At 36.4% G+C, this 576,716-nt stretch overlaps 1 protein-coding gene across 3 annotated transcripts; it reads right to left on the bottom strand.

Moving 5' to 3' along the window:
- Positions 1-111,055: 111,055 nt before the first annotated feature.
- On the bottom strand, positions 111,056-549,217 carry EDIL3 (EGF like repeats and discoidin domains 3). 3 transcript variants are annotated; one of them, XM_082623484.1, is made up of 11 exons: positions 548,578-549,217; positions 422,573-422,701; positions 395,443-395,472; positions 349,857-349,985; positions 309,717-309,830; positions 275,654-275,835; positions 249,214-249,369; positions 247,642-247,786; positions 243,080-243,264; positions 156,680-156,835; positions 111,057-114,671 (listed from the first exon to the last, which is right to left on the bottom strand). In XM_082623484.1, exons 1-11 carry the CDS (start codon positions 548,642-548,644, stop codon positions 114,522-114,524), a joined length of 1,443 nt encoding a protein of 480 aa, XP_082479610.1. In that variant the 5' UTR covers positions 548,645-549,217; the 3' UTR covers positions 111,057-114,521. The 3 variants fall into 3 exon arrangements, with proteins under 3 accessions (XP_082479612.1, XP_082479610.1, XP_082479611.1); XM_082623485.1 differs by lacking the exon at positions 395,443-395,472 and having other exon boundaries at positions 111,058-114,671; positions 548,578-549,214; XM_082623486.1 differs by lacking the exons at positions 349,857-349,985; positions 395,443-395,472 and having other exon boundaries at positions 111,056-114,671; positions 548,578-549,215.
- Positions 549,218-576,716: the final 27,499 nt, after the last annotated feature.

The raw sequence follows: 576,716 nt of genomic DNA, 5'->3' as shown, positions 1-576,716 counted from the left end.
TTAATTGTTTTGGGTTCGTTATTGTAGGTCTCTTCCTTCTGTTGTGTTTCTTGCCTAGAGAAGTTCCTTTAGCATTTGTTGTAAAGCTGGTTTGGTGGTGCTGAACTCTCTCAGCTTTTCCTTGTCTGTAAACGTTTTAATTTCTCCATCAAATCTGAATGAGATCCTTGCTGGGTAGAGTAATCTTGGTTGCAGGTTTTTCTCCTTCATCACTTTAATTATGGCCTGCCACTCCCTTCTGGCTTGTAGAGTTTCTGCTGAGAGATCAGCTGTTATCCTGATGGGGATTCCCTTGTGTGTTATTTGTTGTTTTTGCCTTGCTGCTTTTAATATGATTTCTTTGTGTTTAATTTTTGACAGTTTGATTAATATGTGTCTTGGCGTATTTCTCCTTGGATTTATTCTGTATGGGACTCTCTGTGCCTCCTGGACTTGATTAACTATTTCCTTTCCCATATTAGGGAAGTTTTCAACTATAATCTCTTCAAATATTTTCTCAGTCCCTTTCTTTTTCTCTTCTTCTTCTGGAACCCCTATAATTCGAACGTTGGTGTGTTTAATGTTGTCCCAGACGTCTCTGAGACTGTCCTCTGTTCTTTTCATTCTTTTTTCTTTATTTTGCTCTGCAGCAGTTATTTCCACTATTTTATCTTCCACCTCACTTATCCGTTCTTCTGCCTCAGTTATTCTGCTATTGATCCCATTTAGAGTATTTTTCATTTCATTTATTGTGTTTTTAATTGATGCTTGATTCGTATTTAGTTCTTCTAGGTCCTTGTTAACTGTTTCTTGCATTTTGTCTATTCTATTTCCAAGATTTTGGATCTTGGAAATGGAATCTTGGATCATCTTTACTATCATTATACTGAATTTTTTTTTCAGGTAGACTGCCTATTACCTCTTCATTTGTTAGGTCTGGTAGGTTTTTATCTTGCTCCTTCACCTGCTGTGTGTTTTTCTGTCTTCTCATTTTGCTTATGTTACTGTGTTTGGGGTCTCCTTTCTGCAGGCTGCAGATTCGTAGTTCCCGTTGTTTTTGGTGTCTGTCCCCAGTGGCTAAGGTTGGTTTAGTGGGTTGTGTAGGCTTCCTGGTGGAGGGGCCTAGTGCCTGTGTTCTGGTGGATGCGGCTGGATCTTGTCTTTCTGGTGGGCAGGTCCACGTCTGGTGGTGTGTTTTGGAGTGTCTGTGGACTTTTTATGATTTTAGGCAGCCTCTCTGCTAATGGGTGGCGTTGTGTTCCTGTCTTGCTAGTTGTTTGGCATAAGGTATCCAGCACTGTAGCTTGCTGGTCGTTGAGTGAAGCTGGGTGCTGGTGTTGAGATGGAGATCTCTGGAAGATTTTCGCCGTTTGATATTATGTGGAGCTGGGAGGTCTCTTGTGGACCAGTGTCTTGAAGTTGGCTCTCCCACCTCAGAGGCACAGCACTGACTCCTGGCTCCTCAATTTGGGATGATTTGTTGTCTATTCATGTATTCCACAGATGCAGGGTACATCAAGTTGATTGTGGAGCTTTAATCTGCTGCTCCTGAGGCTGCTGGGAGAGATTTCCCTTTCTCTTCTTTGTTCTCACAGCTCCTGGGTCTCAGCTTTGGATTTGGCCCCGCCTCTGCGTGTAGGTCGCTGCAGGGTGTCTGTTCTTCGCTCAGACAGGACAGGGTTAAAGGAGCAGCCGCTTCGGGGACTCTGGCTCACTCAAGCTGGGGGGGAGGGAGGGGCATGGAGTGCGGGGCGAGCCTGCAGCGGCAGAGGCCGGTGTGACATTGCACCAGCCAGAGGCGTGCTGTGCGTTCTCCCAGGGAAGCCTTCCCTGGATCCCGGGACCCCGGCAGTTACGGGCTGCACAGGCTCCCGGAAGGGCGGTGTGGACAGTGACCTGTGCTCGCACACAGGCCTCTTGGCGGCGGCAGCAGCAGCCCCAGCGTCCCACACCTGTCTCTGGGCTCCACGCTTTCAGCCGCGGCTCGCTCCCCTCTGTGGAGCTACTTTAAGCAGCGCTCTTAATCCCCTCTCCTCGAGCACCAGGAAACCAAGAGGGAAGAAAAAGTCTCTTGCCTCTTCGGCAGCTCCAGAGTTTTCCCGGAGTCCCTCCCGGCTAGCTGTGGCGCATTAGCCCCCTTCAGGCTGAGTTCTCGCCGCCAGCCCCAGTCCTCTCCCTGCGCTCTGACCGAAGCCCGAGCCTCAGCTTTCAGCGCCGCCCGCTCCGGCGGGCGAGCAGACAAGCCTCTCGGGCTGGTGAGTACTGGTCGGCACCGATTCTCTGTGTGGGGATCTCTCCGCTTTGCCCTACCCAGGTACGTGGGGAGTTTCTTGCCTTTTGGGAGGTCTGGGGTCTTCTGCCAGCATTCAGTAGGTGTTCTGTAGGAGTTGTTCCCCGTGTAGCTGTATTTCTGGTGTATCTGTGGGGTGGAAGGTGATCTCCGTGTCTTACTCTTCCGCCATCTTCCCTGGATGCGAACTAAATGATTTTTAGGAGCCCTTGTAAATCTGTAATTCAGTAGTCTCTGTCCTGATAAGTCTGCCTGCCATGTGTAGCTGGGGCACTAAAACACAAAAGGGCATGAGAATCTCTTACTATTCTTTATTACCTCTAAAGATATTCACTTTCTCAATATTAAGAAAGTCCTTCTTGGACCCACTCAAGGGCATTCAGTAGAAAGTACTTAAGTTCAAAGTGGTACCAAGAATCGGCAGTTACGGCCACACTATAGTGGCATGCTAGGGTATACAGATCCTGGATTTCACTATAATTATCTTTTCTCTTTCTCCCCATCCTCCCTCCCCGATCCAGTCTGAAAGCAATTTTGCAACCCCATCATCCTTAGGATAGTCATTATTGACAGGAATTTGGATTTCAAGTCTTGAAAGGATTCTTGAATTGTTAAACAAGGATAAGAAGAATGTTGTTTGGTGCAGGAGGGGAGGGGATTCTAAACACCTGGATGTGTCAGAAAGCCAGCAGTGTCTTTAAGATGCCGATTGTGAAAGCCCCTGGGAGTGGGATTTGCCTAGTAATTATCACTCCAATGAAAGGCTTTGGGAAAGATGACTTAAGTAGTCCCAGACATCATTCTCTTTCGGACTGGTATATCTGTCTCTTCCATTGGGTTCCAAATAGGCCTTGTTCCTGGTGTAAGAGTGCCAGCTCTCTGTGGTATATCAATAACTACCTAATTTTTTGAATTCTTTTTACTCATCTCTGTGTTTTCCACAGACTTCTGGAATGTGGGTCAACATGGCATCAATTATATATACTTGCAGAGACTCAGTAGCTTCCTGAACTTCATTTTCATCTTACTCTTTCCCAATGATTTTGGCAAAAGACAAAAAAAAAAAAGTTCATGAAAACAGGGAAAACCTGGGCTTGAAGCGTATTGAGGACAGACATACTGTGAACTAACGTTAGATACAGAACAGGACACTGTTATTTAATGTTCAATCTAGAATATGCCAGAATACTCCTCAAAATACAGAAACTCATTTTCATTGGACTGTTATTTTATCAAAATTAGACTAAATGAGACTGTCAGAGGCTCCGCATTCTCCTAGTAATTGCATATGCCATCTGTACTGTGATTCTTAGCAACGGGTTGTTATTATTAAGCATAGGGTATGTTAAATGCCAGCAGTGTCCCCATATTCTATGGATATTTTTTAAAAGATATGCTTTCCATTCTGACTGTCAAATAAATAGGAAAGCAGAAATTATATAAGGACATAGCCAAAACCAAGCAAAAGTTACATGAACCTTCCTGAACTGTCATTGCTCTTCGTGTTTGAAACACTCATATTCAAGTATATTCCTTTTGCTATTTTATAATCAGATGGGCTCTCATAGGTGCAATTCCTAGGGGTGGGTACCATTGCTGATATGTGTAAGTATTCTTGCTGTGAACTGGACCCAAAGTACAACCCTATAAGCTTACATTCCCCTGGGGATAAGATGAAGTGTTTGCTACCAACACTTGGAGTGTGTGTCACTGTCCTCTCCAAGTTACTTCCCTGGGCCAGCTTCAGGCAAAGATGTGAAGTGAGTAAAATGTGCTTTCGGTGCTCTAAGCCATCTCATTTTTATTCTTCTGCATTCGTCAGCATTCACTCCCCTTAGCTTCTTAGCCTTGTCAGAATCTACTCTCAGAAAGAGAGCTCCTTGAAATCCTTTTAAGTCTTAGTATGAAATTCTTTGTGTCACATCTCCCAGGGTGACTTGGATGTTAGTTTCTAATGCTAACTATAGAATGAAATGCTCTTCCCCTTCTGAGAAATTCCATGCATCATTGGGCAGGTTAGAAAGAGATTCTGGAGGGACACCAAAGAAAGCCTTCTCATCACTGTGATACATACCTTGAGTTCACACACACGCACACACACACACACACAGTGTAAGAAAACATTAACAGGCATCATCTCTCCAGCATATGTTAGGAGGCATAGTAACAATCATTTGTATGCTTCTCACCAAATTCTGTACTGTTAGTAAGTAAAACTCAAGTGAGGGGTCAAGTGATTTTGTCAAGGTTACACAACTATTCCATACAAGATCCAGAATAAAAAAAGCTCAGCCAACACCCAGTCTCTTTTCTTTGTATGTTCTAATCTTTTTTTTTAATATATGAATTTTATTTTACTTATTTTTTTATACAGCAGGTTCTTATTAGTTATCCATTTTATGCACATCAGTGTATACATGTCAATCCCAATCTCCCAATTCCTCACACCACCATCCCCACACCCCCGTGGCTTTCCCCCCTTGGTGTCCATACGTTTGTTCTCTACATCTGTTTCTCAATTTCTGCCCTGCAAACTGGTTCAACTGTACCATTTTTCTAGGTTCCACATATATGCATTCATATATGATATTTGTTTTTCTCTTTCTGACTTACTTCACTCTGCATGACGGTCTCTAGATACATCCATGTCTCTACAAATGACCCAATTTCATTCCTTTTTATGGCTGAGTAATATTCCACTGTATATATGTACCACACCTTCTTTATCCATTCGTCTGCTGATGGGCATTTAGGTTGCTTCTGTGACCTGGCTATTGTAAATAGTGATGCAGTGAACACTGGGGTGCATGTGTCTTATTGAATTATGTTTTTCTCCGGGTATATGCCCAGTAGTGGGATTGCTAGGTCATATGGTAATTCTATTTTTAGTTTTTTAAGGAACTTCCATATTGTTCTCCATAGTGGCTGTATCAATTTACATTCCTACCAACAGTGCAAGAGGGCTCCCTTTTCTCCACACCCTCTCCAACATTTATTGTTTGTAGATTTTCTGATGATGCCCATTCTAACTGGTGTGAGGTGATACCTCATTGTAGTTTTGATTTGCATTTCTCTAATAATTAATGATGTTTAGCAGCTTTTCATGTGCCTCTTGGCCATCTGTATGTCCTCTTTGGAGAAATGTCTATTTAGGTCTTCTGCCCATTTTTTGATTGGGTTTTTTGTCTTTTAATATTGAGCTGCATGAGCTGTTTATATATTTCGGAGATGATTCCTTTGTCCGTTGATTCAATTGCAAATATTTTCTCCCATTCTGAGGGTTGTCTTTTCATCTTGTTTATAGTTTCCTTTGCTGTGCAAAAATTTTTAAGTTTCATTAGGTCCCATTTGTTTATTTTGGTTTTTATTTCCATTACTCTAGGAGGTGGATCAAAAAAGATCTTGCTGTGATTTATGTCAAAGAGTGTTCTTCCTTTGTTTTCCTCTAAGAGTTATATAGTGTCCAGTCTTACATTTAGGTCTCTAATCCAATATGAGTTTGTTTTTGTGTGTGGTGTTAGAGAGTGTTCTACTTTCATTGTTTTAAATGTAGCTGTCTAGTTTTCTCAGAACCACTTATTGAAGAGACTGTCTTTTCTCCATTGTATATCCTTGCCTCCTTTGTCATAGATTAGTTGACCATAGGTGTGTGGGCTTATCTCTGGGCTTTCTATCCTGTTCCATTGATCTGTATTTCTGTTTTTGTGCCAGTACCATACTGTCTCGATTACTGTAGCTTTGTAGTATACTCTGAAGTCAGGGACTCTGATTCCTCCAGCTCCGTTTTTTCCCCTCAAGACTGCTTTGGCTATTCAGGGTCTTTTGTGTCTCCATACAAATTTTAAGATTTTTTGTTCTAGTTCTGTAAAAAATGTCATTGGTAGTTTGATAGGGATTGCACTGAATTTGTAGATTGCTTTGGGTAGTATAGTCATTTTCACAATATTAATTCTTCCAATCCAAGAACATGGTATATCTCTCCATCTGTTTGTATCATCTTTAATTTCTTTCATCAGTGTCTTATAGTTTTCTGCATACAGGACTTTTATCTCCCTAGGTAGGTTTATTCCTAGGTATTTTATTCTTTTTGTTGCAATGGTAAATGGGAGTGTTTCCTTAATTTCTCTTTCATATTTTTCATCATTAGTGTATAGGAATGAAAGAGATTTCTGTGCATTAATTTTGTATCCCGCAACTTTACCAAATTCATTGATTAGCTCTAGTAGTTTTCTGGTGGCGTCTTTAGGATTCTCTATGTATCATGTCATCTGCAAACAGTGACAGTTTTACTTCTTCTTTTCCAATTTGTGTTCCTTTTATTTCTTTTTCTCCTCTGATTGCTGTGGCTAGGACTTCCAATGCTATGTTGAATAATAGTGGTGAGACTGGACATCCTTGTCTTGTTCCTGATTGTAGAGGAAATGCTTTCAGTTTTTCACCATTGAGAATGATGTTTGCGGTGGGTTGGTCGTATATGGCCTTTATTATGTTGAGGTAGGTTCCCTCTATGCCCACTTTCTGGGAAGTTTTTATCATAAATGGGTGTTGAATTTTGTCAAAAGCTTTTTCTCCATCTATTGAGATGATCATATGGTTTTTCTTCTTCAATTTGTTAATATAGTGTATCACGTTGATTGATTTGTGTGTGTTGAAGAATCCTTGCATCCCTGGGATAAATCCCACTTGATCATGGTATATGATCCTTTTAATGTGTTGTTGGATTCTGTTTGCTAGTATTTTGTTGAGGATTATTGCATCTACATTCATGAGAGATATTGGTCTGTAATTTTCTTTTTTTGTAGTATCTTTTTCTGGTTTTGGTATCAGGGTGATGGTGACCTCATAGAATGACTTTGGGAGTTTTCCTCCCCCTCCAGTTTTTTGGAAGACTTTGAGGAGGATAGGTGTTAGCTCTTCTCTAAATGTTTGATACAATTCACCTGTGAAGCCATCTGGTCCTGGACTTTTGTTTGTTGGAAGATTTTTAATCACAGTTTCAATTTCATTACTGTGATTGGTCTGTTTATATTTTCTGTTTCTTCCTGATTCAGTCTTGGAAAGTTTTACCTTTCTAAGAATTTGTCCATTTTCTCCAGGTTGTCCATTTTATTGGCATAGAGTTGCTTGTAGTAGTCTCTTAGGATGCTTTGTATTTCCGTGGTGTCTATTGTAACTACTTCTTTTTCATTTCTAATTTTATTAATTTGAGTCCTCTCCCTCTTTTTCTTGATGAGTCTGGCTAATGGTTTATCAATTTTGTTTATCTTCTCAAAGAACCTGCTTTTAGTTTTATTGATCTTTGCAATTGTTTTCTTTCTTTCTGTTTCATTTATTTCTGCTCTGATCTTTATGATTTCTTTCCTTCTACTAACTTTAGGTTTTGTTTGTTCTTCTTTCTCTAGTTCCTTTAGGTGTAAAGTCAGATTTTTTTTTGAGATGTTTGTTGTTTCTTGAGGTAGGATTGTATTGCTATAAACTTCCCTCTTAGGACTGCTTTTGCTGCATCCCATAGGTTTTGGGTCATCATGTTTTCATCGTCATTTTTCTCTATGTATTGTTTGATTTCCTTTTTGATATCTTCAGTGATCTCTTGGTTATTTAGTAACATATTGTTTAGCCTCCATGTGTTTGTGTTGTTTACATTTTTTTCCCCTGTAATTGACTTCTAATCTCATAGCATTGTGGTCAAAAAATATGCTTGATATGATTTCAATTTTCTTAAATTTACTGAAGCTTGATTTGTGACCCAAGATGTGATCTATCCTGGAGAATGTTCCGTGCACACTTGAGAAGAAAGTTTAATCTGCTGTTTTTGGATGTAATGTCCTCTAAATATCAGTTAGATCTATCTGGTGTATTGTGTCACTTAAAGCTTGTGTTTCCTTATTAATTTTCTGTTTGGGTGATCTGTCCATTGGTGTAAGTGAGGTGTTAAAATCCCCCACTATTATTGTGTTACTGTCAATTTCCTCTTTTAGAGCTGTTAGCAGTTGCCTTATGTATTGAGGTGCTCCTACGTTGGGTGCATATATATTTATAATTGTTATATCTTCTACTTGGATTGATACTTGATCATTATGTAGTGTCCTTCTTTGTCTCTTTAACATTATTTTAAAGTCTGTTTTATCTGATATGAGTATTGCTACTCCAGCTTTCTTTTGGTTTCCATTTGCATGGAATATCTTTTTCCATCCTCTCACTTTCAGTCTGTATGTGTCCCTAGGTCTGAAGTGGGTCTCTTGTAGACAGCATATATATGGGTCTGGTTTTTGCATCCATTTAGCCAGTCTATGTCTTTTGGTTGGAGCATTTAATCCATTTACATTTCAGGTAATTGTCAATATGTATGTTCATATTACCATTCTTAATTGTTCTGGGTTTGTTTTTGTAGGTATTTTCCTTCTCTTGTGTCTCCTGCCTAGAGAATTTCCTTTAGCATTTGTTGTAAAGCTGATTTGGTTGTGCTGAATTCTCTTAGCTTTTGCTTGTCTGTAAAAGTTTTAATTTCTCCGTCGAATCTGAATGATATCATTGCTGGGTAGAGTAATCTTGGTTGTATGTTTTTCCCTTTCATCCCTTTAAATATGCCCGCCACACTCTTCTGGCTTGCAGAGTGTCACTGAAAGATCAGCTGTTAACCTTATGGGGCTTCCCTTGTATGTTATATGTTGCTTTTCCCTTGCTGCTTTCAATATTTTTTCTTTGTATTTAATTTTTGATAGTTTGAATCATGTGTCTTGCCGTGTTTTTCCTTGGATTTATCCTGTAAAGGACTCTCTGCATTTCCTGGACTTGATTGACTATTTCCTTTCCCATATTGGGGAAGTTTTCAACTATAATCTCATCAAATATTTTCTCATTCACTTTTTTTTTCTCTTCTTCTTCTGGGACTCCTATAATTCAATTGTTTGTATGTTTAATGTTGTCCCAGAGGTCTCTGTGACTGTTTTCAATTCTTCCTTTTTTTGTTTTCTTTATTCTGCTCTGCAGTAGTTACTTCCACTATCTTATCTTCCAGGTCACTTATCCATTCTCCTACCTAAGTTATTCTGCTATCGATTCCTTCTAGAGAATTTTAAATTTCATTTATTTTGTTGTTCATCATTGTTTTTTTTTTTTGCTCTTTAGTTCTTCTAGGTGTTGTTAAACATTTCTTGTATTTTCTCCATTCTATTTCCAAGATTTGGATATCTTTACTATAATTACCCTGAATTATTTTTCAGGGAGACTTCCTATTTCCTCTTCATTTATTTGGTCTGGTGGGTTTTTACTTTGCTCCTTCATCTGTTGTGTATTTCTTTGTCTTCTCATTTTGCTTAAATTACTGTGTTTGGGGTCTCCATTTCACAGGCTGCAGGTTCATAGTTCCCATTGTTTTGGATGTCTGCCCCCAGTGGGTAAGGTGGTTCAGTGGGTAAGGTGGTTCAGTGCCTGTGTTCTGGTGGATGAGGCTCGATCTTGTCTTTCTGGTGGGCAGGATTGAGTCCGGTGGTGTGTTTTCGGGTGTCTGTGAACTTAGTGTGATTTTAGTCAGCCTCTCTGCTAATGGGTGGGGTTGTGTTCCTGTCTTGCTAGTTGTTTGGCATGGGGTGTCCAGCACTGGAGCTTTCTGGTCGTTGAGTGGAGCTGGGTCTTAGCATTGAGATTGAGATATGTAGGAGAGGCCTCGCTGATTGATATTATGTGGGGCTGGGAGGTCTCTGGTGGTCCAGTGTCCTGAACTCAGTTCCTCCACCTCAAAGGCTCAGGCCTCACACCAGGCCAGAGCACCAAGACCCTGTCAGCCATACAGCTCAGAAGAAAAGGGAGAAAAAAAAAAGGAAGAAAGAAAAATAAAATAAAATTAAATTAAATTAAAAACTTATTAAAAAATAAATCATTAAAATAAAAAAGTAATTAAAGAAGAGAGCAACCAAACCAATAAAGAAATCCACTAATGATAACAAGCACTAAAAACTATACTAAGATAAATATAAAAATCAGAAACTAATCAGTTGCATACAGCAAACCCCAAGTCTACAGTTGCTCCTAAAGTCCACTGCCTCAATTTTGGGATGATTTGCTGTCTATTCAGGTATTCCTCAGATGCAGGGTACATCAAGTTGATTGTGGAGATTTAATCCGCTGATCCTGAGACTGCTGGGAGAGATTTCCCTTTCTCTTCTTTGTTCGCACAGCTTCTGGGGTTCAGCTTTAGATTTGGCCCCACCTCTGCATGTAGGTCACCTGAAGACGTCTGTTCCCCGCCCAGGCAGGATGGGGTTAAAGGAGCAGCTCATTTAGGGGGCTGTGGCTCACTCAGGCCGGGGGGAGGAGGGGTACGGAACACAGGGTGAGCCTGCAGCAGCAGAGGCCGGCGTGACGTTGCAACAGCTTGAGGCACTCCGTGTGTTCTCCCAGGGAAGTTGTCCCTGAATCCTGGGACCTTGGCAGTGGTGGGCTGCACAGGCTCCCAGGAGGGGTGGTGTGGATTGTGACCTGTACCTGCACACAGGCTTCTTGGTGGCTGCAGTAGCAGCCTTAGCATTTCATGCCCATCTTTGGTGTCCATGCTGATAGCCGCAGCTTGCACCCATCTCTGGAGCCTGTTTAGGCGGTCTTCTGAATCCCCTCTCCTCATGCACCCCGAAACAGCGGTCTCTTGCCTCTTTGGCACGTCCAGACTTTTTCTCGGTCTCCCTCCCGGGTAACTGTGCTGCGCTAGATAGACCCCTTCAGGCTGTGTTCATGCAGCCAACCCCAGTCCTCTCCCTGGAACCTGACCTCAGAAGCCTGAGCCTCAGCTCCCAGACCCCACGCGCCCCAGTGGGTGAGCAGAAAAGCCTCTTGGGCTGGTGAGTGCTGGTCGGCACAGATCCTCTGTGTGGGGATCTCTCTGCTTTGCCCTCTGCACCCCTGTTGCTGTGCTCTCCTCCGTGGCTCTGAAGCTTCCCCCCCGCCATCCCCCTGTCTCCGCCAGTGAAGGGGCTTCCTAGTGTGTGCAAACTTTTCCTCCTTCACAGCTCCCTCCCAGAGGTGTAGGTCTCATCCCTATCCTTTTGTCTCTGTTTTTTCTTTTTTCTTTTGCCCTACCCATGTACGTGGGGATTTTCTTGCCTTTTGGGAAGTCTGAGGTCTTCTGCCAGCGTTCAGTGGGTGTTCTGTAGGAGTTGTTCCACGTGTAGATGTATTTCTGATGTATTTGTGGGGAGGAAGGTGATCTCCACGTCTTACTCCTCTGCCATCTTGAAGGTCCTCCCAGACTGATTTTAATGTCTGAAGTCTTCATTCATTCTTTTTTTTTCCGTTTCTAAAGAGACACTTCATTTATCATCTTTGTGTCATTCTTGCTTTGGTTAATGGATGGTGTTACTCTTTGATTGCTGACTGATCTTTCATAACTTCTGTGCTATGAGGCATGAAACATTTCACATCACAAAACATGGCATTCTCACTATGGAGTAACTAAATATTTATTTCCTTGGAAATGTTCAGCAGCATCTGGGTTGTTTTGTTTTAGTATTTTCCAACTTTTCCCCTTTTGTTGATTTCATTATTACTGTCAACATTTTGTCATAAAGTTCTTTTCTTGAAAATCACATGTAAAACTAATTCAATGTTTTTCATCAATGCTACTGCCTTCTCTATTCCCTATGGAATGAGTGTCCTATTGTTAGATGGACTTATAGGTACCCACAACAGATAAGAAGCCTTTGTTATTGAAACTTCTCAATGTTTGACATTCATTCTGCATTTACTGCTCTTTAATTACCTATGTCCATCCTAACAAGGACAAGCCATAAACATAAGTTCATACTTTAATTATTGCTGTATTAAGCAAAGTGTATTTTAAAATAATAGATGACTTCCATTAGCAATGCAGGTCATGCAGTTTGAAAACTGTTTTCACTTATGTAGCAAGTATTGATAGCCTCCGATATTACACATGCCAGGCACTGTTTTAGAGCTAAGGAAACATTGATGAGTAAAAGATGCAGCCCTGCTCTCCTACGGGCTAGTTGGGGAAATAGGTATTAGCCAAATGAGAATGCAAAAGAATGTATGATTACAAATGAAGATATGTGCTTGGAAGCAAGGGAAGGAAAAGAAGGAAGGGAAGGAAGGGAGAGGAGGGAGAGAGGAAGGGAGAGAGGAAGGGAAGGAGGGAGGAACTTCCTATGTAACAAAGGAACCTGGCCTAGAATGAGAATGTGAGGAGGTTAGGGAAAGCATTCAGTGTTCATATGAGGCAGTGGGATGAAGAAGAGCTTTATAGACAGAATGGTAAGATCAAAGGCCTGGCATTTGCAAAGAAAGTGGAGAATTTAGAAATTGAGAGAAGACAGTTTGGCCTGAGCTCATAGACTGAGTGAGAGAGTGATGATTACTGAGACTAGGGAAGTAAGCAAGGGGCAGGCCCAGTGGACCCTGAATCAGTGCTATGGATGTAGTTGTTTAGTGTAACAGTGGTGGGAAGCTACTGCAGGGTTTTAAGCTTAGGGGTAACGTGATTGATTGGCTTTGCATTTTTGAAAAGATTCCTTTTTGCTCCTGGCAGACTTTGAACTTGGTGAAAGGGAACTCAATTATCAATTTTGTTCTCTAGTGTCCAATTATTGTTAAGATTTGGTGGGACAGAAACATGAAGAATATGTTCTATAATGCTATCAGGGAATTTATCTCTGCTCTTTCTCCCCTCCCTCCTTCCCTCCCTCCTTCCCTCCCTCCTTCCCTCCCTCCTTCCCTCCCTTCTTTCCTCCCCTCTTTCTCTTTCTTTTTCTTTCTTCCTTCCTTCTTCCCTCCCTCTCTCCCTCCCTCTGTCTCCTTTTCTTTCTTTCTTCCTTTCCTCCTTCCTTTCTCTCTTTCTTTCTTTCTTCCTTTTTCTTTAATTATTACTATCAAAGCTGGCTTATTCAAATAGAAAAAATCTACTTAGAAAAGGCATCACTAAGCTTCACTTATAAAGATGTATAGAAAATTTTGAATTCCCATACAGAAAGAGAAGAAAGACTGATTAAATAATAATCAGTGGCCACATACAGATTTATAAGCTAGGAGCAAATTTCTTTCTCATGTGAATATAATGTTGTACAGGGAGATGTGATATACTTCCTTATTTACAAAAGTATTTTAATCATCTTTGGAATGTTCTTCTAAGAAATGTGGCTGTTTTATAGAAATATGAAATCTCTTTACCCAGAGAGAAATACACTGAAACACACTGGACAGATGTTTATAAGATTTCTCTTAGTGTGAAAGGAGGCTCATATTTGATTGACTGATTCATTCACTTATTAAACACATTTTTATGGATGTCAACCCTGTGTCAAGTACTGGTTCTAGAGATATAGTAGAGAACTAGAGATAGTTTCTGTTCTTATGAGGCTTATATTTTGGGTAGGGTAGATATTAGTCAAGTAAATATATAGTATGTTAGATGGTATAAACAAAGGGGGATAGGATTTCATGACTGTGATTGAAGGGTGTTTGTATATGTGTATACATTACCAATAAGGTTTTCTCTCAGTAAGCACATACATACACATACACATACACATATGTATATCTACATATACTTGTATATGTACATATGTATATTGAGAGAAAAATCTCACTGACGAGGTGGCACTTGAGCAGGTCAAAATGCTGACATCTTAAATCAAAGAGAATCAGAGAAAGCACTTTCAGAATTTTCTCTCCACCAATTGGTGAAAGACACACAGAGTCGCCTTACTTGTTATTTTTTTTTAAACATCATGCTGTAATGGTTTTTTTGTGTTTGATATTGAGAGATTATACCACTGCAACCTCACCTCCAACTGCCACCCCCTCTTCTGCTTTATTCTTAATTCCTTATGGCTGATCTACTTCTGGCTCTGTCTGGAGTGCCTGCCATTTGATGATTATGGATGCTATGAGTAGCATGTTTGGGAAAAGATCCACTTCATTTGCAACACAGTTTAATTATAAAAGAAGTTTTTAAACTAATGTTTGCTTGCTAATTCCTTTCTCAAACTTGGTCTCTCTCTTTTGTTTAGCAGATGTGTTTTCATTACACACCCATTTGGCAATTTCAAAACAAGTTCTCAACAGACCCCATTTTCTAAACAAATCTGCACAAATATGCAAACTATGAACTTAACATTCAGCTTTACAGCTGCAACAATTGAAGGATAAATAGTTTTGTTATGAATTACCATCATGAGATGGAAGAATAAAATTCACTTTCAGGGAAGTATCATCAAACACTATTACTTGTCTTAATATCTGGAAACAAAATTATATCATATTTATTTGTAATAGCAGTGATTTCAAAGTATTTAAGAATCTATTTTTTCAATAGTATGAAAATATGTCAAGTCTAAGCACATTTAAAAAATCACTTTCATGTAAACACTTTAAAGTCGTAAGTCTGTCATTGGCTATAATACCTCATAAAATTTTTTTTAAATGGATCAAATTTCTGAAAGCACACATATGGGGTTGCATTACAAGCTGTATCTGCTATGTTAATAAATGAACTCAGTGATAAAAGCAATGTGACTGAAATACTAATCTGTATTTTCCATGTAGAGTATCAGAATAAGGAAGAAAAATTACAAAAAAGAATGTGGCAAGACACATACACAACTGGCATTCAAGTCTTCTGGTTGGGTACAAGCAAGTACTCAAGAAACTGACATCACAGGGGCCCCAATTTGCCTTGAAGACCCTTAAGATTCACAAACACAAGCAAATAAATTGCCCACCTCAGGCTTGCCTAACTTTCAATAAGGTTTGGTATACTAGGCAATATATTAAGGAAAATCAAAGTTGACATCTCACCATGGTGGTGATATTTATTTATCACCTGAAATTTTATTCTTTTATTTTAAAAAAAGTATATGGAAGTTCTACAATATTTATTAATTTATTTTTTGGACCAGCATAGAATTATCTGAGGGGCAATTAAAGAACCTACATGAACTTATTGGTATGATTTAAATACTTTTTTTTTTTTGTAGAATTCTGAATAGCATGATATAGAAAGTTGGATTCAAAAACAGTTGTTATACCACGAAAGTGATCACTGTAATTTTTCCAAGAATAACATGCAGGATTTAAAAAAAAAAAAAAAAAAGCAGTTGTTAAACATGGTCTGACTTAGAGTCATGACTAAAAGTAAATTTCCTCAAGGATTTATGAAAGATAAATTATGAAAGATAATTCACACATACAAAGATAATTCACACATACGAATTTTTTCCCCTGTCCTTCTATAACCTAGAAGTGAAAGGTAAGGTTACATTACAAATATTACTGTTACCCAGAGACTAAGGAAGTGTGAGGAAAGTACCAAATTTAGTTTCTGAGTTATATTTAAAATTACATAGGTGTTTGACTCTTGGAAAGTCACTTTCTCTCCTCATTAATAGGGCCCATAATAATGTTATAACTTGCCCTTAAATGTCTGTTAAATAGCAATTAATGATTAATTACTAGGTTTTCCAAAAATTTTAATGGTTCACTATAGGAGATAACAAACACTAACTTAGCTCCTGGTCATGTTTTCTTTTCATATTAAATTACATTAAGATTTAATTCTATCTCAGCTGAAATGAATCACGCACTTGAATATGATATCTTGCTCAGAGGAAAAAAAAGTCTCAAAACATAAAACACCTACCATATACAATTCAGTTAAATGTGATTGAGAAAAATTTAAGTGATATCAATTCAGGACCCTCTAGTGAGTTAACCTTTTTCAGTTTGATCATGTACCTTTAAGTTCTTTTAGGTGGATAAGAATGCCATCCTACCAAATTCTCTGTGTGTATGCATTAAACCTTAACCAACATTCATTAGCAATAGGCACATACTTTCATACCATCTCTTCTTTAAGCTCTACGTTCTTTTAGGGGCTCAATTTATATAAATAATCAATCATCAATTTGTATAAATTATCACACACAGCAGGCCAAGAGCAGACCCAAGAAGACAGCTGGATACTCATACTGCTTCTGCATTCCTGTTGCCATATGTTGCTTTGGTTGTAGTATATAAAAGGAATCTGCCTTCACACAGATGTGTCATTGGAAAAAGGAGGAGCATTTTAATAGCCTTTCTTATTGTGAATATTATTCTTTGATACTATACCAATACTGGACCAATACTTGGTGGTTTCTTTAAGGTCAGTTGCAGTGTAGAATTTGCAATCATATCAATGAGCTTTTTTATAGTCTGTAATATTAAAATCCATAGGTTTGTCTAGCATTTTGAATAGATCTGTTACACGTGTATGAATGATTTTGTAACATCATACATTGGTTACCTGTAAAATATTGGTTTATTGAGTTATATAGATTTTCAAAATTTTTTCAAATTTTGCACTTTACAATGTTAAAAAATCACATTCATTAATATCCCTACCGATCCTTTCAGAAATGTCTATAAGTTTAGGGACACTTTCAAGTTCACCACAGTGGATACAGTTTTTCAAAACAAATTTCCACTTGGAAGTCATATTTTATCACTTGCAACAAATATTGGAAGTTGTTTTCCTGAACTGACAGATTCACTTAATTCACTTTTGAAAAAACATATGCCAAATACTTAAGTCTGTATAACCATAATTTTTCTTCAGTCATTCTTTCAAGTAAAAATGGTATTCTCCAAAAAAAGGAAAGAAAAAAAAAGAAATTGCGTAAGTGCTTTTCCTGGAGAACAGTCATATTATACTTCTATGTGCAGTAAAAATGCTTTATGTGTATTTCATATTGAGTTGCACAGAATGTTAAAAAGATGTTCACTCAGGAACAGAACCTTAATAAATGAAATTCATTTTATTTATCAAGGACCTTAAGTAAAACTGACTTTTTAATTTTTTTAAACTGGGATTACATACAGATAAATAATACACTGACCATTAGTAAAGTTTGGTGCTGCTGCCCTGATTTATGCCAACACATCTGTAAGTTTATCTACAATTGCTTTTGCAACATCAGTGCAAATATCAACACAATGAAAATAAAAATAACATTGTAGTATTATAGAAATAGCTTTTACCTCTCAGATACCCTGGAATAGTCTGGGGGACTAAGGACTCCACAGAACACACTTTGAGAACTACTTACTGTTCTATATCAATGATTTTTACCTTTGTTTTGAGAGTAAAAACAAATAACACTGTAATATTGAGAAATTGATTTAAAAAATTACTGTGATAGTAAGAGCTGCCATCTGTTTAGGGCATCTAATGTGGCAAGTATATACTAAATATCTTAGACACATTATCTTATATAATCTGTACTGGAAAACAGTGAGAGATGTATTATTGTAAATGAGGAATATATGAGGATATTGATAGTCTTAAAAGGTTAAGTAGTTTTCCAAGATCATGTAACTTGTTATTTGCAGAATCGAGACTAGAAAGCTGGAATTTCTGATATAAACCCTAGCTACTCTTAACCACTATGCTAATTTATTTTTCAATAGATATACATATTTGAATATAAATTTAAGGTGATTCGAGGACCCAGAGAAGTCTAATTATATAAACAATTATTGTTCTGGAATCTAGATCACTTATAAACATTCCAAGGAAGACTTCCTAAGATGGTTTCTATAGAACAACATCATTTACACTTTTTCCTGTAGAAAACTCCAATTTTTGTCTCATCCATTGATTCCTATTTGTTCATCACTTTCCACTCTTTGAAAATTTAGTCTCCCATTCAGCGGAGCTTTACTTTTAAAATTTTGGTGGAGAACATTGATCATGTCCTTTTTAAGGCCTAGGTCCTCTTTGAAACTGATGGAATTTCAATAGTTCATGCTCACTTGAGACCCTCATACCACTCTAGATTAATCAGGCATAACTAACTTCCTTTTCCAAAAGTGTGTTTTCTTTCAGATGCTAAGCCTATGGGAACAGGAACTTGTTTCATCCCGATATTGTCTCCTGTGTGACGTAATTGGTGCTACTGCTGATTAGGAAGACAGAGTGATAAGGGGGTGTCCCCTGCCAGGGATTGATAACCCAGCAAAGTCTGTTCATTTCCTAGTTGAGTTGATTCTTCCCTCTCAGATAACAAGGGCTTGGAATCTGTGGGAACTATTCTCCAAGAGTGGTAACCAGGAGCATGGTGAATCACTGACATCTAGGCTGAGAGAGTTTGACTGATCACTAGATGTAGCAGATGCTAGCTATGTGAATGCCACATTGTCCCAGCACTTATTTCCCAGGGACTTATTGCAGGCACAGTGTTAGAAGCCAGGAAGCAACAGTGAACAGGACAGTAGGTTCCTGCCCTCAGAAGGCTTGCTGTCTTTGGGAGAAGTCAAATAGTCAATATATAATTAGACACATAGTTATTATTTACAAGCAAACATTTTAGTGAAGTTCTTACCCTTGCTTGGTTATAGGAAAAAATTATCTCATCAAAGAGGAAAATCTTCCTTTTGGGTCAGGACCTGCTGAAGCCACCTGTCTGGTCTCATCCTCGGCTTCTGCTATGAGTACCAAGTTGCCTGAACACAAAACCTCTTCCTGACCATTTCATGCCTTCCTTTGCTTGGAATAACTTTGCCCTCAGGCTCTTCTTTCTTCACCTTTCCAGACAGAGGAAACTAGCCCCTCTGTTGTGTTCCCCGAGCATTGAGGAAGCCAGAAAGTGCACGCTTCCCTTCCTAGGAGTCAGAATCCAGAATGCTTGGGTTTGAAGGCCAGCTCTGCTCTATCTTACTGTGTGATATCGGACTAGTTGGGTAAACTCTCCAAGCTTCAAGTTCCTCAACTATATTATAGGATAGGTGGACTGCGCACATTTCTGAAATAACCTGGTGCATGGTAAGCGCTCAGAGTTTATTAGCTAATATTGTCAGTGATTGCTTTCATTCATTGATGGAGCTTTGTGAATCTGTGCGTGAACACTTAAAAGCAGAAGTTACAGCACTTCTCAATCTGCTCTAACTTCTACCATGGCTCCCCTCTTACTCAGAGTAAATGTGAAAGTCATTCCAATGACCTATAATAGGGCTGTAGGTAATCTATCTTCTTTTATATCTCTGTCCGCACCTCCTACCACTCTTTCTCTCCCTCACTCTCCTCCAGCCACACAGGCTTCTGTGTTGTTTTACACTTCAATGGTTTCTGCCTTTGAGCCTTTGACTCCTGCGCTTTCCCTGGAATGACCTTCCCTCCTGGATTCCTCCTTTATCTCCTCCACCATCTTTTCTTGAACTATCCTTTCAATAAAGAACCACCAGCCCCAGTCATCTACCATTGTTCTACTCCTCCTGACATTACTCCTTAGCCCATTTAGCCCATTTTCTTGCTTTCTTTTTCTTTATAGCTTTCTTTTTCTTTCTTTCTTTTTTTTTTTTGGCCGCACCATGAGTGGCTTGCAGGATCCTAGTTCCCGGGCCAGGGATTGAACTCAGGCCCCCGAAGTGAAAGCGCCAAGTCCTAACCACTGGACTGCCAGGGAATTCCCTTTATTTTTCTTTATAGCACTTATTATGGCTGTGCATCTTGTTTATTGTCTATTCCCGTACTAGAGTAGACCTTATGATGGAGACATTTGCGTCTTTCATTCACCACCCGAATCCTGAGCACCTAGAACAGTGCCTGCATCTAGTACGTGCTCAGTAATTATCATTGAAAGAAAAAAGAAATGGTTTTCCTCCTTCCCCTGAATCCCTTCATAGTTTCATTTACAGGAGATATTCAGCAAATACCAGTTTAATTTATGCAAATACCTTGCAGTGAGTGAACTGAATTAAAAGGTTACCTAATCAGTTTTTATCTTTAAAAATGACTTTGAAAGATGCTTTCCTGTGTGAACAAGTCTTTCTACTCTATGGAACTATGGTTTTTCACTGCTCGTACCAGGATCATTTTCAGAAACCCCCATGAAGGTACTTATTATTTAATGCTTCCCCCTCCCCACACCCATAACACTCTACAGCTCAAAACTGTAGAAGGTATTATTTATTTGACATTCAGTTGTTTTGTTTGAGTCTGGAGGCTTGAAAGAAGGTAGAACTTACCTTCGCAGTTGTGAAATTTTTATCTGGGCTTCTGAATCATAAGAATTTTTCATAAAAATGTTTAAATCACCCATGACCAGTTTTCACTCCAAGAAGCAGTGTCATATTTACATGGGCTTCAAACAAGTAATTAATTCTAATGCAGCATCAGGTTGCAGCCAGCCTTTACAGGAGTTGGCTTCCCCATCACTCCATTGTTATTACCATTCAAGAATTAAATCTATAGCCAGGTTGCTGTTTCATTCTTTCTCATTTGCTCAGTATTTTAAAATACAGTATAAATTATGTAATACTATTTTTAAAATATTCACTCTCAATTGTATCCATTCAGAACACATCTTTCAGTCTTAAAAACATCAATTTGTATCTTAATTCTATTACTGGAAGTCTTTTGCTCAGAATACAGGTGATGTGCATATACACTGTACAGAACTCCAAAAATACAAATACATAGGTAGAAAAGATGAATACGTAAGGGTAGAATATGAGACTCTTTGATAGCAGGGGAAGTGAATAAGGAGAATGTTAGTGGTCCTTAGACAACAGTTACTCTAAAAATACATATTATAAGTCTCTAATACTTAATTCCTAAAGTGGCTACAGAGATTAGTGGTAAGAGAACTTGGGAAGAAACCAGATGAATTTTCTATTGTGTTTTGTTATCATTATGAATTTTTGTTTTATCACTGAAGAAGAAAAAAATAGTTCTTTTACCGATTCAGTAATTTAACACCAAATGTAAAGTGAGTCATTAAAAATAAGTTATAAGTACACGGGCAAGAAATTGCAAAATTTAAATGACTATAATCTTGAAGGAAAAAGCAAGAAGTACAGAAATGAGCCTCAGTTGGTTTGGGAAATTTGCAAACGTGGATGCTCTGAACTCACTTGCAAGACTCTCTTCTTTGGTGCTCTTTCCTTTCTACTGATCCTTTGGCAGCAGAAATGGCTCATTACTTTCTGAAAAGCAGCTCGCCAGCCAAGCTCTGTCTGCTCAGCCTGAAAGTGAAGTTTAAGGGTGATATATGAAGGCTGACTTTCTCATCAGGGCTGAGGTTAGGTCTGTGGGCTCCAACTAGTCAGGCATGTCAAGAAGGATTGAATATGTCTTGTGTATGCCAGCTTTAGTTTTGTTTAGCTGGTTCGTTCTATGGTTATTGTCATTACTGTTACCTAATTACACTTTAGCAATTGTATACAGGACTTTGTTTCATATTAGAAAACCAGAGACTAGCAAGCGTGAACCTTATATATATATTTTATTTTCTCAACATAATTTTATCATCTGTTGGAGACAAGAAAACATATTCCAGGGAAAATGGCCATCCACTTTACCAGTTGTGAAACCGTGTACAAACTACTCTCTCTGGGTCTCAGTTTTCTCATTTGTAAAATGGGAAATAGTAAGGTGATTGTGAAGATTAAATGATTTCATAAGTGGAAAACACTTAGAATTATGCCTGGCTCACAGTGTGTGCTCAGTGAACATTATCCACTTTAGTGTTGGAGTGGCTGTAATTTTCTGTTTAATGAACTTGCTCTAAATATAACGTCACGGGTAATAACACTGCCATTGGCCAAACGCTGCAAATGAACAAGTTTTTGGAGATAAAATTATGTCTCCAGCGCTTCCCTGGTGGCGCAGTGGTTGAGAGTCCTCCTGCCAACGCAGGGGACACGGGTTCGTGCCCCGGTCCGGGAGGATCCCGCATGCCACGGAGCAGCTGGGCCCGTGAGCCATGGCCGCTGAGCCTGCGCGTCCGGAGCCTGTGCCCCACAACGGGAGAGGCCACAACAGTGAGAGGCCCGCGTACCACAAAAGAAAAAAAAAATTATGTCTCTGCTACTCTACCCAAATCCAGTTCTTTACCTTTATCTCTGGTAATACCATCACATTTTAGTGAACACATCTAGAATCCAAGGCATACTTCATTATTCACTGGAAGAACTTCAGGTATTTCTTATAGATAAGTGGTTCTCAAACTTCAGTATACATCAAGAGCATGTGGAATACTTGTTAAAACACGGATCGTTGAGCCCTATCCCCAAAGTTTCTGATACATTTGCCTGGGGTAACGCCCAAGAATTTCCCTTCCTAACAAGTTCCCAGGTGGTGCTGATACTATTGATACATGGACCACACTTTGAGAACCAAAATGAAGTGGTGCGTTTGTTTAGGTGTCTTATAATTCCCTTTGTATTCCCCCCCAATCTGTGTGTTTGTCTTTACTTATTTATATCTAGAGCTCTTGATTTCAGGTTTCAGATTAGAAACTAGCGAAGGCTAGGTCCTAGGAAGCACTGAAAGAGAAGCAAGAACAGAAGATCAAAAAAGACAACAGAAAATTTGACAAAATGGCATTCTTTACACTTCTAATATTGCGCTTTAAAAATCGCATTACATTTTCTTTCCATTTTATAGCTGCTTTAAAAATCTTACAGAGATTTCCTCTTATATCTGTCTTTGTGGGTTACATGGCCACCATTTCTAGCCCTGGGGAGCAGCACAAAATATAAGTAATAAAAATGATTCACTCCACATATTTCTTTCTAAAAAGGTTAAAGCATGTTTTATTAATCTTTCTTTTGCTTTACTAAAATTTGAGAATCCACATTGCCTAGCAAATCAGGTTTAGAATCTAATGTGATATAGTACATATTAGACCCAATATGTGAGCAGCAATTCTATTTTTCATCGCTATTTTCTAAGTTTTTGTAGCATATAAGAACATTAGTAAGAGGAATGGCAACATCTCAGTTCTAAGAGTACTTTTTAAAAAAATTCAGCATTGGATGAGTACTTCTCAGGTTGAATATGGCAATCTCAAGATAAGTCACAATGTTCTCATTTTTTGAAAATTTAAAAAAAAAACCCTCCAGTTGATGAAGTTCAATAAACGTTGGGCCGTTTGAAATGAGCAATTGATGGGTGACAGATGATCTATTCAGCTAATCATAGGCAATATCTAGAGACTGTCTCTTCTTACAAGTAATTTGCTATTTTGCAATCTTTTAAGAAGTGGTTATCAATACAAACTACAAAGCCCTTTCAAGTCCAAAAATAAACTTACTCACTTAACATTATAGACTTTCCCAATACGGGGATGTACAGTTTCCATCACACCTGTAACTAAATTTGACCTTGTATTGGAAACACTTCACCTTGTTGGGTATACACATTTTTTAAAAACACGCATTTTAATTTGAAACATCTAATTTATTAAATTTAACCCCACGTTAATACTCAGGAGATCCTCTCCCAAACACCTCAATCAGGAGGCCATTTGTAAGGCATCCAAAGACAAATGACCACAGGCATGAGGCCTGGGAAGGGAGTTTGAAATAACAGCCAAAGAAAACTGCATCTTGTTAAATAGGCATGTTATTTAGAAACAAAGTTGCCCTTTTGAGAAGTGTACTTCTGGAATGTTTCCAACATTGGGGTGACACTAAGCAAAATAAGAGTTAAAATGGAGTCCTTCAACCTTGTCTCATGATTTTGGAGGTTAGGCATGAGGCTGTCCACCGGAGGTGCCATTTTAGGACTGGAACGGGGAAGCAGCTGAAAGGAAAGCAAAGCAGTTTGCTGAGACAGGATGTGCCTGTGTGCTAGCTCTCCACAGCTGTGTCCTCAAAGAGGATAAATGAGGGCATATTCATTTATTAATCAACCAAGAGGATCACACACACAGAAAAAGGCCCCGATCGAGTTGCTCGGATGTTTTGGTCTTTAAGCGCAATCACTAATTGCCTGGAAATGTGCCTGCAATTCTTAGAGTTGGCCCTGGGCCTCTCTCATTGTGAGTCCAGTCCGAATAGCAAGAACTAGCTCCCCAAATCCTGTCTACAGCTGGAGCCTCAGATCTTCACACACTCAGCTGCTCTTACTGAATTTGCCAGAAAGTGGCAACCAGCTTTCAAGTGGCTGGAGAGATGGGGCTGGGAATGAAGTGGTGGAACGTCCCATCTCTTTCAGAAGAGTCTTAATCACTTAGTTTGGTTCCTCTCTGGTTTTTGTTTGTTTTACATCCCATGTAGCTTTCATTCCTACATGAGAGAGGTTGAAGACGCCACGTTTAATGCATGTCAATGAGACAGTGCAAGTCCGCTTGCAGCTGAGTTCCATATGAGCCTGAGAGAAGAGCTATTTCCAGTTTGGAGTGAGTTATAACATGAAGCTGTGCTCTGAGACCCAGGAAGCAATTCTTCACAGCAAGAATTTATTATTTAAAGACAAGCTCAGAGATGCTTTGATTTGCTATGCTGTAAGGGGCCCTAGATTCAGTCTCTGATCTCGCTCTTTGTTTTCCCTAAGAGGAAAGGAGGCCGGAGAGGGGCAAAATCACTTACAGAGGTTACTCAGTAGTGGATCCAAGACTAGTTCCCAAGGGCTGTGGTTCTCAACTACAGCGCTTCAGTTCGAAGTGAAGTGAATTTCCAAATCATTCGTATTCAAACGTGAGAAACAAAATACATTCTGAAGTGAAAGGTAAAGGATTTTCCCCAGAACACTTGCTTGCTTTGTCTTCATTAGGAATAGTCAAGTATTAATTATTATTTGCAGTGTGTATTTTAAAAAGGGAAGAGGGAATGATTAAGGCAAATGTATACCTATCCTGTAGGTATAATGGGGAAGTAACATTTTAGAAACACTTTTGAAAGAAATTTAGAATACCTTAATTAATACTCTGAATTTTATGGCGTGGTTAGGCAAGATGTGGGAAGGTAGGTTTGGTTGGGGATTGAGAAAAGGCAAGACTTTATTATTAAAATTCTCTTACCTTTTTGCATGCGTTTCCCTTCAGCTCTCTAAACATCACAAAGGTTTTTTTTTTTTAATTTTTAATTTATATTGGGGTATAGTTGATTTACAATGTTGTGTTAGTTTCAGGTGTACTACAACAAAGTGATTCAGTTATACATATACATATATCTACTCTTTTTAAGATTCTTTTCCCATACAGGTTTTTACAAAGATGTTCTTACATCCTCTAAGCCATATGGGCAAGAGCGTGAGGTAGGGTTGAGTCTCCAAGCTTTGGACAAACTGCGTAAGCGTCCACTCAGGCATATGTGTTTTGCTGAGACTTACAAAGACCTTTCCTGGGAGAAAGGCAGCCCCAAAACTTAAACATCAAGATGATAACAAACATACAGATGTTAACACACTTTTAAAAGAGACACTGTATATAACAGAAAAGACAGGAGAGATTCTGCCTTTGTAAATTCTAATGTGACAGGTAGGTTTTCCTCAATGGATTTTTGACACCATGGAGTAGAGTTTTAATGTTCATATATGAGGTTTGTTTTGGAAGGTTCTATAACTTTTACCTTCTTAGCAGCCATAATTTTTCTTCAAGAATGTAATCTTTATAATTTGAGAAATTACTATATATTGAACCCAGGTTTACTAGTGCCTCAAAAGAAAGACAGCATGAACCATAAAGCACACAAAAACCATTTCAAGGCTATTCTCATCAATAGAGCTCAATAGATCACTACTGGGGTGAAGGGGCTAAAGGATTGTCCTTGGCAATTTAGCTCCATTCCACTCCACCTCTTCAGATTTCCCTCTCCTTTACTGTCAGCCATGTTTGCTTTGCAAAGATAGGATTTTTGAGACTTTAGGATGGCATTGCTGGTGGTAAAGGTTGGGGCTAAGAATAAGCATGGTAGGTAGTTATGTCAGGAAGCACATAAGTTCTGGGGTGGGCTAGAGTGGAGCTGGAATATACTATGAGGAAGGGAGAGAAGTGAGCAGGAGGGGCCAGGGCTGACTCAGAAGTTACCACTCAACTCAGCAAGCGAGTCTTGCACCAAACTGGATTTGGAGAGAAAAGATTGTCTTTATAAATTCTCATTTTTTATGCCTCCCTGTAATAATTTAGTAGTAATAACCTTTGACTATATTAAAAAATTAAAGAAGATATTTCTTTTGTTTAAAAATAAACACATGATCATCATAAAACACTGTTACATTTTAAAGTCTTCCTGCCTATTTGTTGTATGAATACATTTTCAGAACCATGCCCAGGTGGAGACTGATGGGAGAGGCCACCCAGGTTTCAGGCTATCAAGGATCCATTGTCTGTGGAGAATTTAAGAGCAATATTAAAACCTTCAGTGTATCTGCTTTTTATTAACGCCATTTGCCTACAATTCCAAAGAATGTCAGTAATAGAATATTCCTCCTCTCCAAAGAGGCCCACTACCACTGTCTTGCCCTTGCTACACTACTGTTTTTCCTTTGATGAAATTGGATCATTCTATAAATATTTTTTCAATGTTCAATGAATCTTGAACATTTTCTTTTATCACTAATCCATATGCTTCTATATTATACATTTTGTATTTGCCTATCGTGTCATCATTTATTTACACATCCCCTGTTTTTGGTTAATTTAGACTGCTTCTAATTTTTCTTTTATATTTAATTAGTTGTTTGGGTTTTTTTGGGGTTTTTTTTTGCGGTACGCGGGCCTCTCACCATTGTGGCCTCTCCCATTGTGGAGCACAGGCTCTGGACGCACAGGCTCAGTGGCCATGGCTCACGGGCCTAGCTGCTCCGCGGCATGTGGGATCTTCCCAGACCGGGGCACAAACCCGTGTCCCCTGCATCGGCAGGCGTACTCTCAACCACTGTGCCACCAGGGAAGCCCTAATTAGTTGTATTTTAAAAGTGGAACTATTATTGAGTCAAACTGTATGGGAAAAATTTAAGACTTTTAATACTGAGAAAATTTCACTGTAGACAGTTATTACTATTGACAATCCCACCAGCAGTGTGAGAGAACAGGCATTTCCCAACAGCTGTGCCAACACTAGAATTTATCTTATAACAAAACGACATACAAACCTAAATAAAAATTGGTCAATTTGATAGACTGGTGATTGTGTTTGATTGTTGTAATTTACATTACTTTGACTAGTTGTGGGGCTGATCATTTTGGTGTGTTTGTTATTTTTAATTCTGCTCTTATAGTCCACCTATTAATGTCTTTTAATGATCTCTGCATGTGTATATACGTTCACACATTCATAAAATCTGTGTATGTTAAGAATGTTACCTTCTGTTCATTGTATATGTTGCAGATATTTCTACAAAATTTATCATTTGCCTACTGATTTTGCTTCTGAAACTTTGGGTTAACCAAATTTTTAAAAATTTAATACTATTCTATTCTCTCTTTAATATTTTCCAAAATCAGCAGTGGGATCATATACTCTCAGTATTTCTTCTAGCATTTTTCTTCTTTAAATTTAATGTTATACCCCATTGGGAATGTATTTTGTAGTATGGTATGTTGAATCAGTTAAGATGCTTTATGGAATAATCATTCCATCCTCTCCCCTCAGATATATAAAGACACACTATATACACTGTATGTGTAATGTATATACACAGTTGGATTTAAGGGGTTTGTTTTATAGTCTATATATTCTATACTTATGATGGTGTCACTCTTTCCTAATTGTTGCTCTTGCATATGTTCCTGTGTTAAGTGCAGTATGTTCCCCTCATTAATATTCTTCTAAAATATTTTCTTGAGTTTGTCTATCGTTTATTCTTTAAGATGTACTGGAAAATCATATCAAGAAATTCAAAAAGGAATTTTTATTAGGCTTTGTATTGGAATTATACTAGTTTCTAATTTAATTGCATGATAATTTTATGACATTGAAAGATGTGTATTTTTTTAACTTAATGAGGTTCCCCCTATAAATACTTCATGAATACTTAGAAGAATATGGGGGGTTTTTTGGTAGAATTATTATTGTTAATTCTGTTTTCCAAATTTCTGTATTTTCCCTCTGCTGTCCCTTACCACTTCTTAGTTTATTATTAACAGTCAGTTTTATGATTGTTATTTTGATTCCTATTCATCCCTTTGTGAGTTGGAACACATTATTAATAAGTTTTCTATTTTTTAAAAAAGCCATAGAGAAGTATATAAGATATATTGGTTTTTATTATTTATAAATTTCTTGTATTTCTGACAGTTTAATTCCATTTATGTTGCTATTTTATTAAGTGACATCTAAATGTCAATGATTGTTGTATATTTCTTGAGAACTATTAGCAATATAAAATAGTGAATTTCTATCTCATTTAATATTTGTCCTTGAATTTGTTTCTTTTGTAGGCTATTTATATCACTGCTTTCTGGTTATTTGCATTTTCCTGATAAGTCTGTGCTCGCTCTTTTATTTTGAATCTTTTACTTAATTTTAGATACTTCTCATGTAAAAAGTGTTTTTATAACAGAGGAATATAGTTAATTTAAAACCCAAATAGACTAAAACAGCATCTGTCTTGAGGAACTAAGGGAGGATATGGGAATGGGTGATGGACTAATTTATATTCGGGGGGAAAGTAAAATCTCTAACTCCCATGCACTTACATGGGAACAGGGAAAATGAGTAGTGAAATTTCAAATCCCATTCTTCTGGATTGCTAAAAGGCGAGACCTAGAGTAAAAGGGCTGTTTGAGTAGTGATATTAATAAGACTTTGCAAAAAGAAAGGCAGGATAAAAGACTATTTGTGGTTCAAAACTAGATAAACTGCCCTGTTTAATGAAGGGGAGGATAGCTGAAATTTCTATAAGCACAATATTGAGGGGTTCTTGGAAATCCGAGGGGCCTGGAGATATGCAGGGCGTCTTCAGAACAAAAGAACATGCAATAAATATGTGTGTTGTGACCTTGCCATTGTCCCAAAGCTTCAGTAATGTCTGCAACCCACACCATTGCTTGTCTAGGGAGTTTGGGTGAGGGAAACCCACCTCAGAGCATTGATCTTCCTGTAAAATGTGAGATAATACAATGAGTGTTTGTTTTAATCGCATCAGAGAATATGACCTCACCTGACACCTAGATTACATATGTTTAAAATTTTTGTTTAACCTAGCCTGGCCATCTTTGCCTTTTAATAGGAAGCATAATCTACTTATATTAATCATCATATCTGATATATTTGTACTTATTACCATCACATCATTCTATGCCATTTTAATCCTTATTTGTTTTTCCATCCTACCTTTCCATTCATACATATTGTGCCTAGATTTTTTTTAATCTAAAATATCAAATAGTTTTCAGAATGGGTACATGAGTGGATACATATGTTTTAACCACTTGACTGACCGAAAATGTCTTTTTATAGCTTTTTCACATGAACAGAATCAAGGATGGATAAATAAATCTTGGGTTAAATTTTTTGTTGTTTACTTTTCAAAACTCCACAAACATTGCTTGATTGGCATTAGTGTTGGGAAGGCGATCTCTAAATTCAATTCGAATTTTGTTCTTTTATAGATTATCTGCTTTCCTATATCATAGTTGAATGTCTCCCACCCCTCTATTCTATGAAATATGTCATAACTAGGATATAATACAATAATATCTCTTTTAATTATTTTTATCTTATATTTGTTCAATCTTTTAGATAAAGACTCAGTCTTTCTTCAGCTTAAACATTTTTTTTAAAATTTCATCTATTACTGATTTTGTGATTTCTTAAAAATGGTTTTCCTTTTTCCTGGGATGTCTCTTATAGGTTAGATTCTCTGACTCTTTCCTCCATAACTAACATACTTCATGGTGTTATTTTCATCTTTTTGTCTTTATTTTCTGAATTCAGTGTTGATTTCTTGGGTTCATCTTCTACTACATTAAAATAAATATGCAAAACCCCATCTACTGTTCACTCTCATTATCAAGGCTCAGAATGCAGGTAAATAGGCAGTATGTTTTCTGTAGACTTTAAAAACAATAATAAAACCAACTAAAAGTCACTTTGCTTTTCCTTATCACCACATGGTAGGAACTATAATAATGCTGGCTTAGGGTACAGATTATGTCTCCAATCCTAGTAGGGCTACATATTTCTGCGCTAAAACAGTGAGTATAAAAATTAACAAATATACTTTTATTTATGTCAAATCTTGCTTTCTACATGGCCAATGGAGTTGTTATTTGTGTCTAGAATTTAAAGCAGTGAAACAGAGTGTGAACTACAGGTGTGATATTTTTGATTGGTAAGTGAAAATTTTAGCTTATACATAAGACATTTTATTGCATTTAGATAATATTAAAAAATAAAATCTATTCTTTTAAATGATAATTTTTTAAAAATCAGTAAAATAATGATTATTACTCATTACTACATGATTTTGGTTTTTGTCATATAGAGGAAGGAGATATAAATCTGTTTTGGTCATCAAATATTCTAGTCATGTCACTGCCAACCATGATGATAGTTAGCTTTTTGCAGCAGCTCACACCATGAGGAAGTTTGATCAATTAGGTTTTCTCTTTGGGACAGAGATCTGTTCTTCAAAGAAGTCCCCATTTGCTGATATTTTTTCCTTCTGACTGTTTACTCTGGGATAAAACCCTATTAACATTGACATCCTGCTTGGTGTGGCCATCTGGTCTACCCTGCCTGACCTCCCTTCTCTGCCTGCACCCTGATCCTGTGTAAATGGAACTATGTGGGGTGTTTTATTTTTATTTATTTATGTTTAAATCAATTAATTAATTAATTTTTTGGCTGCATTGGGTCTTTGTTGCTGTGCGCAGGCTTTGTCTAGTTGCGGCTAGCGAGGGCTACTCTTCGTTGTGGTGCATGGGCTTCTCACTGCGGTGGCTTCTCTTGTTGTGGAGCACGGGCTCTAGGTGCGTGGGCTTCAGTAGTTTTGGCATGTGGGCTCAGTAGTTGTGGCTCGCAGGCTCTAGAGCGCAGGCTCAGTAGTTGTGGTGCACGGGCTTTGTTGCTCCGTGGCATGTGGGATCTTCCTGGACCAGAGATCGAACCCATGTCCCCTGAGTTGGCAGGTGGATTCTTAACCACTGTGCTACCAGGGAAGTCTGTATGTGGGATCTTTTTAAAGTCTCATACCCTTATTTCCCAGACAAACTGAATTTTTGCAGGTCTCTACTCCTCTTTTAGTACAGTCCTATCTGCACTCCCTCTTTAAGAAATTCATCAAAGCTTTCAATTTTTGATGGCACCCTTTCTAGTTTCCAACTGGGTAGAAGTTTTCCTCTATTTTATTTTATTTTTTACTTCCATACACATAAATGAAGATGGTGCAGAGCCAACAATGCTCATGTCATTATCTTTCCCTCAGTTCTCTGCTTTTTATTGATTTAAATTCCCCTAGCTCTTACTCACATTAAATGCATATCTAGAAGAAGTGTTAATAAGCAAGATGTGTGTGTGTGCATGCAAGTGTGTTCAATGGTGTGCATATACGTGTGTGTGGATTAATTTTAAAGACTTGCAGCTGTTAGAAGGAAGCTCTTGAGTAATCCTGTAATTACAGTGTACCAAATAGTTTAATGAATTCCTGCAGTTTTATTTTTCTTTCTTTTAAAGGAGTTAATGTAAGAATCTGAATAAATGTACTGTTATAACAATTTCTTGACAGAATTTTTAAAGTTTATACATGCTTGCATTCATAAAAGAGGAGACCCAGAAAATCACTTTGACCAGTTCAGGAAATATAGCCTTTATGTTCCCAAAGAGAACAACCACAGCAGCGTGTAGAGGTAGTAGAGAGGCTTAAGAATTATTGTTTTGAAGCTGAAAGTTCAGAATCAGTTTAGGGAATTGTGGCATACCTAAGACTTTAAAACTCTTTATTTCGATCATATATTTCAGAGCTGATGTTTTTCTCCTCTTAGATTTATCCAATGTAATGTACCTTTGATAAAACTGATTCTACAGAATGTGACTGAATCCCTGGCTTCTGAGGGAGTACTAGCAAGTTTATAATATTGGCTGCAAGTACAGAAAGGATATAAAACTCCTGGAAAACATCGGCGGGATTTAAACAATTCAGTACTAAAATGGGGATCTGGGATTAATAGGTAAAATCCTGTTACTGAGATAGTATTATTTGCCAAGTTCAATAGTTCATTTAATTGAAAATTAATATCTATGATGATTAGGAGGTAAGTCCATAAAGAATGGAGAAGGAAGGCTATTTCATCGTGACAAATTTTTAAATGAGAATAATAGCCTAGGGTGCAAAAGCAAAGTATTTGTGTGGGAGGGGGAAAAGAAGACATTTGAAATTTTGGTTCCTTGTGGGGTCTCTCTGGTTTACCTTCTGAGAGTAAGTCTCTCATTCCTCTCATATGAGGCCACCACCTCATATGTATATCCTATGATCTATCTCCAATGAACTGTGGATCATTTCCTGAACACACGTTTCTTTTCATAGCACTTCTCCTTTGTATATGCTAACCCCTCTTTTGGAATGCTTTTCCTATTCTTGCCTGCCTGAAAAACCCTTCCTCATGTATCAGAGCCCAGTTCACATGTCCCCTCTTCTGTTAAATTTTCTTACCAATTGTAAGTAAACAGTAGAAGTTGCTATGATCTCTGTGCCTACGCCCCTCCATCACCTTCACCAAGCCCAGCAGTTTGTTTCCACCAGTGCCTACCATATTGTTTACAGTGTTTGTCTTTTTCATGTCTGTCCCTACCGGACTGCATGTTCCTTGAGGACTGAACTACGTCTTATTCAGCTTTGCATCTCCAGTACCTTAAATAGTGCTTGGTCTTTAGTAGAAGCTCATATATGTTAAATGAAGGAGTGAAGAAAACAATCCTATAATGTTAGATTTAACTCCATAACATAGAGTTAAATTAACTTGTCTAAGATAGGTGGACATATAACTGCATTTGTTTTATTCAGAAATAAAGAAACTTTGAGTGCTGTGCAGCTTCCTTTGGGAGATGGGCTTTCTAGAACAATGGAAAATTAGATTTACAGATATTGTTCAAGGGTACTTGGGTACTTGACAATACTTTCTCCTTATAGATGAGAAATCCCTGTTTTATGCTGTTTGTATCAGGAACAGGATATTTGTAAATAGTTCCTTCTAAAGAAGAATATAAATCATTTGTGTAAGTTTTTCTGGATTGGACATGAAAAAGACTGAGGACACTGACATAACTATTTTGCTTCATTCTTAACACTTACCAGAGCCTAAAAGGCTAACGTGGAAGCTCCAAAGGGGAGATAGAAAAAATACACTAAGAGTACTACGCCTGCAGCATCTTCTATAATGCTACGTAAAAGTGCTGCATAAATTAAGAATTCATAGCACGTGTACACGTATGGTCTTTCCCTGCCATCTGTGATCCACCGGCAGTGCTGCAAAGTATTTATACTGAATGCACTGATCACTCTCATCCATACTGCGCTTATCAAAATCGTCCTTACAATGAGGAATGTCCTTGATTTCACAGAAAAACTCTTCAGGTCTCCAGTTAAGTATTAATGGAAATGAACTTAATATGCATTTAATGTGTATCTGTAAATGAGCGTCCACTTTTGAGGTATTCACAAACATGTTTGTGGGCTGATTAAGAGGATATTCTGAGTCAAAATAACACAGTTAACCCATGGCCTAATTGATCTATCTGCTCATGAACTCATCCTCTTCACTGTTTCGCCCATCCTTCTTTGTATGCTAGCTCCTCTTTCTAAAATTGGTTGCAATTTAAATGGAATGTTTCAGAATCTGCCTCTGCCTTAGAAAACTCTATCTATAGTAGCTAGTTATAGAGAATTATGTCATCGCTTCTCAACTATTGTGCTAAGAAACACTTGTCTGTCTACAATTCCATCGTGTTATGCTGAGGTACTGATTTCTTCAATCCCCAGCATAGCCAGAAAAAAAGCCCTGGGCTGGTACCTCTGGCCACGAGCAATCCCAGACTTATATTCCAATCTGCTGGTCAAATGTGATCATTTTTTTTTTCTGTGCCATCATGTGAAAAAATTCAAGAAGGATTGAATTGTAGCATGTTGGTATAAAAATCCATGAATCATACGTGCAAGAGAACTACAAAGAAGCTGAGAGTGTCATAGTATAGTGGCTGGGAGCCTGGACTTGATGTGCTGGGTGTGAGTTTGAATCTTTTGTCTGTTCTTTACTAGTTGTGTGGCATTAGACAAATTACTTAGCTTCTCTATGCTTTACTTTTCTTATCTGCAAAATGGAGATAATAATGGAACCTAGCCTATTGGACTGATAAGGTAAATTAATATAGCCAGAGTGCTTAGAACATGCCTGATATACAGTCAAGGTGATGAAAGTATTTACTATTATAATTTATTTTCTTGTTGAGAAATAAGCTCAATTATTGTAGAATTGAAAAGAAAGTTTGTCTCTAACACTTAGTATGCTATTATTAAGATGCATTCATCTCCAATACACTATAAGCAAGTACAAATATTTATAGTTATTTATAAATAAGTACAATATATTTACAGTTATTCATGTAAAATCCATAGTGCTAAGGACTTCCCTTAAAAGTCTCATACTCTCATTGACATCACTTTGTAAGCAGAAATTGCTTATTCTGGATGAGTATTATAAAAATTCAAAAATTTTTTTCTTGGGCAAGACTTAATGGCTTATAACTAGATACATGGTAGAGAGGAAAAAATGCTGGTGAATAGCAACAGTTTGTTGGCTAGATAATTCAGCTCACCAGAGTGTTTTAGTAGAAAACATTGGGGGAGCAAACTGGACACTGGAAGCTCCATCATTCCTACAAGGGCAGTCAGGTTGATGGATCAGAGCATTTGCTTGGGAGAAGAACATGGACTTTTATTTGATACATTAGTACAAGGTAGAGGTCCCAAACAGAGCTGAATTTGTGATTTAATTGACTCAAACTATAAAGTTTCATACCTAAAAATAGACAAAATGTGATGGTTACAAGATTCTTTTTTAAACTATAGGTGGTGCATGTGTAGTTATTTTGATTTGCAGTTAAAATTGACAAGGATTTAATACTTCAATAGCATCTTCATTAGTAGTACCAAAAGAATTGCTGTATACTTTGATACAGTTCAGGGATCTTTCTTTCTATCTATGCGATTATATGTTTGAAGAATACTAACAAAGATTTTTTTCATTTCATACTATCAACTCAATGCTTCAGTTCACTTCTATCCAACACACATCCGATAACTGCTTCTTCCCTGAAAAATAAGTCTACCTATTAACTAACATTGTGATCAAACCATAAATTAATCATGCAGTTTATTCACCCCCCCTGCTGCAGTCATCCACCAGTAGCAACTTGGATGCCTCTGAGAGTGTGTTGACTATGGAAGTGCACAAAATGGCATCTTAATGACCTGAAAGAGCTAATACCCTTCTGTAAGTACCTTGCTAAATATCACAGAGTGACTTGGATGCTGGGGAAAGCTTGTCTCATTATTCCAACCTGCTGAGCTAAATCATTTGGGTTCTCTTTACTTGCTGTTGGCCTTTCTCTTTTCCTCTTGCTGCTCATGCATAAAGGATATTGATTTAAATAAAAGATACTGTAAACATGCACTTTGTTAGGGAAATCTGACTATGCAAGTATAATTTCAAAGGTCAGAGTTCTAGCAATGCTTGATTTACATTAATTTGTGCTTGAGGAAAATGCCTACTTGACTAAAAATAAATAAATAAAAAGAGAGAATTTGATTCACATATTGCTTCGTGTTTTTCTATCATGTTCTCCCAGAGCTGATCAAAGAGCAAAATCATATTTATTGGAAAATCTCACACTTGGGATCACTCAATGTAGTACAATAGATTAAACCTCTGGGAAAAATATATAGTCTGAATTTAAGTCTGAAAGAATTTGGGACCTCCATCCTAAAATGATTGCCATAGTGAAGTCAACAATTTGTATTTTTAAAGATTATTTTACAGCTTTTTCTATGACAACATACTTGTTTAATTCCGTAAAGATATATTCCATAAAGGTGTATCTTTACTGACACAGAAAAACTGAGAAAAAAAATTTAAAAAGATGATTATATGCTCCATGTATTGCAAAAATGACAAATAATTTAACTCTTTTGCATACTCCGGTAGCAAATCTGCCTTTAAATGCCCTTACTTTTTGTACATAAATTCACCTTTTAGTGCTGATTTGCTTATATTAAAATGTACTTCTATTAATAAGGTTAATAAACATTTTCTTAGAGTGCTGTTCTTCTTAAAGTATTTTCAGAATTGTTTATTTACCATTTGTTACTTTATTCTGTGTAGTCAAAAGATAAAAATGAATTAAAACTTTGTAAGTTAATGACCAAATGCAGTTGACAAGTGTCATAAGCATAAAATCCCTCTATGTAATATCATGTATATTTTTTTAACTTGGGATTTTTTTTTTTTTTTGGCCAGATTTGTTTCCAATTTGCAGATTTACCTCTTACTAGCTGAACTGTGAAAGGGAGGTAACAAGTACTACCTTATACATTTTTGAGGAAATTGCTGAAAATAAAAGTGATCATTTAGTGATCATTTTATTGTGCTCACTCTCCCTGTAGGGTGTTAAGGCTCATACTGTTCCTTTTCATCCTTATGACAAACCTTTAAGGTAGGTAGCTAGGTTGTTAAATTTATTGATGAAACCCTGGAAGTTAAGAGAAGTTACATAATATTCAAGGTCACATACCTAACAAATTGCAGAAGCAGGATTGGAATCTTGGTAGTCTGACTTACACACACACACAAAGCTGAACCACTGAAGTGTATTGTTCCTACCTATAGGGATATAGAAAATTATCTGGAATCTGATAGATTAATAGTTGATTACTTTTCTTAAATATCATTATTGCTTTGATATTCAATAAAAGACATTTGAATGATTAGAATTCAAAATGAATACTGGAGTTAATGAGTTTTTACTTGTCTTGGTGGTTGAAATTCTAGACCTACAATTGGCTTTGTTTATTGTTACATTGATTATCTTTGATGGCATGTACTTTTCTGTGCTTGAATTCTGACTTCAAGCCTAATACCTCCCTTCATTGTCAAATCCTCTGGAATTATACATACTTTTGACAGATTTATAATCTTTCAATTATCAGATGCTAATACAGTATATAGAATCAATTTTATTTCTGTTTGAGGTATATGTGGGTCATTTATCCTTCCATGCCCATAAGATTTCCTTAGGCTTCCTGTACCTAGTTCATGAAACTTTTCATTCATTTGTATTATTCCCCACCCCAACTTACATCTCTACACTTCTGCTGCTTCTTTTTCATTGACTCCATACTCATTTCCCCCCATAAAACCCTTAGAGTACAAAATATACATAATATAATTTTTATATTGCTGTAATATTACTTTAGTATTTGCCTCTGTCTCCACATTTTGCTAAAATCCTCAATAACTTTTCCCACAGGAGGATATTAGAGCCCAGATAGTTTATATAAAATGTTTCCTGAATATTCTTAATCATTATTCAGGTATTTGTAGTCATTTTGTTCCAAGGTGAGCATAACCTTTTGTTGTCTCATGTTATGGCTCATTTTTTTCTTTATAAATGCCCAGTGTATTGTGCACAGATATGGAATCATGATGAGGTTTTGTAAACTTGAGGTGTGGGTTGTTTTCAAAAGAGTGAAAGCTAGTTTGTCCTAGGGATATTCCTGGTTATCCTTGTAAGAGTGAAATGAATGCTCATTGCTAGTTCTAGTGCTGCTTAAATTATTATACCTTGAATTTTTTCTGGAATAGAGGGGGTGAACAAAGGTCAAAAGGCTACTTGTTTAATCTCTGTAATGACATATTCTGTTTGTATCCATTACACACTGAAAGTTTATTCATTAAAACACATACATTTAAGAAACATAATTGGAACAAAATTTACTATCTGTATCGATATATATCTATCTGGGGTTATACATACTTGTGTATACATAAACATACATTATATACATTTTCATATATATGTGTGTATATATACAATCACATAAATTCTACAGGAATTATATTACTATGTATATTATATAAGAGAGAAAATATATTGTATATAATTCAGTTGAGTAGTTCCTTTCATTTAAAAGAGCTAGATAATTAACTGTATTTTTATTTGGGTTCAATTATGTGGCTAATAGCTCTAGTTTTCCATTTCCCTGTGTGCATTTGTGTATATGTGCATCTGTGGAGTCAATTTATTTATGCAATAAAACCTAATCATAAATAGTTTTTCTATATCATCTTTTCAATTATATCAATGCAACAGAATATATTTTGAGGGTTCATTATGATACTGGGTAGTTCTCTCTCATTTTAAAAGCAAGAACCTGAAAAACGGATCCATGTCCCTCAGTATCACGTATTTCTTAATTACTTACATTGAGCATTTGGGCTTAACTTTATCATTATCCCCATAGTTTAAAAATTATAACAAAGACCCAAACAGAGTCACTGAACTCTAGAGTTGCAGTGAACCCTACGGGTCGTTAAATCCAGATTCTTCATTTTATATATTTTAAAAGGAACTTTGTGTATATATATATATATATATTATATAAAAATATAAAAAATTAGAACAAAATGCTTGATACTAAAGTGTTAGAAATTTTTTAACTTTCAGAATTTTCTGTGACATTTTAATGAGAAAGGAAAAATTATCTATTACTTAGTTTTAAGTTCCTCTTTACAATTTTATAACAGCATCACTCCTTGGGAAAGAATCTTCTAAAATGGCCTCAAGTAACCTCTATGGGATAATGGTTTATAAATACATTTTAGTTGATTCAGTGGTAATTAGTGACACATGAGTGAAGAACCATATTTTAAGTTCATGGATACTGAGCTTAGTGAATGATGTTTTGCTTTATAAGAGTCTGTTGGGGGCTGTTATGAATAATAATGAGGAAATAACATATATTTGCATCTACAGTGAATGCCCCCCGAGCAGCAAGGCCTTGAGAATCCACAGTGTCCAGGTACCACTGCCTGAGTGACATCCCAGACTGTGCCCCCAGCACAACAAAGCTGCAATCAGTGTGTTGCTGCAGGGATCATTACCTTTTTGACACCACTTTCATTGCTTCTTTCATTCTAAATTTCTCTGAGAATGAGTTTTATTCATTCTATAAGTATAATACATCTAGTTTTGACACTTTTTGTCAGTAATTACAAAAGAATCAGTAGACTGGAATTTGGAGCAATTCAGATATTGTCTAACTCAAGTGTAGCTCTTGCTTTTGGAGAGCTTCCTGTATGAAAAAGGACAAGCACACTTTCCTGCCTTGTACAGTAAGGACCAGAGAGAGCATCTGCTCCAAATCCCCTCATTTAGGCAACCTTTGGACACATTTTCTAAACCAACACCTTTCCCATCCTTCTCTGTTCTTTCCCTGCTTATGTTCCTTCTAGCACGCATCACTCCCTAACATACTATTTAATTATTAATACTCTCTCTCTATCATTTTCCAGTGGAATGTAAGCTTTATGGAAATAAGATTTTGTCTATTTTATTTACCTTTGTATCTTTAGTACTAGAACACCGGCTGACACATTATTGTCGGATAAATGAAGAATGATGAGATTATAAGAACTTTGAAGCTGCTTATATATATTCCCTTACAGGTTGACAATTCCAGGGCAGTGGATTTCAGCAGTTATCCCACACTATGTGCTTGGCATTAGGATAAGTGAAGATGAATAAGATAGAATTCCTGCCCACACAGAACTTACCAACTCATAGGACATTCTGTTAATCTGCTTTTTCTGGAGATGGGTTTTAAGACTGCATAACTAGAAGAGGTTCCTTTACCTACAGAGTAAGAGGCTGAATTTGAATGTCATGAAAGATAGTTACCACAAATCCCATAAGAGAATTACTTTTACGAGTTAAGCCATTGTTTGTATCAGCTGTTGTTGAATGCAAACATGTTAGCAAGGGGTGGTAATTTACTAATGCAATGGCACTTAATAATAACACATTTTCATTAAAATTTTTTTATTGAATCTACTCTGCACCAGGTGTATCTATTTCTATACTCACTTAGAAGAGGCACAGGAGAAGATCAGGTTTGTGGAAGGCAGAGGCTAAGGGCTGAGAGAAGTCTAGGTGGAGCATAGTGTTTTGTTAGGAGTCTCTGTCTTACCAAGGAGGAGGACCTGGGTTAAGCAGCAGAAAACATGAGGCCAGAGCACCTGGTAGGCAGGCATTAAAGGGAAGGGGAAGTCAGATAAAGAAGTGAGGTTTGCCAAAGAATAATATTTATGATTTAGGACTTTCCATAGGACTGTACAGTAAATTCAGATATTAGAAATCATCTAGATCAACCCTGCATCTATTTTTTTTTTTTTGGCTGTATTTGGTCTTCATTGCTGCGTGTGGGCTTTCTCTCATTGTGGCGAGTGGGGGCTACTCTTCATTGTGGTGCATGGGCTTCTCATTGTGGTGGCTTTTCTTGTTGTGGATCACGGTCTCTAGGCATGCAGGCTTCAGTAGTTGCAGCACGTAGGCTTAGTAGTTGCCGGCATGCAGGCCCTTGAGCGTGTGAGCTTCAGTAGTTGCAGCACACGGGCTCTAGGGTGCATGGGCTTCAGTAGTTGTGGCTCACAGGCTTTGTTGCTCTGCAGCATGTGGGATCTTCCTGGACCAGGGATCAAACCTGTGTCCCCTGCATTGGCAGGTGGATTCTTAACCACTGTGCCACCAGGGAAGTCCCTCTATTTTTAAATTTATTTTTTTTATTGAATGAAAGATTCTTTACATTCTATAGTGTTTTACAATTTTCAAAAGTTTCACACACATGATTTCATATAATCCCGTAATAACCCTTTTTTATCCCCTACTCCTATATTGCCCCTCCCCCTTCCCTTTCCACACTGTTAACCGCTAGTTTGTTCTCTGTATCCGTGAGTCTGCTGTTTTGTTTTATTCACTAATTTGTTGTATTTCTTTAGACTCCACATATAAGTGATATCATACAGGATTTGTCTTTCACTGTCTGACTTCTTAATTCAACTTGGCATAATGCCCTCCAAGTAATCCATGTTGCTGCAAATGGCAAAATTTCATTCTTTTTTATGGCTGAGTAGTATTTCATTGTGTGTGTGTGTGTGTGTGTGTGTGTGTGTACACACACCACACCACCTCTTCTTTATCCAGTCATCTGTTGATGGCCACTTTCGTTGCTTCCTTACCTTGGCAATTGTAAATAATGCTACTATGAACATTGAGGTGCACATATCTTTTTGAATTAAGGTTTCTGTTTTTGTCAGATATATATCCAGTACTGGAGTTGGTGGGTTATATGGTAGTTCTCTTTTTAGTTTTTTGAGAAACCGCCATAATGTTTTCCATAGTGGCTGCACCAATTTACATTCCCACCAATAGTGTAGGAGGATTCCCTTTTCTCCACATCCTCGCCAACATTTGTTATTTGTGTTCTTTTTGGTGATAGCCATTCTGACAGGTGTGAGGTGATATCTCATTGTGGTTTTGATTTGCATTTCCCTGATGATTAACAATGTTGAGCATCTTTTCATGTGCCTGTTGGCCATCTGCATTTCCTCTTGGGAAAAATGTCTATTCAGTTCTTCTGTCCATTTTTTTTTATCATACTGCATGGTGAATTTATTTTTATCTTGGCAAATTGTATTTTTAAAAATCCAAGTATATGCTGTATATTGAGATACACCTAAAATATAAAGACACAGAAAGGTTGAAAGTAAAAAGACAGAAAAATATATATACCCAGGAAATACAACCCCCCCAAAACTGGTGCCACAATATTAGTATCAGGCAAAGTACACTTTAAGATAAACACTATTAGGCACAATATGGTCACTACATTATGATGATATGAACAATCCATTAAGAAAGTATAAACATTCTTAACCTGTATGTATCTAATTATATTATCATTAAAAAGGCAAACATGGAGAAAATTACAAGAAGGATAAATACATTCAAATAGGAGAGATGTAAACATACTTCTCTTCATATTTAAGATACTATGCAGACAAGAAATTAGTAAAGCATAAAAAATGTGAAAGCACAATTAATAGTCTTTCTCTACAGGTTCTGTCCATTTTTTAATCGATTTTTTTGAGTTGTATTATCTGTTTATATATCTTGGATATTAACCCTTTATCAGTCATAATCATTTGAAAGTATCTTCTCTCATTCAGTAAGTTGTCTTTTCATTTTGTCGATGGTTTCCTTTGCTGTGTAAAAGCTTGTAAGTTTAATTTGGTCCCATTTGTTTATTCTTGCTTTTGTTTCCATTACTCTAGGAGATGGATCCAAAAACCTATTGCTGCAATTTATGTCAAGGAGTGTTCTGCGTATGTTTTTCTCTAGCAGTTTTATAGTATCTGGTCTTCCATTTAGGTCTTTAATCCATTTTGAGTTTATGTTTGTATATGATGTTAGAAAATGTTTTATTTCATTCTTTTACAAGTAGCTGTCCAGTTTTCCCAGCGCCGCTTTTTTTTTTTTTTTTTTTTTTTTTTTTTTTTGTGGTATGCAGGCCTCTCACTGTTGTGGCCTCTCCCGTTGCAGAGCACAGGCTCCGGACGCGCAGGCTCAGTGGCCATGGCTCACGGGCCAGCCGCTCCACAGCATGTGGGATCTTCCCAGACTGGGGCACGAACCCGTGTCCCCTGCATCGGCAGGTGGATTCTCAATCACTGTGCCACCAGGGAAGCCCCCCAGCACCACTTATTAAAGAGACTGTCTTTTCTCCATTCTTGCCTTCTTTGTCATAGATTAATTAACCAAGTGTGTGGGTTTATTTCTGGGCTTTCTATCCTGCTCCATTGAACTGTGTGTTTGTTTTTGTGCCTGTACTGTACTGTTTTGATTACTGTAACTTTGTAGTATAGTCTGAAGACAGGGAATATGATTCCTCCAGCTCTGTTAGTTTGGCTATTTGGGGTCTTTTGTGTTTCCATACAAATTTTAAAATTATTTGTTCTAGTTCTATGAAAAATGCCATTGGTAATTTGGTAGGGATTACACTGCATCTGTAGATTGCTTTGGATGGTATGGTCATTTTGACAGTATTAATTCTTCCAATTCAAGAACACAGTATATCTTTCCATCTGTTTGTGTCATCTTCATTTTCTTTCATCATTGTCTTATAGTTTTCTAAGTACAGGTCTTTATCCTCCTTAGGTAGGTTATTCCTAGGTATATTATTCTTTATGATGGGATGGTAAATGGGATTGTTTCAACCCTGCATCTTAAATATAAAGAAAATAAGGTCTAGAGAAATATTTGGTGACTTGCCTATGGTCAGTTGCTAGAACTGTGAGTATTTAATTGCTATGGTTTTATGACTGTTCAACAGCTACTTTTTTCTTTTGGTAGCAAACCCTGAGTTTGCTTAGGGATCTGCCTTCCTTATATCCCCAGCTCTTGTGGAATAGTGAGCCCCATTCACAGATTCCATGGGTGGAGTATGAGATGTCAGCCTAACCCAATCAGAATAAGCCATCTCCCTGGACACACTGAGGTCTCACTGTGACTCACACTGTGTGACTCAAGTGACACTTGCTACTCCAAGTCTTCTCCTGGTCCCATGAGGAAGTGTTCTTTATTTCTAGTTGGCTCAAACTTGAAAGATGAAAGACTAAAGCTGCTTCAGCCATCTTGTTGCCCCCAGGTAGAGCCTACCTGTGACTGGAGCCAATGTTGAGGGCTTGGAGCTCAGGAGGAGGGAGGACTCAGAGCCTGGTGTCATTGTTGGAACCTCTGTACCAGGCAGTGCCTGGAGCACAACAATGCCTCCTGGACTTCCCAGTTTCCTGAGCCATTGAGCTCCCTTCCCCCCCCCCCCTTCTTTTTATACATGCTTGGACTAAAGATTGGGTTTGTTTGTTTTTGCAATGCAAATGTCCTCACTGATACACTGGTGGATTTCCAGTTCAGTTCTTACTTGTTTGGTGTTTGAATGTGTTTCTTGAACCCTGACATAAGGACAGTCACATAGGTGAGTGTGTCTGTTTGGTATAATTTGGTGGAACTAGTTTTAGTTCTAATGATATGGCCACAAAAAATTAGTATAGTACAGAGGTTAATAATACCAAGTTTGGAGTAGAAAACCAGGAACTCAAATCCCCTTTCTACTTCTAGGATCTTCAGTAATTTCCTGAAACTCACTTCTTTCTAGCTCTTTCAGATACACAGTAAAGATAATATTTATCCTTGCTTGGTGGGATCCTTGTGAAGATTAAGTGAGATTATATGCCTATACCATGTGACAGAGTGCAGCACATGGTAAACAGAAGTATGCTATGGTGATTAATATTATGTTAACAATTGCTTAGTCATTGCAAGCTAAATGACAAGTTGAAAGATTGTTTTAATTTGGGATCAGGGGCTTCCCTGGTGGTGCAGTGGATAAGAATCTGCCTGCCAGTGCAGGGGACACAGTTTTGATCCCAGGTCTGGGAAGATCCCACATGCCGTGGAGCCACTAAGCCCGTGTGCCACAACTACTGAGCCTGCGCTCTAGAGCCTGTGAGCCACAACTACTGAGCCCATGTTCTTCAACTACTGAAGCCCGTGCACCTAGAGCCCATGCTCCGCAGCAAGAGAAGCCACTGCAATGAGAAGCCCACGCACTGCAACAGAGTAGCTCCTGCTCTCCACAACTAAAGCCCCTGCACAGCAACGAAGACCCAGAACAGCCATAAATAAATAAAATCAATCAATCAATCAATTAATTAATTAAAAATTGGGATTAGAAGAATTGACTTTATTCTCTCCTTCAAAGATTTTATTTTTTAATTCTCATTCTGGTCCTTCTCCAATTTTGTAACCTTTATTTAGGCAATTTTTTTTAGGCTCTCATTTTCTCATATTGTTCTCAAAAGACTCTTTTAGGATTTTATTTCCATCCTTGATTTCCTTCTGCATAGCCAGGCTATTTAATAGATAGCCTGCCTGCTAATAAAACATGCTCAGAGAAACAGTGTCTATTTCATTTATTTTTATTTCCAACTTGTTCTTATACAGTCTCTAATGATGCTACTTGCAAGTTTTATTTTCAGAGATCTCAATAATTATTTTTTGGCCTAATAAATACCATTTTATGCTTTTGAAATATATGTTAGAACAGGTAGAAAAATAGATCTCTACTGTGTTTTCAGTTATGTTATCTTCACAAGGTAAAGTTAAAACTCCTTTTTCATTGATAGAACAATTTCATATATATATATTTTGTATTTAAGGTTTATCCTCATTTTTGGTAATTATATATTCGGGGGTTTGGAATTCTCTGAGTATGTGTTAACAATCTCTCATCACTTTGTGTTAGCATGTACCAGAAGCATGATTTTAAGTGAGAATGGACCACATGCTGAGGAGAATGGGATAACCTAGGCAGTGAGAATTTAATAAGTAGAGTAACCTGGGACTCTCCTTTATTCTGCTTACTGGGTGATTAATGAGAATCTGTGTATATAAGGTAATCCTAAGGCAAGATTTTCCAATTACTTTTCTTTTGTTCTACATAATAAAATTTTGTGTGTGTAACTGATGTTTTTTCATATTCCACCAAAACTCCAATAATGAAGAATTATATTTTTATTTTAATTTTTTTATAAATGTATTTATTTTATTTATTTTTGGTTGTGTTTGGGTCTTCATTGCTGCGTTCAGGCTTTCTCTAGTTGTGGCGAGCAACAACTTTCTCTAGTTGTGTTACTCTTAGTGGTGGCACGCACGGGCTTCTCATCATGGTGGCTTCTCTTGTTGCGGAGCACGGGCTCTAGGCGAGCGGACTTAGTAGATGTGGCTCCCGGACTCTAGAGCACAGGCTCAGTAGTTGTGGCACACGGGCTTAGTTGCTCCGTGGCATGTGAGATCTTCCCGGACCAGGACTTGAACCCTTGTCCCCTGCAGTGGCAGGCAGATTCTTAACCACTGTGCCACCAGGGAAACCCTGTAGAATTATCTTGAAGAAAATTATTTTATTTATAGGTCTTCAAACAGAACAGCTTCTACCATACTCTAGGGTCTGAGCTCCTAGGACCTAAATAAAAGCCTACAACTGATTTAGAATTCAAGAATATTTTTTAGAGCATAGGCAACCTGGTGGACCCGACAGCACTTCTATCAACTAGAGTCTTGAGTGGGCCACTTGGGTAAAAGCCCATTAAATATTTTTGTCAGTGATACATGAAAATATAATTTTTTAGGATAAAAAATTCTCTGAATCCATGTGATCCAGTAGCTTGAATGACAGATTTTTATGAATTTAGTGCAATCTAGTTTGGGAATTAAAACGGTGACATCCATAGTTGTACAGATTTATCCTCTAGTAAATTTCTCATTAGCATAAATGGGATGTCTGAAAGAGGAAAGTATACTTAACTAGTCTGGTTTCTTTCCACAACTAGAGTAAGTGTATCAGTCAGGGTCTTAGCTGCAGAAAATAAAATCCATTCTAGATGGTTTAAAATCAAGGGATTATTATGACTCATATAATCATTGGTAGACCTGTTGAAAGAGACACTGGGAGTTTTCAGGAATAGATTCCCAAACTGTATAGCAGAGCTGGACTACAAAGGGAGCAGACAACTCTTCAAGAACCCAGGAAGCTATTGCCACAACTGTCAACTCCAGCCCCCTGTACTTCTGCCACTATCTGTACCAGAGAACGGTATGCCGTATACCCTACTCCTCTCCTCCTATGAAACTCAGCTTAGATTCAGAGTCTCTTGGGATTACATCTGATTGACAGGGCCTAAACTGTTTGGAATGTTAGCTTCAAAGGAATCTGGGAAATCTAGCCTTTGGCCTTCAAGCCACTGCAGATGGGAAGGCAGGTAGAAGCGGGTTGGAATGACTGCTGAGTGAGCCAGCTACAGTGTCTGCCACGTTGGACTGGAGGTGCACATATTTTAATAATTTAAGAATCTGATGTGTGACATCCTTAGGAGCAGGTAATTCAGATTAAATTCCTGATGTGTGGGTAGTAAATATCTGATGATTTGGCTGAGATGCATAGAGGCAAGGGAGAGAGATGGGAAGGAACAGGAAGGGATTAACAGAAGCCATGATCCTAAGATCAGACAGATTCATGTTGGTGAGATCTTTAGATTCTTCAGTTTCCTTATATCCCTATTTCTGCCCTACTTTCTTCATGAGCAGTTGCTTACATAAAACATCTTCTTGCTTTACCTCTTTATCTTGCTCATTCAACCTCTTAGCAGAGGACAGAAGCCACTTATCTCCTTGGACAAGACAGAAAGCTTTTGTCTGTGAGTGAGGAATAGTTGTCTCTGTGGCCCTTTCATTTTCTATATAACTAACATCAATTGCACCATTAAATACATTTCCATCACCACTACACAAGAAGAGGGTTAAACTGGTTCCTTACCAGAGGTGTGCACTTCATGCATTTGGAGCTTTCTTTGCAGAGATTCGTGCTACTACCAGGAACGTCTGCTTGGGGAATGCTCAAAAACTGGTGGGATTTGGCATTGGTTCAACTACAGGGACTGGAATGTGAGATTTTAGCAAACATCTTATGGCCCTGCACCAAGCTCTTAGTTCCCCAGCCCTGCTGAATTAGCTGCTTCTTTCCTCTGCTCTAGTGGCAGCATCTGGACAGGGCCTTCAAGATGAGGAGCATCTGTTCCCACCCTTGAATTTTTAGTTTCTCCCTAAAACTCAGACCCAAAGCCTAGTGCACAGCTGAGCCCATCAGCAAGTTGTGTGTTTGAGTGTCAAATTGGGGTATGAGTACCCCCTTTCTGAGCTGTTTTGCAGCCTGTCTCTTAGTCATGTTGCACATTTGGTCCATTGTCTGTGGCTCCCTAAAACTGGCTCTCTGCAGGCAGGGAAGCATTTTGAAGGCACTGAGTTCTTTTAGAGCTTCCTTTTGATGCTCTCTTGATTCTAATTATCTTTAAGTATGAGAAACTGAGATATCATGATCAAGATTGGAAAAGCCACCCTCATCCCCCTCCCAACACTGCAAGTATTGGGAGACGTATTTTTAGGCTTCATTGGAGTGTTTGGAACAAGTATTTTCAAAGAATTATCTAGTAGCCCTTAGTAGAGGGCTTCTGAGCATTTTTGTTTCCCTTATAAAACAGACAAACTAATAGGAAAGCTATGTCAATTGTTACTTCAAAAATTCTGAATCCTCTGTGATTTTTTTTTTATAAGATACCAGGCATTATCAAAGGTCTACAAAATAGGCTGTTACCTCGCCCACATGGATGACCTTGTCCTTTTAAACAATTCAGTACAGTTGGCTGGGTGAGCCAATCCTATTAATGTCTGCTATCTGGTAGAAAGTAAATGGTCATTTGAGTCTAGTAAAGGACAATAGTTATCTTCTAATAGGAACAGGCAATATTAAATGTTGGCTTTAACTGTGGAAGTGTCAATTGTATGTCAATTGGACAAATGCTCTTCCAAGTGAAAGGAAAATTCAGATGGTTAGAAATGTTTCCTTTTTCAGAATCATAGTCCTCAAGTTAATAAAATTTAAATTCAATAAATAGATTTTCACATGAATGTAATGCTGAAAATGTTTGTCTAACACTTGACTATTATCAACTTTAATGGCATTTATAACAAATATGCATTAATTAAAATGTTATGCAACAATAATTTTTTTGTGTCTATTAGTGTTAACTGAATTTCTTTGAAATAAATAGCCTTCGTAGAGGAAGGTTGGAGGTTTTACTTACTGTAGTAGGATGCCATCAGTGTAGTAAAAAGCCTACAGATTTTGAAATTCTGAATCCTATTATTTGGGGAAATTTGGGCAAACATTCTGCATCTGTTTTGTCATAGGTAATATGAGGTTAATTATTCTGAAATTAAAAATTTATTGGGGAATTAAATACAGTCATTGATTTACTCAATAACAACTTATTGGGTACCTACTTAGTGCCAGGCACTAAGCTATTATTCTGAAGCAAGACTCATTATTGCCATTAAGAAGCTGTAATCTAGAGTATGAAAAAGCACTTTGGATGTATAAAAGATGTTAATCAAATACATGTAGTTACTACTAAAAATGTAAAGATGAAGTAGTTATCTATTTTATCTTTGAGATAAAATATTCAGTGCTCTAGTCTTAGTCTTAAAAATACCTTAAAGAGCAACTTGTCAATGTTAGACCAGTTTGGACAGTATCTGCTCTCAAAGAAAATCTCTACTTTTCAGATAATCTATCAAAAATAACTACAATAATAGTATCTGTCTAATCCTAACTGTCAGGCGATTCAAGCAAAGCCTTTACTGTCTCACCAATAACTAATTTCCAACAAGGCAAATCACTAGTTTTTCTAGTCATAGCCTGATTCAGCTTTTGTAGTGCCTGAAGCATATGCAAACGTGGGGATCTCTTTAAGAAAGCAAATCCAGTATCAAAAATACAAAATTAGGTTCAAATGTAACATAGATTTAGAATAAAATAATAAATCAAATGACAAATATTTTAAAAGGCATCAGATACCACAAACATCACAAAATTCAAAAATAATGCTTTATTAATTAATTTTCTCTAAAAGTTAGGATTTTTTTCCTATAATTTTGGCAGCCTACTCCTTGATCACCTCTCCATATGGCAATAATTTTTTTTTTTTTTTTTTTTTTTTTTTTGGTACGTGGGCCTCTCACTGTTGTGGCCTCTCCCGTTGCGGAGCACAGGCTCCGGACGCGCAGGCTCAGCGGCCACGGCTCACGGGCCCAGCCGCTCCGCGGCATGTGAGATCTTCCCGGACCAGGGCGTGAACCCGTGTCCCATGCATCGACAGGCGGACTCTCAACCACTGCACCACCAGGGAAGCCTGGCAATAATTTTTTAATATCACCTTTTATAGAGACAGTAGAATTCAATCTTTTGTCAAACATGGCTAATTGAAAACTGCTTTTTTTTTTTTTTGGCGGTACGTGGGCCTCTCACTGCTGTGGCCTCTCCAGTTGCGGAGCACAGGCTCTGGACATGCAGGCCCAGCGGCCATGGCTCAAGGGCCCAGCTTCTCCATGGCATGTGGGATCCTCCCGGACGGGGGCATGAACCCATGTCCCCTGCATCGGCAGGCGGACTCTCAACCACTGTGCCACCAGGGAAGCCCAAAAACTGCCTTTTGTTAATTTAGAAATGTTTCTTTCAACTTCATAGCTCTCTACTGAGGTTGTCATATACATTTTTAGGACTCCTATCAAATTGGGGAAACTTCTATCGAGTGTCTTTGATACATGAATTATACAGTTTGGAAGAATTTTCTGTGGTCCAGTCCATTTCAAACCACCTTTCTCTTCGACTGCTCGTACCTTCCAGGCACTAGAATAGAAGTTGATATTCTGATCCAGTCTCAGTTCCTGGGCCTGCGTGTCATGGAGCTGGATGAGTTGGCAGAACTAGGGGTAAATGTGTTCCTGAAACCATTCCTACACTGGATGGTCAGCGATAACTTAAGCATATGGGTAAATAACTGAAACTATATATCTCAATTGAAGTGAGTCCTGAGAAGAGAAGATCAGGGATAAAGTAATGGTAGAGCCAGCCCTAAAATATTGGCAGAAAGAGTAGGAAAAACACGTAACATATAGGTGAGCACCTTGGTGCAATAAATTGACAAATATTTCTAAATATCATCTGGAGGCTGACCCCAAACTCCCAAGATCAATTTGAAGTGCAGAAAGTTAGGGAACGAATGGCATGACTTTTATCCCAAAGATTTGACCTACTGGAGCTGGCAATATCATTTCAAAATAATCTTTGAGGCATTTTTTGTACTTTAGTTGTTCTAATTAGTAACTATCTACATGTAGAATTAGATCAGCATTATTACTCTAATTTTAAAAGCTCTCCTTTGTCTTCTAAGTATTTCTCATTTATTTATTCATCCTGTGTCATTGATTTCAAGAGGTATTTTTCTCCTTGAAACGTAGCAGTTACTTAAAAAAAAAAACTTTCTTCTTGTAAAAAAGTCATTCTTGATATTGCTGAGTAAATATCTTTCTAATGTTATAATTATAGGACAGATACTACTTTATTTTGTAGTTAATTAAACCTTTATTTTGACCTTTTCATGTTTCCTTGGGGTATTTTTCTTTACACATTGTTATTTTAAGGATAGCAATATACCAGTTTATTAAAAATTTTAGTCCAAATCAGAAAACAACCAGAGCAGAAGAAGAAATGTGATGCTGGTGTGTTAGAAAGGCACTTGGTTCTATTCAATATTTTGTTTTTAATAATAATCTTGTTATGTTTTCTCAGTATTATGTTATTATTTGACTCAACAACTGCATAAATATATCACTACATATAGAATTAGAATTTATACTCTCTAAAATTTGACTTGGATAAACCTATTATTTTCAATTGGAAATAAGGTTAGTAATTACAAATAAAATATGATTATAGAATAAATATGAGGGAAGTGAAAGAATAAGACTTGTGGAGGTTCTACTGGCTAGGAGATAAGGTTAACTTTTGGAATGGGGCATCAAAATATTATTAGCTTAGACGATTTGAGCATGTGTGTATACAGATGTATGTATATAGGAATATGTATGTATATGTGTGATTATACATAATTTTATATGTACAAATAATATATATTATGCATAAATATATTATTTATATAACATAACACATAAATTATCTATTTTATATGGTAAATAATATACATTAATATCAGTATGTTATACATATTTTATATATTGTATATGTATATATATAAAACACATATAACAATAAAATATCTTTTTTTGAATTTTATTTTATTTTTTTATCCAGCAGGTTCTTATTACTTATCTATTTTATACATATTAGTGTATATATGTCAATCCCAGTCTCCCAATTCATCCCACCACCACCTCCCCACCCTGCTTTCCCCCCCTTTGTGTCCATACGTTTGTTCTCTACATCTGTCTCTATATCTGCCTTGCAAACCGGTTCATCTGTACCATTTTTCTAGATTCCACATATATGCGTTAATATACGATATTTGTTTTTCTCTTTCTGACTCTGTATGACTGTCTCTATGTAAAATAAATGTGTGTATATATTTATTTATTTATTTCCAGGAAGAAAGCTAGTGGAGTCATTAAGCTTTATGGGCGTGGAAGCTATTTTTTAAAAATTAAAGAAATCAAAGCATGCATTATGTCTTTAAATAATGCACTTGAGCTGTAGTTACTTGATTCATCAGTTTAAGTAGTCCTTATTGATCCCTTGCTATAAAATGTGGGCCAATCAGGACACTAAACCTTTCTCCCACCTTCTTTCTACCACTCCATCTCCCAGTTTTTGTTAGTTATTTAAGTTATTTTTGCATCTCAAAATTCCTAAGGTTACGCTTTGATTTGCCCTTGGAAACATGGCCCAAAGCAAAAGCTATTTTACTTTATATGAGTGTTTTTCTCATACTATACAATATTTTCTTCCAGAGCAGAAGAAAATCTATTGCTTATAGCAAAAACAGGTAAAAGTCATGAAACAAAATACATGAAAATAATCACTTCATAATACCAGGACGTCAAACATGGTAACAGCTTCATAAAAAGCCAGGTTCTTAGAGGCCTCTGGAAATATTAGTGTTACTGACCTGTAAAGTATTTATTTACCCCATGAATGGCAGCAGGTCCTTTGTACTCTGAGGGTGGGTTGTCAACCAATATATCTTTGAATCAATACCATTTTGAAGGAGACACCAAGCTCATTTATCCTTTGTCTTCTCCAAACAGATTGGCAGCTAGGCAGACAGCAAGAGTGTAATCCCATGTTTCTTAAAGTGAAATAGTTTGTAGAGGATTCTAGGTCACTCTAATTGCTATCACTCTAACTTAAACATAATGGCAGGTTGCCTTTAATTCGGAGTCTGATGGTGTAAAGGGATTTGAAAAATGAAACAAGATTTTAATCCAGTGTGTTCGCAGAAGGTTGAATTGACAGTCACATGGGCAGAAACAGGGGCAAGCTTTGAGTAAAACTGATAGAAATAATACATCTTAATTTCCATTTTCCCATAATTGTGATTGTCATGCTGATTAATCATAGACCATGTCATGAGTATCTCAAGATTTAGGGACAGGTAAAATTAGAATAATGCCTTTGATCAAAAACTGTGTGTTAATGGTTGTACATGGAATCGATCCTCTTGTACCATCTCTTGTCACACAGGAAGAAGGTTCATGCTTGATCCTCTTGAGCCCTGTTTGGTTGAAGCACGTACTTCCATTGGCATTGACAGGAGCACTTTCCTAATGGAATCTCACTTTCCCCTTTTCCCTTCTAATTATTATTCAGAATGTTTCCGTCCTTCTCTTAGCTACCTGCATTGGAGCAAAGCTGTGTTCAGTGATTTCTCCAGAGATGAAGCTCAGCTGGCAACTCACAATAGACAACACAGATGTGACAAGAAGTTATCTAAGAATTTGAAACTATAAACAAAAAGAAATGTATACCCAAGCAGCTTAAGCAAAGAGGTTATCTATGTAAATAACTTTCCTGATGCTTCAAAGATCTCCCAGAGAAGGAGCTTTTATTATCTTGCACACACTGGGTGCTTAAACTTTGCATCTTGATACTACTAATGATTGTTGTAGCTCTGCCTCTTTAAAAGGAAATAGTAATTGTAGTCATCTAGCTGCTGAATTGCGTGGCCTTGCAAATTTTCTTGGTTATTCAGTGTTCCTTAACGTTAGCTGCACATAGAAAAACATGGGGAGGTTTTTTTAATTTTGTTTTGTTTTGTTTTGTTTTGTTTCGGTACCTGGGCCTCTCACTGTTGTGGCCTCTCCCGTTGCGGAGCACAGGCTCCGGACGCGCAGGCTCAGCGGCCATGGCTCACGGGCCCAGCCATTCCGCGGCATGTGGGATCTTCCCGGACTGGGGTACGAACCTGTGTCCCCCTGCATAGGCAGGCGGACTCTCAACCACTGCACCACCAGGGAAGCCCAACATGGGGAGTTTAGAAATATTGATGCCTGGATTCCATCATTAGAAATTCTAATTTACATGGACCAGTGTGTATCCTGAGCCTTGGGATTTTTAAAACCTCCCAGGTGATATGTACCTGCAGCCAAGGTTGAAAATCATTGTCTAAATTGTGTTAGCTGGCATATACTGAGTGCTTATTTTGTTCCGACCCTGTGCTAAATGCATTACACATGGCATCTTGTTTGCTCAGCAAAACAACTCTCTGAAGTTGCAAATATGTAGTATCTCCATTTTACAGATGAGAGCACTAAACTCAGGCTAAGTGAATTTCTCAAAGTTACATACATGTCTGGTGAGTAGCAGAGAAAGGATTTGAACCATGTCTGCCCACAATCCTGTACTGTTGACCATCCTCATTGGTGGAAGTTTTGAGGCCAATATAGAAGAAATGGCTTATTACAGGTTAAGTATGTGGTAAGGGCAGTTTCCTCACAGGGCAGGAGATTGAGCTGGCCAATGTTTTCCACACCCTTTCCAGCATTTGTTGTTTGTGGACTTTTTGATGATGGTCATTCTGACTGGTGTGAGGTGGTACTTCATTGTAGTTTCCATTTGTTTTCTCTAATAATTAGTGATGTTGAGCATCTTTTCATGTGCTTTTTGGCCATCTATATGTCTTCTTTGGAGAAATGTCTATTTAGGTCTTCTGACCATTTTTTTGATCCTACAGCCCATTTTTAAACATTTAGCAGCACACCACTGCTTAAGCATCCAAAGCTACTTACACAGGGTATTAACATTTCTGCCTGGAAAAGTCAAACCTTCACTTAAGATTTATTTTCCAATATTTTGCAGACTTTCAGTTTTGGTAAGATTTTACTTTAAAAATATTCAAATATAGGAGATTAGTGCCCAAAGTTTGAAAGATAGAATGCAATGCTATTTCTTCCTGTTAAGTTTTAAGTGATGGTGAATTTGGTGGAACAAAAGGAAATGATGTCTGTATTTTACAGCTCACATATCTAAAGAGAAGTAGGTAAATTTGATCTAAAAAATTCTGTAGAAGCCCAACCTAGGCTCAACCTAAACCTCTAGGTACTAATGTGTTATAATGCATTCATTTTTTTATGAAGTGCTTACCCAAATAGAAGTTTCACTGCAATCCATGATGGAAATTTGTTTCATGTTTACTTCATTAGAGTTTAGTATTTCTAAATTTCTATCTTGGAGACTTTATGACATAATCAAATATTTTAAGGGTTTTAGAAAAAGTTTCTATTTAAAACAGAAAAAAATACCTGCCGATTATAAAAGCCATGTTACATGTGAAATCAGGGTGAACGTAGCTAAATCAAACTTCTCAGTCAAAGACTAGGCCATTTCTGGACTTCCCTGGTGGAGCAGTGGTTAAGAATCCACCTGCCAATGCAGGGGACACAAGTCTCAATCCCTGGTCTGGGAAGATCCCACATGCCGCAGAGCAACTAAGCCCGTGTGCCACAACTACTGAGCCTGCATGCCACAACTACTGAAGCCCATGCACCTAAAGCCCATGCTGCACAACAAGAGAAGCCACCGCAATGAGAAGCCCATGCACCGCAAGGAAGAGTAGCCTCTGCTCGCTGCAACTAGAGAAAGACCGTGGGCAGCAATGAAGACCCAATGCAGCCATAAAGAAAGAGAGAGAGAGAGGGAGGGAGGGAGGGGGAGAGGGAGGGAGGGAGGGGGAGAGAGAGAGAGAGAGGAAGGAAGGAAGGAAGGAAGAAAAAGATAGAAAGGGAAGGAAGGAAGAAAGGAAGGAAGGAAGGAAGAAAGAAAGAAAGAAAGAAAGAAAAAAGAAAGAAAGAAAAGAAAGAAAAGAAAGACTAGGCAATTTCTACTCTCTGCACCCGCCAAACTATTCATTTGGCACTTAACACAACACCAAGAGACCTGTCTGTGCAAGGTTGGCTTTCAGGTTTCTTAAAATAGCTTCTGTCTTGTTACAAATCTCTTGCTTTGATATTCATCTTATCATACATGTTGTTTTCTTTTACTTACACACACCTCTTAGGATCTCCAATTCCATAGTATCTTCTGTTTTGAAGAGATTGTAAAGGTCTCCTTTCAACACCTATTAGATGAGATCTCCTCATGAAGCTTCCTCCTTGGAACTACGTAGTCATTGAGCCAGAGTTGACTTTGAGGGTGTGTGACCTGTGTGGTTAGATGGGGCTCCGTGTTCAGAAGGACCTCACACTTTGTTTAATGCTCTGCTGTTGTTTCTTGAAATTCTTCATAATTTTTGGACACTGGGCCCTGAATTTTATTTGGTGCTGGGCCTGTAAAGTAGGGAACCAGTTCTGCATCCAGCTGTTGATCCCTGGAGAACACTGACTGCCTCTTTCCTTTCTGTATAATAGTCCATTGCTCAACCTGTAATGATTGCTTCTTAGTTATTTTCTCATTGTGCGAAAAAGATTCCCCACTGATCCTTGCTGATCCCACCCAGGAAGATAGAGTGTAGGGGTGTGTCCAATCTCTATGAACGTAGAAGTTTCACAATGGTAATGGCTTTTATTGCGGAATTAAGTGGTTTGATGTTAGACATAGAAAAGGAGACTTTTCAGGTAAATAAACATGTTACATTATCTGATCAGGTAACTAACATTAAAGACAATTTTTATAACACTAAAAGTTAATGTTTTAGGCTTTGTGCATAATGTCGGTAATAATAATTTACACTAAAAATACAGTAATAACATCAGGAAAAATCCATTTATTTTTGGATAAAATGAGACAAGAAAATGAGATTTCCTTGTCTCATTTTCACTTAAGCCTGAAGGTATTAAAAACACCAGTTGGCAAATGTAGGTTTCGAATAATCAATTAGCAAAGCCTAAACCATTCCTTAATGTTTCGTTAAAATTTAAAACAAAAAAAAAGGAAAAGACTTTTATCAGAGACTCAGACTGAACTTATACTGCTCAGTGGGAAACTTTAATCAGTTCATTATTGTGTTATGTTATTTTCCTTCATTAGGTAAATGAATATTGAAGAATAAAATAATGAGCAAGAAAGTGGTCTTAGGTCTGTACCTTGAAAACCCAACAAAAGGTCCACCAGCCACTTAAGTGCAGAGTCTAATAAAATTGGAGCTTTTGATTATTGTATTTTGATGTTTGGAGGTAGAATTGGTGAGCATGCATGACGAAAAGAGAAACCCTTACTGCTGTTTAAGGTACTTCCTCAAATACTGAGGTATTATCCAAGCAGTTTTATTTATGCCATATACATATTAATAAAACACGTCTCACTTTTATGTGGAGAGTTGCATAATTGAATGAAAGGAAATACTTAATCATATGTAATATTGTTGTAATAGTGTATTGACTTCCTAATGTGGGTAATAATACTGTTTTATGTTTAGAGAATGAACAAACTAAAAATCTTTGATATCTACTGAATTAATTTAGCCTGCCCTGAAATCATACAATTGAAGGAAATTCGACTGCATTATATTTTAAAGACGGAGGCTATATATACATAATTGTAAACACTGTAGGGACAAAAAAGGCATTACATTAGCAACCACTATTGTAATATTGAAAACGTACATTTTCTGACTGTGCAGGTAGTTTTCTACTCAAAATCCAGGTTACCAAACTGTGGGTCAGATTCTCCCTTTGTCATTTTTATCTATTCAAGTTCCATGCTGAGAAATATTACAGGGTAAGTGTTCAACAGTAAGCATTATACTGATGATTTCTACCTAGATGTGTACTTTGTCTAAAATGAAACCATTTATTTGGCTCTGAAAAATCTGAGATTTTAAGAATTAGATTGGATGCATCATTCCTGTTGTTAAGTGGATTGAAAGAGGCAGCGCTCTGAATTTTTAAAAGTTAAGGAAAAATTATAAGCTAACTTTTGGTTTAAATTGTGAGAGAGCTCTCATAGACATGTAAAATGTACTGAAAAATAGTGACTTTACAAATAAGTTAGTTGACAGTTCCTCCCCACCCCAAATACTGCATTCTGTTTTAAATAGTTAGGATTCATATATACATCCATTTCTTTGGTAGACTGTAACTCCTAGTGGCAGGGCTAACGTCTGTACAATTTTTGTATATAATACATTTGCTAAAAATACGTTTGTGAAATAAATTGTTGGAGTTTTTTTTCATATTCTTTTCCATTATGGTTTATTACAGGATATTGAATATAGTTCCCTGTGCTCTACAGTAGTAGGACCTTGTTGTTTATGCATTCTATATGTAATAGTTTGCATCTACTAATCGCAAACTCCTAATCCATCTCTCCCCTTTGGCAACCACAAGTCTGTTCTCTATGTCTGTGAGCCTGTTTCTGTTTCGTAGATAACTTCATTTGTGTCATATTTAACATTCCACATATAAGTGATATCATATGGTATTTTGTCCTTCTCTTTTTGACTTACTTCACTTGGCATGATGCTACAAATGGCATTATCTCATTCTTTTTTTTTTTTAGTTTTTTTAACATCTTTATTAGAGTATAATTGCTTTACAATGGTGTGTCAGTTTCTGCTTTATAACAAAGTGAATAAGTTATACATATGTCCCCATATCTCTTCCCTCTTGCATCTCCCTCCCTCCCACCCTCCCTATCCCACCCTTCCAGGTGGTCACAAAGCACCGAGCTGATCTCCCTGTGCTATGCGGCTGCTTCCAACTATCTATCTACCTTACGTTTGGTAGTGTATATATGTCCATGCCTCTCTCTCGCTTTGTCACAACTTACCCTTCCCCCTCCCCATATCCTCAAGTCCATTCTCAAGTAGGTCTGTGTCTTTATTCCTGTTTTACCCCCTAGGTTCTTCATGACATTTTTTTTTCTTAAATTCCATATATATGTGTTAGCATACGGTATTTGTCTTTCTCTTCTGACTTACTTCACTCTGTATGACAGACTCTAGGTCTATCCACCTCATTACAAATAGCTCAATTTCGTTTCTTTTTATGGCTGAGTAATATTCCATTGTATATATATGTGCCACATCTTCTTTATCCATTCATCCGATGATGGACACTTAGGTTGTTTCCATCTCCGGGCTATTGTGAATAGAGCTGCAATGAACATTTTGGTACATGTCTCTTTTTGAATTATGGTTTTCTCAGGGTATATGCCCAGTAGTGGGATTGCTGGGTCATATGGTAGTTCTATTTGTAGTTTTTTAAGGAACCTCCATACCGTTCTCCATAGCGGCTGTACCAATTCACATTCCCCACCAGCAGTGCAAGAGTGTTCCCTTTTTTCCACACCCTTTCCAGCATTTATTGTTTCTAGATTTTTTGATGATGACCATTCTGACTGGTGTGAGATGATACTTCACTGTAGTTTTGATTTGCATTTCTCTAATGATTAATGATGTTGAACATTCTTTCATGTGTTTGTTGGCAGTCTGTATATCTTCTTTGGAGAAATGTCTATTTAGGTCTTCTGCCCATTTTTGGATTGGGTTGTTTGATTTTTTGTTATTGAGCTGCATGAGCTGCTTATAAATTTTGGAGATTAACCCTTTGTCAGTTGCTTCATTTGCAAATATTTTCTCCCATTCTGAGGGTTGTCTTTTGGTCTTGTTTATGGTTTTCCACATCTTTATCCATTCATCTGTTGATGGACACTTAGGTTGCTTCCATGTCCTGGCTATTGTAAATAGAGCTGCAATAAACATTTTAGTACAGGACTCTTTTTTTTTTTTTTTTTTTTCGGTATGCGGGCCTCTCCCTTTGTGGAGCACAGGCTCCGAACGCGCAGGCCCAGCGGCCATGGCCCACAGGCCCAGCCGCTCCGCGGCATGTGGGATCCTCCCGGACCGGGGCACGAACCCGCGTCCCCTGCATCGGCAGGCAGACCCTCAACCACTGCGCCACCAGGGAAGCCCCAGGACTCTTTTTGAATTAGGTTTTTCTCAGGGTATATGCCCAGTAGTGGGATTGCTGGGGCGTATGGTAGTTCTACTTTTAGTTTTTTAAGAAACGTCCATACTCTTCTCCATAGTGGCTGTATCAATTTACATTCCCACCAACAGTGCAAGGAGGTTCCCTTTTCTCCACACCCTCTCCAGCATTTATTGTTTGTAGATTTTTTGATGATGGCCATTCTGACCGGTGTGAGATGATATCTCATTGTAGTTTTGATTTGCATTTCTCTACTGATTAATGATGTTGAGCATTCTTTGATGTGTTTGTTGGCAATATGTATATCTTCTTTGGAGAAATGTCTATTTAGGTCTGCTGCCCGTTTGTGGATTGGGTTGTGTGATTTTTTGATATTGAGTTGCATGAGTTGCTTGTATGTTTTGGAGATTAGTCCTTTGTCAGTTGCTTCATTTGCAAATATTTCTCCCATTCTGAGGGTTGTCTTTTGGTCTGGTTTATGGTTTCCTTTACTGTGCAGAAGCTTTGAAGTTTCATTAGGTCCCATTTGTTTATTTTTGTTTTTATTTCCATTTCTCTAGGAGATGGGTCAAAAAGGATCTTGCTGTGATTCATATCATAGAGTGTTCGGCCTATGTTTTCCTCTAAGAGTTTGATAGTTCCTGGCCTTACATTTAGGTCTTTAATCCATGTTGAGTTTATTTTTGTGTATGGTGTTAGGGAGTGATCTAATTTCATTCTTTTACATGTTGCTTTCCAGTTTTCCCAGCACAACTTATTGAAGAGGCTGTCTTTTCTCCACTGCATATTCTTGCTTCCTTTATCAAAGATAAGGTGACCATATGTGCATAGGTTTATCTCTGGGCTTTCTATCCTGTTCCATTGATCTGTATTTCTGTTTCTGTGCCAGTACCATACTGTCTTGATTACTGTAGCTTTGTAGCACAGTCTGAAGTCTGGGAGCCTGATTCCTCCAGCTCCGTTTTTCTTTCTCAGGATTGCTTTGGCTATTCGGGGTCTTTTGTGTTTCCATACAAATTATGAAATTTTTTGTTCTAGTTCTGTGAAAAATGCCAGTGGTAGTTTTCTGGGGATTGCATTGAATCTACAGATTGCTTTGGGTAGTAGAGTTATTTTCACAACTTTGATTCTTCCAATCCAAGAACATGGTATATCTCTCCATCTATTTATATCATCTTTAATTTCTTTCATCAGCATCTTATAATTTTCTGCATACAGGTCTTTTGTCTCCTTAGGTAGGTTTATTCCTAGATATTTTATTCCTTTTGTTGCAATGGTAAATGGGAGTGTTTTCTAATTTCACTTTCAGATTTTACATCATTAGTGTATAGGAATGCAGGAGATTTCTGTACATTAATTTTGTATCCTGCTACTTTACCAAATTCATTGATTACCTCTAATAGTTTTCTGGTAGAATCTTTAGGATTCTCTATACATAGTATCATGTCATCTGCAAACAGTGACAGCTTTACTTCTTTTCCAATTTCGATTCCTTTTATTTCTTTTTCTTCTCTGATTGCTGTGGCTAAAACTTCCAAAACTATGTTGAATAATAGTGGTGAGAGTGGGCAACCTTGTCTTTTTTCTGATCTTAGTGGAAACGGTTACAGTTTTTCACCATTGAGGATGATGTTGGCTATGGGTTTTTCATATATGGCCTTTATTATATTGAGGAAAGTTCCCTCTTTGCCTACTTCCTGGAAGTTTTTTATTGTAAATGGGTGTTGAATTTTGTCGAAAGCTTTCTCTGAATCTATTGGGATGATCATATGGTTTTTCTCCTTCAATTTGTTAATATGGTGTATCACGTTGATTGATTTGTGTACATTGAAGAATCCTTGCATTCCTGGGATAAACCCCACTTGATCATAGTGTATGATACTTTTAATGTGCTGTTGGATTCTGTTTGCTAGTACTTTGTTGAGGATATTTGCATCTAAGTTCATCAGTGATATTGGCCTGTAGTTTTCTTTCTTTGTGACATCTTAGTCTGGTTTTGGTATCAGGGTGATGGTGGCCTCGTAGAATGAGTTTGAGAGTGTTCCTCCTTCTTCTATATATATATATTTTTAATTAATTTATTTTTGCTGTGTTGGGTCTTCGTTTCTGTGTGAGGGCTTTCTCTAGTTGTGGCAAGCGGGGGCCACTCTTCATCATGGTGCCTGGGCCTCTCACTATCGTGGCCTCTCTTGTTGCCCAGCACAAGCTCCAGACACACAGGCTCAGTAGTTGTGGCTCACGGGCCCAGTCGCTCTGCAGCATATGGGATCCTCCCAGACCAGGGCTCGAACCCGTGTCCCCTGCATCAGCAGGCGGGCTCTCAACCACTGCACCACCAGGGAAGCCCCCCTCTTCTATATTTTGAAAGAGTTTGAGAAGGATAGGCGTTAGCTCTTCTCTAACTGTTTGATAGAATTCGCCTGTGAAGCCATCTGGTCCTGAGCTTTTGTTTGTTGGTAGATTTTTAATCACAGTTTCAATTTCAGTGCTTGTGATTGGTCTATTCATATTTTCTATTTCTTCCTGAGTCAGTCTCATAAGGTTGTGCAATTCTAAGAATTTGACCATTTCTCCCAGGTTGTCCACTTTATTGGCATAGAGTTGCTTGTAGTAATCTCTCATGATCCTTTGTATTTCTGCAGTGTCAGTTGTTACTTCTCCTTTTTCATTTCTAATTCTATTGATTTGAGTCTTCTCCCTTTTTTTCTTGATAAGTCTGGCTAATGGTTTATCAATTTTGTTTATCTTCTCAAGGAACCAGCTTTTAGTTTTATTGATTTTTACTATCGTTTCCTTCATTTCTTTTTCATTTATTTCTGATCTGATCTTTATGATTTCCTTCCTTCTGCTAACTTTGGATTTTTTTTGTTCTTCTTTCTCTAATTGCTTTAGGTGCAAGGTTAGGTTGTTTATTTGAGATGTTTCTTGTTTCTTAAGGTAGGCTTGTATAGTTGTAAACTTCCATCTTAGAACTGCTTTTGCTGCATCCCATAGGTTTTGGGTCATTGTGTTTTCATTGTCATTTGTTTCTAGGTATTTCTTGATTTCCTCTTTGATTTCTTCAGTGATCCCTTGGTTATTAAGTAGTATGTTGTTTAGCCTCCATGTGTTTGTATTTCTTACAGTTTTTTTCCTGTAATCGATATCTAGTCTCATAGCATTGTGGTCAGAAAAGATATGATTTCAATTTCCTTAAATTTCCTCAGGCTTGATTTGTGACCCAAGATATGATCTATCCTGGAGGATGTTCCATGAGCACTTGAGAAGAATGCGTATCCTGTTGTTTTAGGATGGAATGTCCTATAAATATCAATTAAGTCCATCTTGTTTTATGTATCATTTAAAACATGTGTTTCCTTATTTATTTTCATTTTGGATGATCTGTCCATTGGGGAAAGTGGGGTGTTAAAGTCCCCTACTATGATTGTGTTACTGTCGATTTCCCCTTTTATGGCTGTTAGTATTTGCCTTATGTATTGAGGTGCTCCTATGTTGGGTGCATAAATATTTACAATTGTTATATCTTCTTGGATTGATTGCTGATCATTATGTAGTGTCCCTCTTTGTCTCTTGTAATAGTCTATGTTTTAAAGTCTATTTTGTCTGATATGAGAATTGCTACTCCAGCTTTCTTTTGATTTCCATTTGCATGTAGTATCTTTTTCCATCACCTCACTTTCATTCTGTATGTGTCCCTAGGTCTGAAGTGGGTCTCTTGTAGACAGCATATATATGGGTCTTTTTTTTTTTTTATCCACTCAGCCAGTCTATGTCTTTTGTTTGGAGCATTTAGTCCATTTACATTTAAGGTAATTATGAATATTTATATTCTTATTAACATTTTGTTAATTGTTTTGTGTTTACTATTTTAGCTCTTTTCCTTCTCTTGTGTTTCCTGCCAAGAGAAGTTCCTTTAGCATTTGTTGAAAAGCTGGTTTGGTGGTGCTGAATTATCTTATCTTTTGTTCATCTGTAAAGATTTTAATTTCTCCTTCAAATCTGAATGAGATCCTTGCTGGGTAGAGTAATCTTGGTTGTAGGTTTTTCTCTTTCATCACTTTAATCATGTCCTGCCACTCCTTTCTGGCTTGCAGAGTTTCTGCTGAAAGATCAGCTGTTAACCTTATGGGGATTCCCTTGTATGCTAATTGTTGCTTTTCCGTTGCTGCTTTTAATATTTGTTCTTTGTATTTAATTTTTTTAACATCTTTATTGGAGTATAATTGTTATACAATGGTGTGTTAGTTTCTGCTTTATAACAAAGTGAATGAGTTATACATATACATATGTTCCCATATCTCTTCCCTCTTGCATCTGCCTCCCTCCCACCCTCCATATCCCACCCCTCTAGGTGGTCACAAAGCACTGAGCTGATCTCCCTGTGCTATGCGGCTGCTTCTCACTAGCTATCTATTTTGGTAGTTTGGTAGTGTATATATGTCCATGCCACTCTCTCACTTTGTCACAGCTTACCCTTCCCCCTCCCCATATCCTCAAGTACATTCTCTATTAGGTCTGTGTCTTTATGACTGTTTTACCCCAGGTTCTTCGTGACATTTTTTTTCTTTGATTCCATATATATGTGTTAGCATATGGTATTTGTTTTTCTCTTTCTGACTTACTTCACTCTATATGACAGACTCTAGGTCCATCCATCTCACTATAAATAACTATTTCATTTCTTTTTATGGCTGAGTAATATTCCATTGTATATATGTGCCACATCTTCTTTATCCATTCATCCTATTATAGGACACTTAGGTTTTTTCCATCTCCTGGCTATTGTAAATAGAGCTGCAATGAACATTGTGGTACATGACTCTTTTTGAATTATGGTTTTCTTAGGGTAAATGTCCATTGGTGGGATTGCTGGGTCATATGGTAGTTCTATTTGTAGATTTTTAAGGAACCGTCATACCGTTCTCCATAGTGGCTGTACCAATTCACATTCCCACCAGCAGTGCAAGAGTGTTCCCTTTTTTCCACACCCTCTCCAGCATTTATTGTTTCTAGATTTTTTAATGATGGCCATTCTGACTGGTGTGAGATGATATCTCATTGTAGTTTCGATTTGCATTTCTCTACTGATTAATGATGTTGAGCATTCTTTCATGTATTTGTTGGCAATCTGCATATCTTCTTTGGAGAAATGTCTATTTAGGTCTTCTGCCCATTTATGGATTGGGTTGTTTGTTTTTTTGTTATTGAGCTGCATGTGCTGCTTGTAAATTTTGGAGATTAATCCTTTGTCAGTTGCTTCATTTGCAAATATTTTCTGCCATTCTGAGGGTTGTCTTTTGGTCTTTTTTATGGTTTCCTTTGCTGTGCAAAAGCTTTGATGTTTCATTAGGTCCCATTTGTTTATTTTTGTTTTTATTTCCATTTCTCTAAGAGGTGGGTCAAAAAGGATCTTGCTGTGATTTATGTCATAGAGTGTTCTGCCTATATTTTCCTCTAAGAGTTTGATAGTTCCTGGCCTTACATTTAGGTCTTTAATCCATTTTGAGCTTATTTTTGTATATGGTGTTAAGGAGTATTCTAATCTCATACTTTTACACATACCTGTCCAGTTTTCCCAGCACCACTTATTGAAGAGGCTGTCCTTTCTCCACTGTACATTCCTGCCTCCCTTATCAAAGATAAGGTGACCATATGAGCATAGGTTTATCTCTGGGCTTTCTATCCTGTTCCATTGATCTATATTTCTGTTTTTGGGCCAGTACCATACTGTCTTGATTACTGTAGCTTTGTAGCACAGTCTGAAGTCTGGGAGCCTGATTCCTACAGCTCAGTTTTTCTTTCTCAAGATTGCTTTGGCTATTCGGGGTCTTTTGTGTTTCCATACAAATTGTGAAATTTTTTGTTCTAGTTCTGTGAAAAATGCCAGTGGTAGTTTGATAGGGATTGCATTGAATCTGTAGATTGCTTTGGGTAGTAGAGTCATTTTCACAATGTTGATTCTTCCAATCCAAGAACATGGTATATCTCTCCGTCTATTTGTATCAACTTTAATTTCTTTCATCAGTGTCTTATAATTTTCTGCATACAGGTCTTTTGTCTCCTTAGGTAGGGTTATTTGTAGATATTTTATTTATTTTGTTGCAATTGTAAATGGGAGTGTTTTCTTAATTTCACTTTCAGATTTTTTATCATTAGTGTATAGGAATGCCAGAGTTTTCTATGCATTAATTTTGTATCCTGCTACTTTACCAAATTCATTGATTAGCTCTAGTAGTTTTCTGGTAGCATCTTTAGGATTCTCTGTGTATAGTATCGTGTCATCTGCAAACAGACAGCTTTACTTCTTCTTTTCCAATTTGGATTCCTTTTATTTCCTTTTCTTCTCTGATTGCTGTGGCTAAAACTTCCAAAACTATGTTGAATAAGAGTGGTGAGAGTGGGCAACCTTGTCTTGTTCCTGATCTTAGTGGAAATGCTCTCAGTTTTTCACCATTGAGGACGATGTTGGCTGTGGGTTTTTCATATATGGCCTTTATTATATTGAGGAAAGTTCCCTCTATTACTACTTTCTGGAGGGTTTTTATCATAAATGGGTGTTGAATTTTGTTGAAAGCTTTCTCTGCATCTATTGAGATGATCATATGGTTTTTCTCCTTCAATTTTTTAATATGGTGTATCACGTTGTATTTTTGCATATATTGAAGAATCCTTGCATTCCTGGAATAAACCCCACTTGATCATGGTGTATGATCCTTTTAATGTGCTGTTGGATTCTGTTTGCTTGTATTTTGTTGAGGATTTTTGCATCTATGTTCATCAGTGATATTGGCCTGTAGTTTTCTTTCTTTGTGACATCTTTGTCTCGTTTTGGTATCAGGGTGATGGTGGCCTCGTAGAGTGAGTTTGGGAGTATTCCTACCTCTGCTATATGTTGAAAGAGTTTGAGAAGTTTAGGTGTTAGCTCTTCTCTAATGTTTGATAGAGTTCGCCTGCAAAGCCATCTGGTCCTGGGCTTTTTTTGTTGGGAGATTTTTAATCACAGTTTCAATTTCAGTGCTTGTGATTGGCCTGTTCATATTTTCTATTTCTTCCTGATTCAGTCTTGGCAGGTTGTGCATTTCTAAGAATTTGTCCATTTCTTCCAGATTGTCCATTTTATTGGCATAGAGTTGCTTGTAATAATCTCTCATGATCTTTTGTATTTGTGCAGTGTCAGTTGTTACTTCTCCTTTTTCATTTCTACTTCTATTGATTTGAGTCTTCTCCCTTTTTTTCTTGATGAGTCTGGCTAATGGTTTATCAATTTTGTTTATCTTCTAAAGAATCAGCTTTTAATTTTATTCATCTTTGCTATAGTTTCCTTCATTTCTTTTTCATTTATTTCTGATCTGATCTTTATGATTTGTTTCGTTCTGCTAACTCTAGAGTGTTTTTGTTCTTCTTTCTCTAACTCCTTTAGGTGCAAAGTTAGGTTGTTTATTCAAGATCTTTCCTGTTTCTTAAGGTAGGATAGTATTGCTATAAACTTTCATCTTAGAACTGCTTTTGCTGCTTCCCATAGGTTTTGGGTCGTTGTGTCTCCATTGTCATTTGTTTCTAGGTATTTTTTGATTTCCTCTTTTTTTCTTCAGTGATCACTTCGTTATTAACAAGTGTATTGTTTAGCCTCCATGTGTTTGCATTTTTTGCAGATCTTTTCCTGTAATTGATATCTAGTCTCATAGTGTTGTGGTCGGAAAAGATACTTGATGCAATTTCAATTTGCTTAAATTTACCAAGGCTTGATTTGTGACCCAAGATATGATCTATCCTGGAGAATGTTCCATGAGCACTTGAGAAAAATGTGTATTCTGTTGTTTTTGGATGGAATGTCCTATAAATATCAATTAAGTCCATCTTGTTTAATGTATCATTTAAAGATTGTGTTTCCTTATTTATTTTCATTTTGATGATCTGTCCATTGGTGAAAGTGGGGTGTTAAAGTCCCCTACTATGAATGTGTTACTGTCCATTTCCCCTTTTCTGGATGTTAGTATTTGCCTTATGCATTGCGGTGCTCCTATGTTGGGTGCATAAATATTTACAATAGTTATATCTTCTTCTTGTATCAATCCTTTGATCACTATGTAGTGTCCTTCTTTGTCTCTTCTAATAGTCTTTATTTTAAAGTCCATTTTGTCTGATATGAGAATTGCTACTCCAGCTTTCTTTTGGTTTCCATTTGCATGGAATATCTTTTTCCATCCCCTCACTTTCAGTCTGTATGTGTTCCTAGGTCTGAAGTGGGTCTCTGGTAGACAGCATATATATGGGTCTTGTTTGTGTATCCATTCAGCCAGTCTGTGTCTTTTGGTGGGAGCATTTAATCCATTTACATTTAAGGTAATTATCAATATGTATGTTCCTATTCCCATTTTCTTAATTGTTTTGGGTTTGTTATTGTAGGTGTTTTCCCTCTCTTGTGTTTCTTTCCTAGAGAAGTTCCTTTAGCATTTGTTGTAAAGCTGGTTAGGTGGTGCTGGACTCTCTCAGCTTTTCCTTGTCTGTAAAGGTTTTAATTTCTCCATCAAATCTGAATGAGATCCTTGCTGGGTAGAGTAATATTGGTTGTAGGCTTTTCTCTTTCATCACTTTAAATATGTCCTACCAGTCCCTTCTGGCTTGCAGAGTTTTTGCTGAAAGCTCACCTGTTAACCTTATGGGGATTCCCTTGTGTGTTATTTGTTGTTTTTCCCTTGCTGCTTTTAATATGTCTTGTTTGTATTTAATTTTTGATAGTTTGATTAATATATGTGTTTGCATGTTTCTCCTTGGATTTATCCTGTATGGGACTCCGTGTGCTTCCTGGACTTGATTAACTATTTCCTTTCCCATATTAGTGACGGTTTCAATTATAATCCCTTCAAATATCTTCTCAGTCCCTTTCTTTTTCTCTTCTTCTTCTGGGACCCCTATAATTCGAATGTTGGTGTGTTCAATGTTGTCCCAGAGGTTTCTGAGACTGTCCTCAGTTCTTTTCATTCTTTTTTCTTTATTCTTCTCTGCAGTAGTTATTTCCAGTATTTTATCTTCCAGGTCACTTATCCGTTCTTATGCCTAAGTTATTGTGCTATTGATCCCTTCTAGAGAATTTTTCATTTCATTTATTGTGTTGTTGTTCTTCTCTGTTTGTTTTCTCTTTAGTTCTTCTAGATCCTTGTGAAACGTTTCTTGTATTTTCTCCATTGTACTTCCAAGATTTTGGATCATCTTTACTATCATTACTCTGAATTCTTTTTCAGGTAGACTGCCTATTTCCTCTTCATTTGTTAGGTCTGGTGTGTTTTTGCCTTGCTCCTTCATCTCCTGTGTGTTTCTCTGTCTTCTCATTTTTCTTAACTTACTGTATTTGGGGTCTCCTTTTTGCAGGCTGCAGTTTCGTAGTTTCTGTTGTTTTTGGTGTCTGTCCCCAGTGGCTAAGTTTGGTTCAGTGGGTTATTTAGGCTTCCTGGTGGAGGGGACTAGTGCCTCTCTTCTGGTAGATGTGGCTTGATCTTGTCTTTCTGGTGGGCACGTCCATGTCTGGTGGTGTGTTTTGGGGTTTCTGTGGCCTTATTATGATTTTAGGCAGCCTCTGTGCTAATGGATGGTTGTGTGTTCCTGTCTTGCTCGTTGTTTGGCATAGGGTGCTCAGCACTGTAGCTTGCTGGTCATTGAGTGGTGTTGGGTCTTTTTTTTGAGATGGAGATCTCTGGGAGATTTTCGCTGTTTGATATTATGTGGAGCTGGGAGATCTCTTGTGGACCAGTGTCCTGAATTTGGCTCTCCCACCTCAGTGGCACAGCCCTGATGCCTGGCTGGAGCACCAAGATCCTGTCCTCCACATGGAAAAAAGAGAAAAAGGGAAAAAAAATTTATATATCCTTGCTCCCAAAGTCCACCTCCTCAATTTGGGATGATTCGTTGTCTATTCAGGTATTCCACAGATGCAGGGTACATCAAGTTGATTGTGGAGATTTAATCTGCTGCTCCTGAGGCTGCTGGGAGAGATTTTGCTTTCTCTTCTTTGTTCACACAGCTCCCAGGGGTTCAGCTTTGGATTTGGATCTGCCTCTGCGTGTAGGTCACCTGAGGGTGTCCGTTCTTTGCTCAGACAGGATGGGGTTAAAGGAAGCAGCTGCTTCGGGGGCTCTGGCTCTCTCAGGCCGTGGGGAGGGAGGGGTACAGATGCAGGGCAAGCCTGCGATGACAGAGGCCAGCGTGACGTTGCACCAGTCTGAGGCGCAACGTGCCTTCTCCCAGGAAAGTTGTCCCTGGATCACGGGACCCTGGCAGTGGCGGACTGCACAGGCTCCCTGGAAGGGAGATGTAGAGAGTGACCTGTGCTCGCACACAGGCTTCTTGGTGGCAGCAGCAGCAGCCCTAGCATCCCATTCCCGTCTCTGGTGTCCGCCCTGATAGCCGTGGCTCACGCCCATTTATGGAGCTCCTTTAAAGGTGCTCTTAATCCTGTCTCCTTGTGCACCAACAAACAAAGCAGCAAGAAAAAGTCCCATGCAGGTCCCGTCCCTATTCTTTTGTCTCTGTTTTTTCTCTTTTCTTTTCCCCTACCCAGGTACGTGGGGAGTTTCTTGCCTTTTGGGAGGTCTGAGGTCTTCTGCCAGCGTTCAGTAGGTGTTCTGTAGGAGTTGTTCCACGTGTAGATGTATTTCTGATGTATTTGTGGGGGGGAAGGTGATCTCCACGTCTTACTCTTCTGCCATCTTGACGCTCCTCCCTATTTCATTATTTTTTATGGCTGAAGGAATTGTTGAATTATTATAGGTGTGATAAAAACTGATAACCTGATAAAGCAACCACACAAATCAGCCAGGAGAAAAATCAAAACCATTGGTAATGTGTGAAAAAGATGTGAACAGAAACACTGAAATGTTCATTTTTGCCTTCTATAGACACATTATTATATGAAATACAATAAATGAAACTTCGTTGAATTTCACTGTTTCACTGAGAAGTTTTTTTGTTTGTTTTTTAATAGAATCCTCAAACTTCTCCTTGTTAAGAAACTAACAAGAGACTAGTTCCTTCAGTAAATCTAATCCCTTGGACTACATGTCCAACCTAACCTGCTTGTCAAGCATGCTTTTCCATAGTCATACATCTGCAATTTATATCCTCTGAATATTTTGCTTGGAAGTCCATAGGATGTTTAATGTCAAATCCTGTCTGTAATATCTACATTTAATTTCCGGAACTCACACAAAATTTGGCTCAAAAGTAATAGATTGGCTGCTTGAGTGGTAATCTTAATAATTCACAGGGAAAGCTGATGCCTGCTAAGGCAGAAGTAGAGGCCAGGCAGGCACCAGGGCAGGGCTCACTTCCTGCCGGGCTCAGGGATAAGCTATCTCACCCTGCAGAGCAAGAAAGGAAGAAACCTGAAGGCCAGATTTTTGGAAATGTTATATGAAATTTGAAAACAGACTTCCCATGAAATGTAACATTTTCTAATTAAACTAATGATTGGATAACAGCTGTTGACTTTAGTTCAGTGAGCTTTGGGGCTTTCTCGTATTCCATCTTTCATAATATGCAAGTGTCAGTGGAAGGATAAAGTCTGGGGCCTGCAGTTAGGTGACCTGAATTCAGTTCCCTTTCCAACAGTAAAAGGCTCTATGATCTTCATCAAGACTTTCCCCTGTCATGCTTCATTGCCACTTATGAAATAGAGACAGTAATAAGGTGCCTTTTAGATATTTTTTAATTTTTGTTTTTACTATTATATTGAAAGGGAAACAGATCCACTACTTTTATTAGATAACTTCTTGTCTTTTTCTTCTGATTCTTTCTCTATCTCAAGATGTGTACACACACACATACACACACACACACACACACATCTTGTGGCTAAGTGGAAAATATTTGTGGCTAACCCTCTAGGCAAAAGTACCTCAGTGGTTAACATCTAAAATGTCTTTGTGTAAGTCTTCATGCAAGTTTCTTTCTGTCACAGTGAGTTTATTTTATTTTGCAGTTCATATTCCTTACTCTGTATTTATAGGTATATACTGCACACACCCTTTGGTTAAAATCTCAGTTTACAGATTATTTTTGCTCACGTCAGAGGTTCCATTAATTTGCTTTGGTTCATAAATGTCTGCATTTAGTTCACAGAAAATATTTAAAGAATGTGACCTTTAGAATTAAAATTTTCTCTGAGCAAAAGGTAGTGTGTCAACAGATTCTTTTCCTGTAGTTACACAATGATTGTCTTTTATGAAAAAATTAGACTATTTAATGCAAGTGATTTAATGATTTTAAACAGCACACATTTTATTTCTGTTTGTGATAAAACAGTATGTGAAAGAACCTGGATACCCCATGATTTTTATTTATTTTATTTATTAAACCCAATTTGCATTCAAAATGATATGGTGACTTGGAGGAACTCCTCAGAATTCATATTTTACAGAAGGTAAATATGGAGGGTCTTTAAGCTGCCTGGTTATGGGATTTAAAGTCAGATCTCCTGACTAACTTAAGCTGTTTCTATTCAAAAGAGCTCAATGAACTCTATTATTCCAAATACTTGGTTTCTTCTTGTTGTGGTATAAATCACCTTATTCCGTTTCCTTGAGATTCACAAAATTTAGTGCAGTGTTGAGATAGTAAGTGCATTTATCCAACTACATAACTTTCAAGTTGAAAAAAAAAGGTTGGAGTAAGACCAAAACTACTGTGAAAAAATAGAATCTATTATCAAAAGGTAGGATGTGACATTGGGCCAGTGCTTATGGAAGTCACTGGTCTTATCATGTCCTTGACATCCTGAAGCAGCTGGTTTGGTAGAATGGTGGAATGACGTTTTGAAGACTCAGTTAAAACACCAGCTAGGTGGAAATACCTTGAAGAACCAGGGCCAGGTTCTCTAGAAGGTTGTATATGCTCTAAATCAGCATCCAATACCTGGTGCTGTTTCTCCCATAGCCAGGATTCATAGGTCCAGGAATCAAGGGGTGGAAATGGAAGTGGTACCATTCACTATTGCCCTTAGTGACACACTACCAACATTATTGCTTCCTGTTTCTGTAAGTTTATGCTCTGCTGGCCTACAGATCTTAGTTCCAAAAGGAGGAATGCTTCCACCAGGAGACACAACAATGATTCCATTGAATTGGAATTTATGACTGTCTCCTGGCCACTTTGGGCTTCTCAGTCCTTTGAATCAACAGTCAAAGAAAGGAGTTACTCTGTTGGCTAGAGTGATTGATCATGACAACCAAAGGGAAACTGGAGTACTATTCTACAGTGGAAGTAAGAAAGTGTAAGTGTGGAATACAGGAGATCCTTTAGAGTATCTCTTGGTCGTACCATGGCTTGTGAGTAAAATCAATGAAAAATTACAACTCAATTCAGGCATGATTACTAATGTCCTAGACCCTTCAAGAATGAAAGTTTGAGTCATCACACCAGGAGAGAATTACACCATCTGATGTACTTGCTGAGGGCAAAGGGAATACAGATTGAGTAGTGGAAGGTTGTTATAAATACCATTTATGACCATATGACCAGTTACAGAAATCAGGACTGTAATTTTCATGAGAATTTATTCCTTATTTTGTTGTGAATATGTTTGTATATACACACACACAGAGACTAAGCAAATACATTTGTCTTCTTCGTTTTTAAATTTCTTTACCATGTAACAAGATGTATTAGCTTTATATCATAGTATTTAAGTATTATTAGTTTTACATCATAGTATTTAAGTTATGAGATGTCAAGGAGATAGTAAACATTACCCAAATGCTTTACTTCCTCTTCTGAGGAAAAGTTCAGTGTGTTTTCAGTTGTTTGAGGGATACTTGTATCATGTTAGGTGGAAGTATGATGACCTTGTCTTTATTTGAAGATTAAGTGTGGTTTAAGATGTGTTAGATGCCAAGTTGACAAGAGGTGAACTTGTGATGGTTAAATTTATGGATCAACCTGGCTAAGCCACAGTACCCATATATTTGTTCAAACATTATTCTGTAAATTTCTGTGAAGATTTTTTTAGATGAGATTAACATTTAAGTCAATAGATTTTGAATAAACCTTCATAATGTGTGTGGACCTCATCCAAACACTTGAAGGTCTTAATAGAGAAAGACTGGAGGCAGAGTCAAGATGATGGCATGGGAAGTTGTGGAGTTAGCATCTCCCCACAGCCAGGGTGCCTGCCAGCCGCTGGTGGGGGACTCTGACACCCAAGGAGACAGGATGAACCCCAAAGTGAACCAGTAGGACATAGGGGGACTGAGGAGAGAGGAGAAGTTGAGGCCAGACAGGATTGGTGCCCCTGAGGCTGGGGAGATCAGGAGAGGCAGGCAGGGGAGAAGAGGAGGGTGTTTGCCCTGCCCACTCAGGCCCAGGGAGCCTGCTGAGCTCCCAGGCTGATCCCCTGCCCTCCAAAACCCCCACCAGGTCACATGGGTCCTTGGGGACATAGGAGGGAGGCCAGAGAGATCAGGAGAAGCAGGTGGGAGGGGACCTCCCAGATCAGAGGAGCAGGAGAGGAGAGGAGGGCGTTTGCACTGCCCACGTGCAAAATCAGCTATGAGCCTAGGAAGCCTGCTGGGCTCCCAGGTGAGGTCCCCTGTCCTCTGAGACCAGGGGTGGGGGGCATACCTGGACCCCTTCTGTTCCCTGAGCCTAAGCCCCACCTCCACAGCCCCCAGGGCCTTCTCCAGCCCTGTGGGTCCTAAATGTAGGCCCCACCCACCACCCAAACCACACCTTTGCTTAGGCCCTAACCTACACACCCAAAGCCTTTCCCCCCTTTACTTTTTCTCTTTTCCCTCCTCCTCTTTTTTACTATTGTGGCACTGATGTACCTTCCAGTTGTTGATTCATCTACATTTTTATTTTTATATTCTTTCTAACATATCTGTTAGTTTCCTAGCCTAATTTTATTTTTTACTTTGTTATTATTCTCTCTCTTTTTTTTTTTTTTTTTGCTGCCCCACACAGCTTGTGGCATCTTGGTTCATGAGCTGGGGGTCGGACTGAAGCTCCTGCAGTGGGAGCTCTGAGTCTGAATCACTGGACTAACAGAGAACCTCAGACACCAGGGAATATTCAAAGGAGTGAGGTCTCATGGAGTTCCTCATCTCAGCACCAAGACTGAGCTCTACCCAATAGCCTACAAACTCCAGTGTTGGAAGCCTCCGGCCAAACAACCAGTAAAACAGGAACACATCCCACTCATAAAGATAAAAATTAAAAAAAATGAGACAGCAAAACATATGTCACAGATGAAGGAGCAAGGTAAAAACCTACAAGACCAAATAAATGAAGAGGAAATAGGCAATCTACCTGAAAAAGAATTCAGAGTAATGATAGTAAAGATGATACAGAATCTCAGAAATAGAATGGAGGCATGGATTGAGAAAATACCAGAAATGTTTAACAAAGATATAGAACTAAAGAACAAACAAACAGAGGTGAACAACACAATAACTGAAATGAAAAATACACTAGAAGGAATCAATAACAGAATAACTGAGACAGAAGAATGAATAAGTGAGCTGGAAGACAAAATGGTGGAAATAACTGTTGAGGAGCAGAATAAAGAAAAAAGAACAAAAATAATTGAAGACAATCTCAGAGACTTCTGGGACAACACTAAACACACCAACAGTCGAATTATAGGGGTCCCAGGAGAAGAAGAGAAAAAGAAAGGGTCTGAGAAAATATTTGAAGAGATTATAGTTGAAAATTTCCCTAACATGGGAAAGGAAATAGTCACCCAAGTCCAGGAAGCACAGACAGTCCCATATAGGATAAACTCTAGGAAAAACACACCAAGACCCATGTTAATCAGACTAACAAAAGTTAAATTCAAAGAAAAAATACTAAACGCGTTAAGGGAAAAACAAAAAATAACATACAAAGGAATCTCCATTCGGTTATGAGCTGATTTTTCAGTGGAAACTCTGCAGACCAGAAGGGGGTAACAGGATATACTAAAAGTGATGAAAGAAAAAAACCTACAACCAAGATTACTCTACCCAGCAAAGATCTCATTCAGATTTGATGGAGAAGTCAAAAGCTTTTCTGACAAGCAAAAACTAAGAGAGTTCAGCACCCACCACCAAAACAGCTTTACAACAAATGCTAAAGGAACTTCTCTAGGTGGGAAACACAAGAGAAGAAAAAGACCCACAAAACCAAACCCAAAATAATTAAGAAAATGATAATAGGAACATACATATCAATAATAACCTTGAATGTAAATGAATTAAATGCCCCAACCAAAAGGCACAGACTGACTGAATGGATATAAAAACAAGACCCATATATATGCTGTCTACAAGAGACCCACTTCAGACCTAAGGACACATACAGACAGAAAGTGAAAGGATGGAAAAAGATATTCCATGCAAATGGAAATCAAAAGAAAGCTGGAGTAGCAATACTCATATCAGACAAAATAGACATTAAAATAAAGACTGTTGCAAGAGATAAGGAGGGACACTACATAATGATGAAAGGATCAATCCATGAAGAAGATATAACAATTATAAATGTTTATGCACCCAACACAGGAGCACCTCAATACATAAGGCAAATGCTAACAACCATGAAAGGAGAAATCGACAGTAACACAATAATAGTAGGGAACTTTAACACACCACTTACATCAATGGACAGATCATCCAAACAGAAAATAAATAAGGAAACACAAGCTTTAAATGACACAAGAGACCAGATAGATTTAATTGATATTTACAGAGCATTCCACCCAAAAGTGTCAGAGTACACTTTCTCTCAAGTGCACACAGAACATTCTCCAGGATAGATCACATCTTGGGTCACAAATCAAGCCTCAGAAAATTTAAGAAAATTAAAATAATATCAAGCATCTTTTCTGACCACAACACTATAAGATTGGAAATCAATTACAGGAAAAAAACTGTAAAAAACACAAATACATGGAGGCTAAACAGTGCACTACTAAACAACCAAGAGATTACTGAAGAAATCAAAGAAGAAATAAAAAAACACAAAGAAACAAATGACAACGAAAACATGATGACTCAAAACCTATGGGACACAGCAAAAGCAGTTCTAAGAGGGAAGTTTATAGCAATTCAATCTCACCTCAAGAAACAAGAAAAATCTCGAATAAACAATCTAACCCTACATTTAAAACAGCTAGAGAAAGAAGAACAAGAAAACCCAAAGTCAGTAGAAGGAAAGAAATCATAAAGATCAGAACAGAAATAAATGAAATAGAAATGAAGAAAACTATAGCAAAGATCAGTAAAACTAAAAGCTGGTTCTTTGAGAAGATAAACAAAATTGACAAACACTTGGCTAGACTCATCAAGAACAAAATGGAGAGGACACAAATCAATAAAATTAGAAATGAAAAATGAGAAATCACAACAGACACTGCAGAAATACAAAGGATTATAAGAGACTACTACAAACAACTGTATACCAATAAAATGGACAACCATGAAGAAATGGACAAATTCTTGGAAAGGTACAATTTTCCAAGACTGAATCAGGAAGAATTAGAAAATATAAACAGACCAATCACAAGTAATGAAATTGAAACCATAATTAAAAATCTTCTGACAAACAAACGTCCAGGACCAGATGGCTTCACAGGTGAACTCTATCAAACATTAGAGAAGAGCTAACATCCATCCTCTTCAAAGTCTTCCAAAAAATTGCAGAGGGAGAAACACACCCAAATTCATTCTAGGAAGTCACCATCACCCTGATGCCAAAACCAGAAAAAGATACCACAAAAAAAGAAAAGTATAGACCAATATCACTGATGAACATAGATGTAAAAATCCTGAACAAAATACTAGCAAACAGAATCCAACAGCACATAGTTTTGGAAGTCCTAGCCACAGCAATCAGAGAAGAAAGAGAAATAAAATTAATACAAATTGGAAAAGAAGAAGTAAAACTGTCACTATTTGCAAATGACATGATACTATACATAGAGAATCCTAAAGATGCCACCAGAAAACTACTAGAACTAATCAATGAATTTGGTAAGGTTGCAGGATAAAAAATTAATGCACAGAAATCTCTGGCATTCCCATACACCGACAACGAAAAATCAGAAAAAGAAATTAAGGAAACACTCCCATTCACCACTGCAACAGAAAGAATAAAATACCTAGGAATAAACCTGCCTAAGGAGGCAAAAGACTTGTACTCAGAAACTTATAAAACACTGATGAAAGAAATCAAAGATGACATAAACAGATGGAGAAATATACCATGTTCTTGGATTGGAAAAATCAATATTGTGAAAATGATTATACTACCCAAATGAATCTACATATTCAGTGCACTCCCTATCAAACTACCAATGGCATTCTTCACTGAATTAGAACAAAAACTTTTACAATTCCTATGGAAACACAAAAGACCCCAAATAGCCAAAGCAATCTTTTTTTTTTTTTGGCTGCATTGGATCTTTGTTGCTGCGCACAGGCTTTCTCTAGTTGTGGCGAGTGGGGGCTACTCTTCATTGAGGTGCGCGGGCTTCTCATTGCTGTGGCTTCTCTCATTGTGGAGCATGGGCTCAAGGCACTCGGGCTTCAGTAGTTGTGGCACGAGTGCTCAGTAGTTGTGGCTTGCAGGCTCTAGAGCGCAGGGTCAGTAGTTGTTCAGCAAGGGCTTAGTTGCTCCGCAGCATGTGGGATCTTCTCTGACCAGGGACTAGGGCTCAAACCTCTATCTCCTGCATTGGCAGGCAGATTCTTAACCACTGAGCAACCAGGGAAGTCCACCAAAGCAAGCTTGAGAAAGAAAAATGGAGTTGGAGGAATCAGTCTCCCCAACTTCAAACTATACCACAAAGCTACAGTAATCAAGACAGTATGGTACTGGCACAAAAACAGAAATATAGATCAATGGTGCAGGATAGAATGCCCAGAGATAAATCCACGCACATATGGGCACCTAATTTATGACAAAGGAGGCAAGAACATACAATGGAGAAAAGACAGCCTCTTCAATAAATGGTGCTGGGAAAAGTGGACAGCTACATGTAAAAGAATGAAATTAGAACACTACCTAACACCATACACAAAAATAAACTCCAAATGGATTAAGGAGTTAAATGTAAGACCAGACAGTATAAAACTCTTAGAGGAAAACATAGGAAAAACACTCTGACATAAATCACAACAAGATCTTTTTGGACCCACCTCCTAGAATAATGGAAATAAAACCAAAAATAAACAAATGGGACTTAATTAAACTTAAAAGCTTTTGCACAGCAAAGGAAACCATAAACAAGACAAAAAGACAACCCTCAGAATGGGAGAAGATATCTACAAATGAAACAACAGACAAAGGATTAATCTCCAAAATATACAAACAGCTCATGGAGCTCAATATCAAAAAAACAAACAATCCAGTTAAAAAATGGGTGGAAGACCTAAATAGACATTTCACTAAGGAAGACATACAGATGGTCAAGAGGCACATGAAAAGGTGCTCAGCATCACTAATCATTAGAGAAATGCAAATCAAAACTACAATGAGGTATCACCTCACACCAGTTAGAATGGCCATTATTAAAATATCTACAAACAATAATGCTGGAAAGGGTGTGGTGAAAAGAGAACCCTCTTGCACTGTTGGTGGGAATGTAAATTGATACAGCCACTATGGGGGACAATATGGAGGTTCCTTAAAAAACTAAAAACAGAACTACCATATGACCCAGCAATCCTACTACTGGGCATATACCCTGAGAAAACCATAATTCAAAAAGAGACATGTACCACAGTGTTCATTGCAGCATTATTTACAATAGTTAGGATATGGAAGCAACCTAAGTGTCCATTGACAGATGAATGGATAAAGAAGATATGGTAAATATATACAATGGAATATTACTCAGCCATAAAAAGAAACAAAATTTGAGTTATTTGTAGTGAGGTGGATGGACCTAGAGTCTGTCATACAGAGTGAAGTAAGTCAGAAAGGGAAAAACAAATACCATATACTAACACATATATATGGAATGTAAAAAAGAAAAAACAATGGTACTGATGAACCTAGTTGCAGGGCAGGAATAAAGAAGTAGACATAGAGAATGAACTTGAGGACATGGGGTGGGAGCAGGAAGGTGAGGCAAAGTGAGAGTAGCATCGACATATATACACTACCCAATATCAAATAGTTGGATGGTGGGAAGCAGCAGCATAGCACAGGAAGATCAGCTCAGTGATTTGCAATGACCTAGAGGGGTGGGATAGGGAGGATGGGAGGGAGGCCTAAGAGGGAGGAGATATGGGGACACGTGTATGCATATGGCTGAGTCATTTTGCTGTGCAACAGAAACTAACACAGTATTGTGAGGCAATTATACTCCAATAAAGAGCTATTAAAATTTTTAAAAAAGGAGAAATCAAAGACATAATGAAAGAAATAAAGGGTGGGGGGAAAGACTGGCTTCCCTGCAAGAAGAGAGAATTCATCCAGAAGAATGAACCTGAACTGCAACATTGACTCTTCCCTGGCCCTACAGCCTGCCAGCCTACTCTGCAGATTTGGGACTTGCCAAGTCCCCACAATTACGTGAGCCAATTCCTTAAAATAAATTTCTCTATATACACACTTCCTGTTAGTTCTGTTTCTTTGGAGAACCCTGACTAATATAGACAAGTCTCCAAAACAACTTAAAAACCAATAGTAACAACTTGCTGTCAGTAATATAATGGAATTCCACTAGAATTAAGCCCAGTGAAGGCAGGGGGTCTCTTTTTATTATTTTTTTAAACTTTTTTTTGAATGAAAGATTCTTTAAATTCTATAGTGCTTTACAGTTTTCAAAAGTTTCTCACACATGATTTCATATAATCTCATAATAACCCTTTTTTAAAAATCCCCTACTACTATATTGGCTCTCCCCACTTCCCTCTTCCTACTGGTAACAACTAGTTTGTTCTCTGTATCTGTGAGTCTGCTTCTTTTTTATTTTATTCACTAGCCTGTTGTATTTTTTAGTTTCCACATATAAGTGATGTTATATAGTGTTTGTCTTTCTCTTATTTCACCTAGCATAATGCCCTCCAAGTCCATCCATGTTGCTGCAAATGGCAAAATTTCATTCTTTTTTTATATCTGGGTAGTATTCCATTGTGTATATATATACCACCTCTTCTTTATCCATTCATCTATTGATGGTCACTTTCGCTGCTTCCTTACCTTGGGAACTGTAAAAATTGCTGCTATGAACATTGGGGTGCATGTATCTTTTCGAATTAGTGTTTCTGTTTTTGTTGGATATATACTCAGTAGTGGAATTGCTGGGCCATATCCTAGTTCTATTTTTTTTTTAATTTTTAGTTTTTTGAGAAACCTCCATACTGTCTTCCACAGTGGCTGCACCAATTTACATTCCTACCAACAATGTAGGAGGGTTCCCTTTTCTCTACATCCTCGCCAACATTTGTTATTTGTGTTCTTTTTGATGATAGCCATTCTGACAGGTGTGAGGTGATATATAATTGTGGTTTTGATTTGCATTTCCCTGATGATTAGTGATGTTGAGCATCTTTTCATGTACCTGTTGGCTGTCTGCATTTCCTTTTTGGAAAAATGTCTATTCAGTTCTTCTGCCCATTTTTTAATCTAGCTGTTTGTTTTTGTGATGATGAGTTGTATTAGCTATTTATATATGTTGGATATTAACCCCTTATCAGTCATATTATTTGAAAATATCATCTCTCATTCAGTAGGTTGTCTTTTCATTTTGTCAGTGGTTTCCTTCGCTGTGCAAAAGCTTGTCAGTTTAATTAGGTCCCATTTGTTTATTTTTGCTTTTCTTTCAATTACTGTAGGAGATGGATCCAAAAAATTATTGCTACAATTTATGTCAAAGAGTGTTCTGCCTATGTTTTCCTCTAGCAGTTTTATAGTATCCAGCCTTATATTCAGGTCTTTAATCCATTTTGAGTTTCTGTTTGTATGTAGTGTTAGAGAATGTTCTAATTTCATTCTTTTACAAGTAACTGTCCAGTTTTCCCAGCACCACTTATTGAAAAGACTGTCTTTTCTCCATTTTATATTCTTGCCTCCTTTGTTGTAGATTAATTGACCATAAGTGTGTGGGTTTATTTCTGGGTTTCTATCCTGTTCCATTGATTTATGTGTCTGTTTTTGTGCCAGTACTATACTGTTTTGATTACTGTACCTTTGTAATATAGTCTGAAACCAGGGAGTGTGATTCCTCCAGCTCTGTTCTTCCTTCTCAAGATTGTTTTTGTATTCAGGGTCTTTTGTGTTTTCATACAAATTTTAAAATGTTTTGTTTTACTTCTATGAAAAATGCCATCGGTATTTTGATAGAGATAACACTGAATCTGTAGATTGCCTTAGGTAGTATGGTCATTTTAACAATATTGATTCTTCCAATCCAAGAATGTGGTATGTCTTTCCATCTGTTTGTGTCATTTTCCGTTTCTTTCATCAATGTCTTATGACTTTCAGAGTACAGGTTTTTGTCTCCTTAGGTAGGTTTACTCCTAGGTATTTTATTCTTTTTGATGCCATGGTAAATGAGAATGTTTCCTTACTTGCTCTTTCTGATATTTCATTGTTAGTGTATAGAAATGGAACAGATTTCTGTATATTATTTTTGTATCCTGAAAATTTACTGAATTCATTGATGAGCTCTAGTAGTTTTCTTGTGGTATTTTTAGGATTTTCTATGTAGAGTATCATGTCTTCTGCAAACAGTGACAGTTTTACTTCTTCCTTTCCAATTTGGATTTCTTCTATTTCTTCTTCTCTGACTGCGGTGGCAAAGTCTTGCAAAACTATGTTGAATAAAAGTGGCAAGAGTGGACATCCTTTTCTTGTTCCTGATCTTAGAGGAAATGCTTTCAGTTTTTCACCATTGAGTATGATGTTATCTGTGGGTTTTTCATATATTGCCTTTATTATGTTGAGAAATGTTCCTTCTATGCCCACATACTGGGAAGTTTTTATCATAAATGGATGTTGAACTTTATCAAAGGCTTTTTCTGCATCTATTTAGGTGATCATAGGGTTTTTATTCTTCAGTTTGTTAATGTGGTGTTCACATTGATTGATTTGTGGATTTTGAAAAATCCTTGCATCCCAAGGCAGGGGTCTCTTGATCACTGCTCTGTCCACCATCCAAAATATTGCCCAGGCAGTCAATAGATACTTGTTTAATTAGTGAATTATAAGCTTTCAGAGGAATAATCATTTGGTAAATGAAAATCTATGTACAAAGTTTATGAAAGGATTAGTCAAACCTGCTAAATATTTAAAGTTTTGATTTGATGATGATTGACAGTCATTGATAGAGGGGTGGTCACAGATAGAGGAGTGGTAGAGACAGAGTCCAGTTTAATGTTGATGTAGGACTCAGTTGAGAAATAGATATACGTGTATATCTTTCAAAGAATTTGGTAATAAAAGTTCTTTCTCTGTATCTCTCTGTATCTGTCTCTCTCTCACACACACACAAATGTCTTTTCACTTTACAGTGCCAAGAATTTTAAGATCAGGAGAGAGGAAAAATAAAGAAAAGGAGTGATAGAGGGACAAAGAGGAATGTGGGGTGAGTTTGATGACTATAGATTTAGAACAGAGAAGGAAGGGCTGGTTTTGGCCAATAGCAGTGCTGCTTCTGAGAGTGAAAGGGAGGGAGGCTGCCGTGTGCTGGGCTCAGATGGAGCTGGGTGAGGGGGCTGTCATAACCTTGATCTCTGTTCTGAGTGAGGGGCCCTTGATGGGGCTGAAGGACAGAGGAAAGTGATAATGGTTTAGATTTAGATCACTACTGTGGGGCACAGGAAAGGGAGCTGGCCAATGAGAGGCAAAGAGATTACTGAACAACACCGCATTATGAGTCTACAGGGAATTGGAGATGGAGAATTTGTCATAGCAGCAAACTGTATAGCACTGTCACATCCCCCTGGGGTGACATCAATCCATATACAGGCTCTGAAGAGGAAATGTTTGGGCTTGGTTGAAGGTTAGATACTTGCAGGATCAGTATGCTGGAAGCATGTGGTAAAACAGGAGGAAAGAATAAGTTTTCAATCTTATTTCTATCTACTACGTGCCAGGCACTCAATAACTATTTGTTTTGGGAGTCAAGAATGCTGGGCAGGTAAGGTCTAGATTAGTGAGGATAAACCCCCTCGGTATAGGGAAGGAAGGTTTGAAAGAGAATAGATAGCAATTATAGGAGAGTGAGACGGTAAGAGATCCTGACAAGTGGGAGATTGTGGTGAGAGAGTGAGATTTTAAAGCTTAAAATATCAAAGGAATAATGTATCTTGTTGCTGACAGGTCTTGAAAATTGAGGAGCTATCTTTAATGACGTGAAGGAAATAGTAGACAAGAGGAATTCAAAGAACAGTGATGTTAGAAATTATATTTGCTCCATCCTCCTGGACCTTCAATCTGCCTGACATAAAGATAAGATGACTGCTATGGACTAAATATTTGTGTCACCTCAAAATTCATACATTGACATCCTAACCACTAATATGATGGTATTAGCAGGTGGGGCCTTTGAGAAGTAGTTAATTAGGTCATGAGAATGGAGCCCTCATGAATGGGATGCGTGCCCTCGTAAGAAGAGACCCAAGGGAATGTGTTCCCTCTGTCTCTGCTCTCGGTTGTATGAGGATACGAGAGACATCTGCAATGCCTGTTGAGGAACCTCTTCCTCACCAGACACTACAAGTGCCAGCATCTTCTTCTTGGACTTTCTGGCCTCCAGAACTGTGAGAAATGTTTATTGTTTAAGGTACCCAGTGTATGGTATATTTGTTATAGTAGCCTTAGCTGACTAAGACTGTGACATTAGGGTAAGCCTTTAAGGATGAGTAGGATGCTTCCTGCTTAAAAAAAAAGAAAGTGAGGAAGGATATACTAGTCATAGGGGACAGATTCAATAGAAAATCAGAGATACGAAAGCCTTTCGAGCCAAACTAGCCCAGCTATTGCCTTAGAAATAGTGGCAACAGGAACTGTTCACACAGGGATGAAAGGGGTTAAGCTGTACACGAGGCAGAAGTCCTCTCTGAGTGTCAGCTTCTCAATATATTTAGTAATATTTGATGTTTGAATAAGATCAATTTCTGTTTGCGATGTCAAAATAACTCAATTGTGAATGCAAACACATTGGTTATAAAAATGCACACTGAGTGTGTGAAAAGTTATGTGAAAGTATATAACCCCTTTAATATAACTATGTTCTAAATTCTGATGTTCATGCACACATAGAGGGCAAAAGAAATCCTGACTTCTGGTCAAATAACATTAACAGTGAAACATGAATGAACGTGCTTAATTGAGATCTTAGGAACCATCAGACAGCTGGACGAAGGTTGTGCTTTTCTCTCTATCCACCTAAGAACGTGAACAACGGGCTTTATCAGTTCATAATTTACAGTGTGTTGTACCATCAGTTTGAAAAATAACAGTTCAGCTCGAATCACTCTGTAGAGTGAAGAGCCCCGAAGGCAATGCGCATGGAAATTCTACCACTAATTACTGCCTCGGTTCAGCATGCTCATCAAGCAAGCCCGAGCCCCACATGCTGCTTTAGGCTCAGGAGGGCACCGTGATACTGAGCACAAAGGACAGCCAGTGGGCTCCCGGTGACCAAAGAGAATGTCAGTTAACATGGGATCACGCAAGAGGATTTGCCTGAAGTGGCTGTTCTCAGGCTGCTGCTCAGTGGAGCAATTCAGTAAAGTAGACAGAAGCCGTGCTTTTGGCAACACTGGCCTTGATCCTGGATGTGCCAGCTGCTCAGTCTCTCTGATGTCTGGCCTGCATCGTTGTCTTCTTCGTCGCTGTTTCTACCGTCACTGCTTTAATTAAATTCATCAGCCCACATCTACACTGTGTGATGTTCTCCTAATGGATCTCCTCCTGCCCTCCAGACACTCTACTCACTTTCTAAAAGGATGTTTCTCAAACACAGTTTCAATCATTTCATTCTTTTTAAGGTGAGGTTGCTGTTTAGCTGAAGAATCCATTTCCCTGCTTCCCTGGTAGTTAGGTCCAGCCATGTGACTAGATTCTGTCCAAGGGGACATGAATTGATGGGTGAAAGTTCCAGTTTATGGACTTAAAAAGGAAAGGACTATGTCCTTTTCTGCCCCTTTCTCCTTTCCCTGCTGGGATGCAGATGTGACCATGGGGGCTGGATGAAGCATTTTAGGATACCTGTTCAGGATGTCAGAGCAACAAGATACAAGAGGCCTGGAACTCCCAAAGCATGACGTTGCCCTATCAGCACTGGGTTGTTATGCCCGGAACTCTGTGTAAGAGAGAAACAAATTTCCGTATTATTATTTAAGACACTATTATTTTGGCCTTAATTGTGGCAGTAAAACCTATATTCTCAGACACTTTGTTTAAAAGTTTTCATTGGCTCTCCACGGCTTGAAGATAAGTCCAGATCTGTAAGGAGGGCATTTAGGATTCTTTCAAATCTAGGTTCAGTCCACCTTTGCAACTTAATTCCCTGTCACTTGCCCTATGTCACAATCCTGTAGCCAAATTAGTCCTCCCTTTCTACCAAACATACCTTCACTTGGTGATTTTACATATGATGTTCCCTCTTCTCCCCATTTAGAAAAAAGCTTCCCATTCACCCTTCAAGGTCTGAAGGTCTGGCTCTAATGTCACCACCTCTGTCCTGCTTTCCTGGATTTGCAACAATGTTCCCTGGCAGACTTAGAGTACTGGCCTTCTAGAGTACTGGGTGGTATATGTGTGTTTGTGTGTGTAAGAAAAAGAGAGACGCACACACTCATTTCCTATAGTTTCTTGCATTATTTGTATTTATTTCCCTCATTAGGGATTATTCCATTACAATGTTATTGGCCAGAAGCAGACTACACTCCAGCCCTCCACCTTTAGTCTTGTCACAGGCAAAGTAAACAGTGAGTAATCAGGATGGACACAAAACTGAGGAATCTGTCTTTCATGAGGAGTGGAATCATGAATGAAATTGACATTCTGTTTGCAAAGAGAAATGGAATGGAGGTTTGGAGGTACTTTGTTTTCTTTTCTACTGGTATGCCTTTGATGACTGTAAGGAGACTGGGAAATCAAACAGCATGGGTCAGATGCCTTTGATTACTGGATTCAAGCTGGAAAAACAGTCCCTGATGAGCTACGGTCATTACTGTGTATTTCTGGAACTTTGAAAGATAAGGAGGAAATCTGCAGAGCAGCCCCATAGGGATAGGAAGGGAATTGGGCCATTGTGGTCCCTGAAAACAGGCTTGTCTTATTTCACTGGATGCTGAGATGTCTTCCTTTGCATCTGACATCAACAGCTGCCCTTTGACACTGCTGTTCTGACATGTCTGACTATGACAGTCCCACTTGGTGTGGAGTGCAAGAAATCACAGCCAATGCATTTGGTTTAATCTACTTTATCCCATGCTCAGCCTTAAACAAAGAACTGTTTCATCTCCTCAGTCTTCAACATTTGTGAATGAAGAATCTATACCTCTTGGCATCTTTAATTTCCATGAAAAACATTCTGCTCTCAGGTGTACCCCAGGTATATAAGCCCTGTGAGAAGGGTCTGTGGACTAGACTTTAATGAAACCTAGTTATATGAAAGCAGGAGGTATTGGGGAAGATAATGCACGCATCTAAAGTTAGAAACTGATTTTGAAAATAAACTTTGAAATGAAAACCAACAATATAATTTTTGTTCCTGTCTTTTTTCCCCCAATGTCTGAATAAGCTTAGTAGAGTAGAAGAAGCAGAATATTGAAAGAATGAATGGAAGATTGTCACTTAAACATAATGGTTGAGAACATGAGTTCTGAGGTCAGAATGAATGGATGGATGGCCTGGTTTCATTCTACAATAGCAGAGCCTACTTCAATCTGCTGTACTTTAGCTTCCTCATATTTAACCTGGAGATGACGTTACTGTCACCTCATAGGCCTCCTTTAAGAATTAAATGAGATAAATATATAAGATCTTCCTTTAGTGCTGGCACATAACAAGTACAATAAATATTAGAGCTATCCATGACTATTTTATGTAACATTCGTTTGTCAATTAACACTCCTTTTCCTTGACCTCCTAACAGCCTGAGACACTGGACTGTTTCAAAAATCATATCCTATTGCCAGCACTGGGGACCTTATAAAAAGACAATGTCAAGAATTCAATATCTTTGGGACTTCCTGGTGGCGCAGTGGTTAAGAATCCGCCTGCCAATGCAGGGGACAGGGGTTCAAGCCTGGTCTGGGAAGATCCCACATGCTGTGGAATAACTAAGCCCACGAGCCGCAACTACTGAGCCCACGTGCCTCAACTACTGAAGCCCGCTCGCCTAGAGCCCGTGCTCTGCAACAAGAGAAGCCACCGCAGTAAGAAGCCCGCACACTGCAACGCAGAGTAGGCCCCGCTCGCCACAACTAGAGAAAGCCCATGCTCAGCAACAAAGACCCAATGTAGCCAAAAATAAATAACTAAGTTTATTTTAAAAAGAATTCAATATCTTCTTTTGTAGCATGCTAACACATGAGTTGGTAGAATGTAAGCTGATGTCTCAGTAATGGCTCCAGGTTGGATTTAGAAAAAGAGAGGTTCTATGATGTTGGTTCTTGTGAAAGTGTGGATAGGACTGCCTATGATGGAATTTTGTAGGTAGATTTTTGGAGGTGGTAGTGGATAAATGTCAAATATAGTAGAGGAGAAAGGCTCTTAAAATTAACCCACACAGCATTTTTGGCACAGATCTTTCTGTTGGCCACCCCTGAGACAGTGCGAGGGTTTGAAGTGGATTTATGCCCAAATTCTTCACCGCATAATTTAAAAGATTTTAAGCAAAATGTGCTGCCACAAAGAACACACACTCTATGCGTTATGAATGGCCTGTTTATTGCTGTGGTTCTGTACAACTAGAACGAACTGGTCTAAACTAGTCAAATTCATGCAGAGTCAGGGGGTTGTGCTTTAAATCGATCCCTCCCTTTTAAATCCACTTTCAGCTACTGTAATGTATAGATATTGCAATGAAATATACTGGCTTGTGCGCCTTTTGAACGGCTCCGTGTCTGTCACTATTTAACGTGGCGCCTAAAGGAATTTCTGATTCCCAGGCTTCAGTGTGTTCTTCCAGCCTGTGTGGGTCTGGCTGCAGGAAATAGCAGCTCAATCTTTGAAGCAAAGACTCTTCCTCTGCCTCGCAGAGTAAATAGCCCAAGAGAGCGTCCTCACTCCAAGGAAGTCGAGATAAGTGCGTGATAGGAAGGGAGAGGGGCTGTCTTTGTGTCTGTCAGAATGGCACCCGAAGGAAGGCAGCTGGCTCTGCTGAGTGATAAGGTTAGGGTTACACAGGCAGAGATAAAAAGCCCGCTTGGTCAAAATGCATTACAAACCAAAAGATTACCAACAGGAGTTTTGAGCATTCCACCCCCGCAGCCTTCCTCTGAACAAAATGACGGTCTGTTCTGCTTTTTTTTTTTTTTGAGGGGATTTAAGAAGTATCCTTCACTAAGCGGAACGAATGTAGGACACACGCACCCCACCGCCAGGCAGACGCACATGCACACGCACAGAGTACTTTTTTTACTAGCTGTAGGCGGCTGGCTTCTTCCCCAGTGGAACACTTTAAGAGGAGAAATCACTGCAAAGGACTAGAATAGACAGGACAGAGGATCTTATTACTTGAAGCAGGAACTTCTTCTGCAGGCTCTGGTGCTGCTGATGCAGGTAGTAGAGTTAGAAGTCAGGGAGTTCCAGGAATAAAACACCTACACGTAAGAGCTGTGGAAAAGCTTGCTAACTCAATACCGTAGTTGGTGTGTCTCAAACATTGTAAGCTCTCCTCGGAGTTGGATAACCATGCACTTCTCAGGGACACCCTTTCCCTCCTCACGTTCGGGTGTTTCCCTCCCCTCCACAGCTCCCTCCGCCCCACCCCAATAGTGTCTGCACAGTGAGGATTTTATGGGGCCTTATTTTCCTTAGTTTCTTCCCCCCAGCCCCCACCCCAGATTAGTTTCCCCTACCTGCATAATACGAAATTATATTGTCTTGGTGACCTGGCTCCTTTCATACTGTGTGGAGAACAGTGCCACATACCCCACGGATGGGGTTACCACCCTTCTTCACCCACATGTATTCTCTGAACCTTTTTCTAAAAAAATGTTTAAGACTTACAAGCTTCTTGACAGAATCCCCCAAACTAAAGCACTGGAATAACTAGTGAAATGACTAACCGTGCCTAAAAGAGACTTGACAAAATATGTGTCATCATATGGGCGTCTTAAAGGGAAATACTACTTTTAATTTTTAAAAAGCAAATAGACCTTCTCTCTCTTGCTGGTTTCTTTGAGATGCTATTTCAACCTCTATGTTTTTTCCATGCCTCCAAGCAACAAGCCATAGTGGAGCAAGAATTCCTGAACAAGAGCTTGTACTTTGTTTACCCACTGCCAAGTCAGATCTGTCTTACTGAGCAAGGTCGTCAGGGGGAGCTCTTTGAGTGAGCTTCTGTGAGGTCTGGGAGGAAGATAAGGTAAGACGTGTACAAGGTAGTAGAGTTGCAGGTCAAATACTTTCTGCATGCAGGGACCACAGAGACCACCTTCCCTCCAAGTTTGCCAGGTAGGAAAAGAAGTGGCCCAACAGAAGTAAGGAACGGGTCAGCGTTTAAAAGGAGATGAGTATAGGGGCAATGCTTGATGGTTAAATGGGGAGGAGATCTTTGAGTATGGAATAGTTGGCATTCCTGTTATCTCCAGGCATAGTTTTTAGGAATCTAGACCTACGAACATGGATGAGAGAGGCCCCAGCAAAGACAGTAGCCTCAGGGGTGGAGTCAGCACCCAGTGGCGGCCTACTGATGGAGTAGGTAAGGGAGGTGATTAAGAAGCAAAGGATCTTTGTGTTGACTACAGTACAGGGTTTGTTGGGGCAGAGTCAAAAAGCAGCTGCAACGATACTAATGTAGAAGACCAGGTTAACTGGTTTTCAGAATTGATGGAGGAAGTGGCAGATGCCACAAGATAATGGAAAAGGAAAAAAAAAGCATATATGAACCCTTCCATAGACCTCCGTAAGCCAGAAAGGAGAGATCTGAAGAGACCAGAGGCTTCAGAGATTTTGCTCACAGTGAGTGAGTCAGATTTACTGTTCTGATGCTGGATTAAAATCCTATCATCTAGGATGACTTGAGAAAGTGTATTAAATATTTTGCTTGCATACACACCATTTCCAAATTGTGTCCAAATTATGATTCCCCGCCATCCCCCAACATAAACCATGTTTTCTTTAGTAAAACAAGAGTGAGAAAGAGCAGGAGAAAAATACAAGGTGTAGCTTTTTTTTCCTCTCAGATCCCTGGAAGAGAATTCCACCACAAATGCCATCACATTTACCTGTCACCGCACTATAGTAACGCTGTCTACAGTCTCCCATGAAAAGTGGTTTCTCGAGAACCTTTCCATGAGGCTAAGGTGGTGGCCTCTCAAAATGACAATCATTTGTTTTGGTAAATATGAAAAGCTTCTCACAGCTTTTGCTTGCAGGAAATAATTACTAAGAATTTTCATATATATTTTGAACTGCTTAATCTTACATATAGCTACTAAATATAGGATTCCTGCCAATTTCAGTTAAAGTCTTCAAATAATGGAAGGGGAATACATATTGTCATAATTCATTGTGCTTTAATTTAATAAAGCTTCCTGAGTGTGAGGGCTTTATCTGTCTGAAAGTTACTCAGCTTCTTCATTTTACTGATAGGGAGACTGAAGTCAGAGAGGTTTATTATATTTTTGTTTATGCACGTGGCTGAGTGATATAGAAAGTATTAACTGATGTGTCCCTTCCTCAGAGGCCTTCATACCTTCAATCATTGTCTTCTCCCAATTCTTTAAGTTCAAGTAAAAGCCGAAAAGCCAGAGTCCAAGTGTCACACACAAACATTTTGGGGACAGCCCCTGCTGAATGCATTACTTCCCCTGCACCTGAGACTTGCCAAGCCCCTTCAAGCTTGGGAGGAAGGGAGCGGATGGAAGAATGGCCCTTTTGCACTGGAGCACTGGCTCCCCCTGAGGTAGTGTGATCAGGAGCAGAAGGGACCTGTGACTCCCTGTCAGTCTGGAATTCTGGGAGTTGGTGGCCTCACAGATGTGCTTATGCCACACTGTCTTAGGTGCCTAGAGTAGAGGCAGCTGAGTCAGGGTGTGGGGCTGCTTTGAGGGCAGCTCCATGTCTTCCTCTCTAAAGAGAACCTCAGGAGAAGTATTATTCATTCATTCATTCAACAAATTTCTACAGAGAATAGAAGTCTGTGTAAGACTGAGATTCAGCAGCACAAAAAAGCCCTCATGGAGCCTGTATTCTAGTGAATCATCTCAGTCACCCTAAGAAGGGCCGTGTCAGCTCAGGCAGAGAACAGTGGTTTGAGAGGTCATGGTAAAGAGCAGTAGCTTCTGATAGCAAGATGGAGCAGCAAGTGGACCAGTGGAGAATGGCCACCCCCATGGATGGCAACAGAGATGCCATCAACAAGAGAGGATGATTCTGTATATCCCACCAGATGCCAGATAAAAAGGAGACCTGGGTATCTCCTTTCCCACTCATTCACATGGCCTTCTAAACCCTTAAGCTTAGGCTTCACTTCAGGCTGAAAGACTAGCAGGAGAAAATTAGTGAATTTGTGGAGAAATTAGTAAATTCATAAAATAACTTAGAAATCACTGAAGTAACTGAGTTTTCTTGGAAATGACTAACTTACTTTTTTGGGGTTTTTTTTTTGGAGGGGGAGGAATTAGATGAAATGCAAAGAATAACATTTTTGTACACCTGAGTTTTGTGGTGTGTGAAACGTAAGCCTGCCACAGTGACAAAAACAAAAGTCACATCAAAAACCTGAAATTAACTGAGCAACTATATTATATATATATATATATATATATATATATATATATATATATATATATATATATATATATATATATATTTCCAGAGGAAAAAACTTTGCAGAGGAGAAACTCCTAGAAAGCTGCCCAGAGAGGATTTGATATTTGAACTCAGGGCTGTCTGATTCCCAAACTTGAGATTTCTGTTTTTTGGTAGAGGAAAACTTAGGTTCATTAACTGACAATACTAATGATACTAATTATTTGCATACATAGGTACCTTGGGTTTATCAATCTAAAGAAGGTATAGCCACCAAATGGAAGAATTTAGCACTCGTCAACAGATGCTGCAGAATCTTGTAGGATGTCTGGTGCACTCCCTAGGGATAGATTGGAAGATTTAGGTTTGTAAATAGAATTTACAATTTAAAACACCAAACTTACAGTGTGCTAATGATGTTAAAGTTTGTATATTTGTATTCTTTGAATAATGTCAATGTTTGAGCCTATGAATAACTCTTTTTTTGGAAATGAAATAGGTAGCAGAGGTAAGAATACAACTCTCAAGTGGATTAGTATTTTTATTAAAAGTTAACTCATAAAACTAAAACCATTTCTTTGGAATTAATCTATTCTGATAAAGGTTCTCTAAAGTAAATTTCTGCTGAACCAGATTTATTATTTCAGGGCTTGATTTTGTGATAGGGGTCAATTACTTTTTTATTTAGGCAGTGTTACATAAATTCTGAAAACACCAAAGGATTTGCCAATAGAAAGAAATATGACTTGTATAGGGAAACCATTGCTTTTATTTTCCTGTTATTGTGAGGAGTAAATTTACTTAAACCAGAAGCTAACTTAGGAGACATGTGTTTTTAGTATTTTAAGAATCCCTTTAGAATATAAATCAGTGACTGTCATCCCCTATTAATTATGGAAGTTTTCTAAGGAAAGTTTTCATGGAATTACCTAGCAACTCAAGTTTGCAAAAACACAACACTTGGCCTTTCATTCCATGTTTCTCTGTAATATGCAATGTAGACCATAAACTGTAATACAAATGTATAAATATTCAGTTTCATTTGCATTCTCAAATAAATTTTTGATTAAGATATTCCAATAAACATGCTTTGAAGGAAAAAGTAACTGAAATAGTTTGTATGTAGGATGACAAGGTAAATCTTGGAAGATTCAACATTTTACCAGCTACAAATGTATTCTCCATGAAGGGTCAGTAATAAAGGTCTCAGGCACTTAATCAAAGGTGTCAATGCAATAAAAGAGCTTTTTCATATGGGGGGTTGCAAGTAACATCAGTTCCTTATTCTGCCTTTGGTGCCCCAAATTATACCATCATTATTAGCAAGCTCTCTCAGTTCAGGTAGAATGTTAACTTGGTTATGTGGGTCTTCAAGTCCAAGACACACTGAGTAGACACTTAACAGTAACTTTATTGAATCAATAAAGAAGATTCTAGAATTTTTGTTTTCATTTTCCTGTCCAATATGACTCACCTGATACATCCATCCTTATTGTAACTATTCTAGCCTTTATTTTTAGTATATTTATTTTATTGAAGTGCAGTTGATTTACAATGTTGTGTTAGTTTCAAGTGTATAGAAAAGTTATTCATATACATATACAGTAGGTCCTTGTTGGTTATCTTTTTTTTTTTTTTTTTTTTTTTTTTGCGGTACGCGGGCCTCTCACTGTTGTGGCCTCTCCCGCTGCGGAGCACAGGCTCCGGACGCGCAGGCTCAGCGGCCATGGCCCATGGGCCCAGCCGCTCCGCGGCATGTGGGATCTTCCCGGACCAGGGCACGAACCCGTGTCCCCTGCATTGGCAGGCAGACTTTCAACCACTGCGCCACCAGGGAAGCCCTGGTTATCTATTTTATATACAGTAGTGAGTATATGTTAATCCCAAACTCCTAATTTATCCCTCCCGCTTTTTCCCTTTGGTAACCATAATTTTGTTTTCTATGTCTGTGAGTCTATTTCTGTTTTGTAAATAAGTTCATTTGTATCATTTTTTTAGATTCCATATATAAGTGATACCATATATGTCTTTCTCTGTCTGACTTACTTCACTTACTTAGTCGTGATAAGCTCTAGGTCCATCCATGTTGCCTCAAATGGCATTATTTCATTCTTTTTTATGGCTGAGTAATGTTGCATTATATATGTGAGATATATATATATATATATCACATCTTCTTTGTCCATTCATCAGTCAATGGACATTTAGGTTGCTTCCATGTCTTAGCTATTGTAAATAGCTGCTATGAACCCTGGGGTGCATGTATCTTTTTGATACATGCCCAGGATATATGCCCAGGGATTGCTGGATCATATGGTAATGATTTTTAGTTTTTTAAGGAACCTTCATACTGTTCTCCATAGTGGCTGCACCAATTTGCATTCCCACCAACAGTGTAGAGGTGGGAATGCAAATCTCCACACCCTCTCCAGCATTTATTATTTGTAGAGTTTCTGATGATGGTCATTCTAACCAGTGTGAGGTGGTGCCTCATTGTAGTTTTGATTTGCATTTCTCTAATAATTAGCAATGTGGAACATCTTTTCATGTGCCTATTGGCCATCTTTATGTCTTCTTTGGAGAAATGTCTATTTAGGTCGTCTGCCCATTTTTTTTGGGGGGGGGTGTGGTTTGTTTTTTTGATACTGAGCTGTAAGAGCTGTTTGTATATTTTGGAAATTAACCCCTTCTTGGTTGTATCATTTGCAAATATTTTCTCCCATTCCATAGGTTGTATTTTCATTTTGTTTATGGGTTCCTTTGCTGTGCAAAAGCTTTTAAGTTTAATTAGGTCTCAGTTGTTTATTTTTCCTTTTATTTCCATTACTCTAGGAAAGGGCTCCAAAAAACTATTGCTGTAATTTATGTCAAAGAGTATTCTGCCCATGTTTTTCTGTAGGAGTTTTATAGTATCAGATCTTACATTTAGGTCTTTAATCCATTTTGAGTTCATTTCTATAGATGGTGTTAGAGAATGTTCTAATTTTATTCATTTACATGTAGCTGCCTGCTTTCCCCAGCACCACTTATTGAAGAGACTGTCCTTTCTCCATTGTATATTATTCCCTCCTTTGTTGTAGATTAATTGACCATAATTGACCACAAGTGTGTGGTTTATTTCTGTGCTTTCTGTCCTGTTCCATTTATCTATGTGTCTGTTTTTGTTGTTTATTTGTTTTTACCAGTATCATATTGTTTTGCTCACTATAGCTTTATAGTATAGCCTGAACTCAGTGAGTCTGATTCCTCTAGCTCCGTTTTTCTTTCTCGGTGTTGCTTTAGCTATTCAGGGTCTTTTGTGTTTTCATAAAAATTTTAAAATTTTATGTTCTAGCTCTGTGAAAAATGCCATCAGTAATTTCATAGGGATTGCAATGAATGTATAGATTTCCTTGAGTAGTATAGTCATTTTGACAATATTGATTCTTCCAATCCAAGAACATGATATATTTCCATCTGTTTGGTCTACTTTGATTTCTTTCATCAGTGTCTATACTTTTCAGAGTACAGGTCTTTTACCTCCTTAGGTAGGTTTACTCCTAGGTGTTTTATTCTTTTTGATGTGATGGTAAGTGGGATTTTTTTAAATTTTTCTGTTTGCTATTTCATTGTTAGTGTATAGAAATGCAACAGGTTTCTGTATATTAATTTTGTATCCTACAACTTTACTGAATTCATTAATGAGCTCTAGTAGTTTTCTCGTGGCATCTTTTAGATTTTCTATGTATAGTATGTCATCTGCAAACATTGATACTTTTACTTCTTCCTTTCCAATTTGGATTTCTTTTATTTCTTTTTCTTCTCTGATTGCCATGGTTAGGACTTCCAAAACTATGTTGAATAAAAGTGGCAAGAGTGGGCATCAGCTTTTCACCATTGAGTATGATGTTAGCTGTGGGTTTGTCATATATGACCTTTATTATGTTCTCTCTGTGCCCACTTTCTGGAGAGTTTTTATCATAAATGGATGGTGCATTTTATCAAAAGCTTTTTCTGCATCTATTGGGATGATCATATGGTTTTTATTCTTCAATTTGTTAGTGTGATGTATCACACTGATTGATTTGTGGATATTGAAAATCCTTGCATCCCTGGGATAAATCTCACTTGATCATGGTGTATGATCCTTTTAATGTATTGTTAGATTCAGTTTGCTAGTACTTTGTTGAGAATTTTTACATCTATGTTTATCAGTCATATTGACCTGTAATTTTCTTTTTGTGTGTTATGCTTCCTCTGGTTTTAGTATAAGGGTGATGGTGGCTTCATAAAATGAGTTTGGAAGTGTTCTTTTCTCTGTAATTTGTTGGAATAGTTTGAGAAGGATAGGTGTTAACTCTTCTCTAAATGTTTGGTAGGATTCATCTGTGAAGCCATCTGGTCCTGGACTTCTGCTTGTTGGGAGTTTTTAAATTACTAATTCAATGTCAGTACTGATAATTGGTCTTTTTATATTTTCTATTTCTTCCTGGTTCAGTCTTGGGAGACTGTACCTTTCTAATAATTTCTTCTAGGTTGTCCATTTTATTGGTGTATAGTTGTTAATAGTACTCTCTTATGATCCTTTTATTTCTGTGGTGTTGGTTGTAACTTCTTTTTAATTTCTGATTTTATTAGTTTGGGTCTTCTCCCTTTTTTTCTTGATGAGTTTGGCTAAATGTTTATTAATTTTGTTTATCTTTTCAAAGAACCAGCTTTTAGTTTTATTGATCTTTTCTAGTGTTTTTATTTTTTTTCTTTAGGCTCTATTTCACTTATTTCTGCTCTGATCTTTATGATTTCTTTCCTTCTACTAACTTTGGGTTGTGTTTGTTCTTCTTTCTCTAGTTGCTTTAGGTGTAAGTTTAGGTTGTTTGTGTTTTTCTTGTTTCATGAGGTAAGCTTGTATTGCCATATATTTCCCTCTCAGAATTGCTTTTGTTGCCTCCCATACGTTTTGGATCATTGGGTTTTCGTGTTCATTTGTCTCTAGTTATTTTTTGATTTCCTCTTCAATTTCTTCAGTGATCAATTGGTTGTTTAGTAGCATATTGTTTAGCCTCCACGTGTTTGTTTTTTTGCAGTTTTTTCTTGTAGTTGATTTCTAATCTCATAGCATTGTGGTCGGAAAAGATGCTTGATATGATTTCACATTTCTTAAACTTACTGAGGAGTGTTTTGTGGCCTAGCATGTGATTTATCCTGGAGAATGTTCCATGTGCATTTGAGAAGAATGTGTATTCTGCAGCTTTTGAATGGCATGCTCTTTAAATATCAATTAAGTCCATCTGGTCTAATGTGTCATTTAAGGCCTGTGTTTCCTTATTGATTTTCTCTCTGGATGATCTGTCCATTGATGTAAGTGGGGTGTTAAAGTCCCCCACTGTTATTGTATTACTGTTGATTTCTCCTTTTATGGCTGTTCATATTTGCCTTATATATTGAGGTGTTCCTATGTTGGGTGCATATATATTTACAATTGCCACATCTTTTTGTGGGATTGATCCCTTGATCATTATGTAGTGTCCTTTTTTGTCTATTGTGACCTTCTTTATTTTAAAGTCTATTTGTCTGATATAAGTATTGCTACTCCAGCTTTCTTTTGATTTCCATTTGTATGAGATACCTTTTTCTTTCTCCTCACTTTCAGTCTGTATGTGTCTCTAGATCTGAACTGAGTCTCTTGTGGGAAGTTTATATACAGGTCTTGTTTTCATAACCAGTCAGCCTCTGTGTGTCTTTTGGTTGGAGCATTTAGTCCATTTCCATTTAGGTAATTATTGATGTATATGTTCTTATGGCCATTTTGTTAATCATTGTGGATTGGTTTTTGTAGATCTTTTCTTCCCCCTTTCTTCTTTTGTTCTCTTCTCTTGTGATTTGATGACTATCAGTGTTGTGTTTGCATTCCTTTTTCTATTTTTGTGTGTATAGCTATTATAGATTTTTGGTTTGCAGTTATCATGAGGTTTTTTTATAGCTCTCTATACGTATATGTGATTTTTTAAAGTTGCTGATCTCTTAATTTAAATTGCATTTTAAAACCCTGCATTTGTATTTTCTTCCCCTCACAATTACTGTGGGGTTTTTTGGTTGTTTTTGTTTGTTTGTTTGTTTGTTTGTTTTGACCATGATGAGTGGCATGCAGGATCCTAGTTCCCCAACGAGGGATCAAACCCATGCCCCTTGCTTTGGGAGCACAGTCTTAACCACTGGACAGACAGGGAAGTCCCATGACTACTGTTTTTATATCATAATTTACATCTGACTGTTTTGTGTATCCCTTAAGTGCTTATTTTGGTTACAGAAGATTTTACTACTTTTGTCTTTAAACCTCCCTACTAGCTTTGTCTGTGGATGATTTCTTACCTTAGATGTATGTTTGCCTTTACCAGTGAGTTTTTTCATTTTATAATTTTCCTGTTTCTAGTTTCAGTCTTTTCTTTTTCCTAGAGAATTTCCTTTGACAATTGTAAAGCTGGTTTGGTGGTGTTGAATTCTTTTAGCTTTTGCTTGTCTGTAAAGCTTTTGATTTCTCCATCAAATCTGAATGAGAGCCTTGGTGAGTACAGCATTCTTCATTGTAGGTTTTTTCCTTTCATCACTTTAAATATATGGTGCCACTCCCTTCTGGCCTACAGAGTTTCTGTTGGAATATCAGCTGATAGGCTTATGGGAGTTCCCTTGTTTGTTATTTGTTGCTTTTCCTTTGCTGCTTTTAATATTCTTTCTTTAATTTTGTCATTTTGATTACAGTGTGTCTTGGTCTGTTCCCCTTTGGGTTAATCCTGCATGGGTCTCTCTGTGCTTCCTGGACTTGGGTGACTGTTTCCTTTTCCATATTGGGGAGGTTTTCAACTATTATCTCTTTAAATATCTTCTCAGGCTCTTTCTCTCTGTTGTCTCCTTCTGGGATCCCTATAATGTGAATACTGTAGTGTGCTTGATGTTATCACAGAGGTCTCTTAAATTGTTTTCATTTCATTCTTTTTTCTGTTCAGTGGCAGTGATTTCCACTACTCTGTTTTCCAGCTCACTGATGCGTTCTTCTGAATCACTTAGTCTACTATTGGTTCCTCTGGTGTATTTTTCATTTCGATTATTGTATTCTTCATCTCTGGTGGTTATTTATATTTTCTAATACTTTGTTAAAAACTTCTAACTTCTTGCTCTGTGCATCCATTCTCCTCCGGAGTTCTTTGATCATCTTTATGATCATTACTTTGAACTCTTTCTTGGGTACATTGCCTATCTCCACTTCAGTTAATTGTTCCAGGGTTTTATCTTGTTCCGTCATCTGAAATATTTTCCTCTGCTGCCTCATTTTATCTAAGTTGCTATTTGTATTTTTATGTGGTAGTTTAGTTATATTTCTCAACTTCAGAGAAGTGGCCTTGTGTAGGAGATGTCCTATGCATCCCAGCAGTTCACTCCCCTCACTCCCCAAGCAGTATGCTCTAGGAGTTCCCCCTAAGAGGGTTGCATGGGTCCTTCTGATGTGATGGGCTGACCATGTGGGTGGTCTAGTAGGATTGGTTGGTCCCTAGTCCAGTTGGTTGCCAGGCCCTACCTTGTGTGGATGCTGCTGCCTGCTGTTTAGTGTGTCCTGGTCATGAGATGACTGGTTGCAGAACCCTACAGGGCTCCGGGGCTAGTGCTGGCTCACTGGTGGGTGGTCAGGGTTCCTAAGACTCTGGGACTATTGCTCACCCACTGGCAGATGAAGGTAGATCCTGGGGATTTTGCCAGACTTCTGGCAGACAGAGCTGGTACCTGGAGTCTGGCTGCAGGGCCCACGGATCTCAGAGCTCATTTCAGATTGTTGGTTGAGGGGGAGGTTCTTCACACAGTTGGCTTTGAGTTCTGGGGTGTCCTGAAGCTTTTGTTGGCCTGCTGGTGGGCAGGGCCAGGGCCCAGTTGGTCACAGGATAGGGTCTGACAGGCTGTGGGATCATAATTTTTCTCCTTCTGGTGTCTGCCCCCTGGTGGATGATGTTGGTCTATTGGCCTGTGCAGGCTTCCTGTTGGGAAGGGCTGGTGCCTGCTCAATGGAGAGTGGAGCTGGGCCTTGGCCCTGTCTGTTGGGCAGGACCGTGTCTAGGGGCATGTCTAGAGGCAGTTGTAGACTCAGGAAGTCTTTAGGAAGCCTGTCTGCTTCCTGTTTGGCCTGAGGCGTCCCAGCACAGGTTGTGGGTGGAGTCACATCTTGGTCTGATGAGCCAAGATGGCAGCTGCCAATAGCCGTGTTCATGTGTTTGAATGTTCCCCAATATGTCTGCCACTGTATAAGTACCTAGGGTGAGCCACAGCTGCCTCAACCCCCCAACCCCCATCTCACCAGGAGACTCTCCTAGGCCAGCAGGTAGGTCTGGCCCAGGCTCCTATCAAATTGCTGCTTTTTTGCTGAGATCTGGTGCATGTGGATTTTGCATGTGCCCTTTAAGAGTGAAGTCTCTCTTTTCCCCAGTCCAATGAGGCTCCTTCAGTTAAGCCCCACTAGCCTTCAAAGCTGAATGTTCTGGGGGCTTGCCTTCCCTGTGCTGGACCTCTGGGCTGGGGATCCTGATATGGGGCTCAGAACTCTCACTCCTGTGGGAGAACCTCTGCAATATAATTATTCTCCAGTTTGTGGGTCACCCACCTGGTGGGTATGGTATTTGATTATATCACAAGTCCGCCCCTCCTACCCACCTCCTTGTAGTTCCTTCTTTATGTCTTTAGTTGTAGAAAAATCTTTTCTGGTAGTTTCTAGTCTTTTTCATCAATGTTTATTCTGCAGATAGTTGCAATTTTCATTTGCTCATGAAAGGAGGTGAACTCAGGGTCTTTCTACTCTGCCATTGTGGTCACTCCCCTATTCTAGCCATTTTTAAAGGCAGGAGTCAGGGGTGGAAAAAGAGGATCTCCATACCCATTTTAGGTGCAACTTGTAATCTGTAGTACCATCAGTGGAGGGGAGATTGAAGCAAAACCTTGAATTTTCATTTTTATGCTGAAGGTTATACTAGGGTAGGAAATATTTAGAATATGCTAAATATATTACAAAAATGTAAAATAATAATAGTCTCCTATACTAGAAGATTGGCTTAATAAAATTGGTAGTTGGGCATTGAAACTAATCAAGCCTCTATCCCCAGAATATAAGATGCTAATTAAAATTAGCAAAAGTGCCTCTTGTGGGAATATGATACACACAAAGTCACTTTCTGTGGACAGATCTTCCTCAGGGTTTGAGCTTGCCGATGGAAAAGAGGCTAGACTTTAGCCTTCACTTGCATCCCTTGGCCTGTCTCCTTTGTGCATGGCACAATCTATTTGACTGTACGCAGATGCCATGGACATAAATTTCACCCTTGATATTTTCATGAGTCTTTTTGTTTTGCCTTTAGTAGACAGTAATTATTTCTTAGATGAGAGAGTGCCTGCAGCACAGGTTTCAAATCATTATTTACTGTGAAAATGGTTTTTTAAAAAGAAATAGGAATACATATATGACAATGTGCTTAATAAGGAAAAGAATACTGGCCCAAACCAAGACCCAGAATAACTTAATGTGCAGAAATGCATTAGAGATAATCAGGTACTCATATTAGACTACAGACTGAACATCTTTCAAGCTTATAGGTGCTACTGTAAAATAAGCCTACTAAAAAGATAAACAAGATAAGGATCATAAATGATCTTTTCACTGTATTCAATATGCCTTATCCAGTTTGAGGCCTTATATTTTCAGAAGATTATTTAAAATATTGAGTAGATTTAAAAAACATTAAAGAGAACTGAGAGGGCAAAAACAGAGTAATCACAAAAAGACCATAACTACCAGTTTTCTGATTTTAATGAAATATATGATTTCAGCTTTAGCAAGGATATAATTCAAATATTAGGGGTAAGATTCATTGGTCATTAGAAATACTAAAGACTTACTTAGGTTATAGTACCTTTTCTTGAACATATTTAGATATCGGATGAATACAACCTAGGGAATTAAACATTTAAACAAATGCATCCTAGAGTTGATGGTCCCTTAATTCTAGTTGTCTAAGATTCTTTCAGCTTATTCTGGTTCACTGATGAATCATCGACAGAGAATTGACTATTTAAATCAAGTTATAGAAATTTCATTTACTGATTTCATGAGGTTGCACAGGGTTATTAGTCACTGGTTAAGCTCCTAATTCTACTAATTGAAAAGTCACCAGGGAATGAAAAAGATAATGCCAACTATTTATTGGTAAGAAGTTGATTCCTTAAATTGTGTTAGTACACATGCTTGATTTCCTAAGATATTGTGCACTACTCAGCTACTCTTCTAGTCAAGAGTACGTTAACTCATAAATATGGGGTACTAGAACTCAAGAAGAGGTAGTTTTATGTTTTTGTTTTTTGTGTGTGTTATTTGGAATTCTTTTTAAAAAATTGAAGATACCTGTGGTTTCTCTTATCTATTGAACGCTATTCTCAAAATTTTCTTAAGTATAAATGTTTTGATTATTACATTAACCATCTCATGCTGTACACATGGGGATAGGCTATTTACTGTGTCTTGGGATAGTAGATACTTTGACATTTGGGGCTTATTATTCTCCTTTTAATAAATCGATGCTATGAAATATCTCACAGTAGTCATTAGCTGTTCATCATTTGAGGATCTTTCCTCATATATTCGTGTGATGAGCAACACCTCACCCAGTAATTAGTTATTTCAAAAACTATGTTAGGGCTTCCCTGGCGGCGCAGTGGTTGAGAGTCCGCCTGCCGATGCAGGGGACACGGGTTTGTGCCCCGGTCCGGGAGGATCCCACGTGCCACAGAGCGGCTGGGCCCATGAGCCATGGCCACTGAGCCTGCGCATCCAGAGCCTGTGCTCCGCAATGGGAGAGGCCACAACAGTGAGAGACCTGCGTACTGAAAAAAAAAAAAATGTTAGGTAATACTGGTGTATTCAATTATTTAGGATAATATGCAAAGTTGCAAAATAAACAATAACTGCTCGTCTGGAGGCAAATCATTCCTGTTAAGTACCAGTATGTAACGAAACACATTTTCAGCAGCCTTTGACTTAAAAAAAGGAAAGGGGTATTGCAGTAGGAGGAGGATATCATCAGATCTAGGTACAGATCAGCACCCTATATCTTGGGCAAATCTCCTAACCTCTTTTAGCTTTTCTTTCTCCTCTTCCAAAGAGGAAATGTTAATCAGTTCTTCCTAGAGTTGTCATGAATAGTAAATTGGAGGTTTCAGGGGTCACGAGTATTAATTTAGACAGTTTTGATGTCATTTCAGATGTCCCCTACCCCAGGGTGCTTTGCCTGACCTACTTCATTTACTGGTGTGAGTACTTGTGTTCTGTGTTCTCTTTGCACTTCGAGCATATTTTTGTCACAGCACCCAATATGATTGTTGGCTTCCTTGTCTCCCCCCACCCCCACTCCCACCCTCCAGACTGTGAGCTCCTGAAGGTCAGAGTCTTTGCATCTTTGTATTTCCAGAACCTTGCATAGTTCTTAAATTTTCCTCAAAGAAGGATTTTTTTCCCCCATGGGACTTGCTATTACAAGACTTTATTCAAATAGATAGTTTAGAAGTATTCAGGTATGTTAAACACAATTTATATCGAAATTTCAATGTCTGCAATTCAGAACAGATAAAACATCAAACAAGTAAATAAAACACAAATGACTTCAGCTTCCAGGGAATGAATATATATATATTTTAGGATGTGCAGGAAATTTCCCTTAAGTAATGTTTTATTGCTATTCTTATTGATGGGTTTTAATTATTACCTCCAAAAATAGTGCTGCTGAATAAAAGGCAGAAACAATGTATTATGAATTAATTGATTTTTTTCCCATTTTACACTATTTATTTATTTTAAAATTTTTATTGGGGTATAGTTGATTTACAATGTTGTGTTTCAGGTGTACACCAAAGTTAATCAGTTATACAGATACATATATCCACTCTTTTTTTAGATTCTTTTGCCATATAGGCCATTACAGATTGAGTAGAGTTCCCTGTGCTATACAGTAGGTTCTTATTAGTAATCTATTTTATATATAGTAGTGTGTATATTTCAATTCCAATCTCCCAATTTATCCCTGCCTCCCCTTATCCCCTGGTAACCATAAGTTTGTTTTCTACATCTGTGACTCTATTTCTGTTTTGTAACTAAGTTCATTTATACACTTTTTTTTAGATTCCACATATAAGCAATATCAGATGATATTTTTCTTTCTGTGTCTGACTTACTTCACTCAGTATGACCATCTCTAGGTCTATCCATTATTTCATTCTTTTTTTATGGCTGAGTAATATTCCATTGTATATATGTACCACATCTTCTTTATCCATTCATCTGTTGATGGACATTAAGGTTGCTTCCACATCCTGACTATTGTAAATAGTGCACTGGGGTGCATGTATCTCTTTGAATTATGGTTTTCTCCGGGTATATGTCTACGAGTGGGATTGTTGGGTCATATGGTAGTTCTATTTTTAGTTTATTAAGGAACCTCCATTCTGTTCTCCATAGTGGCTGTACCACTTTACATTCCCATCAGCAGTGTAGGAGGGTTCCCTTTTCTCCACCCCCTCTCCAGCACTTATTGCTTGTAGAGTTTTTGATGATGGCCATTCTGACCGGTGTGAGGTGATGCCTCATTATAGTTTTGATTTGCATTTCTCTGATAATTAGTGATGTTGAGCATCTTTTCATGTGCTTTTTAGACATCTGTATAACTTCTTTGGAAAAATGTCTATTTAGATCTTCCACTCATTTTTTGATTGGGTTGTTTATTTTTTGATATTGAGCTTTAGGAGCTGTTTGTATATTTTGGAGATTAATCCCTTGTCAGTTGCATTGTTTGCGAATATTTTCTCCCATTCTGGGGGGTGTCTTATTGCTTTGTTTATGGTTTCCTTTTCTGTGCCAAAGCTTTTAAGTTTACTTAGATCCCATTTGTTTATTTTTGTTTTTATTTTCATTACCCTCGGAGGTAGATGAAAAAAGATCTTGCTGTGATTTATGTCAGAGTGTTCTGCCTATGTTTTTCTCTAAGAGTTTTACAGTGTCTGGCCTTACATTTAGGTCTTTAACCTATTTTGAGCTTATTTTTGTGTATGGTGTTAGGGAGTGTTCTAATTTCATTCTTTTACATGTAGCTGTCCAGTTTTCCCAGCACCACTTATTGAAGAGGCTGTCTTTTCTCCCTTGAATATTCTTGCCTCCTTTGTCATAGATTAGGTGACCATAGTTGTGTGGGTTTATCTCTGGACTTTCAATCCTGTTCCATTGATGTATATTTCTGTTTTTGTGTCAGTACCATAGTGTCTTGATTACTGTAGCTTTGTAGTATAGTTTGTAGTCAGGGAGCCTGATTCCTTCAGCTTCGTTTTTCTTTCTCAAGATTGATTTGGCTATTCGGGGTCTTTTGTGTTTCATACAAACTTAAAAAATTTTTTGTTCTAATTCTGTGAAAAACGCTGTTGGTAATTTGATAGGGATTGCACTGAATCCATAGATTGCTTTGGATAGTATAGTCATTTTGACAATATTGATTCTTCCAATCCAAGAACATGGTATATCTCTCCATCTGTCTGCATCACCATTGATTTCTTTCATCAGTGTCTTATGGTTTTCTGAGTACAGGTCTTTTGCCTCCTTATGTAGGTTTATTCCTAGGTATTTTATTCTTTTTGATGCAAGGGTAAATTGGATTGTTTCCTTAATTTCTCTTTCTGATTTTCATTGTTGGTGTATAGGAATGCAACAAGTTTCTGTATATTAATTTTGTATCCTCCTACTTTACTAAATTCATTCATTAGCTCTAGTGGTTTTCTGGTGGCATCTTTAGGATTTTCTACATATAGTATCATGTCATCTGCAAACAGTGGCAGTTTTACTTCTTCTTTTCCAAGTTGTATTCCTTTTATTTCTTTTTCTTCTCTGATTGCCATGGTTAGGACTTCCAAAACTATGTTGAATAAAGTGGTGAGAGTGCACATCCTTTTCTTCTTCTTGGTCTTCAAGGAAATGCTTTCAGTTTTTCCCCCCGAGTATGATGTTAGCTGTGGATTTTTCACATATGACCTTTATTATATTGAGGTAGGTTCCCTCTATGCCCACTTTCTGGAGAGTTTTTATCATAAATGCATATTCAATTTTGTCAAAAGCTTTTTCTGTGTCTATTTATATGATCATATGGTTTTTATTCTTCAGTTTGTTAATGTGGTGTATCACTTTTGAGTATATTGAAGAATCCTTGCATCCCTGGGATAAATGCCACTTGGTCATGGTGTATAATCCTTTTAATGTGTTGTTGGATTCTGTTTGCTAGTATTTTGTTGAGGACTTTTGCATCTATGTTCATCACTGATGTTTGCCTGTAATTTTCTTTTTTTGGTGATATCTTTGTCTGGTTTTGGTAGCAGGGTGATGGTGGCCTTGTAGAATGAGTTTGGGAGTTGTCCTTCCTCTGTTATTTTTTGGAAGAGTTTAAGAAGGATAGGTGTTAGATCTTCTCTAAATGTTTGAATTCGCCTGTGAAGCCATCTGGTCCTGGACTTTCATTTGTTGGAAGATTTTAATCAGTTTCAATTTCATTATTTGTGATTGGTCTGTTCATATTTTCTTTCTTCCTGGTTCAGTCTTGAGGGACTGTACCTTTCCGAGAATTTGTCCATTTTTTCCAGGTTGTCCATTTTATTGGCATATAGTTGCTTGTAGTAGTCTCTTATGATTCTTTGTATTTCTGTGGTGTCAGTTATAATGTCTCCTTTTTCATTTCTAATTTTATTGATTTGAGTCCTCTCCCATTTTTTCTTGATGAGTCTGGCTAAAGGTTTATCAATTTTGCTTATCTTCTCAAAGAACCAACTATTAGTTTTATTGATCTTTTCTATTGTTTTCTTTGTCTCTATTTCATTGATTTCTGATCTGATCTTTATGGTTTCTTTCCTTCTGCTAACTTTGGGTTTTGTTTATTCTTCTTTCTCTAATTGCTTTAGGTGTAGGTTAGGTTGTTTATTTGAGATTTTTCTTGTTTCTTGAGGTATGATTGTATTCAAAGAAGGATTTTTAAAAGAGGTTGTTTAGTCTTAATCTTCTCTTAATATTAATTTAGTAGTTTCTACAGTGTTATTTATGAAAGAATTTAGCTTTTATATCTCCAGTGAAAGGGAAAACATTTCAATATTTTACAGGTCATGAAATACAGCCTAATGCTATCATTTGGAGTTATAAGTATTTGTGATATTAGGTTTAGGTAGGAAAACTCTCAAGCATGGAATTAGTAGTATGAGTTTCTGAAAGGCTTAAAAGTTTAGATTCATGGTGTGGGGGGAATCAGATTATGGACTTTTAAAGTAGAAGTGACTGTAGAAAAATCCATTTAAAAAAAAGCATCAATGTCTATTCAAAAAAACAAACCAATCTATAAATCTGCAGTTTATTTAATCCCCCAAGTGCCAGGTCCCCACAGGCAGCCTCTGCTCATGGTACAAACCCACCTTCGGGCTGTACTCAACACCTGGGTGCATCTTCCCTAACAATGAAATGGAAGAGGAAAAAACTTATTTTATTAGAATATTTTAAGGGGAAAAGGACAAAGGGCTTTGCCTACCACAAAGAAAAACTTCACACAATTCTCTGTGTAGTATCTTTATTTGTTTTCTTAGTCTCTTAGACCTCCAACACCCCATGCCTCCTCTGTCCCCATCCAGCCTCTAAAAGCCTCCTATTAACAGGATCCCTCCAATTCTGGCTCTAAACTCACATTGGGCCACCAGCATACCTGTCAGCCAAGAGGTACCATGTGTTTAGAAAGCTGTTCAGGGACCATGTTGCAGTGGCTTTCAAACTTTTAATGGCTGTTTCAGAGTAAGAAAAATAATTAGCATGGTGATCAAGAATACATATATACACAGGAATATAAGTGAAATAAAAATGTTTTGTGAAAGAACTTTTACAGTGGACTTATTCCTCCCTTCCCTTCCCCTCTGCTCTTCTCCTTGCCTAATGCATTTAATTAAACAAAGAAATATTAGTCCTTACCCACCAATTTCTCTCCACTGGAAATTTGAAAAACATTTTACTATTGTTTAAAAGTCCACATCCCGAGCAACTTATGAAGGTATTTATATCACTAAAAACAGATTCCTTTCTGGGATGTGTCTTAGTCTATTAGGGCTGCTATAACAAAATACTATAGGCTGGCTAACTTATAAACAACAGAAATTCATGGCTCACAGTTCTCGAAGCTGTGAAGTCGAAGTTCAAGATACCAGCATGGTTGCTTTCTGGTGAGGGTCAGCTTGCAGGTTTATAGCTAGTGTTTCACTGGGTAGAAGGGGCTGTGGAGATCTAAGGGGGCTCTGTTATGAGAGCACTAATCCCATTCATGAGGGTTCCACTCTCATGAACTAATCCCCTACACCATAGTCCCAACCTACTATACCATCACATTTGGGGGTTAGGATTTCAACATATGAATTTGTGGGAGGACATAACTTCAGATCATAGCAGGATGCTTCTATTGTTAAAAAAAAATTCCTATCATTATCTAAAACTTGAGAACTGAGGAAGTTAAACTCTTGGAGTTGATTATTTAGTGCTTCCTTTGTGATATACTGTTCAATTCTTTCCCAGGTCCAGGTGGAAAATGCCATTGGCCTTGAGAAGTGCTGTATTAATTATCTCTTCCAGAGCTGCTGGCCTGCTATGGTTCTCTTCCTGAAAGGCAAGTCCTTTTTATTATTTTTTCTTTACATTTCTAAAAAGTGGGAATATTATAAAATATGTGTAAATCTATGTTTAATTTGTCATTTAAGTCATTTATCACTGAAAATATTCCTTCTGTGTCACATGCATGAAGCCTACTCCCAGTCTTCCTGTTAATCCTCTACAGTGTTTTGGCCTGATGCCTAGGGAAGTTCTCTCAAAGCTGTTTCCACACTGGTCGTGGGGGATGTATTGTTTGAATGCACCATCAGTCTCACTACCACTACTTCTTTCCCAGGTGGCAGCAGGTTGAGCTTATGTCACCATTCATCATTATTAACATATTTTTATGTGGGCATATGAATGGTACTATGGGGACTTTACATAAATATGGAAAATATGGAAGAGTGTGGTTCATGCCCTTGAGGACGTTAAAATTAAATTGGAGGCAGTCACCTATGCAATGCTTAATCATGTCATGTGGTGACCATTTGCTGATGCTCCTATGCCATATTTCCACAGCATTAGTGTTTTCAAAATGGCTCAGTCAACTCCTGCCAAGATATGCAAAAACAACTAAATGAGGAGCTTTTCCCCAAAATTTTTTTCCTATTTCTGCTACCAAATTCATCTAACAGAAATAAGTCTTTGAGTAAGTGCCACTTGCCTACTGTGGAAAATACTTTATTTGGTGGCAATGTTGAAATATCCAATATGGATCATAGCTACTTACTGCAGTAGAATCAAGAAATCCTGTTTCCCCCTTCAAAACCAATGGAAAAGTTGCTACTTACCCTAGGTGTTCTTTCTTTGTAAGGACAATGACAATGCATTCTCTTTCAGGGTAGTTCAGATATTTCTCAACCAGCAAAGTGGTTTAATCCTCAAGTTTAACTGCTCAGGTGAGAGGGTCCTTTTGCATCTCAAAGAAACCTTTGTGGCAATATTTTTCACAAATAAGTAACACACTAACTCTATTGTTAATATTGTTTTAAACTAGTCTTTGGGAAGAGAGAGAGCAAGGCATTTCTAACAGTAAAAATTAATGTTTATTTATCAAAATCTCCACTTAAAATCATGTACTCAAAGCTGAAGTGCTGTATGTTTTAAAATTTTAGGTTATAGAGAGAGAATATTTTCCATTCATGAAGTTACCTTTAGTAGATTTTTGAAGTCAAACTTCCACAGGATCAGACTTTCCTCCTTGGAAATGTTCTTGAACCAGTAATTTTAAAAGTCTCATAGTTGAAAATTTTCTGTTGAATATATGACAATGACTTTTTATCCTGTATAGATGTTGTCATAATTCTTTATTGGACTTATTGAAAAAAGAGATATATATATATATATATATATATAATTGTATTTAATATAAACACATTGGTGTGTGCTTGTGTGTGAAAATTAGGCAAACAATGGAATCCTGTTGAACCATTCACATTAAAATGCAGTTAAATAGGAACATGTATGAATACGTAAACATATATAAGTTATTATGAGAACTATCAGAGATTCACTGAAGCACAACTGAGTCAACATTTTTTTCCTAAATTTTTTGAATCTTAAGAAAATATCTTAAAAGTGGGAAGTACTCAGACTCAATATTTTACCAGTGACTTTCAGAGAGGCTGAAACAGGGTTTATGAAGAAGCCAAGTGTTATGATTTTCTTTAAGCAGCAGCTAAAGTTACCTGGATAAATATACTATAAGTGTTTGTGTTATTGCTTACTATTAACTAGATCTCTTCATATACTCCTGAGAATCATGTACTTAAACAACAGAAATAACAGCAATAGCATCTGTTTACCAATAGGCAGATCAATCCTGGAGCACAAGACTTTAAATAGGCATGAGACAAAAAAATGACTGACTGGGTTATTAGTATTCCAATAAAATGTCCACAGCTAAAAGGAGAAATGCACACATTTTAATAAGTTTGGAAAGGCCAATTTGGCTGATATCAATGTACATTTGAAGGCTATTGTGAGTTCCTTTTTTTCTGTGCTTGTTTCATTTTTCTGTATAAAGAAAAAGTAAACCAGCATGTAGTTAAGAGGGGTAGTGGGTATTGACATTCAGACAATTTGTGTGTTCTTACAAATGTGTTTGTTTGATTACAACTGCTTCAAAAGTAAAGTATCCCAGGTTTTCAAAAGTTTATTTTAACTCTGAAGACAAGGTCATACTGATTTTACAACATCCTACATGATTTAAGTATATATACAAAGAAAAAGCCCAACATTAGAATATAACACAGCTTGAAAGTTTGCAAAGGTTATTTGTGTCTTTGTTATTTCTGTACTTACTGACACATCAGATGCCAGCAGTGAATATTATATTTCATAATTTGTTGACTAGTAAAGATACAATCATTAGTACCCTAAGTCTTCAAAATTCACATAAACCCTTATGAAGCCATTCAGAAAGAGAAAGTCAACCCTAAAATTAGAATTAGTGATTATGATAAATGCTTTTAATAAGACATAGATAAACTGGATATGTTTAAAATTGTAATTTCATAGATTATAAAATTAGCATATTATAGTTATTCAATATGGTAAAGGCTAGGTGATTCTTCTGTGCCTTGTTCTTCTTATGAGATTTTCCTTGTTTTACTGTGAATTTAAATAAATTTGCTTCACTTTGTCATTGATACAAATGACACAAAAGCTACATACTATTTCACAATAATTATTAACATTACCACATGTAGGAATCCCTTTGTTGTCATTAATTTGGGGCATCATGGGATAAAGAGATATCCCATGATATGTCATGTTGGTGAAAAACATAGAGCAGAGAGAAAATGCGCAAGCAACAGAAAGCCATTTGTATGTATTTCTAAAAGGTAACAGAATTTTAACTCCCTTTGAAAATATTTTTTTGAAAAACTACCAATAAAATAAAATTGAAAACAAACATCATAAGAAGCCATGAATAATTTTGAGAAAGTAAATCATTACAAAAAATTACTCATAATTTTAAAAACTCTGAAAAGAATCAAGAATTGTGCATAACCTGCAAGAGAAAATGGCTAGAAATTTGGTGGGACAGTAAATCTTTAAAGAAATAAGGGCCATTGGCTACATAGTGAGTGTGTGTATGGCTTGGGACCTAAGCAATTATTTGTAACATGACCTTAAAATTTAGCAAATTAAAAATACTTAAATTCCTAATTTAAAATTATCTTAAAAAGATGATATTGATGACATGGCAATTTTGTTTTTGAAAGAAAGATGCTAAAAACTGATCACCATTTCAGATGCTTCAAATCAACAATTTTATAATAGGAGCCTGAAGCAGAAAGCATGTGGGCATAGGACAAATATGTGGCCAGCCAGTCCTAATATTGCTCTTATTAAAAATGCCATTATGATTGACTTTCTCTTTAAATTCTTCACTATGATTGAAGACCCACTCCATATATACATCATCAAGAAATGCTGTTAACAGATGGACAGACAAGACAGTAACATTCTAGTGGCTTCTGTTATGCAGCACAAACAATAAGGAGAAAAAGAACTTAGCAGTGTTGTACAGGACGTCAATGTTTTGTACACATACCATACTTTCTTTTTCAGGACACAATTTAAAACCCCAGTAATTCTGTGTCTAAGCCTTATAAAAGAAATACTTGTAAAGCTTATAAATTAGATGTTGAGGACTTTCATGGAGGCAGTGTGAGCCTTAATTTGAGAGAATGGCAATGAAATCTCATTATCAATAACAAATCATTATGATAATTTCTTATTATTTTTTCAGGACCTTTGAAGCAAAATAGATAGAAATCAATTTTCACCCTGAAAATGGTTTTTGTCATTAGTAAACGCTTCTCTTCTCACAAATGTCTATGCACTGTGCTTTCCTGAGAAACCACCACTAATTTCAAACCTCAATAAAATTCTAGTTTCACAGGAAGTGCAGAGATGAAGAAAGAAATGATGAATATGCTTGGCCAAGTTATGCAGCACTGTGTCAATATTTGCTAAAAAAAAAATAGACAATTTTTCTCTTATTTTAAAGTAAAGATAAGGCTATGGAAATACCATCAAAACAAAGATTTAAATTTTTTCTTAAAGAAACATAATGTGATTTTGTTGTTAATTTTGCAAAATGGTAGTATTTCCTTTATAAAGGAAATATTTGGAGATTACATAGTTATAGCTTCCTTCAAAAACAAGAGAATTGCAGATTCAATCTACTGATACTAAATATGCTCAATCTACTGATAATCATGTTTCATGTATATATGTATATATATGTGTATATGTATGTGCGTGTGTGTATATATATATACACACACACACACACAAACATGATACTTCTTTTAGGCAAGTAATAGGACAAAAGTCAATTGGGAAAAGTATGGACTTATTCAGGCAATATATAATATATAGAATATAGAATAGCACTAAGAGAAAGATCACATAATCTCTGATTAGAAATAAAAGTAAGATGAGAATCATAATTTCAGTTAGTACTGCATGTTACAGATTCTTCTTCAAATTTTGGTTAGTGTTTGTCAGGCACAGGGAAATAATTAGGATAATATAGACTCATTACAGAAGGGAAAAAAACTTATTGCTAACATCGCAGTATTCTTTTTATAAGAACAAGTTGAGTATTGATTATGAAAGCTCTAACAACTCTTGCTTTTATTTGATAACTATGAGATTTTTTTTACCCTTGCTATCTATCAAGAGTGCTACTTTCTTTGCCTAATATATTTCAACCAGTATGAAGTCAGAAAACAATGTGAAAAGTAATTCACAGCTAATGTGATGTTGCTTAAGAAATTTAAATGATAACTATCAAATTAAACCTTTGAAAAGGCAGGCTTAGACCTCCTTAAGAAGACAGTTAATGGCCTACCGTAATTTGATCACTTTTTCATGAAAAATTCCATTCAGTTTCCGATAGATTTTGCAGAGTTCATTCCGTGGAGATACTTTTAGGGAAATAGAGATGAGGGCTGTGGGGTCTCCTCACTCCTCCTCTGTGCAGCCCAGCAGCTCCGACCGCAGCGTGATCCTCCCATACCAAGACCAAGGAAGGATCCTTATGTGCCGTGCATAGATGGGAGGGTCAATGACGTTTTTTCTGTGGGTATCATTGTCAAAATTGCCCTGGAAAACCTAGTAAAGATGAACAGACTATCAATCATATGGCCTTCTTTTTCTTGGGAATTATTTTTATTATTTTCTTGTTTGGATCATTTTTCTCATATGTGAGATTTGAAACTAATCTTGTTATATTTTTCAAGACATAATTCAGCTTCTTTTTAATAATCATCTTTAAATTGACTAGCCAATGAATATTTAAAGACTTAAATAAGTTGAAAATGTATTTCAACTGTCTGAGGCAGGAATACATAGATTTATCATTTTTTTTAAAAGGTCAGGTTTTTTTTTTTAATGCAACAGATATTTATTTTTTGCTTCTGTCACAGGCTGCTGTTGGTTAGGCAGCTTGCTGAAGGTTTTTTCTTCTAAGGAGTAATGCAGAGATCCAGGCTGTTGCAAGTTACCACCATTATATGAAAAACGCGGCATCCACATTCATAAGGGGCAATGAAAGAGAAAGCTGTTGGATTACACAGGATGTTTAAAAAAAACAGGTATGGAAGCAGCTTAAATCATTTCTGGATACATCTCATTGACCTCAACTAATTATATGACCTCAGCCCAACTGCAAAGGAGGCTGGGAAATGGAGAGGAGCATGTGGATATCTGGTGAGCATAACGGTCTCTATCACAATGTCTGTGGCTTACTTCTCACATAGAGAACAAAATTAACCCATTATCAAAAGAGACAACCACAATCAATGCTAGTAACTACTTTTTTCTTGCCTTGTCTATTAATTCCTGGATCCATACAATACTCTTGTGACCTATAATATTCTGACATGTTGGCATCCCATGACTGCTTCATACTTCTTTTCTTTCAAAGCTTTTTTGAGGTGTTTATGTCCATTTTTCTCCTCCTCTGTGAGGAGGAGCCCGTGGGAATCTGGTTTTGAAGGTCAGCAGGATTTGACTGCAGGAATTCCATAGGACGGGGGGAAACAGAAACTCCGCTCTTGGAGGATGCACACAAGGTCTCGTGCACACAAGAACTCAAGGAAAAAAGGAGTGACCTCCAAAGAGACTGGGCCAGACCTACCTGCTAGTATTGGAGGGTCTCCTGTGGAGGCAGAGGGCAACTGTGGCTCATTGCCAGGACAAAGACACTGGCAGTGGCAGCTCTGATGAGTTCTCATTCTGTGAGCCCTCCTGGAGGCTGCCATTTCCTCCTCACACCTAGCCTTAACCAACAGCCTGTAGGCTCCAGTGCTGAGTCTCCTCAGGCCAAACAACCAACAGGGTGGAAACACAGCTCCACCCATCAGCAGACAGTTTGCTTAAAGTCTTCCTGAGCACAGCCCTGCCCACCCACCAGTGGTCAGGATCCAGTCCCTCACACCAGGAAGCCTGCACAAGCCTCTTAGACAGGCTCATCCACCAGGGGGCAGAGAGCAGAAGCAAGAAGAATTACAACCTAGCAGCCTGCAGAATGATCAATTAAAGAACGATCAATCAAAGAAAATTAGACAAAATGAGATGGCAGAAGGGTATGTCCTAGATGAAGGAACAAGATAAAACCCCAGAAGAACAACTAAGTGAAGTGCAGATAGGCAATCTACCCAAAAAAGAATTCAGAGTAATGATAGTAAGGATGATCCAAGATCTTGGAAAAAGAATGGAGGTACAGATCAAAAAAATGCAAGAAATGTTTAACAAAGACCTAGAAACAAACAGAGATGAATAATAGAATAAATGAAATGAAAAATATCCTAGAAGGAATCAATAGCAGAATAACTGAAGCAGAAGAATGGATAAGTGATCTGATAGACAGAATGGTGGAAATCACTGCTGCAGAACAGAATAAATAAAAAAGAATGAAAAGAAATGAAACAGCCTGAGACACCTCTGGGACAACATAAACACACCAACATTCACATTACAAGGGTCCCAGAAGGAGAAGAGAGATAGAAAGGACCTGAGAAAATATTTGAAGAGATAATAGCTGAAAAATTCCCTGACATGGGAAAGGAAATAGTCACCCAAGTCCAGGAAGCACAGAGAGTCCCAGGCAGGCTACACCTAAGGAGGAACACACCAAGACACATAGTAATCAAGATGACAAAAAAATAATAAAAGAAAAAAATAATAAAAGCAACAAGGGAAAAGCAACAGATAACACACAAGGGAATTCTCATAAGGTAATCAGCTGATCTCTCAGCAAAAACTCTACAAGCTAGAAGGGAGTGGCACTATACATATAAAGTGAGGAAAGGGAAGAACCTACAACCAAGAATACTCTATCCAGCAGGGCTCTCATTCAGATTCAACAGAGAAGTCAAAGCTAAGATTATTCAGCACCACCAGACCAGCTTTGCAACAAATGCTAAAGGAACTTCTCTAGGTGGAAAAGAAAAGGCCACAACTACAAATGAGAAAATTATAAATGGGAAAGCTCAGAGGTAAAGGCAAACATACAGTAGAAGTAGGAAATCATCCACACACAAATATGATATCAAAGCCAGCAATTGTGAGAAAAAGAGAGTACAAATGCAGGATACTGGAAATGTACTTGAAATTAAAAGACCAGCAACTTAAACAATCTTGTTTATATACAGACCGCCTTTATCAAAACCTCATGGTCACTGCAAACTGAAAATCCACAATAGGTACACACACACAAAAGAAAAATGAGTCTAAACACAGCACTAAAGTCAGTCATCAGATGACAAAAGAAGAGAACAAGCGAGGAAGGGAAGAAAAAAGACCTACAAAAAGAAAACCAAAACAACCAAATGGCAGTAAGAACATACATATCAATAATTACCTTAAGCATAAACAGATCAAATGCTCCAACTAAAAGACATAGACTGGCTGAATGGATACAAAAACAAGACCCATATATATGCTGTCTAAGAGAGACCCACTTCAGATCTAGGGACACATATAGACTGAAAGTGAGGAGATGGAAAAAGGTATTCCATGCAAATGCGAATCAAAAGCTGGAGCAGCAATACTCATATCAGACAAAATAGACTTTAAAATAAAGCCTGTTACAAGAGACAAAGAAGGACACTACATAATGATCAAGGAATCCAAGAAGAAGATATAATAATTGTAAATACATGTGCCCCAAACATAGGAGCACCTCAATATATAAGGCAAATGCTAAAATCTATAAAAGGAGAAATCAACAGTAACACAATAATAGTGGGGAACTTTAATACCCCACTTTCATCAATGGACAGATCATCCAGATAGAAAATCAATAAGGAGACAGAAGGCTTAAGTGACACATTAGACCAGATAGGCTCAATTATAGGACATTCCATCTGAAAGCAGCAGAATACACTTTCTTCTCAAATGTACATGGAACATTCTCCAGGATAGATCACATACTGAGACACAAATAAAGTGTTGGTAAATTTAAGAAAATTGAAATCATATCAAGCATCTTTTCCAACTACAAAGCTATGAGATTAGAAATCAATTACAGGAAAAAAAAAAACCTGTATAAAACACAAACACCTGGAGGTTAAATTTGGTGAAGTTACAGGATACAAAATTAATACGGAGAAATCTGTTGTATTTCTACACACTAACAATGAAAGATCAGAAAGAGGAATTAAGGAAATAATACCATTTACTATTGCTTCAAAAACAATAAAATACCTAGGAATAAACCTACCTAAGGAGGCAAGAGACCTGTATTCCAAAAACTGTAAGATGCTGATGAAAGAAATAGAAGATGACAGAAACAGATGGAAAGATATACCATATTCTAGGATTGGAAGAATCAATATTGTGAAAATGACTACACTACCCATGGCAAACTATAGATTCACTGCAATCCCTATCAAATTACTAATGGTATTTTTCACAGAACTAGAACAATAAATTTTAAAATATGTATGGAAACATAAAAGACCCTGAATGGGCAAAGCAATTTTGAGATAGAAAAACAGAGCTGGAGGAATGAAGCTCCCTGACTTCAGACTATACTACAAAGGTACAGTCATCAAAGCAGTACGGTGCTGGCATAAAAAACAGAAATATAGATCAATGGAATAGAATAGACATAAACCCATGCACCTATGGTCAATTAATCTACGACAAAGGAGGCAAGAATATACAGTGCAGTGGAGAAAAGACAGTCTCTTCAATAAATGGTGTTGGGATAAATGGACAGCTACAAGTAAAAAAATGAAATTAGAACATTCTTTAACACCATGCATAAAAATAAACTCAAAATGGATTAAGGACCTAAATGTAAGACTGGATACTATAATACTCTTAGGGGAGAAACTAGGCAGAACATTCTTTGACATAAATTGCAGCAGTATCTTTTTTAATCCATCTCCTAGCATAATGAAAACAAAAATAAACAACTGGGACCTAATTAATCTTAAAAGCTTTTGCACAGCAAAGGAAACCATAAACAGAATGAAAATACAACCCACGGAATGGGAGAAAATATTTGCAAATGCTGTGACAGAAAAGGGATTAATCTCCAAAATTTACAAAGAGCTCATGTAGCTCAATGTCAAAATAATAAAAAACTGGAAGATGGCGGAAGAGTAAGACGCGGAGATCACCTTCCTCCCCACAGATACATCAGAAATACACGTGGAACAACTCCTACAGAACACCTACTGAATGCTGGCAGAAGACCTCAGACCTCCCAAAAGGCAAGAAACTCCCCAGGTACCTGGATAGGGCAAAATAATAAACAGAGACAAAACAATAGGGACAGGACCTGCACCAGTGGGAGGGAACTGTGAAGGAGGAAAGGTTTCCACACACTAGGAAGCCCCTTCGTGGGCGGAGACTGTGGGTGGCGGAGGGGGGAAGCTTCAGGGCCGCAGAGGAGAGCGTAGCAACAGGGGTACAGAAGGCAAAGCGGAGAGATTCCCGCACAGAGGATCGGTGCTGACCGGCAATCACCAGCCCAAGAGGCTTCTTTGCTCACCCGCCGGGGCAGGCGGGTCTCGGAGCTGAGGCTCAGGCTTCTGTCAGAGTGCAGGGAGAGGACTGGGGTTGGCGGCGTGAACACAGCCTGAAGGGGTTAGTGCACCACGGCTAGTCCAGGGAAAAGTCTGGACCTGCCAAAGAGGCAAGAGACTTTGTCTTCCCTCTTTGTTTCCTGGTGCGCAAGGAAAGGGGATTGAAAGCACTGCTTAAAGGAGCTCCAGAGATGGGCGCAAGCCGCAGCTAACAGCGTGGACCTCAGAGACGGGCATGAGACACTAAGGATGCTGCTGCCACCACCAAGAAACCTGTGTGTGAGCACAGGTCACTATCCACACCTCCCTTCCGGGGAGCCTATGCAGCCCACCACTGCCAGGGTCCCGGGATCCAGGGACAAATTCCCTGGGAAAACGCATGGCACGCCTCAGGCTGATGCAACGTCCTGCCGGCCTCTGCTGCTGCAGGCTCGCCCCACATCATGCCCCTCCCTCTCCCCGGCCTGGGTGAGCCAGAGCCCCTGATTCAGCTGCTCCTTTAACCCCGTCCTGTCTGAGCAAAGAACAGACGCCTTCCAGCGACCTACACGCAGAGGCGGGGCCAAATCCAAAGCTGAGACTCGGGAGCTGTGCGAACAAAGAAGAGAAAGGGAAATCTCTCCCAGCAGCCTGAGGAGCAGTGGATTAAATCTCCACAATCAACTTGATGTACCCTGCATCTGTGGATTACCTGAGTAGACAACAGATCATCCCAAATTGAGGAGGTGGATTTTGAGAGCACGATTTATTACTTTTTCCCCTTTTCCTCTTTTTGTGAGTGTGTATGTGTATGCTTCTGTGTGAGATTTTGTCTGTATAGCGTTGCTTTCACCATTTGTCCTAGGGTTCTATCTGTCCGTATTGTTTTGTTTGTTTTTTACTTAAAAATTTTTTTCTTAATTATTTTTTATTTTAATAACTTTATTTTATCTTTATTTTATTTTATTTTATCTTCTTTCTTTCTCTCTCTCTCCCCCAGTCTCTCTTTCCTTCTTTCTTTCTGTCCTTCCTTCCTTCGTCCCTCCCTCCCTCTCTCTCTTTCTTTCTTTCTTTCTTTCTTCTCCTGTTTATAACAGTCAACTTCAGGACACTGGTCAATAAAAGACCTCCCAGCTCCACATAATATCAAATGGCAGAAATCTCCCAGAGATCTCCATCTCAACACCAACACCCAGCTGCACTCAAGGACCAGCAAGCTACAGTGCTGGACACCCTAAGCCAAACAACTAGTAAGACAAGAACACAACCCCACCCATTAGCAGAGAGGCTGCCTAAAATCATAAGTCCACAGACACCCCAAAACACACCACCAGATGTGGACCTGCCCACCAGAAAGACAAGATCCAGCCTCGTCCACCAGAACACAGGTACTAGTCCCCTCCACCAGGAAGCCTACACAACCCAGTGAAACAACTTTAGCCACTGGGGAAAGACACCAAAAACAACGGGAACTACGAACCTGCAGCCTGCAAAAAGGAGACCCCAAACACAGTAAGATAAGGAAAATGAGAAGACAGAAAAACACACAGCAGATGAAGGAGCAAGATAAAAACCCACCAGACCTAACAAATGAAGAGGAAATAGGCAGTCTACCTGAAAAAGAATTCAGAATAATGATAGTAAAGATGATCCAAAATCTTGAAAATTGAGAAAATGCAAGAAACATTTAACAAGGACCTAGAAGAATTAAAGATGAAACAAGCAACAACACAATAAATGAAATTAAAAATACTCTAGAAGGGATCAATAGTAGAATAACTGAGGCAAAAGAACGGATAAGTGACCTGAAAGATAAAATATTGGAAATAACTACTGCAGAGCAGAATAAAGGAAAGAGAATGAAAAGAACTGAGGACAGTCTCAGAGACCTCTGGGACAACATTAAATGCACCAACATTTGAATTATAGGGGTTCCAGAAGAGGAAGAGAAAAAGAAAGGTACTGAGAAAATATTTGAAGAGATTATAGTTGAAAACTTCCCTAATATGGGAAAGGAAACAGTTAATCAAGTCCAGGAAGCACAGAGACTCCCATATAGGACAAGTCCAAGGAGAAATACGCCAAGACACATATTAATCAAACTGTCAAAAATTAAATACAAAGAAAACATATTAAAAGCAGCAAGGGAAAAACAACAAATAACACACAAGGGAATCCCCATAAGGCTAACAGCTGATCTTTCAGCAGAAACTCTGCAAGCCAGAAGGGACAGGCAGGACATATTTAAAGTGATGAAGGAGAAAAACCTACAACCAAGATTACTCTACCCATCAAGGATCTCATTCAGATTTGATGGAGAAATTGAAACCTTTGCAGACAAGCAAAAGCTGAGAGAGTTCAGCACCACCAAACCAGCTTTACAACAAATGCTAAAGGATCTTCTCTAGGAAAGAAACACAAGAGAAGGAAAACACCTACAATAACAAACCCAAAACAATTAAGAAAATGGGAATAGGAATATACATATCGATAATTACCTTGAATGTAAATGGATTAAATGCTCCCACCAAAAGACACAGACTGGCTGAATGGATACAAAAACAAGACCCATATATATGCTGTCAACAAAAGACCCACTTCAGACCTAGAGACACATACAGACTGAAAGTGAGGGGATGGAAAAAGATATTCCATGCAAATGGAAACCAAAAGAAAGCTGGAGTAGCAATTCTCATATCAGACAAAATGGACTTTAAAATAAAGACTATTAGAAGAGACAAAGAAGGACACTACATAATGATAAAGGGATCGATCCAAGAAGAAGATATAACAATTGTAAACATTTATGCACCCAACATAGGAGCACCTCAATACATAAGGCAAATACTAACAGCCATAAAAGGGGAAATCGACAGTAACACAATCATAGTAGGGGACTTTAACACCCCACTTTCACCAATGGACAGATCATCCAAAATGAAAATAAATAAGGAAACACAATCTTTAAATGATACATTAAACAAGATGGACTTAATTGATATTTATAGGACATTCCACCCAAAAACAACAGAATACACATTTTTCTCAAGTGCTCATGGAACATTCTCCAGGATACATCATATCTTGGGTCACAAATCAAGCCTTGGTAAATTTAAGAACATTGAAATTGTATCAAGTATCTTTTCCGACCACAATGCTGAGACTAGATATCAATTACAGGAAAAGATCTGTAAAAAATACAAACACATGGAGACTAAACAATACACTACTTAATAACGAAGTGATCACTGAAGAAATCAAAGAGGAAATCAAAAAATACCTAGAAACAAATGACAATGGAGACACGATGACCCAAAACCTATGGGATGCAGCAAAAGCAGTTCTAAGAGAGAAGTTTAGAGCAATACAATCCTACCTTAAGAAACAGGAAACATCTCGAATAAACAACCTAACTTTGCAACTAAAGCAATTAGAGAAAGAAGAACAAAACCCCCCAAATTTAACAGAAGAAAAGAAATCATAAATATCAGGTCAGAAATAAATGTAAGAGAAATGAAGGAAATGATAGCAAAGATCAATAAAACTAAAAGCTGCTTCTTTGAGAAGATAAACAAAATTGATAAACCATTAGCCAGACCCATCAAGAAAAAAAGGGAGAAAACTCCAGTCAATAGAATCAGAAATGAAAAAGGAGAAGTAACAACTGACACTGCAGAAATACAAAAGATCATGAGAGATTACTATAAGCAACTCTATGCCAATAAAATGGACAACCTGAAAGAAATGGACAAATTCTTAGAAATGCACAACCTGCCAAGACTGAATCAGGAAGAAATAGAAAATATGAACAGGCCAATCACAAGCACTGAAATTGAAACTGTGATTAAAAATCTTCCAACAAACAAAAGCCCAGGACCAGATGGCATCACAGGCGACTTCTATCAAACATTTAGTGAAGAGCTAACACCTATCCTTCTCAAATTCTTCCAAAATATAGCAGAGGGAGGAACACTCCCAAACTCATTCTACGAGGCTACCATCACCCTGATACCAAAACCAGACAAGGATGTCACAAAGAAAGAAAACTACAGGCCAATATCACTGATGAACATAGATGCAAAAATCCTCAACAAAATATTAGCAAACACAATCCAAAAGCACATTAATGGATCATACACCATGATCAAGTGGGGTTTATTCCAGGAATGCAAGGATTCTTCAATATACATGAATCAATGAATGTGATACACCATATTAAAAAATTGAAGGAGAAAAACCATATGGTCATCTCAATAGATTCAGAGAAAGCTTTTGACAAAATTCAACACCCATTTATGATAAAAACCCTGCAGAAAGTAGGCATAGAGGGAACTTTCCTCAACATAATATAGGCAATATATGACAAACCAACAGCCAACATCGTCCTCAATGGTGAAAAACTGAATGCTTTCCCACTAAGATCAGGAACAAGACAAGGTTGCCCACTTTCACCACTCTTATTCAACATAGTTTTGGATGTTTTAGCCACAGTAGTCAGAGAAGAAAAGGAAATAAAAGGAATCCAAATCAGAAAAGAAGTAAAGCTGCCACTGTTTGCAGATGACATGATAGTCTACATAGAGAATCCTAAAGATGCTACCAGAAAACTACTAGAGCTAATCAATGAATTTGGTAAAGTAGCAGGATACAAAATTAATGCACAGAAATCTCTGGCATTCCTATACAGTAATGATGAAAAATCTGAAAGTGAAATCAAGAAAACACTCCCATTTACCATTGCAACAAAAAGAAAAAAATAGCTAGGAATAAACCTACCTAAGGAGACAAAAGACCTGTATGCAGAAAATTATAAGACACTGATGAAAGAAATTAAAGATGATACAAATAGATGGAGAGATATACCATGTTCTTGGATTGGAAGAATCAACATTGTGAAAATGACTCTACTACCCAAAGCAATCTACAGATTCAATGCAATCCCTGTCATACTACCACTGGCATTTTTCACAGAACTACAGCAAAAAACTTCACAATTTGTATGGAAACACAAAAGATCCCGAATTGCCAAAGCAATCTTGAGAACGAAAAATGGAGCTGGAGGAACCAGGCTTCCTGACTTCTGACTATACGACAAAGCTACAGTAATCAAGACAGTATGGTACTGGCACAAAAACAGAAAGATAGATCAATGGAACAGGATAGAAATCCCAGAGATACACCCACACACATATGGTCACCTTATCTTTGAAAAAGGAGGCAGGAATGTACAGTGGAGAAAGGACAGCCTCTTCAATAAGTGGTGCTGGGAAAAGTGGACAGCTACATGTAAAAGTGTGAGATTAGAACACTCCCTAACACCATACACAAAAATAAGCTCAAAATGGATTAAAGACCTAAGTGTAAGGCCACAAACTATCAACCTCTTAGAGGAAAATATAGGCAGAACACTCTATGACATAAATCACAGCAAGATCCTTTTTGACCCACCTCCTAGAGAAATGGAAAAATCAATCAATCAATAAATAAATGGGACCTAGTGTAACTTCAAAGCTTTTGCATAGCAAAGGAAACCATAAACAAGATGAAAGGAGAACCCTCAGAATGGGATAAAATATTTGCAAATGAAGCAACTGACAAAGGGTTAATCTCCAAAATTTACAAGCAGCTCATGCAGCTCAATACCAAAAAATCAAACAACCCAATCCGAAAATGGGCAGAAGACCTAAATAGACATTTCTCCAAAGAAGATATACAGATTGCCAACAAACACATGAAAGAATGCTCAACATCTTTACTCATTTGAGAAATGCAAATCAAAACTACCATGAGATATCATCTCACACCAGTCAGAATGGCCATCATCAAAAAATCTAGAAACAATAAATGCTGGAGAGGGTGTTGAGAAAAGGGGACACTCTTGCACTGCTGGTGGGAATGTGAATTGGTACAGCCACTATGGAGAACAGTATGGAGGTTCCTTAAAAAACTACAAATAGAACTATCATATGACCCTGCAATCCCACTACTGGGTATATACCCTGAGAAAACCATAAGTCAAAAAGAGTCATGTACCAAAATGTTCATTGCAGCCCTATTTACAATAGCCAGGAGATGGAAACAACCTAAGTGCCCATCATTGGATGAACGGATAAAGAAGATGTGGCACATATATACAATGGAATATTACTCAGCCATAAAAAGAAATGAAACAGTTATTTGTAATGAGGTGGATGGACCTAGAGTCTGTCATACAGAGTGAATAATTCAGAAAGAGAAAGCCAAATACCATACGCTAACACATATATATGGAATCTAAGAAAATAAATGTCATGAAGAACCTAGGGGTAAGACAGGAATAAAGACACAGACCTACTAGAGTATGGACTTGAGGATATGGGGAGGGGGAAAGGTAAGCTGTGACAAAGTGAGAGAGTGGCATGGACGTATATACACTACCAAACGTAAAATAGATAGCTAGTGGGAAGCAGCCGCATAGCACAGGGAGATCAGCTTGGTGCTTTGTGGCCACCTAGAAGGGTGGGATAGGGAGGGTGGGAGGGAGGGAGATGCAAGAGGGAAGAGATATGGGAACATATGTATATTTATAACTGATTCACTTTGTTATAAAGCAGAAACTAACACACCATTGTAAAGCAATTATACTCCAATAAAGATGTAAAAACAAACAAACAAACAAAAAAAAAACCCAAAAAACAACCTATTCAAAAAGTGGGCAGAAGACTTAAACAGACATTTCTCCAAAGAAGGCATACAGGTGACCAAGAGGCACATGAAAAGATGCTCAACATCACTAATTATTAGAGAAATGCCAATCAAATCTACAATGAGATATCACCTCACACCAGTCAGAATGGCCATCATCAAAATGTGTGCAAACAATAAATGCTGGAGAGGGTGTGGAGAAAAGGGAACCCTCCTACACTGCTGGTGGGAATGTAAACTGTCACAGCCACCGCAGAGTACAGTATGGAGGTTCCTTAGAAAAACTAAAAATAGAGCTACCATGTGTTCCATCAATCTCACTCCTGGGCTTATATCCAGAGAAAATCATGGTTTGAAAGGATACATGCACCCCAGTGTTCACTGCAGCACTGTTTACAATCACCAGAACATGGAAGCAACCTAAATGTTCATTGACAAGGAATGGATAAAGAAGAAGTGGTATATACATACAGTGGAATATTACTTAGCTATGAATAAGAATGAAGTAATGCCATTTGCAGCAACATAGATGGACCTGGAGATTATCATACTAAGTGAAGTAAGTCAGACAGAGAAAGACAAATATCATATGATATTACTTTTATATGGAATCTGAAAAAAAATGTTACAAATGAACTTATTTACAACACACAGACTCACAGACTTAGAGAATGAACTTACTTATGGTTTCCAGGGGGAAAGGGTGGTAGGGAGGGATAAATTGGGAGTTTGGGATTGACATATACACACGGCTATATTTCAAATAGATAATCAACAAGGACCTACTGTATAGCACTGGAAACTTAGCTCATTATTCTGTAATAACCTAAATGTGAAAAGAACTTGAAGAAGAATAAATACATGTATATGTATAACTAAGTCACCTTGCTGTACACCTGAAACTAACACAACATTGTATATTCCAATATAAAATTAAATTTAAAAACTGAAGCTAGTAAATGTAAGCGTATAAGGTATGTTAAAAATGAAGAAAAAAAAGAAACAAAAGCAAAACACTGGGATGCTGATAGGAATGGCATTAAATTTTTAATTACTTTGAGAGAAATTAATGTATTTATAATATTTAAACTTGAACATTTTACCATTTTTAACCTATAGATTCTGAACATTTATTATTCATTCTATTTTATATTTATATTTTTTCCGTGTTCAACTAGTATAGTGAAAATCTCTTCAACATTTTGTCTTTTAGCTTTATGAGGCATCTTAAAATTGGAAGATAATTTTTAGCTTGCTTGAGATCGAAACATGCCTACATAGTCAAAGAGAAACCTGAAAATAAAATTCCCCAAAGGGGAAAAAGAAAAGAAACTCCATTATCTCATGACAGAATATTTAACCCATATCATTGAACATTCTGAAATTAAGGGGAATGTTTTAAAAATGGCCTTCTTCAGTTGGTTCAGTCTCACATGATCACAAAAAGTCCCCTGGAAAGACAAAAATAAAGATATTCTTCTCTAAAGCTCTAGAGAGTAAGAGAGTATGACACATTAATAGACACAACAGACAATATGCGGTAATCTTTCTGCTGGTTCCATGGAAAGATTATGAGCCATTGAGGGTGAATGCAAAGGGCCATCCCCATCTTGTGGGGGAATAATTTTTCAACTTGACACAAAATATATCTCAAAGGCTGTTTCTGAATAAATATTTGAAGAAGGGAATACTGAACAGTGCTAAGTCTAGAATTCATCATCCTGGCATAACTGAATCTATGTTCTTTTAATACAAATTTTACTGCCAGCAATGTTCTGGCTTGCACTGACCAAAAAGGAACTAGTTTTGGACTGAAATGTGTTAGTAAATAACAATGTCTCTGTTAGCAAAAGCTCACATGTATAGGATATACCATGCAAACACTCACCAAAAATCTTGAAAGATGCTGTCATTGCAACAGCAGAAAATAAGAGAGTACATTCTATGGTTTCTAGACAATCTCTCTGATGTATGGGTTCAAATGCTTCACTGAGACTGTGGTGTTAACAATTTAATAGAGAATCTAAAATCCAATTTCATAGCCCGGCTAGAGAACTTAATGTATATGTTTGGCATAATAGAGTTTAAATAACTTTCATTGCAAATCTGCAACAGTTCAAAATACAGTGTTTTACCACTTTTGGGGAAGGAAATACAGGAAGAAATAATTTTCTTTTAAATCACTGGTCTTCAGCCCAAGTTTCAATACAGAACTATCAATCCCCAAAGCAGTAGTTGAATTATTAGTTATACCTATCTCTTTACACATATGGAGAACACACAGAGGGAAAGAATAGCAGCTCTGAAACTACATACAGCTATGACATTTCTGATTTAATGTGTGAAAGTTATAGATATTTGAGTGCTCATTAAAAAAATTAAATGAAGTTTCATAAAACAGGATAATTAAAAAACCAAAAATACCCACAGAAGAATAGCCTAAATCTGTATTGGAATCAACCAATCTAGGATCTAAAAGTACTAAAACTATACTTTCATTTTTGGAGGTCTCTCAGTGATGATACAGCAGCGAACACAAGGCACACATTTGCAAATTCTAGCATGACATCTTGTGCTTGCTGTGCAAACATGTGGCACATGTGCTGTTTCTTATCTCAAACACTAGGAAGATCCTGCTAAAGCATGCTATTTCAATGCTTTACCTGGCAAAGGAATGCAAACTCAGTATTTTTAGTTAACTTTATATAAAATCTGTAAAAATTCTGGAAAAGTGCTTTCACATACACATTTTAGAGATTTAAGCACCTAGATTGAATTCAAAGTCTGAAAAGACTGATGGAGAACATTAAATCTCCATATAGAAGGGAAAACAGTAAACCTGAGAAAGAGTTGGGCAGTTTTTAGAAAGAGTATGACCCTGTTTACAATAGCCGAGACATGGAAGCAACCTAAATGTCCATTGACAGAGGAATGGATAAAGAAGATGTGGTACATATATACAATGGAATAGTACTGAGCCATAAAAAAGAATGAAGTAATGCCATTTGCATCAACATGGATGGACCTGGTGATTATCATACTAAGAGAAGTAAGTCAGAGAAAGACAAGAATCATATGATATCTCTTATATGCAGAATCTAAAAAAAAAAGATATAAATGAACTTATTTACAAACAGAAACAGACTCACAGACATAGGAAACAAACTTATGGTTACCAAAGGGGAAAGGAGGGGGGAAGAGGGATAAATTAGGTATTTTGGATTAACATATCCATACTACTATATATAAAGTAGATAACCAACAAGGACCTACCATATAGCAGAAGAAACTATACTCAATATCTTGTAATAATCTATAAGGGAAAAGAATCTGAAAAAAAGTTTTATATATATGTATGACTGAATCACTTTGCAGTACACCAGAAACTAACACAACATTATAACTCAACTATATTTCAATTAAAAAAAAGAGTATGCGTAAGTTTCAGTTTTTAGGAGGAAGCTTAGCTAATTAGCTGGTAACAAGTTTGCTGAGATACTCAAACATGATATGCTTAGGAGTCTCTCAGGTTTTTCCCAACACATGGGACCTGGACAAAAAGGCACTCAAGGTACTTTGGAGAGGCTTCTATAGTTACAAACCAGGAGAAAAGAGAGAGGATAATGAAACTGCTTCAATGTGATTGAGATCTTGGATTTGGTTTTCTTATGTCAACTCTCCTGTGATACTAGATAAAATTCAAATCAGATTGTAGTGAGGATTCAGATCTCAACACAGAGAGACTATCAGATAAAATAAAACAATTAAACGTTGCTAGAAGCAATATTTTTTGTAAGATGAAGCTTGTCATTCTTTGGTAGGGACAATGGTCTGTTCAGGCAAGAGTAGCCATCGTCAGTAGCAAGCTCCCAAGCATCACGGAGGAAGGCAAGGTTATCTTCCATGACTCAGTCAGAGGGCTGGGCACATCCCCGGTTCTTTTAGCAGTCATGTGTTATGACTCTGCCTTTCACAAGTACTGAGAAATCCTTCAGGGATTTCTTGCACATACTACTTATTTACTAAGTCATCAGGTTTGTAAAGATGTACTTCTTTCTAATATTTGTCTTAAACTTAACTCATTAAATTTTTTTAAAAATTTAATTAATTAATTTATTTAGTTTTGGCTGCATTGGGTCTTTTTTGCTGCATGCGGGCTTTCTTTAGTTGTGGCGAGAAGGGGCTACTATTCGTTGTGGTGCGCGGGCTTCTCATTGCGGTGGTTTCTCTTATTGTGGAGCACAGGCTCTAGGCACGTGGGCTCAGTAGTTGTGGCTTGCGGGTTCTAGAGTACAGGCTCAGTAGTTGTGGCATACAGGCTTGGTTTCTCCGTGGCAATGTGGAATCTTCCTGGACTAGGGCTCGAACCCGTGTCCCCTGAATTGGCAGGTGGATTCTTAACCACCACACCACCAGGGAAGCCCCTCATTAAAAATTTTAAAGAGATTCACATTGTTCTAACCTTTTGGAATTTATGTTCACATCATCCAAATAGCCAAGTGGTTTTAAGCATTTTTCTATAGTCTCCCTGAGCTCTTCAAGGCTAACGGGTCATTATTTTAGCAAGGTCTCAGGTGACATCGCTTTATCCCTGTGGCCTTCTGGTCATCCCCTTCTAGATTTCATTATTTCTCTTCTGATATGTAGAGACTAGAACCATATTTGGGATTCCAGATATTGTGGAAATAAAAGGGTTGAATCAAGCTATCTCAAGTTTCCTCTATTACTTGCATTTGCATTGTTAATGGTGTCAAACATAGCATTGGCTTTATTGAGTATACCTGTACACAGACCTGAGGTCCTAAACGGAGAAAGAACAGAGATAAAAACCCATTTGCCTAGGGCAACGTATGTGTGTGTGTACTGGGAGGGGGTGCAAAAGCTAAGAATTCTTTACTTAGTGTATATAATTTCAATTATTTGTCCTTTCATCCAGAGTGCCTATAAAGAAGTTTGAAAAAAAGTCTTTTCTAGCTCTCATCCCTGAAACACTGTTTTTATGGAATTCAGTCCATACAATGGAAAAATCTGAGACTTGGAAGAGAAGGCATAGATCTGGTAGTGCCAACTTCCCTCTCTAACATTTCTGACATGGAACTTTCAGCTTATCTGTGGCAAGCCTCAGTATAACAAAGCAGGTATGTATTCAGACACTTTGAAATTCTGTCTTCTTATTAGGCTGAAATATGCCTCTTTCTAACGTCCATCTATCAATCTAGAGCTTTATTCTCAACAAGCATAGAAGTCTAGCTATCAAAAGAAAAACACCACTGACATATTTAACAATAACACAAACCTTTCAAACTCAAATTCAATGCTTTAGGCTAATCATTCATGGCTCCTTAAAAAAGTCCACAAGTTAGGTGATTTTCAGACTTATCTTGATTTCATTCCATTGGATACCGTCTGGTTTAACTGTGGTTCTATTAAAGTGTGGTATTTGCTTGGACATAGTACCTAGTTATTATACCAATGGCTCAAAAAATAAAGCATACCTTTGTTGTAGATACAATGCTTCTATCAAAACAGTCTAAAATTTAAAACTACTATATTACATTTTGGGTCATGGTGGATTGATTTATGGTCAAATAAACTCTGAATTTTTTCATAAAATTTTTCCAAAGCCAGAACTTCCCCAATTTCTTGCTTGTAAAATGGATTTATAGTGCATGTAGAAATTTACATTTATCCCAATTTCATTTCATTGAATTCATGGCATTTTTAAATGAGTAATTCCTAGTTAAAATTATGATCTATTTTAAAAATAGTGGAAATTTGGTAGATATTAGGATTTAAGTATCTATTTCATAAAGTAACCATTTATATATTATGTGAGCATGAAATCTGATTTTTGTGGGTGACATAAAGGACTTATACTTACTAGTTTATGGTTCAGCATGATAAAACTCATTTTTATATACTGCAACATTACTTGAAATTTTTGGACTTAAAAATTTCAGTTACAACTTGAATCAATGTGCTGATTTAAAGTCTTATGAAAAATTTCACAGAATTAGTATGCACAAATGATGTTAAACATAATATTTATCCATATGAATAGTGTTTATAAGAGGCTTCATTTGTTTCTGATGCTATGACTAGATTATTAATATGCTTTAGGCTAAGCTGCATTTTAAGTTATATCCTGCTTTGCCTTATATTGGAGCATTCCAAAAATCAAAACTTTTCATTAAAAAAGCAAAATAAAAATTGGTTTAAAATATATAGAAAATTGTTTTTTAAAAGTTTCAGTAAGTGGTGTAAATCTACATCACGTTTTAAAAAATCTTATTGGAAGTTTTGCACTTTGTGAAACTTCTGTTAGTGACTGGATATAAAAAGTTTGAACCTAAAGTTTGAGTCTTTTATCTGACATAGACTCTAGCTATTATTCAGTGAATTCAATTTCTAGGAAAATTTACCAGTACCCTGAAACCATTTCATGATTGAATGGCTGGTATATCATTCCTGATGGTTTTCTCTGCAATCAATTCCACTAAACCAATGAAAATCTGTAACAAAATTAGCCTAGATATAAGTACATTCTTTCAGATGTAATAAGGAAACAAGAAACAAGTATCCAGGTAAATTTCAATATTCTAGGAAACATTCCTTGGAAAATAGTGCATATTGAGAATCACATTCTAAAATGTACACCAAAGCGGGGGAAAAGGCTTTTGTTGGAAAGAGTATTGTTAACAAGAGTCTACATTGATTATCAGTCTGCAGAAGAATAAGCTGGGGAATGAGTCCTCACTATAGTACATCCCAACAGTGCTGCAGCAAAAATCCTCATTGGCAGAAAGGAATATGAAGCTGTCAAAATGTCTTCTAACCCAAAGCATCTTGAATAAAACAATTGCCCTCCAAAAGTGCAGATGAGGTAAGGCCATAGCCAACAGAAACAATTTGTCAGCAGGCGAACATTTCTGTATAGTTCAGGATTGTTGAATCTAGTATAGTCATAGTGTTTGCACATACACGTCATTCCAGTAAGGGTTGTCCAGTTCATACAACTTTGTGTAATATAAGTGGGCAGTGAAAGATTAACTTTATCCAAGGTGGCAGGGTGGGGGGTGGGGGTTTAATCTTTGCCCTCAGCTCCTGGGATGATAATCTCTATAAACCCTTGGAAAATCCTGCATGATAAGAGTGTCTTTGTGTACATGGGGGTCTTGGGTCACACAAGATAGCCCATGATAACAATGTGATGTATGGTGGGGGCTGTAAGCCACCTTGACCCACTGGAGGGCTGGAGACTAAACTCAGCCATGCAGGTGTTCAACCATGTCTATACGATTAAGCGTCAATAAAAACTCTGACCATCAAGGCTGAGGTGAGCTTCCCTGGTTGGCGATACATGATTGCTGAGAGGAATTACCACTGTCCAAGCCTCCACGGAGAGAGCAACTGAAAGCTCATGTTTTGAATTCTCCCGGATTTTGCCCCAAATGCCTCTTCTCTTGGATGACTTTTATCTGTATCCTTTCACTGCCATAAACTGTAACTATGAATATAATAGCTTTAAGTGAATTCGGTGAGTCTGTCTAGTGAATTATCAAATCAGAGGTAGTCTTGGAGATCTTGCAACTCTCAACTGATGTCAGGAGCGAGGGTGGATTGGGAACGCCCAACTTTGCACTGAGTAATTGATGTTGAAATGTTATAGGTTCCACAGGGCTTTTTGATATTTGCAACAATCGTTTGTCTGAAAGAATTGTGTCCAACACTTCCTCTACATCACATGCCAGGCCTGCGACAGATACTCAGGCTTCAAAATTAACTGTGAAAATTTTTTTTCTGATTCTTTGAATAAATTCTGACATAACAAGCTATTTAAATGTATTTATCGTGGTCCTGTGTACACTTTCTAAATCCTCCACTCTTAGTTTCTACTCTCTATTTTACTCACTTTTCTTAATTTCTAGATGATATTTAATTCTTATGGACATAATATTATAAATACAACAAACAACTGTATTTCTTTAATATTGTTTCTGCAAAGGTTTATACGTTCTTTGGAGAACATTACTTTGGCCTTCTATGGGGATTAATTCAAAATCCCCTGAGAAACTACAGTACAGTTTTCTGAAAGTTACAGAGCATGGTGACATATATAAATAATTCTGTACCATATTTCATACTGGCTACCAATTTTTATCTCTTTCAAAATACTGTTTTGTTCCATAAGCCCTTTTAAAAATCTGATTTGAGATTTCTTTGCTTCCTAAAGCCCTCAATGAAATTATATAAGGCTTTCAAACTGCCTAACTAAAGATTTGACTTTAAAGGTCCAATTATAGAACACTTTTGTTTGATGGGGGAAGTGAAAAGTAAAACGTGGGGACAAGTTCCATGTCTTTCTTCCACCAGTGCATGAATCATTTTAAACCATTAAAATGAATATATGCATTCTCTGAGAAAATTACTTCCACCCCATGGTTGCTCTCAGGAGATTTCCTGTGGCTCTGAAGCTTGCTCTCCTTTGTAATTATGTTCTAGTAGGTCTTTGGCTTCAAGGAATGCTACATTCCACTGAACCAATCCTGCTTTGCTTCATGTTCCTGGTATATGTAGCTCTCTGATTCTATCCCAAAAAATTTTTTACTAAACCACTTAGAATTCTTGCTGCATTATTTGCCATCTATTGTTCTTTCTGTTAGGCATTTTTTTCAAAATGCACCAATGTGAGATTCTAATAATAATTGCCTCAAAATGCAAGTATGTTGTCTTTTTTTTCCCCTACCCTGGCAGTAAAGGGCCTTTTATTGCTTTTCAAATTGTTATACATTCTCCTTCATTTTTCTGTAATTGATGTGAATGCTGGTTGGCTGATATTGAATTCTTGATTGGGAAAGAGAGCTGTGATATCTTTCTAAAATTCCTTGTTTCCTGCGTAATCTGGGGGTTGCAAGTGTTGGGAAAGAAGAGGAAATGGCACAACTTTGGGAGTATTTTTGAGAACATTTAACTGCTGGTCTGTCATAGATGCACTCACATGACCCAAATTGGCATGAGATTAATGGATATAACACTCCACTGTACCATCAACCTCTCTATAACTGACAAGCAAGCATAGGTTATCCTGTGATTCCCTAGTCCACTATGAGTATGACAAGTTGAGCTAAAGAATTGCTAAGAAAATAAACAAATGGGACCTAACCAAATTCAAAAGCTTTTACACAGCAAAGGAAACCATAAACAAAATGAAAAGACAACCTATGGAATGGGAGCAAATATTTGCAAGTGATGCCACCAAGGGATTAATTTTCAAAATATACAAACAGCTTATATAGCTCAATATCAAAAAAACCCCAAACAACCCAATAAAAAATGGGCAGAAGACCTAGACATTCCTCCAAAGAAGACATACAGATGGCCAACAGGCACATGAAAAGATGCTCAACATTGCTACTTATTAGAGAAAACAAATCAAAACTACAATGAGGTACCACCTCACATTGGTCAGAATGGCCATCACCAAAAGTCTACAAACAATGGTTGAGAGAGTATGGAGAAAAGGCAACACTCCTATGCTGTTGGTGGGAATGTAAATTAGTGCAGCCACTATGGAGGACAGTATGGAGGCTCCTTAAAAAACTAAAAATACAGCTGCCATATGATCCATCAATCCCACTCCTGGGCATATATCCAGACGAAACTCTAATTCAAAAAGATACATGCACCTCAATGTTCATAGCAGCACTATTTACAATAGCCAAGACATGGAAGCAACCTAAATGTCCATCAACAGAAGAATGGATAAAAAAGATGTGATGTATATATACAATGGAATATTAGCCATTAAAAAGAATGAAATAAAACCATTTGCAGCAACATGGATGGACCTAGAGATTATCATACTAAGTGAAGTAAGTCACACAGAGAAAGGCAAATATCATATGCTATCACTTATATGTGGAATCTAAAAAAATGATACAAATGAACTTAGTTACAAAACAGAAACAGACTCACAGACATAGAAAACAAATTTACAGTTACCAAAGTAGGGAGGTGGGGGAGGGATAAATTAGGAGTTTGGGATTAGCAGGCACACACTACTATATACAAAATAGACAATCAACAAGATCCTACTGTATACCACAGGGAGCCATACTCAATATCTTGTAATTAACTGTAATGGAAAAGAAAAAGGAACTGCTAAGATTCAACCCAACCAGAGGAGAGGGGGAAGGGGACTGGGGACCGAGTTCCACCTCCATTCCTTCTGTGGTTTTCTAGCATAACCTTTGCACCAAGTAGCTGGAGACCTGGCAGCTTGAAAAGAGCCAGAAGAACTCCTCTGAGAAATTCATATGACTTTTGTTAATAGGTCTTGACCCTGGAAAAAGCTCCAGAGAAAAATCAAAGCAAAAGTTTCTAACTCTGTCGACTGGTATCTTCCTTCCCTGCAACTCAACTTGCTGGTATTTTGTATGCTCACTCTAAAAGTCAGTAGGTAGGACACACTACCATATTTAAATTCTTTTATGATGAAAGTCTCCTTAAGTAACAAGAATATCCTAGGAAATATATCACATAGCATGATTGCCTATAAAGATTTATGAAACCTAAAATATGCCATTCTAAACTGTGGCTATATATTTAAACTATCTGCTTTCTAGCCACTCAGATTTTGACTGCCATAAGAAATATTCCCACCGAAAAAACAGAACTGGAAAAAAATCTCTGCTTTTCAAAGATATCTCCAGGAGGTATTACAAAGAGTAGTCAGAGAGTAAGGCCATCTAATTTTTCTTTTTATTCTAACATCAGAAATGTGGAAATGTCTTTCCCCTTTTCTATAAAAGTACAGAACATCCTTCTCTATTGAAGCTCAGTGCTCATCTTTCAGAATTTCCTAAATCATACCAGGCATTTTGCATTTTATCAGAACAATATGTGGTGTGACTTTAACCACTTTATAGTAGCCATCTAAATGATCTGGCAGTAGAGAAATTGGTATCTGATAATTTCCACCCCACATTAGGAACCTCTTCATCACTGTATGTCTCTTTGAAAAGCTTCACCCTATCTTGGTCAGAAATGACTTAGTACAGAGCTATATGTATGAGCACAGCAGTGATTTAAGCATCCAGCCACGTGTCTTCTAAGATAAAATGGTACTGAGGAGAAAAGAGTGTTAGGGAGTGGGAGAAGATAATCCTGGAGATGCATGAGGAGGTGGCAGAGGGGAAACTCAGAGCCGAAGCAGAGAGAGAGAGAGAGAGAGAGAGTGTGTGTGTGTGTGTGTGTGTGTCTAGGCACAGAAATAAGGCATTTTCCTTTCTCTTCTCCCCTGTGCATTCTCAGGAGACCAGCTGATCCAGCTGGGAAATTGGGGAGATCTTTAATGGAGACAGGGCTGTAAGATATAACATATGGGATATACATATACTAAAAAAATTCACTGTTCATCTGAAATTCTAATTAACAGGTGTCCTGTATTTTATTTGCTAAGTCTGGCAACCCTACGTGAAGAGCACAGGGAATCCTGGCCCTGAGCTGAGCCTGTGCAAACTCTGCTTTGGTCTGAGCTGAATCCTGAGACTTGTTGTCTCAATGAGCTAAGGGTATACTGATTATTAAAATACACTTTATATCAGGAGGGAAAAGTCAACTTTGCTGTTGCTTATAGATATTGATGAACTACCAAAAAGAAGAAAAGTACATGGGCCTCCCTGGTGGCGCAGTGGTTGAGAGTCCGCCTGCCGATGCAGGGGATACGGGTTCGTGCCCCAGTCTGGGAGGATCCCATGTGCCGCGGAGCGGCTGGGCCCGTGAGCCATGGCCGCTGGGCCTGTGCGTCCGGAGCCTGTGCTCCGCAGCGGGAGAGGCCACAACAGTGAGAGGCCCGCGTACAGCAAAAAAAAAAAAAAAAAAAAAAAAGAAGAAGAAAAGTACAATATTGTATGTAAAGGTAACATTTTCACTCACTCAGGAGGAATGCCTCCCTTTATTATTAATGTTTCATTTATCTGTACAAAATTAATTTTGTTTCTAGTTTTATTGGAAAGTAGGACATTAATTTCTATGTTCGGTCTTCTGGGGTTTGGTAATCTGTTCATAGTTGCAGAAAAACTGGGAGGAATGCCCTTTCATGCAGATATGATTTCTGGATTCATCTTTTATTTTTTAAAGTTATCTTTTAATCAGCTTTGTGTTTCAAATTATACCAGAAGCTTTATAATGATGAGAAATGCATTGCCTCTTTAATAAGGGACCCAAGAGGTTTTGTACAGATGTGTGTCTCAAGAGTGCACCATACATATTAATATGTTTTTTCTTTGAGTTCTAACAAAAGGAAGTACGTGAGAATCACTGCCAAATGGGTCATTTTATAGGGTGGGACAGATTCAGAAATCCTTTTATGGTTTCCAGTAAACATGGAACTGTGACAGGTATCTTTTATTCTTTTTCAGATTTAAACTATGAAAGAGTAGACATGAATATTAATTCTTTTTTTTAATTAAAGTTAGTCTTTATTATCTCCTTAAAGGAAAAAAACATGCATATGTGTATATAAAATCTCAATAGAGAATATACTTTAAAAGATATCACTTTGGTTGAAGTTAATGAAGGCAAATATCTTTCCTTGTTTTAAAACTTTGGTATTTTACTCTTTCATTTTGAAAGTATTAAAGTAAAGACTTAATTGCTCATGTATTGCAACTGATGGTGTGACGGTGGATAGGAAAATTGGCACATGTACCATGGATGATGTCCTTGAGGAGTTTTTTATCTTCAAAATATATTAAACAGTCAAAATATTCATTGCTTGGTAATTACTTAGAAATGAAATGGATTCATATTTTTTGCTGTATTCTAGCCAGAAGTCAGTGCATAGTTCCAACAACCAAAATAATGACATGGTTTCTGTCTTAAACTGATTAAGCACTCATTTTCATAGTAGGAATGATAACATTCACATTAAATAATTAATGTGAATGATTAGATTTACATTAAATTCACATGTGAATGTGAATTAAATGTGATTCACATTAAATAATACTTTGTAATTCTTCTAGTAAAAATAATAAAAATTTTTCTCAGCTAAGTTCTGCTTTAATCAGCTTCATCACTGCCTTTTAATGAATAATAACATACTTGAATTTTCAACAATTTATTAAAGTTCGATAGCCTTGACCATTCTACTGGGGGCCTATCACCATTCAGTATATATATATATATATTTACTTTTGTTGAAACTTTTGTAAATTCACAGCACTCAAAAGTTGGCCTTTTGCCTCTCCTCCAAACAATACTTTTTATATCTTATAAATAACAGTGAAAACACAGCCATACAAAATCTACGGGATGCAGCAAAAGCAGTTTCTTAGAGGGAAGTTCATAGAAGTACAGGCCTTCCTCAAAAAACAAGAAAAATCTCAAATAATAAACAACCTAATACACCACCTAAAATAATTAGAAAAAGAACAAACAAAATCTAAAGTAATCAGAAAGAAGGAAATAATAAAGATCAGAGAGGAAATAAATAAAATAAAGATTTAAAAAACAATAGAAAAAAATCAATAAAACCAAGAGCCGGTTCTTTGAAAGGGTAAACAAAATTGACAAACCTCTGGCTAGGCTCACCAAGAAGAAATGAGAGGACTCAGCTAAACAAAATAAGAAATGAAAAAGAAGAAATAACAACTGATACCACAGAAATGCAAAAAAAAAAATCCCAAAAGAATACAATGAACAATTTATATGCCAACAAATTCGACAACCTAGAAGAAATGGACAAGTTTCTAGAAACATACAGCCCATCAAAATTGAATCAAGAAGAAATAGATAATTTGAACAGACTGATAATTAGAAGTAAAATAGAATCTGTAATTAAACATCTTCCTACAAAAAGAAGTCCAGGACCAGATGGCTTCACAGGCAAATTCTACCAAACATACAAAGAAGAACTTATACTGATCCTTCTCAAAAGTCTTCCAAAAGACTGAAGAGGAGGGAACACTCCCAAAGACATTCTATGAAGCCACCATCACCCTGATACCAAAACCAAAGACACTACCAAAAAAAGAAAATTACATGCCAATACCTTTCTTTGATGAATATAGATACAAAAATTCTCAACAAAATATTAGCAAACTGAATCCAACAACACATGAAAAGATCATACACCATGACCAAGTTGGATTGATCCCAGGTTCACAAGGATGGTTCAACGTATACAAATCAATTAATGTGATATACCACATCAACAAAAGAAAAAACAAAAACCACATGATCATCCCAATAGACATAGAAAAAGCATTTGATAAAATTCAACATCCATTCGTTATAAAAACTCATACCAGAGCGGGTATAGCTGGAACATATCTCAATAAAAGCTATTTATGACAAACCCACAGCCAATATAATACTCAACAGTGAAAATCTGAAAGCCTTCCTGCTAAAATCTTGAACAGGACAAGGATGCTCACTCTCACCACTTCTATTCAACATAGTATTGGAAGTCCTAGCCACAGCAGTCAGGCAAGAAAAAGAAATAAAGGGATCTAAATTGGAAGGGAAGAGGTAAAAGTGTCATTATATGCAGATGACATGATACTACATATAGAAAACCCTAAAGGCTCCACACAAAAACTACTAGAATTGATAAATGAATTCAGCAAGGGAGCAGGATACAAGATTAACATACAGCAATCAGTTGCATTTCTTTACACTAATGAGAAAGGGGATGTAGAAAAACAATCCCTTTTAAAAATCATATGCAAAAAAGTAAAATCCTTAGGAATAAACCTGACCAAGGAGGTGAAAGACTTATATGCTGAGAAATATAAAACATTAATAAAGGAAACTGAAGATGATTAAGAGAAATGGAAAGATATCCTATGCTCTTGGATTGGAAGAATTAATTTTGTTAAAATGGCTGTACTATCCAAAACTATCTACAAATTTAATGTGATCCCTATAAAATTACCCATGACATTTTTCACAGAACTAGAACAAATAATCCTAAAATATATGTGGAACCAATAAAAGACCCAGAATTGCCAAAGCAATCCTGAGGAAACAGAACAAAGCAGGAGGCATAACCCTCCCAGACTTCAGACAATACTGCAATGCTACAGTAATCAAAACAGCATGGTGTTGACACAAAAACGAACATATGGGTCAATGGAATAGAATAGAGAGCCCAGAAGTAAACACACACCCTCTTCAACAAAGGAGGCAAGAATACACAGTGGAGAAAAGACAGTGTCTTCAGCAAGTGCTTTTGGGAAAGTTGGATAGCCGCATGTAAATCAATGAAGTTAGAACAGACCCTCACACCATACACAAAAATAAACTCGAAATGACTTAAAGATTTAAATATAAGATATGATACCAGAAAACTCCTAGCAGAGGATATAGGCAAAACATTCTCCTGACATAAATCGTACCAGTGTTTTTCTTAGGTCAGTCTTCCAAGGCAATAGAGATAAAAACAAAAATAAACAAATGGGACCTAATCAAACTTAAAAGCTTTTGCACAGAAAGGAAACCATAAACAAAATGAAAAGACAACCTATAGACTGGGACAAAATATTTACAAATGATGCGACCAAAAAGGGATTAATTTCCAAAATACACAAATAACCCATATAACTCAGTAACAAAAAACCAAACAACCCAACCAAAAAATGGGTAGAAGACCTAAATAGACATTTTTCTGAAGAAGATACCCATATGGCCAGCAGGCACATGAAAAGATGTTCAACATCACTAATTATTAGAGAGATGCAAATCAAAACTATAATGAGGTACTACCTCACACTGGTCAGAATGGCCATCATTAAAATGTCTACAAATAACAAATGCTAGAGAGGGTGTGGAGAAAAGGGAACCCTCTTATGCTGTTGGTGGGAATGTAAGTTGGTGCAGCCACTATGGAGGACATTATGGAGATTCCTCAAAAAACTAAAAATAGAGTTGCGATATCCAACAATCCCACTCCTGGGCATATATCTGGACAAAACTATAATTCAAAAAGTTACATGCACCTCTATGTTCATAGAAACACTATTCACAATAGCCAAGACATGGAAACAACCTAAGTATCCATCGACAGATGAATGGATAAAGAAGATATATATATATATATATATATATATATATATATATATACATACACACACATATACATACATACATATACACACACACACAATGGAATACTACTCAGCCATAAAAAAGAATGAAGTAATGCCATTTTCAGTAACATGGATGGACCTAGAGATTATCATACTAAGTGAAGTAAGTCAGAAAGAGACAAATACCATACGATATCACGTATATGTGCAATCTAAAATATGACACAAATGAACCTATCTATAAGACAGAAACAGACTCATAGACATAGAGAACAGACTTGTGGTTGTCAAGGGGGAGGGGGCTGAAGGAGGGGTGGATTGGGAGTTTGGTATTAGCAGATGCAAACATCATATCAATATGTAGAATGGATAAACAACAAGGTCCTACTGCATAGCATAGGGAACTATATTCAATATCCTGTGATAGACCATAATGGAAAAGAATATAAAAAAGAATGTGTGTATGTGTGTGTATGTGTGTGTGTGTGTGTGTGTGTGTGTGTGTGTGTGTGTGTGTGTATATATGTAAAAAATTTTTTTTAAATAAGATACAAATATATATTGTACAGCACAGGGAATATAGCCAATATTTTTAATTACTTTAAATGGACTATAATCTATAAAAATATCAAATCACTATGTTGTACACCTAAAACTAAAAAATATATATTTTTTTATGTTTTAATATTTTTAATCGATGCATAGGGTCATAGTTGGTTTGACACTTGATAGTCCTCACGGTAGTAATACAAGCATGAACTAAAGAAAAAGTAATTCTTTTCCACTGAGGAATATTCTCATTATGCAACTGTGTCTCAAAATATGGAAGTCAAACATAAACATTAGATATCCAGAATTTTCAGTAAGGAAATTTTTATTAATTTTTGATGAGTGATGGTGGTTTAGAAAGACAAAAATTAGGAAACTTTAAGGTTTCTGGTATTTGAGTATTGGAAAAATTAAGGCCATAAAGCAGGCAATAATAAAAGAAAAATTTTATTTATGAACATTTCACTTGAATAACTAATATATTCCTTGTGTTTTTCACATATATTTTTTCATTCATGCAGAAACATCTGTTAACTAGAAAGACTATATTGTTTCAAATATTAAGGTAGTTTATCAAATTTTTTGAAAATAAAGAAGTTGAGTTTTCAAGACATATATAATTAACACAAAGAAAAAACATATATTTGTTCCTCATTACTGCACTTCTCTGTGTTGTTTTCTCTTTTCTGTATAAACTTTGATCTTATTGAGAATGATGTTTCATAGAATCTGTGCTGGATGTTATCTGTCACTAAATATGAGTCATAGTGGCAGGGATGTTTTTCTTCCTCCAACCCACCCCCAAATTGATGAGTTTTATGGATTTTGTGCCTGATGTTTGATTTTTCTTTTTAGTACCTGATGATATGTCCTTAGACTAGCACTCTGCTTTTGCTTTTTGTTTTAAATAAAGATTAAAAAATCCAAATTCCTTCTAAGAAATTTAAACACTTCATTGGCCAGAATTAACTATATATTTTACATTGCTAGTTTTAATATTATAGAATGTGAGCTGACTTCAAAATTGATCCTTGAAGAAAGGCAACTAGGTTTCTAATTCTGTCTCCAAATAAACCTAATGTCTTTTTAAAATTAATGAGCTCCTTCAGATACATTGGCTTCTGATGGTTCCTGTGGCTAGTCTGTCACTCTAGCTTGTCTTTTATTTCTAGCATGCAGATAGTTACTTGATTCTACACTTGTAGTTCTTTAAGTTAAATACTAACCCTCTCCCTGCTCAACTTCATCCCATAAGCTCCATTTCCTGTTCCTCTTCCTTTCCTGCTCTTAAACCCTTCTTCACCCTAGGTTCAGGAACAAACATCTTTGTGTAGGCAGGCCATTTGGAGGTCATGTTAAACATGGAAATGGAAATACAGGTCACCTTATAGCTGATCCAGCCCTGTTTGCCTCTAGACTTGCAACCAGTCTTCTGCCTTGTTTCTGACCCAAAGCCCCCACTTCACAACTGACTCTGAGTCCCCATTATGTTCTTTGTGCACCGTACCAACTGCTTTCACACTACTCACTGGTGATAATATGCTGCTTTCCGAATTTAAATTTGTTCAATGTGTCTGTCCTTTCCCGATCCAACAGGCAGATCTAGGTCTGCAAACAACATTTGATGAATCAATTCTTCTCTGCTGGAATATTTCTTGAGATGCAGCCTTCTTGGTCAGAGGCTTTAGCAAAATTTACAGGGATTCCATTCTATTTTTGGCAAGATCATGCATTATAAAAGCTATATAAGGAATTACAGGATTTCCTTGAATTTTGCAGTTGGTGTATGTATTGAAATAACTGAACTTATTTTCTTTTAATCCCTGAATTCCAGGGATTAAATTTATTAAATTTTATTAAAAATATTAAAAATTTATTAAATTTTTAATTTATTGCATTAAAAATAGAATTGTGACGTTAACTATTTACCTCTGTCTATCTACTCCTGGGCAGAGCTATTTCATACAATTTAAAATTTAAAAGGGTGAGCTCATCATTGAACTTTATTCTCTGCCAAAATGGAAATATTCTCAGGTGTTGTCCTAAGTTCCAAAGTCCAGTAACACCCACATTTATGTGAACATAGGCAATTTTGTATTCTTTACACCAACTGTATCCTAGTCAGGTCCCATAATATTGAATTACGACAAGGAAGAAAGCAGATAAAATTTTAAATAACAGTTGATACCAGATGGCGTTTTTTAAAATAACACTGTCCTTATTTTTAGACAACGCTGAAACTATATCCTTGTTTCTTTAACTTCCAATTAAGTCACTCACCAGATCCCTAAGTAAGTACACTACCGTGACTACATTACAAATCTCTAGCAAATAGAGGCACAACTCACTTGCTATTTTTGAATTTGAGTGTTTTGTGTAAAGTCAATTAGTTCTTGGAAATTACTTTCAGAAAAGCAGCTTCTTTTCTTTCCCTCCCTGCCTTACTGGAAAACAGCAAAAGGACTCTGAGTGGATGAGACTAAGGGTTTCCATGCAAGATTGAGAGATCTGTCCTTGATCTTGCTATTCAGAAACATGTGGCTGGTCCTCCTTGAAAGACAATTCACCCCCTTTCATTTTCCCCTCCTAGCATCCTCCTCACCAATTGCCACTGAGGATCCCATTTATTTACTTCCTAGAGCATTCTTCAGGTTCTAAATTTCTGATCCAGATCAAATTTCAAAAGAACAGCATGGGTATTGATTACTGGACTGATGTCTTATTCAGTCTGCTTCACTGATGAGCTGGACTTTTGAGGCTTTAAATATTCAAATTTAATTTCAGCTACCTGATAGTGCTAGCATCAGCAGGAAGGACAGCATGTCCTGTGGCATCTGTAATTACTCTTGGATTTGAATATATCCTCCAATACAGATTTGGAGGCTTTATTAATGAGGGTTATGCTGCTGTTTCTCTTTTTCACACTGATGTTGAGAAAAAAAAGTAGAGAAGGACCAGGAATTCTTTTTTTTTCTATTGGAGAGTCACGAACTTTTTGAAATGGACATCTATGTGCTAGCTCTTTCCGAGAGTTGTTTTATCAAATGATACATTGGGTAGATGATATTTTGATTCTTCAAAACAAGCTGACTGAATCGGTTTTTCCACCTTTCCTGAGCTCCTTATTAGACTGGGAGTTCTTTGAGCCACTATGTCATATTCAGACTCCCCCCTGCCCCTGCCCCATACATCTAGCATAGAGTAGACAATAACTGCTAAACACACATGTCACATTCTCCTAGATGCTTTCCCACATAATCTGTGTTCCTAACTACTTAAATCTATTTAAACTTAAAATTTGTTTTATAGCTAATACCCGTTTACTTTCTGATGTTCATAAGAGAATTGGCAAACATATTAAAATTTAAACTTAGTTTTGGAAACACTGATTCATACTGACTTCCACTGACAAATTAGAGGCCAACCAAAGTCCTGAAGAATTATAATGTAATAAATTCCACTCACACTAGAAAAATACAAAACTACATTTAGTTTCAAAAGCTTAATTTGAGTTTTGGTATCAATTCGAATCATCTTTCCCACACTTACTTATTATTTAAATTAGCTGAGATTTCTGTAAACATTTAAATTCCCAGTTCCTCCCCAGAGAGTCTGAAGCAGGGCCCAGAAATCTATATTTCTTTCTTTCTTTTTTCTTTAAATATTTATTTATATATTTGGCTGTATTTGGTCTTAGTTGAAGCATGCAGGATCTTTCACTGCAGCACGTGGGCTTAGTTGCCCTGCAGCATGTGGGATCTTAGTTCCCCAACCAGGGATCAAACCTGTGTTCCCTGCATTGGAAGGCAGATTCTCAACCACTGGACCATCAGGAAAGTCCCTGTACTTCTTAACTAGCTCCCCCATGAGTCTGTTATGATCAGACAATTTTGGTAACCACTGAATTAGAGAATTCCAAGATGTTGCAGAATAGTTCTTGATGAATATGTGGAATTCATCTTTTTAAGAATCAATAAAAAACAGGGTTTGGGATTTTCTTTTACAGAAAACCCAGAGTAAAGTTGTAATTTTTTGACTTATGCTTTTAAAAAACCTGGGTAATTTCAGGGGGAGAGACAAAATAGACTATTACCAGCATTTTTTCTCTTCTCCCAAAGAAGAAAGCTCCCATGGTGTAAACTCAGGTTTACTTAAACAACATGACATTATGACTAATATATTGGTTAAGAAAACCCATTTTCATTTCTAAGTTTTCCATATAAGTACTTTTCCTGAAATTTAGTATTGTTTTACTTTGACTTCTAACCTTAAAAACTAAATGCAGAAAATGTCTGTCAAATTTTGCAATTTTCCTGCTAACTGCAGTGAAACAGCTCCAAGAGTATAAAAACAAATGTCACTTTCATGAGAGCAAAGGAACATTTGGCTTTTAAATAAAAATGTATCTGAATCCATGTTGTAGAGAAATACAAAAGTTAGTTAAATGTTAGAAAATATTGTAGACTAGAAAGAGAAAAGTAAGAATGCAGGGATTGTATTGAGACAGTATCATCACATGCTCAATAACAAAAGATTTAATGTGGAATTTTGTCCAAAAATAGAACACTAAAGTAAATTACAATTCTTATGAAAACTTGGAGAGAGTAATGAGAAAGTGACATCTCAATGAAGAGAACAAGGCACCTTTTTTTCTGCAAGTGACTTCTGCTATGTATGTTCACATACACATACACACACATATATACATGCACATTCATACATATGATTAGCTTTAAACTCCTATGTATGTATATAATTTTTCCCTGTCATTGCTTTCTTGGCATTAACCTTGTTTCTGGATCAATTGACACATTAGACTTCCACATCCATACTCCCAAAATCAATTAAAACAATTAAAGCAGTCACTAAAAACAGAAAGGCATAAAAAAGGAGTTAGAAAACTCTGTGAGAGGGCAGACAGCAGAAGCAGGAAGAACTACAGTTTTGCAGCCTGTGGAATGAAAACCACATTCACAGAAAGCGAGACAAAATGAAAAGGCAGAGAACTATGTACCAAATGAAGGAACAAGATAAAACCCCAGAAAAACAACTAAATGAAGTGGAGATAGGCAACCTTCCAGAAAAAGAATTCAGAATAATGAAGATGATCCAGGACCTCAGAAAAAGAATGGAGACAAAGATCAAGAAGATGCAAGAAATGTTCAACAAAGAGCTAGAAGAATTAAAGAACAAACACCTAGAAGAATTAAAGAACAAACAAACAGAGATGAAAAATACAATAACTGAAATGAAAAATACACTAGAAGGAATCAATGGCAGAATAACTGAGGCAGAAGAACGGATAAGAGAACTGGAAGCCAGAATGGTGGAATTCACTGCCGTGGAACAGAATAAAGAAAAAAGAATGAAAAGAAATGAATACAGCCTAAGAGACCTCTGGGACAACATTACATGCAACGATATTCACATTATAGGGGTCCCAGAAGGAGAAGAGAGAGAGAAACGACCCAAGAAAATATTTGAAGAGATTATAGTCGAAAATTTCCCTAACATGGAAAGCAAAATAGCCACCCAAGTCCAGGAAGCTCAGAGAGTCCTGGGCAGGATAAACCCAAGGAGAAACATGCCAAGACACATAGTAATCAAATTGACAGAAATTAAAGACAAAGAAAAATTATTAAAAGCAACAAGGGAAAAATGACAAATAATATACATGGGAACTCCCATAAGGTTAACAGCTGATTTCTCAGCAGAAACTGTAGAAGCCAGAAGGGAGTGGCACGATATATTTAAAGTGATGAAAGGGAAGAACGACATACAACCAAGATTACTCTACTCGGCAAGGAACTCATTCAGATTCAACAGAGAAACCAAAAGCTTTACAGACAAGCAAAAACTAAGAGAATTCAGAACAAGCTCTACAACAAATGCTAAATGAGCTTCTCTAGGAAACACAAGAGAAGAAAGGGACATACAAAAACAAACTCAAAACAATTAAGAAAACGGTAATAGGAACATACATATCTATAATTACCATAAATTTGAATGGATTAAATGCTCCAACCAAAAGAAACAGGCTTGCTGAATGGCTACAAAAACAAGACCCATCTATATGCTGTCTACAAGAGACCCACTTCAGATCCAGGGAAACATACAGACTGAAAGTGAGGGAATGGAAAAAGATATTCCATGCAAATGGAAATCAAAAGAAAGCTGGAGTAACAATACTCATATCAGACAAAATAGACTTTAAAATAAAGACTGTTACAAGAGACAAGGAAGGACACAACATAGTGTTCAAGGAATCGATCCAAGAAGAAGATATAACAATTATGAATATATATGCACTCAACATAGGAGCACCTCAATACATAAGGCAAATGCTAACAGCTATAAAAGGGGAAATTGACAGTAACACAATAATAGTGAGGGAGTTTAACCTCTCACTTACACCAATGGACAGATCACCCAGACAAAAAATTAATAAGGAAACACAAGCTTTAAATGACACAATAGACCAGGTAGATTTAACTGATATTTATAGGACATTCTGTCCGAAAACAACAGATTACACTTTCTTCTCAAGTGTACATGGAACATTCTCCAGGACAGATCACATCTTGGGTCACAAATCAAGCCTCAGAAAATTTAAGAAAACTGAAATCATATCAAGCATCTTTTCTGACCACAAAGCTATGAGATTAGAAATCAATTACAGGGAAAAAAAACGTAAAAAACACAAACACATGGAGGCTAAACAATACATTACTAAATAACCAAGAGATCACTGAAGAAATCAAAGAGGAAATCAAAAACTACTTAGAGAAAAATGACAATGAAAACAGGACAATCCAAAACCTATGGGATGCAGCAAAAGCAGATCTAAGAGGGAAGTTTATAGCCATACAATCATACCTCAAGAAACAAGAAAAATTTCAAATAAACAATCTAACCTTTCACCTAAAGCAATTAGAGAAAGAAGAACAAAAAAAACCCTAAAGTTAGCAGAAGGAAAGAAATCATAAAGTTCAGATCAGAAATAAATGAAAAAGAAATGAAGGAAACAATAGCAAAGATCAATGAAACTAAAAGCTGCTTCTTTGAGAAGATAAAAATTGATAAACCATTAGCCAGACTCATCAAGAAATCAATAGAAATCAGAATTAGAAATGAAAAGGAGAAGTTACAATGGACACTGCAGAAATACAAAGGATCATAAGAGACTACTACAAGCAACTCTATGCCAATAAAATGGACAGCTTGGAAGAAATGGACAAATTCTTAGAAACGGATAACCTTACAAGACTGAACCAGGAAGAAATAGAAAATATGAACAGACCAATCACAAGTAACGAAAATGAAACTGTGATTAAAAATCTTCCAACAAACAAAAGTCCAGGATCAGATGGCTTCACAGGTGAATTCTATCAAACATTTAGAGAAGAGTTAACACCCATCCTTCTCAAACTCTTCCAAAAATTGCAGAGGAAGGAACAATCCCAAACTCATTCTATGAGGCCACCATCACCCTGATAGCAGACAGAGATACTACAAAAAAATTACAGGCCAATAACACTGATGAATATAGATGCAAAAATCCTCAACAAAATACTAGCATACAGAATCCAACAACACATTAAAAGGATCATACACCATGATCAAGTGGGATTTATCCCAGGGATGCAAGGATTCTTCAATACATGCAAATCAATCAATGTGATACACCATATTAACACATTGAAGAAGAAAAAATATATGATTTTCTCAATAGATGCAGAAAAAGCTTTTGACAAAATTCAACACCCATTTATGATAAAAAAAAAACTCTCCAGAATGTGGGCATAGAGGGAACCTACCTCAACATAATAAAGGCCATATATGACAAACCCACAGCAAACATCATTCTCAGTGGTGAAAAACTGTAAGCTTGAAGATCAGGAACAAGACAAGGATGTCCACTCTTGCCACTATTTTCAAAATAGTTTTGGAAGTCCTAGCCATGGCAATCACAGAAGAAAAAGAAATAAAAGGAATACAAATTGGAAAAGAAGAAGTAAAACTGTCAGTGTTTGTAGATGACATGATACGATACATAGAGAATCCTAAAGATGCCACCAGAAAACTACTAGAGCCAATCAATGAATTTGGTAAAGTTGCAGGATACAAAATTAATGCACGGAAATCTCTTGCATTCTTATTCACTAACAATGAAAGATTAGAAAGAGAAATTAAAGAAACAGTCTCATTCACCATTGCAACAAAAAGAATAAAATACCTAGGAATAAACCTACCTAAGGATGTAAAACACCTGTACTCAGAAAACTATAAGACACTGATGAAAGAAATCAAAGATGACACAGATGGAGGGATATATCATGTTCTTGTATTGGAAGAATCAATATTGTGAAAATTACTATACTACCCAAAGCAACCTACAGATTCAATACAATCCCTATCAAATTACCAATGGCAGTGTTTATAGAACTAGAAGAAAAAAATCTTAAAGTTTGTATGGAGACAGGAAAGACCCCAAATAGCCAAAGCAATCTTGAGGGAAAAAAACAGAGCTGGAGGAATCAGACTCCCCGACTTCAGACTATACTACAAAGCTACAGTCATTAAGACAATATGGTACTGGCACAGAAACAGAAATATAGATCAATGGAACAGGAAAGAAAGCCCAGAGATAAACCCACACACCTATGGTCAACTAATCAATGACAAAGGAAGCAAGGACATACAATGGAGAAAAGACAGCCTCTTCAATAAGTGGTGCTTGGAAAACTGGACAGTTACATGTAAAAGAATGAAATTAGGACACTCCCTAACACCATATACAAAAATAAACTCAAAATGTATTACAGACCTAAATGTAAGATCAGATACTATAAAACTCTTAGAGGAAAACAAAGGAAGAACACTCTATGACATAAATCACAGCAAGATCTTTTTTGACCCACCTCCTAGAGTAATGGAAATAAAAACAAAAATAAACAAATGGGACCTAATGAAACTTAAAAGCTTTTGCACAGCAAAGGAAACTATAAATAAGACAAAGACAGCCCTCAGAATGTGAGAAAGTATTTGCAAACAAATCAATGGACAAAGGATTAATCTCCAAAATATATAAACAGCTCATGCAGCTCAATATTAAAAAGACAAAAAACCTAATCAAAAAATGGGCAGAGGGCTTCCCTGGTGGCGCAGTGGTTGAGAATCTGCCTGCTAATGCAGGGGACACGGGTTTGAGCCCTGGTCTGGGAAGATCCCACATGCCGCGGAGCAACTAGGCCCGTGAGCCACGACTACTGAGCCTGCGCGTCTGGAGCCTGTGCTCCTGCAACAAGAGAGGCCGCAATAGTGAGAGGCCTGCGCACTGCGATGAAGAGTGGCCCCCACTTGCCACAACTAGAGAAAGCCCTCGCACAGAAATGAAGACCCAACACAGCAAATATAAATATATTAATTAATAAACTCCTACCAACATCTTCTTTAAAAAAAAAAAAAAAAAAAGGGCAGAAGACCTAAATAGACATTTCACCAAGGAAGACATACAGATGGTCAAGAGGCACCTGAAAAGCTGCTCAACATCACTAATTATTAGAGAAATGCAAATCAAAACTACAATGAGGTATCACCTCACAGCAGTTAGAATGGGCATCACCAAAATATCTACAAACAATAAATGCTGGAGAGGGTGTGGAGAAAAGGGAATGCTCTTGCACCGTTGGTGGGAATGTAAATGGATACAGCCACTATGGAGAACAATATGGACATTCCTTAAAAAACTAAAAATAGAATTACCATATGACCCAGCATCCCACTACTGGGCATATACCCAGAAAAAACCATAATTCCAAAAGACACATGCACCCCTATGTTCACTGTAGCACTATTTACAATAGCCATGTCATGGAAGCAACCTAAATGCCCATCGACAGACGAATGGATAAAGAAGGTGTGGTACATATATACAGTGGAACGTTACTCAGCCATAAAAAGGAATGAAATTGGGTCATTTATAGAGAGGTGGATGGACCTAGAGACTGTCATACAGAGTGAAGTAAGTCAGAAAGAGAAAACCAAATGTATATTAATGCATATATGTGGAATCTAGAAAAATAGTACAGATGAACCAGTTTGCAAAGCAGAAATAGAGAACAAGTGTATGGACACCGAGGGGGAAAGTGGTGGGGGGTGTTGATTGTGGTGGGATGCATTGGACATATATACACTAATTATGTATAAATAGATAACTAATAAGAGCCTGCTGTATAAAAAATAAATAAAATAAAATTCAAAGAAAAAAAAAATCATGAGGAAACAGATGAAACCACACTGTGAGACCTGTGCAAGACATCTGGCTTAGACTCTTAAAAATGCCCATGTTTTGGAAGAAAAAAATGACAAGAGAATTACTCTAAAGGAGACTAAAGAGATATGATAAATACATCATATGAATCTTAATTGGATGCTCGATCAAAAACAGAAAGCTCCAAAGGGCATTTGGAGGACATTGGGTGTTTAAAAAAAAAAAAAAAAAGAAAACCTTGTAAATATTTCCTTTTGAAATTTGCATATATGAAACATCTCACAGGCATATATTTTGCCCTGAAACACTCAATTCATTTATTATATTTATCTCCAGGAAAGCTTGTAGTTGAATTACACTTTTAAATATTGAAGAATTTTTTCCCTTGTGGAAAGCAACCATGGAAAACAAGACACAAATGATACTAAGAATGAATAGAAGATGGCTTATTCAACTTTAGAAAAATTAATTAACGAGTTGTATAGGACCTCTGGAGAGAAGAAGAGCATTTCTATAAAGAATATATGAAATGATACCTAAATTCCTAGTAATAATAACAACAAAGCATAATAATCACTTGTATATATATATATATATATATAAACATATATTTTGATTGGGATATATATGTGTATATACATGTGTGTGTGTGTGTGTGTGTAAAATGCCTGTGTTTCCAAGTGCTGAAAGATCTCATGCAATGCATTTTCTCATTTATTTTATAAAATTTCCTTCTCTGTAGGAATGGAGATGCTTATGTCCTGCATTTCCTTCTTATACATAAAAGTATTTCTTTATTATAATAGCAACTGCAGCATTCTATGTATTGTTTATTGGCGTTAGTTGTTTCCTTTGGTAATAAATAGTAAACTTATTAAGGCTTTTCTTCAATGTACCAAACTAATTATAATATTAAAAACAGACTGGCTAAATTTAATTTTAAAACTTACAGTTATATTGACTGAGTTTAGCCAACTGTCATATTTATAATTCTAAAATGGTTTATTTTTTCAGAAATTTTACATTGGATAGATGACATGATGTATTGTCTCACATGAGGATTCTGGCTTACATCCTTTTCACTGAACGTGTCAGTTTACTCTCATGACTTTCCAACTTGCCTAATGGGAGTCTTTTTCTTTCTTTACAATAAGACTTATTTGGGGAATGGCAAGATCATGTGTTATAGTAAGTGTGGCTCTTAAGTACATGGATTTATAACTATAATCTATTTTGCTTGTGCTTATGGAGGTATGTTTCCGGGGCTCTACATTAATTTGAAGGTAGACTCGATAAGTTTAAAATGTATATTACAAAACCTAAAGCAATGACTAAAATAACAAAAAAAAGTTATAGCAAATAAGTCAACAAATGAAGCACAATGGAATAACTAAAAAATTCAATTAATTCAAAGGAAGGCTGAAAATAGGAAAAAATGAAAGAAAAGATGAGACATATAGCAAAAAAATAGCAAGATGATAGACTTATACCCAATTACTTCAATACTCATATAAATATAAATGCTCTAAATGCTCCAGTTAAAAAGCAGAGATAGTTGAATTGGAAAAAAGGAAACAATTATATGCTGCATAGAAAAAATGCATTTTAAATATAAAGTAGAAATAGTTAGAAGTAAAAGGATGGAGAAAACATATACCAATGTAGTACTAATCAAAAGGAAGCTAGAGTACCTCTATGAATAGCAGCAAAGTAGGTTTCAGAGCAAAAATACCACCAGGAATAAAGAAGGTCATTTTCTAATAATAAAAGAGTTATTTGATTAAGAGGACATTACAACCCTAATCATTCATATATCTTTCAACAGACTTTCAAAATACATGAAGCAAATACCAATAACTGCCAGGAGAAATAGAGAAATCAATGGTTAGAGTTGGAGATTTCCACATTGCTCTCTCTGGAATTTTTAGTACAAGAAGCTAGAAAATCAGGGAGGATATAGAAAACCTGAACAACACTATCTAGTCACTTGGCCAACTTGACACAAGGTTTTATGTACATTTCAGACTGAGATAATGAAATAAAATGCATAAATAACAATGCCCAGTCTATCAATTAGGGAAATTTTAAAAATGATTCACAAATAATCATTAAATCATATGCTTAATATAAATGGAGACAAGAAGTATTTCACCAGCACAATAGTTTACACCTCTTCCCTAAATCAAGTTATATAAGGATTTAAATATTACAAATGTGCTTTTCAGTGAATATTGCACATGGATTATAGATGAGAATACTTATCTTAAAATTAATTTCAAGAACTATATAATTTATGAAGTTTAGAAAATTTCATCTTATGGAATATATTTGCATTCTTTACACATCAAAATGCCTACTGTAAAAGGTGAAAACAAGAACTGAAATAGTCATTTGCTGTAAATCATAGCAGATACTTGTCTACACCTCAAAAAAATTTGAAGACATTGTTACAAAATACCCAATATTCATTCAATCTAAGAAGCCACTGATTATAAAACATGCCATTATTTTACATTCTTCTAGAAAATAGTAAGGGCTATTAGATTGTGACATTGAGATACACCAATTTCTGAGATGTTAAAATGCAAAATGTGTGTGTGTTCTGAGATGTTAAGTGAATATGTCTGTCCTGAGATGCTAAATGGGCATATTCTGAGACATTAAAAGGTAAAGAGTTGTGGTTTTGTAATCTTAACCTAAAACACATCTCCCCTAAAATAAATTTTGTGTGAACTGAATTCATACTTTATAGTCTCATTGAAATAGTCACTCCAGTCTTGGTATTTCTGGGAAAATTAAATTCTCTACCTTGGATACTTGAAGAAAGAAAGATATTCCCAACCTTTCTATTGGTTAATAATACAACAACAGTAAGGAAATAAAGGGGTTACATGAAATGGAAAAATCATTATTAACTCAGAAATGCTTAACATGTATGAAAGTGTATTATATTTTCCCCAAACTCACTGAAATAAGAGATTACATTTCTACTGATGTCTTCAGAAAGGTACAGTTCTTTGCACAGAATCTAAGCAACAAATTCATTCAATTTCATTAATCTAAGGCCATATTTTAACATCTGATCCTATTAGTTATTGATATTACCCTTGAGCACTTTCATTCTCCAGAATCCCACAGACATTCAGACCAGTAGCTACCAGTAGATACAAAGATGTTCAACATAGTAAGAACTTTTAGCAAAACAATTAGAGATCGTATGGTAGAAGTTTAAGTGCATCAATATATAATGATCATTATAATATTAAAACACAGATTTTGCAGGTCAAATTCATTAATCCATGAATTAAAACACAATCAAGGAAACTGGGCAGAGAAACATCCCTATTTTAATTTCAATGAACTAATATAATCATCAAATCTGTTCACTTCTATAATTATAATTCTACAATTCCTAATTATCAAAATAATCAAGTAAATAAAAAATGTTAAATAATTTGATCCTCTACTTCTGTATGTCATCAAACCACCAGAATGACTTACCTTATCTTTTCTTTGCTTTTCATCCTGGTATACTGTCCAGTGTTCTCCATCATTGCTGTAAGCTAGTTTGTAGGAGCCTACAAACTGCACATGACCAAAATCTTTAGCTCCTTGTGTAATAATGCCAGTCACTTTGGTAGGGACCAGAAGATCCACCTACAAAAAGGAAAAGACATAATTCAAATGCCATGATAGAGTCCATTATAAATTTGCAATTCTTTTGAACTCAGATTAAGAAATATATATGCTAAAGCCAAAAATCCACTTGATTATTTGTATTTTGAAATAGAAGACTGAGTCTATTATTGGCTTGTGATTTTGATTATGCCACTGGGTAAACCTGGCTGAAAATTTGAACAACCATTTTGAGCATTTTTAAATAAAGTGGTGGTCTTTTCAGTCTACCAATCAATTTTATATTAAACTGACTCATCTAGCATGTGGTTTTTGTGTAATTGAGATAGTACAGAACTGGCAAGGCTGATCTTTTCGAGACTGATCATCATCTCCCAGAGTCTGTGCTTATAAATCAATTTTCTGACTTTATTGGTCAATTTTATAGTAATAAAAATTATAGCTGTATACACATCAGGAACAAAAAAATTTGATGTTTCCTAATTAAGCAGTAAAAAGTCAACCCTGCTTCCATGAATTTTAATCAGTTCAGTTATATATAATTGAGTAATAGTAATCATTGGCCAATGAAAATCATCTTTCAGAAAACTACAACCCTAAAACTGTTGAGGAGGAAGTCAAGTATTCTTCAAAAATGAGAGAGAATTAAAATATGCATCCATGACCTGTGGGATCTGTGCTCATAATGTGCTCATTGTTGCAAAATATATATTAAAGGGCATAAGACCCACGGTGATTTAGTAAGCATTAAATTCATCAAGTGCAACACTGAAATGCAAAAGATAGGAATGCTTTTCATCAAAGAAGAAAACATAACATTGAATAGTATTTCCCCTCTTTGTTCTCTAATTCATGCATCTTCTCTTATATCTTATGATGCTAATTAAATGAAAAATTATAGGAAACTTTGTTTTCCATGTGGACAATTCCTATTAAGACCTTTACCATTTGCTGTACTAATGTTCCTTGATCTATAGCTTCCTCTCTCCTCCCACAATAGCCACCTACTTCTTCCTACTTCCTATGACTAAGTGCACTGCTACATCCTTGATCTTATCATCTTCAACTGTCATGATCTCATGTGTGACCTTAGTGGCTTTCAACAACTATGACCTTTTGTTTCTATTTCAGGTTCTCCATCCTGAGAGATGTTTGTGGCTACAAATAGACAGTCATGGGTCAGACGCAGGCCATCAATGAGAAGAGGGGTCTAGGGAGACTGCATTGAATAGACCATATTAAGTGACATAGATGCTCATCAATAAAGATATGAAAAAGTTCCCAGTGTTTCATGGCATAGGATTATATTTCTTAAAAGATTCACATGGGCTTTTTGCCCTCCTTTTGTAACATTCATCAAAGACACTAGGCTCAAGCTGGACAATGGATTAAGACAGAAAACCACCCTTAATGCTTTATTAAAACACTGTAGAAAGTTTATAAAAAATTATAAAATATAATGTTGTCACTACTTTCCAAACATGTATTATGTCACTTAAAATATCTTGCGTGTCCAGCGGCAATGCAGGATGGCAAAATTATGATATCCTGGGAAGGAAGCTGTTGCTGCCTCACATAATGCTAAATGCTTTGTGGTATGTCTTCAGTGACTCCTCTTAATACTCTTTTCTGGTAGGATATCATCTCCACTTTAGAGGGAACAGTTGCTAGGGAGGTAACATAACATGACATGTGACGCAAAGATCAACAGTCAGTAAAGGGAGGATCCCAGATTCAAATCCATGTATTTCTGATTCAAAGTTCTGCATATGGATTCTCACTCAATGATTTCTTCCCATTCTCTGTGACTATTTCAGAAATTTCTGAAGAATCTCAAAGCTTTCTCACCACACTCATCAAACGTACAGCCCTCTAAGCCCCAAACAAAAGCAATCCAGGCTTTACAATATTATGAGAGCCCTGTCTTTAAACATGAATTTCCTCGCTGTTCTTTAGCTGTCTAGGCTTAAAAATATGGATTGCTTTTGCTGTACTAAATCCAAATCTAATTGCGCAGAAACGTCTAGGCCTAGCCACTGGTCTTCAAAGTGCTCTTAATGTTACTGACACTCAATAAATGGAAAAAAAGTCTTACAGTACTCTGAGTCACTGTGTTGTCATCAAGGCTATAAACATACAGGGACTCAAACTGACACCAAGAATACCTCCAGTGGATTCTTCAGTGCCTAAATGTCTATAAGTCCTAAGCTAAGATGATGCAGTGAGGAGTCTTGGAGCATTTTTTTTCAGTGGCATTTCTTAAAGTCAGGGTTTCCTGCCGGGTGGAGATGTTTTCTCCTTAAGTTGTGTGTCTTGGCTCTTTCTAACAGATCTGTTTTTCTCCCACTTTAACAGCTCCCCTTCTCCAGCTTTTTTTTTTTTTTTTTGATCCAGAAATGTTTTTCTTTTTTGTTCCAGTTAAGTCAACTCCTCGATTTAAATAGTCAGCAATCTGTTTCAAGCTGGGTTTGGTCCTAAAATTTGCTACATTATAAACTTAGAATACCAGACCTAAGCAAACCTTCTTTCAGTATAAAAATAATCAGCATCCCACACTTAACATGAGGTTGTTACAACAGGGATGTACAGATCTCACTCTGTGACACACTGGAAGGACACATCACTCTCATGTTCATCATACAGGATTATCCCAGAAAAGCCCACTCTTCTGGACCTATGCCTACCCCTGGCCCAGGACCACTCTGTCCTCTTGCAGATTTTCTGAGTTAAAGTTGTACTGCAAATATGATTCTGCTATTTTAGACCCTTACCTCCCAAGGTTTGGCTCAGATAGAGCAGGTTATTTAGGGCACTAAGCTGGGACATGGGTAGACATTTGGCTTAACGCACTGCACTTCATGTCCGGATCTGCATTAAAAGTACCTAACATGGGGCTTCCCTGGTGGCACAGTGGTTGAGAGTCCGCCTGCCAATGCAGGGGACACGGGTTCGTACCCCGGTCTGGGAAGATCCCACATGCCGCGGAGCGGCTGGGCCCGTGAGCCATGGCCGCTGAGCCTGAGCGTCCGGAGCCTGTGCTCCGCAGTGGGAGAGGCCACAGCAGTGAGAGGCCCGTGTACCGCTAAAAAAAAAAAAAAAAAAAAAAAGTACCTAACATGTAACTGTCCTCAATAAAGGTTTTGCTGGATTAAGCTGGAGCTACTTCCAAAGTATGTTCTGCAGACAAAACCAACCCGTGGCTAAGGATGCTGCAGTGTATCACAGCAGAAAATGCTAGTTGCTTTCCTCTTGTTTCTCTACGTGGCATTACTGGTTAAGGAAACATCATCATAGTTGTACCAACAATTTTTATTGGGAAGGCAACTAGTTAAAAATCCTCTCCAATCTTCAGGAATGTGATTGTGAAAGCCAGCCTGTTCTGGTAGAGCTGAATGGTCTGGGTTCACAAACTGGCTCTACCCTTACTAGCTATATGCCTTTGGGCAAGCTACTTTACCTCTCTACAGCTCAATATCCTCATTTGAAAAAAATGAGAATAGTCCCTTTATTAGGATTTTAAGGATTTTGTGAGGATAAGATGAGTTAATATATAAGTGTGTAAAATAATATATAGGAGTATTAAAACTTTGTTAACAAACAATGAATAAATCTGGGGGAAGAATCTAATATTGGTCTCAGAGTACCTTTTAGAAACATAAATATGGAAACAGGGAAATTGGGTGGCCAGATTGTCCTAGAAGCAACTTCTTGATCATAGCATATTTTGGCCACCTTCTCAGGATGTACAGAAAGTCAGTCATTTCATCTTTACTGAAAGTAGAGAAAATATTGAGTAACTAAAATTCACACTTATGGGTGAAATGGGTAATTAAGGATATAATTAACTTTATGGAATGTTGTGCATCTCTATTTAAATATTAAGATTATATTACAAGAGGGAAATGGTCTCACTCTTTGCAGATGACATGATAGTATACATAGAAAATCCTAAAGATGCTATCAGAAAACTACTAGAGCCCATCAATGAACTAAGTAAAGTTGCAGGATACAAAAGTAATACACAGAAATCTGTTGCATTTCTATATACTAACAACCAAAGATCAGAAAGAGAAATTAAGGAAACAATCCCATTTACCATCGCATCAAAAAGAATAAAATACTTAGGAATAAACCTACTTAAGGAGGCAAAAGACCTGTACTCTGAAAACTATAAGATGCTGATGAAAGAAATTGAAGATGACACAAACAGATGGAAAGATATACCATGTTCTTGGATTGGAAGAATCAATATTGTGAAAATGACTACTCCCCAATAAAATCTACATATGCAATGCAATCCCTATCAAATTACCAATGGCATCTTTCACAGACTTAGACCAAAAAATTTTGTGTGGAAACAGAAAAGACCCCATATAGCCAAAGCAATCCTAAGAAAGAAAAATGGAGCTGGAGTAATCAGGCTCCCTGACTTTGGACTATACTACAAAGCTACAGTCATCAAAACAGTGTGGTACTGGCAGAAAAAGAGAAATATAGATCAATGGAACAGGATAGAAGGCCCAGAAATAAACCCAGGCACCTATGGTCAATTAATCTACAACAAAGGAGGCAAGAATATACAATGGAGCAGAGACAGTCTCTTCAATAAGTGGTGCTGGGGAAACTGGACAGCTACATGTAAAAGAATGAAATTAGAATATTCTCTAACACCTTACACAAAAATAAACTCAAAATGGATTAAAGACCTAAATGTAAGAGTGGATACTATAAAATTCTTAGAGGAAAACACAGGCAGAACACTCTTTGACATAAATTGCAGCAATATCTTCTTTGATCCATCTCCTAGAGTATGAAAATAAAAACAAAAATAAACAAATGGGACCTAATTAAACTTAAAAGCTTTTGCACACCAAAGGAAACCATAAACAAAATGAAAGGACAACTCACAGAATGGGAGAAAATATTTGCAAATGATGCAACCAAAAAGTGCTTAATCTCCAAAATATATAAACAGCTCATGCAGTTCAATATCAAAACAACAAACACCAAATAAAAAAAATGGGCAGAAGAGCTAAATAGACATTTCTCCAAAGAAGACATACAGATGGCCAAAAAGTGCATGAAAAGATGCTCAACATCGCTAATTGTTAGAGAGATGTGAATCAAAAATACAGTGAGGTATCACCTCACATTGGTCAGAATGGCCATCATCAAAAAGTCTTCAAATAATAAATGCTGGAGAGGGTGTGGAGAAAAAGGAAATCCTACACTGTTGGTGGAAATGTAAATTGGTACAGTCACTATGGAGAACAGTATTGAGTGTTCCTTAAAAAACTGAAAATAGGGTTACCGTATGATCCATCAATCCCACTCCTGGGTATATCTGGAGAAAACTCCAATTTGAAAAGATACATGCACCCCAATGTTCAGGGCAACACTATTTAAAATAGCCAAGAGATGGAAGCAACATATATGTCCACTGATAGAGGAATGAATAAAGATGTGGTACATATATACAATGGAATATTACTCAGCCATAAAAGAGTGAAATAATGCCATTTGCAGCAACATGGATGGACCTGGAGATTATCATACTAAATGAAGTAAGTCAAAGACAAATATCTTATGATATCACTTATATGTGAAATCCAAAAGAAATGATACAAAGGAACTTATTTACAAAACAAAAACAGACTCACAGACTTCAAAACAAACTTATGGTTATCAAAGCGGAAAGGTGGGGGGAGGGATAAATTAGGAGTTTGGGATTAACATATACACACTACTATATATAAAATAGATAATCAGCAAGGACCTACTATATAGCACAGGGAACTCTACTCAATATTCTGTAAAAACCTATGTAGGCAACGAATCTGGGAAAGAATGGATATATGTATATTTATAACTGAATCACTTTGTGGTACACCTGAAACTAACACAACATCGTAAATCAACTATACTACAATATAAAATAAAAATTAAATTAAAAAATATTAAGAGAAAATTAGACTCCAAATTATAGTGGGTGATTTGTTTTCCTTTAATTACGAGTGAAAAAAGAAGGAGCTATATAGAAAGAGGCTTAAGTGATATATAAGTAAAGAAAAAAGTATTGCATGAGTGTTATGTAGGAATATACCTTTTTTTGTTGTAAAACATCCTACAATGTTTTAGCAAAGCATACATATTTTTAGAGTGTCTAGCTTAGAAAAACAGTGTAGAAAAACTAAGAGCATTTGTTTGAAAAAGGTCAAGATGAACTACATTTCAGATTATCTGCATAACACCCTGACAGATGGCTCCCTGGGAGGAGACAAGGCAGACCAAGGAAAGTCTGCTGATTTTCATGGAGATGTTCTTAAAGGGGTGAAGAAAATGAAAAGCTATATAAATAGGTGTTTAAAAAAAGTGAACAAAAAGACCAAAGAGATTTATCACAGAAATATGGTGCTCTGCTACATCTACAATGCTCTAGTTTTTGCTTTTATGTTATATCAGTTATTTTGGATTATGGATTTTATAACTTCAAGGAGCTTTGTAAAATTAACTCATTAAGCAGAAATAACTTTGAAGCTAATATAATTATCTATATTTAATAATTAAATTATAGGCAAAATATTTAGACTTTTTGGTTTCAGTATAGAAGTTTTTACCTTAACATTACATGAAACAATTCTATATAATTGTAGCCACATTTAAAGCACATAAAGGCATACTTTGTTTTATTGCACTTTGCAAATATCGCGTTTCTTATGTACTGAAGGTTTGTGGTAACCTTGTGTCGAGCAAGTCTATCGCACCATTTCTCCAACAGCATTTGCTCACTTTGTGCTTCTGTGTCACATTTTGGTACTTGCAATATTTCAAACTTTTCATTGTTATATTTGTTATGGTGATCTGTGATCAGTGATCTTTGATGTTACTATTATGACTCACTAAAGTCTCAGAAGATGAGTACTTTTTAGCAATATTTTTTAACTAAGGTATGTCATGTTATATTTTTAGACATAATGCCATCACACACTTAATAGACTACAGTTATAAACATAAGTTTTATATGCACTGGAAAACAGAAAAATTCATGTGACTTGCTTTATTGCACAGGTCTGGAATTGATCCCACAATATCTCCAAGGTATGCCTGTAATTAACTATACTTGACATTTGGACAACATTTTTGGTTATCAGATACTGGTCACACTTTTACTCCATATTTGCAGGCTAACTAGTCAATGTGATCAACTTATGATGAAATATTATCCAGTCCCTGTATCTCATACAATTTAGTAGCTCTAACGTTATGGATTTAGAATCCTTAAAATACTATTGAGGCCTCATAATACACTCATTCCAGCACCCATGATTGCATTCCTCCTCTTACTAAAAAAAGTTTTAGTTTCCAATAATATTTAAAAACATTTAATAAAGCAATTGCTTTTCCTATATTGCACTTTAAAATTATGAACACTAATACAAAAAATATATACTATAAAATAACCTTTCAAAGAGAGAGGGAATGTTCTGTTTTATTGATGTTTTCTAGTGTGCCTTTTACATGTAAAACCAAGCATGATACATGTTTGATGCCATTAACAAACTTTTTATGCTCAGGAGTGTGTTTTGCAGCATATCAGACATATTGTAGACATTACAAATATCCAGGAATCATCTGCCCTGGATTCAAAATTGAGATAATTCCATATTTAACAATTATCTACAATTATAACATAAACAACTGCATATATCAACCTGAGCTGCACCCCATGATTGCTGTCAGCTCATAACTATGAACTTTTTAAAAGAGTTTGTTTAGAGTCATGCAGGTAGTTCAACTGCTTATCTTAACTAAGGATGGGAGGCAGCATAATTATGAATATTTTATATTTAATATTGTTATTTTAATAATCTTTCTCAATATAAAATACATGCTAAGAATAAAAAGTAAGAAATACAGAGAATATTAAAAAACAGCACTGTCTTACCATCAGATACAATCAATGATTTTCATACCCCTTAAATGTGGATATTTTAGACAAATTTGTTGTATTTGGCATTTGAACAATATTATTGGTTACCAGGTGTTGGTTGCACTTTAGTCCACATTTGCAGGTCAATTTATTCCTTTTTTTTTCTTAATATTTCACTAGTAATTCTCTATGTCAATAAACTATTTTTAAGACTTTTTTTATCCTAACAAGTCATTTCAAGAGTTTATCACAATCATTTATTTACTGTAAAACATTTGTTCCTCCCTGTATCCTTAAATTTTCTATTAAAATTAAAACATTCATAAAATCCTAGTCCTTTCATTTGGCCACATAATCTCATTTATTGGGTTGGCCAAAATGTTCATTTGGGTTTTTCCATAACATCTTATGGAAAAATCCAAATGAACTTTTTGGCTAACCCAATACATAGGGTAAATTAATAGAATTTGGTCAGAGAATATGGAAAATAGGTTTATTGCCTAAACATAAAAGTAATAAACAGTTGTGATTATTTCAGATGGTATGAAGAGATATAAGGAATCCAGATAAAATAACCAAAACTCTATTATCTAGAGTTAATTCTTGTTGACCTCTTAATATTCATATTTGCAGACATTTCCTATGCCCATATATCTATCTTCATGAAAATAAGCTCACAGTATGAATGTGGCTTTATAATTTTCATGTGTATATTTTTATATCTAAATAATAATAATACTTTGTAATGGCTGTGTAACAGTCTCACAGATACAGAAATAAATCTGAAAATTATTTAACCAGTCCACTACTGATATTTTAAAACTTTTTGTTTCTAATTCTTCTTCATTGGTTAAAAACCTAAAATGAACTCCTATGTGTATTTATCTTTGCTCACTGGTGCAACTGTTTCCTTATCGTCATGAAGGACCTGTCATTTGAAATGTGGTGTATACATTGTTTCATTTGTTTCTGGAAAAATTATACACTTCCAATTGTGGTATTTGATAATTTTTTCTCTACATACTCACTAGTCCTATGTTTTATATAATTCTATATTTTTTACAATTTGAAAAATGGCATTTTTATATTTAATGTATATAAATGGTGAAAAGTGGCATTTCATTTGCATTCTAATTATTCAGTCTCATTAATAATGTATATTATTATTAATGTCTTGTTAGTATCCTTTATTACTTCTGGGATTAGAGATTTTCTTGTTGCTTTTAAAGAATTATATAGCATCAATATTGGCTTCTGTTATAATTATTGCATTTTTTTCTTAATTTGCTATGTCATTTAATTTTTTTGACACAAGTTTTTAATTTTCCTCAAGTCTATCAATCACTCCATTTGCAATTACATATTTTCATATGCCTAAAAAGACCTTCTATTTAATTAGATTGGTGAAAAATGATTTACATGTTCCCTTATAATTTCCTCTAGGTTTTCTTTCTAAGTTTTCTTCTTTACATCCCTCCCTTCCTTCCCTTCTCCCTTCCTTTCTTCTTTCCTTTTAACATCTAAATCATCTTGGATTTCTGTGTACATGTGATGTGACATAAATTTCATACTTTATTTTTTATAAAGATGTAATTTTCTCAATACTTTTTCTTGAATAATCCATTTTTAAAATTTTTGTTTTTTCCCCACTATCTGGGTGATAGTTATAAGGTCTGCTCTTTATTCTTGAAATCAGTACTATAAATTATCATTGTCATCATCGTCATATAGCAGGATATACCTTGGTGAGAGTCTCTTTTATTGCTTTTGTATAGAATAAAGTAGATTCATTCAAGCTGTAGACTTGTTCCTGGGAGAGGGAAGTGTGCTCAAAAGGTTTTCTGGCCTTATATTTTAAAATGTTCCTTCTGCTTCTTTTAGTATCTCCCACTAGAAGGTCAATTATCCAAAGACTAGCTCTTTACTTCTAATTTTTCCTATTTATAATATTTTCTCACTCATCATTAAAAAATATTATTCTCCCTTGTATTTTCAGAGTTTCTCCACTTTATCCTCAATGTTACGGATTTAAAAAAAATAAATTTATTTATTTATTTTTGGCTGCATTGGGTCTTCATTGCTGTGTGTGGCTTCATCTAGTTGCAGTGAGCGGGGGCTACTCTTCGTTGCAGTGCGTTGGCTTCTCATTGCTGTGGCTTCTCTTGCTGCTGAGCTCAGGCTCTAGGCTCACGGGCTCAGTAGTTGTGGCTCACAGGCTCTAGAGTGCAGGCTCAGTAGTTGTGGTACATGGGCTTAGTTGCTCCACGACATGTGGGATCTTCCTGGACCAGGGCTTGAACCCGTGTCCCCTGCATTGGCAGGCAGATTCTTAACCACTGCACCACCAGGGAAGCCCTGCATTTTATTTATTTATTTTCTTTGGGGGTACACGGGCCTCTCACTGTTGTGGCCTCTCCCATTGTGGAGCACAGGCTCCGGATGTGCAGGCTCAGCGGCTATAGCTCATGGGCCCAGTTGCTCTGAGGCATGTGGGATCTTCCCGGACTGGGGCACAAACCCGTATCCCCTGCATCGGCAGGCGGACTCTCAACCACTGTGCCACCAGGGAAGCCCCGCATTTTATTTTTGATAATGGAACTTCCACTGCTAAATTTTTAAATTTCCTTGAAATACATAATTTAAGATCCCTCCCTCATCATCTCAACTTTTGTCTCACTCTATTACTCAAGGAAAAAATATGTTTATATATATTCTACTAATCATTTGTTTCTGTAAAAAATTTTCTACTTTTACAGTTTTCATAATAGCTTTTGAGTAATTTCTATCCTTATCCTGTTCTGCATATTAAAAAATAAGCCTGATATAATCTTGTATTATTTTCCCTTACTTGAACAGAGAGAGAATAGTCCTGGTGTTTGGCAGCACACTGGTCATAAGCATTCCCCATTGTCTCTCACCATCTATCAGGCTGTTTTATGAATTCTTACTGACCTTCAGATATAAACACTGCCAAAGGTCTTATTAACAAGGTCCAGCAGACATTTAGGCAGTATAGCTTAGCTGGTCTGAAGGATGAACCACTCCTACTCTTGCTGTTTATCCTCTACATACAGGAAGGATAACCTATTTTCTTGATAATACAAAATCCAAAGCATTCTCCTATCACAAGTAAAATCACAGTGGCAGGCACCTTTGTCCCTGTTGTTCACTGTGCACCTGGCATACACCAGGTATTTCAATAAGTATATAATGAATGAATGGCTTCATATTTTAGGATTCAGTGAGCTAACATGTAGCCAACATGTACTCTATTCCACTTTTCCAGGTTTGCATTATGGGGTAAATGGGTGTGATGGGACATTGGGAAGTAGAGTGCTGACCACAGCTTGCAGTCTCTGGCTGTAGTAAACTGACCTCAGGTCCCTCGGTCCACAGGGCAGCCTCTGGGACTTGGCCAGCCCTGTTCTGATTCAGATGTTGGAATTCTCACACTGTAGTTACAGGAAACTCTGCCCAGAGCCTGGAAAGTCACTGGCTGGCTTATATTTGTATGCATACTGTATGGATGATGGTAAGGGAATCAAAGGCTGCAACAGTCACAATTGAGAAGTTGAATGTAATAAAATAATGTAAGTGATTTCCTGATAAGCTCAACATAGGAACATTTAAAATCAGGTCTGCTTTTGCAGCTCTAGAGGAACCTTCCAAATGTAGTTCTCACAAAAATGTTTGAGAAAATTCATTCAGGCTTCACTAAAATTCTCTATGTAAAAATAGTTCTAGATGAAAGTCCAACTATGGTGATTTTCTCACTAAATCTCAAAGAAATTTAAAAGATAAAAACAAAGAAATTGAAGACCACACAAACAGGTTTAAAGATATACCATGTTCTTGGATTGGAAGAATCAATATTGCCAAAATTACCATTGTACCCAAGACAATCTACAAATTTGATATAATCTCTATCAAATTACCAATTGCATTTTTCACAGAACTAGAACAAATAATTTTAAAATTTGTATGGAAACACAAATGACCCCGAATAGCCAAAACAATCTTAAGAAGGAAGAACAGAGCTGGAGGAATTATGCACCCTGATTTCAGACTATACTACAAAGCTACAGTGATCAAAACAGTATGGTACTGGCACAAAAACAGACACATAGATCAATGGAACAGGATAGAGAGCCCAGAAATAAACCCATGCACTTATGGTCAATTGTGGTCAATTAATCTATGACAAAGGAGGCAAGAATATACAATGGAGAAAGGACAGTCTCTTCAATAAGCGGTGCTGGGAAAACTGGACAGTTACTTGTAAAAGAATGAAATTAGAACATTCTCTAAAACCCCATGCAAAAATCAACTCAAAATGGACTAAAGACCTCCATGTAAGACTGGATACTATTAAACTCCTAGAGGAAAACATAGGCAGAACAGTCTTTGACATAAATCACAGCAACAGTTTATTGAATCCCTCTCCTAGAGTAAAGGAAATAAAAGCAAAAATAAGCAAATGGGACCTAATTAAACTTGAAAGCTTTTGCACAGAAAAAGAAACCACAAATAAAACAAAAAGACAACGTACGGAATGGGAGAAAAATACTTGCAAACGATGCACCCAACAAGGGATTAATTTCGAAATCATACAAACAGCTCATACAGCTCAATATCAAAAACCAAACAACCCAAGAAACAAATGGGCAGAACAACTAAACAGACATTTTTCCAAAGAAGACATACAGATGGCCAACAGGCACATGAAAAGATGCTCAACATCACTAATTGTTAGAGAAACGTGAATCAAAACTACAATGAAGTACCACCTCATAACAGTCAGAATGGCCATCATCAATAAGTCTACAAATAATAAATGCTAGAGAGGGTATGGAGAAAAGGGAACACTCCCACATCACTGGTGGGAGTGTAAGTTGGTGGTGAACAGTATGGAAGTTCCTTAAAAAACTAAAGATAGAGTTACCATATGATCCAGCAATCCCACTTCTGGGCATATATCTGAAAAAGACAAAAACTCTAATTTGGAAAGATACATGCACCCCAATGTTCATAGTGGCACTATTTACAATAGTCAAGACATGGAAGCAACCTAAATGTCCATTGACAGATGAATGGATAAAGAAGATGTGGTGTATATATAGAATGGAATAATATTCAGCCATAAAAAAGAATGAAATAATGCCATCTGCAGCAACATGGATGGACCTAGAGATTATCATACTAAGTGAAGTTAGAGACAAATGTCATATGATATCACTTATATGTGGAATCTAAAAAAAAATTATACAAATGAACTTATTTACAAAACAGAAACAGACTCACAGACAGAAAACAAACTTATGGTTACCAATGGGAAAAGGGAAGGAGTGGGATAAATTGGGAATTTGGGATTAACATACACACACTATTGTATATAAAATAGATAAACAACAAGGACCTACTGTATAGCACAAGGAATTATATTCAATATCTTGTAATAACTTATAATGGAAAAGAATCTGAAAAAGCATATATACATATATATGTAAATATATATATATAACTGAATCAACTTGCTGTACACCTGAAACATTGTAAATCAAATATACTTAAATTTAAAAAATATAAAAACAACCAAAATTATAAACATTTAGAGTTAATAAAATACTATTATAAGGATTGAATCTAATGCCCTTATATTTACTTAAATCATGATATATAAAGAGAAACTAAAATAACTTGATTTTCTGCTTTTTTAATGAGCAGATTTTTGTAATATTCTATACAAATTTTGTTTGAAAAAATATTCTTAAACAATTACAGTTACAAGTAACTAAAATTGACATCAAATTAACAGGTAAGCTATTACCCAATTTCTCCAAAACCTATATCAGAAACACTAAAACATATGTGAAGAAAAATATGAAACTTAGAAAATTTTTAGGGAAAAGAATCATACTTTTCTCATTAGGCTACTGAAAGTGATTTTCTGCTGAGTTCATCAAAAATAAGATCACCCTGAGAAAGTAGACCTAACATATCTACTTTATTTACCTTTCAATTCTGATTTTGATTAGGCTGGGAACTTTGATTTATTCCACAAACAATAATTCAGGGTGGTGACTAATTGTATTAGTCTGTAATTGATAGAGTAATTATTAATAGGTTAATGGAGACTTAACACAAGTCTTTAATCAAACAGCATGATTATATCCAATAAATGTTATTTAGGTACTTTAATTATAGCAGTGACAAAGCCCAAATGAAGTAGAAAACAGAAAATTACTGGTAAATTTATGCATGTAATTTAGAAAATAATAATATAACTTTTAAGTAGGAATTGAAATAGTTTTTTATTTAGTGGTTTTGAAAGCACAGTGAGAGGAGAGCCTACATAGAAACTGTCAGCATCTCTTTGTAAAGCTAAAGATTCACTGAACTGGCATGCACTTCAGTAGCCAGAATTTGATTGGTTGTTGACTTGAAAGAGCTGTTGACAACTACTTCACTGAATAATAAGTTTATCAAAGGCATTTGTGTTTTGTATAACCATTATATATCTTATAGACTGACATTTACAAGCACAAAACGTCTATACACAAATATGTGTGTCAATATGCATATTTACATAAATCTTGTTCTGTGACAAATAAATGAAAATCATGAGAACTCTCAAAAGAAAGCATCCACAGCATACAGTATACTGCAACGGCAAATCACATTGCATATCTTAAATATTTAGAGGCCCATGAAAGGTAGGAAAGTTGACAAGAACGCACAACATATTTTTATGTACTATGCTTGCTTGAAGGAGCTGCGCATTTTATGTTGATATAAAGCTTTGCAATTCCCACAATTTGTAAATCATCTGTAGAGTCCTGTACATCATTTTGTTTCATCAGATCATGCGAGCCTTAATTCTAGATTTTTCAGTCTTAACTGGACCTGTGCACATTTTATCATGACTGATATTTAGGCTAAAACAACAATGTAAAGAAACCTAGATGTAATTTTTCTCCCCTTGTCCTTGCAAAAGAAAGTAGAAAGGGGAATGGCCTCTCAGGAATCAGGATGGTTTGGGAAAATGGACCATCAATGTCAACAGTTGAAAAACAGCCCGTTAGCACATTGCTCTGAAATGATTGGAAAGGAAAGGGTGGGAGATGGCTCAGCAGGAAGAGAACTGGCTGCAGATTACAGGGTTAAGAGCCATTGACACAGAAAGTGGACTGCCTTAAAGGGCTACTTATTAAAAAAATCTTTTGTCCAGAGTGTACATGTAGTATGGATAACAAGGATACAAATTATTTTCATTCAAATACATAGTAACACTGTCAGCATTTTATTTGTATAAGAAGGACAAGCCCGACTGGTGGAAATAGCAGGCAGGGCTATCTAGCTCATCAAAACTCCAGTCACCACAAATTATAATTGTCATCTTAGAGAGCCTCATTAGAAGCCACAGTTAGAGTCCCTCATTGAATATGCATAGAGCCAACATGTTTTATTTCTTTATATTTATTTATGGTAAAATGTCTTATCTATATTCTTCACCATTATTGACATTAATTTCCATTTGTTTTGCTCCCAAGTGGAAATAAGGAACAGCTGTTATATACTTGAAATCCCAGTCTCATCAAGATTTTCCTTTAGGTCCCAATATTAATTTTCTATTTATTCTCCTTAACACTGTATTCAAGGTCTTTTGAGCTTATTAAGTGGAAAAATGTAAAACTGGGTGCTGAATGCTGATAAAATCTGAATAGTATCTGATGAACATATTTTAATTAAGCCCCACAGTACAATATGGCCTGGATATATCTTTAATGAAGGCCCCAATAGGTATATGCTTAACAGTTATAATGATATGGCTCAAGTATACAACTTTCAAAAAATATGGGTTTTTTTGAATTTTATTTATATTTTTATACAGCAGGTTCTTATTAGTTATCCATTTTCTACATATATGTATATATGTCAATCCCAATCTCCCAATTCATCACACAAAAAATATGTTCTTCTTGATTGCATGTGAACAAGATGCTCACGCTCTCCTTCTTTCTAGAAGTGGCACTTTATTTAAGGGATGCTTGTATATATTCCTGTCTCAGAACAAGGGTTCATTTCTTTGTGCAGTCAGCTCCAAACAATCTCATATTTTTAAAATCACATTCTTTAACTCTAAAACTATTCATGCACTATATTTTCTATTACTGTAAAATAGCTTATAAACCACAATGTTAAATTAGGTATGGAATTAATAAATCACTTGAAACAAACTCATTTTTATTAAATGTACTTATTTTTTTTGCATATGTATTCAAGATTTTTAAAACTCTCCAAGTTATACCTCACTTCACTGAAGGCCCAGTTATAGATTTAAGTGAAGAATTTCAAGAGACATCCCCCAGTGGTTGAACATCTTTGCAATAACTATCTTTGATATTCCATCTGAGACTTCAGGTGCAAAGCTTCTGACATTTTAAACATAATTTGAAAAGAAAAAGAAGTGACAGAAACAGAAAATTGAGGTATAACTCCCTTTTATTTGATATAAGTGCTTAAGGATCCTGAAATCCAAAGATATTTTAATGAAATTCAAACACTGATTTAAAGAAAAGAGGTATCATGTAGAAATTATTAGATAGAATAACACTAAACATATAATTTTAGAAAGTTATTTACAGTGGAAACAGTCAGCAGGGAAGTATAAAAACAAAAACAAAAATTTAAAAAATGCTCATCCTCAACCAGCTCACAAGATTTGTCTCTTATCTTGTGGCTTGTCATTCCTAAACAGGTTATTTTGACATGTTTTTCCCATCACGGAAAAATCTGGTACATTTCAAGAAATGCTGAAATACCTGTTAGTTTATATATCAGAAAATAAGCTTTGACACTTCTATATGGTAAACAGAATCACTATTCACCCAACACAAATGACTTCTCCAAGTCTCCCTTTAGGGGACATTTAGGACAGAGCCCACAAATATAATTTACTACCTTTTAAATGGTTCTAGGTACTTTTGCCATAAGTATCTTTGCTGTAGACATCTTTGCTGCAGACATTTTTGCCACATAGCTATTTGGCTGTCAGGCAATTTTGCCATAAAAGATAAAAATAACTAAAAAGAGGGACATTAAAAAGGACATAAAAATTTAAAAATTAAAAAGGACATAAACACTATGCATAAAAATGAGTAACAAAATTAAAAAGACTTTATTATGAAATAGAAAATATTTGAACACATTTAAAATGCGTGTATTTTCATAGCACTACTGTGCAAGTAACAGATTTTTTTGTGGGTTGTACCTATGCACTTATCTTCCAAGTTTTTCATTCATAGTTATCTTTTTTTTTCTTGCTTGTTGATTTGTCTCTTTATTGGGCATCACACTTGTTTCTTTTTTGCTAAAACTTCCTCCTTCATTAAGAGAGGTATATGTTTCCAAATACTAGGATGCATATTTGTATCTGACCTTTGTATCTTATTGTGAAAGCCTCTATACTGTTGTTGGTTCTTGACATACTGTTATATGTCCATTGACAGATGTTCCAAAGTCCTGTGGGAAATGTGGTCAGTCAACTCTGTACCTTCCAGGCCCTTGGCCTAGGCCTCCTCCTACTCCAATGCAAAGTGTTTCAAAATAAGGAACCAACTCCTGGAGCAAATCATCCTCATCTGTCAGCTTGATAAAGCTACCTACAACGTCGCTGCCTGGGAGAAACACTAACGCATTTCGACCAGTTGAAACCAAACTCTCAAACCCAAAACTGTCAACCAGTTATTTTATCTTTCATGGCAAATTGTCTCACAGCTAATTATTTATGCTGTGAAAATGTGGCAAAAATGCTTATAGCAAAGATGTTTAGGACAGAAAAACGAATGGCAAAAATACCAGATATGCTTTTTAATACCCTGTATTCTAAAAAAGTGTGGCCTTATAATGCATTGTCCCCAACCCCTTTGTAGAGAAACATTTTCTTTAACAAGTTACAGCAAGTGACAAAAACAATCAGGTAGAGAGTATGCTTTAGGAGCAACACACGTCACTATTGTTGGGGAGACTGAAAGTTAAATTGTGAAGAAGCATTCTGAAATAACATATTCTCTTGAAAACTTTCAGGTCACAACAACATTATGTATTTTCAAGATGGATTCACTTTGTTATACAGCAGAAACTAACACACCATTGTAAAGCAGTTATACTCCAATAAAGATGTTACACAAAACAAAACAAAACAGTATGGCTGACTTAAAAATTGCTTCAAAATTTAAAAGGCTAGATCTCATGTTAAGTGCTCTTACAATAATAAAATTTTTAAAATTTAAAGTAAAAAAAAAAAAGTAACCCAACAATAAAAATCCAGACATTAAAAGAATGTGTCTAACATTTCTCCACTGAGAATGCTTTTTGATATTGTTTTTTAAAGATATATTTTATTAGATTAAGGACTTTCCCTTCTATTGTTTGTTTCTGAATTTAAAAATTATGAACAGGTGTTGAATATTATTAAATTATATGTCTATTCATATTGAGATGATTATACAGATTTCTCCTTTAATTAATTAATTAATTAATACATAATGAGCAGCCACAAACCCAAGCAACCCAAGAACTATAACACTGCCAATACCTATGTGGGTGTCTTCCACTGACTTTCTGCTTCTCTGAACCAAGGTTATTCAATCTTACATTTCCCATTATTTCCTTGCTTTTTCAAGCACAGTTTTATTAGATATGAAAGGATCTCTAAATAATATTTAGTTTTCAGTGTTCATAAAATTCATAAAAAATGACATATAGTAATCTTTTGGGACTTGCCCTTTTCATTCAATATTATATTACTAAGATTTATCTATATGTTTATAAAGCATATTTATTTTAACAACTGTGTAATATTCCATGTGCACATATAAGACAATATATTTACCTATTCTACTGATATGAGTATTTGATTATTTCCAGTTTTATCTTTTAAAATCAATGTTATGAGACTTACAGATATAGAGAATAGACTAGTGGTTATCGGTTACCAGTGGGGAGAGAGAGGGGAGGGGAAATACAGGGGTGGGGGAGTGGCAGGTACAATCTATTGGGTGTAAAATAGCCTACAAGGATGTATTGTACAACATGGGCAATATAGCCTATATTTTGTAATAAGTGTAAATGAAGTATAACTGTTAAAAGTTGTATAAGGGCTTCCCTGGTAGCGCAGTGGTTAAGAATCTGCCTGCCAATGCAGGGGACATGGGTTCGAGCCCTGGTCTGGGAAGATCCCACATGCCGCAGAGCACCTAGGCCCGTGAGCCACAACTACTGAGCCTGCATGTCTGGAGCCTGTGCTCCACAACAAGAGAGGCTGCGAGAGTGAGAGGCCTGCACACCGCCATGAAGAGTGGCCCCCGCTCACCGCAACTAGAGAAAGCCCTCGCACAGAAACGAAGGCCCAACACAGCCAAAAATAAATATAAAAATAAATAAATAAATTTAAAAAAAGACCTAAAGAAGAAACACATGGCGAATATCTTTCTTAAAAAAGAAAAAAAGAAGTTGTATAAAAATAAAAAATTAGAAAAAAATCAATGTTATGAACCTTCTTGTACTTGTCTCCTGGTGTACATACACAGTACTCAGAAATTTTGTGGTCATGTACCTATAAGTAGAATTTTTTGGTTGTAGAGTACATGAATGTGCAATTTTATAAATAAGCTGAACAATTTCCAAAATGATTTAATCAATTTACATTCCTACCAGCAAGATATATACATTCTTCACATTTAATTTTCTATCTTGGAGATAACATTAGTAGATTTTTTTGAGTGTTTTCTTTTTTTAAGTTTGATCATTTTATACATTCCTGGGATAAATTCTTCTTTATTAGTAAATGTATTTAAACCTTGATGGATTCCATTTAGTAATGTTCTATTTAAGAATCTTCCACTTTACAAGTGAGATTCTAAATCATTTTCTTTCTTGTACTTTCACTCAGTTTTAGTAACAGGAAACCATGATGTCATAAAAGAATTTGGGAAGCCTTTTTCTGTTTTTTTTGTTTGGAATATTTCATGAAACACAGAGGGTATATGTTTTTTGAAGGCTGTAAAGTCTGACTCAATGTCTTTAACAATGGTAAGTCTATTGAGGGATTCTTTTACTTTCTTCCTCTCTCTCTTTTTTGTGTGTGATTTTTCTTGACCATACAGGTTCCCAGTTTTCTTTGAGTAAATACATTTTGGTAATGTACCTTTCACTATAAATAGGTATATGTATAAACAGGTAATATATATATGAAGTAAATATGGCATGATATTAACTTTTGTTAAATTTGGGTATTATATTGTCTTCGTATTTGTTTTCACTTCTTAAGAAGTATGTGGAGGTGAGGGCTGGGTAGATATCCTCCAGTAATATTGACACTATGTATTCAGTTGTGCAATATGCCCTTAAAACACATTCAATCTTCAAATGAAAAGTAACATAATTAAGCAACTTCTGAATGTTTTTAAAGAAATTCTGCTTGTCCAACAACTCTAGGCCTAACAAAAGCTAATGTATTTAAGTGTTTAAAAATCAAAGTTCTTTATTTTATTTTTTGGCATTTCACATAACTTCTGTTTATTACTGCAGCCCTACCACTAACATTGAGCTATTTATTTTAAAGAAAGATTTTTTTCTGTTAGCTGAATTTATTGTACAATTAGTTTTCATGTTTCTGCATTTTTGCTACCTTTGGCACAAGACAGCTATAGCAAAATCATGTAAACATGAAATAACAATGAAATCTGAAATATTTCATAAATTATATTAAAAATCTAGGTGTTTCATAATGACAGATAGGTAAGGAAAGTAAATATAATTATATTCCATAAATTTTATCATCTTCTTATTATAAGTTTTATGGAAAACAAAATGTAACACAGCGACCTTAGATTTTTTAAAAAACATGCATAAGAGTAAAAGTTAATGAAGGTAATTGAAAAATATTTATTGCCTTCATAACAGGTACGGCCACCCCTCCACCCCAACCCAGCTTTTCTTATACTGCATGATGCCTAGTACAGAACTAGATGCTCAACAAATTTGTTTTTCCCATTACTGAATGAGACAGAAAATTAGTATGTCAATTAACACATCAATATTAATATATCAACATTTGATATCCTGTGAAACACAAATGTAAAGGGCTCTAAGTCTTTTTCCAACTCTCAATCTATGTTCTTTAGCCAATCCCTCCATCATAGTAGGTATCACACTGTGTTCATAATAATCTGTTTATGAATGTCTGTCCTCCACTAGATTTTGATCTCCTTAAGTGCTCCAATCATGTTTTAGTCATCTTTGCATCTTCCAAGTTTATTGCAAGGTCTGCATATGTTAGGTATCCAGGAACATGCTTATTAGATAGGTGGACAGATAAGATAGAAAGAAATTGGATCAGGAACATAGGTTGGGGTTTGTTTTTAAAATATAGCAGGGTCAATTTTTTCTTCATAGAAAAGCAGCAAGGAAAAATGATGTGTAAATATGTAAAGAAATGTTTGAGTGAAGAAAAAGATTTTCCTGAGAGAGAAGTTTTAAGGCGTAGTATTAAGAATTTCATATTTATACTCCTTGGCACTGTGAACTTGGCAACACTGTGAAGTACAAACTATGGCAGGAAACAATTAGTGAGGATGACTTTAATGCTTTGTCAGTAATGCAGAATGAAGTAAAGGTCCCTAGATTCAAAGAGTGGTAATGAGAATGGAAAACCCAGTCTCTCTCTCTCCTTTTTGCACTTTTTTTGCACTGTTCACTCAATTTAATCAGCTTAAATCAAGGTAAAGAGCACCAAAATGACAGCCAATGACAGCCCTCAGGACTTAGAGTGAGTTAACATGTCTAGGTCAGAAATAGGTAGGTAAGGATCTGGGGACAAGTAGAAGAAACTAGTAGAATATCAAGTCCAATGTCATTTTGCCAAGTAAGTTTCAGAATCAGGAGGCTAAGGGAAGCAGTATGGGTTGGATTCTCTTGCTAGGGCTGGAAAGGTAGACTCTGCAAATATGAAATCCACATGGGCTGAAGAGGGTGGACCAGAGGACTGACAAACACAGAGGCAAGGAAAAGAGATGAAGTCAGGCCAGTTGGTCCAGAGTGTCTTGTGAAACAACATGTTAAGTTTGGCTGATGGAAGTTTGGGGACCCAAGAGTGACAAAAGACAAGGGAGATGCTGCAGAAAGTTGTAGATCTCAGAGAAATCCAGCAATAAGCACTATATAAGTAGAGTGAAAGAAGTGGTATCAAATGGGGACTGTCAGGGGTTTTGCAGATGTCTGGCAGAAAACAACAGGTAAAGTTCCAAGCACATAGACACTCTATATCATGGAGCAAAGACATGGGCATAAAACTGTGCCCCCTCAGTGGCTGGATTCTGTTCTCAGGGAATATTGGTGAAGCTAAATTTGGAAAGGGATGGAATATCATGCAGGGGATCAACTGGGAAACCAAATAGGATTGTTGTCCAAAGGTGCCTATGGTGACAGAAAGAACAGCTGCATATGACCCAGAGTTCATATGACAGGATTTTATATGTCCACTGTCTTGGAACAAGATAAACTCCAAAGTGTGGGACTCTGGTGGATGATACTGCAAGAATGCATGAGGTGCCCTCAGTTGTGGGGGTAGAAGTACACAGAAGTAAAGAGCCAGAGTGGTCATTACACTGATGAACTCCATCCAGATCAATGAAGAGCTGAGGGTCCTGAAAATTGCTGCACCAGATGTCATCTGTTCCTCCACCTGTTCCCTGGCATAAATGCATCCCATTCACAACCAGACAGCTTCTGCCTATGACAGACTGGATATTATGATGAACGGAGGCTTACCCACATGGGTAACACATCATAGTACTAAGCAAAGATGTGCACGGACACACACACACACACACACACACACGCTGAATGAGTATGGTTTCTACAATTTTTAAATTACATTGATTTGCTCCTCAAACATTTCCTTCCTTCTCTCTTCTTCCATCCCAGACTAAGTAAAAAGAAGAATGCAGGAGAGTTAGGAAGGCTCTTTCTGCTTGGTGTCTGTAGATTCTTTTTCATGCTAACTGAATGTTATATTCCCTGGTATGCTGATTACTCCAGAGAAAAATAATCAGAAATAAATATAATCAAAATCTCTCATAATCAATATAGGGCACTGCACTAGTTTTCTGTTCTGGCATAATGATTTCTATAGTTTACCAAGGCTTGGTATGGCATACCCACTAGTAAAAATGGAAGGTATTCTTTTGATTGGACAAAATATTCCTTAAGAATCCTCATTTTTTTCTTTACTCTTGGTTATAAATATGAAGTATGGGCTTTTAGTGACAGGATTTAATTGAATTTAATTGTAACATCTGTATGTTGGTGCTGTGTCTAGAAAGCTTTGGGAAATGGATAATTTTTGTATACTAGAGTAGTAAATAAGAGCCATACACTCTCTGCTCTAAAATGTCTTGCTCATTCTTGTTCCTGAAATCAAGTTTTGGTTAAAAGAGAGAAAAAAAAAAACCTTATCTTTTTGAAATGAGTAAACTGGCCTTGATTTTACATTTGCTTGAACTCTCCTGATGATTGCTTTATGTACTTTACCTGTCTAGTGCTAGGTAAAATTTTTTTTTAAATTCATTACTTTAAAATTCAGTAAATTAATTCATGCAATTTGAAATCTGCTTTTCATAGCTGTGTGTATAGTTTTGTATTATTATCTTAAGTACTAAGATCTGACTTGTTTTCGGTCACCCTGATGTTAGAATTGATGCATTTAAAAACTTTTAGGGTCAACTAAGGTTTACAGTGAAACATAAAACTTCATATTAAAAAGTATAGGGTTGCAATGCAGAACATGAAAATAAAAACTGGAAATATTATTAATGCTTATTGAAAAAAAATGGAGAGGCTCATAAGTGCCCTGGTTTAAAAATATACATATATTATAAAATGCTCAGTACCACTTCTTTTGATCTAAAAAATAACAAAGATATAATCAGCAAACCACTCCAATAATTAAAAAAAAAAGAAAACAATCATTTGCATAAAAGATCATTCATCAAGTGCTCATTAATACTTGCAAATATTTTTATATTTTTCTGAACTGGTACAATTCCAAATAACCAAGACATAGTTTATATAACAGAGTTTTTTCATCAGATGGTTTATGATATAAAATTAAAACTAGACGACATGGATTTAAACCTTGAATCTGTTGTATACTAGCTTGGTAACCTGAAGTAAGTGAACTAACCTCCTTGAACACACTTGTAAAATGAGACACATAGTTTGCAGCAGTCCCCAACCTTTTTGACACCAGGGACTGGTTTCATGGAAGACAATTTTTCCATGATGGGGGTGGGGGAGGGGAGATGGTTCAGGCGGTAATGCAAGTGATGGGGAGCGATAGGGAGCGATGGGGAGCGATGGGGTGCCGTGGGGAGCAGCAGATGAAGCTTCACTTGCTCACCCGCCACTCACCTCCTGCTGTGCGGCCCAGTTCCTAACAGGCCACAGACCGGTACCGGTCCATGGCCCAGGGGTTGGGGACCCCTGGTGTAGAGGATTTTCAAGTTTCCTTTGTATTTGAAAATCTCTGATTCCCTATGCTAAATGTTAATCGATAATAACCCTATTACATTTCCTCTTCTACTCTACTTATCCAAACATTAATCCAATACTTACTGAGTGCCTACTATGTGCTAAGCCCTCAGGTGACTAAAATTCCCTGTGGAGCTCTGGTGTCAGGGGAGAAGAAGACCCCAGTCTGCACAGGTTACAGCAGTGGTATAGACCCTTGAGGCATAGGAACAAAGTGCCTGCAGGGTGTAGATTACAGCAGGGGGAGGGACCCCTTGAGGTATAGGAACAAAGTGCCTGCAGGGTGTAGATTACAGCAGGGGAATGGACCCCTTGAGGCATAGGAACAAAGTGCCTGCAGGGTGTAGATTACAGCAGGGGAATGGACCCCTTGAGGCATAGGAACAAAGAGCCAGCAGAGCCCAGGTGAGCCTGAATGTTGAAGGATTAGTATGAGTTGGACAGTGAAAAAAAGAGGGAGGGACATTCCAGACCAGGAGAAGTGTGCTTGCAAATGTACAGTGTCTTTAAAGAGCTTTCTGTGTTTAGAGAAGGAGGAGAATTTTCTTGTGGCTGGAATATATGGCAGAAGAATCTTTGGAGAATGAGGCTGGAATGGAAGGTTTGAACAACTTGTAAAGGGCTTTTCTTAGTCAGTAGCCATAGGTAGTAAATGAAGAAATTTACGGCCTAAGGAATTTAGATTTTAACTTAAATGTGCTGTTTTAAAGGGAAACATAGTTAGGTTTTTATCACGTACTCTATTTGAACAAATCCTTTAACATCTCTAGATTTTAGGTTCTTTGTAAAATGCCTAAGCCCACCCTTCAACACTATGTTTCTGGTTTTCAATCTTCTTAGGTTTATCTCTAAATTTGGGGAGTCCCCAGCTATCAATTTTTATATAAACCATCCCATTTGCAAATGGCTTTGTTTCTTCTTGTTTCAGTGTTCAATAGCATAAAAGTCTATTGCCAATACATAATTTGTGAGTCCAGTGTGCAATTCAGTAGCATTATATGCCTTTTAAAAAAAGTACCATGTATTCATATGGTATGATGTAAATTTAAATCTTTTGACTTAGCCAGACTACCAAATAGTATTCTATCTTTAATTTCTGGTGACATTAGTATGCTGATTTTTTAATGTTTACTATTTGTCAAAGTATATAGCCAATTTTTCATCTAGGGAGACATTTCCTACATCACCGTTTAGGTGTGCTAGAAAAAAGGAAGATGCTAAAAATCAATTTTCCATTTCTGAAAAGTGCAGATCCTTTGTGTATCTGCAGCTTATATCTCAAAGTGTTTCTTCTTACAGCTTAATCTTTTAAATGGTCACTGCAACTTTGGCTCATTAACCATATATAGGTCCAGTATATGCAGACTCATCACTTGTGTCCAAACCTCCACATTTTTGTTATAGTCTCTGAGGAGGAAAAATTACATATTTAACAAAGAGTCTGAAAAGAATAATGTAACACGTTCTTTTTCATATTTCTTTGGAAATACTATATTATTATATATAATATAGTAATTAACTATGTATCATATATTTAGTTTATCAAGAAAAATCTCAAATAACATTTGTTATAATATAACCAATATCTATTTTGCTAGAAAGAAGAATAGAACTGGGGCTGGGGCCCCACCCTGGAACACGGTGAATATCACCAGACATCTCTTAGACGTGGTATTTTCTTCTGACTATACAGGATACACTTGCCTGCAACTTGCTTTTTCCCACTGAAAATGACTCTCCTTGTTTAGATATTACCATTTCAAATCTATACTAAAATTTATCATAAAGGTATCTTTGTAAGTTCTTTCTCATATTTGAGGAGAAAAGTAACGGCAGCATTAAGGCAGCCAAAATCAACACATTTGTGTGTTGACATTTCAAGTGATTTATGTGCTTATCAGACTGCTCAATAAAATAATGCATAATTACCAAACCTACTGACACATAAAAGAACTAATCATATTTTCCTGACTTAGGCAATTTCTCTTTAAAAGGTAAATGAAATTAAGTCAGTTTTATGTTTATTAAATTCAAATGTATTTTCCTCTGAAATTAAAAAAAAATGATCAATTAAAACTGTGCTCCCACAAGAGCAAGAGGAAAACAGCCCTTCTTTAATGTTTTCCTCTAGATTTGGTGTCTGTCCCATTTTGCACAGAGCTCATCTGTTCTAGCCAGGAAGTACATGGAAGAGCTTTCTCTGTAGAGCTGGCAGCCCGGATTCACTGGGACCTCAGTCATTTTTGGCCTGGGTATCCCTGGATGATCATGTATCCTTTCTGAGACTGTTTCCTATAAAGTGGATTCATATCAGCTGTCACTAACCTCTTCATATAATTGTTCTCTGGGTCAAATGAAATATGAAAATATTTCTATAAAAGTAAAATGCTATACCAAGATATATTTTTTAATGATTTTCCTTTATATTTAGTTAGAAACATGTTTGTTCCTAAAGCGCAATGTAAGCTGAGTTTCCTAAAAATAAAAGGACACCAATTTAAAACCCAACATAAAGATGTAATAAAAAGTAATAGCAGCTATATTATGACCACCAAGGATGACATTTCTTAACCCTAGATCAAGAGCAAATATCACTACTTGTAGAAGTGGTCAGCTTTTTAAGTTGAGAGCCCTTTGAGAGGGAGTATTTTTAAGTCATGGGAAGATGATTTTAAGATACAACTGAATCAAATATTAAGGCTTTTATTCACAAATTGATTTAGGGTTACAGAGTAAACTTCAGATTGCTTACTTTCACTTCATGAGGTTCAGGATAATTGAATCCCTAGCTGTGGAGTTACCAGTTCTTCCTTAGGTACTTAAACACTGAGAACTGAGCTTGTGGAGAAATATAATTTCTCTTACGTTTTAACAAATGCTAAGCAGAGAGAAGCAGCAGCTCCTCTCCATCTGCTCTTCCTCTTCCAGATACAAGAACAGATTAGTCCCATTAGATAAAGATCTGGAATCTCACTAACTTCCTTTTTGCTCCTCTCCCCCACCCCATGTGCGAGGGTTGCCTCTGTTCCCACTGTCCAAATGTGAGGCTTTGCTAACAGCTCTACAGAATGGAGATGGCTCTCAGACAGAGGAGATATATTGCCAAGAGAAACGTATAGACTTTAGGTGTGGCCCGTGGGCTTTCGGGTGGCCCCATGATTTCACCCTCCCTGCTGTCCACACTGTTGTATAACCCCTCCACCGAGTGCAGGCAAGACCTGTGACTTGCTTCTAACCAATAGAAAGTGACAAACACAATGGAATTTCAGTTCCTGTTCACATCACATTATATAAGACTCTTAGCAGACTGCAGCTAGAGTTTCTTCTAGCGGCTTTCTAAATTCAGAGACCATGTTGAGAAATCTATGTGGCAGGAAACTGTGGGCTACCTCTAGGAGAACATGGCCTCTAGCAACTAAATGTGTCCTCTAGCGCATGAGGGCAGCCTCCAGCTAACAGGCAGCAAAACAGCTGGGCACTCATACAGGGACAAGGAAATGAATTCTGACAGCAATCTGAATTAGCCTGGAAGCAGATTTTTCCCCAATCAAGCTTCCAGATGTGAATACAGCCCAATTGACACCTCGACTGCATCATTCTGAGTCCCTGAACAGAGGACCCAGTTACTAGACCCCCTGACCCACGGAAATATGACAAAATAAACATGCATTGTTTTAGCTTGTAATAATTTGTTATTCGGCAACAGAAAACTAATATACCAGATAACAGGAAGAAGTCAGAAAGATGATGAAATGATTAGATGTCAAGTAATAGAGAAAAGGATGAAGGCAACAGATTAACTGAAGGGCACAGGGGAATGGATAGCATAAGAGTGTCTGTATTATTTACGAAGAGAAAAGACCAGTATTTGTGAATGTAATGTGAAGCATTGCTGTTCAGCATACCCTTAGAATGCAAAGTCATTTCAACTTATCCTGTATTTTTCAGATTCTGAATCTTTCCTTCCTATTAAACATTTATGTTGCTTGTTTCTTAAGTGCTGTCCCTGTATTACATATTTCATTTCACAGCTTTGTTCAGAATCCCTATAGCAACTGGTCTACTCCCACTTTCTTTCCTTACCTAGTTGAACTGCAAAAACTCTACTTTTCCTAATAACATAAACAGTGAGATTTCACACTGTAAAAGTCTCTTTTATTAAGGGTAAGAGTACAATGAAGTCGTTAAATCTTTTTTTAATTAGAAAAAGCTAGATGTACTTTCTGGTAACCAATTGCTCTATCTTACTGTATTTGCCTCATCGATTCACCATCTGCTTCCAAATTTCATCCAACAACATGTTTTTTCTTCTTTGATCACACCTCTTATTTTCTCACTTTTATTTAAATTCACATGAACCTTATGAAAGTTAACATGTTCAATGTTCTCAACACTGCACATACGATCAGAGTCTCTTGGCCACTCACTACCAATTAATCTTGGCCATGAGTTAAACAGCACAGGGAACACGGTATCTGGATGACTTGGTGTTGATGGCACTGGGTAAGGGGGTGAGGGGAAACAGGGTTGTATGTAATTGCATGCACAGTTACAAATAGCATCTCTTAGGCTTTGGCAAGATGCTGACATATACTTTGACTATCTGCCACCCTTATCATAGGCAGAATGTGGGTTTTCCTTACTGCTATCTTTCCACCTGATGTCTTGGCCAAAGGAGCCTATCTCCCCAGAGTCCCCCATGTCAAACTGTGAGTGTACTCACATCCCCTGCTTCAGTGAATATACTTGTCATCCACATTTGGCAAATCTGTAAATTCAGATATGCTCTGCCATCTATTAGTAGGCCTTTGGAGGTTTCACAATGCTTAGCAGGTGCAACATAAGGATTCAATGATGCAAGAATGATGGTAGATATGAAGTGCTACTGTTACAGTGCTACGTTTCTAGATGGCAGCTCACAGCATGGACCTATAAAAGTACCTAAAGGTAGATTTTGTGTAACTCCAAGCCAGTTCATAGCAGCAAGGAATTGAAAGAATATGAAAACTGTGTTCAGAAGTTCACTTTATACATTCTTTAGTTTAAAAAATCCACATTTCGGGCTTCCCTGGTGGCGCAGTGGTTGAGAGTCCGCCTGCCAATGCAGGGGACACGGGTTCGTGCCCCAGTCCAGGAGGATCCCACATGCCGTGGAGTGGCTGGGCCCGTGAGCCATGGCCGCTGAGCCTGCGCGTCCCGAGCCTGTGCTCCGCAACGGGAGAGGCCACAACAGTGAGGGGCCCATGTACCGCAAAAAAAAAAAAAAAAAAAAAAAAATCCACATTTGTTTCATAGGCACAAAATCATGATGCTCAGCTGTTGAGAGAAACCAGAAAGAATATAGCCTCGGGGTGTCATCTGAAAGTGAGAGAGCCCTACTGCCATCAGTGTGGGTTTCCAGGCTGCCTTGGGCTGTGTCTGCTGCAGCAAAGTCTTTTAAAGATACTTATTACAAAGAAACAAGCAACAAAAAAATACTGATTTGACCATTATCAGGTCAATTTAGACAATATGCTTCATGATTATTCATAATTAAGACTAAACATACTCTTAATCCTCAAAACTATCTTCATAATACATGGTCTTACAATGACTATTTCAATCAAAGATTCAAGACATTGCCATCTAGACACTGATTAACAAAGGAGCAAGGAAGAGATGGAGGCAAGTTAATAAATAGAAAATTTTGCAAGCATGTAATACTGAAAATATGTTTATATTTAAGTTATTAAGTTCATAGCCAATTCCAGTTTTAAGGTACTTTATCAATGAAGACACTGTGATATATGCATGTATTTCAGGTTTTTTTTTTTTTCACTATTAAATTATTTTAAACAAAGTGCAGCCTGGGAAAATGAAAGGTGTTTTATTATACATAAATTCATTTTTAATGGTACAGAAATATTGTTGGCTAATATTTTATTATCACATTCTGAAAGTTATGACTATCAAAGTATTTTTTAAATGATATTGTTTGATTAATTAGTTAATGATTATTTAGTTTTCTCTTCTGGGTTAGTAATGTACAAACATAAAGCTTTAAAATTTTGGTCCAGATTAAGTGCCTACCCAAATCAACTACTGCTGAAGTATCTGTGGAATTACCTGTTGCTGTTGTAGAAGATTCAATTTACCTAAATAAGAGAATATCTTAAAATAGTCACTAATATGGAACATTAGAATGAATAATTCCAGTGAGGAAGGAATAAAAGAGCCCAAGTGGTAATAAACTTCCCTAAATGCAAAACCTTAATTATAGTAAAGCAATATTTCTTGCCTTTATAAAAGGCATGCTTCCCTTTGTTGAACATAAAAATTTCACAACCTTGTTAATGTTATTTGAAATTTTAAAAACATTCCATGAATAAAAAAAAATCAAAGTAATGTGACAAATGGTGTTTTATTATAAATCACACATATTCTCCTCCATTTCCCTTTAAATTAAGAAACCCTAGAGGTGCACTACTTTCTCCTATCTGCATCCTTACCCTTCCATTCTGTAAATGACATCCTTTAATCATATTAAAGGGAAGAGTGGAGAGAATCTTCAGATCATTTCTATTGAATCCCCTCATCCACCTGCCATAGACCTTCTTAAATTCTAAACCAATGGTATTCAAGCATGCTGAATTTTAAAGTGATCCCAATAGGAAACAAATTTCTTTGAAAAACAAAATGAGGAATGATTTATTTGTGTATAATTTAGGTTACACCTTATTTTTGCAAACATAATCTTCCATGGAACCTGAGTCTGCAAACTGGACTGTTCAGAGTGGTTGGGGGGGGGTGCAAGGCTGCTCTAAACTCACTTTTTTTTTTTTTTTTTTTTTGCGGTTCACGGGCCTCTCACTGTTGTGGCCTCTCCCGTTGCGGAGCACAGGCTCCGGATGCGCAGGCTCAGCGGCCATGGCTCACGGGCCCAGCCACTCCGCGGCATGTGGGATCCTCCCGGACCGGGGCACGAACCTGTGTCCCCTGCATCGGCAGGCGGACTCTCAACGAATGCGCCACCAGGGAAGCCCTAAACTCACCTTTGAGTCTTTCCTTTGCCCTCTAGCACCCACTTTGCACCCTCTAAGGCAATCTGGAGTTCTGAGGTATATAACTAGAAAACTCCCAAATTAAAATAGTTCTAACATCTTCTGTTATTGCTCATATTGTACCCTTCCTCTTCTGATTCACTTCTTGGCCACTCTACTCTCTAAGGCTATCCAGAACAGTTCCCTTAAGGGGAATGTGGTAACAGTGTTTCATAACATGGTTACTTTAAATTAGGACATAATTGGAAAACTTGCAAATTACATATCGCCATCATTTTTGTATTTAAGCATTTTGTGCTTCCTTTATGGTGCAAATAGTCTTAGATCATCCCACAGAGTATGAAACAATTTATAAGATACTTTCAGATAACCAGATTCTTTTTCAATAATTATATACCTGCTATACTTATATCATCAGCAGACTACGTTAAATAGAAGAGATTTTGATTATCAAGTTACTTTTTGGAAGAGTATTTGAAACTGAACTTACAGAGATCCACTGGGGACAATTTCACAACACTTTTTCCCCCCATTTCATTTATTCTACCATTTCAGGCTATCCTGCAAAGGTTTTTATTTAGCAAAAAACAGTTTGTTTTAAAAGTTTCATTTTTTTCTCTATACTCAAACAAATGTAAATTGCATTAAAAGCACCCATTTAATAACTTTTTTTCCTATACTGGCTGACAGAAAGAAAGATCCGAATAAAGTCTTAAATTTGGAGTTTGGTAATTGTTATAGATTCTCTTTTTGGCTGGCATTTTATGAGAAAAAAACAGTTTACCAACACCACATTGCTTAGTTCTTTCCAAATCACTTCTTGCCTGAAGAGAAAACCTGGATCTACTGGATGTATTTCCACCTAAATAATGTGCAGAGTAAAACATTTCTCATTTTGTTTTTCAAGGAAACTTGTTTCTCATTGGAATTACTTAAAATTTGGCCAGCTTAGAAAATACAGTTATGTGTAAAACCCTTTCCACAATTTCTAACCCCTCCCTTCCTCCCTCCCTCCCTCCCTTTATATCTTATTTATCTGGACTGTTGGTAAGTGAAAAATATTGTCTCTTCCCTTGCAGGAACAATTGGGATTAAACACACACACACACACACACACACACACACACACACACACACAGTTTGGGTTGTCTTTTCCCTTTCTTTATAGCGGTAGTTATACTTCCAATACCTGTATATTGATAAAAGACATAATGTGAAAATAAGCATTTAAGAATCCAGTGATTTTTTTTTTAAAGAAGGTGTTGGGGGTAGGAGTTTAGTAATTTATTTATTTATTTTGGCTGTGTTGGACCTTCGTTTCTGTGCGAGGGCTTTCTCTAGTTGCGGTGAGAGGGGGCCACTCTTCATCGCGGTACGCGGGCTTCTCACTATCGCGGCCTCTCTTGTTGTGGAGCACAGGCTCCAGACGTGCAGGCTCAGCAACTGTGGCTCACAGGCTCTAGAGCACAGGCTCAGTAGTTGTGGCACACAGGCTTAGTTGCTCCGCAGCATGTGGGATCCTCCCAGACCAGGGCTCGAACCCGTGTCCCCTGCATTAGCAGGCAGATTCTCTACCACTGTGCCACCAGGGAAGCCCACAGTGACACTTTTAAATGCATTTTAGGGCTTCCCTGGTGGCGCAGTGGTTGAGAGTCCGCCTGCCGATGCAGGGGACATGGGTTCGTGCCCCGGTCCGGGAGGATCCCACATGCCGTGGAGAGGCTGGGCCAGTGAGCCATGGCCGCTGAGCCTGTGTGTCTGGAGCCTGTGCTCCGCAATGGGAGAGGCCACAACAGTGAGAGGCCCGCGTACCACAAAAAAACAAACAAAAAAAACCCTCCCGCCCTCCTCTCTCCTCTGCTGCTCCCTAATAACAGGTTTACAGGAACCTGGCTGGGAGTCACTACCTTTGTATATAGGGGAGAAGGGTGAGGAGCTAAGGGAAGGCATTTATTCCACAGATGTCATTTTCTACAGTGTCCCTGCACCAGTACCTGGCATATAACTGATGAACAATTTGCAAAGTTATTTCTACAGCAGTCTAAAGGGTAGAATTATCTGGCAATAATAATTAAAACTGCTGAGCTGTTACATGCTAAAAATAAATGTCAAATCTAGGAAGTTGAAATTTTAATCCATTTTCATATGCTCTTAACATTTTTAATAAAATCCAAAGTCTGTAACACATCACAATCACTTTAGGGATTAAAAATATCATAATCTTGCCTGATGAGTCATTTTAATGGTCAGTGAAATTTGTATGCTATCTGTGATCTTACTTAGTGGATATGTTTCAATTTCTGCTTTATTACATTCCATTACCATGTTTTATTCATTTGCCTATTCCTCTCCTGCTCAAAATTTCCAACTGCGAACAGAAAATGCCTTAACTTTTATGAAGGCTCATCCTCCCTCCTACCCAGTAAGCAAGGCTGTGAGTCTGATTATGTTCTTGACAGACATATTTTTATCCATAATGAGCTAAGACAATGTGTACCTTAAATTTACCTTGGCTTCTGTAGTTGATCAATTAGGAAGCATAAAGTATAGCTACTATGTTCATATTTCCCCCTGACCTGTTTATGAGTAATCTTTTAAGTTTCTCTCATTTCAGTAGTAAAATTTAATGATCCCGGGTAAACCTAAAGATATTTTGAGATGAATAATCTAGATGAAAAGAGGGCAAGGTAGTTCTGATTGGCTTTAGTTGTTCCTACAAGCATGTCAGCCAACATATTATGTAAGTGCCATCGGACAAGTGTAAACCTTTCTAATAATATTGGACACAGAGTGATTAAGTAGTAAAATCTCACACTACAGTATTGAACAAGGATGTTCATGATGACTATATTTCTGGATAACTATAGCTATGCCTTCTACTTTGGTATTCAAACAGAAGCTACTCTGACTGAAAGGAATGCAAGTACCCCTTCTCTCACCCCAATATGTGGAAGGCTATAGAACTGGAGAGAGAACATGGCTTCCAGAGCAGCACAAAACACTGATGGTGCCAGAAAATGCACTCACCATAGAAAATGTGAGTATTCTCCAACTGAGAGCCAGTACCGCAGGTGATGAGGGAGCAAAAGCAGACACAGCAGCAGAAATGGCAGAGAGCAATATCAGTATGGGACACACTGTAGCAGATCCAGAGTGTTCTGGGCATACTGTGGGTTAGGAAGATTGAAATGGACGTAGTCTTGTTCAGGCTTCAGAGGCGCTATTAGGCCTCTAACTGACTCGTGACCTTGCCTGGACTACGTGCTTGCTAGTGAGCCTGCCTGCCGCCAGTGAATACGGCGGCACCTAAGAAAAAGAAGGGAGTGGATTGTGGAATTTCTTGAGCCTCGGGGACCTGGCCAGCTCCCAGGGGTCTAGAAATTTTCATGATACACGAAATGAGATAAACAGCATTGTTAAAGAAACCCAGAGCTGCATATTTGCACGCAAACTGACGATATCAGTGTGCGGCCTGGTATTATAAATGAGACTCCCCTAAACTGCAGTTTGAAGTCTCACTCGCAGAGTGGACGCACTGCCTGGGACCTTTCCCAACTGGGACTCCAGATTGCTGTTTTCGGGACTTCCCAGCTGTTTGCATCTGGATGTAGGTGTCGGCCCAATTTGGTGATGTACATGCTTTTACTTTTCTTTCCCTTTTCATTTCTATTTCTCTCTTTTTAATGATTTTCTATTGAAGTTAAGTTGAAATTGTCTATTTGTGTGACGAGTCATGTCTTTTTGCTAACGAATCCTTCGAACCTAAAGCAAAAGTAAAACCTTTGGCAAAACGCTGTGATGTATGATGATGTTGCTGGTCCATTAGACTCGGGTAACATTACAATAAACAGGCAATAACAACACAGGGTCATGAGTGATATGTGGGAATACTCCACATGTTAATAAAAGCAGCTTTCTAACCTAAAAGGTCAGGCAAGTCTTCCCAGAATGAGTGATATCTGAAGTGAGTTCTAGAACCTTCCTAGTCGGAGTGTCATCTACCAGACTGTTGCCATCATCCGGAAGCAGTTTTTAGAAATACAGAATCTTGTGCCCAGTCTGGACCCATTGAAACAAATCTGTATTTTAACCAGACCTACGGGTGATTTGTATGTATAGGAAAGTTTGAGAAGCACTGTTCTGGAAGACAACTTGTAAGCAGCCAAGTGAACAGGCAGGAAGACAGCCTTCCAGGCAGAGGAAACAACATTGGCAAAGGGCTGGAGGGAGGACGAATCTGTCCTGTACCGGGAACTGCAGGCACATACTGGTTAGTATGGGCAGAAGGCAGAGTTTAATGTCCCATTAAATGTCACTGGAAATGAGGCATGAGAAATGTGCAGAGGTTGGATACTGACAGATAGATAATGCTACATAAAGGAGTTGGGCCTTCTACAAGATAATGATGAAGAGCACTGGTTTTGTATTTTAGTATGATCCCCTCAGCTGTTATATGGAGACATTTTTGGCAGAGAGCAAGTACTGAAGCAGGGAGACCACTTAGAAGCCTACTGTAGCAGTTAAAGGGAAAAAGGATGATACCACGACTAGACAGTGGCAATGAGGGTGGGAAAAAGTACACATGTATATGGGATAGTAATATGAAAAATGTGAACAGATTTAGTGACTAAGTGAATACAGAGAACCAAGAGGGTGTAGGTATGAGAGAAGGAGAAATCAGAGATACTCTTAAATTTCTGGCTTGGGCATTTGGGTAGTTGGTGGACCCAATCCCTGAAAATAAGGATTGAATTTGGATAGAAAAGGTAAGCAACTGGTCGAGCATGTTGAATTTAAAATATCTGAGGACACACAAGTGATATTATCTAGTAGTATTTCGATATGGGGGTCTACAGCTAGAAATTTGGGAGTCATCAAAATAGAGTTATTAACAAAGGATTAAGAGTGGATTGTGTTACCCAGGGAAGCATGTAATTTGAATGGCAGAGAAGGCAGAAGAAGGAGTACTGGGCAACAGAAAGAATATCCCTAAAAACATACCAGAAAGGATTAGTCAAAAGGTTAGAAGAAAGAGAACATATTATTTCCACAACAAGAAGGAACTTCCTACATCAAATGTAAAATCTTGATTGCTGATATGATCTTGCTGAAAGTTTCAAAGTGATGGGGCAGAAGAGTGAGCAGGAGATGAGAGGAATGTGAAAAAAATGAAGGTAATGAATAGTGGGTTGACTATTAATGGCAAGGCAGAGAGGGGATATCTTGGAGTCTCACGTTAGAAAGCTGCATCTGGGATTGTTAAATATACATATCTGAACTCGGTGGGCCCCCTCAGGTTGTCTTTTTTTTGTTTGTTTCATTTTAAACTTTTGGCCAAAATAGGAAAAATAAAGACAGCCATTTTCTTGATAAAAATCTGCTTCATGAGGCTTATATCCATTTGACTTTGTTCATATTATACAAATATCATAACTAACTGGGAAATTATGGAAGTGATCATCAATAACCTGATGATCATTTGATTTAGGGCCAAGAACAGAAGGAGTCAGTGGGATCTCCTGACATTCTTTCTGAACTTGGAAGATTCAGACTGCAATATGAAGAGTTGGTGTTTTCACTCCCTGGGCCTTATTAAGCCTTTGTTTTGAATAACAAATATCTTTAACACATCGAAGTCACTATCAACCTGTGATATGATCATCTGTAGAAATAATCTGAGCATGCTAACATTATTGTCAGGTTATTAAGCAAAATTATAGGTCGATGAATATTTCATTTAATGAGGCTAACATTTGAGTTAAGAACTTGTGAGCTTAATGACATTGAGAAATGTCAAGAGTAAAAAACGCTGTCATGAATAGGCTGCTGCACACACATCAAAGTGAGCCTTTATAAAAGCACATGCGCCTTTATAAAGGGGAATTAGATGGCTGGAAACTGGAATGTCTCTAGGAATTGCTGAAAACTACAACCAGAATCAGATACCTGAAGTGATGAGAAGGGAGAACTTTTCCACTGACCAGACAGGATGGTCATCAATGCCACATGCAGTCTTTCTTTTCACCACATTGGCCCTGACCCTGACCCTGGTGCTGGCCCTGGCCCAGATGGCAGCCCACTACCACCAATTCAGGCACAGGGTCAAGTTCTATCCTGTTATTTATTTCACGGACAACAATTCGTTAGGTCAGGCGTAATTATCCCTATTCCAAAAAGGTGGGAACTGAGCATAGTGAGGTTAGGCAGCTCCCGCAAGTGACACAGCAAACGGATGGGTTACCTGGGACTCAGTCTGGCAGATGCCAAGACTCATGCTTGTTACAGCGAGGTCCCTGCCTCCCAGGAACTCACTGACTACTTATTTTCACGTACATGGTTGGGTTGTGTTTGAAATATAAGTTTAACATCCGAGCTTCCCATTTTTTCCTCTTTCTTAATACTAGGGTATGCCTTTCTATTTCTATATCAAGTTAACCTTTTCCTACAATTACCTCACATGCATTTCTTTTTTTTTTAATTGGGGTATAGTTGCTTTTACAATGTTGTGTTAGTTTCTGCTGTACAACCAAGTGAATCAGCTATATGTATACATATACCTCCTCCCTCTTGGGCCTCCCTCCCCACCATCCCACCCATCTAGGTCATCATAGAGCACCAAACTGAGCTCCCTGCAGAAATCCGGGGACTTTATAACAATCATTCTTTCTACTCATATAATCTCATTCTTTGTAACATTTTGCTTGTACTTTTCACTCCTACTATGTCAGGCTGATCATTTTCTCCAGCTTTGTCTTCGTTTACTGTACTACATCGTCCTCTCCTTCAAACGTATTATTAATTCTTCCAGATTACCTTTCCAGGACGGGTTCTATTTCCTTCAAAATTTAAATGTGTGGTTGTAGTTGCTTTTACAAGTGTAAGGTACAGTTTCTTTCATATTCTTGTCTAGTTTCACAGGTATTATTTAATGTTAGTAATGCTGTATACTGTTTTGTGCTTCTCAGTTTACGAAGCATAGGCATTCTCTCGAGTAAGTATTCTTTGTCATTTACATATATAATATCCCTCATTGTATTTCTAATTCTATCATGTTCTTCACGCATTGACTATATCTGGGATCTGCTAGCACTGGGGGTTTTATAAATGCATGTCTAAGAGGCAATTCACACTTACATTCAATCACATTCTCCCCTACAAGAGAGAATTTCAGCTACACTTGAAGCCTGAGGCAGCCAGGAGTGCTTCTGGGAAACAGACCTAGACTTCAGTCAAAAGTAAATCTACCCTGGTGAGAAGGTGGCACATAACAAGAGTCTCCAGAACAGGGTGGGGGTCATGTGTGCAGTGGGAGTCAGCAAGCCCCCCCCACGAAAATGGCTTTATATCACATCTCAGGGTGGGAGGTTTCATCTATGCCCCAGGAAAAACTCTGGGGCGCTGGCAGAGCCAAGTCTCTTGGTGTAGCCTGCTGTGCTACCAACTGCTTTATGTAACATTGCCTTTGCCTTTAATGATATTTCACATCATCTGTGTCCTTACACTTCTTTAGTCAGCTACATCACCATCCACTATAGACCCACAAAATGCTAAACTTGCTCTTCTCCTAATCTTCCCTATCTTGGTAATCAGCCAAAAACCTAGAAATCATGCTTGATTTCTCTTTGCTCTCAAACTCTATGTTCACTCTATCAAGTCTTTATAAGTCCACCTTCAAAATGTAATCTGAGTCCCTCTACTTCTTATCTCCACTGCTGTCACCCAAGTTCAAAATCCTCTCTCATTTGAATACCGTGCTGTTCTTTTAGATGATCCTAAATGGTCTCACTGCTTTTATTCTTGCCCTTCTATAGTCAGTCCTCTTCATAGCTGCCAATATCATCTTTAAAAACCATACATGGCTCAGATTCCTTCCTCCTGGTTTAGAGTCTCCAGTGACTTCTCATCACACACAAAGCAAAGCGGGTGGCCTTGTGTGGTATGCGCCCTGCCCACCTTTCCAACCTCAACTACACATGTGTCTGACTTGCTTACACTGCTCTGACCATGGTGTTCTTCTGTTTTCTCTAGTACACCAGTTTATTCCTGCTTTAGAGCCTTAGCTTTTGCCTTTCTCCCCAAGAACTTACTTTGCAAGCCTTGCTTCCTCACTTCATTCAATTATCTATTCTAACCTCAAGTGTTTAAAGAGGTGGCCCCTCTGACTATCCTACTAAAATAGCAGCCCCACTTCTATGCATGCACACATATGCACATGCACCCTTACTCAATTTTACCAATTTTGCCCTGTTTGGCATTTACTTTATGGCATTTCTCACTACCTGGCATTATCATTACTTTAAATTCTTTGTTGATTAATTGGCATCCTCTCCGCTAGAGTATAAGTTCCATGAGGGTAGGGATTTGGTGCATCTGAGTCTTCCCTTTATTCCCAGTGCTTACCGTGATGCCCAGCACATGGAATGTACTCAGTAAATGTTGGTTGAATAAACTGTAATTATTCATATCCATCTTTTCAGGAAGATTTGAAAAAGGAAGGCCTGACAGGGAGGGTTCCCTTAAGAACCAGCATGATAGATGAGGGAAGAGGATGTGATTTGGAGTTAGACAGACTAGGACTTGGACTGGCTAGAATAGCATGTCTGCCCTTAATTAGCTAACTGTGTGATCTTAGGCAAGCTACTTCCCTCTCCAAACCTGCGTTTTTTTTTTTTCTTTGTTGACTTGTAAATAGTGATGATGAGACTTACTTTTCATAGTTTTTGTGGAGATCAAAGATAACTTCTATGGAAATCCTAGCATTCTGCCTACCACTGCAATTGGTTAATTCCTACAGGACTGTCACCAGACAGGGTACAGTCCAAATATCATGACATTGACCTCATTCTGAGTTCAAGTCACAAATATCAATTCAATAAAACAAACTGTTTGGATTTAAACAAATGTTCATGCTCACATTAGAAATACAGTCCAATGGCATTTGGAATAATGCCTGTTTAATATTGACTGTACCAAGACTTTTAAAAAAAATTGCATTTAAAAAAATTACACAGATTTTGAGCATAGTGGACCAGCTTCCCATTGAATTGAAAGCATTCCATTTGTAACTGTAAACACACTTTCTCAATTTGCTGTTATCCATGGTTTAAGGCATATTTTTAAATTATAATTACTCTATCTTAACCTACTGAAAGAGATGATAAAGTAATCAAAGAAATTCCAAATCCTTCCAGATATGATCTAATTTTTTTCCCAATTGAAGAAGCCAAGCTCATTACTCTACAAATAGCTTTCATTTTCCATGACTCTAACTGAATATATAAAATCTATTAGGTACATTTCCATTTATATGAAGATTTTTACTGTGTTCAGATAAAATGTGCACTTCCAACCTTACTAGAGTTTCCTCCTAAATAAAGAACATATGGCTGGCAGATTTAAAGAATTTAAAAACATTTTAAATTGCTTTACAAATATAATTTTTAAATGATAAGAAAACCTTTCCATGCTTTCAGGGAAGGATTTTTAACCTATTATGCTTATTTTATTTCTAATAACAGAAGCTTAAAAAGTACATCTTCCATTTTAACGTAGTCTCATATACCAGTATAATATACATTAAGGGAACTTCAAAATTAAATTTCAAACCTTTATTCTAAAAACAATAAGGGGTATTGTTCATTACAAAAAGGAACCATTCTATTATGAATTCACAGTTGAAGTGCTAAGCATGGTTTGTGATTTACAGCAGGGCTGATTAAGAACTGGAATGGCTGATAGTTTAGTTTTTTTTTAAGAATTCTTTAATCATGAAGACTGAAACGATCTGATATTTATCAAAAGGCTTCAGGAATATTATGCTGCCAAGCACAGAGATTCTTCTTTGTGGGTAGTGATTGTTAATATATTAAATGAAGATATGTTGACGTATATCAGATAACCACATCATTCACTTATTCATTCTTTCTTTCATTCAGTTAACACATATTTACTGAATGCTGACCACATGGTAAGCATGGTTCTGAAGGTGGGATTCAGCAATGAAGAAAGAAGAATGTGATGTATAGAAGGTGAAGTTTAAAGTACATGCTCAACCCAAGTCAAATGAGGCAAAATATACAAATATATCTTCTGGAACAAAATATTTTGTAAATCTAACCTCTTTTCTGGGGCATAACTCTTAAGTGGAATTAACAAAATGCTGAAGTACTGAATCAATTTGGTTGAAAAGTTAGCCAATCCAATGATGTTACATCATACAGACTGAATTGTAATAAACTAAAAGCTATTTTGTTCTGTTTTTAATGAGTCATGATGTACCTTAAAATCAGCCACATCTACAGATATTGTTTTTGACTTTCTAACCTTCAAAATCTGCAACCCTAATAATTGGACAGCTCTATATCTACTCTGTACAGTAATATTTCATTTGGTTAAAAAAAATCTTGACTCCATTATGCTTAACAGGATTTTTCAATGTGCTACTTTCACCATCCTTCTGAGAGCACATAACTGTCATATCAGTTGTCTAGAACAGTTAACTTACTTTAGAAAAGTCTTTGATCACATTTGTGACTAAAAATTAGACTCTCTAATGAAGTATAATGTGAAATGAAAAGCTGCTTTAACAAGAATCAAAGAGAAAAAAAAAAGAAAAGGAAAGAAAAATTAGCTAACTACCTAACTAACCAAGGAAACTACTTTTCTCTGTCTGTGGGTCAGCTGGCTGTGGGTTTGGCTAACTGAAGAACAGATAAGGAGCTCTGGATAATCAAATAATACCAGAAATCGTTGTGTCCTGCATCTTGGCTACAATAAGATTTGCAGTTAAAAACAGAAGGAGGCAGGACAGAGTGCATAGTGACCTCTGTACCATAGAGCAGTTTTGTAGACCTGCTACTTCTGATGATTACAAAATGTACTGTTCTTCTTTTACAGATGAATGACCTAGGTCACTTTGATGAGCTGAAGAGTGATTTTAGTATGTGGTACACTTTGGACCCAACAGGGTAGAGCCAGTGACTGCTTCGTAAGCATGGCTTTCTGAGAAGTAGAAAACACTCTTTGTGAGTGAAGCACTTCTGAAGGGAAAAAAATCTAGGTTGAAGAGAAAAGCAGGTACATCACAATAACACAAAGGCTTGTTAGAGCTGGATAAATGGTAAAACTCATCTACTCCAAAGAGGAAGTAAGTAAGACTACTCCCTAACAGGTGGCATAGCTCAGACTGAAATGCTAGACTCTGGTTCTTAGGCCAATATTTTAGCACAGACCCATACCTTCATTCTAGAATTTACTCCTAAGTTTCTTTTCTAGGTATAGGTCACCCATTTTTTCTCCAAAGGTTGCAAAAAAGAACTTGGAATCAATTAAATAAAAGTATTTGATTCCTAAAATGAAAATTAAAAAAAAGATTATTTTTATAACAAAAATGCATGTTTTCCTAACAAAACTCTCTGTATGGTATGAAGAAAATCCCTTGGCTTAGATGAAGCAAATAATAATGTATATCATCAATTTATAGTGAGAAATATCTCAAGAGTACATGCATAGGAAGATGGCTGGCTGGTGTTGAAATAGGGTGAGGAAAATAAGGTTTGCATCAGCACAAAAAACTCATGGAACTTCTATTACAAAAATGAACCAGGCTGAGAAGCCTTTAAGAAATGAAAAGATTCATATGAATAGCAGAAGTTCTCTTAAGAAGTAAATGTTAAAATTGTGGCACAGCCTTGAGAGTTTTTATTTAGAAGTACAGCTTTTCTAGAGAACTACTTTTCTTCTATACCTTTGTCATCTGTTAAATCTGTTTATTACCGTGTGTGTTACAGTTCATACAGCAAATTTGCTCTAAACGGCGTGTGATGAGATTTGTAGCCAAAGGAGAATGTTTAAGCCAAAGGTGAACATAAGTCTAGTTTATCTTCATGCACACCAAAACCCTGGTTAGCTCTAATAAAGCTTATCTCATTTATTTCCCTTCTTCCTCTAAAGTCTTTTCTGATCCCAGTGTTGTGAAATGTGTGGAAATTAATGTTCTGAATTTATATTCCATATTGTATTTCATATTTGACAGGTGCTGTAATTCATCTAGTTCAACAGATATTAATTGAGTGTAAAGGCTTTGTGTTAAGAATATATGAGATAACAGATGGTTTAAAAGTCCTAAGATTATTAGAGCTGAAAATGTTTCAGATTATTTGTCCAACCTTCTTATTTAAAAAAATAAAGATACAGAGAAACTGCCAAAGATTTCTGTACTTGTTGGTGGGGCTGAGACTAAAATGGGGTCCCCTTGAATTCTGATCTACTTTGCTTTATACTACACCTCAGCAGGCCAGAATCCCTGAACTTCTGAAGCTTATTATTTTGCAAGGATAATAAATAAACATTTTTATAGTTGGCTTAAGGAAAGGTAGAAATACAGGATGCTATAAGGGCTCAAAATATTATGTTGGAAACAAAGAAAACTTCAAACAAACAAGAGCATTGTGGAATTTATTACAGTAAAGGTGTGATACCTATACTCTCTGCTGTCTGGACACATGTAATCCATTTGCAATAAAGTTATTTCCTCCACTTGGATTGCTATACTTCTTGCTGAAGGCTACCCAACTGCTGCTATAGAAACAAAGTGTGAGTCAAGATGGGTGGTGGTCATAGAGAGAACTAACAACAGGAGTCTTGAAACTACCCTAAACTCTTCTCTTATATAAAAAGCCAAATTTAATCCTCTCAAGGATCCTCTGAGGAGCTAGCAGATATCTTCTTTCAAAAATTATAAATAAAGAGCTGAGGAAAACATTACCTAAATGAGATTAATCTGGCTATCTGGAGTTAAAAGTTTTCGTGGAAGAATGTGAATTCATACCCAGACCTTACTGTTCAAAAGTATATGCCCTTGGGGCTTCCCTGGTGGTGCAGTGGATGAGAGTCCGCCTGCTGATGCAGGGGATACGGGTTCATGCCCCAGTCCAGGAAGATGACGCGGAGCGTCTGGGCCCGTGAGCCATGGCCGCTGAGCCTGTGCATCCGGAGACTGTGCTCCGCAACGGGAAAGGCCACAACAGTGAGAGGCCCGCATATGGCAAAAAAAAAAAAAAAAAAGGATATGCCCTTCTTTCACAGAACTAGAACAAAAAATTTCACAATTTGTATGGAAACACAAAAGGCCCTGAATAGCCAAAGCAATCCTCAGAAAGAAAAACGGAGCTGGAGGAATCTGGCTCCCTGACTTCAGACTACACTACAAAGCTACAGTAATCAAGACAGTATGGTATTGGCACAAGAACAGAAATATGGATCAAGGGAACAGGATAGAAAGCCCAGAGATAAACCCATGCACATATGGTCACCTTATCTTTGATAAAGGGGGCAAGAGTATACAATGGAGAAAAGACAGCCTCTTCAATAAGTGGTGCTGGGAAAACTGGACAGCTACATGTAAAAGAATGAAATTAAAACACTTCCTAACACCATACACAAAAATAAACTCAAAATGGATTAAAGACCTAAATGTAAGGCCAGACACTATCAAACTCTTAGTGGGAAACATAGGAAGAACACTCTATGACATAAGCCACAGCAAGATCCTTTTTGCCCCACCTCCTAGAGAAATGGAAATAAAAACAAAATAAAAACAAAAATAAACAAATGGGACCTAATGAAACTTAAAAGCTTTTGCACAGCAAAGGAAAACATAAACAAGACGAAAAGACAACCCTCAGAATGGGAGAAAATATTTGCAAATGAAGCAACAGACAAAGGATTAATCTCCAAAATATACAAGCAGCTCATGCACCTCAATATCAAAAAAACAAACAACCCAATCCAAAAATGGGCAGAAGACCTAAATCGACATTTCTCCAAAGAAGATATACAGATTGGCAGCAAACACATGAAAGGATTCTCAACACCACTAATCATTAGAGAAATGCAAATCAAAACTACATCTCACAGTGGTCAGAATGGCCATGATCAAAAAATCTACAAACAATAAATGCTGGAGAGGGTGTGGAGAGAAGGGAACCCTCTTGCACTGTTGTTGGGAATGTATATGGATACAGCCACTATGGAGAAGAGTATGGAGGCTCATTAAAAAGCTAAAAATAGAACTACCATACAACCCAGCAATCCCACTACTGGGCATATATCTGAAAAAGACAAAAACTCTAATTTGAAAAGATACATGCACCCCAATGTTCAGAGTGGCACTATTTACAATAGCCAAGACATGGAAGCAACCTAAATGTCCATTGACAGATGAATGGATAGAGAAGATGTGGTGTATATACAGAATGAAATATTATTCAGCCATAAAAAAAATGAAATAATGCCTTTTGCAGCAACATGATATGAGACTCTTACATCTGATATTTTTCTAAAACCTTTGCCTCAGTGCAGCATCTGCTTTATTAGGCAACCATACAAATCCTGTTGAGATTCATGAAGCAATGATGGCTAAGAAAACTTCCTGATATTTTTAACCCTTATTTCCCCAAGCCGACTAATTCCCTTAATGACAAGAGGGATGTCTGGCTCCTCTAATCTCTCTGAGTTTAACAAACTGGTAGGCAAGAGTGGCATGAATGAAATGCTCAGTGAATCTCTCTACTGCTGTCCTGACTCTCCCATTTGTCCTTACACTCAACCTTGTTCTATTCCCAAGAATCATAAGGTACCATCAGTACCTGGCTTCTCTCACTCACTCCTTATGATGTCCTCTACCTTCAGATGGAGTAACTGGGGAAGCTCATAAGGTTCCCCATTCAAAGAACTGTTCGGGTCTTCTGAGGCAAGCCTTTCTCCTGTGGTGTTAGAAAGTTATTAACTTTGGAATTACAAAATTTCAAATCTCCAAAGGTAAAGGGAAACTCTGCCTCTGGGGCTGGTTATAATGTATATTGCAAAGACTCTCATTCCTCTCTTAAAATGCAGAAGAGGGATATAACACAGGGAGTCTAACACACCTTTCTTGGGTTTTTAAGTAATTACAAGTGAAGGGCTGGATATGCAAGGCCTAATTTCATCTGATTTGCTAGCAACATAAATTTGAAAAAGAAGCCCAAAGTAGGCTAATCATGCTGGTTCTAGCTGAATCTTTGGTTCTATTCCTGAGTCCTTGGAACTTGTGTTCTAATTTAGTCTAGCTTTCTGGTAAGACCTCCTTGGGAGGTTCTGGGGCTACTCCACAGAGCAATGGGCTGGCAAAAGTGCTTTGCAACCAAAGGGCTCCTTGGCTAAATCAGCGTGGGGAACACTGCAGTTAATGGCCCTTCCCTGATATTTATGTGTATTAGTGTATTAAACTGTAGATTTAACTTTGTGCAGAAAAAAAAGGCTTTCCTTTTACAAGCTCATGTATTTCCTTCAGTATTAGCTTTCTAAACATAATGCTTTGTAAAATGCTGTTTTGGTACAATATACAATATACCTTTTACATATACAGAGAGGTACTTCTTAGATGCCTACAACAGATTTCACCCTCATCTGAGCCTTATACTCAGCTATTAATTCCTTTAATAATTTAGGATACTTGAATGGATCGGGAATGACTCAAATTTATATATATCACCCAAAGGAAATATGGATTAAGAAGATTGCTTTCTCATGGGCCATTTCTCCTGAGATAGTTTGCTGAATTAAGGAATAAAATGTCAGGTCAAACTCATTTCTTATTACAATCTAGCAATCTAAATGGCAGCCATTGAGATAAGTCCAGAGGGGGTTACATTTACAAGGGAACGGGTTTATTGACTATTTAAAATCAATCCTTCTTTGCATCTCTTCGACTTTTAGAGGAATAATTTTTACAGGGTTAAAGTGGTCATTCTCTTTTAAAGAAATCTTGACCTCGATGTGGTTAACTTTGCAATGGGATGTAACAAGTTGGTTATACACATATACACACACACAAACAGACACACGCACACACAAACATGCAAACACATACCCCATGTAATGACATCTGTCCCAGTGATTCATCTCTCTCTATAACTAGCTGCTTCTCTCAACAAGAACAGTAAAATTTGATGGGAAAGGTCTAAATATATACATAAATCATCTTCGCCTCTAGAAAAATTGTATTAGAGAAATATCTTTCCAATTCTTTTACATTTCTTTACTAAAAGACTACATAAGTATACCAGTAAACAGTCATGGTGTACATGCTAACAGTTTCTACTTTTAGGTAGAATAAGGAAAAAAATTACTTGTATTTTTAAAAAGAGTTAAAAGTAAATCAAGGAGAAAAAAATGTTATTATGGGATTATATGAAATCATGTATATGAAACTTTTGAAAACTGTAAAGCACTCTGGAGTTTAAAGACTCATTCAATAAAAATACATTGGAGGGCCTCCCTGGTGGCGCAGTGGTTGAGAGTCCGCCTGCCGATGCAGGGGATACGGGTTCGTGCCCTGGTCTGGGAGGATCCCATATGCCGCGGAGCGGCTGGGCCCGTGAGCCATGGCCGCTGGGCCTGCGCATCCAGAGCCTGTGCTCCGCAACGGGGGAGGCCACAACAGTGAGAGGCCCGCATACCGAAAAAAAAAAAAAATACATTGGAATATTTTAAAAATTTTTAAAAAGGAGGAAAATGTCCAATGCAAAAGAAGTGCATTAAAACTAAAGATAAATAATAATAAAATTGGAAGAGAAAATAAGTGGATTTTAAAAATGAGCTAAAGAAATGACTAACAGGACTTCCGGGTAAGATGGCGGAAGAGTAAGACGCGGAGATCACCTTCCTCCCCACGGATACACCAGAAATACAGCTACACGTGGAACAACTCCTACAGAACACCTACTGAACGCTGGCAGAAGACCCCAGACCTCCCAAAAGGCAAGAAACCCCCCACATACCTGGGTAGGGCAAAGCGGAGAGATCCCCACACAGAGGATCAGTGCCGAGCGGCACTCACCAGCCCGAAAGGCTTGTCTGCTCGCCCGCCGGGGCGCGCAGCGCTGGAAGCTGAGGCTCGGGCTTCGGTCAGAGCGCAGGGAGAGGACTGGGGCTGGCGGCGAGAACTCAGCCTGAAGGGGGCTAATGTGCCACAGCTAGCCGGGAGGGAGTCCGGGAAAACTCTGGAGCTGCCGAAGAGGCAAGAGACTTTTTCTCCCCTCTTGGTTTCCTGGTGCGCTAGGAGAGGGGATTAAGAGCGCTGCTTAAAGGGGCTCCACGGACGGGCGCGAGTCGCGACTGAAAGCGCGGAGCCCAGTGACAGGCGTGGGACGCTGGGGCTGCTGCTGCCGCCGCCAAGAAGCCTGTGTGCGAGCGCACACCGCCCTTCCGGGAGCCTGTGCAGCCCGCCACTGCTGGGGTCCCAGGATCCAGGGGCGGCATCCCTGGGAGAACGCACGGCACGCCTCGGGCTGGTGCAACGTCACGCCGACCTCTGCCGCTGCAGGCTTGCCCCGCACTCCGTGCCCCTCCCTCCGGCCCGGCCTGAGTGAGCCAGAGTCCCCGAAGAGGCTGCTCCTTTAACCCTGTCCTATCTGAGCGAAGAACAGACGCCCTCCGGCGACCTACACGCAGAGGCGGGGCCAAATCCAAAGCTGAGACCCAGGAGCTGTGAGAACAAAGAAGAGAAAGGGAAACCTCTCCCAGCACCCTCAGAAGCAGCGGATTAAAGCTCCACAATCAACTTGATGTACCCTGCATCTGCGGAATACATGAATAGACAACACATCATCCCAAATTGAGGAGCCCGGAGTCAGTGCTGTGCCTCTGAGGTGGGAGAGCCAACTTCAGGACACTGGTCCACAAGAGACCTCCCAGCTCCACATAATATCAAACGGCGAAAATCTTCCAGAGATCTCCATCTCAACACCAGCACCCAGCTTCACTCAACGACCAGCAGGCTACAGTGCTGGACACCCTGAGCCAAACAACTAGCAAGACAGGAACACAACGCCACCCATTAGCAGAGAGGTGGCCTAAAATCATAAAAAGTCCACAGACACCCCAAAACACACCACCAGACGTGGACCTGCCCACCAGAAAGACAAGATCCAGCCTCATCCACCAGAACACAGGCACTAGTCCCCTCCACCAGGAAGCCTACACAACCCACTAAACCAACCTTAGCCACTGGGGACAGACACCAAAAACAACAGGAACTACGAACCTGCAGCCTGCAAAAAGGAGACCCCAAACACAGTAACATAAGCAAAATGAGAAGACAGAAAAACACACAGCAGGAGAAGGAGCAAGATAAAAACCCACCAGACCTAACAAATGAAGAGGTAATAGGCAGTCTACCTGAAAAAGAATTCAGAATAATGATGGTAAAGATGATCCAAGATTCTATTTCCCAGATCCAAAATCTTGGAAATAGAATAGACAAAATGCAAGAAACAGTTAACAAGGACCTAGAAGAACTAAAGATGAATCAAGCATCGATTAAAAACACAATACATGAAATAAAAAATACTCTAGATGGGATCAATAGCAGAATAACTGAGGCAGAAGAACGGATAAGTGAGGTGGAAGATAAAATAGTGGAAATAACTGCTGCAGAGCAAAATAAAGAAAAAAGAATGAAAAGAACAGAGGACAGTCTCAGAGACCTCTGGGACAACATTAAACGCACCAACATTCGAATTATAGGGGTTCCAGAAGAAGAAGAGAAAAAGAAAGGGACTGAGAAAATATTTGAAGAGATTATAGTTGAAAACTTCCCTAATATGGGAAAAGAAATAGTTAATCAAGTCCAGGAGGCACAGAGAGTCCCATACAGAATAAATCCAAGGAGAAATACGCCAAGACACATATTAATCAAACTGTCAAAAATTAAACACAAAGAAATCATATTAAAAGCAGCAAGGGAAAAACAACAAATAACACACAAGGGAATCCCCATCAGGATAACAGCTGATCTCTCAGCAGAAACTCTACAAGCCAGAAGGGAGTGGCAGGACATACTTAAAGTGATGAAGGAGAAAAACCTGCAACCAAGATTACTCTACCCAGCAAGGATCTCATTCAGATTTGATGGAGAAATTAAAACGTTTACAGACAAGCAAAAGCTGAGAGAGTTCAGCACCACCAAACCAGCTTTACAACAAATGCTAAAGGAACTTCTCTAGGCAAGAAACACAACAGAAGTAAAAGACCTACAATAATGAACCCAAAACAATTAAGAAAATGGGAATAGGAACATACATATCGATAATTACCTTAAATGTAAATGGACTAAATGCTCCCACCAAAAGACACAGAGTGGCTGAATGGATACAAAAACAAGACCCATCTATATGCTGTCTACAAGAGACCCACTTCAGACCTAGAGACACATACAGACTGAAAGTAAGGGGATGGAAAAAGATATTCCATGCAAATGGAAACCAAAAGAAAGCTGGAGTAGCAATTCTCATATCAGACAAAATAGACTTTAAAATAAGGACTACTAGAAGAGACAAAGAAGGACACTACATAATGATCAAGGGATCGATCCAAGAAGAAGATATAACAATTGTAAATATTTATGCACCCAACATAGGAGCACCTCAATACATAAGGCAAATACTAACAGCCATAAAAGGAGAAATCGACAGTAACACAATCATAGTAGGGGACTTTAACACCCCACTTTCACCAATGGACAGATCATCCAAAATGAAAATAAATAAGGAAACACAAGCTTTAAATGATACATTAAACAAGATGGACTTAATTGATATTTATAGGACATTCCATCCAAAAACAACAGAATACACATTTTTCTCAAGTGCTCATGGAACATTCTCCAGGATAGATCATATCTTGGGTCACAAGTCAAGCCTTGGTAAATTTAAGAAAATTGAAATTGTATCAAGTATCTTTTCCGACCACAATGCTATGAGACTAGATATCAATTACAGGAAAAGATCTGTAAAAAATACAAACACATGGAGGCTAAACAATACACTACTTAATAACGAAGTGATCACTGAAGAAATCAAAGAGGAAATTAAAAAATACCTAGAAACAAATGACAAGGGAGACACGACGACCCAAAACCTATGGGATGCAGCAAAAGCAGTTCTAAGAGGGAAGTTTATAGCAATACAATCCCACCTTAAGAAACAGGAAACATCTCGAATAAACAACCTAACCTTGCACCTAAAGCAATTAGAGAAAGAAGAACAAAAACATCCCAAAGTTAGCAGAAGGAAAGAAATCATAAAAATCAGATCAGAAATAAATGAAAAAGAAATGAAGGAAACGATAGCAAAGATCAATAAAACTAAAAGCTGTTTCTTTGAGAAGATAAACAAAATTGATAAACCATTAGCCAGACTCATCAAGAAAAAAAGGGAGAAGACTCAAATCAAGAGAATTAGAAATGAAAAAGGAGAAGTAACAACTGACACTGCAGAAATACAAAAGATCATGAGAGATTACTATAAGCAACTCTATGCCAATAAAATGGACAACCTGGAAGAAATGGACAAATTCTTAGAAATGCACAACCTGCCGAGACTGAATCAGGAAGAAATAGAAAATATGAACAGACCAATCACAAGCACTGAAATTGAAACTGTGATAAAAAATCTTCCAACAAACAAAAGCCCAGGACCAGATGGCTTCACAGGCGAATTCTATCAAGCATTTAGAGAAGAGCTAACACCTATCCTTCTGAAACTCTTCCAAAATATAGCAGAGGGAGGAACACTCCCAAACTCATTCTACGAGGCCACCATCACCTTGATACCAAAACCAGGCAAGGATGTCACAAAGAAAGAAAACTACAGGCCAATATCACTGATGAACATAGATGCAAAAATCCTCAACAAAATACTAGCAAACAGAATCCAACAGCACATTAAAAGGGTCATACACCATGATCAAGTGGGGTTTATTCCAGGAATGCAAGGATTCTTCAATATACGCAAATCAATCAACGTGATACACCATATTAACAAATTGAAGGAGAAAAACCATATGATCATCTCAATAGATGCAGAGAAAGCTTTCGACAAAATTCAACACCCATTTATGATAAAAACCCTGCAGAAAGTAGGCATAGAGGGAACTTTCCTCAACATAATAAAGGCCATATATGACAAACCCACAGCCAGCATCGTCCTCAATGGTGAAAAACTGAAACCATTTCCACTAAGATCAGGAACAAGACAAGGTTGCCCACTCTCACCACTGTTATTCAACCTAGTTTTGGAAGTTTTAGCCACAGCAATCAGAGAAGAAAAGGAAATAAAAGGAATCCAAATTGGAAAAGAAGAAGTAAAGCTGTCACTGTCTGCAGATGACATGATACTATACATAGAGAATCCTAAAGATGCTACCAGAAAACTACTAGAGTTAATCAATGAATTTGGTAAAGTTGCAGGATACAAAATTAATGCACAGAAATCTCTGGCATTCCTATATACTGATGATGAAAAATCTGAAAGTGAAATCAAGGAAACACTCCCATTTACCATTGCAACAAAAAGAATAAAATATCTAGGAATAAACCTACCTAAGGAGACAAAAGACCTGTATGCAGAAAATTATAAGACACTGATGAAAGAAATTAAAGATGATACAAATAGATGGAGAGATGTACCATGTTCTTGGATTGGAAGAATCAACATTGTGAAAATGACTCTACTACCCAAAGCAATCTACAGATTCAATGCAATCCCTATCAAACTACCACTGGCATTTTTCACAGAACTAGAACAAAAAATTTCACAATTTGTATGGAAACACAAAAGACCCCGAATAGCCAAAGCAATCTTGAGAACGAAAAATGGAGCTGGAGGAATCAGGCTCCCTGACTTCAGACTATACTACAAAGCTACAGTAATCAAGACAGTATGGTACTGGCACAAAAACAGAAAGATAGATCAATGGAACAGGATAGAAAGCCCAGAGTTAAACCCACGGACATATGGTCACCTTATCTTTGATAAAGGAGGCAGGAATGTACAGTGGAGAAAGGACAGCCTCTTCAATAAGTGGTGCTGGGAAAACTGGACAGGGACATGTAAAAGTATGAGATTAGATCACTCCCTAACACCATACACAAAAATAAGCTCAAAATGGATTAAAGACCTAAATGTAAGGCCAGACACTATCAAACTCTTAGAGGAAAACATAGGCAGAACACTCTATGACATAAATCACAGCAAGATCCTTTTTGACCCACCTCCTAGAGAAATGGAAATAAAGACAAAAATAAACACATGGGACCTAATGAAACTTCAAAGCTTTTGCACAGCAAAGGAAACCATAAACAAGACCAAAAGACAACCCTCAGAATGGGAGAAAATATTTGCAAATGAAGCAACTGACAAAGGATTAATCTCCAAAATTTATAAGCAGCTCATGCAGCTCAATAACAAAAAAACAAACAACCCAATCCAAAAATGGGCAGAAGACCTAAATAGACATTTCTCCACAGAAGATATACAGACTGCCAACAAACACATGAAAGGATGCTCAACATCTTTACTCATTAGAGAAATGCAAATCAAAACTACAATGAGATATCATCTCACACCAGTCAGAATGGCCATCATCAAAAAATCTAGAAACAATAAATGCTGGAGAGGGTGTGGAAAAAAGGGAACACTCTTGCACTGCTGGTGGGAATGTGAATTGGTACAGCCGCTATGGAGAACGGTATGGAGGTTCCTTAAAAAACTACAAATAGAACTACCATATGACCCAGCAATCCCACTACTGGGCATATACCCTGAGAAAACCATAATTCAAAAAGAGACATGTACCAAAATGTTCATAGCAGCCCTATTTACAATAGCCCGGAGATGGAAACAACCTAAGTGTCCATCATCGGATGAATGGATAAAGAAGATGTGGCACATATATACAATGGAATATTACTCAGCCATAAAAAGAAATGAAATTGAGCTATTTGTAATGAGGTGGATAGACCTAGAGTCTGTCATACAGAGTGAAGTAAGTCAGAAAGAGAAAGACAAATACTGTATGCTGACACATATATATGGAATTTAAGAAAAAAAAATGTCATGAAGAACATAGGGGTAAGACAGGAATAAAGACACAGACCTACTAGAGAATGGACTTGAGGATATGGGGAGGGGGAAGGGTAAGCTGTGACAAAGTGAAAGAGCGGCATGGACATATATACACTACCAAACGTGAGGTAGATAGCTAGTGGGAAGCAGCCGCATAGCACAGGGAGATCAGCTCGGTACTTTGTGACCGCCTGGAGGGGTGGGATAGGGAGGGTGGGAGGGAGACGCAAAAGGGAGGGGATATGGAAACATATGTATATGTATAACTGATTAAATTTGTAAAAAAAAAAAAAAAAAAAAAAAAAAGAAATGACTAACAAATTCATTCTTTATATTCTAACACAGTAAATTGTGGAAATTATTTATGCTTTATATATCATACAGTAATGTATGGAGTGGAACATTAAGTACCTTTTGTAAATATTTGAGTTTATTTTAGTCCTATATGAGTTCAAGAACAAATAGATATTGGATAGCACAAATTTAGTCCAAGTACTAGTAACGTATCATAAAATCTTGTCCTTTGGAATAAGATAGCTATTAAGCAATATTTTGATGTGAATGTTTATAATGATTTAACAATTTCAAGATTGCACAAAAAGTTTAAGTATAGGCTATTTGCCTGAATACTGCCTCACACACCCTGTAATAACATGTTAAATGTAAATGCAAAAAATGTATTTGACTATTTAGATTGTATTCAAATTTGAAGCTGAAGAGATGTGTTCTGTATAAGAAACAGTTGGGTGTCAAGGTTCCTATTAACCTGTCTCATTAGGCCTTTCTTCTTTATTGTATACTGTGGACCCAATTACTAGCTAATATAGGGCAAAATGACAAATCATTCCATTATCAACCAAAAAAGACAAAACCTGAAAAATTATTTCAATATTTATATCACTTGCAAGATTACAGTTCAAATGACCCAATAGCATTGCTCAATTTAAACTTACATCTTTCTGTAAAACTGAAAAGCAGATTAAATTTGAATAATTAATTTTAATGTTTTCATTTATATGAGGTACATTAAAATTTTACTTGCTCTGAGCTGTCAATGATGGCCTATAACCCAGTTTCCAGGATTTAGCGATTATTTCCACACAGATTAGCCTTGTTGTTTATACCAGGCAAACCTTCTAAGAGGCAATGCAAAATCTGTAACTATACTTTACTCCTAATTGGCCTGACTCAGGCATGCTATAACTAAGACTCTTCACGGTATATGATTCTCAAAGGTATTGCAGCTATTTTCTGGGAAATATCCTCTGTTAATTAATTTTCAATCACTTTTAAAGTACAATATAGTCCTTTAAAATTATTCTTGTCTACTTTAAATCAAACATTATTTAGTATAGCCAAGAAAAATGTTTTAATAAACTCCTATAATACCTCAAATTTTCAATCACTATTCATTCATTTAATGTCTATGTGCTAAGCACCCACCATACCTAATGCCCTGAGCCAGGCACTTTTCAGAGTATAGATGTTTAAGTTCAGAACCTGGTCACTTTGTAGTTTATTGCAGTGGTGATATAATATAAGGCAGCGTGGCAAAACCTGGAGGAGGAAGAAAGGGACTGAACAGGGAATCATAATCTGTGGGTTTTGATCATGAACCTGCTACCTTCTAGCTGTGTGATGCTTTGAGCTCTAAGTGCCTGAAAAACTTAATCCATAATGGCTTAACTATATCGAGAAATTTATTATTTCACATAACATGAAGTCTTAAAATCGGGTTGCTCCAGGATTGGTTAATGGAGGGGCTCATTAGCCTCACCAAAGACACAAGTGCTTCCTACTTTTGTCACCCTACCATCTTGAGAATATTGATTTTATCCCTTCAACTGGCTTCCTTCAATATCCCAAGATGGCTGCCACAACTACATACCATATTACACGCCAACACTACATTCAAAACTCAGTATTCAGCAAAACCATGTTTATTAAAGAAAAGGAGTTGTCCCTTCCTTTGTAACTATATGCAAAAGACTGGGCTTTTGCCACCATGAGTTTACTATGTGCCCTTTTTACCCTTTGCCGCTTCACTCAAACTGCGTTAATCAGATTTTCTCAAAAAAATTGAGACTGAGCAATGGCTTATTAGTTTGGTCTAGTTGCCTGATGAAGATATAAATTCGATTCCATGAGAAATCCTAGTACTTTTCTACTCAAAGTGAGGTCTCTAGTCCCCTTCTACTCAAAGTGGCATCACCTGAGAGCTGGTTAGAACTGCAGAGTATCCGGCCTCTCTCCAAGATGTACTGACTCAGAATCTGCCTTTTAACAGGATGCCCAGGTGATTCATATGCACACTAAATTTTGCATGGTATCACTCTTGTAGAATATAAGATTCCTGTTTTGATCCCACAGATGTTTTGAATTCAAATATTTCATCAGAATTATGCTAACATTGACGCTTTTATAAGAAAGCATTTTCTGCAGTAAATTGCTTTGAGCCAGTTTAATCCTTTAATCAGTTTTCTTTTCAGAGAAAATGTTTCTCTTTTTTATTTTCTTCAAATTATTTTATTGGATCAATTCTTCCTTAAATAAATTTTACAACAAATTCAATTCACTTATCTTTTATTTTTCATATAAAATTATAGTGTTTAACCTGCTGCCACTGTGTCTTTTTTTTTTTGGGGGGGGCATTTCTACTAAATTCAATTTTCCTGGCTTAAATTGATCAGTTCTTTTTTCAGAAATATTTCTTACTATATTTTGTTTTAGCCACAGATAATTTTATTTTTATTTGATTATTTCTAACTGTAATTTTCTTTATGAATTAGAAATAACATGCCCCATGAACCATAAGAGAGAGAAGTGCAGAGTGGTATTTGAAAGGTGTACTTCTTCTTTACATATGGAGAAATCAGTGTTTTCTTTTTCCTTTGAAAGAACTTCTCAGAAAAGAATTCATGCAAGATTGCTAAGTGCCTTTCTTATTTAATTAAAAATAAAGTTTTATCTGAAGTGGATTAAACACAACTACTGTTTAATTAAACCAAAAACCTTTAAGAGGATCATTCCAATAAGATCAATTAGCATTCTGTTCCATATTGAACATAATAAGAAAGGCAATTCTTGTATTCCACTGGCATAACCTTTAAAATATGCTTGGCCTTTATGACATATCTATATGACATTTCTTTAAAAATCCACATAAACAAAAAATTATATACTAAGTTTAATGTTAGTGCTCATTCAAAATAAAAGTTATTCAAAAAATAGAACTAATAAATCTTATTTGATAACTGGTACTTCTGATTAACTTGAGAATTCTCCATGAAAAATATATTCCCATAGGTGAAAAAAAAAAAAAAGAGACTTAAAGCTTAGATTAGGGAACTGGAATACTGAACAAATACAAGAAGAATTTGATTTTACATATTCCTTTTTAAATCTGAAGAGTTTTCAGTCAGGGTTTTTGAAATATTTGCTTTCAATTTGTGAGTCACACAGCTTAAATACACATAGCAAGATCTTATTAATGCCAATAGCAATTTGAAAAAAAAGCTTACATTTTCAAGTATTTGTATGAAACAGCGAGGAAAACTTCAAGAAACAAAAAAAATATCAAAGTGACCTCTGACCACTGTTGCTTTGTGGTACAGTGATTATTGATGGAAATTTTAAAGTATGCCCTACATTTTAAGAAATATACATGACACTGTTTGCTGCCAAATATATGCAGTTATATTTTTCCATTGAAAATATTTTGAAATGTGCTCTAAGGTAACTAGGTAAGTGGTTGAGAAGATGTTTGAGTGTAACATTCAACAATGCTCAGGTGGGCTAAGCGACCCTTCAGAGGGATCTGGCCTTGGGCATGCTCACCAGGGAAAGCCAAGCCACCTGACAGGGTAGAGCTTCAGAATGCTCAGGTTTGAGCAGCTCCTTAGTTCTAAGGTCATATTTTCAGGCCTTGTAGGGCATCAGCCCCAGCAGGTGCACCCATTAAGGAGCTGCCAGGGGTTGCCCTCAGGCTCTTTTTACATAATTAGCTTCTCCGATCCAGATCCACTATTCCAGTATAGGACGTTTCTCTGGAGAGATGGTGCCTAACTCCTACACTTTCTTTACTACTTGCATATTGCACTGCTATGTCCCTTGCTATTTTGGTGATTCAACTTGATTATTTCCTGTCCAACACCCAAATTTGCATTTGAAAACTCCAATCACTTGACCAGTAAGAATTAGTAACAAATCTTCATCTTTTCCATACTTTCTTAAAAATTTTTTTCTTGTCTTGTTTCAAAATTAATCTAAAGCAACCTACAAGATACAATTAATTCAAAATTATTAAAATATTAATCAGTTGGCATGTGACACCTAAAGAAATAAGATTTTGGGGAAAAAATGTCTCTAGAGCTCTAATACACTTTCCTGTGAGCCACAAGTTACCTCTAGACAGTTGTACTCTGTGGGATATACTAAGTTAGTGATCTGGACTCTGAGTTGTACTGGCACGACATTTTAACATGATAGTCAGACAAAAAAGGGTCTGTTCTCTTAAGCCCCATGGCTATTTTTCTGACGCAAGAACAAAAGTTCCCTCTCTCCCTGAACAGTCCTTTCTAGAGGTGAGGCTCTTTTGGGAGGGAAGAGGGGGCACTGGCTGGCTTGTTGCCACTCTCAACTCAGCAGAATACAGGGCAAGATTCTGAGCATACTGGAAAGAGTCCAGGCTGTCCTGTTGGATATAAAAGCTGTGTGCAGCTACTGCATGAAATTAGAAGACCAGAAATTTGATAGCTATAAAGGCTTCAGCATTTAAATTTACTCATTTTAAAAGGGTAATTTGTTATGTATTTTCTAAATAATCAATTTTACTAAAATTAGAAGAGCTGCACATCGCAGGTGCATAATTACACTTGCCATTAAACACAAACACAGATGCTCACAACAAAATTAGATGCGATCATTTCATTGAGAAAAGAATGGCACTTGTTTCCCATTTTTCATTTTTGATTCAAAAAAAATTAAACTAAGCTTTGGTTTTTCTAAAAGACCAAAGGATATGTTGTACTTTAATTTTTTCCCCCACATTTTAGTGGGAATTAATGATCAGGACATTCTAGAAGTAACAGAAAGAAACTTTATCAGACTGTAGGCTAGGCCTCCTTCACTATAGTCATGATAATCATCACCATGTCATAATCAACTCTACAAGATAGGCATCACAAAAAGCAAATGTGCCTTCAACCAATCTAGAATGACCCTTGTTATAATTTTGTCTACTGTATCCATGTGGGGAAAAGACATTGCTTATGTGACAGGCAGTGTGGTAACAACTTTCATGGATGCCCTTTCATTTCAGCTCCACAAAAATCCCTTGAGAAGCCCTGGGGTGGTGAATCCATTTGCCCTGCTAGTAAAGACAGTAAGAAGCAGAGCTAGAATTAAACCACAGAAATTGGAATCTATCCTGGCACTTCATCTCCTCATCAGTCAAGAAATCATAAATCCTCAGAAGACCAAGCCTTGTCTAACCTTGGTAAGACTGGCCACACCACTGTTATCAAGTCTCAGCATATAGGTCCTGTAGGCAGAGTGAGTGACCCCTCTCTGCACTTGACCTTTTGGAAGACAAAAGTCATGGAGATTTACTTTTATTTTCCTGTGATTTTGCTTTTTATCATAGACTGTAAGACCATACTGATGTTTCTAAATTGGGCTTATGAAATTAGAGTGAACTTCTCAAACCAACATGACCTTAGGAATGATTAAACTGAATTGCACATCAGAATTCTCATCTATTCATTTAAGCATCTGTATAAATAGAGCTTTTTATTTTAGACTTCATGCAACTTTAGGGGCAACAGGGAGCAAAGTTCACCCTCATGTTGATATAATGTCTAAATCTCAACAAAGCTATGCTGATTAATTTAGCTTTCTTATGCTAGAATCATAATCTCAATTCTCTTCTCCAGCTCTTATTATAGAAACTTTTCAGTTTTAATATTAAATGATGTGGTTTAAAATTTTCTTAGCTAGAGGATTAAGAAATAAATCAGTTACATTTTAAAAAATGATGCTCCCTTAAAATTAGATTAACTTAATTCATAATAAATATTTATTAGTTACAACTAACTCCTGCTTATACTCTAGGTCTCAGCTCAAACATCACGTTCACAGAATGTCTTCCCTGATCCACAGGCCACATCAAATTTCTATTATATGTTCTAATAGAGTCTTCTATATTCCCAGGATACTCACTTTTCTCTTCTTTCTTGTTTATAGCTCTGTCTTTATGAGCAATAAACTTCATAAGGGCAGGAACCTTGTCTTTCTTCTTCACCTTGCATCCCCAGAGTTTGGAGCTAGAATTCATTCAGTAAATATCTGCTGAATGAGTGAGTGATACTGAGTACTCTTGCAAAAATGTGCAAATTTTGTTTAAAAATCTCATAGGATAGCATAATAAAAAGTATTGAAATGAGAACCAATAATCACTCTTTGCATCATTCCCTCCTGAGTAGCCTGAACTGAAGGTTCGGGATAAATAATGATAAACACCCAGGAGACCTCTATCCTGGCGATGGCAACTGGGAACACAACATGTGGCTCCTGGGGTAGGTATGTGTAGAGTCAGTGCAATCAAATCTGTGATTTTGTGGAGGATCATTCTGGGTTTGGCCTGTATCAGATAGGGTCTTAAGGCACAACTGTAGACATGACACTTTTCCTCCCTGTATAGCAGGCAGGTATCAGTAAGAAAGATAAGCATTTTTATTTCCGTTTCTGGGATGATATCCCATCTACTTTAGAAGTAAGGAAGCTGGACTTCAGAAGAGGCAGGTCAACTGCCAAGGGGCTTCTCTATTTTTTCATACATTGTAAGGCTAACCTTTCTAAACACCTCATTTTAAGACATTACTTTGGAGTCATACCTTATTGCCAAGGCCAACAAATCTTAGACAGGTAGGGATTTTAAGGAGACATGCATTCAACATCGATAAGGGGATGATTCTAAAAGCCACTAAAGACTTAAGGGATTACAGTACAATGCGATTGCAAAAGTATAAAATCTTAGTTCTGTGAGAGAACTTATCTCGTTTAGAGCTGCTTGAGAGCTAACAGTTTCTTCACTCCTATTAAAGTACATCCTTCTCTTTCTGATGTTTAGTCTCTGCTTGTCAGGAAAAGATCAATGTCTTTCACTGAGAAGGTAGGGGGCTTGGCCAAACTTATAAGACCTTGCTCTCCCCAGATCCCCTAGCTGAACCCCATCTCATTCAAAACTAGACCAAGTCTGACTTGAAGCAGGAGGTATTATGCACCTTCTCTCCCTATCTGTCGGGTCACCTCAGGTTTGCAGTGTATCACTGTACAGGTTGTGTCCACACAGGGCATCCAGCTGAGGGGGCTGGGTTCTGCTCACCAAGTGCCTGGCCTCACTGGTCCACTCAGAGGAAGGGGCACTTTCACACAAACATACCTTATGGGCATGCAGTGGCCCGAGCTTACTCTTATTCTAGAGCTGTGATGTTCCCTTGTTTTCCCCCCAGCAGGCTCCTGTTCTGTCCTCATGTGTCAGCTCCCATTTTTTGTGGTACGCGGGCCTCTCACTGTTGTGGCCTCTCCCGTTGCAGAGCACAGGCTCCAGACGCACAGGCTCAGCGGCCATGGCTCACGGGCCCAGCCGCTCCATGGCATGTGGGATCTTCCCGGACCGGGGCACGAACCCGTGTCCCCTGCATCGGCAGGCGGACTCTCAACCACTGCGCCACCAGGGAAGCCCCTGGTATCACTCTTGAGACAAGAACTGGTTCTGCTTCAGGAACCGTGGTTCCACAGCTGAGGTCCTGCTCAGGACTCATCTCTCCTACTGAACACTTCTCTCTTATTACACTACAAAACTGCTACAAGTGGTGTTCTAGTCACTGTGCCGATTCTTTGCTGGTACCTGGGCTACTTTGTGTGTGTGTGTGTGTGTTTATCATCATTCACAATTATTTGCCTGACCTTTACATTTTGTTTACCATTCTTTGTTTTCCTCCTCACCTGACCATGCTTAGTCATTTTCCAGAGCTGGGCAAGGCTCTGCAACAACCCCTAGTCCCAAGCCCCCAGCCTCAGCTTTTCAGCCATTCAGCACCTCTCTCTCTGCCCTCTGTTTTGAAATAGGACAGAATGACAGAAGCAAATTACAAATTAAAGAGCTTTGTTTTCCCTAAGTCATATCTCAAGACTGGAAAAAGCTGGGGGACTACCTCTTCCTTGAGGTTCTTAATTTAAAATCAACTGAAATCAAAGCCCTTTTGGTTGTCTTGAGCAAATGAAATGTCTCCACGGGCCTGCAGAGAATGAATCAAATAACAATTTTGGATCAAAAAAGTAAAATCAAGTAGTGGATTGTGGTGAATGAGTGGGCATATGCTCCATTTAGGCTATTCAAATTAGAGATTAAAAAGGACCCAGTGCCATCTGAAAAAAATTAGGCTGAATTTGAATCCAGCCTACTGCTACTGGTCTGCAATCTATGTCTAAACATTCTTTGCAAAGCTAGCTAATTTTGTGCAATTATTATCATTACTACTATAAAATGTTTGCTTTCTCACCTGGTTCTTATCAATTCTACTTCATTGACAAATATCTCCATCTGAGTGAGGTCCAGGGTAGCACTGCTGTGATGATCACTATCTGCATTTTCCTTATCATAAACTATTTAATGAGGGTTTACTAGGAACAAGGCATTTTGCTGAGTATTATACCTAAATTATATATTTTAATGCTTAGAACAGCCCTATAAATTAGTAAATACTATTACTCTTTTTTTTTTTTTTCGGTACGTGGGCCTCTCACTGTTGTGGCCTCTCCCGTTGCGGAGCACAGGCTCCAGACGTGCAGGCTCAGCGGCCATGGCTCACGGGCCCAGCCGCTCTGCGGCATGTGGGATCTTCCCGGACCGGGGCACGACCCCGCGTCCCCCGCATCGGCAGGCGGACTCTCAACCACTGCGCCACCAGGGAAGCCCCCTATTACTCTTATTTTGTACATTCCCTCCCCTCTGGCTTCCAGACGTTTAAAGAATTTTATGGTTGACTTCCTTTTGGCTTCATGAGAAGCTGTAGCTGTCAGATGAATCTATGTGACAGTGATATCATGCTCCTGTGCCTAGTTTTATAATGTAAATCAGGATCCACTTTTTTTTTCTTTTCATTTCCAAAATTTTCCACTCAGAAAAAAAGAAGCATTACTTTGCTACCATTCGTTGGCTAAGATTAAGTCACATGACAAAGCATGAAGTTAGCGGTTGAAAAGTTTTATACTTTTTCTGAAAGGAGAACTGCAGGGAAGAGCAGCAGCAAATCTTTTGAACAACAATATAATCTTTCATGCTTTATCTCTTCAATAGGTATCATGTGTCTAGATAATCATGGGCTAGATTCAGTACTTGATAGTCTAAAATTTTTAAATTAAATTCCCATGTGAAAAACGAACTGTATAACTTATCATACTGAGATACAGTTGTTTTATGTTCTTGCTGTATTACTATTACATCCTAACAGGTATGGGGCATCTATGATTGAAACTTGAAGGTCATGGAGAGCACTGTCTCCTAATTAGCATTAACTAGCCAGCTTAATGTTATTGTTCATTTCTCCATTTTCTTTGTGATTCTGTGTGTATTTGGTTAAGTGGTAGAAAAATAGTAAGACTGATTTACTTGACTTTTACTATGAAATAACTGCTGCTTCTAATTTATTTTGGAGATATTGAAAAGTAGGTAAACTTTTCAAAATTATAAAGGAAATACTAAGAAATAAGATAGATTTCTTTAATATGTTTTGCATTTATTTGATTCATTAAAAAACCCACTTTGGAAATGAATATATTTATGTTCTATATAAACAGATTTTAGTATATTTTAAAAAACTCAAAGAATAAAACTTCCTAAAGAGATTCTATACTTTATATATGCAAAACTAATTAGCACTTTTAAAAATTAATTTACTTTTGGCTGTGTTGAGTCTTCATTGCTGCACGCGGGCTTTCTCTAGTTGTTGCGAGCAGGGGCTACTCTCTGTTGTGGTGCACAGGCTCTAGGCGTGCAGGCTTCAGTAGTTGTGGTACAGGGCCTCAGTAGTTGTGGCTCTCAGGCTCTAGAGTGCAGGCTCAGTAGTTGTGGCGCACGGGCTTAGTTGCTCCGCGGCATGTGGGATCTTCCAGGACCAGGGCTTGAACCCATGACCCCTGCATTGGCAGGCGGTTTCTTAACCACTGCACCACCAGGGAAGTCCCCTAATTAGCATTTAAATCCATGATATTATTTACAGATAAAATTTTTCAAGTGCTGTATTTTTCAGTTGCATTTTTTCCCAAGACCTAATAGGCAGAATAATGTTTTCTACTACTATGTTCCCATAGAACTTCAAAGCCAAAAAACAAACAAAAACAACCCCAAAACAATCTAGTGGATAGACTTTTCTACTTTAGGTCTTTCACCACAAATTTTTCTTAAATACTGGCCATCGTTGTGTTGGTTACTATGGCCTGGTGGATAGAAGAAGAAAAAAAAAGGTGTCAACTGATATGAACAGTGAGCTCAAGAAAGAGCAAGGCATGTTGGGATTCTCTTCTCCACTAAACACTATTGGAGTGGCTCTCTGCATGTGGTAGGTTGGGAACAGTCAGTACCTATCCTGTCTCTCAATTTCACACTTGAGGGTGGAGTGGGCGTTCCAAGGAGTTGGCGGCTCCAAGGTGGCTGGGAGTTTTTAGTTTCTCCTTCAGCTCTCCATAAAGCCTCTCTAATAATCATTTTGTCATAAATTATGGTGTGCTTGCTCTATAAGGGCAGCTTAAAGAAATGTCTCCTACTTCTGTTTTTACCTTCTCTGTGACAGCTCCAACGAGATGCTTCCCTTTTACCAGCAAGTTCTGGGCTCTCCCCTGAAGAAAGCTGTGGTGAGTGAATACATGACTCTGTTGGCAGATCCTATTACAAATACCAGGTTAGACTGGCATTGCTCCCCAAAGGGAGTAACTTTCCAGAAGGAAAGATGGGCTGATAAAACAATGATAATCTCACAAAGGGGGTGAGGGAGAGGAATTTTATAGCATTTTCCAGATAGTTAAGTAGAACTATTGTGGAAAAATTCAGGAGTCTAGGCAACTTTTGAAATATATGAAATAATCCAATTGAAAGCTAGAGACACAAAGTAGCCTATGTTTCCTCCTTACTTTGTCTTGTGATTAAATATAATATAGCCACAGGATTTGGGGTGAAAATTGGTTCCACTACTGTTAATCTCTAAATTTTCTGCCTTAATGCTAAAGAAGAGGCAGGGAAGAGAACTCACACAGGGCACTTAGCCTGTTCCAAGAACCCTGAATTATGTTTTTTTTTAATATCTTTATTGAGGTATAATTGCTTTACATTGTTGTGTTAGTTGCTGCTGTATAACAAAGTGAATCAGCTATATGTATACATATATCCCCATATCCTCTCCCTCTTGTGCCTCCCTCCCACCCTCCCTATCCCACCCCTCTAGGTGGTCACAAAGCACCGAGCTGATCTCCCTGTGCTATGCGGCTGCTTCCCACTAGCTATCTATTTTACATTTGGTAGTATATATGCATCCATGCCACTCTCTCACTTCATCCCAGCTTACTCTTCCCCCTCCCTGTCTGTCCTCAAGTCTGTTCTCTACGTCTGCGTCTAGTATCTCATGGTCATTGTTAGCAATATCTATTATTGTGCTATACAAATCAAAGGACTAATTAACAAAAATCCATGATAATTTAAATTCCATAATTCCACTAGAGCTATATATATATCATACTGAGAGAATTCAGTCTTCCAACAGCCCTGTGGAATGGGCATTTACTAAATTTCTCAGCTGAACAAACTGATGATGGAAGTTGGGAGGGATACCATCTCCAGTGTCATTCAGGAGATCAAGGGTCAGGTCCTAAGGACTGTGTGTGTCTTTTTTTTTTTTTTGCCTTATAACAAATTTAATCAGTTATACATATACATATGTTTCCATATCCACTCCCTTTTGCGTCTCCCTCCCACCCTCCCTATCCCACCCCTCCAGGCGGTCACAAGGCACCGAGCTGATCTCCCTGTGCTATGAGGCTGCTTCCCATTAGCTATCTACCTTACGTTTGGTAGTGTATATATGTCCATGCCGCTCTTTCACTTTGTCACAGCTTACCCTTCCCCCTCCCCATATCCTCAAGTCCATTCTCTAGTAGGTCTGTGTCTTTATTCCTGTCTTACCCCTATGTTCTTCATGACATTTTTTTTTCTTAAATTCCATATATATGTGTCAGCATACAGTATTTGTCTTTCTCTTTCTGACTTACTTCACTCTGTATGACAGACTCTAGGTCTATCCACCTCATTACAAATAGCTCAATTTCATTTCTTTTTATGGCTGAGTAATATTCCATTGTATATATGTGCCACATCTTCTTTATCCATTCATCCGATGATGGACACTTAGGTTGTTTCCATCTCCGGGCTATTGTAAATAGGGCTGCTATGAACATTTTGGTACATGTCTCTTTTTGAATTATGGTTTTCTCAGGGTATATGCCCAGTAGTGGGATTGCTGGGTCATATGGTAGTTCTATTTGTAGTTTTTTAAGGAACCTCCATACCGTTCTCCATAGCGGCTGTACCAATTCACATTCCCACCAGCAGTGCAAGAGTGTTCCCTTTTTTCCACACCCTCTCCAGCATTTATTGTTTCTAGATTTTTTGATGATGGCCATTCTGACTGGTGTGAGATGATATCTCATTGTAGTTTTGATTTGCATTTCTCTAATGAGTAAAGATGTTGAGCATCCTTTCATGTGTTTGTTGGCAGTCTGTATATCTTCTGTGGAGAAATGTCTATTTAGGTCTTCTGCCCATTTTTGGATTGGGTTGTTTGTTTTTTTGTTATTGAGCTGCATGAGCTGCTTATAAATTTTGGAGATTAATCCTTTGTCAGTTGCTTCATTTGCAAATATTTTCTCCCATTCTGAGGGTTGTCTTTTGGTCTTGTTTATGGTTTCCTTTGCTGTGCAAAAGCTTTTAAGTTTCATTAGGTCCCATGTGTTTATTTTTGTCTTTATTTCCATTTCTCTAGGAGGTGGGTCAAAAAGGATTTTGGTGTGATTTATGTCATAGAGTGTTCTGCCTATGTGTTCCTCTAAGAGTTTGATAGTGTCTGGCCTTACATTTAGGTCTTTAATCCATTTTGAGCTTATTTTTGTGTATGGTGTTAGGGAGTGATCTAATCTCATACTTTTACATGTCCCTATCCAGTTTTCCCAGCACCACTTATTGAAGAGACTGTCCTTTCTCCACTGTACATTCCTGCCTCCTTTATCAAAGATAAGGTGACCATATGTCTGTGGGTTTAACTCTGGGCTTTCTATCCTGTTCCATTGATCTATCTTTCTGTTTTTGTGCCAGTACCATACTGTCTTGATTACTGTAGCTTTGTAGTATAGTCTGAAGTCAGGGAGCCTGATTCCTCCAGCTCCATTTTTCGTTCTCAAGATTGCTTTGGCTATTCGGGGTCTTTTGTGTTTCCATACAAATTGTGAAATGTTCTAGTTCTGTGAAAAATGCCAGTGGTAGTTTGATAGGGATTGCATTGAATCTGTAGATTGCTTTGGGTAGTAGAGTCATTTTCACAATGTTGATTCTTCCAATCCAAGAACATGGTACATCTCTCCATCTATTTGTATCATCTTTAATTTCTTTCATCAGTGTCTTATAATTTTCTGCATACAGGTCTTTTGTCTCCTTAGGTAGGTTTATTCCTAGATATTTTATTCTTTTTGTTGCAATGGTAAATGGGAGTGTTTCCTTGATTTCACTTTCAGATTTTTCATCATTAGTATATAGGAATGCCAGAGATTTCTGTGCATTAATTTTGTATCCTGCAACTTTACCAAATTCATTGATTAGCTCTAGTAGTTTTCTGGTAGCATCTTTAGGATTCTCTATGTATAGTATCATGTCATCCGCAAACAGTGACAGCTTTACTTCTTCTTTTCCGATTTGGATTCCTTTTATTTCCTTTTCTTCTCTGATTGCTGTGGCTAAAACTTCCAAAACTAGGTTGAATAAGAGTGGTGAGAGTGGGCAGCCTTGTCTTGTTCCTGATCTTAGTGGAAATGGTTTCAGTTTTTCACCATTGAGGACGATGCTGGCTGTGGGTTTGTCATATATGGCCTTTATTATGTTGAGGAAAGTTCCCTCTATGCCTACTTTCTGCAGGGTTTTTATCATAAATGGGTGTTGAATTTTGTCAAAAGCTTTCTCTGCATCTATTGAGATGATCATATGGTTTTTCTCCTTCAATTTGTTAATATGGTGTATCACGTTGATTGATTTGCGTATATTGAAGAATCCTTGCATTCCTGGAATAAACCCCACTTGATCATGGTGTATGATCCTTTTAATGTGCTGTTGGATTCTGTTTGCTAGTATTTTGTTGAGGATTTTTGCATCTATGTTCATCAGTGATATTGGCCTGTAGTTTTCTTTCTTTGTGACATCCTTGTCTGGTTTTGGTATCAAGGTGATGGTGGCCTCGTAGAATGAGTTTGGGAGTGTTCCTCCCTCTGCTATATTTTGGAAGAGTTTCAGAAGGATAGGTGTTAGCTCTTCTCTAAATGCTTGATAGAATTCGCCTGTGAAGCCATCTGGTCCTGGGCTTTTGTTTGTTGGAAGATTTTTTATCACAGTCTCAATTTCAGTGCTTGTGATTGGTCTGTTCATATTTTCTATTTCTTCCTGATTCAGTCTTGGCAGGTTGTGCATTTCTAAGAATTTGTCCATTTCTTCCAGGTTGTCCATTTTATTGGCATAGAGTTGCTTATAGTAATCTCTCATGATCTTTTGTATTTCTGCAGTGTCAGTTGTTACTTCTCCTTTTTCATTTCTAATTCTCTTGATTTGAGTCTTCTCCCTTTTTTTCTTGAGGAGTCTGGCTAATGGTTTATCAATTTTGTTTATCTTCTCAAAGAACCAGCTTTTAGTTTTATTGATCTTTGCTATCGTTTCCTTCATTTCTTTTTCATTTATTTCTGATCTGATTTTTATGATTTCTTTCCTTCTGCTAACTTTGGGATGTTTTTGTTCTTCTTTGCCTAATTGCTTTAGGTGCAAGGTTAGGTTGTTTATTCGAGAGGTTTCCTGTTTCTTAAGGTGGGATTGTATTGCTATAAACTTCCCTCTTAGAACTGCTTTTGCTGCATCCCATAGGATTTGGGTCGTCGTGTCTCCATTGTCATTTGTTTCTAGGTATTTTTTAATTTCCTCTTTGATTTCTTCAGTGATCACTTCGTTATTAAGTAGTGTATTGTTTAGCCTCCATGTGTTTGTATTTTTTACAGATCTTTTCCTGTAATTGATATCTAGTCTCATAGCATTGTGGTCGGAAAAGATACTTGATACAATTTCAATTTTCTTAAATTTACCAAGGCTTGATTTGTGACCCAAGATATGATCTATCCTGGAGAATGTTCCATGAGCACTTGAGAAAAATGTCTATTCTGTTGTTTTTGGATGGAATGTCCTATAAATATCAATTAAGTCCATCTTGTTTAATGTATCATTTAAAGCTTGTGTTTCCTTATTTATTTTCATTTTGGATGATCTGTCCATTGGTGAAAGTGGGGTGTTAAAGTCCCCTACTATGAGTGTGTTACTGTCGATTTCTCCTTTTATGGCTGTTAGTATTTGCCTTATGTATTGAGGTGCTCCTATGTTGGGTGCATAAATATTTACAATTGTTATATCTTCTTCTTGGATCGATCCCTTGATCATTATGTAGTGTCCTTCTTTGTCTCTTCTAGTAGTCTTTACTTTAAAGTCTATTTTGTCTGATATGAGAATTGCTACTCCAGCTTTCTTTTGGTTTCCATTTGCATGGAATATCTTTTTCCATCCCCTTACTTTCAGTCTGTATGTGTCTCTAGGTCTGAAGTGGGTCTCTTGTAGACAGCATATATATGGGTCTTGTTTTTGTATCCATTCAGCCACTCTGTGTCTTTTGGTGGGAGCATTTAGTCCATTTACATTTAAGGTAATTATTGATATGTATGTTCCTGTTCCCATTTTCTTAATTGTTTTGGGTTCGTTATTGTAGGTCTTTTACTTCTGTTGTGTTTCTTGCCTAGAGAAGTTCCTTTAGCATTTGTTGTAAAGCTGGTTTGGTGGTGCTGAACTCTCTCAGCTTTTGCTTGTCTGTAAACGTTTTAATTTCTCCATCAAATCTGAATGAGATCCTTGCTGGGTAGAGTAATCTTGGTTGCAGGTTTTTCTCCTTCATCACTTTAAGTATGTCCTGCCACTCCCTTCTGGCTTGTAGAGTTTCTGCTGAGAGATCAGCTGTTATCCTGATGGGGATTCCCTTGTGTGTTATTTGTTGTTTTTGCCTTGCTGCTTTTAATATGATTTCTTTGTTTAATTTTTGACAGTTTGATTAATATGTGTCTTGGTGTATTTCTCCTTGGATTTATTCTGTATGGGACTCTCTGTGCCTCCTGGACTTGATTAACTATTTCCTTTCCCATATTAGGGAAGTTTTCAACTATAATCTCTTCAAATATTTTCTCAGTCCCTTTCTTTTTCTCTTCTTCTTCTGGAACCCCTATAATTCGAATGTTGGTGCGTTTAATGTTGTCCCAGAGGTCTCTGAGACTGTCCTCTGTTCTTTTCATTCTTTTTTCTTTATTTTGCTCTGCAGCAGTTATTTCCACTATTTTATCTTCCACCTCACTTATCCGTTCTTCTGCCTCAGTTATTCTGCTATTGATCCCATCTAGAGTATTTTTTATTTCATGTATTGTGTTTTTAATCGATGCTTGATTCATCTTTAGTTCTTCTAGGTCCTTGTTAACTGTTTCTTGCATTTTGTCTATTCTATTTCCAAGATTTTGGATCTGGGAAATAGAATCTTGGATCATCTTTACCATCATTATTCTGAATTCTTTTTCAGGTAGACTGCCTATTACCTCTTCATTTGTTAGGTCTGGTGGGTTTTTATCTTGCTCCTTTTCCTGCTGTGTGTTTTTCTGTCTTCTCATTTTGCTTATGTTACTGTGTTTGGGGTCTCCTTTCTGCAGGCTGCAGGTTCGTAGTTCCCGTTGTTTTTGGTGTCTGTCCCCAGTGGCTAAGGTTAGTTTAGTGGGTTGTGTAGGCTTCCTGGTGGAGGGGACTAGTGCCTGTGTTCTGGTGGATGAGGCTGGATCTTGTCTTTCTGGTGGGCAGGTCCACGTCTGGTGGTGTGTTTTGGGGTGTCTGCAGACTTTTTATGATTTTAGGCCACCTCTCTGCTAATGGGTGGCGTTGTGTTCCTGTCTTGCTAGTTGTTTGGCTTAGGGTGTCCAGCACTATAGCTTGCTGGTCGTTGAGTGAAGCTGGGTGCTGGTGTTGAGATGGAGATCTCTGGAAGATTTTTGCCGTTTGATATTATGTGGAGCTGGGAGGTCTCTTGTGGACCAGTGTCCTGAAGTTGGCTCTCCCACCTCAGAGGCACAACACTGACTCTGGGCTCCTCAATTTGGGATGATGTGTTGTCTATTCATGTATTCCACAGATGCAGGGTACATCAAGTTGATTGTGGAGCTTTAATCCGCTGCTTCTGAGGCTGCTGGGAGAGGTTTCCCTTTCTCTTCTTTGTTCTCACAGCTCCTGGGTCTCAGCTTTGGATTTGGCCCCGCCTCTGCGTGTAGGTCGCCGGAGGGCGTCTGTTCTTCGCTCAGGCAGGACAGGGTTAAAGGAGCAGCCTCTTCGGGGACTCTGGCTCACTCAGGCCGGGCGGGAGGGAGGGGCACGGAGTGCGGGGCGAGCCTGCAGCGGTCGGTGTGACGTTGCACCAGCCCGAGGCGTGCCGTGCGTTCTCCCAGGGAAGCCGCCCCTGGATCCCGGGACCCCGGCAGTGGCGGGCTGCACAGGCTCCCGGAAGGGCGGTGTGGGCAGTGACCTGCGCTCGCACACAGGCTTCTTGGCGGCGGCAGCAGCAGCCCCAGCGTCCCACGCCCGTCTCTGGGCTCCGCGCTTTCAGTCGCGACTCACGCCCGTCTGTGGAGCCCCTTTAAGCAGCGCTCTTAATCCCCTCTCCTTGCGCACCAGGAAACCAAGAAGGAAGAAAAAGTCTCTTGCCTCTTCGGCAGCTCCAGTTTTCCCGGACTCCCTCCCGGCTAGCTGTGGCACATTAGCCCCCTTCAGGCTGAGTTCTCGCCGCCAGCCCCAGTCCTCTCCCTGCGCTCTGACCGAAGCCCGAGCCTCAGCTTCCAGCGCTGCGCGCCCCGGCGGGCGAGCAGACAAGCCTCTCGGGCTGGTGAGTGCCGCTCGGCACTGATCCTCTGTGTGGGGATCTCTCCGCTTTGCCCTACCCAGGTATGTGGGGGGTTTCTTGCCTTTTGGGAGGTCTGGGGTCTTCTGCCAGCGTTCAGTAGGTGTTCTGTAGGAGTTGTTCCACGTGTAGCTGTATTTCTGGTGTATCCGTGGGGAGGAAGGTGATCTCCGCGTCTTACTCTTCCGCCATCTTACCCGGAAGTCTCGTGTGTGTCTTTTTATAACATGAACTCAACTGAGCCAAGAATCTTTGAGGATCCTAAACGCCACCTAGTGGTAATTTCTACAAACTGTAGACACAGTATCCCAAATGTCATTGAGAGTCACTTAGGGGCATTCCTGGCAACTTCAACACATTCACATAATTGAAAATATTATAGTGAGGCCCTTTATATTGAAAGAGACTGACTTCCAGCATAGATCTCCTTGCTCTATGTGTGGATCTCAAAGGGTTCATCTTACCCTCATAAATCCACTAGACACAGAAGAGTCAGAATAAAGAATAGTTTCTTTTTTTTCCAGAACAAAATAGGGATTAATAATTTTGAAGTGGAGGACAATTTAAGCATATTTGTCTGGGCGTTAACAAACTATTAGACTTCTAATATCTATTCATCTGGAGTATAGGCACAGTATAAAATAATTATAGGTGAGCAATTTATTAAAACCATTATCTATTGACTAAATCATCACTATATCACCATGATAGCTTAGTTCAGTTAGAGATTCCAGGGGAAAGAAAGCAAACTAGACAGTGTGAAAATAGGGTTGCTGGATTTAGCAAAATAAAATATAGGATGCCTAGTTAAATTTGAATTTCAGATTAACAATATTTGTGTGTGTGTGTGTGTGTGTGTGTGTGTGTGTAAGTATGTCCCTTGCAATATTTGGGACACCCTTATATTAAACAGTAATTCATTATTTATTCTTAAGTAAAAATTATACATTTTTTATTTGGCAACCTTAAATTAAAGAAAGTGCTATACATAGTTTCACTGGTAACTGATTCGTTCTGATTAATAAAATAATAGTAACACATTTTTATAGTAATTTTTTAAAGCACTTTACTATGTTAATTCATTTTGTCCTTAACACAACCCTATAAGATACTACTGTTACTATTTAGAAAATGAGACTATTGAGACACTAATGTGTAGAATCGTTCTTCTGTAGTCCCACAACTGGTTAGTGGCAGAGAAAGGGTCTGAACCCAGACAGTTCTGCTATAGAGTTTACCATCCTAACATTACAAAATACCTTTTCTTATCAAATATACCAATTAATTTAAAATTAACTCTATAAACTGCACACACATCAACAAGTTTTGAAAACATTATTCAACAGACTTTCAATAAGCACCTACTTTAAACAAGGCCTCTTTATGAGACAAAAACAGTAAACTTAATACTTTATCTTCACTGGACATATTTTACTCTCTTCAAATGTTACTTCAGAAATTGGTAGTATCTCACAGTAATTGTTAGGAATATCTGTTATTGCACTACACATATCAAAGGACCAATTAACAAAATTAACAAAAAAATTAACAAAATGATAATTCCGTAATAACTCCATAATTCCATACACTAGACCTTAATTCTATCTATCTATCTATCTATCTATCATCTATCTATCTATCTATGTACCTACCCACCCACCCACCCACCGACCCACCCAGCTACTTTTCATAGCCAGAGGATACTAGAGATACAGAAACCAACACAGATCCTCTTTCTCATATTTTAGATCTGGTTCTATGTGAGTATGCTCGATACAACCTATTTCCTAGAGAATTAGGAGAAACTAAAGATTTGTTGTTGGATTCATTCGTTTAATAAAAGTCAGATCAATATAAGGCTGAAATTTTTGAATTCTGCCTACTGGTATAATGACATTTCCTTAATTTGAAGTATCTGATACTCTTCTCCTAAGGTGCAGTTAGATACACACTCAAATAATTTTCAATTCAACATATCTAAGCAAGTCCCATTAAAATGGTAGCCTATAAATGAATATGTTTATCAGTCAAGCCATAAATTACCAATTCCTTTCTCTCCAATTTCAGACAGTGCAAGAATCCCTCAATATATATCCAGAAACATACATTTCTATGCCCATTCTAGACCTAAAAACATCAGAGTCTTTGGGAATGGCATTTGGGCATCCACATTTTCAGCCAGCCCATGCCAGCTGATTCTGAAGCAGGAGGTCTCTAAACCACACTTTGAGAAAATGACTTTGACACCAACATGCAAAAAGATACAAGCAGCTGGTGGTGTGCTTTTTCCCAGTGAGGGCATTAAAGCTGCTTTATTTTTAGAATTTCCCCTATTTCCCATTATGGAGCTTTGAGGCGGGTGTAGAGACATACATATATATACTTAGTGTTACATTCTAAGTACTCTTAGATCCATTACCTTGTATATACAGCTCCTTCCACATCACCAGGCATATACCTAACAGAACAGATGGGTCCTGTGGTACTCATGAAGGACTATCAAACCCTACAGCTTTGGGATTAAAATCCATAGTGCTTCTCATGAAAGAAACAAAAGCTGAGCCTCAGATAGTTGGTAGCATGTTGGGAGAAGGGAAAAAGGTGACTCAGAGTTTAACTGGAATGACAGTTATTCAATTACCCTTGCTTTTATTTTATTCATTTACTTTCAGCCCTCTTAACCATATTTGGTTTTGTCCGCTATGTTGCCTACAAAATGGTAATAATAATCATTATACAATGCCACAATGATAATTAATACAATTTTGAATACAATCTACAAAATTTTATTTTAATTTTAAAACTATAGATATCATATAAATAGGTACTAATTAACAATTATTATAGGTAAATATCTCTTGATTTCTCTCTTATTGGATAAAATGCTTTTTATCTGCTTTTAGCTTTCTCTATCAAAAGCCACTGAGCACGTAGAAGAGAAAATGTATGGGGCAACAGAAATCATATTCAAAGAGACTGCGGTCTCACTTCTTAAGTGAGGAAAACCTTCAAGGAACGTATCTGTAAAATAATGATGCGTTCACAGTTCTGAGCTTGCTTTGCTCAACAGATGGATGCTACAAAATGTCCGTTGCATGTATTTAGTGCCCTATTTTACTGTAAAACAGTAACTATCCTAATATGAATTCTATGTTAAAGTTTAATGCATGTCAGTTACAAAAGCTTCCATCATTGGAATAAAGAGAGAGACCTTTACACCGTGAACACAGAGAAGGCAAAGCCAAAGGGTATGAACATTTTCAGGAGGCCCAACTTTACAGTTTATTTAAAGATAAGTTCCAGTGAAAATCTGTCATTTTAAATGAGAGGGAAACAGATTTAAAGAAAATTATCAGATGCACTTTTCAACAAATGGGAGAGAATATTTTTTACCACTTGAGCTGACAAACATTTGTGTGCTGTTGTGAACTTCTCTAGCTAATAAACTCATTAGCTTATAGGAACTGTTTCTTAAGAGGCAAAACTGTTCACATGTTACTTTCTGTGCTTAGAGTGGTCAATGTACAGAGTCCATTTTATTCATGACATGGGTTGACTATGCTTCAGGCACACCTGGGCTAACTTTAGCTTATGTGCAACATTCTTTCTGAAGAGGAAATGAAAATAATGCTTTGAAAGCACTTAGGCAATTTTATTTTATTTTATTTTGCGGTACACGGGCCTCTCACTGCTGTGGCCTCCCCCACTGTGGAGCACAGGCTCCGGACGCGCAGGCTCAGCGGCCATGGCCCACGGGCCCAGCCGCTCCGCGGCACGTGGGATCCTCCCGGACCGGGGCACGAACCCGTGTCCCCTGCATCGGCAGGCACTTAGGCAATTTTAAATGCTTGGTTTGTACATATATGGACATAGAATTGATGAAATTGTGATATTGAGTAGGTCTATCACAAAAATAGAAGAATGAAGTGAATTGGAGAACCATATTTCCAAATACACATATTTTGCATATATTTTGCTGTACTGAAAAAAAAAACCCATGAAAATCACGAACAAAATTCACACACAAAAAAGGCTACTAAGGTTAGACTTCTTTCTACATGATGTCAGATGCAAACAGCCATGAAAAATGGCACTCAAAGGAAAAGAGAGAAACTGGAATTTTGAGTCAAGTTCTGATACTTACAGGATTAAGTCATATAACCTCTATAATTTTTTCCTATTTTGGGACAGAACACTTTACATAAATAATTATATGTCTCCAGATTATTATAAAGATACAGATTATTAGAAAAGCCTTTTGAAAACAACGAAGTGCTACAGAAATGCAAATTAATTAATACAGAATATTCTAAAGTGGTTTCTGGAGATGTTAAGGTAGTTATTTTTAATTAATTAATTAATTTAAATATATAGTTTTTTTAAAAGATTTTTTGATGTGGACCATTTTTAAAGTCTTTATTGAATTTGTTACAATATTGCTTCTCTTTTATGTTTTGGTTTTTTGGCTGTGAGGCATGTGGGATCTTAGCTCCCCGACCAGGGATCTAAGCTGCACCCCCAGCACTGGAAGGCGAAGTCTTAACCACTGGACCACCAGGCAAGTCTCTTGGTAGTTATTTTTAAAAAGCACTCCATGACCAAATAAGTTTGAAAATCACCAAATAAAACAAATCTCTTTCCTATAGGATTCTTAAGCATCCTATGTTAATATTCATCTAAATCAGTAAGAACAGAGAAGAGGATATAGACTTTACTAAATATATTTCAGCATAGAATCTTTTATTTATTTATTTTTTTGTGGAGAACCTTATAGAAACTGTTTTTCAGGGTACATTTTGAAAAATGCTGATAAAAATGACCATTGGGGGAGAAAGGGAATCTAATTCATTTTAAAGAACACACATCTTCAGGATGAAAGAGTGATATATGTTATCCTAATTTCATCAGTTCATAATCAGACTGAGAAAGAAAGGACCTTTTAGAAACTCTGGGTCTGTAGTCAGGGGGACTGGATTCCACTGGTAGAACTATGTGAAGAAAAGATGCATCTGGAAAAATAAAAATTTTGAATGCCAGGACCAGGAGCTAAGAGAGCTAAGACTGAGGTCAGCTATGGCCCTGTGAGAGCCAGGGCAGGGCTGAAACTCCACAAAGATGAAAATGAGCTGATGATAAATAGGCAATGAGCCTTCAGAGGGCAGGCTGGAGCCCTAATGCAAGACCAAAGAGGAGATAAACCAAAGAACAAGGACCCAGCAAAGCTCAGATGAGAAGAGGGCACAAGGGGAGGGCAGTCAGATGTGCACCAGGTTTCGCAGGGAGTAGCAGGCAGGCCAAATGGAGGAAGCAGCATTGGATATCTAGACAGACCTGGGCAAGGAGCTTAAGTCATGAGTTAAGAAGTCAAAACTCTGGTTGGCCTTGATATTGAACCCACAATCTGTCCTGGCCAAGGAAATTGATATCTATTTTCCTCTGAAATATATACTAATTCCAGAAAGTGATAATTGGTAGGCAGCTATGTCCTTAGGCACATCATAAGGGATATGAGAGAATATTCTAACCAAAGGCTAATACGGAAATGAGCAAGGGTAGATGGACCTACACTTTCCAGTAGACATACCATGCCAAAGAAATACAATAGCAGCATAAAACGGAGACATAAGAAACTTCAAAGTCATTTCACTGAGGCATGTTTTCCTCACAGAAATGCTAATTTAATAGTGAAAGAGAAAATGAATGTAATATTTGCTATAAATAAATTTATTTTATGTCGACATTAGCTGGCAAATAAATACTTCACAAATGAAAGACACCTTACTCATAAATGTAAATGGAAACTGAATGACTATTCATCATAGCACCACTGGTTTAGAAGAACAATTACAAAGATCTCTAGTATAAACCAAAGTAACCAGGCCAGGTGAACTTAACTACAACCAAGAGTGTTGGGCAAAGAAGCGCTGTCTAAAATGTGGTGTGTGCACAAAGGACCCACCATCGAGTTGTAGGAAGAAAGCTAGAATTTTCATCATATTTCCTATTTGTTTTATCTTAAACCAAAAAATAGATATTATATTTTCTAAATATTTAACTTGTGTGTGTTCAATATTTAACAACGTAAGGGGTATACAATTTTTACAGTGTAGAAGCACAGATTTAGAGGGCAAGCTGGATCCAAAGAGGTAGCAGAAGCTCTCCTTCAAGGAAGGTATGGCCAGAGCTATGCTATGCACTGGACCCTGGAAGAGCTTCCTAATCCAACAAACATTACCTGAAAAAAGGAATCCCCTCACTCACTAAATGGTTTACAAAATACTGTGGTAAAAATCATTGTGTGAGTTTCCTGGTGTATTGAGCTCCCCTTGTACTGCTGACTGGCTGTGCAATCTTTAGCAAATCTCTCAGAATCTCTGTAGCCTCCTAAAACAGAAATAACTTAGTCACTGAGTGGGCTGCTTTAAAGACAAAATGAGATCACTGATTAAAGTTGATTCCCATTTTATTTGAAAGCCTTCACAAATGCTCATCTTACTTGAAACAGTATTCCCAAGTTCTAAATTTTACTCACTGGCATATTTTCAGTTCATATTTTTAGAGGGAAATGATTACTATTCTTATAACTATATTTTGTTACTATAAAGATAGCTAATATGCCACAAATTAAAATTTATCTGCATACAAAGGAATCAGAAGTCATTCAGTTTTCATTATCATAAAAACACGAATGGGCCTGCTGTGTATATACAATTCTTTTAAATCCTGCTGTTCAGTTTTTCAGTGGTTTCAAATATGGCTTCTAAGTAGAAGCATCCAGCTTCCCACGTTCCTGTTTATTGCTTTTGGAATGTTGAATCCATAACAATTAGGGCATCAGTAATCACACCTGCAGGTGGACACAATGCCGAATGTATCTTTCAATTCCTTGTACGTGGTATTGTATTTTGTTGTAAGAGGGGTTGCAAAAATATTTATTTGAATTAAAAAATTATGAAGCCATTTAAAATAACCTCCGAACCACAAAGCTTCCATCCAATTTTCATGTACCATCGGGGCTTGCCTTCCAAAACTGCACCCTGCACTCAATCTGATCTACTCCTTCCTCTGCCACCAGAACTATTGCTTTGTGTATTTTTCATGATGTGCTATATGTAAATGCTAATGTGTTAGTACTTCATAATGGCTTGATAGGTCTCATTGCCTTGTCTTAGGGAATTCTTTTCTTTCAAGCTGTTTAAAGAGAGATATAAAACAAAGAAATGACTCAAAATGAGAATGGGTGGAAAGGTAGGGGGAAAAATTTGGGGTATTGAGTAGTTATAATATGCAGAATATAAAAGTTAGCTTTTTTAAAGGTTAATTTTAAGATTATATGGCTATACCATAACACTAATTAGATTATATGATGTTGTTAACTTCACCAGAAATTATCTGGTAGGTTTGGTAATTTTCTGACTACTTTGGATTTGGCCAATCATCATTTAGATACTAGAATCTTAGTGGTGTGAGAGTTTTTTAAAAGGGAAGGTTGCCTGAGAGGTTATCTTTTTTTGTAATAGCTACATTTTAGAAAAAGAGCAAAAACTGATCCCAGAGTATTGCTGTGATTTGTCAGCCTTCAAAACAAGATTTTTGGAGTTCGAATTATGCCCTCAGTACAGCTACACTGATGTTTATGGCACTTTTCTTTGAGCTCTAAGTATTTTCTGTATAAATATCCTACTCAATTGTGTTTTGTTCATTAAAAGTTTTTTTTTCCTAATGGATCATGGAGATTTCCTTTGATATTATAAAATTATAAAAAAATTTAAAGATGAATTCATAATCCAAGCAAAGTATAGACCTCCTTTGATTCATTTCATACACTCCAAAATATATTGCCACTTATGAAAGATGGAAGATGTTTTACAATCCTGCATAGATTGTTTCATTATTTGATCTCTTGTAGATCTGCTTTATAACTGAAACCTTCCTGCAGGCTTACTGTTTACTAGATATGAAAGACTGAAATAATGAATTGGAAATCAGAATATTCCTTCATATTGCCAAACGTTTCCCAGTGGCTTAGAGGTCCCTTGATCCTCAAAAACCATTCCTTTAGCTCTTCTGTAAATAAATTGTCCAGAGAGCAAGGGAAGTGAATGGCTTTAAAGAAGTTATAAAATTTATGGCTAGAATACTCCCTTTTAAAAATCTGAAATGGACTAAATTAAACAAGGCTTATTTAATTTGAAAACCTAAATTCAATTGCCTTCTTACACATTTCCACAAAATTAGTACTGAAATGAAACTATAGGGTTAGCTGCAATTTTGACAAAGGTCAGCATTAAAATGTGCAGTCTAAAAACTCTATTAATTCTACTAATTTGGTTGAAATACTATGCAGACTACCTTAAATTAGCAAATGTCCCATGAAATAGACCAAAAGGTCATTTCCTAAGTGACACTCGGACATTTTTCTTCCTATTAGTCATTTATACTATGCTACCCTTTATGAAATCTGAAAAAATTTTCATAGATTCAATTATGGATGATGAATTATCCATTTTCTATAGTCACCACCAAAAAATAGGGCAATGAGTATATACACAGTGCATTCACTATAAGAGAATTGATGATGTCTTATTTAAAACAAGTTTTTAATCAATCCAAGTTAATTTGTAGAGTGTTCTTTGTTTAGATGCAACTACTGTAGCAAAATATTTCTTCACAATTTATAAGATTATCATCAATAATGTTCCTACTCCTGATAGAATGTCACTAAACATCTCAACCTCATGATGAATTTTAATCAGTTTGTATAATCTGAGCATAAATAAAAAGGAATTTACTCAATCTGTTGAAAAGGCCCGGAAAATGAACATTAAAAGCACATAGACATTCTAAGAAGAACATGATTTCAGTAGAGAATAATATAATATATATATAATATATATATAATATATATATCTTATATATATATAATATATATATAAGATATTCCTTAAAAGAATGCATAAAGATTCCTTAAAATATATCACAATTGGGCAAAGGATTTTTTTTTTTTTGGTTTCATTTTCAACAATTGTATTTCCAGATACTATATGAAAAGGTTTTGGAAAAAACTATGAAACTGAAATAAAATTCTCATTATTAAAGCGTTACATGTATAGTTGTCATATAAAAGAAACTTCTTAAAAAACAATTAATAGGAGACCGATAATGAAGAAATAGGATTTAAATGGCAGCCATGTTATTTTTCAGAATTGATGCATTTTAGTTAAGGTCACAGCCAAAATTTATAAGTTCAGAAGCCTTAAATAAGGATAAAAATTGATTCTATACTAAAACTTAAAAAGAAATCACCCTATACATTATCTATGAACATATTAGTCTTATTTTCAACAAAGATACTAACAAGTGTAACAATGTACAGTTGAACAGATTCTACTCTCTTGAGGAGAAAACACTAAAAATTGTCAATTCAGGAGTATTTTCTTGCATGATGTCAAAAACGAATAAATAAAAATAAATAAAGATGTCAATTCACCTTGCCTTGGAGATTCTGAATATGTTTTGACACAACAAAAAATAGACATATACTACGAACAACTAGTTCTTGAATTGTCAGAAAATCTGTCACCAACAGAATGAATCAATTTCAGCATGCAAGTGACTTTAAGAAGACAGATGAAAAGTCATCTTAAAAAAAGTGATGGGGGCTTCCCTGGTGGCGCAGTGGTTGAGAATCTGCCTGCCAATACAGGGGACACGGGTTTGAGCCCTGGTCTGGGAGGATCCCACATGCCACAGAGCAACTGGGCCCATGAGCCACAAATACTGAGCCTGCGCGTCTGGAGCCTGTGCTCCGCAACAAGAGAGGCCATGATAGTGAGAGGCCTGTGCACTGCCATGAAGAGTGGCTCCTGCTCGCCGCAACTAGAGAAAGCCCTCGCATAGAAACGAAGGCTTAACACAGCCAAAATTAAATAAATTAAAAAAAAAAAGTGATGGATGAAGGTTTGCATTGAACATTACACCCTGATTCATGTAAAAATACTTGTTTTATTTTGATCTTTCTAAAGAAATTTGCCATTGGCAATACCGTTATGTGGGTATTTCTAGAGTCTACCAGCCTGTCTGAGTTACTTATGGGGTGTAAAATATTTTGTCTTATTCCACATGGCATTATGATTCACAAATAATGTTGGCCACACCCAGTTAATCTTAGATATGACTGAAATGTTTTCAATTTTAAAAATATTATACAGCAACAAAGAACAAGTTTAACTTCACCATTCAAGTCTAACAAACGGAAAGGATATTTTCCATGGTTTCTTCTAATTAAGAACTTGAAAAGTTCATAAAGCCTATCAATTATGAAAATTTAGTTCCTTTATTAAAAAGGCCAGACCTTTAATATGAAATTTTAGATTTATTTTTCAAATATTACTTAAAACTTTGAGGATATTAGCAGTTGATCTCTTAAATTGCAGAGCAAATTATATGCATTTTAGGCCCAAATCACTAAATTGAATAGTACTTTGATCGATTCACTCATTCTTTCATTCAATGGTACTTATTTTGGGAATGTAAATTGGTACAGCCACTATGGAAAACAGTATGGAGGTACCCTAAAAAACTAAACTTACAGTTACCATATGATCCTGCAATCCTACTCCTGGGCATATATCTGGAGAAAACTATAATTTGAAAAGATACATGCACCACAATGTTCACTGCAGCACTATTTACAATAGCCAAGATATGGAAACAACCTAAACGTCCATCGTCAGATGAATGGATAAAGAAGATGTGGTACATACATACAATGGAAAATAGCCATAAAGAATGAAGTAATGCTATTTGCAGCAACATGTATGGACATAGAGGTTATCATACTAAGTGAAGTAAGCCAGACACAGAAAGACAAATATCATATGATGTTGCTTATATATGGAATCTAGAGCAAAGAAAAAGATACAAATGAACTTATTTACAAAACAGAAATAGACCCACAGACATAGAAAACAAACCTGTGGTTACCAAAGAGGAAAGGGATGGGGGAGGGATAAATTAGGAGGTTGGAATTAATATATACATGCTACTATATATAAAATAGATAACCAACAAGGACCTACTATATAGCACAGGGAACTATACTCATTACTTTATAATAACCTATAAGGGAAAAAAATCTGAAAAAAAAAATATGTTCACTGTGCTGTAGACATGAACCTAGCACAATATTGTAAATCAACTATACTTCAGTAAAACAAAAACAGTACTTATTGAATGCCTACCACATGTCAGGTATTGTGACAGGTATTTAGTTAGGTACTGGACAACAGACTGAGAAAGTAGAAAAAGGCAAACGTGGTTCCATCCTTCCTGGAGCAAATAATGTAGCATGAAGACACAATAGAGTGTGATAATGTGACAGTGAGAGAATTACAGGGGACACAGTAGTATCCAGATGAGAACTTAAGCCAGATTTGGTGTGGGATGGAGCTGGCAGCAAAGCCTTCCCAGAGGAAAGTGCATCTAAACTAGAGTTGAAGGATTTAACCAACAGAAGGTTGGGGATGCTCTGGGCAGTGGTGCTGTCTCCATTCTTTTCCTCTAGGAAGAGCACATTTATAACGGAAGGGGAAGAGAGAGGTAGTGTATGGTTTGAGAAACTGAAGCAAATTTAGAAGTGTGGTTAAGAGGTGAATTGAGGCCAAATCACGCCAAGATTTTTAGGCTATCTTAAGGAAGCTGCACTTGATTCTGAGGCTGATGGGGAACAATTGAAGGGTTTAAATAAAGGAGTAAAAGAATCACATCTACATTTTAGGGAAAAAAAATCACACAGGTTACAATTTGGGAAACAGGTTTTTAGAGAGTCAGACCAGAAACCAGAAGGCTGGTTAGGAGGCTTCTGAAAAACCAAGGTGAAAGAGGGTGGCAGACTAGATCCTGGAAGTGGCAGTGGGGATGGTGAGAAGAGAAAGAATTTTAGAGAAGTTGAATCCTTTTTTCAGTAGTTGAAATAAACAGTACTCACTAAATTGGCTAATGTGAGTGTGTGGAGTTGGTGAAAATGAGGTTGTCAGGAAGTTAACAGGCAGAGGAAGGGTGGCCTGGAGGACAGTGGGAAGCAGCGGCTAGACGGATGAAGAAAAACAAAGTGTGGTGTCATGCAAACCAAATGAAAGGAATGGTTTATGAAAGAGGTAATGTCTTAGGAGCAAGAATAGTGTGTTGCTCACTCATGTGCAATCACTATTTATCATGGTATGTGATGCTTCAGAGGTACATCACAAACATTTGTCAAATGAATGATTTAATTTAGTAGTACTGCTACATATAGGCAAGGACATGAGGCTGGGTTCTGGGATGATAAATGTGTCCTGTATTACATATATATACATATACATATATATATATATATATATATATAAAGCCTACCTTCCAAAAGTTCACAGAATAGTAAAAGGAGAAAGACATACATAATTATCCATTATGTATGGTAATGAAAGAACTAAATAAAGCTTCAGATCAATAAAGATCCAGGTAGAATGTTAGGGGACAGTAAAGAAAAAAAAGTGAATATTTCTGTAAGAATAGGGAAAAGTAGGGTCAAGAAAGAAGAGACTATTGGAAATTTCAGGTGACTTGGTAAGAACAGTTTCATATGTGGCAAATCTGGTTTGATGAGGGGTGACATTTGCTATTGTAATTGTTTTCATGATTTCCCGAAATACAATGAATTACCACAGTTTTGAAACTCATACATGCAGCATAAAAATCAATAAGAGGAGAACACATATCTTTCAAATACAATGACCTCATTATAGAATTAAGCTGTCTTACTTTTCTTTGCTACAGAAGACATTAACAAATATGTGTATACTTAAAAGTACTCCACAAATAAGTGCGCTTCAAGAAGGTTGTTTTAAGAAGCACTGACTATAATCTTACCTCATTTGCAAATGATAAACAGACTGCAACATCTATACTTTCCTTCTACAAGCAAGCTTTCTTATGAGAATGTAATCAAATTGCTCCATTGCTTAGCAACCACAGATAAAGAGCTAATAAGTCATGAGTCATGATTCTATGGGAACAATCTGCTGGTCAGTGGCATGATTTCGAGGCAGTTTGGATTCCTGCTGTGATGCTTTCAAACCAATATTGACACAAAGCATTAGAATAGATGAGGGTTAAAATGCAAATCCTCTCATAATCAATCAAATTGACCTATATGTAGTGTGATTTGGTCCACCCTGCTGCACCAATCTCACAGTAGCATCTATAAATCAACATCAGAGTAAAAATAACACATGAAAACGGATTCATAAGGAATTTTTGTTTTACCCATTTAGTTAAGCCACAGAGGAAGGCGCATTTAAACTAGTATGAAGATAATGACTCCGATATTTATCTAACCAACAGGAAATCCTCTAAGGAAGAGGAAAAGTGGGTAGTGAGACATTTTTAGAAAATATTACCTGTAACCATTGTGACTGGTCATTGTGGCCGGAGGTCCAGGCATTCACTTTGCCCTGCTTGTCCAGCCGAGCTTTCCTTGGTTCCCAAGTGAACATGTCCATATTGAGAGTTCTGAAGATGCTGGAAGCAGTGATCTGATAGTCCTGTATGTGTCCTGATTTCATCCCCAGAGGCTCAGAACAGCCTGGAAGAAAATGATAAGGGCTCTATGAGAAAAATAGTTTATCATGCTGGGAAGTTTTCTGCATTCATTTTGGATAGGCAAGAGAAGATTAAGCATAATGCTATTCATTTCCCCAAAGAGAGAGCAACTAAATTCAAAAAAAGGCTATAATCAGAAATAAATCGGAAAAAAAATCAAAAAACAAGATAACCAATTCAAGTTATTTTGTCTGAATATATTTTGGAAAAATTGAAAACAAGACAGACAATTCAAACTACTTTTCTGTGATAGATGATTTTGCAAAATGAAAGTAATGTTGAAATGCTCTCTCCTGTCTTATTACTGATAACCTCATGACGGTTTCCCGGTTTTCAAGAGTTCCATTTTGTCTTTAAAAATGGAACATTTTCTCAGAAAGGATATTTGGTTTTCTTTTATTTGTTTTCATAATACTGAAAATGAAAATTCCCTCAGTACAAGGTCACTTTCACAAACTGCTCCAATGGTATATTCTAAACTGGACAGCATTTGTTTTCTAAGAAACCTGTTCATCATTATCACTGATTCTTATAATACCAACATGGCTTCTTCTGGAAGATAGGAAACTAATATTTATTCAGCATATACCATATACCTCACATTGTGCTAGTGTAGAATTTAAACTAACAGATAACAGAAAAAAAATAAGCTAATTCTAGCAAAAACCATTACTGGACAAGACTTTTCATAAATTTTTATGTTTTAATCATACTCCATAACCTCTAGTATTGGATATTTTTTGAAGATTTTCAAATCTGCCACATATATTTTCAGGTTTGACATGATACAGAATTTGGGTTTGTTTGCCCTTGAAAAATCTTGTATGTATGTATGTACATATATACAGTATTTCCCAATGTTGAATTGCAATTGTGACAAAATTACATTCACAAAGCTTATAATGGAAAGTATGATTCTATTATCATATTAGCCAGAGGCTGAGTCTCCCATATGTAAAATTTTACCTTTTGGCCAAGGAACACACAGGTAAGTTTGATCATCAAGAAAGCCAAGATAAAATAGGAGACTTCTCTGATCAATGTCATCTCCTCATACTCTGCTAATGCCCTACATACTAGCGGTGTGGCCTTGTACTCATTATTTAACTGCTTTGTGCCTCAGTCTTCTCATCTATAAAATAGTGATAATAATCAAAATTATCTTTAAAAAGTCTTCTAAGAAATTAGTTGATGAAATATTTAGAAACAGTGCTGGCATATAGCTAGCATTCAGTAAATACTAGATATTTTTATTATCTCCATAAAGCTTATTCCAACAGATGACAGTATTAAGTCCCCAAATTAGCAAACCAGTGAGTATTAAAGAATATCTTATGATTGGTTGCAATTTCTGAAACTAGACCATTTTCAGTCCAGGCTCTAAGAGAGGTGGTTTAGAACTTTTCACTGATAAATATAATTCTTAATTACAATTACTTGCTTTCTGTTCTAGTCGATCTAGATCAAGTCTTCCTTCTTGAAGCTCCTCCATATTTGCCTTCACCTCCACCTTCTAGGAAATTCCTATCCTATGCAAACATGACAGAGACTGACATAGAGGGCTAGCCAATTGTATGTCTTAGCTCAAGTTTTGTTGAGTTGCAGGCATAGGAGACCTATACCCCAAGTTTCATGATATAAGTAGTTCTAAATCCTAAATACAAATTCTGAAAAAGAAAAGTTTCATGACAAAAATCTCAAAGACTTTAGAAAGTTCTAAAGTCTTAATAGCATGCTCTATCTTCAAGCAGTTCTAAGGTAACGTGCGTTGTCTGTATTATGGATTTCTGACTTTTTCTTCTATTATCACCACCAGCCCCCCACCTTGCCACTGGAATCTTTGTACAACTGCTTGGCTTGCAGAAGAGACACAAAGGAAAGAGACACAAAGTTGCTTTTCTCCTTTTTGAGATGTAACACAGTTTTTGAAGTATTGGATAGAAAAGGCATACCTTTACTTTGACCATTTCTGCTTAGTTATAGAATTCATTTCATTACCCACTCTGCTGCCTCGTACTCAGCCCAGGGAAGTGCTGAATAATTTGTTCAAAGAATGAATGAATGACTATTCTTCTACTAATTACGGTCATGATCCATTTCATTCTAAACATCTTAAATCATATCTCTTTCGAGAATTTAGGGGAATTTTCTTTGTAAGTATCTGGAAAAAGATTAACTGCTATCTTCTAGGCAGGCTGACAGCTCTTATAACAGTTTATTGAATACAATAAGGCAGCCTTGGGCTTTACAGTGTTGCACTAGATTGTGGGAAATAGTCTGGTACATTCTACTAATGTTTATTTCCAAGTGTTATAGCTAACCTCTCTGTCAATTTGCCTCACACCACCAATTTCCCTTCTCATCCATATGATTTTTATATGTATAAATTAACTCTTTTACCAACATGGAGAGCACCTGAACAAAATGAGGTATTAACAACAAAATTGATTATTTCTAAAGTGAGGTGGTGCCCTAGCTTTACATTTTTATTAATTTTTTTGGCCACACCAAAAAAATGTGGGATCTTAGTTCCCCGACCAGGGATCAAACCCATGCCCCCTGCATTGGGAGCACAGAGTCTTAACCACTGGACTGCCAGGGAAGTCTCATTGTTTTTTAAATTTTTATTTATTTTTTCATAAGCATTCATTAAGAGATATTATTCTCTGCATACACTTTCAAAATCATTTTGTGGGGTTGGGAGATGAGGTGTGGCTTCTTTTTGAAAACATAAAAATCTGTAAAGGGTCAGGTGTAACCTCTTGTCAAACTTGAAAGTAAAATATATTCATATCTTAGGGGTGTAACTGTGCCATGTCTGAGAGACTGGCCCTCATGAATCAAAAGACTGAAAAATTGGGGAAGGCGATGTTGTAGCAACTAAAAAGCATGGGACTTAAGAGCAAACTTCATCATATGGTGGCTTCCTCTTGATTGCTTTATGATGAATGACTTACTGATGACACTGGCCTGTGGTGATATAGTGGCATGCAATATAAACACCGTGCAGCAATAATTCTGCTGAGATTTACTGGTAGTCAATAAGCCAGTTCAAATTACCAAAATAAGGAAAACATCCCCATTATGATAATTAATGGTACTAAAACTGTATGTTGATTGCTTCATAAAAAACAGCCATATATAATATGAAAATGTGATTCTTAAAATATCAATAGATTTACTCATCTGCCCAAATGTCTCTAACTCCTTTGAATGTAATGGGTTCATTTAAAGTTTGGTTGTTTTTTAATAGTAACTTCTATTTCCCTGAAAATCATTCCCTTTCTTAACATCACAAATAAACACAAGAAGGGAAATAGATAAAGTGTGCATTTTAACCTATATGCAACAGTTTGAAATGAATAAAAAGCTCTCAGTTGTCTCTTTGCAAGGATGTGTCCTATTTTAAACTAAACGGCACTTCTGTAAGTATGACAAAAGTCTCTCATACTTGGAGGTTACACTAAAAAGTGGGGCACACATGAATTTTTAGTTTTCTTAAAAACACAGTGGTTTGAACAAAATCTCAGGCCAAAGTGGCAAAGATAGTTTGTAAATGTTGATGACAGAAATATAAGAACAACCACCAAAAATATAGCACAGTGAAATGCCTAGACAGATTTTCTGTTTAGTTCAGAATCTAGCTAGATTGAAAGTGAATAACTGTGAGATCCACTCATAAAGTCTTCATCTTTATATCTAGTCCTGATGCTCCTGGAAGACAAGGACTGTTTATATCTGAGTCCCTTGATAGATTATCTTTGTGTTCGAAAACCACTGTTCGTACAATAAGCAGGTTGTTAGATAAGAATGATCTAAGAATGAATTTATAGTGGCAATCTTGGTTGTAAAGTATTGTCTCCTTGGAAGCAATGATAAATTTACATGTTTCATAAAACCTAAAAAAAAAAAAAAGACAAAACTAAATTCTTATGGTAGATGTACAAAGATAAAGCTTACTTTTGTATGCCGTATAGCCTAAATGTAACTGCAATTTAAGAGGTCAGGCAGATTCCAGTTTTTACTGAAATTTTGTCATAAAACATAAATCATAGTTACTATTAAAATCAAGAAGGCACATTTATATTTGACAAAAGTTTCCAATGAAAATTTGTTGTACTTTCTTTGACCACTCAAAGAAATACATTGCCCTTCTACATTAATTCTATTCTGTAGCATGTTTTAGAACTTGTTTATCCTCCTCTCTCTCTCTCTTTCTCATTGAACCAAGCCCTAGACATTTTGTAGCAGAAATGAACATCTACGAGTGTTGAAAAATTGCAAGTTCATAACACACTACATACAAATGTACTTTTTTTTCCTTTAAAGAGAGTACAGAAATACATAATATGAGACTCACCTGACAGTTCACATCCAAGAAGCTCCATTCTCAAAGTACAGTGTCTTCGACAAACTTGGGGATAGAGTCTCACATACTGAGCTTTTATGGGGGGCGTGAAAGAGTTAGCATAGGGTGTGTTGTTATCAACATTTCCACGGAACACCTATGAAAAGAGATAACATAGAGTTTAAAATTATTAATTGCAACAGCTTTTTTTAAAAACCTATTTTCATATATTGACCCTATATCCTACATACACAATGTAATCTCTCAAAGATTGGATTAAATAATCCAGGGGTCTGGAGCATTTAGAAAGCACCTTGCCATGAGGAGTGAATATAAATATAATTTTCTGTAAATTCAATATTTAATACCTTTCTGCAACCTTAGTATTTTATTTTTCTTCTATTGATATAAATAAAATATTATGCTTTTTTCCCTAAAAAAAACCAACAAACCTATAGACAGAATCCTCATTAAAGCTGTAAACCACTGTGACCTATGGCTTAATCTATACCCTACTATGATGGTCATTTCAATTTAAGGCCAGTCCTTCAGACTACCTTAATCTTTCAACTTAATCTGGGACAGGGGTCTGTCTGCTCATTTTGCTACTTAGTAATTATAGTTTTTTTGTTTCATTTTGTTTTTAGGAACGAGTCTTCACTATTGCTTCCTGATCACTCAGTTTCTCTAATACTGTGATCAAATTTATGACATTTTAGGGTCTGATTCCTCAAGATTACTTCCTTATCAGTCTGTCCCAGATAAGAGACTCCTAAGTCTTCATATATATCTCCAGTGAAAAGCTAATTTCTCTCTAAAACTTAAGTGCTAAAATGTGTTATTTTTAATTCCTTTAAATCTCACTCTCATTTTACCCTCTACATAACCTGGTAATCAGAAAACCTATTTAAATTCATTTAAGAAGGTAACTTTAAAAATCGTTCATAAAATCTATGAGAGTCTAGTCTAATGACTCAGTTTTAAATGGAATGAGGTGCAGTGCTGATTTTTTTAAATTAAAAATTGGGGGTAAAATTAATTTAAAAATTAGAAATATCATATGAAAAGGCAAAGGATACATAGAATATTATATCCATTTCTTCTAAAATATTTTATTCTGCTAAATAACAAAATTTTCTTCCAATATGAAGTATATAAAGATATTTATGTTTTCTATAACTTGGTGTTTTTCTTTAAAAATTATATTTTTTCTTTAAAAATAATAGTTTTGATCTGTATTTATTTGATTAAGGAGAGTGCTAATCTGTCAAAGCAATAAAATGAAATTGAAAGCTGACTGTTGTTAAAATAAAACTTAATTTCATACACAGGACTATGCTAACCTTGTGATAAAGTGTTTATAGGACCACCAGTTAAAATCTGAGAAAGATTTAAAAGGTAGCTACTGTACATTGATAATTTGGGATAACACTGTACCCTCTCCACACCACTGGTCCAATTAAAAGAATCATAAATTTATTTTCAACAGCATAAGACTTCTGTTGAATATTCAGTAATCATTTGGTAATCCATGATCATTTATGGGAGTTTACTTTCAAATTAATAATGTCATGTAAGTCTTACCATATCCTCATTGGTGCCTTTCACTGTGTACATTGTCCAAGTCTTTCCATCATTACTATAGGCAATTTTGTAGGATTTTGTATACTCTGGGCTTCCAATCCTCTTGGCTCCTTGAGTAATCACACCAGTAACTCTCATTTTTCTTTGTAAATTTATCTGAGGAGACAAGGCATAATCAACTATAATTTCATTGCTTTCAGGATAACGATGCTGATGATATCAAATTTGAAAATGGAACATTTTTATTTATTAGTAAAAATTTTAAATAATACAAAACAAGCATATATCAAGCTTAGCTTCAAAATGCCTTTCTCTGATGGTATACTTTTTTTTTTAAGTAAAGCAATATGTAGGAACAAGATTTGAAAAGGGCAATGTGTCCCCAAAATATAAGTACTGAAAGTATTTGGTTGATTATGATATGTAATTATGAGTTAGCAAAGTGAAAAATGAGAATGTTATCTTCTCAAAATAACCTCAATGACATTACTATGAAACTAATGTCAATATAACTGTTAATGTATCTCAACTGCTTTAGCTTTCAAGAAATTACCATTAAAATAAAACATGCAAACCTCTTTGAGAACTTTGAGTATTAGAATAAGAAAAGGTAAAGACAACAATGATGGCAGAAAACAAGTACAAAAGTATCTTCAGTTTCTCAATCTTTATACTGTAGTCTCTGCTATGGGTTGTGTAAGTACACACTGGTCATGGAGGGTTTTTCACCAAATACTTCTCATTTCATTATATGGAGATGTTCTAACTGATATTTTCTTCCCATTCCAAATCACCCTACAATAGTTTGCTGCAGCATAACTGTCACCTAATAAAATTTTCAACATTTTTCTCATATTTAAATAGAAGTCTCCTTTTGACAGAACATAATCATTCATTAAATGCTACCATGTAAGAAAAATACTTTATTCATATATGGGCAAACATTAAAAATTGTTCTATTCACTTTAAAATGCCTTTATGATGTCTATAAAATCTTAAGCTCAGTAGAAAGGTACTGTTTCAATGTTCTTGACAAATCGCTATAAAGCTCTCCTCTCCACCAATTACAAATCAGAATAATTTAAATCTGTTATACTATAATATTGTTAATAATTCAGAGACCATTTCCTGAGAAAACCAGAAAATCTTAAGATTCATGTAAGTGATAAGGATTTTCCACTCTTTGACGGGACTGTAAGAGTTAACATTTGAAATGGCGGAGGATGTGCATGAAGAAACCAGTGCCTCTAGAATCATTGTTTTTATATGATGAAAAACAGGTCATACATTTAAAAAGTCAAAAATTGGAACTATGAAAGCAATCATTAAAGAGTTCCCACCCCAGACAAACACTGTGACTCATTAAAAGACCTACAATGTTTTATTTCCCTGGATTTATAGATTTTAAATGTGTTAATGTGTTAAGGGCAATCCTGAATCCTGCATGTAGCCAGTGCCCTTTCAAGCTTCTGAAAGTTTGCTAACATGGCACAGTCCACCTTCCTCTCTATTCTGAGTTTCCCTAAGTCTCATCTTGCCTCTCTGATGGTTCTTCCCCAACTAGTGTTCATAAAACGAGTCTCTGTCTTACTCATGTATAAAGAAAATCTGGAATTTGGATGAGCTAAAGAACTGGGGTGGATGGTCCTCAGCCTCTTACTGGCGAGCATGCCAATATTTCACTCTTGTAAAGCAAACCTATAACAACATTTTTGTTTTTAAATTCTGGGCCTGTGGTTCCTTTTTTCTTCAATAGTGTGAAGTGAGTTGACTCATATATCTGATTTTGCTTTTTTCATTTTAATACTTAAACATCAAAATTACTGACATGAATACATTTGATGTCCCATTCTTGTTTGGAGGTACAAATAAAAGAATACTCCCCATGAAGGTAAATTTTACTTATTACTCTTTTATCTCAACTAGTTCTCTAAGGGCGACTTTGTAATATTAACTGTGAGATATGGTAAAGGTAACCTCCGAAAGAGACTTTATCTGTATGTTAGGTAAATGAGCACATTGCTAGGAAAGAGCCATATTCTTCCACTATCATATATGGCATTCCTTTTTCAAATGGAGACTCTTCATAGTCTAAATCTTTCTAATATATATAACATAAACAGTGGACACTATGAATCATGTTTCCTACCATTTTGGAAGCCAAACTCCACACTTGATACTGCTGAACATTCCGTTTTCATTATCTTTTATCTTGTAGATGGCCAAATTATCTCTGCTAGAATTTTAGCTGATGAGCTGTAGACTAATTTTCTGAAGCTTAAATTATGTAACAATCAAAAAATGAAAATCTGAGTAGATGTTTCTCTCTAAGTCATATCAGAAATGATGTTTTAAAAGATTCCTGTTTGCTCTAATATTTACAAGCTCTGAATATATATCTCAAGGAGCTGGAATTTCAGAGAGTAAACAGCATCCAACTTGGGTGGTATCTACTTTTAGTAGGTATTTGGAATTAAATATCAGTACTGTTTTCATCAAATAAAAAATAACAACCAAAAAGTGATTCATAGGATACTGGTTCAGGGATTATTAGCAATTACTAGGTTTTAGGCTTTTGAGTTCTCCTGTATCTAGCATTATTAAACTTGGAGTGTGGAATCTGAAATCTACCAGTGAACTTCTCATATTCGTTATGTTAAAATCCATTGGTTTCTCTTGCACTGTGAATGGGTCTTTTACCCATGCATGGTTTTGTAAAATCACGCATTGGTCATTTGGAAAATATAGACTCACGGAACTATGTGGACTCTCTAAAAGATTACACATTTTATTATATAATATCAAAAAGTCACATTCATTAATATCACCACCAATTTCATTAAAAGATCTTAAAACACTGGAAGCTCTCAAGTTCACACTGGCAGTTACATTTTTTCCAAAATTCTAATTTTCCCTTGAAATTTCAAGTTATATCTAGCAACAAATACTGTCAGTTGTTTTCCTTAATGTGGCAGGAATACTTTGTTCATTTTCAAGAAAATATCTGCCAAATATCCAGGTATGAATAGTCATGGTTTGTCAGTTGTTCTCTGAAGTAAACATAATGTTCAAATAAGGAGGGGGTAGTTCAGCTTGCGAATCATACAATCTCCCAAGTGCTATTCCTCGAGATCATCCTCATAGTTCAGTACTCAGCAGAAGTGCTTTATGTGTGATTCCCATGTCATCACGCAGAATATTAAAGACATGGCCAACATCGGCATTTAATAAAATTAATGATCGCTACTGTTTCATCAAGGATATTCTTAAATGAGCTGGAGTTTTCTTTTTTTTTTTTTGGCCTCCAGCGTCTGCATAATGGGGGTGAATACAAAGACTACTAGTACAGTTTGATGCTACTGTCTTGATTTGTGCTAAAGCTCCAGCAATTTTACTCACCATTGTTCTGTGGCAACAGTACAAATGTCAACACGGTGAAGATGGCAAAGAAAATCTTATAATTATTATGGAAATAGTGTTGATCTGTGAACTTCCTGGATGGGACTTGGTGGTCCCTGCCTCCACAAGACATATGGGTACTTCAAGTTCAGTTGAGAACTACTGATGTGAAATATACAAAGGGTTATTACAAACACAAACACACACACACACACACACACACACACTCCAAAGAGATGGAAAAAACAACAGAAAATGGAGCAAAGCATATTAAAGGGCAATTCAGAGAAAAGGAAATGCCGATAGTTAAATTTTCACTATTAATTAAATAAATGCAAATTAAATAAAAAGAGCAATTTATAGCCAACAACGTATAGCCAGAATGATGAGCTAATATCAAGTATTGCTGAAGTATTCCTCTGCTGATGGCGGGAGTCCTTATTAAAATTAACCTATTCCTGGGTATTCCTCCCCCCACCCCGCAAATTTCTGCATAGGTGCTCAATGAGAAATGCACACACATATTTATTGTAGAATTTTTTATGTTAGCAAAGAAGAGTAGCTTAAGTGACTATCCCAAGAGGAATAGAGATTTAAAATATAAAATGTATGTGTGCACATGCATGTGTCTGTGTGTGCTTTTGCACACATACATAAAAGCATACTTTCTGAGAGTCAGAAGTGATGAACTGGATTCATACATAGCCATCTAAAAACATAAGAATGTGGAAAAAAACAGAATGAAATATACACAACACCATTTATGTAAATTGAAAACCAAACACATGTACAACATAACATCATGCACTTTCCCATAATTCATGTGTCTAAATCAACCCAGGAGGAACCCCTCTTGAGCTCCACAGTGACTGGGGAACCCATTTTACTAGTCGAAGGGTAAGCTGGGATGAAGTGAGAGAGTGGCATTGACATATATGCATTACTAAATGTAAAATAGCTAGTGGGAAGCAGCCACATAGCACAGGGAGATCAGCTCCGTGCTTTGTGACCACCTAGAGGGGTGGGATAGGGAGAGTGGGAGGGAAACACAAGAGGGAGGAGATATGGTGATATATGTATACGTAGAGCTGATTCACTTTGTTATACAGCAGAAACTAACACAACATTGTAAAGCAATTATACTCCAATAAAAATGTTTTAAAAATTAAAAACAAACAAACAAACAAACAAATAAATAAATCAACCCAGGAAAGGTGAAATGAAAGATTACACATCAACTCTTCTAGGCTGAGTTTCTATAAGAGAAGAGGAATGAGACAGAAGGTGGGGAATGAGTAACAGTGCCAGGAAATAAGGAGGTTCATCCTCAAATCGGTGCTGGCAAAAGATATTCAAAGTGGGGGAAGGGATCATTGGTTCCTCTCATTTCCTCCTCTGTTCTCAAGGAAAAGGACTTAAGTATGGCCATCTGATGTAAGAGTACCATTACATACAAAAGTATTTTCTGAGACTCATTCCCCTGTATAAAATACAGTGCCATAAGCATTTCAAGCATACTTATTGTATAACATACTTAAAAGTATTTATAGTTGTACTTTAGGCAAAAGCTAGTATTAAATAAGCAATTATGTTTAAAAGTAGCTTTATGAATAGCTAATTGTTTTTCTCTACCTCAACCTAGAAGTTGTGATGCACCTAAGTAATGCATTTCAGTGTGGGTCTGACTGGTAGCTGGTATCACTACATAAAAACAATATGAACATAAAATGTAAACAAATACAGCTTGCCAAAAGGAACTACTTTCTTATTTTATTAAACTGAAAGAAAAGCTTTCAGTTTTTTAAATGTTGTAATACTTGGGAAGTGGAAGAGGAAGAATTCCTTTTTGAAGAAAAGGAAACGTTTGCCAATTAAAGATTGTTAAAAGATAAACTGAAGCATATTAAAAATTTTGAGTTTATTTGATCAAAAAGTGATTGGAATGGGGTAGGACTAAACAAGAAGTGGTTAAGAGTGTTCCACAAACAGGAGCTTGGGGGAGACTTACAGAGAAAGGGGGGAAGCAAAGCAAAGAAATTATCTGATTAGCTATAGCTTAAGGAGTTGCATCATTTGGGAAAGCCTAGTTGGCTGTTTGTGATTGGTTGTCCTTAGGTTTCCATTTCTTAACCTTGAGGAATTTACAGGCTTAGGTCTGTGCTTGCCTACGTAGACTGCTAAAGCATTAAAGTCAACTCAGTCTAAAACATATAAACAGCACATACAACTCAATATCAAAAACACCAAACAACCCAATCAAAAAATGGGCAGAAAACCTGAGTACATAGAAGATATGCAAATGGCTAACAGGCACATGGAAAGATGCTCAACATCACTAATTATTAGAGAAATGCAAATCAAAACAACAATGAGATATCATCTCATACTTGTCAGAATGGCTATCGTCAAAATGTCTACAGATAACAAATGTTGGCAAGGATTTGGAGAAAAGAGAACACTTTTGATGGGAATGTAAATTGGTGCAGCCACCATGGAAAACAGTATGGAGGTCCTCAAAAAACTAAAAATAGAGCCAGCAATTCTACTCTTCGGTGCATATCTTGAAAAAATGAAAACACTAGTTTGAAAAGATCCATGTGCCCCAATGTTCATAGCAGCACTTTTTATAATAGCCAAGATATGAAAGTAACCCAAGTGTCCATCAACAGACAAATGGATAAAGAAGACATGATATATACATATATGAATATTACTCAGCCATAAAAAGAATGAAATTTCGCCATTTGCAGTAATATGGACAGACCTAAAGAATGTTATACTTGGTGAACTAAGTCAGACAGAGAAAGACAAATACTGTATGTTTTAACTTCTATGTGGAATCTAAAAAAGAAAACAAATGAACATATATAGCAAAAGAGAAACAGACTCACAGATATAGAAAACAAACTAGTGGTTACCAGTGGGGAGAGGGAAGGAAGGGGGGACATGTTAGAGGTATGGGAATAAGAGATACAAACTATTATGTGTAAAATAGATAAGCTACAAGGATATATTGTATAACACAGGGAATTATAGCCATTATCTTGTAATAACTTTTAATGGAGTATAAACTGTAAAAATACTGAACCACTATTCTGTATACCTGAAACTAATATATTGTAAGCCAACTATACTTCAATAAAAAAGGCAAATCACACTAATGGTCTCCTTGTTTAATTAATTTAATAAGATCAATCAATAAGAGAAATAAATGCCTGATTCATAACTTATTATTAGGAAAATCATATTAAAATCAAACACTTAGTGATTGTTTACTTCATGATTATTGGGGCACACAATCAGTAGTCTGTGAGTTGCTACGGAAAAAATGCAGATTTGAAGATTACACAGCATATTACATTAAAGTACTATGTAAATAAATAGTACTTAATGATACCCTATAGCAATCATTATGCATACCAATGTTTTAATACTTTGCACAAAATTTATGTAAATTGACCACTAAGCGCTAGTGAAGAGAGATTTTTTTTTTTTTTTTTTTTTGCGGTACGCGGGCTTCTCACTGTTGTGGCCTCTCCCGTTGCAGAGCACAGGCTCCAGACGCGTAGGCTCAGCGGCCATGGCTCACGGGCCCAGCCGCTCCACGGCATGTGGGATCCTCCCGGACCAGGGCAGGAACCGGTGTCCCCTGCATCGGCAGGCGGACTCTCAACCACTGCGCCACCAGGGAAGCCCCAAAGAAAGATTTTTAAATTATTAATTTTTCTTTTCCTAATGATGAGGGTTATGGATTATCATATAAATATTAAAAGTATCAAGATTAAGTAATGAAAGAACCTGTGAGACAGGATGATGTTGATATATGTCCATCATTAGAATTGTTAAAACATAACTTGAGGAATTTGCTGTAACTGTGTATTAGCTATGAACACAATCATGCTTAAACTAAAAGAAAAGCACATTTCTTAAGGAAACAATGGCCAAACTACAACCATCTTTTAACTTAAGGAAATGAGTATTTCACTCGAATATCAGGACTGTCCTTATGTTGAATTAGAAACATTATTTTTTGTGTGGTTATTATAAAGGACATGAGTAATTAGAGAGAATTAGAGCACCCTTGAAATTGTAAATCATCATTATTCATGACACTTTCATCTTAATAGAGATTCTATTTTATGTACTAACATTCTACCTCTGGTGGAGTGGAGATGCAAAAAGACATGCATTCAATTAGCTCCGGGTCTGGAAGTATGAAAAAAAAATGTATATATATACACACACACATACACACACACATATGTATACATGTATATGTATATTTGAAAATTCCAGATAACCATTTTATATTGATGGAATTTAAACTTTTAAATCTGTAAATGAGATTTTTTTTTCTCCACAATATTTTTCATAATCCACCTCATTTAAGTATGCTTTCACAGGTCACAGTAAGGACAATCCCTCCAGGAGGGCTGTCATTTGGGAGCTGGCAATAAAAATAAGCTTCAGGCAAAAAGAACAGGGAACCATCTCTTTTGAGTGATATGAGAAATAACTTGAGCCTCTGAGGCAGTTCTAAATATTTGGATTGTTCAGATGTCACTTAGGGGTTAAAAAGAAACAGGAACATTATTACCAAAAGTTTCTAGTTAAAAATTACAGGGAATTAGACTCCCCTGTAATTCACATTATCTTATTAACATAAAGTATTTTATCGATTGCATCTTTAACATCTTCTGTGGAGACCTGGGTGGTGGGAAGCATCATGAACGTGTCTAAGGAGGAAGACCTCTGGGGTATGTCAGGATGAAAGGAGTAACTCAGACCAACAGTGCATAGTTTCATGGTTTTGATATGACTGGCCTAGTTATAACAGAATTTCCCTTAAACAACCTCCATATCACTAACGACCTGATTCACTAACACTTCATCCCCCCTGTTAAACACATGCACTACTCTGCACATCCTGGCACTTTGGCTGGTCTCTGCCAGGCCTATTCTCCTTGTTGCCAGCTGAAACGCACACTAACCGTGAGTCAGTTGTGTTTGATCCTCAACCTGTTTTTTTTTCAAGTTGTGCTTGTTATTTTAATTACGTAATTTGATTAAACATAATTGCTAAATGTGGCTGGGAAAGGAGAGGGTTTTTTTGCCTATGAAAACATGAAATAGCTTTGAAAAACCTCGAAAAGGCAAATTACTGAAAACACTTAATATTATTGGGGAAGTAATTAATACCTAGGGTTCTATGCTTGAATAACTGCCAGTATGTTTAAGCAACAAATAAAATAAAAACTGAAATCAATAATGTTTCATGGGTGTGATTCATCTAAGAAACATGAAACAGAATTTAAATGCTTTTTTCTTTTAATCGGTTTTTATTAACTAATCTAATACTTAGTTCTGAAGCTCCAGATAAGAGGGCTCCTAAATTGCCCTCCACTGTTCTGAATGCTGGTCAGCCTTTGACATGTGTTCAATTAACCCAACTGTCTTCTTTGAAAAAAACATGGGACAAGAACACAAGCAAGTAAGCATAAAAACTATAATCTCTTTATGACTCTTTGCACCTGGGAAAATTTCCAATCAAAGTGAAACACCTCATTCACTAAATAGCATGCAACAGAAGGAATACACACACCATCATGGATGTAACCTGTTAGTTGTTCCACGAGTCTTGGCATAACAGCTTCCTCTGAATTTCCCCCTATTTCTGAAGAGCTTTCAGTATATTGAACTCTTCTCCTGCTTCTTGGTACTTGCTGTGGCTAGAGTTTCTTCATATCCTCCAGTATTTATATTCAGGAATGAACAGAACTGTGGCTATTTTGTTTAAAGACTTCAATCTGTATATTAAGTTTCATGTAATAGTATATATTAAGGTAGTGGTAGTCCAGAACCCTCATAAATAAAGTTTCATGGTCTGAGGTATGGATTTCAATTCTTGGGCTCTGAAATTTAGATTTTTCTTGTCTTTTTCCTGGTTACTTTATATGGCCAGGGCAGGAATTAAAGGAGTCATTGTCTGTAATAAACCTGGTAATTTGAATAGATTCAGTAAAAAGATGGAAGGAAGGAAGGAGAAAAACAGAAACCTCAAAGAAAAGATAGAAGATGGGGAAGAAACAAGAGGAATTAAAAGAGAAAATGATGACATTACATGAGTAGGAACATTAACCTCAATAAAGATACATTAGAAATAATAAAAATAAGGTCACTTTGCTAAACTATATATTTTTAAAGAAGGCTGAGGTGATACCAAAAAGGAAAAAAAAAAAATTCTTGATGCATAAGCACATGAGCAGTGGGTGCGCCATGAAGGGGAGAGGAAAGAGGGAGGCTGTGGGCCAGAGACTGGACTTGCTTAAGTTCCTATAGGTGGCCAATGTCAACAGCAATAGCTTCTAGGTGGATGTGAAGAGGGCAATCACCTGCTCCACCAAGAAAAGAGAGAGGGGGGGAGGAGCGAGAGAGGGGGGATAAATGAGCATGTTGAAAATTTTTAAAAAGTTTATCAATTAAAAAAAAACTTCAAGGCAGATGTTAGGAGAGGTGCATTACTTTCTTTTCTTTTTTTTTAAACTTAATTATTTTATTTTTGGCTGTGTTGGGTCTTCATTGCTGTGCGCGGGCTTTCTCTAGCTGTGGTGAGTGGGGGCTACTCTTTGTTGCGGTGTGTAGGCTTCTCATTGCGGTGGCTTCTCCTGTTGTGGAGCACGGGCTCTAGGCGTGTGAGCTCAGTAGTTGTGGCTCACGGACTCTAGAGCGCTGGCTCAGAAGTTGTGGCGCACGGGCTTAGTTGCTCCGTGGCATGTGGGATCTTCCTGGACCAGGGCCCGAACCTGTGTCCCCTGCACTGGCAGGTGGATTCTCCACCACTGCGCCACCAGGGAAGCCCCAGGTGCACTACTTCTAATAGCTGGCTCAGGAACAAGGGGGAGGAATTTCACTTTAAGGCCCACATGAATGCTCTCCTCCACTTCAACCACCTCGCTGAGTGACCTTCAAAGTGAATGTGACTGAGGACAGTACTGAGGGAATAGGAAAAGAAAAATAACAACTGGATCTTCAATTACTTTAAGTATAGTCTTAGCCAAACCTGAGAATTCCCTGATGTTCATATCCCTAACCAGGACGATGAAGGGTTGGCAGGTAGAGAAGAACGTATTATCCCCTGTGTTCTCTAATTTTTCTTATTTTAGCTTGTTGTTTATAGCACACAAACAACAATGCCAACAGAACAGTTTCCAAGTTTTGCTATGAGAACACTCTATACCTTTCCCTTCATGAAGATATTATTGGTAGTGGCAGTAAGTGCCCTGAAATTTAAAATGCTGACATGGGATCACTTAAACATCAAGACAGAAACAAAAATCACATAATAAAAACTTAAAAGGTACTTCTGGGAAGCAGAATACTATGATACTCTTCATTTTTTATGTACTGAAGGAAAAAGTCTAAGCAAACATATGCTCTAGCAAACAAAGTGGCAAGTTTTCTAGGATATTATTTTCTAGCATTGAGCAATATGAATGAATTAACCAAAAAGAGAAATCAGAGGGCTAAACAGAAGGAGTGGAAACCTCTGGGAGACAGATGCAGCAGCCATTACCAAGAAATAACTTAGTGTTCTATAGTCTTTGTGTACTTCTGGCTTTATTTTAATCTAAATAAGTACACTCTTCCATCTGTGTTTCAAAAATAAAATGAAATAGTTTTAGAAATTAAATTGCATTGTCACTTTGGAATATATCAGCAAACATTCTGAACAATAACCAAACAGACAATATTTCATGGCTTTTTCTGAGAACTTAACTTCATGATTCAAAAACTCTGTTTAAAAAGACAAATCAAGGGCTTCCCTAGTGGCGCGGTGGTTGGGGGTCTGCCTGCCGATGCAGGGGACACGGGTTCGTACCCTGGTCCGGGAAGATCCCACATGCCGCGGAGCGGCTGGGCCCTTGGGCCATGGCCGCTGAGCCTGCGCGTCCAGAGCCTGTGCTCCGCGGCGGGAGGGGCCGCAGCAGTGGGGAGGGGCTCACGTGCCGCCAAAAAAAAAAAAAAAAAAAAAAAAAAAAGACATCAAATAGTGCTTGGTTGTTTTTCCTTATTATTAAATTGTTACTCTAGACCTAAAGGTAGCTGCTAGGAATGTTATTACCTGAGCGAACCAGATTATTTAATTTCAGACATGCTGAAAGTAAGTTTTTAATATGACTCCAAAATCGGACGCACACTGGCAATATTCCATAGTCTCTTAAAGTGCTGCCTGATACAAAAGGTTCTTTGCAGTCTATAATGAAGTCTCCCTGGAAGAGGCAAGTAATATCTTTTAATCCTTCTACCTGCTTATACACTTCTATGGTAAGGATTAATTTGTAATTTGCATTGTATTTCTATGGAAAGTGTGGGTACTCCACTTAAATATCTAATTATTTTTAAATAAAATATGGAAGGTAAAATGCTTTAAGCTGTTTGAACATTTTGAATCCCTTTATGAGCAAATAAATCCTGAAATTTGCAGCCAGTTTTTCACAACAAATCAACATCTGGAACTGGACTTGTTGAGTTTGGGACTTCTTATTAGGTGTTGGGAGAATGATGGTGCTATGGGAACACTGGAAAGATGAGAAACAAAGAGAAGCAAAAGCCTGCAATCGGAAGTCCTGTACTGCATGTCTTTAAGATATGCATACAGACCCCTCCTTTTTAGGTGATGATCAGTAGTAAGAACCACTAAGACCCAAAATTGCTTGCCTCCACCAAGGGGTATTAGAAGGAACAACAGAAATTCTGTTTCTTTAGGGTGGGAGAAGATCACTGTACTTAAAATGTTTGTCTTCTGAAAACCCATGCTGGAAAACTGGTTGTGCCACTGTGCTTCCTAACATGGCCTTGGGCAAGGTTCTTAACCTTCCTGAACCAGAATTTCTTCATCTGTACAATGGTAACGAGATGCTATCTAACTCACAGGGTCTTCTGAGTATTAAAGGTGATGTTGACCCTTAGGTCCCTAGCATCTTTAGGGATTCTTTGATTGTTTGCTATCAGTACCATTCTTTCTAGGAAAGAGGAAAGTTGAAGTTGTCCTTTATAAATGTAGGAAAACAACAAAAAGAAGAAAATGATTCTTTAATTCACACTGATCGGGCATATTAGACTCCATTTCTTTAACTTTTACTTTTCAAAGTGCTTTTATACATATTACACTATTTCTTTGCTCTTTATATTAACCCTAAGAAATAAATTGTATAATTCTGGTCTCCCATATGGGCCAAGATGGGAAGATGATGGGGGAATTTTGGTCATCTATGCTCCCTTAGAAGTAAGGAGAAGAATACACAACGGGCAAAGGTAAGCACAGAAAAAACTCTACTCCCCACACAGCGCTCTTGTCCAACATGGACTCCTTGATAAGGTAGAAAGATAATATTTTTACATGTTTTCAAAGAAACACAGTTTCACCACTACCAAAAAGTCTGCATAGCAAAACATTAAAATATTTCAAATTTAGGAGGAAGAAAATAGAATATACCTCATTATTTTAAAATAATAATTTTGCTGAACAGATGCTGGCAATTAGACAGTCTTTAAAAAATGTAATGACTGTACTGTTCATAAATTTTCGTTCCACTTCCCCTAACTAAATACTATAAAACAATTTGATCTAACATTTTCTTTTTTCTTTCTTTTTTTTTTTTTTTTTTTTTTTTTTTGCGGTACGCGGGCCTCTCACTGTTGTGGCCTCTCCCGTTGTGGAGCACAGGCTCCAGACGCGCAGGCTCAGCGGCCATGGCTCACGGGCCTAGCTGCTCCGCGGCATGTGGGATCTTCCCGGACCGGGGCATGAACCTGTGTCCCCTGCATCGGCAGGCGGACTCTCAACCACTGCGCCACCAGGGAAGCCCTGATCTAACATTTTTGAAACCTTGAATTAATTATTTTTAAATGGAAAAATATCATTTTTTAATTTTTATAATTTCATTAGAGTGTGACTGGAATTTAGAAAACAAGTTATTTTTTAATGGTCAAGAACTACACATACTAACCACTGACCAGATTTATTCCTATAAAAATTACATCCGTAACTCTAGCTTTACAGTTCATTTTACGACCCATTATTCTAAGATTCATATGATTTTAAAAGTGACATAAAATTTCTGATGACAAAATACTATAATCATGTTATTAGGACATTCAAAATAAGGCAAAGTACATTACACTTGACTTTTTCTTTTTTTTTTTGGTAGCTTGAACTGTAGATTTTCTCCAGTCTTAGATCACTTCTTCGTTTTCAAACCTTCAGTGGTTTGCCTACCCACCACCAAATTAAAACATGCACATCTTTCACTCTGGCATGCACTAATTCCTACCATGTCATTGCAACTTATATTTTCAGCTGCACTTCTGATTATTTAATGGATTTAATTTGTCCCACATGTCTATAATTTACAAACATGATGATAGAGACAGTGGGAAATGGAAAGACAGAAAAGACCTTTGCACATGTAATCTAAAGAGGACAAACACACAATTAACTGTAATTCGAAGCAGAATATTACAAATGATAAAGGGACCAATGGGTTGTTATGGACATAAAGAGAAAATATCAATTAATAGTGACTGGAAACAGAAAACTAGGTCTAGAAAGGTCAAGTTGTCTCCCCAAGGTCACATGCCAGGATTGAATGGTCATCTCAGACCCAGAGGAGAGCAAGAGAGATAGCCCAGGAGGTGGAGCACTCACTAAGCTAATGAGGGTCTGGCGAGGCTGGACAAAAAGGTAATTCTTCTGTTGTTATGTCTGTCTGTCTGGAAGGCCCCTTTCATCTATTGGAGCAGTCTGAAAGCTTCTCTGCTCCTTAAGCCTCCTTTTAAATAGCTTCCTTTGCACTTACATGTAACACTTAAAAATTATTATTATGACACTAATACATTTGGCCTTGGATCTAATATTGAATATGCTATTTTCAGAATCATATTAGGTAAGATTCAGTTCAGATGTGAGTGACAAAAGCCCAAATTAACAGTGGCTTAAATAAGAAAGAATTTGGCTTCTCCCTTGTGTAAACATGTGACTAGGCAGAAGGGGCTGATATAGCAGGGCCCCGGGTGCCTTCCATCTTGTTGCTACTGTATGTAATGCTGATCTCATGGTCCAAGATGGTGGCATCTGAGTTTCTGGCAGCAGGATGAAGAAAGGGATAAGAGGGGAGAAGAGGGCATGTGGGTACAACCTCTCAAGGAAGATTCACAGAAACCACACTGTGATGCTTTTGCTTATATGCCTTGGGCCATTTGTGAATCACAAGCTTACATCTAGTGGAAAGGGAGGTTGGGAAATATAGCCTAAAAGACTATATTTTTATATAGAATATATAGAATATTACACTGAATAAGATATATAATCTTATACAGAATAAGACTATATTCTGAGGTAAAACATGCTTATTAGCTAGTAATCCTCTTGTTATGGAAATAGGCGAAAAGGATGTTGGGAGACAGTTAAAAGTCTTGGCTACAATTCTCAATAAATATTTGTTAAATGAGTGAGAATGTACATTTATTAATCACTTGCTGTATGGTAATATGTGACAACATCTATTATAAAATATTCACAACAATCTTAAAAAGCCACTCTATTTTTGTTACCACTTTATATATAAAGAAGTTGTATCTTAGAGTGGTTAAGTAATTTTATCCAAAGTGACAGTGGCCAGTTGAATCCAGAACCACTGATCTTGAACACCATATTGCTTTACCATAGAATATAACTGCTTATGCAAATGTGTTTTACTTGTGTTAGATTTATAGGTAATGTGGCTTATCTTCACATTATTTATTAATTCACTTAATAAATACTGAGCAAATAAAAATTGTTCCAGGTCTTGGGGATACCAATTATGATAGCATATTTTTTCTTATTTATTAAAGGTTTAGTCACTGGGATTGGTGAGAATACAAAGTGACCAACAGTCCCCCTACCCTCATTCAGCTTACTTAATAAAATAATCTTCTATATAGTCTTTAATTATAAGCAACAAGCAAAAAAGAATAAGAAATTATAAGAACATATATTATGAGAACTGTATCTAGTCTAGGGTGAAGAGTTGAGTCAGGGAAGGCTTCCTTGATAAACTTGCCTCTAGAAGAGAAATTGGCACATGGGAAATGCTCAGTGAATATACTGAATGAATGAATGACTGAATTTATTAATTAAAAGGGAGTTGGAGGTCACTTTGGAAGATGTTTTTGCCAAGCCTGGGAAGTAGAAGGGAATACCCTTCAAGAAGTCCCATGTGGCTGGAACTCAATAAATTCTCCCCACTTCCCAGAGCACATCGTTGAGTTCAATTATTCGTTGAATTAAATCAAACAGCGTTTTTTTTCCCTCTCAAATGTCCACACAATGAAGTAAAAATTTTTTGCATAAGATCATCTAAAATGTTTTCTTTACTTAAATACGCTCCACATAGGCTCAGAAAACGTGTCTATTGCCCAAATAGTTCTCTGCAAGTAGGAGCGGCTAAATAAATACTGATTCATCTACAGCAGATTCGAAACTAAGGAAAACATTCTAAAAAATTTGTAATGTACTCTTCTTTCAACATTTACATACATCTTTCCAAATCTGGGTTAATGCTCCTAAGAAAGAAAAGCTAAGATCCACTGGCAATATCAAAATGTCCTATTTGTTGTTTTGTTTTACAAGATAATCACTTGAAAGAACTTCTTGAAAGCTACCATTATGTAAAAACACTGGCTTAGGTTGGCCTCCTGCTAGGAAAACTAAGAAAAATTTACATCTGCTTTTGAAACTCAGCACTCACTCTCATAGGCAGTGCTAATGATAGTAACTAAGGAGACCTGAGTTTAACACAGCTTTCTTTTAAATCTGAAAAATGAAAATATAGCCTATTATTATAAACTCAGAGAAGAATACTTCAAACTTAAAGTAGCATTAAACACATAATACAAGCAAAAATCTGAGAGCCCATTTGTGGGAAAAAAAAAAAAAAAGGAGATCTTTGTTATTTTTTTAAGAACCAAAATAACAACAAAATAAAACAATTTACACTAAGTACACCAATGTTAAGTTGAAACAGCTACTATTCTAATTAAATATATCAATCTTGGGGAAAACAGCAGCAACCACAGCAATAACAACATTAAAAACAAATACATGGAGAAAATGTAACCAACATATAGTACAGAAATGAAATGTCCTGAAAAAGGTGTTAATGTGTAGAATGAATACACTTATTCCCAAGCTCAAAGTTCAGCTCTTTTCTTCCAAAGGGTCCTGTGCAATGGTGCTCCCAGGTAAGCTATGGTCTTATATACTGTTTTGATGAAAATGGAAATAGAAGAGAGAGAGACTTTCACCTCTGTGGGAGGATACTCTGTTTTAGAGTTCTCATCTGTCCCCTCAAAAATCTATTTCAACTCTATGTGGACAGGCGTGGCCTTGTGACTCAAAGTGGCCAGTGGTAATAAGGAAGCGTGTCACTTGGTGGTGGTGTCCACTTGATCCACTTCTACTCTCTATACAGAGCAAACTCACTTTTCCAGCTTTATGCTGGATATTATTTTCTCTAGGTAAATCACTGAGGCCCAAAATATATGCATCATTTTCCAAGCAGACCAACTCCTTTTCCTGATTTCTACATTTCTGTTAATGGTACCAAAATCATGCTCAAGCTCACAACCCTGGAATTTAATTTTTCTTACTTTTTTCCTCCCTCCCCTCCCCTAACACACAGTTGAATCAGTTGTCAGTGATGTACCCTCAAACCCTCTTACAGTTTGATCTTTTATTTTTATTTCAACAGCTGCCAGTCTCATTCAGGTCCTTCTCTGGGCAGTTAGCCATAAAAGCCTCTCAACTGGTGTGCCTGCTCCTAGACTTGCCTCTGCATTAAACACAGCATTTATTCAATAAATTTTTACTAAAAGCCTCGTTAGCACTAGGCTTTGTGTTGTATACACATAACACGCACCACACCACTGACATGTCACCTTCCTAAACTCTAGTTCTGACAGTATTAATAACCTGCTGAAAACTCTTCAATAACCATCAAGTGCCACCTTCATCCAGTATTGATGTATTTCACCTTCTGATGTCTCCTTACCTTTGTAGACCCTTATCCTCTTATTCCGCACCCTCCCGCCCCCCTGCTCCCCCAACATGTACCCAAATTTTCAGTATAGTAAACCAGTCCCTGTGGTACCTCGAGTTCCCTCCATCTCCTTTGTGACTTTGTTCATCCTGTTCCTTCCATCTGGAATAAGCTCTTCAAAGTCAGCCTCAAAAATGGTGAATATACTAAATTCACCTTTAATAATTAAAATGTAAATGGCTTTTTGATGTTTTCATTATACTCTGGTTGCATAGAAAATAAGTATTTCTTCCTTAAAGACTCCTAAGACCCAGCTGAGGATTTAAAAATAAAACATTTAAAGCCTGGTCTTCCAGAGATGTGGATATTTTATGACCCTTTTACTGTTTAATTATGACTTAATTATTGAAGGCCTCACGTCATAGGCAAAAATCCTTTGAAAACGATTAAGCATTACTATTTCCAGTTCATGGAGGAATGGGGATTCCACTTAAGGCAGACAACTCATACAGGCAGGTTAATAATAAAATATCACCAAAGTAGCTTAAGTAGTTAGGTCTTAGAATTGTGATGTCTGGATGCCATCCATTACTTTAAAATATCCCACACTGATGTCTCATTTGGAAGAACAATATACTATTCTCCAACATCTTTATTTAATTAAGTTGCTTCTAATAGTGAAAGGGGCACATTCAAGGAGAAGTATATCTCTCTTGCTAGACTGTGAGCTCCATCAGGGTAGTGATTACTACTTTTTCCCTAAGGATCACCACCATCACAATCCACCTGAGGTGTCTGCTTATTATGTAGTCCCCTGGGTTCCAACTCTGACCTATTAATTCAGGAACTCTAAGGATGGGGACCATATTTAAAAAGCTCTCCAGGGGGCTTCCCTGGTGGCGCAGTGGTTGAAAGTCCGCCTGCCGATGCAGGGGACACGGGTTCATGCCCTGGTCCGGGAAGATCCCACATGCCGCGGAGCGGCTGGGCCCGTGAGCCATGGCTGCTGAGCCTGCACGTCCGGAGCCTGGGTTCCGCAACAGGAGAGGCCACAACAGTGAGAGGCCCGCGTACCGCAAAAAAAAAAAAAAAAAAAAAAAAAGCAAAAAAGCTCTCCAGGTAATTTTTATGTAGTTGACATTTGAGAACTACTGCCCCAGCCTAGAGGTGCACATATAAATCTTATAAAATACAATAGCTACTTTATAAAGCTTTAAGAAAATCCAAGACTCCCCCCATACCCACTACCAGTGCCCACCCCATACCTCCAAAAAATAAATAAATAAAAGGGCACTTCCAAGAGCTTTCAAAGTAAGGATAGTACAGAGGTTAGGAATGGCTTAGTGCTGGCCTCTCACACAAGCTGTCTGTGTTTAAATCCCAACCATGCAACTTACTAGATTAGTCAATTTGGACAATTTTTCGTTCTGTGCCTAGATGTCCCTATCTGACTAATGGGTATAAGAACAATACCAATTACATGGAATTATGGATTCAATATGCACCAAGTAGTTGAAACAGCATATAGTGCTAGCTGTTCGATTATTTTCAAGCTAATACATAATAGTATGGATAATGAGACTCAGCTGGATCCAAAGTATAAGTGACTAGAGTAACTTTTTCTGCACTTAAATCTAACCATATTCAGTTAGTTTTAAACAACAACTGAATCCCTCAAATTGAAATGGCTTCCAATTAATTACTGTCTCAATAAACTAAAGCTTTCAGAATCAGGCCAAGTGGCTTGGTACTTGGTCACATTTTCAACACAAGGAGGTTTTCAGTGAGGCCTTGGGGCAGAATAAATTTGTTCAGTGTCTGCAGTGGAAATAAGGGTTTCCTTCAGCTCAGTCCAAATAGTAATCCCACTAGTTCCCAGACGATAAACATAAAGAGACAATCAAACCTTTAGCTTAGACTCTCACTTTTCCCCTTGCTTCTCGGCCTTTCTACCCCACCTAAGGACTCAGGACAGGCTGCCAGTAGACCTCCTCTGCCCTTGCAGGAGGTGCTGCTGCAGCCCTTTCAGAATGAACTGTTACATTTGAGGCAGTAGCTGACACGGACTCATAAGCAAAATCTCCCATGGGCAGGTCTCATAAGCACGGTTAACACCTTGGATTGAAGCTGGACCCACAGGCATGGCAGACTCACGTTCACGAGCGCGTCTGGTAACATTGGAGAAAAGTTACTAGAAACTCTGAAAGATGATAGGAACTTAGGGTTCTGTCTCCTTTAGTGCTAAGTGCCATAAATTGGGATATATAGCCCAGAGGCTGCCCAGATGGTCACGTGAAGAGATTTGAAGAGGGAACCAGAGTAAGTTTGCCATGAAGGTGATCAAGGTAGATTGGAAAACCAGAGATATTAAACTTTGAATGTTTTGTTTTTTCCATGACAGAGAGTTATTTTCAATCAATTCAGATGACCTCCATTTCAATCTACCAGTATCATAAACTAAAAAAAAAAAAAAAAAAAAATCACTCTGGTAATACTCATGAGACATTGGGAACTAAACGAACCACAAGACATTTAAAACCTCAACCTTTGTAAATACAGAAGATAAGTTGGAAATGTTTTCCTCATGGCCAAAATGTATAGCAAGTACGTATAATGAAAAAGTCTTTTATATATGAGTGTTTTACTGAATTATCTACTAACAGTTTAATAGATGCTAAAAATTGTGTTAAAACAACTCCCTGTAATCTTCATATTCTATATTTTATGAATAATACTAATACATTTAGTCGGGATTTTTTTGACATTTCTGTAAGGGCAAAAATGACATAGCGTAAGCTTGGGAAATACTAGTACTTCAAATGTTTCTCTATGGTAAATTAATCTTAGAGAGAGACTAAGAGAGACATTAAAATAATATGATTATTTTAACAACGGTAATGTCTAAAGTTTCAAACTCTGGTGGTGTTATTATAATAACAAACTTATAAAAAATTTGCAAGAAGTTAAAATAGACTTTTTTTTTCTTTAACATTTCTGGAACAAAACATAACCAGGATAGGAGGAGATGAAAATTTTGGTGTTTGGCACTCCGGGTTTAATTAGCAGACTTCCTGGCAAACACCTTACAAATATTACCCACGCTCATCTAACGTTGCATATAAAAGTGTTTTGCAGTGGTTACGGAGGAAAGTATGGGCCACTGGAATTACAGAAAGCTTGATTCCTCTGCTGCCCAGATGTGTGAGGAATTCCTTATATTGTGGAGAGTTGTAGCTCATATGGCACCAATGGGATCATGCTTAGAGGGCACAATTCACATGTAAGTATACAACAGCTGAACATAGAGATGAGCTAAGTTGTTTGGACATTCTCAGTACCACTCAGTGCAGTATGATTACCATGTGAAAACAACCACTATCTCTCTCCCATCTATTTTGTTCAATAATCTCTTTTCTTCTATCAATTATCTGCATCTATCCAACACAGTTTGTTCTTTTTTTATTCAAGGTGCTATGGAAATAGACTTAAATCAGGTGTAATACTAACTCTCAAGTGATATAGGAGAAAGGTAAACAAAGACCCTTTTATGTTAAGTATATTAGTTGCTATGATTGAAATATATAGTTGGCAGAGTGGGAAAAAAGGACAGTGTAGTCACTTATGGCTTTGGAGATAAACAGCAGGAATTTCAGGAATCACTTTATAGAAAAGGCAATAAAGGAGCTAAATCTAAAGAAGGTTGGTAGATGATCAATAGAAAAACCATGAAGTGTATGTGCCTAACCACAACAGCAGTAACCAGCCAGGTGAAGTTGAGCAACAGCAAGAAATCCAGGTCAGTGAGGTCTTGGGTGCTGAAAGAGAGGAAGCAGCTTAGAGGAAAGAGAAGAGATTCCCAATGCAGCTTCTTTTATATTAGAGAACAATTGCTATCTGATTAGTCATCTATTCCATAGCTCAGAGAATCTGGAGTTAAGATCCAAAACACATCCATTAAAGCAAATAAGCAAGCAATATGCACTAGTATTAGTATAAATGTAATTAGAGACTAACTATATTTATTGTCAATATTATATATTGATATAATATATTTATTATCAATATATTTATTTATCAATAAATATATTGATAAATATATTATATCAATATATTTCAGTAAAGATGCATCATGTCATTTTTAGTTAATGCTAAGTGCCTTTTTGTTTTTAAACATTAAAAAGTAACATTTTTTAAAAGCATACACAACTATGTGTGGAAGCTCACTTCTAATAAACAACTTAAAGGAAAATAGTAATTTTCCATACAAGATTACTATTTTAAACAAAGATGATTAGAAGCAATATATTAATGTCTAGATGTAATTAACCTTAGAGAGATGTTTAGTATGAATGGGAGTGTATCTGAGAATGCAGCTTTTTTCATGAAAAAACAGGCTAAAACATATTCTACTTGAATGAAGAAGTAGTAAAGACAGATTTGATTCTGTGCAATTCAGGTTCTGTAACTAGAAGACAACCTGGAAAAAAAAATCAACTTTTTAATTTTATGATTTTAAAAACGGTTTTTGTGTTTCAAGGAGCTCCAGGTGCCTATAAGTACCAAAAAAGTCTTCAAACATATTATATATAGGCTTTTGAAATGAAATACATGATTACTCTATTTTCTGCAGCATTTTAAATACCTAGTTCACAAAGTTTAAAAAATCCCACCACATATGGAATTTATATTCCAGAAATGTGAACTTGTAACATAACTTGTGCTCACATAAGTCTCTTTTGGGTCCATGTATCTACACTAACTATTATTTTGTTTAAAATGCAAAAGTCAGATGGTCTTGCTTTTGGGTATTTAAACTTTTCTAACAAAGAAGAATCTAATAGCCATTTAAGAACACTAACTGTTGAAAATACTTAAAGACTTTATGACTAATGAATAATGACTACTTAGGAATTGCTGCTAAAGGGGGGACGCACTTCTGACTAGGATATACAACATGGTTCTGCCTCCCTCTAGTTTACAGACTTTTTGCGGGTCACATAATTCCTACTATTCTTCCTCATTTTTCTTCACTGTCGTTTCCTCTCCTTCCACCCATGCAGTTATCACTACTTGCAGTTCCAACAACAAAGTGCTCAGATCATCAAGCAAAAGTGTTTTTTGCATTTTATTTATTTATTTTTAATGTATCTCAAGCATTACAAAACCAGGCTTTATGAGCTGATGAGCCCTGTTTTTACAGGGCAGTCTGAGGATGACCTGCAATAAATAGGTCTGTGGGACAATCCAGAAGTTTTTATTTTTATCCAGTGACCTATGTGATTCCTAGGCACATTAAAGTTTGAGAAATAACTAACCCCCCTCACCGCCCACTAAACTCTGTGGGATATAGAAAAGGAACATATTAAGTTCATATTCACATTTTCTAAAAGGGTAATGAATTATTTAAAATAGAAAGATCTAGATCTATTTTTCTGTGATAAAATACTAGCACTGAAACAACTACTGGTAAATTAACTTTCAAAGGAAGATTATGGCTTTGCTTTAATATACCCATCAAATAGATCAGCATATAATAATATATCTATGTAATATATAGTGTAATGGGAATTTCTCTCCTTTCATATTCTATAAATATGCCAAGCTAGTTTTTAGTTTAACAAAAGCTCTATTAAAAATAGACTGTTTGGATATAATAAAATATTATGGTTCAAATAGAATGGTTAGCAGATGATGTAAGACCAGGCTACACATGTTATACTATTATGTTTACTTACTTTTCTATATTCTAGATTGAAAGCATTGTCAAGGCAAATACTACCTTTTTTCTAGTGCCCAGTAGAGAACAGACCACAGGGTAGACACTCATTTAGTAAATGTTTGTTGAATGGATGAATAAATAAATGCCTGGAAATCCAATGTATATGCATCCCAGAAAGAACATATACAAATAAAATCACCTTGGAAATTAAAAAAAAAACCAAACAAACAATAAATGAAAACTACTTGTAGCTATAAAAAAAAGAAGAGAAAAATAACAGGAATAGAAAATATTTATCTTTTAAAATAAATAATAAATAATCAGCCTGGCTTATCTGATTCAGTGCGCAAAGTTCCCAGAAGGTTTAGATAAGCTTTTAATTTTTATATATTACAAGGCATATTTCCATAATTGTGCAAAGTTGTTATTTCTGACATATCAGTCAAAAGGGAAATTGATATTCCAGGGTGCTAATGACCCAGTTAGTGTTGAAGGTTATTAATTACTTGGAAAAAAATCTGGGTGAGGAAATAAAGGTCAGAAAAACTTGAAAAAAAAAAAGGAAAAAAACCTCCCTTTTTGTTTAACTGAATTTACTGTACTAACCCCTTAAATTCAGAACTAATTATGAATATTGTGGTACTATCCATAATTGCATGCTGAGTGTGTAAATTTAAAAATGGCCATTTCAATTTTCATTTCATCAAGACAAGGAAGAAAATGAAATTGAATACTAATTAGGGCATGTGTCGCATACACCTGAAAGATTAGGGGAATACTGTGCTCATTATAAGTGAGTTTAAGTACTCAAATGTTTCATTTGAAGGACTGAATATAAATAAAAGAATTACATGATAAGGGAAATTACTAATGCTCAAACAAAGAATATTTGGTACATAATTAGACTTCCCAGAGCCTCCTAGATACAGTTTTCCTTTAAGAAAGGGATACATGTTTTCTTTTTAGAAAAATAACTTAGAAAATAAGATGTTATTAGAGAATATAATAACATAATACTCTGAACACAATCACGAAGTACGTATTGAATAACAATGGTGAGTTTTCAGTTTTCCTCCCATCATATGCAAGATTTCCTCATCTAATATAAACCCTTTTATTTTACTTTTACTTGTTTTTCTCTAAGAGTTCATTATCATCTTCACACCAAAAGAAAAATAATAATAACCACAGTAATAATAGTTAAAGACTGCCCTTAAAAGAAGTATTTAATTATTCTACTTAGGTTGATAAAGTTATATTTAATCTAAGTTCCTCTAAGAGTCTACCCCTGTCCTGTTTCACTGAGGTTATTTCTACCTATAATCACTGGGATAAAGAACTTAAAATTCATTCACACTCTGAAAGACTTCTGCATAGTGTTAAGTAGGCAATAAACTGTGACAAAATAAATGAAAAATCAGGATATAAAACAATCATAAGGTGTTTCTCAGAGAAAAAAACTGCCGAAGTGTGTTATTTATGGTTTATTGAAATAGGAAATCACTGACGCTCACAAACAATTTGTCAAATAGAAACCCTGATGCAAACTTGTGACATCATCTCTCAATTGCTCTACAATTTCTGCTGTGAATCATAATTTCTAAAGTTTTATCATGACCTCAATCCTATAAATACATTTCATAAGGTCAACTTAAAGAATGGCCTCTGGAATGATTTTTAGCAAATAGAATACAAGCATTTTTTGTCGTTTTGTGTTTATTTAAAACTTAACTGGAACTTCATTAGTCTATGATCAAAACTGTACAAAGGTGCCATTTCCACTCTCTGGAATTTTCTTTGTGCATGTGGCTGTAGATTAGAAAAATCATGTGCAACTTAAGAAGGAATTTCTGCAAATGCATGCAAATTAAATTCATAAAACAAAACAAGAATATCAGGCAACCACATGGAGCCATGTAGATAAAAGAAATGTATATAGGATATGTAAAAATTCATAAGAAATCTGAGCAAAGATATATCTGAAGGAGCTTTTGGCCCTGTTTTGAAAGTACTACAGAAATCATACTACTTGGCCGTAAATCAATTTCCCTTTCTATTAACTGCCTATAAAGCAGTCTCTATCTTCTGCTATAACATCACATGGATTCCTATCTTAAACATTACCTCGGACTCAAACTATGTAGTCAACAGATAAAACAGATCAGCTACCTAAACAAATCAAAATTCTCTAATAACTCCCTATTCCAATGGAATAAAGCCAAAACCTTTTGGTATTCATAAACCCTATGGCGTGCTGAACTCGCACACTAAATCTGAACGCATTCCTCTAGCAACCTAAACACAAGTCATGATTTTCTACATGGTGTTGCCCAGATTCTCACCTAGCATCCTGGATCATGCTGTTCCCTCGATATCTGGTCTCTACTGAAACCCATCTTCCAAGGCCTATCTTAAAAGCTATCTTCCAGTGAGGCTTTCTCCTGATAATTAATTACTTCCTCCTCTGACCCCAGTGTATACTGGATTTTCCCTCTCTTCAGCACACATCAATGACTTATTAGATGTTGTTAACATGCTCCCCACCAACAGAGGTATAATCTTTCACAGAAATCGTGGTTTGATTACCTTTTCTGTCTCCAAATAGGTAGTTTCCTGTCTCACTTCAGCTAAGGGCTCAAAAAGTATTTAAGTAGATAAAATATAAGAGGCAGGCATTAGTACCCTCCATCACATCTTTGGGAAATCACTTAGTCTCTTGGTATGGCATTGTTTTCTCATGTTTTTTAAAAACATAGCTGACTGATGCTAATAAATAATAGAGTATGAATTGAAACACACTCAGCTAGTGAAAGAGGGTGCTAAGACATTTGAGGTATTATCATAATCCATTGCATATTCTGTATTTGCACATATGGAACTACTTAAGACAGAGAAGGAAAAGACACAATTTTTACACTCTTGAAGTATCAAAAGTTGCTACTAAATGTTAACACAGTACTAAGGAACACATGGCGTACGTAAAAACCTCCCTCTTTGATATGTACCTTAAGATTGTGATATAACCCAAGAATTTAAACATTTTTAACCCCCTTAACACACTTTCCAATGGAATGTGCATGTTTCCCACAGTTTCAGAGTTTACAGTCCATTTGGACTCTAGCTAAATCATCCTTTCCTCTGTGACCATGAAGAAAAGTCACACTTTGGACCCTCACTATCTTCTTTGTGAAATGACTCTGGTCATTCCCTGCCAGTAACCTTGTTCCATCCCATCTGTTACCTGAATCCATGGCCATCTGTCATTTTCTGCAGCTGTCCAGGCATTTATAAGCCCCTTCTTATTAAGACGTGCATAGTAGGGATACCATTTCTGGAGTCCAAAAAGAGCTCGGTGGGTAGATGAAGCCGTGATTTGCTGATTTGAAATGATTCCACCTTCAATTCCCAATGGGCCCGAGCATTCTGGGAACAAGTGAGAAAAAAAAATTGAATGTATTAGAAATAATCCATATCAAAATATGGCTGTTAGATTTGATGGGAGATATTTTTAAATTGATTTCAACGTGGACCATCATGCCATTCAAGCCCCTCGGAATTGACAGATTTGTTACTGATCACTACATGAAGGAAATAATTCTTGCTCTCATGCCACTCTCTTCTTCCTTTGCTTTGAATGTGGCACCTGAACAGACATGTCCCTTCTGCACTGCGATTCTGCGTTATGTACTGTTATCCTTTGCTGATCACATTAAGAAAAGTGTAATGTCCTTAAAAGGTCTCTCTCATATTTTATATTCCCATTAGCATGCCCCACAAATCATAATTCCTCAATAAATATCTGTTGATCCATTATTTCTTGACTAGCCTACGTCTGAGGTTTGTATCAAAATCATTTTCATACTGACTTAGCATTTCTCACTTCTATAAATTTTTTAAGTTAAATTTTTATAACCACTGTCAGTTATGTTTCCACAAAAAGGGCAATGTGTAAATCTGTCAACATTTAAAATTATTATAATAATAACTTGTGATATGTTATAAGTAACAGGAAATATGTAGACAAATTATTTTTATAGAGTAAGCAGGTAAGCACTCAGACATTATATAGAGCAGTATAAATACCACTCAGTAAATCAAGATATTAAAATATTTATATTTTGAAATCCACAACTCTACCAATCGGGATTCTACACAGACATTTTAGCTTTTTTCTTTTATTGTTCTTTAAATTTGCAACTTGGAAATTCAAGATAAATTTCCTAATAAAAATTTTAAATACTAAGATTAAAGCATAATATACTCAAATAATATGCTCTCGGATACCAAATGTGTTTAGATTTTAAGATTAGAAATGAAGATAAATCAATCTAAAAATTATATATGTACCATATATCGTATAAATTCGAATTTCTTAATTATTTCCTACAATTTCACCAGAAAGTACATTTATTGTGAATTCAGTTTTGAAAATTCAGAAAAAATAATATGATATAATGAAAAGTAATACCTAGTTTTCTTAATTTCATTAACATTTCATATACTACATTCAACTTACTGCAAAATTAGATTTGTAAAATAAATATGATAATTCTATTATAAAATACACTATAATAACATACTAGAATTCCTGAAAATATGAAAGAAGCATACTGCTGTTATTAAATGTTAGTGTTTATAAGTCAACTTGATCAGTGATTGCTACCAAGCATATTTTAGATTTTAATTACTATTGAAGTCTAATGATTGTCAGTAATTAAATGTTTACACTCAGATTGAGATTGCAAATATGAAAGGAAGAACTTTACCATTGGACTATAATATTTTAAAAAGTTACTAAGATGCTTCTCACTGGTAACCATTTTTTTCACTAGGTGTAAACATGTTTCTTTTTTCTATTCCAAGCTCAGATAAGTAGTTCTAAGCACATTACTTACTAACATTTCCCCAATGAATTTAGAACCTTTAACACTTTTTATAAAAACAAAAATGTGTGGATAAGTAATCATCTTAATCAGTTGTTATTAGTAAAGATGACATTAATACAGCAAAAATTGCATCTCTGTGATTGACAGTTGACAAATCATTCACTTGATAAGTTAAATTTAGGTAGTAAGATCTTTTCTAAAGAATTGTATCTAGAACTCTTTAGCACTTTATAAAGGTGCACTATATCACTTTGAAGTCATTAAATTAAGAAGTCATTCGTTTTTAGAATAGCAGTATTAGAAGCCACCAATAATAAACTGATTTTCACATTCCTAAAAAATTAATGTTGAAAACTCAAATGTTGAGTCTTTGGCCTCTTGCTTTGCTTTGCATTTCAAACTTCAAGATCTTTACAGATTTCATAAAAGCACTAAGAAATTTTCATGATGCTCTTTGATTTTAAGCAACTGCAGGAGCCTGGCTTTTTAAGAATATTGCCATTAAAAAGAGTCTCAAGGATGCCTGTCCTTGATTTGTACAATGTTTGGATGGAAAAATGCAGCAGGCAGGGAGGCCATTTATTGTAGGCCAGTCAGTGGCATGGCAGAGTTAGAGAGCCAGCTTTGATTAATTAAACTGCTTAGCCTTAGAAAGAACTGTGTACCATTTAGTTGCTTACTTCTAAGAACCTTCTGCTGAATTGGATACCTTCACCAAATTTGTAACCATTTTAAACAAAATTAGACCTCAAACTACACTATTCAGTATGTCTACTTTGTCAGCACTCTTAACCTACCAACCTCCCCTTATTAGCTACTATATCAACAAACACAGTGGCTGTGAACAGTTGCATTATCATATAGGCCAAACACCAATGAGCAATTTAAAAAATATATTTTCAATTTTTTGCTCCGCCATAAGGCTCCCAATCTTTGTCATGCCCTCAACAGTCATTCATTCAAATAAAATATAATTTAAAAAAATTTGACATGTTATACTTATATAGGGCTTCACAGCTTACAAAATATTTTCACATGAGCTATCTCATTGTTGTGATGTCAAACTGATGAATATTTCTTTTCTCAGTCCTCAATTCCACAATTTTTTTTAAAATAAAGTTTTGTAACATTCACTTACATACTATACTTTACCTTGCTGATCACTAAAGCCCAGCAGAGGGAACATGACTCTGGGGGGTTCTTGACCAAAGCATGAGTCTGTGAGGTATCAGCTTAATTCCTTAAAAATTGAGTGGTCCTCAATTTTTCTCATTTTAAAAATTGTGGTTATGGTGACCCCTAATTCACCAGCTGTGAGGTAAGGAAAGGTAAACAGTGCTTTGCCTTTGTGACTATAAATTGTGAATAATGAGCTTGGTTCTACAAGTCCACTTGCATTTCTCTCTTTAGAGATGAGGTGATCCTGGCCTTTTAGCTCCTGTGGAGAAGGCACCAGATCTTACACTGCTGCATGCTTAGATGCTCACAGTGGCTTGGCTTGTACACAAGAAGAGCTCAATAAATAAGTGCTGAATATTGGTATTGGGTTGGGTTTTTTTTTTTTTTTCCCTAAACAGCAAACTAATAAGCAAATCCAACTCTTACATTTTATTTCACACTGGAAAGTTATCACAACACTAGCTTTTCTTCACTCATCATTTGGACCACAGTCAAATGGATGTCATCATAATAAAAGGTTCAAAATCTAATTTCCTTTTGCCTGTGCCATCCACTTCCCCAATGTCCTATTAAATGCAACAATTAAAAACTAATGAAGGAGTTGCAATTCAGAATGCAAATGATTATACACCTAAGATTAAGTGACCTTAAGCAGCAAACAATAAGATGCTTAAAAGAAAGATAATATGGAGATATACACTGCTATCGCTATCCATAAGTGAGGGAAGGATATGAAATAATACTTGAAAAACAATATTAGATGAGCATTCTGAAGTTTGAAAAATGCATCCACATATGTTTCCTCACATAATCAAAATAATATTTCAAGGAAAAAAGATTATCACACCTATTTCATAAATGAGGAAACCTTTGAGGAGGGAAGTCAAACTCATAAAAGATGAGTCTAGAATTTAAGCCAAATGCTCTGTGCACAAATAGAAAATAATGTCAATTGATAGAATGAAGAGTTCAGTAATTCTTTAAAAGTTGATTCTGAATTTCTTTTTCTTCTGTGTTTTTATATGGGGATGTGTGTATAAACATACTAGGATAGAAGATAGGAAAATTAACATGAAGGAAACATGTAGAATATTACTAGTGGTACTTAGGATATGACAGAGCTTTCACAAATTGGGATACCTTAAAATAGTAGACAACAGTCTGTGGCAGTGAGTCACAGAAGTAAATATTGAGGTATTATGGTGGTCTGTGTCCCTTTACAGGTGTTAAAAAATTGACCTACTACCATTATTGGCCTATATACTGCTTATCTAATATGGATAGGTTTATTCAGTCTTGACTAATTTATTGACCTCTTACTACATGCCCATCTATTCATCAATATATCCATCCATCCATCCATTCTCCATTCATTAAATTCAGTTTTGAAAAATGCATATTCATTAAAGGCCTACTATATACCAAGCACTTTTCCAGGCAGTGGAGATACAGGGATGAACAAGGCAGAAAAAGTCTCAGCTCTCAGAGTTTATATTCTAGTGGAGAGACAAACTATACACAAACATTTAAATAAACCATGAAGTGATAAGTGAAAGAAAAAAAAAAGGGTGAACCAGGTGGGAGTATGAGATGATCAGAGATGGCCTTTCTGAGAGGTGACATAAATCTGATCTCTGAGTGAGAAACAGAAGTCAGCTACTGAACTAGATTTACTGCACTGGTTTTCTGAAGGAAACATTTTAATATAATAAAGTAGAGGCTGTGATGTTGGATGCACAGGATTCCCTGGGAGAATGGGAGAGGAAATTATAAGCCAGCTTGGGCTTCAGGGAAAGACTTCCTTGAATAGAGTAGGGATTAACATAGTGAAGAAGAAAGGGAGGGCAGACAGAGAGATAGGAAACAGCCTGGTATGATTAGGGACATAGAGGCAGATCAGTATTACTAGACCAAGATGGGCTGGTCAGAGGATAGTCAACGATGGGATGAAGAAGCAGAGATAGCCTAGATTATTTTGCTGAGAAAAAATTGATTCTACTAGTGATGGGGAGCTTCTGAAGGATTCTAACTATGGTGATATTGTCACTTAATATAAATGACTTAAGAGGGGACAAAACTATGGCCAAATAGCAAGCTACTACCATGGTCCACGTGAAAAATGATGCAGGTCTGAAAGAGAAATGGAAAAGAAGAAGAGTTCAAAGCATACTTAGAAGTTAAAATTGAGCAGAGCTAGTATGAATTAGATGTAGAATGGAAGAGAGAAATGGAGTATCTTCCAGGGTGACAGATAGTAAATAGCAGATAGCAGCTCCCAGTTAAGGGATTGGCCATGTCTCACAAATAACACCTTTGAATCTAATTCCTTCCTTAAAATTTTCTCAAAAATTATTCTCGCTGGTGGATTGCATTTGAGGGGACCTGTTTTAGTCTCACCTGCTATTATCATGCAGAACCCTATGGGCTACCTTCACATCAACCAGGCTGCAGGGACAGGATTGAAAATTGAAAACCTGCCTCTAAGCTGAGGCCACATCCAGAACTTCCTTGCCCTATGGCTCATCCATGTGTGTACATCTGCTGTCCCACAAAATGGGGAGCCCCTTTGTAGACAGGGATTATATCCCACATAGTATCCAGCAGCAAGCCTCATTCTTAGCAGACAATTAATCTTCAAATAAATATAAAAGGTAAATAAACAGTAAAAATTACAGCTAACATTGTAACATTTTATTTGTGTAATTTATTTTAAAATTAAAAAATTATTTCACTTAGTCTCTCAAGAGTACACAGATTCTGAAGCCTTTAGACATTGTTTACATGCTGAGTAAAGAGGGAACGCATTTCTTCCAGAAGAAAAAAAAAAATGGACTGGCAGTCAAATGGGTTACTTCTCTTTCAACTAGTTGCCACAAAGCAACCAGGTATTTCTGAAATTGTCCACCGTTACCCTTAGAGTGGGACCAGTGGCAATTTGATCACTGTCAAATATGGCAGTAGGACATGGTGGTCTACATTTCCTGACCATAAGAGCTGTGTTTATGTATCTTTGGTATTGTGCTTGCTTTTGCCAGATTCAACAATAACCCTAAATTAATGAGTCCAACCAACAACGATTACCAAAGGCTTTTAGGTGTCATTTACATAATCAGTTAAATAACTGCTTTGCCTGAATTGTCTGAGTGGCCTGGAAATGCCTCTGACCTGAGGCCCTGCTGTTCAGATGAACTGAGCAAGTGAGTGATGTCACCTGGAAGGCTGAGCAAGAGCAACTGGGCCAGCTGGGGCCAAGCCTCACATGCTGTCCCCAGAGCGACTTCTCTGCCTTTGCCAAGTTCACACGCAAATAAAATAGCTTCAAAGTGAAGTTCTTCTCACTCTGCAAATTCATTTTCTGGAGCGTGGCAAAGAATGGCGTCTGCATTTTATTGATCTTTCAGCTGACAAGGAAGCAGTGCCTCAAGATGTCTCACATCTTGTTCCTGAGTGTGCTGATTAAGCCTTTCAAAGAAGGGAGATGCTTGGCTGAATCTGTAACAGGAATGTACTGCTTTCATTCGCTCTATCTCAGTATCCAGACATCTTCAGAATGAAAGGATTTCAAATTAAAGCCATGTAAGAAACAAATCTTTAAACATCTCCAGTCTTCTCTTTCTCTGGGCATCTCATCTTACAGGAGTGTGAGACCTCTGCTGTGCTTAGCATAGCACGATAATTGTGCTGAACACGAGCACTGGCGAAGGAATTACTGATGACCTCCAATACTGCAGAAGCGAATGCTGATTCAAGCAGAAACTTCCCTCTGTGCCACTTGGACCATGGCCTTTCTTTTATTCCTAGTGTTTGTTCTACTTTAGAGTTGTCTTGATACTAGGTTCTAAATTGGTGAGGGAGAGATCAAGGCCACCATTCCTCAAACTGCAGCTCAGAGGTTAACAGGAGCCCTGAAGATTTTTTGCTTGTGAGTCTTGTCACTTAAGCTCCCCCCCGCCCCGCCCCACCACACACACACACACACACACACACACACACACTTGCTGATTTCTCTCAGGCTATCATTTTGCTGGTGTTGTGGACTGGTGTCAGAGGAAAGAGGACAAGGGATAGAACGACGACAGGAAGTATAAGAAAGGCTGACTGGGCTTCCCTGGTGGCGCAGTGGTTGAGAATCTGCCTGCCAATGCAGAGGATACGGGTTCGAGCCCTGGTCTGGGAAGATCCCACATGCCGCGGAGCAACTCAGCCCGTGAGCCACAACTACTGAGCCTGCGCGTCTGGAGCCTGTGCTCTGCAACAAGAGAGGCCGCGAGAGTGAGAGGCCCGCGCACCATGATGAAGAGTGGCCCCCACTCGCCGCAACTAGAGAAAGCCCTCGCACAGAAACGAAGACCCAACACAGCCTAAATAAATAAATAAATAAATAAATAAATAAATAAATAAATACATACATAAGTTTATGAAGGAAAAAAAAAAAAAGAAAGGCTGATCTCAGGAATAGGGTTTGGATGCACTGGTTTGGTGGTAGGAGACCAGGGAGGTGGGAAGGAGCTCCCTGCACATGGTGTGAGAATGTGAAAGTGGACACGCACAGCACAGCCTTCCTTTCACTCACAAACCCCTGAAGAGCACCCCGGGGGTCAGCCAGCCACTCCCCATTGCACTGGAAGTGATCACCTTAAAAGGACTTAGAGTGAAAATCCCATTTGGTGATGTTTGTTTCTCTCCACACTTAGAGAATGCTGCTTTGTGTCAAGACATAGATTTCACATATGGCCACAGTAACATTGCTTAGGGAAACCAGTAGCTGAAAAATCATCAAAATGTTTTCCAAAAATTAGTTAAGCGTATTTGGAATTCACATAAAATGAATGTGTAACTTGGAGAAAACTCTATTTCTTTGCATCAGATGGGCTGCTTACCCTTGATAAATGCTAATTTTCTTCACAATCTTGAAGATTGATTCTGTGATACGTGGCCACTAAAGAATTTTCCCCATTCTATTAAGAACTGTATTATTTTCAATATTGAGAAGCTCAGAGGTGCCCGAGATAAATGATGAGGAACAACTATTTGTGCATATTTTTTCTCTTAGATAATAAACTTCTTAAAGGTAGAAACCAAGCCTTTTGCATTAGTTATGTTTCCAAAGCACTTAGCACAGTGCCTTACAATTGGCAGTTCTCAATATTGTGAGTTAACATAAATTAAAACAAATCATTGTTGTTTTGGAATTACTTCTCTTCCTTTCTTGAAACTGAATTAATCTTCTGAATGTAGATATTATCACTCTAAGGATTCAACATACTGGGTGGGTGTTAAAATAAGAAATTCTTTCTTGGTATGCTGGAACACTTGAAATATATAAGAAGTAGCTCTTGGAGGTAGAGGAAGTATCTGGAATGAAAACCAGCCTTCATAAAGTTACAAATTCAATTCTCAGCCATCTAGCTATTTTCCTGTAAAATGTGGTTATGCTTTTCTTCACACTGTATTATCTCAAGTCAATTATGATATACTATCAGTTTAAATTGTTTTAAATTCCAGAAAAAATTAAACTCATGAATAAGCTAAATTTGAATAGGAAACTGTCCATTAATATTTCCCCAATCTAATTTTTGAGCACATTGATGCAGAATGATAGTGTTACTTAAATAGCAGGGCCAATGGACTCTAGTATTCAAAGGCCAAAATTTGTATTGAGATAATTCACAAAGGTCAATCAAATCTAATATTATCATCCTGTCACAGCTAACAGCATTGCCATAAGACTATCAAAGAGCACATTTTAGTTTGTTTAAGATATATTCTTTCAAAAGAGAAAAGCATACGGGCTTTTCAAGCACTGAATGTACTTTTGCAGCCAGGCAAGATTTCAGTAACTTGTACTCAGGCTTCCACTTACACTACACAATTCATCTTCTACCAACTATGAAGATAACAACATGGTTTGATGAACCATTTGTCTGTAGAGCCAAAAGCCTGCAATTCAAAAACCTGAAGATGTATACCTATTCTTGCCTTCCGACAAAACATACATCTGCACAGGAAAGAGCTAAAAAGGGGTATAATGCCGAGGTAAATGCTAAAGGTGGGATGCAGTTGTTCCAAGAAACATGAGTTGAATAACCATGTAAATATCCAAACACTGCTATGCAGAAGACACTTTTCCACACTTATAAGTTATTTACATCTTTTAGGTGTCTTTGGTAAATGCATATAAGGATAAGTACCGCAAGGTGTTACCTCTGATGTTTTATTATAGCAATATGATTGGCATGTCAAACAGACTTTTATTTGAGAGATAAATCACTGTCCCATATCCAGTTATCAGCTATCTGGTCATTTTTTTTCCTGTACAATGCAGCTTTGCTTTTCTTCACGCTGGATATTATCTCAGGTCAAGTATGAAGTCTCAGTGTTCCAGAGGTCAAAAGCAACTAAGCAAGAAGAGGATAAACAGGAAGCCATTGCAGATGGCAGGTACAGCATAATGAGCCCTCTGTAATGCTAGCATAATTTGGAAAGTTGGTGGAACAAAGGATGGAGGGCAAAATGGAGCCTGGAAGTACACAGTAGATGATCTGATTATTTGAATTCTAGAGATGTCTACATGTACATTCACTGCTAAAAACATAAAGAAGCATTTGTCATAGAGAAAATAAGTACACAATAATCATAGAATCAGAGAACTGTTAGTGTTGGAAAAGGGAACTAAAAGTTCTCGCAAGTAATTTTTTTAAGTCTGCTCTCAATGTCACAACCTCAGCTCCATTATTTTTCCTCCTTCCAAACTAAATAAAAAAGTGAATCATTTGTCAGCATTTCTAGTAGAGAACTGAGACAGAAGATGAATTCTTGATGATAATGCATTTACTAATGGAACAATCCTAGAGAAGAAAGTATCACAAATGCTTTGCATATAGTATTTGCAATGATTTTGGTAGTTCTGAAAGGGAAAACCCAATGTAGAATTTTAAACAAAACAAATGTAAAGCTACAAAAACAAAGGATGCTTTATGAATTTTATAGAAAGAGCATTCTAGGAGAATTTAATAGAGTAACAATTTTATTACAAATCTGTAGAAGCTAGGCCAGCTTTTCATACATTAACTCTTATCTGAGATTCATATGAGATCTATTTTATAATGTAATGAATATAGGTCAGCCTGTTAAAATAAGAAATTTAACTTTTGTTTCTTTTCGAAGTAATTTTATATAATAATGGTAGACCCTGATATTTTGTTATGCTCAGGTTAAATGTTCATTTTTGTTGGACAATATTTGTAGAAAAAACAACTAAAGTGTGTATCAGAGCTACCTAATAATGCACACATATATTTCAGAGAAGTAAGGTATTAAAAACCTTAAATCTGGATTTAAATCTTCAACTGCTGAAAAAATGATAGAATATTAGCTATGTTCAACAAAATATTCATAATGAGATACATTGCTACTTTCTGGTATGTTCAAACAGAATATATTATTATTATGTAGTCTGACCTAATGATTAAATAAATAGGTATGTTTCTTACAAACTTATGTTAAGAATAGATGACAAGGAGGGCCCTTCAAGATGGTGGAGGAGTAAGAAGTGGAGATCACCTTCTTCCCCACAAATACAACAAAAATATATCTTCATATGGAACAACTCCTGCAGAACACCTACTAAATGCTTGCAGAAGACCTCAGACTTCCCAAAAGGCAACAAACTCCCCACGTAGCTGGGTAGGGCAAAAGAAAAAAAGAAAAACAAAGACAAAAGAATAGGGATGGGACCTGCACCTCTGGGAGGGAACGGTGAAGGAGGAAAAGTTTCCACACACTAGGAAGCCCCTTCACTGGGGGGGGGACGGGGGATGGGTGGTGGTGGGGGGGAAGCTTCAGAGCCATGGAGGAGAGCACAGCAATAGGAATGCAGAGGGCAAAGTGGAGAGATTCCTACACAGAGGATCGGTACCAAACAGCACTCACCAGCCTGAAAGGCTTGTCTGCAGGCTGGGAGATGAGGCTCAGGCTTCAGAGGTCAGATACCAGGGAGAGGACTGGGGTTGGCTGCGTGAACACAGCCTGAAGGGGGCTAGTGTGCCAGAGATAGCCAGGAGGGAGTCTGGGGAAAAGTATGGAACTGCCTAAGAGGCAAGAGACCATTGTTTTGGGGTGCACGAGGAGAGGAGATGCAGAGCACCACCTAAACAAGCTCCAGAGATGGGTGCAAGCCACAACTATCAGTGCGGGCACCAGAGACGGGCATGAGATGCTAAGGCTGCTGCTGCCACCACCAAGAAGCCTGTGTGCAGGCACAGGTCACTATCCACACCTCCCCTCCCAGGAGCCTGTGCAGTCTGCCACTGCCAGGGTCCCATGATCCAGGGACAACTTCCCCAGGAGAACACACGGTGCCCAGGCTGTTGCAACACCACGCTGGCCTCTGTCGCTGCAGTCTCACCCGGCATTCTGTACTCCACCCTCTCCCCGTCCTGAGTGAGCCAGAGCCCCCTAATCACCTGCTACTTGAACCCTGTCCTGTCTGAGCAAACAACAGATGCCCTCAGGCGACCTACATGCAGAGGTGGGGCCAAATCCAAAGCTGAACCCCAGGAACTGTGTAAACAAAGAAGAGAAAGGGAAATTTCTACCAGAAGCCTCAGGAGCAGCAAATTAAATCTCCACAATCAACTTGATGTACACTGTATCTGTGGCATAACTGAATAGACAATGAATCATCCCAAAATTGAGGCGGTGGACTTTGGGAGCAACTGTAGACTTGGGGTTTGCTTTCTGCATCTAATTTGTTTCTGGTTTTATGTTTAATTTAGCTTAGTATTTAGAGATTATTATCATTGGTAGATTTGTTTATTGATTTGGTTGTTCTCTTCCTTTTTTTAAATATATATATATATATATATATATATATATATATATATATATTTCCTTCTCCTTTTGTGAGTGTGTATGGGTATGCTTATTTGTGTGATTTTGTCTGTACAGCTTTGCTTTTACCATTTGTCCTAGAGTTCTGTCTGTCCATTTTTTGGTTTGTTTGTTGTTTTTTTTTTTTTTTAGATGTTATCATTGGTGGATTTGTTTCTTGGTTTGGTTGCTTTCTTCTTTCTTTCTTTCCTTTTTTATTATGTTTTTATATTTTTGATTTCAATAATATTTTTTTCTTTCCCTGCCTCCCTCCCTCCCTTCTTTCCTTCCTTCCTTCCTCCCTTCCTTCCTTTTTTCCTTCTGAGCTGAGTAGCTGACAGGGTCTTGTTGCTCCAGCTGGGTGTCAGGCTTGAGCCTCTGAGATGTGAGAGTTGAGTTCAAGACACTCGTTCACCAGAGACCTCCCAGCCCAATGTAATATCAAAAGGCAAAAAACTCTCCTAGAGATGTCCATCTCAAAGCTAAGACCCAGCTCCACTCAATAACCAGCAAGCTACAGTGCTGGACACTCCATGGCAAACAACTAGCAAGACAGGAACACAACACCACCCATTAGCAGACAGGCTGCCTAAAATCATAATAAGTTCACAGACACCCCAAAACACACCACCCAATGTGGTCCTGCCCACCAGAAGGACAAGATCCACCTTCATCCACTAGAATACAGACACCAATCCCATCCACCAGAAAGCCTACACAACCTACTGAACAAACTCTACCCACTGGGGGAGACAGCAAAAACAACAGGAACTACAAACCTGCAGCCTGTGAAAAGGAGACCCCAAACACAGTAAGTTAAGCAAAATGAGAAGACAGAGAAATACACAGCAGATGAAGAACCAAGGTAAAAACCCACCAGACCAAACAAATGAAGAGGAAATAGGCAGTCTACCTGAAAAAGAATCCAGAGTAATGATACTAAAGATGATCCACAATCTTGGAACTAGAATGGAGAAAATACAAGAAGCACTTAACAAGGACCCAGAAGAACTAAAGAGCTAAAGAACTAAAGAACTAAACAAACAAGGATCAACAACAAAAGAAATTAAACTAAAAATTTTCTAGAAGGAATCAATAGCAGAATAACTGAGGCAGAATGGATAAGTGACCTGGAAGATAAAATAGTGGAAATAACTGCTCCAGAGCAAAATAAAGAAAAAAGGATGAAAAGAATTGAGGACAGTCTCAGAGACTTCTGGGACACCATTAAACACACCAACATGCCAGGGGTCCCAGAAGAAGAACAGAAAAAAAGGGAATGACAAAATATTTGAAAAGATTAAAGTTGAAAACTTCCCTAATATGGGAAAGGAAAGAGTCAATCAAGTCCAGGAAGCACAGAGTCCCATACAGGATAAACCCAAGGAGAAACATGCCAAGACATATTAATCAGACTATCAAAAATTAAATACAAAGAAAATATGTTAAAAGCAGCAAGGGAAAAGAGACAAATAACATTCAAGGGAATCCCCATAAGGTTAACAGTTGATCTTTCAGCAGAAATTCTGCAAGCCAGAAGGGAAAGGCAAGACATATTTAAAGGGATTAAAGGGAAAAAGCTACAACCAAGATTATTCTACCCAGCAAGGATCTGATTCAGATTTGACAGAGAAATTAAAACCTTTACAGACAAGCAAAAGTTAAGACAATTCAGCACCCCCAAACCAGCTTTACAACAAATGCTAAAGGAACTTCTCTAGGCAGGAAACACAAGGGAAAGAAACGACCTACAATAACAAACCCAAGAAAATTAAGAAATTGGTAAGAGGAACATACATATCTATAACTAACTTAAATGTAAATGGATTAAATGCTCCAACCAAAACACACAGACTGGCTGAATGGATACAAAAACAAGACCCATATATAGGCTGTCTACAAGGGAGCCACCTCAGACCTAGGGACACATACAGACTGAAAGTGAGGGGAAAGAAAAAGATATTACACACAAATGGAAATCAAAAGAAAGCTGGAATAGCAATTCTCATATCAGACAAAATAGACTTTAAAAAACAGATTATTGGGCTTCCCTGGTGGCGCAGTGGTTGAGAGTCCACCTGCCAATGCAGGGGACACGGGTTCATGCCCCAGTCCGGGAAGATCCCACATGCCGCGGAGCGGCTGGGCCCGTGAGCCATGGCTGCTGAGCCTGTGCGTCTGGAGCCTGTGCTCCACAACGGGAGAGGCCACAATGGTGAGAGGCCCCTGTACCACACACACACAAAAAAGATTATTACAAGAGACAAAGAAGGGCACTACATAAGGATCAAGGGATCAATCCAAGAAGAAGATATAACAATTGTAAACATTTATGCACCCAACATAGGAGCACATCAATACATAGGGCAAATGCTAACAGCCATAAAAGGGGCAATTGACAGTAAGACAATCAGAGTCAGGGACTTCAACACCCCACTTTCACCAATGGACAGATCATCCAAAATGAAAATTAATAAGGAAACACAAGCTTTAAATGACACATTAAACAAGATGGACTTACTTGATATTTATAGGACATTCCATCCAAAAAAAAAACAGAATACACTTTATTCTCAAGTGCTCGTGGAACATTCTCCAGGATAGACCATATCTTGGGCCACAAATCAAGCACGGATAAATTTAAGAAAACTGAAATCGTATAAGTATCTTTCCGACTGCAACAATATGAGACTAGATATCAATTACAGGAAAAAATCTGTAAAAAATATGAACACATGGAGGCTAAACAATACACTACTACGTAACCAAGAGATCACTGAAGAAATCAAAGAGGAAATCAAAAAGTACCTAGAAACAAATGACAATGAAAACACGATGACCCAGAACCTGTGGGATGCAGTAAAAGCAGTTCTAAGAGGCAAGTTTATAGCAATACAATCCTACCTCAAGAAACAAGAAACATCTCAAATAAACAAGCTGAACTTATACCTAAAGCAATTAGAGGAAGAAGAACAAGAAAACCCAAAGTTAGCAGAAGGAAATAAATCATAATGATCAGATCAGAAATAAATGAAAAAGAAATGAAGGAAACAATAGCAAAGATCAATAAAACTAAAAGCTGGTTATTTGACAAGATAAAGAGAATTGATACACCACTAGCCAGACTAATCAAGGAAAAAAGGGAGAAGACTCAAATCAATAGAATAAGAAATGAAAAAGGAGAAGTAACAACTGACACTGCAGAAATACAAAGGATCATGAGAGATTACTACAAGCTGCTATATGCCAATAAAATGGACAATCTGGAAGAAATGGATAAATTCTTAGCAAATCACAACCTTCTGAGACTGAACCAGGAAGAAATAGAAAATATAAACAAACAAATCACAAGCACTGAAATTGAAACTGTGATTAAAAATCTTCCAACAAACAAAAGCCCAGGACCAGATAACTTCACAGGCGAATTCTATGAAACATTTAGAGAAGAGTTAACACTATCCTTCTCAAACTCTTCCAAAATATAGCAGAGGGAGGAACACTTCCAAACTCATTCTAAGAGGCCACCATCACCCTGATAGCAAAACCAGACAGAGATGTCACATAAAAAGAAAACTATAGGCCAATATCACTGATGAGCATAGATGCAAAAATCCTCAACAAAATATTAGCAAACAGAATCCAGCAGCACATTAAAAGGGTAATACACCATGATCAAGTGGGGCTTATCCAAGGAATGCAAGGATTCTTCAGTATACCCAAATCAATCAGTGCGATACACCATATTAACAAATTGAAGGAGAAACCATATGGTCATCTCAATAGATGCAGAAAAAGTTTTAGACAAAATTCAACACCCATTTATGATAAAAACACTGCAGAAAGTAGGCATAGAGGGAACTTACCTTGACATAATAAAGGCCACATATGACAATCCAACAGCCAACATCATTCTTAATGGTGAAAAACTGAAACCATTCCCACTAAGATCAGGAACAAGACAAAGTTGCCCACTCTCACCACTATTATTCAACATAGTTGTGGAAGTTTTAGTCACCGCAATCAGAGAAGAAAAAGAAATAAAATTAATCCAAATTGAGAAAGAATAAATAAAACTGTCACTGTTTGCACATGATATGATAGTATACACAGAGAACCTAAAGATGCTACCAGAAAACTACTAGAGGTAATCAATGAATTTGGTAAAGTAGCAGGATACAAAATTAATGCACAGAAATCTCTGGCATTCCTATGCACTAATGACGAAAAATCTGAAAGAGAAATTAAGGAAACACTCCCATTTATCACTGCAACAAAAAGAATAAAATACGTAGGAATAAACCTACCTAAGGAGACAAAAGATATGTATGCAGAAAACTATAAGACACTGATGAAAGAAATTAAAGATGATTCAAGCAGATTGAGAGATATACCATGTTCTTGGATTGGAAGAATCAGCACTGTGAAAATGACAATACTACCCAAAGCAATCTACAGATTCAATGAAATCCCTATCAAACTACCAATGGCATTTTTCACAGAACTAGAACAAAAAATTTCACAATTTGTATGGAAACACAAAAGACCCCGTATAGCCAAAGCAATCTGGAGAATGAAAAACAGAGCTGGAGGAATCAGGCTCCCTGACTTCATACTGACTTCATCCCTGACCATACTACAAAGCTACAGTAATCAAGACGGTATGGTACTGGCACAAAAACAGAAATATAGATCAATGGAAGAGGATAGGAAGCCCAGAGATAAAACCATGCACATATGGTCACCTTATCTTTGATAAAGGGGGCAAGAGTATACAATGGAGAAAAGACAGCCTCTTCAATAAATGGTGCTGGGAAAACTGGACAGCTACATGTAAAAGAATGAAATTAGAACACTCCTTAACACCATACACAAAAATAAACTCAAAATGGATTAAAGACCTAAATGTAAGGCCAGACACTATAAAACTCTTAGAGGGGGCTTCCCTGGTGGCGCAGTGGTTGAGAGTCCGCCTGCCGATGCAGAGAATGCGGGTTCGTGCCCCGGTCCGGGAAGATCCCACATGCCGCGGAGCAGCTGGGCCCGTGAGCCATGGCCACTGAGCCTGCGTGTCCGGAGCCTGTGCTCCGCAATGGGAGAGACCACAACAGTGAGAGGCCCACGTACCACAAACAAACAAACAAACAAACAATCAAACAAAAACTCTTAGAGGAAAACATAAGAAACATAATTACCCTTTGACATAAATCACAGCAAGATCCTTTTTGACCCAACTCGTAGAGAAATGGAAATAAAAACAAAAATAAACAAATGGGACTTAATGAAACTTAAAAGCTTTTGCACAGCAAAGGAAACCATAAACAAGACAAAAAGACAACCCTCAGAATGGGAGAAAATATTTGCAAACAAAGCAACTGACAAAGGATTAATCTCCAAAATATACAAGCAGCTCATGTGGCTCAATATCTAAAAAAAAAGAACCCAATCCAAAATGGGCAGAAGATCTAAATAGACATTTCTCCAAAGAAGATATACAGATTGCCAACAAACACATGAAAGGATGCTCAACATCACTAATCATTAGAGAAATGCAAATCAAAACTACAATGAGATATCACCTCACAGCGGTCAGAATGGCTATGATCAAAAAATCTAGAAACAATAAATACTGGAGAGGGTGTGGAGAAAAGGGAACCCTCTTGCACTGTTGGTGGGAGTATAAATGGATACAGCCACTATGGAAAACAGTACAGAGGTTCCTTAAAAAACTAAAAACAGAACTACCATATGACCCAGCAATCCCACTACTGGGCATATACCCTGAGAAAACCATAATTCAAGAAGAGTCATGTACCACAATGTTCATTGCAGCTCTATTTACAATACCCAGGATATGGAAGTAACCTAAGTGTCCATCGACAGACGAATGGATAAAGAAGATGTGGCACATATATACAATGGAATATTACTCAGCCATAAAAAGAAATGAAATTGAGTTATTTGTAGTGAGGTGAGGTGGATGGACCTAGAGTCTGTCATACAGAGTGAAGTAAGTCAGAAAGAGAAAAACGAATACTGTGTGCTAACACATATATATGGAATCTAAAAAAAAAAAAAAAAAGGTTCTGAAGAACGTAGGGGTAGGACAGGAATAAGGATGCAGACATAGAGAATGGACTTGAGGACACGGGAAGGGTAAGGGTAAGCTGGGACAAAGTGACACAGTGGCATGGACATATATACACCACCAAATATAACATAGATAGCTAGTGGGAAGCAGCCACATGGCACAGGGAGATCAGCTAGGTGCTTTTTGCCTACCTGTAGTGGTGGGATAGGGAGGGTGGGAGGGAGATGCAAAAGGGAGGAGATGTGGGGATATATGTATATGTATAGCTGATTCACTTTGTTATACAGCAGAAAGTAACACACTGTTGTAAAGAAATTATACTCCAATAAAGATGTTAAAAAAAATTAGATGACAAATATAAAGTTTTAAACTACAAATAATCCTATGACTGCCCATTAGGAAGTTTTACATTTTGAAAAAAAATAGTAAAAACTAGAATTTCATGCTTTTTCTTAAGCTTTTAATTAAAAGAGAACTTAACGTGTCTCATACTTTGGAGTTATGTAAAAGACTAGTTTCTCCAGAAGCTTTCATCTAACTCATGTTGGACAGCTCACCAGGAATCTGATAAAGGCCAATAAATCACAAACATAAAATAAAGCCCAGTCATTAACCCAAAATGGAGATGGAAGAATTATCATGATTTCTAAAAATTCCTGTGCAAATGAGGAAAATCGTGATTTACTTTTCTTAGGAATCCTTCACTTTAGTCTCATGCTTCAAAAAATTACTAAAAGCAGTTATTTTGTACCTTAATGTCATTAGGATACTGCAAGATATGAATACTATTATTAATATACAGGAATGATAAATTACACAAAAATAAATAGAACCAGGGATATAAATTTTACCTGCATTACTAATACTTCATTTGTTGAACATTTTTTTCAATTACCCAAAACCTCTTTAGCTATAGAAAAAAGAAATGACTGTGTGAACTATAAATTGCTCAGGTTGGGGTTTATGACAATATATTCTTGGCACCTCAGTACTTTCAAACGTTATCTGCTCAGCTAAACCAAAACTGCAAAGATAAAAAGACAATAGAAACACTCATTTTATATTAATAGAATTAAAGTTCCACAATTTCATAGAATCATACAGTTTACAAATGTAAGAAATTTATCTGGGAAATAAGGTAACAACTAACTGTAATATACTGGTGATTTGTGATGTATATAAAGTGACTTATCGAGTCTTAGAGAATTTTCTGTTATATCAGTTCATCAAGACTGTTTTCTTTGCAATTTTGGTTAAGGGCATGAACACAAATGCAGTTCCAGGTATCTGTATTTTTAAAAACCTGGGTGATACCAATATATAGCAAAGTATGGAAACTGTGAGTTAATCATCTTTATTACTGGGAAAATAACACCCACCTTAGGTTTATGTCATAGGTTAGAAACAATATATGGTAAGCACATAGTAAACCATATGGCAATCAATATGCCTTTAGTGAATGGTAGCTCTTCCACTGTAATTGTTATGGTTGTTATTTTATTGTTATAAAGCAAAAGTTAGAGTTAAAAGTTATGGTGGGAGAGACTGACTTCCACTGTGACTACCTGAAGAATCCAAGATTGAAAAATATACTGCCAGTTCAGCCAGGTTTTACATGCATTTACTTCTTATTCAGAAAATAAAAGAAGAGTAGAACATCTGTTCCCATTTCCCATACAAAATATTCTTTAATAAAAATACATACATAAGCACAATTATTAATCATGAACAGTTACTGAAAATGATTCAAAATGTCATGTCACTTGGCATCTCCTTAATATTATATTCATCATCAGATAATTCTGTCCCCAAAGCATTCAAATTGTCAGATAAACCTCTGCCTGGGGGAAATATAAACTATAGCTTCTTATAATGAATGAACACGAAATGATTCCCCACAGTATAGCACCAGACTCACTGGAAATAAAAATAACCAATTAAATAATCTCCTTTTAAAATAGGTCTGTGACTGGCAGGCACTTTTCTTCATTGTCGTAAAAAATAAGGATCTCTCCTATGGAAAAAGTCCCATATTAACACTTTGATAAACTAGATTACAACTCTGAAAAGCGCCTTTATAATCAAGGTTTTTTTTTCCCAATTTAATATCCGAGTAATCCTATCTTTAGGTTAGATGGAGATAAAGTTTTAGCTGGTGGCAATTTTGCAGTAATCTAAGAAATCTCATTTCCTCAAGTCCATAACTGAGAGTAAAGTAACAAACCTTTTCTCCCCAAATTGAATAATACCTGCTTCCTATATCTTCAGCATAACCATTTTTGCTTAATTTTTCCAATCAATGTGAGAAGAACGTTAATATTCATTGCTTCAGATTTCCAAAGACATAAAGAGGATGTATTGGAAGAAAAATCATGAAATGCCCTTAGCACCTAGCCAACTCTTTTTTGATCTGATTTTGAGGTATATGAAAACCATGCATGAATACTGTTTTTTTTTTTTTTCTGAAATGTCAAATAAACAAAGTAAAGTGAAGAGACAGTTTCAGAAGAAACTTCTTTCCTCCAAAGGTATGGATCTTTTCTCTCACTGACATTCCTGAAGAATAAAAATGAAGCCTGAACATATTTATTGCAGAGAAAAATATGTCAGGCATTTCAGCCTCAAAATAACCCCGTGAATAGCAGTTTCATTCCCAATTTTAATTAAGGCAACTGAGGCTCGGAGAGGTTAAATAACTCCCGTAAAGTCACAGAAGGAAGATTTGACCCCAGGTGAATCTATTACCAAAGGGTCATGATAAACACTGTGATACAATCTGTTTGCTGGGGACATTCTGTTTGCTGCATTATGTCTTAAGCTGTGTGGAGAAGTGATGAGAAATGACAAGCACGGCACTTGGCTATCATGTTTATAAAGACAAAGAGTAGTAACCTAGCTCACTTTGTGTTCTTCATCATTGTTTCTGCCATGGCTTGTAGACTGAAGGGTCAACATTGATTGTTATTCATTAAACATTTAAAAAATATTTGTTGAACCTCTTCTTTGAGCAAGGCAGAGGCATGACATTTCATACTCTAGTCTTTTAAGGTTCAAGTGATGCTAATTTAAATTCTAATGATGCTAACTTAGCATCATTTTATAGCTAGAGATCCATAAAAAAGGACTAGAGTGAACTGCCTACCTCAAGGTTTTCTACATCTTTATTTTTCTTCTCTCTCTCGCTCTTTATTTTCTCCCTACAATATACGAACTGCTTTCAATATTCACTTATAAGAAAGCCAATTATGATATAAGGCTTTATTCTCTGGTTAATGAAATGCCTCTGGCTAAATTTTGGAGGCAATTGTTTTCAATGTTAATATTTTCAAACAAGAAATTAGCATCTGGGTAAGTATCACAACATTAGTCTAATTTAGGATACAAAGGTTTGTGTATAATTTCCAAAAGTTGTATCATTACTTTATCAAGAACTTTGTGTTCTAACCCAGAATTGCTTTTGTAGTAGTTGTTAATTTTTGTTTTTCATAGCTTTATATTGTAGGTGCACAATAATCATTAGAAAAATAAACAGACACCAATTAAACATTCATGTGCAGATAAACTTGGATTTCCCCAGTATATTTCTCTTTTCTCCCATAATCACTTTATTGTAGATCCATGTTTCATTACCTGTGCCAACAGATTAAAAAGTAAATATGAAGAAAATAAATCTATTGACTATATTTACTCCACATACCTTACAATCATTTTAAAATTCAGTTTTAACTCCCATTTCTCATAAGCATGGCTATTTAATAACACTAATTATTAACTGAAACATGATTTTTACAGTATTTAACTGCTATCAATACTCTCTGGTTAGAGTAGAATACTAAAAGAAAAATTCATTTCAACCAGTAATAAAAACAGCCTGTAGACCATTTACTTGGCTTGCCAGCTCCTGGAACTTCAAAAACTGTATGTACTGTTATATTCTTGGGAGTATAGAGGCTGCTACTAGAATATAAAACAGTCATTCCTTTTTACTTATATGCTGTTAAACAGTGTAAGACCAAGCCCATAAAATTTTCCAATATTTTTCTTTTTTAAAATTCAGTTTAAATTTGGATTATATGTATCTAGTGGTCTGTTCATTATGTTTAAATAAGTGATAATCTGCTTCCCATTTTTATGTTAATATAGATGAAGGCATCTCTCCTTTCTCTCTCTCTCTCTCTCTCTCTCTAACATTTTTTTTTTCTCTCTCAAGAAATCTTAGCTACTCAACTGCCTGTGTTTGTCAAATGTCTAATCTATCCATGCAGGGAACTGAGGTGTTACAGAGACTAGGAAAGGAAGTACATTGAAGAAACAATGTCTCTTCTTGGAAAACCTTAGATCTGAAATGGGATTTGACCAACTAGACACATGTTAGACACACTCTAGAAAGAATAAAGTAACAATAAATACATGTTATAAGGGCAGTCTTTGGTAGTGTACTCTAACTGGTGGATTTAAATGGACTCTATTTCAGAACGAAAAGAAATTAAAATGCTAATTTTGTTTTCCAAGTGTTCTTTTTTAGTCATATATGTAACTTTGTAATCAGAAAAACAAAATGTTTAAAAAAACATTAAAGGGGTGCTCTCTTCGGCAGCACACATATTTAAAAAAATTAAAGGGTCATTCAAAACAAGTGAAATGTAAACAGTTTTTCAAGTTAGACCATCAGAGATGTTATCACCTGTTGCTAAGTGCACAGAGATACTCACTAGAAACTACCTGATAGATAATTGTGTCTAGAAAAAGATAATCTATTTTCTAATTAAGGTAGAGGTGTGTGTGTGTGTGTGTGTGTGTGTGCATGTGTGAGAGAGAAATGTTGTGTAATGATCTTATTGGTTTTGAATTATTCTGAACACATCTCTGTATTTGGGAAGGGTAATCGCTGGGCAAATACACTGGCTTCTATAGATGTGGTCTGACATAAATAATGGTAAAGTATTCATACAATGGGAAATACAAATGGACAGCGTGAATTTATGCATCATTTTTCTTCAGTATTAATCCATATTTTTATTTTATTGATTTAAAAATCATTACTTGCAGAGCTTAGCTTAGATATAAATGCTTGCTGGTAGTACATTTTTTGGAATGGTCATGTTACTTAAATTTCTGTTTTATTATTAATTTAATAGACTTTAGTGAGACAAAGCTCCCATTATTGTGTACCATTTTCTTAAGTACCATTAACATATCAATGATTTTAAGATGCATCCCAAATTCAGAGATGTTAGTATAAAGGCGTACATTTTAGAATTGTGGAAATGAGGAAGTGTATATGATAAATATTTATTTTTTCTTTTAGGGGTGCATGTTTTAATTTTTTTGGACAATTCTTTATTCCCATATTACTGGTATTAGGCAATTAGGTAATTCTACAATTGATACAGTTAAGCCAGAACTACACAATTCTCTCTTCCAGGTCATACTAGAAACCAAAATCTGAGGGCTTATTATCAGACTGGGAAAATGAAAAAATTTTTTTTCTTTTATATTGGCTTATCCATTTCATTGCACAGAATTTTATATATTACTGTGTAATATTTTCAGGCAACAGTGCCGTTATCCCCAGAATATAAAAAAAAATGTTTTACTTTTTATGACTAGACAAAACACCAGGACACAGTTAATACTTCTGTGAGGACTTTCGTAGTGTTCTGCATAATGAATGAACTCATTTAGGCTCCTATGATAAAATCCACCTGACTGATCAAAAGGTTAAATGTGTATAAAAAGCTGGTATTTTGCTATGCTAGGAAGAAGAGTTAAGAGACACTAAATGAATTGTTTTTCCTTCTCAGATACAATTGTAAGTTTATTGCATTTTTGTATTATAAGTAACCTTTTCATGTGCAATCCATAGCACTGTTTATTATTCATTAAAAGAAGCTACCCCAGGTAAAAATACTGTTGCAATTGAGGAATATTCAATAAATTGAAATTCATTATTCATGCAAAGAAGGAAAGAGAATTAAAAACAGGGAAAAGCAAAAATTCTATGAGAATCTATGTGACCTAGAAACAGGAATAAAGACATAACAAGAAAGCAAGACAGAGGCCCAAGTAGTATATAAGCCTTCTTTATAGTTTTGGTTCACATGTAGTCTTGAAAATAGCCCTCTTAATGAAATAAATTGAGTGGGTATGTTTTTCCTATAATCAAATAAAAAACGCCAGAAAAAGTACATCAGAGCAATATTTCAAATGTCTTAATGTCAATGACCTTGTGTTATATATTTTGATAGTTGTCTCAGCATCTAGCGTCATACTATTTTCATAGTCCTGTTGCAAAAGATCTAGGTTGTTAGATGTCCAGTCATTTCCACCTTTTTATTCCACTCCAGCCCTCACAGATCTGTGCAAATTTATCCTCCATAATGAAAGAAGTCCAAGTAAGTGACAGAATCACATGAGTCTTGGAAGCGTACACTGCTTAAAATAACTTTAGGTACCTGTAAACTATGAAATAAGAACTAAATTCGAAAATAGACTTAATTATGCATTTAGTGACAATACCCTGATGCTTTAAAACTGATGTGAACATCAACTAAAAATATAACTTAATAGATTGGTGCTTTTTTGTTTTCGCATGTGATGAGCAATCCACATTTACTTTGTACTTGATGCTGTGATTCTGGACCACTAGCAATTTTTGGTGAACTCATATACAAGTTGCATTCTTTTAAAGCAACTGTGTATATGTCACTGGCAACCCAAATAACTAAACTGATTATAGAATTTAACACAGATTATAATTGGTTTTGAGAAAATTAAAAAGGTCCTGGTAAAAGGCAGAATGTGCTCAACTTCAGACTGTAGCCCTTGGATGGAAGGGATATTATTTAGTTTATCTCTTTTCTCTCATCTTTTAAATATGGGTTAGTATCCATATCTAACTCAGAATACATCAATTCTCTATAGGGTTACACACTTTCTAAACCTGCATTGTTGGTGAGAAGCAGCCATGGGTTCAGTAAAAACTCAACCCTGCTATTAAAACACCTGTAAACACAGTGACAAAAATGTGGCTTCACAGTATCATTTTCTGCTATTTTGCTTATATTTTTTATACATGGAGCTAGAGAACAAAACTCAGAAGCAAGCCTAGAAATGGACATTCAATGAAAATGGATCATTAATAGCTTTTATTTCCAAAAGCTTCATCTATTTTATCCAGGAGGAAAAAATATCTTTTGAAACCAATAAGCCAATAACTCAGGATTCTGAACCATTTTTGCACTACGGATATTTCTATCAGTTTTGTAAAGCCTAGAGGCCCTTCTCAGCATAATGCTTTTTAGTTCATAAAATGAAATAAACAGAAGTACAAAGTAATTACCAAAATATTTTAAAATGTGTGATACAATAATACGTGTGCTCATCTATTAACACATTAAATAACAGAGGTAGTGGCAGGACTACTATAATTTCTTACAGTGAAAATGGTAAATGGTATTTTCAGCTATGTACAAGTATAATGTGGTATGAAAATATCTGTGATTTCTATTAGTGACAAAGTCATTGGTATTGCTAATGCAATGATTCATTGTTGCCTACGTTTGTAATAGATAGAAATTCTAAGTTTCAGGGAGCCATTAGTAAAAATAAACATATGATTTTTGTTTTCTCATCAAAAAACACAGACACTCTGAATTCTATCCACCCCCGAAGATCCTGTACCCTTGGTCAAAAACTCTGCATTAAGCACTTAAGGGGGTGGGACTGAGAACATCCTTTATATTAATCTCTGTAGGAAAGTGCTCATGTTTTGTTATACTGAAAACTATTAACAGTGGTAGAATCCAGGAATAATTCTAATGGGAAAGGAAAAGGCATTATTAAGTGACTGCTGAGTGGATATGAGACAACATTTATAAATGAAATAGTCATTTTATGGATATTCAAAAAGTTGTGCGTCTGCCTAGGTGTACCAAAAAAATATAAGGTGAATTTTATTTTGAACATACCACCACAAATATCCTCGGATTTCTTGGAGCTAAGAAGTGCGGTTTCAATTCTTCAGTGTTTTGTAGTTGGATAACAGTGCTGAGTATTCATAGGCTCCCTTATTATAACTAGAGTTATGTCCATTTTTCTTGTCAGAATAGTTTATTTTCTGTCCCTGCTCCTGTTTTCCTTGAATTTTAGTATTGAATTTACTGACTTTGCTCTGACTCTACTTCTTTTTATAGAACCATATTCCTCAAGTTCAATTTATTGATTTATTTTTTTGCGGTATGCGGGCCTCTCACTGTTGTGGCCTCTCCCGTTGCGGAGCACAGGCTCCGGACGCGCAGGCTCAGCGGCCATGGCTCACGGGCCCAGCCGCTCCGCGGCATGTGGGATCTTCCCGGACTGGGGCACGAACCCATGTCCCCTGCATTGGCAGGTGGACTCTCAACCACTCCGCCACCAGGGAAGCCCTCAATTTATTTTTAAGTTGGATACTTTATGTGTCCATTCCCTTTACAGCTCTAAAAAGAATGTGTATTAGTGACCAGATAAAGCTGGTCACTAAAAATATATTTTTAGGTCCTTGGCCACCTTAATGGCTCTTTGAGTTTTAAGATATGCTCAAAGTCCAGGGCACTATAATCTGGGAGGAGCGGTTTGTGGCTATTATTTCTTCCTCAGCACCTGATTGATCTGGGAGAGCTGCAATCTGGCATTCTCTTTACCACCCACCACAATTATTTAAGGACTAATAATGATTTCAGGATCCAAATTAAAAAGTCTTTTCTTAGGTATCCATTTCCTTGACCAGCTCCTGTTTTGGAAACACTATTTTCTTTGCCCTCTCTAAGTCTTGATTCTCAATATCTCTAATTACTCTTTTATTTTTTGTCCCTTTGCAGATAGGACTTCTTTATCTTAAATTCTATCTTTAGTAATCTTATATTTTTTATTCTTTTTAATATCTCCGTTGGCACTAACATTCAATCTTACCACTTCACCATTCTCATCTGATTCTTGAATCTGAGTCTTTGTTACCTCTGCTTCCCTGAGTTATGACCCGCATTTTAATAACTAGCTGTCCTAGCTTACCAGGATGTGCCAGTTGCACCTATAATTCAATAAGCCGATGCAGGAAAGAAATCTGTTGGGCCCTTCTCCTTCACGTGAAGAAGAATGCTTTGAAGATGAAACTCAAAACATGTACGAGGCTCTTTGTGTTACATGCTGCTGGAAGCTATCACTTCCAAGTCTGCTTATGTAGCTGACAACTGCAGCCAGGGGCATGCTGGGATTGGTGTCGCACTCAACTCAGCTCCTTGGGTGCCAGTAAAATTTTACTGCTACTATTTGAAACCCTTGGGATTTCAGGAAATCCTGGAAAACTGTGCACATTTGGTAAAAGATCAGAAATCATCTATGTTCTTTTCTTTCTCCTTTTTGAGAAAAGCATTATTTATCTCTGCTGTTCAGTGACTCTGATAAAAGCAGAAATCACAGTGATTTGTGCTTGTAATTTCCCCATTATGAAACCACGATTTCAGCCTCACTTTGATATTCAGACCCAAAATTTCACCTAAGTACCCAAAAATGCCATGGCAACACATGTAAAGAATAATGACTAGCCCACAAATTACATTTTAACCATGTTTCAACTTTCAAGTCCTAGGATGACTTCTTTTCTAGCAGTTTCCTTATAGAGAGATTTTTGGTATTCTATAGTGTAATATTTTATTTGAGTTCTACCTTTATTTTTTTGTCAAGGGTGAGGATGGGGTGATGGTTGAAAAGATTGATATTTACAGTCTGAGAAAAACACATTTCTCAATCATACACTACCATTCTAAATGTTATGAAGATGAAATCAAGTTATACTGTTCCCAAATTCTCCTGATCTCTGCATACTTTATCTTATTTGGTTTCTGAGATAGGATATATTAAAATGAGTTTTAGCCTGGAGAATAAATGCAAAACTAAATTTTAATCCCTGGACATATGCAGGTTAGTGCATAATGGGAATGTTAACATAATTTGAAAAACAAGAAGGTCTTACTGAATGTTTCAGTAATTATTTGTAATCAAATACAAAATACAGTTAATAAGAATCTGATTCAATTTGTTAGATGTATTTAGTACGTCCTAGGGGGTCTATTTGAGCATTCTGCAGATATTTTTTCTGTCTTTACTTTTAGATTATCACTTTAACGTACAGCAGGTGAACTTTCAAAGTGTGATATGTCTGAACAAAACTGTTGGGCAACATTTGGAAAAATATATCCAGAGGCAACTGATTGAAGAAGGAACTTCCATGTAAGACACAGAAAATCCAATTCAGTTTTGTCATTGAGTCAATTTTTTGTGTTTATTGTTGCAAAGACTTCATCCTGCAGTAATGTTGGAATCACTTCTTTCCTTGAGGGCTACTGATATTCTTGCACAGTATTCTGGTTTTTTTGTACTTATTGTCATGTCTTTAAAAAGAATGTGAGAAATTAAGTTAAAATAATTATCTATACTCAAGTATTTATAGTTATGGTTATTTCCACTTATATCTCTATATATTTATGGGTAGGTTTTTAAATATTGTGTATCTTGGATTAACATTATACAATTAATCCTGAATATAAAACTTTCATCAACCCATAGTCGATTTCTTTCTTTCTTTTTTTTATGTTCACAAAAGATGACAGCCTGAGGTAAGCTGTCCTTCTCCTGTCCTATTGGAGTTCTGGATTAATTCCTATCCTATGTATTCAAGGAAAGTAATCTTACATTGATATTAGACAATGCATTCAAAGACAAAAATTGTTGCAAATCACCATTTCAAAATTCTAAAACAGCGCAGTTATTTTTTATCTGGAAAAAAACTAGAATTAGCATTAATGATTATTTTTCTTTGTTTTTTTATTTCTTGTTACACTTGTAAAAGTTAAAGTCTATTTTGGTGCTTTAAAAATCCCTTGTAGATACATAAAAAGATAGTTTGTGAGATGGATTGTTAGTATATAAATATGCTTGCCATCAACTAGTCTTGACCCCATATTGTCAAAGCCTAAAAGGTAAGTAATCATTTTAAAAACCTCACCATATGATTATCATACAGCAATCAGAGCTCATCCACTTAATATTAAGATTCTTAAGGACAAAGGGTCTGTTTATCCTTGAGCATATTGTCCTTCCTGTAAAATTTTCATCTCCATAGCCTGCCCTCTGTTTGGTACCTACTATATGTGCTTCTGGCCTCAGTTCAAATGTTACTTCCTTAAACTCCCCAAAACAGAACAGGAACCCCTGTCATGGCTCTCTCTTCTTTTCATTCATGGTACTTATCATGTTTTGTAATTATACATTATGTAATTCCTGTTTTTCTCTCCCACTAATCTCTATACTCCATGAGAATAGGAACTGAATTTAACTGCCATTGTTGCCCCAGCTCTAAGGAGTGGCTAGTGTTGGATCCAATTTGGTGAATGAATTAATGTTCTGAAAATTCTGTACATAGTTAAGAAAAACTCAATAAATATTTGTGGCTAGTTTATTTATTGAACACATAATTATATACATTCAGTATGTTTTAATACTGGACTTAACACAATTTTCTCATTAAATTTATGTGTCTTAATTCTAATCTTTACTTCCTCATAAACACCTTTTATTTTTAAAACTCTTAATTTAAACAGAATCTCTTATATTTTGCTTTTGGATCTATGTCATAGCTGGATATAGCAGATTAGGAATTTAGTGTTAGATAGGATAAAACTATAATCTCTGACCATCTATATTAGATAAGAAAATACTGAAATTATTTTTCCACTGTTAGTTCCTGTTCATCATTCACTAAAGTACTTGATCAAATAACAGTGACAGTTTACAATAATTGTAAACATGAAAACATAAAGAAATGAACTTAGGTGTTTGTGGTTCAGAAGTATGTTATGATGTCATATTTTTCAAAAACTAAAGCAACTCCTATCTCCTATAATGGTTTTGGTTGAATTAACAATATTTGTTTATTAAAAATTATGTTAATACCACTGGATTTCCTAAATTTATGTACTTGTAAAACATGGTATGCAAGGCATTAAAACTGACTTCTACATATTTTGTTCTCAATACACACAGTTAGTTACTAAAGATAGGCAGTTGTTTAAAAATTTTAAATTTCACAAAATTATAACAAAAGAAAAAGGGGGCTAAACTAGATTTAACTTTTTAGATAACTCAAAATCCTTGTGTCTACTTATTTATTTATGCAATTATTTGTTTTACAAAATGTATTGACCTAGGTATTTTACTAAATGGTTGATATATAGGTTTCTCATTCCAGTTCATCAGCATTGTCCTTTCAAGCTGTTTATGAAAATGGCTATCTGAACACCTGAACTTATATCATTTAAAAGTGACAAAGGAATATAAATTAGAACTTAAATTAGAAGAGTATCTGTAATACTGTAATAGATATTATGGAAACATCTAAAGGATTTTCACGTATCAATCAAAAGTAACTTCAATTAAAATAAAAAATAATCAAACTTAAATCCCCTGTAATGAAAAATGAAGAATAAAACTAAAAAATAACTGAGATTTCTCAGAGTCAATGATAAGTTGTATGAACCGTATATGGAAATCTAAACTGAAATTATATAAATCAGATGTATTATTGCCTTAACTCACCTGTAAATATTTATTAGGAAATAATTAGTGTGAAAATTACAGGCAGATCCTTTGCCAAGTATTAAAACATTTGTTGTTAACATCTGGAATAATTATATTGTTACTGAAAGTGTTTAATAGGTGATTGGTGCATGTAATAATTATTACCACATAGGCATTGTGTTATAATAGATAGGGTTAAATATAAATTTTTTCCTTACAAAGTAAAAGTACTTAATAGCTATATTAATTAAAGATATACATTATAAATAAAGAAGTCACATAATTAAAAAAATAATATTAAAGTAGCATCTCAGCATAAACATCTTACCTTTAATGGTTTAACTGAAAATGAATAAATATACTTAGGTTTTTAAAATGTAGAATATCATTAATATTAAAAGTATTTCATTTAATTACACTGATAAAGGTAGTAATAATAAATTGATTAAAATTGAAGGTACGGTAAATATGAGAAAAATGCAGAGAAAAGGTTAAGATCTGAGAAAAACAAATCTTTTGATGATAAGTAGACAGATATCAAGATCAGTCTGTCTACACCCTGAAAAAAGCAACCTCCAAAATTACCACTTTTATATTTTTAAGGCTCATTAGTAGTAGTAGTTGGTCAGATCATAGCATTCATATGTCTGTTGATTATTTGAAATGAGTGAGAAATAAATAAGTGATCTCAGATAAACTATCAAGATGTCCACATGTAGAAATGGCGTAAAATGAGAAACAGATCCCTGTCTACCTCTCTTATTTCAAATCCATTTGCATAACCCCATTGCAAAATATACTAAAACTTAATTAACCCATCAGTACAAAAAAGAAAGAAGTGGTACCAGTGAGGCAAATATAAGTGCAGCAGCCTCAAATTAGGCTGACAGCTTGAATGTGAACACAAGGAAAACGACACTTCGGTATGGGTGTCCTCTAACCCCCCAGCAGTTAGTCTCCATCATTCTTCTTTCCCTCTCTCACATGAAATATCTGCTGAAACAAATGGCTTCTCTCCCATTATTGCAGGTGTAAGTTGACCTAGTGGACCCCTGTGGGAGGGCATACAAAGCCTGAAGAAAGTTCATCCACCTTACTTCAGAGTGGAAGTACGTGAATTGGTTATAATCTATGTAATGTCAACTCCTAAGATCCTAAACTCAATCAGCTGGGAGCTAGCATTACCTGTAACCTGCAGGTGCTTCTATATGCCATGTAGTGAGTGAATGTTCTACGTTCTCAATGCATATCACTAAATCATCATTGTGGCAAGATGCACTTTCTTACTGTGGATTTTCTAAACATTCTAAAATGCCACAAAAAATAAAGCAAAACCATAGCCTCAGAAACCTAGACAATGGGAACAATCAGAATCCTGAATTTATTATATACTCTTATAAATCAATTCAATAGAAACAAATACCCCAAGAGGAACATATTTTAGATTGTACCTTAGATGACCTGTTCCAATATCTGTCAGGGCACAGAGATGAACAGAGGGAACAGTAGAATGTCAGAGCATACGATAGGTTAAGGGAGGCACCTCACTATCACATGCATGTTCAGAGAGCAGTCTGGTCTGGATTTACATATAAATATTTTACAAATATAAAACCAAGTCAGAGAAAAACAAAGAATTTCATTAAACGCAACAGGAAAGCCACTAGATGCGAACTTATGGCCATTAAGTTCAAAGTCTATTTCAATACATCCTTCCTAACCTATCAGGTTTCTTTCTTTTCAAGGGTATTTTCAGATGTGGTGACCTCAGTAAAATCTCTGATGGAGGGATGAATAGGCTTAGTCATTGGTTTCAATTTCTAGCTCACATCAAGGTCTCCTTCCATTTTCAATAGGTAGGAAACCAACTGGCTGTCTAGTTGCTCCTTGGTCAGTACAGGGGGCAAAGGCTGACTAGGCAGCCATATTCAGGTCCCTTGAACCAAAAGAAAAAAGATGCAAGAGCTGGGCCTGGGTGGGTCAAGGACCAGTTGAAACTGAATTTAAGTTAACTTAGTGGGCGGTCAGTTAAATGATTTATAGGAAGGTTGCTAGGTTTGTTGACTGGGTGGCTATTGGTCATCCAGTTGTATGATCAACCTGCTTACTCATACTGTCCTTTCCTTCCATTCATCCATGCCAGAAGCTTCCTTTATTAACTCATGCTCCATGTCCTTCTCCAATTATTATTAAGCTTAGAAATATTTTCCCCCATCCAAGGTATTTCTTTGATATTCACAATTTCATTATTATTATTATTATTTTTTTGCGGTATGCGGGGGCTCTCACTGTTGTGGCCTCTCCTGTTGTGGAGCACAGGCTCCAGAAGCGCAGGCTCAGTGGCCATGGCTCAGGGGCCCAGCCGCTCCGCAGCATGTGGGATCTTCCCGGACCGGGGCATGAACCCGTGTCCCCTGCATCGGCAGGCGGACTCTCAACCACTGTGCCACCAGGGAAACCCTTCAATTTCATTATTTTAATGAAGTTTTTCAGGACTAGGGTAATGAGAATCTCCAGATCATCATTTTGTTTATATACATAACCCAAATAAATTCTTCAATAATTTTCCTTGTTTTATTTTATAAATTACCATTGTCAAGGAGGAAGAAAGAGAGGGAAAGTGAGAAATAAAATTGTTACTCTGGCTAAAAAGAGTGAGTGAGTGTGTGTGTGTGTGTGTGTGTGTGTAAGAGACAGTGGAGGTGAAGGGTGCTTTCAAGTTTATCTTGTTCAGCTCTATCCAAAGAGATATCATTCTTGGTTTAGAGGAAAATACACTGAATTGGGAATCACAAGACCTGATTCTAGATTCCTTCCAGTCCTGGTTCTGTCACTAACTGTGAGAACCCGGCAAACCACATAGCCTATGTGTCTCATTTCTATGTCTGAATTCTTATCTGCATTTGCCCTTTGAATTTGCATAATGTTATGATGCTCTAATAGCATTATATACATCAAAGTAGTAGCACTATGAAGTTTCTATAAGTGCCCAACAATTATTAAGCTACATGACTACTGTTCTTGTTAGCATGAATTTGTGCCCAATTCCAGTCTCCTCTCACTGACTATAATCCTGTTACTACCTCTCCCTAGGTTTCTTATTTGTTTTGGAGAAGGTGGGGTGCTTTGTGCTTGTTTGTGAACACTTCAGGCAAATTATTATCCTATAATTTGATCCACCATCTCAAGACCCTACTGTCTTAGGCTTTCAAGAAGACAAATAAATAGCATGTAAAACTCTTACTGATGTGTTGGCCAGTTTAACATGAACCCACATTAATCTCTACCTTTTATTTGTGACAAAGTTTACCTGGTTAGAATGCTCTGAATTTAATGTTTGAAACAGAGTAACCACTCCAGGAGAAAATTAGGTCATATGCACAACTCAAAAGCCAAAATGTGATTCATGGGAGAGATGCACTTGGGTCTCTGAGGAACTGTTGACCTCCTTTGAGACCACAAGGCAACCAGTCTTATGCCTACCATGCTCCAAGTGAGACACATCCTGGAGGATAGATGCACATTAATAACATTAACAATAACAAATATGAAATGTGTCATTTCAATACATTATGAAATCTGGAAACAAATTATTATTGATTTTGGCCCAGATTCCATAATAAATGGAGGCTATGCAAATAAAGGTTTATATATATATGAATACTTACTGTATTGACAATTTCTTCCCATGAATTCTCCTGGGCACTCACAGGAATAGTTAGCAACAAGGTCTGTGCATATTCCACCATTTTTGCAAGGCTCAGCTTCACATTCATTGATATCTGAGGAAAATAGAGAGAAGAGAATTATTGGTGAAAAACTGATCAGTTATTAGAAGGTTTTAGGCGTTTCAAATAAAACAAAGTCTAAATAATGCTGTGTGTGTATGTCTCTAGTCAATAATATAAATGGTGCCTACAATCGACAGTTTATTAGCAATCAAATTAAATCCAGTTCAAATGGAATTGAGAATCCAAATCCAGCAGAACTAAACCACTCTCCTATCCTGAAAATAAATATGAATAGTTTGAGGAAATATTCAGCGTATCCTTAGAATTAAATCAAACAAATTAACCCTGATAGAGAAATGAATTGGTATCACAAGATCTAGAAACCTCCTCAGCAGCAACCACTGCCAATTAACACTGTCTCATTTCATCTTAATTCATTAAAATTCTAACTGACAGAGATGTTTTAGTTTCTAAATAGTTCACCTTTGATGAATGTGACGAGAAGTAAATTGGAGTTAATAGCTAAATCTTGTTATATGCAAAGTATAATAAATATAAATGATGATCACCTCCTAATCTCGTTCAAGGGTTTCTAAAGTTAGGAGGGCTAAAGGGACTTACCTTTTATATATCATTATTATACCTGATGCAAAATCATACAAAATATAAAACATTTAGCAAATTATACTAATTTCCATGCTAATTTTGGACAACAAATGGGATTTTGAATGAAAAAGAATTAAAGACTAATTCAGTCAAATATCAATCACTGATATTTACACATCATTTCATCTAAGCTCAGCACCAAGCTAGGTTCTGTGGGAGCTAGTAAAGTAATTGGAGGACATGCACTCTCCCCATCACTTTCCCTTCCTATCATCTATCTCAATTGAAATCCTGCTCTGCTCTTATTCCCACAACTCCTTCTTACATATCTAAGTGGTGTTACTTAGGGACTGTCTGTTTATGTGCCTTTCACCCTTTCACCTAGTCAATCTGTGAAGTTTACAAATGCAGCACCTGTCCTGCACTGTTCTTTGTACCTCCACAAATGCCACACTCTATCTGGAAAACCACTAGTGCCCAAAAAATGTTTCTTGATAACACTTATAACAAAATAGTGGTGCAAACAATCTGAAAAAAATTATTTCAGATGTGTAATGTGCCTTCGGATACACTACAACGTATCAAAAGTTATTCTAAAGTCCTGGGTTTTCATAGTGCTTTAAACAGTATGATCATTAAACTACCCCCTCAATATCAAACAAGGACAAAATACTAGAAAACCTCTATTTTGCCCTTTCCTTTAACTTCTTTCTTATAAACAGCATCTCCTCCTGGAAGCAGATTTGGTCATCCTTTCATTCTAAGTTTATGGCAAAGTTTGGTCTAAACTTCTTTAGGCAGGTGACCACTTTCTCTGAAAAAACCATCCCTTTTGGTTTCTGGTCAAGTGGTACAGTTTGAGAGTAGAGACAATTCATGACTGTGTTCAAACAGAATCTGAATAATTTGATTTTATAATATCAAATAATAGGATAAAATCAGAATCTGACCATCTCTAAAAAACAGCTGTGTACTATAAAATATAATAGACTCACAAATATTTGACACTAAAACTCTTAAGCAAGAAGGAAGGAAGGGAGGAAGGAAGGAAGGAAGGAGGGAAAGGAGGGAAGGAAGAATATGTCACTTATTCATTTTCTCATTAACAAAAATTCACTTTTTATTTATATTGGACTAACATGCAAAATATTTTCGTTAAACTTTGAAAATAGCACAAAAGTCACTGTGCTATTTATTTTCTTACCAGATGAATGTCAGGAAATGGCAATGACTGGTTACTTTGGAACATGCTTAATATGTCTTTCCCTGTATCATATCTACTACAATTTGTTTTAGGTGAGATATGTCAGAGCCTGACAAGAAGTTAAATCTTCATGTCTTAAAGAATGCATTGCCTTATTTTGTAAAGTTAGACATAAAAAGCTACTCTTTTATATACTTACAGGGAGGAAACTGAGAATTAATTAATGTCTGAAAAAGAGCACATAAGGGAAATAAAATTTGATCTTGGATTTGAAGGAAAGTTTTAATTAGGATTAATAAAAACAGGATGAAGAGGGTATTGTATTTCCAAGCAGGGATTCAGAATAAGTCACAACTTTGAAGAGAAATGTTCATGGTGTGATGGTGTGTTCAAGTACACAAATAGCAGTTTGTCTGGAGGACAGAGTGGGAAGGGGGTGCTGGGAACCAAGTCTGAGGATGTAGATAGGGACCAGATTACCATGAACTCTTAGTGCCAGCTGAGGGAACTGGCCATTCTCTTTTGGCACTGAAGCCTTGGAGCCAGCTGGGAGGGTATCCTCTATACCCTTGTACCCTAGAAAGATTTAGAAAAGCCATATGTGGGATGGACTTAAATAAATGAAAGGAGGCTGGACAGAGACCCACCCAGGATTTGATGCTAAGAGGTACAACATATGTTTTAATTCTCAGGTAAGAGAATTACCTTACCTGAAGATTTCTTTTTTATATTGACCTATGTCATGAGTAAAATCAAACCCAGCTCTTGCTACTTTGAAATGTTAATAGAAGGAAGTTTTCATAGTTGATGATGTGAGAACAATCAAGAGTCATTATATGTACTATTAAGGATATGCAGTTACCGTTGTTCTTTGCTTCCTCATTTCTTCTAAGTTTTTACACGATAAGTAGTACTTAACACATGAGAATGTGAATTTAATTGAGACTAATCGATCTTTGAACTTCTATCTATTTGTTCATCAGACCAGGTCTACAATAATCAACAATGGAAGTTAAAATTAAGAACATTTGTTTCTAAAAATACAGTTACACATTTACCCAGAGGTTAACATCAGGTGGAATGAACTGGAATTGCATTTGCTGAAATGAAAATGCTTTCTAGCCATACTTAGTTTGTGATTAAAAAAAAAAATGATCCTTTACTGTTTGTGCATTTTTTTAAACCAAAAAACTACCTTGATCTAAATTCATAAAAATAAAAACATTATATTAAATGAGTTACATACTTTAATATAGTAGCAAATAAGTAAAACATTTCTGCCTATGTACACATCTAGTAACATGTAGGCTCAGATAACAGATGCAAATTACACAGAAGCCTTTATATATCAGTATAATGCAAGAGTTCTTTCAGCGGTGAAGGCTATTTGCACTGTGATTAACACTGCAAGCAATCTAAATGGAAACAGACCTCAATTGGAACAAATCATGTTTAATTAAAGACTAGATATAAATACTCACAGAATATAATGAAATGAAAGTTAAACTTCTTTGTAATAAATCACATACATATTTCTCTGTCACAGATCATGACATTATTATTTCCAGAAAAGAGTCCTCATTTATTCCAAATATACTGGGATATAATAAATTATTTTATAACTAAGAAAAATTTGACATAGCAGTTCCATACAAAATAGGAATTTCCATATTTAGTCACTTTTATAGTTCATTTATAATAATAACAGCTATCATTTTTTGAGGATTTTAGTTCTATGACTGCTTCCTGAGAATTGTTTTTAAAAAATAACATCATTCAAAGCTAGATTTTATAATTAAGACACCCAGCTGAGTCCTGATTCCTTCCTCTGAAAACATAAATCTTTGCTGTCCACCCTCTAGCTGACTGAAGCACAGTGGTAGGAGCTGAGCATGATTTCCAGATACAAACTCGTGATGTGTATATATGTGTGTGTGTGTGTGTGTGTGAAGGAATTAAAAAGCAAAGTGAAGCAAAGCAAAGCAAAGCGAAGCAAAACAAAGCAAAGCAAAGCAAAGGAGGGAAGGAAGGAGAGGAAGAGATGAGAGAGTAAATAGTTGGTCACAACAGCATGCATATCTTTGAAACAAAAGGTACTCTAAAAGGATGTCCAGACACTTTTTCTGTTGTAAATACTTACATAGATTCATTCATATTATATGCATAATTTAATCTCTTTATCTTTACCATTATTTTGCCCTTAGCCCACCTTATACAGATTTGGGAAGGTGTGCTGTAGTCTTCCCTCTTACGCTTGCCTTTTTACTAACAGAAATAATGTCAACCCATGCACCCTCTGGAGATGTCACTGTGAGAAGCCTCCTCTAGTAATTGAAAAACACATATATTCATTAAGATCATTCTGAGTACTCCTGAACTTATACACATGTGCATCATGAGAAGTGCTCAGTTACTCCTAGTCTTTTTTTCTGGATCTTTGTCAGACCCATCACTGTGCAAATTACAGCCCCAAAGCCCATGAAACGGACTTTGGAGTGGTAGGCTGTCAAAGAGTTTTTGAAAATCAAAATTATATTTGCTAGTTCCTTTATCAGTGCCTTCAAAAAACAGTGGCTTCTCTGGGCATGATTTCTTGACACAGAAATGATGTTGTTTCTTTTCAGATCATTATATTTAAATATTCAGACATCCCATTCTTCATTATAGACTCCACTAGCTGGTCAGAGAGGAAATGGAGATTTGCGGAGTCTAATTGCTAGGGCATCCTGTGGAAACTTTCAAAATTAATTAATTAACTAAATAACTAATTAATTAATTACTTTTCAAACTGGCTCCCATTTGTAATCTGCAGAACAGGAATGATTGCACATTGCACTCTTGGGCCATCAGTGTCCCAATTTACCCTTGAGTCTCTCTAGAACTCCTGAGATGGATGCCAATTGGCCCCAGTAGTTCAACTACATTTACTTTGCCAACTTGGCCTAGAATATTTTGAATATTGACCACCATTTAGACTAGGACATCCAATCCTTTTTAGGACAGAAATCCATGTAAACTCCTCTTGAGTGGAGGAAAAAAGACAACTTAATTCACTTGTGAAACTACCGCCTTTTGATTCCCAAGTATATCCAGGTCCCATGAGCATCAAGAAAGGAACAACTGATTCTCAGGCTGAGCACCCCTGTTTTGATATATTAAAAGGACACCATTACTAAGCCCTTTTTTTTCTTTGCAAAGATATAATTCCTTGGCTTCCTTATTCCCTTCCCTTGGACTGTCTTTCCTCCTGAAATATTGTTATTGACTGTTAAATAGCCTGCAAGGGCTTATTTTCAAGAGTCTGCTATTTTTGACCCTTTGTAACCCATCTTCCCTGGGCTCCCCATTAGCTATTAAATATTCTCCAGACTTCCTGTGAGTGATTGCCTTTTAAAATTTAACCTTTTATATTTTTTCTTACCTAAAGTCAATGGTTTTTCAATTTCTCTTTTAAGGCTGAATAAATTACGATGAATTTCTAGCAATTCTGTCCTCCCACTCAGGTATTGAATTTAATTATGTCATAATCAGAACTATCTACAGGATTTCCCAATCATTTTGGGGGCAAGTCAGTATATTTTTAATCTTGTGTGCTTGAACTCTGTTTTGATCTGGCTTTTTGCTATATTGCTACTAATTTATTTTAAAGTAGAAAATTAAAATGAGCATTCTTCGATGAGAACATACCACAGGGAAACTTTTTATAATAATTTACTGATAACCTTTATTTACCAAGAACAATAGTGCAAAAAAATATCCAAGAGGTATTTAACCATCACCGCTTACTAACAAAGATAATACTCTATGCTCATCTGTATCCTGGCATCCTCACATTTATTTTGAGATCTCAATTCTAATGCAAGAAACTTTGTTATTGGTACCCAGGTAGAGCCCAGTTCTCTAGGATGTCTCCATTTAAAATTATTTCAGTAAGGCTTTAGTTGTCTTAATTAGATATTTGGCCAGCAAGATAAGACAGCTATTCGAAGATATTTATAAAGCCAAAACCAGGGAAGATAGAAGAAGGGTTCGGGGAGGGATAGTCAAGAAGGTGATATAACTCAAATATTTGAGGCCTTGAAGAAATCCATAAATAAAAGCTACATGAAAAAACACAGTAGAAGCCAAAATGAACCAATGCCTCTGGTAAAATTTTTACCAAAAAGCAAACAATTGCAAAGAACATTACCTTAGGGGTATGCAGCATAGTAACTTGATCTGCAATAAATATTCATTGATTGGTAAGAAAACTGAGAATATAAGAGACCTGGGGAATCATCACCTGTACTGTGACAGTGAGTTCCTTGATTTGGGCAGATGTACCTGCCTACTTCTAAAGGGGTTCTATTAAGGAGAATGGATTTAGAACAATGCTCCTTTTAAAAGTTAGGACCTTTAAAATATACCAATGCAAAGCCTCCACACCAGAGATTCTAATTTAAATGCACTTGGGTGGAATGAAGGCATAAATATTGTTTTACAGGAGTCCAGGTAGCCAGGGTTGACAAACACTGCATAGAACCTCTGTGTATGAAGTCCATCTATCCATCCACCCATCCTTAGTTCTCTGCTAGGTTCTAAGAATGCAAAGATTAATATATCATGGACCCTTACTTTTCTTAAGGCTCTTATAGTACAGCAGACAGACGAGGAAATAATCAGTTACAGTACAAAGTGACATGTGCTCTAATGAATGAATGCAGTTTCTCAGAGACTTCAAACAGCAATAACTAAATTAGTCTAGCAGGCTAGAGAATGTTGAATTTTAGAGGTGTCTATCTGACTGTAGAAATTGCTTCTGAGTTATGTCAAGTTATAACTAATTACTCTGTAAAGTTATTTTTCTAAATTAATATGCATCTCATTATTCTACATATCCGAGAGTGATTCCTCAGTGTCCCATAGTTCTGTGCTCCAAGTATAAAACTCATATATTTCCTTTTATTATGTATGTTATAATTTATATATTTTTGTATATTCATAATGCTTTATCCAAAATCAATCACTCTATACTGTCAAATGCATGTTAAATTAGTTTGCTTGCAGTTCTCTCTAGTTTTAATGGTCAATACTAAAGATCAACAATTTTGGATTTTTCTATAGTGAGTTATCAGAAATCCATAACTGGTTAAAATGAGATGGGATTCACATGGGAAGCATATCTATGATTCACATGGTTGCTTTCACACACCCATTCACTCACTCATTCATTCATTAAAACTTTGATGAGCACCTTCCATGAATCAGGCTCTAAAATACTGAATATATGATTGGATACATCAGTGAACAGGGATAGTTGCAACTGTTCTAAGAGGTCTCACCTTCTATAATTGGAACATAAAAGGACACAATGTTTTCAGAGAGAACTGAGCCCTTTTAAAAGTCTGGATATGCACAGGGACTATGTGGAACTACTAGGGATGGTGGTTACTAGGTAGTCTGGGACCAGATTTTTATGGCTTTACAAATCAAATTAAGGAGTTTGAACTTTAGTCCTTGGACACTGAGAAGTTAATAGAGAATTCAAGAAGTGTGGAAAGGGGGCATGGGATTGAATAGATCTGTGGTTTAGAAAGATCATTCACTCTAGGATTTCATTACTGGTAACATTTGGAAAAATAATTCAAAGAGTTGGAAGGGCAATTTATGTTGAGTCTGCATCACTCAGACCATACATACAACATGATGACTACAGCATGTATATTTAAACATTTGACTTGGTTTGAAATGCATACAGACTTCCTAATATTTAGGGTTGCCAGATTCAGCAAATAGAAATACAAGATGCCCATGCAATATTTGGCTCATACTTTATAAAAGAAAAAATTTTATCTGCAATTCAAATTTACCTGGCCATCCTGTATTTTATTTGGGAATCCTACTTGAATAGTCAACTAGAATATGATTTCCCCATATTTTCTTTCTTTCCTTTTATATAAGCACTTTAATTTCAGCATATGGTCATGCTTTCCATTTTGTATATTCAGCAGACCCCAAGGAAAACTACCTGCAGTAGAAAATCTTTATTGACAAATGAGTCCTCCTCAGGCTTTTGCTCAAATTAAACTTCGTTTCTTGCAAAGCAGTTCATAATCTTTAGAGTTTACCTGTATGTAAGCTTCAATGTACTATTTATATAGTTATACTTGTATACATATCAATACTTCAGCTATGTAAGAGCCAAAGTAATCCATTTCTAAATAGACAAGCAGTTATGGATTTTAGGAATAAAATTATAAGAGATGCCCATTAAGCCAAAATCACTTAAGATTTTGAGAAAAATTACTAAGAGGAATAAAAGAACTGGGGGGAAATTTGCACTCTTATCAGCAAATTAATTCATAATGGTTTGGAATATATAGTATGCATGAAACTTACAGTAATCACTTATTTCACTTCATATGCAAGTTGTAAGTAGAAGGACAATACCTTTGAGATGTATTTTTTTTTATCAAGAGAGGCTTTTAAGGGAATAAATTAAAACTTACCACTCACCAGGTTGAATTATTTTTCTTTTCAATGACAGTAATTTTTTCAAAAAAACCCCACATAGACAGTAACTTATACTAAAAATGATGAGCCACTAAAAGCATACAAGCAATGCCACATTTAAATAACAGGCAAATTGGGCCTCCCTGGTGGCGCAGTGGTTGAGAGTCCGCCTGCCGATGCAGGGGATACGGGTTCGTGCCCCGGTCTGGGAGGATCCCATATGCTGCGGAGCGGCTGGGCCCGTGAGCCATGGCCGCTGAGCCTGCGCGTCCGGAGCCTGTGCTCCGCAACGGGAGAGGCCACAACAGTGAGAGGCCCGCGTACGGAAAAAAAAAAAAAAAAAAAAAAAAAAAATAAAATAAAATAAATAAATAAATAACAGGCAATGATACACAGTTACATTGCATATATACAGAAAAATAATTTCACTTAGTTCAGAATTGATTTCTTAAAAATAACTCTATAACATATTAAGTATGGACAAGCAGCTCATCAGGATGACAATTGATTGACAACAATTAGCACATTCACCCACTTGTATTATGAGCCAAACCTTGTTGTAAACATTTTGGATATATCATCACACCCTCTGAGCTACTATTATCATAACTGTTTTCCAGATGAGTGAATTGAGACATGGAAAATATAAATAATATGTCAGAGTCACACAGGTGGTGAAACTGAGATTAAAACCCAGATAATTTGTCTCAGGAATCTATGCTTTTCAGCAGTTAACTTTACCACCACTAGAAAATATGAATTCTCCTTCACCTTTACTTCATACTTGCCTTCAAGGTACCACTCTATGTGCTGAGGAGGACAAAGAAGCCAGAATACAGAGCCCTTGATCTCAAAATGTTTAAAATGTTCTAGTAATATTACTATTACTGCTCTAGGTCAAAGACTCCAGTCCTAAAATCTTAGTTTGGAACACTTTTCCCCCCTAATTCCTTTATTCCTTTTAGTATTTTTTCTCAAACTCTTAAGTAGTTTGGGCTTAATGTGCATCTGTTCTAATTTTATTCCTAAAAGCCATAACTGCTTGTCTGTTGAGAAATGGATGTCTTTGGCTCTTACATTCTTTTATACTTGACTTTTAACTTTACATTCTGATGAAAAGAATACATTTATTTTTGTTTCTTTCTTTATAGAGGACATGGATCTATTTTATACATGTCAGCTGAAATTCCTATTTTTCAAAGAGGATAATCCACATTTTTTAAAATCATTATTTGCAAGATAGCATACACATAGAAAAGTACACAAACCAATAGAGTTAAATGAATTATTGTTAAGAGACAACCTGTTTAACAGTCACCAAGGTCAAGCACAAGAACAATGCCAGCACTTGAGAGCCTTTCCATGCCCCTTCTATTCACAACTTCCCCTCCACCCTCACAAAGGTAACTGACCTCCTGCTTATTATGGCAATCACAGCCTCACTCTTTTCATGGTTTAGAGTTTTGTTACTTCAATACTCATTCCTAAATAGTATCTTTTATTCTTGCCTATATTTGAATTTTATAGTAAAAAAAAAAAGAAATCATTCAATACATGCTCTTTTGTTTGTAGCTTCATTCACAATGTTTTTGCAGGTGGTTACAGTGAGTTCATTGTCATTGCTTTATAATATTTCACTATAAAATGCAAGACAATGCATTTTCCCTTTCTATTGTTAATGGCATTTGTGTTGTTGCTATAAATAAAAGCATCCATGAGTGTGCTTGTACATAAGTATATTAAATTTCCTCTGGGTATACCTAGGAGTGAAATGGCTGAGTCATTTATATACTTTAGTGGATAATGCCAAATTGGTTTTTAAGTGGTTGCACCAACTTGCACTTCTAATCAGCAACTTAATTCATAGTATTTTTGAAGATACAATACACGTGAAACTCGCAGGTAACCACATTTCACTTCATATACAAGTTGAAAGTAGAAGGGCTAAACACCAATATATCATTTTAAGATATATTTTTATCAAGAGAGGTTTTTAAGGGAATAAATTAAAACTTTCAACTCACCAGGCTGAATTATTTTTCTCTTCAATGACCATGCTTTTTAAAAAAAAAAAAAACATAGGCAGTAACATACTAAAAATGATGAATCATTGAAAGTATATAAGCCATGTCACAATTAAATAAAAGGTAGTGATACACAGTTACATCTTGTATATAAAGAAAAATAATCTCTCTTAACTCTAGAATAATTTCTTAAAAATAACCATAAATCAACTCTTACCTATAGTTATATGTAGACTCAGGTAATAAAATAAGAATAGTTCCTGCTTTTGCATTTCAATATCTTTGAAATTTTATATCATAGGCATAATTAAAAATGATGAATTCTATTATACTTTAAAGCTACTCTAAGGATTAAATGAGGTAATTTATGGGAAAAATATACACTTTAAGGACTGTAAAAAAAGCTATTTACATTATTATAATATGGACTAATCGATATTTATATTGTTCTGTTGAGTGTTTCTTCATTAGATTGCTGGATAAAAATGATACTGCTGCTTTTGGGGTTATCATCAGAGTAAATAAATAGGTAGGATTTTCATAAATGTTCTACAGAAGAGCAGCTCTGCCTTGGAGAGGCATAAAAGATAGTATTATCCTCATAATTGCAAAGCCCATGGAAATTTTGATCCCCTGAATGGGATAATTCAACAGATACCCTCAGTATATTTCATTCTAAAATGGTGGCATTTACTATTTTCTAAACATTGACTCTCCATACATTTGGCCTGAGAGATCACTGAGCTCTATATCTGATAGACATACATTATGGCTGGTAAGGTAGAGAACACTCCTTTTAAAATTCTTAGGCATGTCAGTTTCCATCAAAGTAAAAGAACTGGGTGGCTAGATTACCCACAGTTCTAGAATCTCACCTCATCATACTTATAGGAGGTTTCCTGGCAGAGCTGGAGGCAACAAAACATCTGCCACACTCAAGGCCACCATGGAAGAATCTGTTTCAGGAACCAACTCACTTCTCAGTGCCAAAAATGTGCTGCCTACAAGCCGTTAATTTTTATATTTTATTTTTTCTCCCGTATTTATTGCTAAGGATGCCAAATCAGCATATTTTCTTCATTAAAAGTGACAACACACTGGGAGATTGGGATTGCCATATACACACGACTATATATAAAATATATAACTAATAAGAACCAGCTGTATAGCATAGGGAACTCAATGCTCTGTAATGGTCTATATTGGAAAAGAATCTAAAAAAAATGAAAGAGTGGATATATGTATATTTATAACTGATTCACTTTGCTGTATACCTGACGCTGACAGAACATTGAAAATCAACTATACTCCAAAAAAAATTTTTTTTTAAAAAGTGGTAACGCATTGGGATTCAAGAGAACTCCTGCTTCTGGCCAAGACAAAGTTCAGGGACCAGATTTGCCCTCCTGCCTGAAACAACCAAAAAAATAAAACAGACAAAACATATAACAGTTTTCAAGACACTGGATATTAGGAAATGAAGGATAGTAACAAACCAGGTGAGTTCTACAACTGCCCAGGTTTACTGCCTTAAGAGAGATTCCAGGCCATGGCACAGTGAGAAAGAATCCAGGTGGAACCTGGCCAACTCCATGAATTAAAAAGAGGGAGCTGAGAGTCTGGAGAGCCCAGGAGGCTAGAGTTTGCAGGACAGAGTAAGAGGAGAGGGCTACAAAGAGGCAGCCCACAGGGACCTACAGAGCATATCCTGTATACTGCAGTGCTCCCTCAGGAATCCAGCAGAGCATGCAGCAGCCCATGCAAGTGAGGAAACTACTGAGGAAAAAACCATCTAAATGGACCAGAGGGAGTAATATTTGGAGATCACACCGGGCCAGGAAAACTGCCAGTTCCCTCCAGTGGGACTAGAAAATAAACTAATTCCTGGGGCACCGAGCAGAGGACTTAGAAGGGCCTTGCCTCAGTAGTGGGGAGTAAATTAGTCCTGGACTAAAGATCTCATTTGTCTCACCTAACAAATCTCAGAAGTAAGACCCAGAAGAATCAAACCATTTCCAAGAAACTTAACCATGTAAGAGAACTAAGCTCAAGAAGATATATAGGACTACAGAGTATGAGCACTCCCACTCAGCGAGGTAAAATTCATTAGTCCTGATGGGAATCCCCAGTCAGGATTAACAGACATGTGCATAAGCAGGAAGCGAGCCAGATTTTAGAATTATCAGACAAGGATTTCAAAACAGGTAGTATAACTGTGCTCCGTATATTGAAAATGTTAAGTACAGACATGGAAATAGAAAAAGAGACCCAAATTGAACTTCTAGAGATGAAAACCACAATGTGTGAGATGAAAAATACACTAGAAGGAACTAAAGCAAATTAAATATTGCAGAAGAAAAGATCAGTACATTTTAAAGATATAATAGAAACTATACAGAATAAGATACCGATAGGAAAAAAAAACTGGACATCTGTGAGTTGTGGGACACATGTATATAGGTAACCTAAAATAGATGTGATTGGAGTCCCTGGAAAGAGTGAGCAGAAAAATATTTGAATAGACAATGGCCAAAAATTTTCCAAATATGATGAAAACTATATCACAGATCAAGGCACCAGAAATCCCAAGCACCAGTCAGTATCAATGTGGTCAAAATCTGGAAGAATATTCTCCCAACTGTTAATAGTATTTACTATCAGAGCATAAGTGTGGGTGATCAGATGAGTGGAGAGCAGATTTTCACCTGACGTTTTAACTGTTTTTTTTTTAAACTTTTTGAAAAAAAAATTAGTGGGATTATGAGTAAATTTTTCTTTTGATTCGTATTAGTATTTCAACCAATAAAAAGAAAAAAGAATAATAATTAAAAAAAAGAAAGCCCAAGCACAAGAAACATGAGGAAAACTAGACAAAGGTACATCATGATTACAAAAGATGTGAAAGTCATTCTGTAGATAGACGTAGTCTTTTCAGCAAATGATTCTGGAACAACTATTTAAATAACTACATGAACAAACAAACAAAACCAAAAACTCAGGTCCATATCTCATGCCATATACAAAAACTAACTCAAAACGGTTTGTAGACCTTAGAATAAGACGTAAACCTATAAAAAATTATAGGAGAAAATCTTTTGGGGTTCAATTTAGGCAAAGATTTCTCAGATACAACATCAAAAGCATGAGCCATCAACACTGATAAACTGTACTTTAACAAAATTATAAGCTTGTGTTTTTCAAAATCAATTTTAAGAGAATGGAAAGACAAGCCACAGATTGGGAGAATATATTTTCAAATCAAACATCTGATAAAGCACTTGTAATCAGAATATGTAAAGAACTCTAAAACTCAATAGTAAGAAAAAAAGTGACAAAAAATGGACAAAAGATTTCCTTCAGAAAAAAGAAAAAAATATATATGAATGGGAAAACATATGAAAAGATGTTTGACAACATTTGTCAATAGAGAAATGCAAATTAAAATGAAAAAGATATCACTACACAACTATTACAATGGCTAAAATTACAAAGATTGACCATAGCAAGTATTGATGAAGATGTAGAGAAATTGAACTCTCAAACACTGCTGGTCAGAATGTAAAATAGTACACTTAATTTGGAAAATCGTTTGACAGTTTCTCCACTATTTAAACATAGAGTTACCATATGGTCCAGCCAGTCCACTCCTAGGTAGTGACCCAAGAGAAGTAAAACGTCATGTCCACGTGAAGACATTTATGAACGTTCATAGTTGCTTTATTTGTAATAGCCAAAAACCAGAAACAACCCAATGTCCATCAATCAGTGAATGGCTAAACCAATTATGGTATAGCCATACAATTGAGTCCTACTCAGCAATAGAGAAGAATGAACTATTGATACAAACAACAACATGAAGTGTTCTCAAAGTAATTACGTTGAGTGAAAGAGAACAGCTAAAAAAAGAGTATATGTATATTTGACTACTTATATAAATTTCTAGAAATGCAAACTAATCTATAGAGACAGAAAGAAAATCAGTGGTTGTCTGGGATGAAGTTGGAGGGACAGATGGAAGGGATTACAATGGGTAGGGAGAAACTTCTGAGGGTGATGGAAGTGTTCAAAATCTTGATTAAGATGATGCTTGGGTAGGTGCATATATATGTCAAAACGTATCACATTGTGCATTTTAAATATGTGTATTTTACTGTATGGCAAGTATGGCTCAACAAAGATGTTGAAAACAGTGATCATGTCAAGGTTCTTTTTACAATCCACTTATTTACCAGCTGTGAACTTGGTTCTACACGCTCACTCACACTCACACACACACACACACACACACACACACACACATGCATCCATGCACACACAATGCATCACAATAACAGGCCCACAAAATTAATGAGGGACATCAGCCTTCTGAAATTCACATCAGAAGGGGTTTGTTTTCCTTTATGCTTACACCTCAAACTAAGAGCCATGCGGCCCAAATGAAATGAGGCAGGCCTTATTGGAAATATCCAGTAGTTTAATAAAACATACTAACAGAAGGAGCTGTATTCATAAAAATGACAAAAATACTAATTTTTTCACAGTAGTTCACCTCCTGCTTTGCAGGTTATTTTCATTACTCAAGAAAGGCTTTGCAGGAAGTCTTAAATGAAGACGAATGGAAAAAAAGTAACATAACTGCAAAATTTTCTATTACTCATATATTTTTGGTTTTAGATTGGATTTATTTCTGCTATGACTGACTATCAGAATACTGAAGATTATTAAACTATAACTGATGTTACCCATACCTACCCTAATAGTTCTTATTTCCCAGAAATTTTTCTGCAGTAAGTTCATAAATTATATTGATGTGTATGTTTCCTGCATTCTTAGGATCTATTTAAGAAGTTGTGATTTTCATATAAAAAGCATGAAATAACTCTTCTAGTTCTCTGTGGTCCTCCTATATGAGAGGTATGACTTTAACCTAAGGATTTTTATTATTAATTTCTTTTAATATACAGTAAGATGGAAATCTTAATGCCATTAATTACTTACTATGTAATTTCACATTTTAAAAGTAAGCCTTCAAGACAACAATTTCCATCATCTGCAATGAACCTGATTGAAATAATTGGCTATTTCCATAACAAGCACTTTAACAAATGGTCCTATGTCAGAGAGGAGTGGGTCTGATTAGAAACTGCATTGCCGTATTATGCTATTATCAGATTAATGCAGAAAGAGTTTAGCTCCTTTTAATAAAATCCAGTGACTTGTGAATTGAACTAAATATCAGTTAATAATAAGTGTAACCCCATCTACTTAACTTAGTTGTTTAGTTTGGCCCTGAACATAATGATTTAAGCTTACACAGCAAAACTTACTTCCCTACCCTCGTTAAATCTCCTTCTGTGTTTCAGAGGATAAAGGAAGGCTTATGTAGTCTCAGTTAAATGTACTACAGAGTTATCTTCAGAAGTGATGTTAATATTTTCCCAAAGTAGAATCCATCCACAAAGTACCACACTATTTAAAGTATTTTGGTTAAGTCATGCAGAGGTAGAGAACAACCAAAATCTACTGATGAAATCTATTACACTGAATATACAAATATATTTTTGAAATCTGTAGATCTCTTTATAGGTACTACCACTAAAGTATACTAAATTCATATCTTAAAGAAATTTAGAGGTTATTGTAATTATACATAGTTAAATACAATAGACACTTTATCTACCTGCCATGTATATATTATATATATAATATATATACACATAATTTTGCAGGTGTACAATTATTTAGTCCATGGCTTTTATATTATTCTATCCTATTCATTATCAATAGTAACTCATTATACAAGTGAGAAAATGATCTCCAGAAACTACCTCCTCTTATTCTCTGTGCCTTCTAAATTTTCTTAAATAATTATTTTCCTTCTTCTATTCATTATTTTTACAATCTTATCCAATATATATAAACCTGCTGTTTGTGCATAAGCTTTAGACATTAGAGCTATACATCACTTTTCACATTTTCTTTCCTGCCTCTAGAGTCCCACTGTTTTTCTTACTACCAAAATGTTATTTATGTTTTTCCAACACGTTCTGTTTTATGGTGGTATGTCAGTCAATGAAAGCTACAGTTAGTCTGTGTAATAAGCACAAACCTCTGTGGCACATAATATGCATATATTTATTTCCCAGTGAGAGGCGGTGGTGTCAGGAGATCTCAGGTGGGCTCCGTAGAGGAGCTCAGCTTTGACCTAAAGATATTGCCATGCTCAGCCCCTCACTGACATTTGCGCTCAAGTCTGCTCCCTGTGTGACCATTCTGGGATCCAAGCTGAGGGTATAGCAACTGTCTTTTGACCTCGTCCATGTGACAACAGAAGTTCAGAAAAGAAAGTGAAACATGCAAGACCTCTTAAGGCCTGGGCTCATTCAGTTAGCCAAACCAAGTCACATCTCTAAACTCAAAGTCAAGGAATGAGAGAAATATGTTCCTCCTTCACAGGAAGATCCAAAGTCACATATGACAAAGGGTGAGGATATATGGAGAGATGAAGAATTGGGGCAATAATGCCATCTGTTGTATATTAATTCTCCAATGTCTTGTGTATAATTGTGAGAACTGGAAAATGAAGAGCATTTGCAACGACATGATGATTTATAAATATTATTCACTATAGAGCCAAGGAGAAAAATGTTAATGTGTCTCACCAGAAATGTACCACACTATGGAGGCACAAATCTACTTCCTTTTGATATATTTTATGAATTGCTTAAAATCATGTCTCATTTAAATGCTTCATATTTACAGAGGTTTTTTCTCTTTCTCTCATTTTTTTCTGGAATATTTAATTGTTCTTCTTGTTGCAAAAGTATAAAGGTATTCACCATATGATCACAATCTTTCCATATGTTGATTGAAATTTATTCCCATGCTTCTTGAAGACGTTCTTGTGGAGCCCTCTTATTTCTTGTTCTGAGTTGGGCTGACTGCTTTCCAGGCATGCTGCGAGCTACCTCCTGGGACTGCTTTTACTTGCTCCCCTTTCTTTCCTTTTATACTTTCCTGGAGGCTGTTTCTTTTTCATATCCACTTTTCTTTTGCCAGAGAACATCTTCAGGTAATTTTCATGAAAGGAGTAAGGAAAATATTATTTTGTGCCTTTGTCTTATTGTCCCCGCACCTGAATAAAATCTGGCTGGTAATAGAAGTCTAAGTTCAAATTCATGTATCCCCAGAAATGTAAAGGTACATTCATTTCTTCATTAAATTCTAATATAAACTGTCACTGTCTGAGAAGTTTGAAGTCAGTGTAATTTTTGTGTCTTTAGAGTTGACATGTTACCCCTCTTAGGGATTTGGGGATTTCCTCCATATCCAGATTTCATTAGAATTTATCTGGATACATCTTGCTTTGTGTTCACTGTGTTGGTACTTCTTATTTCAATATGAAGACTTGTTATTACCTCCAATTTCTCTATTTTCCCTGGATCTACAAAATTAGTCCTATGTTCAATTTCTTAAATAGATTCTCCATGTTTGCTAAACATATATCTCATGTTTTTTATTTCTTTATATTTTTATCTAAGTTTTGCAAGACTTCTCCAACTTTATTCTTGTACTGCATTAATTTTTTTCCAATCATATTTTTCATATCCATAATGTTTTTTTCAATGCGACATTTTCTAGTTTTATGAATATTATATTTTCTTTATGTTTCTAATTAAGACGTTTTAAAAGGGTCTCGCTGATCCATGAATCATGCTTGCTTCATCTTGTATCAGTTATTCTATGTGCTCATTTTGGATCTTCTGTTTTGCGAAGTTGACTTCAGTGATTGACTACTTTTCTGAATGAAAAACTAGATTGATTAATATACTTAACTGTTGTGGTCTCTTCAATCTCTTTATAAGTTTATTTTTACCAAGTCTTCCCTCCTACATTGAGGGACTGACTGGAAACTCTAAGCACGCGGGAACGTAAGGAAGCAGGCAGCAAGGCCCCCTCCATTTACCGAATGAAAAAGGTTTTGTTCAGTGATACCTACTTCCACACTAGGAACCCAAGCTCTCCCCAAGGAAATTCTGATTAAGGTTTTTAGACAGCAATCTCCCAGTTTTAGACTCAGAAATTATGCTTTGTATATGGCGGCGGCTGGCGGGAAATCAAAGGGTCGCTGGGGTCGCTGCTGCAAAGAGAGTTCTTAATGAACGAACCTGCCTTCTGTCCGCTCATCTCTCTGTACCAGCTGACTCCAGGTGACTCCTAGCCTGCACTCTTCCCCTAAAAGAAAAATAACCTTTGACACTATTTCAGACTTTTCCCGATCAAGGATGTAAGTTCTTGGCCCCCTTCTCTATTAACATTATTCGTTCCCACATTCCATCATCTAGAAATGTCTAAAATCACTGGGGTGCTAATAGTCCCATCTCACTATTTTTGTACCATTAACATCCTATCCCTTAAAAAAAATCTTCACTGTCACTTCCATGAGATCTGAGGATCTGAGAATAAAGGGTTGGTAAATATGTATGCTCAGTTTGCCATCATGAAAGGCTAAATTTAAATAAGTAAATAAATAAAAATTAGGTGGAAACATGGAAGCAAGAGGAAGGTAATCCATTGGGGCATCCTTTTCCCAAACAACTTCACTAAAATATTCACTATTTATTTTAACAGTGTAATTCTTTACACTATTACAAGGTTGTTAATAAAATAGCTTTTTAAGCACTTGGAAATCAGCCTCTTACTACAGTCCCTTGGACTTAAAGATGGCCCTCTGGGGAGGGTGGCAGTCCCACACACAAAATCGTTTCTTCTGACTGTTCAGTAAAGTTACAGGAGAGCATATTCCCTGAGACAGCAATAAGTTCAGTACCAGAGTTTGTTTAGGAAAGCTTCAGGAGAAGTTATTCCTTTTTTCAAATTGAGCATCCACTAGATAAAATCTTCATTATATTCATTTGAGACACCAGAGTACCGTCAGCACATGTCAGAGACAGAAAGAGAAGTCAACACAGTTGGACGTCCTCCTTCTCCAGTGCCACCCTTACCAAAATTTTTGTGCCAGAAATTAACCATAGTCCACAATTTTTCTATAAGTTTCCTTACATGAAGAAAGAATAGAGGATTCTTAATAAACCTCTGAAAATATCTTTTTTTACCATTTGATTCTAATAAAAAGTTGAAGAGTATTTGACAAGAATCTCAGTATAACCCTTTGCTTCTTCCTTTAAAACAAAGTGGGGGAATTACATCATTGACTCTAAAACAGCTTTACATACAATCCACATGTGAAATAAGGTGCGCAGTAAACAACATTCAAACTACCATGAAGAATCAAGATGAAGAAAGTGGTTGGTGATCGTGGGGGGATAAGACACTCAAGCCTTTTCAATTAAACACACACACACACACACACACACAGAGTTACACAGTTTCTCGAATTATTTACTTAAACTCTATTTTCTTGAATATTCACATTCTGCACATCCAACTAGTTTTAAAATTACAAAGCCTGCTTCTATGTTTTCCTAAAATCAATTTCTTGGACCGCTTCCATTCTGCCCACATCATATAACTCAGTGTCGCTGACAGTGGCAGAGCTGCCAAGCTGTGTGATCTCTGTAAGGAGGCCTGTGGAGAGAATGATCTAGAAGATGATGAGTATTTTTAATTCTTTTGAAGTCTTTTTGGCAAATTTGTTTTTCCCATTTAATTATTCCTTATTAAGATGTGTTATGAATTAAAAGTAGTGGCATATAGAAAAGTAAGTGAATACATTACTAAATGCATAAATATTCAGAAGACATAATTAAAATAAAACAATATTTCAGCCTTACAATCTTGCATATTTTGGTGACAAATAAAAGTGGTGGATGTTTCTGAAACTTTCTAGACCACAATAACTAGAATATATTACTGAACAAAGTGTCACTATAATGAAGCAGCATGCTGCATATAACTAAAGTATTAAAATAGTACACAGACAAAACTGGTAGGCACAACAAGCTTCATTACATACAAGGAAAGAGAGAAAAGAATACCTTTGTAAAACCAGATGTCCTAATAAATAAAAGTAAAAATAAATTGAAATCTGACTGGTTTATAAATCTACCAATTATATTGTACAGAGTCAAGTAACTTTTGGCATTCTCATTTCTCTACTTTTATCTAGCAATTCACAAAAAGAGGTAACCTTAAGGGTTTTACCAATTTATTTCTTAACTCTCAAAGTGAACACTGCTCTGATATTTTAAAAAAGAGTATCAGCATTGAAGAAAATTAAAGTGAATACTGGAAAAATAATTTATCCAATTCCCACTAGCAAAACACAAGAAAGTTCAACTGCATTCATACATAGCCAAATATGTCAGCATTTTCTCAGAGCCATACCTTGAATTATCCTACAAAACAGAAAACCTGGGAGATGAAAAAGCATTCAGAACATCAACACAGAAATACACTGATTACTAAAACATAATTTTAAAGTGCTTCCAGCATACACAGATACTTTTATATTCCATAGTTATGTTGTGCATAGTCCTACCTTATTATAAGAAAAGCTTTGCATCTATTTGCTATTTATCCTTCAATTACATGGTGAAATTGGATAGTTAAAAATAGAAGACATATAGAAATGTTTGGTTTTATGTCCTAAAACCTTTTATCTTAAGATGCTTAAGATGTGCAAAAAAACTGTTACTTTGAAAACAAAGTATTTATGATAAATTCTCCATTTTCTGTAACAAGGTGTTTACCTTAATTTTTGAAACATTCAGGTCGAGATGCAATTGTGTCATTCCATTCTTTTGTGTTTCAGTGTCATTCTCAGTATATTGATCTAATAATCATACTCTACTACCCCAAATATCTCTAGTCATTTTATATCCTCCCAAACTAATTTATTATAAAAACCCATAAAATTAACCCCTGTAGTGCCTATAACAAAGGAACTAACAGAACAATAAAAAGACACAATGTACATTTTTATTATATTTTAATGATATCCCCGTTGCCTATACATGTACAGCCAAGTGGAAATATTTTAGCCACAGGCATCTCTAGAGATTCACTTTTTGCCACTTTGCAATACAAATTAATGGGTAGAAACTTCCATTCACAAAATAAGGTAAAAGGCAACTAGCTATCCATTATAAATAAACAGTGCATTTATGAGTTAGCTCATCTTAAATCACTGTATGAAAACTAGGGGGCAGACAGTGTTTACAAGTACTGTATTTCTCCGAGGGCTGCATAAATCCCTCTGACTGAGGTTTTATATTGTTTCGATAATCCTAATGGACTACCAACTGTTAGGTAGAAAATGGTGTCTTTGAGGTTAGCTAGAAGCAGAGGAAATGGGTTAACATAAATATAATAAGACATTCATTTGTCTCATAAGTTGAAGCATACATGAGCTCAGATTTGTATTTTTTTCTTTCAAAAAATGTAAATACTCTTTAGTCCTTTCTAATCATGACCTCAAAATTCTTGATCATATATCAAGTCTTACTAAATGAATATATTTTTTACAGTATAGAATATATGTAGGATATATAAATTTTAAAAGAATGAGAAAGGTTGCAATACAATTTTTAAAGCATCTTCCTAATTGTGATGGCTTCATATTACCATTAATATCTCAAAACATGGTATCTACTCTGGGTGAGTTCATCAATAATCATGGTAGACGTAAAATATATATCATGTTGACAGCCTCAATTTGGAGGCCAATCTCCTGTTAGCTATGATAGTTTGACACAAATTATCTCATAATTTTTTCTGCTTAGGTCACAAAGAAGAAACCTTAGCTACCATTTTCTTCTCTTCTTGCATCATTGGTAATTTCTCCAATCTGACATTTCCCTGTAGATTTCTTTTTAGGCCAATTGTGGATTTGGTGAGGGTTAATTTAATTGAAAATAAATAACATAAGCAGCCACATTGTGCTGATAGTGTGCTGCTCTGTAGAACTCCTACCTTCCCACAGAACCTCTGCACTGGTGTCCCTCTGACAGATAAACCCAGTGAGTTGCCTCTGTCAATCCACGTGGCAAATAGAAGTATGATTAATATATGTAATTGTTAACAATAAGAAAACATAAAAGTTATCTTACTTTCTTTGCACCTATCAGGATTGTCTCTTGCACTCTTCTGGGGTATGTGCATCTCAGTGTGAAAACAACTACACTATAGGTAAAGTGTCTAGGAAGATGGATCTGGGGCTGTAACATATGTCCTATTTCTTTTTAATCATAAAAACATGCTCAACTACTTATGACTTGTAGAGAATAACTAATAGTTAATAGAATTAGACTTTTCTATTTCAATTCTTTCTAATCTAATGAAGTATTCCAAATTTAAGAAAAAAACTGTTCTTCAGCTAACTTCAGGACAATTGCCTTTTTAAAACCTGGGTTTGGTATGACTAATCTTGTACTCAAGCCTATGTATCTTGGACAGGTGCTATGATCACAGGGTGACTATAAGAGAATGATCCACCCAAACAAACAAACAAAAAAATGAACACTGGGTTCTTTATTAACCAAAGAGTTTCCTAATATGTAAGATTTAAAACAAAATAAAAACATCCTTTATCTAATACTAGATATTTATTTCATCTATCACTGAATCAAATCTTGAAGCAGCTTCTACAGTTTTTCTGGTTACTTTTGGGTAAAAACTATCCTTAGCTTACTTTCAGTTAATAAACTGTCACTTATATTTTACGTACTAGAATAAGTCCACTCTTGTAGCATCTAAAAATCCATAATCATACCCAATTTGGAAATTTCTTCCCCAGCTTAGTTTTACCTTAGGCTGGGAAAATTGCAGTGGGGAAGGAGCAGGCCCTCCCTTAATATTTGCAGTGTCTCTTACATGTCTAAATATTTAAAAATCATAAATAAGGTTAATAAATTTATATATATATATATATATATATATATATATATATATATATATATATATATATATATATATATATATAAATTGTGTGTATATATGCCTGCCTGGAGAGGTCCAAAGACAAGAGATTGTGACTGAAGCTGCCTCTACCTGTTATGGAGCAAGGGCAAGGTATTGTTTGAGGAATGGACAGCACTTGTAGAGTATGGCAGGGGAGGGATGTGTATATCTAAAGGATATATATATATATATATTCTCCTACATTTCTAACACTTTGGAAGATGAGGTTTCAATTGATAAACCCAGATACTTCAGAGTTCCAGAAAACAAAGTGAGGATGCTGGGGGAAAGGACTTTCAACTCACCCTTCTCCATGGATACCCAAGCTCTACCTCCCACCCAGAAAACAGCTACCCAACGGCCTGTCACTGAGCTGAGGCGGGGTATGCACACTAGTGACACAGTCCATTCATGGATGGGCAGATATGGAGAAGAGGCATGCATAGGCCCTGGAAGTATGTTGGATGCCATTTGACACAGTATTCTGGGGTCCTGAGTACCTTGAGCATGGTCTAGAAGAGGGGAATCTGTCTCCAGGTGGGCATGCTCTTTATGCCCATTGACTCTTTGCCCCACGGAGAGGGTTGATGCCAGAGGAAAGCCAGAGCAAGGTTGCCAGTGTGAGATACAGAGCAGGGGACCCTCCTGGCAGTGTCCAAGGAGAGAACTGGGAAGGAAGTGAGGGACACACTCTCTCTCATTCCAACCCATCCTCTACTCTCTAGCTGTATTTTGGCCTCTCCAGTTTCAGAGTAGATGAGATGAAAATCTTCCCTGATATTCAGGTTGAAATATGGCATTGGTGACCCTGGATGTGACAGATGTGTAGTTGTGAGCTCATTCTCTTGTGGAGCAATTCTGTAGGTTCTTTGAAAATATCTCATCACTAGGAGTTCTTTGCCTCTAGCTTGCCTTCTCGGATGGGTCACTATGCTCTGCCCCTGGTTCCCTGAGGACCACCATGTTGGCAGGTCAGAGAGCTTCCCTGGGCTTTCTACTTAGGCTCCATTCCTTTTAAGACAGCACAGTTGCTTGGTTTGGGGTCATATCTGACCCACAAGAAATCCACACACATCCTTTCCCTGCCATAGTCTACAAGTGCCATCTATTCCTCAAACAATACCTTGCCCTTGCTCCATATCAGGTAGGGGCAGCTTCAGTCACAGTCTCTTGTCTTTGGACCTCTCCAGGCAGGCATTAAATCACCAGTATGTAAGTGAATATAAAAAGTCATTGCAAAACAAACAAACAAACAAACAACAACAAAAAAACAAGTATTGTATTGCTTTCTGATCTCCCATGGTTTCTTTTTCCTTTATTAGCGATAATGTACTTAATATATGCCATGTTTTTTAAAAGGAAATATTTGGAGGAAAAAAGCTTGTCTGCTTTTAAAACCTACCAAGGCTCATGTGTTTTGTACTTGAGAAACTTTTAAAAATAAAGTGGGAAGAGAAATTAGAACCTCAAAGAGTGATTCTGCTTTCAAATGACAAAACCAAATCATGTCCAAAGTCCCTGAAAAACAGAAAATGACCAAAAGGTTCATTTTAAATATACTCTCTGAACCATTTGAGAATGGCAGGCCATAAACTACAGCAGAAAGATAGCTGGCAATAAACATTTTTCTTCAATCCAATCACTCTGAATAGGAAAGAAAAAAATTATGCTCTCAGTTAAAATGTCATTTACATTCTTACAAGACTACACTTAAAGAGAAATTGAAATAAGTCATATTGCCTATGAGTTTAAAATATCAATTTTAAGAAACCCCAGAGTCCATTGAGAGTTAAACTACCCCAAGGGAATAAGACAATTTCACATCTGTTTAGCTTTTGATATATAAGACCATCAACACAAAAATATACTAAATACTTTATATGACTTTATAAGTTAAAAAAGTAATTGACAGTACAGGAACTTACCTAAGCAGACTTAAAAGATTAACCAGTGTATCTAGAGATAACAATCAGCCATCCTGAGTCAATCCATCTATATCACTTAGGGTAATGTTGACAGTAATGCATTAACACGGACATTATGTTATCTTTTACTGAGAGAACAATGCACGTAGCAAGTTTTAGCAAAAGAAAAAAAAATTCACAGGTGTAGACTTGCAGATATACAATGAACTTCATCCTAAATGAAGACACAGAAAATGATTCTAGAAAATGCTAGCCATATTGTCAGCCAAAAAATACCTTATTAATGTCTAAGTGGACTCTATTGCTTGCTCTATGCAAATATGGTAAATCATTTATACACAGCTCCTTAGAAATTTGGAGTAATTGCTCTGCCTCGAAAAAGGCTGACTTGGACCTCTGGAGCTGGCCATGAGGGATTTATCTTTATTGCTATACATGCTGTGCTATGCTGTGCTGTTCTCATTATATACGCCAAGCCAACATGGAAGCATTTGGAATAATTATTTATTTTTAATATATACCCTGCTTTTCTACAAAGCAGTTGAAACAGCTTGCAATAAAATCTCTACAAATTAAAATAGCTGAAAATAAAAATAGATGTCCAAAACCGATAAGTAGAGTGGGAGCAATAGGAACTTAGGATAGAATACTTAGTGGATTTGAACACTAAGTTTGTCTAAGCCAGCCAAGCAAAACAGCTTTTATAGTTTTCAGTATCTGATGACATGGAGCATCTTTGTACCTCAGAAAAGAAAAACACATGCTTCCCTGAATTTATATAAAATATACAAGTAGTGCATTGATAATGTGTCCTCATATTTATTGACTCAACAAATATTTATTATTGTACACCTACTATGAGACAGGCACGTTGCTAGATATAAAGGGTAAATTGATATATAAAACATACACATAACTCTGCCAAGTAAGGGCAAGTAACCCCAACAGGTCTAATGTCTAGAGACAAAACAATTGCAATTATCTCTGCTGTAATTCACCATAGTTTTCTCTAGATTTCTATTTTAGTATTCAAACAATAAGGAAGGGTTTACTGAGCTCTTCTTAGTCACTCATTTATTCATTAATTCATCAACTATATTTTGAGTACCTACTACATGCAAAGCACAATTCTAGGTTGTGATCAGAAATCGAGGATGACTCAGGTGGAAAGTGTCTTTAAGCTACCTAGGGAGACAAGAAATACACAAATCAATACAAAGCAAGGTAGAAAGAAGGAAAAAAAATGTGCCATGCAAGGTGGAGAGAAGGGGGGCTTTCTTGCTTGAGGATGGACTGGGAATCATGGAAGTGCTCCTGGAGGAGCCGGGGCTGGTTTTATAGACAAGTGATGAGGGGAAGGGCTCCCGGCACAGAAAGTACATCAGCAGAGGCAGCGTGATGGGCATTTAAGGAATGTGAAGGAAGAATGGCAAGTGCTCAGTTGGGTGACACATTTGGTGAGTAAAGGGGAACACAGAAATAAAGTAGGGAAATTAGGTCAGGGCTAGATTTTAGGAAGAGAAGAGGTTCAGCTTATGCAGCTGGTACCCCTAACTGTGCCACTTGCTATGCAAAAGCTGGTAAAGGAAACACACAGCTAGACTCTTGCCCTCAAGGACTTCACGATCTAATATGTGCATGGCCAGGCAAATGCCAGATGCTTGCATTTAATTTTTCTCATTTACCTTTCTTCTACCACATGATGCATAGAGCGCTATACAGAAAGCAACTACATACCTGCCACAGCTCTGGGAAGGGCACGGATTCAAAACCATCTGATCAGAACCAGCTCTCCCTGTGCGTACCTTTTATGTATGACTAGGGTTCTCAGGACCCATTTCTCCCACAAGTATAACTCTTGTGCCACGTTCCTCTCTGAGTGCTGCTGGAGTCTGCCTTACAACGTTACTCTTGAAGGATTCACTCACTGCCTAGGTTGCAAAAACATAGCTCACAAAGCTCTTGAGTTCAGTCTGAAGAGATGCAGCATTAAAGTCTATACAACAGGAAAAAGGCAGCATTGGACTGAGCTGGTATGAAGGTAGAGGAAGAAAAGTGACTCCAAGAAAAACAGTGTGCTGACTGTATACCACAAATAATGGCAAAGACTCTCGTAGCAAAAGTGGCAAATGGCTCTCTAGATACTCTTGATGGAAAGCATCACTCATCACTCCTTCACCTCTCAGACAAAGGGGTCACCACAGGCAGGGCAACATGAACATAATCACTGTTTCTGGGAGAACTTTAAATGCTGAATCAATGCTCGTAAACAAGTAGGCATGGGTGGACATTCCTCTTTGTGTGTATTTGCATTAAAACATGAATATGTGCAGATGAAAAGGTTCCCTGAAATAACTTTCTACCTTACCCCACCCTTGCTTCCTCCATATTTACCATTCATTTGGCAATAACCCCCTCACCTTCAGTGTCTCTACCTCACTTCATTTTCATCTGTCCTCTCTCCTTTGCCTAAAGTTCCAACCCTCCATCTGAGTTTTCACTGTCATTCCCACTCCCACCTCTTCCAGATTATTGAGTTAAACAATATTAACCAAGTTTTTAAAATTATCTAACAATTAGTTATCAAATAAATTGACAATCAGTGTATCGACAATCTATTGGCCTTCTCCAAAAGGAGGAAAAAATGGACCGTTCTCAAACTTATTTGGCCATAGGAGTCTTGCTAGATGACATGTTATTTTTCTCCACACTAATTTCACAAGCTATTGAAGGCAAATTCTTAGAGTTTTTTGTTCTTCCATGGAAGACAGGGTATTAGTAGATGATACATTAATGGGTTAATTGTATAATAGACTAATGGTTTAGTTATTCCCTTATTCATTTAACAAATATTTACTGAGTACCTACTAGGAACTTTTCAGGCATAGAGAGCACAGCAAAAAGTAAATAAATCAAGCCCTTGCTCTCAGGAAGCTTACTGTTTAGAGATAGATAAATAAATAAATAAATAAATAAATAAATAAATAATATTTCGGGTGGTGAGGAGTGCTAAAAAATAAAGAAAATAGAGAAAAAAAGGTTGGAGAGTAGAGATAGCAGAGGAAGGTTTTACAAAATGACATTTTATTCAGGGTAGTTGGATAAGGGCACTCTGGAGAATTACCACTTGTGCAAAGGTCTAGTACAGAAAAGAAAGGGAGAGAGTCTTGTGCTTCTCTTGGAAAGAGAGGTCAGGTAAGTGAACACAAATGCAAAAGCCCCAGATTGGAAGCAGGCTTGGATGTTGGAGGGCAGCCAGAATGATGTGACCCCAGCTGAATCAGCACCATAGAGCATGGTTGGGAATAAGGTCAGAAATGGCTGGGAAGAGAATGCATCAGTCTCTTGTGGTCGATACAGGACTTTGGATTTTACTACAAGTGCACTGGGAAACCATGGAGGGTTTTATACACAGAAGTGACTTAACATGAGCTGTGATCTAAGAGGACCACTCTGGTTGTTGTTTTGAAAATAGCCTAGGGACAAGTGTAGAGACAGTACAATCATTAAGAGTTTGTCCTGGCAGATAATGGTGCCTCAGGGAAGAAGTGAAGGTGGTAGGTGGTGATCGGAATGTTATATAGTCTTTAAGTAATCACAGAACATATAGAAGACATTGAGTATAGATAACTCTTCTAAGGCGCTTTAATGAAAAGCAGACAAATGGAACCAAAGTACTAATGTGTTTTGCTCTCTCTCTCATTCTCTCTCTCTCTCTCCCCCCACACCTCCTCTTCTCTCCCACCCTCCCTCTCACTCTTCCTCTCCCTCTATTTCTATGTCTATCTCTATCACTGTGTCTATGCCTAGCTCTCTCTTTTCTCCTTCCTCTCTCCCTAGCTATTTAGAAGGTGTATACTCTCAATGACAAGATTTCACTTTTTAAAATTGAGGCATCTAGGTTTCCTATTCTCTCTGTTGCAAAATTCGCTCAGATAAAATCAGTGTTTATTTTAGTACCAATTTCTTCTATAATGAGTAAAGAAAATGTATTTTGGAAACTAGTCAGAAACAATAATGAGAGTTTATAAATGTACTTCTAAATTGTCCGTAACACTTTCACATATATTAAATTGTCTGGGCATCATTAACTTGGACCTAAGGGAAGGCAAAGGGTCCAGTTCTTTCTATTTTACAAAGAAGGAAACCAAGGCTTAGCATAATCATTAGTTCAAACTGATATGACTTATTAATAACATAGAAAAAATTCAAGTTTGACTCTCTTCTACATTTAACTTCTTAACCCCCTTAACAATCATGCCTTTACTATTCAAATTAACTATACTCATTTTATTTAGCAAGAGTCAAAAGCAATTCCTTTACTTACCACCGAAAGAGTCTTTTTCATGTGGTTAGGAGGAAGAATACTCATTTAGAAATGTTTTAGTTTAAGATGTATCTTATAAATTGATTAAAACTTACTGAATATCTAAGAATAATTTACTTCCAAGGAATATATTGCCTCAGATTTCTCTAAACTTATAGGCTGTAGCGTGATTGCAAAATCAATTAGGAATTGTGAGAGCAAAACTGATCAAGTTATATTCTAAAGGCTGATGTTAAATACCCACTCAATGCAATTGTGATTTCCGGATTTCTGATTAAAATGTAAATGTTGTCCTCTTTTTCAAAATCATTATTGTATTTTAGTATGTAATTGTATTTGTCTTGATTTACATATCACTTCCGTTATAATGTTTTCTTTAAAATATACTGTACTATATTATTATGACTCAGCTAATGTGAAAGATAAAGTGACACAATGTATCTGGCCATCATCAAAGTCTAGAAACAATAAATGCTGTAGAGGGTGTGGAGAAAAGGGAACACTCTTGCACTGCTGGGGGGAATGTGAATTGGTACAGCCACTATGGAGAACAATATGGAGGTTCCTTAAAAAACTACAAATAGAACTACCATATGACCCAGCAATCCCATTACTGGGCATATACCCTGAGAAAACCATAATTCAAAAAGAGTCATGTACCAAAATGTTCATTGCAGCTCTATTTACAATATCCAGGAGATGGAAACAACCTAAGTGTCCATCATCAGATGAATGGATAAAGAAGATGTGGTACATATATATAATGGAATATTACTCAGCCATAAAAAGAAATGAAATTGAGTTATTTGTAGTGAGGTGGATGGACCTAGAGTCTGTCATACAGAATGAAGTAAGTCAGAAAGAGAAAGACAAATACCATATGCTAACACATATATATGGATTCTAAGAAAAAAAAATGTCATGAAGAACCTAGGGGTAAGACGGGAATAAAGACACAGACCTACTTAAGAATGGACTTGAGGATATGGGGAGGGGGAAGGGTAAGCTGTGACAAAGTGAGAGAGTGGCATGGACATATATACACTACCAAATGTAAAATAGATAGCTAGTGGGAAGCAGCCGTATAGCACAGGGAGATCAGCTCAGTGCTTTGTGACCACCTAGAGGGGTGGGATAGGGAGGGTGGGAGGGAGATGCAGAGGGAGGGGTTATGGGGATATATGTACACATATAGCTGATTCACTTTGTTATAAAGCAGAAACTAACACACCATTGTAAAGCAATTATACTCCAATAAAGATGTAAAAAAAAAGTATCTAAATATAACCAAATTTGTGAGTCCTTTAAAAATATCAAATTTTGAAAATTCAATATCTTAATTAACATCGTACATATTTAAAGCATTGATTATATATGTATATATGTATATGTGTATATATACCTTTTTTCTTTAAAATTCTAGATTTTATCCTAATGATGCTGTTAAAGGCTAAAAACAAATGTCAGTAACAAGGCATAATGAAAGTTATAACAATATATTATACTGCCCAAGTTCATGACAAGAAATTAAGTAAAAATAAATAATAATTATAATGCTATCAAAATTAATTAGAAAAAAAGAAGTATTTACGACCCCAGTGTAATCCATTTGAAATGATTTTCCAAATCTGAACATTGTTCAGCTCCCCTCAAGTCCTCATTACCACCTCAGTCCAAGCCACCATCTTCTTGCTCCCAGCAGAGCCTATTCTTCACCAGTCGTCAGAGTCATTCTCCAAACAAATGAATTAATATACTCCCTTGCTCTCCGCCCTCCAAAGGTGCTCTTCCAATTTCAATAAGATAAAAAGTCCTCTCTATGGCTTACAAGGCCCTACCTGATCCAGCCCTTGACCAGGCCTCCTTTCTGCCTCCCTTCTCATCATTCATTGTACCCCAAGCACACACCCCTCCTGGGACCCTAGCATTCGCTACTCCTTCTGGTTTACTTGGCTGACCCCCGACATCATTCACATCTCTACTCAGGTGTCAATTCCTGGGAGAAAACTTTGGCCATGCTCTAAACTATCACTCAAAAACCTCTGCTCCTTAGTCCTTATCCTTATAACACGTATTATTATTGTTGATATTACATGTTACTACTATATTACTATGCATTACACATAATATATATTGCTACATTTTTAATTAAATTTTTATTAAAATAATTGTAGAGTCAAATGCATTTGTAAAAAGTCAGACAAAGAACTATGTACACTTTACCGAGTTCTCCACAATGGTTAACATTTTGCAAAGCTGTAATATAAAAGCACAACTAAAATATTGTTATTACTATATCAACCTTATTCAGATTTCTCCAGTTTTACTTATACTCATTTGTGTATATGTAAGTAATTCTGTACAATTTTATCACATAAGTAGGTGTGTGTATCCATCATGCTAGTCCATATATGAAATAGTTCCAATACCACAAGGATACCTCATGTTGTCCTTTTAAGGACTCACCTTCCTCTATTCCTTCCCTAACACTTGGAAATCTGTCTTCCCTTTCTAAAATTCTGTCTTTTCAAAAATGTTTTACTTGGAATCATCCAGTAGGTATGCTCTTGGGATTGGCTTTTCTTTCTTTTTTTTTTTTTTCACTCAGCTTCATTTCCTGGAGATTTATCTAAGTTGTATTTATCAACAGTTTCCTCATTTTCATTGCTGAGTACTAAGTATTCCATGGAATGTATGTACCAATGTTTGTTTAACCATTCACCTGTTGAAGGACATCTGGGCCAATCTGAGACTTTGTTTATTACCAATAAAGCTGCTATGAACATCTACATACAGACATTTGTGTGAATTTAAGCTTTCATCTCTTTTGGATAAATGCTCAAGTATAACTGCTGAGCAATATGGTAAGTGAGTATGTCCTATTTTTTTAATTATGTTTTTCTCCATTAGAATGGAAGTCCTATGACACCAGGCACTTGGTTATTTTGGTCTCTTTCCTTGTTCCTGGCACAGAGCACCTAAAACCCTTGTAGTTTCCAGGGTGATAGGAGTGTCTTTTGTTTTAATGAGGCAGCTGTGGGTGGTCCCTTGGGTGAAGGATGGTCACCAGAAAGACCAAACCACGATTAGAAGCTTGAAATTTTCAGCCCTGCTCCCCATTTTCTAGAGAAGGGAGAAGGGCTGAAAATGGAATTAATGATTGATCATGCTTACATGAGGAATCCTCTATAAAAATCTCAATAGTATGGGATTCAGAGAGCTTCCAGGTTGGGGAACATATCCATACTGGGAAGGTGACACCCCAATTCCACAGAGAGAACCTCCTGTGCTCGGGACCCTCACAGACCTCACCCTGTGTATCTCTTCATCTAGGCTTTCACCTGTATTCTTTATCACATCCTTTAATAAACTGGGAAATATAAGCAAGAGTTCCCCTGAGTTCTGTGAGCTGCTCTACCAAATTAAGAGAACTTGAGGAAGGAATGTCCTATTTGTAGCCAACTCTGACAGAAGTCATTGGTAACCTGGGGACCATCTGGAGTGGGCTGGGGGCAGTCTTGTGGTACTGAGCTCTCAACCTGTGGGATCTGACACTATCTTCAGGTATACAAGGACAATAACAGCCACCACCACCACAGATAGAGAGAAAAAATGGATGGCTGCAAGAGGCAGCGGGTGAGGGAGTAGGTGAAGGGGGTCAAAAGATACAAACTTCTAGTTACAAGACAAATTAGTGCTGGGGATGTACTGTACAGCAATGGTGACTATAATTTTAAATATATTGCATTGCAATATATATATAATGTATTGCATATTTGAAAGTTGCTAAGAGAGTAGATCTTAAAAGTTCTCATCACAAGAAAAAGAATGTATGTTGCACACCTGATATGAGTATAATGTTATGTGTCAATTGTATCTCAATTTACAAAAAAAGAAGGTGCAGTTAGGTCAGGAAGTTGAGCAGTTGTGTCCATAAAGGGATGTGTGAGGCTCTGGGAAAAGCCCTGTGATTCTCCAACCCCAGGGAACACAGTAGGACCCAATGTCCTTAAAAAGGCTTAACTTGGCCTGATGGCTCCTTAGACCATGTACAGTTTCAGGTGCCTGGGTGGCCACCAGCAGAGGAAAGTGCAGCCAGCCCCTGAGCAATATTTTCAAGGTGGAACCGTCAGCAGAGCCAGGGAGCTCATACTCATTCCTAAGCATGTGGCAGCCTGACAAAGTAGTAAGTAAGCTCTCAAAAATTACTTGTCAAATGTGTAAATAAATAAACTCCTGGCCTGAGTGAGGAAGACTTCAGGAGAGAATGAGGCCCCACAGGGGTAAATGGCACTGGAAAATAGTAGCTAAGAGCAACAGGAATTAGGAAATCAAAGTTAAATATTGCCACAAACTGAGAGGCCTGGGAAGTTTGGATTACATGCAACAAATTTCTTTTCTTAAACTGTATTTGTGGTACCATTTCTATTCCTGGAGAGATCCTTTATGAAATCATGAGTGAATCAGTTCTAGAAGGTCAAGCCTATTAGTATAAATACACCACCCTCATGAGTCTAACCTTTCTGGTAAATTTTAACATATTTTTGTTCAGAACTTATGGTTTCCTGACAATCAGATTTCTTTTAATAAGTAACAGGAAAAAAAATAATGTTTAACTGTCATTTAAAGTAGCAATTTTCAAATATTTTGAGTTTCACAATATCTGAATATTTCATTGCAAAAAATAACAGACCGTGTCTATATTTGAATAGTGTTTCTATGTAAATATCTAGTACATAGCTCTGCCAGGACAGTGTTCTTTGTGAGACTCCTGAAAAGAGTGAAAACAAGAAAATGAAAATGCTTTGGAATGCTGACTATTGCAGATAGATTAAGGGATAACATATTTTAAGAACAGTAAGCTAATATCTTCCTCTGGCTTGATTCTTTCAATCAGTTGAGGGTTCTTGCTGTAAGATGATTTCCGTTATATTAAGTAAAGCTTGAATGACAAAATTCAATAAGGTTGCCTGATTATACATTTAGTGTGGAGTTATATTTGCGTATCCTAAGCTTCATTCTCTGTGAGTATTTCTCTGTTTGGTATCTTTAAGACATAGTAATTCCTGGCAGTATAGTTCTAGAACACTGATTCCCAGCCTTGGCTGCACATTAGAATCATCTGGGGAGGTTTTAAAACTCCTAATGCCTAGGCCATACCCCAGACCAATTAAATCAGAATCTCTGGGGTGGAAGCCAGGCATTAGTAGTTTTCATAAGTCTCCAGGTGATTCTAATGTGCAACCAAAGTGAGAACCAGTGTTCTAGAATTGTTTGTGTCAGTTTTACTAGGGTAATTGTTAATAGGCAGACCTGGGTCCAAAATTACTTCTATTGAATTAGAATCTCTACAGATGAGCAAGACGAATCTGAATATTTATCTGTACTCCCAGATGATTCATATGCACACCAAGTTCGAGAACCTTTGGCTTATAGAGTTAAGGGGTCTAACATTGACCTGCAAAGTCCTCAGCGAACAGAAAACTCTGAATTCTCTATCTACAGTCAGAAACCTTTTGAGGTTGGAGGCAAGTCTATTTTGGAAGTCTCCTTAGAGGTCTTCATTTAGCCACTGTGGTTATATAGCTTGCAGGTGTCAGTAATAACTCCAGGTTGTTTCCACACAGTTTTGAAGTGAATACTTTATTAGGACAAATTTATCCTCTAGTGGGAAAGCTAAAATAAAGAGGCCATCAAGCTAAAATTAGAAAGAGTAATTTAACAAAATAATAATTACCTCTTAGAATTAAGGATGTAAGAGAGGAATTCTTATAGAAAAGCATAAAGTTCCAAATTAGGCTTCCCTCCCTGCCCTACAACTCATTTTTTCAAAAAAAAAATCACAATTAAAAATTTTTTTAAGAGAAGGGAAAAATTAAAGACCAATAGGAATCCCCATTATATTTTAAAATATTCATCCATTAGGAATTTGTTACCCTTTAGGATATGTAAAGTATGTTCTAAAATGTTTCATCTTATTCTAACAAATATCCTATTTAGGGAAGCAGGGCAAAGGATTATTAATTCTACTTTTTATAGACATATTATTCCCAGCACATAATACAGTGTGAAGTTCTCAGTAAGTGTTTATTGAATTGAATTGAGTCATTAGATGAAAAAGCTGAATCAAAGAACCATTAAATACTAACCAAGTCTTCATCAATTGATCAAGATAGAACTGCATCAAATATCCAAGCCTGATCCAGAATTCTTTCCCTAAAAGCAAGTTTACTCCTGTATAATTTGGAAATTAAAGGTCATTCTTTTAGCCAGTAGTCCTCAAGCTTGGTGCACCTAAGGACAATATAGATGCTTTTAACTATATCCAGGGTATCAAGGAAAGATTGTGATTCAATAGGGCTGAGGTGGAACCAGATTCTAACAAGCATCACCTATCAGAAAATGCATGTAACTGCAAAATATGTAATTAATCCAATTAACAGTGATTGTCAAAACAGCAAATACCATTGGCTAACTCTGAGAAAAGTGAAACATGTAATTTTAAAAAGTAAAATGACTCATGTCCCCAATAAATATTTGTTGAATGTTTGAATCCATTAGTTAATAGTATAAAATTAACACCAAACTGGTTTACAATATTTAGCATAATATACAAAGAGGAAAATTTTAGATTCTGTGATTTTTCTGGCCAACTTTCTCAGTTTGAACTTTTTGGCCAACCCAATAAAAGGAATTGAAGGTTGCAGAGCTGTGCACAGGTAGGGAGAATGCACAGAATGCCTTAAGTAGTAAGATAGGCAAAGAATTCTGAGAATGAAGAAACAGTCCTTCCCTAAGGCATTAGATTTGTAACTAGGCAACAAATAAAATATGATTACTTCTAGCCAGCCCAAAATGCAGCTCCCACCAGAAAAGTGCTTGCTTAAAAATGCCTTTCAGAAGTCTAACCTCTAGACAATTTTGGTGTTCAACTCATCTTATAATTTACATCTTATAATTAACACACACATGTATGTGTATATATACATATATGTACATATACATATATACACATTATTACATATATATGTATATGATACACATTAATGTATGGTATTTTAAGAACATGTATAATTTGATAATTCTATATAAAAATCAATACTGATCATTATTAGTTATAAAGTTAAAACCTCATGCTATTTTAATTACCAAAAAAGCATTTGTAATGGCTAAAATCCAAAATACTGACAATAACCAATGCTTGTGAGAATAGGAAACTCTCATTCTTTGCTGACAAGTATGCAAAATGGTACAGCCACTGTGGAAGGCAGTTTGGCAGTTTCTGACAAAACTAAATGTACTGTTACCATAAGAATTACACTCTTAGGTATTTACTCAAATGGGTTGAAAACTTATGTCCACACAAAAACCTGCACATGAAGGTTTATAGCAACTTTATTCATAATTGCCAAAAATAGAAGCAACTAAGACGTTCTTTAATAGGTGAACAAATGAACACACTGAAGTACATCCATAAAGTGGAATATTATTCAGTGGTTAAAAGCAAAAGGAGCTATCAAGTCACAAAAAGACATGGAGGAAACTTAAATACATACTGCTAAGTGAAACAAGTTACTCTGAAAAGTCTACATAGTATATGATTCCAGCTACATACTGTAGGATTCCAACTGTATGACATTCTGGAAAAGGCAAAACCACAGAGACAGTAAAAAAAAAAAAAAAAAGAAATCAGTGGTTGCCATGGGTTGGGAGTAGAGGGAGGGATGAACAGGCAGAGCACAGATTTTTAGGTTAGTGAAACTATTTTGTATGAGGCTTTGGTGGACACATGCTATTATGCATTTTTCAAAATCCATAGAACTGTACAGTACAAACAGTAAACCCTAATGTAAACTATGGACTTTACTTAATAATAATATATTAATATCAGTTCATCAACTATAACAAATATACCCGATTAATGCAAGAAGTTAATAAGAGAGAAGACTAAGGAAGGGGGTTATATGGGAACTCTGTACTCTCTCCTCAATTTTTCTGTAAACCTAAAACTGTTCTCAAAACCAAAACCTAATTAAAAAAAAAAAAACATATGTAGGTAATATTAATGCTAGCACTGGAAACATTTTTTCTAATTTGTAACATACTGATAAAATAGTTGTTAAACTAAACCTATTAACTATGTATTTGTCACTCCTATATCATGAAACATAAAATTCTTTAACTATTTAGCATATTCCAAAAGATATTTAATTCACATTCTGTCATATAGAACTAAATTAATAAGCCCTGCTATAATTGGATGTCTGAAGAATTTTTTTCAATTCTTTTCCCAAATAAAATGTTCATATCATACTGGTCCATCTCTGATTTTCACTATAGTTTTTATTAGCAAAAAATAATAAATATTTTGCCTATAATGCATTGTTATGTAACTGAATGCAGAAGTTGCTACCTTAACCTATGAGATGACTAGTTCTAGCTACTGAAAGCCTTGTGCAATTTTTCTCAAACTTCGATATGTGTGGGAGTCAACTGGGGATCATTTTAAAAAACAGATTCTGATTTAATTGGTTTGAGGTGGCACCTGGTAACCTGCATTTCCAACAAGCTTCCAGGTAATGCTGATGCAGGACTACACTTTGAGTAGCAAGGTTCTAGAGTATATCTAGGCTATAAGATAATTACCATTGTGAAACACAAACCCAAATCCCTAGCAATTCTTGCAAGGGACTAAACAGCTGCTTTTTTTGGTTCTCCCACCTGGAAAAGCTCTTAGGGCTTCCAGCACTTCTAAATTTGCTTTCCCAATATATAATCCTTTTCAATTTTATCTGTAAAGAGGAAGACCTGATAACCTTTGTACAGTAAACAAGCTACCCATTTAGTCATAATACTCTCCTAGCTTGTATGAGCCAGACATCATTTATTTCTAGTTCAATTCCTCTGTTTATATGTCTACAAGCACAAAAAGGTCAAGTGACTGGCTCAGGGTCACTTATCCAATAACTTAGAGGTCAGGTCTCAAATCCAGGTCTCTGATTTCAAATCCAATCCCTTTTCCTCATTCTCTGCTGCTTCTAATAGTGATGTACTTCAGAGAAGAGGGACCAGTTTGTTTAGACCACAAAATCCCAGTTCTAAATTGAATCCCTCAGCCTCCAGCTTCCCATAAACCTTAAACATAGGTTTAAGGTGTTATAGAACCTTGAAGTCTTGAAGGAGGAATAGGATATTGATCAGAGGGAGGGGAATAGGGGAATGGCGAATGTCCTAGCGTGAGTAATGAATATATAAGCCATGAATACTAGAGTGATGATTAAGACCGTGATGTTAAGAATGAGTAAGGCAAAACTGGATATGTCAGACAGAGCCAGATTTCCAATCATCAGCAAAAACTGTAGAGTGCATCCTGGCTCTGAGACTTTGAGAATATTGTGTACTTTCCTTGAGACCTGCAATGGCCAGGAATTTGTGGAATTTCTGTAGAAGCCTGTTAGAATACACATAATACAGCCTACTGTAATACCTACACTGCTTGTAACTGTCTCTAAGGGCTCAGATCACCAACAAGGGACTGAGAAGCTCCTGATTTTCGTCAGGCTGAGTCCAAAGTCACCACAGCTGATTTTTCCTTATTGTAGCATCACTGCTCAGCCTTCACACATGAATATCTCAAAACATCTCTGGAAAGACAGAGATGGGAGCCCAGAATCTTGGCTGCCTTGACATTTACCTAACCACCTGAAGAGAATACTACTAACTTATTGGCAAAGCTTTGTGACATAGTGTCAGAGCAGCATCCAGAGGAAGACAGTCTGGCAACCCCACTTGAGCCCCCCAATCAAGGGCTGCTTGCATAGAGCACACACACTTACAGAGGAATCCTCTCTTGAAATGAGAATAGAATTTTCATAATGGGATGCTGTCCAGTGTTTAGTGGCAAGGACTGCACCCAAGGTCATATCATCCTAACTTTTTTTTTTTCCTGTGCTGCAGGGCTCTAGGGTGGAGAGTGTAAGAGTATACAAAGGCAGACTTTTACTGTTAGAAATCCTTAGAAGGAGAGTAATGTTGAGCCATACTTTTAAGAAGAAATCATCACAAGTGGACATATTTTGTTTAACTTCAGGTTAAATAAGAACAAGCATAAACGAGAGATATGCAGATAGCACACTTGTTGAACTTACAAAGATTTTCACACTAAAAATGCTGACATGTGAGAAGGAGGAAACTGGTTTATAGATAGGGCAGAGTGGGCAGTTTTCTTTTCTGGGTATCATCTCTGAACTGAATCAACAGAATAATGTCTAGGAAGCTTAAGAATGCAGCTTTAGGACAAATGTGAAAGAAAGAAACACATATCAGTTCAATATAAAAGCAGCATTTTGCAAGTATGGCTGAACAACTATGAAAAGGGCCAACACGCCTGGGAGTATAGAAACACAGTCTAGGAGTCAGTGGGGAATGTGCTGTATTCAGTGGGAGAGAAGTAGCATTAGCCAATGTCCAGGGTTCTTTGCTGCTCAAAAATTCTATCATTCTACTACAAACAAGAATAATGACTTGTATATTTTGCAATCAATGATAGTAAAAGCACAGTGACTGTGGATGACTTACTGTGCTGACAGTGAATCCCATTAAATCCTCGGGGACATTTACAGACATAGCCTATGAATGTATCCCCTCGGTATGCTTCACTTATTTCACAGGTTCCTCCATTATGGCACGGATTAGGAGTGCAGGGACCTGAAAGATAGAAAAAGAATATTGCTGCATGATGCATATGCTTTAAAGTAGACATTGGGTCAACATTTTGCAATTAATAATTTTATAGAGGAAAGTGTTCTGGATATTAGTGCCATAGGAAATGTAGTAGTTATGGGAGTTCTAGAGATCAATGGCCTGGGTTTGAATCCCGGTTTCATCACTTTCTAGCCATGTGGTCTTGGACGATTTATTTAACCTCTCCTTACCTCAGTCTCATCTTCTGCTGAATGCAATACTAATACAATCTACCACAAAGGGGGATGATAGAGATGAAAAGAATTCCTACAGGGCTTCCCTGGTGGCACAGTGGTTGAGAGTCTGCCTGCCAATGCAGGGGACACGGGTTCGAGCCCTGGTGTGGGAAGATCCCACATGCTGCGGAGCAACGGGGCCCGTGAGCCACAACTACTGAGCCTGCACGTCTGGAGCCTGTGCTCCACAACAAGAGAGGCCGCGATAGTGAGAGGCCCGCGCAGCGCGATGAAGAGTGGCTCGCTCTTGCCGCAACTAGAGAAAGCCCTCGCACAGAAACAAAGACCCAACACAGCCAAAAATAAATAAATAAAATTTTAAAAAAAGAAAGAATTCATACATATAAAATACCCAGAACGGACACATATGAAAAACTCAGAAAGTATTAGCACTAAGTAAAATATTGTTATTAAGGTCTCTGAATTATAACATCTCTTCTGCATGTTTAAAAAGTAATAGTGAATGGCAATTTCTAGAGTCACAAACACAGAAGAGTTTTTGTATCCTCCTGGTGAAAGTAGCATAAGCTTTAAGTGACTATAACCACATGGGTCAAGTGGAGTGGTGAGCTGGTTGCAATAGTTTTTTCGACTATCTGTGAGCTCGTGGTGGGGCATACTTCGGGAGAACTACAATTTTTGCCAATGTATAGGAAGTAGCTCATCGAAAGTTGCAAATATAGAGAAGAGACACTGAGAGTTATTTTTAAGCTTTGAGAAAGTAACTTCACCAGAGTGACTGGTACTGTGAGAGTCAATAGGATTGTGGTGCTCCACCTCCCTTGGAGAGAACCAGCTGCTGGCACGGTGGAGGTGTAGAGCTGGGCCAGTCCTGCCTGACCCTGGGACTCCTCTACTGCACATTCTTTACTCTGGGGTGCCCCTTTGGTATGGCTGAGATTTTTTCAACTGGCATAGCATCCAAGGCTTTTTCTTTGCAATATTCCTTCATTCCTTTTCTCCCTTCAGAGTTGACAGGCTTGTGTCACAGTCTGAAGGCTCATCCTACCTAATCTTGCTCTCTCCTGTTTGTCTATCACAGTTATTCCGCTCCCCCCCCCACAATAAATCTTTTGCACGTCTAATTCTGTCTTATATTGTTAGTTGGCCTCTTGGAAGATGCTAATTGACTCAGGGCAGAATCCAGATTAGAGTTTGTGAAGAAAACTTGAAGGAAGAAAAAGTTCTCCCTGGGAGATGAAGAAAGGCTAAGCAAAATATATAGTATTCTCTACTTTCTTGCCCCCCCCTTTTTTTTTAATTGGAGAGACTAGAACACACTTATGTGAAACAAAAATCGCTGAAGAGAAAGTTAAGATGTACATACTAGAAAAGGCAAGCAAGAGTAATTAAACCAAGTGTCTGACTCTGTATGTAGAGATAAATTCCTGAGTCTGGAGGAAGATAAGAAGAAGAGCGAGTGGTTTCAGCAGAGACTAGAAAGTAGGTGAAGGTGTTGGCACAAGAATGGTGATAACCAGAGTCAGCTGGGTGGGGGCAAGGCTATTAAATAAGGGGTCCCCAACCCCTGGGCCATGGACCAGTACTGGTCCGCAGCCTGTTAGGAACCGGGCCGCACAGCAGAAGATGAGGGGCAGGCGAGCGAGCAAAGCTTCATCCGCCACTCCGCATTGCTCCCTATCGCTCCCCATAGCTCCCCATTGCTTGCATTACCACCTGAACCATCCACCCTCCCCACCCCTGTCCGTGGAAAAATTGTCTTCCATGAAACAGGTCCCTGGTGCCAAAAAGGTTGGGGAGTGCTGTATTAAAAGGTCGCAATAGTGAATGGCTACCCAAGTGTGGGTCAAAGCCATTTAATAACTTGATGAGAGAAAAGGAAATTCACCATCATCACAAAGTTGACAACAGAAAGCACTCAGAGTTTGGGTAACGCTATCCTGCAAGACTTCATAATTCTATCATCTCCTCCAGTAGCTGTTTGACAGTTTCTTCCAGTTTAAAATTTCATGAAATTCAATGGTTGTAGAATCTAATAAAGATATTTATGAAATAGGCAACAATGTGGCAACTCTGGTGTCTAGATCCTCAATTCTTGGTAGGGCTGACTTTCAAAGAGTGAAAAGAAATCAATGTACCTGTGATTTTTCTTCAGATATCTTCATACCAATTAAAAACAATACATTTATTCAAGTAGGTAGTTTAGCGCTATGCAGTACTTGTCAATTAGACCAACTAACACCTGTCCTTGAGGTGGTATGTTGTAGATGTTTGAGACAGGAAGAAGGTGTTAACACCAGTGGTCATTTTTTTCCGTCACGAAGAGATGCAAACCATGTTACAGAATCCCTCCGTCATTCTCTTCTTTCTCACTTTCTATTTCCTCCCTCCTCTCAAATTAATCAACATTAACGATGCCTGACAACTTACAAATTCCTTTCACATAAATAATCTCATTTATTCCTCCTAGCAACTAGATGATGTAGTTGTCCTTACCATTCTCTTTTACCTTTTTCAAAAACTTAAAGACAGAAAGATTAGATAATATTTCCCAAATGAACATCTACGAGTGATGCATTTAGGTCTCAAGCTAAGAATCTGTGATCCTAAAACCTACATTCTTTACAGAATCAACCAACTGGGGAGGAGTGAAAGAAATAAAAGTGACATTAGAGGGTTGACTCATCAGTTCACTCAAAATAAGAAAATACATGACTTAGATTTTTTTATTAACTGATAACTGATAGCCATGCATATAATTGCCAAAAGATATTAATAATTATAGCCTAAGAATTATATAATTTTGAACAAATAAGGAGCGTTTGAGATCACCTAATCCAATATTTCAATTTTACAGATGAGGGAACAAGCCTAATAAGAATTCAGTGATTTCTCAAAAATAAAAACCAAAAACCTCAACTAATATGAGGAATGTTGAGTTTAAGGAATTCTCTCTAGTAGGAAAAAAGTTATTAAAACCAAAAATGATTAAGCTATTTCTGACCCCTCAAGAGAGTGATATTATTTATATCAGAAAGAAAATAAATATTTTCCATGTTCCCTTCTACTTACAGAGCTGGGTGAGGGAGGGATAAAAAGCAAACAACTGAAATAGTAAGGCCTCTGCCAGTCCTTGGGAGCAGTTAAAGCTGTGATTATGAGGAAAGTGGTCAATGGAAGTCACTTGGAAGAACAAGGAGCAAATATGAGCCTGGAATAGATGACTCTGTTTACTCATGCTTCCTGCATCTCTGGAAAAGTAGAACTTGGCTAGAAGCTGAGGATGAGTTAGTGGCTCTGCCTTATAGAAGGAAGAACTTAGGGATGAATGGGGACAACCCAGGAGGGGAGACCCCACAAGCAGAGATGGAAGTAAATTTCAGGGAGCGAGGAGGGTCAAGCAGTATGCTGTGAGGCTGTAATATGGGAAGAAAAGTAGCTGGTAGGAAACTGTGATGTCTAAAATTCAGGTTTAAGTTGTTGGCACTGCTGCAATGTGACCTGTCTCTGCTGGACTATCCAAATTGACAGTCAGACCTGTGTGTGGTATTGGGGGAAACCAAGGGGAAAGAGCTGTGCTATTCATCTGGCTCCTCCTGGCAGAAGGGAAGAAGTGTTGCAGGACACGACGCCTGAGGGACTCAAGAATCCAGTGGATACAGGAACCTGAAGACCGAGCTGACAGAGGTATCTAGTCCTAGACACTCTAGATATTTCCTGAGGGCACAGGCAAAGTCTGCCCAGCAATCTTGGTGCAGCCTCTGAGATTCCCCAAAGATACGAGCTAGAGAGTTGCAGCTCATTTTATTTATACCCCCAAAGACATCATGACCTCAGCTGACATCTGGGTTTCAGAAAAAGATTATCTGTTACAAAGGTTGTAGCTGCTGTTATTTTTCCTACTCTAAGAAGTTCAATGATTTTCATTTACAGGGCGAAGATGAGGTAAGGCAAATGGGGCAAGGATTTAACCTTTCTAGAGTGCTTTATACGCTAAGCAACATGAAATACATAGTATTCTTTATGATGCTCTGTAAGAACATATCTTTGTTCTACAGGCAAGAAAACAGGTTTGAGCAGAGAGGTTAAGTAACATGTGTAACTGCAAAAGCCAAGATTTTCTTTAACACATTCTGCCCGACTACAAACCCAAGCCCTTTCCATTAAGCCACACTTCCTGCCCTGTTGAAGATCTGTAGATTAATATGTTAATCTTGACAGATGCCTACAGAATCAGCATGCACTCACTAAGCACATTCCTATAAATAATATAGGACTCCAAAGGCTTCCTAAGTGGAAATATTTCAGAGTATTTTCAGCAAATGGGTCAGTGTGTTAGATATTATGAATATAGAGAGGCTCTGCTATGCTAACAGTACTCCACTTCAGCTATGTTTGAAATCAACTGTCAAACGCATTTCCCCCTATTATTTTGCAATAATATATTTGGTATGTGTATACTGTTGCTTATACTGTGAAGATAAGAAGTTGACCCTGCCCAACATACAGATTTTTTTCTTTTTTGTCCCTAATAATTATACCATGAAACTGATGTTATATGCCTTGTATACATTCTTTTGGAGAACTCACGGTAGAGTGTTGAAATGACTGGTTACATGATACTTTTCTCCATTAGACTCTTAATTCTCTGTGGTAAGAGTCATGGTCAGCACACAGTAGGTTTCTGATAATTTTTTAATAAACAACGATATGGGACTAATGAGTGATAACCATCATATCTTTTGCGGGGACCCCATTAAAGCTTACAAGGTTTATAAGCTATACGTCTTTTGGCATTTCAACTGGTAATTAATTACGATACTTTCTGTAACTTTTCTAAACCTTTTAAGGTTCAAGTCCTTTAAATTCATAATTAGTTTCCAATATTTTTTGTCTCTAATGCGGTTTAAGCTCCTAGAGTATTACATTTGTAATATTATTATAACTGTAAATAACAGATCATTAGAATGTAAACTTTTGCCTAATGATTATACCTGTATCCTAATTCTTTGGCAAATATATGATCAAGAAAAATTTAACATCATATAATCTGATTAATAGTGTTTTAGTCTCCTAATTTAATAATTCCTGTATAAAGAAAGACATTCACTTAAAACATTAGCAAAAAGAAATAATGAGAAAACAACTTAGTACATAAAGATAAGATAACAAATGTAGCCCAAGTTCTCAACTCACAAAATTTTCTTGGTAGCCAAAAAATTTTATGTTTGATGTTAAATAATGACAATTAAAATATGTATCAAGAGTTTCCAGGTTTCTTTCCCCAGATGATAAGTGAGCTGGTCATCTGAGAATTAGACAGCCTAGGAAACTCTTGTGTTTTTTAAGTTTTCCCCCGCATCCAATAATCTTCTCTATTTGGATACTGAAAGTAAGTAGGTATTATTTTAAGGTCTTGGCACACTGAAAAATAATAACGATCACCTATAGCATATACCATTGCTTGTACTGTGAGAATAAGAAAGAAACTGACCCTGACCTTGCTCAACATAGAGGTGTTGTTAATTTGTTTTTTCCAGTTAAGCTTAAATAACATTTATTCATTAGGCATCTATTATGTGCTGAGTTCTGCTAGTAATTTGTGATAAATGTTTTGAATGGAATTGTCAGCAGCTGGATGAGGACGCTAACAACAAAAGAAAATACTTAGTGATCCAGTTTATGTATCTCATTTTTTAAACGTAGTTTTAATGGCTATCTTTCACTGCAAATATACTATGCTCAGTATTAACATTTTTTAATTTATGTAATGGTTTCTGAAAATTTAATTCTAGAATTTCCTTAGTGATAATCATATTAACAAATGTTTGTAATATGGCCACATTCTTAACTTTTGCTGCCAAAACTTTGGAATATTTAGGACACCTCATATATTTTTTTGTAACATGTCAGTGCTAATCTATAACTTATACATCGCTTTGAAAACAATTTAAAAGCAGAGCAAAATTTGAAATCCAAGTAGTGTTACTGAACCACTCAGAGCTTGTAAAAACGAGGGCCATCTCAATTCATTTCCATTTCAAAAGTCTGCTTCTTTTTGTATTACAGGTGTACAGAAGAAGTATACACAATGGTGGTTATGAGCTTCAGTTCTGATTAGTGTTCATAGAAGTTGAAATTATCTGATTAGACAACACTTGGTAATGTCATTCTTTTTTTTTTTTTTTTTTTTTTTTGTGGTACGCGGGCCTCTCACCGTTGTGGCCCCTGCCGTTGCAGAGCACAGGCTCTGGACGTGCAGGCTCACCGGCCATGGCTCACGGGCCCAGCCGCTCCACGGCATGTGGGATCTTCCCGGACCGGGGCACGAACCTGCGTCCCCTGCATCGGCAGGCGGACTCTCAACCACTGCGCCACCAGGGAAGCCCGGTAATGTCATTCTTAATGAAGGTATAAGCGGACTTGCAAGATACCAGAGGCTTCAGGGAGTTTTAAAATCGATAACGCTGTAATACTTTTGTAGGTAATCTTTAAGTAGCTCCTAACAAAATGGGGGCAGCATATGATCAATATTAATGAACAATTGAAGTCAACAGCATGCTTTTTAGGCATTTTTATGCAATTTCATATAAATATGTCAACAAGATTAATTGCTCACAAAAGCAATAGATCTGTATATGGTTTGCTGCTTTTCTGCATCTACCTTCTCACAATTCCAACAGTAGAGAGTTGAAGTGATTTCTATATGTGTAACATGGTTAGCTTTTCACACATTTAGAGACTATGCCCCACATCATGAATTCCTCATGGTGTGTAAGCAGATTATTAGAACGTAAATAGGTTAACACTGTCCTGTGACAATGTGTACACAGACCTGGTCAATTTTACAAATTACATTCTCAAAACACTGGCACTTAGATATTAAAAATAAATGTACATTTTAGATTATGTAATAAGGAAATGCCAGTAAGACTATTGCAAGAGCTTAGTTTCACTAGTTGTTTTAGTAATGCAAGCAAATAGGAAGAGTTATGACCCAAAAGTTCACTCCAAACTCTCGTCTTAAAAACACGTTAAAATTCTATCATAGTGTTGCTTTTATATTTAATAAGGTTTGAACATTTTGGCAGTTGCCATTTTGAGCCATTGCCACTCTATTTTAAACTAGTTGAAAAAGAAGGAGTTATTCTGGGAATGTTTACATGATTGAAGCTTTCATTCCATTTTCAACACTAGTTGATCCTCTTCCTCTTTTCTACTCCTCCTTTTTAAATGTAAATTGTAAATTCAGCCATTTGAGGAAAAAACTCTCAATATTTTCTGGGTATTTTGTATATGTATAGAGAGGTAAACTATAAATAAACCTAAAACACTCCATCTAAGGGGAGAATCAGCAAATTTAACAAATTGTTCCTTAAATATAAAATACTTGAATACATTATGAAAACTGAAATCTGAGGCTAAAGAGAGATTTTTTTTTTTTAATACCTATTGAAAAACTTTCTCCTCGAGAATTAATGCTGGACTCTCTTCATACATAACTGTCTAGAGGAAGGCACTGAGATGACTAGTGGCTACAAAGGTGTTTAGGGTTCCTGTGTTAGTTTCCCAGGACTGCTTTAACAAATTGCCACAAACCTGGTGGCTTCAAACAATAGAAATTTATTCGCTCACATTTCTGTAGGCTAGAAGTCTGAAATCAAGGTGTGTCGGCAGGGCCATACTCCCTCTGAAGATGCTAGGGCAAAACCCTTCCTCATCTCTTCCAGCTTCTGGTGGCTCTTGGCGCTCCTTGGATTGTAGCAGCATAACTCCAATCCTTGCCTCCATCCACACATGCCTTCTTTCCTGTGTTTCTCTGTGTTCTCTTCTCTTCTTATAAGTATACCAGTCATTGGATTCAGGGCCCACCATAGTCCAGAATAATTTCATCTCAAGATCCTTAATTACTTATATCTGCAAAGCCCTTGTGATGGGCTGAATTATGTTCCCCCCAAATTCATATGTTGAAGCCCTAACCTCTAGTATCTCAAAATATGACTGTATTTGGAGATACAGACTTTAAAGAGGCAATTAAGGTGACAGGAGGCCATAATATGGTCCCTAACCCAATCCAATCTCCCTTATAAGAAGAGGAAATTTGGACACACAAAAGAGATATGAACGATGTTCCAATACCAGAGGAAAGGCCATGTGAGGACAAAGTAAGAGGGTAGCTATGGACAACCCAAGGAGAAAGGCCTCAGGAGAAACCAAACCTGCTGACACCTTGATCTTGCACTATGAGAACTGTGAGGAAATGCATTCTATTGTTTAAGCTACCCAGGCTGTGGTATTTTGTTTTGGCAGTTCCAGCAAACTAATACAGACCCTATTTCCAAATAAGGTCACATTCTGAGATTCCTGGTAGACAGGAATTTTGGACAGGTACTCTTCAATCCACTGTAGTCCCTAAGTAGTTGTTTCTTGTAGCAATGAAGCTGACTAAGGAAACCAGAGCCCTTGTCTATTCTTAGAGTTGGCTGACAAAGCACTCATATTTATCAACAATTAACACCTTAGCTAAAACTAATTTCACTTGGCTCTCATCACACAGCGTGGTAAAAAAATTGATGATTTTGGAGATCAGGAGAGCAGTTAAGTTTGGAGCAGTGCCTAGGAAGAGTGCAGAAGTGGCTATTTAGGTGCCATCAAGGAGGACCTGTCACTGTACGATTGAAGAAAATACTGAAGAAAGAATTAAGATTTCTTGGGGTTGATCTTTAGCCATTTACTCTAGTTTAGAGTTGGGCTTACCAATGGTAGTATGTTTTTTACGTAGCCAACACTCTGAGGAAAGCCATTATGCACATTATTTCTATAAACACATGTAATCATTTGAGTGACAATAGTTGATAAGTCCTCTTTTCCCAATAAATAGATATCTTATTAAATATTAGTATGACTTTTAAAAATTATTAACAAAATATAGCAAGAGGAGCTATCATTTACAAAGTGATAACTATTACTATAGCTCCATCTTACATTTCTTCCTCTGTCCATTCATCCTGCACTGATGCCAAAATAAGCTTCCTAAACTACCACGTCAGCTCAGAATATTTTATTACTCAAACAGAAATCTGTCTCATTAGTCTGTAGTCACAATGCATATACATTTTTTTTAGTCCTTCAAAACATGCTGCCTGTTTTGGGACATCTTTTACCTAACCAATAATATTTGCTTCATGATTGATTATGTGATATAATCATTAACAGAACAATATGTACTGAACACAAGACAAAAGATAATGTTGCCCTTTGATTTCCTTTCTAAAATAAAGGACGCTAATTCTATAGAAGCCTTTTATAAACTACTGAATGCTGTATAAAATTAAGTAATTATTACTGTTGAAGCTAGTAACAGAAGACCCAAGTGCACCTTGAAATCTTGGGTCAATAGGATAAACATTTCTAAAATCTACAGGAAACATGGATATCTAAAGTATGGACCATCATGATAATCAATGTCATGTTTTCCTTTTTTTCAGATAACCATTAGAGTAAGAGAAGGGATTTCCTTGTGAAAATTCCTATGAAATTTTAGAAACCATAAATGCAATCCAATCTAATTGAAAAAATGGGCATTCAATAATTTTTGATTAATCTAGGGGGGAAAAATCTCTTTCTGCTTCCAGTGATTGTAATAAGCCAGCTCTGGTTATTGCCAATAAATCATAAGAATTTCTCTCTAATTCCTTAAAAAGCCCTTTAAAATCAGGGAGCTGTTTCCAAACAGAACTCAGCAAATCACCTGTTTGAAAAGTACATCTGTCAGAACTCACATTGCATGCAATGCAAAATATAATTTGAGCTCCAGAATACACATCAGCAGGTGGTGCAAAGTGGTAAGATACCATTCAAGTTTCCTCTTCTACATGTCAGTAGGATGGGACATGGAGTAAAGACAGAGGAGAGACCAATGTGTTTCTGTTATAAGCAAATATCTGAGCCCAGGTTTCAGGAGCATCAAGCAATCTCACTGTTTCGAACGGTGTCTCTAAGCAGCTACAAAATTTCCATGTTCTTCATCAATCTTCCTCTGACAGCTCATCTTTTTCAGGCTTCTACTGAACTTACCGCCTGTACTGCATGATTAGCATCTCACTGTATACTGCTTCCTTCTCTAATTATTTTATGGGTCTCTTTTGTATCCCTGATGAGATTATAAACACTCATGCACAGGAACCCCTACTCCTTGTATTTTTTTTTATCCCCACATATGCTGATAAAGTGCTAGATACTCTGATGTTGCTTCATAAATATATGATGATTGACTGAAAATTAGTATTAATTTTAGGAATAACAGCATATAATCTAAACTACTTTTCATAGTCTATAACAAAAACCTAAAGTTTAGAGGTTGGTTGCATTTTCATTTGTAGCCCTTTCTCATCCACACCTAGCAGGTTGCAACAATCCAATTTTAAGCCTGGAGCCAAGCTCAATTTTGTTTGCTGAAGGCTGGGGCAATTTGTAAAATATCAGATTGTGGATAATCTTTTAATTACAAATAGGTATTAAAAGTAGGTGCACTCTTTCCCCAAAACTACAGCTCTTTCTTTTGAAATTTAGCAAAGTGGCTTTGATTTTGAAGGCAATGACAGGAGGAGGGGGAAAGGATTTCTGTTTTTACTTTTGGAATCTGCCCTCTGTGACTGCCATCTTAACCATGAGGCAGTGAGATCCCTGTAGCTCAGGGATCCAGCTACACTCAGATGGGAAGAACACCTACCCAGACTGCACAGATGAGAATACTGAAGCACAGCTGGACAGGCAAGTTACTGTTTGGACAGCGGCCTTAGGTCTCGCATGTGGCTTCTTTGTGGCAGACTTGAGAAGGCATGAAACGAAGCAGGCATGGATTCTGGCAGGCTGGCCATCTGTTCCTTCACCCACTGTGATAATTTGGTCTTGTAGAATTTTGTTAAGTGAGCATTAAGTAATGACCATGTCAAACAGAGTGTGTAATGAATGCTTCTTAATCACTGGATAAAAGCTTAGGGGATGCTTGCCCAAACACAGAAAAGGTCACCAACACAAATGAAGAATTAAAAACAAGAGAGCAATGAGATAGATGCAGAAGAGCAATAATTAACTTATTTTCCATTTTCACTTTTAATCATATTGAATCCATGTCAAATGGATATTGAATCCATGTCAAATGGAAGATAGGGGTCTCATAGGGAAGCTAGGTAATAGCATCATAGTTCCTACTATCCCGCTATGCATGTATCAAACTCAGGAAGAATTTTACAATAAAGAAAACAGGGCTTCCCACCAGTGGTTGAGAGTCCGCTTGCCGATGCAGGGGACACGGGTTCGTGCCCCGGTCCGGGGAGATCCCACATGCTGCGGAGTGGCTGGGCCTGTGATCCATGGCCGCTGAGCCTGTGCGTCCGGAGCCTGTGCTCCACAACGGGAGAGGCCACAACAGTGAGAGGCCCGCGTACCGCATGCATGCATGCATGCATAAATAAATAAATAAATAAATAAAATGAAGAAAACACACGAGGGGATTTATCATCCTGACCTGAGTTGAAAGCACTATGGTTTCAGTCATTAACACCAAACCTTTCCAAATAATTCTCCAGAATAAGACCAAGTAGTCACTGATTGGAAAAATACTTTCTGTATTTTTTTTTTTAAAGATCAATTGAAATATCCTATTCTGAGAAAGCACCTTTTTGCAAAGTCATAAAACTTTTTAATTCTCCCAATGGAATGATGTACTAGATAGACTGTATTATTGGGACGGTCTCCTACTGCCTGGAATTCTGAAGTCCATACGTTTAGACTAATCTTGGATAGTCAGTGTTAACTCCACTGTTTATAAAAATGAACCGGAATGCTTTACCTGATTAAGTTACCATCTTATCACCTAAAGAAGATAATATCTATTCCTAATATTCTGCTTATATGGTTCCCCAGCTCAGAATGCCTTTCTTCACCTTACTGTCTCTTCAAAATCTTTCCTTCCTTCCAAGACCTCCCCAAGTTTCATAACCTCCATTAATTTTTCCCTATCATTTATTCTTATTCTCTTCAACAAATTTTTTTCTGTTACTCTCTATTATAGTCATTATTTCATTCATTCCTTCATTCATCCTTTCATTCACAGAATTATTCAGTTCATATTTAGAGCTCATACTGTGTTCCAGACACAGTGCTAGGTACTAGGGTTATAATGGTGAGCAAAACAGATACTCTTTCTGCTCTCATATAACTTCAATCAAGTGGAAGAACTGACACCAACCAAAAAAATCACATTAAAATATGTAATTTTTTAATGAGTCATGAAGGCAAGGTATACAGTATCCTGAGAACCTATTAATAGCAGGTTTCCCGAGGAAGTTACACATAAGCTAGGAACGAAAATCCAAGTAAGAGCTAAAGTAAGGAAGGAGATGAGTTTTCCATTCACAGGTCTGTGGAAGGGTCTTCAAGGAGTCCAGTATAGCTGGAGTAGACAGAGCAAAGACAGAGATAGATAGGGACCAGATCAGGCAGACTCTCAAACACCATGTTAAAAAAAAAAAAAAAAAAAAAGAAAGAGAAAGGGCTTTATGGGGATACACTGACATATTTAAGCAATAGGATAATATGATTGGAATTTCAATTTTAAAGATAATCTGTGTGCTATATGGACAATACTTTGGAAAGTATCAGCACAGATGAAGGCAGACCAGTTAGGAGTCTTCACTCTAGTCCTGGTGAAGCATGATGGGAAGCCTGGATTAGAGTGGTGGGCTGGGGGATATGGAAAGAAATAGACAGATTTGAGAAAGAAGGGTCAAGGATGACTTTCGTGTTTCTAGATTTCACATCTCAATGGTGCATGCCATTCTCTAAGACAGAAGTACTGGAAGAGGGTCTAGATTGGAAGGGAAGATCATAAGTCAACTTTTGGATCTGTTATTCAACAGGAGGTATCAAGAAGGCAGAAAAGAGTATGGCCTAGAGATATAAATGTTAGTGTCCCCAGTATAGGTGGAAATTAATGGGTATGGATATAGCCACCTATGGAAAGACTAGAGATAATACGGAGAATCGAGGACCAAGACTCAAGATATGCCATGACTTAATGGTTGGATAGAAAATGCAATGTTCAGAGAAAGCAACTGGAGAGGTAGGAAAAATATTAGCAGGAAATCAAGTGAAATGATTATGGCACTTAACATATTGCTTTACATTATTAATAAACTATTTAACATGTATACATTTTATAATTCTGAGTAGATGTTAAGGTTCCAAAAACATGAGATTTCTGTTTTACACTTCTTTTATAACCCACTCGGTGTTTTATATACCATTTAGCACACAACAAATCCTTGCTGGATGGATGAAAAATGTTCACAACTCTATGGACTGAATATACTGGCAAAGTATGTTAGGGATTTAAGTGACATTATTCTATACCAAGAGGACATTCTGGTAAATCTTTTTGCTTATCTAGGGAGTCATTTTCATATAACTACAGGAAAAGTCAAGTTGGATAAACTGCCAATACTTTTTGTTGCTTCCAAAATAAGGCTTATTAGGTCTATAGGAGTAAAAAATTTTTTAGCAATCTCAATTCCTTTTAGAATCCACAAGAGGAAAAGAAAAAACATGGAGAACTAAAAGAGTGATATGAAAATGAAGAAAGGCAGGAAAAATACATGTTAGAAAATATACATGTTTTCCGATTTACCTAAAGGCCTTTGGCTGTTTTTGATTTTCCATGATCTCTCTGGCGCTACTCTCAGTGTTGTACTGTCATTTCACTAACCTTAGAAATCCTTTTGTGTAACTACACTTCTAAAACTGGTTCCCATAAGATCATTCTGACAAGAGAACCCAGTTAATACTGCCATAGTATTAGGTTGAGAAAAACCTCTATAAAGATTTGCCCATAGGCATACAGACTGAAGTAAGTCAGAAAGAGAAAAACAAATACTGTATGCTAACACATATATATGGAATTTAAAAAAAAAAAGGTTCTGATGAACCTAGGGGCAGGGCAGGAATAAAGACACAGACGTAGAGAATGGACTTGAGGACACAGGGAGGGAGAAGGGTAAGCTGGGACAAAGTGAGAGAGTGGCATGGACATATGTACACTACCAAATGTAAAATAGATAGCTAGTGGGAAGCAGCCACGTAGCAGAGGGAGATCAGCTCAGTGTTTTGTGACCACATAGAGGGGTGGGATAGGGAGGGTGGGAAGGAGACACAAGAAGGAGGGGATATGGGGATATATGTATACATACAGCTGATTCACTTTGTTATACAGCAGCAACTAATACAACATTGTAAAGCAATTATACTCTAATAAAGATATAAAAAAAAATGATTTGCCCATAGGGATAAGCACTGTGTATGTAAAAAAAAAAAAAAAGGAAAGCCATTTAAAAATAATAACATCACACTTTATGTAAAGTTCTTGTCTGTTTGCTTCCTAGTAGATGTGAAAATGTAGCAGGCAGTTAAATATTTGAGAACTCTGGAAATCCACTTAAAAATGTGTATAACAATTTACTATCATTGCAAACCCAATTAAAAATGTTGAGCTATTAAACACAATTCACTTTCTAACCCATGAGCAAAAGTATTAAATGTATGCAGTACAGATCTGCATTATTATAAAAATCTTTATTTCCACTTTTCCATCATTATGCGTTTAAATTTGTAAATTCCGTGTTACATTAATCACATGAACATAAATAGGCAATTTTTAGATAGAGAGCTATGGCAATCACTGTATTCCCTATAAAAGAAATCATTCCTGCTGATAATTTTGTGGTGAATTTTGTTAAAATCTGACTATAGTTCATAAAATGGTAAGGTTTCCTTCACAAAAGTTATTAGATGTTTAAGCCCTTCTCAGCTTTATCAAAATAATAAAAAATTAAATACTACACTTTAATAGCACCGTCTTTGGACTCTGACATTGTACTCAATACTACATAGAATATGGCCATATAACCATTAAAAGAAGTAGCAATAACCCATGTTTGACTGTACTGTGATTTAATATTTATAGTGTTTTCATGATCCAAATAAAGTATGCTGATTAAAATGATCATGATGTCACCATCTGGATAGAAAAAGAAGCTGAGGTTCACATCTTCAGTATAAAATGCCTCAGGTTATTTCTGCCTATTGCACTTTCTTATTTCCAACACAATTTCTGTTAGATGAAATATCATAGTGAAGAGAAATTATATGCAGTAGTCAATAAATGAATTAGTCAATGAATGAATACCTTAAATAATTAATTCAAGAAGTTATTACCAACATGCTATTTAAATATAGTAGGTCTGAAATTTAAATACATTAGGTCATTCTTTAAGGTCAGCATATCAAATATAAAAGATTTTCAGAGCAACCAATAATTTACTAGAAGTGACAAGAACGTGTAGCTGCTACTTGGTCAATGTGGTATGGCTTTTAGTGTAGTTTTTCCTGCAAAAAGCCTTTTAAAATAATTTAGGAGTCTGATTGAAGTACGTAACAAACAATGAAGAGATTCATGATTGTTTATTTAGTGCTTCAAAAAAATCAGTTGTCAATGTACAGACATGGTAATTTCCAAAGAAGCAGCTAAGCAATGTCTTCACATCATTGTACAAGATACTATGGAACTTTGATAGGAAACACATGCTGAATTCTAATGAAGATTGGCAAGCAGCAAAAATGTCTCTAATTTGAGTATTCAAGGATAGCCACATTGTTCAAGATTAAATACATTTTAGATGTGGACTCAGGCTCACCCTCATAACTGTAGTAGGAATGTTATTACACTGTTTTAATATTTTTCTGAATAAAATAATTTTGACCATGATTTATGTCATTGAACTTGAGATGGGGGCTCCAAATTTTCCTTGATCTATGTGCTAGAGGGGAACCTGAAATCTTGAGACTATCAACTCTTTACACAGAAGCTACCCTAGTGCACCTCTGGGCTAAAAAGTGCAGTCTTTGATTCAGACACTTGTGCTCATCAGGCCTCTCAAATTCGCTAAGAGGAGGTCCTTCTGAACTCTGCCTATGTTGCCCCTTGGAGCATAAAAGGTGTATATGCCTTTACCCTGCATCCAGCTCATTAGGAAATGCTACTGGTTCTATCTTCAAGTTATCACTGAGTGGCTATAAAGCCAGGGAACACAGATAAATACTCATAACAAATGATATATTGATATTATTGTACAAAACAATGAAATAATTTGTGTCTATACGGCCCCTGTTGCTGTATTGAACAGGCCAATCAGGCTTCCACTTCAGGAACTTTGCACCGGCTCTTCCCTCAACCTAAGAAATTCTTTTGCTAACTCCTTCACCTCTATCAAACCTTTGCTCAAAATGATGTTACCTGTTTTCTACTCAAAATTGCAAACAGTAACTTTACCCCCAATATTCCTATTTCTCCCTTACTGTGATCTAGTTTTCTCAAAAGCATTTACCACCTTCTAATATAACCTATTTATTTTTATCTATCTATCTCCCTATCTATCTCCCTATCTATCTATCAACTATCTTTTTGGTTTTTGCTTATTGTCAGAAAGCCCCCTTGTTAAAATATAATCTCCATGAAGACACAGAACTTTGTTTTCTTCACTTATATAACCCAAGTATCTGTCAATGATATATGCAGAATATTTTTGCTGACTGAATATTGCATTTAAGTGGCTAAGTTTTCCAAGTTTTCATCAGGAAACAATATTAAACTTATTAAATACTGATCAAGGCTGGATTTAGCCCTGCATTATGCCAAAAAGGCCATTATCTATGTACATGGAATCATTCTGACAAACAAAAAAGTGCTTTTATAGGATTATTTTTGCTGTAATCCCACTGACCTACATAAAAACCAAACAAAATGAACAAATGAAAAAAACTTTCAGGAAAAAAAAAAAACCCACCCTGCTTTATTTACTGTGAGGATTCATGTTATCCAGGATCCAAGGAGCATCTCTGAACTTAAGACCAATAATAGTTTTCTTTTTCATGAGTGAGAAATCTAGTTTATTCTTATGAACAATTTAAATTTATAACATCATTCAGTCATCAGAAACTTATTAGGCAGCTGCCATGTGCCAGACACTGGGTATAATGAACAATATCAAAAACAGCCAATGACCACAAGAATCCTGTATACCAAAGAAGATTACAGACAAGTAAGTAGAAAACTTCAATATAATGAATTAGGTGCTAATGTATGGCAAGTACAGAAAGCTCTGGGAGAATGTAGGGGGAATACCTAATTCAATATCGGAAACTCAGTATGATATCTTATAATAATGAACATTTAAAGCTGAGATCCACAGGATGAATAGGAATAGGCTGCTAAGGAAGGTAGGTTATAGCCCTCCAGGCAGAGAAGGGCTTTATCATGCATGAATACTCAAAGTAAAAAAAAAAAAAAAAAAGCATGACTAATTTGTAGAACTGAAATAAATACAGTGTCATTAGAGCCTGAAGTGCAAGAGGGAAACTGGTAGGAGAAAAAGTCAGATGGATTAGCAGAGCCTAATTATGACAAACCTCACAAGTCAAATAAGGGATTTAGACTTTATCCTGAAGATAATGGGAAGTTAAGAGTCTTAAGCAAAGAATGACTAATCAGATGCACACAAACTGAATGTGTAGGATTAGCTACTTGATGGCTTTACCAAGGGATGATTTCTATTTCCTCTACAAACTGTACGTCTGCCTCAATAGTAGAAAAGATACAACCTGCAGCCACTATGGAAAACAGTATGGAGGTTCCTCAAAAAACTAAAAATAGAGTTGCTATATGATCCAGCAATTCCACTCCTGGGCATATACCCAGACAAAACTATAAATTCAAAAAGATACATGCACCTCTAACTTCATAGCAGCACTATTCACAATTGCCAAGACATGGAAACAACCTAAACATCTATTAACAGATGAATGGATAAAGTGGATGCAGTATATACATATATATATATATATATACACATACACACTATAGAATATTACTCGGCCATTAAAAAGAATGAAATAATGCCATTTGCAGCAACATGGATGCACCTAGAGATTATCATACTAAGCGAAGTAAGTCAGAAAAAGAAAGGCAAATACCATATGTTAACAATTATATGCAGAATCTAAAATATAATACAAATGAACATATCTATGAAAGAGAAACAGACTCACAGACATTAGAGAACAGACTTGTGGTTGCCAATGGGGATGGGGGTGGAGGAGGGAAGTATTGAGAGTTTCGGATTAGCAAATGCAAACTATTATATATAGGATGGATAAACAACAAGATTCTACTGTATAGCACAGGGAATTATATTCAATATCCTGGGATAAACCATAATAAAAAAGAATATGATAACTGAGTCACTGTACAGCAGAAATTAACACAACATTGTAAATCAACTATCCTTCAAAAAATTTTTTTAAAAAGATAGTGGGAGGTAGTGTGATAGGAAACATAGCAGAAGACTTTTAAATAGCAACTTGTGGGGCTTAGGAGGTATCTGAGGAGGCAATCAGAGGATCTGTAGGTAGTACTGATGTTCAGTTGATGCTGAAGACTAGGAAACTGTAATGGCACCATTCTCTGCATGACATGACATTTCTTCTGCTGAGAGAAAAGAGAAGGATGATGATACCCTTAATCCAAAGTTAGGAGCTTTCTAGTTGTATGCGGCTCAGGAATGGCAAGGCAAAGGAAATGAAAATGCGTGCAAGAGAGTGTTTTTGATGATGGAACTTGTGGTCTTTACTAGTAAAAGGAGGGTGATCAGGCTCTAAGGAGATGAAAGAGAAGGCTGGAGTAACACAGGGATTGGAGGTTGGAGATCAAAGAAAAGGTGTAGTTTAAGAACTAAATTAGTTCTGGATCTGAAAAAAAAACAGGTAGTACTGAGTTAAGTCACATCATAAAGGCATATGCACATTTTGAATATACGTTTACAAAATGTTAGAGACCTGTTAAAGATTACCAACATACTGAGCCATTCTTGACTTGATCAGAACGAGTAAAAGAGAATTAGCACGGAAGTAACATTCTATGTAACACTGTGTCATTCAGGGTTATTAATGTCTTGTTTGCCCACCAAGCTCATCCAATGACAACCAGCAGTAAGTACCATACTTTTGGAAACATTGTGTTAAGACAAAGGACATTTCTGGGAAGATGCCCAGCATGTCATGGAATTTGTGTGCCGTGGAATGGGGCTATTCAATTTCCAGAACAAGGTGAGCAGCAGAAATTTGGATGTGACCAGAGTAAGCAGAGCTGTATGAGAACATGGACTAGTGAAAATCACTAACCAGAAGGCTTCCAGTTTTAGGAGTCACCAAGACATTACGGTTTCTGAGATGGAATGAGATTGCCTGGTTGTAAGATTTCCAGACTGATTAATTCCCAATAGGATCCCTACTTGCTGGAGAGACTCAGACCTCTGTGTAAAGAGCAAATTGCAACTTGGATTGATTTTGCTTCTGAAGAAGTCTCTGTTCAGTGGGTAGTGATGAGATAGACTAATGTGTTAGGATCTTTTATCTGTTGAAAACAAATAAAGTTAAGGAAGATGTTTAGAGCCAAATTCATACCTCACCTCTATCCTACATGTCTATGCCAAGAGTGTGCAACCCCTTTAGACACAGACCTCACCCCAACTTCATCTTAATTTGACTGCTTTAATTTTTTTTTCCTTTATCACATGTAGCCAGAAGAACAATCATCCTCACTCTTTCTAACCAGTTTTGGAAAGAGATGGAAAATCCTTATACTACATATATTGAAAGTTCAAACATCACAAAAAAGGAAGACAATAGGCCCCAAAGGGTGATCCAGCCCAAAATGAACACCTCTTAGGTAAGTAGGGTGTTTTGCCTGGCAATACTTTCTAATGAACTTGTTCTCTTATACTTAAATAGGTCTTTGCCATTACCTGGAAGCATGAGATTTGCAATGGGAGAACTGAACAAGGCGACAGATTTCACAGCAAGAGGGAGGTTATTTTCTTTTTCTCTTTTTTTTGGTTGTTGCTGTTGTGTCCTTTTTATTACTTGCAGGGAGCCTCAAATCTCCAGTAAAATTTTTGCAACGGGAAGCTTTTCTGTCGGTGGGATTGAAGAGGCTTTAGTGGTGCACAGTAAAAGGAAATGCTAGCTTCCTCCTATCATACCTCAGCTCAACTGAGGGCTCCATTAGCAGCAGCATATGGAGGAGCCCTGGAAACTTATCCTGTGACCAACTACGAAGTGAGCAAGGGCTGATAGCCAAGCTCAGAGAAACTAAAGCAAATAGTATCTAATGACTGAGGAAAACAAGCCCTTCCCAAGTCTATAGATTTGGGATTTCTAATAGTATATTGGTACAATTCCCCAAGAAGCTTCAAAACGTAGGGGAACTGGGGTGATTACAATCAGGATTACATCCAGGGATTAATTTTCTTTTTTTTTTTGCGGTACGCAGGCCTCTCACTGTTGTGGCCTCTCCCGTTGCAGAGCACAGGCTCCAGATGCGTAGGCTCAGTGGCCATGGCTCACAGGCCTAGCCACTCCACGGCATGTGGGGTCTTCCCGGACCGGGGCACGAACCCGTGTCCCCTGCATCGGCAGGCGGACTCTCAACCACTGCGCTACCAGGGAAGCCCAGGGATTAATTTTCTTGAATGAGTTAATTTAGAATATGAATTATAAGTGTTGTATAATTTATATCTGAATTTAAAGATGCCTCTGTAAAATCATTCTGAAAAAAAGGCAGAGTATTAATTAATCAACCTATCTAATGAGTTCAAAATTTCTCAGGGATTAAGTATGATTCTATGTAAAGATCTTCAGCACACATAAACAATGAAACATATTCGTTTTCAATAAAACAAACAAGATAGAAAAGTTAATATTTATGAGTAACTGAAGAAAATATAGCAAACTTTCTTTCCATTTCTAAAAAAAAAAAAAATCACAAGTTTCAGAATCAGAGTCATAATATACATAAAGAAGAATAGCTATATCATCTTAAATTGTTACATATTTTAATTGATATTTGATGAGATTTCAAATTTAGAAGTAGGAGTATATTTTCATATGACACATCCAAATAATTAAAGTTATTACATAGTTTTGTGAAATATTATACTTGTCTTAATAAAACTGAAGTGATTAGTCATATAATTACTCTAATGAAACTGAAACTCATTTTAAAAGAAACAAAGATAAAATTTTAAAGTCCATATCAGGCCAATGTTAGCAGCAGACAGGCATTACTGATTATGTAGATTTTGATAGTAAGAAAAGAACTTCCTTGGAAAGTACTGGCATAATGGGAAAGAAACTGGAAAAATTGTCTTATATGGGTAAAAACTGAGTGACAAATCTTCCAGTTGATATGACTTCCACTAAAATTCATCTTCACAGGAAAGCCTAAGATAATTATTTATCAAGCATAAGGCACTTAGGCATAGAGCACAGTAAAGCTGGGTGTTTTGTAATATTTTAATAGAATATATTTGTTTGGGAATGAAAAAATAATAATTTATTGTGTACTACATCTCAAAGAAATAATCTGTGATATGAATACTAATTCCCAAAGATATACCACTTTTGTCTTGTGGCGAGAGAAGCTAAATAATTAGTTTATAATCCATTTTTCTCCTTTTATCAGGGGTATGATCCAAGGGAAAGAAAGGCAGATATTTCTGTCCTTTGTAAACATACAGATAACTAAACCTGGTAGCAAATGTTTGCTAGGAGGAGACATCTTATCTATGAATGTTTTTAGTGGTATATCTCTAAATTTAGGATTATTTCTGGTAAACAAATCTTCAATCCAGAATTTATAAGGCATAGTTCCATGGCAAATGTCATATAAGCTAAGAGCTACATGAAGATAGACTATTATCTAAACACCCCCCGTAGACGTCGTAATCCATGTCCAAACTTAGAGACCTCATCTGTTTTTCTGGGTCAGACAGCATGTGTCCAGTGAAGGAAAAGAAAGACCTGGGGAGCTGTCCTCAATGTCCTAAAGCTCTCTGTTTCACTCGTGCCTCTTGACTGCCTATATCCTTGAAATCATTAGTAAGCTTTGATATTGGCTAAGATCTCTGATTTGTGTAAGGCTGATTTGACAATCTAATCTATTGAATTAGCTCTACTTACTCAACCTTTCTAGAAAAGTTTTATAGTAAAAGTGCAACACTTAAAAAAGTACAAATGCCCAAAAGTTGAGGAATAGTTAAGCAAACTTCAATATAACATAACTATGAAGTATTAATAGAATAGAAAATTGCCAATTAAAGATATGAAAACAACTTAGCTATATAATAAAATCTACATAAAATTCTATTAAGTACAGAAAGAGCACAGTTTATGCTACAACAAAGTAAAATGTGGTAAAAGTAAAATAACAGGCACTGAAAGAATAGATTTTTTTTAAAATCTATAGATTTTGGATGGAGAATTTTTTGAAAAGGGTTTGAAGAAGGGAAAGGTCAATGTGGGCAGGAAACCAGTGTGCAGCCCTTGTAATTATCAGATTAAAATCATCAAGACTTCACAAATATTACAGGTCTCCTAATAGACACATGGTAATGTTGTACTTCCTCACCCCTTTCCAAGTTAGTAGTGGCCATGTGAATTTCTTTGACCAATAATGTGAGAAGTAATGTGTGTCATTTCTGACAGATATTTTCAGAACTAATTAGTGGTTAATCATGCCTGCTTCACACTGTGTTAGTGATTATAGAAGCAACTGTTGAGATGTAGCCTTTGCTGGCCCAGGGCCCTGAGTACAATGAGCAGAGATCCCTTACTGACCCACACTGGACCTGTGTGACAAGTCACTGAGATCTGGATGTGGCTTATTCTTGAGGCATAATTAAGTTCATCCTGACTGATTCAGTAAAAAACAAAAAAACAAAAAAAAAAAACTGTAATGGAAGTCTAATTCCTTCACTGTTTAACATTTTGTAAACCATAAAGAGCTAAGCAAAATTTGTGCAAACACAGATTTTTTAGTCCTATAGGATACCAGTTGGGAGGATTTAGTAGGGGGATAGACTTAACAGTATTGCAGAGTAAGAACCAGATGATTGGGCTTCCCTGGTGGTGCAGTGGTTGAGAGTCCGCCTGCCGATGCAGGGGACATGGGTTCGTGCCCCGGTCCAGGAAGACCCCACGTGCTGCGCAGTGGCTAGGCCCGTGAGCCATGGCTGCTGAGCCTGCACGTCCAGAGCCTGTGCTCCGCAGCGGGAGAGACCACAACAGTGAGAGGCCTGCGTACCGCAAAAAAAAAAAAAAAAAAGAAAAAAAAGAAAAGAACGAGATGATCTTAACAGGTCATGTTCAAGAAGAGAGTGAAATAGAAGGTGACGTGGATGTTTTATGCCTGACAGAGAAATTGGTAATACCATTGAGAGAGGTAACACATGAAAGCAGGGGGGAAAGAAAGTTTAGAATATTCATTTTTGCCATAGACCATTAGATGTGTCTGGCTGATGTCTGAAAATGGAAATATGAAATTCAGGAGAGAGGCCAGAGCTATAGAGAAGAGGGAGGAGAGAAAGCAGCCTCCCATATTTTATGAGCTGAGTATTCCCCTGGGTATTTTACGTATAATATCTCCAATAATAATTAAAATGTCACCATTGCACTGAAAAAACTGAGTCACTAAGAGGTTTAGCTACCCAGATTTGGGAATACTCTATCCATATAGGAATTAAGAGAAGCCTGGGGGAGAAAAGGGGCAAGGAGATAGTAAAAGCTATATTCAAAAGACAGGCAAAAGAAAGAGGACACTAAGTAAAAACAGACAATTTTAAAGCCAAACAAAAATACAGAGCCACTGAGGTCAAGGGGGAAATGTCAGGAGGTAAAAGACTGTTGTTCACGTTGAATACTGCAGAGAAAACTAACTAGATTCATTATCTTCAAACTACTGAATTTTGACTCAAAATGGTTAACTTATGAGAGGCAAAAGCTGAAAAGTATCCAGCTTTTAATATAATAATATTCTGCAGAACATTAAGCTGAATGAATCTCAGAGATGGGCTGTTTTATGAGCATTACACCTCATGTTTGCCTAAATTAAAATCTAGGGAATTAAGTAAACACTACCACTAGGAATATTTTTTATTTCTTTAGATAAAAAAATCTCTAGCAAAGATGACCCAACAAATGAATGAACCCCTTGACAGGCCTAAAACATATAGGTAAATTAATTCCACAAATTGCTTTCAAAAGGAATTTGAATCTCAGCGCTGATTTTGGTATGCCAACAGCACATATTCCTGGTGGGTCGTAATGCTTCATGAGATGCATGGGGACCTCTGAATCAGATGAATATTCAAAGTGATCTTCAGGGAAATCTTAAATTAGAATGCACTCCAATGATTTAATTGAAAGGTCACATAGGTGAGTGACTATTATAAAATCTATAACATAATGGAAGCATTGTACTCTCACAAGTGGCAGTTAAGAACTTTAGGTCAAGGGCTCATCGAATTTCTAGATTTATAAGAAGACAATATTCTTTACTTATAAAAAGTGTTCACATTTCTCTAAGGAAAAGAAACCTCTTTCTAAAATAAAACTTAAGACAAAATACTTGTATTTCTAATGTTATCTATCTCAGAAAAGAGGCAAATTTTAAGTAAAGCAAGTGCACCTTTGTAGATACATTCTTTTTTTAACATTTAAATTGTTAGAGGCTTTTGCCAATTCCTTAGACATGATGGACAATACTTGCAGATACTGGATTCTTCCATTAGAAAATAGCTTGGACTTACCTGTTTGTTCCACTTTTGTTGCTCTGTACTTTTATTACTTTTATTTTAAAATAGGTGTGAAAGCAAAACATCAAACACTATTTTACCTTACTGAAGAATGTTTACAGCATTTTTGGGACAAATAAACCCAATAATCATTATTATAAAATTTATTAAAAATACTTCATTAGAAAGTTATTAGTTGTCCAAGGACAAATTACACATTTATATAGTCCTATTAGTCCAATTCATTTTCATATATATATACTTCAGGGAGAAATGTCTACTGTATATCCCCTGAAAGTAACAATATAGAATACAACAGATTTTAACATTAAAATATTTTGAACACCATTTATCCTAATTATATTTGGTACAGAATTTATTTCCTTTATTTTCATCAAAATGTAGGTAAAAATGTAACTGAATTTTCACAATCAAGATACTATATTTTTATAACCAACTTCTATGCTTTTGATGTTCAGCCCATTCTTTAATTAAAAAATTATTTCTTTTTCTTCAATTCTATCATAAAATTTGCATGCATCTCCATTAAGAGCCTAGTTTTAGTTATTATCCAATTATTTTTCTGTCTCTAGGTCTACATGCAACCTGTTCTTCCCTTATTGGCTTGAGTTCCAATTAACTTGGAAATTCAGCAGGCCCCTTATGACTGCAATATCAGTCTCCTTCAAAGAGACTTCTGCTCTTCTTTGAAATAACATATTAGTGATCTCAAAGTAGCTCTTAAAATTCTCTCTTTTCTATTGTGACCATTTATAAGCATAAGTTAATTGGTCCAAGGCCAACTATCAAAAAATGGCTATATGACCTAAAAGGGAAATGTTACTTTTGTATCACTTTTAAATGCAATGTGTCTTATAAGAAGCCTTAATAATTAAAATAGTAAATTTCTACATAGTCATGTCTCTATGTTTGTACCTATCTGTGTCCCACTTTTCTTCCAGGAAGGATTTTAGACAGCCACAAAATAATGTAAAATAAGCTAGAAACATTCAAATAATGAACAAAAATAAAGATGAGCAGTAATGTAATAAAGGAACAAGAAAAACAATGAAGGCAGCTGTGTCATTGCAAAAGACTACATCTCTTTCACAGAGGCAATAGGAAATGTGTAAGTCATAATATTTAAAATCTTGTAAAGAAGCGGTGTCCACTTGAAGAACTTGACTCTTTAATGACAGATGGTGAACAGTAAGGTTATTCTTAACTTCTATCAATCATAGGGTAGAGAAGTTGGCAGTGCCATAAACACTCAGCAACAGAAATATATGCATTTATTGGGTATCCTATTCACTGATAAATAAAGTGGAAGAAATTCTGTTAAAATGTTTTCCTGACACATTTTTCACAGCAATCTACTGGTATTTTCTGCTCTATCCCTCAAGTTACTCAACATGATGATTTCCCAAGGGTCATTTCCACATCACACTGAGACACTTGGCTTTTGTTACCTGAATCTTAGAAAGAGCTCAGACTCATGCCCAAGCACACTCTAATTCATCCTTTATTGCCACCACCTTCAAAGAACATTTTCTAGGTATAAAAAATGCCTTGACTTAACAACAAGATTTACTATATGTTAAAATTATCATGAAAGTAAAAGCTTAATACTAACAGTTTAAAAGTTCTGTATTCATTACAGTAAGGTTAAGCTTTGGCTCCCAAATTGCTAAAATGAATTTGAACAAAAGACTGTTCATATTTGCCACAGTAAATATTTGTTTTCTACTTAAAATAGATTACCCATATTGAACTTTTTTCTGCCAATAAATAATAAAACTAAAATAAAAATAAACTAATGTTTAATTTTATGTTTCCTCATTATGTGTTATTTTAACTAACCTGACTGGATAAAATAAATGCATTTTAGGCTTCTAAAATCTGGGGCTCTGCTTTTCTTTTTTCCTTGCTTTTACAAATAAATGAATCCAGCATTAAAGTTGGAGAAATTATAAAACATCAAGTAATTATAAAATTCTGTGAAAATAATTAGAAGAAATTTGTGAATAACACTTTTCTTCTTTAAAATGGAAAGGAGCTACTTTACATTGTGGTTGCATATCTCTACTTTTTTCCCTGCAGATGTTACTAAACATGCCTATTTAAATATATATTATTATAGTTACTATCTAATTTTATTTACTTAGAACCCATTTCTTAGAACATATAGAGTTTCCACTGATACCGAGGTTAGTTCCATTTCACTGAATTATATTAGACTTGACAATGCCTATAGGCTTTATGAGTGCTCTCTGTGCTGCTTTATTGAGTAAACTATGATTTCATCATTATAGTTTTATGACCAGTTTTTAAACAAGGAAATAAAAAATATTCAAGGTTCAAGAATAGTCTACCATTCTTGCAAATCTTTCATTATACATTAATATGTTCATTTACTTAAAATTTTCAGGTCCCCAAAAAGGACAACCAAATTCACTGTACATTTATTTACCACATTTACTTTAGCTGATGAAGTATGTTGAATGGTGTTCCCCAGAAAGATATGTCCATGACCAAATCCCCATACCTCTGAATGATACCTTATTTAAAAAAAGGGTCTTTGCAGATGTAAGGGGGAGGACCTTCAAGACAGCAGAGGAGTAAGGTACAGAGATCACCTTCCTCCCTACAAATACATCAAAAGTACATCTACATGTGAAACAACCCATACAGAACACCTACAGAACGTGGGCAGAAGACCTCAGACTTCCCAAAAGGCAAGACTCCCCACGTACATGGCCCTGTGCCTAATAGGGTCTTGGTGCTCCAGCCGGGTGTCAGGCCTGAGCTTATGAGGTGAGAGAGCCGAGTTCAGGACACCAGACCACCAGAGACTTCCCGGCCCCATGTAATATCAATCGGCGAGAGGTCTCTCAGAGATCACCATCTCAATGCTAAGACCCAGCTCCACTCAACGAACAGCAAGCTCCAGTGCTGGACACCCCATGCCAAACAACCAGCAAGATGGGAACACAACCACACCCATTAGCACAGAGGCTGCCTAAAATCGTAATAAGTTCACAGAAATCCCAAAACAAACCACCGGATGTGGTCCTGCCCACCAGAAAGACAAGATCCAACCTCACACCAGAACACAAGCAGCAGTCCCCTCCACCAGGAAGCCTACACAACCCACTGAACCAACCTCACCCACTAGGGGCAGACACCAAAAACAATGGGAACTATGAACATGCAGCCTGTGAAAAGGAGACCCCGAACACAGTAAGATAAGCAAAATGAGAAGACAGAGAAACACACAACAGATGAAGGAGCAAGGTAAAAACCCACCAGACCAAACAAATGAAGAGGAAATAGGCAGTCTACCTGAAAAAGAATTCAGAGTAATGATAGTAAAGATGACCCAAAACCTTGGAAATAGAATGGAGAAAATACAAGAAACGTTCAACAAGGAGCTAGAAGAACTAAAGAGCAAACAAACAATGATGAACAACACAATAAATGAAATTTAAAAATCTCTAGAAAGAATCAATAGGAGAATAACTGAGGTAGAAGAATGGATAAGTGAACTGGAAGATAAAATAGTGGAATTAACTACTGTAGAGTAGAATAAAGAAAAAAGAATGAAAAGAATTGAGGACAGTCTCAGAGATCTCTGGGACAACACCAACACTCGAAGGCAGCAACATTCGAATTATAGGGGTCCCAGAAGAAGAGAAAAAAGAAGGGACTGAGAAAATATGTGAAGAGATTATAGTTGGAAACTTCCACAATAAGGGAAAGAAAACAGTCAAGTCCTGGAAGTGCAGAGAGTCCCATAGAGGAGAAATCCAAGGAGAAAAACATCAAGACACATATTAATCAAACTATCAAAAATTAAATACAAAGAAAAAATATTAAAAGCAGCAAGGGAAAAACAACAAATAACATACAAGGGAATCTCCATAAAGTTAACGGCTGATTGTTCAGCAGAAACTCTGCAAGCCAGAAGGGAGTAACAGGACATACTGAAAGTGATGAAAGGGAAAAAACTGCAATAAAGATTACTCTAACCAGAAGGGATCTCATTCAGATTCAATGGAGAAGTTAAAACCTTTACAGACAAGCAAAAGCTAAGAGAATTCAGCACCACATAACCAGCTTTACAACAAATGGTAAAGGAACTTCTCTAGGCAGGAAACACAAGAGAAGGAAAAGACCTCCAAAAACAAACCCAAAACAGTTAAGAAAATGATAATAGGAGTATACATATTGATAATTACCTTAAATCTAAGTGGATTAAATGCTCCAACCAAAAGACATAGACTGGCTGAATGGATACAAAAACAAGACCCGTATATATGCTGTCTACAAGAGACCCACTTCAGACCTAGGAACACATACAGACTGAAAGTGAGGGGACGGAAAAAGATATTCCATGCAAACGGAAATCAAAAGAAAGCTGGAGTAGCAATACTCATAGCATACAAAATAGACTTTAAAATAAATACTATTATAAGAGACAAAGAAGGACACTATATAATGACCAAGGGATCAATCCAAGAAGAAGATATAAATATTGTAAATATTTATGCACCCAACATAGGAGCGCCTCAATACAAAAAGCAAATGTTAGCAGCCATAAAAGGGGAGTTCAATACTAACAAAATAACAATACTTTATTTATTTATTTTAACAGGACTTTAACTCTGCACTTTCACCAGTGGACAGATCAACCAAATGAAAATAAATAAGGAAACACAAGCTTTAAATGAGAGATTAAACAAGATGGTCTTAAATGATATTTATAGGACATACCATCCAAAAACAACAGAATGCAATTTCTTCTCAAGTGGTCATGGAACATTTTCCAGGATAGATTATATCTTGGGTCACAAATCAAGCCTTGGTAAATTTAAGAAAATTGCAATTGTATCAAGCATCTTTTCCAACCACAATGCTATGAGACTAGATATCAATTACAGGCAAAACTCTGTAAAAAATAAAAACACATGGAGGCTAAACAACCAAGAGATCACTGAAGAAATCAAAGAGGAAATCATAAAATACCTGGAAACAAATGACAATGAAAACCCGACAACCAAAAACCTATGGAATGAAGAAAAAGCAGTTCTAAGAGGGAATTTTATAGCAATACAATCCTACCTCAAGAAACAAGAAAAATCTCAAATAAACAACCTAACCTAACACCTAAAGCAATTAGAAAAAGAAGAACAAAAAAACCCCAAAGTTAGCAGATGGAAAGGAATCATCAAGATCAGATCAGAAATAATTGAAAAATAAATGAAGGAAACAATAACAAAGATCAGTAAAACTAAAAGCTGGTTCTTTGAGAAGATAAACAAAATTGATAAACCACTACCCAGACTCATCAAGAAATAAAGGGAAAAGACTCAAATAAAGAGAATTAGAAATGAAAAAGGAGAAGTAACAACTGACCCTACAGAAATACAAAGGATCATGAGGAATTACTACAAGCAACTATATGCCAATAAAAACGACAACCTAAAAGAAATGGACAACCTAGAAGAAATGGACAAATTCTTAGAAAAGGACAACCTTCTGAGACTGAACCAGGAAGAAATAGAAAATATAAACAGACCAATCACAAGCAATGAAATTGAAACTGTGATTAAAAATCTTACAACAAACAAAAGCCCAGGACCAGATGGCACCACAGGCGAATTCTATCAAACATTTAGAGAAGAGTTAACACCTATCCTTCTCTAACTGTTCCAAAATAGAGCAGAGGGAGGAACACTCCCCAACTCATTCTACAAGGCCACCATCACCCTGATACCAAAACCAGACAAAGATGTCACAAAAAAGGAAAACTACAGGCCAATATCACTGATGAACACAGATGCAAAAATCCTCAGCAAAATACTAGCAAACAGAATCCAATAGCACATTAAATGGATCATACACCATGATCAAGTGGGGTTTATCCCAGAAATGCAAGGATTCTTCAGTATATGCAAATCAATCAATGTGATACACCATATTAACAAATTGAAGGAGAAAAACCATATGATAATCTTAATAGGCGCAGAAAAAGCTTTTGACAAGATTCAACAACGATTTATGATAAAAACTCTCCAAAGAGTAGGCATAGAGGGAACTTACCTCAACATAATAAAGGCTGTATATGACAAACCCACAGCCAACATCATTGTCAATGGTGAAAAATTGAAAGCATTTCCACTAAGATCAGGAGCAAGACAAAGTTGCCCACTCTCACCACTGTTATTCAACATAGTTCTGGAAGTTTTAGTCAGAGCAATTAGAGAAGAAAGAGAAATAAAAGGAATCCAAATTGGAAAAGAAAAAGTAAAACTGTCACTGTTTGCAGATGACATCATACTATACATAGAGAATCCTTAAAATGCCACCAGAAAACTACTAGAGCTAATCAATGAATTTGGTAAAGTTTCAGGATACAAAATTAATGCACAGAAATCTCTGGCATTTCTATACACGAATGATAAAAACTCTGAAAGAAAAATTAAGGAAACACTCCCATTTACCACTGCAGCAAAAAGAATAAAATATCTAGGAATAAATCTACCTAAGGAGACAAAAGACCTGTATTCAGAAAACTATAAGACACTGATGAAAGAAATTAGAGATGACAAAAAGAGATGGAGAGATATACCATGCTCTTGGATCAGAAGAATCAACATTGTGAAAATGACTATACTACCTAAAGCAATCTACAGATTCAATGCAATCCCTATCAAACTACCAATGGCATTTTTCACAGAACTAGAACAAAAAATTGCACAACTTGTATGGAAACCAAAAGACCCCGAATAGCCAAAGCAATCTTGAGAATGAAAAATGGAGCTGGAGGAATCAGGCTCCCTGACTTTAAACTATACTAAAAAGCTACAGTAATCAAGACAGTATGGTACTGGAACAAAAACAGAAATATAGATCAATGGAACAGGATAGAAAGCCCAAAGATAAACCCACGTACGTATGGTCACCTTAACTTTGATAAAGGAGGCAAGAGTATACAATGGAGAAAAGACAGCCTCTTCAATAAGTGATGCTGGGGAAACTGGACAGCTATATGTAAAAGAATGAAGTTAGATCACTCCCTAACACTATACACAAAAACAAACTCAAAATGGACCTAAATGTAAGGCCAGACATCACCAAACTCTTAGAGGAAAACCTAGGCAGAACACTCTATGACATAAATCACAGCAAGATCCTTTTTGACCCACCTCCTAGAGAAATGGAAATGAAAACAAAAATAAACAAATGGGACCTAACGAAACTAAAAGCTATTGCACAGCAAAGGAAAGCATAAACACGATGAAAAGACAACCCTCAGAACGGGAGAAAATATTTGCAAACGAAGCAACAGACAAAGGATTAATCTCCACAATATACAAGCAGCTCATGAACCTTAATATCAAAAAAAGAAACACCGCAGTCCAAAAATGGGCAGAACACCTAAATAGACTTTCTCCAAAGAAGATATACAGATTGCCAAAAAACACATGAAAGGATGCTCAACATCACTAATCATTAGAGAAATGCAAATCAAAACTACAGTGAGATATCACCTCACATTCGTCAGAATGGTCATCATCAAACAAATCTACAAGTAATAAATGCTGGAGAGGGTGTGGAGAAAAGGGAACCCTCTTGCACTGTTGGTGGGAATGTAAAGTGATACAGCCACTATGGAGAACAGTACAGAGATTCCTTCAAAAACTAAAAATAGATCTACCATACGACCCAGTAATCCCACTACTGGGCATATACCCTGAGAAAAACATAATTCAAAAGGAGATATGTACCACAATGTTCACTGCAGCAATATGTACAATAGCCAGGATATGGAAGCGACCTAAGTGTCCACCAACAGCTGAATGGATAAAGAAGATGTGGCACCTATACACAATGGAGTATTACTCAGCCATAAAAAGAAACGAAATTGAATTATTTGTATTGAGGTGGATGGACCTAGAGTCTGTCATACAGAGTGAAGTAGGTCAGAAAGAGAAAAATACCATAGGCTAACAGATATATATGGAATCTAAAAAAAAAAAAAAAAGGTCCAAGAACCTAGGGGCAGGATAGGAATAAATATGCAGACATAGAGAATGGACTTGAGGACACAGGGAGAGGGAAGGGTAAGCTGGGATAACATAAGAGAGTGGTATTGACGTATATACACTACCAAACGTAATATAGCTAGCTGGTGGGAAGCAGCCACATAGCACAGGGAAATCAGATTGGTGCTTTGTGTCCACCTCGAGGGGTGAGGTAGGGTGGGTGGGAGAGAGACACAAGAGGGTGGTGATATGGGGATATATGTATACGTATAGCTGATTCACTTTGTTATACAGCAGAAACTAACATACCATTTTAAAACAATTATACTCCAATAAAGATGCTAAAAAAAAGAAAAAAAAAAAGAAAGTTAAGGATCTTCAGATGAGATCATCCTGTGTTACCTGGGTGGGTCTTAAATCCAATGACAAGTGTCCTTATAAGAGACAGAAGAGTAAAAGATGATGTCAATATGGAGGAAGTGATTGAAGTGATGTGGCCACAACCATAAAAGCCAAGGAATGCTAACGGCCACCATGAACTAGATTAGGCAAGGGGGGATTATCTGCTAGAGTATGCCCTTCCTGACATTGGTTTCAGACCTCCCTCTGGGCTCCAGAACCGTAAGAGAATAACTATGTGTTGTTTTAAGCCAACAAGTTTATGGTAATTTGTTACAGGAACTTTGGAAAACTAACACAGCTGTAGTCAAAGTGATTAAGGAATGATATAAATCAAGAAATGTGACTGACATAACTGTAATTTACACAAATCCAAGAGGATATAGTAGCTGCATACGGGTACTATCACACAGCTTACATATTTTGTATATTTGAAAAGCACTGTGTTCATTTAATTTCTCTTTTTTCTTTTTGTCTTATGATCCTAAGGAGTGATGATAATTTTAATGATATGTATCTACTGGGCACAATACAGATATTGATCCCTGACTCCGTCTTCAGCATTGCTGGGAATACAATAGAAGGATGAATCACAGTCAGGAGTGAGTCCCCAGTCCAAGTAGAGAAGTAATTCCAATGCACTTCCAGTACATAATAAACGAACTCAAATCCCTTTAACGATAGAAACTATTGTCTCCCCAACCTCTATTCTATCCCTTCTTTCATACTTACAGAAACATGGTTTATTTAAAAGGTAGTAGTGAAGATCCTGTGATCTCAGAGAATGGACTCCTTCCCCAGTCATGCTAATCTCAGTTACCTGCCACAAAGAACATTCCTAACAGATACACAAGTTGAGATTTGGGAAAAGAGACATCAGTGTGGGTTACAGCAGATGGGAGATGTAGGACATGTGATGACTGTGAAAAGATGGATAGGTTTTGGAGATATAAAAGGGAAAAAAAAGTATGCCCTAGACAGACAAACATGAATTAAAGCTTTGAAGTGAGAATGAGCACAGCACGTATGACTTGGAATAACAGAAACTGTTTGTCTCCTAGGGAGAAGAAACACGGGTGTGATGGGTCATAAAAGCCAGGCACAGGTTTCATGGGGTGAAATAAAAGAATGTCTTTAAGAGGCCAGCTTTCATTCGTGTCCTCATTTTCAGAATAAGAATAAAATTAGTGGGAAGCAAAAGTTTTGTCTCTCTATCTCCCACCACCCCCTAAACTGTCAAGGAGCACAGAAATTGGATGATATAAACACAGAATACTGAAAAAAAAAACACAGTCTGAAAACTCAAGTTACTTAAAAATATGCTTATCTCCCTCTTCTGTAGTTCTATGAATCTTGAAAGTTAGACAACTTGCTTGAGCATTCTGCCTAAAAGTATCAGATTAAGAATGGCATATCATAAGAAACTCAACATGGATCAGAATTCTCAGTGGTTTCTTCATGATATTATAAATAAAACTTACTGCAAAACAATGTGTTTAGATAGGTAAAGATGATGAAGGTTAAAATTCTGGGGGATAAATTCCCTATTTATTCACTTCCTGATCATTCTTATTTTAGCTTTGTTTATATTCATGGCTTAGTACCTGCATAATTCTTCCCACACATTTTTAAACACTAAGTTATGGAATGAAATAGATTTCAGAGGGCCTCAATCTCAGATAGGTATCACAATGTCTTTCAAACAACATCTAAAGCCTTGGCACAAACTATTAGCTGATGTGAACAGTGGTTTTTATTTCTTGTTTCTGTTTTTGAGAACTGGGTTGTTCACTCTTTTTCAAGAGCCTCTAGTAAGTTTTCAAAAACAATCAACAATATTGTAACATATTATTTAAATTAGGTAAGGAATATTGGATATTTTCTCATTTAGATTTATGTTTAGAAAAGCAGAAAATTAGATGCAAAATATGGAACATATCACTAAATCCTGGTGAATTCTAGCAGTTGAAGATCTGTATTGGATAAATAATTAGAAACAAAAAGGTGTATCCCAAGAATACTATACCCAGGTACATTTTATTTTATTTTATTTTTAAATGTATTATTCAAAAACTTAAAAAGTCTACCACCCACACAATGTTAAAAATAAAATTACCTGAAAATGTCTGCGAGCTTATTAATGAGACATGCATTGATAACAACGCAATAAGGAGGAAGTTATTGTACCAAAAAATTGCAGGCCCTTTTTTATTCTACTTGGAGTCCAAACCCAGGAAGCCAGTGGCCTTGCCCACATCCTTCTGCTGCCTCCTTGACCTAAGCCCACCCTCTCTTCTACCCATGCTCAGCACTAGATAGTGGTTGTTGCCAGGTTTGAAGTTTTTAAAATCACTGCTGCAGGTTCCGTTCAGTAATTCCTAACAATGGCTAAATTACTGACATTGTTAGGACACCACACTCAAAGAAGTACTAAACAAAAAGTATTTTATCCTACTGCAACCAAAACAGAAAAACAAAGATCAATGTAGTGGCTTTTCACTGCCAAGGGATTTAAGTAATTTTAAAGCATCTTTAAGATTCTTATCAAATTATTAGTGTTATCCTTTTATTTATTTCTTAAATTGGGAAACATATCTATCACCCCCTCTCTCTTTATATCATCATACAGGGAATAACTATGTATGTTCTTGGCTTAACAGTGCTTTAAAATCAGCATTAAATCAGTATGGCTGAATTTATTCATTAATTCAACCATAAACAAATGTTTATTAAGCATCTACCATGTACCAAACAATTGTTCTAGCAGCTAGGGATTCAGTATTGAATAAAATAGACCAAAAAAACCCCATCCCTGGGGGAATTTATATTCACATTGGACAGAAAATAAACTACATAAACTGGGCAGACTATGCTAACATTAAAAAATAAAGCAGAGCAGGGGACCATGACAAGGTGGAGAAGGTGTGACAGTTTTAGAGACAAAAAGAAGGCCTTTCAGAGAAGGCATCTTTAGGTCAAGACATGAAGGATGTGATGGAGGAGTCATGCAGATGCTTGCAGGAGAAGCTGTCAGACAATGGACCTATGAGTGCAAAACCCTGCACAAGACTGGGATGGGCTCAGGGTTTGTGTTTGTTGTTAGAAAAGGAAGGACAGGGTGGCTGTAGAGGAAATGCACCCAGGGAGGTAATGAAGGGGGCAAATTATATCCAGTTTCAATCCTAAATCTACTGCAGGGTTCATTGAGAGGTACTAAATTAGCCTTAAGGCTGAAGACTGATGGGATCTCATGGTCTTGTAGGAGAATTATCCTGGGCTCCTGTTGAGAAGGACCTGCAGAGGGGTCAAGGGTACCAAGAAGAAGACCACTCAGAAGGTTACTGCATGATAAGTGAAGTGTGAGAAGATGGTGACTTCGACAAGGGTGATAGTGTATGTGATGGCAAGAAGTGATTAGATTTTGGGTATGTTTTGTAAGAAGAGGCTAAAAGGGTCTGGTGAGAATGGGGTGTAGTGGGTGTTATCAAAGTTGACCCTGAAGATTTGGATTGAGCCCCTGAGATGGAGAAGACTGTAAGAGCAACTAGATTGAGGCAGAATGTTTTCTGAAAATGCAAATATTCAATATGGATGAAGGTAGTCAGAGGGATTTCCATTTCCTATTTTATTATTTTAAAATTGTCTATAAGGTCCATACAATTACTATAGCAATCAGATTATCATTTAAAATAATAGGTAAAATTTTGCATGTTATTAGGTACAGCTTTATAATATATGCATGACAAAAAACTTGAATAACTGCATTACTTTTACAAATGAAAGAAATATATGTTATTTAAAACTATTTATAAGTGAATAAAAGGCAGTTTGCTTCATTAGAATAAGTACAAGTTTCTCCAGAGAAACTTGAAACTGAATCCTCCTTTTGTCACTTGCTTATTATGTAACCTTGGGCATATTTCTTTATGCTTTAAAATTCAGTGCTCTCCTCTTTAAGTAGGAATATATATATATATATATATATATATATATATATAATTAGCTTCATTGCTTTATTGTGAAAATTAAATAAAAAACTGCACCTATGGGGGCTTCCCTGGTGGCGCAGTGGTTGAGAGTCCGCCTGCCGATGCAGGGGACGCGGGTTCGTGCCCCGGTCCGGGAGGATCCCACGTGCCGCGGAGCGGCTGGGCCCGTGAGCCATGGCCGCTGGGCCTGCGCGTCCGGAGCCTGTGCTCTGCAACGGGAGAGGCCACAACAGTGAGAGGCCCGCATACCGCAAAAAAAAAAAAAAAAAAAAGAAAAAAAAAAAACTGCACCTAAAATGCTTAGCACATTGCCTGACAAATAATCATAATCAAAATAACAATAATATGGGAAACAACACTGATGATAATAAAAGTAAAAAACAGCTTAGATTCCTTGTACTTATTATAGGATGGGCATGATGTGATAAACACTTTAATGTATCATCATGTTTGATCCTTCCATCAAACATTTAAGGTGGGCACTATTATTAATCCATTTTACAGATGATGAAAATGAAATCTGTAAAAGGAAAATACTGTACAGGTAGGAGACAGCTATTTATCTGAAGATAAAAACACCTAAAGGCATAGGTTCAGGCCTTCGGGTACATGGGGTTTTACCCTACCCATCATGAACGGGAATGCTTAATGCCTTCCTTGAGCCAACAAATCCCTGGAATATTAAATTAATACTTCTCAGTGCTCTATTTGTAACAAACTTGAGGTGAAACTTGGGACAGCAAAGAAATTGACCCAGACAATTGGAGATGGCCTTAAAGATGAATCTATCCAATGCAAGGAGTACTAGAAATTAAATAAGGCTTGAAGTCTAAGTGTACACAGATAGTGGGGCAACATGCATTGTTATTAAACATTGCAAATTATGCTTGTTCTATTTTCCTGAAGTAGGTTTGTTGAAAATTAAAATATTTTGTGTTTATGTAATTTTTACTCACTTTCTGTGATGGTTAGATTTTATGTGTCAACTTGGCTAGACTGTGGTACCCAGTTGCTTGATCAAATACTAGCCTAGATATTGCTGTGAAGGTATTTTGTCAATGTGATTAACATCTACAATCAGTTGACTTTAAGTAAAGCAGATTACCCTCTATAATAATATGGGTGGGCTTCATGCAATCAGTTGAAGGCCTTAAAAGCAAAACGTGAGGTTTCCCTGAGAAGAAAAAACTTTGCTTCTAGGCTGTAAACCAGAACTCCTGCCTGAGTTCAGCCAGCCTGCCCTATAGAATTCAGACTTGCCAGCCCCACAATCACATGAGCCAATTCCTTAATATAAATCTCTTTATTTTATATACATATATAGCCTTTTGTTTCTGCTCCTCCAGAGAACACTGACAGATACACTTTTCCTTTCCATATATATACCTTTATTACTATTTTAAGTTTATCTTAAATATGAAATTTCTTAAATATGAAATAATAAAAATACTATCTACATATAATAGAAATTTGAAAACCAACTATTTTTCTCACAATTCAATGTCACTATCAAATATCTATCAATAAGGAAGTTTTGTTTTATTAAAAAAGAAGTAAGCAGTATTTGTTCTTTAATGAATGTCTTAGTGAACTGACCAAAGATAAATCTTTAGAGGCAATGATTTCTTCCCTATTCCACTGAGAATCTACAAATAATGACTTCTTTCTATTTTTTAGAGATTATAGCAATAAACTTTTTTAGTTTTATATATTGGGTTTTAATATTTAAGCCTGCTTAGCATATATTTATGAACAAGAATATACTTGACAATATAATTAGAAATGTTGCTACAGGCACTAGAGGGAAAATAGGCATGTCTACATAAAAAAGGAGAAAATTTACAACAAATGTAAGGTGAACAAAAACGAGGATGTGAAGCTTTACTTTAGACCCCCAAGGAAATAAAGTGCTAAGATCAAAATGCAAAACAGTGTTACGCTCATTAGAGAATAATATGGTTAGATATCATTCCTTTTCAAAAGCATGAGTTGTAGAATAATTGAGCATAGTCTGCCATGCAGAATTAAATTCTATAAGAAAACAGGAAAGAGATCTAAAAGAATCTGTAGCATAATTAAGAAAATCACAAAATCCACCATAAACAGAAGTAATGTTTTTGTAGGACTAAGATTGAGTATTTCAAAAACAAGAGAAAAATATCTAATCACTGCGTCCTGTGTTTAGCTGCACAGATATATAACATATTTGTTTTAAGCTATATATATAGTTTGTTTATAAAACTATGAATATATATTTATATGTAATATAGCCTGAATCTTTATTACTGCTAGTCAAGGTTCTATTATATGTATATATTATTAATTCTTAGGTGTACTTCCTCAGTGGCCAAACTGATCATTTAAAAGATTAAACAGGGCTTCCCTGGTGGCACAGTGGTTGAGAGTCTGCCTGCCAATGCAGGGGACACAGGTTCGTGCCCCAGTCTGGGAAGATCCCACATGCCGCAGAGCGGCTGGGCCCATGAGCCATGGCCACTGAGCCTGCACGTCCAGAGCCTGTGCTCTGCGACAGGAGAGGCCACAACAGTGAGAGGCCCGTGTACCGCAAAAAAAAAAAAAAAAAAAAAAAAAAGATTAAACATACTAAAAGATTTAGAAGGAGCTAGTAAAAATGATGAAGTTCTGCTGTGCTGAATCAACACTGTCTCCACCTCTGATGGGCATCACAGAGGTCACAAGAGTCTACTATAAACTATTGTATCCAGGCAGTAACCTGTATCATCACTCCCAATTGGGATCTGATATTAATAGGTCAGAAATGCACTTTTACATTTAACTAAATTATGAAATTTTAACTTGATAAATGTGAAGAACAGTATGGCTTTTGCACTCTAGTGTTTTAACATAGCTGATTGCTAAAAAGATTTTCCTTTTACATTCATCTGAAAATTCCATTTTTTTCTAATATTTTTTTATTATATGAGCTAACAGTGTTAATAACTACTTTTATACAAATTCAAACTCAGTCTTTTTTTTTTTTTTTGCGTTACATGGGCCTCTCACTGCTGTGGCCTCTCCCGTCGCGGAGCACAGGCTCCGGACACGCAGGCTCAGCGGCCATGGCTCACGGGCCCAGCCGCTCCGCGGCATGTGGGATCTTCCCAGACCGGGGCAGTCCCCTGAATCCGCGGGTGGACCCTCAACCACTGCGCCACCAGGGAAGGCCCAGGCTCTTTCTTTGAAATTAAAAAAAATGACAAATGACAATTAGAGCAATTAAAAATCTCCCTTTAAGCAAGAGAAGAAAAAAAATAAAGATTTGTTTCTGAGGTGATATAAACAAAAAATAGTAAGTTGTGGTTTTATTAACTTTAGCCACTGATTTATTGTACAGCTACAATATCTCAACTGTGTCATTTTCTGACTGATTGATCCCATTCAGTAACATTTTCCATTTCTAGTACTCTTTTAATTCTTATAATGATTTCATTAATTTGATGAATAAATGGTATTTATAGAGAGGTAAAATAATAGCTAATAAGACAAAAAAATAAAGAGGAATGAAGAAATTTATATGTCAATAAGCCTAATTTGATAGACCTTATAGTTAATAAATTAAATTTTATATGGATTAGTTCATTTGTAGCAGTCAATTTTCTAATGTAAATGTCTTAATTTCTTAAAGAACACAGACAAAGGCATTGGTGTAATCAGTTTATCAAGTCTCTCCTTATTATGAAATTTAAATAGAAGATAAATAGAAATTGCATTTGTGCAACATGGAAGAAGCAGCCACTGACTTAACTCTATTAAAGAGTGTTATTAAAGTTATAAACGGATCTGTATCTTACACCTGCAGATACACACACACACACACACACACATGCACACTCTTAATATTTGCAAATCTTTGTTTTTGAAGGCCTATTTTTTAGACCAGTGTCTGATGAATATAGTAGCACAGTTCTGAGACTATAAAAGGGAATAACTGATGTTGCAATATCTGAAGGAAATTTCAAAAGAGAGTTACCAAAATTATTTGAGCAGCAGCAACATAATTGGATTACATATATCACCTCTAAACATGACTCATTTGGAGGTACAGTATCTGTTATGGTTTCTTTAAAAAAATGAATCGCATTAGTTTATAATTAGATCTTAGGATATAACCTAGTTTGAAGGAATTTCTTGTACAGTTCATAGACGTGTTTTTGTACTCAATGATAATATGTTTAAATACCTGAACATAAGATTCAACTAAGATAAATAAAAAGAAACTTCTGGTAGTTAAAGAAACAGGTGTTAGCTGAAACTGCCCTAGTAACTCAGATACTACAAACATGTTGCTCTGGGCTGATGCATCCCATCAGAACATTTGAAGATGAAAATAATTAACAAATGGATGCTACATATTCAATAAGGGGATACATCTCCATGAGTAGAAACACAGATGTGACATATTATACATCCCCTCTATAAATCAACACCAAAAAAGCAGTTACTCAGCACTTGCTTTTTGCATGGCAATTTAGAGGTTCAAATAAGAGAAATTATGCATATTTGAAAAAATGACTAAAGACAGAGTGAAGCATAAAAATATTGTAAACAGAAACATATGGTAACAGAGTAGAGGAATCACTTGTCTGTTTTAATGATGGCAGTTATAAAAATTCTAAATTTAAGTCAAATCAAATATACTCTATTGTAAAGAGAAAAGCACAATCATTTTGCAGCATTATAACACAAGTAAAACACTATCTAATATCTCATTAATTTTCTCAGAGGTATATTGTCTCTTTCTAATTTTTTTTATACCATATGTTAGTCCAGACAGAAACCTATTATTTTCTCTAAAAAGTATTCTGGACAATGAGAATTTTTCTGATTATTGAATTATAATTAATCCAATTCTGTGTACCTCTGGGGTAAAAATAACTTAGATTTGCTATATAATATCCATACATTGCAAATATTTAATAAATAGTATCATTCAGTAGTATCCACTAGGCACCTGCACATTTAGATAAACCATGTATATATTTGTTTTTAAAAATATTAATTTTTAACTTATAATTCATATATTAACAACTGGTGATCATGAGTCTGTGACTATGTGGCAGCAAGAAACACCCCCATTTACTTTATTCCTTCTACTGTTGAGCTTTGAGGAGTAGCAGATCTATTAGAAATATCTGAATTATTTAATTTAAAGAAACTAAAGAATTATTAGAAAAAGTTACAGTCCAATTATGCCATGAAGCTGAAGGAAGAATGTGAAACTGCAAAAGATATCACGTGGGGACATATGAAAGTTTAATTCAGGTACAATTTCTGTGGCAAACAGATGATTGCATTTCACTGATAATTTAAACAGAATAGAGAAATAACAGAAAGAAAGATAAATTAAAGAAGGATCAAAAAGATAAATTAAAGGAGTCTGAGCTTGGGAAAGATCATTCTAGATAAACTGTTGATGGAAGGAGATGAAAGTTAAAACAGAGACTATCAACAATATATTAAATATATTTTGGGTAATAGCTTAAAATAAAAGATATATTTTGATAAATATTACTGAAAAAGACACATAAACAGAATAATAAATATTTAATTGAGAAAAATAGTTGTTGAAAAAATTGGGGGCAAGAAGTACCAAAAAAGCTCTAAAACAAAATCACAATCCACTTTCCACAATTATTCATATTCCTTATGAAATCAAGCCTTTACAAATCTCATAATACCTTGTCAAAAGTTTTAATACAACTACACAATAAAACTTTTTATTATACACTTTGATAAAATTAACGGAAGAACATTTGGCTCCCACTGGCATTTTTATATAAAAGGAATGTCTGCTTTACTAAATGCAAATTTTCTTAATGTTAATGTAATCTGTATGTGAAACTATTTAGTTAAAATATTACTTAATACATTTGCTCTATTCTAATCATCTATGCTAAAATCACACCAAAAACATCTGGTCATATATGAAAACAAACATATTTTAAAAACATAAGTTAAACTCTATGATGTTCAGATCACTCTAGAGTCAAATAAATATTTGGGGAAAAATGTTCAGTTGCATCTACAAAAGAGTTTCTTAATAAGCAGAGAAGTTATTAAAATAATTTTAAAATAAGAAAAGTACACCAAGAAATAGTTATATGTATTACTTACATTAAATTAAAATTAATCTTTATCATGCAAAAATAATAATTCTTTTGCAAAGTCACCAAAACTGCTTGGCAGGCAACATAGCTAGGAATGAGGTGTAAGAATATTAGAGGAATGAAACTGCTCTAGAAAAACATAAGCTCACAAGGACTGGTACTCACACCAAGAGAAAATTCAACTAAGGCTGAGAAAGACAGAGTCTTTGAGCAACGCTGTCAACACTAAAGCCTCAAGTCAGGGCAAAAAGAAGTCAGAAACTAAGCAGAGGAAGGAAACTCATAACAACACATAAGTCTGCTACTGAGTCATGTGATTAGGTTGCTCTTAAAAATAGGCTACATAATACGGACTAGAGTAGGAGAAAATTATAGGGAGTTCTTATCATCCAAATCAGGTTATAAACTATCGAACAATATTATGAAAATGAAACATTAACTGAGAGTTTATCTTCTGTGATTCCATTTCAAGGCAGTGATAATGAGTAAAATGCAATATGGCATCCTTGGAGTTTACCAAAGATATTTGTAAGATGTCTATTTCATTTTCTTCCATTGAATTTTTGATGTTTTGAACCACTTTTACACGTAAAAATCCCTGCCCAGTTCCAGAAGAAGGCAGAAATCAAGAAGTCTCCTACCAATTGAAATAAGTTAGGTCTATGAATTGAAAGGACCCTATTCTGTACCTGAGTTCCAATAACTGGGCTACATTCCCCATTTCCTATACAATCAAGCCCCATTTTTGTCCATTAGCTTCAGTAACCATTTCCTGCTCCTGTCTCTCAGGCCTAACTCCCTTCCTCAATTGCCTAAGAAAGAATCTGGTGCTAAGTTCTGGTCTTTCTCTTCCAACCAGTGTCTAACCCCTCCATCTCAGGGCTTTATCCCTTTTTGCTGATGTTGCTAGTCTGCTAGCCTGGGCTTTTTATTATTTACTAACCAGATTGGCTGTGGTGCCTTCTTTCTCCTTATAAATGTGCCTGGTCTTTGACCCATCCCACTGTCCTAGAACCAAGTTGAAAATACCATGCCTTCTCTACCATTTGCATTCCTCACCGTATTTAGTTCAGACCTGAGCCTGTTCTTGATCAATGCTGATTAGATGGATGAGAAGCATAGTCATGATGCCAAGTTTCACTACCATTAAGTTATAACTGCAAAAATTATTTTCTTAATGAAAGTGAATATTTGAGGCAACAACATGATTTTTATCCTTAAACTTAAATGAATATCATATTCAATGTCAGTCGTATTTGATAACGCAGTATTCTATCATAGTAAGTCGTATTTCTGAAAGTATGTTTTATCATTTTCCTCTTTTTTGTTTTTTTTTTGGCTGTACGCGGGCCTCTCACTGTTGTGGCCTCTCCCGTTGTGGAGCACAGGCTCCGGACGCGCAGGCTCAGTGGCCATGGCTCACGGGCCCAGCCGCTTCGCGGCATGTGGGATCTTCCCGGAACGGGGCACGAACCCATGTCCCCTGCATCGGCAGGTGGACTCTCAACCACTGCGCTACCAGGGAAGCCTATCATTTTCCTCTTTTTAATTTCAGTCTCCTCATTTTATTATTTTTCTGCATTTTATCATTTTAGTTTTTTCTCCCCATTTATTACTTACTGGCATTTTTCTCAATGTTTTAATTTTCCAAATTTCCTTATTCTGTAATAGTGATGTGATTTTTTGTGTTATGATTTCCTCTGTGACAGTTCATTTTCAATTATTTTCTCTTTTTATTTAAAACTTATAACCAACATCATTTAGTCTGGGACTACATAATGGGTTCAAGAAATAAAGTAAATAAATAAAACTGTGCCAGTTTTGTGGTTGAAACCTGAACAAATACATTTCAAATGGTCTATATTATTAAGGGCATTAAAATAAATAGGAATAATCTTTACAGCACAGGAACTTTACCTGCTGAAGTTGGCTCTTCTTCATCTGATGCTATGATAGAGGAAAAGAGATGAGGTGGGAACAAAGAGAGGGAGTGAGTGAGATGAGAGGGAAGGAGTGAGGTGAGAGGGAGAGAGAGATGGGGCAGAGAGAGAGAGAGAGAGAAATTGAGATTGAACATAAATATATTTCACATTTCTAAATAATGACTAAAAGTCTCTGACTTGAAATTTTGTATATACATTAGAATTTTTTTATTACATAATTAGATAATGACAGATAAATGGATAGTACTTACATTAAATTAACATTTAAAAACTCTCATATTTTAAAATAAGCAAGCATTAGAAGAGACCATTCGGTTGTCTGAATTTGAATTTTCTGTCCTTTTGCAAACAAGGTTGAACTTTTTTAGCTTGAGTGGAAATTATTATAATTATTATAAATAATATTGTTTAAAATATAAATTGTATATAACATAAATACCCCAACCATCCACTTTGTGTGAATTTTCTATTAGCAAAGAGGAATTAAAAGGTATTGTTGACAGTCAAAAATTCTGTTCCATGAGTTAGAAATTATAAAAAGGTTGGAATTGTTAAACCTTAGAGTGACTCAGAATCACTCTGAGTGTTGGTTAAACACAAAGATTCCCTCTCTCTCTCTCCCTCTGTCACATACACATACAAACACACTCAACTCATGTGTACCACACACTTCAAGATTCAGTAGTGGTGATTCTGCGTTGAAGCCTGCAGGAACCTGCATTTTAAAGGTTGACCCCAAGCACACATGGATAAGCATGGATATTACAAAAGGAGAGGTCACATTACAAAAACATAACTTTATGCTAAAGCAGTGGTTCATAACCCTGCATCTATACAAGAATTGCCAAACTCTGGGCCCATCTCAAACCAACTAAGTCAGATTCTCTCTCAATGGTACTAACTTGTAGCCAGGATTGAGACACGACTAAGGAATCAATATAATGTAACATGAACTATAACTCAAAGTGTGAATCATTTTGATTCCTTCTTTAAAAGGGGACATTTTTGAGAGCAGCAGAACTCCAAGGGTAATAATCTGCTGCATGTATGTGGAGGATGGATCATGGTGTTGCAAAAGTGAAGTAGCTTCACCATTTTGCCTAGAATGCATGTCTTCATCTTTATACTAACAGACTTGCTCTGTGAGAAGATATTTCTGCTCTGTGCACAACTGCAGCTTTATCAGAATATTACTGTTGAATTATATTACTCTAGCCAGTACTACTTCATTTGATTCATGAAGTTTTAAAATAAAAATTTACTCAGCTGAATTGCTTATAAAGTTTTGTTTCCAGGTGATTTGTTCCTCAAGGTATCACTGTGTAACTAGGGAGCAGTCTCCACTATTTTCCATCAGGGTTACATCTGCACAGAGTACACATTAGATAAGCTTACTTTGTGTCCTGACAGTATTTTCCTCTCACACTGTTTGGCTTGTCTCCTTGGCACAAAAAAAAAAAAAAAAAAAAAAAAAAAAAAAAAAAAAAAAATAGAGCAAACGCACTTGGCACACATGGTGTGGAGAACATAAATATTTAAAAGCTGTTTGCTGCTTTATCATGTCCAAAGTACTTCACAACATGTTCAAAGAAGAAAACTGTTGGTAGCTTCCAGGAACTCGCTTTTAGGAAAATACCACAGGGGTTTTTAGAAGTGCTGACTTAGATGGGTCATTGTTGGTAAAAGTCTGGAGATTCAAAAGGAACAAGAATAAAAAAGCTTACACTTATAGCTGGTCACTTTGTGTATGTGAATTGAATTTATAAAGCAACTGATGAGATGAAATATACTCTTATTTGATAGATGAAGATACAGAGATTCAGAGTGACTGAAAAATTTGTCTAAGGTCAGTTTGAATTCAAGCTCACGTGACTTTAAAACCAAACTCTTTCCACTGTGCCTTACTGTCTCACAAAGTGCTAATTCAGTATCCACTAAAAGAGAAAAAGAAATGGGAGAAAGGATCATGGAATAAGGAATGGCTAGATTTCAGATAACGTTCCTTGGACTTAGCCTAAGGGAAAAAACAAAAACAAAAACTGGATGTAAGGGCTACAAGAGAAATTCCTTTAAGAAATGAAGTGGTCCCTTGGAAACTTCTTCAAGTCCCTTACAATCCAGGAATAGACATAGGCAGGAGAGGGACTGACTAGGAGGTTAAACAAAACACACCAAGCCTGTGATGCTTAAGAAAGAAATATCACAAGGGCTAAGATTTTATTCCTCCATTATATATGGATAAGCAAGAAATTTTAAGAAAGGACCAGCAAGCACAGAAGTTAAGACAATTCTAAACTTACAAGAGTCATAGCAATTAGATAGTCTTAAAGCCAAAGCTCCTGGGGTGTACTACCCTACACTTGAGCCTATAATACCTGAAAGCACGTTTGTAACAAATTAACAATATTAGAGGGACTTCCCTGGTGGTCCAGTGGTAAAGAATCTGCCTTCCAATGCAGGGGATGCAGTTTCAATCCCCGGTCAGAGAACTAAGATCCCACATGCCCGGGGGCAACTAAGCCCGTGCGCCACAACTACTGAGCCTACATGCCTCAACTAGAGAGCCTGCATGCTGCAAACTACAGAGCCCATGTGCTCTGGAGGCTGTGCACCACAACTAGAGAGAGAAAAATCTTCACGCCACAACTAAGAGCCCTTGCGCTGCAACAGAAAGATCTTGCATGCCGCAATAAAGACCTGATGCAGCCAAAAATAAAGAAATAAAATAAGTAAATATTTAAAACAAACCGAAAAACAATATTAGAATCAGCAGGTACACAAGTCTGCACAGAACTATATTTCTTTGAAACATCTCCATAGTGGTGGTCCCTCATAACTTGCAGATGTAACTATATTCATACTACTAAACATATTCATAATATTAACCAATATACGTACTATTAAAATACACACACATATTCACAAAGGCACATATAGGGTTAGGATTGGTATTAATTCACCATTTCAGTTATTGCTGGCAAAGATGGCTTTGTAAGCTAACTGCATTACCAAACAAAGCATCATGAACTATTAAAAGGTGGCAGCAAGAGCCCCAGAAGTACAAATAAACTTCAAAGTGGACATTAGTGGTCTATTTAGGGACATTTAAGTGAAATTAAGGATCATAGAAGTAATTTCATGGTACCTAAATGATTCCTTACTCTTCCTATTTGCTTCTTGGAATTCATGAATCAGCAAATAAACACACACACACACACACACACACACACACACAGGTCTGTGTCACGTGCAAGTTCCTCTAATCCTAGAAATTAAAAACACATGCACCAAAAGAAATAAAAGCAAACTAACAACTCTGTATTGTTCAGCCTGGTGACAATGTAGACGAATGTATTGAAATTACGGTGATGGTAGGAAAAGAGAAAGTAAAAGTATATATCTAATATACAGAATTTAACTCCGTGTGGCCCTCCCATTGCCCATAACAGAATCACCTGGGATTTTGTTAAAATGCCACAGATCTAATGAGTTTGAATTCTGGGTGTTAGCCCAGGTTTTTGCATTTTTAAAAAGCTTAGCAGGTGACTGTTATGAACACTAAGTATTGAGAATTATGGCTCTAGCCATAAAAAGTTTATTGCAGAGCCATGGGTCCAATTGTTGGAACTGCAGCAGTAAATCAGCAGGCTTGTAGAAAACCCTTTGCAATGTACTCTGTGGTTGTTTCGCCGACTTTCAATGCTCTTTCTCTTGTAACATCTTCAGGTTTATTTGGGTATCTACATTGATGCCTTGGGGGAAGATGACTTCCTTTGGATTTAGAGAGAGAGTCTGTATCTCAGAACTAAGTAAATCTTTTCCCTTTTCCTGGCCACAGTTATTGGCTAGATAGGTAGTATATGATCCAACTGGAGACAATAATGTGTCAGGACAGGTTTGTAGGTGTTTGGTGAGGAGAGCTCTTGGAAAGACACTTTCTTCTGTGGAAGTATCTGCAAATAACCCTCTCTCTCACTTCTTTAGGTAAGGACAAGGAAGTCTGTGGCCCTAGAAGCAAATTGGTAGACATCTTGCAACCATGATGGGATCCAGCTTTAGAAAGAAGCCAATTCTCAAAGACTGAGTAGATAAACAAAATGAAATTAGATTACTGATAATATTATTGAGCCACTGAATCATATCCTGACCTTACTCTAGACTTCTAGCTCTGAGGAAAAATACTTGCACTTTATTATTTATCTAGTTTTAGTTGAGCTTTCTCTTATTTGCAACTAATGGCATTCAACTGCAATGGTAACCAGTTTTGTTGTTCCCATTTAAAATATATTAGAACGCCTGAGAAATTAATCATCTCTGAGGCAGGCGAGACCGGAAATACATACAGTCTAGGGCTGTGCTTTGAGGGCAGCTGGGCTTTCAGCAAATTTTTATTTTAATTTTTCCACAGAGTTTACCACCACATTTTGATACAATAAACCCATTCCTCTGATTCTGAAGTTGGTCACAGTTTTTTTCAGGACAGTCTGGCAGTGTACATGTTCATGAACTGGGTTGGTGCTTAACCGGAGAAGAAGGCATCCTACAGATTTTCCTTCCCTTCCCTCTTTCCTCCCTCCCTCACCTTTCTCCTTTGCTCACAGGATCAACTGTCAAGTACAATAACTACACAAACCCAGTGAGTTTTGTATTACCCTGATATACATGTGCTAGCAAAACACACATACTTCTTCATTGAACAGGCTCTAGTCTCTTCATGTGGTCTCAACAATTTTGATGTCTCCTGGGTTTTTTTTCTTTTTGTCTTATCCTTGGGTGTTTTAAGGAAACTTTCATACCTTGGAAATTCTATCCATTTAAAGCTATTCTATACCCAGCTCAGTATTGTTCACCATCAAATAGGAAAAGCTCATTATGAAATACATAAAATACATTTCTTAGCATATAATAATCTGTTTTACATAGAGATGTTAGTTCATATTGACTTATGGATCATTTTGTTTGCTATACTATAAATCTAGTTAATTATGCACAAATATGCTTTGCAAATATACAATTATCTATGTAATTTATTATTTCTATGAGCAAAGCAACAAGAAGTATGTATTCTTGTACTCTCACAACATTTTATTTTATTATTTTATTTTATTTTATTTTTTTGCGGTACGCGGGCCTCTCACTGTTGTGGCCTCTCCCGTTGCGGAGCACAGGCTCGGGACCTGCAGGCTCAGCGGCCATGGCTCACGGGCCCAGCCGCTCCGCGGCATGTGGGATCTTCCCGGACCGGGGCACGAACCTGTGTCCCCTGCATCGGCAGGCGGACTCGCAACCACTGCGCCACCAGGGAAGCCCTCTCACAACATTTTAGAATCTTTTTATCCAACGGCAGTGATGCAAAAATAACGATGATAGGTATGCATGATTATTCATGCCTGCCTAGAGGTTAAATTCTATAAATGTGTGTGTGTGTGTGTGTACGTGTGTGTTAGTACTAAAACAAAGAAGAGTAAATTAACATTTAAAATTTGTGAATTCAGTCATTTAAGTAAGTTGTGGAGTTGTCTCTGGAAGTATACAGAGAAGCATTTAGAAAGAGGTTTTATTAGTTTACATGATCTTTGTTTTATTGTTTGTTGATTTGTTTGTTCTTGGCCAATGGCCCAATGAGGATAAGCCTCAGGACTTAAAAGTTGCTATGACCAACTCCTTTTTTGTGAAAGTATGAAGAGAAGTGTTAGTCTCTCCTGGCCAAAGACTTCAGACAGCATACTATGTGGTCAGTTCTCCACTCTCAGAACTGCAGAATAATTGGGTCACTGTGAGGAGCAGCAGTCAATAGATTTGCAGAGAAAATGTTCAGAGAATTAGTCTTCTTCGTTCTATCAGTCTTCTACATGCAGTTTGATTCTTGTGCTAGATTTAGAGGACAGCATTTATTTGAATACAGTTAATAATGTGTAGTACATAAAATATAATTATGTATATATGTAGTTAGCCTGTAAGTATGTATTCTTATTTGTATGTTTACTAGTATTTTCCGTTAGACTAGGAGTTTCATGAGGGCAGGAATGTGCCTCTTTTGTTCACCCTTATAACTACAGTTTTTAGAATAATACCTATAACACTGCAGGGCTCAATAAATATTTGTCAAAAGAAAGAAAGAAAATATGTATAAATATTTAATACAGTCCTCTGTGTTACTCAATAAAATTTAGTTGCTTCATTATGCTACATTACTAGACTTGCCAAAGAGAAAGCCTTAAATGTCATCTATATTTTAGTTATATAAATTTATATATAATCATATATAATAACATATAACTATATAATCATATTTTCTTTCTTGGGGCAGGAGAGAAAAGGAATAATATTTGAAAAGACAATGATTGCTCTAATGACCATTAGAGCAAGAAAAAATAAATCTCATGAAAAAATAAATCTGTGATTTTAAATTAACTCAAAAAGCATCAAACTATAGTCTATTAATTAAATACATTCATTAAAATAGAACCACAAAAATGCACTTTCTAAAGTTAAGTAGTAATATAGCTCACATGAGTTTTACAAGCTACTTATACAGTTAATTATGTTAACAGCAATTAATGCATTTGTGATTTTATCATTTTAGAAAGAGGTACAAATGGGGAAAATAATAAAGAATAAATGAAAGCTTTGGTTTCTTTGGTTTCATTTTTTTCTACTATGTAAAAAACATATGTAATTTACAAAGTATTCCCAGAGTATTGGGTAGCTGGGAAGTAATATGCCTTAAGTAATAGGCCTATATTCATACCCCAGCTAGTATTAAAAAAACTTTGGGGACATAATTAGGACACATTTTGCTACTTAAAGGAAGCACTAAAGATCTTTAGGCTAGGTGATTTAACATTACAAAAGCCTATAATTCAACATTTCATGTATTTATACAACTGTCCTCAAAAATCCTTTGTTTATTCAATGTGCCCTCCCTCCCTATCCAAATTCACCTCATCGTTGTAGACTGAATGCAAGTCTCACTACCCTCATTTCTTTAGTATTTATTTTAGTTTCCTGATTTAGTTGCCTCCAAACATCCCCCACTAGCTTTTAAACTATAACCTAAAGTCAGTTCTAAACAAAATGGCAATAATATTTTCCAACCTTGTTCCCAAGCTGGACATTATCCATGCTCCTTCTTTCAAAGGCAGTGGTTATGTTTCAGTTTTGTATAGTGCACATAATTAGTACTGAGTAAATATTTTTGGAAAGCTATCCAGTTTTAGACATGAGAAAACGAAGTCCAGTAAGTGAATTTAATGGCTGTTTTACATTACTGGGAGCCATCTAAAAAGAGAATTGGGAATTAAACCTAAGGTAGCCAAAGAAAATTCATGGCCAAATAGAAGAAACTTGTGAAGGATAAAGCAGGTCAGAAGTTAATATAAATGGCTGCTTACATTTATCAATTTTCAAATAAAATTAATTCATAATTCTTTGAAAACTTAATACAGGAGAGGAGGGAATAGTTCTGGAAGAAGAATGCTGTTTAATGTGACAGAAAAGCCATGCAGCTGAGGTTACTTGCTTATCATATGTGAATTTCAGATGGTTAAACACCTATATTGTTCTGTTTCACAGCAACTGACAGAAGGAAGCTAATACCACCAGGCTCATATTCTATGGATTTCTGCTTTATTTACATGTGGGCAACTGCTCACTTCACCCTCAATTCATTCCCATAAGTCTGGACAAATGAACTAATCTAAAAAGTAAATCTGTTAAAACCAAAAGCACCAAAAATGAAAAAATAATGGATAAGTCAGCAATACTGGCACAAATTACAGAGATAGCATCCATTTAAGGAAACCACGGAATCACTGCACATAAAATGTTAATGTCAGAAGAGATTTTGTGATTAAGGGATTGGCAAAAAAACCCATTGTTATAATGGGTTAAGATCTGCATTAGAAAATAGGAATATATTTATTATATTTATTAAATCAACTAAATTATCAACTAAAAACTCAAAACAAACTGAATTTTGAAGTAAAAATACTTAAACAGGGCTTCCCTGGTGGCGCAGTAGTTGAGAGTCCACCTGCCGATGCAGGGGATATGGGTTCGTGCCCCGGTCCGGGAAGATCCCACATGCCACAGAGTGGCTGGGCCCGTGAGCCATGGCCGCTGAGCCTGCGCTTCCGGAGCCTGTGCTACGCAACGGGAGAGGCCACAACAGTGAGAGGCCCGCGTGCCGCAAAAACAAACAAACAAACAAAACCTTAAACATCTGAATACATACATAAATATATATGTAATTATAATTAAATATTTATACTATAAATAAAACTAGGATTATATAATATATGATGTTCTTTAACTTGCTTTCATTAATATATTGCACATATTTTCTATCTCAATATTATCAGTGAATATGGACAATAATAATATTTTATTTTATGGATAAACCATGATTTATTTAACTAAGTCTCTACTGAATGATATTTGGATGGATTCAGGGTTTTTCTCTTAGAAATACTATTTCAATGAATAATCAGACTCCATTTGAACAGTGGTAGAACCATGAAACAAAAATAAATGACCAAATAATTTCATTAAATAAATAAGAGCTCATAATCTTAAACACAATATAAAATATTCATTTTTTATAAATAAGTCTTTTAAAGGATCCTCTTTTATGCTGTCAGCCTATCTTTAGTAACATGCTTCTTAAATATATTGGACAATATTATATTTGCGACTTCTTCCTATGAAAGTTACCTCCCTTGCAATAGAGTTACTATTAATGGAGATCAAGTAAAAGTTCCAGTGACCGATGCCCAAGCACAAGACACAAGAGATGAAGAAATGGCTGAGCTGTGGACTTGAGGAGATGCAGCCTTAGACTAACAGATTTCCCTGTCCATCACCCTCACCCCACTAGAGGGTATGTAGGGCTGTATACTGAATATAATATTCTTATATTAAATACTATAACACTTCAATGTTTAAGAAAATTAATGGTGACTACTTGAAGACAGAAAATTACCTTATTACAAAATATTGGCATATAATGTGTGTGTGTGTGTGTATGCGCACAAGCAAGTATTTAATGATACAGTTATTTTGAACATGACATTTATACCATTTATGAAATCTGAGAAGCCTTTTAGTAAAATATCATTTCTTTTTCACTACTTATATTCCAAAGAGGAATTCAGAAATTTTATGATGGCTTTGAAATGATGGGTTCCCAAAATACAGATCCACACATCTGGCTTAATTAAAATATCTTTTGAAACTCAAAAGATGAAGGGAAAAAACAGTGGAAGGTGTAACTTGAATAGCGCTGAGATATCTCTGGTGGATCTATCTGTTTCTCTTTGGTCAAGGGGAATTATTTTTTTCATGTAGCTTGAACTCATCCCAAGGACACTAACTATAAGTGATAAAGCACAGTCTCTGCCTGCCTATACAGAGCTCAGTTAATCTAATGTGCCACTGACTTATTCAGCAGTGAGTTAATGACTGATATAGAGGATTTTTTTCCTGCCTGTTAAAATAGAAGCTAAAATTAAATGCTTTCTTTTCAGAATCATTAGGACATTCTTTAAAAGAAAATAGTCAGTGTATCTACGTTCAGGTGTTAATCAAATGACATTGACAATGTAATTTCCCTATCTTCAGAACTTGTCTCCCTAGGATGAATTTTTCCTTAATTGGAACGTCTTTAAGGAACTCAATTGATAAAAAAAAAAAAGTGGACAGGTCTAACTTTAAGGCAATGAAATTGAATAAAGGTACAAGGCTATTCAGGGAGGGCCCAAGCCCCATTCTTCTTATCTTTGAGGTTATTTTCAAGTTGTGAATGCACACTATTAACTTCTACTTTTCCAAACTGTCAAGAAACAGTCTAGGAAACAGCCTGTTCAGAAAACAGGATGTAAGCGACTTTGCATAAATAAAAGTTTAAATCCAAACTGAAATTAAAGGTTACTTAGTCCAACCTGCCAATCAAAAATCTAAACATTGCTTCAAAACTTCAAGTGGCAGGGAACTCATAATCTCACAAAGACACACATCATATCACTCTCCTAAAGACAGCGTCTGGAAAACAATGGAATAATGTGGCTTTCTTTGACATAACAGCCATTCAAATATTTGAAGACAACTAACATATTCCCTATAATTCTCTTCTTAACTGAGACAAACATCTCCACTTAATTTCATAATCATGACATACAACCTGGTCATCATTTTTGTTAACCTCCTCTTGATAAATTCAAATTTGTCAGGGTCTTTTAAAGCATAGCAATATGAATGAAATCTTACGGCAACAAGAATTAGATGTCCAGATGAGATCTAGCTAGCACAGAATACAATGGCGTTATTACCTGCCTTCTTCATGCTGCTGAAAGAATTAATTTCCTTTCTTCCCTTCCTCCAGCCTCATCTTATAGACCAATTCCTAGAACACTGGGGGCTACTAATCTTATCTCCTTTCTATCTGAGGGCAAGATTGGGCAGGAAAAAAAGAGGGGGAGGGAGACATGAGGTGAAGGTCAAGAGAGAACAGACTGGCTTGCAAGCCAGTATCTAAAAGTACCTTAGCAATAGGAAAAATTGCAAAAGTTTGAAACCAAGCAAAGCCCTAAAGGTATTTTTCCAATCTTTCATTTTCTTTCTAGCAAAGAATCTAGTTTGCATATATTTCGTACGTAGTTGATTACGTTCAGACAGGAAAACCAAACATCTGTCTTCACTGAAACAGTTTCCTTAGTGTCCAGGACTAGGTGTCCATCCAGATGGATATATATATTTTGTGGTTTCTCATGGGATTTTCCACATGTCAATTGACATTTCTGTTCATAGGAGGGTCTCCTGAAAACTATTTTTGAAACTTTGCAGTTGCTTCTTTCAGCAAGTAACTTCTGATTAGAAATTCTAGGTTAGAAATTAACACTAATTTCAGTCAATAAGCCACACTGAGCCTTTTCCAAATCAACTACCTATTAGACCGAGTCTTATTGAAAACAATCACAATAATTAATGAGTTGAAAGACAGGTTTATCTTGGAGGCAGAAAAAAACATAATGGGAAAAAAAAAGTACAATTTAATTCTCAAAAGAAAAGCCTGAGGTACTACTTACAAATTATCACAAATTTTGTTAATAAGAGTTTTGTGTTGTTTTGTTTTTATAATGTTGGAATGCTTCAATTATACATTATCAAAAGAGATTACAGAATCATGTTCCTGGGATGATATTGTTAATAACATTGAAAACTATATTATGGAAATAGTTCAAGAGGATGACTAAAGGCCCTATACAGTGTAGACCCAAACCACCTTCCTGTCTGGCTCCTCAGCATCTCGGCAAACACCAAATAATCTAGGAAACCACTAATGCTAATTCTTCCAGAAGGTTCCCATGTTTCTCATCTTTGTGCCTTTTATCATCCTGTATTTTGCTTAAAATATTCCCATCAAAAATTTTTTACTGGTGAAGTACACTTCCAACCCAGCCCATCTCAAAAGCTATCTCACCCATCGAATCTGATTCCTAGGACTGGAAATAACCTTTCCTCCTCTTGATACCTACAGCACTTTGTTCTCCTCTCAGGATGATTATTTTCTGCATTGTGTAATGACAATTGATGTGTGTGTTTTAGAATCTTTCCCAAATTTATCTCAAGGTCAAGCTCTTTATCTTGGGGGCATAGACAAAGGGGAGGTTAGGCCCTGGGGGTCAGGAACAGCTCTCCAGAGATGCTCAGTAACATTCATTAAATGGAAGATTCTACTGTTCTTTTCTGCTCTGTGATTCTATCTTTATGCAAAGCCACAAAGAGCTTACTGTTGATGTATCACATCTGAGAATCTAATATTAATACGTTGTCATAAATTCCAACTTTGTATTTATTATGCCTTTACAGGATTCCCATTTTGCAATCTTATAAAGAAAAATCAATTCATAAGTTATTTGCTCTAAGCATAAGGAAAGCTCTATTCCTGCAAGGCCAATTCCTAATTATGCAAACATTACTTACATTACTCATAATTTTCAAATAATAAAACATAGGGTTCTCTTTTTTCCCATAACAAATGAGGTGATTTGTCAAATTATACACTGAAGAAAAGAAAATTTTGAAAAATTAAAAGCTGACAGCTAAATTGCCCCAGTTTGCATATTCAAGCACAAGCAGAAAAAATCCTGACATAAAAATAATAGGTCAGGATTTATTGGGCATTTCAATAATGTTATTAATGACTGAAACGATGGAAGAATATTCAGGGATTTAGAAACTTGATTTCTGCATGTAACTTTTGAATTGTCTGTAAGGTCTATCTATTTTTATTTACTTATTTTATAACTGCTACATAGCTCTTTTATAAGTCGGGAACTATTCTAAGAACCTTACATATACGAATTCACTTAATTTGAACAAAACTACTTTGAAGTGGGTACTATTATTACCTGGATTTTACAGGTAAGGAATGAAGGCATCAAGAGGTTAAGCAACTTGGCCAAAGTAACAGATAGTAAATAGAACAGTCAGAATTTGAATTCAGTATGGCTGAGTTCTTGATCACAATATCATGATTCAATTCTTTAGAGAATGTGTTCCTACAGAATTCCAAGAGCATGCCCAGCATGACAACACTGGAATAGAGGTTTTAATACTATTATTATTGTTATTATATCTCCAGGTTCTCTCACTGCTTCAAAGTATCCCTCCCCATATGTGTAACAGGTACACTTTACTTTGGACACAAACACTGGACTGTAGAAAAAGCATGGGACAAAATTTCAGGTTTAATGCCTGTTCTGCCCACCTCTGAGCAGGAATTCATGACCTTGGTATAGTCATCGTGTTTATCACAGAATCCTTTTCCCATTTAACACTGAGATTGGTATTGGCTCAACTGGTTATTTCAAGATTACTGCAAGAATAATGCATACATTAGCCTTTTAATGGATAGAGTACACTAAAAACACTATTAAAGGGAAAAGGTGAAAGAAAAAATGTCACTGGCATTATGGTGATTGGTAAATTTCATAAACGTCCCACTTCAATGTTCATTGATTGGTAAATTTCATAAATGCCCCACTTCAGTGTTCACTACATGATGACCTGATAACCAGAATGTCTGGGTGTGAGGTGAGACTTACCACAGAAGATTTGGGTCAGGAAATCATTGTGGAGATAATATAGCTCAACCTCCATAGTTGAATAATTAATGGAAGCTGACCTCAGAGCCCAGAGCATGTTGTGTGATGCACCCTGATTTATGCCATTTATGCCATTCAATCAATGACATTGATTGAAATAGAGCTGAGTTGACACAAACAACATGTGTCTTGTTGTTGAAAATATTTAGTAGCTACTGTGTTGACGTGTAGCAGTAATGAGTTCTATACTCAACTGCTCTCTATAATTTGGATGAAGCACTTGGGGGTCTGATTTCTCAATTAAAATTTTACCATATAGAGACACTGTGGGGATTTATCAATATACTATGCAAAGAAGGTGTTAATTCTTACTTGAAATTTGCTATATTTTCCAGGATTAGTACTTAAGAAAACACCCTTATCTGTGGTTCTTTTACTGAGGAACTGAAATTGTGTCATCCTACTTTATTTGCCAAGCTTTGATTAAAATAAAATAAACAGAAAATATTGATTATTGTCCATTTTAAATCATAGTTCAGTGAATTTTATTCTTTCAGAGGGAAAAATTAAATTCTGAAAAGGATTCTGCCCCAATTCTCTCTCATTATATGACTTATTTAAAAATTATGTGTTGCCACTGTACTTTCAGTAATATGGATTACAGAATTTGCCTTCACATAAATACTTTGATATGTGTTGAAAAATAAATTGTCCTAGAGTACAAAGTTACCTTAAGGTGTCACCCAGTTTTCCCATGACTTCAGGGACTGTGGCAAAATAAGCCTTCACACACAATGACATCTACTTGAAACTCCTTGAGAAAAGTTTCATGCCTTCTATTTCATTGTAGTAACCCTTATGCTTTACTCTAGCAATTCCTTGTAACAAACAGTATGAGCCTAGCACATAGTAGGTGCCAATAAGATTTATTGATCAATCTAATTTACTAATATTAAAAACTACAGGGGGTTCTAATAGTTTTAAGAAATAAATATCATCCTATCAAAATACAAATTTTAATGAATTCTTAATGCTTCATCTCTTTCTCTTCATTCATGTAACTAATGGTAAATGGAAAGAAGAGAGCAAATGTTCCCTCATTCATCCAAGAGCCTTTCACTTTCCATTCGAGTCATATTAATCTTTCCCTCACTTCCTACCTTTATCTAGCCTTCTTAGGCTCTCCTTACCCAGGCATTCTAAGTCTCTTCCATACTCTAGATGCTCTAGGGCCATTTTTAAGGTTTCTTTGATAAGATGCCTGCTCCCTCTCTCATTGGTCTTACTTTTATAGAATAGCCTTTTCCTCACAGTTTTTACCCAACTGGACTTTCTATATGCCTATCTATAGTTTGTCCTTTTTAAATGATTTATGGCATTATATAATAACTGTTTAAGTGAAAATAAAAGGGGATGCAGTCTTCATATGGTATTTAAAAAATATATTTGATAGGACAACAATCTCTTCTTTTGCTCTCCAAGTATATTTTTCTTCTCTTATTATACAAATCAAATAACTCAAAATGTACATTACTGTGATTAAGTAGATTTAAGCCCATTAAGCTTTCTTTTCATTAAAACAACCATCATGATAAACTGTTTATGTTTCCTATACAATACTTATGATAGTAAAGATTCTCAAATAACTCTTATCCCAACCATTTACTTTTAAGAATTTAGTCTAAGGAGACAATGGCGAATGTACCCAAAATTTAGTTAGAAGAGTATGTACCAAAATATTTATAATAGAGGAAATTTGCAAGTAACTTATATGTCCAAAAATAGGGGCTGATACAGATTCCCAACAAATGTATGAAAGGATGCTCAACATCACTAATCATTAGAAAAATGCAACTCAAAATTACAATGAGATATCACCTCACAACAGTCAGAATGGCCATCATCAGAAAATCTACAAACAATAAATGCTGGAGAGGGTGTGGAGAAAAGGGAACCCTCTTGCACTGTTTGTGGGAATGTAAATGGATACAGCCACTATGGAGAACAGTATGGAGGTTAAAAATAGAACTATCATAACACCCAGCAATCCCACTACTGGGAATATACCCTGAGAAAACCATAATTCAAAAAGAGTCATGTACCACAATGTTCATTGCAGCACTATTTACAATAGCCAGGTCATGGAAGCAACCTAAGTGTCCATCAACAGATGACTGGATAAAGAAGATGTGGCACATATATACAATGGAATATTACTCATCCATAAAAAGAAACAAAATTGAGTTATTTGTTGAGAGGAGGATGGACCTAGAGTCTGTCGTACAGAGTGAAGTAAGTCAGAAAGAGAAAAACAAATACATATGGAATCTAAAAAAAAAAAATGGTTTTGAAGAACCTAGGAGCAGGACAGGAATGAAGATGCAGATGCAGAGAATGGACTTGAGGACGTGGGGAGGGGGAAGGGTAAGCTGGGATGAAGTGAGAGAGTGGCATGGACATATATACACTACCAAACGTAAAATAGATAGCTAGTGAGAAGCAGCTGCATGGCACAGGGAGATCAGCTCAGTGCTTTGTGTCCACCTAGAGGGGTGGGATAGGGAGGTGGGAGGGAGACACAAAAGGGAGGAGAAATGGGGATATATGTATATGTATAGCTGATTCACTTTGTTATAAAGCAGAAAGTAACACACCATTGTAAAGCAATTATACTCCAATAAAGATGTTAAAAAAAAATAGGGGCTGGCTGAATAACATGAAGGTAAGTGATGGAATGTTACCCTGATATTTTAAATAATGTCAGGAAAGAATTTTTAATGAATTGGAAAGATTTTAATTTCATATCCTAAGTGAAAAAGAGTGATCAAAGAATATGCTATGTATATTATGTTTTATGCACATATATGTATACACATAAACATATGTAGACAATTTTATATAAAGGTGTCAATTTAAATTGCTATCACTCTTTATTTGACTGTATATGGCTATAGACACAGACATAGATAGAACCTTAGATGTAGGTAAATGATACAAAAGATAATGAAAGCATATATAACCTAGGATTATGATACTTTTTACTTCTTTTATTTTATATTTCCTAAGTTTTCTTCTTTATTACTCTTGTAATGAAGAAAATCAATAATTCTATGTAAAATATAAATTCTTTTTTTTTTTTTTTTTTTTGGCCTTTCACTGTTGTGGCCTCTCCCGTTGCGGAGCATAGGCTCTGGACGCGCAGGCTCAGCAGCCATGGCTCACAGGCCTAGCCACTCCACAGCATATGGGATCTTCCCGGACCGGGGAACGAACCCGTGTCCCCTGCATCGGCAGGTGGACTCTCAACCACTGCGCCACCACGGAAACTCTAAATTCTTAAATATAGCTGGCTATGTCAAGATAAAAACAATGCATACACTGTTCACTTTTCTTCCTGTTAATGGTATTTAGCAACTCAACCTAAATTATGTTTTCATTTTCTTGTTTCTATTGTAATCATAGGAAGAAGATTTTTTCCTTATATCAGTTTCCCTGAAGTGATAAGATTTTAACACCTTGTCACAATTGGTTAAAAACAATGTTATTTTTTAATGAATTGCTCTGTTTAGGATACTGTGGGTTGATGGGTACTTAATTCAATTGAAAGGAAACAAACAATAGCTATAATTGTTAAAAGCAAGCAGTAGATTAATGGTGAAAAATCAATGAAGAAGATACAACCAAGTAACAGTATAGAAGGTTTTAAAGATTGTTGGGCATGTTTTCTCTATTTTATGTCATTTGCAAGTCTCCTGTAGACCTCTTTTCCATTAAATTGGAAGAGAAAAATTTCCCAGAGTTTAATGCTAAATATGTCATTTAGCCTATCACTTTAAAATAGTAATTTTCATAAATATGCAGAATTGTACATTTTGGTAGTGCCACAACCGATTTCATGCCACTCCATTTGGAATCTGAATAAAAGGAAAAATTAATGTCACTTTGCATTTTCACTTTTCTAATTTCTTCAATGTATTTCCCTAAAATAAACAGAAAATAATCAAGCTTTTCCTTTTAAAAGAGTTTTACTTTTTCCTCCCTTATAAAAAATAGAGGATGTTTTGGATAAAAATCAGTGTTACTAAAATTTTTGTATTCATAGCTAGTAACATAAAAATAAATATCCACGGGCTTCCCTGGTGGCGCAGTGGTTGAGAGTCCGCCTGCCGATGCAGGGGACACGGGTTTGTGTCCCGGTCCGGGAAGATCCCACATGCCACAGAGCAGCTGGGCCCGTGAGCCATGGCCGCTGAGCCTGCGCATCTGGAGCCTGTGCTCCGCAACGGGACAGGCCACAACAGTGAGAGCCCCGCGTACCACAAAAAAAAAAAAAAAAAAAAAATCCACAAACATATCTATATGTTTACCAACTTTTTGCACTGCCAATAAAAACTGTTAAAAAATCGAATAAAAAGAAAAGCAACTAACATTCTTTGGTAAATTATAAAACTGGCTATAAATTCTTCCCCTTCTTGCATCCTCGCCTTTGCAATATGAAGCGGCAAATCCTCCCATCAAAACTGTTGTTAGCTAATGTGACACAGGCTGAGGTTTGATAAGTGCTTGTAATTGTGATTTGATCTTTCTCACTGCTCTTGGGACCTTCCCACCACCACTATGTAAGGAAGCTTGATCTATCAGAGACAAGCCATACTAGCCAAGCCATCTTCAACTATCCAACACCAGTGAACCAGAATACCACTTAAGTGACTTACAGAATTGTGAGATGAATTGTTGTTGCTTAAAGCCTCTAAATTTGTGATTTGTTAAGCATAAAAAGCTTAATGATACACATCTACTATCTCTTCATTCACGAAGTATTTATTCCGATTTAAATGGTATACATCAAAAAAAAATAATTTGTTACATTAATTTGTTGTCTTTTCCTGAAAATAAAAGCCTTACCACAAATTGGCACTCATCTTTTGACTGGGCAAGAGAAGATTTCTGTACTTGATATTTTCTGAAGTCCTTTGATGTTATACATGTGTTTTCTGAGGTTAGTATATAAATGTTAGGGCTTGGAATTGCAAGCTAACAAACTCTGATTATTATAATTAACAGTAAATTAGAACCACTTTAAAATTAATAAGCTGGTTTATAAGCTATGTTATAGAAATTTAAATATATATAAAATAAAATTATTTTTCTATAATATATGCAAAAAATGGCAAAACATTTCTCTTAAATTATTAATTCTGTCATCTTAACTGTGTAATTCTATTTGTAAGAACACATATTTAATCATTTTTATTAACTAACAAGTAAGTAAACATAACTCTGAAAATAAATGCCTTGACTCTTATTGACTGAGAAATTTCTAAGCTATCATCCATGGCTAGCAGCTTTTGAGAAACTATTTTAGTGTATGCAGAATAGCTCTCATTATGATAATTTCTAGAAATATGGATTCAATCATGAGCTATCTTTCCTTAGTCCAAGAAGTAATCTTAAGGGGAAAAAAACCCTGACAATTACTCATAATTTCATCTAATATATGAATAATTTAACTGAAATTTACCAAATCTCTCATTTGGTAAAGTTCAGAAATCTAAAAGTAACCTCACTCTACCGAAGAGATCTACTTAAAGCTTATCAATATTCTGATATTTCACACTCACTAACAAGAAGTCTTTTAGACAGACTCAGCCTCTACTACAATACTTGAAATTCTGACACTGGTCATCTTCTAAAAGATAAACATGAATATGGTTATGCACAGTTCAAGACATACAGTGGAAATTGGTGTGTATTTTTTTTTAAATTTTTACGAGATACTTTGTGTTTCTGGGGCAAATGTAACCAGTTTCTCATAAGGAAATGGAAGCAGAAGGATATTTAGAAAAAACCTGATTAGAAGCTAATGAAATGACAGGATAAAGAGGAAGAACTAGAAATGAAATTATATGCTTTGTTTCCCTGTACTGAACTACTCTCAGAAACACAGGTACATTGAATTCTTTCTAAAAGTGATGATGGATTTTAAATTACTACAAAATTCCAATGTTTATGTCCTCTGTTGTCAGACTGATAGTTTTAATAGGTTAAGCATATGCTAAATATCATTAAAATATCTATATGAGTCATCTGATTTAGTTTATTCTTAGTAAAACACAAGCTTAGGTTTTATATCATATTTCTGAATCATAATGCCATTATATTTCTATTTTAAAGGAAAAAACCCCTGGGCCCAAATTCCTCTTTAGTTACTGTCCTCATCTGCTATCTGTATGCAGTGAAGGTATCTCAGCTCTTCTCTCTGCTCGAACATCAATCTTTCAGTCTTTCCTAATAGTCCTATCCAAAAATAACCTCCTTTTATTCTACCTCACACTTGTCTTTATTTTTTTAATAGAGCTTACCATGATAAGTGTAGTGGTTTACTGTCTAGTTCCCCTTTTGACTAGAAGATTTGTGAAGGCAAAGCCTCTTTTTTAATGGTCATATCCTCACTGCCAGGAAGAGCATCTAACACATAGTATGTGCTTGCTAAATATTTGATGGATGGGCAAATAAATGAATAAATTGATGAATGTTTGTTATAGTCATTTTTAAAAATTAAAGACTACTTTTTTTACATCAGTTTTAGATTCACAGCAAAATAGAGGAAGGTAAAGAGATTTCCCATATGGTCTCTGACGCCGCACAAGCACCTCTCCTATTATCACCACTCCCCACCAAAATGGTACATTTGCTACAACTGATGAACATACATTTACCCATCATAATCATCCAAAGTCTATAGGCTGCATTAGGGCTTACTCTTGGTGTTGTACATTGCATGGGTTTGGACAAGTGCATAGTAACATGTTTCCAATGTTACAGTATCATGCAGAGTATTTTCATTGCCCTAAAATCTTTGGTCTATTGCTATTCATCCCTACCACCCTGCCCCAGCATCCACTGATCTTTTTACTGTCCCCAGTTCTGCCTTTCCCAGAAGGTCATAGAGTTGGATTCATACAGTATGTAGTCTTTTCAAACTGGCTGTTTCACTTAGTCATATGCATTTAAGCTTCCTCCATGTCTGTTCATAATTTGACAGTTCATTTTTTAAAGAGCTGAATAATACTCCATTGTCTGTATGTACCACAGTTTATGTATTCACATACTGAAGGACAACTTAGTTGCTTCCAAGTTTTGTCAGTTACAGATAAAACTGCTATAAGCATCCGTGTGCACGTTTTTGCATGGACATAAGTTTCCAACTTCTTTTGGTAAATACCAAGGAGCATGATAGATGGATCACATGGTAAGAGTATGTTTTGCTTTGTAAGAAACTGCCAAACTATTTTCCAAAATGGCTGCACCATTTTTGCATTCTCACCAGCAATGAATGAGAGTTTCTACTGCTCTACATGCTTTAGAGCATTTGGTGTTGTCAGTGTTCTAGATTTTGGTCATTCTGATAGGTGTGTAGTGGTATCTCGTTGTTTTAATTTGCATTTCCCTGATGACACATGGTGTGGAACATCTTTTCATATGCTTATCTGCCATCCGTATGTCTTCTTTGGTGAGGTGTTTTTTAAGGCTTTTGGCTCATTTTTTAAATCAAGCTGCTTGCTTTCTTATTGTTGAGTTTTAAGAGTTTTTTGTATATTTTCGAGAACAGCCAAGATTTTTTTGGAGAACACCTATGTTTTTTCCAAATATACTCTCCCAGTTTATGGCTTACCTTCTCAATCTCTTGACACTGTCTTTCACAGAGCAGAAGTTTGATAAAGACCAGCTTATCAATTCTTTCTTTCATGGATTATGTCTTTGGTGTTGTATTAGAAAAGTTATCTTCATACTCAAAGTCTTCTAGATTCTCTCTCATGTTATTTCCTAGGGGTTTTATAGTTTTGCACTTTACATTTAGGTCTATGATCCATTTTTTTTTTAATTGGAGTATAGTTGATTTATAATGCTGACTTAATTTCTGCTGTACAGCAAAGTGATTCAGTTATACATATTATACACACACACACACACACATATATATATATACATATATATATATATACACACACACACACATATTTGGTCCATTTTGAATTAACTTTCTGTGAAGGACATCTATGTCTATATTCATTTTTTTGCATGTGAATGTCCAGTCGTTCCAGCACCATTTGTAGAGAAGACTCCCTTTGCTCCATTGTATTGCCTTTGTTCCTTTGTCAATGACCAGTTGACTATATTAATATATATCTATTTCTGAACTCTCCATTCTGTTCCATTGATCTATTTGTCTATTGTTTCTTGACACCACACTCTCTTGAGTACTATAGCATTACAGTAAGTCTTGAAGTCAGGTATTATCATTCCTCCAACTTTGCTCTTCTCTAATATTCTGCTGGCTATTCTGTATCTCTTGCCTCTCCATATAAGCTCTTGAATCAGTTTGTTGATATGTACAAAATAACTTCTTGAGATGTTGATTGGGATTGCTTGAATCTATAGATCAATTTGGGAAAAACTGACATCTTGACAATACTAAGTCTCCCTATCCATGAACACAAATACCTCTCCATTTATTTAGTTCTTCTTTGATTTCATTCATCAGAGTTTTAAATATCTAATTATTTAATTTTTGTGGGTGCTAGCGTCAATAGTACTATGTTTTTTTAATTTCAAATTCCACTTGTTCATTGCTGTTATATAGGAAGATGATTTACTTTTGTATATTAACCTTGCATCCTGCAACTTTGCTATGAATCCTCATTAGTTCCAGGAGGATTTTTTTGTTGTTGACTCTAGGATTTTCTAAATGATTATGTCATCTGTGAACAAAGACAGCTTTATTTCTTTCTTTCCAATCTGTATACTTTTATTTCCTTTACTTGTCTTATTGCATTACATAGCACTTCCAGTACAATATTAAAACGGAGTGGTGAGAGAGGCCATCCTTGCCTTGTTTCTGATCTTAGTGGGAAAGCTTTGAATTTCTCATCATTAAGTATGATGGTAGCTGTAGGTTTTTGATAGATATTCTTTATCAAGTTGAGGAAGTTCCCCTGTATTCCTAGCTACTTTTTAAAAAATTTCCTCTAAATCTTCCATGTGCCACAACCTAGCTCTTTCCTCACAACTCCAGCAAAATTGATCTTGGCAAGATCATCCATAAGTCACATGTAATCAATGTAAGTGTTTACCTTGGTCAACTTCTCCACAGTATTTGACATTGCTGACCACCCATTCCTGTCTACCCTTAACTTTTGGGGCATAATGCTTTCCTGGTTACTCTTCTATCTCCCTAACTACTCCTTCTCAGTCTTCTTTATAGCTTTTACTTTCTCTACCTATTGCTTAATTATTGATGAACCTCTCATCAGTTTCCATTTCTTGGTCCTCTCTTCTTTTCACAAGTTATTCTGCTTCTGGACAGATTCATACAGTCCCTGAGCTTAAATCACTGTCTATATAATTATGACTTCCAAATCTATGCCGGACTTCTTTATGAATGTCTAGCAGATTCCTCAAATTCAGTATGTGAAATACTCAACTCATTTTGTGCCTTCCAATCCAGTGTATCCTCAATTTTCACTGTCTCAGTAAATGGCCCCAAGTTGCTCAGGCCAGAAATTTGAGATGTTTCTTCTTTACTCCTCCCTTTATGCAAACCCCTTTTATCCAGTAACCCCATAAGTCATGAAAATTTATCTGTTGTATCCTTTAAATACTTATTGACTCTCTCCTCTCCATCCTTTTTGTTACTACACTGACCCAGGCTGAGATTGTCAAGTCTGACCTGGTCTCTGCAGTAGCCTACAAATTGTCCCCTGCCATACTCTGCTCTAATTTTTTCCCCATATTGCAGTGACAGTGATCTTCTAAAAGTACAAATCCTCTCCATCACTCTTAGAACGAAGTCCAAATTCCACAAAACATCATGCAACCCTGCAGAATCTGCCACCATCACCATCTCCAGACTCATTAATGGCCATAATGTCTCTCCCCTTTTAAGCCACAGTAAATTTCTTTCAGTTCATGGAATTATGACTTTTCTTATATCCTGGTTTTCCTAAAAATTATTTCCTCTGTCTGGAATACTTTTAGCTTTCTGCCTGGTAGATTAAAATTATTTTTTAGAATTATGTCAAAATATTATTTTTTTCAGGTAGGCATGCATTCTCTGACACCTAGCTTAAAAGAGGACACCTGCTTTATATTCTAATGGCTCCATCTACTTCTCCTATTACAATACCCATCATATTTATCTACTTATTTATTTATCTGCTTTCCTAGATAAACAGTAATTCCTGTAAATTTGTTTACCAATGCATCTCTACCATTAAGTAACTACTACTTAGTCAGTGCTAAATAAATATTTGTTTAAGAAAAAATGAAAACTAAGATTTTATTTATTTTTAAGTCAATCACTTACACTGTCCTCTTTGGTTGCATTAATATACTATGTAATTGAGTTTTAAAATATATATTTCAGGCTTCCCTGGTGGCTCAGTGGTTGAGAACCTGTCTGCCAATGCAGGGGACACGGGTTCGAGCCCTGATCTGGGAAGATCCCACATGCCGCGGAGCAGCTAAGCCCCTGCACCACAGCTACTGAGCCTGCGCGTCTGGAGCCTGTGTTCTGCAACAAGAGAGGCCACGACAGTGAGAGGCCCGCGCACTGCGATGAAGAGTGGCCCCAGCTTGCCGCAACTAGAGAGAGCCATCGCACAGAAACGAAGACCCAACACAGCCAAAAATAAATAAATATATATATTTTAAAAAAATAAAAAAGTAAAAAATAAATAAAATATATATTTGTTATTAGTTTACAGAAATACTCTGATAGCATACAGAGGAGAATTATACCATGGAACTTGGACAACTTAATAATTCCCAAGGTTTCCATATATGAGTGCTAGAATGTTCACTAGTAATAGAAATTTTTCTATGGAATAAATGTGTCAACATTTGGCTCCAAACTACACAGTGCCATTCAAGAATGTGAGCGAGTAACTGGGGAGTAATTAGGGTCTTAACCACATGGTGCTTATCTACCAGACCCCTGGAGAAGGTTGCATTGTCCACTGCAGGTCTATGCAAACACTGGTAAATCTGGCTGATGTCTTCAAATCAGAGGATGCTAACTAGGCTTTTTTCCTTTCCTTTGCTCATAGAGATGCTTTCCTATTGCCTTTTGTGGATATCAGAAGTTGAGTTTTCATAACTCTAAGAGGCTGAGAACATCACGGTCTGTAGGTATGTCTGTATAAGGGTGATGTGTGTGTGTGCTGGGTGGGCAGACAAAGAGACAGGGAGTGATAGAGAGAGATAAAGTATGGATATTGGAGTACACAGCCAGATCAAGAATTAAGTACAAAGAAGAGCAATGCTGCCTAGAGAATGAAGTTCACAAATCTGAGCAAGTTAATCTCTCCAAACTTCCACAGGTAGCATAGGAATGTAAGTGATGTGAGGATTGGTCACAAAGGGAGTAAAGTGTGTTGTGCTTACCTGACACTAGATGTTTTGAGAGGGAAGAGTAAAAGTCCAAAAATGAATGAGGCTCTCTTTGAAATAAGTAGCAGCAAGAACTTATAATAAGGCTACTGCAAAGTAATGAAGTTTGAGGTAAAATCAAGAATCAACTTTTATCTCTGAGAGTAGCATATGTTTGATATTCCCCTCTCCAAATGCACTACAATAGAGTATATTTTTGATTGTAGAATAAATAGAGTAATAATAATTTTTAAAGTTAGATCAAAATGCAAGTTTTAATAAGGTGATTTAGAACTTCACATAATCACAAAATATATATGGTTCAAAAGGCTAGCAGCATATCTCCATCTTTGCAAGGATTAATGTTAAAGTAAAAATACAGCAATGGTGACAGTTCAACTCTTTTGTCTTTTATGATATCACATCAAAATACCTATAGCTTTTGAGGTTTTTCTGGTATAAAATTCTAGTATTACACTTTGCTCTTCTGCACTGGTGCTACCCAACAGCAGGGAAACAACAACAGCAATGTCCCAGAACTGTTCCAGAAAAGTGGTAGATTTTTTTTAAATTAAAAAGGCAGGGTTGTCTTTAATGATCTAATGTTCATATATTTTGTACCAATAATTAGTTTTAAAGACACGAAAAAAATAAGGTAGGCTAGATATTAAAGGCATTGCTATTAAGTATTTTTATTCAATAAATACTTAGTATTCTCTGATTATATGCAAGAGTTAACAAAGAGGTAGAAGAAATGTGAGGTGTTTTAATAACAGAGAATAATGAATCTAAGTAAAACTTAATTCTATAAGCATTTGATTTCTCAAAGTCTCATTGAACTAAGATGAATATGGCAGTATGTTTAGTTTTTAAAGTGTTGCAGCCTATAGTATCATTCTTCTGATAAAATGACAAATGTTGAATTAATGTTTAAAAATATGGCCTGAAGTATTCAAGTATTTACTTCAAAATTCTATAAAGATACTGGTTTCTTAATTATTTAAACACATTTGCCCTTCAGTTCCAGATTTGACTCTTACAAAGTAGCAACAAAAACATTATATACTACAAATCTAAGGCACTGCCGATTTGGGGTCAGTAGGTGTAAATATATAACTTAAAATATAACTTAAAATATAGCTTAAAATATAACTCTAAATTTTTATTCTATTCATATATTCCTGTTGGGAATATTTATCATTCTAATTTTCTTCAGAGACAAAGACTTTTGTGAGGATAGAATTCTCATATTAAACTCTGAAACTCACTGTACATATTTGGAGACTTGGTCAAAGTGGTTACAACAGTTTTATTTCTATGGTACTGAATCAAATCCCCTAAAATAGCAGCAAGTTAATAAAAGCCTTAAAAGAGAATTGTCTTTGAAATGAATCAAATGAACATAGTACTTTTCAGCAATAATATAATTAACTTTTTCGAATGTAATACATTCATACCAATGTAACATAAAAATACAAGTAAAACACATTTAAAAAATAAAGCACACTAAAATGCAATTAATACTGGTCAAAAATGGCTGGTTAGTGGTTTTATTTAATTATTCTTTCATTCATTCAACCAAGTTATTGGGTATTGGGCTCCTACTACACATAAAGGAACTAGTTAGGTGCATTAGATACAATGGTGAGTAACTCACACTGATCCCTTCCTGTAGACAGAACTACTTTTCTTCTTCAAAACTATTTTTGAAAAGCTATGGACATCTCTGACTTTTCCAAGGTTTATGCTGGCTGACTGAACTTTAATCCAATACATGTTTGGTTTTCCTATATTGAACAGATATAGTTCACTTTTTTCTTCTTTGTACTGACATGAAAAAAATTTTCTTCCAGCTTAACCATGGTATTACTTTTAATCAGAGAAAAAAAATCTCTATACAAATTTATGTAGTGCTAAATTATTTAAAGTACCGATATCTTCTTAATGGAGAACTATTTGGAAATTATGGAAGCTACCCTGAATCTACAGCTATACACGCCAATGAAGTACTTCACAGATGAAAAACATTTTGAAATGTGATCACTGACTAATATTTGCCAAGCGTGTTTTTGAGACTTTGAAGAACAATGCAGCTGGAATATTTTTTCTTTCATCATGTATTTATAGTCTTAGAAAAGTAATGATTAGAACAGCTACAAAATACTGATGAATATTTTCAGCCACTAAAATAAGTTCTATTTTATTCAGAGTGACTATCTAACTTGAATAAATTGACTTGGGAATTGCTTTCCAGTGAAAATAAAATTTAAATGTATATTAATATTAGAAAAATAAATTTATTATATTCAAGTAGTACATGTAGTGCCTTTAAAGTATAATGTTAATCACTAAAATATATTTTTAAATTTTTGGAGAGCATTATGAATAAAAATATACTTTAAATATAAAATAAAAATGTTAAAATTAAGAGGCCTACAGAGAAGTAAACTAATTAGCAACACGTAAGAATCTTATACAGAGTACCCATAATGCACTGACAGCCAAATTTGTCAGTCACTCATGAAAACAAAGAGGATAACTATTGAAATGCTTAAATCTTACACTTACCAACCTCCACAACACTAGAACAATTGGGATCTGTGAAGCCATCTGGGCACTTGCAGGAAAAGGAATCATCAGCCAATCCTGACACACAGGTACCTCCATTATCACATGGATTGTGATCACAAATATCACCTGAGGAACAAAGAAACAGATATTGACTTTTCTTGCCTTAGGCAGTGAACTGTACTATTTCACATACCCCACTCATCTTCCTTTGGTAAAGTCACCATACTATTTAGATTTATAGGTAAGGTAGGCAAGACCCATTTGAAACCATGTGCTTCTAAGAGAGATGGTATGTAATATGGTAAAAATTAAATTTTACGATTCAAACACTGCATATTGAATTGCATACTAAAAGCGATTAACTCAGGTTGGGTCCCTTCATTACATGTAAATGAAATATTGTCTAATTTGTTAAAGAAGATTAACTGAAATATCTGTGGTTGACTGGTTTATTAATTATTCCAATAAATAACCTATCTATATCCACACGCTTTGCTCTGTAACTTTGCAATTTCTCTCAATAAAGGGGTGGGGTTTATTTCTTGATCCCTAGAGTCTGGGCTTTTCCATGTGACTTGCTTTGGCCAATAGGATGTTAGGAGACCTGAAGTCAGCTGAGGTTTGAAAAAACACTTGAATATTTCTGCTTCCTCTCTTAGAACCCTGCAACCGCCCTAAGAATAAAATCTCTCTCTTGCTTGAGAGAGTTGAGAGAAACATAGGAGGAAAGAGAAATAAGTTGTGCAGTAACAAAAACCTAAAATATATGGCCTTGGTTTTGATACTGGCGGCAGATGGAATCTGGAAAGGCACTGAAAGAATGGCTACAGGAGGCTAGAAAAAGGGCTCTCCCTGCTATATAGAGAGAAGCAGTTGGTAAAACTATCACCTGAGGATACTTGGGTGATAGAGAATGTACCTAATAAACTTTTGTATATGAATAATGAGATTTGTAGTCAGAATGTTAAAGTGTCACTTGACTCTTAATAGCTGTATCTGATAAGGCACTACAAGAAAGAGACATGTTAAATAAAGAACTGATGATTTTGAAAGTAAAGAAAAGGAATAGAGAGGCAGCAGGACTTGTGATAGAAAATAATTTCTCAACTTCAGCCTCTCAAATGAGTGAAAGATCAAATCCAGAGCTTTGTCAGAAAGATGGCCTCAACATAAATATAAAATGAAGGATGTAGCTACAAGACCTTTGTGAAAACATTTCACATAATTCAGGTGTAGCCTGAAAGAATCTCTCAGCTAAATAAAAAAAGAATTCTAGAAATCTTAAGGATGTTATCCCTGAGCAGCCTTAAAATACACAAAGTAGCACAAAGTAGATTAAGTCTGAAGTGAAAAACAGGGTTCAGAGAGTCATGGGTGTGCTTTTATTTATTTATTTTTTAAACTTTACTGGAGTATAATTGCTTTACAATGTTGTGTTAGTTTCTGCTGGGTAACAAAGTGAATCAGCTATATGTATACATATATCCCCATTTCGCCTCCCTCTTGCACCTCCCTACCACCTTCACTCACCAACCCTCTAAGTGGTCACAAAGCACCAAGCTGGTCTCCCTGTGCTATGCAGGTGCTTCCCACTAGCTATCTATTTTACATTTGGTAGTGTATATATGTCAATGCCACTCTCTCATTTCGTCCCAGCTTACCCTCCCCCTTCCCATGTCCTGAAGTCCATTCTCTGTGTCTGTGTCTTTATAAATGTCCTGTCTCTAGGTTCACCAAAACCTTTATTTTTTTTTTTGATTCCATATATATGTGTTAGCATACAGTATTTTTCTCTTTCTGACTTACTTCACCCTGTATGACAGACTCTAGGTCCAACCACCTCACTACAAATAACTCAATTTCATTTCTTTTTATGGCTGAGTAATATTCCATTGTATATATGTGCCACATCTTCTTTATCCATTCATCTGTTTTGTTTGTTTGTTTGTTTTTGAGGTACACAGGCCTCTCACTGTTGTGGCCTCTCCCGTTGCAGAGCACAGGCTCTGGACGCGCAGGCTCAGCAGCCATGGTTCACGGGCCCAGCCGTTCCGCGGCATGTGGGATCTTCCCAGACCAGGGCATGAACCCATTTCCCCAGCATCGGCAGGCGGACTCTCAACCACTGCACCACCAAGGAAACCCTGATTTCATCCTTTTACATGTAGCTGTCAGTTTTTCCAGCACCACTTATTGAAAAGGCTGTCTTTTCTCCATTGTATATTCTTGCCTCCTTTATCAAAGATAAGGTGAACATATATGCGTGGGTTTATCTCTGTGCTTTCTCTCCTGTTCCATTGATCTATATTTCTGTTTTTGTGCCAGTACCATACTGTCTTGATTACTGTAGCTTTGTAGTATAATCTGAAGTCAGGGAGCCTGATTCCTCCAGCTCCATTTTTCTTTCTCAAGATTGCTTTGGCTATTCGGGATCTTTTGTGTTTCCATACAAATTGTGAAATTTTCTGTTCTAGTGCTGTGAAAAATGCCAGTGGTAGTTTGATAGAAATAGCACTGAATCTGTAGATTGCTTTCAGTAGTATAGTCATTTTCACAATGTTGATTCTTCCAATCCAAGAACATGGTATATCTCTCCATCTGTTTGTACTGTCTTTAATTTCTTTCATCACTGTCTTATAGTTTTCTGCATACAGGTGTTTTGTCTCCTTAGGTAGGTTTATTCCTAGGTATTTTATTCTTTTTTGTTGCAATGGTAAATGGGATTGTTTCCTTAATTTCTCTTTCAGATTTTTCATTATTAGTGTATAGGAATGCAAGACTCTTCTGTGCATTAATTTTGTACCCTGGTCCTTTACCAAATTCATTGATTAGCTCTAGTAGTTTTCTGGTAGCATCTTTAGGATTTTCTATGTATACTATTATGACATGTGCAAACAGTGACAGTTTTACTTCTTCTTTTCCAATTTGGATTCCTTTTATTTCTTTTTCTTCTCTGATTGCTGTGGCTAAAACTTCCAAAACTTTTGAATAACAGTGGTGAGAGTGGGCAACCTTGTCTTGTTCCTGATCTTAGAGGAAGCAGTTTCAGTCTTTCACCATTTAGAAAAATGTTGGCTGTGGGTTTGTCATATATGGCCTTTATTATGTTGAGGTTGGTTTTCTCTATGCCTACTTTCTGGAGAGTTGTTGTCATAAATGGGTATCGAATTTTGTTGAAAGGTTTTTCTGCACCTATTGAGATTATCATATGGTTTTTATCCTTCAGTTTGTTAATACGGTGTATCACATTTATTGATTTGCAAATACTGAAGAATCCTTGCATTCCTGGGATAAACCCCACTTGACCATGGTTTATGATCCAGTTAATGTACAGTTGGATTCCGTTCGCTAGTATTTTGTGGAGGATTTTTGCATCTATGTTCATGAGTGATATTGGCCTGTAGTTTTCTTTCTTTGTGACACTATGGTCTGGTTTTGGTATCAGGGTGATGGTGTCCTTGTAGAATGAGTTTGGGAGTGTTCCTCCCTCTGCTGTATTTTGGAAGAGTTTGAGAAGGATAAGTGTTAGCTCTTCTCTAAATGTTTGATAGAATTTGCCTGTGCAGCCATCTGATCCTGGGCTTTTGTTGGAAGATTTTTAATCACAGTTTCAATTTCAGTGCTTGTGATTGGTCTGTTCATATTTTCAATCTCTTTCTGGTTCACTCTCAGAAGGTTGTGCTTTCCTAAGAATTTGTCCATTTCTTCCAGGTTGTCCATTTTATTGGCATATAGTTGCCTGTAGTAATCTATCATGATCCTTTGTATTTCTGCAGTGTCAGTTGTTACTTCTCCTTTTTCATTTCTAATTCCGTTGATTGGAGTCTTCTCCTTTTTTTCTTGATGAGTCTGGCTAATGGATTATCAATTTTGTTTATCTTCTCAAAAACCACCTTTTAGTTTTATTGATCTTTGCTACTGTTTCCTTCATTTCTTTTTCATTTATTTCTGATCTGATCTTTATGATTTCTTTCCTTCTGCTAACTTTGGGTTTTGTTCTTCTTTCTCTAGTTCCTCTAGGTGTAAGGTTAGGTTGTTTATTTGAGATTTTCTTGTTTCTTGAGGTAGGATTGTATTGCTATAAACTTCCTCTTAGAACAGCTTTTGCTGCATCCCCTAGGTTTTGGGTCATCATGTTTTCATTGTCATTTGTTTCTAGGTATTTTTTTATTTCTTCAGTGATCTCTTGGTTATTTAGTAGAGTATTGTTTAGCCTCCATATGTTTGTATTTTTTATAGTTTTTGTCCTGTAATTGATATCTAGTCTCATAGCGCTGTGGTTGGAAAAGATGCTTCATACGATTTTAATTTTCTTAAATTTACCAAGGCTTGATTTGTGACCCAAGATATGATCTACCCTGGAGAACGTTTCACGAGCACTTGAGAAGAAAGTGTATTCTGTTGTTTTTGGATGTAATGCCCTATAAATATCAATTAAGTCCATCTTGTCTAATGTGTCATTTAAAGCTTCTGTTTCCTTATTTATTTTCATTTTGAATGATCTGTCCATTGGTAAAAGTGGGGTGTTAAAGTCCCCTACTATGATTGTGTTACTGTCAATTTCCCCTTTTATGGCTATTAGCATTTGCTTTATGTATTGAGGTGCTCCTATGTTGGGTGCTTGTATATTTACAATTGTTGTATCTTCTTCCTGGATTAATCCCTAGATCATTATGTAGTCTCCTTCTCTGTCCCTTGTAATAGTCTTTATTTTAAAGTCTATTTTGTCTGTTATGAGAATTGCTTCTCCAGCTTTCTTCTGATTTCCATTTTCATGGAATATCTTTTTCTATCCCCTCACTTTCATTATGTATGTGTCACTAGGTCTGAAGTAGGTCACTTGTAGACAACATGTATACGGGTCTTATTTTTGTATCCATTCAGTGACTCTGTGTCCTTTGGTTGGAGCATTTAATCCATTTACATTTAAGGTAGTTATTGATATGTATGTTCCTATTACCATTTTCTTAATTGTTTTGGGTTTGTTATTGTAGGTCTCTTCCTTCTCCTGTGTTTCCTGCCTAGAGAAGTTCCTTTAGCATTTGTTGAAAAGCTGGTTTTGTGGTGCTGAATTCTCTTAGCTTTTGCTTGTCTGTAAAGGTTTTAATTTCTCCGTCGAATATGAATGAGATCCTTGCTGGGTAGAGTAATCTTGTGTGTAGGTTTTTCCCTTTCATCACTTTAAATATGTCCTGCCACTCCCTTCTGGCTTGCAGAGTTTCTGCTGAAAGATCAACTGTTAACCTTATGGGGATTCCTTTGTTTATTATTTGTTGCTTTTCCCTTGCTGCTTTTAATATTTTTTCTTTGTACTTAGTATTTGATAGTTTGATTAATATGTGTCTTGGCATGTTTCTTCTTGGATTTATCCTGTACGGGACTCTCTGCACTTCCTGGACTTGGTTGACTATTTCCTCTCCCATGTTAGGGAAGTTTTCAACTATAATCTCTTCAAATATTTTCTCAGTCCCTTTCTTTTTCTCTTCTTCTTCTGGAATGCCTATAATTCAAATGTTGGTGCATTTAATGTTGTCCCAGAGGTCTCTGAGACTGCCCTCAATTCTTTTTATTCTTTTTTCTTTATTCTGCTTTTTTCTTTATTTCTTTATTCTGTGGCAGTTATTTCCACTATTTTATCTTCAAGGTCACTTATCTCTGTTCTTCTGCCTCAGTTATTCTGGTATTGATTCCTTCTAGAGAATTTTTAATTTCATTTATTGTGTTGTTCATCGTTGTTTGTTTGCGCTTTAGTTCTTCTAGGTCCTTGGTAAACTTTTCTTGTATTTTCTCCATTCTATTTCCAAGGTTTTGGATCATCTTTACTATCACTACTCTGAATTCTTTTTCAGGTAGCCTGCCTATTTCCTCTTCATTTGTTTGGTCTGGTGGGTTTTTACCTTGCTCCTTCATCTGCTGTGTGTTTCTGTGTCTTCTCATTTTGTTTAACTTATTGTGTTTGATGTCTCCTTTTCACAGGGTGCAGGTTCGTAGTTTCTGTTTTTTTGTTTTCTGCTCCCAGTGGGTGAGGTTGGTTTAGCAGCCTATGCAGGCCTTCTGGTAGAGGGGACTGGTGCCTGTTTTCTGGCGGGTGGGGATGGACCTTGTCTTTCTTGTGGGCAGGGCCACGTCTGGTGATTTTTCTGGGGTGTCTATGAACTTATTATGATTTTAGGCAGCCTCTCTGCTAATGGGTAGGGCTGTTTTCCTGTCTTGCTAGTTGTTTGCCATATGGCATCCAGCACTGGAACTTGCTGGCCATTGGGTGGAACTGGGTCTTAGTGCTGAGACAGAGATCTCTGGGAGAGCTCTTGCTGACATATTACATAGGGCCAGGAGATCTTGAGTGGTCCAATGTCCTGAACTCGTCTCTCCCACCTTGGAGGCTCAGGCCTGATACCTGGCTGAAGCACCAAGACTCAGTCAGCTACATGGCTCAGAAGAAAAGGAAGAAAGAAAAGGAAGAAAAATAAAATAAAATAAAATAAAAATTAATTTAATTTAAAAAATTAAAAATATAATAAAATTAAAAAAATAATAACAAATTTAAAAAAAGAAAAAAGAACAACAAAACCAATAAACAAATCCACCAATGAAAACAAGCACTAAAAGCTAAACAAAGATCAACATAAAAATCAGAAACAAATCAGTCACAGAAAGCAAACCCCAAGTCTACAGTTGCTCCCAAAGTCCATAGCCTCAATTTTGGGGACATTCGTTGTCTACTCAGGCATTCCACAGATGCAAGGTACATCAAGTTGATTGTGGGGATTTAATCCACTGCTCCTGAGGCTGCACGGAGAAATTTCCCTTTCTCTTCTTTGTTCGCAGGACTCTTGGGTTTCAGCTTTGGTTTTGGCCCACCTCTGCACGTAGGTCACCCTCAGGCATTTTCCCTGCCCAGACAGGAGGGTGTTAAAGCAGCGGCTGATTAGGGCTCTCTTGCTCACTCAGGCCAGGGAGAGGGAGAGGTATGGTAGTCATAATTGGAATGGGGGGTGAACCTGTGGCAGCAGAGGCCAGCGTGACATTGCAACAGCCTGAGGCATGCTATGTGTTCTCCTGGGGAACTGGTCACTGGATCTCGGGACCCTCGCAGTGGCATGCTGCACAGACTCCTGGGGGGGTCAGGGTGTGTGGATAGTGACTTGTACTTGCACACAGTATTTTTGGTGGCAGCAGCAGCAGCAGCAGCAGCAGCATTAGCATTTCATGCCCATCTCTGGGGTCCAAGCTGATAACCTTGGTTTAAGCTCATCTCTGGAGCTTGTTTAGGTGGTGCTCTGCCTTCTGTGGGCACACAGGGAAGGAATCCTCTGTCCTCGCATACCCCGAAACAATGGTCTCTTGCCTGTTCAGCAGGTCCAGACTTTCTCTGACTCCCTCCCAGCCCCCATCTGCCCCAGTGGGTGAGCAGACAAGCCTCTTGGGTTGGTGAACGCTGGTCGGCACCGATCCTCTGTGCGGAAATCTCTCCGCTTTGCCCTCCGCACCCCTGTTGCTGTGCTCTCCTCCGTGGCTCCGAAGCTTCTCCCCTCCACCACCCTGCAGTCTCCGCCTGCAAAGGGGCTTCCTAGTGTGTGGAAAACTTTCCTCCTTCACAGCTCCCTCCCAGTGGTGCAGGTCCCGTCCCTATTTTTTGTCTCTGTTTTTTCTTTTTTCTTTTGCCCTACCCAGGTACGTGGGGATTTTCTTGCCTTTTGGGAAGTCTGAGGTCTTCTGCCAGTGTTCAGTATGTGTTCTGTAGAACTTGTTCCCATGTGTAGATGTATTTTTGATGTATTTGTGGGGAGAAGTTCATCTCCAGGCCTTACTCCTCAACCATCTTGAAGGTCCCCCCATAGGTGTTGCTTTATTGCACAAAGAGGATGTGAATCATATTTAGAAAAGCCCATATAGTACCTAAGGGAGCTTTATAGGTGAAGGTGCCACCTCCTGGATTAAAAAAGAATGAGGCTTTTCAAAATTTAAGAAAGCAGTGAGGTCTCAACTTCCTTACTGCTTGTTATTTCTTAGGAACTTTATTCCCTCACAGGAGCTTTCCCATGAATTATTTCACCTCTTTTCCAGACTAATTGCTTTAAAATTTTAGAAAAATGAAAATGGAGGTTAAGATATTTGTTAAGTTTATAAAACTAGTCATTAGCTATATTAACATGATAGAGAAAAATACTACATTAGAACTGGAGCATATATTAGAAAATGGAGTCATGAAATAAGTAAATAAATGAATGAATGAATATATATTTTTTGAATACTATAGAATTTAGCATGGCTGGACCCTGAAGTATTTGATTGTCAATGGCTGAGAAAGTATACTTATGTCAGATCAGGGAAGATTAAAAAGTGGCATCATAATTTGTAAGATGAGGAGCCAATGAATGTTTTTAACATATATTTTAAAGTTTGACATGGTCAGATCTATTTTAAGAAGACTATCCTGGCAGAATTCTATAGAGTGCCTTTGAAAGTGGAGATTGATGACTGGTAAAGATATTTCAATAGACTATCTGTCTGTCTCTTTATATATTTAGCTAGTGAGCCATTCAACCATCCCTCCATTTGTCCATCCATTTGCCCATCCATCCATCTATTCCTTGAGCATCCATTTTATGATAGGCACTGAGGTAAGTGCTAGCCATACAGAATTAAGACAGTCCTTACAATCAATAAGTACAGAGCCCACTGTGGGAGATTAAAAAAATGGGAATGATTACAGCACATAGTAATAAGAGCTGTGATTAGTATACATGATCCAAATCTTAGGACCACAGGAGACTTCTAAACAGATGCAGTGCTGTTAGATGATGCAGAAGAGGAAGGGGGTATATGCTCAACATTCTAGGCAAAGAAAATAACATATACAAAGGAAAAAGATCGTGGTTTATTCCAGGAACTTCAAGTAGGCCACTATAATTAAAGCATAGACATCTATGATGAGTAGACAGAAATGAGCTCAGAAGGGTAAAGGCCCTGTATGCTGTACAAAAAATTCTGAAGTTTATCTGCAAGCACTGGAAAATCATAAAAGGACTTTACATATGGGAAAGTATATTATCACATTTGTGTTCTGGAATGATGACTCAGCCAGCATTGTGTTGAATCAAATGGAGTAGTCTAGGCTGATGGCAGAAGGACTAAGCATTAATCTTTTGAAGTAGTCCCAGCAAAAAATAATGAGGATTTTCTTAACCCTCTTTAGAGATAGCTGTGGACAGGGGAAGCAATGCAGGCACCATTTAAACCCAATCCAGTTAATAAATACTAGGTAATAAAATAGGAAATGAAAGTCCTCCCAGGTCACTACCCCCCATTAGAAACAAGGCATTATTGTTGAGATTTTCTAGAAAGAGCCAATTACCAGTTCAAAAGTGTGATCCTGCCTCTCTGCCTTTGGTGTGAGCAAAGCAGCGCAGCTTTGTACAATCAGACTAACAACACTGCCATCTTTTAACTCTGTACATTGTATGAAGATGAGTACTAACACTCAAACTTTATTTGATAAGATGTCAGTCATATTTCTGGTATTGTGCATACTATAAAAAGAGGAGTTCTACATTCCCCAGACCAGGGTCTGTTGTTGCAGCAATTGCAACAGATCAAGTAATACTGTAGATGTTTATACTGATTTATTCACACTGACAGAAGCAATCTCTATAGGAGAAAGGCAAGGGATGAACAGTATCTTAGAGGTTCTGGAGAATACAGACTATATATATTTATCCAAAATCAAGATCTCTCATTCTGATCCCTCTCACTCCCACTGCCAGGTTCCTGCAAAGTTTATTAACTGATGTGAGCTTACCCAAGGTCACATGAGGCCAAAATGTCTGGTCCCTTTGGTTATGCCATCATCAGGGGGAGTCCTGGTGTCCTAAGAAAACTTTCTTGGTACTTGTGCTGCCCTTTCTGGTATTAATACTTAATAGGTTTTCTACCATGTATGTGTGGCAGTCATATGATGCTTCTGTGGTCAAAATGAGACAGGACAATCTGTTCACCTCTCATTATATCTCGTAGATGCCAGCTGCTGTTCAGCTGACCTGTTTTCTCTCTTGTCCTTGTACTTTTTTTTCTTTCTTTCTGCTTACTACTTATTTCTAAGAAATTAATACTTGTGAAAACTCATATTTTATCCCCAGTATTGAGATTTACTCAGTGTCTTTTTGAAACATAGAAAAGAAGTGATAGGTATGACCAAAATGTACCAGGTAGAATCAAGATGACACTGTGACCAAATTGATGTGGGGTTGTGGGAGAGCAAAAAATCTGGGTTGATTTCTAGAGCCCCTGTTTGTATGACTACGAGGCCATCTTTCATAAGCAAATATAATGGGCTTAGTGTCAAAGGAATTATTGTGTTTGAGAAGTCTGTGGAATATTCAAAATGAAAATGTCTCATAAAGCTATTGAATAAGCAGATAAGCAATCGGAGAGCTTTTGCTAAAACAGGGATTGTTAAGTACGGACGTGAATACAGTATTCCAGTGACAGTCATTAAAAGGAGGGCAGAGGAGGGGAGTGAAGCAGAGAGGAAAGGAGAGGGGAGGAGAGGTCCTTGGGCACACCAACAAATAAGTGAGAAAAAAGAAGGAAGATTCTTCAAGAGAGAAAAAGGAGGAAAATAGTGATAGGTCTTTCCACTACCATATGAATATCCAGTTTACTCACTTAGGGTCTATTATGTCAAGGTCTGCCTGAGATTAAAGGCTCCCACATGTACCTGTGATAGATGGACAATGTCAGCAAAAAACAAAGTTTTGATGGGCACAACAGAGCCCATCAAATATAATTAGGGTTATTAGAGGCTGTGCTATATATGTTTCCCCACACCTAATTATCAATAGCACCCCTTTGTCAGTTGGGTTCTCCACAAAGACAAAGAGTACATCAAGTTTATTGAGAAGCAATGCCTAGGAAAGATAAAATGGAGAGGAAGCAGAAAAGGGCAGGAAAAGCCCTTCATCTTGTGATGCAGATCTGACATCTGTGTAAAGAAAAGGGTGGAGGGCGGTTATTGAACGAGGATTGAGCAGGGGAGCCTCAGTCCATAGTGCAGACTTGACAAAGTCTTAGCCAATCTACCAGGGAGCTCCAGAGCAAAGATTACACTTTAGAGGAATCCCCCAAGGGCAGAAATGACCAGGCACTAGTGCCCTTCCTGTGTTTAATCATTGGCTGGAGGAGGCTCAAGGCTCAATCATAAGGCTCAAGTGGGATCATAAAAGTGCTAGAGAAGAAGGTCACTGGAAGCTAATTATATTCTTTGCAGCCAAACAGCTTGTTCTTTCTTGAAAGGACATTGGAGCCATGCACCTCCACTGGTACCATAGTCCCCTTTCACTCTCAAAACTGTCCTGGTTTGGATAAGTTACATAGTTACTTTTGTCAAAACCATCAGATCTTAGCCTGCTTTTTTTCTCTCTACACCCACTACCTCAGTGGGTGGTACAGATGTAGGCTGATACCTTAAGTAGAAACAAACCCTCTCTGGCTAAAATTTCAAGTCTAATTAAAATGCACTGTAGGGACTTCTGATTCCCTGTCATTTCAATTAATCTGAGAAAGCATCAGTTTAGGCAAGAATCCTGATTAAAATGCAATAGACTTCTGGATTTCAAGTTTTGTTGTCTCTTTGTTTGTTTCCCAGTGGATGTATTGGTTGAGTCTTAAAACTAAGATGGCAACCAGTACAAGAAGGTAGGCTCAGGAAAGGAAAATAGGACAATACACGCTTTCATGGTTCTTTATTTCACTGTCAGCAGGCTCCTAACATATACTTCCGCATATTGTAATCTGTGTGCAGTGTTATACCTTGATGCATCTTGGCTGGCTGGCCTCACCTGCTTTAGATTAGGACAGATGTGTTTAATTTGAATCTAACTATGTTTTATGATTCCATCTGCAGTTTACGACAGACTCAGGCAAATTAAGCTGATGCCGATTTGCATTTTGGCAACAGAACGAAGCAACTGTTTTTCCCAGGGGCAAGAAATCATTGCAGGCTAAATTTAACTTCCCATTTGCCTCCTCTTCCCCACCCCCTTCCCCCGCTCTCCAGGGTTCTGCTTGGACTGGGACCATCCTGTCTGTGTTCAGTGTCCGCTTCGTTCTTCTCATTGACCCACCACCTGTTGCCAGTTACCTCCTGTTCAAGGTGATTCAGGGACTGTCTTATTTCACTTTATTATCAATTTGCCTGAGCTTTTAGCCTGGATTGCAAAGTGTGTATGAATCTATAAAATATCATATAGCGCTGCCCAAGACAACGCAAACAAAAAACTCCAAAACACTAAAAGTTGTACCATTATGAATGTGGTTGTGTTTTTTCTGTGAGCTCAGTATACAATCGTGCAACTTGTAATGCCAAGTAAAGGAGGAAATTCTATGTTGGCACTACACTGGGAATCAGGTGGATAGAACAGCTAATTTCTCTCATTGATATATAAACTCTTGGATGGTGTATGCATTCAGTTTTCTTTATATATTACTGCCTATCTCCAGTTCATAGATCAGAGGCTCACTGATCCAGTTATCATTATTGATATTCCAGCAACCACATTAGACATTGGGAATACAGCTTAGATGAAGACATATGGTTCCTGCATTCGTGGAATTTACAGTCTAGTGGAGCAGATGCATAATGAAAAACAACAAATAAATAAGCAAGGTATTAACCACTGTAATAAAAGCCATGTTAGGGGTAGGGTGGGTCAGCGAGTAGAGAGGAGAACAAACTGGATGAAAAAGGCTGTTAATATAACTGGTTACTTAAGATAGCTAGTCAAGAAAGTCTTCTCTGAAGAGGTGCCACTTGAGCTGAAGGATGAACATTAGCTAGGCATGTTAAAACCTAAGGAAGAGTCTTGTAGGCAGAAGGAACGGCAAGTGTGTAGCCCGAGTGATAGGCAAGACAGTGATGAATTCAAGAAATATGAAGGAGGCCGAGTATCTGGAACACAGTAACTAAGTGTCACTAAACTTATTTTGTCAGCAACACAGTTTTAGTAAGAACCAAGTTATAACCAAGTTAACTAAGTTATAATTTAGAGCCCTACATTTAATTCTCTGTCCTCATGATTATCAAGGACATTTCTGCTGAGCCTATTCTTCCTATGTTATCAAACATCTACTGAAAATATATAATTGTATTTACATATTAATGTACTTATATATTTATATATTGATATCTTTTTTAGATATTAATATATTTATACAGTATTGTTAATGTACTCCTGTATTTACATAGTATTGTAAATATATTAATAATTTATTTGGATGAATGCATGCATCTCCATTTTCTCTGTTCCTTTAGCAATGCTAGAAGCCACCTAGAATATGTCTGCCCTCTGTCCCTGCCCTCTGTTCATTTCTGAAAAAAAAATTGGTATACAGATGTAAAATAAAAACAAAAACGTAGTAACATATCTCTCAAGCATGTAACTATACTAACACAAGATATTATTTAATTTCTTCAACATCTCTGCAAATTAAATGTGAAGAATATTACAATACATATTTATATGTGGTAAAGTAAAAGAGACTATATTTTTGTTTCTTTTACTTTTTGATCTTTTTTAATGGAACTATAATTGACATCCAATATTGTATTAGTTTCAGGTGAACAACAAACACAGTGATTCAATATTTTTATACATTACAAAATGATCACCACAATAAGTCTAGTTACCATATGTCACCACAGTTATTACAATATTATTGACTATATTCCCTATACTGCACAGTTATATCCCTGTGACTAATTTATTTTATAGCTGGAAGTTTGTACCTCTTAATCCCCTTCACCTATTTCACCCATCCTGCCACCCTGTTCTCCTCTGGTAACCACCAGTTGCTTCTCTGTATCCATGAGTCTGTTTCTATTTTGTTTCATTTGTTCATTTGTTTTGCTTTTTAGATCCACAGTTAAGTGAAATCATATTGTATATGTCTTTCTCTACCCGACTTATTTCACTTAGCATAACACCTGCTAGGTCCAAGCTTACATGGTCAATTAATCTATGACAAAGGAGGCAACAATATTCAATGGGGGAAAGACAGCCTCTTCAATAAAGGGTTTTGGGAAAACCGGACAGCTACATACAAAAGAATGAAACTGGACTACTTTATTGCACCATATACAAAAATAAACTCAAAGTGGATTAAAGATTTAAATGCAAGACATGAAACCATAAAACTCCTAGAAGAAAACATAGACTGTAAGCTCTTTGACATCATTCTTAGCAATATTTGGGGGCGGGGGTGAGATGTCTGCTCAGGCAAGGGCAACAAAAGCAAAAATAAACAAATGGGACAACATCTAACTAAAATCTTCTGCACAGTCAAGGAAACCATCAACAAAATGAAAAGACAACCTGCTGAATGGGAGAAGATATTTACAAATGATATATCTGATAAGGGGTTGATATCCAGAATACATAAAGAACTCATGCAACTTAATATCAAAAAAAAAAAAAGAAAAAGAAAAAACAAACAACCTGATTAAAAAATGGGCAGGGGATCTGAGTAGACATTTTTCCAAAAAAAAAAAAGACATACAGATGGCCAACAGGCACATGAAAAGATGCTCAACATCACTAATCACCAGAGAAATGCAAATCAAAACCACAGTCAAAGCCACAATGAGATACAAGAGACCATTTAAATTCATGTTCCACAACCAGGACAATGCAGGTCTGTGTACTACAACCTTATCTTCAGTTTATTGCTCTCCCACTGAACTTGGCAGCTATACTATCATTTCATTTAAAAACTGAAAGAAAATAAAAGCTTTGTCTTCAATCGCACAAGTTAGAATTTGAACCAACCTGTAAACAGAGTACTTGGCAAAATGAGCCAATTCTAGTACACAAGTGAGCAATAACTCTAGTTAAAATGAGAATTTGCATACTAAATCTGGTAAAACTCACAGAAAATGTTAGCACGCTTATGACTTACTGCCAGTGAAACTGTACAGAATAAAATAAATGTCACTTTGAATCAACAATAGGCCTCTCAATTTACTTTGGTGCCTCTTGAGGCAACTTTTATGCTGAATATTGAAATTTTATTTGTTGTATGCTCTAATGAGTCTGATGCATGGATTTTGATTTTAAAGCCTTCTTTCACAAGCTAAAGCTTGATAATATGTCCAGTTATAAATTTCAAAAAAAAATACAATTCAAAAGGTATGATGTGATTGTTAGCTTCATTTGTGCTTTAAAACTAAATTTTAGTTGATATTTCAGACCATCCTGCAATTTGGAAGAATAGAGAGGGAAATAAGATTAAAAAGCCAATAAGAACAAGTTTATTCACGTTGAGAGGATCTGTCATTTTACCAGAAAATCACGAGATATACTTGTAATAAAAGACCATCCAATTCTACACCTTAATGTTCACAGCGCCCCCCAAATGACCACGTGCAGTCATGGAAGACACAAATCTAATGAATGAACAAAGAAACTTTGTAGATTCACTCAGAGCCATACTAAAGCTAATTTAAAGCAGAATGTTTCTTAGCTGTTAGCCTGTGGTTTATCCCACTATTTTTAAAGACATTTTTTCTTTTTAGATAACTTTTTAATGCTAAGGAAATACAGTATTGAATAGAATTAGAAGAAAATAAGCAATAATTTTGAGTGTTGACTATTTGAATTTTACATCCTTTAACACACAGCTTTAATCAAGGCTAACTGCTTGAAAAGTCAAAGATATTTTGGGCTCTACATTTTGAAAAAAAGTCTTTTGGCATATTTTGTATTTTAAAACACTCTGGAGAGTCCCTTAAAATAACAAAATCTAGAGTTTTTAGAATTGAAAGGGACATTAGAGATGACCTAACCCGGTGGTTCTCAAACTTTGCTGAATATTAGAATCACAGGGGAGCTTTTAAAATTCCTGATGCCCAGTCCAATTAAGTCAGAATCACTGGGGTTGGAACCCAGCCCTCCACATTTTTTAAAGCTCATCCAAAGATTTCAATTATTAAAGAGGAAGGAAAATGAATAAGAGAAAGTGAGGAAAGAAATAAAGAAAAGGAAGAGGAAGGAGAGATGGATGGAAGGAAGGAAGGAAGTTTGTATTTTCCTACCTTCAATTGAGAGGAAGGCAAAGGAGGAAAGAAATTTATTAGACTAGCTTTCTTTGTTGGTTCACTATGAGTTGTGAAAAAAATATTTGCAGGAAACTAGAATCAGCAAATTGAAAATAAAGGCACACAGCATGTTAGGGAGAATAGAACAGATAATACTACTAACGAATATTGAATTTCCATAGAATACTTAGCTGAATTTCATAAATCACCAGAAAATTCAACCATATAATGGAATTCCCAAGTGTTTTTTGACTACATTATTTCTACCTATGAAGAATATCTGTCTAGCTAATGTAAACTGAAGTCCATTTACATGACATTAAGTGATAATTGCTGCACATATTATGGGGCCCCTGACAGACAATTACCTGTTCTTTAGAGTCTAACAAAAGGCACAAATAAATTGACAAGTAGTTATCGCTACATGTTAGGTCTATGAAAAAGTAAATGCCTGATGCCAAAGGAGCACAAGAGGGGACACCAAACTCAGCACTGTGAGTTAGGAAGCCTTCCCAAGGCAAGTGATCTCCAATTTAATACAAGAGGATTAGCAGAAACCAGCAGACAAAGGGGTGGGACCAGAAAGACCATGCAGAGGGGAAAGCATGTGCAGACACAGGGAGAAGAGCCAGAACACGTGCTTAAGAAACAGCATGAAACTCACTTTAGCTAGAAAGAAGAGAGAAAACAGAAATGGCAAGAGATAAGACTGAAGAATAGGCATTGCCCAGGGTATGCGGTGTCTTTAAGACACTCCTAAGGAGTCTGGGCATTCCTGAGCATAAAGCACAGCCATTTAGCGGTCTAATCAGGAGGGTGACACGATTTGGACTTCAAATAATTCACCCTGGATGCAATGCAGAGAATGGGTTACAAGGAGGCAAAGTCTAAGGGTGACAGACCAGTGAGGAAGAGGCAAAGTTTATTCTGGCACAAGGGATTGCCGGCTTGCATCAGAGTACTAAAAACTAAATGGAGAGAAGTGAATTCCAAAAGACATATTGAGAGACAAAATTTATAGATCCAATGTGATGGTTGAAAAGAAAGAGAAGAACAAAGGAGGAAACTCATACATCAAAATTTAACAAAAAGCTCTGCCTTTCATTTTGATAGAAAATATGGTCTAAGGAGCAAGTTTGGGGATGGTGGTGAAGGGGAATGAAGAATTCTCTTTTGGAAATGCTTGGACTGAAATGTCTATAGACATCCATGTGGAAATATTTAGTGAGAAGTTGATATTATGAATTTGAACCTGTGGAGAAAGATTCAGGTTAGAGATAGAGAAGTTAGCATAAATTTGATCTTTTAAATCATGGGAGTCTAAACAAAAATTCTGAGAGGTGTTTTTGGAAACATGGTCTAGAAGCAGACACATGTTTCTACCTTGTAAACTCTCTTAAGTTTGGAATCAACTTATTCACCAAATTCTCCCCGTGCCAAAGATCAGTGCCTGGCATATAGTCAGTGTTATTCAACTAAAATGTTATCCAAATGAAAATGGGGTGGGAGACAGGGTTGGAAGTGTATTTAAAATGGCAGAAACCTGACAGTGTTTGGTGCTGATGGGAAGCATCTACCAGAAGAGAAGTTAAAGATGCCATAGAGAAGGAATACTCAGAAGAGTAGGGGGTGAGAAAACACTATGAAGGGTGGGCTTCAGAGTACATGTGGAAGGAATTACCTCTGGCGTGAGGAGGGAGATGACAGAATATGAAGTTTCACCTGGATGCCTGCATGTTTGTAGATGCTGTTAGACAAACCGAGGGAGCTCCTACCTGGCGTTTTCTGTGTGTAGTAGGGCTGCTGAAAATGTGATGGGATCACATAGAAAAAAAGACTGAGGGAAAGAACTGAGGGCCCTGCTGGGTTTGGAGTCAAAAACTGATATTTGCAACATGTACCCAACCACGTGTCTGGTTAGAGGACAGCAGCTAGTGCTCGTACAGGAGGAGATACCCTGATCCAGCTTTGTTGTTTTACCAGATAGGTGTGATGAAGGTCAACAAAACAAAGGAGTGACACCTGACTGCTTTGGATTTTTTTTAAAAGATGCATAAATAAGATAGCTTATTGAATTTTATGCTCTAAGATTATATATTTTTATAATTATGCAAAAATTATAAACCCAGTTAATTGTTCTTTCAGACTACCGTAGTTCTTCAGTTGACAGCAAAGGACAAACTAAAAGATAGAATTTGATTGCTTTATATAATGCAGTACATCATGATGATAACACTTAGTCCATCAATCTTTGTCAAGAGCACAAACTCACACTGACTTTACAAAAACAATCAGGTGACACAAGAAGATGAAATCCAGTGCCATGTCCAACGGTGGAAATTTCACATTGCCTTCTTATTTAGGTCTTAGATTGTGAATTCTTCCTTTTCTAAATGTAAAGCCTCATGGCCACAATAGAAACATAACCTCCAAGGAAAATGAGTAGGAAAACAAATTGGCTACATTGATCACCTGTTAAGCATAGTGACCCAAAGAAACAATGGGACATTTTATTAATCACTAAATAATCCATTTAATCTTTTTTTTTTCAGGTAGAAAGGATATGCCATGTTAAAATTACAGAAAAAATTTGCAAAGTCTACTTTTGTGTTTTATTTAGAATCTTCTTTTAAAAAGTCATAATTTAAGACAGCTGTAAAATGACAGTTTCAAACTACAGCATGTAAAAGCTGAAGCAATATATTTCACTGTTTTAAGGGCAGCCCCAACTAGTCACTGCTAGAATGTTTAAAGTAGTCAATCATCTCATTACATAACATGTTTATAAAATGTGCCACTGACCCTGACTACATATGTTCATCCATTTGGTGGGTGGAGAAAAGAAATCACAGAAATTAAAGCTAGTCTTCCTTCAACTAAAAATAAGTGACAGACACCTATCTAATTTACAGAATGTAAGTCATAGTTTAAAAGTCTGATTTAGATCTTGATTAAATTTTGTAAAAAGTGAATGATTTCATATTCACCTTTTACAGCAATATTTTCACATGAAAGCAACACTTTATAGAATAGTTGCAGAATGCTCTAATTCCAGATAATCTCTAACATTTCAGAATTTACACCTTTTATCCACAGACAAAACAGTCTTAGCCTATCACTTTGATAGGCCACTCTCTGTAGACGGCTTCCTGATAAACGTGACAACAAATGAGCTCTTTAATTCTTTTAACAAACATGGAATCTGCTATTCAGATTTAATGGCTATATGGCCAATGTGTTTTCTTAATGCAGGGGAGTTCCTGACAATTAACTCAGTGGAAGTCAGAAATTATGGGCGCTCTTGCCATCTTTCCAGTTTTCCTCAGGTATCGGGTTATTGCTGTTAGCACACCAATTTGCATCTTTCTAGGGAACAACTTGATTGTAAGGAGGAAAGCAAAGTGCCCTTTCTTCAGGAGTTCTAGATGCCTTAATGGAACTCCATTTAGAATATTAGTGCTTTTATACTAAAAAAGACCAGGGAAATAGTTCGGAAGTGAAACTGTGTTATCCCTCTGGCCTACCAAATAGAGATGTGACTTGCTAAAAGAAGCCACTAAGCACAGAAATGGACAACTCTTTGAGAAATTGAATGTATTAAAAAACCCACTGTCTCTATTTTATCAATAGTCTGGATTCTGCTTTGGATCACACAGTGTGAGGTCTTACCTGGTATTCAATCTCTGTACCCCTCCTGTCCTCACTGTTGTGATCATTTGATACCTACCAGCACCTTCCCAGTCCCTGAACCAGCCCTGATCTGAAATGGGAGGGTTTTATGCAGCTCTGGCCAAAGGCTCAGAATCCAGCATCAGTTTATCTCTGCTATGAGTGAGGCTTTGACTTTGTCTCCCTTTTCTCGTTGGCTGAGTTACTGTCTCCGCAATTTTGTCAGTGACTCTCATACAAGAATGGTATGAATGCAGTTTAGAATAACCTGGGGTATGGGGCTTCAAACTACATAAACCTTTGGGAAACTCCTTGTCCCAAGACTCATAGAGCTCCCTTTTGACATAGCTGTCTTGGTGACATAACTATCCTTAGTCCTAAAATCACACAACCCGTTCCTGAAATTTTTTTTTTTCTGATACAAATTACCTGCTTGCTTAAATTTCCATATTTCATATATCCTTTGATATTTTTCATTCCATTACTCAGCCAATCTGTTAGAACATTTCATTATTTTATAGTAATATTAGTTAATAATTTTGTGCCTTATGTGCCAAACATTATACTAGGTACTTTATGAGTAGTATATCACTTAATCCTCATAATATCCCTATGATAAACTTTGCTGATATTGTTAATAAGCCTCATTTTATATATGAAAAATTAAAATTTACTAAAGTTCCAGAATAGAATAACAATGGCAAAACAAAATTCACATATAGTCAGCATGGCTCCAGAAATAAGAAACTATGCATGTTGGGATGGTTTTCCTTGCCCTTGTTTTCCTTCACCTTGCTGTTCACCACTTCAAGTTCTTTATCTTTTTCAAGTTCTTTTCATTCTCTGACTAGAGGCCAATTATTTAGTATTATTGTGTGTTGCCTACCTTCTCATCTTTGGATAATTTCAGCCTCTTGGAAAATTACGTGGATGAACAACATATGAATCACTGTTTGAGTCAATGATAGCAAGTACTAGAATAATATCTGGTTTATAGTAGGTAATATATGTATATGGGGAAAGAATCTCATATATTTACATTTGAATGAACTTATGTATAAGCTCTCTTATCACAAGAAATATAATGATGACAAACAATTACCTGAAAATAACAAAACACTTGCAATAGAAATAAAGCTTTTAGAAGCTTGAGGTAGCATATATCAGCAGTAATTTGCCTAGAAAGAGGTCATTGTCCCTCCTATTTAATGACAGATGTAGATTAATAATCACTAAAATAGAGCTAATAACAGGAGTAATGAATGACTTCTGGTCTGTGTGGCTTATGATTGTTTTTCTTCAAGTGTTGAAGGATATTTTAAGGAATAGAATCTCTTGTGCTTTTTCTCCATGTAAACATCAGTCCCCTCTGAATCACTGTTATAGTCAAACCTACATATGAAAGTAAAATGGTTCATCATTGAAAACTTAATTATAAGAGCATACAATGCAGTTAACATTTCAGACATTGATATCACTCTCATTCTATTGATGCAGTCTGTACTGTATATAAACATGCTCTGAACATAAAGTTTTTCCCTTAGGTTTTAAGATAACAATAATGATAAGACCTCCATTTTACTGATCACCTACTGTGATCCAAGCACTTTCATTTTTAGAAAAAAATTAAAACAATTGCCTATATTCAGAGCATTTGAACTCTGGCAATATAATTCAGGACCCTGAACTATTAATCACCATTTTTTAACATTCTATGGAAAAATTCAACATTTCTTCTCCTAATTCTAAAAACAGTATAGGTTCTAGGAAAAATTGGATAGCCACATGAAAAACAGTGAAACTGGACCCCTTCCCTGCATTTCATTCTTGAACCCTAGAAGTAGCCACTGTTAGCTTGTTCTTTTGTGTCCTTTCTGAAATTTACAAATCAGTACTCTCTTTTATGTTTGTTGTACACAAATTGACAGAAATGGCACTTATACTGGGACTATAACCATAGAAGTAGGTGTTTGCTTCAAAAATGTTATTGACATTGCCTAGTAGCCTTTCAAAAATATTATCCCAATCTAGAATATCACAAATAGTACATTGCTCTTCTTTATGGTTCATGTCATTGGGCTGGGACAGTTTGCAAATTAACCTACATGATTGTAAGCAATATATACACATATGGTTTCCATTCCTCCTTAATAGGAGCAGTTTACAACTTAGTTCCAACAAGATAAACGATGAGTTTTTGTCACCTGGAAAGAAGAAATAAAGGAATGTCTGCTTAACCGCTTAACTAATCCAAAAGGCATACAAATATGGAGGCTCTTAAAGCTTTAATTCTATTCTGAATGTGGGCCACGTAGTTAGTGAGATTATTGTTGGCCATTTTCCCAAACCCAGGGTTAGGAAACTCAAGAGGCATATCAGTACACACTAAAGTGTCTCCAGAGGACCTACCTGCCATACTTCCCCCTTTCTCCCCAACCTTGACGTTAGAATAACTTTACAGGTGATCATTAGAATTTGTAAGCAAAGTGTCAATACACAAATGCTGTTGGATCTTGTCAAAAACCTGTGTTAAATGAAAAAGAAGGAAATGTTCTACGAGCTCTTTCTAAAGTTGGAGAGAGGAAGAGAAAGACCTGGAAAGGTATATGCAAAAAGATCAAGAGCGGCCATCTCTAGATAGGGAGGTCTTCAGAGTATTTAAATATTCTTCATTGTGTTTATTTTAATTTTGTAATGTTTTGGACAATTATGTGTACTGCTTTTTTGTAATAAGAAAAAAACTTAATTAAAAAACTCATAACATTTAAAAATGCAATTAGCATCTAGCTAGAAACAGAAAGGATAACTACCAAGGTTGAATTGAAAGAAATAGAGGTTAGTGAGCATTATGATGGGCCATAAGTGTTTAATGTTTACTTAATGCAGGGAATACTAAAAATGTGCTCTTTAGGAGCTCAGCCTATTCTCATCATAGGCACATTACAGGTGTGAACTCTCAAGGTTTATTATAGCTGTTAAACTCATAAGTGTGACTATATATAGATATTTGTCAGTAAATATGCTGATATTGTTTGCTTACTTTATGCAGTGTTCTTTGTCAACTTACAACATCTCTCTGATAAAACTAATGCATAATTCAATTCCAATTCCTTTTTTTACTTTGACTGATATGTATTCTGGAAGGTTAAAGTTTTTATTTAATTTTATTTAATTTTGAAAATACCAACACCAGCAACTATAAAAGCTAACTGTTAAGTACTAATTATATACCAAGCATTGTTCTGCACTCTTTATAGATATTATCTCAGTACTTCACAATAACCATATGACATGGATACTACTATTATCACTATTTTGGTGATTAAAAACAAATAGTGAACTAACACACCATTGCAAAGCAATTATACTCCAATAAACATGTTTAAAAACAAAACAACAACAACAAACAAATAGTGAATACAAAGTAAGGTTAAATAACTCACTCAAGATTCCACATCTCATAAGTAATATCACCTAAATTCAACCCCATTCAAACTGATTTCTTATTCTCTGATCTAGAACCTGACAAGGAATGAAGTAATATCCATGGAGTAGGCAGACATGAAAATATTATAAGAAATATAACTAGTGGTCTAGATCACTTATACAGCCCAGTCCTGAAAAGAAGTCTTAGTCCTTCATCCATCACTTGAGTCATTCAAAAATAATTCATCATGTCCCTACTAGATTCAAGGCAGAGGGTTAATTAGTGTGAATTAAATTACAAACTTATGACACAGTCTGGGTCTTACTGAATTTATTCTTCAAATTTTATCTAGACAACTTAAAATTCACCTTTTCTGGGTCTTCCTAAAAGAAGAGAAATAGACAAAATTGACTCTATTTGAAAGCATTCCATTATTAGTATGAAACTTAATGTGAAACTAGAATGTCCCTTTAAGTGTCACTTAAAATTAAAAAAGGGGCATAGTTTATTACAGAAGGAAAACTAATGCTGATGTTCAGAGGATCCCTCATGAATGATTTATATGCCTTTGATTTTCCCCATGAAGCCACTAGATACTGATGTATGTATTGTAAGCTTGTAAGCCACTGAGATTTAGTTTACCTCTGGAAAGAGACTCTATTTTATGTTCATTTCAAATCCCTTCACAGGTTTCTCACTTTGATTAATATAATTATGTCTCATGCTTTTTAAAGTAATTACATAATTACCATATAAGCTACATTCTAATACTATTGGGAGTAGAGGTCAATTTTAGTAACTTTATTGACAGGACAAAATCTAGAAGTATTTTCAGGGTCAATATAGAAACTCTTCAGGCAGAATGACATAAGTCATAGCAGTCAAAGGAATTATACACTGCATCCTCAGTTGGGGAATTATTCAGATTTGGATACTCCACTACCACTATTTTCTTGGAGCTTTTCTTCTTGATTTAAAATTTTTTTTAATTTAGTTTTGTTCTTTAACAATAAAAGGAAGGGAGGCAGCTAAGGAGGGAGGGAGGGAGGGAGAGAGAGGGAAAAGAGAAAAGGGGAGGGAGGAAGAGAGAAAACCTGGAACTAGTTACAATTTCTACAGTTCCTATTGTTTAAGGGCATGGAGTTAAAAGCTCAAGAAGCATCCAAGCCTGTGGCAAGCATCCAAGCCACTTCACGTGGTGGCTTCTGAGTAGACAGTGAATCTACCTATGTTCTCTGCAGTTCTCTTGGGTTTGTTTGTCCCTAGTCCTTGGTAAGGTATCAGAAGGGCTTCTCATACAGTGCCAAAAAACCCAAAGCAGTAATAGGACTTGAAACCTCACACTATGATATCCAGAAGAAGAGAATCTCTTATAAACACTCTTTACTAAGAGCAAGGGGATTTCTTTCCCAGAAGACATGGGAATTTTCCCCACTATTTATCGGTCCTAAATGTGTATATACAGTACATATTTCTGATTTGATTCCTATCTTTACGGGAAGTCTTTGTGCTAATGTCCTTAATCAGAATTCCTGAATCAATCACTCAGCCAAAGAGAAGGGTCTTTTTTTAGAACAATCAGGCCCATTTGTGGGACAGGCAGAACATGAATCTGCTAATGATGAACCCCGCTGGACTCTTGGGGTCAAATTTAGCTTTCCTGCATACTTGGGCAAGTCCCTTAACCTCTCTCTGCTTCTGTTTCCGCATGTAAAAAGTGGGGTTAATAATAGTGAGTACTTGACAATGTTGTTGTGAGAACTAAATTAGTTGATATTTATAAAATGCTAAACAAAAAAGCTCATACTTAACAGGTAGTACTTTATTTAATCGACCCATAAAATCAATTTAACAGTGAGACACACAACATTGTCACAGTGCCCTGACAGCTCTCAACCACGCATTGTTTCAGTTAACTGTTAATGCAAACTCCAAGCCTGGCATTTCTTTAATTTCTAGTTTTACTTCACCAAGGTTTCTACTATAATCCTCACATATAGTGCATTTTCATGGTAGCAGTCCTATGGCACTGCCTTCTTTCATGCCTTGAAATAGTTCTACGCACCCATCGTCTTATATTTCCAGGTTTTTATAATATGGAAAGAGGTTAGGCCACCTTGCTTCATTCCTGTACAATTATTCCTTGATTATAATCTTAATACTAGTTCACATTCTTCCCAGTGTGAGCAAGTACGTTTTATAATCAAAATAAGGCCAAGAGCTTGACAACAGGTGGAGATGAACTGACCTATTTTTCTACTGTCTTTGTGCCATGCCTTTTGTTTTTGGTGCATATCTGCTTTTCCTCAGAATGCTGTATTTCTGATTTAAAATATGTTGTTTGAATTTGAACATCCTAAAATATTTTAGTATCATTTTTACTCCTCAATATCTAACCTCCCTACATTCACCATTTTCTAATTATATTCCAGCCCAATTTTTACAAATATTAAGACAAGGCTTTTAAGTAGTGCAGGAAAGAGTACTTTATTTATTTATTTTAATATGCATTAGAAAAAATAAAATTGACCTATGAAACTCACTTTATGCATATCATTGTTAACTTTAAATTAAATGTGAGACGATTTTTTAAGATATTAAATAATTTTTGTATAAAAATGTTGGTAAAGAGACATAGTAAAAATTCTGGCTATCATAACGATGACTGATATTTGGAAATACTATACACCATTGAAAATCAACAACAGCAAGAACAACAACTACTACTATACACACACACACACACACACACACAGAAAGATCTTCAGAGCACAATAGTCATCAGAATGGTAATAAAAAGAGTAATAATAAGGTAATAATTCATTGCATTTTATACCAATTTAATTCTTTGGGCATATGATCACAAATGTATATTTTATTTCAATCTCACAAAATAACCCTTTGACTTCATATATAATACATCAATAAAATTTCAGAGATAAAGAGGACCCCAAAGATTGTATGATCCATCTCCCTTGTTTTTTAAATGAGTAAAGGGAAGTCTAGAAATGTAGTGATATGCCACCCAACTAAACAGTTTCACATTTGGGATTGGAATCTTGTTAATCTCCTGATCCCCGAAACAGTATTTGGTTTTTAGTTAATTTTACTGTACCACACCATCTACCCCATAGTTATTCTTATTTTAGGGAAGAAAAAACTTAGGCTCTCGTGCTAATAAGTGACTAGAACCCAGTTTTGATAAGTCAAGCCCATGATGTTTCTACTACCTGCTACACCACAAGACTGAGAACATAATAAAAGCCACTCTCCAGTTTACATTCAGTAAAGATTTCTTTTTATCAAACGTGCAAATAATTGACTATCACAAAAGTCTTACACCAGTTTTTGATTTCCTAGTTTAACCACTCACTTAAAATATAGTCAGTTCATTTAGTAGCACAAGAAGGAAATCAGAAGCATCTATATAAAATGTATTAACATACTCTTAGCAATCACTCTCAATTATGTATAACTTATAATTTGTTGGTTTCATTTACAAATTGAATTCCTGTTGAATGTCCTTCCACTTCTTCCCAACTGAACTGGTTTTGGCGTGTGATATCTGTTAGATATTAAAAGAATACTCTGGAAGTTCTTTATTTTTATTCCGAAGGCAATCTAACGAATGGTGGGAAGTGATAAACTGCAGTGCTAATGAGTGATTAAAGAAGCATCATTATCCACAGATAGCGGATATGAGAGAATTGCAACAACTAGGCAAATATATTAACTGAGTCCCTTGAGGGAGGTGGTGAATGATTTTGACAAATGTGTGCTCAGAAACAAAGATCTGATAGGTAAAATACAAAAGCAAATCTTAAGCATCAACATTTTCCTTGTCAAATAAAACTATTAATACTAGCTCAGTTTGCAGGGCAGAAATAGAGACACAGATGTAGAGAACAAACGTATGGACACCAAGGGGGGAAAGCGGGGGGTGGAGGGTGGGGGTGGGATGAATTGGGAGATTGGGACTGACATATACACACTAATATGTATAAAATAGATAACTAATAAGAACCTGCTGTATAAAAACTAAATAAAATAAAATTGAAAAATAATACTAGCTCAGGGCCTCATTACGGCAAGACTGAACTACTTTTTATTCATTGGATTTATATATTTGTTGCAGGCAGGTTTCCTAGTTTGCATTGTTCATGCATGAATATTCAGTAAGTTTCCCCTTGTTGGTGGGATCTCAGTTTCTTACTACATTGAGTCTTTTAAAACCAGCCCCAAGTTATCTACAGTTTTCCTTTATAAACCTGTTTGAGCCTTTACAGGCTGGTCCTTTGCCATCTCATCCTATTGCACATTATCTCTTTTGTTGGATGATTATTCATATTCATCTGTTTGTAAAACTTTTGGTTTGCTTAGTAATACAGGGAATCCCAAAATAAGAAATATGGTTCTCTAGTTCCAAATCACTTTTAGAACACTACAGTGTGAAGGTGTGCCAAAATTTACACCCAGATGAATTTAGAAAGTATCTACATTTTCTTCCTTATGAATTTTCAATGCAAATTCAAGATGTGTTTCCAGAATTCTCAGCTCTGGTTGTTAATTCTCCCCCATTAATCGCTAACTGTGCTTTAATTGCTTTTCTGTAACTTTTTAATACTTTTCTTCACAATCTGTCAATATGAATTTGCTTTTTGATCTGTTTATTTTATTTACCAATATCTCTATTTCCTCCTTGGCATTAGTTTGCTGCTATACCTTTTGACTTGATGTTCAAGTCAAATAATATTGCTTTTACATAGCACATTCTAAGAATAGATAAACTGAATCAAAAACATTTTTCACGATTTAAACTTTTAAAACATATAATCTATAATAATCACAACTCTGTTACTCTCGTACCTTGGTCCATTAACACCAGCAGTCTATAAAACACTTCCTCTCATATAAAGTAAGCCATTTTTAAAATTAAAAAGCTTATGTCATTTTTTGCTTAATTAAAATTTCAATGATTGATTATTGGCTATTTTATGTTATATAAATAATTATATTTATTTGAAAAAAATATTATCATTCATTTACCTTCACTTCAAATACATAACTACTACAGTTATTAAGACCAGTATTTTAAATATCTTATATGTTTACTTCTTAACAGTTCATAAAACATAGTTCAGTATTACTGTCATAATTTTAAGATTCATTCATTCATTCCACATGTATATTTCAAGCACCTGTGCCTAACATAGTGAAATAGCAATTTATAATGTCACAGGTATAGTTTCTACCATTTACATGGAGATCTTGTAATATATTTTCTTTTTTTTTTGAAAACAGTGAACTAATAACAATCAAATTAAAATCACTTATGTTAATTTAGAAATCAGTTTCAATGCAAAAAATTGAACCCCTTACTTTGAAAGTTAATTCACATCATAATGAAGTTATTTTAAAAAATGTATGCCCTTCTATTAGTACTATACCCCTGAAGTACTATCCCTGAAGACTCGGTCTTTTAATGTCTCCATCGATGTGACTAGAATTCTAGTAATACCTGATTGTGTGTAACATATCTTCCCCCAAGTAACTCAAAGCACTTATACAAATCTTTTTTCCCTAATGGCCCATATCAATCACATCCTCTAGGTTGTTCCTTTGATTTTAGATAGAAAAGCTGTATGGGAATAGACAGAAAAGGGAATGTCTGAGAATGATCTTAAGGATGAATGAGAGTTTATGGAACAAGAGTAGATGGAAGGCAAGAAAATTTAGTACAAAAAGTGTAAAAGAATGGATGCATAATATAACAGGGTGTGAGTCCCTCTCGTGTGTCTCACAAAGTACTTCATTCATTCATTCATTCATTTAGACTACTGCCTCTTTTACTACATTGAGAGTATGCACTTGAGCATATGGATTGAGTCTACTAAATATTTGTGTTTCTAGCATCAACCTTTGCACGAAATAGAGACTCAAAAATTATCTGGACTTTTATAGAATCAGGTGGGTAACATTACTTCCTCAAAGACACAAACTTACACATAAAGGTTGAAAATTCTGATTTTTTCATTTTCATCCTTTCAACACAAATTAGCATATCAAGGACCTACCATGTGCCCAATCTTATGTCAGGGATAAGGGACGAGAAAGACTGTCTGATGCCCCCAGCACTGAGGAAAGGAGCCATTAACATACTCCCTAAGTTCTAACCTTGCCTCAAAGAGACCAAAATTCTTCATGGAAAGAAAAAGAACAGTGCAGAATGTCAGTACATAACACTTTTGCCTTGATCAAGGGCTTTTCATAAGTAAATGCAGATCTGCTAACTCCTCTCCTTGGGGAGTAGAGATTCCCCATCCTCCTAGAGCTCTTCTTGACATCTCTGACAGGGAGTCACCAGTAATTGTCCCTACCCAGGTTCCCTGCTCCTCTTGAGAGCACACAAAGGACAGTATTTCATAATACAAGGGCTGTAGGCTCTAAGAGCCAGATCCACTTCTTTCATACCCCAGCTCTACTACTTTTAGCCTTGTCACCTTGGAAAAACCTTCTCTGCCTCAGTTTCTTTTTCATTCTTAAATTGGGAGGCTTAAGTGGGATAACAGAATAATGCGTGTAAAGCAAAGAGCACCACGCTTAGTGCATAATAGGCATTCAATGGCTATAAATTCCCTTCTCCCCTTCTTTTGATGAAAGAAAATGTATTCAAATCCTGCACTAGAATAGAAGTCCAACTCCCTCCAGTGAGAAGAGAAGGAATAATTTAAATAAATGTGGAGTCATCACATCAAAACACTCTCTTAACTATTAGTAAACACAATCAATAAAAGAAAACCAATACTTTCCTTGGGGAAGTTCCCTCAGCATCCCACTGACATGCTAAAAATTGTTTTCTTATATTTTCCTTAGGAATCCAGCCATACAGATTAGCGTAAACACTGTAAACTGCATTCTACATATACATTCTTTATCTGTATGCAGTGGTATTTACAGAGATTACCAACACCATGTGCTCCAAAACCTACAACGGCAGCTGCTTTATGAACAGATTATACTATACTGTACCTATCTTAAAACCGTTCCTTTTTGTATTTGTAGTCAAAGCTAGTATTTGCTGAGCCCTTTGCTGTTTGTAACACTGTCTCTCCTGTTCTACTTTTGGATGGATACGTTGGTCTGCAAGGATCTCTGCCCTTCACCACTGCTCTATCTTGCTCTCCCTGTTACTCATGACTTGCTGCCCACAGCGAAACCACAGGGCTGAATCTTCTTTCAGATATTTCTCCTGCCCTTTCTGCTGACACCTTCTCTTTTCCAGCTCCCATTCCAAAATTGTTTGAATACTCCACTGATGCACGTTCTCCCCAGACACCCAGGAACTTTGTACTAAAATAAGCATTCCTTTAGTGCCAGTGGACTGATACACACCAGTACTTAATCCCCAGGGTCTCTTTCCTGCTATTTAATGTACCACTGCTCAAGATTTGAAGCTGTCCAGTTTTCACAGACGATTGAAAGCTGCACATTCTCATTGCTTTATGGGCTTGACTCTTTGGCCACATGGCTTTTCATTCTTCCAACATGACTGGTATCACTGAAGGACAATGGCTAAGTGAGGGGAGGGAAAGCTGTAATGTTCTTGTCTCTTCACTCTCAACATGCCTAGCAAAGAATTGTTTCCCTGTGGCATCCAGGATTCATGTCCCTTTTTTGCTCTTCCCTTTCTTTCACCATTACTGGGTAGCAAAGGGTGTGTCACTTACAAATGTCATGAGGGATAACAATAGCATCTCCCAAGAATCCTACCAGACACAATGAGAACATGAAGCCCAAATAGAATGTGCTATGGTACAGAGACCTGGATTTCTGGTCCAGAGACCTATGTTCAAATGCCAGCTCCACCAAGTATGAGATGTACAACCTTGTACCAATTCATTAATTTCTTTAGGGTTCAGTTTCATCTCCTTGAAAGTAATATCATTAAATAAGATAATGATCATCCAGCAGGCCTCTATTCAATGGTGGCTGCTGTTTTACCAGTACATTGTAAAAGCCCCTCTTTACAGTGTTTTCTCTTCACTGTCATGCTATTTGTCTGTATAAATTGTTCTTGGTAGACTGTATTCTTACAACTATTAAATAATGTTGTTGTCTTTTCTTCACCTGTGAACTACTGTCTGCAAATATAATTTTTCTATCACTTTTTCACATCATTACTGTTGGCATTACACTGTGGTTAAGAATGTGAGCCCTGGGGGCTTCCCTGGTGGTGCAGTGGTTGAGAGTCTGCCTGCCAATGTCGGGGACATGGGTTCAAGCCCTGGTCTGGGAAGATCCCACATGCCGTGGAGCAACTAGGCCCGTGAGCCACAACTACTGAGCCTGCACATCTGGAGCCTGTGCTCCGCAACAAGAGAGGCCACGACAGTGAGAGGCCCACGCGTCATGATGAAGAGTGGCCCTCGCTTGCCACAACTAGAGAAAGCCCTTGCACAGAAACGAAGACCCAACACAGCCAAAAATAAAAATAAATAAATTAAAAGAAGGCTCAACATTAAAAAAAAAAAAGAATGTGAGCCCTGGAATTCTGTCCTCATAACAAACTAGTTTTGTAAATTTGGGAAAATTCCTTACAATTTGTGCTTCAGTGATCTTTTCTGTAAAGGAAAAAAAATCTAAGGACTTAACTCACAAGGGTCATTGTGAGAGATAAATGAGTTCATGTTTGCAAAGCCCTTAGAACTGTGGCTAGCACATAGTAAGTGTTCAATAAATTATCGCCCTCATCAACTGCTAACTTTCCATGATCTAGTTAATAGATTTGGTACGCTTCCTGAAGTGTAATATGTTACTTTTTTCTTATCACTTTATTCTCATTCAATTCTAATTCTTACCTTTACTGTGATCATTAGAAATCAAAGCTGACTTTTATGAGTTCTGGTGTTTTATGCATAGGCTACCATTTAAATCAGTTTAAAGTGGAAAGCAAAGTTGACTCCAAATAGAGGAGGATGGGGTCTATCTTATATGATATCACTTCATCCCCAAACACATTATTCATCTGACTTTTAATGTCTTTTGTAACCCACATTCCCTGTCAGTAATGGGTGGTCCACTCTAAAGCACTTTAGGTCTCAAATGACTTTCGTTTTCATCTCACTCTAATGCCATAATCCACATAAAACATTCAGCAAAATATCTAATCAGTGGTTTAAAATGATAGCTGTTAGTATGACTTGTGGGCGACATGTGTGATCACAGTGTGGAAATGGCTTGGTCTTCTTCTGCATGAGCGGTTGTGTGTACAGACCTGACTCCCGCTTATTCTCTTCTGATTATGACAACCAAATGCTCTCCAGTCCTGCCTCTGCTTATAATAACCTGTAACCTCAGGCAGTTCAAGTTCTTTTTTTCAAATTATGAAATATTTCAAGAAAACAGAAAAGTGTGTCTAATATAATCAATACCCATGTATTTATCTCCCACCTAATTTTGCCAAATTTTAACATTTTTGACTGTTTCACTTTTTTTTTTAAAGAAGCAAAGCATTAAAGACATGGTGCTAAGTTCATATTCACCCCTCCTTGATTCCATTTCTTTCCCTTGCTCATTCTAAAGAGGAAACCACTAATATAATTTTTATATTTATAATTTTAATACATGATTTATACTTCTATATAAGTATGGATCCACACAAATCTAGAGTTTTATATTACTCTCTAAACTTTACATATAATATTATAATCAACATACCCTTCTGCATTCTTTGCTTTTTCTTAAAACTGTATTTTTGAAATATATCCATGTTTACCCACAAAACTCCAATTAGTACATTTTAATTGCTTTTTTGTATTCTACTGTACACATATACTGGAATGCATTTACCTTTTCTCCTGTTGATGGATATTTAGGATTTAGGTTTTTCCAGTTTTGCTTTGTTTTTGCTAATACACTTTAGGATGTTTCTCCTTAAACACTGTGCAAAAAATGTCTTTTGGATATATATCTAGAGGCAGAGTTGCTGGGTCAAATGATATGCATGTACTAAACTATTTTCAAGTTGCTCTGCAAAGCAGTGGCACCTACTAATACTCCCACTATCAGTGTGTGAGTCTCCGTTATTCCACATTCTTGCCAACACTTGGTGCTGTTGGGCTGTTTATTCTCTGCAAACTGATACGTATAGTACCACCTCTCTTTATTGCTTTAGTTTGCATTTTCCTGATTACTGTTCAGTCTTCTTCTATTTAAGTTGAGGAAGCTGACATCTGTAGTTAAGTATCCAATATTGACATTCACTAACTGACTATCCATTATGTATTTTTCAGTGTGTTTCTTAACATTTTTTTGAAAAACTACTACATATTGATTATATTTTATCAATGAATTTGTCCTTGGGATTACCTAATCAAATATCATGTAAGAGAGATAAAATGGTACAAATTAACTTCAAATAAACTGTGTCTGTTTCTTTCTGTTCTTCTTTATTTTTAAACCTACATGTCACTGTGAAAGAAGATAAGCTGGTGAAATTCCATATTGGGTTGCTATGTTCAGTATTCACTTATAAGAGCAAACATGGAATATAAGAAACATATTAAAGAATTGACTATAAATACCCACTAAGCAGGGCTACAGTTTCTTCCCAATTATGCCATCTCATGTGATTATTTAATAAATAGCTGCTGATGCTACAATAATCATAACATTATGATTGTAATCATTATAAGAATTATAAGATCAGTTAACTATTCAGGTTTATGTTCTAAGAGTTAGAAACTGCTCTAATTATAGTTGACTGCTTTTTTCAAATAAACAATTTTCTTCACCCTAACTCTATTTTTCTTTCACGAGAACAAACTGAGATAACTCCGCTTTGCCAAGGTATCTTTACTTTAAGGACTCCTATTTTTACAGCTAAGTATAACCCCAGGTTTTCCTTTAAAGGTCATTTTAAAGTAAACCAGACTATAACTTAATATCCTTCAGAGGTGCACCATTCACTTTAAAAGAAAAATCTCAATTATTTAGAATTAGACACAAACTCTTGTCCATGTCTGGCCATATTGAACTACTACTACTTGCAATTCACAAATCTTTCTCAATCTCTCATCCTTTAGCAACACAAGCATTATCTCTTCAGGAAACACCTTTTACATATATTCCTAGTTTCCTAACATATATTCCTAGATTTCTTCCTACTTCTCTGGCCATTGTTTGTCTTTTTTTGTCAATTGATTATTTCAATTCATATACCGCTATAGCACCAAGTTTATTATATTCAAAATTGAACATATGTTCCCTCTAACTACCCCAGAGCCTTCAGGGAAGAACACAACCATTCATCCAGCTACACAAGACAGGACTGTGTACAGGAGCTCTCTCCTCCCTCATCCCCAGCTTTCAGTCTATGACCGCCAAGTCCTCTTCATCTTCTACCCCGTAAATCACCTTGGAATCCACTCCCTTCCCTCCACCTCCACTCCCAACACCAGCAACACACCTCCGCACTTTCCACACACACTTGCCAAGAATCCTCCCCCCCAACACACTTCTGAGTCTTCACCTCTTAACTACGGACTGACCTTCCCAAGCTGGAGCCCCTTTCCCTGCCCTCCCTCCACACCCATTTCTGGGTGAAAGAACTCCTCCCAGAAACCCCATGGCAAGTCTCCTATGGCACTGCTACCATACACATGCACCTGTTCTGTGTACTGGTCCTCCCTCACTAGGCCACAGCATCTCTGTGGACAAAGGCCTATCCTTCACCATTTTATCACCAGCACCTAGAATGGTACACAGTGCCATCATCATGTTCAAAAACCATTTGCTTGGGCTTCCCTGGTGGCGCAGTGGTTGAGAATCCACCTGCCGATGCAGGGGACACGGGTTCATGCCCCGGTCCGGGAAGATCCCACATGCCACGTAGTGGCTGGGCCTGTGAGCCATGGCCGCTGAGCCTGCATGTCCGGAGCCTGTCCTCTGCAACGGGAGAGGCCACAACAGTGAGAGGCCTGCGTACCGCAAACAAACAAACAAACAAACAAAACACACATTTGCTTGAAGAATTGATTATAATAAATCTAACGAGATGGACATTATTAAGGAAAATAGTCTTAGGGTTACTTAGTTGCTTTTCCTCTTTGTTGCTTTTGATGAAAAGATGTTTCTACCTCATATAACAATAATTCTAACTTCTAAAAGTCTTTAAATAGTTTTGTCCTAACATCGTAATTAAGAGGACTTCAATAAAAACAAAAGTCTTGAGGAATTCAGACCAAAGATCATAACTGGAGACAGATGCCACAGCTTATTGCTGTAATGCTACCTTTGTTTCCAGTACAACAAAGAAAACGCTGTCCCACTCCTTCTTGAAAGATATATGTTTTGATTAGTTGCTAAGCATCAGTTGTCATCCAGAAGACAATGGGAAAAATCTATAAAAACTATTATTTTCAGTGACATTCTGTGTACCAGTGAAAGCTCTGTGATGGGTTGAAATTTAGTTTAACAAACAAACCAAACAACTGTCACAAGAAGTCGATATCTACAAGAATGTTTCTAAAGGCACCTGTAAATGAATCTACGCTTAACAGCACTATGATGAGGGTATAGTTAAACTATGTACATAATCTGTGTAACAGTGAAATTGAATATTTCTGAATAAGTAGGCTCCTTTTAAATGTCAAAAAATTGTGAACTCTCACATAATCTGAATTTCATTTTCAAGGTTCATTGATTAAGAAAAAGCTAAATGACAAAATGTTATTAAGTAAACTAAATTTAAATGTTCTAATCCCAACAGTGTCCACATATCTTTCAACAATAATAGTGTGTGTGTGTGTGTGTGTGTGTGTGTGTGTGAACTTAGCCTTCAAATGCTACTTTGCCTACATAGAGACTTTCTAATCTGAAACCAGTTGAGAGCTACTGATACCTCACATACAAGCATTACCAGTTAGAAAGCAGGGACCATGTCTAGGAGGCTTAGCATACTTTGTGCCTAGCACAGTGTCTGCCATATAGTAGGTATGCAATAAATGGCCATTTGAATGAAACAAAACACTTTGTCTTTACAATATTAAAAAATTAATATGGTTCTTATTACCTGAGACAAAATACATTCATAAAAGGAAACCATAATGAAAAGATAATCTTATATTAGACTGAGGCTTCCAGGTTGTTGAAAATAAATTCCACCATGTAGCTACTAAGATGTTTGGATCCACTTGGTATGCATTACTGCACTTTCAGTGATAGCTGCTGCTTTCACCATGGATTTAATGAAGGGAAGTGATGGACTATGGAAGGCCTCAGGTAGAAAGGCTTAACAGGAAAAGTGTCAGGGTGATTGTTCTGTCAGTGGTGTGAGGGATCCAGTGGCACTGAATAATTTCAGTACTTTATATGGGAATGGGGAGAGACACAGAGCACTAAATTGGAACTATATTATACATGGAGTTCTTTTTATCTGTTTGACCATAATTGCTGGCAGCCAGAATTTCGATCTATATGATTCCATGGGAATTTTTTTCCATGGATTTTCCTAAGATGAAACTCTTGTCCTGTACCTTTAAATTCTTGTTTTAGCTTTAGGCTCTATAGTCAGACTGCATAAATATTCTTGAGCTGTGCTTTGAGAAGCCAAGCTCTCCAGATGATAGCATAGGCAGTAGACTGCAGTTTAGGATATTAAAAATGTTTTTAATTCTGTGATATGTATTTTCACAAAAACTGATGTGTGTTTTAGCTTGCTACACTCTTTCCATTCTATACTTTTGAAGGGAAAGGATCATAACAAGTAACAGTCTGTCCCTGATTTAAAAGAGAAAGACATAGCTATCCATCCACATGAAGGAACAGAAGATTTATTAATGGAAAACAGAGTAAATAAAATACTCTTTAAAGTAAAAAAAGGCGATTCAGCAATAAATCTTGCAGTATAGGCTGATAGGCTGTGCTTAAGGTCTTATCAAGCCTGTATTGAAGGAATTCAGTAGACAGCCACACTCTGGATCAAGACAATATATTTAGCATCTATTCTTCGAGTGCTTGCTTGTTTTATTTTGATAAATGTAAGCTAGAGATCCACAATGCTATATATATATATATATATATATATATATATATATATATATATATATATATATTATTTATTTATTTATTTTTGCGGTACACGGGCCTCTCACTGTTGTGGCCTCTCCTGTTTCAGAGCACAGGCTCAGCGGCCATGGCCCACGGGCCCAGCCGCACAACCCGTGTCCCCTGCATCGGCATGCGGACTCTCAACCACTGCACCACCAGGGAAGCCCACACAATGCTATATATTTGGTTGGATTCTTTATACAAAAACCTTTTATTGCCCTTTTTGTATATTTTATACCTTATTAGGTTAAATAGGGCAGCAGAATACTGAGAATAATGTAGAATCTATGTATTCTCTCTAAAGATTTCAGATGCAATGCTTTCTCTATTCATGGTGTTTCTCTTGCCCTCATAAAACAAGGGCCCACACTTCAGGTTAGAATCAATTAGGCCGATCCTCAGCTGTTTATAGGTCAGAGTTCCCAGTGGGGCAGCCCATACACAGTACCTGCTTTCCCCATTGGGGCTTTAGGCTGCACTCTTGGAACTCCACCCACCTTTTACACCCTGCACAATGTTCCAGCCAGGCTAGTGTGTAAGGCTAGAGAACACTGTAAGAATCCTGCTTCCTGGTGATGGTAACAATTTATTGGTATGCTGGGCAGACGGAAATTTCCCCCTCTACCCCTCTCGAGTTCTTGTGCCTGGACTAATAATAAAAACGACACAAGGTAGATTAATAGAAGAAAAAAAAAAGTTTTAGTTCATGCACAGAAACGAGATCTAAGAAGTGGCCAAAGCAGGCAGCTTTTATACATTTTAGACAAAGAAACAATAAATTTATGAGGAATCGACAGGACAAAGAAACAGGTTTTAGGTGCCCAATTAGCAAGGAATCTAAACAGAGTTTGGGCTTGGGGTAGTATAATAAATTAAAGAAGTAGCAAGGTTTTTTATATAGGCTTCTTGGCCCAAATTCTCTCTCTTTGGTGATAAGGGTGTCCTTCTAAATCCAGAGGCAGGGAGCACACCTCTGACACGAGAGACTTATTTCCTGCTTTCAGGGAGACAGAAGAGGGTCAGAGTATCCCTCTTGTGTTGACCATTTCTTAAATAACTTTAATTCAAAATAATCAATATGTCATTGAGGCACATTTGGGGGTAGGCTACTCTGGGCCCCAACAAGTACTCTTCTGAAAACAACCCCCTACCTAAGATGTCTATAACTGAAGACTATTCCCGGAAATGAGAGAGGAAGGCAGCCACATAACAGCAGACACAGACTTTTGGTTGGTGATGATTCACATAATATTGTTGAAAGATGTAATATATGCATATGTTTTATAAACTGTAGAGTTCTACTGATTTTAAACCTGTGTTTGTCAACTAGCCTTATTTCTATAAGGTATACATAGTAATTTACTTTCCAAAGAAAAATGTGCTATTTTGATCCTTTATACAAGCTTAGTTCTGGATGTAATATGATACGTGACATTATTTTAAGTGGAAAACTTATTAAGAATATAAGAGATTGATGTCTGACTTCCAAAGGTGTTGGTCTTATCCATGGCATATCTTTACATCATCATTAAAAGAACTGAGTTGAACAAAAATGAAGAAAATAATAATACTGCTTTTCAGAGTCTGACTATTTAGGATATTACATTTTGAGGTGAGATCACCATGTAAATATTTGTCAAAATGATTTCCAATGTTGTTTGGAATTCTGGTTGAATTTTTAAATTAATCAACAAAATTACACAGGTTTAATAACTGGGGATTGGAATGCAAGAATGTCTCCTAGAAGGCCTGATTTCTATATGGTCATATGGTAAAATGAAATGAACCCTTTAAAGTTGAAAATGCTACTTCATGCAACTCTCAGTTCTTAGTCTTCATCTTACTTGACTAGTCAGGAGTCTTTGACATAGTTAAGCACTGCCTCCTCTATAAACTATTTTCTTCACTTAGTTTTCAATACACTTCTTTGCCCTGCTTTTCCTCCTACTTCTCTGCCATTTCTTCTTTGCAGGCTCTTTCTCTTCCTCCCTAACTCTTAATTTCAGAGTACTGCGGGGCTCAGTCCTTGGACTTCTTGTCTCTTTTATCTATACTCACTCCCTTTGTGATTTCATCTAGTCTCCTGGCTTTAAATACCACCTATAGACTGATGACTTAACATTTTTACCTCCAGCCTGGTACATCCCATTAAATTCCAGACATGTAATTACAAACTCCCTTGGATGACTAATGGGCATCTTAAATTTAATGCATCCAAGCTCCTGATCATCTCCGTCAAACCTACTTTTACTTTCCTGCTGTCTTTCTCATCTCAGTTAATGTCAATTCATTCTTCTAGCTGCTCAGGCCAAAAGCCTTAGAGACATTCATGACTCATTACTTTCTCTCATACCCACAAGCCTCTCTGTCAGCAGTTTCTGTTGCCTCAATCTTCAAATTACATCCAGAATTTGACCACAACTCACTCCTCCACTGGTTACACTCAAGTTCAATCCATAATCATCTTTTGTCTGGATTATTGCAATAACCTCCTAACTGGTTTCTTTACTTTCACCCTTGCCCCTTTCAGTATTTTCTCATATGTCAGCAAGAGTGATTTTGTAAAAACATGTCAGATCATGTTACCCCTCTGCTCAAACTTCTCAGTGTAAGGATATATTCGAAAACTTTAACAGGGAATATAACATGGCTCTGACAGACTGAAATAGATGCCAGCGTCAGTCTAAGACTGGATCAGTACCTACTAAAATAAGCCTCACATCCATTTCCAATGTGGGTGTGTGAGGGGGGTCCCCATACCAACAAGCAATTCTCAGACACCAGCTGGGTGTCCTAAAACTCAACTTAATTCTGACAATATCTACTCAGAGATAACATCAGATTCCACAGGTTAAGGGTTCAGTCCTACCAGACTGCCCCCTCCCAACACACTTCAGATGCCAGTCACAAGCACAGGTTGTCCCTGTGCTTCGAACTGACTGGCTATTATAGATCGAAGGTTCCAATGACCCCCTCCTTAGGTTTCATTAATTTGCTAGAGCGGCTCACACAGCCCAGAGAAACACTTTACTTACTACATTACCATTTTACTACAAAAGGATATAACTCAGAAACAGCCAGATGAAAGAAATGCATAAGACAAGGTATGCGGAAAGGGATGGAGCTTCCATGATCTCATGGCGTATACCACTGTCCCTCAAACATCCACATGTTCACCACTCCAGAACCTCTCCTAACTTTTGTTTTTTTATAAGGGCTTCATTGCACAGGCATGGTTGATTAAATCATTGGTCATTGGCAACTGATTCAACTTCCAGCGCCTCTCTCCCCACTTGGAAGTGGATGACCTGAAAGATCTAACCCTCTAATCATGTGGTTGGTTCCCACGGCAACCAGCTTCCATCTTTAGGTTACCTAAGGGTTTCCCAAAAGTCACCTCATTAACATAACAAAATACACCTTAATTGCTCTTATCACAGGAAATTCCAAGGTCTGTGTCAGAAACATAACAAATATATATTTCTTATTATAAACCACAAGATTACACTTACCAACTAAATATCAACCTTACTCCAATGGCTTCCCAGATTCTTGTTATCTCTCTGCCCTCATCTCCCAATCTTCTTTCTCTCCATCTCTCAGTTTGCTCCAGCCCACAGACCCCTTGCTATTTCTCAAATATTTCAGCCATGCATTTACCTCAGGATCTTTGCATCTAAAAAACTTCCCTCTGTTAAGAATGCTCATGATCTACGCATGAGAAGACCTTGTATCCTTGCCTTATTTAGTCCTTTACTCAGATATTACCTTCCCAAAGGCCTCTGCTGACTACTCAACTTAAATTGTTAAGTTCCTTGCCCCCAAATCCAGGCATTTCCCTTATAATACTTATCACCAACTATCATACTACTAATTTTACTAAAACATTTTGTATATTGTTTCTCTTTTCCACTAGAATGATCACTCACAAAGGTAGGATTTTGTTTTTTTTTGCTATACCCATTACTTAGAACCAGCCTACATATAGTAGGTGCTTTAGAACATTAATTAATTTTAAAATTAAAGCTGAATGATTGAATGAATCAATAAATTTGAAATGTGCAGTATAGAGCTAAGAAATGCAGATCAAGCCTTGGGGATTGTGACTAAAACATCCCTGCCCTACCCTGGAATGCTGCATTTTAACAATATTTCTGTTTTTTCCAGGCAAACTGCTAAATTCAGTAGTTCACATCCTTTAGATTTCTAAATGGAGCTGGGCATATAAAAACAATCAAACAAATAAGGAGAATAAGTTCTACAATGTAAGCTTGGCTTTTGGTTTTAATGTTACATACTTAACATTCTGTTCCTTTATCTAAATAAATTTACTTAAAATTAGCCATTAACAACAATAGAGTGTTTTGTTAAATATTTCTTCCTTTAAGTTAATAAAAGAGCTTAATTAGGTAGACAGATTGCTGTTTGAGTTTTCTATACTATGTCTTCTTTCCAGAACATACCCTTTTCCACCTCCTCATTGGTGAGAGATGTTAGCCCCTAGGTCTCTGTTCTTTGAATTTCTCTTCATAAGCTCTTTCTGGTCAGCACTGACACATGTTCAAATTGTCAAATACACCTTCTCTTTTATGAATCATTCAATCACTTCTTCACTCCTTGCAAGCTGTTAATCGGTCTCCAGTTCTTCACCTTAAAAGGAACCAAGGACCACTTGGCTGTGAATCTAGTGGGTATTCCTCAGTCCATATCTTTCTGACTTCCTGTCAGCAACTAACACAGTTGACCATTCTCTGATTCTTAGAACACTTTTCTCTTGATAGCATTCACTCCCTTTTATCCTTCCATCCCTCTAATCTCTCTAGGTTAGTCTTTCTGATGTTACTTCCTTGTCAGAAACAAATAGTTTTACTGAAGTTATCAATAATCATTTCAGACACCTCCACCTTTCAAGTTAAGCACTAAAATATACTGAGGAAGTGAAAACCTTAATATATGAATTGTATACTCTTCCAGAGAAACATCCTGACTGTCCGACATAAGTAATGTCATTGTAATATCCCAGTGCTTAATGAAAAGAATTAAACACAAACTTTTCCTGTCTTCTAAGTAGTATGTTGTAAAAGATATATTGGTGGGCTTCTTGGATCCGCTGTCAGGAACAAAGCATTCATTTTTCCCCAGTTGGGAGTATTAGCTCCTACAAGCTCAAAAGTTAGTTCCTTCTCAGTAACTGCCTGGACAAGGGAGCTGCCTCACTAGAGACTGCACCCCCTCCCTGGGGACAGCAAACATCCAGGGACTGGTTGATGCTGGAGTACAGAAGCACAGACCCTGGCTTCAATGCCAGACAACTTGCAAGGGCCATCTCAGCTTCAGAGCTGCCCATGATACCACCTGAGACTTCATTTACAACCTCATCATGGTCAACCTCTCCTTCTGCCCATTCCTTCTTCCCTTACTCCCTGCAAGTATTCTTCCTGCATGCAAACTTCCATTTTAGAGTCTTGTGTCTGGGGAGTCCCATCTGGATATACAGCATCTCTAATACTAAGATACTGAATATCTATGCTATTTCAAGTAGCTCAGTTTCGATCCTTGAACAGACTGCTCACTGAATACTTGCTATTTTGGCTTTCCTCTGACTGCAACATTTAAGCTAAAATATTCTCCACAAGGGAACATTGTAACTAGGTTAGCTTGCTCATATTATAATATGCCTGATAACCCAATTTAAAATTCAATATATGGTACCAAAAAAATGCAAGGTAATGCCTGTCCAACAGTGGGGATATGTGACATTTAGAATCATACAAGTTACTTGGTAGCTGTTTGTAGAACTGAACACAACTAAAGAGAGAAAAGACCTCATAACTTTATATTCAGCTAAATCAATTAAGAGCTACTGTTTCTCCTTACTAAATTGATTTTCATTATCTGCACCAGCATGTTAGACAAATGATAAGAGACATTTAATTATATCTTAACTCTATTTACACACACACACACACACACACACACACAAGCACACACAGCTGGTTTGCTCAAATATAGTTAAAGAATACTAGAACAAAGGAATCATTTCACTTTTTAAGACAGAGGTAATCAGACTGAATTTTTGGAAACCCATTTCTAAATATACCTTTTGAAAAGGGCAGAAAGCAAAACAACTCTGAAAGACAGAAAATAATATGATACTCTGTGTGTGTATATGTACGTATACACAGATATATCTATACATAACTTATAGAAAAACTATATAAATATTAAAAAATGAAACTTTAGACAAAATTCTACACAAGGATTATAAGAGAAGTGACAATCCATCAAGAAGTAAGAACATTCATTATCACATACACACATAAACACATAGCCCATGTATACAGAAGATAATAACTGAAAAAATGTATAGCACAAAATATAGAAAAAAATTAATTATGCTTTATAGTCCTCCCTCTACACATAAAAAATATACCATTGTTTTTTTCAGATACAGTTTAAAAAAAACTCTGAAGATGAACTAGAACTTTACTTCCAATATGGCAGCACTGGTTACAGTGGCTATGTGAATTTAATTAAAGTTAAAAATAAAATTACAAATGCAAACTCAGTTCTTCAGTCACACTAACCTCATTTTAAATGCTCAATTAGCCATGGGGCTATTGAGTAGCTACCTCACTATATTCATCAGACACAGAACATTTCTGTCATCACAGAAAGTTCTATTGGGCAGTGCTCTTCTAGAGTACAGATCAAGCTTTTAACAGAGAAGAAACAGGGATTGGGGGGAGTCACTGAAGACTAAGTTAAAATTACTTTTAAAAATGAATGACCACTCCTCACAGAACTGATGACTTCAGTGAATGATTCTATGCATGATAATGTCTTAGATATTCACATTTATGTAAATTTTGACCTACATCATGATATGTCACAGCTGGAAGAAAACTTATATAGACCAGATCAGTTAAGTGTCTAACTAGACTCTTATTGTTATAGCAAAACAGAATCAGACACTTTGCATCCTGATACACAGGTACTTGGGGTACAATTGTGTCTTCCCAAATCCATAAGTCCTAACCCTCAGAACCTCAGCATGTGACTGTATTTGGAGATATGGTCTCTAAAGAGGAAAATAAGCTAAAATGAGGTCATTAGATGAGCCCTAGTTGAGTATAACTGGTATCCTTATGGGAAGAGAAAATGTAGACACAGAAATAAATGTACAGAGGGAAGACCACCTGAAGATACGGGGAGAAGACAGCCATCCACCAGCAAAGGAACAAGGCCTCAGAAGAAGCCACATTTGATGACACCTTGATCTCAGATTTCTAGCCTCCAGAACTGTGAGAAAATAAATTTTTGCTGTTTAAGTCATGTAATCTGTGGTACTTTGTTATGGCAACCCTAACAAACTCATACATCAAGCTTGACATCTTTCTGCTACATCATGCTCATACCTGTTCACCAACAGTGACTGTGAATATCAATGTGGTGATCATATTATTTAGGAAAAAACCTTCAAAATTATAATTTTCAAAATTTAGACCTTGTTTTCAGAATAAAACATTAAAAGGCCCTCACAGTATCAGAATCTATCTCTTGCTGAATAGAATATAGTGTTCTGGAGCCAGGAAAGCATTCGCTCTCTATTAAAGCTTTTTTGTTCAGTTCTCTCAGCTGTGTGCAGAAGAGGACAAGAGCATGGCACAGATTTATACGGCAGATTGTCAAGCCAACAACAATGATACAAACTCTTCATGGCAGAAGAGCAGCTATCTGTGTTTATCATTAATGGCTGAAGATAGAAAGAAGTATGCTACAATTGCATCCTCACTGTTTTAAAATTTTTTTGAGAATACCCTACCATTAAAGTATTTGGCTCTCAGACTATATACTCTTAGTGATCTCACAGACTGATGAATATATCAGATATTGGAAATTCTTGAGTATGTTGAGTAAACCAAGGGTTATTGCTAACAACACAATTATAACAGTTGTTATATTTACTTAGTAAACGCAAAGCACTTTACCAAGTCAATTAACTTTATTTTTCTAAATCCTATGATCTAACACTATCATTGTAACCAAGCAGGATGCTATAGGGCCTTCCTGGACAGACCCCTCCCATCATGTCCTCTGCTTGCCTCTTGTTTCTAGAAAAGCTGTAGCCTCCCAGGTTTCCCCTGGCTCAAGAATCAATGATTAAAAGGATGTGAACATGTAGTGACAAAAGTAGCAGGTGGGCCACGAGAACCGGTAAGAATTTAAACAGTAAATCAGCCATATGGCGGTCACAGAATCTTTAGTTCCTCCCTGAAGTACCTATATAACAGTATCTGATGCACATTTCCTGAGTTGTTTTACAGATGCTAAAACCCCCACCAAATGGAAGAAGTTAACTACTTGTTGAACATGAGCCCATAGCCCTCAGACCTACTGGCACCTGAGGATTGATAATGTTAACCCCATGACACTGCCCTGTTACCTCACCATCAACCTATCACAGAACTGTGCATGAGCTGTCACACACCCTGTGACTCCCTTCCCGCACCTTGCCTTTAAAAATGCTTCCCTGAAACCCATCAGGAAGTTCGGGTTTTTTAAGCAGTAGCTGCTCCAGACTCCTTGTCTGGTGCCTTACAATAAATACTGCGCTTTCTTTTACCACAACCTGACCTCAGTAGATTGGCTTTACTGTGTGTGGGCAAGCAGACCCAAGTTTGGTTCAGTATCGTCATTACTGAGTTATACAGTTTGAGGAACCTGAGGTACAGAGGTGTTGAAAAACCTTCTCAAGGTTACTGAAGCAGAGCCAGCATTTGAACCCAGGTTCCCCAGCTCTACAGAGTCTGTGCTCTTAACCGCTGAGGCTCTGCTAATACTTGTTTTCAAGTAAAGACTTACCCATGTGTGGGGAAAATGAACCATGTCCAGTTCAATCCATATGTGTCCCAGTAAAATCTATACATAAAGCCAAAATTTTAAACTAGCAAATCTATAGCCTTTAGGGATACATTTTCAGGTTGTAATGTGGTAAAGAAATCAAGAAAAGTGATAGCCATACAAATGAAGATACCGTTTCCTTTGCCAGTTGGGAAGAACAAGGGAGGGGAGGGCTGTGGGTAGTAAGGGGCACCAGAGATAGCATATCAGGGCTAGAGATTTTTAGACTAGGTGATTGTTACATGAATTTTCTCTTTTAAGTAATTCAGTCATCCCAATGTATACTTGTTTTTATTCAGTTTTCTGTTTCTATATAATTTTTCACAACAAAATTTTAATATATAGACATACAAATACATCTTTTGCATTTGTTGGAAACAGAAGAATGTATATCCCATCTGCAAGTATTTATATGAAATACATGAAGTATGGCAGCATGTAAAATATAGGTCAAAATTACATACTGCAAAGTAATAGATTCCTTTTAAAAACAGCACAGGGAGCTCTATTTAATGCACTCTGGTGACCTAAATGGGAAGGAAATCCAAAAAAGAGGGGATATATGTATATGTATAGCTGATTCATTTTGCTGTACAGTAGAAACGCACACAACATCGTAAAGAAAGTATACTCCAAGGGCTTCCCTGGTGGCGCAGTGGTTGAGAGTCTTCCTGCTAATGCAGGGGACACGGGTTCGAGCCCTGGTCTGGGAGGATCCCACATGCCGTGGAGCGACTAGGCCCGTGAGCCAAAACTGCTGAGCCTGCGCATCTGGAGCCTGTGCTCCGCAACAAGAGAGGCCGCCATAGTGAGAGGCCCGCGTACCGCGATGAAGAGTGGCCCCCGCTTGCCACAACTAGAGAAAGTCCTCCAACAGAAGTGGAAACAGAACACAGCAAAAATAAATTAATTAATAAACTCCTATCCCCAACATCTTCTTTAAAAAAAAAAAAAATCAAAGTATACTCCAAGAAAAATTAATTTAAAAAGAAAAAATATATCAAGCAGGACACCTTAAATATAAGCAACTTTATTGTCAATTTTACCTCAACAAACCGGAGAAAAAACCTAAAAAACCCCAAAAAACTGCATGTACCATAATGACCATAAAGTGACCCATCATCAGATAGAAATGCTGTGAGAAATTCCAACTAGCCATATACACTATACAGATATTCCTAAGAAATAAAATGTTTTGAAACTAAGTTATCATCAGAGTGTAGTCTTTTAGCAGATGTATAATACATACATACATATATACATGTGTATATCTCACTTGAGTACTATACCAAGTCAAGGGATTCCTATTTAGAAAACCCCTGCAAAACAGTCATACTATCTGAAAGCAATTTAAAAAGCCAAGTGGATCTTCCAGTTAGGAAATATATTAGCTAACATTTACTGGTTAATCTTTATTGAGTACTTACTATATGTCAGATGGCGTGGTAACACATTATGTGTACTACCTCCCTAAACCTCAGCAATGAATTAGGCACCATTACCATCCTCATCCTACAGAACTTAGAGGTTAATAACCTGAAAAGGTTACACTGCCAGTACATGCTGATTATAGGATCTAGAGCAAGGAAGACTTTAGAGGCATCACGTTACTTCACAGAGGCAATGGCAAAATTGAAGTGTGCAAGTAAGTTGAACACAGTGTACATTACAATGTAATGCATCTTCATATTTATACATTTCAATAAAGTGTAAGTTTATCTGGAGCTCTTATCTAGTTCCCATTGATGTTGAACAGGGAATTCAATACAACAATGGTAGCCAGAAAAGAAAAAGGCAGAAGACACAACAGTCATGAGAAAATAGAAAATGTTAGTATTTTTCTCTCTTCCTATGCCACACATCATAACAAAGAGGAAATTAAAGGAAAATGTCATTGTCTATATAAATTTTAAAAATAACAACTCTGTAAATGTGAATATGTAGGCGTGTCTGTTTTAATCCATACATTTAACTAGTATGTTACTTGAAGAAAAGATGTTACCCCACCCTAAAATAATATTAAATTGCATTTGTGTTCTAAGACTATGAAACACCATAGGAAATCACCTAAAGTAATTCAGACAATGGTACTCATGCATAATGACAAATTTAGCAATTATTACCGAAGCAACAGGAAAGTCTGTCATTATAACGATGGGATATTAAAGCATACCTAACATAAAGATTAGCTAAATTAAATTGTTAAGAGTTTAGGTATTCTTTTGAATATTCAACAAAGATTTCATGTGTAAAGTGGGAAGAAGGCAGACCTACTAACTTTTCCTAAATTTAACGACAAATTTTTGAAAGCTGCAGAGTTCATTCCTTCATTTTAAAAATAGCAGTAAGAGTAATAATTAAGGATATGGCTCTTTAATTTAAATATACCACTCTTAAAAGACAGCTACAAATTTTTCTAAATTGTTTATAATACAATAAGGCAAACTGATATTCACTGCCACTGTCTATTATACAAAAACATAGGTTGGATCATTCCTATATGTTTCCTAACTGCTACACAAACACCATTTACTATATTGTAATAGAAACATTTTGAATGCCCAAAGACTTTGTCTCCCTGAGAACACTGACTTAGGAGGTAAGCAGTCATATAGGGAAGGAAGACTTATCATAGGCATTAACAAAAGTTAGTGTATCTTTACTTCAAAGTTGGGTTTTACCAATTTTCTACCTGGGCCACATTTACAGACAGTAAGAAAGAGGTAAAGTAAACCTCTTCTAGACTTAGTCTCCTCATTTGTAAAATGAGGATAATCAGAGTTACTACCTCTATTTGTTAAAAGGATAAATTTATACTACACAGAAAGCAACAAACTCTGTATATGACACATAGTAGGCAATTTACATCTGTCAGTTACTTTCCTTCCTCCAACTCTAGCAAGGATTAGGTAGTCACAGAAAAGATATTAAACTCCTTCCCTCCTTCCTCGCCCTAGGGCATTCATCTTCCTTTCTACATCATTGGAGCTCCAGGCAGTAAAGTTCAGACTAGCTAGGTAGGTACCTTATTACTGTGTATCAATGTTTACTTAAGTATTTTAGTGATGTTTATGGATAACATTTATATTCTAGAATAAGTTTGTTCTATTCTGTATTTCCCACAGGACCTAGGAGAGTGACACATACTCAACGAACATTAAACATGTAGTTTGAAATGAAAATGAAACTATATTTGTACCTGAAGAGCACAAGGTATTTATTTCTTATTTTGAGAAACTTAATGTGCTTTTAAACTGATAAAACTAATCATATAAGTTAATCTTTATGTCACCTAAATTTGAAACAAAATGATGTTTTACAGCAAGGGACCTAAGGTAAACTTGTCACCACCATGTGATGCATGCCCTCTCTAATTCACTCCAGTGGAGCGATTGGCTCCAGGACTCTGAAGAAACTGCTCTTGCCAAGGTCACATATAACCTCCGAGTTGTGAAAGCAATGGTCACATCCTCATCTTCCACTCAGATTGAATGTAACTGACCTATCCATCTTTCTTGAAATCACTCTCCTCTCATGCCTGCCACCATCCACTTGTTCCTCTCTTGTCTCACTGAATACTGATTCTTAGTCATTCTGGTTGGGGCCCCACTGGGTTCAGCCCTATGGTTGCTATTTCAAGGACTACCTCATTCTCTCTAGAAACCCCATAGAGCCTCATTTACAAGCTGCCTACTGGTCACTATAACATCTAAATCTGCCGTGAAGAGGGGACCCATAACCAGCAGATTAAATATTTAACAAATGTCTAGAAAACCTATGAGCTTGTGCTGAGAAATTAAATACTGAGAGGGACAACTTAGTTCAGAATACTCTGTTAACAAGTTGCAGTGGAGATAAGGAGGATCTGCCTCTGTAATCCACTAACAGGTAATGGATAGAAAGACAGGTACAATCCTCATTACATGTGGTAGGACTCTAGTGTCCAAAATTGTTGAACTAACAGGTGGTGGTAGACATACATTTTTAAAAGCATGTAGGCTAACATGAAAAGAAGGAGCTAAAGCAGGTGAAAGTGGTGATGCCTAGAGCAGCAGGATAGGGCTGGGTGGCAGGGGATTGTTATTTCCTCTATGAGGACTTTTGACATTATTTGATATATTTTAAAAACCATATAAATTATTAATTAAATATATTTTCCATTATATGTATATATAGTTGCCTTGAGATCCCCATTCCCTATATATACCTACACAAATGTGTATTATCATTAAAACAGACCCAATAATACTACCTCCTTGAGTTGATTTTCTTTTTCTGCAGCAGAAAATATTTTATCTATCTTTTGAATCTATCCTCCATTCTCCCAATATAAATTTAACTATATTTATATGGAATTGTTTCATTTTTATGACTATAATTATTGTTCTCTGCTGTTCTAAGTAGTCTCGATTTAGTATATTTACTTTCATTTACAAAGTTCAGGGTTTTTTTTAGAGTTAGCAACAGCCTTTTTTTATTTTCATGTGTTTAGTGATCTTTGTATGTAATGCCTCTATTTCAATTACATCTCAGAATGTATAGGGGGTAAACACAAATGATAAGTTAATCACCAGAACCCCACATCACCTATATTTTTGTCTATAGCACAATCATTATTAACCAATACATTTGGAACATTCTGTATATCATTAACATATTGGAAATTTATATTACCACATGGTATGTCTCTATTTTTCTGAAATTTATATTACCACATGGTATGTCTCTATTTTTCCTATCTCTCTCTCTATCTATCTATCCATCCATCTATCTGTCTTTAAAAAATCTACCCTTTTGTTCTGAATTTACCATTTCCCAGTACAATAATTTTCTACCGTTGTCATAAAAAATTACCACAAATTTAGTGGCTCAAAACAACACAGATTTATTATCTTAGAGTTCTGTAGAAGCGTGACATAGTTCTCACTGGATTAAAATCAAGGGGTCAGCAGGGTTGCATTGCCTTCTGGAGGCTCAAGGGAAGAATCTGTTTGATGCCTTTTCCAGTTTCTACAAGATGCCTACATATTTTGGCTCTTGGCCCCCTTCCTCTACCTGTAAAGTCAGCAACATTGCACCTCTCTGACTACTCTGTAGTCACATCTTCCTCTCTTCTGAGCTCAGCTAGGAAAGCTTCTTTGATTTTAAGGCCCATGTGATTAGGTTGGGTCCACCTGGATATTCCAGGATAGTCTCCTCATCACAAGGTCCTTAACCTTAATCATACCTGTGAAGTGCCAAGGGAAGCAGCATATTCATAGGTACCTCAGATTGGGAAGGATGTAGACAGCTTTGGGAGGCCATTATCCTGTCTCCCACATATTATCAATGCAATCTTATCAATAAAAGCTCTTAACCATGGGTATGCTGTATGGTCTGAGGGAATCATTTTATTTCCTGAGTTAAATGTCTATAATTTCAAATTATTATTTTTTTATTTTTTATTTTTTCAATTTTTTATTGGAGTATAGTTGATTTACAATGTTGTGTTAGTTTCTGCTGTACAGCAAAGTGAGTCAGTTATACATATACATATATCCACTCTTTTTTAGATTCTATCCCCATATAGGCCATCACAGAGTATTGAGTAGAGTTCCCTGTGCTATACAGGAGGTCCTTATTAGTTATTTATTTTATATATAGTAGTATATATATGTCAATCCCAATTTCCCAATTTATCCCTCTCCCCCTTCCCCCCTCCTTTTTAAAAAAATATTTATTGGAGTATAGTTGCATTACAATATTGTGTTAGTTTATACTGTACAGCAAAGTGAATCAGTTATATGTATACCTATACCCCTCTTTTTTTGATTTCCTTCTCATTTAGGTCACCACAGAGCATTGAGTAGAGTTCCCTGTGCTATACAGTAGGTTCTCATTAGTTATCTATTTTATACATAGTATCAAGAGTGTATATATGTCAATCCCAATCTCCCAATTCATCCCATCACCACCTTTCCCCCTTGGTATCCACATGTTTGTTCTCTACGTCTGTGTCTCTATTTCTGCTTTGTAAATAAGATTGTCTATACCATTTTTTTTCAGATTCCACATATATGCATTGATTATATAGAAAATAAAGTGTATATCCTTATGAAAAACATAAACAGAAATCCATCCTTAAGAAATATTTGTTAATTAAGAATGAATGTACAGCATGGGGAATACAGTCAATATAGTCAATAATAATGTAGTATTTTTGTAGGTTGACAGATGGTAACCAGAATAATTGTGGTGATCATTTTTTAATGTATAGAAATATTGAATCCCTTATGTCATGCACCACGAACTAACACAGTGCTGTAGGTCAATTATACTTCAAAAACAAACAAACAAACAAACTCATAGAAGAAGAGATCAGATTTGTGGTTACCAGAGGTGGTAGATGGGTGGAGGGGGAATTGAATGAAGGTGGTCAAAAGGTACAAACTTTCAATCATAAGATAAATAAATAAGTACTAGGGATGTAATGTACAACACAATTAGTATAATTGATGCTGCCGTATGTTATATATGAAAGTTGTTAAGAGAGTAAACCTGAAGAGTTCTCAGCACAAGAAAAAAAAAAAAAACTGGGGTAAAAACTTGACTAGAACTAGAATCCAGGTATGATGAGTCCAAGCCAATCACACATGCTCATAGGCACACATACACACACACATATATGGCTCATAAAATATTTTAGAAATTTTACAGAATCATATGGAATCAGAATGTCAAATGCAAACTCATGAAGTAAAATGAATCCAACAGCATGAACTACAAAAGATAGTTATGACAGGACAAATTTTAGACTTGCCAATTTCAAAAGAATCCTTTAAATCAAGTCATATGTAATACAGCATACTCTTATTCTTGCAAGCCTTAGTATCTGCTTGCTGTAGTGGGCCAAGTACAGAAATAGAAATGTCAGATCCATCCCTGCTAAAATGTCAGCCTCCATCTTGTCATATAAATCACAGTTATCATCACTTTAACAAAAGTCTGTCATACTTGTAAAGAATGAAACTACAACTGTAAATCATCAAGTTGCAGGCCACTGTGACTTATGACTTTGTAAATAAATCATGAATCCAATAAATTCTACATTTTAAAAACTCATCAAGACCAAACTCTCCTTTGTGATGATCTTTGCTGATCCTTTCATGGAGTATCTCTAATTCTTTGGCACTGATTGGTCCAAAGAAGATAAAGATAATTTGAGGAAGAAGATGAAAAAGTAACAGGAATTCTGTTTCTTCACCTGGTGTCCAGATGTGTGTGTTTTGTGTGGGATTATTTTTTTCCTGACTAGAGAGGCCATAGTTTTCATCATATTATCAAAGTAGTGTGAGACACAAGAAGCTATTTAAATTCATCCTAAGATGAATTTAAATAGCTGCAGAAGCCAACAATAAACTATTTTTTTTGGTAACATTTTATCTATCAAGAGTATTAACTATGTAGAGTGTATATTTGTATAACATCTGTCTTAAAAATCAGTCTTTTAATGCAATTAAAAATCTGATTGGTAACTTCCTGAGAGATTTAGTATTAATCATAGAGTCTTCATTTTATTTTTTTTGTCAGTTCGATTTTAATGTTTTACTCCTTTTTTTCTGCAGCTTACATTACCACATTAACAGTTATACATGATTTTTTTAAACTTGAAATATCAAGTACTTTAATTTTAAAAAAAAACCTTTGTATTCTGTAGATGGTTCAGTATGGATTTACTTCCTCTTCATTTCTCAAAAATGTCCATGAAATGTCACTTCCCAAAGTCTTTCCTCTGTTATCTATCTCTATTATACATCTTCTATTCTAGGCGACCTCATTGTCTTATCTACTGGCGATTTTGAGCCCACAGGGACGATAGTAAAAACTAGTTCAATCAGCGTTAGAAGGTGGCCAATCCTCAAAATTTGTGGAGAAGATAGATTATCTAGAAGAAACCCAATGAACATCATTTGTTTTTTACTCAGGATAAAAATATTTCATTTAACGCTTCCAATGAACTTTGAACTGTGCTATCATGATGCTTACAACATATGAAGTTCCTAATTGAGCCGTCTCAGAGGCAGAGATGATTTCTTTTCTATAGAGAATTTCTCTACCTGCACTCTGGGTTTCATCTCTTGCCACACTTGCTACACTTTTATTTCTGCTGTCATTGCCCCCAGCACTTTAAATTATTCTCTTATCATGAAACTTTTCTTTTGAGCTCTTATTTGTGCCCAGGTCTTTCTTAACCTTAAAAATGAGGGACTGTACTTAAGCCTCAAAATTCATCTAGTTTCTCTGTTAATATCTTCAAAACAGTGATCTCTATAGTCTCCACTTCACTGCCCCATCTCAGGCCCTTTGAGTGGAACAAAATCATTTAATCATACATTAATTTACTGTATTCAATGAATAGGCTAGACATCGTGCTTACTAGAGTTACCTCCATCATAGTTTGCGGTATGAGCCACAGTCTCTAAAAGCAAATGAAAAATACTGATACTTTTCCTTGAAGCAATTTTCTGATCAAATCATGAAGATCTCTTTCAGGACAGTGTGGACCACTGAACAGGTAGTGCACTGCACAGCTCCAGAGGTGCCTTATATAAGGATGTGAATGGTGGCAGCTGCAGTTGTATAATGTAGGGGGCCTTGGTCTCTTTAATCTTGTGCCGCTATTACATAAATTCTCCCTCCGTCTTCCACGGGTCCTGCTTGGACTGGTCTGTCATTATCCACAAAATCCTGTTCCCTTATAAACAGCTGAATGACAAAACACGTCACCTAGCCCCCATCTTTGAGTCATTGCCTATATAACCTTTGTGTAACATCAAGGTGAACCTGTGCACTTATGCTCTAAAGAACCATTATCCATTTTCTTTCTGGTATCCACTCTCTGCTCTCTTTCTTAGCTGTTTGGCCAGAATCCTCCCCACCCCTATTTCTTTTCATTATGTATAATATCTGAAGACTGGCTTCAGTGTGTTTGGAAATGCTTTCTGCTACTTCTGTCCTGATTTCACTGTCCTCACATCCCATTAAGAGAACTAGAGAATGAAGAACCACCTGCAAGCTAAACACACTACTCATCCTAGCCTTGCTCTCCTAACCTGCCTTATAGATGTCCACAATTAATTTAGTGATTAACATCCATGTGGGAACATAATAAATAGTTTATATTTTAATTATTGCTATATTTTATTATTATTAATATTAAAATATATTGTTAATATATTTTATTATATATTTTATTATTATTCCTAAAGTTAATCGTTAAACAGTTAAATTTTTATTAGGTATAAATTATTTTTAATAGTTACAACTTATTTTTTACAGTACAGAAAAACATAAGATGACAATTTTAAATTCTTTCTTTTCTTCCCTCTCTCAAATATGACTTTCCTAATGCAACCACTTGAACGGGTGTGTTTTTGTGTGTATATGTGCGTGCATATTTGTGTCTGAGTGTGCCTGTTTGAGATAAAGTGGATCATGCCATATAAACTGTTTTGCAATTAGCTTTTCCACTCAACAATATATCTTGGGCCGCTTTTCATGGCACCCTATATAATCTATCACTTCATTTTTAATGGTTGCAGAGTAATGTTTTCATTGGTGTGTACAAGCCATAATTTATGTAAAAATCTGACTCTAAATGCTTTTGGAAAAATCTGCTATAGCAGTAAATATATGAAGATATGCACAAGTAGATGGTCCAGTAAACCATACAGCTCATGTTTAATATTTTCACCATTGAGTAACAGGGATGTTTTCTAGGTAAAAACTGAATTGGTAACAGAATATCTGGTTTTAACATTAGGCAACAAGCCTGACTACATTTTTTGTTATATGTCAATGGACTGACAAGAATGTTGAATTTAGGATTTTCAAATCAAAGTCACCTAGGGTACACCAAATTTTTGTTAGTTAGAATATGGAGCTTTCTCAATGTGTTACAGAACATTTCTGTCACTTAATTGACATGCATGACAGACCACCAAATACTGAATGCCAGCTTGTATTTTGTAGTTTTGAACAGGCAGCCTCTATTCCACTCTTCTTGCTTTAGTGAAGCTGACACAAAAATACCAGGGAAAAAGTTCTTATTTTATGTATCCTAAATGAAAATTTGAAACCAAACCTCAGAACAAATTGTTATAAAGATCAATTAAGTGTGCAAGGTGAAATTATGTTTTGAATATCATATTGAGGATATGATGAATGATAAATATTGTCTTGGGATAAGTCTCATTGAAATCCATTAATTAGTTTTATATCTTTATGACTAAATCTTCAAAAAGTTACTTCAATATAAATAAATCTAAGCAGCCAAAAAATACTACCAATATGGATACAAGGCAAGGAATTCCAGGGATGATGAAAACTATCATGTTTTAAAATAAAGAAAGAAAGAAAGAAAGAAAGCCCTCACTTTGTATGTGGTAACATGGTTTAGAAATGTGTCAGAAACAAGGATCTCAGTCACTGAAAATAACAAAGAAAAATAGTCTTCATGAATATAATCCTAGATATGGGAAAATATTTTTTAATATAACTTTAATGTAGCTAAAAATAAATCTAAAGCTCTTAGGAGGGCAAAACACTGCGTTAGTTAGTGGCTTGGAATATTTTGGATAAACTAACAAAACAACTCATAGTATTTAAGACGGTGAATAAAATTAAGCAGTCAGAAAATAAATCTAGAACTAACAAATTCAGGGCTTAAGCAGTAATTAAATAATCCTGACTTCATCATTCTTTAAAAAGAAAAGATACGTTTAAATGCTATTAACATTTTTTTAAATTCCAGTGATTTCTCCATGGGTACATATGTGAACAATTATATTAAACATCTCCTCCCTCTCATATGGTAAAACTGTTTCTTTGGACCACCTTGAAACTATTTTCTGTGCCTATCTTGTACACAATTTGTTCTACAAAATTTAGCTCTTAGCAGTTTTTGTGGAATCACTCCCAAAGGCACAGATTAGCTTAGTTGCCCTAGGTCCCAGGAGCCTTTTTAGATATAGGTTGTAATCCACTAGCTAAATGAAGCAAGGTCTCTCAGAAGCTCTCAACAGTTTCATTCGGTGCTACACTGTACAATTCCAAGCTGTGAGTTCTGTTACCAGTTACTTAAAAATAACTTCAAGATACACTGTCTATATGTTTTCTTTACTTTTGTCACATGTCCTTCAAATTCTCTGATCTGTGAATTTGAGCACATTCCTTTTCAGATTTATTAAAGCAATAGAGTTTCCTTTTTTGTGATGAGAATTGTTGTTTTCTAACTTTCTGCTTTTTTAGACAAAAGCAAAAAAAGCAAGCTCAGGACATTACCCTAGGAACAGTCATCAGGCACAAGTGAGCCCTTTTCTTTCTTTCTTTCTTTTTTTTAAAAATAAATAAATTTATTTACTTATTTATTTTTGTCTGTGTTGGGTCTTCGTTGCTGTGCACAGGCTTTCTCTAGTTGCGGTGAGTGGGGACTACTCTTTGTTGTGGTGCGGTGGCTTCTCTTGTGGAGCATGGGCTCTAGGCACGTGGGCTCAGTAGTTTTGGCTCATGGGCTCTAGAGCTTAGGCTCAGTAGTTGTGGCTCTTGGGCTCTAGAGCTGAGGCTCAGTAGTTGTGGCTCATGGGCTCTAAAGTACAGACTCAGTAGTTGTGGCACCTGGGCTTAGTTGCTCCGCGGCATATGGGATCTTCCCAGACCAGGGCTCGAACCCATGTCCCCTGCATTGGCAGGTGGATTCTTAACCACTGTGCCACCAGGGAAGTCCCAACCCTTTTCTTTTTACATTTCTTTCGCTGTTGGCAGAAAAGTATTAGAATCAGCTACTATGTAAAAAGGTCACTGGCTTGGGTTGGGCATTGGCTAGAAACATAGGATGAAGACCAATCACAAGAGCAACCAAACTGATGGTGCATTTGGGATTGTATTCCTTAAAGTCAAAGTTTGATTAATATTGGAAACGGTAACATATGAACTAACTGAAGTCTAATGCTCATAATATACTTCTAAAATTAGGGCACACTTGATTGAAAACACCACACTGGTAAATATTACTATTATAAATTACAATAATTTTACTCTCATTTCCCACCTTCTATAAACTAAATAGAACTTTCCTTGAGATCTGGGATTATGGCAAATGGGTAAAGTATATTCTACAGTCAAATTGTCCACAACTCTCTCTTGACCAATACAGCTTAGATGGTATCAGAAAAAATTTAGAGCTTAGTGAATAAGTTAGTCCTAAATCATGAGTCAAGTGCTAAACACAAATCCATTTCTAGTGAAAGCAATTCTTCCCAGTGCTTCTGCTTTATTATTTTGTGGTGGCAAAACTTTCAGGGTTGTAAGCCATGCTCCCTGAACAAGTAATTTCCTGAGAAGATTTAACCAGCAGCACCATGTTCTGTAGCCTTTTTAAGTCATATTTCCAAACTGAGTTAGTGATTATGTACAAGGCTCCAAACCCCAGCTTCACTACTCACCTGCCATATGACTTACACAAACTGTTTTACCTCCTTGTGCCTTAGTTTCCCTATCTGCAACAGAAGAGTAATAATAGTACCACTTCAGAGGAGGTTTATTAAAAATATATGAGATGATTCACGTAAAATACTTTATATAATACTTGACGCCTAGTGAATACTCAGTAAGACTTAATTATTAGTCATATACTCTTCCAGTAAGCATCAACTAGGTATCCATCTCTTGTGTATTAAGTACTAGAAATTTAAAAAAGACAATGATCATGACATGAGAATAAGAAAAAATGACATGATCATAACAGATAAATAATCTAGTTAGTGAGGTCCAATTAAAGAACAAAAAGAAATACAAGAACACACTTTAAAAGCAGAAGGTAAATCCAAAGTGAGTGACAGGAGAGAAGTAGGGTTAGTCAAAGGTTTCACAGAATAAGTGGATCCCATCTGTGTCTTGTGTTAAATAATACCTGCAGATTAATGGAAAATTGGGAAGGATATTCAAGGCATAGAGATCAAAAAGAAGTCACAGAAAAGAAAATAAACATGATATGGGTAAGATCAGTGCTGAGGTAATGTGGATAAGGAAAAATAGAGAGCCTCCACAAAAATAGAGGGGATGTTTGATAAGAGGCCCCACAAAACAGAGAAGTCATTTGCAGAAATGGCATATACACTACAGTTATAAAAGAGGTATTTATACTAGCTTTATCCATATATACACATGAGCAATAAAAAAAATCACCATAGGTTCTTGAAGAGGAAAATAACTGGTCCAAAATTATGTTTTAGAAAGGTTATGTCAGCAGCTGTAGGCTTCATGCTCTGGGTTGAGGAAACACGGGAAGCACAGAGGTGGCAGTTGAAGCTCTGAGAGCAAATAAACTCTCTCTGAGGGAGTTATTAGAGGGGAAAAAAAAAGCAGAGGGCAAGGCCAAACTTGACGGAAGTCCACAATTAGCTAGAGCCTGTACAGGAAAGAGAGATATAAAAAATACAGGAGGAGAGATGAGAAGGTAACGTATATAAAAACGTTTCATCTCTAGTGCACAAAGCAGTGAAGAGGTAGAGGATAATATGAATTAGGAGGGGAAAAAAAAGACAAATTTGGGTTTGAAAAGAGTGGCTTAGTGTAGAAAATGAAAACAGAAAGGTAGTTTGAGGCCAGAACTTCTTGCATTATCCTTTCACCCACTAAAAGATTTCAAATAATCATGATTAGATCTATATTTCACAACAGTAACTCTGGACAACAGTGTAAAGGAAATATGGAGGGCAGAGGAGGTCAAAGGCAGGGAGGCAATTTCGGGGTCATCTGGGATACTCAGTGTGAGAGAAGTGGATACAGAAATAAAGTGGAGAGGAATTTAAGAGACAACTGTGATGGTGCATCAGTCTGACCTCGTGGCCTCCTAGCTTTCTGGCCTTTATTACTAATAAATGAACCAGCCTGGGCAGACAGAGGAGAGATTACAAAGTATGTTTTGGAAATGCTGAGTGTTAAGGGCCTGTAGGATATCCGGTAGGCAGGTCCGAACACGTATCTGGAATGTAGAAGAGAGAGCAGAAGCTGTTTGTGTACAGGACTGTAAAGCTCAGGGTGATTTGTGCACATGAATAGTCTTAATGTCTCTGGCGCTCACTCCCCAAGTGAAATCTCCTAACCATCTGCAGAACAGTCTAAACTAGTGACACCTTAATTGCAATTGGTTTTTATATGAAAGATACATGCCCTCTACTGTTTTTTTTTTTTTTTTTTTGCGGTATGCGGGCCTCTCACTGTTGTGGCCTCTCCCATTGCGGACCACAGGCTCCGGACGCGCAGGCTCAGCGGCCATGGCTCACGGGCCCAGCTGCTCTGCGGCATGTGGGACCCTCCCGGACTGGGGCACGAACCCGTGTCCCCTGCATCGGCAGGCAGACTCTCAACCACTGAGCCACCAGGGAAGTGCCCCCCACCCACCCTTACTGTATTTTAAGTTAATTCCATTGAGAATTATTTCTTTGGCCTGGTATAAAGATAAATTTAAGACTTGTTTTTGGCTACTGATTTTTTAGAAATATTGAAAATGATAAAAAGTAAATTATTAATTTAGTATTCAGATTTTATAAAATAGAAATATTTGGTATTCTATCAAGACAAGATTCATAATATTGGATGCAAGACTAAAAATATATTTTAAAAATAATATCATTTGTATAAAGAAATCTATATATTTGATATATATTTGATAGTGATTTTTAAAAATTAAGTTGATACTTCTTTTTCTAGCAACATATTTTTCAAATAAAGATTCCTCAGGAGATGCGACATAACCTTTTAGATCATGCAAGTGGGAAAAATTCTATCATCAGTCACTCAGTTAATTCATTTTAAACCCAGGAAAACAGTTAATAATTGTTTATGTAGACTAAGAGTTTTTTTTTTTTTTTTTTTTTTTGCGGTACGCGGGCCTCTCACTGTTGTGGTCTCTCCCGCTGCGGAGCACAGGCTCCAGACGCGCAGGCCCAGTGGCCATGGCTCACGGGCCTAGCTGCTCCGCGGCATGTGGGATCTTCCCGGACCGGGACAAGAACCTGTGTCCCGTGCATCGGCAGGCGGACTCTCAACCACTGAGCCACCAGGGAAGCCCTAGATAAGTGATTTTTATCGGACATACAAAAGGAGATATTATGTTCACATTTTGTCTAATAATTTCTTTTCAGAGTTTATATAAAGATATGGGATTTAATATGACATGTTTATATTTCCTTTTATGAGCTATGTACTGGTGATACATATGGAGACCACAATTTTTACCTAAGCTCAAACTTACATGATATGATTATGTTGAAGATTTTCCCATTTACCTTCTCCTGTCTCTTTATATGAAATCATTACTTTTAAAAAATTGTTGCTGGGAATTCCCTGGTGGTCCAGTGGTTAGGACTCGGCACTTTCACTGCTGTGGCCAGGGTTCAATCCCTGGTCAGAGGACTAAGATCCAGTAAGCCTCATGGCAAGGCCCACAAAAACCCTTTTTAATAAAAATAAAAATTAAATTAAATTAAAAAATAAATAAAATTTGTTGCTGGTTTGTTTGTTTCTCAAGCCAACACATCTGTACTTATTTGGTAGTAATCCATGTTCTTCCATAGACCCTTATGTCCACACTGGCACTCCATGCTATCATTGCCTCCCCTCAGTTCCAGAAATGTCTTACAAATGTGGTATAGAAAATACCCATTAAGAGAGAAAGATTTTCATAGAAAACAAATAACTGAATTCTGACACTGAGACCACACAATTTAAAATAGTTCTCTAAAATCATTCTCTTGACAAAGAAATAACTGAACCTTGATATCTAAACATTTTTCATAAAGTACTTTTTAGCTCAGAGTAGGACTAAAACAATAGTTATTGTTGTGCAGGATGCTAATGATGATGATCAGGTCATATTAGAAATCTCTGTAATGGTGGGGAGTAATTTACCCAAAGTAACTGAGAGAAAACAAATATATTTTTTAATATGGGGGAGAGCACATTAAGGGCAATGTAAAGTTTTAGGCCCTGCTGTCATTATGTAAAAACCATGTATTGTAAGAACGGTATGCTCAATTTCCTTTTGTTTAGACTGCAATTTAAAATTATTTGAAGAATTTACAGAAAAAAAATAATTCTATTGCACCCCAAAAGACAGGCAAATGTTGGAAAATAGCTCAGTTATCTAAGCACTAAGGTGAGTGACACAGCCATCTAGGGTGCTAATTCTAAATCTTCTGAGGTCACAATTAAGTTTTCTTTATGCTTATACAAGTATTTGCTGTGTCCTAAGGTCTTGCTCACTCAGGTGTCTGTCCTTTTAGACCAAAACTTAAAAAAATAGATGCACAAATTCAAGCGCACACGTGCATACATATACCCAATGTACTCTGATGGAGTTACAACTTGCATAAAGTGCAGAAATCATGTGTGCAACTCTATGTTTACACAGGCGTGCTCCCTTATCACCTCCCAGATAAAAATATAAGGCATTTTCCACACTCCAGCCTGCTCCCTTGTGCTCTTACCCAGTCAACAATCATCTCCCAAAGGTAACTACTCCTGTGACCACCGTCATCATAGATTAGTTCTGCCTGCCCCTGGATTTCACATAAACAGACTGCATTCTTTTGAGTCTGGTTTCTTTCATGCAACATTATGCCTATGAGATTCATTCATATTGTTGCATGAAGTTTTTCTTCATTGCTGTAGAGTACTCCTGGGATGAATATACCAATTTATTATCCTTTCCACCGCTGGTGGACTTTTGGGGTTTTCTCTAACTTTTTAAATTCATAAATGATGCCACCTTAAACATTCTTTTACAAGCCATGTATTACGAATTGCTTGGTCTTAGGTTATGTTTAGTTAGTTAATTAACATGCATTAGCAACAGTAGATATTGACAAAAAGCTTCCAAGAGGTTACCTACTGCCCTCTCACCATTCAATGCACTTTCTGTTGAATGTTTTAACACTTTTGGTAGGATGTTTCTTTTTGTTATTAGGTTACACTTCTTGTCAGCTGTACAAAATAAACAAGCAAAGTGCTCTTCTTTTAAGTTAAGGTGACTCTTTCCTCAACAAATGAATGATTTAAATATAAACAGTAATTTAGCAGATAGAATGAGGAAGAGGAAATCCATAATTTAAAGTAGTCATCAGGGGCTTGCCTGGTGGCACAGTGGTTGAGAGTCCGGCTGCGGATGCAGGGGACACGGGTTCATGCCCCGGTCCAGGAAGATCCCACATGATGCGGGGCGGCTAGGTCCATGAGCCATGACTGCTGAGCCTGCGCGTCCGGAGCCTGTGCTCCGCAACGGGAGAGGCCACAACAGTGAGAAGCCCGTGTACCGAGGAAATAAATAAATAAATAAATAAATAATAAAGTAGTTATCAAATAGAATATTGGATTATCTTGAATAAATATATTTCGAAAGAAAAATGTAATTTTAACAGGCCTCAGCAATGTTTTGAGTGGCATTCCACTCCTGCCATAAAATTATATGAATTAAATGATAGTAAAGGTCTGGTTTTTATGAAGCCAGGGCCCACATATTGAAAACACACACATATATTTAAATGCATATATAAAATTAAATAGGAGAAGATTACAATTCCTTGTCATTAAATGAAACATAGCAAATATCAAATAGCTACCTTGGCACTGCTGGTCAGGTTAAAAGATATAATGTACCAGTTTAAATTCAAATGGACCACTGCAGCTTCATAATGAAAGGGAAAAAATAAATCATTCTACCATTATAGATGAAGACAGTTAGTTTTATATATAAGTAAATATTGTTTCTTTAACTTTTTTATGAAGACTACTAATATCGCAATACAATAAGAAAAGAGTCCTTGGCTTTGCTAAGAATCTGGGTCACACAACATAGAATTAGGCCTACTCCCTCCATAAGGGGAAGGAGCCAGGCTGCCATCGTGGAAAACTTGGATAGAATCCTGTGGCTACCACGTACTAGTGACATTAGCCTTAGGCAAGTGAAAAGTAGCAGAATATGCTATTGCAAATTACAACTGTAGAAGCTCAGGACAGGCTACTCCAAAATATGCCACTTTAGTATATTGATTATTTTGAGCTATAGGCACTTGAAAAACAGCAGATGCAGGGAGAGGCTTTCTCTGAACTCCCTTTATCTGCCTAAAGACATATCCTCCAAAGGGGACTCAACTGTCATAAATCCCCTCCTGGGGAGTTTCATCAACCAGGGAGGACTGCCTTTTATCACAGGAGACTAAAGGTTGACACCACACTCAGACAAACTGTCATAAATTATCACACCTTCCATTTATTCTTTTAAGGGCCCATTTGTCTCTCCTAAAAGTCATTTACTTTCCCCTAAGAGGCCTACATTCCCCTCCTCCGCAAACTTTCCCTATTAAGATGATATTTAAGCCTGAATTCTAAAGCCACCTCTTTGAGTTACTCTTTTCCCCCAAGTATCTCGCATGTATGCATGAGGTACACAAGTTAGTAAATTTCTGTTTTTCTCTTGTTAATCTGTCTTTCATTAGAGGAGTCTCAGCTAAGAAGTCTGAAGGGTAAAGTGAAAATTATTTTCTGCCCCTATACCAGTTATTAAACCTTTCTGATATTCCATTTCCTTTTTTCTACAATGTATGTAATATCTACCTAGAAGGGTATTTTGACATTAAGTAGAAGGTGATCCCAAAGAGACAGGTAGACTTCCCAGTACATTTCAGTGGTTCTCAAATTACACATTAGTCACATGGAAAGCTTTTTAAAATCCCAAAGCCCAGATATCTCAGATCAATTAAATCAGAATCAATGGGGGTAGGACCTAGACACCAGTATTTTTTAAAGCTCCCAAGTGAGTCCAATTTTGTAACCAAATTGTAGATATTTACACAAGATCCATATACTGAAGGTACAGAGAATATAGGGCAGATACCATTTAGTGGGGTCTGGGAGTTGAGAAAGGAAAGAAAAGGAAGACCACAGTGGGAACCAGAAGGGAGTCCACATTAGGACAAAGTAATCTGAGATGCACAGATCATGGGGAAGGGTGTAAGGCAGTGACTCCAATGACAAATCTCTGCCATCATAACTGTGACTTGCTCTGCTAGGCCTTTACAGTATCAGAAACATCTGCTTTATCTTCATGCCCAATTTGCTTTATCTTTTTCCTTCTTAATTTAGCGTCTGACTTTCATATAATAAATGCATGCAAAGGAAAAGTCATTTTTAGGTTATGGAAACTCTTTTATTAGTACAGATGTTCAGAAATATACGTTAAAAGGTTTCTTAGATTTCATAAATTTCACCATGCTAAAATTATGAGGCCAATTTACCTTTGCAGGAAAGAACATCAATCTTTCTCCAAAAACACTTTGAAGATAAAAGGGAATCATTTAATCTTTTCCACTATCTCTCTCCTGATCTATAATGTGAAATATTTAAAATATATAAAATATAACTTTTCTATGATGTCCCAAAGAAGATATTATAGAGGGTAAACTTTTGAAAAGTCTTCAAGACAACAAGCTTTAAAATCTACTCCTAATTTAATGAATAGGTATGCTTAGTCAATTTTCTAAATGAATAAGCCTCAAGAATCAGAGAAGGATTAAAGCAGAAAAATGTAACTGGTGAAACAAAATGTTTTTGCTGTTATCGAAGTATAATTACTCAAGGTATGGAAAGTGGAAAAGTTGCCAAAAGGACAATTTCTGAGAACACCTACTGAATGGTGGTAGAAGGCCTCAGACTTCCCAAAAAGAACAGAAGCCTGAGGTCAGCCTATACACTGGGGTGGGGTCAAAACCAAAGCTGACCCCCAGGAGCTATGCGAACAAAGAAGAGTAAGGGAAATTTCTCCCAGCAGCCTCAGGAGCAGCGGATTAAATCTCCACACTCAACTTGATGTACCCTGCATCTGTGGAATACCTGAAGAGACAACAAATCAACCCAAAATTGAGGCAGTGGACTTTGGGAGCAACTGTAGACTTGGGGTAGGCTGTCTGCAACTGACTTGTTTCTGATGTTTATGTTTATCTTAGTATAGTTTTTAGCACTTGTTGTCATTGGTGGATTTGCTTATTGGTTTGTTTGCTCTCTTCCTTTTTTTTTCCTTAACTTTTAAATTATTTTTATTTTAATACTTAAATTTTTTAATTTTAATTATTTTACTTATTTATTTATTATTATTGGTTTTTTTGTTTTGTTTTGTTTTGTTTTTGTCCTCCCTTTTCTTCTCAGCTGTGTAGCTGACAGGGTCTTGGTGCTCTGGCCTGGTGTCAGGCCTGAGCCTCTGAGGTGGGAGAGCCAAGTTCAGGATATTGGACCACCAGAGACCTTCTGGCCCCACATAATAACAATCAGCGAGAGCTTTTCCAGAGATCTCCATCTCAACGCTAAACCGAGCTCCACCTAAAGGCCGGCAAGCTCCAGTGATGGACGCCCCATGCCAAACAACTACCAAAACAGTAACACAACCCCACCCACTAGCAGAGAGGCTGCCTAAAATCATAATAAGTTCACAGACACCCCAAAATACACCACTGCATGCAGGACTGCCCACAAGAAAGACAACATCCACCCCACCCACCAGAACACAGACACCAGTCCCCTCCACCGGGAAGCCTACACAAACCACTGAATCAAATTTACCCACTGGGGTCAGACACCAAAAACAATGGGAACTACGAACCTGCAGCCTGCAAAAAGAGACCCCAAACACAGTAAGTTAAGCAAAATGAGAAGACAGAGAAATATGCAGTAGATGAAGGAGCAAGGTAAAAACCCACCAGACCAAACAAATGAAGAGGAAATAGGCAGTCTACCTGAAAAAGAATGCAGAGTAATGATAGTAAAGATGATCCAAAACCTTGGAAATAGAATGAAGAAAACACAAGAAACGTTTAACCAGAACCTAGAAGAACTAAAGGGCAAACAGCAATGGTAAACAACAAAATAAATGAAATTAAAAATTCTCTAGAAGGAATCAATAGCAGAATAACTGAGGCAGAAGAACAGGTAAGTGAGCTGGAATATAAAATGGTGGAAATAACTGCTAGAAAAAGAGCAGAAAAAAGAATGAAAAGAATTGAGGACAGTCTCAGAGCCCTCTGACACAACATTAAATGCACCAACATTTGAATTATAGGGGTTCCAGAAGAAGAAGAGAAAAAGAAAGGGTCTGAGAAAATTTTTGAAGAGATTATACTTGAGTTGAAAACTTCCCTAACATGGGAAAGGAAATAGTCAAGTCCAGGAAGCACAGAGAGTCCCATACAGGATAAATGCAAGGAGAAACATGACAAGACACATACAATCAAACTATCAAAAATTAAATACAAAGAAAAAATATTAAAAGCAGCAAGGGAAAAGCAACAAATAGCATACAAGGGAATCCCCAAAAGGTTAACAGCTGATCTTTCAGCAGAAACTCTGCAAGTCAGAAGGGAGTGGCAGGACATATTTAAAGTGATGAAAGGGAAAAACCTACAACCAAAATTACTATACCAAGCAAGGATCTCATTCAGATTCGACAGACAGGTAACAGAAAATTTTCTGAAACATAAGTGTAGAAGTGTGTCATGTGCAATTAAACATTTCAGCCTTTCTCAGTAATCCTCTTCTACAGAACTAGATGTTCTATATATAGAATGTGTTTCTTAAAGCTGTGTCTTAAGATGAAATCAATCCAAGCATATTAGATTTTGTGAACATTTATACCATGGTGAAATTAGTTACACAGAAAATCCTTCCCACCACTACTGTCGACCTCCCCTCCATCTCTATGCTCTGACTCTTTAGATGTGGCTACTGCCCTAAGAGAAGGAGCTTTAATAACCTCAAGGGAATAAACCTTCACATATTTCCTTTGAGTGGTGCAATTCACCTAACAACAAGTGCTTCAGGTGACTTTTGATTTCTGAAACCTAAAAAAATATTTCTGAAATGGCTACATGATTCCTATATGCCTAGGGTCTCTTCACATATATTATTGGCTCTACAGAAATACAAAGTTCACCCCACTATCTCCTTACCATGCCTCTGCTTCAGTGCAGAAAATGGTAAATTTCTTCAGCTCAAAGAACACCAGGAGGACATTCAGCTGAGATAAAATGCCTCATATCATTCCATCAGTAAAAGAAGTGCAGTACCCTGAATGAAGTAAAATTCAAGTAACTGTCGGTGGTTCATATTATCTCTCACAGCATCTGTAAGGTTATTTCAGTTGGGAAAAGGAGAAGAGGCAGATACTTGTAAAGTTTCTTACAAACACTTGAAATCTTCCTCAGGGAACTTTCAACTTCGCTGTGTTTGACTCTTCAGAGCGTGAGCATCCTCTAAAAGAACTACAGTTCTTTGCCACAGTCATAGCAGTGCTGGGAAGCAGCACTGAAACTCTCTCACTACTTATGAAATTCACTATCTGCATATTAAATGATTTTATGCTAAGTACTCCTATTCTGCCTATATTGGTCTATCTGTATGCTTGGATTGATTTCCTCCTTATAATATATGCAAGAGTATATCTTCTTTGAGAACAGGAAAACTGCTATTCGGTTTCTTCTTCTTCTTCTTCTTCTTAATTTTTTTTCCCCCAATAACAAGAGAGAGAAAGACATGAAAAGGAAAATGACCATTGTTTTTTCTCTTCCATGGCAACCCCTATCTACCAGCTGAATTTTACCAACATCCCAAACTACAAAGAAGACAGGAAAAGTGAAGTAAAAGTTGGGCAATTTCCATTAAATGTGTACTGATGTTTTTCTATAATACTAAGATTTATCTTGAATATTCAAATACTTCAGCTCTGTTTCTGAATTTTGTAAATGCACAAATTACACTCTTTAGATGCCTTACTATGAATACATCTGTGCCTATTACACAGTGCTTATCATGAAAGGCTCCCAGAATTGTACAGCTCCTCTGACTGCATTCCATAACACTGTACCAGGTATTAATTTAGGTAATTTTCTTGGAAGTTAGCATATTGATTATACTTCCTATTGTCTATACTGCTTGTCTCTATTTCTGCATTTGATAGTCTGTTGCTACTTCAAAATTATTACTGGTATTATTTTCCTTCTTCATTCTACTGTATAAACTTATCACCATTTTTATAATAATGCTAAAGACAGTTTTAAAAATAATAACAAACACAATAATAGCACTTTTCAAAGCATTTTCACATATACTATTCACAACAATATTGACAGATAAGAGAGATTATCTCCTTTGCACAAAAGGAAAGAGACTTAGAATTATCAGGTGACCTGTCCAAAATTATACAATTTGTATTTTTCTACACATTACTTATAGATTGTTAGAAGAAATTCCATTTCCGCGACTGCAAAATTATCATCAGTTTGATTTCCAAATATCAGATTAAAATATCTAAATACCTAAATACCTAGATTTCTAATTACTTACAGCGGTCAATAGAAAGTGAGAACATAATTTTCCAGAGACATATATTATAGATGATTATTCAGTTCTAATATTAACCTGCAAATAACTAATTCATTCCAAATAAATGTAAAATACAAGTAATTATGATAAGCTGTGAGACTAAAATTCCCAGAAAAACTACCATTTTTTTCTGGAGCACTAGTAGCTTTTTCTTTTCAGTGCAAAGAGAAAAGGTTTAGTTCTAAAACTAGCCTTGTAATTCTGGGAACTCAGAATGTAGCAGAGTACATCTTGCTTTCATTCAGATGACAATAAACAAGCATAAGACAGATAGACCAATATAGGCAGGCTGCAGTGCACACTACACTGAGTTGCCAAAAATGCTTCCTGAGAGGTACAGCTTGTCACATTAATGTTTAAGTACTCAAGTAATTTATACAACAAAGTCTGAGGATGGTTAATTTCAATGTTTAAACTAGTACAATCCATACTTTCTATGTATGTATATTTCCTTTTCCTTAATTGTCAGAAAACTCATTTTATGAAAATAAAGATGGAATTAACTTAGTATATGTAGTTGTTAGGATAGAATTAGTGTAAGTACAGCTAGCTCTCAGATTCATACTTGACATCTTATTTTTTTAAATACACGAAGGAGGGACTTCCCTGGTGGCGCAGTGATTAAGGATCTGCTTGCCAATGCAGGAGACACGCGTTTAATCCTTGGCCCAGGAAGATCCCACCTGCCGCAGAGCAACAAAGCCCGTGCACAACAACTACTGAGCCTGCACTCTAGAGCCCGCATACCTAGAACCCGTGCTCCTCAACAAGAGAAGCCACTACAATGAGAAGTCCGCGCACCGCAACGAAGAGTAGACCCCGCTCGCCACAACTAGAGAAAGCCCGGAGAGCAATGAAGACCCAACGTGGCCAAAAATAAAAAAATAATATATAAAATTTAAAAAATACATTAAGGATATGTATTTTATATGTAGTCGTGCCTACTCCCTTCAGAACAAACTGAAAAGAACACAATTTTTAAAATATTTTTCTTATTAATAGGATGATTCCTCACATTCAGCTATTTTCCTTTATCTGTCTTTATAATGAACAGAGTCAGTAAAATATCTAGATGAAGACACAGACATAAAAAATGTGGTCAACATTTACAACAGAGATCAATTATCAGTAAAATTCTCTAGTTCTTTTGTTTTATTTATAATCCAACTTCTCAGTTCTGCTTAACTTTTAAGTAGACAGGGCCACTAAGGAGGCTCCTGCACGGCTGCATGCAAGCTTGTGGTCAAGCTCATCCTTCCTGAGTAGCAGAGCTGCCTTCAGTTAACAGCAATAATGAGCATGGTTGATTCCATGAAAAATGGATCAGGAAGGGGTTGGCATTCCAGCTCTTACAGCAACTTCTCTGTTATTTTATTTCATTTTGTTTCCTCACTGATATTTATCTTCAAAAGATTTTTTATAGAACAGTTATATAAATGTCCCTCTGTATACTATTTTTTTCTTTAACAGTAGGACCCACCTGGGTACAGAGACTATTCATTTTTTTAACGCATACACATACTCAGAACTAAGTATGGATCCTCAGTCAATACTTGAAGAAAAGAGAAGTAACATTATTAAGTGAGCTTTCCCAAATTACTGAATTATTCACCTATAGAGTTAGGGGCAAACTGGAAAATATGTTATGAGGCTGAATACATCTGCTCACTAGGAAACTCACTGAAAGCCTCTCCAGACAATCCAGTGGAGGATTATTCTCTGACTGATAGAAGAGAGAATCTAATATCAGATTCTTCTAGGAAAATAAAGTGTACAGAGTACTAAAAAGGTCAATTGCCTAAATCAGGTTAAAGCTGAAAGCCATTACAAAGCTCTCAAGATAAAGTTCTGGTTATAGAATTTTAACTTTCAGTGCAAGATTTCATGAGCTGAAGTGGCTGCTTTCCTGATTACACTTAACAGGACACCTCTCCCTGCAGGCACACAGGATACATGCCAGACTCTCAACTGGCAGAGACATAAGGTCCTGAGAAAGGAGGACCCAGGGCAGTATTGCTGTATTACTATTACTGGTGTTTGTCACTGATTCAATAAAAAATGTAATGGCAGGAATACAGGTTCAATAAGTAACTCCACAGTTCCTCAAAAGGCTATGATGAAAACAAAGAGCTTCTTATGGTAAAGATCACCTTGAAAATCCCATCAGCCTGTTGCAGAATCAGGGTAAAACTTGACAGTCTACATCCTTCTTATTGCACTAAGGACAAGGATAGTCAGGCTGTGTTAAATGTGTGTCTACACATTCATAGACAGATGATGTAGGTAGGTAGGTGGTTGGTAGGTAGGTAGGTAGGAGTGAGGGAGAAGAGAAAGAGAGAGAGGTGTGAATGAAAATGAGAAGAGTTGAGAAATATAAAGGGATAGAGGGAAAGGAGTGTGGCCAATAAGAAAAGGGGAAACATGATAATATTAAAAATAATAATATTTGCAAAAGAAGGGCACAGAATTATACTAAAGCTCAAGGATAACCTCCTGTTGACTTATGATTATGTAATTTGGTACTTCTCCTTACCTTAGGTTATGAATTAGTACATTTTAAATAATTTCTTATATTTAAGTTGCAAACAATACGGCTGATCACCAAGAGCTGAAGCTATAATAAGAATTTAGCAACTAAAGCTATGCACTTATACCCACTCTCACCTCTTCTATTCAACATAGTATAGGAAGTTCTAGCAACAGCAATCAGACAAGAAAAAGAAAGAAAATGTATCCAAATTGGAAGGGAAGAGGTAAAACTGTCATTATATCTGCATATAATTGTCATTATATGCAGATAATATGATACTATATATAGAAAACCCTAAAGACTTGACACAAAAACTACTAGAACCGATAAACAAATTCAGCAAGGTAGGATACAAGATTAGCATATAGAAATCAGTTCTATTTCTTTATAACAACAATGAAATATCAGAAAGGCAATGTAAAAAAAATACTTTTTAAAATTGGAACCCCCAAAATAAAATACTTAGGAATAAACCTCACCAAGGAAGTGAAAGGTTTATACACTGAGAACTATAAAACATTAATAAAGGAAACTGAAGATGATTCAAATAAATGGAAAAATATCAAATTACCCATGACATTTTTCACATAACTAGAACAAATAATCCTAAAACTCATATGGAACCATAAAAGAGCCAGAATATGCCAAAGTAATCCTAAAGAAAAAGAACAAGGCAGGAGGCATAACCCTCCCAGACTTCATACAATACCTCAGAGCTACAGTAATTAAAACAGCATGGTATTGGCACAAAACAGATGTATGGATCAACAGAACAGAATAGAGAGCCCAGAAATAAAACCACACACCTACAGTCAATCAATATTCAACAAAGGAAGCAAAAATATACAATGAAAAAAAGACAATCTCTTCAGCAAGTGGTGCTGGGAAAGTTGGACAGCCACATGTAAATCAATGAAGTTAGAACACACTCTCTCACCATACACAAAAGTAAACTTAAAATGGATTAAAGACTTAAACATAAGACATGACACCATAAAACTCCTAGAAGAGAACATAGGCAAAACAGTCTCTGACATAAATCGTACCAATGTTTTCTTAGGTCAGTCTCTCAAGGCAATAGAAATAAAACCAAAAATAAACAAATGAGACCTAATCAAACTTACAAGCTTTTGCACAGCAAAGAAAACCATAACAAAATGAAAAGACAATCTACAGAATGAGAGAAAATATCTTTAAACAATGCAACCAACAGGGGCTTAATCTCCAAAATATACAAACAGCTTATACAACTCAACAACAACAACAATGAAAAACCCAACTGAAAATTGGGCAGAAGACCTAAATAGACATTTTTCCATAGAAATACAGATGGCCAGTAAGCACACGAAAAGATGCTCAGCAACACTATTAGAGAAATGCAAATCAAAACTACAATGAGGTACCACTTCACATCAGTCAGAAGGGCCATAAATAAAAAAGTCTGCAAATAAAAAATACTGGAGACGATGTGGAGAAAAGGGAACCCTCCTACACTATTGGTGGGAATGTAAATTGTTCAGCCACTGTGGAAAACAGTAGGGAGGTTCCTCAGAAAACTGAAAACAGAATTACAATATGATCCAGCAATCCCACTCCTGGGCATGTATCAAGACAAAACTATAATTCAGAAAGATACATGCACCCCTATGTTCATAGCACTATGCCCAAAAGCCAAGGCATGGAAACAACCTAAATGTCCATCAACAGATGAGTGGATAAAGAAGATGTGGTACATATATACAGTGGAATACTACTCAGCCATAAAAAAGAACAAAATAATGCCATTTGCAACAACATGGATGCAACTAGAGATTATCATACTAAGTAAGTCAGAAAGAGAAAGACAAATACTATATGATAACACTTATATGTGGAATCTAAAATATGACACAAATGAGCCTATCTATGAAACAGAAACAGACTCATGGACATAGAGGACAGACTGGTGGTTGCAAAAGGGGAGGGGGAGGGGGAAGGATGGAGTGGGAGGTTGGGGTTAGCAGATGTAAGCTTTTCTATATGGAATGGATAAACAACAAAGTCCTACTGTACAGCACAGAGAACTATATTCAATATCCTATGATAAATCATAGTGGAAAAGAATATTTACAAAAAAGACTGTATATATATGTATAATTGAATCACTTTGCTGTACAGCAGAAATTAACACAACATTGTAAATCAACTATACTTCAATTTTAAAAAAAGCTATGCATTTCACTTGCTTAAACACTGTGATTTATCCCCATTTGAAAATTAATATAATTTGCCTTTTGAAATTGGTGTTGAAAGGAATTCAGTTTTTGACAGAGGAGAAAACTAAGAATAAAAACTGATGAGTGAAAAATTAATCAAGATTTCAAATATAAATATATGCATTAACACATATTCTATTTAATTTCAAAGGAACAAGCTATTAATGAACTAGGTAGACAGAATAAAAGAAAATCTGCATAATACTCTTAAGTCCTCATCCTTTTAGAAAGGAATGAGATAAATATATTTTTATAAATAGAAATAAATACTATTTCTATAGGGACTTCTGAAGATAAATTATATACATTCAGAAACCATTAAAATCCAATAGTGAAATAATTATAAACATTAGAATATCACTAAATAATACATTACTTATATATGAAAATTGAAATTTATGTATAATAAATAAGATAATAAAAAGAAAATGCACAGCTTTCTAGGGAGGAACAAAAGGAAATATTTTCTCCCATTTTATACCATGGGTGTAAAATTAACATTTCACTGAGAAATATTTTAGAAAAATAGTCCTGAGAAACGGAGATATGCATGATACAGCGATTAGTTATGATTTCTTAACAACAAACTAACACAAAGATCAAAAGTACAAACTTAATGAAAGAGTTACTTCACACTGAAAGATAATTTCTGTGTCAGAAAATAAATAAACAGAAACTAAGTGTTTTTAGGACATTCTCTCACGATAAAATTTTGCTTTTTATTGTTTATTTTTTAATCTTTGAAGCTTATACTCTTTAAAGCTTATACTCTTTATTAATCAATAGGGCCACAAATACTAAAATCCATAAATAGTAATATCAATATATTCTATTTCCTATAATAACATGCTCAATAGGAAAAAGATATTGACACAAAATTCCCCCCCCCAAACATTAAGAAAAATCAGTAACTTATTAGATTCGAAGTTCTTATTTGGAAGAATTTCTGAATGCTACCTGATGGAAGGTAAAGAAACCAAAGATACCTAAGATGTAACCTTTAGGTGGGGGAAATGGAGCAACAGCCATGACTTAAAAAGTGCAATAATTATACAATATGTTTCTTCCTGACCAGAAGAACAGAAGCAGGTATCAGTAGACACCGAGTTTCTTTCATCCTGAATCTTTTCATGTAAGAATGATGCCCTTGTACAGGGGCCATGTGGGATGAATGAAACACTTTATTCTTCAAATAGTGCAAAAAATAGTGCAACTAAAAAGAGGGAAGACTTTTTTCCTACAGAACAAGTAACCAAGTTCTACTACCTTCTTCATTTTAAATTTAATCCAAACATCCCATTCAGAATTTGTTGCCAGTTTGCCCTGATTCATTCTGCCTTTTCAGTCTTTGGCGTTCAATTTCCTCCCTGCCCTTTCAGAGGGACATACTTATTCATTAATTTGGCAGATATTTATTGAATGTATTAAATGTGCTGGGCAAAAATGGTGAAAAACCTGGTTCCTGCATCCATTGAGCTGGAAGTCTCATTATAATAAAACCTCAATCTTTTTAAATGAGACCTTTACAGGTTTTTAAATTTTATTTAGATGTATTTCTTTATCTTTTGCCTCAAGAATCATCTTCTATTAAGTCCTCCTAAAATGATCTCCTTTACTTATTTTATTGAGGTAACACTGGTTTATAACATTATGTAAGTTTCGCATATACATTATAATTTGACTTCTGTATTATACACTAGAGTGTGCTCATCACCAAAAGTCTAGTTTCCACCCATCACCATACAATCGATCCCCTTTACCCATTTCCTCTCCCCATTTCACCTTGCACATTCCCCTCCAGTAATCACCAATCTGTTCTTATATATGTGTTTGTTTTGTTTGTTCATATTTTTTTTATTCCCTATATGAGTGAAAACATACAATATTTGTCTTTCTCTGTCTGACATTTCACTAAGCATAATATGCTCAAAGTCCATCCACATTGTCACAAGTGACAAGATTTAATCGTTTTTATGGCTGGATAGTATTGCGTTGTGTGTGTGTGTATGCATATATACATACACCACATCTTTATTCATCTGTCGTTGGGCACTTAGGTTGTTTTCATACTTGACTATTATAAACAGTGCTGCTATGAATAGTGGTGGGGGGTAATACATCTTTTTGAATTAGTGTTTTCATATTCTTTGGATAAATACACATAAGCAGAAAAGCTGGATCATAAGGTAGTTCTATTCTTAATTTTTTGAGGAATCTCCATACTTTTTTTCCACGGTGGCTGCACCAATTTACATTCTCTCTAACACTTGATAACAGCCATTCTCACAGGTGTGAGGTGATAGCTCATTGTGGTTTTGATTTGCATTTCCCTGATGATTAATGATGTTGAACATCTTTTCATGTCCTGTTAGCCATACGTATGTCTTCTTTGGAAAAGATTCTATTCAGAACCTCTGCCCGTTTTCTTTAAAATAGGGTTGTTTTTTGTTATTGTTGAGTTGTATGAGTTCTTTACAATTTCAGATATTAACTTATCAGATATAAAATTTGAAAATATCCCATTCTTTTGTTGTCTTTTGTTTTGTTGATGGTTTCCTTTGCTGTGCAAGAACTTTTTTGTTTGACCTAATCCCACTTGTCTATTTTTATTTTTGTTTCCCTTGCCTGAGGAGACATAGCACAAAAGATACTGCTAAAACCGATGTCGAAGTGTGCTCTTTCTTTTCTTCTAGGAGTTTTATGGTTTTAGGTCTTATATTCACATCTTTAATCCATTTTGAGTTAATTTTTGTATATGGTATACAATAGTGGTCTAGTTTCATTCTTTTGCATGTATGTGGCTGTCTAGTATTCCCAACACCATTTATTGAAGAGACATTCCTTTCTCCACTTTACTTTTTTGGCTCCTTTGTTGTAAATTAGTTGCCTATATATGCATAGATTTATTTCTGGGCTCTCAACTCTGTTCCATAATCTGTGTGTCTGTTTTTCTGCCAATCCAATCATCTCTTCTTTTAAATTCTCCCTCAGTAGATACTGGTTGTTTGTTTCTTAACATTCTAACTAACCACTGATTAATATCTGATCCACATGCCTTTTTTGTGCAATAAAATTTTAAACTAAGTTTGAGTGAGAGGACTCTTAAATCCTCTCTCGCTCTATTCTCCAGGTCAGAGAACATAAAATAACTGGGAGATAAATATAAATTTTATATAAAGTAATTCTTGTTACTTTTCATTGTAATACTTATTCTTGATCCTCTCAGTTACACCAAAATTAAAAAGAGGTCTTCTAATTTCCCAGTACTTCACAAGTGGAACTTTGTAACTGCAAATACCAGCAGTATATCAGCCCTATGAATTCATTCACTGAGGTACTGTGGTCCAGTAGAGCATGTTGGTTAACAGCTGGGCTCACTATGAAGATTTGAATCTTGTTCCTCCTCTCACTAAGTGGTTGGGAACAAAATGGTTTTGTCTTCTCTAAACCTCAGCTTCTTCTTCAGACAAATGAGAATAATAATGCTACCTACCTTGGAGAGAGAGTTTGAGGATTAATGAGATGAATGTAAAATGCAGGTTCTAACTCATAAGTAAGCCCCTGGTAACCGTCAGCCCTTACCATTGTAACATGACACATTTCCAGGATTTTAGCAGGAGCAGACTGTGTGGGGACATTTTTCCTCCAGAATCTGTTAAACTGGACATTTTCAGATATATTTACACTACAAATAGTAACTATTTTACAGTATAAAACTATCTAGCATGTACAAAATGACTTCACTGTAAAAAAACAATAACAGTGACTGGCACTTAGATGTTGGACCTCCAGCCAGTCATAACTGGCTGATCCCCAATAAGGTTTAATACTTAAACCACAGTAGTAAATGATGTGACATTTAATGACCAACATAGATCAATTTAAAAAATAAATTACTTTGGTTATTAAAAAACTGAACACAGGAGTGGGACAAAATAGAACAGGGGTGAGGGTGGGAAATCAAGTTATATTATGCCAAAAATCATAACAGAGCAATGTGGAGAAATAACCCTGATCTTACCTGCCTCGCAAGGCCTGAAGCTACTTCTAAGTGAACCATCCAGTCAGCCCAGCCATCGGGGCAATGGGGTTCCTCCTCCTTTTTTTTTTTTTTTTTTTTGCATAGAATATTTATTGATTTAAAGAGAGAAAATAGTATGTTTGCAGTAACGAAACCTCACAGACACCTCCTTAACTAACACGTTAACATCACCAGTAATGGGACAAATCAACATTCTGTGCCTTTTGACACTATTCACAGAGAACATACATCACTTACGTAGTATTATTGCCAAAAACGTATAACTGAATGTAAGCATTAGGAATTATAACATACACAAACAGGAGATACTTTTCAAAAATGTTAAAGGTCACAAAAGACAAAGATTGAGAAATTGTTCAGATTAAAGAGCACTGCAGAGATGTGACAAGATACAATACAAGAAATACAATACATGATACAAGATACAATACATGACCCACCTCCTAGAGAAATGGAAATAAAAACAAAAATAAACAAATGGGACCTAATGAAACTTAAAAGCTTTTGCACAGCAAAGGAAACCATAAAAAAGACCAAAAGACAACCCTCAGAATGGGAGAAAATATTTGCAAATGAAGCAACTGACAAAGGATTCATCTCCAAAATTTACAAGCAGCTCATGCAGCTCAATAACAAAAAAACAAACAACCCAATCCAGAAATGGGCAGAAGACCTAAATAGACATTTCTCCAAATAAGATATACAGAATGCCAACAAACACATGAAAGAACGCTCAACATCATTAATCATTAGAGAAATGCAAATCAAAACTACAATGAGGTATCACCTCACACCAGAATGGTCAGAATAGCCATCATCAAAATATCTAGAAACAATAAATGCTGGAGAGGGTGTGGAGAAAAGGGAACATTCCTCCTTCTTTAATCCAGCTGAGTCCTGTGATGAAGCTTAGCCCTGGGCTCAGGGATGCTGTTACTCTCACAGAGGCTGACTGGCTCATGTCTTCCCTCCTCTGAAGTACCAGTTAAAGCCTGGCATCTTTAAAGTGATGCTATAGTGAAGGACAACCTAATGGTGATGGTTCCTTGCACCAGTTTACCTTATACATATTCTCTTTCTTATTATCTTCTTTCATGTTATCATTCATAAATAAGAGGCTTGAGCTTGATATTTTGTCCTCCTTTCTGATGGGACAGGAATAGTGTATTTTAGAGCAAACCAAGAGTACAATTTAAAGTTTCTTATTCCATTTTGTTAGTAATAATGTAATTCTAACAGAAACTAGATATTATTTTTAAAAAGGAATCCCATTTTCTTTATAATTCCAAATTTAATAACAGTATTTCACTAAACCCTTCACAGTAATTTTTTTATTCTTGCTCTTAGTTTACACAGTGACCATTTCTATTACTCCCCATCACTTCTTCACTTTTAATTTTATGCCCTTGGTTTGTGATCTTGTCTATACCTCCTTTTGGCATAGCCACCATATATTCAAAATGTTTAGTCTGAATTTACTTGTCCATTCTACACAGTGCATTCTAGACAATCTCTTCGTCTTCATTAAAATTTTTTTCAAATGTTACAAGTGTTCACCTTACCTTTCTGTGGTAAGGCTTTGCAGTTTAATTTGTCCCTGATTTCCAAATCTTCTCCTTATTCCTCTTTCTGACTTCCTATCACTAGGATCTCCTTTCTTCTTTTCATTCTCTTTTTAATAGCATTATTATATCCTCCAATTTACCCCAGGTTATTTCTCCTTTTACCATATGATTTCTGTACTGGAAGGGAAGCCCTAACCCAGACACTGAATGTGTTAAGTAGTGCCATTCGTTGGAAAACATGTGCAGAACAGCTATTCTGAGTCATCCCTTAAATAAGAATCTAAAGATATTTCAAAAAATAGAAAACAAATAAACAAACAAAAAACTAAGGCCTTGGCTTCTAACTCAAAGCTTATACAATCAAATGGAGACCACAACTTGTAAATAAATAATTACCATACCAGTGGCATTAATTTTTACAAACAAGGAAGGGGTGCATGCCTTGGGAAGGAAGTGGAGGAAAGGGGGAGGGGTTAGGGAATATTTGAACTGACTTTGATATTCAAACAGAAACTTAATGAATGGGTATGAAATCACAGGAACTGGGAGTGCAGCATTTGAGATAATGGGACCAGCATGTTCAAAAGCAAAGAAGTGTAAAAAAGGCTTCATGTGTTTAGGTCTACATGTAGTTGAAGAACATGAAGATAGAAGATGAGACTGGAAAAGTCAATGGGGATCAAATCAGGAAAAGCTTCATATGTGATTCTTATGACTTAGATTTATTCCTGTGCACTACGGTCTGTCATTGAAGGATTTCAGGCAGAGGGGATTATCTGCACTGTGAAGGGACACTATGAAGAATGGATTAATGGGATTGAAACATGATTCAGAATTGATGGGAAGTAATTATAATAATGCAAGAAAGACATAATGAGAGTCTGAACCAAGGCAGTGAGAGAGGTGATAGAAAAAAGGCAAAATACAAATTATTTTTAAACAAATGGTATTAATAAAGCTCAGTTACTATGACTGGGAGAGGAGAGAGGGTGAGAAAGGTGGTTCATAAAGAATCCTTGGACCCAGGCTTGGTTCACAAAGTGGATGATGGTGTCTTTAATTTAGATATATTTAATCCATAATTAAGTTGACATTATGCTAAATATCACAATAAAAATAACAACATTCTGCAGCTTTATAACTCTTATATAGAGACACAGATGTAGAGAACAAATGTATGGACACCAAGGAGGGAAAGTGGAAGGGGGCAGGTGGTGGGATGAACTGGGAGATTGGGATTGATATACATACACTAATATGTATAAAATAGATAATAAGAACCTGCTGTATAAAAAATAAGTAAAATTAAAAATAAAATAAAATAAATTATAAAAAACATATAGTTCCAAAATAAGACATAAGGACACGTCTGCCCTGTTCTCCCTTGAAGTGAGACCATATCTCAAAACTCTAAGATAAATTTCTAAAGAACATCTTCGAAGTTTAAGGGACTTGATCAATGTCACAACCAAATTCTTGTCTAGGCTGGGGTAGGTCTTTTAATCATAGGGACTCCATACAGTTGCACAGGTTGTTCATGGCACAAGTGTGCCAGGACAAGCAACTAAATAAGGGCTGAGTTCCAGCCTGTGTTCCATTGGCTTAGTCCTGTGCATGGACCCAAGCCTGCATATAAAACTTTGAAGAGGCGCTTTTTCCTAATTTGTAGAAAAGATACCAAGCTGTGTACCCTAAGAACTCTGTCTTCTTGGAGGGGTGAATTCTTCCAACTTGCACAAAGGTACCAAAGCCACCTATGGTCTTGTGGTGGCTCTTTATCCACTGTATTTTAAGAACTATCTAGGTACACATTGGTCTGCTTTGGCAAACAGTATAGGGAAACTATGCCAAAGCTAGAAACTAGAAGGGATGGCACAGGATTCACTCTGAATTTATACGTAAGAGACTATGGGGTTGGAAATTTCCTGCATTTGGTTCCAAATGGTAGCTACATCTTTAAATTAGAGAACAAAGGCAACTAATAATAAAACCATTGCTTTTCTAGTGTGAATAAAATTATATATATATATATATATATTTATACACACACACACACACACACACACACACACACACACACATAGATATTGCCACTTTCTGTTCTGAAACTAGTGAGAAAAATATTCCACACTGAGGGCCTGGCTCTAGAGCACATACACACAGAATATGATTCAGATATAACACAGAATAAAACCCCCTTTTCTGGCACTATGTAGGTTTTATTTTACATTACCTATAAATTTATGACTCAGTGACTATATTCAGACTGACCTTCAATGTTTTACATAACTATTTTTGGTCATGGTAAATGATGAACCATAATCAGGAGAGGGATGTCTTCTATAATGATGCAAATATTTCATTTTTACTATAGAACTGTAATATTCAATTCCATACTGAATTAGAAATCATAATGATATGCAACACTATGCAAAAGCTATGAGGTTGTTCTTTTTTGTACCATAATAAAATATGAGGTTATTAGTCATCAACTTTAAAAGAACATGCATTTTTCATTCTGTCTGCATCAAGCATCTATGCTTCTCTGAAGTTTCATAACTATTAAAATACTAATCTACATACTTAGATACATACATATAATGGTGAAATAATTGGATACAGAAACATATTTAGAAAGCTAACTCTAGATTTATGTTAATCAAATTCTTCCCCCCCCCCAATAATACTATCCAGGCTAGAATCTCCATAACAAACTACCACTTGAAGTTATACACTAACTCTTGGGAGGATGAGGACTAAGGAGACCATCCCTTAAGAAGCTCATTTCTGACTAAATATATCTGGCTCTGTAACTTGCTTTGGCTAGCAGAATGTAAGCAGGTGTGATAAAAACAGAAACATTAAAATGTGCTTCTGCAGTTTGGTTAGCTTCTTGCACTCCTGTCATTTGTCATGAGAAGACTGTTCCATGAAAGATATGAACATAAGAAGTAAACATGAATTCAAGTTGTAGCCTGTGGTCAAGCCCAGACAACCTAAGGCAGGAAGAGGAACTATGATTCTGGGCCTAGTCTAGATCTGAGCACCAGTTGATCTGCAGACACATAAGCAAGACTAATGTTTTTTGTACATGTGAGCAAAAAATTAATGTTTCGTGTTTTAAAATGCTGAGTTTGTCAGTGTTTGTTATGCAGCAGGAATTTGGCAGTAGCCAACTAATATAGCAGCCATATGACCTTGAACAAGGTATTTAGTTTCTCTGGATCTCACTTTCCTCATTTATAAAAAGAAAAATGGTTGGCACATAATGATAATACCTAAGGTCAATGGTGGTTGTAAAATAAAATGAGATAAAATATGTAAAATCCCTAGTATAGTCCCTTAACTACCTTATTTCACATAAGCAGTTGGCAAACTGGCCCTGGCTCTGCTCTATGTTGATACTATTGAAGCATTAATTTTATCCCTTTGCCTAGATAAATCTTGTGACAAAACCCAACATCACTGGGTTGAGGAAGTAAAAACTCCTCTCACTTTCATGCCTTGTAAGTTCACACGATGAAGAACTGAGAATAATAATCCAATCCACCAAAACCTTTCCCTAGAAAAAGAGATTACTGCATCTCTTTCCCAAGGTTAAGGCAGCTCCCCAGGTCTGGAATTATGGGCATGAGACCTATGAAGTCATACAGGACCCTACACTCTGAAGAGTCCCTCACTTGGTTTAATGATCTCCTATTGCTGCTTTGTCTTGATCATTTTTGAACAAGGAGTCCCATATTTTCATTTTGTACTAGGCTCTGAAAATTATGTAGCTGAACCGGAAACTCAATATTTCTGCCTTCCTATCCCTTTTCTTCCTTGCTTTTCTTTGTGCTGGGGTTGTGGTAGGTGCCAGGGAGACAGTAAAAGTGAATGACTAGGACCTACTTTACCTTCCTGGACTGTACAAGAAGCCATTTATCAATTCATCATCATGGTTAAAAGCAAAGACTCTTAAGTCATGCTGTGTGGGATCAAATTTCATTCTGCCGCTCTTCACCTGTGTGACACTAGGAAATTTACTTAACTTCTCTGTGTTCCAGATCACTGTTTGGATAATAGGGCTAATGTAATAACAGCCTCTACTTCATAGAGTTGTTGTAAGAGTTAAGTAGCAAAGCAATAGTTGCTGGGACAGAGCTTGACATGCAGTAAGCATTATGTAAATTATACTGGTATTATCTGCATCATTATAATTATTTTATGCTTTAAGAAAACACACTTTTATCTCCTTTAACTTCTTCTCAGGAACTCTATCAGTCACCCTGTAGTTTTTATATTTAATCTTCCTCTTAACTGGGTGCCTTCCCTCTGCCTATTGATTGGTTCAAATCCCAAGAAGTTTGTATATGGATATTTTCCTGTCTACTTGTATGGTTGACTTATTCCCTTAAATATACTGTGCTTTAAAATACTGGAATAACTTTTTGAATTTTTGTAACATTTTATTTATTGCTTTTAACAATTATCTTTATAAAAATCCTACATGTTAATGTGTGACACACATGTTATTTAATCATAACTCCATCATGGACCAAGAATGCACAATAAAGTACACTTGATATATACCTGCAATTGGAGTAACTTCTAACTCTGACGCTAAAAGACAAAAAATAAGAATTTAGGAAAGATGAGGAATGAGGAGCAGGATATCCTGGAGGGTTTTTTCTTTAAGTCTTAATCTGTGAAAATATACTTAATGATTGAATTTCACTTTTGTTCTAATCTCTAAAAAATAATTATTTTAATTTCTGTAAGTGTAGAAGAAAAATTAAAAATACATTAAAAAGAAAGACATTTTAGTATGGAAGAATAAACATATCTTTAATAATGGTTGATTTTCTGAAGTATATAAATACTACATTTCATAACATTCTAGGCTACTGAAGGATTTTTTTTTGTTGTTGCTTTTCTTTTATTGATACTTCCTTTTATTCACTGTTCAGATATCACATTACAGGTACTGTTACTGCTATGAAGAAAACTTACTCCTGATTCCCAAGTAGATTATGAACAATACATTTTACTAAACTTATAATTTCGTGGTCTTCATAAATGTAAATAACACTTTTACATTAACAACAATAAAAAAATAAAAAACAATCTAAAAAAGTTAGTGGTTTAGAGCACAGACTCTAGAATTAGGCAGCTCTGCTACTTTTAAGTTCTATACCCTTGGAAAGTACCTCTGTTTCCTTATCTCTAAAATGGGGATAATAATAGTCCCCTTCTTATTTGAATAATGTAAGACAAATGAGTTGATGTTTGTAAGTTAATTAGAACATAGCCAAACAATGTGAATTAGTGTTATTATTCATGGAATTTCACAAAGGGAACATTATTATTTATATTTTTCTATAACAGAACTATTATTCCAAGTAAAATGCATGTCTCTGGCCTTCAGATTCATCTGGAATTAGAATCCTTACAGTATTTCAACTGTAATGGCATGCCCATTGTAAATCTAACACTGGGTGGACTTATGCTTGGTCCCTCACACCTGCACATGCCTTCCAATTATTACATAAATACAAAAATGCACTCTCACTGTTATTTTATTCAACATAGTATTGGAAAGCCTAGCCACAGCAATCAGACAAGAAAAAGATATAAAAGGAATCCAAACTGGAAAAGAAGAAGCAAAACTGTCACTGTTTGCAGATGACATGATACTAAATATAGATAATCCTAAAGATGACACCAAAAAACCTTAGAACTCATCAATTAATTTCATAAAGTTTCAGGATACAAAATTAATATGCAGAAATCTGTTGCATTTCTATATACTAACAACCAACTACTAGAAAGAGAAATTGAGAAAACAATCTCATTCACAATCACATAAAAAAGGATAAAAGACCTAGGAATAAATCTAACTATGGAGGTAAAATATCTGTACTCAGAAAACTATAAGACACAGATTAAACAAACTGATGAGGACACAAACAAATGGAAACATAGACCATGTTTATGGATTGGAATTAATATTGTTAAAATGCTCATACTACCCAAGGCAATCTACAGATTCAGTGCAATTCCTGTAAAAATACCAGTGACATTTTTCACAGAACTAGAATAATTCTAAAATTTGTATGGAAACACAGAAGACCCCAAATAGCCAAAACAATCTTGAGAAAGAAAAATGGAGCTAGAGGAATCAAGATCCCTGACTTCAGACTATACTACAAAGCTACAGTAATCAAAATAGTATGGTATTGGCAAAAACAGACACATAGATCAATGGAATAGAATAAAGAGCCCAGAAAGGAACCCACACTTACATGAACAGTTAATCTATGACAAAGGAAGAAGAATATACAATGGGGAAAAGACAGCCTCTTCAACAAATGGTATTGGGAAAACTAGACAGCTACATGAAAAAGAATCAAACTGGACTACTTTCTCATATCATCTATAAAAATAAACTCAAAATGGATTAAAGACTTGTAAGACCTGAAACCATAAAATTTCTAGAAGAAAACCTAGGCAGTACACTCTTCAATACTGGTCTTAGTAATTTTTTGGATATGTCTCCTCAGGCAAGGGAAATAAAAGCCAAAATAAACAAAAGGAACTATATCAAACTAAAAAGTGGTCAACAAAAAAAAAGGTCACCCACTGAATGGGAGAAGATATTTGCAAATGATATATCCAATAAGGGGTTAATATCCAAAATATACAAAGAACTCATACAACTCAACAACAAGAAAGCAAACAAGGTGATTACAAAATTGGCAGAGGACCTGAAAAAACATTTTTCCAAAAGACATACAGATGACCAAGAGGACATGAAAAGATGTTCAACATCACCTGCCATCAGGGGAATGAAAATCAAAACCACAGTGACATATCACCTCACATCTGTCAGAATGGTTATTACTAAAAAGACAATAAATAACAAGTTTTGGTGAGGATGTGGGAAAAAAGGAACCTCCATGCACTGTCGATAGGAATGAAAATTGGTGCAGTCACTATGGAAAACAGTATGGAGTTTCCTCAAAAAATTAAAAATAGAACTACCATATGATCCAGCAATCCCACTCCTAGGTGTTCATCTGAAGAAAAGTAAAACACTACTTTGAAAAGATAACATGCACTCTTATGTTCACTGCAGCATATTTACAATAGCCAAGATATGGAAGCAAATTAAGTGCCCATCAACAGATGAATGGATAAAGAAGATGTGGTGTATTTATATACAATGGAATATTATTCAGTCACATAAAAGAATAAAATCTTGCCATTTGTGACATGGATGGACCTAGAGGGTATCATGCTAAATGTAATTTGTCTTTTTCAGAGGAGGACAGATACTGCACAATTTCACATATACGTGGAATCTAAAAAACAAATGAACAAAAATAACAAAAGAGAAACAGAGTCATAGATACAGAGAACAAACAGGTGGTTCCCAGAGGGGTGGAGGGTTGGAGGATGAGTGAAATAGGTGAGAGAGATTAAGAGGTACAAATTTCCAGTTATAAAATAAATGAGTCACCAGTATTAAATGTACAGTGTGGGGAATATAGTCAATAATTATGTACTATCTTTGTACAGTGACAGTTGTATTTTTTAATAAAAAAAAAAAATTTCTAGTCTTTCATCGCCAGTAAGATAGAGATCAAACAGCCTAGAGGGGATGATGTGGCCTGTGAGCTATACTCTATCAACTTTCAAAGCTCTACTTACTATTTAAGTCTGTTCCCAATCTCACAAATGTTCTTTTAGTTTCTCAAAGGCACCATATTTCCTTCTGCCATAGGGCTTTGCCTGATGTGCTCCTCAATGCCCCATCCAAAACCCTCCCCACCACCACTGCACCACTTCAGTTATGTCAACTCCTCCACTCTTCATGGCTCAGCTCAAGTCAACTCAGGGAAGATTTATGTGAAAGTGGTCCTCAGCTCTGCCTCCACCGAGGATTGTGCTCTCAAAGCACTGAACGGAAACATAATTCGCAACCCTAAAATAAGCCTTTTTGACATGAAAATTATAATCGGCTAATTATTTTTGAAAAGCTGCAGACACAGGGGAAGCTCTGAAAAGCAAGTATAAGTTAGCCTTTTATGAGAGACGTTTACATTTATAAGGGAAATCTCCATTTTTAATAGTGTGTCCCTTTCTCTTCTCCTGGGAAGAGAAGGAGGACTAAACCTCTAGAAATTCTTTACCCATGGTGAAGGCAGTGACTTAAATCTGCATCACAATCATACCCTTGTTTACTGAGCTCTTCCTGCTAACCTCCCAGCACTGGCTTTCCCCACCCCACATCTTCTGTCTTTAGCTGAAGACGGAATATAAGGTGGTGACTCGGGTCATTTTGCAGAGTTACTCAGTTTTCCTGGGTATCTCCCATGTATACAGGAGGCAAACCTGTTAATCTGTCTTTTATTATAGGGGGAGTCTCCACCAAGAACCTGTAAGAATAGAGGGAAAATTATTTTTCCTCCCCTACGGCACCCATTGCATTTCTTTTTCAATTTACATTCATTGCCTGATTAATGTTTATCTTCCCTGACAGAGCCATCAGGCTTGGTACCAGAACACATCTTCCTGCTAAAATATGTTCTCAAAAATATTTAGGAACTCATACACATTTATCTTTCATTTTTCACATACCTCAATATCTTACACATAGCATGCACTCAACATGCTTCAGCAAGCATTGAATGAGCTCCTGCTATGTGCAATATTCTAGAATGAAGATAGAGCAGTCAACAAAAGACACAAAAATCTTTGCATCGATAGGCTTTATATTCTAGTTAAATGAACAGCTGTTTGATAACTGTGCCTGACTATAAAAAAAGAATTCACAATAATCAAAACAGAGCTGAGCCTCATAGAAACCAAGGGAAAGTCAAAAAATGTTTCAGGTTAACAGAAAAGACGAGTGTTTCAAACATTTCTATAAGGTTTGTTAAATATTTCCGTATGTTTTTTTCAAGGTAAGTTTGAACAGCTTCTATTGTCATTTATTGTATGGGTCAGAAGTCTCACACAATCACCTCAAATCTTTCTAAGAATAGACCCTAAAAAAAAAATGATCAGAGAAAACTAATATAATCTGAAATGGGGTCAGCCAGAAAATCCCATTTCAAGTAATTATTTTTTAAAACATTTTTAACTTTCTGGTGGATGAAGAAGTTTTGAAAAAGGTCCTTCTTTTTGCCACTGGCACACAGGTATATTTCATATGAAAAACCCAATGGAGCACTTAAATATAATATCCCTTCTATGTATCCAAACGCCCGTCATAACAAGGAACTGAATACAAATATTACAGTTTATTTTAAGACAGCTTCTTTCTCCCTAGAAGCTCAGTATGCAGTAACTGCATTATCAATGCATGCTTCTTCCTTATACCATTCTTACGTATTTAATAAATATAGCAGCCTTTCTCTCTTTTTTAAATGAGGAAGGTTTACAATCACTTTGTGCTCTCTTTTGGCTCTGAGGGGGTGAATTGATTTCTTTCCTTTGAAAGCAATTTTATCAATAAAATTTATGAACTACCATTACTCAGTTTCCTAGAACTAAATAAGCCTTTCTTTCATCTATTCTTTGAACACAGAACAGCAAGTTAATCTTTGTATGATGATTTATCTATCCTTCATGACTGTTCAGTATTACATTTCAGTTTTAAGTTTAAATACTGACTTAGAATCAAGCTGTCTGGCAGAATATCATTCCTCATTTTTCATTGTTTCCTCCTCATTTCAGAAACTTTCAAACTTCTAGAGCTGAAAGCAAACTTAGAAATCATCTATCCATACATTTGTAATCAAGTTTCCTTTCAAATTTAGATAGTACTTTTTATAGCGAAAGAGTATTTTCACTGAACTTCTCAGCTGTTAAGTAGCCATGAATTCTATTTATACACCGTCCCTATTCAAAGAAACCTTAATGTTTCAACACCAAGGTGTTGAAAGTAAAGTTAGGATTGTAATCCTTCACTTATTCACTGTCCAAATTCCTTTCCACTTTCTCATGAGTTACTTAAAATCATCATGATCCCAAACTATAATTTTCTACATTTTCAAAACTCAGACTCATGGTAAATATGTATGTTGAATTTTTTAATGGCTAAAATGCAAGGAACAACCAATTTTTAATGGCTAAAACACAAGGAACAAATGCAAGTATTTGCCTGTTCTTTATCTTCTTTAGAGATAAATTTAAAGAGGTGTTTAGAAGTCATTTAAATTTGGCTCATTTAAAATTTGAGATGTGCACTGTCTTTGCCTACAAATATATATTTTTTAAGTTGGAAACTTTCATCTGATAAAATTCAGCACTTGAAATAACATGTTTTTCTTTTAACTCTAGCTGAGTTCTTATTACATTTAAAATTAAAAAAAAAATAGTGCTTGGCATAACTTCTATTCTTGGCTGCATTCCTGAACTGCTGTAACAATGGGTTAGGTCTTTGAGTCCTTTTAACCTGAAGTAAAAATGGTTTTTTGACATTCATGTTATGTTGTTAATGAATTGCTTTTTTCTTTTTGGAGGAGAAATAAAATTGTCTAGCTTTACCTATTTTAAGATGGGCCAGCTCATCTGTACTGGGGCAGGAAGTACACTTGGATTTACTTTCATTTTTTTGAAAACTGTGAGAATTAACAAGTGATATAATATTTCCATAGAAACTTCTTCCTACCTTAGGACTTCAGAAAGGCAATCCAAACCAAACAACTATTAAGGTATATTCCATACATATCACATGAGTAGCTGTAAATTTAAACTTCTTTGTCCACAGGAGGTGAAGAATTGAGATTGATCTCTAGGGATTCTTGTTTGCCTCTAACTCATAATCTCTAGCAGAACCCTTTGGCTTGGAACAGAACCTGGGAAAGAAATAGGGGTGTCTTCTCTCCTATGGGAAAGCTCTAAGTTGATCCTAAAGGCCCGGGGCCTCTGGCCTCCATCACCTAAGAGTCACTCTGCAGCCAAGTCTCAGGAAGAGTTTCAGACTGAGGTCCCACCAGGAGTCTGACATGAAACCCTTCAGTATTTGGAAAAACAGAACAATATACTTTAGATGAATGTTCCTCAATAAAATAATTCTATCAAAATAAACGTAGCCCATCTATCTTTGAAAGCTGCTATCTGTGGTAGCAGAGGCTCTTTAGCTGTGGAAGAGAAGCCACTATTTGAGGGGAAAAAAAAAAAGGAAACATCCAAAATGCCTACAGAACACATGCCAGTCAATTTTTCGTGTGAAAATTCATTTTAATATATTTTGTTACAACTGGCATATTGTAGATATTCCTATTCATATGTTTTGTTATTATAAGGAAATAAATCACAAGTATTTGAAAAATTTGACCTGTATGACTGAGTAACGTCCTACACCTGCACTGCCCAATGGTATCCACTAGCTACACGTGGCTATTGAGCACATGAAATGTGGCTAGTGTGACTAAAGAACTAAATTTTTACCTTTTTGCTAAATTTATGAATTTTAATTTAAATATAAATCTAATAATGTCGCTATTAGAAAATTTTTTAACGTTAGCAGCAACGTGGATATGTGGTTCTCCTCTTTCAAATATAATTTTATGAACTCTAAATACAGATAAAGTGTTTTTGATGAAAACTTAGCATCTAAATTGAGATGTACTGTTATTGTAAAATACACACCAGATTACAAATACTTAGAATAAAGCACAGAATGTAATATATATCATTAATAATTTTATACTGTTAAGTTTTTAAATGAGAATATTTTTGACATACTGGGTTAAAAAATAAAACTACTTTCTAAGTTTTATTGAGGTACAATTCACAAAACTGTAAAATATTTAAAGTGCACAATGTGGTGATTTGATATATATACATTTGAAAGGATTCCCGATGCCCCCCATGCCCCCCAATTGAGTTAATCAACACGTCTATCACCACACATATTTACTTTTTATTTTGTTCTGATCAGAACAGTTCAGTTCTACTGTCTTGGGAAAGTTCAATTATACAGTACAGTGTCATCAACTATAGTTGCCATTAAACTATGTTATTAAAATTCATTTAACCTATATCTTTTTGTGTTTTTTAATATAGCTGCTAGAAAAATTTAAATTACACACATGCGGTTTGCATGACATTTCTATTAGATAGAGCTTCCTTAGACTACCATAAATCATTTGCTGTGTCAAATGCTAGGGCTCTTGATTTAACCATTTTATGTTGCTTCAAAATTATAATATCATTTTCAACCAATCAGTCATATCACTTACACTTAAAGTAAACTGGTGGCGCCATTCTAAAATCTCTTGGATTGCTTATGAAGCATTTTAAGAGGATTATTATTTTCACAGAAGTATTTGAATGACCAAGTTGTTATTCTCTCATCTTTTCCTGTGGCTCATTTTCTTGGCCTACACAGATAATATTCTACAGGCTCTACAGTATAAATCTATTCTGTAACATTTCCCATTTCACCTCAGAGGAAATACCTAACCACTGAAATCTTTCTGTAATTACATTATTGGGTAACGTGCCACTAATTCTCTTGCCATAGAAAGATAGAACCCTACTAAATAGAGACATCTGAAACACATATTCTGCCAAGGAAATGCCATTTGAGTTCACCAACTTGCAAAAAGAAAGAAGAATTACTCAAATATCCCTTTCAAAGTATCTATTACTCTTGGGGTAGTTTTTAATGAGAAAAATAAACAGTGATAATAAAAAATAGGATACCAAAAAAGCCAGATACTCTCCAAATCTAAAAGCTATTGCTTCTATGTGGAATCTAAAAAAATGGTACAAGTGAACCTATTTACAAAACAGAAATAGAGTCACAGATGTAGAAAACAAACTTATGGTTACCAAGGGGTAAAGGGGGGCAGGGATAAAGTGGGAGATTGGAATTGATATGTACACACTACTATATATAAAATAGATAACTAATAAGAACCTACTGTATAACACAGGGGACTCTACTCAGTACTCTATAATGACCTATATGGGAATAGAATCTAAAAAAGAGTGGATATAGGTATGGCTGATTCAGTTTGCTGTGCAGCAGAAACTAACATAACATTGTAAATCAACTATATTCCAATAAAAATTAATTTAAAAAAATTAAAATTAAAAAAAAATAGAGGAGAGACACAAAAGACATGATCTCTCTCTCTCTGCCATGCAAGGATACAGCAATAAAGTGGCAGTCTCCAAACCAGGAAGAAGACCTTCACCAGGAGCCGTATTGGTCAGCACCTTGATCTTGGCCTTCCCAGCCTCCAGAACTGTGAGAAATACATTTCTGTTGTTTAAGCCAAAAAAAAAAAAAAAAAAAAAAAATTAAAGTGGAGATATGGCTCTCCAATTACAGTGTTGCCAAAAGCTGACTGAGTTATCATGTAACAAAATATCTACAATCTGAGACTCTCCCACAGATGGTCTACTTTAAAAAAATATACCACAACATTATTAATTGCTCCCTAATTAGTTGGGACTCAGGATGGTACAGAAAGATATAATGTGTTTAAATTTCATTTTTAATTTATATGGATTAAAAAAATCATTAGGTATTGTGAATACACATACACACACACACATAATTAAAGAGGCATTTTGCAAAGTTTTCCAAAAATGAAATGTAGTCAAATGCAAGTACAAAAAGAAAAAAAAAAAAAATCCAAGCTAGTAAGTCTGGTTCAAAACCTCTAAAAATAGGTACAGATTGAAGAATCTCACTCAGCAGATCCCTATGCAAGCAAAGCAATGTTTCATAAACTACTGAAGCAGATGATTTCAGAAAATTCTCTACTGGAAAAGGTTCAAAAAGCAAAATGTCTGTTTTAAAAACTGATGCTTGTACAAATTTTATTTACTCTATTAAGTGCACCAACTTAATTCTATTATTTTTCTCTTAAATCCTTATTTCAAGGTCATCAAACTTTTTCCAAAAAAAGGGCAGATAATGAGTATTTTAGGCTTAAGGGTCATACTGCCTCTATTGATATTACTCAGCTCTGCTGCTGTAGTGCAAAAAACAGCCAGAGATAATATATAAACCATTGGGCATGGCTGTGTTCCTATAAAACTTTATTTACAGAAACAGGCTGCAGGGGCTGATTTAGTCTAAGGGCTATAGTTGACTGATCCCTGCTCTATATCTCTGAACTACTGATCTTGCCAATTTAATTTTGCTTCTCTTGGTATTTTCATGAGTACTCTCCTTAAGAATGTGAGTACAGTGGACATGTTTGGTTTTGCCTGCTGGACTTCTATTCCTTGTCTTCTGTTAATAGCCCCTGATGTTCCTTGGAAACTTCCCTCTCCACTAGTCTCCATGTTTTAAGTGGCTGTGAGGGTAACTCAGGGATGATGAGGTGAAGCAACATGGACATCAGAGGCAGTGATACTTACTGCAGGACTTTTGTGAAACTCTTCTGAGACAGAAGAGCTCATCCCTTTTCTACTGGCATTGAAACTAATAACCTGTATGCTTAGAGCCACTGATAACCATCTTGCTACTGTATGGGGAGAGCCTGTCTGAGAATGAAACCAAGACAGAACCAAGGGATGAAGTGAGACTGAATCCTGACAGCATTATTTAAACCCTTGGATCCAGCTGTGTGTGAACTGGAACATTTCAATTCCATGAGACAACGAACTCTTTTTTTTTGCTTGAGCTGGTTTAAGTTCATTTTCTGTCTTTTGCATGCAACAAATACTAACAAAAATACATTGATAAATTATAATATCTTAAGGCTTCTAAGCCTAGCTCTGGGACTTAAGCTGCACAGGTGAGCCTTGGCTTCTTTTATGACCTGTAGGCACTCCCAGATTGTAACATGGTGTCCCTTTGTTCACAGTTCTGTTCTAGGCAGCATTAAATATATAGGAATGGAAGGAAAATAGTAAATATGTGAATGTATTCAGATCCCATCAGATACAAAACTCTATTTTTATCTGTTCTCTTTATCAGAAAACTCATCTTATATTGCTCTAAATTTACAGATCTTGTATCATGAAGCAGAGGACAAAAACTGAATATGTATAAGAGGAAAGAAATGTTATGCTCCATTTGGGAATAGCTAATTGACATTTCCAGTAATATTTGCCCTTAATTTTATTATAATGCATTGTGCTAACATCATTAATTATAGTAACTAAAACTAAGTGATCTTCTTTACCTAAATATACATAACCATATTTTGGCTTTTTTCCCTATCATCTCAGATATAATATCTTAGCTTCTAAAGACAGGGTTGGATTAAGATTAATTTAGGAGAAAAATTTTAGTAAACATTAAGATCTAATAAGCATTCAATAATAGGAATAATTATTTAATTTGAATTCACATATTGCACTTGTCTGTCTTATTATAATCATCTTTATATTCACTGTCTCTCCCAATAACTGCAATTTCCTGGAAGGTAGATATGTATTTCACTAGTTTTAGCCCCTGCAGGGCTACTGGAGTTTCTTCCATGTTGAAAGGACTCAATATCTACTTAATTGAATTACTTTTCTCTATAAGATACATTTAAAATGTTTGCTCACATGTATATTTTAAAGACCTGGAATGTTAACTTTACTATTTTGCATGACTAAGATAAAGACCTCTCCGACTCCCGCCCCTATTTGGTACCTCATTCAGGTTCCCCAGAGATAAACCCTGACACTAGGTTCAAGCCCAGGAAGCAATGGTGAGGGACTGGAGAAATGATTCATGGAAGGAAAGCAGCCAGGAAAGAGTGCTTACAAAGGAAGCTGCTGCAGAGGGTGACTTGGGCTAAATTCTATGGGGGAAAACTCTGGAAAAGGTGGAAAATGCACTTCAGAGATTTATACCATTTGGAGAAGACAGCCAACTCCCTGAAATTATTGATTGAAGACTAATCCATAGGGAGTGTTCATTCCCTGTCATCTCCGTTCTACCTGTTCCAGAAAAAGCCTTTAGGCATGGAAATAGTATGGTGGCTGGACATCATCCTGAGCATCCCAAAATGCAGAGCCTGAAGGATTTAGGTGGGTCACTGACAGCATCTGCTACATCCATCTTTTCTTTCTCCTTTCCACTTTTCCTGTGCAATATTCTTTAAAAAATACCTATTTTGTCAAACTTCCTTATTCAAAAACTTTCAGTGATTCCCTCTCTTTGGTTTTACCAAAATCTAAAATCTCTCATCTGATTTTCCTGTTTTGTTTTTTTGTGTTCTTCTATGGCAAAACCAAACCGAAGCAAACATAACAAAAACTATCCACAAAAAATTGTCAATTGGGGATGCTGCATGGCTAGGTGGTGGATTAAAGATGCATAAGTTGAAACATATTAATGATTTCCAAATATGTTAAGTTTATCTCTCTGACCCTGTTGCCCAGAAAAGTCACCAACACATAGACGGTCAATGTCTATTGAAGATATAAGTATCCTAATGTTTTCAGAATATTTAAAGTACCACTTCAACTCCTACAAAATTCAGTTTCTAGTTAGCATTTGTTAGCAATGTTACATTTGATACATCTTTCATGTTTCATTAAATAAAAATCACATATCATTATCTCAAACTATGACAACTCAATTATCATTATAACAAATAATACAATTCCTACTTATATGTCACAGCCCCAGTCCATAATCTTAATAACTCTTGCATATTATAGCTCAAAATTTCATCTAAAATATGATATCTCTTCTCTTTACTAAGTAATACAGCAGCCTTTTAAAGAGATAAATAATATTCTTGTTAACTTCTATTGCCAAATTTAGAAACATGTTCTACTACTGTTATTTATAAAAAATATAGCTTCTTTCCCATGCATGGGTCTCGAGGCAACAGTGCACCAGACATCTCTGAAGCCTGCGTTGTAGAAAAATCATGGTCCAGAGGAGTCTAATTAGTGACAGCCCTTCCACATGGGTTCCCTGGCCCTGCTCGACCTTAAGCAGCTTGTTTCTTCTTCCTATAACTATACATTAGGGTGAATTGTAATAAAGTGATCTAGTTAGTAGATAAAAAAACTAACCCTCTTGTCCTAAAAGGTAACTAAGAGTAGTAATACACTTACCCACTTGCTGACTCAAAAAGTACATAATTCATTATTGACGAAAAGAACTATGGATTTGTGACTTACATTTTTAAATAAACTTAAATTTAAATATTTTAAGTATTTAAATATTTTAAATATAATTTGAATTTAAATTTAAAAATTCAGGATCGTTTTGAAAAATAAAAACAAGTCCATTTTATAAAGCAAAATTCCATTTTCAAAAGAATCATGTTCACATGTTTCCAGTCATTTTTCTATGAATAGACACAAAATAGAATAATACTACATATTATGTGGTTAAGTGAACAGCATCAACACTCTTCCATGTCAATAAATACAGCTCATAACATTTTAATGACTACATATTATTTTATAGCATGGATATACCATTCATTTAAATTCTCACTTTCAATTTTTGTATTATATGTAATATCAGATTTTTATATGTACATATATCTTAGCAAATACTTTTTAATGAACTTAAAAATACAAATTTAATTTACTGTGTATCAGGCACTGTTCCACAAACCTTAGCAATATTAACTTATTTAATCTTCACAACAGCTCTATGAGGTAGCTATTAGTCTTGCTTCAATTTTACAGATGAAGAAACTGAGGCACAGTGGAAGTGGAAGATTGTGGTGTCTAACTCAGGCAAACTAGCTCTAGGATTTGTGTTCTTACCCACTGTAGTAAGTTATCCTTGTGTATTTATCTGTCAATATTATGTGACTAGTGATTAGCGGTTATTTCTCTCTCAATATTATGCCTCAACTTTAGTTACTACATTAAATTCTTTAAACTCTTATGTCTATTGTCAATTTTCCCACCAGAAAATTTAAACCAATTTGCATTCTCTCCAGGAATCCATTACCAGAATAACATTAGATATTAACACACTTTTAATTTTTGTTTTACTGACAGGAGCAAAGGCTATATTATACCATTTTAATTTGTACTTATTCGTTTACTGGTAAAGCTGAGTATTTTTTGACACATCTATTAGTCATTTTAGATGGATGCCGTATTGATATAAATAAGTACTTAAAAGAGTTTGGTTTTACAACCACTTAAAAGATTTAGGACAATCTTATGTATATTTAAACTTCTCAAACTTGTATGTACTGAAACCATAGGCCAAACATTTACCTGACAATTCACAAGAGATTAATAAGACTTAGTCTTGAAATAACAAAAAATAATATTACTAAAGTAATAGTATGCTATTATCTACCTTTTTAAATAACAGTGAGCCAGAATTATCTTTAAAGGGCTGCCATAATATGTATCATTTAAATTTACAAACAAAAGTACTCCATGAGCAGAGGTCCTGCTTCTGTTTTGAATATTCACCATTATCTCTTATTCTAGTCTAGCAATGTTCAAGAGAAATATAAAGCAAGCTACATATGCAATTTAAAATTTTGTGGTAGCCACTTTAAAAAGAGGAAAGACACAAGAAAAATTAATTTTAATAAAACTATTTATCATTTGAACATGTAATCAATATAAAAATTAAATGAGATATTTTACTTTTTTGTGTGTTAAGCCTTTGAAATCCAGTGTGTGTTTTACACTCACTGCACATATCAATTCAGACTAGCCACATTTCCTATAATCAACAGCCATGTGTGATCAAACTACAGTATTAGATAGCACAGCAATAGCCTTCTTCAGCTAGGGCATCCCCTTCCCCTTTTAAACCTTTAAACTAGCTATTTGGGGTATTAAAAAGATGTTCATAGGGCTTCCCTGGTGGCACAGTGGTTGAGAGTCCGCCTGCAGATGCAGGGGACGCGGGTTCGTGCCTGATCCGGGAGGATCCCACGTGCCGCAGAGCGGCTGGGCCCGTGAGCCATGGCCGCTGAGCCTGCGCGTCCGGAGTCTGTGCTCCGCAATGGGGGGGGCCACAGCAGTGAGAGGCCCGTGTACCGCAGATGTTCATAGGTCAGCAAGGACAGGTGGTTCTGAGAAACTGTATGATCTTATTAGTGCTATTTGTATATTTTTCATCTATTTTGACTCCACTCAAGATTGTTGAGGCAATAAATTTGTAGCATCATTCTTATTTTGCAGTATTATCGGGTTCAGAATCTATCTACAATCTTTGGCATTACTTTAAGACCTCCTGTTGACAAACACTGTGTTCTGGTCCTAGGTATGTTCCTAATCAGGTGTGCGGACTTGAGCAACCCAAGCTGCCTGTTCTTCATCTCTATAGGAAACAGATAGTGCAGGCAACCAATGAACTAGGCTTTCAGCCCTACAATTCTGTCAGGGCTCATGTCCTGTCTCACTGTTGATGAGCTGGGTGATGGTGGGAAAGTCAGTGAAGCTTTCATTTCCCCTGTTTGTCAAATGGAGGTAATACTCACCTACTAGAGCTGTTGTTAGGGTTAAATTACATACTGTTTACTCCGTATTGAACTTCAGCTACATTTAACAATTATTAAATGTAAACTCCCTTATCTACAAAATGAGGATTGGATTTGAACCAGAATGCTCGCCAAGATTCCTTCCAATTAAAATACTCAATAATTCAGTGAAATCTATTAAACCTTGGCCTGTGGATAACAGAAGTAAATCTAAAGAGAACTCATCCCCTTCAACTGCCACCACAGGGGAGGGTAGGTTAGTTTTGTTTCCCTAATGGCTGTACAAAGACAGCCTGGGTAGAGGGCAGGACCAAGAGTCCCTGCAGCAGGCCTAACTGGGAAGAGTACTTCTTAGAGGCAGTAGAGTCAGGGGTGACAGGCAACATATGTAACAACGGGTAAACCATGAACACCAACCAATCACAACAGTTGTTGCAACTAATCAAAAGGAAGGGCAGTTTACATGGAACTGCCACACTGGTATCTCCCGGTGAGTATGGACACTGGCAACGAGGCAGGTTGTAAGGAAAAGTTTGAGCTCTGACGACTTACTTAATGTGCAATCTTGGGTAAATAACTTAATGTTACAACTCTGGGCATGTGCATAATAAATACTTGTGTAATAAGGACCTTGTACATGAATTGGTTGTGACTCTAGTGAAAGCCAAATGAAGTGATGTCAACTAAAACACAGTAGGTACATAATAAAAGCCAAAGCCTAGTCTAGTCTTCCATTTGACCTCAGTGGACATGAAGGGCAGATGCCAATCTTGGAACAGGATTCTGGGAAGCAAGCCATGTTGGGGCCTCTTCCCTTGTGCTTTGTATGTTGACAATGCTTGGAAACCAAGAAAGGAAGGAAATACGTTTCTAACTGCCAGCGACTCCACCAAAAATAATTTTTAAATGTTCAGCTAATAAATGCTAATTAAATAGCTATCATATAAAAAGGCATTTAAAAATAATTAATTTTATATTTTCTTAGGCTTACATGTATCACAATTCCCCAAATATGTATAATTAAAATACATTCAAGACATAATTTGGTATAGAATCCCATCTTATATCTTATATAATTTTTGCATCTTAACAATTTTCTTCATTTTCTTACGAATTTTTATATATTTTTTATATATCATTGTTCATGTTTGCCTCATATTTTTTAAGTACCTAATTAAAAATCACCTATCAAATTCTGTTAAATGATACTCTGGATATATAGATCTCTGTGTGAAAGGAAAAATGCTTCCAATTCTCAGCAGATGGTCCATTTATCTCAGGCAATATTAAATATAACAATATTTTAGTACTGAAATTATATAGACAACTTTTAGGATAATTTTTAACAAAGTTACAGGAGTATTAGTATAATTTCACATCAAAATTAAGAAAAAGGAACACACTCTTGGGAGAAAATTGTAATCCAGTTCATCACCACTATTAAGTTTTTTAAATGAACTGATAGACATATTTTTAAACATACTGTCCTCTAAATTAGTTTCTAATTCAGATAATTCACTCTATGAATGTTTTAAAAATCTTAACCAATCACATAAAAATCATGTGAAAATATATTATTCCCAGGATTCAGGATGCCAAAGCAAGAATGGTGATAAGGAGGGAATGGCCAGGATTATGTAAGTGGGAGAGATGCTCTTGCATCAGTATATTAGTTTCCCGTCACTGCTGTGACAAATTACCACAAAGTTAATAACTTAAGACAAAATACATTTATTATCTTACTTACCATCTGAAAGAAAGAAATATAAATGGGCTTCACTGGACTAAAATTAAGGTATTAGCATGACTGCATTCCTTTCTGGAGGTTCTAGAAGAATCTGTTATCTTGCCTTTTCCAGCTGCTAGAAGCTACCCACATTCCTTGATTCGTGAGGCCCCCTTGCATCTTCAAAGCCAGCAATAGCCAGTTGAGTCTTCCTCACGATCCTCACTTTGACTCTGCCTCAATCATCACATCGCCTTCTCTGAATCTCCTGGCTCCCTCTTATGCTTTAAGAGCCCCTTGTAATTATCTTGGGCCCAACAGATAATACAGGGTAATCTCCCCATCTCAAGATCCTTAATTTACTCATAACTGCAAAGTTTCTTTCTCACAGGTTCAAGGGATTAGGATGTGGAAATCTTTGGGGGACCATTATTCTGCTACCACATCAGATACAGTGTTATTACTTCCTTATCTATATTATCTTAGACCTAACTGGTCATACTTATTTTCTTCCAAGTAGTCATTATATCAATGATTCAGGAATCCAGTCTTCAAATATCATTTATTTGGCTTTTCTGACCTTGAGAGAACAATCTTTCTGATGTCAGTTCCCACTTTTAGTGGCAGCCCCACTCCCACCCCCAACCCCTGCCCCAGGACTCCCATCAGGTGCTTATCTTTCTGTGAGTAAAATGGGAAGGACAGGATCACTAGGAACACGGGCAGAGCGTTCACCCATTTCTTTCTCTCCAGGGCTGCTGAATCAGTCATGGCAGCCACAAGGAAGCAGAATTCACATAGAAAACCCAGACTAACCACAAGAATACTCCATGCAGCCAAGGAACATTCTGCACCGGCAATAATTAGCTCCGGTATACCCTGGAACCTCATAATTTTGAGGTTTAGAGGCCAGTTCCAGTGAATGAATTACAAATGGAGATTGTGTTCTGGAAATACACCTGGCCTTCTCTAACTATTTAATGCATCTTCTCTTCTCCTTAGACCCTAAGTGGGGCACTTTTCTCTAATCATGTGTAAGCCATAAGGCCACAGAAAAGTGTTGCTCATAATCACGAATATCTACAATAATGTCACGTGAGCAGGTGACACAGAAGTTGCTCTGAAGCAGCACAAGGTTCCCTTTTGAAATTGCTTTCACATATTGTGCTATAATATACTGAAGAACCTAAACAGTGGTAGTTTTTGGTCATTTGAGGTTATACACAATTTTCAGAAGAAGTAAACATCTCTCAGTATCAAGCCCAGTAAACTAGTTAAAAATAAAGCTGAGTTTTGGGACAGAATCTAACTGTGGCATGAAAAACATGGTACTCATTTTATCCTGTGGCTTTAAAGACAGTTCCAAAAGGAGTTTAAGATACCATTTGAACAACTGTGGTATCATTTGGAAAAAAGGAATAAACATCCCTGGGTGATTACTTTAAAGGACAGCACTCACGTAGGTATGGGAATCGGGGTTTATTAAGAACTGCCAGTTAAATGTTTCTGCTGCTCTGCTTCATATGAATTAATTTTCATATTTTTTAGCTTGTGGTTTCAGCCTAAGATGACTTAAATATGATGAATAAACTTTTTATCAACCATTTGACTGACTAAGACATTACCAGGCATGTCTGACTTTATAGCATTTCATAAAATGTGCAAGGCAGCTATACTCAACACAGCAAGAATTTGGAGAAATGTCCTCTCTAGTTCCCAACTTTTGCCCGAAATTTGATCATATAAGAATTTAATTAGATAAATGATATAACACGTTGCTAATAATTTAATGTAAAAGCACAAAGGGCATTTCTAGAATATGCAATTTTCTTTCTGAAATAAATAACAAACCCGAGATTTGAAATTCCAACATTATGGCCCTCTAGTTATATGGCTCAAGTATACTGAGGCTGTAATTTGAAACAGGTTGGGAGTCCCCTGAGAACTTGGAAAACTAAAAAATAAAATTGCCAGCTGCTGGTTAAATTATAAAATCCCAACGGAAAAGATTGGCTTTTCAGGATAGCAACAGTTGACATGGAACTAACAGAATGTATAATTGTATCCAAACAAAGAATGTCAGAATGCTTTGGTGGATCAACAGGATTGGGGAAAAGAGGTTATTCATCAGTTAAAACACCCAAACCTGAAAGTCAGAGGCTAACCTTGGCATTGCCCATCCAAGCACTGACCAGGAGAATGGGGGCTGCAGCAAAGACTGTGGGACAGGTTTATCTCTGCTGTGGTCAGATTATCTCAGCCTCAGACCATTAAACATTCAAGTTGTTCAACTAACTCCTTTTATCTAAATCCATAATAAATAAGGAGTGAATGACCAGAAGTCTCCAGTGTCTTTTTGTATCCTCAGTGATTATAATTAGCATTACGGAATTAAAAATTCATTCTGATATAAGTTTTAAAAATTATACATACACCTGCGAGATGAATCTGTTCTCAATGCACCTACTGGACGTGTTTCTAGGACTGAAACACTAAACTATTACTACCATCTACGGCTGAACAAATACCAAGCGAAAGCAGCTCAAGGCCTGGGGGAGTTGAAGATTCACAGAGCAGCAGCTCACATGGGGCAGAATGATATAAGCTGAACTGAAAAATAAGGGAAGGCAAGATGAGGGTTAATAGAGGGAAAAGGAGAGATTTTTTGAGGTCAAAGAACAGGTGTTACAGGTGTAACTGAGTAATTCAGACTCTAATTCCTTTCCAACAGTTTGGACCCTACAGAAATGTGTGAGAAAACATAGGAACAACTATTTGTACAGCCCTCTCCGAATTCAATTAATTCAGTAGGAACCCAGCTAATTTACTTAAAGGCTGAAGTTTGACAAATTAAAGGCCAAGGTGTTTGAAGCCTGGGAATAGATTCACTGCCCTCAAAAACGTCTCTTAATGTGAAGTGAGTAGATAAATCGAATGCCCTTTGTCAGTCATTTCCTATTAAATTAGTAAAGAAGGAATAAGTAATGCCATCACTTGTGTAGGTTATAACCTCCAGAATGGTAATTATCTAAATAAGAACCTCAGTAAACACTGAAAGGAAAAAAGACCTCAGCAAATTTCAAAGTAGTGCTTGGTATAGATCTGAGAAATCTTATCACAGATCCACATGACAAAAAGTAGTCTTTTAGAAGATTTTTATTTCATTTCACTGTGATCATATGTGGTATATCTAAATCATGGGAGGAGACTGGATATAAATACACTGCTAATAACGGCCTCTCAAGCAGGAAGAATGCAATCCCTTTTCCAATAACTCAATCTACCTTTTAATTATCATATAAAGCAACAAAAATAATTTACTTGGGGAGTGGCTTACAGTTATATAGCAAGATTCTTCTAGGAATATTTTTTTCCTAAAATGTTCTAGGTGCCATATTAACATATTAAATATTTTCGAATGTGCTGGAAAGGTACCAGCAATGAGTGGCTCAAGAGCATGTCTTGCCTTTCAGTATAGCTTTGGTCCACTTTCCTAAGTCAATTCTGCAAACAAGTGGTAATAGAAAAAATAGACAGTTGATGGGTTTTGCTCAACCTGTTTCAAAGAAAATCACATTCGTTTGGACTTGGTTCAAGAGACAGTCAAAGCAAAAGCTTTCTGGTGATAACACTCTTCTGGAATAAGATCATCAACACATACACACACAATCTTTAAGCTTCTAAAGCAGGATGAAGCCTCTGTACAATGTCTTCCTGCCTTAGGAGCCTGACTACTCTGTAAAAAGCTAGAAATAACTAAAACTACCATTATCTTTATAAATAGAAGACGCACTTACCTATCCAAGCTGGCTAAAGTGCAATCTTTATTTCTAGGAGAATAAAATGCTCACAGGTACTCTAAATTTCTCTGATTCCATTAACTACTTCCCAGTGTTTTAAAGGTTTTGTCATTTCAGCTTTTAATAGGTCTAGTGCTATGAATCTCAGTTTATTTTTCTGGAAACTTGCATATTTATATACTTCAATTAAAAAAACTTCATTATTAGAAATGCTATTTTTTTTCCAACAGCATTGTCATGTTATAAAAGTATTAATAAACTAGTTTTCTGGGAATTCAATTTGTGTATCAAGTAGACGTGCAAAGTGCTTCTGTAAGCACTGTGAAGCACACTGTGGTGCTGAATGATATCCACTTTTTATACTTAATTTCTGTTTTAAAACAAGATAAAGTATGAGTAATCAATGTAAAAATGCTTTATATTTTATAAAACTCTACAAAAATAAAAGGAATTAGTCCTTTTGTTAAATATGGATCCATACAGATATATAAATGAACAACTATAATATCTTAGTTGATTGGAAGATATAAGATTGTTAATATGGCCCTTCCTCTCAAGGTGATCTATGAATTTAATGCAATGTAAATCAAAATCCCAGTAGGCTTTTTTGAAGAAACTGACAAGTTAATTCTAAAATTTATATAAAAGTACAAAAGATAGAGAATAAAATATATTTAGAAGAAATTACATAAATTCAACCCTTACTATATAGCTAAAGTAATCAAGGCACCCTGGTATTGTTGTAAAGATAAAGAGATTAAAGACACAATAGACACAACCAAGGCACCAAGTCACTTCAATGGAAAAATCAGTCTTTCCAACAAATGGTGCTGAAATAACTGAATCTCCCTTTGGAAAAAATAAATCTCAACCAGCACCTCGTGATACATACAAGAATTAATTTAAGAAGGGTCATAAACCTAAATGTAAAAAACAGAAATATGAGAATATTAGAAGAAAAAATAAGACAATATATTTGTGACATTGGGCCAGGCAAAGACCTTTTAGGACATTAGAAACACTGACTCTAAAAGAAAAATATCGATAAAATGTACTTCATCAAAATCAGTAAGTTCCACATCAAAAGACACCATTAAGAAATGAGTATCAAGCCACAGACTAGGGAAAATATTTGCAATATGTATCTGGCAAAGTACTCATATTCAGGATATATACAGAACCAGTACAAATCAGCTTTAAAGTACCCAAACAACAGTAACAGAAAGTAATATTTGCAGAAGATTGGACACTTCACAAAAGATACATGAATGTCAAGAAACTCATCTGTCCTCAAATCCTTAGTCATTAAGAAACACAAATTAAAAATACAGTGAGATACCATTTCATATCAACTAGAATAGCTACAATCAAAAGACTAATACAGTTGACCATTGAACAACAGGGGTTTAAACTGTGGGTCAGTTTTACGTGGAGGGTTAGTGACCCTAACCTCTTCATTGTTCATCAATTGTAGAACAAATTTTGGTGACGATATGGGAACAATTGGACCCCTCATAAATAGCTGCTGGGAGAGGAAAATGACACAATCACTCTGGAGATGTGCTGAATAGTTTTTCATCAAGTTAACATATATGTATCTATGACTCAGCAATTACATTCTTAGGTATTCATCCAAGAGAAATGAAATCATACGTCTATGGAAAAAAAACCTATAAGATTTTTCAGATTACCCTTATGCATAATAGCTAAAAACAGGAAACAACCCAATTGTCCATCAACTAGAGAACAAATAAATTGTGCTATATTTATATGAAATACTATTCAAGAATAAAAAGGAATGCACTCATGATATGTGCGATAACAAGGATAAATAAACTCGTCATGTTGAGTGAATGATGCCAGACTAAAATTCTCTCTCTCTCCTCCCATACTAACAATGGTATGAAGTCCAAAAACAGACAAAGTTAATCTATGGTGAAAGAAATTAAAAAAAAAACAGATGTTGGAGAGAGGAGGGGTAAGGATGGAATTTGGCTGGATATAGCATGGGAGAATTTTCTAGGACTATGGAAATATTCTATATCGTGTTTTAGTTAGTGATTAAATGGGCACATACAATTTTGAAAATTCATTGAACTAGACACTTAAGATTGTTATGGTGTTTTGCATATCAAAAAATTTATAGTACCATTTTGTTACTACAAATATATCAGCAATTTTCATAAACCTAAAAAACCAACAGTGACCATTCCAACATAAGACTAATAACCTAAATTGGAAGTCACAAATAGTCTGGTTACACAAGAGTTTTCTGTATGTTGCTCCATAGCAGCAGTTTGAGTAACACTCTACAATAACAAGCTTATATAGATACATAACAAAATGAACTTAACGTAGGATATATATAAGCCAACTTCCCAAATGAGCAGTAATGTCAAAAGAACCAATTTTTAACTATAAACATGTATTAGTAGGTTTCCTGGAGTGGTTTCCACTTAATTTCTGGACTATCAGTTTTAAAAGCACATATCAGTAATATCTTTTTGCCTTACTACACACCTTGATTATTACTCCAACAAAAGAAACAACAGGGTTTAAGTTCCTGAACTGCAACCAAAGTATTCATCAATTCATTTTACTTTAATTTCCTTTTGTAGGAGTCAGGGAACCAGCGAACCATCTGAATAAGCTCTAAATTGTTAAACTGTATCTTCCTCATAGTCAGTGTTTTCCTACAATTTCTAGAATCAAAAAAAAAAAAAAAAAAAGGAAAGAAAAGGTTGGTCCAAGCTACACTGTTCTGGAGTGATAGTTTACATATTGACAAATGACCTAAATATCAAGTTTTCTATAATGCAGTTACTTTTTAAAAATTTTTTTTGTGTTACACGGGCCTCTCACTGTTGTGGTCCCTCCTGTTGCGGAGCACAGGCTCTGGACGCTCAGGTTCAGCGGCCATGGCTCACGGGCCCAGCTGCTCCGCGGCATGTGGGATCTTCCAGGACCGGGGCACGAACCCAAGTCCCCTGCATCGGCAGGCGGACTCTCAACCACTGCACCACCAGGGAAACCACGCAGTTCCTTTTTAAAATGCATACTTTCAGACTGATATGCTGACATAAAAGAGCCCAAGTAGTCACTGTTAAACTTTGCATGCTTCAGCGGGCTCTGATTCTAGGCTTTGCTCCTAATAATTGCTTTCACAAACAATTGATCCTGGAAGAATTCTTTATGCCTCTTATTATCCCAAAGTCAATTGACTTATTAATTTATAACATATTCCCAATTAAAGTTAAACCAACAACCTGAAACCACCAACCCTAGATTGGTTTACTGTGCAACTGCTATCAGTAATAACATTTTAAATATTTCAAGGTACTCGAATTATGGGGAACGCAAAACTAAAAAAATAATCTCTTTAAAATAATCAAGAAATGTTCATTCAAATTGATCTATACCGCTTCCCAAAGAATATACAGAAATTATTTTAGCAGTAATTTTGCTTATATTTTTGTTACCCTATTTGTAAAGTTGACTTCTGAATACATTTTATTTTTAAAGCAATCACCAGGTGAACTCTATTACTAACTAAAGAGGTCATTTATTAAGGTATTAAGGTATTTATTCTTCCAATTTAATACTTTACAATAAAGTATTAAATTTTTACATATATATAGTATACATTTATATCTACTGGGGGAATCTCAATAATGTGCTTGCACTTTGGTAATAGAATCTAAGCTAATTCTTGTATTGAAAGGTATCAAAAAATTGCTAATTCAAAAATAAGTTATGGTTTATGATCCATATATAACTTTGAAATTGAGCTTTTTAGAAACAAAATAAAGCATGTTTTTCTGGAAACAATTCTATAATACTAGCTAAAATATTTTAAATAGTGTCACTGCTACTATGTTTAAGGAAATTTGTATTAAGCTATTTTTGTGGACTGGCATTGGGACAAGAAGAAGTTGAAGGTTTGGGTAGCAGGAACACAGCAAGAATGTAGCAGGAACATAGCAGGAGAGAAGATGACCCTGATTCCTTTGGAGGTGGCAATTTTGTCAGGAGGGTGAGAGGATGATTTAACTTTTTAATTCTCTGCATTTGCATGAACAAAACAATTTTCTAAGACAGCCACTCTATATCTCAACCTAGGGTTGAAAAAGGCAGGTGAAATCAGGGACATTTGGGGATACCAGATATAAATATGCCCATTTTAACATGTAGGAGCTGTCTGATCACCACCAGTTAAGTTCTCATAATGCAGTGACTACCTACATATCAGATTTGTCATCATTTCCAGTGTGTTTATGTTCCTTTTCCAAACAACTGTAATCAAAAGTTTTCATGGCATCTGGATATGTTCAGTTAAACATACAAAAACAAATGAAGGGAGTATCATATAAAATATCAAGAATCATCACGACTTCTAATACTAGCTTACTCTATAAAGGTATAGAAAATGAAGCAAGAATTTGAAGCTACCACCAAACCAAACAATTTATAGGACAGTTTTCAGGTTCCAAAATCATTCCCAGTATATTGCTTCATTTTCGTTTTGATCACTATAATAAGCCCAAAAGACAAATAGTGTAGAGGCTATTATCTTTATTTTTGCCAAATAAAGAAACCAAGAGATTAGAGTTTGCTCAAAGTCACAAGGCAAGTACTTGGTAGAGTCACGAGTAGGTTTTTTGAGACCTAAACTAGTCCACACTGCTACAGCAGATGAAGTTATACAAACCTGTATCTACATGAGATTATGTATAAGAACAATAGTAGGATTCTGGTCCCATGATCTTCACTCCTTGATGTTACACACATTAAATATGTTATGTTACATGGCAAAAAGGACTTTGTAAACTCAATTAAGATTACTAATTAGCTGACCTCAAAACAGGTAAATAATCCTGAATCTGTGTATTACCACTGCCCCTTCATGGAGGCTCTCTTATAATACTCAAAATAATGTTTTTAACTGTGACTTGACTTGGAAATAGTCCATGCATAATATATTTTCTTGATAAATCTCAACGATTTTAACCATGTAAATCTCATGTGGAATCCTGCTTGCTTTGGCCACGAGATAATTTTAGTCATAACTGTTACTTTGAAAATAAGTACAAACTGACCTAGTATTCTTATACCCTAAAATCATTAATGTCTATTTCTTAATTCATCTGAACAAACTGAGTCATTCTGTAGGAAATCATATACTTCTACATTAATTCTTAAAACATGTTTGTATATCTATTTCTTGTATTTAATTTAAAAGTATTCCCTGAATGGAAAGTTTTTTGTTGTTGTTATTTTCTGGCAATTTTTTCCCCCAAAGAGGGGACAGTATAAAAGTCAATTATTTAAAATGCAAACAGAATTATTTTATTTAAAAATCTTTAGCTCAACATGAACTTAATTTTTACCCATTTAGATACATATGAGATAATAGTTTTCTGAATACTAAGTACTGACCACAGAGACCACCAGTCACGAATAAGCAGATTAAAAAATCTTCATGCTGTAAACTTCCTTATATACCATATTCACAATTGAGGCCTCTAAAGCAAAATGTGAAATAAAAATAACCTAAAATATTTTAGAAGTTTCTATTATCGCTTATAAATCAGGACACAACTCACAGTCAATATTCAGAGTAGAGAGTAAGTGCACCTAAGTGGAAAGGATATAAAGGAAGCAAAGACTTCCTGTTGAGTTAGGAGACGTTGAAGGCTATTCTACTGCAGATGATACTACAGATTGTTTATGTCCCCTAAGAATCCACATGTTGAAACCTCATCCCCAATATGATGGTATTTGGAAGTAGGGCCTTTGGGGGGTGATTAGGTCATGAGGTTGGAGGCCTCATGAGTACTGTTAGTGCCCTTACAAAAAAAGCCTCAGAGAGCTCCCTTGCCATGTTGACCACATAAGGTCACAGTGAAAAATGGCCACCTATGACCCAGGAAGTAGGCTCTTACCAGACGCTGAATCTGCTGGCACATTGATCTTGGACTTTCTAGCCTCCAGTACTGTGGAAACAAATTTCTGTCTTTATAATCCACCCAGTCTATGGTATTTTTATTATAGCAGCCCTAATGGATAAGACAGTTAAATACCCCCTGAAATACAAATAAAGCCAGAAACATAACCAAGATTCATTTAGCATAAATTCAAGAATTGCTAGACTTTGTTGATCAGCCAATTTGTCAGATCCATCCAGGTTCCCATCCCCTCTTTATACCATTCTCTTCGGGAATGTGTCCCAAGGTAACTGCCCCCTTTACAGTAACAGCCTCAACCACAATTAAGAAAATAATAATAGATAATGTTTATTGAGGTTTATATTGTGCCAAGATCTATAAGCACATTACATGGATTATATCTTTTAATCATTACAAGCCCTATTAGATTCCTACTGCTTTATCCATAGTCTACAAGCTAGACTAACTGCAGAAGGCTTCAGAGCTACTGACTGTTTGACCAGGATGCAACTCCCAGTCTATGTGATTCCATTCTCTAAACAACACGTTATATTAATATACCTGTAAGTTATATCTCAGTTAAAAGACTGAAGTCTTGATAAATATTGCACCAAAAAGTAAAATAATAATTAAATGAGAAAAAAATTGATTGTACTCCATTCATTTACCAGTTAATTTTTTATCATAATGTGTGCCAAGCATTGTGCTATGGCACTGGAAATACTACAGTGTCATCATCATCATTATCATCATATCCATCACAGGACACAAATATTGTTCTAATCATTTAACCTGTATTAAATCCTCACAATAATTCTAGGAGTCAGGCTGTATTACTGCTATCTCCATTTTATTTATTTATTTATTTTTGAAAACTAAGGTTAGTCATCTATTGAAACTGAAAACTCTTGACTCCTGAGCCTGGGAGCTTTATCTTGTTTTATGTTTACTTTTTCACTTTGTGGTTATCACACTGTATATAGATTACTGTAATATGTTTCATTTTGCATAAATATGTAACTCTTCACAAACATTTTAATGCTATATATAATGTGAATAAATTAGAAAATATTCTAATTTATTATATGATACATACTTTATTTTCTAACAGTTTTTTTAAGTAGTGTTGGAACATACCCAACCATTTGGTTGGAGAAACAAAGGGCAATTCTTGTGAACTTAAATATGATGTCAAAAGCAGAATTCATAAAGGAAAATATGAATTATTTTACAAAATAAATTTGTTTTACCTTTTGCATATTAAACATAATAAATATAATATAAAGATAAATGAAACTTGAGACAACATACTTGCAACATGTAAGCAACTTCCTTAATGTTTTTGAACAGTTAGGCTTGACATAAGCACCCTACATAAAAATGAAATCCGGGGCTTCCCTGGTGGCGCAGTGGTTGGGAATCTGCCTGCTAGTGCAGGGGACATGGGTTCGGGCCCTGGTCTGGGAGGATCCCACATGCCATGGAGCAAGTAGGCCCGTGAGCCGCAGCTGCTGAGCCTGCGCGTCTGGAGCCTGTGCTCCGCAAAAAGGGAGGCCGCGATGGTGAGAGGCCCGCGCACCGCGATGAAGAGTGGCCCCCGCTTGCCACAACTGGAGAAAGTCCTCGCACAGAGATGAAGACCCAACACAGCCAAAAAAATAAATAAATACAATACAATAAAATAAAAAGATAGTAGTTGCACTCATACCTGTACCTTAATCATTAAAAATAAAAAAAATAAAAAAATAAATGAAATCCACTCCTGAAATCCCTACTCTCTCCTTTTAACCTACAAGACAATTTCCTTATCCTCTGTTCCACTTCATTAGAATGTAAGCTCTACGTGAGCAAGAATTTCTGTTTTGTTCACCGTCTGTAATTGCAACACCCAGAACAGTTCTTGGCATCCATCTCTACTTAATAAAATGTTGTTGAATAAATTATAAAACTAGGTGGTATGATCTACTTCATGGTTAAAAACATTACTTTGAGATATTTATTTATTGAAACAAGTCTCTAAGTATAGACACCAAAGTGTTACCATTACAACTTTTCTTCAATGAGTATATACTTCAGGTTAAAAAGTAATTAAAACTAAAACAAAGATGAGGAAGTAACTCTCCCTCAAAAAAAAAAAATAGCCAAGGTTTCTTTCTTATCACATAAGAAAGAACAAAGCATTAGATTTTACCATTTTTATTCTACATAATCCTTTGCCGTTTTATACCTTTTTTAGAAAGACACGTCATCTTCAGAGCTTTTAGACTAGGAGTTGAAATCACACAATTACTGGGGTCACAAGCATACAAATTGTTTTAGAACCACTGAGGCATTTAAGAAAGGTAGAAGTCTAGTTGCACAAAGGGAAATAAAAAGCAGTTTGCAGTGGCATAAAGACGGTCATTACACAAACAACTCTAAACAGAGCTGTTTCAGAGGCTCTTGGCTCCTGGGCAGACACCGTGCCCAGGTGCTGTCTTTTCCCCTCTGCCAAGTACATCTGGGTTCAGCAGGTGTGACTGCGTGGTGGGAGGAGGGAAAGAAGTTACGGTTGGAGGAAAGTTATCGCTGGTGGAGCTCATGGGAGTGATCACCAACGCACTGGGGCAATTAGCAGATCAGAGGGCTACCTGCAGCTCCTCCACCTGACAATGAAAAACCACCAAGTGCTTTGATTTTGTTGCATATACATTTCTTGTCAACTCCTGATAATAAAATGATAGTCTGAAGCTTACTATCTTGCATATACAATTACAACTATTTTATTGTAATTTGATAATTTAAGGTAAAATCCGAATCTTGATTTTAAAGTGTTTATACATTAGACAGAGATGAAAACAAGTTAGTAATTTATTTAGTCAGCTCTTAGAGTTTGCCTCTACTTAAGTATTTATTGCTTTCTAAAAGTGTGTCACTTGTGCCATAAGTCACACGTCAGTGCATCAGTGCAAGTAGATAAGAATTTATTAAATTAGTTAATGGGTCTACTAAAGGAACACATTTTTTGTTTTAACCAGAGAAAGATTTATACACTAGCAGAGTTGTTTTTCATTCATGTTTTTCACTCCTACATGCATGCAAAAACTCAGCCAACAAATATTGAGTTCCTACTGTGTACAAGGCATCATGTTTGGAGCTGGATATACCCATTAGGGAATAAAACAGTTGTTCTTCCAGCCCCCATGGAGCTTGCAAGAATACATTACAAACAAGAGAGAAAATAAGATAATAAACAAGTGATTATATAAATGTGATGTTCGAAAAATGCATAATTTCAAAAAAGAACAGTAATAGAAGCTAGTGACAGGGGTATATTGTTTGTATCCATGTGTATGTTGATGCCTCAGTACTTAGAGAAGGTGATCACAAAGATTCTCTGAGGTTGTGCAGTTTAAGCTGAGGAATGATCTGGGAGCAGAAAATGGCAACATATAGAAGGAGATAGCTAGAAATAAAGAAAGAAATAGGAAAAATACAGAAATAGAGACAGATGATGGTTTCAAGAAGATAGTGAATACTTCAAAGGCCCCAAAAGAAATCAATATGCAAAAAAAGGTAAGGATAAGAATTTGTACATTGTATTATTATTTAGCTGATATGTACATGATATTAAAATAGCAATAAGTAGCAGAATATCAATTTACAGTGAAGAAATCAGGTAATTCTGAGATTCTGTGGGCAGAGAATACATCATACAGTAGTAATGGTCATCATTCTGAATGCAGAATGAAGAAAAATATAAAGTAAAACTCCAGTGAAGGCTAATGTAAAACAAAATTATGAAATAAAAATGACATAGATAAGTATTACTTGGAAAAAGGTGGTCTGATAGAAAAAATTAACCAGCAAAGCAATAGATTAAAAATTAAGATTGTATATGCAAAATTAAAAAGTACAGACTAATGTGTGTGGTGTTATTTTAGGGAAGCACATCCCTGGAATTCGCTGTTGAGTTTTTGGCAAGCCTGTTGCATAAATATGTAGGCTACTTGGACAGATTCCAAATGACACAACTAAAATGATGAAAGGAATGGCTTACAAGGACAGATTAAAGGAAAAATATGTACAACTTTAGCATCTCAGAAACTAAAGAAGAAACAGTATGGTTTACAAATATTTGAAACATGTAAATTGAGGAAAAAAATTCTTTGTGTACAAGGTTGCATAATTATGAGCATATTAAAAAGGAAAAAAAGAACAAAAAAGACTTCCCCTAGTAATAATGTTGTTTTCCAGTAAGAACCATTTGGACAAATAATCCAAGATGGGCAAGGATTAAGGCCACCAAGCAGATATAGACATTCTCAATAACCTAAACTCTGCAGACCTCAAAATACATAGAGGCCTATCTGAATACGACAAAGTAGGACATCTTCCCATTACTCAGCTATGCTTTAAATTTAGAAGGGATCCTCCCTCAGATTTAAGGCTTTTCTCTGAAATTGTGCTAAAGTGAAAAGAGTCCTGGACTTGGGTCTACAAAACCTAGTTTTGAGTGTTTATCACTGGGAATAGAATTATTCTGTGTATAGCTTCATCTGTCAATGGGGATAATAATAATCCACTAGGTTTTTGTGAGGTTTAAAAGAGCTGTTGCATATAAAAACATATTTTATGTGCTTGAAAGCATAGCTCTTAGTGAATATATCAATTATCATAATGAGCTCAATGTGTCAAAAGGTGTAGGATGAAGACTGTCAAAGTGCATGATGCCTGGGACTAGGTTATTACATCTGTCTTCCTGCTCTAGAGAAAATCAGCTCTCCTCTGAGTTACTGTCTACCCTGCAGCTCTCTGAATTGGTTACCGTTTTCTCTCCCATAGCTTATAGAGATGTAGCAGGAGTCCTCTTGTTCCTCAGTGCAACTTCCTGAACATTCTCTCCTTCAGCTCAAAAAAAAAAAACAACAGCAAAAAAACCCTACCCAGTTTTAATTTCATGCCATAGATCTCTATTCCCCAATACTACCCCCTTATTATAGTTATTTCCTCATCTCTGTACCTCTCTCACTCCTTAAAGATTTCTGTTCCTGGTTCACTATCATCCTTGCCAACATTTTTCTCCTGGTATAATTTTTTGGAGAATTTCAATACCCACATAGATAATTTTTCCACATGTTTTGACTCTCCTCTTCCAATGATCTTGTCTTCTACCCTCCTTCAACCATAACTCCTATGGTCATACTCCCAAATTTATAATTATCAATATCTGTAATTATAGTCTAATTACCACAATGCCCCCATCACCTTACTCCTCATACCATCACTTTCTTTCTTGCTCATTCCCCTTTGGACCCACAACTCAACCTTTCAAATTCACCAGGATTTCCAGTGGATCCTATTACCTCTTGACAGAACTCCAGTTTTCTCAAGGCCAATGAGGGGAAAGGGACGTTGGAAATTACCTTAGTTTGAGATTTAAAGAAGCAAAAATGATGAAAGCACGTGGGCTGAAAAATTCACAAATGGTTGAATACATCTTGAAATGGATAACCACAAAGACCAGGTTGGTAAAGAAGAGAGATAAGAAGAACCAAAAATTAGAGCAATGACAAGAGTGGGTTTACTGGGAATGAAGGGCAAGGAGAGGTAGAAAAACAGAAAATTCTGGCAAGAAATGGGAAGTCTGAGAAATTTAAAGTACTAGTAAATGAGCAAATCATCCGACGAGAAAGTCTAATGAACAGCATTGCCAGCAGGTACCTAAGAATGGAGCTGGGAATCATTAGTGTTGGGAACTTCCAGGAAATTTAACACCAGAATATTAAAAGGGTCACAAGTTTTTAAGGGAACAAATAATAGAGAAGAAACAAGGTTCTGAAGCCTTTGAGGAAGTTCAGGATGTTGTGATGGTTAGTAATTGGCTCCAGAGAGGAAAGGAGATGTTATAGGCTGATGGCAGGAAAGTGTGAATGTCGTACTAAGAGGCAGTTAGAATAGCTTCCGAAAAAGCAAGTAGTACACCAACTCCTCCTTCTCATCTTGTGGGTCCAACTGAGAAAAAAGCACCAACTATAGCTACCTAAAGCAAAGTGGTATAGCAGAAAAGAGTAAAAGATAAGCTGGAATCACAGTCAAGTTCAAACTCTGTCACTGGTTGCTTGAATTATAGGACATGTTGAATTATACTTGATGTGACTTTTTCAAACCTCAGGTTCCATATCTGTTAAAGGAGATTAAGAATGCCTTTTCTGCTTATGTTTCCTAGAATAGACATGGGAAATGCTGAAGAAATTTTAACTATTGTTTTTATTATTATTATTTTAGGGGAATAAATATAATAAAGCATGTAGAGGTCCATTTCAACTATAAAATACCATACAGATGTACAGAAGAAGATATTAACAAGGTGATCTCATATGATGTAATTTTCATTATTTTGTAAAATACTTAAAGTTAATCCAATTCTAGTTTTAAAAAATAAATATCTTGGTTAAATAACTCTTAAAAGAAACCAGAAGATATAATTTTCTAGCTGATATGGTTTGAGACCATTTGGTGCTTTTGTTTGGCTCAAATTTCTTAATGGGGTTACACAGAAATAAAATTAAATGAGGATGGGATGTAAAGCAAATAAAATACCTTCATTAAACTAGCAGAAATAAAAACCTAGTTAACCTTTAAAATCACTATGTCCTACATTACGTATCTGTTAACCTTTAAAATCACTTTTTCCTACATAACGTATCTGAAAATTATAGAGAAAGCATGCTCTTACATATCATACTGAATAACAGTGGAGCAATGGAATCCTAGAAAACCAAAATAAATTATAAAAATCATGTTGAAATAAAATTGAATGGCAAGGTTTTGAATCACTTCCCGAGTACTCCTCTTCTTTTTCGTCTTCACTATTCATACTAGTGATGCATCTTTCTGAAAGACACATTAACTCTGTCTGACCAAACAGAGCATACTCCACCCTTTATTTCTGAATGTGAAAAGAAAAGATGTATTGACACTTTACCAAATTAAATTTGAAATTTTAAAAAATTCTGTCCCAAGAAAATAAATATAATTTACCCCTTCCAAAATATCTACCTGTTAAATAGAAATTGGATATGATGTGTGTGTTTTACAAAAAAGAAAATCATTTAACAAAATATTTCCATGAGATACAGAATGTGTCAGTCACTGAAATACAGCATAGTTCAGGAGTTAAGAGAGCAGGCTCTAGACTTAAACTGGATCCTATTTCTAACAAGCTACTTAGTAGATTATTTATTTGGGAGATGACTTAACCTCTCTGTATCTCTCTTCTCATTCATATGTAAATAATAATAGTACCTGCCTCATAGAATCATAGTGAAAATCAAAGATGGTACTTAGAACAGGGGAACAGATAACATGCACTAAATAAATACTACACTTACTAACTATACTTAAGAAAGATATCTGAATGAATGCTCCTTGTTAAGTTATCTAGCAAGATGCTTAAATAGACATGGTGGCAGTCCCCAAACAAAGAGAAGCAAGGAAAAAACAGATGTCTGAAAAATTATTGTTTCTAGATCAAAATTAAAGTTAGCTGGAAATGTTAGAACCTTGTATCTAACAAAGAAATTGATCACTCAGAGGTAGTTTTTCTTTTAACTGAAGATGCACAGAAAACACAGCACTTCTTGTCATGTCTGGATGTTAATATTATGTGTTTAGCGATGCTCTTGCAGGAGTATTGAGAAATATTTTCAAAGTAGTTCACTCTATAACGTATATTGTAAAAAAAAAAAATGTTAATATAACAAAGTGAGAAACAAAGCTTTTAAAGTTCCTGGGACTACTTTGGACTTACCTTTTATAACATAATGCTGTTTAAAATATGTGGGTATCTCTCACAGAACACTGACGGGGGCGGGGACGAGGAGTGGATAGCTCCATTCATTTGGATATATATTGAGTGTTTCGGTTTTGTTGTTGCTGTTGCATAGTTGTGTTGTTTGTTTTGCCTTGCACTGCTCTAAGCCCTGGCTCTGTAGGAAGCACAACATATGACACAAGAATTTATAAATAAATATGAAAGCATTTTGAATGGTAATTTGCATTTTGTTTGCCGATAGACAATTTCAAAATGGTGTTGACAATGCAAAAGTTAAACTATAGAAAGAAAAAAGAAGAATAAACAAACAGGAAAAAGTGTGTGGATAAAATTAGAGTTCAATTAGCATTTGGAGCCAAACATGTGAGGGGAGAAGGGTATCGGAGATGTGAGCAAAGATAAGACTGATGCCTATAATTGGGAGACTGCTCTATGCTACTGGGAGGGATTTGCTAATTTATTTCAAATAAGAATATTCTCCAATATTCCCACTTGACTGTCCCAGTCTTTTCTGCCCAAGGGTCATGAGCCCGTTTGACCTGGGCTGTCTTCATATGATCTCCAGTAGCAGTAAAATGTAAATGATCATCCTGACCTCAGTACAAGAAGAGACTTAAGAGGATTATCGTGCATTCCCAAAATAAATGTGTTCATCAAATACCAAGCATAAACCTTAAAGAATACATGGTGTCCTAACCCATTCAGAGACCACTTTCAATCATTCACAAAATCATTTAACAAAAATAGATTAAAACCTTGGCCTTTCCGTCAGTGGGCTGTTATTACTATATTAAATTAGCTTTAAAGAGACTGATCAGTTTGATACAGACCTGTTTTAGAAAATAGAGAAAAGTAAAGCTTAGATCTAGAGTCAATTTTCTTTCTCCATAGTAACAATCACATTCAAAAGTGCTTTAGTACTCAAAAAGCCTTCACTTAAATTCTTGAACTTAAATCCTCCATTCTACTTTATGCACTATTAAATCTTCTGTTGAACAAATCCTACACAGCTTCTATCAGCATAATAATGCATATTTTAAAACAAAATAGTAGTACCTTTTCTTCTAAAATATTACCAAATAATTGCAGGGCATCGTATCTGCATTCTGAGATCAACTTCTTTTCTACAAAATTGAGTCCTCTGTTTCATAATTTGTACCTTCATTCATTACTTTAGGAGGAAAATCAATAAAAAATGTTTAACAACATATTATCTGAAATGATGGGAAAATAAAGTTTCAAACAAGCACATTCTTCAGATATGTCTCTTTCACCTTTAAACAGGTTTTTCAAGCTTAAACATTTTGGACAAAATCTCTTCAACAATGTACATATTTCACTGCCTTTGTAGACCCCAAATGTTGAACATATTGCAGTGAGTCTTTGTCTAGGATGCAAGATCAATACTGGCATCAAATACAAGCATATTCCCTCACAGGGTAACGCCTTTTGGCCTTTAAACATAGCCCCTCTCCCACCCCAAATAAATGTCTCTAGTTTTTTACACTGTAAGGTAGCTCTGCTTTTACATATACTTTTCCAATCTCCTCTTTGTCTAACAGCTGCCAGGTTTTATTGCTCTGATTAAGTCTGACCTATTACCTCATAGGTCTTTAATTTTTTGAATTCAGTTTATAGAGAGCCCAGGAACTTAAAAACCAAGAGAAATAGACTTTTCTATATAATTTAAGGCCGAAATGCATTATCTATTTTAGGTGGTCAGGAGTTTTTGATGTTTTCTCCTAGGTTCTCAGCTCTGTGCTACAGGCAAAGCAAGATACTTCTCTACAAGTGGGGTGGATATAAATTATTGCCCAGTTGATAGTTTTAGGCAGGACACTGTGATCATATCAAGGTGTAAAATCCTGAGTTGCTCCATAATTCAGATCCTAATTTATTTATGTTTATGTTTTAAACCTCAGGATTTAGTAGTAGAGGCTTTACACTGTCATTTTTTTTTTTTTTTTCCTCACAGGAAAGCAAATTGCAAATGTCACAGTGTTTTGGAGATTTGCAACCTTTTAATAATGATGACAGAATTTTATAGTGGATGCTGTGCCCTAGTTGCTATCCAGCAAGGAAATGTTGGAAGGAGGGTTATTTAAGGAGGACTCTGACACAGAAAGGATGCCACTGGAGACAGACTGCTTGACACGATATCAGCGACTTTATAAAACACAGAGAGAACGTGTAGAAAAGGTGTGACGGTGAATCTGTAACACTGTTTTAAGGGCTATATCAGCAGATGCTAGAACTAACTTTTGGGGAATGGTTATCAGTTAAGAATTAGAAACAAATAATGTCAAGTCACTGAAAGCTATTGAAACATAATAGGCACATACATAAGGAATAATGACTGGCTTAAATGGGTAATGACAAAACTTTATCATGTCATTTAGTCGCTTTCGGCCACGTGACTGAAGTTAGAAACTTACAAGTTTCAGGAAACATACACTTTACCATTGTGACAGAAAAGGATAAGCTGTAATCTCTTCCAGTACTTTAGATCTGTACATATAAATAGTTGAATATACATCCACGTAAGTCAATATAACAAGTACTTACTTCTATGTATAAAATTTACAGTTGGTATGGAGAGTAAGCTTAAAAGTACGCCAAACATTTCAGTAATAATTGTTTTACTACAAGCTCCTCATAGCTCTATGTGCATTTCCTTGGAAGTTACTCAGGAACACCCTGAGAAATAATGGCTCAACCTAGACATATAGTTATTTGTGTGTGGCAGTTAGAGCAACTCTGCTTCCAAGTTAAAATCCTGTGGTACAAGCAGCAGGTCCTTACAACTCACCCTCCTTCTCTTTCTCAGGGGAGCACTGAAAACTTTAATAATATCAGTCTCACAGAGAGTAGAAAGTCACTTTATGTGGATTTGCAGATTAACGTTTACTACTTTACTTCCCCCGCCCGCCACCCAACATCTTTCCTTTAAAAGATCTCCATTGATTATCCTGACACCTGCTGGCAAGGGCATAGTCGACGATCCTAGTCTACTTTTCCCTTCAACAATTTCCCCAAAGCAAAGACTGTTTAGAGGTGTTTTAAGTAACAATTAAGTGGTAATTCATTCAGTGTAAGTATTTATAGTACTTAATTTTTAGCATTATCACACAACCATGAGAAAATTTTCAATAATCCATTTCACATAGCCAACAACTTAAGTCTTTATATATAAATACATGTTTGCTTTGATTAACCAAAAGATATTGTAATCATTATATGGACTGTGATTTAAAAAACAAGAACAAAAACATGCTAGACATCTTCCTTAAAAGACAGGTAAGAATTAAGTAATAGGAATGGCTTGGCTTTGGTTTTCTACTATTTTTTTTTCATCATAATAACATCAGTTTGCAAACTACTTAGGAAATAAACTCAAACTCATATAAACTCATAGGAGTAAACTGATTAGCCTGAGAGAAGCCATACCATTAATTAATTACATATTTGCAAAATTTGCTGTTTGTTTCTCAGTACCCAAGCGTTCTGATTTGCTCTGACTTGAACTGAGTTCTGAAACCCGCATTGTTTTTCATGGGTTTATTTGGCAAGGAATATAATGAACCTACTACATCATAAATGATACTCAAAGCTATTGGCGCCTGCAAGTATGTTCAGTAAACAACAAATATCAGAATTACTTTCTTAGGCTTTAGGAAACTCTCAGATCAGGCGGGTTTTCAAAACTGTACACAAATGATAACATATACAGTCCATCCCATTATTCAAAACCCTTCAAAAGATGAAAAGTTTTAAAAATAAATTACCTAATTAAAATTTTTATCTTAATTAATATCAGTGAAATTAAGAATGTGGACTACTAATTTAGAGTCTAAAAACTGTTAAACTTATACTTTGTAATGGTTTTGAGCAACCAAGCTTTTTTAGTCTAGTCATGTATATGGTATTCTTATTTTGTGAGAAGGAAAAATCATACGTATCTAACAAGAAAGGAAAATTTTATGAAAATATTTATTAAAAATAGCCTACATCCTGAATACATGTTTTATATAAACACTGATCTTAAGATATTTGAGAAAAATACAAGAGAGTTTTAATTTAGAGAAGAGTTCAGAAGTAAAATACATTTGCCTGGTTTTGAAGATCTTTGTAAATTCAAGATTACAGAGGGGAGAACAGGCCATTTCAATTTTTGTAACGCTTAATGTGTATTATTATGAATGTTTTCCCCAAACAATATAAATTTAAAACAAAAATACATTTCAATTCTAAGAAAATATTTCAAAAATAATTAGAAGAAACTTTTTTAAGGACCAGAAGGGAAAAAATGTGTTTTGTATCATAACAGTGGTCAGGGCTTTGCATTAGTGTCAAACTGTACCAGCAGGATACTTTATCTTCAATTACTTATTATTTTTAATTCAGTATTTCAAAATTATTTTTTTAATGTTTCACCTGGAATCTGTAGCTAGCATTTATTTTTAAAGTATACAATTAATGATCATGTAAATCAAGTAATGAAGACACTAATGTGTAATAATTTTTTAAAGTACAGTAACTTGTTATTTCAGCATGAATATTGCTATACTAATCATAGAAGCATGGGTGTTTTTGCCTCGAGTGAGACTGTTCAGGTACTAATTGATCCCCATGTAGAATTAACTAAAAATCGCCATTGATTAAAAAAGGAAATGTGAATGCCAATGATTCATAGTATTTAGGACATGTCTAGACATTTTTAAACAGTACCATTTGCTTAAAGACTTCAGACACAAACTGCAAGCACAGGGACAGATTGCATAAGATGTCACGTGCTTGCTGCAACTGTATGCATGTAATTGGATTTTTTAGAGCAACCCATAACAATGAATAATTTAAGAGTTAATGAAATATTCAATCTGACTGATCCATTGGTTTAATTTTAAAATAAAAACTACTAAGAAAAGGAATTATATGTCCTTATCAAATCCCAGTCATTAATACACGTAAATTGCAACCCACACAGGGAAACACCAATTTATAAAACGTATACATTAGACAAATGATATCTGGGGAGGTGGAGTGGGAGAGGTGCAAGGTAAATTCTCATCGTTAACACTGGCCTCAGTAAGTTTGCTCAAAGTTTAATTGTTTGGAGATGTCACATAAGCTGTACTCTGCCTTTCTGCAGAGCTGAGGGAGAATAAATTAGAAAGGTGCAAGTTTAACAAAAAGAGCTCGTGGAAAATGGTCCATTTCTTTCCTATCCCTCTCCTCACAGGCTGTCTGGACAAAAAGAGAAATCTACGGAAGAATGTGGAGTACACACTGCCCAGCATTGTCTAGGAGACGGAAAGAGAGCCCAAGCAACACACCAAGGTTGGATTGCCTGGTGGAGTAAGCTGTGTCCTAGGCATGTGTATCTTTAGACAGCAGAGCTTCCGGCTGCAGCGAGACGGGACTCACCGCACCCGAGGGCTCCAGCAACCAGACCTAGGGAGGCTAGCGCGGCACACAGGTTAGATACACTTTCTCCTCCTCCACCTGCGCCGCCCTCCTCCTAGGTGCCAGGACTGATGATGGAGGCGATGGTGTCAAGGAGTAGGTGCCTGTGAGTGGGTGAGGGTGTGTTTTCGGTTTGGGGTGGGAACGGAGGCGGGGAAAGGAGGAGGGGAGGGGAATGCCTGCCGTTCTCCCCCTCCTTTCCTGCTGAGGGATCAAAGTGCAGAAGGAATCCAGACGGGAAATGAAAGAAAGGAGAAATATCGGTAGTGAAAACACTGTCTTTTTCGTATAGCTGGGGCAGTCCGCGGTGCAACTACAGAGCCATTACCATCCCTTAACCTTCAGTGGAGTGGCTGGCTGCCTCTGCCTGATAACTGGAAGGGCACACAGTAAACGTAAGCGAGGGACACACCTACTCGCAGGGGGAAATAGCCACATTCTGGGGGAGGGAGGGAGGCCGAGGAAAGGTACGGCCTGGATAGCTACTGGTAGGGCACCGAGGGCATCTGGCCAGGAACACCCGGCTTCTTAGGCAAATAGTAGCCCAAGAGTTTACAATTTTCCTGTGAAACAAATAGACGGATGGGTGCATGGATGAATGGTGTAGAATATTCACTCAGCGTCTAATCTCAAATGGATTTGAGTCAATGCATCTTTTAATCCAGCCACCTTTTTAAAGAGGCACAGCATTTTAAACCCTGTAGTGCACTCAGCTCTCCACTTGAAGCAGCCTGCGGAGGGTTTCATTACCCACTGAACGCATAGAAGGAGCCGCCTGTATATGTGGGCGCAGAAGGGACTCAGGTCCGCCTCGAGCAACCTACCCAGAGTCCCTGCAGCTCCCCCTGCCCTTTCCAGGCGCCAACTTCAACCCCAACGCGAGCTTAGATGGAACCAAGACCAAGGCTTGTATTGACAGGCCATCCTTCCCAGGGACCTGGAAGCCAACTACGCAACTCAGCAGGAGACTCTTCAAAGTCCTGTTTTTTTTTTGTTTGTTTGTTTTTAACAGACTGCTTTATTTCATGCAATTCATGAAAACCACCACCAGACCACCTCTTACAACTTTTCTGCTCTTGGGCGGGGGCGCCAGGGTTGTCTCGCAACGCAAGATTCCTTATTACCAAGAGTTAGGCTCCTACCAGGAGGGAATGCTGAGCAAAGCTTGAGGCCCTTTGGGCTACAGGAAGGGCGGGTTCCTGGGGTTTTTCTGCTATTGGTGCTGCGCCTCCAGGATGGGGAGATGGGAGAAAGCCGAACTGACTTATCAGACCCGTCTCCACCGCACCCACCGCCCAAACTCCCAACACCGGGTTCGGATTTGCAAACTGCTTGGCGTGGGCCGGGCACCAGAGCACAGCACCCTGGAGGCGGACAGCCCTACGGCACTCTTCCCCTTTCCACTCCTCCACTCCCGGGGCACCCTCGCTTCCCTCGCTCCCCAGCGAAAGCCCCGTCTGGAGCCGGGAGCCGGCATCACCCACACTGCCCAGGGAGGGTTCGCGTGGCTACCCGGGGGCCAAGTAAGCCGTGGAAGATCTAGTTTCCCTCCCGCCTCCCCTGCATCCCCGTCCTTCCTCGATCTCATCTGGGTACCCCACACCCTCTTCCCGGCTCAGCCCCGCACACTCCGCTCTGACTTTGCGAGCACTTTTCCTGGGCACGCAGGGCAGGGCGCAGCCTCCTCGGTGCCGCCCACGGCGCTCCCCACCCCTGGAGCGCCCGGGGGACCTCCTCCAGCCCCCTGCGCAGCGTTTCCCAGGGGACTCTCTGACTGTCCCGCAACCGGCGCCCGGGGCCGTCGCCTCACCTTTGCAGAACTGAGGGACACCAAGGCTGAGCCCAACCAGGAGCCAAGCAGCCACCGAGCGCTTCATGATCCCGTCTCTCGGACGTGACCCCGCTGGTCAGGGGTCCTAGTGGAGAGTAGTGTCGCTGAGGCTGCACCGCAGGGCAGCGGCAGACCCCGCCCCGACAGAGGATTCAAGAAGATGTCTTTTTCGTGCAGCGTCTCCTTAAACAAATTCTTGGAGAGAGCAAGAAAGAGCGGCGACCAAAGAGAGGAATCTTTCTTCCCCTTTTGCCTGCGCTCCGGGGCGCTGGGAGGTGGGCGAGCTCCGGGGAGTCGCCAGCGGGCTCAGCCTCCTCTGCGGGTGGGTCCCAGCCGAGGCGCGGTGGGCGGGGCCGGGCGCCGGCTCCGGCGGCGGCTCGGGGTCACCCGCGCTGGCGGACCCGCAGACTGTGTGCTCTGCTTGCGCCGCCGCGGCCGGCTGCGGGGCTTCTGACTTAAGAGAACAATGAAGCGTGAGCAGGCGGGGAGCGAGGGAGCGAGCCCAGAGCGCACTGTGTACAAACAGAGGCGGCGTGCGTGTGAGCTTGAGCCTCGCAGGCGCCCGCCCGCCCCGTGCGCCCCTCCTTCCTATTCCCTCCAGCAGCCTCCCCCTCTTTCTCTCCCCCCCCCACCCCCCAGGGGTGGCTCCTTCTGCTGGAAGAGAAAAGGGAGACAACTGCAGCCACACCCTGGCACCTGCCACCACCTCTGAAGTTCCTACAGTGCCTGTACCTTCTGCACACACGCCAGAGACTCCGGGGTTAAGGGAAGCAACCCTTGGTGTCTGAGATTCTCTTGGTTTCCAGCACTGACTTTATAATTAACCACGTTAAGGAATCCCCTGAAGTCCCGTTCTCTGCATAGCCAGAAAAAGAAGTTAAGAGATTTTGAAAAGTGGCTCTTGGGGCACAAAGCTGCCCGAGAGACAGAATGCTGCAAAGTGAATTGTCCCGGATTCCAGGAAATGCAACCTGGTCAGCAAATAGACTCTAATCAGCTAAGACAGGGCTTTTCTGCACTTTGGTTGGCTCTAGGGTTGGGGAGAGAGCCCTGTGGGCTCATCTGTCCACCGGGGCAAAAAGGTGAAGGCACAGGGCAAGCCAGTGGGAGGCATACATCCCTCAAAGAGGACATCTGTTTCAGATGAGAAATAGTGGGGCGAGTTTGGGGACCGTGCAAGAAAATAAAAGGCAAAGACAGATTCTTGAAGCATCACCATGGTAGATCAAATTTCGCTGCTACCCACCAAAAGCAATATAAATTGACTGGCTTTTGCAGTCAGAGTGGCTGAACCAAACTACAACCCATGGCCTACAATAGTGTTTTCTCCTCTGTTTTCGGTTTAAAATATTTGCTTAGGGTACGTGGATTCAGCTCTGGCAGTTGCAGGTACCAAAATGAAAAACAGCCTTTAATTTTTTTTTTTTTTCCTTCTAGAGAGGGAGGTAGGGAGAGAGACAGAAACACCAACAAAGAAACATTGAAGGAAACATTCTTGAAGGCAAAGATTTGAAAGGAGAATGTACTAAGAAAAGGATAGCAGAGGACAATTGGTCATGCAATTCATCTCCTTTTGCCTCCTTGAGTCCTTTAAACTTCAATTTCTACCTTCCTTTGGAATTTGAAGTGAGATCAAGGATGTAAGGCTGATGGAAAAATAACTGCATACTGCCACCGAGAAGTTAAGGTACTGCTGGCAAACAAACAAACAAAAAAACAACAGCAACAACAAAAATTATTTGAAAATAATTTTGTTCAGATCTCACGTTTGGCGGGGGTACAAGAACATTTTTTAAAAAATGATTTTGCTAAGGGAAAGAGAAAGAATCATTTATTTACATTCTGTTTTCTTGCTTAAAGCCGCAGATGTTAGTGTAAGCTACCACTGTCCAGAGCTGCAGCAAAGCAGTTTTAAACAAGCAAATTCCAACTTTCTGTCACATCACTGTTACTTAATTTTAAAAGTATGCTTTTTATCAGTCATGTGGTGGCATGTCCATCATAAAGTATCTCTTTAACTTTTTGAAGTGAGATGTTTAATATTAGTTTTAAGGTATTATTTCTAAAACATAGTACTAAATCTCAAAAACGAACAGACACACACTACTATATATATGATAGGTAAACAACAAGGACCTATTGTATAGCGCAGGGAGGTCTACTCAATATTCTATGATAACCTATATGAGAAAAGCGTCTAAAAAAGAATGAATATATGTATTTGTATAACTGTATCACTTTGCTGTACACCTGAAACTAACAAGACATTGTAAATCAACTATACTACAAGAAAATTAAAATAAATAACTAAATAATAAAATAAAATCAGAAACCAATGACTGTGATGAGACATTAAAGAAAAAAGTGTGCCAAGAGTTTTGTTTATTTTCCTATTTATTCCCTGTTTCCACTTTTCTGATAATATATGACCTCAGTAGGCATGTTAGAAAGTTAAATAATTTTTTTGGCAACAGTGTATGTTACTAAAATTTTCTTTCTTTTAGTTTAAGTTCTTAAAAAAAAAAAACTCCAGGAGAGCATAAAACTACACTAAAATTCATATTCTATGACCAAATGCCTAAAATTGTGACTATAAATGCCATTCTGTATTACCTGGTAGTCGACTTGTAAAATATGTTGCCAGTTTAACACCTCTACTTTCTTAGGTCCCATTTCCAATCTAAATTTGATACATAATCTTAGATTCATACCTCCCTGTACATAGTTACCCCTTTTTCCCCACTTATTGATAATCATCATGTACTAATAATCCTTTCATTTTGAAAATTCCAGGCACTTTACCTAATTTACAGTTATAGGACTCATTTCACTCTTACTAAAGTCATATACAGCCTGTCCAGAAGTGGAATATAAGAAATGTTAAAGGACCACAAGAAATAGACATTTTATAAAAGGAAAAGAAAAAGGGTGGAATTCTGTTAAGAATTTTTACCTCACATAAAGTGCAAAAGGACCTTTACTAATCACATATGGTCCAACCTACAGTTTTATAGCTTCTCCAAATATATGCCTAGAGCAGCAAAAATGAATCTATACATCACTTGAAGACAGCAGATCCCAAAATATTTTCTGCAGGCTTACTTTCCCCAAGATGTTAATGGGGAAAAAAAAAGTTTCATAGTCAAATAATTTTGGGAAACATCGCCAATCAAAGCAACCTCTTAAAGATTCATGGTGAATGTTAGCATATTAAAAGCTTTGAAAGGTCCTGTAATTAAGAAACTTTTTCAAAAGTGTTAATCCAGCATCTTTCAAAGTTTGTGTTTTTGTTTTTGTTTTTTTACTAAGGTAAGGTTTTTCTCTGCACATCTGTTAACATATTGTATTCAGCACTATAAGGAAAATAACTTGGGAAATGTTGTCTGAAAATAAAGCAGAATAAAGTATCAGCAAAACAAACAAAAAAGAGACTGTGGAAAGTTTACCGGTTTTCAAGAACTATTCTTATTGACTCCTTGTTTAGATTCTGCAACAGAACATGTCTGAATTGGAATACTGTCTCTACCACTTTAACTCTTTTAACATAGGCAATTCAGTTAATTGCCAAGTCTCAATATTCTTATCTGTAAAATGGAGTTACTAATAGTATCAAACTCATAGTGGTAAATTATTGTGGTTACAAAAGGGCTTAGGCCAGTAGTGGGCACACGATGGTGGTGATGGTGATGGTGATGATGATGATGATGACGATGACAGAGACAATAATCACATACAGAATTCCAAAAGAATTTTCCTCAATAGCTGATTATCTCAATTTCCCATCTCCCATCCCCATTAAATTATCTGGAAAAAAAATTTTTAACTCATCTTTTAATTTTTCAATCAGCAAATAAAGGAAGCATTTTGTATTCCTGTAATTATTGAAAGATATTTATAACTAAACTAGATATAGGAAGCATCTTAGATTATTTGATCAAATTACACTCAGTAGTACTAATTTTAAAAATCATTTTGTGCTTAAAAACTTTATTTTGCATTTCAAAAACTCTATTTTCTTTAATATCCCAAATGCCTCTGAATTCAAATCTCAGCATTGTGGGATCCAAAGCAGAAAACCCAGTCAAGCCCACCTAGACTTCTGACTTACAGAACTGTGGGCTAATAAATTGGTGCTTTAAACTGCTAAATTTGTGATAACTTGTTAAGCAGCAAGAGAAAAGTAATACAGTAAGTCACTATCATCATCCCTTTTTTAGAGAGAAGGAATGTGGCACAGGTTGGTTAGGTAAATTGCCTATGGTCTCAAGTTAGTGTCAGTCTGAAACCAGAAACCACTTTACTCTACTGGTAAAAATCATGGAGGGTCAGCTGTATGCTAAGCACTAATGCATCTTTAAATATATTGTTTCACTAAGTCATCCCAACAACATTTATGAAGTAAATATTACTATTATTTCTCTTTACAGTTGAGGAAACCAAGGATCAAAACATGTAAGTAATCTGCCCAAGATTAAGGCAGCAATGAGGGATGGAGCCAAGAGCCATGATCTGAGCCCTGGTTTGATTCCAGGAGCAATTTTCATAACCATTATGCTGTAGCATCTATTTAGTCAGGGGTCTAATTTATCTCATTCATTTATATTTTCAATTTAAGTGGCTATAACTGTAACTGTCATTTTTTTAGTACAGTCTGCATTCTCTTTGACCTTGATTTATCATTTTAGAGTATACTTTGCTTGACTGTAGAGTTCCAAGTACATTTTAAAATTCTCTAAAATATTTGCATAACTCATAACACTTTTTTTCATTGCTCTCCACAAACACCAAGCTAATTCTTTCCTCCAGTCCTCTGTTCATGCTGTTGCCCCGATCTGAAAGGACTTCTTACAAATTCTACTAGCTGAATTCCTGTCTGTCAGACCTTCCAAATTATTCCAGCACCACAGAACCACGATTTCTTAGAATTAGTACTTCTTATTTTTTTCTAGTTGTTTCATTGGTGTTAGCCTTATCTTTCCAAATAATTACAAACGGATCTTGCCGTGAAGATAACTGCATTCCTTGGATATAGCTGAATGTTATGTTCTAAACTTCTTCAGTCTTTCCACTATGAACACTAAGGAAAATTCATTTGTAAAAATACACATTTTATACCAAATTCAGAGTTTCCAGTATTTCCCTGCTTGATTCCCTGGTGGATGCTGTTTCCAGAACATATGCAGGGCCATTACACAGGGGTGAGCCTTTGCCTTCAGGGTCTGACCCTGGTAAGAGAAATTTCTGGTGCCTCTAATTACTTCCCTCCAGTTTCCTGCTCAACCCATTGAGTGACTTAATTTTCAGCTCCCTAAAATATTTTTTCAATAACTAATACATGCACATAATAAAAGCTCAAAGGTACAAGTGGTTGTACAGAGAAATAAAGGTTTCCTTCTTGATGACCTTCCCTCCTTACACAGGGATGTTTCCCCAGGGCCAACAGCTGGTAGCTAGTAGCTATTGCTGTGTATCCTTCAAAAGATATGTGTATATATACATACACACATACAAACACACCCTTGTGCACATGTGTGTATATAGAGTATTGTACACATGCTTTTGAAAAAATTGCTAAATTATACAAACATTATGTATCTTACATTTTTTCACCCAAAAATTATATATTTCTGAAGTTGCATCAAAGACTGGCATAGTATTTGCATAACATAAATCCTTTTTGATAGACATTTCTTTCCAATCTTTTGTGATTGCAAGCAATGTTGCAGTGAATGCACATCTTACACACATGTGCAAGATAAACTCATTAGAATAGACTGCTTGAAGTGGCATTGTTGGGTGAAAATTGTGGGACTTCCCTGGTGGCACAGTGGTTAAGAATCTGCCTGCCAATGCAGGAGACATGGGTTGGACCCCTGGTCTGGGAAGATCCCATAGGCTGCGACTAAGCCCAGGCACCACAACTACTGAAGCCCATGTGCCACAGCTATTGAAGCCCACACACCTAGAGCCTGTGCTCCGCAGCAAGAGAAGCCACCACAATGAGAAGCCCATGCACTGCAACGAAGAGCATCCCCCACTCGCCGCAACTAGAGAAAGTCCGCGCACAGCAACGAAGACCCAACACAGCCAAAAATAAATAAACAAATAAAATAAATTTATAAAAAAAAGAAATGATTAAAGAATAAATAAATAACAAAATAAAATTGTGGTAGATATTGCCACGCTGCCATTCATAAAAGATATATGAATTCATCCTTCCACCTATAATACATCGAGAACTTGTCTTCCTTACATCTCGGTTGGTACAATGTGTTTGCAATTTGCGGTCTTCTCAATCTTGCAGATGAAAAGTGGTATCTCATGGTTTTGAATGTTTTTTGAGTGGTTTTAGGAACTTTTCACATATTTAAAAATAATTTACATTTTCTTTATGTTACCTACATTTCATGTGTTTTGCTCTTTTTTCTACTGGGTTGCTGACACTTTTCTTGATTGGTAATCTGCATATAATAAAGAAGTTAGCCCATTGTGTGTCATATTTATGACAAACAATTTATCCAGCTAGTTTACAGCTGCTTTGTTTGATTTTGCTGTGCTAAAATGTTTTATATTTGGAGTGATGAAATTTAACCACCTTTGCTTTATGATTTCTAGGTTTTATTTTTTTGCTAAGATAGACCCTCACCATTCTGAGTTTATAAACATATTCTTATATATTTTCTCATAGTACTTTTATGGATATTATGTTTTCATGTGTGTATTTACAATTCTTACTCAACTGAAATTTATTTTTTAATTAATTAATTAATTTATTTATTTTTGGTTGTGTTGGGTCTTTGTTGCTGCTCTTGGGCTTTCTCGAGTTGTGTCGAATGGGGGCTACTCTTCATTACAGTGCATGGGCTTCTCATTGCAGTGGCTTCTCTTGTTGCGGAGCATGGGTTCTAGGCATGTGGGCTTGAGTAGTTGTGGCACGTGGGCTCAGTAGTTGTGGCTTGCAGCCTCTAGAGCACAGGCTCAGTAGTTGTGGTGAATGGGCTTAGTTGCTCTGCGGCATGTGGGATCTTCTTGGACCAGGGCTCGAACCCATGTCCCCTGCATTTTCAGGCAGATTCTTAACCACTGGGCCACCAGGGAAGCCCCATAGGTATTTAATATTTTTATGTACTTATTTAAATGTTTTTTTTCAGTTATATTTTGTAACTGGCTGTTTATAAGAAGGCTATTTGTGTGTGTGTGTGTGTGTGTGTGTACTTATGTTATAGTCAGTCACTTTATCTAAGTCTTTTACTGTTTATATCAGTTTTTTTAGTTTATTCTTTTGGATTTTTCACATATACAATTATATCATCTGAAAATAATATTAGTTTTACCCCCTTTTTACAGATTTTCATACTTATTTCTTTTCCCCGTGAAATTGTTGTAACTGCTGCCAAATAAATGCTAAATAAATGGACACACTTGTACTGTTCCTGACTCTGATGTGACCATTCTAGTGACCTTTTATGGCACAGCACATGGCCTCTGGTCTCCTGGGTCCAGGTCAGGTGGTACAGTCATTTTCTATATACCAACATTTGCTCGAAAAATAACTTTAAGGGGTGAAGACGTTACTGTCAGTGTAGAAAGGAAATCAGTGTTCATGAATGTACAGGATACGATAAAAAGAAAAATGATGTTTTCGTTAGCAAGAGAGGCTTGTGAAGATTCGGCAGGATTGGATGTCGTAAAATTTGAGGTTGCATTTGACAGAAATCTGGAATGCAACATCTGTCTTCTGATTTAAAACAAAATGATAAAAAATTCTTTTGTGCCCACCATACCCATAACTATTTAAATATATGGTTTACTGGGGGGAAATGATAGTATAGCAGTCCAAAGGACAATTTTAGACTATTTCCTCTTTTATCTAGCTTTCACTGGCATTTCCCTCTCTTTTTCCCTCCAGATATTTATTTATTTAAAATATACAGGACTTCTGGTTTGATACATCAAGCACAGTAGTTGGACCAAAACTAAATGAAACTTAGAGAAAAATGTTTCTCTCTCCATAAACAAATGAACACAAAAGATCTTCTTTGATTTCCCTGGTTCCAAAAGACTACAACTTAATGAGAAAACTCTGTCAGTAAAAATTTTTCACAATTGCTGGTTCATCAAAAAACAAAATAGAAAGTTCAAATGGAATATATTTTAATAGATGGTATTTTGGCAAACGCAATTTGAAATACAGTATGTTTCCTCAGCCATGGGGAGAATAACATTTGGTTTCTTGTGTTTAAAATTGACATTGATTCTGTTACTTTTATCTGAACACAAAATACTCCTAGCACATTCCCTAACATACATAGTAATTTTAAATACTTCACTAAAATAAAATACCATGCATCTCTCATATTAAAGTTGTAATTTGTCTTAAATTATTATTGTATTAACATAATATGAAATACTAGATTAAATATTTTTAACCCATACTTTTCCCATACAAACCTATACAGAACCATAATGCCTATATTAAAATTGGAGGATTCAGGAAATGTCATGGTTTTGTCACTGTTTGTCACTGTGAAGAAAATTATAATATCTTGGCCTTATGCCTTTGAGGGTGAGCAAAACAAAACAGTAATTTAAACCAAAAGATTTTTAATAAGGTTTTGAAAACACAATGGCAGCATGCCTTTTTTGTTTTATTGGATGATCTTGTGAACTTTAATTCATAGGGAAGATTTTATTTTCAAGGACAAAATCATAAAGCATATATAAAAACTATGAAGCAAAATTTCACCACTGTCTCACTAAATCCTTAGAGAACTGAGAGATTTATAGTTTGATTCTAATCATTATATTTTTCTTAAGGAATAATATATAGGAATGCAACTTGATTTGTAATGAAATTTATGATCTGAAATATAATGAAATGGATAGTTCAAACTGAAAAGTTGCGGCTGCTATAGTAAAAACCCATTGTAATATGGGCCTTCAGTTATCTAATCATCAATAAAAATATTTTAAAATTAATTTTCTACTTAGCTGAATTATTATTTACCATTTTATTGTAAGGAATACATTCCTGAATGTTTTCTATAAAATAATGTAATGAAAAAAATTAATATGAATTTGAAATTAGAGACTATAAAGCAACCTAAAAGTCAGGGTTTTTTTTTTTTTTTAATGATGAGTTTAGAGGATACCTGAAACTGTCAAACTGGAGATGAATAAATTAAAAGTGTATTCAGATGGAAGGAAGGTAGGTACTCTTGCCAAAAAGTTTTAAAATTGCATTTGTCTAATTTTAAAAATAAAATTAACAGGAATATTGATATGCAAACTTTTTTCTAGTCTTCCTATATGAGTAGGATACATCATAATAGTGTGTAGCGTGAGGGGTGGAAATGCTTCTAGTATTGCCTATGATGATCTGACTCAGCATCAGCTGAAAACACCCTTGTATTATTTTAACATTTTCCGTTCCTGTATTAAATAATTTGTCACTCTGGGCTATGGCTAAAGCTGGTGACTCAGTTCTGTCCCTGACTCTGCCTGGGAACCTTGAGCAATGACTGAAAAGGCCCAGAAATTTTCCCCTTGGAAGAGCCTTGGTTTTGATAACTTAAGTACATAAACTATTGATCTACAACTTTTAGCCAGTTTACTTAAAATAAAAGGAATTGCTAGTCCCTTTACCTTTAATATTTTTTAACCATAGCAAAATCTTTTATTGTTTTATCTGCTTTATTTTCTACTTTACTTATATTTGTATTATTATATTTCTTTTAGCTTTTTTAATTTTTCTTTTTCAAATGCAGAAAAATAATCTTATGAATTCTCTGAATAGCTTACATCCCTAACAAGGGAGGTGGCCAGTCCTTTTGCTTCTAATTAGTTCTGTAAAATCCTTTTTTAATGCTATAAAACAGCTCTCCTATTTTAATTCCAGATGGCACCTTTGCCCTAAAAGGCAGTCTGGCGGAGGAAGTGAGTAGTACGGAGCTTAAATCCGGGCTCCTGGCAGTGGCTGGCACTGTTGGCTGAGGATTCCTTCCCACAGGAGCAATAAGCACCAACTCATAGACATCCCAGGGTAACGACTAGAGTATTGTTGCTTTCTAATTTCTAAGATCATTCAGTCCTTAATAAACAAATCTACGAATTAAAGATAACTTCCTGAGAGTGACAAAGCCTTACATTCAGCCCACAGTATGGGGTGAAAAGGAAATTGGAAATCTCCATAATTCCTTTTATTTTATGTACTTTGTCTGGCACTTCCAAGCAAATCTAAATAACTCTCAATGCTATGAACTTCCAGTGGCATTCTAGTCTGACTACAGCACCAGAGGTGGGCAAACATGAGCAACTGAGTAACGGATAGAAGCACATGATAAATTGGCTAGTCTCTGCCCCCTGCAGGAATCTCCCAAATACCTGAAGCTGAGAAGGAAGATATAGCATACCTCTTTGTATAAATCTTTAAAAAGAGTAGTGATTCTGTCCCTAAGTCTACTTAAACAATTTTGTGGTTAAGAGGTCTAACAAAGGAAGTTAATTTCTAGGTTGATTTTTGTCTCTTCTTTGAAGACAGACAAAGTAGAAAAGGGGTGTGGAGGAAGCCGGGAGGGAATGCAACGTCCTCCCGGAAAGACAGGTTAAGGATATCCTCATGGATACCTTCTGATATCTGGATAACTGGAGCTCAGAGTACACATTGGAATGCGAGAGGTTGGTGATGGGGTGGGGTTGGGGTGGGTGAGTGGAGGATAGTCCTAGAAGGGCCCGAAGCAGAACACTCAGCCAGCAGAAGTTAGGAAGCGAAACACCTGGATAGCACATTACAGGAAGCAGAGGCCTCAGCAACCATGAGAGAAGAAATTGAAAAAAATCAGAAGTGGGCATTAGCCTGCTTTTCACTTGCATCCTAAAAATAAAAAGATTTTAATTATTTTCTGCTTATTAAATTTCATTCTTCAGAATAAGCCTCTATTAACAATTCTTGCAAGCAGGAGTGTTGGTTGTCTAGTATAATTTGTTTTCCTAAACTTTACTTCATCGTCGATATGTCAAGAGAAGTTTGATTCTCTCAGAAAAAAAATGTCCAGATGTACTATGCATATATGTCTTCAGATAAACAGGGAGCTGTTTTTGCATTGACCAGCTACCTCACAGAATTAGACCAACATAAGGGGTCTAAACATTATACCCTATTTTCTTAATTCGAAACATCATCTAATAACGTTTTTAGCTGTTAAATTTTCTGATCAGTCTGCTTCTTTGATCAATCTGCAGAGTTAAACTCATGACGAGCATTACCAGCTCCTCTGTCACTTGGTATTATTTTCCTCCTCACTTTGAGCTCTAAGTTTTTTCAGCAGTTTAGGTTGTCTCTCACTCAGTTAATTTCTCTTGTATCAGCAATGAAATCTACTTGTGGGATGTTCAATCACTCATCTATCATACATTCTTAAAAGTATCAATTTAAGGCATTTTACTGCACAGTTTTGTTTAAATCACTAAATTTAAGATATTCTTTTGTTGACTAGTGTTACTGTGCAGCCCAAATATTCCACTAACCAATAGGTCTTGACGAAATTCACCAGAATACACCCCCATACTCCATTTATACACCCCTAACACTGGTCAGCCAAGACTACACAGTCACTTGAACCCAAAAGACATTGGAACCCATTCTGCTCCAGACACCAGCAACAGCACAGAAAAGAAAACAGAGCCCAGATTAATCCTGATGTCTTTTCTGTGAACATCTACCTAATCTATTATTTAAAATAAAAATTCACACTAAATGCCTACAATGTCAAAGCAGGCACATACAGGAATGAAAATAGACCCAACAGAACACAATAAGGAGTGGTGGCAAATTGGAAAGGGCATGCAATCTAAAGGGGGTAGCAGCTACCCAACTACAGTTGGTTGTTGCCTTGGGGATTATGGGCCCAGAATATCCAGAATCCAATTTTTCAAAACCTGATGTGTAATATGAAATTTCCCAATTTTTAATACGCAGGTGTAACTCAACAGTTCTGCAAATCAAATAAAGTAAGCATACTTCTAGTAATTGAAGTTTTTTTGAAAATAAAAATTGATTTTCAATCTAATTAGCTTTCCTATCAAATCACATATAATAGAAAACCTTTAGGTCAATATTTTAATCTATAATTTTTGAATAAGTAAAAAAGTTAATGAAAATATGAAAGAAGTTAGTGACAAATCTCCTTGTCTACATAAAAATGAAGATTAAAAACTTCTGTACATCAAAAAAATCATAAAAATAATTAAAAGGTAAATATGAAACCATGAAGAATAATTTACTGTGATAACTGATTGTCATATACCACTAGTGGGAATGTCAATTTCTTCTATCTTCTAAGAAGCAATTTGATACTATAGATGAGGGACTTAAAATATAAGTTTTGGCCCAGTAAAACAATTTCTAAGAATTTATCCTAAGGGGTTAATTTAATATAGTTTTATATATGATTATAATTCAGTTAAAAGTATTTATTATTAACTTATAGTATATATATATATATATACTATATATATATATAGTATATCACATTATTTATTATATCAAATATCTGAAACAAGTTAAATGTCCAGCATTAGGTAAAGTTTAAGTAATCTTAACCAATTCAATAAATATAGTTTTATACTTTTCATAACATAATGGTTTTGATTAATTTTTAAGACATTAAGGTAAATGCTTATGCTTAATCTAGATTTTTTTTAAATGCTAGAAAAAATTCACCCATAAGTTCACCTCTGCTTCTTAATGACTAACATTTTAGAATATACTTTTCCAGAATGTATCCTAAATGTTTACAAAGTATATGAATTATGTGTACATTACACCTCTCTCCCTTTCTTTCTTTTTTTTTTTTTTTTTTTTTTTTTTGCTGCACCCTGTGGCACGTGGGATCTTAGTCCACTGACCAAGGACGGAACCCATACCCCCTGCATTGGGAATGCAGAGTCTTAACCACTGGACTGCAAGGGAAGTCCCTCTCCTTTTCTATCTTCGTTTTTTCCTCTCTCTCATTAGGCCTTAAACAATGTATCATAAATATATGTATTGTTCATTATGTATTTAAAACGTAATTTTAAATGATTATATAAGTGTATTTTCATTTAGAGTGACCAAGATTATTTTTAAACCTTAAAAAGTTGAGACCTATCTCAAAGATCACAAAATAAAACATTTTATTAACATAGCCTGACACATGTCTTATATTCTGTCAGTTCTTTTGGATGTATACGTTTTGATCACTTTTTTACTTAAGAACAATTTTAAAATATGAGTACCTATAGAGAGAATGGGAAAAAATTGATTTTTTTCTCTAGCATGATTAATCAAAAATAATTAAATGAATAATTAGGTAATTTTCTTTGTACGTCACAACCCCTACTAAAGTAATGTCAAAACTTTTAGAACTGGTATTTTTTTTATAAACAAGGTGTAACATTTCAAGGAACATTCCGCAGACTGGATCTCTGGATCTATATTTGTCAAACTGTGTTTCTCTTCCACTATCCACATACGGTTGGTGCTGGTTACTTCTATAGGGTTTAGTCCTGTATCTTGTCACAGTCTGGGTTAGTCAGGCTAGGAAGTGGTGGTAATATTCATGGAGTTATTGCTATACAACAGTGAAGGTTACTTACTACAAGTAAAAATGACTGTAAGCCATATAAATACATGGCATTAAACCCAAAATAAATGAATTCTAAACTCAACTTTTTCATAAGCATATCCCCCAAATTCCCATGGCTCTTCCAATGTCACCCCCCAAAAAAGGAAGGTGCTGACAAAGGGAGAGTTGGACTAGAAATAGAAATGGTTATAAATCTTCCTTTTCAAAATTTTCAAAAGCATATGAACATACCAGGTCCCTCTCAGGGCCCTGGAAGGAGCTGGTACAAATGAAAGTCCCTGAAACATAAGCCTCACTAGCATCAAGGTAAATATGCCTCTAGCAAGAGCTGTGAACAACCTACAAAATTGCTCTGTCCTTCTCCAGAATAAATTAGTTGCTCAGTAATTTGTGGAGTAACTTGCATCTTCTGTTACCAATTTGGAAAGGAAAGGTAGAATAAGTGACAAACTGATGTTAGAAATTCTGGTTCATGGTGGGCATCATATAAACCAACCAAACTGCTTACGAGAGGTAAGCACATTTTATCCAAGAGAGAGGGAAACTTTATCCTTTTATTCATCAGAGCTTTGTTTCTAAAAGTTAATGTTAATGCTAACAGGCTAATTAAATGTAAATATTTGATTAATTAAATAATGGTACTCCCAGCAATGGGATACAGTAACTCTTAATATTGTATCATAGTAAAATATTCACTAATACAGAAAAATAATCATAATTCAGTGATCAAAAAATGCAATTTTCAAAATTGTATATAATGACGTAATTTTTATAAAAATATGTTTGTAGTTACATAGGAAACATTTTGGAAAGTTTTAAGTATTAGCAAAGGTTCTCTCTAAGCCTGTCACTATAGATATTTTAAAATTTAATTAAAAATTTTTAGTTTAAAAATTTTAAATGTTATATACATTGCCTTTTGAAATATATTGTAAAGTTATAAAAAAATTTTTATTTAAAAAGCAATAAAATATATGATGCTTAGTATATAAGCCACACAATAATGTGAAGGTTTCAAATAATAGAAAACCATTTTGGTTCACATAAACCTCATTTTATTTAGGGCTTATTTTTATACCAGTTATTTGACTCCAGCATCAATCATATGGCATTTCTGTACTTCTTAACAAGCCCATGGTTTTTCTACTTTTTTCAAGCGAAATCTTGATGAAGCAGTTGATAATCTGAGGCTTGCCTGCTATATTGTGAAATCCCTCTGTGTTTTTAATAAAGGTGTCCTCTCTGCTCTACCTATAGTATGTGTCAAGAGTGGATAAATAACACTTTTTAAACACAGAACAACATATTTATTATTTGAATTACTAATTATTTATATAACTATAAATATATCTTTATGATAACATATTAACTATTTCTATGAATCGCTTATTTTAATATCAAGAATACACCCAGGATTCCAGTAAAATTTGTTTTCTCTATTTTCAAAGATAAGGAAAAGCAATAAACTTTGAAATTAAAAGGCAAGTGAATAATAGAAATAAAACAGAATTGAAGTAGTATAATTATCTGATTACATATTTTACAGTCTATGTTGTGTGTGATTGTTTAGGAACACAATGTTACTAATCTTTGAGATATTGTAGCCAGTGTGGCCTGCAGAGTTTAGCACTTCAATTTATCTTATCTTTAGTATGGATCTGTGGCCTCTTAGGGCTATCAGCTATCCTATGAAAAGGGCCTCCTTTGCTACTTCTATTTGTCATTAAACTTTTGTTTTCAATTCATCAGCACACTTTTTACTGAGTTCCTGTTTTGTTAGAGCAAGACTGGGGAAAAGGGAAAGAAATGTAAGAATCACAACCTGCCATTCAAAAGCTCATAGTCTCTATGCAGCTGGAGGAGCTGTGACACTTGAAGATAATCAGGAGAATTTACAAATACTAGTTCAATAATAAATATTGAGGGTTTTTTGTTGTTGTTGTCGTCATCATTCTGCTGTTTATGTGCTTTTGCCAAGAGTAAAATATAATGTTTAAGTGTCCAGAGATGAGAGAGGAGATAGGGCAGTGAGTAGCATACCATGTGTGTCTATAATATGGCTGGAGGTGTAGACTGAACATAGAAAGAAACAAGAAGGAAACACCAAGTTCTGCAAGACTTGGAAATGAATCTATTACTGAAACTTTTATTTGAACATATATGAATTAGCATTATTGTTTTTAACTCACAGGTAACCAAAAACTAAACCCACACGGGAATTTCTTGTTCATGTGATTACAATTTAGGGATCTTTCACAACCCAGGCAAGGCTGGATTCAGGGATCAAAGATTGTTACAAGCACTGCCTTTTTCCCATCTCTTGGTTCTGCATGCTACTGTGTTGACTCCAGTCTAAACATGTTCCATGTGGTGGAGAAATGGCTACAGCAGTAGCCATCACATCATCTCAGGGTGTAGTACATGCAAACATCTCTTCTGCCATAAATTTGAGCAAAATTCCATGGTGAATGCTCTAAATAAAGGAGCATGCCCATCTCTGAACCAATCTCTCTTGAATAGAAAATGAAATGTACTGCATGGCTGTGGCCTGGGTCACACACATACCTCTGAAATAAGGGATGGAATCAGCTCCACCGAGGCACATGGACTGAAAGTGGGGGCAGGTCGCTCCCCAAAAGGAAGTTCAAAGAAAGTGAAATGGTTTTTAGATTTTCAAAAAACAGTAGGTGTACATTTCATGGGGTAAGACAAATATCAGCTGGGGCATTGTGGGGCTTCCTCTGTAATACTTTTATAATTCATATAGTTGAATGTTTTGTACCAACATATGGAAAAATGTAAATGAGGTGGCCAAATAACATTTAAATGCTATTTAAGAAGAGGACTTCAGTGTTTGGAAGGGTGTTAGGAGGTAAGTACAAATGTAAAATGATTTTTTAAAATTCTATAGGGAAATTTAACAGTAAACATCAGAACTTTTAAAACTACTTCATCATTTCACCTAAAAATTTCATATCTTGAAATTTGTTTTAAGGGAAAAAATAGTTAAGTACAGATAGATATACACATGTTTATTGCACATTGCCAATATCAAAAATGGGAAAACCATTAAGTAATAATAAAAAATTATTCATTATAAATTATTTTTAGTTTATAAAAAATTAATAAATTTTCTTATACCCATGTAGTCAAATACTTTGGATGCACTGACTACTATAATTTGTATTTGTTCATATAAAATATTACATAAAATAAATCAGATTAGAAAGAGTATATGTAGTATGATTGTATTTATACACACAAATGCTTAAAGAAAGTTTGGAAGTACATGTATGAAGAGATTTAAAAAAATAGTTATATCTATATTATGAAGTTGAAGGTAATTTTTCCTTTGGCTTAACTGTATTTTTTCTTTCGTAAAATAAAAAGAAAATCGTAATTTAAAAATAAATAATGTTAAGAAGAAGGATTGGAAAATTTCCTTTTTATATACAAAGTAAAACAACTTTAATGACAAAAATTTGTTTTATTTCTTTAAAATATATGAGAAATATGGTATTTCAGTCTCAAAAAGAAAAATGACTTGGCTTATGTGTGAATGCTTGTATATGTATGTGTATACAAATATCACATATGCATAACCCTCCATCTTAAAAAAAAAACTTACAGATTTTATGTTATATTGTTAGTTTTATCCAAACACCAGCTTTTTCTTCCCATAACCAAATCACTGAATTAAATAAAAAGTAAAAAATGGAGCACTGCCATTGTGCTTTATAAATTTAACTGCATACATGAGCCAAAAGACTTTGTAATTTCCAAGTCAGAAGAGAATTACTAGCATTAAAAGACTTCCAGTCACACATTTCTTACTTTGAAATCCAGCACTTGATATCAGCATAAGACAACTTTGAAAGGCTTATCACAGGATAGTGTGAATATCTTACAGAGTAAAACACATCACATTTCCAAATATTTATAATAGCTGACATGAAAAATAAATACAGCTATCTAAATCCAGATAACTCTTGTTTAAAAAGGAAAATATAATTCAAAGAGGTGTGTGAGAGAATCACAGAATTTCAAATCAGGAGCAAGTAAGTCTTGGAGAACATCCAGTTTTGGCTTTGTATTTTATAAATATAAGAAACTAGATACCATGATGCAAGATGACACACCTTAAGTTCTATAGGTCAGTGGGGGGAAAATCCAAGACCAGGTCATCTGACTCATAGTCCCTTGCTCTTGCAGCTATGCTACACTCCTAAAGCAACCAGAAATGAGCCCAGTACTTGTTGGATTTTCCTCAATGCAGGTGTGGAAAAACAATGACTTGCCTTGTGGTGTCAAGGAAAGGGTGAGACTGAGACAAACAAGTTGATCTTTCTCACAATTTATTAATTATGTAAACTTGAGCATGTTAGTTAACCTCTCTGAGCCTTGCTTTCTTCATCTCTTAAATGGGATGAATAATATTTACATAAAAGTGTTTGTGAGGCTTGTAAGTTTGGGAGGTAATAGGTATGAAAAGCCTAGTATCTACTAGGTTTTGATCAGACTGTCCTATTGATTCTCTTTTAATCTTGTTATGCTATCTTGCTCAGGATTAAAACTGATCAATCTGCCATGGTTTTAGGAATACTGATAAGGTGGTTGCCTTCAGTACTCTACTTTAGATGACCCTTATAAAACTGTTTTTGCAGGACACAAGATGCTGATTCTTAATTCTCTATTTACTGTATTTAGTCACCTCCTTTATTTTATGCAAGAGAATCTGATTTTTTATTACAATGGAAAGGGAAGTTTTGTTGGTCAATATAAGAAATGGGATGACAAAGGAATTCTGTTGACCGTGTTTTTGTCTGCATTTTCAGAATGTATATCTGACTGTTTTCAGGTGTGCTTATCTGAGTATTTCTTTCATTAGGTTTCATAATTATTTAAAGAAGCTTACTTTTTTATTTTTAATTAATTCAGACAGTTTACCTAAGTTGTATCTTTCACTGTCATTTAAAAATACACATAAAAATAACCTTTTATCTTCAGAGGGCATTTTTAAAAATTAATATCTCAGATTACCTACTGATAAACTATTCCTCAATAAAAAGCTATTTTAAGTTATCCCCTTGAGTGTTAAAGGTTATTGTGTAACTGTGATAACCTCAAGCTCTAACCATCACCTCAGGGAGTGTATATATCCCATTAGAATCAAGGAAATAAGCCAAAACCTCAAAGAGACCTAACAAGTATGATACCCAAAGTGAAGGGGCATCTCCAGCAGTCCAGGAAACCCTGAGAAGCTTCCATGACTATCAGGGTTTGCAAAAACCATTAGAATAACCGCTGGCACCAAGACATCCTTTCTACATGGAAGAGGAAGTAGTACTTGATAGGATGGAGAGAGCTGTGGGTTCCACTATGGAGAGATCACTCTAGAAAGGGCTTAGGTACGAGATACTAAAAAGAAGTTACCAGGAAACAGATTTTAGCCATGTAAAAGGAAGAAGGTTTTAATATTCAGAGCTGTGCAAAGCTGCCAAGGAGATGGTGAGTTCTTTATCACCCAGTTCTTCATGAAAGGATTGATATATTTAAACATGCTCCATTACTTCCCTAAAATATGAAAACCCCTTATTCATATAATTGCAAGGCAAACATGACGAAGTCTAGTTTTTGAAAATGATACTTAGATAAGTTTAAAATCTTCTTTATTATGAGATTAAGATTAATTTCCAACATTAAAATATAATGCTGTTTAACTTGCCTTTCAAATATCAACTATTGATTCAGGATTTAAAAGTAAATAGCTTTATGTTTACCTGTGCAATGATCTTTAAAATTATGATCCTTACAGATACTTCTCCTTACACGGTTTAAAATTAAAATAACATTATACCCTACTATTGAATCAACTAAAACAATTATAAGATTTTAATTAATTTCTTAGATCATTCTTCTACAGTAACATCACCAATATTAAATCACATGCATGTTGCTATGTATATGTATCTGGGTTGAATGCTTACATGCATTCATACACATGTGCTCTACAGTTGAGTTATTGAATAAATATGAGAAATTCTCCATATACAGTTGAATTTAGAGAAGGGATATATGTTGAATTAGAATTGCAGTTCATGCTTATTAAATCAATCATATTATTTCTAGGGAAAGTCTGTCAAAAAGTAATAGTTTAAAATAGTAGTGATAGTAATACATTGACAAGTAATTTGATAATTCTTATATGCCCTTTATTAAAATCTTTACATATGTTGCTTACAAGAGATATCTTTCGTTTCTTTTATTACATAAAAGAGGTAAGGAATCAAGAGTGGATTGTGGAGGAAATTATTATCCCCATAAAGGATACGTATTAAAAGATTAGATCAAACTGTTGCTGTAGTAGAAATGTTTAAATCTGGATAATTCTTTTAATTTCTCTGGGCTTTAGTACCCTCATTTATAAACTAAGTTAGTTCAACATTCATGTGCAAATACAAGCATGCAAACAACAAACATAAAAATAAACCAAGGAAAATAATAAAAAATCTCACAATAAACAAAAAGTTTACTATATATTATACCTACTCGATACATACTATGTATCACAACAAACCACCAAAAACGCCTACTTTGTTTATTGCACCAATTCAATCCATACTATGTGAAAGGCTTCTTGGTACTGAAGATATAAGGTTTAAAAAACAAAACAAAATGAACAATAACAAAACAGCCAGCTTCCTGACCTCATGGAGCTTTCTTTTATTGGGTTCTGTGACTTCAGTTTTTCTCAGCTTTACTGATATATAATATTGTGTAAGTTTAAGGTATACAATATGGTAATTTGATACACATATTTATTGTAAAGTGAACATCACAATGGTTAGTTAACACTTCTATCACCTCACATTATTACCACCTTTGTGTGTGTGATGAGAACATAAGATCTACTCTCTCAGTGACTTTAAAGTATATAATAGAGCATTATTAAATTTAGTCACCATACAGTACATTAGATCTCCAGGACTTATTCATCTCATAGCTGAAGTCTGTACTGTTTGACCAACATCTCTTTATTTCCCCTCTCCCCTAGTGCCTGGTAATCACCATTATACCCTCTGTTTCTACGAACTTGTCTTTTTAGATTCTACAAATAAGTGAGACCATACAGTATTTCTCTTTGTCTGTCTGACTTATTTCCCTTAGCATAAAACCCACAAGGTCCATTTATATTGTCTTAAATGGCAAGATTTCCTTCTCCCCACCCCCATACACAACTTTTTTCTTTATTAAAAAGTCTTACAAATAATAAATTCTGGAGAGGTTACGCAGAAAAGAGAACCCTCCTACACTGTTGGTGGGAACGTAAATTGGTACAGCCACTATGGAGAAGAGTACGGAAGTTCCTTTAAAAACTAAAAATAGAGCTACCATATGATCCTGCAATCCTACTCCTGGGCATATATCCAGAGAAAGCCATAATTCAAAAAGGTACATGCACCTCAATGTTCATTGCAGCACTATTTACAATAGTCAGGACATGGAAACAACCTAAATGTCCATTAACAGATGAATGGATAAAGAAAATGTGATATCTACACACAATGGAATACTACTCAACCATAGAAAAAAGAATGAAATTATGCCATTTCAACAACGTGGATGGACATAAAGATTATCATACTAAGTGAAGTAAATCAGATACAGAAAGACAAATATCATATGATCTTGCTTATACGTGGAATCTAAAAAAAAGATACAAATGAACTTATTTACAAAACAGATATAGATGCAAACACATAAAAAACAATCTTATGGTTACCAAAGGGGAAAGGGGGAGAGGGATAATTTAGTAGTTTGAGATTAACATATACACACTACTACACATAAAATAGATAATCGACAAGGACCTACTGTGTAGCATCGGGAACTATACTCAGTATTTTGTAATAACCTATAAGGGAGAAGAATCTGAAAAAGAATAGATATGTATGTAAGTATAACTGAATCACTTTGCTGTACACCTGAAACTAACACAAGATCATAAATCAACTGTACTTCAATAAAAATAAAGCAGATATTTCAAAACTTCCTCAGTTAAGGAAACAGAAGAGACAAGAATGAGTCAAGATTTCAGTCATCACATATTGCATTAATTCTCTGACTCTTTGACAATTGAGATATGATGGCTTATGTTAAGGCAGAGAAGTCTATTTTGACAGAATCTATAACCTTCCTTTTTGAAGATTCTAGGTGCTTTATGATTTAATCCAGCAAATGTTGATTCCTACTTACACTTGTTTTCAGTGTATCATAGAAACCCATTAATATTTAATTAATGTTTTCTGGGTACACTGACTCACAATTTACTTCTTTCTAAAGTGAATGTTCTGGGCTTCCCTGATGGCGCAGTGGTTAAGAATCTGCCTGCTAATGCAGGGGACACGGGTTCGAGCCCTGGTTCAGGAAGATCCCACATGCCGTGGAGCAACTAAGCCTGTGTGCCACAATTACTGAGCCTGTGCTCTAGAGCCCACGTGTCACGACTACTGAAGCCCGTGCGCCTACAACCCGTGCTCCAATAGAAGCCACCGCAATGAGAAGCCTGCACACCGCAATGAAGAGTAGCTCCCGCTCGCCGCAACTAGACAAAGCCTGCACAGAGCAACGAAGACACGATGCAGCCAAAAATAAAATAAATATAAAATAAATAAATAAAGTGAATGTTCTCTTCTCATGGATATTAAGAGAACATGATAGAATGAATTTCACTTTCAATTTTCCAAACATTTTGAAAGCTGCTCCATGGAGGCACCACTGAGACTCTGAATATCTCTGAGGCCTAGGTGCAATCTCATTTATCATTGTGTTCCTGAGGCTAACATTTGACAGCTCTGTGGCAGAAGGAGATTATTCATTAGATGTTGGCCTGCTCAATGAATGATCAGAGGATAATGGTTAATTATAGATATTTATAATCCACATTCCTGGTAGCTGTATGATTCTGAGCTGAAAGATCTGCCCTTTCCTTATGTCTTCCCAAAACTTAACATGAAAAATATTGACATGCTCAGTTTGCCCAGGCAAAGTGAAATATATTACACGATTGCCTTTGAATAAAAACCAGTGAGGGAAAAATTATTTTTAAAACATATGTACTGATTTTGTTTATCAAAATTGTGACATACAAATATGTTACTGGAGGAGAATCAGAGTGGAAAATGGGCGAAAAGTACTTCTAAATTATAACACTTACACCAGAGTGTAAAACTCTCTGCAAAAAGTCTGGAATGGACTAAAGGAAAATCAAATATTATTCCAGCACTGTAGCAGTTTCCATGGCCATGCTTTCTGTCTCAGGATTACTAGGCTGTTATTTCTCCACTGCATGGGCCATATACCTAACTGCTTTGTCTCCAGGAGGAGGGAACACAGGGGCATCCTAAATGGAAAGAAAGAGGAACTTTCTAGTGGCCATTATCTTCCACTGTGCTTTGACTTTGAAAATGATTCCCCCACTGGATAGGTTAAAAAAAATTTTTTTCAGAACATATTGATTTGAAAAAGCACTTTGTGGTTTACTTGTAGAAAGTGCACTTAGTACTAATAGCATGCTTGTTCCTTGCCCCTGATGTTGCAGAAACAGGTCATTTTTCCAGAAATAAAGACAGAAATAGTTTTATTTTGGAATAGTATTTGTATTTGGCTTGAGGCCTAACATCTTTAAGTTAGCCTTCAAAATTAAAAACTAAAAATAAACAAACAAAAGGAACAATAGTAATTCTAAAGAACATGACAGTATGATTCACAATTGTAACAAAATGTATGAAACTTATCTTCAGATGCTGGAGCATAAGCTAACTGAAATATACATTCAAAATGTCTTCAATGGTGTATAAACATTACCAATCTAGACTACTGCCAAATATAATAACATGAGAATATATAGCAGTCAAACATTAGATATGAGTTATGCTGTTACATGATTAATTTTGCTGTTTGTGAGATTTTTATAGAAGAGATCTCTGAGTTGGGTATTCAAATACATAAAACAAAGCAAAGGTATTCTGAATTGCCATTTTCTGGAATAATATTTGCCAAGGTTCCTCAGTGTTATATTATAACTGACCACACAATATGTACTCTTTAACCAAAATGACTGAGGAAGAAATCCAGAAGCATAATTACAGCTGTTCCTTTCCCTTCCTTCCTTGGATTATTCCATTCTAAAGGAATTAGGTGGACAAAGTAAAGATGGCTTTCATGTAGAAAGGAAAGCTGGCATCAGGAGTAAGAGCCCAACCCAGGTAAAGAGGTTGTCCTGCTGGGGGCAGCATGCTGGCACAGAAATGTTCCAGAAAGAGGAAAAGTTTTTTGTATTGTACTTGCAACTCTTCTGTAAGTTTTTTTTTTTTTTCTTAAATGATGCAAAGAAATACAATTACAGAAGTTTGTGCTTGCTTAACAGAGATAAAATAAAAATCAATAATTATCTAAAGTGTAGATTGGATATGTCCAATAAAACTTCTCACCAAATTAGTTTCTTTTTTTTTCCCAAAGAAGCCTGTATTTTTAAATACTTTTTTCGATTCTGTGATGATGGTAGAAATCATTATTTATCCTGGGTTTTTATGTATCACTGAGCAATAGGTAAACAACTCAATGAATACTGACTGACTGAAAATTATAAACTATTAACTTTCAATATGCAATGAAATCAAGTAACACTGTTTGGAAACGTAGTTATGGCACAATCTTTTGGAAAAAATCTAATCAAAACCTTAAACTTAGAAATCTATCCCTTTTAGACATTCTTATTTTCTTTGTCACTTTGTATTTTATATGTAGAAATAAAACTGTTATAATGATTAAGAACTTAAGAAATGGGTTAAACTAGATCATTGTAGTATGAGTTGATGGTCTTCAATGAACTACAGAAATAAACATTAATATAAATAATTATAAATAATATAATATAAATAATAATAAAATATAAATAATAAAAATAATAATATAAAAATAATAAAATAAAAATAATAATAATATAAATAATATATAAGCATATAATGTAAATAATCTTGTCTTGACTTTGAAGTATTACAGAGACACAGCATCATACCTTTCTCTCAGCATTTACTTGAGTAAACACAAGTAAACACAGCTCTAAAATCTTTCTAAAAATAAAGCAATTTATCAGGAGTCTGACTACTAACCTGACCTTTGTTACTAACCTATTTATGGATCTTACAGTTTTCAGAGAGTTAAAGTGGATTTTTTTCTATGTGGTGACTGGTAAGAAGCTTCATAAACTCATTTTAAAAAGTGATTTAGCTTTACCATTTGTTTAAATATTTTTAACCTTAAAGTAAAAACAGACGAATTAAGCTTTGTATTAAAGCATGTAGTAAGACACTGTGGACTTGAATAGCATATATGTGGACTACAGTGAATGGGAAGTTTTCAGTTGTTTCCATTTTCTATAATTCCTTGCTCAGTAAGTATGGTATATTAGATTTTTTTTTTTTTTTTAGCAAATATCCAATGCCTCTTCCTCACACTGCCATGGGAGAGCATATTTTTCTACCCCAAAGACGCTGGGTTGGTTATATGACTTTCTTTGGCCTCTGAGGTGTTAGTGGATGTGATACAAGTGAAGGTATGAAATATGTTTTAAGGTTGGGCTTGCTTTCTTGGCTTCTGCCTTCTGCAGTGAAAACATGCTTCAGATTGTTGCCAACCCAAGAAAGATGAGAGTCTTGTAAAGCAGATAGGAATACACATGTCCTTTCTTTAGAGGTAGTGATAACATTAAAATAAAGTTCTTTATCAAGCAAGTACAATAGTGTATAAGTATCATAGGGAGAAAGAGAAAAATCTACAATGGCAAAGAGAGCAAAGGCACATTAAAGATCATAGAAAAATATGAATTTGTGTTTGGGCATATTTATCTATAAATCAGTAAACTATATTACTATATGTCAAGTATTTCTGTGGGATAGTAAGGATTTAATGAGATTTTGATTAAGGTAGTCACTGAGTCAAATAAAGACTTGTTGTGCCTGAATAGGCCCATAAGTGTTGATGAAAAAGCAGGGAATGTGCAGAAAAACAATATACAGTACTCCTTAATTTAACAAGCTGCTAACAACAGACTTTAATATTTTATACAGTTTATACATTATTATAATAAAAATGAAAATCTCATTAAAATTTTATTTATTTTAAGCTTTCATACTCTGTGAAAGTTGTAGCTCTTTCTAAGAACTCAACAGGCAAATAATTGAGCTTTTGTCTGTGTACAGATGTCAAGTTATTGCTGAGCAGGGGATGTGTGTGAGGGATATCTCATCCAGCCACCTTGCTGACATCACTATACTAAATGCTTTTTACAACTTGATATTATGGCCTCAGAAAAGTTCATACTGATGTATCAGAATAGATATTATAATGTCATCTAATAAGCAGTTTTATGCCGAGCAGTTGCAGAAAAACGTTACTATATAATCCAATATGACATTATATATTCTAATATAACAAAGTATAAAAAATTATATTGAAACTTATATCCTTTCATTCCTTTATACATCTAACAGTATTAACAATGTTGATACTGATTTAGTTGTTTACATAATCCATATAATTATTCTAACTCTCCACTTCAATTTGCTATTAGAAATCTAATTAAACTGCAAATGGAAAAGGATGCATATTGACACTAAACAGTAAAAGTCTGCTTTGAAAACTATGTTTTGATGTCATCCAAAAAACTAAAATAATTATGTATGATATTAAAATTTAACATAAATGTTGTATTATTCCATTATTAAATTACCACTTAACTGAGTTGGATTGAATTTATTAATTTGATGTACAAGGTTTCTTTGCAGCCTTTTTATTTTCAACAATTATTGAGGAATGATATATTTCAATAAATATCTTTATAATGTAGCACAAGTTCTCAAATTTTCATGTCTTCACTCTGTTTGCAGGCTTTTCTCCAATTTTTAAAGATTTTTCTGTTTATCATTCATTTTGCTTTTTTTGGTAAAATTTTACATATCAATTTTCTTACTGTAGAACACTGATAAAGATTAAGAAATAAAAATTATTTTATTAATTAAATTAAATTCACAGGTTTAATTTTAATTTTTCACTGATTTTGTGATGGCTTTAAATTAAATTTATTCATTCATTCACCTATTAGTTACTGACTGACTTTTATGCATTAGGTATCATATTAGGCAGTAATAACAAAATGGTGAGCAAACATATGTAATATTTTACTCTCATGGAACTTAAAACCAACGTAAGGAAAGATAATTAACCTAAAAATTACAAGAATGAAAAATTTTGCATTGTGATGAGTGCCACAAAGGAAAAACACAGGGTAAAGTGAGAACTCTGACTTAATTAGGGAAGTCAGGGAAATCATTCATGAAATGATGAGTCAGCTGAAGTTTAAAGAAAAAGTAGGTTTCAACAAGTCACAAGAGGAGAGGATATAACATAAGCATAGGAAATAATAAGTGAGGTGGTCCTAGGCAGAAGAAATTGTTGGGATACGTGTTGTGGAAGGGATGAGTAGCTACTACTTTCATGTGTATTTAATGAGAATATTTTCAACCATAAATCCAATAAAAAAGACAATCAGTTTGGTGATAATTTCAGGTTATAATTTGTTGTTATGCTAGAGTTGTAGTCTATAGCTGGTGTCTTCTACAAAGTCAGAATTACACAACATGGGAATGACCTCAATTAGAAGACTGCTAGGCTCATTTCTCTGAGGCATTTCTCTGATTCTGGCTGTGTATGGCAGAGAGAATCTTTGAAGTATGTAATGGTATATCAGTTGTTTATTGCTAAAGCAATGCTGCATAGCAAACTGCCCCCAACATTCTGTGACTTAGAATAGCTACAAAATAAGTGTAGCTCACAAATATGCAGGTAGGCTAGGGGTTTCTTCTGGCCTCAACTGGGCTTACTTATGGGTCCTTTCTTAGCATTCCATCTGCAAGAAGGCTCTAATGGTCTTGACTGGGCTTATTTATATGTCTGTCGGCTGGTGTAGAGTAGCCTCAGATGGGACAACTGAGGAGATTCAGGTCTACACCAGTCGACTTATGTTCTAGCAGGCTTGGCAGAAGAACAAGAGAGGAAGTGAGAATGCACAGTTGCTTTCCCAAACCTCCACTTTTTGCAAACTCGCTACTTTACCATTGGCCAAAGCAAGTTACATGGCCAGGAACAGTCAGTATGGAAGGCCATTAACCAAAGGCAATGAGTGAAAAGAGGGGTAAAAAATTGGGGGTATTAATTCAAGCAATCAACCACCAGTGGCATCTGGGACAGCAAATGTGATATCAGGAAAATAGGAGCACTCTGCTTTTGGAGAGTTTTCTCACAGGCTTAAGAGCCTGACAAAGAAACTCAAAGTTCAGTGTGCCCAGAAGGCAGAAGGCCAAAGCCAGTAAGGTGGGAGCTGGAGCTAGAGAGATTAGCCCTATGGAGGGCCTTATTTCTGAATTCAGTTAT

The sequence above is a fragment of the Mesoplodon mirus genome, assembly GCF_964341445.2.
Source record: "Mesoplodon mirus genome assembly, chromosome: 5".
Classification (NCBI taxonomy): Eukaryota; Metazoa; Chordata; class Mammalia; order Artiodactyla; family Ziphiidae; genus Mesoplodon; species Mesoplodon mirus.
The sequence above is the reverse complement of the archived record's forward strand: the minus strand, read 5'-3'. Positions and strand labels throughout refer to the sequence as shown.

Bases quoted from the DNA above. Each gene is read 5' to 3' on its own strand.
- EDIL3 (XM_082623484.1), bottom strand. From the start codon at position 548,644: ATGAAGCGCTCGGTGGCTGCTTGGCTCCTGGTTGGGCTCAGCCTTGGT. The intron at 349,986-395,442 runs GTAAAGTTCCTG...TCTATCTTTCAG, and splicing joins AGAAGAGCCAACTTCAGCAG to GTCCCTGCACTCCTAATCCG. The intron at 156,836-243,079 runs GTAATATTTTCT...TCCTTTTTGTAG, and splicing joins ACCAGTCACAATGGTTACAG to GTGGATCTTCTGGTCCCTAC.